Below are 444,313 nucleotides of genomic sequence, written 5' to 3'. Positions count from 1 at the left end.
AGGTGCGTGGGGGAGGGGGAGATATAATAAGCTGAGAGGTGAAACGTAGAAGAGGCTGAGGGCTGAAGAAGGAGGAATCCGGTAGGAGGGGGCAGTGGACCATGGAATAAAGGATGGGGGAGGGGAGGAGAGGAGATGGGCAGGTCATCAAGGTGGGGGAAGGGAGCCACAGGAATAGGGGAAGACAAAGGAGTGGGGGGGGGGCAGAAGAAAAAGAAGGGGAGGGGTTACCGGAAGTTATCGAAATCGATGTTGAGGCCATCAGGTTGGAGACTCCCAAGGCGGAATCTGAGGTGTTGTTCCTCCAACCTGCGCCTGGCCTCAACGTGGCAGTAGACGAGGCCTGCATTAATTCCATTTCCCTCTGTGCCTTGATCATTCAAGTACCTGTCCAGATGTTTCTTAAATGTTGTTACTGTTCCTGCCTCCACCGCCTCCTCTGGCAGCTCCTTCCAGTTACCAACCACTCTTTGTGTGAAAAATGTACCCCTCAGATCCCCTTTAAACCTCCTCCCTCCCACCTTAAACCTATGGCCTCTAGTTTTTGACAGCCTTACCATGGGAAACAGGCACTAGCTACCTGCCCTATCTATGTCTCTCATAATTTTATATTCCTCTATCACGTTACCTCTCAGCCTCCTTTGCTCTAGGGAAAACAGACCTAGACTTTCCAATCTCTCCTGATAACTCAAGTCCTCCAGTCCAGGTAACATCCTTATGAATCTTTTATGCACCCTCTCTGGTTTAATCATGTTCTTTCTATACTATGGCAATCAGAACTGCATACAATACTCCAAGTGCGGCCTAACCAGCACTTTGTACAATTGTAGTATGATGTCCCAACTCTCATATTCAATGCCTTGGCTGAAAAAGGCAAGCATGCAATATGCCAGGATGTCATCTGGATTGGAGGACTTTAGTGATGGGGGGAGATTGGATAGGCTGGGCTTGTTTTCCCTGAAGCAACGGAGCCTGGTAGAGGTGTAAAAATTATGACAGACATAGGCAGGGTTGATAGAATCTTTTCCCCATGGTAGGGGGTATCAAAAACAAGAGGGCATAGGTTTAAGGTGAGAGCAAGAGTTTTAAAGAGGATCTGAAGGGTAAGTTTTTTTTACACAGAGAGTGGATGATATCGGAACTCACAGCCAGAAGAGGTGGTGGCATTAGATACGTTTAAGAGACATTTAGACAGGCACTTGAACAGGCAAGGCATAGAAAGATCTGGACCTTATATGGGCAGATGGGATTAGTGTTAATGGGCAAAAAGGTCAACATGGAATTGATGGGCAGAAGGGTCCATTTCTATGCTGTACAATTCTATGAGTTTATGATTCTATTGTCAAAGTCAAAGTCGAGTTTATTGTCAGATGCACAAGTACATGTGTGCACAGGTGCAATGAAAAACTTACTTGCAGCAGCATCACAGGCACAGAGCATCAGATAAGCAGCATTCACAAGATAAACATAAATTAAATATAAATTATACACAATTTTTACAAGCGAGAACACAACTAGAACAAAAAAGAACAAAGTCCATTTAGTGCAAAGTGATCAGAGTGGTCATAGTTCTGCTAAACTGTAGTGATTAGGGTTGTGCCGGTTGGTTCAAGAACCGAATGGTTGAAGGGAAATAGCTGTTCCTGAACCTGGGGTGTGGGACTTCAGACTTCTGTTTCTCCTGCCCGATGGTAGCTGCAAGAAGATGGCATGGCCCAGATGGTGGGGATCCTTGATGATAGATATTGCCTTGTTGAGGCAGCACCTCCTGTAGATACTACTGATGGTGGGGAGGGATGTGCCCGTGATGTATTAGGCAGAGTCCACTACTCTCTGCAGCTTCTTACATTCCTGCATATTTGAATTGTTGTACCAGACCCTGATGCAACCTGTCATGACACTGGTATTGAAGTCATCCAGGAGAATTATTTGGTCTCCGTCTGGGATGTATGGACCAGGAGTTTTACAAGGGCAAAGATGAATTCCTCCTTGGCTTCATTTGTAGATACCAGGGTGTGTGTGTGCATTCACTGATATCTGTCACATGCTGATTACAGTGAGCCAGATATGATCATTACTTGTTCACTTACTTTATCATTTTTTCTATATTGCATAACATAGAAAGGCGCTATTTGGCTGATTGATACCAAACTGGTTCTCAAAGTAATCCTGTCAGTTCCATTCCCCTACTTGTAACATATGTTCCCTCACATGCCCATCAACTCCACTCTGGTTTACCCTTCAGCCACCTACCCTAGGGCATATTTAATTAACATACCAACCAGCACACCTTGGAGAATGTGGCAGGAAACTGGAGCATCTGGGATCACAGAGAAAATGTGCAAACCCCTCTCATACAGCACCAGAGGTCAGAATCTGGAGCTGTGAGGCAGCTTCACTACCTGCTACCCCATTATGCAGCCCTTATCCCACAGGGAAAATTGGTGACACACCAGTGTAGCTCATCCTTGATGCCAAAACTCATGGTGAAGAAAATTTGGTAAATTGGTTTATTATTGTCACATGTAACGAGGCACAGTGAAAATCTTTGATTTGCATGCCATCCATACAGATCATTTCATCACATCAGTGCATTGAGGTAGTACAAGGGAAAACAATAACAGAATGCAGAATAAAGTGTTACAGTTACAGAGAAAGTGCAGTGCAGGCAGACAATAAGGTGCAAGGCCATAACGAGGTAGATTTTAAGGTTAAGAGTCCATCTTATCATAGTAGGGAACCATTCAATCGTCTTATAACAGTGGGATAGAAGTTGTCCTTGAGCCTGGTGGTACATGCTTTCAGGCTTTTGAATCTTCTGCCCAATGGGAGGGGAGATAAGAGGGAATGTCCAGGGTGGGTGGCATGTTTGATAACATTGGCTGCTTTACCGAGGCAGCGAGAAGTGTAGACAGACTCTATGGAGAGAAATGTTGTTGTCATGACACCATGCCACGAGGCTCTCTATCTCCTTCCTATACTTTGACTCATCGTTGCTTGAGATTCGGCCCATTACGGTGATGTCATCTGCAAACTTGTAAATGGAGCTAGAGCAGAATCTGGCCACTTAGTCATAAGTGTATAAGGGTAAATTAGGGGGCTGAGGACGCAGCCTTGTGGGCACCAGTGTTGATAATAATTGTGGCAGAGGTGTTGCTGCCTATCTTTACAGATTGTGGTCTGTTGGTCAGGGAGTCAAGGATCCAGTTGCAGATGGAGGTGTTAAGTCCTAGGTCGAGGAGTTTGGTGATGAGTTTCCTTGGAATTATAGTGTTGAAGGCAGAGCTGTAGTCAATAAACAATAGTCTAACACAGGTGTCTTTATTGTCCAGGTGCTCCAGAGATGAGTGTAGGGCCAGGGAGATGGCATCCACCATGGAGCTGTTTTGGTGGTAGGTGAATTGCAGTGGGTCAAGGTTGTCTGGGAGGCTGCAGTTAATGCATGCCATGACCAGCCTCTCGAAGCACTTCAAAATGGTGGATGTCAGAGCCACTGGGCGGCAGTCATTAAGGCACGTTACCTTGTTTTTCTTAGGTACTGGGATGATAGTGGGCTTCTTAAAGTAGGTGGGAACCTCCGATTGAAATAGGGAGAGGTTAAAATTGTCTGCAAATACCCCCACCAGCTGATCTGCGCAGGATCTGAAGACATGGCCAGGGACACCATCCAGGCCAGATGCTTTCCACAAGTTCACTCTCCGGAAGACTGAATTTATGTCTCCAACGGTTCAGGTACATTGGAGGCTGTCGGGGTGGGTGGTGACTTTCCATTCCCCTTCTGTTCAAAACGTACATGGAATGCCTTAAGCTCATCAGGAAGGGATGCGCTGTTGTCAATGATGCTGCCTGACTTTGATTTGTAGCCCATTATGGTACGTAAGCCCTGCCACAGCTGAGAGCTGGTCTGGGAGTGAGCCTCTGGGAGTGAACCAGAAAGGTGTCCTCTTCTGGTTTGCCCTTCCAGAAGGTCTACCACTGTTTGTTCTTTGCACTAGTCATCCCTTGCCTGCCATCTCTCACCTTGGGTGGTGATGTCATTGTCAAGGCACCTGAGTTCCTGGGTTACAATAGTGGCGTGGTTCAGGTCTGTCGCTGTTGGGGATGTCTATAGGGGCCCTGTCATTCCAGGTTGGGGAGTGAAAGATGCCTGAGAGTGAATAACATGTGGCGGCACTGCACACACACCAGCTACCACAGGGACGTGGCAGAACAAGGCCTTGGTCCAGTGGCAAGGGATCCAAAATAACTGGAGATCAAGTTCTCTTTATAGAGTCAAGCAGCATGAAAACAGGCCCTTTGGCCCACTGTCCATGCTGACCCATTTACACTAATCCTACATTAATCCCATTTTTTATCCCCATATTCTCCTCAACTACCCCCAGATTCTATCGTTTACCTACACACAAGAGTCAAATATACAGCGGCCAATTAACCGACCAACCCGCACGACTTTGGGACATGGGAGGGAACTGGAGCTCCCGGAGGAAACCCACGTGTTCACAGGGAGAACATGCAAACTCTACACAGACAGTGCCCGAGGTCAGGATTGAACCTGGGTTTCTGACGCTGTGAGGCAGCAGCTTTACCTCCTGCACCACTGTGCCACCCAGTGCTGCGTGGACATGAATACACACATCGATGAAGTCAGACGTGAGCAGGTTCATCACATGTGGAGAACTCCCACATTCCCTCTTCAGTCTGGGAAAATTTGACATGTAATGCAGTTTCCAAAATACAACAAAATCCTGCTCAATGGAAGTCTTTTAATTACATAGATAACTAGATGGATATAATCAGTTGATAAGAACAATTGAACATCAGCCTCTCTCTTACATGGTAATTTGCTGTTTGAGCTGCCCAGTTATATGCTTGAAAAAATGTTGCAACTTTTCCATAACAATTTATGAGTCATTTGACCTTTACTAATGACTGTAATTTACGGCATAGTGCTGGTAATATGAAGAAAGAAATCCATTGCCCCAAGCTGTAGGGAAAGCATCCCATGTAACGCCCCGTCTTGAGAGACCACCTAAGAAAGGAAAGTGTGTACCAATTTAAGGGAATCACGGCCTAAAAATGTGTTTGTTCCAAAACTGGAACACTAAAGCCGTGTTTTGAGTTGTGCAAGCACTGGTTTTAAAAGGACTGAAGAGATGGTGTTCTTCAGCCTCAATCACAGCTTCCCCCCGAACACTGGTGCACACAAATGAAAACAGCCATGCAATTTTGAGCAACTGCACAGCAGTGGTCTCAGAGCTGCAATGTTTAAAGGGACCTGCGCACCACTGCTGCAACTGGGGGGGCGGGGGGGGTGGGGGGTGAAAAGCAGCAGAGGGGCAATCAGTGAGCTCCCAGGTTCACGGACAGAGACCTCGAGGTGACATGGAAGTAAACAACAGCGGGAGAAGGTGAATAAATCAGGAGGTGCCAGTGATAGGGTTCAGGATTAACCTGTGGAACTCAGTCACACTACACACCCACACTTACAATGACCCACTACAAACACACCCCTTGGACAAACAATAAAACTCATTCCTTCCCCCATACACTGACAACCAGCCAGTAAAACATCCACTGAGTGAGGGGAACACACCAAGAAAGGGGATTCGAGAAGGACATGGTCAGGGAATATAGGGAGAGGTGGTCAGGGGGAGGTAGGGAGAGGTGGTCAAGGGGATGTAGGGGAGGGTCAGGGGATGTAGGGGAGGGTCAGGGGGTGTAGGGGAGGGTCAGGGGATGTAGGGGGAGGTTGAGGGGGATGTAGGGGGAAGGACAGGGGGATGTACGGGCAGGGTCAAAGGATGCAGGGGGAGGTGGTCAAGGGGGTGTAGGGGAGGGTCAGGGGGTGTGGGGGAGGGTCAGGGGGATGTAGGGGAGGGTCAGGGGATGTAGGGGAGGGTCAAGGGAGGGTCGGGGAGGTAGGGGGAGGGTCAGGGGGATGTGGGGAGGGTCAGGGGATGTAGGGAAGGGTCAGGGGGTGTAGGGGGAGCATCGGGGGATGTAGGGGGAGGGTCAGGGGGATGTATTGGGGTCGGGGGATGTAGGGGAGGGTCAGTGGAGGGTCAGGGGGATGTAGGGGAGGATCAAGGGGAGGGTCATGTGGATGTTGGGGGACGGTCAGGGGTATGTAGGGGGAGGGTCAGGGGATATAGTGGGGGTCGGGGGATGTAGGGGAGGATCAGGGGATGTAGGGGAGGGTCAGAGGGGTGTAGGGGAGGGTCAGAGAGATGTAGGGGGATGTGGGGAGGGTCAGGGGATGTAGGGGGAGGGTCAGGGGATGTAGGGGAGGGTCAGGGAGATGTAGGGGGATGTGGGGAGGGTCAGGGGATGTAGGGGGAGGGTCAGGGGATGTAGGGGAGGGTCAGGGGAGGGTCAGGGGATGTAGGGAAGGGTCAGGGGGTGTAGGGGGAGCGTCAGGGGGATGTAGGGGAGGGTCAGGGGGATGTATTGGGGTCGGGGGATGTATGGGAGGGTCAGTGGAGGGTCAGGGGGATGTAGGGGAGGATCAGGGGGAGGGTCATGTGGATGTTGGGGACGGTCAGGAGTATGTAGGGGGAGGGCCAGGGGGAGTTGGGGGAGATGGTCAGTGGGGTCAGAAGGAGAAGTTCAGGAACTGGATGACAATGTGACCCTAAATGTCATTAGGGACTTCTCCCTTACATGGAAGTTTTTTGAATTCTCATTGCAGATATTTTCTCAGTCCAGGATCAATCCTAATTACTAAAACCATCAATGTAGTCTTCTATTCCTTTTAGATGTATCTCTTCCAATAAACCCCTGACTGCTCACCTATCTTCCACCTTTCTTTACTTCCCTAAACTCCCCCACCTCACACCATGCAGATCCCCCACCTCCATCACCCTCAGCGACCAACTCTAATGTTAGTCTGGATCCAAGAAAATGTTGTGATGATTGTCGGCTAACTATCGTACCGATTATTTAGTTTAAAGTAAATAGGTTCGGAGAGCATGATTGTAATACGATCAATACTTTCCTCCATCTGTTGCAAATGAAGGGAACTCATAATGTGTGTGCCGAATGAGACCCAATCCATTAGCCCCTGAATTACTTCTTTTGTCTTAAGAGGAATTTAGGATGATCATTTCCAATCATTACAAGTCAGATCCAGGCCTCTGTTTTAATCTCACGTTGTACTTGAGGCTGGAGAGAGAGGTGATAAAGTGGAAAGAAAAAGAGAACGAGAGGGGTGAGCAAAGGGTCAGAGAGAGAGAGGGAGGGAGGGGGAGAGAGGAGAGAGAAACTGAGCTGGAAACTTTCAACAAATACTTTGGAACATGAACATATGGCAGGAGGAGGTGGAGAGATTGGAATGAGAACGTTCACATGGAGATTGAGAATATAGGCGCAAGTTCTTGGGACGTTGGCAACACTGGCAAGCAGTTCATTGCTTGATGCACTACTTGCATAAAAACTGGACCATTTTGTACACAGAGAAGCCATTGGCTTCTACCTCTCTAGCAGCTTTGACACAGTCTCCTCTGATCTCGAATGGTCAGGAAGTGAGTGGGAGATAAGCAGGGAGTGTGAGAAACAACAATTGAAAGAAACATGAAAGCAAATAGGAGCAGCCCGCTGAAAGATTTGAGTGGGTGCAGCACTGTGATAGAAAGTGTTTCAGTTCTGGCTGGGAATAAAAATACTGGGAGATTATCTCCCTGTGGTGACCAGTCATCGTGTCATAACGTCCGCCCAAACTCCTCATCGGTGATGAAGCTCTAGATAATGTGATTCACATCTGCGGTCAGAGCTTCAAACTTGACACACAACTTGATGCTAAAAATGGCAAAGTGTCTGTCACCTTTGGTAACCAATCAGACATGTCTGGATTGACAAACTAACCTTCAACATCAGGTTTATGTGCTCAATAATCTCCAAACCGAATGCAGATCCTGGAGCAACACACACAAAATGCTGGAGATACTCAGCAGGTCAGACAGCATTATGGAGGGAAATGAACAGTTGATGTTGCGGGCTCAGACCCTTCATCAGCCAGTCCTGTCCTGATGAAGGGTCTCGGCCTGAATCGTTGACTGTTCGTTTCCCTCCACAGATGTTGCCTGACCTGTTGAGTTCCTCCAGCATTTTGTGTGTGTTGCTCCAGATTCCAGCATCTGTAGTCTCTTGTGTCTCCAGCTGCAGAAACTGAACAGCTTCCATCTTCGGTCTCTCAGAAAAACCCTTTGATTCACTTTGGACCAAGGAGTGACAAACAACAAGATCCTTGAGCACTGATCTGCAGCCCTCAGAGACCGTGCTGGACACTAACAGGCTTCACTGTCTGGGACATGTGTGCCAGATACCTCAAGAATGTCCACTGAAGCCTGTGCTCCATGACTAACTCAAACTCAGGCAGGGCCAGGGAAGGTCAAAGTTTGGCGGGCAGCCACAGGGTCAAGCAGGCTCTCAGGAATTTCAGCATCCCTTTTATATCGAGGAGAGCCCACAGTCACTCGGTGTGGGGAAGCCGGGTTAAAGCTGGTACAGTGACCACAAGGAGGCCAGACTGAGACCTGGGGGAGGGGCAGGAAGCAGACCAACAAGCTCTGTTGGGTGAAGGGGGCTAAGCAACTGTGGGGCGGTTTGGTGCTCGCCAATTGGGCTCTACTCCCACAGCACTGACAAACTCTGTTCCACCGGCCTTTTCACATGTCCTTTCACCTGCCCAAATGTTGGGCAGTCATCTCCACTGTGTCACAAATGCAAATGATTTCAGTAACTATTTACTCTTCTTCGCAATTCATCCTCCCACCCCCCCCCCCCCCCCCCCCCCCCCACCATTTAGAAGAATCAATGAATCTCGTATAGGAATTTGCAATCAATAAGCAATTACTGGTATTGGTATTGGTTTATTATTGTCGCCTATACCGAGGTTCAGTGAAAAACTTGTCTTGCAAACCGACCGTACAGATCAATTCATTACACAGTGCAGTTACATTGAGTTATTACAGAGTGCATCGAGATAGTACAGGTAAAAACAGTAACAGCACAGAGTAAAATGAATAAGCATTGACCATGCTTATGGGAGACTTTAGAATAGTGATTGGAGATAAGGATAAGATAAGATTTCTTTATTAGTCACATGTACATCAAAACACACAGCGAAATGCATCTTTGTGTAGAGTGTTCTGGGGGCAGCTTGCAAGTGTTGCCACACTTCCGGTGCCAACATACCATGCCCACAACTTCCTAACCTGTACGTCTTTGGAACGTGGGAAGAAACCGGAGCACCCGGAGGAAACCCACGCAGATACAGGGAGAACGTACAAACTCCTTACAGACAGTGTTAGGAATGGAACCCGGATCGCTGGCGCTGTAATAGCGTTGCGCTAACCGCTACACTACCATGCCACCACAAGGTAATGTTCATGGACCATTCAGAAATCTGATGGCGGAGGGGAAGAAGCTGTTCCTGAAATGCTGAGTGTGGGTCTTCAGGCTCCTGTACCTCCTCCCCAATCATAGTAACGTGAAGAGGGCATGTCCCAGGTGGTGAGGGTCCTTAATGATGGACGCCACCTTCTTGAGTGATTGCCTCTTGAAAGTGTCCTCAATGGCAGGGAGGGTTGTGCCCGTGATGGAGCTGGCTGAGTCCACAAACCTCTGCAGCCTCTTTCGATCCTGCACATTGGAGCCTCCATACCAGGTGGTGATGCAACCAGTCAGAATGCTCTCCACCGTACATCTGTAGAAACCTGCAAGAGTCTCTGGTGACAGACCAAATCTCCTCAAACTCCTTATAAAGCAGAGATGCTGATGTGCCTTCTTCGTGATTGCATCAACGATTTGGGCCCAGGATAGATCATCTGAGATGTTGACGTCCAGGAACTCGAAGCCGCTCACCCTTTCCACCGCTGACCCCTCAACGAGGACTGGTGTGTGTTCTCCCGACTTCCCCTTCCTGAAGTCCACAATCAGTTCCTTGATCTTGCTGATGTTGAGTGCGAGGCTGTTGTTATAGGTATAGGTATGTGTGCCATGCTGAGCATATTTAAATTTAATTTTTGTAACCTGGGATTACTGGCAAGGACAATCTTTATTGCTTTCCCTCAGTAGCCTTTGAATTAAGTGGTTTGCTAGAACATTGAAGAGTCAACCACATGGGTCTGGAGTCACATATACTACTTGTACCAAGGCACTGCACACAATTCTCCAACTTTTGCATCAGCCTGTTATACACCCTCTCCAGGTCCAGTCATGGCAAGGGATCATAAGATCATACAGCATACAAGGTCATTCAACCCCTTCCCCCTCTTTCCTCATACACTAATAAATTATTTTCCCTCAACCATTTACCCAATTCATTTTTCAACATCCTGACTGCTTCAGTTTCCATAAAAATTCTTCCTCACGTCCTCACTAGATCTTTTGTTCATCACCGAAGCTGACGAAGGGTCTTCGACCTGAAACATTGGCCCCGTTTCTCTCTCCACAGACGCTGCCTGGCCTGCTGAGTGTTTTGATCATTTATCTGTTTTCTTTATTTCAGATTTCCAGTGGCTTTTGATTCCCAATCATGTTTAGTCACCAGACCTTTAGTGTGCTGACTTGAAGTGACAGGATTCAAGTTTAGTCTCAAGCACAGGATGTATAAACATTGTGTCTGCAGATTGTCAGGTCTAAACCTTGTAACTGTTCAACTGGGAAGGGCAAAAAATAGCAGCTCAAATCCAGTCTGGCTGTGTCAGGGAGCCTTGGCGATTGTGAAAGAGTGCATGAGACCTTCAGTTAACGTGTAGAATGGACTGAGATAAGAAAGGACACAGGCGCAGGAATAAACCAATCGGCTCCTCAAGCCTGCTCTGTTATTCGGTGAGGTCATAATTGTTCCAAGCTTGACATCAGATTCCTTTTCCCATTCCCTCCCCATATCCCTTGCATCCCTTCTAGTTTAAATATCTAGCAATCTTGAATATATGGAATAACTCTGCGTCCACAGAAGAACCTCCTCCCCATCTCTATCTTAAACGAGTTGTCGTCCCGAAATCAATTTTCCCTATCCGTCCGCTGTAAATAACACAGTGCCACCAGGTCGATTCGAACAAATACCTTTATTAGCAGTGCACCGCTAGGAGAATTCTCTTCGGCACTCACTAAGAGTCGCTTCCCGAGTTCTCCCCGAACAAAGGGCAGACAGACATTTATACAGGAATTGTCAGGCACATCCCATGCAAATGGCGCCGCAAGTTTCGGTCAAGCTATAGAGATCCCGAGACAGCTATCACACCTTTTGTCTTAGTATAATTGAGTTATAATCAAGGCTTTCAAAGGCAGGTATCACCCTTCATTGTTCAGACCAAGTCTTCACGTCGATGTTAATTACACTCAGTATCGCCACCGTCTGACATATCGGAATGGTTCGTTACCCGAAACAACATTCCAACCTAACTAGTGGGTCAGCAGCTTGCTAGTCCTTGCTAAAGAAATATAAATGCACATATATATATTTTGTTTGCCAGTTATAGGTATGGTTGCAATTCTTAACCCTTCACTTCCTCAGAGTGACCCCTTATTCCAGCTGCCTCAGTCAGGGGAATCATTCTCTCAGCATTTAGCATGTCAGTCAACCTCAGGACCTCACTTGTACTACAGTTTAGGGTTCTTCTGCCACTGGAGGTGGGGGGGTGGGGGTCAGGCGAGGAAGCCCTTTAAATATTGTAAATATGGGATTGGGGTAGCACCCCAAGGAGCCACACGAGTGGCATCGGTGCGGTGGTTTTCTTTTATATAAACAGGTAACGCTAATGATTGATCCGTACACGAATGTGCACGACTGTTTTATTGTTGTATATAGTTTGTTTTTTATGATGAATAAAGTTTATTTTGGAATAATAAAAAAAAGCTTGTTTCAGTAAGATCACTTCTCACTCCTCAGTGAGCACAGACCCAACCTACTCGACCTACATTCATACATCACCCCTCCACCATCAGATTTCCGAATGGTCCATTTATTTATTTATTTATTTATTGGTGACTTATAGTAATTTTTACGTCTTGCACTGTCTGCTGCCACAAAATAACAAATTTCACGACATACGTCAGTGATAATAAACCTGATTCTGATTCTGACCCCCTTCATCCCAGTGAATCTTCCCTGCACTGCTTCCAATGCAGTTGTATCCTTCCTTAAATGTGGAGACCAAAACTGTATGTCGTACTGCAGTGGTGGTCTCACCACTGTAAAGTTGCATTAAAATTTCCCTACCTTTATTCTGGATACTCCCAACAAAAAAGGCCAATATTCCATTAGCCTTCCTAATTATTTGCTGTACCTGCACATTAACTTTCAGTGTTTAATGGACCCAGTGTTTCAGCGAGTAGTGCTGCTGCCTCACAGTGTCAGTGACCCGGTTCAATCCTGACCTCCGGTGCTGTCCATGTGGAGTTTGCAGACTTTCCCTGTGACTGTGTGGGTTTCTCTTGGATGCTCTGGTTTCGTCCCACATCCCAAAGACCTGTGGATTGGTAGGTTCATTGACCACTGTAAATTGCCCCTAGTGGGTAGGTGAGTTGTAGAATCTGGGGGGAGTTATAGAATTGTAGACTTATACAACACAGAAATAGGCCCTTTGGCCCAACTCATCCATGCTGACTAAGGTGCCTACCTGATCTGGTCTCATTCTCCTGCATTTGGCCCATATCTCTCTAAATCTTTCTTAAAACATACGTCAGGCTGCTGCTTACCAATTACAGCTCGGTATTCAACACCATCATCCCCTCAATACTAATCAACAAGCTTCAAAACCTGGGCCTCTGTACCTCCCTCTGCAACTGGATCTTCGACTTCCTTATTGGGAGACCACAGTCAGTGCAGATCAGTAGTAACATCTCCTTGCTGACAATTAACACAGGTGCACCTCAAGAATGTGTGCTTTAGTCCACTGCTCTACTCTCTCTACACTCATGACTATGTGGCTAGGCACAGCTGAAATGTCATCTATAAATTTGCTGATGTCACCACTGTTGTTAGCAGAATCTCAGATGACGATCTCATAGTCATTTTTATGTCTTGATGTCTCTGCACTGTACTGCTGCTGCAAAACAACAAATTTCATGACATATGTCAGTGATAGTAAACCTGATTCTCCTTCTGATGTCCATGTAGCTGTACAAATGTCTTTTAAACGTTGTAACTGTATCTACTGCAACCATGTCCTTTGGTAACTCATTCCAATATACCTACCTCTATCTGTGTGAAAAACTTGCCCCTCATATCCCCACGGCCAAGAAAGCTCACCAGCACCTCGACTTCCTCAAAAGGTTAAAGAAATTTAGTTTGTCCCCTTTGGCTCTCACCAACTTTTACCGATGCACCATAGAAAGCATCCTATCTGGATGCATCGTGGCTTGGTACGGCAGCTGCTCTGCCCAGGACAGCAAGAAACTGCAGAGAGTTGTGGACACAGCCCAGTGCATCACGGACACCAACCTCTCCTCCTTGGACTCTGTCTTTACCTCTTATTGCCTTGGTGAAGCAGCCAACATAATCAAAGACCCCACCCACCCAGGACATTCTCTCTTCTCTCCTCTTCCATCGGGTAGAAGATACAGGTGCCTGAGGGCACGTACCACCAGACTTAAGGACAGCTTCTACCCCACTGTAATAAGACTATTGAACGGTTCCCTTATACAATGAGATGGACTATGACTTCACAATCTACCTTGCTGTGACCTTGCACCTTATTGCACTGCACTTTCTCTGTAGCTGTGACACTTTATTCTGTACTGTTATTGTTTTTACCTGTACTACATCAATGCACTCTGTACTAACTTGATGTAACTGCACTGTGTAATGAATTGACCTGTACGATCGGTATGCAAGACTAGCTTTTCGCTGTACCTCGGTACAAGTGACAATAATAAACTGATACCAATACCCTTTAAATCTTTCCCTTCTCATCTTAATCCAGCAGCCTCTAGTTTTAGATTCCCCTACCCTGGGTAAAAAAAACTATGACCATCTGCCCTCTCTATGCCCCTCACGATTTTATAAACCTCTATAAGCTCACCTCTCTGCCACCTTCGTTCCAAGGAAAACAGTCCCAGCCTTGTCCAGTCTCTCCTTTTAACTGAAGTCCTCCAGTCCCAGCAACATCCTGTAAATTGTGCCTGCAATGTCTCTAGCTGAATCACATCCATCCTATACTGCGGTGACCCGAACTTCACACAATACTCCGAATGTGGTCTCACCAACATTTTGTACAGCTGTACCACGACATCCCAACTCCTGTACTCATTGCCTCAACCAGTGAAGGCAAGCATGCCAAATGCCTTCTTCACCACCTTGTGTATCCGTGTCACCACTTTCACACTCGGTGAGAATGAGGGCAGAATAAAAATTGCAATTAATGTAGGATTAGTCTAATTGGGTGGTTAGTGGTAAGTACCAAGTCTGTGGGCCGAAGGGCCTGTTTCCATGTTGTATGAGTCTATGATCCCTATGACTCATGGATTAGGAACCTAGCTCTTGTTGTACTGCAACATTTTGCAATCTTACTCCCATTTTTGCCTTTCTTTCTTCCAAAGTGGGATAACTTCACATTTTCCCACTTTATACTCCCACTGTCAACTGCTTGCCAACTCACGTAGTGTAGCGGTTAGCATGACGCTATTACAGCACCAGTGACCGGCTGCTGTCTGTTGTACGTTCTCCCTGTGACTGCGTGGGCTTCCTTTGGGTGCTCTGGTTTCCTCCCATATTCCAAAGATGTATGGGTTAGGAAGTTGTGGGCATGCTCTGTTGGCGCCGGAAGCGTGGCGACACTTGCAGGCTTCCCCCAGAACACTCCACAGAAAAGATGTATTTCACTGTGTGTTTCAATGTATATGTGACTAATAAAGAAATCTTAACTTATCTCATATCTTTTTGTGTCCTCACCCCACTGGTTACTGATTGCTAATCTGAAAATGACCCATTTATCCCAACTCTCTGATTTTTGTTCGTTTCCATTTCCCCTATCCATTCCAATCATGTGCCCCCAACTCCAGGGGCTCTTGTCTTCCTAAATAATCTCTTACATGACATCTTATCAAATGCTTTCTGGAAATCCTGATACACTATATCTACTAGTTCCCTTTATATATCCTGTTCGTAACACCCTCAAAGAATTTTGTCAAGTTTGTCAAACAACGTTTTCCTTTCATAGAAGTATATTAACTCTGCTTGATTGTCTGAGGATTAACTAGATGCCCAGCTATTACCTTCTAAATAATGGATTTCAATATTTTACCATTGACACTACCTATAATTTCTTGTCTCCTTCCTTTCTTGAACATTTGTGGTTTTCCAATGCAGGACCTCTCCAGAATCCAGAGGAATTTGGTAGATTACAGCCAACACATCCACTATCAGTCCTTGTAGACCCTAGGATGCAGGCCATCAGGTCCAGGGGACCTGTCAAACTTTCACTCCATTAGTTTGCCTTGTATTTCTTTTCTGGTGAAAGCAATTGTCTTAATTTCCTCCCATCCTGTAACACCTTGATTATCTATTATCATTGGGATATTTCCAGTGTCTTCCACCATGAGGATGAATCCAAAATAATTAATTAGATTCCTTGCCATTCGTCCGCTTCTTATTCTTAATTTCCCGGTCACATCTCTAAGGGACCAAATTCTCTTCCACTTTATATACCTGCAGAAGCTCTTAGTGTCTATGTAAACATGTCTGTTTGCTAGTTAAGTATTCCTTTCTCTCTCTCTTTATAACTCTTTTTGCTCATCCTTTGCTGGTTTCTAAATATTTCCCAATCCCTGTCCTATTGTTAGTTTTCACAGCACAGTATCCCTTTCCTTTCAATCTCATACCACCCTGGACTTTCTTAATTATGAATGGTGCATTCGTCTGGTAGAGCCTTCTTGCTCACTGGAACGTACCTTTTCTGAGAGGAAAGAATGCCATTGAAGTGAGAGCCTTCCCAAACCAAAGCTACATGAGAACATAAAACAGTACTCATTTGCTCACATACCTTTTTCTGTTCTGACACAATCATGAGTTGACAGAGTAATTAGAGAATCACCTTGATCCAGCACCCAAATTGTTAAAAATTACAAACTGGGGATCTGAAACCAAAAGTCAGACCAGACCAGAATTAGTCGTTAACTAGTTGTGCTGAAGAATCTGTAATTTCTGTTCCTTCCTGACTCAAGCGCTGCAGGACAGGTTTGTGGGTGGTTCAGTATAAGTTATTGAATGTGTGGGGTTTAATATTTGACATGCCTGTAAAATATTCACAGCAGCAGAGACAGTTTCTGAAAATGGTGAAGAATTTTGGCCAGGGCACAATGTCGGTGTTAATGCAGTGAGTGCCAATAGAGTCAGCAAGGACAGGGGCTCCCATATCCCAAAGGCATTCAGGTTGATAGGTTAATTGGCCACTGTTCATTTCCCCTTTAATGTAGAATCGTGGGGGACTTGATGAGAATGTGGGATTAGTGTAAATGGGTGCTTGATGGTTAGTACAGACTTGATGGTCTGAAGGGCCTGTTTCCCTGCTCTGTGACTCCATGAGTATTGCAGCAACACACACAAACTGCTGGAGGAACTCAGCAGGTCAGGCGGCATCTGTGGAGGGAAATGGACCGTCGACGTTTCCGGCCGAGACCCTTCATCAGGACCGGAAAGGAAGAGGGCAGAAGCCAGAATGAAAGGGTGGGGGGAAAGGGAGGAGCTGGTGGGTGATGTGAGTCCGGGTGCAAGGGGGAAGGTAGGCGGGTGGGGGAGGAGGGATGTGGCAATGATGTGAGAAGCTGGGAGGTGAGAAGTGGAAGACGCAGAGGGCTGAAGAAGATGGAATCTGATGGGAGAGGACAGTGGACCATGGAATAAAGGGAAGGAGGTGGGGAACCAGAGAAACGAAGGTGTGGGAGACGGGCGGGGAGGGGTAAGAGAAAACAGTAAAGGGGCCAGAGGGATAACGGAAAACAAATTTGGCGTGGGGGATGGGGGGACAGAAGGGAGTGATTACCAGAAGTTAGAGGAATCAATGTTGGAGACTACCAAGACAGAATATGAGGTGTTGTTCCTCTAATCTGTGTCTAGCTTCAATTTGAGAGATGAGATGTGATTTCTTTATTAGTCACATGTACATCGAAACACACAGTGAAATGCATCTTTTGTGTAGAGTGTTCTGAGGGCCGTGGACATACGTGCCAGTGTGGGAATGGGAAGTGGAATTAAAATGGCTGGTCATCGGGCTGTCACTGCGGACAGAGTGAAAGGTGCTTGCCGAGCATTGCGCTTGGTTTCTGCTGGGAGGTGTTAACACCATGTATCAACTGCTGAAGGAGACGGGAAAAGTGTTAGCAGAAGGTGCGTGACCTTTGCAAGGGAAGTCTTGGTAGAGAGTCCTTCTTTATTAGTCACATGTATATCAAAACAGACAGTGAAATGCATCTTTTACGTAGAGTGTTCTGCTGGCAGCCTGCAAGTGTCACCACACGTCCGGCGCCAACATAGCATGCCCACGACTTCCTAACCCGTACGTCTTTGGAATGAGGGAGGAAACCGGAGCATCCAGAGGAAACCCACACAGACACGGGGAGAATGTACAAACTCCTTACAGACAGCGTCAGGAATTGAACCCGGGTCGCTGGCGCTGTAATAGCGTTACGCTAACCACTACACCACCGTGTCAGCTTCTTATTGCATAATAAGAAAACTTGCAGACTAAATCCAGATTGTGAAGCTCCAGTTATGGAGGTGGGGCAGTTATAAACCAGATACTAGTCAGGAAAGGCCTTTTGCCTTTTTATCACACGCTCTAAGAGTGAGGGGAATTATGTCCAGATAGTAAGGGAGGTATTGCCACTCATATTTGGGATCACAATCTTCAGCAGACTATTCACGTTGCCCATTCCTGGACCCATGTTCACAGTTCCCACAAAGGCTGTCTCAAGAACACAACAGTGAGGCTTCCTTGTACCCCAGTGTTATGACATTGAATATCGAGCACTCAAATAGAAAGCTAGAGCAGATGCATTTTCAAGACCGCATTAAACACTGATTTGAACATAGAGAATGTAATATAGACCCTGCAAGCAGTAGAGGGTGTTTTCTTTTAACAGTGGATAGAGGTAGCAAAATTGATGCAAAAGGACCAAGTTTGTGAGCATATTTGGGTTGTTGGACTGTTTGGTCACAAGCTTAAATGAGAATGTGAAAACATTTCAATCACTGCCATTATGAACAGTCTGCAAACCAGGCCTGTGTCAAATGGGCCACAGAGTAGATATATCAAAAGAACTATGAAGCAGAATAATGGAAGAACTTCACTGAGAGCACTTGAGCACTGTTACCATGGAAGCAATAGCTTGTTGCTTTTGTCTATTGGCCTGGGATAGACAGTGACAAAATGTTAACTCTTTGACCTGAAATATTAGCTCTGTTCTTCTTCCCACAGATACTGCCTGACTTGCTGAGTGTTTCCAGCATTTTCTGTTTTTATTTCAGATTTCCAGCATCTGCAGGATGTGGAATTGCTGGTCAGTGAGTTCATAGTCTGCCAAGACAGCAGAATCACAGCTACAGAGACCACCAGTTCACGTGTGGAAGGCTGATCCATGGTGTTCAGATAGACCACTGTGAGAGAGGATGTGGATCATGCCCTGGTGTTTTGAGGACTGCCCTTTAAAACAGACCGGAGTTAAAACCTGCAGGGTCATGCTCCAACACTGGAATCAGAGTCATTTTCACAACATGGACCAGTTGGGCCAAAGGGCTTCCTTCTGTGCTGTATAACTCTATGACTCTATAACACATAGTCTTCCTGAGGAGATAGTCTTGGATGATGTTCACAGTTTTGGTCATTTCAGTTTGAAGAGTTTGCAAAACCAAATGGGATTAAATCATGGTTCACACCTCCCTTACCATCTGGCCTCCAACAGAGAAACTAAGAGATCAGTACAAGTACCAAAATCAAAGAGAATTTGAAACCTGGTGTATGAGTTACTTCTCGTCGGTACTATCAGGGAGGAGGTACAGGAGCCTGAAGACCCACACTCAACAGGAACAGCTTCTTCCCCTCCACCATCAGATTTCTGAACGGTCCACGAACCTTGTTACTCCTTTTTGTTTGCACTATTTATTTATTTTTGTAATTTATAGTAACTTTATATCCTTGCACTGTACTGCTGCCACAAAACAACAAATTTCACAGCACATTCGTCAGTGATAGTAAATCTGGTTCTGATTCAGTTAAGTTTGCACATCAGTTAAACTAGTTTCACTCTTTCTTTCCTGTTAAAGAGAGAAGCAGCGTAAATGTGGCATAAATCAGATATACCTTCTCTGTGTTTCCCACATATTATTCTGCATACATACAAGAGGTGTTAAAGAAACAAATCATACAAACAGATAAGGTCAAACCATAAAGCAGTGACTCTCAGATTTTGGTCTGACCCTGAGATTGATACCTGATTCCGTGATACGATATAGTTCTGTGGAAGTGCTGATGCACGGAAATCTCAGGGCGTGCATGGGACAGCTTCAGTTGCATCTGGAAGGGAAAGTGGAAGGAAGGCAGCTGAAACAAAACCATCATCACAAGACATGCTAGAAAAGGAAGAGGTTCAGATTACACGAGAAGGCTCACACAAGAGGCAGGTTGGAGATGAAAATATGGCATATTGGAGGGATCGTGGGGATAAGCGGTTCCAAGAATAACCTCATAAGAATAGGGGAGAGATTCAGAAAGGTTCACATTGACCACCAACTCTAGCGCAGGATACCAAAGAGAATATTGAGGGAGGTTGTGAGTTTGAACATATTCCTAAAGCGAGTCCTCTGATTGTTGAAGAAGGCTTGGCATAGAACATGATAGAAGAAAGTTAAGCAGTGACACCTTCAGAGAGTCCAGAAGTGGATTCTGCATTCACAACCTCTATAGCGCCTCCATGGTCAACACAAGCAACACCAATACAGGTACCAAGATCGAAGAGAATTTGAAACCTGGCGAAGCAGTTAAACTTGCACATTTCTTAAGCTAGTTTCAATCTTTCCTTCCTATTAAAGAGAGAACAGTGTAACTGTGGCGCAAATCAGTATTACCTTTCAGAGTTGTCTGTGTTTCCCACATGTTGTTCTGATGCTCTGCACATTACTCTTCCAGAGACTAGGAACCTACAGATGTATATATATTACACACTGTCTCCCCACTTCCAAATGAAAGGGGTGTAGGTGAGTGCTTTACCTCCGGCGTGTTCTCCACCGTCTCAGTGCCCTCCAGAATATTGAGGGAGGTTGTGAGTTTGAACGTATTCCTAAAGACTAAACAGATGTGAGAATGAGGGAAGGTTCAGATATCCCTGATTGGTACAGTATTCAAGGAGTAGACAGACACTTTGCATAAGGATTGACATGAGAGACAACAGTTCGTGGAGTGATGATGAAGAGATAGAAGACCAGGTGCATCTGGAAATTGCGTGAGTGTGGGGAAAGATGTGATTGAGAATTCTTAACAAGATGGATGAGGGCTTAAACCACAGTGTCTAGAGAAACATCCAGAGCACTCACTTTTCCCAATATCAGTATGCCTCTCCCTCCACTGCATCCAAGACCAGACTCAATGCTCTTCCTGCTCACCTCCTCAATCTCTCCAACCACATCGTTGTGGTTGCATATTCCACCTCTCAATGCTGTGGAAACGTATGTCCCTCCTGCTCCCCCTGTCCGCTCCCAGTGGTGATCCCATGACTGAAACTGGTGCTCTGAGGGAATCACTTCCTTGAACATCCCCGACTTAGGTTATCCCTTGAATGTGTTCGATGGGCAAACTGTCCAGCTTGGAGATGTGAAGCCAGATCTTAGTATGCCTGGTTTCAGTTCAGTGATGGTCACAAATTCCAGCACCTTTAGTTGGCGATCAAGTTTCACCAGCACTATCTTTCCTCCCTAGTTTAAAGGCGGCATCACATTAATATTGGGGGTGGTATGTGGACTATTCCGATTAAAACATAAAACTAACATTAACATTACAACTGCTATGACCGCAGAACATCCCAAATGGCATACAATGAAAACCTCTGAAGAATGACTGCTGTTGAACTGTGAGAAACAAAGTCCATAGAGATGTATAAGTCAAGGAGCCCTACAGACATGAAGTTGTACAGCAAAGAAGCAGGCCCTTCAGCCCACCACATACACCCCCAACCTTTTGGCTGATCTACACTGATCCCATTTGCCAGCATTAGGACCTTATGACCTTAAGATCCCGCATTAGGACCTTATCCTTCTATGCCTTGCCTATTTAAGTGTCAGTCTAAAAGCCTCTTAAGCATAGTAATTGTATCTGATTCCACCACTTCGACTGGCAGTGGGTTCCAGATATCAGCCACCTTCTGTGTTAAATACTTAGCCCTCAGATCCCCTATAAAACTCTATCCTCTCACCTTAAACCTGTGCCCTCTTGTTCTTGATACTATGAACTTGGCAGGCAGTTCACATGAATCAGAGATTCGTGAGTCGCTGGGGGAATGGGGAGGGGGCAGTGGGTATAGTGGTTATTGGGGCAACATCTGAGCCGCAGTCGGAGGGGGCTATTGGAATATTGGGATTAGTGTCAAGGCTATGAATGGGTCAGTTGGGTTTTCAATCAGCTGCTGAGGGGTTTCGGGTGTACAGTCACTTGAAGAACCAGTGTGAGGGGTAAGTTTTCTACTTGAAGACCACTCTCCTAAGGTCAGTTCCCAGCCTGGACATCACAGTGTGGAACCACAGGTCCCCTTTAAGTGACACTGAAGCAGACCAATGCATCACATGTGGAATGCAGCTTCAACAGGAGTGGTCCACATCATCCACCAGCCACTCACAAGCCAGGTGCATGCTGCTACACGTGCCCAGGCTCTGTGTTGGTGCATTGTAACAGAGGAAAATTGCAGCCCTCAAGGACAGCACTGTAAGCATCCAGTCACACTTCATGATCAGCTCTCCAAAGGAATTCGAGCAAATAGTGAAGATTGGTGTTGTGTTTTCTGAATAAACTTCCAGGGTACGTAGGGTGGTCTTTAAGTGCCACAGAAGAACATGGTCTTACAGAGGTTTCTGATTCAGGTATGGAGGTCATAGTGAGTGCAATTTAACAACATATTTTGAAGACCATATAGATTATTATAAGTATAACATCCAGAGGACGGTAAATGCAGGTACATGCTACTTTTGTCAGGGAGTGAATCCCCCTCCACCAGCCACTGCATGTGGAGAATTCTTCCCAGTTCCTCATTAATCCTTCTACCAATTGCTACAGCCCTCTGTTCAGGGAACCTTGTCCTTTCTGTTCCCATAGTTACACGCACCTCAATTAAGTGTCTTCCCAGCCTGCTCCATTGCAATGAAAATAACCCAACCCTGACCAATCCTGCCTCATGATTCCAATTCACCAGTCTTGGTAAAGCACAGATTAAGTGAGTAAAGGAACAAGGAATGCAGTGTGGAAGAACATCCTGGGAAAATAGCTACTTTGAGGACTGGAGCATGTATGTTATCAGTAGATCCCCTGAAAACTCTCCTAGGGAAGTTGATGTGAAAAGGAACCTTGATAATGGGAATAGCTGGTTCTCCAACATTATGTGCACTCGGTTCTGAGCAGTCGCTTAGTTTCAGCCATATATGTCAGAGATGGTGTGTTCCTTATGATGTGACTGAGTGAGAGCAGCTTCACTCAGCAGATACTTCGAAAGGAACTCGATAGTAATGAGTGACAGGGCAGAAAGTGGTCAACTCCCTAGCACCAACTTCTATGTGTACCACACTCATTCCCAACATGAAAAACATTGGTGAAGAAGCACAAAAAGTGCAAATGTTGTAAATCTATTATAAATACACTCTTGAACATATCTTGACTGGTTGCATCATGGTCTGGGGCGGCAATTCGAATGCACAGGAACATAAGAAGCTGCAGGGAGTAGTGGACTCAGCCTAATGCATGACGGCACATCCCTCCCCACCATCGGTAGTATCTACAGGAGGAGCTGCCTCAAGAAGGCAACATCCATCATCAAAGATCCCCACCATCTGGGCCATGCCATCTTCTTGCAGCTACCATCAGCAGGAGGTACAGAAGCCTGAAGTCCCACACCACCAGGTTCAGGAACAGCTACTTCCCTTCAACCATAGTTCTTGAACCAACCGGCACAACCCTAATCACTACAGTATAGCGACGCATTGACCACTTTGCACTAAAATTGAATTTTTTTTGTTTTAATTGTGTCCTTGTAAAAATTGTGTATAATTTATGTTTAGTTTATGTTTTTCTTGTGAATGCTGCTTATCTGATGCCATGTGCCTGTGATGCTGCTGCAAGTAAGTTTTTCATTGCACCTGTGCACACATGTACTTGTGCATGTGACAATAAACTCAACTTTGATTTTGAAATCTGAAATAAAAACAGAGGAATGGTTATTGACCTGAAGCACTGTTTCTCTCCCCACAGATGCTGCATGACCCACTGAATATTTCCTCCATTTTTGTCTTATTTTATATTTGAAATACATTTGTTACATTTTTCCTTTAAGGTCAAAAGTTCCCAGTAAAATCTGATCCCTCGACTGATGGACAAGGAGTTGGGTTCACAGATAAGTTTGATGTGGGGAAACTGGTAAGCTGCTGGATTAATTTGTCGAGTCAGACAAAAATCGTTTCTTTAAAAGAATCCACAGAAAATATGATCCAGGCTGCCAGTCACCTTGGAAAATCTACCAATTCTGTACTTTCATGATTTAATGCATGAGCTTTTATTCCTTGGAATGTTTATATTCTGGCTCAGAAAACTTGTCACCGCTGGCCATTTCTGTCACCATTATCACTTTGATTCAGTTTCTCTTTTTTTTCCCTGAAGTCTGACCCACTGGGCACATCTCACAGCCTTATCATTGACAACAGATTGCACAGACAGACAAGCTTAACCTGACCTTAGCTGCTCCTTAAACTGTCACATGAGGTTGTCCAGCCCCACCCACCCCATTCCACCTTCCATGCTATCTAAAACTAACCTGATTCTCTCTCTCCCAGTTCTGACGAAGGCTCCTGGATCTGAACTGTTCCCTTTTCCACAGGTGCTGTCTCATCTGCTGTCGGAGTGTTTCCAGCATTTTCTATCTTCTTTTCAGAAAATCATCTCATTGTCTCAGATTGATGGATTTTATGTTGAGACCTTGAAAGTCATATGTGCCCATATGATTGTTGGAAAAAGCAATAAAACAGCTACGCACTTGTTTTTGTTTTGTTTCTTCATGAGCAGTAACCACAGCAACACCATTTATTGCTTAATCTCACTGAAGTCGCCACCAGATGCACAGGAAAGTTGCACAACGTTAGGGAAAAATAGGATAGGATAGGACACCTTTATTAGTCACATGTACATCGAAATACACAGTGAAACGCATCTTTTCTGGGGGCAGCCCGCAAGTGTCGCCACGCTTCCAGCACCAACATAGCATGCCCACAACTTCCTAACCCGTACGTCTTTGGGATGTGGGAGGAAACCAGAGCACCCGGAGGAAACCCACGCAGACACGGGGAGAATGTACAAACTCCTTACAGACAGTGACCGGAATTGAACCCGGGTCACTGGCGCTATAAAAGCGTTACACTAACCGCTACACTACTGTCCAAAGCAACTCAAAGGCACGTTTTCCCTTTCTCATGTCGAAGAGCCTTCAGTACATACCCTCATGGAAGTAGCAATGCACTTCCCTTTCAGTCACGTTCTGTTTGAATCATCCGCTTCACTAACTAACTGATGTCAACAAACCAGAACCAGTGCTGACTGATTCAGAGCAGCGAGCAGTTACCTGCAGTCCTGGACTACAATCCACCTCACACCCAGCCATCTACAGATGAGGCTGCGGTTAACAGCACTGATAAGAGGTAAAGGAGAGAGCTGGGGAATTTTGTTTAATATTTTGTTTTAGGAGAAAGAAAATGTGCCCATAAAACAAAACTCAGGATGGAGATAACATAGCAACTGCCATCTTCAACATGTTAATGGATGGGAAAGGTTTAGAGAGTTCAGAGGGTCGCAGGCAAATGATTGGTCAGCATGGACAAGTTGGGCCGAAGGGCCTGTTTCCGTGCTGTGTTACTCTCTGACATTTATGTTTGAAGGAAGTCCCCCTGTCAAGATTTTAAGCCCTTTTGCTGATATTCCCATTCCCACTCACAATTTGGAATTAACCCTCCACACCCTGCTCACTGACTCCCGCCCACCTCACACTGACCGTCCCCCTTCACTCATTGGACTTCCTCTCACAGACCCCTTCCACCCCACCCCACCCCACTCCACTCACTGACACCTCCCCCCTACTCACTGCCTCCTGCTCACTGCCCCTCATCATCATCCTCACCCTGTAGCCATCCTTGCTCAAAGCCCCTCGCACTCATTCCCTCTCCTCACTGATCCCTCACTCCCCCAATACCATGATAGTCCCTCTGCTCACTTCCCCATGTCCCCAGCTCACTGTGCCTCTCACCCAACTCACTGCAACCCTCCCCTCTGCTCAATTCACTCTCTGCTCACTGCCCCCCAGTCGTTTCACTCACTACCCACTGCCCCCTCATGGCCCTTCCACCTCCCACCCCACAACATACCATCTCCTCACACACAACCTGTATATTTTCACCCACATTCCCTTCACCAGCTCTCCCTGCTCCTCAGCAAAGGACCACCCACCTTGTCCAAAACCATAGAACATGACGTCACTGGTTTTGTTTCAGATATCCAGCATTTGAAGTTTTTTTTCTTTTCAACCTTTGGCCATTTCTCTCACCACAGATGCTGCCTGACCTGCTGGTTATTTCCCAGTATTCTGCTTTACATCAGATTGCCAGCAATGGCTGTGTTCTGTATCTCCAGCACGGTTTGTGTTAGAGCCATGGAGCCTGGAATCTGGCCATTCGGCCTACCAGGTTAATGCTCACCTATCTACTTTGGGCACCTATCCACATTAGGGACCCATCCCACCTTCTGGCACCTGGCCCATAACCTTCTATACCTGGGCAATTCAAGTGCTTGTCTAGACACTTCTTAAATGCTGTCAGTGACTCTGTTTCCACCACTCTCTCAGGCAGTGTGTTTCTGGCACTCACCACTCTCTGGGTGAAAAAGGTCCCAGCCAGATTCCTTCTATATCTCTTCTCTGTACCCTAAGTCCATGTCTTCTAGTTTTGTTCATCTTTGATCAGGGGCAAAGTTTCTAGTAGTCTACCCTATCTATACTCTTACATACCTCAGTCATGTTCCCTCTAAACCAGAAAACAGTCCCAGCCTCTCCTATCTCTCCTCCTTGTTCTTCTTTCTTCTCCGTTCTCCTTCTATACACATAATCTCCAGACAGATTGGTTGCTGACAACAAGCCTGCTACATCCTCTCTCTGTCGACTTCATTTGGTGCCTTCATTTTTTTAAATCTCCACCTGATTGCAGACATTCCTTTTGTTCTCACCACCATGCCCCCTTCTTTCCAACTCAGACCATGCCAGATTTCTTAAATTTTCCCAATTCTGTTGAAATCCCAAAACCTTAACTCTGTTTCTCCCTCCACAGAAGCTGCCTGACCTGCTAAGGATTTCCAGCAGCTGTCCCCCCGACCCAAATCGTCGATTTACACATCTTGCCTCCACGGATGCTGCCTGACCCACTGAGTTCTTCCAGCTTTCTGTTTTTCATTCCAGAATCTGGCATCTGCAGCCTCTTGTGTCTACATTTCCAGCAATTTCTGCTTTTAATTTACGTTTACGGCATCCGAGTTCTTTTGCTTTTCAATCCCTGTTACACAGTATCACAAATCAAGCACCTATTTATATATTGTACTTTCAAACATTAAACTTAATAACATCCTTCCTGAGTATATGATAAGAATCACCAGAAAGGAGCTGCTGTTATGTTTCTATAGACTTCATTCAGAAATAATAATGGGAGTAATTGTGCTCTTGTGCTCCTTGTGCTGTGCTCTCTTGAGACCACAACACATTGAAAAATATTGTTTGATTTCTGCAAGAAGTTGCAGCATAACATTACATATTCATTTTACACAATGTACTTTCAGCACGAGCTTGCAAAAGCACGGCACTCAATGGTGATGAAATTTCAAGCCATCTAAATGTAGGCAGAGGGTAGCAACGGAATAAAAAAGTTGTATCAAAAAATTTCCTAGTGTCACTCCAGCTGTAAAGGTGCTTTTGGCATATGTTAGCTGTATAACAATCAGTTATGTGTGGAGAGGGGGGGGGTTGTAATTTTTTTTACTCATTTCCCAGGATATGGGCATCGCTGGTCAGGTCAACGTTCTTCTATTGCCCATCGCTAACTGCCCTCAAGAATGTGGTGGCGAATTGCTTTCTTGAACACTGCAGACCTTATAGGGAAGGCACTCATCCAGCCCCGTTGGAAAGGAGAACTAGAATTTAGACCCAGCCACAATAAAGGAGCAGTGATATATTTCCACCTCAAGAGGCCTTGTAACTTTCAGGAGAACCTCCAGGTTGTGGCGTTTCCTGGCACCTGCTGTTCTTGCCCCTCTTGGTGGAAGAAGTCATGGATTTCATAGTTACTTGGTAGGCAAGAAACTGCAGTGCACCTTGCAGATGGTACACACTGCAGGTGATGTTGGAGGCTGTGAATGTTTAGGATGCTCCTGACTTGTGCCTTGTAGCTGGTGGAAACGCTTTGGGGTTTCAGGAGATGTGTCACTCCTGTGTGATATCCGGCTTTTGACCCATGGTATTAATGTGGCTCAACCACTTCAGTTTCTAGTCAGTGTTGATTGTAGGAGGCTGTGATGTGACAAAGTTCTCCTTAAGACAGCAGATCTATCTCCATCCATCTTTCTGGCCACTCTCTGCTGTAGCTCAATATCCTTTATGTACACCATGACTAGATTGCACAGAGTATGCCAACTGTGGACGCATCAGTGTAACAGGATTACGCAACTACTGTGGCTCAATTTAACATAAATTGCCTTGCTTGTGTGCTTAAATCCTTGAATATGATCTGGGCATTCAACTTCCTGGCCACTTGATCTGCTACTCAGCCAAACTGGTATTTACTATTCATGAGAGGGAGAATGTACTATTTACACTCATTTCTTTGGCATGACTGAACCAAGTCCTTGTCAAGACAGGCCAGGACCAGTGAAGAGCACACAATGAGCAGAATTTGGATAAGTTAAGATAAGATTTCTTTATTAGTCACATGTACATTGAAACACACAGTGAAATCAGCCCGCAAGTGTCGCCACACTTCCGGCGCCAACATAACATGCCCACAACTTCCTAACCCATACGTCTTTGGAATGTGGGAGGAAATGGGAGCACCCAGAGGAAACCCACACAGACACGGGGAGAACATACAAAATCCTTACAGACAGCAGCTGGAATTGAACCCGGGTTGCTGGCACTGTAATAGTGTTACGTTAACCGCTACACTACCGTGCCATACCGTACCTATTTTGGTTAAGTTTGGTTAGAACTGCATTCTGAGTATCTCCTTCTGTAAATGTTCTGGGTCCATCCACCTTTTGAATAACCAGCTCTGTTTTGGGTAAGACAGTAAACATTAGCTGAACTCTGTAAGCTTGCAAATTCACCATCCAAACTCATCCTCCCGTGTGGGAATGCTGCACTGTTTGAGGTGTGGTCTTACGGAGAAGACAATGGGCTGACTCAGCTCGATCTGGCCTGCCTCCTACACTCATTACCCACCCTACCCTATACTGCACTCTCTGCTCTCATAGAAGCCTTGTTGATGCAGCTGCCCTTACCAGCACCAAGCAGGTCGCAGAAGGAAGATCCTAAAGCCCTGTCCCAGATGGCCCTGGTGGCTCTTTGACATTCTCTGATCGGAGACACTTAAAAACAGTTCAAAGAATTTAATAAAACTTAAAAATAAATTTACTTAAAATATCTTTAAGAGCTAGAAATTAAAAACAAGACAAAAAATAAAGTAAAAAAAAACACTTATGTGCGCTTATCCTTTCAATGTAGGACAGAGAACTCATCCCACCCCACTCTCTCACCATGCCAGCCTGGTGTGGGATATATCCAGACCCTTAACTCAGGATGTAACTCACATGGGAGGTAGAGATTCACCTGCAAAAACCAAGATGTCCAAGTTCTTTTCTAACCGGGGCTTCCCCCCCCCCACCCCCCCACACCCCTGGCTGTGGTCGAGAGAGCTTGCAGCCATATCTCTGCCATTTCCTGCACCTCCGCTCTCACCCTCACCCCTCCCAGACCCAACAGGAATGGGGTGCCCCTTCTTCCCACATTTCAACCCTCCAGCCTACGTATCCAACACATCATTCACCACCACTTCCGCCATCTCCAACGGGACCCCCCCACTAAGCATATCTTCCCCTCCCCACCCCTCACTGCCTTTCACAGGGACTACCCTCTCTGTGACTCCCCCCACCCATCCACCCATCCCCCCCACCCATCCCGCTCCCACCCTGGGAACTCTACAATGCCCCCACCATAGGTGCAACACCTGCCCCTACACCACCTCCATCACCTCCATCCAGGGACCCAAACACTCCTTTCAGGTGAGACCGAGATTCACCTGCACCTCCCTTAATATCATTTGGTGCATTCTGCATCACTGCATCATTACCAAATCATTACTGCATTCGGTGCTCCGAGTGTGGCCTCCTCTACATTGGTGAGACCAAACGCAGACTAGGTGACCGTTTCGCAGAACACCTGCGCTCCATCCGTAACCGAGATCTGCATCTCCCTGTTGCCGGTCACTTCAACTCCCCCTCCCACACTGTCACTGATATGTCAGTCCTCGGCCTCCTCCACTGCCAGGAGAATTCCAAGCGCAAACTGGAGGAACACCACCTCATTTTCCATCTTGGAACCTTGCAGCCTAACGGCATGAACATTGAATTCTCTCACTTTAAGTAACCCCACCCCCCTTCCCCGAACTCTACCACCACCCCCCCACCACCATGCCTCTTCTTTTCTTCCCTTTCTTAGCCTCTCTCTCTTTTTTCTACCTTTTTTTCTTCTTATCTTTGACCCCTCCCCTGGTGGATCTGCTCTCCCCTCCTCCCCCACACCTGCCTCTCACTATCTCTCACCTGCATCTACCTATCACCACCTTGTGCTCACCTCACCTCCCCTCTTTTGTCCACCTATCACTGCTCTGCTTTTCCCTCTTATATATTGGGCTCACCTTTTCCTATCTTCAGTCCTGAAGAAGGGTCCTGACCCGAAACGTTGACCGCCTGCTTTTCTCCACGGATGCTGCCTGGCCTGCTGAGTTCCTCCAGCATCGTCGTGTTTTTCATCTGGATGTTTGTTCTCTGCCCAGGACTCCAGTGGTAGACTGGGAAGTCAGGAATGAGTTGACTGCTGTGCTGCAGTCACATCTGTGGAGAATGGTAGCTCCGTCGAGAACTTTCAGCTGAAGATCAGCATGATCCAGTCCAGTAAATCTGCTTTAGACGGACAATAAGGTTTCCGTGCCAATGTTTTGAAGGAGAGTGAGGAAGTTCACTGACTATCTTGGCTAATATTTATCCCACAATCAACATCATTACACAAGATTATCTGCACTACCACTTTGCTGTTATGGGGATCTTGCTGTGCCCAAAGTTGAGACCTCGTTTTCTGCACTTCAGAGGTTGCTCACTGTCTGTAGTGTGCTTGGAGATAGTGATAGGCACAACGAAATACAGGCTTCTCTTGGTTCTTTCATGGGGACTGCTGCTGATATTTGAGCCTCTTTACTATCAATAACCAGTCTTCCTGTGGTTTGAGAAGGACTGATTTCAACAGATTGATAACAACTGATTTCAATCTAAACATTCCAAACTAAGCCGTTAAACCACCCGTGTTCCCTTGAAGATCTCCAAACTCTGCAGTTCCAAATCTCACTGAGAGTTGAATGATTTTAATTTGTTTTCACATTTAACAAAATGGAATCAGATCAATTATTAAGAATTACTCATATTGTATCACAGCTGCTATTTTGAATTTAAGGTTATGCTGTTTGCAGTTTTAATTTTAAGATCTAATCAACAATCAGGCAAATAACATTCCCTCTATACAAGGGGCAGACAATGGCCATCAATCTTCTTCACTGAACTGAATAGATCCACTGATCCTGGGACAGATCTAACCTGCTGTGGATTCAGCAGGCAGGCTGGAGGAGTGTAGTCAACAAATCCCCAGTGAACAACTGTTGGAATGTTTGGAACTTCATGACACTTACTGGTGGAAAAGCCAGCAGCTGCATGAGTATATCGACGGGCAACATAAGGTAACTCCTGCATGCTTGAGTGAACAAAGGTGACCTTGGACCTCTCATTCACAAAACTTTCCATAGTGGGTTTCCTCACCCATGTTAGGTCTGGCGTACATTGTTACAAATAGTCAACAGCTCTAGTTTCATTACACCAGCATGTTAGAATGAAAGTTAAAAAAGATCTTTGTCTTTTATTTCATCTATCAGATCCAATCTTCTCATAATACTTTACATGGAGCACACATCACAGCAACAAACAATTCATCCCATTAGTCCATGCAGACATCTATGCACCATTCACGCCTCTTCTCATCAACATAACTGCTTCTCCCTCCTCATAAATGGATCTATACCATTCATCTCAACCCTTCCTGTGACACTGAGCTCCATACTCTCCCCACTGTATGAGGACTATGTGGGAGGGAAGGGTTAGATAGATCTTAGAGCAGGATAAAATGTCGGCACAACTTTGTGGGCCGAAGGGCCTGTACTGTGCTGTAGCGTTCTATGTTCTATGTATCGGTAGGGAGGTTTCTTTAGATGTCCTATTTGTCTTCTTAGAGCTTGTTTAATATTGGTGGCCTTGAGTTTTATTCTACTTTACAAGAGGAAACATTCCCTGCTGCCACCTCCATCAAGCTTCTGAGAATTTCAAAGACAAATATTCGAACACTTTCTTTGTTCATCCTCTCCTGCTTGTTATAACCTTGCATTTCTTGTACAGTCCACTAAATCTTTTGTACATCCTCCCCAGTACCTCCATATCCTCTTTATGACATGGTGACCAGAAGTGCGAACACTGCTCCAAATGTGGCCTAACAAACTTGATGCACATTTAACGTAACTTTTCTACCTTTAAATTCTGTTCTTCTAGAAATAAGCCCAATGCTTGGTTTGCTTTTTTTCTGGCTACTTTTGGTGGTTTGCGCATTTGTATGTAGAGATTCCTTTGTTCCCTTTTATCTTCCAAATGAAATGTGGCTCAATAAAATGTGATAGCTCAGACTCACCCGTGCTAGGTCATTTGTAAGTTCTTTATCCACGCTGGGAGTTCATTAATGCCTTCTTGTAATTTGTTGCAGTCCTTCTCGGAGCTGGCTCTGTTCCTGATGCACACCCCAAGCAATTTGGTGTCATCGTAAATTAAAAATGTAAGTTTTGGTGTCCTAATTCACTAAAACAGATTGTGAATAATAGAAGTCCCAACTCTGATCCTCAAGGGCCACCACTATCCACCTCCTACCTCCGAACGGTTCGCCTATCCCCCTACCTTCTCTGTCTGGTCTTGAAGCCACTTGACCATCTACTCTGCTACTTTCCCCTTGATTCCTCACACTCTGATCTTAATGAAGTTCAGAGGAGCACCTTATCATGACCTTCAGGATGGCATGTGAACAATTCTTTTCGATTAATTTTTAGGATTTGGCCACTTTTTGCCCACCCCCAAGTGCCCTTGCGAAGGTGGTGGTGAACCTCACCTTGAACCTGGTGAAGGCACTCTCACAGTGCTGTTGAGGAGGGAGCTCCAGGATTCAGATCAGTGATGATGAAGGATCAATGATATATTTCCAAGTCAGGATCGTGTGTGACTTGGAGGGGAACCTGCAGGTGGTGGTGTTCTCTGTGCTGCTGCCTTCACTCTTCTTAGAGATAAAGGTCACGTTTTTTTTGAGGGGGGGAGGTGATCTTATTGAAGTAGCCTGGGCTAGTAATTGCTGGGCACACTGCAGTCAATATGTGCCTGTGGCAAAGGGAATGGACATTTAAGGTGTTAATCAAATAGGCTGTTTTGTCTCGGATGGTGTTGAGCATCTTGAGAATTGTTGGCGCTGCAGTCATCCAGGCGGGTACAAAGTGTTATATCACACTCCTGACATATACCTTGTAGATGTGGGGAAAGACCTTTTGTTGTCAGGAGATGAGACATCTAAAGAGGTTACTGAGTCTCTGTCCTCCTTTTGCAGCCACAGTATTTATGTGACTGGCCCACTTGAGAGGCCAGTCATTTGTGACCTCCACTATATTCACGGTGGGGACTCAGTGGTGTCACGGGTAGGGGGTGAGACCCTCTTTTGTTTCAGACGGTCAAGGCCACGCACCTTTGTGGTGTGGGTAAGGGCAGCTTCATTTGCTGAGGAGTTTTGCATTGAAGTGAACATCATATACTCATCAGCAAACATCCCCACTCCTGACCTGGTGATGGAAGGAAGGTCATTGATGAAACAGCCGAAGATGGTTGGGTCTAAGATATTGCTCTGAGGGAGCATGGCTGTGATGTCCTGAGGCTGGGGTGATTGACCTCCAACAACCACAATGATCTCCCTTTATGCGAGGTCTGACTCTGACCATTGGAGTGCTCTCCCTTTAGTGCCCATTGATTCTGTTTTACCAGTATTGTGAATGGGACCAGTGCCAGCCTATCTCAATGCCAATCTCACAAAACTTCTGCAGGCAAAGATTTAAATGCTTGTGACCAATACCAATAGTTATAATCCTATCCACATTAACCAATCACATGACTCCTCAGGAATAACTGGAAGTAACCCCATGCTAATTGACATGATCTCTGAACTTAATGTGGAGATGACCACAGACCCAACCAATGCTGGGACCTTTAATGAGGTGATTCCAAACTGATGTGGTTATTCTAAGTTAGGGGTGAACTGTTGTAAAGAGCATCAAAACAGACACAGGAAACTAGTCATGATAGCAGAGTTGAACACCAAGAGAGAGATCAGATCACTGGGGGTAACTCTCAAAAAATCAGAGAAGGCTTCAGTGAATTGTGATCATAATGTATCTGAGCTTATATTTTACAAAATAGTGATGTTTACATAATAATGATGTAGATGAGGGGCTTACACCACATTCTTTTAGGGTCTTCTTTCTTGCAATTGAATCATTATATTTCTTCATTGTATATCTGCAACAGCATTGGTGTCAAGCATGATGATTGGTAAATTGGTTTATTGCTGTCGCATGTACCGAGGCACAGTGAAAACCTTTGTTTTGCATGCCATCCATATGGATCATTTCATCACATCAGTGCATTGAGATAGAACAAGGGAAAACAATAACAGAATGCAGAATAAAGTGTTACAAAGAAAGTGCAGTGCAGGCAGACAATAAAGTGCAAGTTCATAACGAGGTAGATTGTGAGGTCAAGAGTCCATCATATTGTACTAGGGGACCATTCAATAGCTTATAACAGCAGGATAGAAGCTGTCCTTGAGCCTGGTGGTACGTGCTTTCGGGCTTTTGTATCTTTTCCATGATGGGAGAGGGGAGAAGAAAGAATGTCGGGGCTGGGTGGGTCTTTGATTATGCTGGCTGCTTTACCGAGTCAGTGGGAAGTGTAGACAGAGTCCATGGAGGAGATGCTGGTTTCCGTGATGTGCTGAGCTGTGTCCACAACTCTCTGCAATTTCTTGCGGTCCTGGGCAGAGCAGTTGCCGTACCAAGCTGTGATGCATCCGGATAGGATGCTTTCTATGGTGCATCTGTAAAAATTGGTGTGGGTCAAAATTCTTTAGCTTCCTGAGGAAGTAGAGGCACTGATGAGTTTTCTTGGCCATGGTATCTATGTGGTTGGACCAGGATAGGCTATTGGTGATGTTCAATCCAGTGACTGGCATCACTGCTGTGTCCCTGCCATAATTTAAAATGCCATCTCCATTAACATCAGTGGCACAGTCATGTAACACCCAGGGAAATACAAGATCTAAAGGGACTATGTGGTCTGTACACCATTAAATCTTAGTTACATCCTATCATTCATGTTGCATGTTAGTTCACATAGCAGGTACCATGCGATAGAATTTCTGGTCCCTGCTCTTTTCATCCAGCTACATCATTTCAGAGCTCATTTGATGCACCCAGCTGATCCAGCTCCCTGATCAGCAATGAAGCAGAAAGAATATTCAATGTTTTTTATACTATTTTACTCTCGCTGACTTTGAGTTGATCCAGTCCATCATTAAGGTGCCCAGTTCCTATCCCAATGTTTTATTTTTCTATTACGTGCCTGGAGAATATTTTATTATTTTGCTTTATGTTCCTTGATAACGTAAGTGTAAATTTAAGTGATATTTGTAGCAGAACAAGGAGCTCTCCCCATTTCCTGGCCCAATACCAGTCCCTCAACAAAAGTAAATGATCTACTTTGCCTTTCGAGGGCTCTTGCTTTGCGTAGATTGGCTCCCATGTTTGCCTGCACACCAAAACTGCTCTTCCGAAGTATTTTATTGAGTGGAAAAATCTACAAGACATCTTGAAGAGGTAAAGTGAACATGCAAGGGTGGCAAAGTGGTACTGCAAGTTGAGCTTCTGCCTCACAGCTCCAGTGACCTTGGTTCAATCCTATTCTCAGGTGCTGTCTGTGTGGAGTTTGCACGTTCTCCCTGTGACTGCGTTGGTTTCCCCCGGGTGCTCCAGTTTCCTCCCACATCCCAAAATCTTGCTGGTTGTTTGGCGAATTGGCCGTAGTAAATTGCCTCCAGTGTAGGTGGATGATAGGAGAATGAGGGGGAGTTGATGAGTTTCTGAGAGGGACTAGGTTACAGGCAAATGACCGGGGAAACAGGACCGATGTGATTGCTCTGGGAGTGGCACCAATTCAATGGACCAAATGGTCTCTGAGTCACAGAGCCATACAGCCTGGAAACAGGCCCTTCGGCCCACCAAATCCATGCTGACCATCAAGAACCCAATTACACATCCTATCACTCACCCACACAAGGTGGGGGAGTGGGGGGGGGGGGAGGTGGGTTTGGGGGAATTTATAGTGGCCAGTTAACCTACTAACCCATCTCCTTCTCTGTCCTAAGGAAAAATGGTTTCTGGAAGTTAAGATTCAGGTAAATGAAAATATATCGTAAATGTTACCACCGAATATCTTCATTCTGTATAATTCCCCATTGTCCCCGTATCCCAATTCCCCCAATGCCATGGCCCCTTCCCCCAAACAACAGCCAGCAGCCTCCAAGCAGAATTAAAAGTAGACAAATCTCTACTCAATTCAGAGCTTTAGAGTGTGTCAGATGCAAAAGTGAGGATTGAATTCCCTAAGCCTTTCTGTTAGACTCCTGCCTTAAAGTCAATGGGAATCCAGCGAGAGACCCCATTTGTCAGAGATATTTTTCTGTGATTACCATCACAAAATATGCTTGTTAGCCCAGTGATAATAACTCCCCTATGACTCATGCATGAGCGGTTTATATAATAACAAGCCCTATTACTTTGACTTCTAACAGTACTCCATTTATAATAAATGGCAAGATGACATCCAAATAATACATCCTGGTTCTCAGATTCTGCCTAAGCAGCCTGGACTTCAAGAGAAGTAGAAATATTTATATATAAGACCCAGCTCCACCTCCCAGTCTGCTGGGGCATGAGGGAAGTCCTCTTACACCCACTGCTTTCAGAAGACTGGCAGGTAGCAGCACTGTCCACATAGCTGTGGGAACCCGCCTCCCTCTCAACCTCACAATGTTGATCAGAGTCAGCATGAGCTGGCAACAGTAGGAGGGTGTGGGGTGGAGCTGTGATTCCAGCAGGACTGCAGGCAGCAGTTACTTTCATGGAAAATGGGAAAGCTTTCTGTCTAAGTCTTTGCATAATCCTGCTACCCCTAGGATTCGCGCCAGATCACAGAACTAAAGAAGGTAAACGTCGTGGAGAGAGAAGGTTGGACAATGAAATACATTCAGCCTGCTATGTTGACAAGTTTAAAACACTCTCTTTTCCATCATGCAGATTTGGACAAGGGTGACATTCCTTTAATTATCACCGTCTATAATCACAGACTAAGGGAATTCGGCATGTCTCTGTTGGGCTTCACCAATTTTAATAGGAAGTGTCCTATACTTGGTACGGCAACTGGTCTGCCCAAGACCACAAGAAATTGCAGCGAGTTGTGGACACAGCTCAGCATAACACGGAAACCAGCCTCCCCTCCGTGGACTCTTGCCTACGCTACTCGCTGCCTCGGGAAAGCAGCCAACAATTAAAGACCACTCCCACCTCCCCTCTCTCTTCTCCCCCCCCCCCCCCCCCCCCATTGGGCAGAAGATATAAAAGTTTGAAAATACATACCACCAGGCTCAAGGATAGCTTCTACCCCGCTGTTATAAGATTCTTGAACAGAACTCTTATACGATAAAGATGAACTCTTGTTGTGGCCCTTGCACCTTATCTGTCTGCCTGCACTGCTCTTTCTCTGTAACGGTAACACTATATTCTGTATTCTGTTATTGCTTTTCCCTTTGTGTTATCTCAATGTACTTATGCTTAGAATAATCTGTATGGATGGCACTCAAAACAAAGTTTCTCACTGTATCTTGGTACATGTGACAATAATAAACCAATTACCAATCTTGACCACTCCCATGCACCTTTGAGAGCTGCTGTTTAACTGATCATTATATAAGCTGATCCATTACCTTTACTGTGAATGAAGTGGTTTTTGCGTCGCTGCGGTAACTTTTATTTTCAAAGCCGACAGAAATAACTGTCACTGAAAATAGAAAAGACACAAAACATAAGTGAGGAAGTAGGTTGTGAAGAGGATGCAAAAACTGCACGTCGATAGGTGAGGAGAGTGGGGAAGGACATCAGATGGAGTGTAGTGGGGGAGGGTACCCTCCGTGGTCAGAAGAATAGAAAAGCAGAGTATTATTAATATGGTGTGAGGTTAATGGACACTGGTATTCAGAGAGAGATGGGTGGTATTGGCATTGGTTTATTATCGTCACTTGTACCAGGGCCAGCACATCCCTGCTTAGATATGGGGCCCAAAACCGCTCACAATACTCCAAATGTGGTCTGACCAACACCTCATAAAACCTCAGCATTACATCCTTGCTTTTATGTTCTAGTGTTCCCGAAATGAACGCTAACATTGCATCTGCCTTCCTTACTACCGACTCAACCTGCAAGGGAATCCTGAGCTAGGACTCCAAGTCCCTTTGCAGCACCAGGAGGTGTTAGAGAAACCCAAAATGAAGTGAAATCTGATCAGTGACATCGGCTGTTCCAGGCTCCAGGCAAACTCCAGGAGTGGTTTGAAGGGGATCAGGTGATGATATGAGGGTAGGAGTGTTGGAACCCCTTTGCAAGAGACTCTATTGTAAAGTGGGGAAGTCCAGCTCGATTGTGATGCAGAAGAGGATTGGTATTGGTATTGGTTTATTATTGTCACTGTACCAAGGTACAGTGAAAAACTTGTTTTGCATACCGTTCATACAGATCATTTCATTACACAGTGCAGATACATTGAATTAGTACAGAGTGCATTGAGGTAGTACAGGTAAAAACAACAACAGCACAGAGTAAAGTGTCACAGCCATAGGGAAGTGCATTGCAGGTAGACAATAAGGTGCAAGGTCAAACACGGTAGATTGTGAGGTCAAGAGTCCATCTCATCATATAAGGGAACCGTTCAATAGTCTTATCACTGTGGGGTAGAAGCTGTCGAGCCTGGTGGTACATGCCCTCAGAGTCCTGAGGGTGACCTCATTTAAGAAACCCAGAAAGTTAGCATGTAGGTACAGCAAGCAACCAGGTTGGCTTTTATTACAAAACTCACGGAGTACAAAATAGAGAAGTATTGCTATAACTCTGCAGATGTTGGAGAAACCACTGCTGATGTGCTATGTACAATTTTGATCTCCTTTTTTGAGGAAGAATATACAATGTCTTGGAGACAGTCAGAATCATGAGGAAGTTTCGATGAATGACGGGGTTCTCCTGTGAGGAAGGATTGAATACATTTGGCCTATGTTAGATCTGAGAAGAATGAGAGGTGTGCTTATCAAAACATGTGAGATTCTGGGAGGCCTGACAGGGCGGATGGTGAGAGGATGCTTCCCCTGTGGGGGATCCGAACTGGGGGCATTGTCTCAGGGTAAGGGGTCAATCACTTAAGACTGAGGCAGATTTTTTTTCTCCCCGAGGGTTGTACATTTTTTTGGAATGATCTAGTAATGGAAGACAATGGTATAGATAGGGTAGACAGTCAGAATCTTTTTTCCCTGTGTAGAAATGTCAAATACTAGAGGGCATAGCTTTAAGGTGACAGAGGGAAAGTTCAAAGGAGACGTGCAGGTCAAGTTTTTCACACAGAGAGCGGCGGGTGCCTGGAACGGGCTGCCAGGAGAGGTGGTGGAAGCAGATACGATAGTGACGGTTAAGAGGCTTTTAGACAGGTACATGAATATGCAGGGATGGAGGGAGATGGATCATGTGCAGGCAGAAGGGATTAGTTTAATTTGGCATCATGTTTGGCGCAGACATCGTGGGCTGAAGGGTCTGTTCCTGTGCTGTTCTATGTTCTATGTCAAATAAAACACGAGATGCTGGAATCTGAAACAAAAACAGAAAATACTGGAATATACAAGCCCCTTACATGAATGATATAGGGAAATGCAACAACCCATCTGCAATGCTATGTTACCACAGGACAGACTAACAAGGCATCGGTCAAAGCTCTCGCCCAAGACAAAGTACCTCCAACAATGCAGCATGCACTCATTACTGTACTAGAGTAATGGTCTAGATTTTGTGCTTAAGTCTCTGGATAAAAGAGACATATTCCTAAGTTGTCCAACCTCAACGTCAGGTGGTTTGTTGCGACAAATTTCTACGGTAGTTGCATCACAGTCTGGTATGGAGGCTCCAATGCACAGGATTGCATGAGGCTGCAGACGGTTGTAGACTCAGCCAGCTCCATCACGGGCACAGCCCTCCCTAGCATTGAGGACATCTTCAAGAGGCAGTGCCTCAAGAGGGCAGCATCCGACACTAAGGACCCTCACCATCTGGGGCATGCCCTCTCCTCATTACTACCATCGAGGAGAAGGTACAGGAGCCTGAAGACCCACACTCAACAATTTAGGAACAGCTTCTTCTTCTCCACCATCAGATTTCTGAAGGTCCATGATCCCATGAACACTACCTCATTACTCCTTTTTATTTGCACTATTTATTTATTTTGTAATTTATAATAATTTCATGTCTTTGCACTGTGCTGCTGCCGCAAAACAACAAGCTTCACGACAGACAAGTCAGTGATAATAAACCTGATTCTGATTCTGTCAAGAATTGAACAAGAGAGGAAACCATGACTGGTTCGCTCTGTGTGATATGATCACTTAAAGCCAACAACAGCAAGTCTCCCTCTGCCCTCCAGGTTGAAGCAAGCAGTAACACGATCACCACCAGCTGTGCAAAAGACCTGACTAGGGATACTTTTGTAAATGACGACAAACTCAAATTCCCTGCTCTGCGGCGAAATGTCTTTACATGAATTTGAGAGATCACAGCAATCTTAATGCAACAGCTGACACTGGGACACACCTTTCCCCCTACCCCTCCCTGCTCCCTGTGTGTGCTCATGGCCACCCCAGGGATTGGTCCACCAGTGACACACAACTCCCAGTGAAAGAGCAGTACACCTCCCTGACTGCGTTCCCTGTTGGTCGCCCAGCTGCTGACACATTCCTGGGAATGTCCTGTTCACCCTTCCTGACTGCAGGAACTCTCTGGCTGACTGTAGGAATTCCATCCTGGCTGTAATAACTCTATCTTGATCGTAGCCCCTGTGCTGACTGTAATCACTCTGTGCTGACTGCTGTGACTCTGTCTTGACTATAGCCGCCTTTCACATGTTGTCCCAGCTGACTGCCCCAAACGCAGGCAAATGGGACTAGCTCGGACAGACATTTTGGTCAGCATGCACAGGTTGGGCTGAAGGGCCAGTTCCTGTGCTGTATAACTCTGTCTGTGATGCTATGATTTTCTTTGCCTGCTTCTCAATTGAAATAGGAACCAGTAACTGAGTCGGAGCACACACGGGTCTCCCTGTTACCAGCTCATCTGGAGACTCTCTGACACCCTTTGGAATGTTATTCCTAATCCCCATTTGGATCAGTGGATGCACCTCATCCCAGTTAGTGAAGTGCTCCCCACCTCCTTATGGAGGACGAGCGTTGAATACTGACTCATTCTCTCCACGATCCCCAGTGACTGTGGGCTATGAGTCATGTGCCAATTCTCTTCAACACCTAGTAGCTTCAGGGCTGCCTGCATGACCTGGCCTATAAAATCCTGTGATGTCTGACTTCCTTGGTGAGGGTAAGTTATCCACCAGCACTAAAAAAAATATACACTACCCAGTAAAATCAATTTGGATACACTGCCAAAGTTGCTCTGACCTTCGAGTGTTTTCCTTCTGTGAGACTCTGGATTGTTATTACAAGAGGCTGCAGAGGGTTGTAGATTCAGCCAGCTCCATCACGGGCACAACCCTCCCTGCCATCGAGGACATCTTCCAGAGGCGGTGCCTCAAGAGGGCAGCATCCATCCCTAAGAACCCTCACCATCGGGGACATGCCCTCTTCTCATTACTACATTTGGGGAGGTTGTACAGGAGCCTGAAGACCCACATGCAACGATTTAGGAACAGCTTCTTCCCCTCCGCCATCAGATTTCTGAACAGTCCGTGAACCCATGAACACTACCTCATTATTCCTTTGTTTTTGCACTATTTATTTATTTTGTAATTTATCATAATTTCATGCCTTTGCACTGTTCTGCTGCCACAAAACAACAAATTTCATGACATATAGGTCAGTGATAATAAACCTGATTCCAAATCCACCACCTGGTCACCCTGGATTAAGAACATCAAAGTCGGAAACTGCCATCTCACTGACAACTGGCCACCCTCACCCCGGATTCAAAACCTGATTTCATTCTTCCTTAGTCAGCCAAATATGCCTTAAAGCTGTATTTAATTTAGAAATAAAGTTTGTAAAGCACCTCTAAGACTTCTGGCTTGCTGAATGGTGCAGGTGCATTTACAAAGATCTCTGATAAACATCATCCCTGCTTCTATTGTATATTGAATAGTCAGCCTTTCTGAGGCAATTAACAATTAAAATTCAGCTTGCACAATCAAAGCACCAAGAATAAAGCAAAGAATGCAGAAAGTATTGGGACCATTGACAGCTATGGATCCTCAGGATCTTGGCTCAGACTTAATTTAATTTAGAAGCTAACTCTTGGTCGGTTATGAGTTTTCATTTTCTTTGAACATTCTATCACTAACATTCCCCATTTCCCTTTGCACATCTACCCGAAAGGTGCTGATTTCACCCAGACCCCTTTGATACTCCCTATCTCCCTCCCTCCCATTCCCCACGTGCCAACCCAGAGAACAGTGCCTGAAATCTCCACAGATTCCATACCGAAAGTAGTTTAATGTAGGTGGGTTCAATACAATCAGAAAATCCAGACTTAAATGCTTGCCATTTTCCTTTAGGGAGCAGTTACACTGATGTTCAACTCCGTCCTCCACCTACCCTAGATTTTTTATTTTTATTTATTTTATTTTATTTATTTTATTTACAGCGTGGTAACAGTCTCTTCCAGCCCAACGAGTCCACGCGGGCCATTTTAAACCACCAAATTAACCTACCCGTACATCTTTAGAATGTGGGAGGAAACCCGAGCACCCGGAGGAAACCCACGCAGACACCGGGAGAACGCACAAACTCCTTACAGACAGCGATGGGAATCGAACCCCAATCGCTGGCGCTGTAATAACGTTGTGCTAACTGCTACGCTACCATGTCGCCCTTTTGTTATGGATGTTAAGGAGCATGGAACCAGGCCCTTTGGCCCATCAATTTTATACTAGCCATCAAGCACCCATCCACATTAATCTAACACTGATCTCGTTTTATGCCCCCACACTCCTATCAGCTGCCCCCAGATTCTACCCCTCACCTACACACCAGGGGCAATTTATAGCAGCCAATTAACTTCCAACCTGCACATCTTTGGGGTGTGGGAGGAAACTAGAGCAGCCGGGAGTGGTGGGGGGGTGGGTGGGATCCCATGCCGTCACAGGGAGAACACGCAAACTCCACACGGGCAGCGCTGGAAGCCGAGATCGAACCCGGGTCTCTGGAGCTGTGGGGCAGCAACCTCCATAAGCTGTGCCACTGTGCTGCCCATAAGCGTCTCCACTGAGACCAGTGACAGCATGGGTCGGGGGTGATAACTGGATGTTTGCCGACTCTTTGGAATTGCTGGTGTGCCACAGTGGACGGAAGGAGAACCAGGCAGGACATGTGATGTTGAACAACATCAGATATCGCCAGCCCACTCTGCAAGGTCCTGTCACTGGCCTCTCCCACACTCTCCACTCTTCAATCGTGCCCTTAACCTCTGCAGGCAGCTTGGAGTCTTGTTGACTGAAATCATTAAATATTGATGCTCGTGATTGCAGAAGCAGTTTCCAGGCAAATCTCTGACAGACGCATCCTGGCTCTGGCCAACTGATAAGGTCATCAGCATTTCTTCTCTCTTTTCTATTTCAGAATCAGAGTCACAGAAAGACACAGCACAGAAACAGGCCCTCTGCACATTGTGTCCACACCTACTGTCAACCACCATTTACACTAACGCTACACCGATCCCATTTTATTCTCCCCGCTTTTCTATCAACTCCCCCCAGATTCTACCCCTCACCTACACACTAGGGGCAGTTTACAGCGGCTGGTTGACCTTCCGATCTTTGGGATGTGGGAGGAATCCGGAGCATCCAGGGGAAACCCACGCAGTCACAGGGAGCAAACTCCACACAGATAGTGCCAGAGGTCAGGATTGAACCTGAATCTCTGGCGCTGTGTGACAGTGGCTCTACTACCTGCACCACTGTGTCACCCTGACTCCTTGCTGAAGGGATCCTACTCCCTCTATGTACCTGGGCCAGTGCGCACCATTGCAGTGAGGAAGGACGTCTATGCTGCCGACCTCTAGGGAGAAGTTTGCTCTGGATCTGGCCTACATTGTGCTGCCAGCAATTAAATCCGTACTCAGAGCTGTGTGGCAGGTTGCAGTGCCTGCCTGTGAGTGAAGGACTGAGTGAGGACATAGGGTAAAATACGAAAGGCCGAGGATAATACGGGTGTGAGCTTGGACAGAAGGTTGCTGGGCTGACTTTTCCACTGACGTACAGGAAGGTACAGGAAAACTCTGATAATCCGGCACCCCCAGGTCTTTGGTGTTGCTGGACTGGATTTCCAGAGTGTTCAATGTTATTCCCATTAATACCATACTACATTTAATTCACTCTTTTAGATTTTACAAGGTATTATAATAAATTTTCCAGTGTACTTTTAAAGGGAGTGTGAAAATGGGCCACGGTGAGTTTAAAAGGAGCGCAGGAAATGGGGTCATGGTGAGTTTAAATGGAGCATGGGAAACAGGGCCCTGGTTAGTTTATAGGGTGTGTGGGAATCGAAGCCCCAGTGAGTGTAAAGGGAGCAGGGGAAATGGGATATTGGTGAGTTTAAAGGGAGAAGGGGAAATGGGGTCTGGTGACCAAATGCTGAACCATTAGGATTTATGAACAATGGGGTAGTGGATTTTTATAGTTTTACTGAAGTAGGATCAAAGTTGGAGACAGGTGAGCAGATCAGTGTCGCCAGAACTGCTGTGGTGAATGTGGGACCAAAAGTCAGAGGGATGCCATTTCGAACATGCAGTTGCAGGTAAATTGGGAGAGAGTTTGTTCAGCTGTGGGTACAGGAGGAAGAGGCGGGAGGAGAATGTAGTTGGAAGGTGAGGTGATATTGACTTAAATGAAGTCAGTCTGAACATGTCCGGGAACTCTCCTGATTTGACCTGGAGCCTCAGGTAATCAATGAAGATTACTGGTGCTCCAGAAATTTCTTGTCCAAGTTCCTCTTGTGTTCTCACCACCTCCACCTGCAGCAGAAAACCCCACTGAAGGGACCAAAACTGACTCTGCAGAGAGGATAGGGGCTCTCTCCCAGGTATATGGTGCTGGCAATCTCCAATTCCTGCTCTAATTTCTAACACTGAGCAGGATTTATCAAGAAGGAGTGCAGAGACGAGCACCTTTCGTGGGGAGGGGTGAAATCACAAAATTATATTCCCAGCTTTTAACAATACACAGTTGAATCCTGAAAGGTACGTAACAATAGAATTGATATTGCAATTGGTGTTTGTACATCATGCTTGTTTTAGCAAATTCTGAGTTATTTTACGTCTCGCATTAACAAAGAGATACTATGTGAACTACCTGCAAATTATACCTTAAAATTCCAAGTGAAGCCCCAAATTTGAATAAACTGATCGACTCACTGGAAGCAGGACTAGAAATCTCAGGAATGTCTATATCCCAGCATATCAGCAGATTTGCCCCCGAGATCTTAGAGTGACTAATAAATAGAAGCTGGAACCTGTGGCTTGACGGGACTGAGGGTCAGCTAAATGTAACATTTCCAGGGTGGACTTAAACATTATTCGTAAATTCACACAGGTTTTAACATCTGCTGCCAAATGCATGTTTTCCCTTGCAAGGTTTCTTATTTAATCCTCTTTGGCTGGGCTGCCAGTTTGTCCGGAGATGCCTTCAGCGCTGTCCAGGGTTAAGCAGCAGAGCACAGGTCAGGCACTGGCTGGTTCTGCCAGCTTTGCCATGTCCTTGAAAGGCAGCATTGTGCCCTGTGCATGGAGCCCCACCTAGTGGCCTGGAGGAGGAGGAACAAAGTTAATGCCAGGTGCCTTTCTGTTGTGCCAGTCAATGTACCTGTCAAGTTGATTAATGCATGCTCCAAGCTGACTGCTATAGGTAAATTTGAAGGTCAGACTTGTCAGGAACTGGAATAAAATTGAAAATGTGCAGTTTGCCATGTGCTATTTTGTTGCTGGTGTCACTTCACCCTCTCCCCAGCGACATGGAACAAGCTACCTGGCAGGGTCACCTTCCTTACCACTGGGGGGGGGGGGGGGGGGGGGGGGGGTTTGTTTGCGTTTGGTGTGTCATTGTTTGCACCATCAGATGCCAAGACATGAGCTCATGCTGGCAATGTTCCACAGACTCTCAAAAGACAATTTAGGTTTATTGCAGGTTTTAATGGATGGCTTAATTTAAAATTAAACAGACCACTACCAGCAATTGTACTTAGAGGCACCTTTAAAGATTTAAAGGACGATCTTAAAGGGAGGGAGGGAGTTGGCGAGGAGGAGGAGGTAAGGGAGAGGATTTGAGAGCGAGATCACTGATCAGTGGTGGGATGGAGGCAGAAAGGAAGGCACAAGAGGTCAAAGTAAGTGGAATGCAGAGTTCTTTGTTGTAAGGGAGCTACAAGGACGAGCACTGCCACGTCAGATCTCCCCCATGACAATGACAAAAAGAAACCGTCACTGAGAGATTTTTCTTTTTAAATGATTGACAGATTGGTCTCGCGCTTGCAAGCGTCGGTAAGTGGTCATAGAAGCTGTAAATGAGCTGAATTCTTCCAGTGTCAACCAAATTAATTTCAATTTCCCAGTTCTATATCGGCAGGCATGACGCACACCCACAGAATGCAAACATTGTTCTACCTAAAGGGAAAATGCACAAATGTAAACTGGAAGTGCACGGAGGGAATGATTGCTGTATGGCGAGGACCTTGCTGGGGTTACTAGTCAGGAGAAACAGAAGGAACATATACTTCCATGGCATCGGAAGAAGAAAATGCAGCCCTCAACCAAGAAGAGGGAGCTGAGCATGATCACACTGAAAGGCAGCACAGACATGGAGACCTAACTAGCCACCACCTGTTACTAGGCAGCTCATTCTTATACTTGTTTCACAATGAATGCTGATACATCGAACCGCAGCCAATGAGTCATCCATTACACGTCTCCCCAATGGATAAAATGAATGGCTGTAGTTCTTTGCAGTGTAAAATGTGGGATTTGGTGCTGGGAGCAAACTCTGGGATTTCTCTGGTTATTTTCCAACCAGTTCTGTGACACCAGAGAATGACTTACAGCCATGTAAGTACTTGTTTGGTCCTGGATGCTATAACCTTCCCTCCAACCTCTTGCAAGTGCACCTCATTCAAAGGCCTAAAGGCTTTACCACCTGCAGCTCTCACTCCTCTTCACAGGCTGATTCCACTACGCTATGTCATGACTGTTCCTGAACATATCCACCACATCTCCCATTTTGCTCTGGTCAATGTGAAATTCTTCAAGGTTGAAGAAAAACTGCATTTACTCATCAGTCAGGGCATTGAACACAGAAGTTGGGAGGTTATGTTGCAGTTGTATTTTGATCCAAATTGAAAGAGACTTCATTAACATCTTTAGTCCCACTAATTAAACCCTCAAGTAGATTATGTCCAGACATTTAACCTTGCCTCCATTTAAGCCAAAAGCGATCATGTCAGAGTCATCTTACACTGCTAACCCACCTGTTCTTGGGGTTATAAATGCCCTTTTCCAATCAAAGTTGAACAAGGTGGAATAAAGCTGTTGCCATAAGAACAGCTAAGTTGTGTTCCTTGAGTGTTCAGTTCTTAGACCTGCTTTTTGCTCGTTGCACCAAACCTATTTAATGAATAATTGAATTGAACCTCCATTGCCTCTCTGAAAATTACAGTGACTGGGAGATTGAATGAGTCAGGTAAAGCTTTTCCTCAAATAACACAATAAGTGTGTTTGGTGGAAGTCTGAAGCCCCAATGAGACAAATTATCTGGCATTAATTATTCCAGTTTTATATCCTTTTCCCTCCCAAATGGGATAACTTTAAATCTGTTTGGGATGGTAGAGGGAAAATGTTAAAACCTGAAATCCACTCAACTTCAACCCCACCACTTCCCGGGAGTGAGATGGGTGGGTTGATGAAGTTTGCAGATGGTGCTTCCAACTTTTAGAGGATTTTGATTTTGAATCCATGTAGGCAGAATTTACACAGGCTCAAAAAGGCAAGACGGTTTAGATCCATTAGCCAAGCAGCTGCTTAGCTCCAGAGCAGGAGTGGCTACCCTCGCCACAAGCTCACCTGTGGTGGGGAAACCTCTGTAAACCCATTCCAAACAATGGGTTCTAATCAAAACTCCTGGTCTCTGCTGAAAGCACATTCCAGTATATATTGGCGATATTATCTCATAAGGTTTACTTTGAACCCAGCAGAACCTAATCAGAAGTATCACAAAATGGCTTTATATTTTCTGGACTGTAACATTATTCCAATTCCCATCTTAACTTCAATTAGATTTAAGATAGATTTCTTTATTAGTCACATGTACATTGAAACACACAGTGAAATGCATCTTTTGCGTAGAGTGTTCTGGGGGCAGCCCGCAAGTGTCGCCACGCTTCCGGCGCCAACATAGCATGCCGACAACTTCCTAACTCGTATGTCTTTGGAATGTGGGAGGAAACCGGAGCACCCGGAGGAAACCCACGCAGACACAGGGAGAGCGTACAAGCTCCTTACAGACAGTGGCCAGAATTGAACCCGGGTCTCTGGCGCTGTAATAGTGTTATGCTAACCGCTACACTACCATGCCTGCCATGATGGTTGTCCTTAGCTCAGACTTTCTTACAATGCGATGACACTAAATACTTTCTCATCTCAATAAGGCTCCTTGCACAGACATTTCTCCACCCCTGATGTTGCAACTTTTGTGCTGGGTGGAGTTGTTCACTCGGTTTCTTCTCCAGCTCTGGATCAAAGCACCTTATCGTCACTGCAAAGCTGTGTTGTGTTGACGAATAGTTGAATTGCTGTGACAGCACAAACTAACACCTGTCTTCTCCCTGAAAAAAATTCAAGAGGAAAAGGCTGAATTAAGGATTTTTTTACTTGTGTTCTTTCTTGTATAATTTATGTTTAATTTATGTCTTTCTTGTGAATGTCCTGTCTCTAATGCTATGTGCCTGTGATGCTGCTGCAAGTAAGTTTTTCATTGCACCTGTGCACACATGTACTTGTGCACAGGACAATAAACTCGACTTTAACTTTGAGATACTTTCTGTGCCCTTGCACTTATGATGCCTCTATTCACCACTGTTGAACATGGAAACAAATGTTGAACAATATTCGAAAAATGGCTTTTATATTTAAAGGGTCTGGATTAGCAACACTGCTTACTGTGACACTGGGCACAAACTCTGGAGTCCTTTTGAATATTTTATTGAAGAAAATCCCTACCTTGAGAAGCATTTTGTTCATTAAAAAGGATTGCTTATGATTAGACACCATCCTTGAAAAAGAGAAAGGTAATTAGGTGATAAAGTTAATGAGACTTCTCATGGTCTAAATAAGTGGGATCAAATAAATAAAAGTAAAGTTTCCATTAAAACAGTTCAGAACTTTTTCATACTTCTTTTATTTGGTGTAAGTTTGAAATATAATAAACAAAAGCACACAGCATACAACATACATAATCACACAGCAAGAGTTACTGCATCGTCAACATAAGTCAAGGTGATTTCTGGAATCAGCCACACTCTTCATTTTATGAAGCTCCCAGCTGCTACTATTCCCTATAATAGAAAGATTGAAGTAGCAGCTGGGATGGAAAATGCTCATGAAGAGAAATAAAAAAACAGCACTGTAGCAATAATGAAACCGCAGACTATTAACCATGGGGCAAAAACCCTTTATTGCAATGATTTATGAATTGTGTGTTTAATAAACTTGAAATCAAAGGAGGGCCTGTATTCGGAAAACCATGTTAAGCTGGAGTTCCAGTGTTCATTTGGCCCATTGACTGCACGGTAGCTGGAGCAGAGGGTCTGCCCGATTGTCCTTTTCTGTAACTGAGTTTGATTTTAACACCCCAAGACACTTCAGGCTGATCAGATACCTCAACTAAACTATCCTTTGAACCAACTCAATTCGTGATTTATAGATGAACCAAATCAAAGTTTGGTCCAATCACCGTGGAAGCCTAAGTTTACCACTTGGGTATAGGTACAATTGTTCACCTGTCACGGGACCTTTCAATGCACGATCCATTTACACCATGAGTGACTCATTCTAACTCCATTCTCCTCTTATTCAAAAATACTAACTTTCAAGCAACAATCTGATTCTGGTAACTGGGATTTGATCTGCCTTCCCAGTGGCAACTGTACCGTCAGCCAGGCATTACCAGCAATGTACTTCACACATAAGACCGGGATTGTGGGCAGGGCTTGCGGTCTTGTTTGGAAGGATTCTATCAATCCTTGGAAGCAAAGGCAAGTTTCAATTAATTCCCTAGATACCTTCTCATTAACTTCCACCAGCAAACAAGGAACATTTGTGCAATGGACAACAAACCATGTAAAGAAATAGATTTTAGATTGACTTTCTGATAGGAAGGGAGTGGTGGGAATATGAGGTTACTGCAGGAAAATGGAGAGTGGGTAGTAGATCAGCCATGATCTTATTGAATGGTGCAGAAGGCAGGAGGGGTCAAATGGCCTTCTCCTGCTTCTCTGTCTTAAGTTCTTCTGCTCTCTGCTCAACGAACTGATGGCAAACTAACTGAGCAAATCACAAAGTTCATCTTGAATCCACACCAGCATTCATTCCTCAGCCAACATTACCAAAAGTATTACCAAACATGAAGTTTATCTTTTCACTCATACATGAACATGGGCCGTTACCGTGGGCTGCACTTGTCTACATATTGCATTCGGAAAGTTATCATTGATTATAATGACATTAAAATCATAAGTTTTAAGACATTCTGAGGCTACGATAAGGTGTTAAAGAAGTGTGATTTATTTCTTATTCCATCCAGGGAGTAAGTGAAACATCCCAAGTTTCTATAACTCAAACAATCTGAAAAAAAATCGCAGTCCGCATACAGCAATCAAAAACACAAACTAAGCTCAGTAACTATCATTGGTAACTAGACTCACTGTTCATATCTACTAATTCTGTTAACTAACTACAGCCACTAGCATAATTACATTTGGAAAAACGTCTTATTAGTTTTCTTGTGCTGCCCACAATTAAGGCCTTATTTCCATTCTCCGCGCTATTTATCCACAATGCCGCTTGTGAGAGATAAAACCACACAAACTGTGCCTTGTGGGCACAGCCAATAATACAACTAGTCTCTCCCACTTCCCATTACAGAAAAGGGGCTTTACTGCTGCTACTCTACACATTCACAGACAGACTGCCTGCAGGCTGCTCCATTCGTGACTTAGTATCCAAGATGGCAGTTTATAGTTGTGTTCTTATAGCACGTTTCATTGAATATCTGGATAATCAGGAGCAAAGAAAGGGAGTGACAAGGTGCCTGAATTGTCAGTCTGCTCCACTGTATATTATTTTGCTTCCTTTCATAACTACGGTACATGTTGTTCATGGATATATAAATACTAATCAGCAGATGTCCCGGCAACTAACAATGAATCCACATCCACCAGAAAAGATCAATAACACATGCACAGAAGTAGTACTCTGGTCCATTCACCTTTCCCTTCATGTTTGTTGCAGAGTTTAATGGGAGCTGCAGAGTTTAATGTTCGTTGCGGAGTTTAATGGGAGCTGCAGTTTCCCAGCACTCGAGAAAATGGACACAAAAAGGAACAGACTGCTTCAGTTGTCAAGTGTTTTCTAGAGCACCCCTCCTGGAACAGACCAGAGCCACAGATGCCGACTCACTTTGGGGTGAGGATCTACAGGCACTAACTGATGCTGGGGAGTTTCATTCAATTGAGCTACTGTCTCCCTCTCTGTGAGCTGGGGCAGTGAGTATAGCAGGTGCACAGTCCGAGCCTCACTCCCACACATGCACACACTCTAATAGGACAATAGTGGTAATCCTTTTAAACTTCTACCTTAGTTAGTCACAGGTCATTAAAGTGTCCTTACCAGCTGAGATCAGGTTGGTGATTGAATTTTGCACTTACCTCCGTACACAGCCATAGGTGGAACTTTGAGAGGAATGAGCTAGAGGTAATATCAAACTGAGTAAAACGCTAGCCAATTTTAGCTGATGCACCCTCCCATGTTATTAGGTCTTCTAACTTTGTACTTTGGTATTTCTGTTTTTGGTTCTGTTAAGTTTCTTATCTCTTCTTGCTGTGACAGTTCACATGGTCTGCACGACTGGTTCATGAAGCAGCATCAGAGGTGAAGGCCTCAACCAATGGCAATGATCAAAGCAAAATACAGGAAACACTCATTGGGTCAGATAGCATCTTTGGAAAAAGTAGCAGAGTTAACATTTTAGGCTGAAGACTCTTCATCTGCTCTTCCACCTGAAATGTTAACTGTGCTTCTCTCCCCACAGATGCTGCCTGACCCACCGAGTGCTTCCTGAATTTTCTGTTTTTGGTTCAGGTTTCTGGAATTTGCAGTTTTTTTATGTTCGACAATGGCAGCAGACGGCAGACACTCGCTGCCACACAAGCTGCTCCTTAACTCAGGAATACAGCAGCAGGAGGTAATGGTTCACCCACTCAAGTCAGTCCTACCTTTCACTTTGGTCCTGGCTGATTTGTATCTTAAACCCCATTAACCTCCTAAACCCTCAATAACCCTGCCTTATAGAAACCAGTCTGTCTCAGTTCTGAAGTTTCAACTCAACCGAGCTTTATGTGGGAGAGTTCCAGATTTGTAGAATCACTCTACCAATGTTTCCTTCCAGAGTTAAGTAATTACAGCTAACTTTATTCAGACAGAAATGAAACAAGTGTGCCAAGGGCTTTGCCTTTTACCTATCCCCTTCTGAAACAGTATGGGCACTCCTCAATCGTTCTTTCCCCAATGGCACGTGGCTTGCTGGGGAGGCAAATGGTTACTTTTTCATAATTTGGGAAGTAAATCTGTGACAGGAGATAATAATTAAAATATATAAAGTGCACATTATATGGGACTTTTGGTTTGGTAGTTTTGAGCTATTTACACATTTATAGATTTACATATATTCAGTGTGCCCCCTTCCCAACAACAGGCAGGCACTTTTAGTGAGATTGTTCATAGGGTGCATATCACACTTGCATCTTCCCTGTGGTCACAGTTGTGGACATTCCAGCCAATGTGTGAGCACTGGATGAGCAAACTCTCGTCCCCGCTGCATTTGACATTGTCGAGGTGAATGATGCCAGTGCCCTGCCCGAAATACGCCTCCACTTTAGCGGCCAGAGCATTGCCACAGCCCAACTGTCTGCAGACCACTTTAGCAGCCCTTAAGTCCCAGGCATCGTCGCAAACTGTCCCCCACTGCGACGTCAGGAAGATCTCCACCCGGCCCTCACATCGGTGCCGTCCGTTCACAAGTCGGATTTGCGACTCTAAAGGACAAAGGAAAGAAAAATCAATCCAAACGATGCCAAGAGATAACCCTTAATCTTTACACAGAACCCAGGTTATGCTGGGAAATTAATAGCTGGTTAAATCTGCAGACCATTTGTGGAAAGGAAAGTATATACCTTTAATTGTAATTGTCACAAAATGCAGAACAATTTGCACTGGCCTTGCAGAACCCAGCTTATGCAATCAATAATCTCGATAAATTTTAAGAAATTGCTGCATTTGTAAAGTAAATATGAATTCAAATTTGAGATGAAGGGTCGGGAAAAAATGCAACTGCAGCAAATCCAGGGCCTTTGCACAAATCCTCCTCATGAATATATGCATATTTTGAAATGCTCTCATTGTCCTAATTTCACATTGAGATGCCACCTGGGAACAGATTGCTGTCCTTCAAGAACAAAGAGATGCTATACATCAGCACTTAGCTGTTTTCCAGGAAAGGACTGAAGATATATGTCAACAAATCACTCTCCTGTAGGAACAGAGGCATGACATCCATGAGCTGATTGCTCTCCCATGGAAGCAGAGACGCCTCTCAGGATCTTATCCTTCTTCCCCATGAACCCCTGAGATATGCCCTGGTGTTGGACACTGCTCAAACTGAGCTGACAGCTGACTCAGAGGAGAGTGAAGGAAGTGGGAGCCAGTCAGCCACCTCTCTCACTGGTCTGAAGGTTGATACACTTGCACTGTGGTCTGGGTCACAGTAGATCAGGGAACTGATAGGTGTATGGAGAGAAGGGATATCATTGTGTCTAGTGTCAGGCCATTGAAGCCCACCTACAAGGTGGTCACCAGGGCAATTAAAGAAGCAGATTCTGAGTTACGCTTCCATTAACCCTTTGTATTAATTATTTCCTACTTATATATTGTTTTAAACATGGAGATAATGAAATGTATATTTTACAGCCTCATTAGGTCTTCCAAGAGGTTGCACTAAATCACAGCTTCCTTGGAGCTTCAGCCACATAATGACAGGATGGGATCAAGCCAAGAACATATATATAATGCACAGAGTTAAGTACTTCAAAGTACTGACATGGAATGAATTCACCTCACTCCTCTGAATTGACATAAATCACTTACTAGCAGGACTTCATTCCTAAGTGAACCTCTGCTTCAACCTTAAGTATGAGAATTAATGGAGATCACTGCCTGCTGAGTCCACGCAGAGGCAGACGTCATCATTACGTGACTTGATGACTGTGGTCTACATTAACAAAAGTTGCATCACTTTCAGATGTCAATGAAGCCATTGATTTTTAAGACCAGCATTACAATCTAAAGTGGTGGCATTGTTTAACGCTTTCTCGTCTCTACCTGACAAAGGTGGCAATTGGAATGCATTTAACCCTTATGCATGTAAGTCGGAAAAAAAATTATGCTGCCCTCTCAGGGATGCTTTCAAAGATTAAGGAGTGTGCATCACTGCTCTACTATTCACTGATGTACCCCACTATTTCCATACCTTCTATGTAACTGCATTGAATGCATGAGTGGGACCTCTGGCATCCAGCTGATTTCTTCAAAAATATTCACCCCTGCAAATTGTACCCCTCAGAACCTTGACATTGCAATGTCCGCAAGGAGGACTCCAGTGGAAGGTTGAGGCCTGTAAACAAGGCTTCAGCAGCAGATGTTGTATTTCTTTACTATGTGGTCTTCAGAGTTTAATGTCCAATCAGCTTGGGTGAGCTAACAGTGAATTCCTGTCCGGCTGAGTGATAATAACATTTAGATGTTTATGGAGAGAGTGAAAATTGATCCTGGCCTGGAGGCTGGATGATTAGTTGACCATTGGGCTTCTTGGAGGGTTCAATTGCACTAATCTCAACTTAATGTTGTGACTCAGTGAGTTCAATAAGGGTTCCCTCCTTGGCGATTGAGCAGGGACTTTACTGGTCTGGAATGTTGATCTTTCATTCCCCAGCCCTATCCTTCACTTTGTATTCAGTTAAACGGCCTGAAACAGTCAGCTGCTGTGGCCCACCTCTAAAATTCTTCATTATGCAAGACTTTGTGAATTGAAAAGTTTTGGGCAAATGCATTTTGGTATTTGTGGTACAGTGCATGCCCATGGCACATTTTTGTTGTAGCAAAGATTCGCAAATCAAAGAATGTACCTCAAAATGTTTATGGGATTATAGAGTAAATTTGCAAATCAAATGTCTGTAAGTCGAGGAGTACCTGTGGTTGGCATGAGGAACCTGTAGTTGAGTTAATGGACCGGGGTGATTTCCATAGGGAGTACAGCTGCAGGTTCACAGCAGACTGAGAGAGATGCTCCTGCACTCAGCAACAGTCAGATAACCTGTTAAGTGCACATGGAGTGTAGAGAGTGTGGCGAGGATAAGATACTGTGAGGGACAGTCAGTGACTATACTGGAGCTTCCTGAGAACCTTCTGGCATTTAAGGAATTCTTCATGACAAACTTCCTTCCTGTAATGAGTTATCTGACCCCATTGAGTTACTTCATCCCATGGGTAACGCCTACCCGTTGGATAGGCTACTAAGCCCCTACGTTGTTGGGTGTATAGTACAGTGCATACTGCATTCTGATGTTTGATAAGGCTGACAGCATTCTGCGCTACTGTTTAGGTAGTGGTGTGGCACTACGACATCAGCATCAGCTCCAACTTTTGTGAAGACAGTCACAAAATATTCATTAAGAACCTCACTCCCATCCGCTGCCTCCAGTCACAGATTACCTGTTTGATTATTTAGAGGCTTTAATCTTTCCTCTGTTATCCTCAATCTCTTCTTGTACTTATAAAATATCTTTGAATTTACATTGAACTAACTTGCTAATACTATTTCATACCTTGTCTTTGTTTTCCTAATTTCCCTTTTTAATTTCTCTCCTATACTGTCAGACCTTCTGATGCATTAAAAGATCCCCCTTTGTTTTGCCTTATTCTACCATCTCTACACCTTGTCATCCAGGGGATCTACGTTTAACAGCCCCATTAGTTTTCTTCGTTGGAACATGTTAATCTTGCACTTCTTGAATCTCCTTCTTAAATGCCTCATGTTGCTCTGAAACTGACAAGTCATCTAACCTGCACAAGACCCACCTTCCCTAGAACTGGTCCCAGTGCCCAGGTATCTAAAGCCCTTCCTCCTGCATCATCCCTCCATCCGTGCACAACCCTTCCCACCATTGAGGACATCCTTAAGAGACGGTGCCTCAAGAAGGCGGCATCCATCATTAAGGACCCTCACCACCTGGGACATACCCGCTTCACGTTACTACCGTTGGGGAGGAGGTACAGGAGCCTGAAGACCCACACTCAATGTGTCAGGAATAGCTTCTTCCCCTCCACCATCAGATTTCTTAAACATGAACCTATGAACACTACCTCGTTATTCCTCTTTTGCACTATTTATTTCTGTAACTTATTGTAATTTTTATGTCTTGCACTGTACTGCTGCCGCAAGACAACATATTTCACAACACATGTCAGTGACAATAAACCTGATTCTGATTCTGATACTCATCAGCGTGGAACCAGTAATAACCTGGAGATTACTTTCTTTGAGGTCCTGACTCTTAATTTCTTTCCTGACTCCTTAAAATGTCTGCAGGACCATTTTTCTACTGGTTATTCATCCTTACCATCCAAAACTTCCTGTAGCCACTCAATGATACCCTTGTCCCAAGCCAACATCCTACCCTATCATGTTTGCAACTACAGAAATATCTGTCTTCCTCACTGCCAATTATAGGAACCTTTTGTTCCCTTGACATTTCTCCTCCCTCTTTGAACAGCTGTGGTGCTGTGGCCTTGGTTCACCTCGAGAGCGCAGCCGGAGACCCCTTCCCCAAAGGTATTCAGAACCAAAGGCTAGTAACAGAGCAAGATTCCCTAAGTAGTCTCCTGAACTACCTGCCTGCTCTCTATTTTTCTTTATTGTCACCCTTTCCCTCTCTGACTGCCAATCTTTTGAGCTGCCACATCCTGAAATGTGCTATCCATGAAATTCCATCTCATGGATGGACTGCACTGACATCAGCTGTTGTTCAAGCTCAAAAACCCAGGGCTCGAGCTTCCTCAGTTGACCACATTTCCTCCAATGGCCGTTTATTTACTCTGTAAAATTTCAAACAATGGACTAAAAATTCACAAAGGACATGTATTTCCACTAAGTCTCTGCATAAGCTTTACTTTCACAATTGCTTTAATGGCTTGTGAATGGAAGGCAGTGGCTTAAATCCCTATATGTTCAGTAAGCAGATCTGTAAAAATGTGTAGAAAAAGCTACATATGGTTTTCAAGTTATGATATGGATTCTCAGTAACTATGCAATGCGCACTGATTGAAGAGTAAAAGCACAATCAATAGAGACACACAGTTGAGGAATAATGGAGAAATATGATATCAATAATGCAGTGAAGATGAGCAGTTTGGCAGCAAAAGTTAAGCCAACGATGATATGTTCATCAGTCAATTCAAAACATGGCCAAGTTGCAACAACATCCCCGTGGTTTCAAAAGCTCATTGCACATTGCATATACTTCTGAATATTTGTTAAAGTCAGCAATAGAGCACTTACCTTCTGCAACCTTTAACACTTCCGTTGTTCTAGTAGTGGTAATTATTGGTGCTTGTTTACCAGAACCACTTGCCTCAGAAGCTTTATATTCTAAAATAAGAATGCGAGAACAGGCAACACATAATTTTGGCTATCTCAGTTGCTGTTAACGTAATTATGTTTATTCATCAGTGATATTGAAATGGAAATCAACCTTAGGGCTTTCAATGGGCTTTTTTAAAGGAAACCCTAGGACAACAGAAAAATAGAGCTGAACATTAAAATCTATTATTGATTGCTAACAGATTCACTTCAACAGTGCTATAATTTGTTGGGGTGGTGTGAAACCTAGAATGAAATAGCAAGTGGTTGCATTCCAATGTACTTGCTGCCAGCTTCCCTTGTCTTTCGCAGGGGTAGACCTCACAGGTTTGGAAGGTGCTGTCAGAGAACTCTAGGTGTATTACTGCATTGTCTTTTGTAGACAAAACAAGCTGTAGCCACAATGCAGTTAGGATGGAGGGAATAAATATTTAGCGTGGTGGATGGGTTGCCAATCAAGTGGACTTTTTTTGTTATGGATAGTGTCAAGCACCTTGCAGTCTGTTGGAGCTTCACTCATCTAAGAAAGTGGAGGGTATTCTATCACACTCTTAGCTTGTGGCTTTGTATATGGTGGAAAGGCTCTGTGGAGTTAGTAGGTGAGTGATTTCCAATCTCTAACTTGTCACAGTAGTTATTTGGCCGCATCAGCTGGATATCTGATTAGCAGTAACTCTTTGGATGTTGCCAACGAGGAATCTTCTTAGCTCCAAATTAGCATTGCATTTTCAAAGTAATTTTCTGCCTTGCCACAGATGTTTGCAAGTTACAGAGTTTCTATTTTAATCTCTCTATATTTCTGCCCTTTTATATAGCTGTGGCACAGCCTTGTTAACCTCCCTTACTGCTCTGTTCTTGACTGCATCAGTGCTGCTCTGGTGAGTCACTCACTTCCCAACTTTAAGAATCGTCACAGTCAAGTTGTCTGTTCTATTTCCTAATCTGTCTGTCGGGTTCAGATTTCATTCCCAAACATCATCTATGAAAGACATTTGGTACATTCTCCACTAGCAAGGTAGTGTTGTTTTGGCTCGATGATGCCAATCTCTTTCCTAAGCTGGAAAGTTTAGGTCCCACTTCAGACACTTGACTACATAACCTCATCACCAGCATTAATGGAATGCAGCACTGCAGCAGGAGATGTCACCTTTAAAGGTGAGGCTTATCCAAGCAACTGTATGTAAAAAAGTCCAAGGTACATTTTGTAAAATAGCAATGTATCCTGGTCAAACACATTCCTCAATCACTGCCATAGCAGATTATCTGTCTGCTCATTGTGCTGCCATTTGGTTGCCCAGTATACTGATATAACATGGCACTTGTGAAATTCATGGGTTGTAAAGCACCTTGACCCTAAGGCAGTGGAAAGTACTATATAACACGCAAGTATCTTCTTCTGCATAAAACCCAGTTGCTGTTGACGTTGATCTTACCTACACAAATAGCACCTGCATCCTCATGGTGTCTACAGTTGTGCTTTCCCCACCCAAGGTTAGAACATTCGGACAGGGAGGATTCTGTGCCTTTGCAGTTCACATTGTCCAGCAATATTGGCCCACTTCCGTATCCAAAGTAGCTTAGCTCTTTAGCAGTGATGGCACCACCACATCCCAGCTGCCTGCAAACTACTGCCACATTTTTAATATTCCAATCATCGTCACACACAGTTCCCCAATTATTGCCGTAAAATATTTCCACTCTGCCTTGGCAGCTGTTGTTACCGTTCACCAGACGAATGGATCTGGCTGGAAAAATAGTAACATGGTTATTACATTTTCAGCATTAGTTTATGTTACACACGCTGCTTTTAAATTGTTCAACAAATAACCTTATGCTGCTGTACTGCTAACTAGGAGAAGGAGAGACCCCCAGTGCCAATTCATATTGGCACACAATCGTAAAACAGGATAGAAACCGGTATGTGTTCAGTTCAACGTTGGCACAGGATATAACAATTTAGTAAGGGATCTGATTGTGTGTAGGCTTTAGTCCCACTCTTAGAATTGTTGAAACCACTCTTTAAGTGTTCCCAATAAGCACTGGGCTACTTATTATGCTTTTGAGGATCTTAAGTACATCTGAAGGATGCTTCAAGAGATCACTTTCACTCAGGTTCCTTTGGCAGTTTTTTTTAAAGAAAGCCTTTACACAGAGCTCAACGTACCTCCCTAACCAAATCTATGGCTAGTCCGCCATTGCTGTTGAGTGGTGAGCAGTCCCCTCAATCATACAGTCTTGGCAATCAGTCTGCTCACTGCTATCACATTGGCACTTGGTTCCCTCATTGCCACAGGCTTGATGATTGAGCATCTGGTTGCTTGTCCTGGTGTTCCTCGTTGCTGCGGTCCTGGTGATTGGCACCTTCATTGCTACAGCACCAACAACCGGCCTCCTCTTTGTTGCTGACCTGGAGATCATTGTCTGCTGATCTAGCCTCTCACTGGCCTGTGGTTAAGCCTGTGGTTTGCTTGGTGCTAGCCTGCCAATTGCCCCCCTTATTGCCAGACCTAATACCCCTCCTGGCATTTGCCCAAGGACCATTTGCAAGTGCCTAATACTAGGTTTTCTGGTTGGGTGAACCAACTGTGGTGTTACGTCAGACGGCAGTGATTCGCTCCACAAATGCAGATGAAGTTTGAGGTTCACATTTGGGACTCTGTGTAGAGAATGGACCTGCTCATCCAATGCCAAATCTGAGCCAAGAATTGAAGGATAGCTCTAGACTTGATCTCTTTTCTCTTGAGAGACTATGACATGGATGGAGGTAGCAGATCAGCCCAATGGTGATGACATTGAGAGTGATGGATATTCCTGAACATTGCTCAGTTTCTTTCTGGGTTCTGGAAACATTTATGTTCTGCTTTTCATAGAAAATGAAATAAGTGGGTCAGAGTTTATGGTAGGTTATACATGGCATTTTGAAAAAGCAGGATGTTTCCTTATATTCTTGTGTACCATAACATATTGGATTGAATTCACAATGTGGTTGATTACAAAACAACACTAAAGCTTACTTGAATGAAAAATGATTCACCTTACCCCTTTGAGGTGTTGTCAGCTTTGTGGTTGTAATCTGCTCAAAAGTTTGATCTGTGATATCTGTAACCAAATGTAAGGAGTGATTGTCAATCATGTACCTTGAAGTGACCTCTTGGGCCATTATTGTGTCCTTTTTAAATAAACTTCCAGATTTCCCTTCTGACACTTGGTATGAAATGTTTCATCGTGTACTGCTGGTCAATCTCCCAGGGTCTGTGATAACTGTGATCCACAAAGTGAAATTGGTTTACATTTGGTGGAAACTTAAATAGTTGGAAATATTCAAATTCAAACCCAAACTAACTAGAAATCATGTGCAGAGAAAGGATTGGATTATTTCGATCTTCACTTTTACTGGTTACATTTCTCAGGGAAAGATTGGTGAAGACAAAGGAAGGGCTGGATCTAAAGGGACTGTTTCTGGGTCAAGAGCAGAGTTTCCCATAGGCTGAAACATTATCTCTGTAACCTACTCCTTTCACAAACAACCCCACTTCTACAATCTCCCACAATCTCCTTCCCCATCATTACCACTAAACCTCCTGAATCCTGCTGCAAACTCCTCCTAGCAGCCCAGTCACACATCACAGATCTTCCCCCTGTGACGTGTCCACTCCCTACAAATGCAGAGCTCCCCGGTTTCCCTCAGCTCTGTAATGTTGCTGCCCTCCTTTTTGCTCAAGCCTTCCCTTGTCCACTGCTAAATGCACCATTGCCTTATTTGTCTCTCAGGCAGGATGCCCGCTGGGCAGGAAACCTGGCAAAATAAAATATTCAAAAATGCCTTCAGGTTAAAACCAGAGCATCCTTTTCAGTTGACACCTCATCCCCAGCTTCAAGAACACAACCCGATAAATATCAGTTGGAAGTTCAATCACAATTACTTCATTTCTTCTGAAAATTATTACTGAAAGTTCCTCCATCATCTTTCAGGGAGTGCATTTGAAAATGGTCCAGAATACAGGTCTTCTGACACATTCAGGCAGTGGGAGTGATTGTCCAGCTTCACTTTTCCAGTGGTAAAATGATGCCTGGATGTGACAGACCATTCTATTTTGTTCAATTTAAACTCAGTATCTACTTTGGGTAAGTTTATGTAAACTCTCCTTACTGTGATTGGTGGATGGAGTAGAATCTGTGCCCGTGTATGGTGTGGAAAATCCAGTGGTTGAAACATCTGGAGCTGCTGTGGGAGTCCTCGAATCTTGAAGAAAATGAAGACAAAAGATCACATAGTTAAAATGTTGAGCAGCGGAGTGCTTTGTTACATTATCTTAGATTTGATACTGGACAGCAGTATGCTGTTTAACTTGCACTGAAGGGTTTATTTAGTATGATAAGGCATGCCAAGACACTTTATAAATGGAAAAGATTAAGCAGATTCCAAGTTTTGGAATGAAGTAATTAACAGCCTAATTGAGAAGATGGTTTGAGGAGATAATGGTCAGGTCACCAAAACAATGCAATCCAATTTCTAGGGTTGGGAGCCTGGTGGTGGATAGTACTAGGGCACAAGGAGTCTGATAATAAATAGGGTTTGAGTCTGAGAAGTTTAGTAATGAGCAGTGTTCGGTGTGAGTGGGCTGGTAGTGAACAGGGTATGTGAGTTTAGAACGTCAAAAGTTCAGGGTTCAAAAAAAGTAGTTCTTGCAGATCAGATGAGAAGTCTTGTACTGAATGTTGCAGGGTTAGGAAGAGGCTGACCACTGGGCATGTTTGTACAGGATAACATATCGATTATAAACAGGATTGGATATGCAAGATTTGAATTAGGAAGAGCTGTAAATCATCGGATCTTATGACACTATGTATTTAGAACCTGACACTGAACTTAGTGCTTTTATGAAGCCTACACCTACTATAGTGTCAGAGAGACTGCACGGAAGTAGAAGGAGAAGAAACAAGTGAGAACTGTAGGTGAATTGACATTGGCTATATGAATTAGTAAGATTTGGATTATTTTGGTGAAAATGTTACCTGCACAGATGACCCCCGCATCTTCGTGATGCCCACAGTTGTGCACACCCCATCCCAGACTGTGACAGCTCAACAACGACGATTCACTCCCATCACAGTTGACATTGTCCATTAGAATCAGCCCTTTTCCATATCCGAAGTAGGAATTGGTGGTGGAGGAGATCGCCGTACCGCAGCCAATCTGCCGACACACAACTTTGGCATCATCTATGCCCCAGTCATCATCACAAATTGTTCCCCAGTGTCCCCTGTACTTAATCTCCACTCTGCCTTGACATGAGTTGTGGCCGTTGACTAATCGAATGTTGCCTTCCCCTGTAAGAAGAAGAAATGAGAAGACCAGAGGTATTTTTATTATTAAAGACTTCTTCAACTTCCTCATTAATCTTCAAATGATGAGTTTAATTGTTTCAGATGTGTTTTACAAGAGAATAAATGTAGTACACTGTAGATTGATAACATTATACTCAGGAAGAAACAGTTCTCTGATGTTACAAGGATATTCTCTAGCCCATCTTTTCCCATTCATTCTGTAGTTGTTGACTCTTGATGAGGGTTGTTGACTCGACTCTCGACAGCAGCAATGGAGAGAGCTTTTCATCAGCACTGACCCATTTCCCACCGGGCAGCGAGTGAATGAACACTTCGATCTGTCATTTTGTGAGTCACCTTCCATCACTTCTAAGCCGGAGAGATCTATGGTGGTAATTTCTTAAAGTGAGGCTGTCCAAATTTAGTGGGTTTTTTTTGCATAACACTAAATACTAAACCTGTTGTGTGAACAAATTCAAACAATGAAAAATAATAGGTCCCTACCACTATTGTGAGACATTGGAGCTACCTAAACTTAATACCCAACCATTGAAAACTATACAACATGTTTACCACGTCATTAACTAGAATGGGAATCCTGGATTTTGGCAACTTTAGTTCAGCAATGCTAAGGCTGATTAAGCCCCACGCAATACCTCAGCTGGTCCTGTACAGACCAGGTTCTGAAACTGGCTGTGCAGTTCACAAGTAAGACATTGTGGAATTGTTGCAGGGTTAACCTCCAGGCAGCAAAACCCAGGAATTTCTTCACTGGAACTGCTCTGTTACTGGAATTTTTACAGCCACTCAAAATGCAATAAGTCTTAATCCAGCAGGTTTAATAGCGGAGTGAGGAAAGAACAACTCTGAACACATTCTCAGCCCAGAGCTTCTAGTCCAGAGACTGACTCTTCAAAAGGTTGTGAGAATGAACCTTGCTCAGACCAGATAATTCAGAGAATATTAATACTGTATGACAAAATGACATTAGAGTCAAAATCTAAAAGGAAAACACCACTGTAACAGGAAAGTTTTGTTTATCCTCCATTTCTTAAGCAACCCTTTTCTCCCTTCTTCCCTCCAGTGTTAATTCCATTCTGTGCTATACTTCACAACAGTGTAGTCAGTTAGCTTTCAATGCTCAATGTTCAGTGGGAAATTACATTCATGAGGATTTTTATAATCTGCCTTTCCCCTTGGTGAAAATTTTCAACAACACACATTCCCATATAATATGAAAATATTTCTGGCTTCAGAAACTGCAATAATTCATGTCTCCTCTGGCAATTCTTTTGATGGTCAATAGTACCGATTAGTTAATTAATGATAAATATACAGACCCTGTTTTGATGCGGGAGTGACAATCATTTTGATTTGAATGCATTCTTTCCAAAGACCTGGATCACTGCGTTTGCTCATTAAGGCACCAAACCTCAATGGCACCTTGTCAGAAACTTGCCTCACTGCCATAGCCATTAATGTGCATGGTTAAAGTGAGGTCGAGGCAGCTGTTAAGATCATTATAGAGCAAATCACAGGTATCTTAATCGGCACTTGAGATGCTTGAATGGATTATACGTTCTGGACTGTAAGCCACAGATGTTTCAAGGAATATCACATTCTAAAGTTTCACAACACAAAGCAATCTAACCATAGAGGAAGAGGATGCAAGCACGTCTTAAATGCTAGTCAAATGTATCAGTGCAACTGGGGATGATATTTTGCTGTGGGTAGTCTTGGTTCCTAACCCCACTCTATGGCCCTGTGTGGCCATTCCGTTCTGTCACATGGATCACCTGGGCACTCTCTCTTCATAAGGGCGATGGGCTTCTGTCCACCTTCTCACCATAGAATCTACTTTACACCTGCATAATTACATATGGTATGAAACATAATGTTAACTTTGGAATCGTTACAGATTTTTAATAATTACCTTGATTGTATTCCCATACAGATAGTTTGGTTTCATTTATCTGATTTATAGGTGTAGAACTGAAATCTAAAAAGGAAAAAAGATAATTTAATACTACATTGTTGATTATTCATTGAAAAGAAGGTTTGACCCGGAGTTGTTTATATCTTTGTACATTTATCATGATGATCCTTGTATACATCATGGGAACCTGAAAATCTATTACCCAGCCTTCTGGCAGTGACTGTGATAAAGCAGGAATCACAATTCTCCCACAATTTGTATTCCTGATGGACTGGAAATAGAATGCTACTTAAGATAAGATCTTTATTAGTCACATGTACATCAAAACGCACAGTGAAATACATCTTTTGCGTAGTGATTTTGGGGGGGGGCAGCCCACAAGTGTCGCCACGCTTCCGGTGCCAACATAGCATGCCCATAACTTCCTAACCTGTACGTCTTTGGAATGTGGGAGGAAACCGGAGCACCTGGAGGAAACCCACGCAGACACAGGGAGAATGTACAAAGTACATAAGTAGTTATGGTGGGTCTTTGCATCCCAGATGCTTGCTGGGGTGGGCAGGGAATGTGGGATAGGGAGAAAGGAGGGAGGGAGGCACTTGGAGGTACATTGGGGAGTAATTCTGCCTTCAATGAGGACTTCTGTCAACCTGCTTAAAAGGCACATTTTAAATTATGCGTCCACAACACTTTGACACAGAGCCACAGAGAGTGACATCAGCACTGCTGACCAAAATCTTGGTTCAAAATTAACTTTTACAAAACTTCTCAATAGAAGAGAGAGAGGTGGTGGGGACTTTTAAAGAAAGGATTCCTGAGTGTAAGGAATTTAGTGGGCCACTTGGCTAATATATCGATGTTACATCTTTCAAATCAATTAGACACATCCCAGCCCTGTCCCCTTCGTGCGATTGCAAATCCCTTCTGAGAGTCACTTGTATTTCAGATCATAACAATTCACTGCAGAAACACAAAACCATTCTCGTACCCACTTTGGTTCTTTTGGCCATTATCTCAAATCTGCATTCTTTCCTACTCGCCTTCCCATCAATGCTTGTCCGATTTACTGTGCAATGGATTTAATGGAGTGGATCCTCCATGCCAGAAGCACACACCATGATGAAAGGTGTTAGGGATCTTGAGAATATGGCCCTCTATTCAACCATCCGTAATTTACCTTGCACCCTAGAACATGGTTCACATGGTGAGGTTGGGTTGGCTTGGGATGGGAGGGATTGATATTGGCAGGGCAATGCATACTAGTATAAATCTAGAATGATCTGTCAACAATGAAATTACAATCAAGTGTAGGATTTTCTCAACAGAAATACATTTATATTGTTCATTTTCTGTTCAAGGTCCCTCACATGAATGCTATCAAACATTCGACAGATACATATAGCAGAGAAGATAATAAAACCTTTGTTGATGTAATAGGGTTTAAGAAGCATCTTACATGTGGGAAGGCGGTACAGACGGTGACAGATGTTGAGGAGGGATTTCTAAAATCTGGAGTTTGGCAAACAGCAGGCCTCACGCCGAGAACGGAATGGTTAAAATTGGGGATAGGCAAGTGCTTGGATTTGGAGGAGGTTACAGAGGAGGAGAGTGAAGACTATGGATGGATGTGGAGTAAGAATTTGAAGAGATATTCCTAATTCAGGGGCCATTGTAGGTCAGTGTGTGCAGGGTTGATGGTTGAAGTGGGTTTAATGTGTGTTGGTACAAGAGGAGGAGGAGAATGATGGAAGATTATCCAGGACTTGTTTAACTCTGGATTAATTCAGATGGTGGGTTTTTTAAAACTACGTGCAGCTCTCGGGTCTAAGACAAAAATCAAATTTTGTACCATTGCATATGACGGCCACATCCTCGTAATGGTTGCAGTTGTGGATGGCCCAGCCCAAGCTTCCACACTCGATCAGTGACGACTCTGTCCCTTTGCAGTCCACGTTGTCCAGCAAAATTAACCCCGTGCCCTTGCCAAAGGGCAGGTTCCCTGCCACAGAGAGGGCACGGCCACATCCGAGCTGCTGGCACACCACGCTGGCATCCACAATGTCCCAGTCGTCATCACACACTGTGCCCCAGGTACCGTTGTAAAGGACTTCCAACAGCCCTTGGCATGGATTTCTCCCGTTCACCAAGCGGACTTCTGGAATTGAAATAAAGGCAAAAAAAGTGCGGAAACTGGTGATTTTCTTTTAAAACTGAAACATTTTTTCTTGGACTTTCTGGTTTTGCTTCTTTATCAGTGGACGGTTAAAAGAAATGCGCAAAAGAACATAGAAGAGTGCAGCACAGGAACAGGCCCTTCGGCCCACGATGTCTGTGCTGAGCATGATGCCAAAGATAAGAGAAGGAGCAAAGGAGAGGAAGGTAGGAGATAAAACAGAAGATGAATTAGAGTTTAGAACATACTTCACTCCCTTAGACTATCCCAAAGTTCTCTACAGCAAATGGAGCACACGTGGTTGCTGTTGTAATGTAGGAAACACAGTAGCCAATCTGCATATTGCAAACTCCACAAACTGGAAGGTAATACTGACCACATAATCTGATGGTTTGTAATGCTGATTGAGGGATGCATGTGGACCGTACCATCAGTAGTAAGCTTGGGATGACTGACGAATGACTGAAAAGTTGCATGTGGTACTTTGGCTATTCCATGCCGAGCACTGGCCATCTCCAATAAGACTGAGCTAACCACTGCCCACAGCAGCAGGTGACTCATCTCCTGATTCCCAACCCCTTTTCCAACACCTCAAAGGCTCAAGGGTTATGTAACATTCACCACACACTCCCACACTTGAAGCAACATCTAGAACAAAGAACGTTAAGCCTTCACTCCCTCCAATATTAGCACAAGGTGGCTGCAGTCTGCATCACCTATGAGATGCAAACCAGCAACTTCCCATGGGTTATCAAACAGCACCTCCCAAACCTGTAGCAAGTCAGGCGGAGCACGGGAGCTCCACCACAGCTCCAGGTCATTCAACAAACTGACTTAGAAACGTACTGCTGTCCCTTCTCCATCAGTGGGTCAACGTACTGGAATATTTCGTACTGAATGGTACTGTGGAAGATCTTAACCACCTACTCACTGCAGCAGTTTAAGGAGACGGCTCACCACCAGCTTCTCAGGGGCAATTGGCGATGGGCTGGCCTGGCCAATGACACCCACAACCTGTGAATGAAGCTTAAAAAATAAAGGAAGATGTTAATCCAATGTTTTTCTCTTACCTGTGGAAGATGGGGTTGGTGATGGATGATCTAAAGTAACAGTGGAAAAACACCATGTTAGTTCTGTGAGACATAACAAGATCTTAAGTCTCTGCAAATCACGAAGATGATTAAAACTACTAACATCATCGGTGCACAGTTTGCCTCTCAAAATGAAAACTACACATTTTCATGATCAGACAATCAATAACAAAAAAATCAAAATGCTTGTGGAAATACAAAAAGATTTGGCAAGAATCTCAGCTGCTATTTTGTTGTGATAGATTTACATGTGGGATGTGGAGTCAGGGAGTAAAAATAAGTGTTACAAGGGCTCTAGACCTGTGAAATTGTGTTCAGAAAACATGTCTTTTTAATGAATGAATTGTATTGAAATCATGGTTCTATCACTGGGCCGAGGCCACCCTGGTGCAAATGGCTGAGAATCGCAGATGCCTGAAATCTGAAATAAGATCTTAAGATGCTTGAACTGCTCCACAATCAGGTAGAATATGTTGAGAAAGAACCAGAGTTTGGTGTTGGTATTGGTTTATTATTGTCACTTGTACCAAGGTACAGTGAAAAACTTGTCTTGCATACCGATCGTACAGGCCAATTCATTGCACAGTGCAGTTACATTGAGTTAGTACAGAGTGCATTGAGGTAGTACAGGTAGAAACAATAACAGTACAGAGTAAAGTGTCACAGCTACAGAGGAAGTGCAGTGCAGGTGGACAATAAGGTGCAAGGTCACAACAAGGTAGATTGTGAGATCAAGAGTCCATCTCATCGTATAAGGGAACCATTCAATAGTCTTATAACAGTGGGATAGAAGCTGTCCTTGAGCCTGGTGGTATGTGCCCTCCGGCTCCTGTATCTCCTGCCCAATGGGAGAGGAGAGAAGAGAGAATTCAGGCAAAGGGTCTCCATCCTGAAATGTTAACTCTGATTCTCTTCCCACAGATGCTGCCTGACTTGCTGTGTGTTTCCCGTAATTTCTGTTTTTATTTCTGCTGCAAATGGCCGTTGGTTCATCAGAAAAAGAGAGATTTCTTTCCTTTAGTTCATGACAATGTTGAAGTACTTCACAGTGACGCGTCTGGTAGACCTGCTGCCTCACAGTGCCAGACCTCGGGTTCAAACCCAACCTCAGCTGCTGTCTGTGTGGAGTTTGCATGTTCTTCCTGTGACTGCGTGGGTTTCCCCCACGAAGTCCTGTTTCCTCCCACTGTCCTAAAGAAATGTGGGTTGGTAGGCTAATTGGCCACTCTCAATTGCTTCGAGTGCGTGTGTGTGAGTAGCAGAATCTGGAGGAAGTTGATGGGAAATGTGGGGAGAATAAAAAATGTGGTTGATGGTCAGCAGAGATTTGGTCAGCTGTTTCCATGTTGTATCTCTCTATGACTTTATGACCCTATGGTCTTGTTTGACCCCAGTCTGCTCTGGGATTAGGTCTGCAGTGGAGCCATTGGTGAGGATCAACAAGGCAAGACAAGACATCTTCATTTGTCAGATGTACATTGAAACACACAGTGAAATGCACTTTTTATGTAGAGTGTTCTGGGGGCAGCCCACAAGTGTCACCACGCTTCCAGCGCCAACATAGCATACCCACAACTTCCTAACCCATACGTCTTTGGAATGTGGGAGGAAACTGGAGCACCCGGAGGAAACCCACGCAGACACGGGGAGAACATACAAACTCCTTACAGACAGCAGCTGGAATTGAACCCGGGTCTCTGGAGCTGTAATAGCATTACACTAACCACTACACTACTGTGCCTGCCCTTAGCATCCCAATGACTCCTGCATCATGTCAGATGTGCATCTCCCCGTATAAGTTCTATATTCAAGCCCGATGACCGGGTTGAGGTTAAAAGGACACCTTCAAAGCCTCTCTGAAGAAATCTGGGATTCAAACTGGAAGTTGGGAAGCTTAGACAATGAAAAAACTATTTTGGCGGCAATGTCCTCCTGCTTGGAACAACTTTGCCTCTCTCATGTAGCTAAGAAAAAAAGAGAAAGAAAACAGAGAAGAAATGACACTGACCGTGGTCAGGTCTTCCCATGAACAACACATGCAACATCTGTCGATGGATTTACGCCATGATGACTGGGTTTGTAAACTGCTGTAGGGCCCATAAACTACCCTGATTCTGGTTATGGACACTATGGAAGAGAACATCCTCGTGTTCTGAGGATTTTGCCAAGTTATGCAGTGTTGGTGAGGGGAGGGGAGTCTCGTGGTAGGAAGAGGAACCTAGTCCATTGCCTGAATCTGCCTTTGCCCAACAAGCGAAAGATATGCAGAAGTCCTCTCAGCTTCCCGATCCTTGTAGTGCAGGGAACTGGCACTCAAGTTGAAATGAAAATCACTTCTGGGCCTTGATAATGCAAATAGATTCTCAGTAGAACCTCAACAGGTTAGTTGCCCGTTCACACGAGTCTGTTAAAGTCAGAAACAAAAGATGTGGAGGGGCTCACCAGGGGGATTTAACCCAGAGTATTGTAAATACCAAATTGGGTATACCTTCACAAAATTAGAGTTGTAGAAGGATTCGCAGGGAATGAGATCAATGCGTTGCCAATCCACTTGATGTATCCTTATCTGTCTATATATTGGATAATGTACTCAGCAGAATATCTTGCTAACTTACATTATTTCTAATCTCCTTGAATTTATGTCCTTCATACACGGGGTAATAATTACTTACGCCATGATGATCAGATTAACTAATTCATACTAGCAACTTATTGAAGACAGGATCAACAGGGTTCTATATTTGCATCTTGAATCGCAATTCTTTCCAGGGGTCTGAGGCTCCTCATTTTCTTCAGATCTGAGCATGAACGAGGTGGTTTGCATGCCAAATATTAAAAACTACTCACCCAGAGAAATGACAAACCATTCACTTCATTTATATCTTAAATTAACCCAATTCAGCACAATGTGTGTGTAAACATTGATCTTTAAACTTTGTTTTTGTGTCCATGTATATGTGGGTATACATGTTCATTGAGGAGATTTGTATGTGTGTAACTGTATGGGTGAATGCGTATGTGCGCTCCATCTGGGAATGTTTGTGCCACTATTTATAAAAATGGAATTAGTGTAAATGAGTGCTTGATAGTCCAGGTTCAGTGGGCCAGATGACCTGCTTCTGTGCTGTATGAGTCTATGACTGTAAAAATTATGCATTGATGCGCCTACCCCACTGTGATAAGACTATTGAATGGTTCCCTTATACAATGAGATGGACTATGACCTCACGATCTACCTTGTTGTGACCTTGTACCTTATTGCACTGCACTTTCTCTGTAGCTGTGACACTTTACTCTGTACTGTTATTGTTTTTACCTGTACTACATCAATGCACTCTGTACTAACTCAATGTAACTGTACTGTGTAATGAATTGACCTGTACGATCGGTACGCAAGACAAGTTTTTCACTGTACCTCAGTACAAGTGACAATAATAAACCAATACCAATATCTATAAAAGATTCAACACATAGTTTTAGACATCCTACTTACTTGTGACCTCGCGCTTTGAAACATGTTCAGTTTCTGAAAGAAAGGAAAATCAAATGTAAATCACTTAAGAGAACAATTTGACGATAGCATTCCACGTTGAATGTCGGTGGGTTCTTCTCAATCCAATTATTACAACAACTTTGTTATAGGATGCAGAACTCTCACATGTACACACAGCTGGACAACTTGGTGCTGCACTCACTAACTCTGGCTCACTGTTAATATGCTAACTCTGCCCCTCACGCCTGTTCAAGTTTGATCAGATGACTTGGAATGGCCACCAGAACATTCAGGAAAACAATAAAAATTTGCAACGCAGTGGGGCAGGAACAGGGGTATCGAACAGATTGTGTAGTTCTTCCACAGACACAACGGATTAAATGATGTCATAACAAGTTGTAAGATTCTAAAATCCTATACTGAGCAGCTATTTTTTTTCACACATTTCTTGAGAGTTGTGAGCTTTTCATCTTTCAAAGTCATCCTTTTGATATCTCAATCTGCTGGAGGAACTCAGTGGGTCGAGCAGCATCTGTGCGAGGAAAGGAATTGTCAACATTTCCGGTCGAGACCCTGCATCATACATCAGTCCTGATGCAGGGTTTTGACCCAAAATGTCGACATTTCCTTTCCCCCCACAGATGCTGCTCGACCCACTGAGTTCCTGCAGCAGATTGTTTGTTACTCCAGATTCCAGCAGCTGCAGTTTTTTGAGGAAATCTCAGGTAGAGTGGATAAGGCAGAGGTTGTGGATGTTGTTTATTTAGACTTTCAAAAGGCCTTCGACAAGGTACCGCACAAGAGGCTGATTAATAAGATGAGAGGTCATGGAATTACAGGTATGATATTAGAATGGGTGGAGCATTGGCTGGTAGGCAGAAAGCAAAGGGTGGGAATAAAAGGATCCTGTTCTGGTTGGCTACTGGTTACTAGTGGTGTTTCGCAGGGGTCGGTGTTGGGGCCACTTCTTTTTACTTTGTACATTAATGATTTGGATGATGGAGTAAATGGTTTTGTGGCTAAGTTTGCAGACGATACCAAGATAGGTGGAGGAGTAGAGAGTATTGAAGAAACGGGAAGGTTGCAGAAAGTCTTAGATAGTTTAGGAGAATGGGCAAAGAAATAGCAGATGCGATTCAATGTTGAGAAATGTGCCGTTGTACACTTTGGAAAAAGAAATAAACGGGCAGATTATTATCTAGATAGGGAGAAAATTCAAAGTACAGAAGTACAAAGGGATTTGGAGGTACTTGTGCAGGATACCCTAAAGGTTAACCACCAGGTCGGATCGGCAGTAAAGAAAGCGAATGCTATGTTGGCATTCATTTCGAGAGGTATAGTGTATAAAAGTAGGGGAGTGTTGATGAGGCTCTATGGAGCACTGGTGAGGCCTCATTTGGAATACTGTGTGCAGTTTTGGGCCCCATATCTTAGGAAGGATGTACTGATCTTGGAGAGGGTTCAGAGGAGACTTATGAGGATGATTCCCGGATTGAAAGGACTTACATACAATGAGCATTTGTTGGCTCTTGGACTGTACTCACTGGAGTACAGAAGAATGAGAGGAGATCTTATAGAAACATTTCGAATGTTGAAAGGACTGGACAGAGTAGATGTGGCTAAGCTGTTTCCCTTGGTAGGTGAGTCCAGGACTAGAGGGCACAACCTTAGAATTAGAGGGTACCAGTTTAAAACAGAAATGAGGAGAAATTTCTTTAGTCAGAGGGTAGTGAAATTGTGGAATTCTTTGTCGCATACAGCTGTGGAGGCCCAATCATTGGGGGCATTTAAGGAGGAGATAGAGAGGTATCTAATTAGTCAAGGTATCAAGGGATATGGGGACAAGGCCGGAAATTGGGGTTAGATAGGAATAGTTTTTAGTGTAGCTCATGGAGCAGACTCAATGGGACGAACGGCCTAAGAAGCTCCTTTGTCTTGTGATCGCTGTTGACATCTCACTTCCTCTATCACAGAGGGGCTGCTGTTTCTGTTAGAGACAGTGGAGGGCACTGTAGGCTTTAAAAATGCAGAGCTGGATCTGAAATCTGAATGGTTGGAAGTTAAATTTTACAGATGTTTACTTTCTCTGAAACAACTAGCCACTCAGTCTAATTACTTCATTCCTTCCCTTCACTTTAAGAAGACAGAATCAAAAAAAATGTATAAGGTGGAGACACAAGAGACTGCAGATGCTGGAACCTGGAGCAAAATACAAAATGCCGGAGGAACTCAGCGGGTCAGGCAGCATCTGTGGAGGCAGAGGGATGGCCGATGTGTTGGGATAACCCCCTTCATCTGATACTGGCCATCTCCCCTCTACACTTCCACCTGATGCAGGGTCCGGACCCGAAATGTTGTCTGTCCCTTTCCCGCCACAGATGCTGCCTGACCTGCTGAGTTCTTCCAGCTCTGAATGTCTAAGGCATTTGTTAGTGATACTGCCTGGGGCACAGACTGGTCTGGGGAGGTGGGGTGAAGGGGGGCTGGCATTTGTAAGCTTGAGTGGAACTGGTGCGAGGGCATGCAGGGTCTGGGGGGTGGTCCTGAACTGATGAGGGTCTGGGTTGGTGTAGGGGTGCAGTAATCTAGAACGATCCCATGCTAGAGACAAGGGGGAATGTGGGAGAGTCTGGACTGATTAGGCCCTGGGGTATGGGCAAAGGGTTGAGGAGGTGGGCAGGGGCGGGAGGATTGGAGCCAATGGACAGGAATTGGCCCTAGGTGAAGGCTTGAGGGTTTGGAGTATCCTTTGGAAGCCTTTGGGAATTGCAGGTGATGTGGGGAGTGGGGAGAAGGGTTAGGATTGGTCAGAGGCATGGTTGTAATGTGCTGGGCCTGCCAGAAGGGTAAAAGGTAAGTAAGTAACATGCCTTATGGGTTCCCAGTGCTTCACGTGGCTATTCAGATGCAGGAGCTGACACCACAGTGTGAAGATCTAGTTGTCCTGTGTTGGATTCGACTGTTTTAAGTAGGTTTTTAACATGTATAGTATTTAATACACCTCAAGTGGCTGTACAAGGAATGGCCGCTTCCTAGCTTATTGGTTCATCCATCGGATGAATACATGTTTTCTCATTGGTTGGTTTTGCCACAGATATCTAATAGGTTTTCTGACTGGACTATTGTCAGCTAAGGAGTACCTCTTATCTCAGGTATAAAAGGTGTCATTTTTTCTTAATCTCTCTCTTGCTCTCTTCCTCCCCTGGCCCTAGCTCATCTTTAGTTCCTTTGTCTCGGCTCATCTCCTAGCAGTAAAGCTAGTGCCATGTGCTCTGTGACTGTTTCTTTGTTTTAAACTTTTCTGATAAAACTTTGTGAAGCACCAAGTTGTTTTCAACTCATTCTTGGACTCCTGAAAGAACCTGCAGATTCGAAAATAACTGGATCCGACACCTGGGAGTGACAAGTGTTGGCTATTCTGGGAACAGGTTTGTACTTGATGTCATACCATGCTCCACCGAAGTGGAAATGTTCATAATTGTATGTCACTCTGGTAAAGAATCGATTTTCAATTGCATAATGCTATATAAAGTAGCTTCACGTGCTGGCATTTCAATGCTAGTGGATTCCAAAGGGGCGTCAGTCTGCAATGATGAGGTATTCCAACATACATTGCCATGGATGGGCAGGTATGGCTTCTTGCTCTGGATGAAGAACTAACAATCAGTCTTATGTACCACTGCCTCAGAGTGGGTCACAGTGTCCCCTATCACTAATTACCCAAATACATTAAAACATTGGAGACATGAGACACTGCAGCTGCTGGAATCTGGAGAAACAAACAATCTGCTGGAGGAGCTCAGCGGGTCGACCCGAGGTCTCGACCCAAGACGTCGACAATTCCTTTCCTCCCACAGATGCTCATTGACCCACTGATTTCTTCCTGCAGATTGTTTGTTACATTAAAACATTGCCCACAGGAACGGCATTGCCATCCTTCCAGAAACTCGAGATTAACTGAACACGGGGTAAAATAACAGCTGGGATAAAAAAGTACTTTTTGGGAAAAAAATGGTTATTTTCAGCTGGTGAATTAGACAGTGCGTTGGCAGATGGCATTTAATCCCAATAATTGCAAGATGATGTATTTTAGGAAGTCTACTATGGGTAGGACATACACTATGAATGGTAGGGCCAGAGGCAGTACAGAGGAATAGAGGGACCTTGATGCACAAGTCCATAGGTCGATAAGATGGAAGCACAGGAGATAGGTTGGTGAAGAAGGCATTCTGGATACTGGCCTTCATTAACTGGACTATAGAACATAAGAACTTGGGCATCAAGGTACAACTTTCTAAAACAATATACACAAAATGCTGGAGGAACTCAGCAGGTCAGGCAGCATCTATGGAGGGAAATAAACAGTTGACGTTTCGGGTCGAGACCCTTCATCAGGACTGGAAAGGAAGAGGGCAGAAGCCAGAATAAGAAGGTCGGGGGAGGGGGAGGAGCTCAGGTAAGCACATGGTTGGAGAGCAGCAGAGATCACCAGGGGGGTGGGGGGGTGGGAGTGAGGGAGGGCCTCACAGAACTCCCGTCAAAGAGAGGAGGAAAACTTCTTCAGGGTAGGCACACTTTGAAGAGACTTCGCAGTGGAGCAGAAAAATGGAGACGCAAGAGATTCTGCAGATGCTGGAATCTGGAGCAACACACACGAAATGCTGGAGGAACTTCTAAAACATTAGTCAGGAAACAGCAGGAGTACTGCACACATTTCTGGTCACCACACTCTGGGAGGGATGTGAATGCACTGGAGACGGTGCAGAGGAGATTCACCAGGATGTTGCCCGGAATGGAGTGTTTCAGTTATGAGGAGGGACGGGATAGGCCAGATTTGTTTTCCTTGCAGCAAAGGAGGTTGAGTGGTGATCCTGAATACAAAATTGAGAGGCATAGATAGGGTAGATAGTGAGAAACGTTTCCCCATTATGACCATTAAAAATAGAGGGAATAGGTTTAAGATAGGGAGTAAGATGAAAGAGGGGATCTGAGGAAAATTTTTTTCACCTGAGGGTAGTTGCAATCTGTAACACAGTGGTGGAGATAGGTACTCTCATAATCTTTAAAAAGGATCTGGATGATCAATTGAATGGCCAAGGCATAGAAGTTTACAGACCAAGTGCTGGTAAATGGGATCAATAGAGATGGATACTTGATGGTTGGCATGGACGTGATGGGCAGAAGGGCCTGGTTCTGTATTGCATGGCTCCAAAATGTTTTGCTTAGCACCTTGGTTTATTAGGAAAGCAGTGAGAATGGAAATAAAGCTGTCTGCAACTTATTCACCCTTACGCTGGGACCTGAAGCAGACATTCAGCTATGACCTGATTAACTGGGGGAAAGAGGTTCGAGGATCAAATGGTCCGTTGTAGTCTTTACTGATCATGTCTGCATCCACTCCCCTTTAACTGACTCACTAAACTTCCCATTCCTAAAGTTTTTCTAATAAAATAAACTGTTGAAAGTAAATATAAAGAAAATAGGAGTCTTTTTTTAAATACTCCTACTATTCTATCCAGAGTTGCATGTGTCAATGCCCTGTTGGCTAATCTTTAATGATTGGAAGGCAGGCAATGCCATTCCTACGCCAATACTTCAATTTAATTGAATAACAGTGATAAGGAACAATGCTCCTCCCAGTTCTAAATCTCCAGCCCAAGGAAAAGGTTTTCCACCATCCCTCCTCTCCAGCTACCAAGTTCTCTTAGTCTCGGTTTCCATCCCTCATTTTTCAAAAATCCAGATAATATTGGCACACTCCATTCAAGTTTTGTCAAGGCCTCCTTCTTATCCAGGGAATCCATCCAATGAACCCTCTTTTTGCACCTAGTGTACAGCAAGTATGTTAATTCCTGAAGTAAGGAATCTGAAACTATACACAGTGTTCCAGGTCTGGTTTCACCAAAGTGCAGTATCAGATCAATTCCCTGCAATAAAAGGGTAATGCATCCTTTGACAATTTCTTCATGTAATTGCATGTTAAACATGTACCAAGACACCCAAATCCTACCAAATCCAAACATTTATTAGCCACTCACCTCACTAAACATATACTATGTTCATATTCCCACTTCCCCATATTATACTCCATCTGTCATCCTCCTGCCTATTCACTCAAGTGAGCTTCAACACTTTGCAGCATTCTTATATCCTCCTCATAACTTACTTTGCTACCATGCTTTGTATCAACAGACCTAGATATAATAAATGCAATGCCCTCAGCTAAATTATTAATGTAGATTGAAAAAAGCCAAGATCCATGCACTAAATCTTCTGGCATTCGATGTGTTACAGCCTGCCATCCTGAAAATGATCCATTTATTTTTGGCTGTTAGCTAGTCTTCAACCTGTTATCCATTAAACCCGTTATACATTATCCATGGTTGCATGAGCTCTTATCTGGTGTAGCAACTTTTGTGGCACTTTACTGAATGCTCGCTTGAAATGAAAATATATCATATCCACCCTTATCTATCTTGCATGTTACAATATCAAAAAACATTAGATCTTTCAATCATAAAATACCTTACATTAAACGATATGGACCCTGCCCAACTGTATCATGGTTTTCCAAACGCCCTGGAGCTGTGTCCTCGATGTCAGCATCTTCCTGTCACTGCCATCAAGCTAATTGGTCTATGGTTCCCTCTTCTTCCTTTCCTGAACAAAGGGGTTACATTTGCTACCTTCTATAACAACAACTTGTTCCCTGTAATGGTGCTTTTAATCCAGGAAAATATCCCAGGAGAAATTTTCTTGTGGGAAATAATGAAACAAAATTTGGGCTGATATTATTAAAATCTTGGTCAAGAAGATGGACTTCAAGGAGAAACTTAAATGAGGAGAGATATACAGAGATACAGAGAGAGAGAGATACAGAGAGAGAGAGAGATACAGAGAGAGAGAGAGATACAGAGAGAGAGAGATACAGAGAGAGAGAGATACAGAGAGAGAGAGATACAGAGAGAGAGAGATACAGAGAGAGAGATACAGAGAGAGAGAGAGAGATACAGAGAGAGAGAGAGAGATACAGAGAGAGAGAGAGAGATACAGAGAGAGAGAGAGATACAGAGAGAGAGAGAGAGATACAGAGAGAGAGAGAGAGATACAGAGAGAGAGAGAGATACAGAGAGAGAGAGAGATACAGAGAGAGAGAGAGAGATACAGAGAGAGAGAGAGATACAGAGAGAGAGAGAGATACAGAGAGAGAGAGATACAGAGAGAGAGAGATACAGAGAGAGAGAGATACAGAGAGAGAGAGATACAGAGAGAGAGAGATACAGAGAGAGAGAGATACAGAGAGAGATACAGAGAGAGAGAGAGAGAGATATATATATATATATATATAGAGAGAGAGAGAGAGAGAGAGATACAGATATATATATATATATATATATATATAGAGAGAGAGAGAGAGAGAGAGAGAGAGAGAGAGAGAGAGAGAGAGAGAGAGATACAGAGAGAGATGAATTTTAACAGGAATTCCAGAGTTTGGTAGCAGAAAGTATGGCTGCTACATTGAAATGGTTAAATAATGATCAAGAGCATATAAACATCGGAGTGCTGAGATCTCTGATATTTGCAAAGCTGGAGGAGATTACAATGAAAGGGGTACAAAGCTATGGAGGGATGTTAACCCTGGAACTTGAATGTCATAAAATATATCCAGATTGAAGTCAAAAATAGGGCAAACTAGAAACAGCAGGGAGATACATGAAGGCAAAAAAATGTTTTTCTTAACTGTTTACAAAAAGGAAAAGACTTTAGCAAAGGGTGACCATTTACTCACCAGTCAAAAGTACACAAATCTCATAACTGGTAGTCAGTGTAGCCCAAGTATGGTCATGTAACCCAGGGTTAGGGCTAATAATCCAGGGGGTGAGAGTCCAAATCTGACATCATCAATTAGTGAATTTGAATTCAATATAAGTCTGGAATGTGCAAAAGTGACTATGCAGGTGCAACTTGTTGTAAATTCCCAACTGATTGATTAAGATTCTTTACCATCCTTGTCTGGACTAGCTTAGGTGTGATCTGAGCCCCCTATTAATGTCATTGACTCTTAATGTTCTTTTGAAATAGCATGGCAAACTTTACACTTGTTAGGGAGGGGCAATAAATGTTAGATCCCCTCACCCCGAGAGTGAAAAACCAACTGGTTCCCATTGGTGAGGTAGAATCATGGAATTATTATATCATAGAAGCACACCATTCAGTCCATCTATGCTAACTCCTTATAGAATAATCTATTCAGTCCCCGTTCTTTCCCCATGGCCAAATTATTTTTTTCTCAAGTTCCTGTTCAATTGCCTTTTGAAAGCCCTGATTGATTTTGTTTTCCCCACCCCTTCAACCAGTGTGTTTCTGGTCACAATGACCCCCTGAATATAAAAATACAATATTTCCTCATCTTGTATCTTTTGTCTAAAATACTACATCTGTGTCCCTTGCAGCTTGGGCCACCTGCTAATAGGAATAGTTTCTCACTGTTTACCTGATCTGGTGCACTTTTACCAAATCTTCTCAGAACCTTCTTGGCACCAAGTAGAAGAATCACATCTTCTCCAGTCTCATCCCTGAGCTGTAATCTCTCATCTCTCTAGTAAACTTTGTCTGCTTCCTGTCCAGCACCTCCAGGTCCTTTCTACAGTGTGGTGACCAGAACTGGATGTAATACCCAGTGATTTATATGGGTTTTATATAGACTTCCTGATTCTGTACTCTACACCTCTATTTATGAGGACTAAGCCCAAAATCCTGATTACCCCACTCATTGCTCCCTCAACATACGGCCATCCCCGGGTTACGAATGCCTGACTTATGGACACCCTTACACATGAATGAGCTCTCATAATATTATTAAATGCAGGTATATACGTTTATTCCTACGAACAACAGAACTAGTTTCCTCTCTCTCTCTCCACTTGTACTAATTGTTCTTTCTTATCAGATATGTGTTTTTGATGTCATTCATTACAATACTGTGGAGATGTGGTTGAAATATCAAGCGATTTTTGCGTATTTTCTGACTTATGGACAAAATCAACATAAAGGCCTGTAAGAACAGAACCTATCTATCCATTACCCACGGATGGTCTGTCCCATGGCACTTCTCAAAGATTTATGCATATGTACATCCAGACCTCACTGTTCCTGCATCCCCTGGGTTGCTTAGCTTGTGGTTGCTCAAAAAATCAATAGCAAAAGTCTGTTTCTTTTTACGGTCCTAGAGTGAAACACGACAATGGCCATCTCCAGGTCACCTCACACCACTCTAGAGCTTTGACCAGATGCTCCCTGCTACCTGTCATCTACGTGCCACAACACTCATGGAATGACATTACTTTATCTGAGGCATTGCTGAGGAACTTGGAACATGTTGTCCTGGGGACAATTATTGTTGGCCACTTCCAGGAGAACACTATCTTGCCAACACAGTGTTGGGCTAGGATACCATCCAGATTCGTTATCGCTTCATTTTTGGACCCTCTGTACTGGGTTGACCATCTCACACCCATGTTCTGCAACAACCCCCCCCATTAAAAATTATCAATTACCCCCAACTCTACCACCTACCTGTTGATCCCAGTCACCAATCCCTTCCCAACACAGTTGACTACATGCTGGTCCTGACCTCTGACTTCCCTCTCTTCTATCAATCTGGTGCCAAATCCCAACGCCCTCCCCCAATCTAACTGCCCATGCACTCATCCCCATCGTTGATTTAACCCCCCCTTCAGACAGACAATGCCAGTCCTGTCCCTCTCCCCATTCTCCCCCATCATCACCCAGAGAGTTCTGGCTTTAGTTCCCCACCCTTCTCTCTTTCCTGGCTGTACACAGCCCGTGCTTGAAACACCTTTAGTTACTTCAGTTCATCTACTGCTTTACCCGTCAATTGTTGTTTCCACTTTACCTCAGCCAGATCATCTCTCATCCTCCAATTAAGAAGTTTTATTTTAGATTGCCCTTTCCCCATTCATTAACAATCTAAACCTTCTGATGTAACGATCATTATCCCTCCTGACACTTGTCCATTTGACCCACCTCATTCCCCCAAACTAGATCCAACGATGCCTCTATTCCTCACAGGATCAAAAGCACACTGTGGAGTTCTTCTGAACACATCTCTGAAATATACCCTCTTTCTCCACCAGCCTTACCATTATTCCAATCAATATTGTGGCACTTGAAGTCCGTCAATTTCATCAAGCTGCAGTTCTTGTACATTCCTGCAATTTTCTTGCAGATTTTCTCTTCTGCATCCCTTTCACTATTGGTAGTGTACATAACATTCAGAGCAGCATAATAATCACCTGCTTGTTTCTCAACTCTAACCAAATGGATTCTGATCTTGTCCCTCAAGGAGATCCTCTATGATACTATGATATCTTCCCTGGCCACTGTCCACCCTCCCTGCTTTTTCTCAACACCTGCATCCAGCAATATTAAATTTCCAATCCTCCCCTTATGTTTGAAACATGTTTCACTAACAGTCACTTCATCATATTCCCACGCATCTATTTGTGTTTACGGCTCACCTCCCTCTTTCACCACACTTTATACATTCAGAGGTGACACTCTAAACCAGCCATTGTCCTTCAGGTAGTCTCACGATCTGCTCTCGCCCATTCCTGCGCTTCCTATTCTAATATTATCTGTAGCTCCCATTGCTCCATGCGCCTTATTCCTCTTTTCCGCTGCCTACCCCCCTTCCAATTTAGCTTAAACCCTTCGCAACCAAAGTAATGAACTCAGTTATGGTTCACTCACAGTTTGTTCTCAAGGCAAAAGAAAAATAGGATGCAATTGCTGACAAGATCCTGTTTCTATTTCAACCTTTTCCGTAAGCGTAGCTCCACATGAAGAAAGGCCCAGTTAACCCTTTGTAAGAGAAATACTAGGAAGGTAGCTGGAACAAACCATGAGAGTTTGATCTATTGCTGCCAAAAGCCACCCATTTCTGGTCTAGAAATTCAAATTTAAGGTTCAAAGTAAGTAGGTTCTTATCGTACACTAATACTGAAGAGTAAACTCACCGGGGACGTCAATAAGAATCCTCAGAAGAGTTAGGGAGCTGATTAGGGCGCACAGCAGCAAGAGAGAAAGTCTCCATCTTCTTTGCTGAACAGAGACACAGTGACTTGGAGCCATTTCCTTCAGTCGTGTTAGAAGTAGTTCTCCTCTCGACCATACACTGCACTCAACTTCTCACAACGCTACTTCGCCTGCACTGAAAACAAACACAAGCTGCTGATTTTTGAAGTGTGGTAGGGCAATACTCTTTGATGGCAATATTACTTGGCAATGTTGTAATATGGGCCTCCACTCTGGGGAAGTCTCTTAAGCTCTTTATTGGTGAAGAATCAACCTCATATTGGGTACCTGTCCTCCTAACAATGGATTTCAGTGTGGACGCTGTACTGCTGGTCTGCTGCCTCCATAAGGGAATATTTTGTGGCTCAGATGATTCATGGATGGGAGAAAAATGAATGAAAACTGCACGGGAGGGGGGCAGAGAGGATATTATCTTAAGTGATAAAACTTTCAGTGTCAATTTCAGCTCAATGACCTTCCATCGGAACTAAGAGACGTCAGAAATCAAACATGTTTTAATCTGGAGAAAAAGGAGAAGAATGGAGAGGAGAAAGCATTCACCAACCTCTCTCAGTCACCACCATCTCTCCGGGTCTCTATCCTGGCATAGACATTCCTTCTGTTCTACGCAACTTAAAATTTTGTTGATTTCTAGCTGTTCTCAGTTCTGATGAAAGGATACTGTCCAGAAGCCTTAACCGTATTTCTCTCACCACAGGTGCTGCCTGACCTGCTGAGTGTTTTTACTTCAGATTTCCAGCATATGTAGCTTTCTTTGCTTTGCATTGAAGCATTTAGCCTTGGTTCAGTCTTCTCTCTACACTATGTCTCCTAAAACTATCACATTTTAAGTGGCCTTCATCACTTCATCACTTAATCCTCAAAGGGCATTGGGATAATAAAAATTATATTGTTGGTTTCATACGTTATTCTTAATTTCTTAGATGTGTAACTGGAATTAATATTAATGTGACTGTTTATGATAGATATATGATTACTTCTGATTTTGTTTTGAGGCATTTAAAGAGCTTTTTCCTGACATTGTACACACAAAGGACAGGCGCTTGCAAGGGTCTCTGCACTATCTCCACAAATTTGCTTCTAAAGAGTTGCATAAATTTGTTATACATATTACAGAAATCCTATTTACAGCTGAAATTTGAGAAATGGAGTGGGAGCGAGTCTGAAGAAGCAGCGGTTAGCGCAACGTTATTACAGCGCCAGCAACCCGGGTTCGATTCCCGCCACTGTCTGTAAGGGGTTTGTGCGTTCTCCCCGTGACTGCGTGGGTTTCCTCTGGGTGCTCCGGTTTCGTCCCACATTCCAAAAGACATCCGGGTTAGGAAGCTGGCGCCAGAAGTGTGGCGACACTTGCAGGCTGCCCCCAGCACATCTTCAGACTGTGTTGGTTGTTAACGCAAAAAGACGCATTTCACTGTGTGTTTCAATGTACATGTGACTAATAAATAAATATTATCATTATATTATAATTATCATTAAGCTCTGGGCCACGGAGTCCTAGCTTGTCTGTCAGAGATTAGTATTATAATATGGAAGAAAGAGGCCATTCAATTCGAGCCCATAGGAGCAATCCAGCCAGTCCCATTCCTCTGTTTAATGAAATACACTGGCAGGTTTGTGAAACTTCTCAGAAAGTTGAGGGTTGGCTTGCCACCAAACACTCCAACAAACTTCTACAGATGTACTGTACATGTACTTGTGCATATGACAATAAACTTGACTGACTTTGACCATGACTGGCATCCATTTAGCCATTTTGGTTCCACCACCCTTAATTGGCTGAAACATCAAAGTATCGCCCACTTTTGAACTTCTCAACTGATCTCAAGCTCACTTTGCATTGTACAGTGTCAGACTGCTGGGTATTTCTGTTTGGCCCGTCCAAAGACAGTGATGTCCTCAGCGCAGCAATGAAAGGGGTTTAAATGAAATACACTGGCAGGTTTGTGAAGGAGTTTATTTTCTCAGAATTTGTTATTTTTTCTCAGAAGCTCCTGAGTTTGAGCACCTTCAGCTGTCAGGTATAAGGGAGGAGTGTTTCTGGTGCTCCCTGTGTGACTTGTTGCAGGAAACATTTAAGGAACTGGACACACAGTCTTTTATGACCAATAGGGACACTAATGTTAAGAAAGCCACTCACTTTCAGTCTGCTGAAACTGTGCTGTTACCATTCTTCCAATTAAATGCGCTTCATTGGTAATACATTCAAATAGCCCTTTAACTGAAGTCTCCAAACAAGGTGATTAAAAAGTGAGTGGAGTCTGAAGTGGAAACTGCTGCTTTCACTATGAATAAAACCTTCTAAATACCGATCGTCCCCGTCTTAGAAATGAGTAAAGAAATGAGTTTGTGATGCAAATGTCTGATTTGAAATGGAATCATGAAGTTTACGAGGACAGAAACATGACTGGAGTTTGGACCAAGACAACAAACAGGGTGCAAAGATTCATATTTATTTGACCCATTGTCACTTCAGATTCTGTGCAAGCTTATCTTCTGCACAATGACTTGCTTTATGCTGGGTTAGAGAGCTTTGTTTTAATTTGGAATGCAATGATAAAGTCTCACAACTTGTGATGGGGAGTATTTGGGCCTGAAGCCTGAGTAACCAGACTGATATCAGAACCTTTGTGTGTCTGTGTCCCTCTGAAGCCTCCCTGCATCCTCAGCACAGCTGACCCTGCCACTCAGCATTGTCTCATCAACAAACTTGGATATGTTACCCATGATTCCCTTATCCAAATCATTGATTAGGACTGTGAAAAGCTGGGGCTGTTGCGCTGGTCCCTTTGGCACCAGCCTCCCAACATGCGAAGGACCAAAGCATTCCTAATCCCAGCTTTCCGTCTGATAGCTAATTGCCAGTCTATTACTCCCAACATCCACTCCTCAAATTTCATTAACTAACTCCTCTTTGTGGCAACTTATCGACTTTCTGAAGGTCGAAATACATCACTTCAACTGCTTTGTCCCTATCTATTTTTTCTAAGGACAACCGCTGACATCTAACTAATATAAACTCTAACTAATATAACCTCTAACGCTAACAGATTTGACAGATGTGATTTCCTTCTCATTAAAGAAACAAAGGACTTCAGATGCTGGAATCTAGACGAAAAGCACGATGATGCTGGAGGAACTCAGCAGGCCAGGCAGCATCTGTGAAGAAAAGTAGTTGGTCAATGTTTTGGGTCATGACCCTTCTTCAAGACTGAAGACAGGAAAAGGGGAAGCCCTCCTGTTTTTCCCTCCTATATACTGGGCTTCCCTTTTTCCAATCTTCAGTCCTGAGGAAGAGTCCTGACCTGAAACGTTGCCCGCCTGCTTTTCTCCACGGATGCTGCCTGGGCTGCTGAGTTCCTCCAGCATCATTGTGTTTTTCATTCCTTCTCATTAAATCCATGCAGTCTCATGTCTTCCCCTCTGTGGATGCTTACATTAAAATATTATTTTCTAGATGCCCTATTACCACTTCCTGAATAGATTCCAGGGTATAGCAAATAATCAGGAAAGCTAATGGAAGGTTGACCTTTATTGCAAGGGATATGGAGTATAAAAGTCATGAGTTTTGATGCAGCTTTATAGGACATTAGTGAGACTATATCTGGAGTACTGCATACAGTTTTGGTCTCCATATTTAAGGACAGATGGGCTTGCATTCAAGGCAATGCTGAGAAGATTCAATGATATTGATATCTGGGATGAAGGGATTGATGTAGGGAAAAAAAGGTTAAGTGTGTTGGGAATGTATAATTGGAATTTAGAAGAATGAGAGGTGATGTTATTAAAACATGTAAGATTCTGAGGGGGATTGACAGGAGTGGATGCTTCCCCTAACAGCGGTAATGGGGACATCTAGTCAGAGCTTGAAAGATATTTAAACTCCAAGGGTGGAGATTGGGAAACGATATTGAAACAAGCTCAGATCAGCCACAATCGTATTGAATAGCAGAGCAGGCTCAAGTGGTCAACTGGCTTACTCCTGCTTCTGTTTCTTACGTTTTACTGTCAATTTTTCTTCATTTCTTTCTTACAATGCAGCACAGGAACAGGCCCTTCAGCCCACCATGTCTGTGCTGGCCATGATGCCAATTTAAATAATCCCATCTGCCTGCACATCGGTATCCCTCCATTCCCTGCCTGTTCACGTGTCTGTCTAAATGCCTCAAACATTGTTATCATATCTGCTTCTACCATCTCCCCAGCAGTGTGTTCCAGGCACCCACCACTCTCTCTGTAAATAACTAGCTTTGCACATCTCCTTTAAACTTTACCCCCTCTCACCTTAAAGCTAATCCCTCTACTATTTGACATTTCCACCCTGGGAAAAACACTCTGACTATCTTTCTTATCTGTGCCTCTCATAATTTTATAAACTTCTATCAGGTTGCCCTCAGCTTCTGATGCTCAAGTGAAAACAATCCAAGTTTGTCCAAACTCACATTATGGCTAATACTCTCTAATCCAGGCAACATCCTGGTGAACTTCTTCCGCACCCTCTCCAAGCTCTCCACGTCCTGATAGTGAGGTGACCAGAACTGTATACAATACTCCAAATGTAGTTAATTGAAGATGCATACAACTGCACTATGATTTTCTGACTTTTATACTCATGTTGTACTTTCATTTTCTTATCCATGCTTTGGCCCTCTTTTGCTGAATTCAGAAATCTTCCTCATCCTAAAGCTGACTGTTTCTTGGCAATATTATGCACCTTTTCCTTTGATCTAATATAACATTTAAAGAATTAATGTATAGTTTGCTTGTAATATTTATCCCTTCAAGTCAAAAAAGCCCAACAGGACAATTGGGCTTCTCCAGATTGCCACACCCGGACCAATTGTCCTGTTGGACTTTTTTGCCTTAAAGGGATAAATATTATTAGCAAACTATACATTAATTCTTTAGATGTTGGCCATCCCTGCTTATCATCAAGTCATTTAAGTTTCCCGGTCTACCAAAGACAACTGTCATGCCTGCCTACTTTGCATTATTCAGTTTTAAAACCCTGACTTCACATTGAACTAAATCAGTTCCAATCTTTATATAAAATTCTATCATATTATGATCACTGATCCCCAAAGTCCCCTTAACTATACTAGGTTCAAAATAGCTTTTTCTCTCATTGGTTCCTTAAAATACTGATTGAGGAAACCATCTCTTATACACTCTAAAAATTTGTCCTTGACACTGTTACTGATAATTTTTACCCTGTCTATATGCAGACTAAACTCTCGAATGATTATTATATTATCCCAAACCTGTTGGAATTCTTTGAGGAAGTAACAGGCAAGATAGACAAAGGAGAGTCAGTGGATGTTGTTTACTTGGATTTTCAGAAGGCCTTTGACAAGGTGCCACATATGAGGCTGCCAAACAAGATAGGAGCCTATGATATTGCAGGAAAGGTACTAGCATAGATAGAAGATTGGCTGACTGGCAGAAGGCAAAGAGTGGGAATAAAGGGGGCCTTTTCTGGTTGGCTGCCGGTGACTAGTGGTGTTCTGCAGGGGTCAGTGTTGGGTCTGCTACTTTTCACGTTATATGTTAATGATCTGGATGACAGAATTGATGGCTTTGTGGCCAAGTTTGCAGATGACACAAAGATAGGTAGAAGGGCAGGTAGTGTTGAGGAAGCAGGGAGTCTGCAAAAGGACTTGGACAGGTTGGGAGAATGGGCAAAGTAGTGGCGGATGGAATACAGTGCAGGGCAGTGTACAGTCATGCACTTTGGTAGAAGGAATAAAGGCATTGACTATTTTCTAAATGGGGAGAGAATTCAGAAATCGGAGGTGCAAAGGGACTTGGGAGTCCTAGTGCAGGATTTCCTAAAGGTTAACTTGCAGATTGAGTCAGTAGTAAGGAAGGCAAATACAATGTTAGCATTCATCTCAAAAGGACTAGAATATAAAAGCAGGGATGTAATGCTGAGGCTTTATAAGGTGTTGGTCAGACCACATTTGGAGTATTGTGAACAGTTTTGGGCCCCATATCTAAGGAAGGATGTGCTGGTGTTGGAGAGGGTTCAGAGGAGATTTACAAGAATGATCTCAGGAATTAAAAGGTTAACATATGACGAGCGGTTGATGGCTCTGGGCCTGTACTCGCTGGAGTTCAGAAGGATGAGGGGGGTTCTCATTGAAGCCTACTGAATATTGAAAGACCTGGAAGAATGGACGCGGAGAGGATGCTTCCATTAGTGGGAGAGTCTAGGACCAGAGGGGACAGCCTCAGAATAGAAGGACATCCCTTTAGAAGAGAGATGGGGAGGAATTTCTTTAGCCAGAGGGAGGTGAATCTGTGGAATTCATTGCCACAGACGGCTGTGGAGGCCAAGGCATTGGGTATATTTAAAGCGGAGGTTGATAGGTTGTTGATTAGTAAAGGCGTCAAAGGTTACAGGGAGAAGGCAGGAGAATGGGGTTGAGGGGGAAAAATAAATCAGCCATGATGGAATGGCGGAGCAGACTCAATGGGCCGAATGGCCTAATTCTGCTCCTGTGTCTTATGGCCTTTTTATATTTACATCTAAATTCCTGATTTAAATCACACCCCACATTACTGCTATTGTTTGGGGACCTACATACAATTCCCACCAATTATTTTAAATTTGTTTACAGGATCTGGGCAAGGCCAACATTTATGGCCCATCCCTAATTGCCCTCGAGATCCTGGTGACGAGCTGCCTTCTTGAACTGTTGCAGTCTTTCTGTTGAAGGTGCGCCCATAATGCTGCAGGGGTGGGAATTCCAGGATTAGACTCAGTGATGATGATTGGCTGGTGACATATTTCCAAGGTCAGCATGATGTGTGGTGTGGAGGGAAATCTGGAGGTGGTGGTGTTCCCATGCACTTGCTGCCCTTGTCCTGGTGGTAGAGCTCATGGGTATAGGAGGTGCTGTCAGAATAGCCTGAAGTGAGTGACTTCAGTGCATTTTGTAGACAGTACACACTGCATCCACTGTGCATCTCTGGTGGAGAGAATGAGTGTTTAGCCTCTTACTTAGCTTCACCCAAACTGATTCTGCATCTTGATTTTTCTGAGCCAAGATCCTTCTTTCCTTTCTTTATCTCATCCTTTATTAGCATGGCTATTTGTATTGTGAAGGGTCATGGCTGCCACGTGACACCATTGACCACCTGGTTGAAAGCCACATCACTGTCAATCAGGGTCTGGTTCCACCCACCCATTAGTGGGCACACTTAACCACTGGCCTTTGTAAACACCTTTGTACCTGGCCCTGAGCCATTGGCTTGTTTGAACTACCTGGGCTGACTCCACCCAGCCCTCCAGCACTATAAAGAGTGCCACATGTCCGTGGTTCTCTCTCTCTCCTGACTGCTCCAGGAATCGTGAAACAATGCTGAAGAGACCATTAGTAAGAGTGTGCACTTCCATAAGGGTTAGGAGCGTCCTAGGTAGATTCCCGGTAGCGTAAAAACGATGCTTGCACTGAGTCGAGGGGTGGCAGGCATCGTATTGGTTCTTCCTTCATCATTTGTACCCAGTTTGTTTTGTGTGTGTGTGTGTGTGTGTGTGTGTGTGTGTGTGTGTGCGCGCATCTCACCCTTGTTGCGATTTCCCCCACGTTCGCTATCACCTGTGTGCATGTGTGTATGTGTGCGTTCATTCCCATTTATTCTGTCCGCGTTTATCTTTTATAAATAAATCATTCTAACTCCAAAGGCTGTGTCCAGAGTCCTTGCCCTTCGAGACCTACTCCTTCTCTGTTTCCATTTTACCTATCCCTTCTGAAAGTTCAGTGTCCATTTCTCCCTGCTCTGACTAACTGGAGGTATCTTCTCTTCATCCTACTTCAGTAGTCCCTCAGGATGACCAGCTTACACCCCAGTTTAGTGGTTTCTGAGCTGGCTAATGAGGTCACTGTGGGAATCTCAGGCTCTTCCACAGATGGGGCAGGTGGTAGCTGATGTGGCGAGTGGACGGGTAGTTTGTGCGGTGGTGTGTCACTTCTGCAAGGCTTCTGCGTGCTCTCGATGCACAGCCTTGAGGCTCTCAGTTCCCAATGCTTCTTCTTCACTTTGAGTGGTCATGGCTCAAAGGTTCCAGGGAGTCATTGAGAATGTTGCGTTTCAGGGATTTCAGGGCAGTCTGTGGACACTTTGTGGTTCCTGTATGGAGCTGACAGGTTGTTTGTGGGGTGCTCTGAGAAGAGCTGCCTTTCTGGGGTTCCTGAGACTTTCAGCATTGATATTCTAGTGGCAACACTTCCAGTGAGGTTCATGCTTCAGGCCAGGTTGATGTAGATAACAGAGTGGATAAGGTGGTTGTCAGTCCAGCAGTCACCAGTGCCTGTCACGCCATGGCTGATGCAAACATCTTTGCCATCTCTAGCTCAGATAATGATATAATCTAACAGGTGCCAGTGCTTGGACCAGGGATGTTGCCATGATGTCTTGTGCTTGTCCCTCTGACAAAATAGGGTGGTCATTATGACAAGGCTGTGCTTCAAGAACTGAGGAGTATACTTTTCTGCTCATATGCTCTGTCTCTTTCTGACTAATTCTGGTTGTCATTACCCACTCTGCTACTTTGCAGTATTACTTTGACCTTCCTAAAATTCCTCCCACACGACATCCTCGACCTCCACCTGCACCACTATTTAGTTTAAAGCCCGTGTTATTCAATTGGCTGGGACACTGGCCCCAGCCTGGTTCAAGTAGAGCCTGTCCCAGCAAAACAGCTCCCTCTTTCCCCAGTAACCCATGAATTGAATCCCATTTCTCCCACACCATTGTTTGAGCCATGCCTTCTGTCCTTTGATCTTACCAACACTGTACCAATTTACACGTGTAATTAGTAATGGAGAGATTATTACCTTAGTCGTTCTGTTTTTTTTTAAAAAGAATTGGACCCCAGCTGCTCGTATTCCTTAAAGGAAAACTCTATTATCCTAGTATGTGGTTGGTTCCCATTAGGGTCATGACAGATGAATCTTTCCCCTTAGGTTATAAGTTCCCCTTTAGCTTCAAGATATCCTTAACCCCAGCTCTGGGCAGACAACACAGCCTTGGGAACACAAAGTGAAGAGAAGCAAATCCCTCAAGCTCTACTGTCCCCTAATATTACTTCATTTCCTTCCACTCGCTCAAATTGAATGTCCTCCGATAACACGTTGCTGTGGCCTGTTTGGTCATCCACCCTGCGCTCTCTGCTCTCATCAACATATGGCTGCAAGAACCTTGCAACTGTTGGACAATTGCAAGGGCTGAGACTCTTGCAGCTTGACCTTTTGGATCCCCATGACTGCCTCACTTGTAGCCGCGTATTTCTGCCGCTCTTGACTAATCAATTCTACAATGCATTTCACAGGACCATGCCTTGATCCTTTACACTTCTCCTCACTAATTTCTTCATCTACTGAAGTGAAAACTGTTTTTTTGGTGTACATCAGTTTATCCTTGAGGTATAGTGGAAGATTAAGCTGGAGCAAACACACATCCCCATGCTGTGGTTCTTCCATATACATTTCCAAAGTGGGACTCTGGTGAGGGTGTCTGTCTCCCTTATCCATTCAGCCGGTGAGTTCCAAACCACTGCCATCATCTGGTTGAAAATCTTTTTCCTCCTGTTCCCTTTAATCCTTCTATGAATTAATTTAAAATGTTCTCCCTGATATTTTGACTCCTCTGCTAAGGGAATAGGTCCTCCTTACGTACTCTATCTGGGCACCTTATAATTTTGTGTACTTCAGTCATATTCTTCCTTAACCTCCTCTGATCCAAAGGAAGTTCAAGGCTTTATGAACAAACTCAGAGGGAATAATGTTTTTAATAGCATATTATATAGTAATACAGCATGGAAACAGGCCCTTCAGCCCAACTCATCGATGCTGGCCAAGAATCCCACCCAAGCTAGTCCCATTTGCCTGCGCTTGGCCCATACCCCTCTAAACCTGTCCTATCCAGTCAAGGCTGGACGAGAGATGTCTTGCTCCAGTTGTGTAGATCCTGGTGAGACAGCATTTGGAATATTGTGTACATGTTTGATCTCCCTACCAAAGGAAGGATATACTTGCAATATAGGGAATGCATTGAAGGTTCACTAGATTGATTCTTGGTGTGGCAGGTTTGTGGTATGAGGAGAGATTAAACAGATGTTATAGAACCTTTATGGGTAGTTCGACTTCAGGTACAGATGAACCATGATATACTTGAAGGACATAATAGGACTGAAGGTTTGAAAATGACTAATGATAGCTCTACAACTCACTATGAAACCCCCTTCTAATGATAATGGTCTAATTAACCACAACCACCTTCTAATGTCAGCTCTAACTCCCTAGAATGCCCTTCTAATTGCTGTAAATTCTCTCCTAAAGGCAGTGGTTTAACTCATTACAAGCCATATCTAACGACTGTGCTTTAAATCACCGCAAACCCTTTTCCGACGACAATCCGTTAACTTATGACAAACATCTTCCAATAGCAGTGCTCTAACTTGCCAGAAACCCCCTCTAATGAAATCTCCTACATACCATTAATTCCCTTGTAATGACAATGTGTTAACTCCCCACAAACTTAAGATGAATGACCACAGAGCATTGTCATTAGGAAGGATCTAACGCACTGTAAATCCTGTCAATTTCAGTCCTAATTCATGACAAATTTCTAATGCCAGCTCGACCACACCAGAAATTCACTAACCCATCATAATCCTCCATAAAAAAAAGTCTTCTACCTCATCACAAACCAGTTCTTCAATATCAACAGAACTCCCATCTATCGGCATTGCTCTATTTCACCACATCTCCATCTACAAGCCAAAAATAAGAGATTTGTTCATAGATTTGTTCATGGGTTGTGGACATCACTGACAACGGCAACATTGATTGTCCATTCCTAATCGCTTTGCTCTGAGGAGGCAGTTAAGAGTTAACCACATTAGATCATGTACACGTCAGACTGGATAAGGATGACATTTTTCCTTCTCTGATGGATTTTATTGATCAGATAGCTTTATACAACAAAACTGTAATTGGCTCCTGTTACTGAAACATGTGTTTCTAGACAATGGTCCAGTTTTCTGACTTCAAGTCTAGTAACTTTCGCTCCTGTGCCCCTAGCTCCAACTCAATACAAACACACTCAATGTCATGGGTTCAACTCACCACAAACCTCATTAATGACATTGGTCTAACTCACCATTAATTCCCCCTGCTAATGTCAATTGACTAACTCACCAAGAACTGCATCTAATAATTGTGTTTCAACTCACCACAATACAGTCCTAATGACAGAGCTATACTTCACCAAAGATCCCTTATAACGGCAGTTGTCTACTCACCACAAACCCATCTAATGTCAGCTCACAAACTCATCAGAAAACCAAGCTGATGACGCCTCCCTCTTCTTCCCTTCCAATAACAATACGCTTAACTCATCAAATCATAAAGGTCTAACTTAACACAACTTTCTTCTGATGGTATGGTTCTAACTTACAAGAAAACCTTTGAAGTATTGTTCTCATCAACCTGTAAACTCCTTCCTAAAGACAGTGCATTTAATCACCAGTAACTTGTTCTGCGGAGAGAGCTGAATTTCAGCAAAAATTCCTTGCTAATGAGAGTGATCAAACTCACGACAACCCTCTTCTAATATCATTGTTCTAACTCAGCAGGAAGAACTTCTACTTTCTGTTCTTAGAATCATGACAACCTCCCTCTGGTGACGGTGTTCTATCTGATCAAACACCTTGTTTAAGGTCATTGCTCTCGCTCTCTCTCTTGCTCGCTCTCGCTCTCTCTCTTGCTCGCTCTCGCTCTCTCTCTTGCTCGCTCTCGCTCTCTCTCTTGCTCGCTCTCGCTCTCTCTCTTGCTCGCTCTCGCTCGCTCTCTCGCTCTTGCTCGCTCTCTCTCTCTCTCGCTCTCTCTCTCTCCCTCCCTCTCCCTTCTAATGATCGAGCTTGATCACACCACAGACCTCTAAAAACAAATCTTCAAAAGATCACTGTGTTTTCTCTTCCATTAACATTCTTCTATTTCATCACATACCAGGTCTAATCACAGTGATCTGAAGACAGTGCAACTGTCAGCTCTCCAACCTACCAGAAACCACTGGGAATGAATTCACTAAAATTCCCTGCAAGTTCCCTTCTAATGACAGTGTACCTCACCACAAACCCCTCCAAATAACAGTACTAACTCACCACTAACACTGTCTTACAAAGGGGTTAGAAATCCAGCCCTCTAACTAATGACAATCCACTTTTAATGATGGTGCTGCAATTCACATTCCTGCTCTAATGACAGAGCTCCATTTGACCAAAATGTCTTCTGATTTTAATAGTCTAATCTAACCCCAGTCTTCTAATGATTGTGCTCCAACTTGCTAAAATCCCTTTATCAATACACCAACATACCAGAATCCCCTTTAATGAATTTTCTCTAGCTTACTGTTAACTCCCTTCCAATGACCATCTAACTATTCATAACCTTTCTAACAGTAGTTTTCTAACTTATCCAAAACAGCTCTGAAATTGCTCTGAATTTCCTTCTAATGACAGCTGTCTTAACCACTGTAAACTTCACCACAAACCCTGGCTAAAGACTGTGCTCTTTCTCATTACAAACAGCTTCTAATTTCACCTCTCTAATTTACTGGGATCTCATTTTAATGACTGCTCCCTAGCTGACTGTAAATTTTCTTTGAATGACTGTGATCTAGCTCACTGCAGTGTCTAGTAACAGTGTTGTAACTCAACACAAACCTTTTCTAATGTCAGTATGCTAACTCTTCACAAACGTCTTCTCATATAACTGCTCTAACTCACTAAAAACGGCTCTGATTTCAGCTCTCGAAATTATGACAATTTCCTTCCAATAATAGTGCACTAAATCACCACAAACCCCTTTCAATGTCAGCTCACTGAAAGTCCTCTAGTAACAGCTCTCTAAGTTATTGTAAGCTCCCCCCTGATGAAGGGGTGCTATTTCTCAAAATATACCCTCACCGACAAGGGTCTAACTCGCCTCCAACCTAGTCTAATTGTGGTGCTCCAGTTCTACACGGAACACACCAATGGCATTCATTTAACTTACCATGAAATGGTGGTCTAACTCACTACAAATCCTGTCTAATGACTATTCCAATTCACACCAACCAACTTTTAATTTCAGCTCTCTTGCATCAGAATCTCCATCTAATGACAGTGTTCTAATTCACTACAAACCCCTTGCAATAACAGTACCCAAACCCACAACAGTACTCTTCTCTTGACTGTGATCAACTTCCCTTTTACTGATATTGCACTAATTCACTGCTCACCCTAATGAGCCCTGATTCATGACAAACGCTTTTTAATTTCAGCTCTCTAACTCATCAGAATCCCTTTCCAAAGACTTGTTCTAACTCTCCAAAGTCCAAATACCAATGCTCTAATTCAACTAGAATTTTAAACTATCAAAATCACCATAATTGTTTTCTGATGACAGTGTTCTAACTCATCAGAAACACTTCTAATGACAACTCCCTAACTTACTTTAAATTCCTTTCTCATGACCATGATTTACTGCACCACAAAGCTTGTCTAATGACAGTACTCTGACCAAACCATGTTTGTAATGTTCAAACTCATCACAAGGCTCAACAAGTGACAGCTCACTAACCCATCACAGTTTCCCTTCTAATGAGTGTTCAAATTCACCACTCCTTTTGATATCAGTGCCTGAATTCACCAGAAAACACTCTAATCTCACTTTTATTTCATACCACAACCCCAAGTTTTTCTTACTCTAGATTCTCTTCTAATGATTGCTTTAATTTAACACAAACCCTTCAAATGACAGTGTGCTAACTCCCCGCAAAACCTAATAGTTGTGCTCTAACTTATCAAAGACAGCTCTGAATTTGACCCTCATAATTACCCTCTAATGAAAGTATTTCAGTGACTTTAAATTAACTTCCAAATAACTCCCAAAAATCATAACAAATAAAGTCTAATTCACCACCCCCATCTTAAAAAGTTCTAATTACAGATCCCTAACTCATGACAATAGCCTGTTAATAACAGTGTTATAACTCTCCTGCTCAAGTATCAGATCCACATGCCACTTTTGATTGCCAGTACACCAGCTCCATAGAAACCCAAACCATGCAGTGCTCTAAGTAATCACACACCTCTCCTAATGGCAGTGCTCCACCCAACCACAAACCAGTTCCAATGAAGCAATCTATCTGACCACCATTATCATCTATGTAATGCTCTGTGTACATAATTCTCTCACCCTCCACAAGCCCTTTCTCATTATGGCATTCTAACTCCAAACAAAGCCACTTCTACTGATTTAACTCACATCAAATCAGTTTATAATCACGTTATGTATCTTGCCATATTCCCTGTTCAATGGCACCAGAAGTCCAATATAAAGACAATGCTCCATCTCACTGAAAGCCCTTTCAAATTATATTGCTTGGATCCACCAGAAAACCCTTTTACCACAAAACCGCTTCTTATCTCTAACTTGCTGTAAATGCTCTTTTAATGACAATGTTCTCACTCAGTACAAACCCCTTCTTCCTGCTCTACCTCTTCACAACCCTCTTCTAATGACAACTATAATTCATTACGATATCTGTCTAATGACAGTGCTCTAACTCATTAACCCCTTCTAATGACAGGGTTCTTTCTCAGCAAAACAATTTTGAATGGCAATATTATAATTCCTGTTAACTTCCCATTTTAATTATAGTAATTCACCAAAAATCTGCTCCACTTGTTCTTCTTGACTATAAACCCGCTCTAATAACTGTCGTCTAGTTCACCACAAACCATGCCTAATGAAAGAGCTTTCTTTCTCCAGAAGACCAGACTGACAGAACTGTAAATTCCTTCCCATAACAGTGCACTAATTCAAAACAAACCCATTCTAATCACAGAGCTCCAACTCCCCACTGACATCTTCGAATGACAGTGCTCCAACTCACTAATTACTTCCCCTTCTAATGACTGCCTCAATTCACCACAAACCTCTTCTATTGATAACTCTCTAAATTTCCTTCAAACGGTGATCTTCTAACTCACCTCAAATGACTTTGAATGAAACTCCTTTGGAAAATGGTGCCCTCACTCAGCACAAACTCCTGCTCATGACACAGAATCAACTCACCACAAAACTCTTCTGTTGACTGCCATCTTTCACCAGAGACCTCTATTCATGATTCCAATGAGAGTGCTTTAAGTCACTGCAAACCTTATCTAAATCCTTTAATTTGGTGTAAACCCCTTCTAATAACAAAGATCAAATTCATGACAAACTCCTTTAGTGACAGTGGTCAAACTTGCCTCACACTCTCCAACTCCCTTGTAACAATGGCACTCTAACATTCTACAAACCAGACGTATGACAGTGCTTAAATTCATGATAACCTGCTTCTAATGAGAGTGATCTAACTCAGCATAAACTCTCTCCTTATGACTGTTGACCAAATCACCATAAATTCTGTTCTAATGACAGTGCTTCAACTCACTATAAACCCTTCTGTACACCATCCTCTAACCCATCACAAATCATTCCTAATGAGAGTGCTTGAACTTGCCACAATTCCAAGCCTAATGTCACACAACACACTGCTCCTAATGCCAGTATTTAATCTGACTACAGTTCTCTTCTATGTACAGTGCCCTGACTTAGTACTTATCTCAGCTATTGACAGTGCTCTGACTCACATAACCACATCTGAGAACAGTGTTGTCTCATCACAACTACGCCCCGCCCCCCCCTCCCCAAATTGGACATTCTAATCAGCACATCCCTGTCCTGATGCCTGTGCTTTCCCTCACTACAGACTCGTCAAGAGACACTGCTGTAATATACAGTACCACACACGTAATGCAAAATCTATTACTAATGACAGTGCTTGATCTGAAATGCAGCGTTCTCATGATGTACCTTGGCTAATGACAGTGCTCTAACCCATCACACCCTTTCTGCTAATGACAGTGTTTTAATTCACCACAAAGGGCTCCTAATTTCAATCTCTAACTCAGGATAATTCCCTTTTAATGACAGTGCTGTGACTCACCACAAATCTCTTCCACTGTCTGTTCTCCTACTCACCAGGAACCTGCTCTCCAACTCACTGTAAATTTCCCTCCCATGACAGTGCTGCAATTCAACAGCAACCTTTTCTAAATGCCATGCTCTAGTTCACCACAAACTTGCTCCAATGACAGTATTCTACTTCTCATAACAACCCTAACAGTGTGTAAACTCATTACAAACCCTTTCAGTAATGCATCACAAACCACTTCTAATGACAGCATCTACTTCTTCTCTCTGAACTTCCTGTATTCAGCCTGATTCCTGTAATCAGCTTGTGTTAACAACCTGACATCAATCAAATATGTTTCTCTCTGCTCTCTATTTTACTCCCTATATTTTTGGTCATCTAGGAATTTCTACATCTTTCTCCCCTACAGGAATCTACAGGGCAATGGAAACATTTTTATTCTGAAGGTCTCCTAATGTTCAATTATAGTTTTGTCTGCCAAGATTTGATTCCAGTCGTCTAGGGCCAGATCCATTATCTTCTCATTGAGATTGGCCCATCTTCAATTGACTATTGACCTTGGAAGAGACGATATCCTTTCCATGGATATTCTAATACTGATGATATTATGATTGTTGTTGCCTGCATGTTCCCCCATTGGTACTCGGTCCACTGGCCTGGCTCATTTCCCAGTACATCCAACAATGTTGCCAGTCTTGGGCCAAAAGCATATTGATCGAGAAAGTTCTCCTGAACATCATGCACAAGCTTTTCTCCCTCTTTGCCCCTTGCATTGTGCTATACTCGGTCTATATGCAGACAGCTGCATTTCCCCATTATCTCTACACTATGACGTTTGCACATTTATGTAATCTTCTTAAAAATAAATTCCTTTCCCACCATTGGTGGCCCATGGAATAGTTCTCTGGTAGTGCAATACACATTGTTTAACTCTTAACTCTAAACAGATAGATCTGTTCTTTGTTCCAGGGCACAGTCTCTCTCTGGGGACAGCAATAGTCTCCTTAGTCAATACAGACACTCAGCCTCCTTCTTTCCCTGCCCACAGTTCCCTGAACTCCTTGCATCCAGGAATATTTAGAATCCATTCTGCCCTTTCTCTAACCAGGTCTCTTACTACTACAACATCATAATCCCATATGGTTAATGGCACCTAAAGCTCAGCAGTTTTTGTATAGCACACTTCTTGTGTTTACATACATGTTTTATAAACCTATCTTAGGCCTCCTTGTACTCCCTCTTAAATTGGTCCTCTCTAAAAACTTCCTCCTTCTCGTTGCCATATTGTTTATTTCTCCCAATCCTTTTTGAATCTTTTTATACTCGTTTCCTGTGCACATCCCTGTGGCAAATTAACTTAAAGACTCCCTCACAGCACCAATGAACTTCCCCATGAGGACATTGTTGAGGTGCAATTAGGTAAGCCCATACCGGTCCCTACCCCCTCCCCCACCCCAAAACTGGTCCCAATATCCCAGAAATCGAAAGCCCTCGTTTCCACACCATCTCTTCAACCATGTGTACATTTTATACTGGCTTGCTCCTAGTATACGAGATCACCACCTTTCTTCCTGCTTCTTAATCACATTTGTAACTCCTTGAAATCCGTTTTCAGCATTTTGTCCCTTTTTCTATGCCTACGGTACCATGCCTCTAGGTGTTCACCCTCCCAGTCTAGGACTTTCTGCAGCCACTCTGTAATCTCCTGAACCCTGCAAGAGGGACATAACATGAAATCTTGGAGTCATGCCTCCAATCACAGAAATGCCCACCTGCTACCCTAACTTTAGAATCTCCTGTAACTAATGCTACCTGAACCTTTTTCATCCCTTCATGTACAGCTGAGCCGCTCATGATAACTCATAAACTCAATGTAAATTCTGATTAATGGCAATGTTCTAACTCCCCACTAAACAAATCTAATAAAGCACTGCAACTCACCACAAACTCATTTGAATGACACTGCAATGACAATGACTCACCAAACAGCACTTGTCATTGAGCCACAGAGTGGTATCTCACAGAAACAGGCCCTTCAGCCCACTGCATCCATCCTGACCTTTCTGCCCATCTACACTTATCCTATTTGCCTGCTTTGCATCCTCGCCTATTTAGGTGTCTGTCTAAATGCATCTTAAACATAGTAATTGTATCTGATTTCACATCGCCTCTGGCAGCACGTTCCAGATACTAACTAGTCTCTGTATCAAAGACTTACCCCTCAGATCCCCTTTTAAACTTCAACTTCTCAACTTAAACCTATGCCCTCTTGTTTTTTATATCCCTGACCTGGGAAAAAGACCTTGACTGTCAACACTGCCTATGCCTCTCACAATTTTATACACCTCTATCAGGTCACCCCTTGGCTTCCTTCACTCCATGGAAAACAAGCCCAACCTATTCAATCTCTCCCCATAAATAAATCCCTCCAATACAAGCAACATCCTGGTGAATCTCCTCTGCACTTTCTCTAGTGCAAGCCTTGTAATGAAACCTCACTACATCACTGTAAATTCCTTTCTAATTACGGTGCTTTAATGCATTACAAACCCTGCCTAAACACAATGCTCTGATTCATCAGAAATCCCTTCATATGACAATCCTCCAACATACCACACCTTCAAATTACAGTGCTCTAACTTGTTACAAACCCCATTCTAATAAAAAACATTCTAATTCACCAAAAATCTACATCTGATGACAGTGCTCTGTCATTACAAATCCTTTCTAATAGCAGTGTGCTAACTTACCAGAGTGCACAAACTCATCTTAAATTCCATCTGATGACAGTGTGTCAATCACCATAAACACTGCCTAAACTCATCACGTTTAACATTAGAGATCTAACTCACCACAAGCACCGTTTTAATCACGGGATCCAGCTTCACATAAACCCCTTCCAATGACAGGGTGCTAACTCATCCTTCTAATCAGAGTGCTCAAACATATCATAAACCTCTTCTGTGCTGCAAGACCACGTCTCTTTAAGTGATAGAGATCTAACTCACAACAGACCTTGTTTTGATCACAGTGCTCCAACTCAACACAAACCCTGTTTAACATCACCAAACCCCTTCTTATCAGATCAATCTCAAACACCACAAGCCCCTTCTACTGACAGTGCTCTAACTTAGTGCAAACACCCTTCTGGGGACAGTGATCAAACTGAGCATGTATCATTTCCTATGACAGTGCTCTAACTCTTTGTAAATCTCTTTCTAATGGCAGTGCCCAAACTCACCATAAACTACTTCTTGTACCTGCTATAACTCTCCACAGAACCCTTATAACAACTGTGCCCTAACTCACGAACATTCTCATAACATTGCTCTAGTGCATAATGAAGTCATTCTAATGGCTTAAAAGCTGAAAATACTAGAGGCCAGGCAGAATCAGTGCAGAGAAAAACAAAGTTATCATTTCAGGTCGATGATCAGAATTGTGTTCAGAACTCACTGCAATCTCCATTCTAATGACAGCTTTAATTTCACTGTAAATCTCCTTCAAATGACAGGGCTCCAACTCAGCACTTACTTGCTATTATGGACACTGCTCCAGTTCACCATAGCCTCATGTAATGCCAGCTCTCATACTGTCTCAAACCTTTCCTAGTGACAGCTCTTTAACAGACTGTGAATTCCCTGCTAAGAATGGTGCTCAATTCACTAGTAACCCTGCTTCATGGCAGTGCTCTAACTCACCACAGTCTGCTACTGACAGCAAAGCTCAAACTCACAACAAAGTCCTTCTAATGACAGCTCACTAAATCCCATAAAATGACAATTCTCATCGCAAGCTCTTTCTTAACACAGTGCACAGACTCATCACGTCCTTTCCAAAGACAGTGTAAAGCCCCTTCTATTCTAAGTGCTCTAACTCACTAAAGTCAACTTCTGATGACCAACTTGCTAAATCACCATAAATCTCTTCCAATGACAGTATTCCAACTCACCACATACTGAAACCCCTTCTATAAACAGAGGACTAACTCACCAAATCAGCATCTACCTTCAGCACTCCAACTCACCAGAAACCCTTCTCATAACAGCTATCTAACTTAATGTGAAGTGCTTTCTAAAGATAGTGATCACCATAATCCTCTCCAGATAGTGCTCAAACTCAACATGAAAACCTTGCAATGATTCTATCACACTACAACCCTCATTCTAATTCTTAATTTCTTTTTAGGCACTCTTTCAGGATCAAGGATGACTTACTTCATTTTGTGGGTTCTCTGAGGTAGCCAATGAAACCAATGTGGGAACTGTAGACTTTTTCACAGGTAGGACAGGTGATGGCCAATAGGGTGAATGTGTAGTTTGTGAAGTAGTCCATTCTTCCTGTTCATGTGTGCTCACGACGCATGGACTCAAGGTTCTCGATATGTCCTGAGTGCTCCTTCCTTACTTTGAGTGGTATTGAACTGGAGATAATCAGGAATCAGTGGGGATGTGCATTTCTTCAAGATAGCTTTGAACACATCCTTGATTCTTTTCCTCTGTCTGCTGGTAATCTATTTCCACGAGAATAATGTGGTCTGAGTCCTCTAACTCCCCATAAGCTCAGGCCTAATAATTGTGTTCATAGTGTACTTAGCACAAACCCTTCTGATAACAATGTCTGCCTCACCACAAACTCCATTTAATGCTAGCACTCTAAGTCACCACAAACTCCCTTCTCATGACAACTAATGTTAGTCCTCTAACTCACCACCTTATAATGACACCTTACTCAATTTAACCTCAAGGCAACGTTGTAACTCAACAATAAATAGCCTTCTAAAGACAATGCTCTCACTGACCATACATCCCATTCTAATGGTGGTGCTGTATCATACTCTTCCATTGACACCGTTTTTGATCACCAAAGAGTTCTAAATTGACTCAAAACTAATCGGATGGCATGCTCTATTGAATCCATTCCAATCATACTCCTCAAAATCACATTATAGAATCCATTCCAGTCTCACAGAGCAAAAAACTCTCCACAACCCATTCCAATGGCACCATTCAATATCATTACCATTTTAAATCCATTCTGATGACACCACTCTCAACATTGCATTTTTGATTCCATTCTAACCACACTCTTCTGCCAAAAACAATGAAATCTTTTCTAATGACACCATTCTAATTCCATACACTGAAACCAATTCTAATGACAAATCATCCCTGTGTACAATCCATTCAAATAAAAGTACTCTAAGTAATGACATCATGGAATCTATGCTAATGAAAGTGCTTTAAAACACTGCCCTATTGTAATCATTCAAATGATTTTGCTCAATCTCACCACACTGTAGATTCCATTGTTTGACAAAATTCTGGAGCACATACCAATAGAATCTATTTTAACTGAAAACCTCTAAATCATCACATTCTGGAAAACATTCTAATCATATTCCCCAACCCATCAATCTGGTGAGTACAGTCAAATGATAATACTTCAAATCACCAAACAGTAGAATCTATTTTAAATACACTCTAATGCACCACATCACAGAATCCATTTTAATATCATTGCAAATAAAATGTAATCCACTCCAGTGAGTGTGCTCTCATTCACCACAGCAGGGAATCAACTGTAATGGCAGTTCACTAAGCCATTGTTTACACAATCCATTCTAATCACTCAGTGCAAAAATACTGCACCATGCAATCCATTCTAATGACAGTGCTCTACCTTACCGCATAACAGATATTCTTAAATGATACTTCTCTAACCCATACTATGGAATTTGAATGATGCAAACCTACATCACCACATTGTGGAAGCCATTCTGAAGACAATGATCAAACCTTTCACTATATTTAATACATTCTGACAACAATGCTCCAAATCACGATGGAGTCCATTCCAATCACGCTACTCTGACTTTTCCCTTTTTAGAATCCATTTTATTGACCATTTCTAAACACTCTATTTTAACTCCATCCCTTGCCATTCTGGTCCAAATCACTACATCATGGAATCAATTTCCAATATTATTAAAATTAAAGCACTAATTCACATAATATATTCCAATTACACTATTCTAAGTCACCAAAACTATGAAATCCATTCAAATTACATAGCCCAACACCAAGTGTGGCCTCCTTTACATTGGTGAGACCAAACGCAGATTAGGTGACTGTTTTGCAGAACACCTGCATTTTGTCCATAACCACGACCTGCATCTCCCCGTTGCCGGTCACCTCAACTCCCCCTCCCACACTATCACTGATATGTCAGTCCTCGGCCTCCTCCACTGCCAGGAGAATTCCAAGTGCAAACTGGAGAAACAGCACCTCATTTTCTGTCTTGGAACCTTGCAGCCTAATGGCATGAATATTGAATTCCCTCACTTTAGGCAATCCCCACCCCCCTTCCCCACAACACCCCACACCCTGCACCTTGCTTCTTCTCTTCTTCCCTTTCCTAGCATCTTTATCTTCTTCTTTCTTCTTTTTTTCCTCCCTCTCCTTACTTTTGACCCATCCCCCGGTGGATCTGCTCTCCCCTCCTCCCCTGCATCTACCTATCACCACCCTGTGCCCACCCTGCCTCCCCTCTTTTGTCAATCTATTCACTGCTCTGCTTTTCCCTCCCCTTTTCCTATCTTCAGTCCTGAAGAAGGGTCCTGACCCGAAACGTTGACCACCTGCTTTTCTCCACGGATGCTGCCTGGCCTGCTGAGTTCCTCCAGCATCATCGTGTTTTTCTTCTAGATCTCAGCATCTCAGTCCTTTGTTTCTCCACCACTCTATGGAAGCCATTCTAAAAACAACTCCTCAAACTGTTCCTAACACATAATACATTCAAATAGTAATGTTCCAAATCACCAGACTACTGACCCCTAGACTGATATCTGAAATGGGTGGGATGCTTTATGGGGACTTTGAACAGGCTAGGTTTTCATCTGTTGGAACTTAGAACAGTGAGGGGTGATTTGATGGAAATATTTAAGACCCTGAAGGGTCTTGAGAGATTGGATGTGAAGAGAATGTTTCCTCATGTAGGAGAATCAGAACTAGGGATCACAGTTTAAAAATCAGAGGTTACTCATTTAAAAGAGATAAAGCAAGTCTTTTTCTCTCAGAAGGTCATGGGTCTTTGGAATATTTTTAAGGCTGAAGTGGATGGTTTCTTGATAAGCAAAGCAGTGAAATGTTATCACGGATAAATGGAATGCAGAATTGCAATTGCAATCCGATCGGCCGTGGTCTTATTAAATGGCAGAACGGGCTTGAAGGCTACCTCCTTCTGCTTCTGATTCACATGTTTGTATACTCATATGTTCATTCTCAACACATTGCACAGAGATGCTTGGCTTTGGAATTCATGTTAATGACCGTCTCTGAATCACACCATGAACTTCATTCTTATACTGCTCCAAATCACTGGACTATAGGATCAATCTTCATATCATGGCTGCAAATCAATAAATTGTGAAGTACATACTAACCACATTGCTGTAGATCACCATACTGCGGAACACAGTAAAACTCTGATAATCCAAAACCTTCAAGAATTTGGTAGTGCTGGAATGGCATATTTTCAGACCGTTGGATGCTATTCCCTATAAGTACACTGATACTTCTTTATTTGCTTTTTTTTAAGATGTTACATGGTAGGACAGACAATTTTGCAATGAACAGGGTGAGTTTAAAGGGAGCATGGGAAACAAAACCCAATGTGTTTAAAGGGAGCCCACAAATAGGGCCAAGGTCAAAGTCGAGTTTATTGTCCTGTGCACAAGTACATGTATGCACAGGTGCAATGAAAATCTTACTTGCAGCAGCATCACAGGCACATAGCATCAGATATACAACATTCACAAGAAAAACATAAATTAACAACATAAATTATATAGCATTATATAAGAAAGAACACAATTAGAACAAAAAAATGTAATGTCCGTTGTAGTGCAAAGTGGTCAAAGAGGTCATAGTGTTGCTACACTGAGGTAGTCATTAGGGTTGTGCAGGTTAGTTCAAAAACTGAATGGTTGAAGGGAAGTAACTGTTCTTGAACCTGGTGGTGTGGGACTTCAGGCTTCTGTACCTCCTGCCTGATGGTAGCTGCAAGAAGATGGCATGGCCCAGATGGTGGGGATCTTTGATGATGGATGTTGCCTTCTTGAGGCAGTGCCTCATGTAGATCCTACTGATGGTGGGGAAGGATGTACCCGTGATGTATTGGGTTGAGTCTATTACTCTCTGCAGCTTCTTATGTTCTTGCGCATTTGAATTCCTGTACCAGATCATGATGCAACCAGTCAGAATACATTCAACAGTACATCTGTAGAAGTTGTTAGAGTGTTCTAACACGCCGAAGCTTCTAAGAAAGTAAAGAGGCTGATGCGTCTTCCTTGTGATTGCATCAATGTGATGGGCCCTGCACAGGTCATCCATTGCCCAGGAATTTAAAGCTGCTGACCCTCTCCACTACCGATCCACCAATGTAGACTGGTGCATGTTTGTCTTCCTTCTCCTTCCTGAGGGCAACAATCACTTCTCTTATAGTTCTTTAGCCCTGTTATGTTTGAAGTGAGCGTGGTAATGGGGCATCAGTGTGTTTATAAGAAGCATAGGAATGGGGCCCCCATTCTAAATGAACAACACCAAATCACCACACTATAAAGCCATACTAATGACTGTGCCAACTCTCCATGCCATGAAATCCATTCTGTTGCTAATGCTTTAAACCACATCACTCTGGAAACTATCAAATGGCACGGTTCTGAATCAGTCCTCTGTGGAATACATTCCAAAGAAGATGTTCCAGGTCGCCACAATATGGAATCATTTGAATGACAGTGCTCTCATGGACTACACAAAGGAATGCGTTCTAATAACTGTGCCTTGACACAAGTGAGAGTGCTCTAACACACTCGATGGAGAAAATGTGAATGATAGCTCTCTAAAACTCTGCACAATGGAATCGTCTAAAGACAATGGCTTAACTAATCATTCTATTCAACGTTCAATGTAGAATCGTTTGAATGATATGCCCTCACATGATAGAATGCATTCTTTTAAATGTGCTCTAACTCACCACACAAGTGAATAAATTCTACTCTGCTCTAATTTTAACTTTGAAAGCCGTTCTATTCAAACTGCTCCAAATCACAAACAGTGGAAATCATACTAATCACACCACTCTACATCATGAAGGAATCCATCCTAATTACAGTTCTCAATCTTGATGCACTATATAATCCATTCTATTGCTCCAGCTCTTTATAGAATCCATTCAAGCAAGAGAACACTGAATCACCAGCATTTGGACAGTGACATTTATGTAACTCTATGGAATTAGAGCATTGCCCTAAACTAACACACTTTAACAAACTTGGAATCCATTCCAAAAATATTGATTTAAATCAATATAATGCAAAGTGCGTTTTAACACATGGTTCTCACTTACCACACAAGAAGATGCATCCATTTGGGAACATTCCAAATAACAAGCAAACCAATTCAATGACACAGCTCTATATCAGCTGACGATAGAATCCATTCTAAGATCACGAAGTGAAAAGACCACATATTGGAATCAATTCACCACAGTACTGAAACCATTCTAATTACACTGCTCCAACTCATCATACTAATGAATGAATTTGAATGATGGTGCCCTAAATCATCACTCTATCATATCCATTCAAATGACATTGCTGAGTCTCACCACTCTGTAACATCTATTCTGTTGCCACAGATCTAAACCTTCACACTAAAGAATCCATTCTAATCTCAGAGAACAAAAAGAACACACATTACAATCCATTCTAATCACACTGCTTTAATTCAGCACAGTAAGGAATCCATTCTAATGTTACATCTATATTTCAGCACAGTATGGAATCTAAGATTGCAATGTGAAAGCACCACACAATGGAATCCATTCTAATGATTGTACTCTAAACCACTGCACAATGGAACCTATTCTAATGAAAATGCTGTTTATTGCCACACTATTTTGGCATGGACGTGGTGGGCTGAAGGGGTCATTTTTGTGCTGTATGACTTTACGGCTCTATGAAAGACAATTTAATCATACTGCTCTTGATTCACTACAGTACTGGTTCGAACCACTCTATATTATACCATGGAATTTATTTGACTCTGCTGTAACTCACCACACTATGGGATCCATTCTAATAACGCTGCCTTAAATTACCACATTTTAGTTAGTGCTGCCCTAGCTTTTCAAACTATGAAACCCATTGTAATTACAATGCTCCAAATGAGTGCACTCTGGATCTGTCACACTAATCTGATACACCATGCTGTGGAATCCATTTTCATGTAACAGCTCTAAATTAGTATACAATTAAATCCATTCTCAAAATCACTGCACTGCAGAATTCATTTGAATGTTGGTCCATTATTCAAAAAGGGCAGTAGGGATTAGCTAGGAAAGTACAGGCTGGTGAGCCTTACATCAATAGTAGGGAAATTATGAGAAAAACTTCTAAGGGACAACATTTACATTCATGTGGAAAGGCAGAGACTGGTTAGGAGGAGTCAGCATGCCTTTGTGCAGGGGAAATCCTGCTTCACAAATCTGAGTTTTTGTGGAGGTAGCTAAGAAAATTGATGAAAGCAGAACGGTGGATGTGGTTTACATGGACTTCAGCAAGGCTTTTGACAAAGTTCCACATGGTAGGCTGATCCAGTAGGTTAGGGCACATGGGATCCAGGGTGTGTTGGCAAACTGGATCCAAAATTGGCTTGGTGATAGGAGGCAGAGGGTAGTGGTCAAGGAGTGTTTTTCTAACTGTAAGTCTGTAATCAATAGTGTACCGCAGAGATTGGTGCTGGGGTCGTTGTTGATGGTCATATGTGTATATAAATGACTTTAATGAGAATGTAAATGGACTGATTAGTAAGTTTGCTGGTGACCCAAAAATTGATGGAGTAGTAGACAGCGAAGAAAGTTGTGCAAAGATACAGAGGGTCATGGATCAGTTGGAAAGTTGGGCAGAGTGGTGGCAGATGGAATTTAATCTGGACAAGTGTGAGGTAATGTATTCTGGGACATCAAATACCAACAGGATATTTGCAGTCAATGGCAGAGACCTCAGGAGTGTTGATGTTGAGGGACTTTGGGGTGCAAGTTCATAGCTCCCTGAAAATGGAGGCACAGGTAGCTAGGATAAAGAAGAAAGCATTCGACATGCTTGCCATTATAGGCCAAGGCATTGAGTATAAGAGTCGCGATGTAATGTTGCAGCTGTACAAAACCTTGGTCAGCCCGTGCACAGTTCTGGTCGTCACATTGTGGAAGGATGCGGGAACATTAGAAACAGTGCAGAAGAGATTCACCGGGATGCTGCCCGGAACAGAGGGCTTTACCTATAAGGAGAGATTGGAAAGGCTGGATCTTCTCTCACTGGCTGAGGTGTGATCTTATAGAGGGGCATTATGAGGGGCATAGAGAGGGTAGATAGAATCTTTTTCTCAGGGCGGGGGAGTCTAGAACTAGAGGGCACAGGTTTAGGTTGAGAGGGGTGAAACTTAAAGGAGATCTGAGGAGCAGGTTTTTCACATGGGGTGGTGGTTATATGGGAGAAGCTGTCAGAGGAGGTGGTGAAGGCAGATACAATTGTGATGTTTAAAAGGCATTTAGCTACTTGGATGGGAAAGGAGTGGAGGGGTACAGGTCTAATGCAGACAAATGGGATTAGTGAAGATAGGCATCATGGTCAGCATGGATGAGTTGGGCTGAAAGGCCGGTTTCTGTGCTGTACAACTTTATGACTCTATGATAGCAAGAACGTTGTACTAGGGGATCCATTTTATTGACTGTGCTCTAACTCACCACACAGTGGAATCTAATACCATTTTAATTGACATAATTACAATTGCAATTACTCTGCCACATCAGAGAATCCATTAGAATGTTAGTCTTTAATTTACCAGTGAGTCCATTCTATTGACATAACACTGAATAACCACAATGTGGAATCCATCCAGGTGTTCCAGTTCAATCACTCCACACTATGGAATCCACTCTGACACTGATCCAGCTCATCAAAATAAAGGAAACCGTTCTAATTGTAGTGCCCAAAGTCAACATGCTCTGGAAGTCATTGAAGTGATACTGCTCTTTATTTTATTTAATGTATTTTTTAATGATACTGCACTTTATTTAATAATGTTTAATTTATGTTTTTTTTGCAAATTCAGCTTATATAATGCTATGTGCCTGTGATGCTGCTGCAAGTAAGGCTGATCTTACCATCTTTGTGATGCTACTTGCCCCTGATAACCTTTCACCCCCTTGTTTATCTATCTCCGCCTTAAAAGTATTCAAAGACTTGGCTTCCACTGTCTTTTGGCGAAGAGGGTTCCAAAGACTCACAACTATTTGAGAGAATAAATTTCATCTTGTCTGTTTTAAATGGGCAAAGCCTTATTTTTAAACAATAAGCCCTAGTTCTGTCAAGACCACACAGGATCTTATATGATTCAATCACGTTCCTTTTATTGCTCCTAAACTCCAGCAGATACAAGCCTAGTCTGCCCAACCTTCCCATATGACACTCTACCCATTGCAGATAGTTTGAAAAACCCCCTTTTAGCTGTTTCCAATGAATTAACAGTCTTCCTTAAATATAGAGAACAATTTTGCACATAGAGTACTCCAGATATGGTGTCAACAACATCCTGTATAACTGAAGTATGCGTAGCTGAGAGCAGTGAACCATTCCTCCCAGATTCCAAAGACGTACAGGTTAGGAAGTTGTGGGCCTGCTATGTTGGCACTGGAAGCGTGGCGACACTTGCAGGCTGCCCCCAGAACACTCTACGCAAAAGATATATTTCACTGTGTGTTTTGATGTACATGTGACAAATAAAGATATCTTTTAAAAAAAAGAAATGACTTCTATTTGTCTACCTGCACTGCACTTTCTCTGAATCATAGAAAGTACAGCACAATACAGGCCCTTCAGCCCACAATGTTGTGCCAACCTTTAAACCTCGCCTAAAACTATCTAATCCCTTCCTCCCACATATCCCTCTATTTTAAATTCCTCCATATGCTTATCTAACAATCTCTTGAATTTGACCAATGTACCTGCCTCTACCACCACCCCAGGCAGCGCACTCCATGCCCCAACCACTCTCTGGGTAAAAAACCTCCCTCTGATATCTCCCTTGAACTTCCCACCCATTACTTTAAAGCCATGCCCTCTTGTATTGAGCATTGGTGCCCTGGGAAAGAGGTGCTGGCTGTCCACTCTATCTATTCCTCTTGATATCTTGTACACCTCTATCATGTTTCCCCTCATCCTCCTTCTCTCCAATGAGTAAAGCCCTAGCTCCCTTAGTCTGTCCTCATAATGCATACTCTCCAAACCAGGCAGCATCCTGGTAAATCTCCTCTGCACCCTTTCCAATGCTTCCACATCCTTCCTATAATGAGGCGACCAGAACTGGACACAGTACTCCAAGTGTGGTCTAACCAGAGTTTTGTAGAGCTGCATCATTACCTCACGGCTCTTAAACTCGATCCCACGACTTATGAAGGCTAACATCCCATAAGCTTTCTTAACTACCCTATCCACCTGTGAGGCAACTTTCAGGGATCTGTGGATATGAACCCCCAGATCCCTCTGCTCCTCCACACTGCCCAGAATCCTGCCATTAACTTAATGTGTATGCCTTATTAACTGCTTTCTCAATCAGCCTTGTCATGTTCCCAATCGTACTCCACACTGTTCCCCTGCCTCAGATCCCACCACACCCACCCTCCTTTAATCCCAATCCCACCCCAACATCACCTTCTACTCTCCTCTGACACCCCTTTCCCCACTATGTTACTCCCGCCGACCAAGCCCTCTCTCCCATTGCCCTCTTCTGACTCCATACCTCACCCTGCTCCAAACCCTGCTGTGTCTTCACCATATGCCCACCCCCTCTCTGATGCTAAGCAGCCTGTCCTTTTTTTTATTTATACAGCATGGTAACAGGCTCTTCCAGCCCAATAAGCCTGCGCCACCCAATTACACCCATGTTAACCTACTAACCCGTATGTCTTTGGAACGTGGGAGGAAACCAGAGCACCCAGAGGAAACCCACGCAGTCACAGGGAAAACGCACAAACTCCTTACAGACAACGGTGGGAATTGAACCTCGATTGCTGGCACTGTAATAGCGTTACGCTAACTGCTACGCTACCATGCCGCTCATCAGAGACCTCACCTTTGTACCCCCACACCCACACTCAACGAGTTCCAGTCCCAACACTATATCAAGTTCTTCTTCTATCACCTCTGCACCCATTTCTTTGGCAAGGAGTCTTCACCCCCCACTAGTATTGGTTTATTATTGTCACCTGTACTGAGGTCCAGTGAAAAACTTGTCCTGCACACCATCCACACAGATCAACTCATCATACAGTGCACCGAGGCAGTACAGGGCAAATACAAAGCAAAGTGTCACAGCCACAGGGAAGTGCAGCGCAGGCAGACAACAAGGTGCCAGGTCATAACGAGGCAGATTGTGAGGTCAAGAGTCCACTTATGACCCCTTCTCACATCTCTTGCACTCACCTTTTTCTTGGACACCCCCTTCTGGCCTTTTACCTTCTCTTGACCTTTTCATTTCCAACTGCCAATGCTACATCAATCACCTCAACTTCTCCACTTCCCTCACTCCCCCACACCAATCCTAACATCATCAAATCCACAGACAAAGGCGGTGCCATTGTGGTCTGGAGGACTGACCTCTACCTCGCAGAGGCCAAATGGCAGCTGTTGGATATCTCCTCATACCTACCCCCGGACCACGACCCCATACATGAACACCAGGCCACTGTTTCCCACATTAGGACATCTCCCCTCCTTAGCCCCCAACCCCACACTGCCTGTTTCTACCTCTAACCCAGGATTCACAAACAGGACATCCCTGGTAGACCCATCGTCTCATCTTGCTCTTGCCCCACCAAATTTATCTCTTCGTACCTCAACTCTACCCTGTCTCCCTTTATCCAGTCCCTTCCCAACTTTTTTCCACCTCTCATGCCTTCCACCGTTCAATTCCCTACTACCAACCACCTCACCTCACCTTCACCATGGAATTCCAGTCTTTATCTCTCATCAAGGAGATAATAAGGCTCTCCACTTCGTTCTGGGACAAAGACCCAACCAGTTCCCCTCTGTTAACACTCTCATCCTCCTGGCAGAACTTGTTCTTACCCTCAACAACTTCTCTTTCAATTCCTCCCACTTCCTACAAATCAAAGACGTAGCCATGGACACTAACATGTAACAAGGCTAACATGTAACAATCCTTGTTCCAAACCTACTCTGGCACCCCTCCCCAACTCTTTCTCCATTACATCGACGACTGCATTGGTGCTGCATCCTCCACTCACGCGAAACTTGTCAATTTTATCAAATTCCATTTTATCCATGCTCCCTTTCTTGAACACGGGCGTAACATCTGCTACCGTCCAGTCCTTTACCACCAATTCTGCATCCAAGGAGCATTGAAAGATTATGGTCGGAGACCCCACTATTTCCTCTTGCACCTCCCTCAAAATCTTAGAGTGCGTACCATGTGGTCCTAGTAACTTACCTATTTTAAGTACAGCCAACTTTTCTGATACCGCCATGCTGTGAATATTTAATATATTTACCATCTCTTCTTCACTATTCCTTTGGAAGCATCCTCCCCTGGTGAAGGTTGATGAAATGTACTCCTGATGCCGAGTCTCAGCCCGAAATGTTGACTGTTCCTTTTCCCCACACTTGCTGCTCAACCCTCCAAGTTCCTCCAGCAGGTCGTTTGTTGCTCCAGCTTCCAGCATCTGCGTCTTTTGTGTCTTATCCTCAGCCCTGTAACACTATATTCTGCATGCTGTTTTCTTTGTACTACCTTGATGTAATTATGTATGGCATGATCTGTCTGGATGACATGCAAAACAAAAGCTTTTCACTTGGTACATTTGACAATAATAATAGTCTTTCCAGCAACTCATGCATTTTCCTTTGGAGATGGGTACAGAGCTGGTCCCAAGTGGCAGACACTTCCTGCTCTACTTCCAAAAAAGTGTAAGCAAAGTAACTAAACATGATGACTGTTCACCTAAACCATTTTGAATGACAGGAATTGTACGAACTTTAGCACTGTGTAGGCGTGTAGTTGCATCTTCTATTGTTGACAGGGAATAATGTTCTCTTTTAATAGCTTTATTTGCAGTGATCCATCCTTCATAGATATTGCTACCCATTGAACTGATCCAACTAACTGACATCACCAGAACTAGAAGGTCTTGCTTGACCAAACCATCAGTTTTTCTTTTAAAATGAATAAAAACTGCAGATGCTGGAAATCTGAAATAAAAACTGAAAATGCTAGAAACTCTCAGTAGGTCAGGCAGCATCTGTGGAAAGAGAAAAAGAGTTAATGTATCAGGTCCAAAACCCTTTGTCAGAACCCTTTACCAGTTCTGACAGAAGGTTTCTCTTTCTACTGATGCTGCCTGATCTGCTGAATGTTTACGGTCTTTCTTTCAGCTTATCCCTTAAAGCCACAGACACCCTACATTTTGTATGGTTTCAGCAAGCTTGATTTGGTACTTTGCATTAATTTGTCCAATGAACATGTGAGGATATTCCTGTTTGAAACACCCTTTGTTACAGGATAATAGTCATTTAGCACAGATATCATAAGTCCAGGACATAATTCCCTCTTGGGGAACTCATCTTCTTTCCACAGATCCTTGGGTTTCCTCAGCCTTAGCACAACTTTCTCCAGTCACCTCTCGATATTTTCATGGGTTTACATACCGATTAAAATTCTGTCCTCTTGAATCACCGATCAGTTTAAATTGAGCCTTTATATTTGCATGACAATCTTATCTATTTTCTCTAAAGTCCAGTTAGCTTCTTAAAGCATTCTTTCTCACACCCTGGAGTCTGATATCTCAAGCACGAGTCTTTTTCTGAGTATTTCTTTCAGTATAATTAGACCAAACTCACAACCTTTAGTGAGCTTTCACAAAAGTGTTTTGTATTGATCATATGCTTTGCCAGTTTCTTGCTTTGTCCTGTTAAACTCATGTCACTTATAGATAATATTTTTTCACATTATGTCAATACTTAGAAATGTTGTCAATATAGTTACTATCCTTCTCTTTGACCTGGTATTTCCAAGTGGAATACATCACATGCTACTACTCTAGACCTGAATTTTCTCTTTTCTGTTGTAGCTCCATCCCCACAGCATAATTCTGCCGTTAACTCAAATATCTTCCATTTTTCTGCAACATTTCCATCATATATTGTAGAATCTATCCCTTTGTAAGGAGACTCCAAACAATGCAATTCATTCTGATGATTGTGTTCTAATTTACCACACTACAGAATTATTTTGAAAGAGTCAGCTTTTAAATACTTCCTTCCAGAATTCATACTAATCGCACTGCTTTCAACCATCACAAGATTGAATCCATTCAGACATTTCTGCCATAGTTTATCATGGGGTGTAATCCATTCTAATCCATAATGGAATCCACTCTAATTCACCATACTTCAGACTATATTCTAAATCACACATTAAGTATTCTATTTACATTAAAGAATCCATTCTTATATGGCTGTATTGTATTATATGGTAGGATCCATTAAAGTGCTCTAAAGCATTACATGATGAAATTCTTTCCAAATTCACACGTCTAATTAACACCTTTAGATGTGACAGCGCTAATTTGCCACAGAGTGCAACCCATTCTAATGACAGTTGCTCTAAATAAACCCATACTGGAATCTAATCAGGCAGTCCAAAGGGCCACACCTAAAAATGAGATGCTAACCTGATGAAGCACAATACATGCACACCACAGAGCAAAGACAGAGCTAGGAGATCCCACAACCAACGGTTTGGATCATAGCTCTGCAAGTCCTGCCTACATCCAGTCATGAATGGTGAAGGACAATTCATTAGCTGATGGGAAGTAGAAATTCCAAGAACATTCCCATGCTCACCAATGGCGGGGCCCAGCATCATGAGTGGGAAAGACAAGGCTGAGGCGTTCATAACCACTCACAGCCGGTGCCAACTGGATGATCTGTCTCGAACTTTCTCCTGATATCCCCACCAGTACAAAAGGCAGTCTCCAGCCAATTCAATTCACTCCATGTGAAATAAAGAAAGAACAGAAAAGCAGTGTGACCAGACAACATCTGGCTGTAAGATTCTGTAACTCAACTGAACTAAGTACATACATACTGTGGCTGCAAAACAGGTCAGAAAACAAAGCAACATAAGAAAACAGGAGGAGGGGTAGGCCACTCAGCCCCTCATCTACCCAGCCATTCAATATGACCAGGGCTGATGTCCCCCTCATTCACCCTCCTCTTGCCAGCTCCACATAGCCCTCAATTCCGTGATCTTCCAAAAATGGATCTATTTCCTCTTTAAACGCTCCCAATGATCAAGGCAGAGAATTCCAGAGATTCACCACCCTCTGTGAGAAGTTCTGAAGCACCTCGGTTTTAAGTGACCACCCTCCCGATCTTGTTACTACGTCCCTTCATTCGAGGTTCTCCCACTAGTGGAAACATCTTGACATCTACTCTGCCATGCCCCTCAGGATCACATATGTTTCATTAAAATCACTCCTCATTCTTCTGAACTCTACAGAACATAGATCTAATTTCGATAGTTGCTTGAGATAGGGGCTGGATGGATGTTGTGCAACCTGCAGCAAATGAAACATCTGATGTCCAAAGCCTTTCCACCATCTACAACGCACATCAGGAATGGGATGGAATACTTCCCACCTGGCTGGATAAGCACAGCTCCAAAAGCATTCAAAAAGTTTTATACCAGTCAGGACAAAGCAGCCTGCTTGACCCATCCATCATCACAGATATTCTTGTCTCCCACCAGCACTGTGGCTGACATCACCTCTCAATCTCGCAATCTCTTTGACCAAGAAGGATAAGAACAACAATTACGTAGGGGAGACCACCTCCCAAGAGGTTTCTCTCCAAGCCTGACCTGGAAGTATATCTTTGCCGAGCACCTGCCCTCCGTCTGCTGTGGGCCTTCTGGAGCTCCCAGTTGCCAGCTATTTTAATTCCCTCCCCATTCCCACACTGACATGTCTGTCCTTGGCCTCCTCTGCTGCCGTGATGACGCTACACATAAACTAGGGGAAAAGCACTTCATATTCCACCTGGGTAGTCTACAACCTGACACCATGAACAGTGAATTCTCCAATTTCAGGGAATCTGCTCCCCTTTTCTCTCTCCACCTGATCTCCCCCAACTCCTCCTACATGCCTCCCCCAGCTCCCCACCTGTTTCTTTCCCCCTCCACCATCCACTCTGCCCACACACTCCTCCCACTGGGTTCTTCCCCCCCACCACAGTTCCCATCTGCCCACCCCACCTGCCTTATTTAATTCCATGCTCCACCTTCCTTTCCTATCAGATTCCATCAGCTGTGACCCTTTGTTGCCTCCACCCATCACCCTCCCGGCCTCTGTCACTATTTCCACCCTCCCTCCTCCATCTGCCTGTCACACTCCTCACCTGGATCCACATATGGCTTGCCTGCTCTTGTCCACTCTTCCCCACACTGGCTACCTCCCCTCTATCTTTCAGTCCAGATGAAGGGTCTCGACCAAAAACGTCAACTGTCCATTTCCCTCCACAGAATCTGCCTGACCTGCTGAGGTCCTCCAGCACTTTGTTGGAAGTACATCATTGTTTCACTCATTGCTGCTGGTATAAATCTGAAACACTCTCCTCACCAGCATTGCAGGGGTATCTGCACCAGGGGTATCTGCACCAGAAGGACTGCACCAGTTGAATAAGGTGCTCACCACCTCCTGATCAGGACAATTACAGATGGGCAAAAAAATGGTTGGCTTTTCCAGCCACACCCATCTCCTAAATAATGGATAAACAAACACAAATAATCCAATGAGAATGCACCAAAGTGCACAAAATGCACTTTGTACACCATTCCAATGGCACAGACCAAACTCACCATCTAGAAATAACTTTCTAGTGATTGGTTCAAATCATTGTGGTATAGACACCACATGTCTAAACATGCCATGGGATCCTCCGAATCACACTATACTGAATGACCACACTTCAGAATCCATTCGAAAAGCAGTGTTCCAACTTATCACTTCATGAAGTATATTCTGTAATTCATCAAACTTTGAAATTTGGTCTAAAGACAATATTATCTATCATTACGCTATGGAAACTATTCCAGTCACACTACTCTGAAGAACTGCCCTATTGAATCAATTCCAATATTACAACTTCTAGATCACCACATGATAAAATCCACTGTAAAAAATGTTCTTAAATTTTTGGACAATGCTCTAAAGCTGTATATTGAACTCATTCTAATCACGTTGCTCTGAACCGATGGAATTCACTCCAATGACACAGCTCTAAATCACCACAATATTGAATCTTTTCAAGTAACAACACACTAAGTCACCACAACATGGAATCCATTGTATGACTGTGTTCTAAGTCGTTATACTATTAATCTATTCCAATTACACTTTGGTTTGACCTCTGTCCTGGTCCACCCACTACGGAATCTGTTTTGATGTTTTATCCACAAATCAGCACATGTAGAACATAGAACATAGAACAGTGCAGCACAGGAACAGGCCCTTCAGCCCACAATGTTGTGCTGAACTAATTAAGCTAATGACGCCTAATTAAACGAATCCATTCTGCCTGCACATGGTCCATATCCTCCATACTCTGCATATTCACGTGCCTATCAAAGAGCCTTCTTAAATGCCTCTTTTTGTACCTGCCTCCTCCACCACCCCTGGCAGCACATTCCAGGCACCCACCATTCCGTGTAAAAAAAACTTGCCCCTCACATCTCCTTTAAACTTCAACCATCCCCCTCCCAATCTTAAATGCATGCACTCTAGTATTAGACATTTCAATCCCGGGGAAAAAGATATCGGCTGTCTACTCTATTTATGTCTCTCATAACCTTATAAATTTCTATTAGGTCTCTACTCAATCTCTGGCACTCCAGAGAAAACAACCCAAGTTTTTCCAGCCCCTCCTTACAACACATGCCCTTTAATCCAGGCTGCTTCATGGTAAAACTCCTTGCACCGTCTCCAAAGCCTCCACATCCTTCCTATAATGGGGCGACCAGAATTGAATGCAATACTCCAGATGTGGCCTAACCAGAGTTTTATAAAGCTGCAACATAACTTCCTGACTCTTGAACACAATGCCTCAACTAATAAAGGCAAGCACGCCATATGCCTTCTTTACCACCCTTTCAACATGTGTGGCCACTTTCAGGGAGCTATGGACTTGGACCCCATGATCCATCAACACTGTTAGGGTTTCTGCCAATTAAACCTGTGTATTTTCCCTTTATATTTGATCTCCCAAAGTGCAACACCTCACACTTGGCTGAATTAAGCTCCATCTGCCATTTCTCCACCCATACCTACAACTGATCTATATCCCGTTGTATCCTTTGGCAACCTTCTACACAATCCATTACACCACCATCTTTGCGACATCTGCAAACTGACTACCCACTCATCCTATATAGCAGAGGTTTCAATACAGATCCCTACGAACACTGCTAGTCATGGTCCTCCAGCCAGAATAAAGACCCATCGACCACTACCTTCTGTCTTCTTTAGGCAGCCAATTCTGAATCCAAGGGCCAAATCACTGTGGATCCCATGCATCTTAATCTTCTGGATGAGCCTACCGGGGTCGAATGCCTCACTAAACATGTAGACAATATCTACTTCTCTATCTTCATCGATCATCTTCGTCATATCTTGAAAAATCTCAATCAAGTTAGTAAGACATGACCTGCACTGCGCAAAGCCATGCTGACTGTCCCTAATTAGGCCATGCTTATCCAAATCCTCATAAATCCTATCTCTAAGAATACTCTTAAATAACTTCCCTACCACTGATGTGAGACTCATCAGTCTATAATTTCCAGGATTATTTCCATTTCCCTTCTTGAATAAAGGAACAACATTAGCCACTCGCCAGTCCTCTGGGACCTCACCTGTGGCTAGGGAAGACACAAAGATCTTGGTCAAGGCCCCAGCAGTCTCATCTCTTGCCTCTCTCAATAACCTGGGGTATATCCCATCAGGCCCTGGGGACTTATCCACCTAACTGTTCTTCAAGAGACCCAACGCTATCTCTTTCTTTATCTCAAAATGCCCCAGAATATTTGTATGCTCTGCTATTCTCCATGTCCTTCTCCTTGGTGAATACCAACGCCCATATCCTCCGCCTCCAGCACATGTTCCCTCCTTTATCCTTGCGTGGTCCTACCCTCTCCCTAATTATCCTCTTACTCTTGATGCATGCATAGAATGCCTCGGGATTCCCTTTATTGCTACTTGCCAAGGAGTTTACATCGCACCTCCTGGCTCTCCGAATTCCTTTCTTTTTTTCTGACATCTGTATGGGCCCTGTTTGATTTTAGCTTTCTAAACCTTACATATGCTGCCTTTTCCTTCTTGACTAAATCACCACCTCCCTGGACATCCAAGGTTCCCTTACCTTGCCATCCTTATCCTTCCTTCTTACTGAAATGTACCAGTCCTAAACGTTGTGCAGTTGGTCTTTAAACAGCCTGCACCGCATCAGATATAGACTTGCCCAAAAACAGCTGTTCCCAATTAACTCTCCCTAGCTCCTGCTTGATAGTCATGTAATTTATCCTCCCCCAATTTAGTACTTTCCTGCAAGATCCATACATATCCTTATTCGACCTATCTTAAAACATGAGTTGTGATCACTGTTTCCTAAATGTTCTCCCACTGAAAGGTCAGTCACCTGACATTTCCCAATACAGGTCCAGTATGGCCCCTCCGCTCGTTGGACTATCCACATACTGTTTTAAGAAATGCTCTCGAATGCACCTAACAAATTCTGCCCCGTCTAACCATCTTGCACTAAGGAGGTCCCAGTCTATATTGGGGAAGTTGAAGTCACCCACTACAACAATCCTGCTGTTTTAGCATCTTTTTCCAATCTGCCTCTTGCATATCTGTTCTTCGGTGGCTATTGGGTGGTCTATAGTCAATTCCCATCAGTAGACTCAGTGGACGAGCCCTCCATTATGTCCCCTCTGAGATGAGCTGTGATATTGTCCCTGATTAACAGTGCAACTCCTCCCCCTCTTTTACCTCCCTCTCTATCTCTTCTAAAACATCAAGATCCTGGAACATTAAGCAGCCAGTCCTGTCCTTCTCTCAACCAAGTTTCTGTAATGGCCACAACATCATAGTCCCATGTACTGATCCATACTCTAAGTTCATCTCCTTTACCCTTAATGTTCCTTGCATTAAAATTAACACACTCCAACCTATCCGTCCCATCGTGTATATTACCTTGGTCCTGCCTGTACTTCCTTACAGACTTACTGGTCATGATATCTACCTTCCTCTCAACCCCTCCACTTTCTGACCCAGTGCTCTGGTTCCTATCCCCCTACCAAACTAGTTTAAACTCTCCCAAGTAGCACTGGCCAAACTCCCGGCCAAAATGTTGGTTCCCCTCCGGTTAGGTGTACCCGTCCCCCTTGTAAAGGTTGCTCCTGCCCCAGAAGAGGTTCCAGTGATCCAAGGACCTGACACCCTGCCCCTGCACCAGTTCCTCAGCCACACATAAGATAAGATTTCTTTATTAGTCACATGTACATCGAAACACATAGTGAAATGCATCTTTACATAGAGTGTTCTGGGGGCAGCCCACAAGTGTCTCTACACTTCCAGCGCCAACATGGCATGCCCACAACTTCCTAACCCGTACGTCTTTGGAATGTGAGTGGAAACTGAGCACCCGGAGGAACCCATGCAGTCACGGGGAGTATGGACAAACTCCTTACAGACAGCAGCCTGAAATTGAACCCAGGTCACTGGCGCTGTAATAGTGTTACACTAACCGCTACATTACCGTGCCTGCAAATTCATCTGTTCTGTCTTTCTTTTCCTGCCCTGACTAGCACATGGCACCGGGAGTAATCCAAAGACTACCACCCTCGAGATCCTGCTTTATAGCCTCTTTCCTAACTCCCTATACTCACTACACAGGACTTCATCCCTTTTCTACCTACGTCGTTGGTGCCAATGTGCACCATGACCTCTGGCTGCTCACCCTCCCCCTTGAGAATGTTCTGCATCCACTCCGAGACATCCTCGACCCTGGCACCCAGGAGGCACACACCATCCTGGCATCTCTGTGCCCACAGAATCTCCTGTCTGTCCCCCTAACTATCAAGTCTCCTATTACTATTGCTCTGCCTGATTCCTCCCTTCCCTGCTGAGCCTCAGAGCCACTGACCTGGCTGCTGCTGTTGTGCCCTGATAGGTTAATCCCCCCCAGCAGTATCCAAAGCGGTATACATTGGTGAGGGGAATGGTCACGGGGGGACCGTGCACTGTCTGCCTGTTCCTTTACCTCTCCTGGTGATCACCCAACTACCTGCTGCCATGCACCTAGGTGTGACCACCTCAGTAAAACTCTCAATCTATGATGCTCTCAGAATCCCCGACAAACCTACGTACATCCAATCCTAGCTCCAGTTCCTTAAAGTGGCTCATCAGGAGCTGAAGCTGGGCGCACTTTCCATGGTGAAGTCATCAGGGATCCCGGAAGTTTCCCTGATCTCCCACATCCTGCAGGGAGGAGCATACCACTGCCCGAACTGCCATCCCAACTATACTGATCTGAAGAGTAACTTTTAAGAAAAATCTTACCTGCTCCTCTGCTCAACCTCCTTGCTGAAGCCTCTTGGGCAAAAGCATCAACTCTTATAATCACCACTCTCAAAATGGCCACTCTACTACAGCCTGCCTTCCAATTATTGCTACTGTGCCTCACAATGAGCCAATCAGAAAGGCTGCAGCACTGCTCTGCTCCTGCTTGAAACCTACAGTGGGTTACAAAATGAAGTCAGGCTGCATAGTTAACAACAGCGTATCCCTTCCCGATGAGCTTAACACATTCTATGCCCCTTTTTGAACAGAAGGGAAGTGGATTGTCACCACCCAACCTGACAGTCTCCAATGCAACTGAACCCGTGGTCACGTCGAGGATGTAAGATCAGTCTTCCGGAGAGTGAACCCGAGGAAAGCATCTGGCCCAGGTGGTGTCCCTGGCCGTGTGCTCAGATCTTGTGCTGATCAGCTGGTGGGAGTATTTGCAGACATATTTAACCTCTCCCTGCTTAAATCTCAGGTTCCCACCTGTTTTAAGAAGATCACTATCATCCTGGTACCGAAGAAAAGCAAGGTAACGTGCTTTAATGACTACCGACCAATGGCTCCGACATCCACCATCATGAAGTGCTTTGAGATGCTGGTCATGGCACACATCAACTCCAGCCTCCCAGACAACCTTGACCCATGGCAATTCGCCTACCGCCGTAACAGGTCTACAGCAGAAACCATCTCCCTGGCCCTACACTCAGCTCTAGAGCATCTGGACAGTAAAGACACCTACGTTAGACTATTGTTTATTGACTACAGCTCTGCCTTCAATACTATAATTCCAAGCAAACTCATCACTAAACTCCGAGATCTGGGACTCAACACCTCTCTCTGCAACTGGATCCTTGACTTTCTGACCAACAGACCGCAATCAGTGAGGATAGGCAGCAATACCTCCAGCACGATTATTCTCAACATTGGTGCCCCACAAGGCTGCGTCCTCAGCCCTCTACTCTACTCCCTATATACTCATGACTGCATGTGCAGATTCTGCTCTAACTCCAACTACAAGTTTGAAGATGACACCACCATAGTGGGCCAGATCTCAAATAATGATGAGTCAGAGTACAGGAAGGAGATAGAGAGCTTAGTGACATGGTGTCATGACAACAACCTTTCCCTCAATGTCAGCAAAACAAAAGAGCTGGTCATTGACTTCAGGAAAGGGGTTGGTGTACATGCACCAGTCTACATCAATGGTGCTGAGGTCGAGAGGGTTGAGAGCTTCAAGTTCCTAGGAGTGAACGTCACCAATAGCCTGTCCTGGTCCAATCACATAGACGCCACAGCCAAGAAAGTTCACCAGTGCCTCTACTTCCTCAGGAGGCTAAAGAAATTTGGTATGTCCCCTTTGACACTCACCAACTTTTATCGATATACCATAGAAAGCATCATGGCTTGGTGTGGCAGCTGCTCTGCCCAGGACCACAAGGAACTGCAGAGAGTTGTGGACAAAGCCCAACACATCACGGACCAGCCTCCCCTCCATGGACTCTGTCTATACCTCTCGCTACCTTGGTGAAGCAGCCAGCATAATCAGAGACCCCACCCACCCAGGTCATTCTCTCTTCTCTCCTCTCCCGTTAAGCAGAAGATCCAGGAGCCTGAGGGCACATACCACCAGACTCAAGGACAGCTTCTATCCCACTGTGATAAGGCCTATTGAACGGTTCCCTTATATGATGAGATGGACTCTTGACCTCACAATCTACCTCGTTATGACCTTGCAACTTATTGTCTACCTGCAATGCACTTCCCTGTAGCTGTGACACTTTACTTTGTACTCCGTTATTGTTTTTTTACCTGTACTACCTCAATGCACTCTGTACTAACTCAATATATCTGCGCTGTGTAATGAATTGATCTGTACGAACAGTATGCAAGACAAGTTTTCTGTACCTCGGTACAAGTGACAAAAATAAACCAATATCAATACCAAAACCACACTTATCAGCTACTCAGCTATAGTCACAGCTGTATCCTGCAGCAAATGATTCATCTGATATTCCAAATTCTTTCTGCCATCCACAATGGCCGTCAGGAATGTGATGGAATACTTTCCACTTGGCTGGATAAATGCAGCTCCAAAAACATTGTATAACGGTGCTCTAATGTATTCCAATGACACTGCTGCATCTGATCACACTTTAGCTTGACCCTGTCTTGGTACCCTGCACTACAGAATCTGCTCTGAAGTTGCATCCCCAAATCAGCACACTTAGTTAATCATTCTAAAGACTGTACTCTTACTTACCACTTTACAGTCCAGTTTTGATTAAAACGTTTCTCTCTCCACAGATCCTGTCTGTGTATAGGATACTCTGTATTTTTTGCATTTTCTCGATTTTTAGCATGTTTTTGTATTTCCCACAACTGCAGTCTCTTGCTTTTGGATCACTATATGGAATTCATGCTAATGACATTGCTCTAACTCAATCCAGTGCAGAATCCATTTTAATAACTAAGCAATCTCAACATACAACTGAATCTATTCTAAAGTCACTGATCCAGACCGGAGCTACGTGGAATCGATTGTATGATCAAGTGAAGAAACATTCCAATGATATTGTTCCAACTCATCACACATTTAACCCTTCAGATATGTATTCGTTGACATACCACACTATCGCATCCACTCTAATAGCAATAGTCAAGCTCATCACAGTGTGGAATCCAAACTAATGGCACTGCTGGAACTCACTACAGTGTAGAATCAAATTTAATGGCACTATTCAAACTCACTGCAGTGTGGAATTATTCTAAATAAACTTTTCAGTTCAACATATTACAGAATCCATTGTAATGATCCTACTCTAAATAATCAGTTTATAGAATTCATGTTCAATATATTACTGGAAATCACCACACCATAGAATCTCTTCTAATGGCATTGCCCTCATTCATCAAATTATTGAATTCATTCTGATGACAATAATCACTACTACATAGAATTCATTCTAATGATACTGGGATTAGTGGGGTACATTAGAACATTCATATTTATTTTAAATCAAAGTATGAAATCATTTTGATTCCCACTTTACTGAATCACCATGCTGTGAATTCTAATCTAATAAGACTGCTCTGAACCAAACACTGTTTGGAATCCATTCAGTGACATTGCTGTACATCACCATACTACATTGTAAGCACACTGCTGTTAGTACAATGCACTTTGTAAACCATTTTAACCGCACAGTTCAAACACACATTCTAGTGATTTGTCTCTAATGTACATCACCATATGGTCCATTACAATAAAACTGCTTGAAATCACTACGCTATAGCCTCTATTCTAATAACACTATGCTAACTCATCACTTTAATCCAAACCAATGTCAGTGTTTTGACACACAATGCAATCTATTCCAGTGATACTGCTATAAATCACCATATAATGGTATCCATTCAAAAAGCTGTGCTAAATTACCTCTCTGTGGAATCTATTCTTATGTTACATCCCTAACTCTCAGAAGTCTGCCCTAATGACTCAAGAGACAGTAGAATCTGTTCTAATGTCACAGCTCTAAGTCAACAGGATCTATGCTCACAGTTTAAAATCACCACAAGATGAAAAACCACTCTAATGACACTGCTCTCTTCATTATCTGGTATCCCAACAAGTACGAATGTTCTCATCTGCCCCACTAACAGAATCCATCCCAATGAATCTGTTCCAGATCATCAGTCTATGGTGTTGCTGTAAATCTCCATACTGTTGAATTCTTACTAATAGTCGTCTTTTAACACCACAGTATTGAATCTATTCCAACCTAACAACTCTAAGTTACACTATGAAACTCTTTATAATCACAGTTATTAGTACAGTTTCCATATTGTGGTGATTTATGCCACAATATGGATTTAATTTAAACAAGTGATGTTAGAATGCATTCCAAAGACTGGTGCTTCAGTGGTGTAATTCCACAGTGTGGCAAATTCAAGCATTGGGTGACATATTTTCCAGCACTGTTCCAACTCCCCACACAGTAAAATCCTTTGAATGCTCTTGCGTACCACATGATGGTATCCACTCTTGTAGTAATACTCAAACTCAACACTGTGGAATCCATTTCATGTTATTGCTCTAAATCATCACTTGATGGAATCCATTCCAATGATATAGCTAGAAATCACAACACTACAGAATCACTCTAAAGACACAAAATGGTGTACTTTCTAATTGCGTGCCACTGAATCAGCACACCTTGGAATCCATTCTAATGTCACGTCTCTAAGTTAACACACATATTGAATCCATTCTAATGTCAACAATATACATGGAATCCAGTTTAATGTTATTGTTCTAAATTACCACACAGTGGAATATATTTTTTGTATTCTAATCTAAATCTGTACAATAACAAACCCATTCTAATCACATTGCTCTTTAGTGATAAAATATCATAGAATCATAGAACAGTACAGCACAATACAGGCCCTTCAGCCCACAATGTTGTGCGGACCTTTAAACCTCGCCTAAGACTATCTAACCTCTACCTCCCACATATCCCTCTATTTTAAATTCCTCCATATGCTTATCTAGCAATCTCTTGAATTTGACCAATGTACCTGCCTCCACCACCGCCCTAGGCAGCGCATTCCATGCCCCAACCACTCTCTGGGTAAAAAACCTGCCTCTGATATCTCCCTTGAACTTCCCACCCATTAATTTAAAGCCATGCCCTCTTGTATTGAGCATTGGTGCCCTGGGAAAGAAACACTGGCTGTCCACTCTATCTATTCCTCTTAATATTTTGTACACCTCTATCATGTCTCCTCTCATCCTCCTTCTCTCCAAAGAGTAGAGCCCTAGCTCCCTTAGTCTCTGCTCATTCTCATGATGTAGCCATCAATCACTGCCCTTTAAACCACAGCTCTATCACTGCCTTGTGGAATTCTTCCAAATAACATGACCATGAAACACCATACAATGGAATTCATTCTAACGACTGGTAAATTGGTTTATTGTAAATTGGTCACTGTCTCGGTAAAGCAGCCAGCATAATCAAAGACCCCACCCACCCCAGACATTCTCTCTTCTACCCCTCCCATCAGGCAGAAGATACAGAAACCTGAGAGCACAGGCTCAAGGACAGCTTCTGTCTCGCTGTTATAAGACTATTGAACAGTCTTCTAGTATGATAAAATGGACTCTTGACCTCACAATCTACCTCATTATGAACTTGCACCTTATTGTCTGACTGCACTGCATTTTCTCTGTAACTGTAACACTGTATTCTGCATTCTGTATTGTTTTACCTTGTACTACCTCAATGCGCTGTTGTAATGAATTGATCTGTATGAATGGTATGCAAGTCAAGTTTTTCACTGTACCTCGGTACATGTGGCAATAATAAACCAATTTACCAACTTACCATTTGAATGGCACTGCTCCAATGATGCTCCAGATGAAAGGGAAATTTGTTTGAGTTCTTTAAGGATGTAACAAACAGGTTGGATGAAGGGGAACCAGTACATGTAGTGCATTTGGATTTCCAGAAGGCATTCAGTAAGGTGCCACATAAAAGGTGCACAAAGTAAGAGCTCACATGTTTGGGAGTAATATATTGACATGGATAGAAGATTTGCCTACTTACAGAGAGGTGGAAAAAATATGTCATTTTGAATTGGCTATCAGTGACTAGTGGGAATGCATGGGGAGCAGTGCTGGAGCCTCAACTATTTATAATGTGTATTGCTGACTTGGAGGGACTGAGTGTACTGTAGCCACATTTGCTAATGATACATAAGTAGGTGGGTTACAAGTTGGGAGGAGAAGACAATGAGCCTGCAAAGGGTATAGCTAGGTTAAGTGAATGGGGAAAAGTTGGTAGACCAAGTAGAAGGTGGGAAAATGTGAGGTCACCCACCTTGGAAGTGAAACTAAAAAAGCAAATTATTATTTAAATAAAGTGAGATTACAAAATATTGCAGAACAAAGGGATCTGGGAGTCCTAGTACATAGAATACAAAACATGTTAGCATGCAAAACACACAAAATGCTGGAGGAACTCAGCAGGTCAGGCAGCATCTATGGAGGGAGATGAACAGTTGATGTTTCGGGCCGAGACCCTTCATCAGGACTGGAAAGGAAGAGGGCAGAAGCCAGAATAAAAAGGGTGGGGAGGGGGGAGGAACACAAGCTGGCGGGTGACAGGTGAATCCAGGTGAGGAAGGGATAGGTAAGGTGGGGGAGAGGGGTAAGTGGAAATGAAGTGAGAAGCTGGGAGGTGATCCACATTAGCATGCAAGTACAGCAAGAAATTAGGAAGGCAAATAGAATATTAGCCTTTATTGCAAGGGGTATGGAGTATAAGGTAAGGAAGTTCTCACGCAACCTTTGGTTTAATGCACCTAGAGTACAGGGAATGGCTTTGTTCTCCATATTTAAGGAAGTTTGTGCCTATATTGGAGGCAGAGCAGAGAAGGTTCACTCGATTGATTGCTGGGGTAAAGGCATTGATGCATGAAGAAAGGTTAAGCAGGTCGAACTTGGAGTATAAAGGAATGAAAGGTGATCTTATTGAAACACAAAAGATTCTGAGGGGAGACGGATGGGGTGGATACTGGGAGGGTGTTTCCCCTCAAGGGGGTATCTGGAAATAGGGGTGCATCACTCCAAAATAAGGGATTACCCATTTTGGATGGACGAGAGAAGGAATTTCTTCTGTCAGAGGGTTATGAATCGTTGGAATCCTCTACCCCAGAGAGCTGTGGAGGCATAGTCAAAGGGTATATTCCATTCAAATGTCACAGTTCTAAATCAATACTGTGTGAAATCCATTCTATGGTCACAGCCCAAGCTCACCACATAGTTTAATTTATTTTAATCAACTGCACTACATCACAATATTACGGAGTCTATTATCATGATCCTGCTGTGAATAACCACACAGTGTAATCCATTTTACTGACACTGAATGGTTTCACCATCTTATGGGATCAATTCTAATGTCACTGCTGTAACTTGCCACACTCTGAAATCTACCCTAATGATACTACTCAAACTTAGCAGATAACAGAAATATAATTAATGTAACAGCCCTAAAACAACACTGAATGGAATCCATTCTAGATGACCACACAATGGAATCTAAACTATTGACCATACTTCAACTCACCACACTATGGAATCCATTGCCAACACACAATGGAATAAATTCTAATTGCACGCTGGAATGAAAGTGATTCAAATTATATTGTTTTAATTCATCACTCGATGGTAACCAATTCTAACAATATTTTGTAAATTTCCACTTAATGGAATTGATTCCAGTGTTGAAGGTCTAGCTCACTATACTGTGGGATCCACTCTAATGTTCAAACTCATTTCACTAAAGACTCCAAACAAATGTCACAGCACTAAATAACACTCCACAGAAATTATACAAATAATATTGCAAAAACTCAACACTCTATGGAACCCATCCTATTCTACTCTTCTATCTCTCCACACACATCAGAATGACTATGACACTGATCGGAATCACCAATCACTGTGAAATCCAAAGTAACCACCTCTGATGCACCACAATATGGAATCCATTCTACTTTCATACCTCCAAATCAGCACACCTTCAGAATTCATTCTAATGTCAGTGCTATGCATCACTATACTATGGAATCACTTTCATGACATTACTTTATCTCATCAGTTTCTGAAATCCACACAATTTTAATCACACCACTCTGACTCATCAAGCTATCACTTTGGAATTGATTCAAATTACCTTGCTCTGATCTACCACATTATGCAACCCATTCTAATGATACTGCTATGAATTGCCATATGACAGAATCCATTCCAAAGAAACTACACAAAAATAATCAGTCCCGACACAGAGTCTTGACCTGAAGTGTCAACCATCCCTTTACCCCTACAGGTGCTTGACCCGCTGAGTCCTTCCAGCAGTTTATCTCTTGCTACATGAAATTACCTGTTTTTTGACTCCATCATGAGTTACGGTTCTACTTCACTGCACCACAGACTGCAATTTAATGTCAGAGCTGTAAATTACTATATAAATGAAACCATTCTCACGTCAAAGCACCGCACCAGAATCAGAATCAAAATCAGATTTATTATCATACGATGTGAAACTTGTTATTTTGCGGCAGCAGTACAGTGCAAAGACATAAAATCTATAAATTACAAGAATAAAATTTGTAAATACCATTGTAATAACAATGCTCCAAATCAGCACAATATGGAATCTACTGAAAAAATCCAATCTAAGGCACTTGTCTAAATCACTACATCATAAACCATATTTCAGAAACTACTCCATGAGACAGATCAAACTCACTGTCGAGGAACTCCACTCTATTTCCCCTTTCTTAATCCCTAATGATGTTGCCCATTCTAATTATATTATTCTGTAACAATGATCTTTTTTCTAATGTTGCAGCTCTAAATCAGCAAACATATTAAATCCATTCTACTGACTGTGCTCTGAAACAGCACATTATGGAATCTATTCAAATGATACTGCTCTAAATCAGCAATATATGGAATTCTATTTCTAAATTTCAATAAAGAATGAATTCCACTGAGATTGTTTTGAATCATCACAATATATATTTCATTCCAATGACAATGATCTCACTGTGTTATCTATTCACAGATTTGGCATCACACTCTGGAATCCAGTTTTACCACAATACGGAAATGATTCTTATCACAACCTAACAGAATCCATTCTAATAGCCCTACTCTAAATAAATATTGTATGGAATCCATTCTAGTGTCACAGTTATAATTCACCACACAATGGAATCCATTCTCATGACAGTTTTCCAAATCACCTTGCTATGGAAACCACTCTAATGACACCTCAAACTCACTCCCTATAGAAATCATTCTAAAGGCACCGTTCCATATCATCACGTTATGCAATCCATTCTAACTCCAGTGCTCTAAATCAATAATAACATCTTTATATCAAGCACTTAAAGTAGTAAACGCCCTCTGTGGATCTCACAATAGCAAAATCAAACCTTCATACTAGTCCTTCCTAACCATGCCTTTAGGTAAAGAAGATGGGAAAACAGAAGTCTGTGCTAGACTAGACAGAGGCTGTGCTATTACTTCCTTTGTTACTTTCAAAAGCTTGGGACATACTTCATTCAAGCATGGGATATACTTCAACCAGGTCTGGTGCTAAATGCTAGGCCCCATAATGTGTCTTCTCTCTCACATTTACGCTCCTTAACATCAACATCTGTACCATCTTCCTCTTTTGTAAAGACAGATGTTATTATTTCATTTAGAACTATAATCATGTCTTTGGGTTACCATTTTGGTCTACAATAGGACCCACTCTTTCCTTTTTTTTATTCTTCTTTCCCTTCAAGTATTTAAGATAAGATGAGATATATTTATTAGTCACATGTACATCAAAACACACAGTGAAATACATATTTTGCATAGTGTTCTGGGGGCAGCCCACAAGTGTCGCCACATTTCCAGCGCCAACATAGCATGCCCACAACTTCCTAACCAGTATGTCTTTGGAACGTGGGAGGAAACCGGAGCACCCAGAGGAAACCCATATAGACACAGGGAGAACATACAAGCTCCTTACAAACAGCAGCCGGAATTGAACCTGGGTTGCAGGTGCTGTAATAGCATTATGCTAACCGCTACACTACCGTGCATATTCAGATTTTTATTGATTTACTGTCAATAGTTTTCCATGCAATCTCTATTTTCTTTGCCTTGCTAATTTCCTTCATAATTTCACCTCTGCCACTCCAGGTAACCATAGCCAAGTAACCATAGCCCCACTCAGCCAAATACCGGTGGTGAAAAAATATTGGACATAAATTTTGAGGAACAACATTAATCAGCATTTAGAGAAGCACAGATTAATGAAGGACAGTCACATGGATTTGTGAAGGAAGTGTTGTGTCTGACTAATTTGATTGTTTTTTTTGATGGGGTAGCAAGGAGGTTTGATGAGTCATACATTTGATGTAGCAGATATAGATTTTAGCAAAGTAAAACTCATTGGGCCAAAGGGGTGACAAGCTGAATTTAAAAAATGGACACTGAATCTACTGAAAGAACTTAATGGAATGGTTATGTGGGCACAACAGTAACATTAGAATTCAAGCTAATGTAAAGTGATGCCTTTCAGGTATGCAAACAAGGCAGGGAAATACACGAGTAATGTTAGGATACCGTGAAATGCGGAGAAACTGAAGGATCATAGAATGCACATCCTTAAGTTCCTGAAGGCAGCAGGACAGAGATAGGGTGGTTAAGAAGGTATACAGTAAAACTGAGGCATGGAATGTAAGAATGTAGACCACAGAGTCAGTGCACTACAGGAAGAAGGTGATGCTGCTGAAGAGGATGCAGAAGAGATTCATGAGGATGAAAGACAGATTAGGCTGGGGGTGTTTTCTTTGGGACAAAGGTCATGCAGGGGAGATTTTGTCAGGGGTTCTAAACTTATGGGATGCCTAGAGACGGTTAATGGAAAGGATCTCTTTCCCTTGGCAGATGCTGATAACTTAGGGACATAAGTTAAAGGGAGCGGACATTATCTTTCACCCAATGTGTAGGGGGTGTTTGGATCTCACTGACTAACAAGGTGGTGGAGGCAAAAGCTGGCATCACATTTAAAGGCTACCTGGATGAGAAATTGAAGAGTCGTAACATACAAGTTTACAGAGCTGAGAAATAGGGTCAACCTAACTAGTTCCATTTTTGTCCGGCATGGACCTGATAGAACACATGTCCTCCTGTGCTATTTTTTTTTATACATCTTTTCTCTGATTCTATTGTCATTTTGTGCTGGTGGTGTATGTGTTGTTTATCAGTCTGTACCCGAATGTTGTCAAGGTCTAGCCAACTGCTTCATTTTCTGCAAAATTGCAAATGGAACTGAACAATGTGCAAACATCAGCAAATATTCCCATTTCTGAACTTAAGATGAAAATGAAAGGTAATTAATAGAACAGATGAGCATGTCTAAGCCTAGACAACTATCCTGAGCAGCAATATTGCGGAGCAATCAGTATAGACATCCAGCAGCGACAACTATTTTCCTTTGCACATGGTATGACTCCAGTCAAGGGAGAGCTTTGCTCTCAATTCCCTTAGGTTTCAGCTTCACCAGGTTCCTTCATACCACACTCAGTCAGAATGTTGTCTTGATGTCAAGGACAGTTACTCTCACACCACTCCTAGAAATTAGTTCTTTTGTACATTTTCTGTGATCCTATGACAACACAGAAGGAAGCCATTCTGCTCATTGTGTCTTTGTGGGTTTGAAAAGAGTAGCTCAGCCTAATCCCACCTTCCAGCATTAAGTCTGTGAACTGTAGGTCATGGCTCTTCAACTGCACTTTTGGGTTTTTTGTAAATATGATGAAGGTTTCTGTCTCTACCATTCTTTCAGGCAGAGAATCCCAGCCACCAATTATCCTCTGGGTGAAGCAACAAACAATCTGCTGGAGGAGCTCAGAGAGTCGAGCAGCATCTGTGAGGGGAAAGGAATTGTCAACGTTTCGGGTCAACACCCTGCATCAGAATCCAGCATCTCCAGATCCCAGCATCTGCAGCCTCTTGTGTCATCCTCTGGGTGATTTTTTCTTCTCATCTCCCCCTGCTTATGCTCCAGCTAATTACTCTGCCCTCTAATTTTTTACCCTACTATGAAGGGAAATAGTTCCTATTTACACTACTTTAGGACCCTTTTAATTTTAAACATCTCAGTTAAGTATTCCCTCAACCTCCAGTGTTCCAGAGAAAACAATTCAGCTTATCCTCTTTCCGCAAGCTACAGTTTTCCAGTCCAGCATCTTCTCCAGTGCACTCTATCATTCTTATAATGTTTTAATCAGAATGTGCACAGCACTTAAGCTATAGCCCAACCTAGCAATGTATATCCTTCTAACAAAACCTCCTTGCTCTTATATTCTATGTCATGGCTAAAGAAATGTTATTGACCTATCCTGATACATTTAAGGATCTGTGCACATACACTCCAAGGTCCCCCTGTTTGTCCACACCAATCATCTCCACTTCTTGCTTCTCTGGATTAAATTCCATTTGGCATTTTTTTCTGCAAGCTTTTCTTTTCTCTGTCTGGACCTTGCACCTTATTGCACTGCACTTTCTCTGTAGCTGTGACTCTTTACTCTGTACTGTTACTGTTTTTACCTGTACTACCTCAATGCTTTCTGTACTAACTCAAAGTGATTGCACTGTGTAACGAATTGACCTGTATAATCAAGACAAGTTTTTCACTGTACCTCAGTACAAGTGACAATAATAAACCAATACCAATGATTGAATTCTTTTGAGCTGTGGGGTATCTCCCTCTTGACATGTGCTGTCCACAAAATATGGTTTTACAGATGGACTGGAGTGACATCAGAAGTTACTCAAGCTCCAAAACCCAAAGCAGATAACACTTCCTATATATGTGATTGTCCAGGACATGGGACGTGTCCTGGAGTTCCCATATAGAGCCTGATGTACATTCCATGAGTCTGAGGTGCTCTGCCATACTTCTTTCTGCTTAATAAGTTCACTAAGCAGAAACAGAATGATTTACTTTCTTTAGTTCTTTACATATGAAGCTCACCATTGTTCTTGCCTTTCCAAAGTCCACACTCTGTAGACACTGTGATCAGTTCTGAGTCAGCAGACAGTAAGTTCAGTTAACCAGTTCTGGCTGTTTACCAAATTTAACTGAATGTCTGGCAGCCTACTTTTTTACTACTTTTTTATTGAGACAAATGAAAACTAAAAGGTTAAGAAAATTTAAAAATAAAACTAAACAAATGAATATTTAAAATGAAATCATCCCCTTCCTCACCAAATACCACACAGTGTAGATGCTGCATTCAGTGGATAATGCACGTCCTGCTAAAATATTTGTCTGGACAGATGCTGCAATAAAGTCTGCTGCTATGTAGTCCTGTTGAAATACAAAGTAACTATAGGTGACTAGGCTAATGGTGAGCAAGTGTTGCTTGAATACTCTGTCAGTGACACCTTCTAAAACTTGGCTGATAATTGAGAGCAGTAACAAGCCTTGTTGAATTTGTCCTGATGTAACTATTGGAATAGATTAGCTAGGGGCAAGGCTATATATATATATAGAGCATAATTATTTAGTACTCAATTCAGGATATTGTATGGTCTCTTAGCACTTGTGGCATCCAGTACTGAGCCATTTTTTCAGTACATGGAGTGAATTGGATTGGCTTTAGACTGGTAACTGTGATGGGAGCAATCTGGGGAGGAAGCTGGGATGGATCATCTAAATGGTACTTCATGCTTAAAGTTGTTCCAAATGGTTCAACTTTGTCTTTGACACTTACATGTTGGAGTAAGTTACTGTTGAGGACAGAGGTATCAGTGGAGGCTTTTCCTCCTGTTAGCTGTTTGTACCCATCATCATTCATGACTGGATATGGCAAGACTACAGAACTTTGATCAGTAGGTTGTGGGATTGGTTAGCTCCACCTTTTGCACGCTGATTTTTCTATTTAGTGTGCAGGTTAACCATGTTGGCACATCATTTATAGGTGATGGTGCTGTTGTTGGTCCAAGCATACCATTTAATACTCTTCACCCTGAACCACAATTGATCTCCTGGCAAGACAATATTGGTAGAACAAACCATGATGCAACAAATACAAACAGAAAATGTTAGAAACACACAGCAGGTCAGCCAGTACCTGTGGAAGAGAAACAGAGTTACCTGACCTGCTGAGTGTTTCCAGCCGATTTTATGTCTATTTATGTTTGGGATAGGGCGAAGCTAGCAAGGCCAACATCTGTTACCCACCCCTAATTGCCTATTGAGAAGGGGATAGTGAGCTGCTTTCTTGAACTGCTGTATTCCTTCTGCTGACGCCTACAATGCTGTTGGTCAGGGAGTTTGAGGAATTCGACTCAGCAACAAGGAAGAAGAATTGGCAATATATTTCCAAGTCGGGGGGTGAACAATTTGGAGGGGAATCTACACGTGCTATCCATAAAACATGGTTTGACAGATGGACCGGAGTGACATCAACAGTCACTCAAGCTCCAACACCCACAAGTGATGGAGTTCCCAAATATCTACTTTCCTTATTCTTCTTGGTCGTAGAAGTTGCAGATTTGGGAGGTACAGTCAGTGTAGCCTGTGTGAGTAAATGCAGTGTCTGGGGGTGACATTGTTATCGATGTCCAGTGGTACATCAGTTTTATTCCTTTTCTATATAAACACAGCAGTCATGGTACAACTGTGGGACTTACTCAGCCACTTCAGGTGGCATTTAATGGTCAACCACTTTGGGTGGGGCTACACTCACATGTAGGCCAGTCTGGTTAAGGATGACCCATTAAGGACACTAGTGAACCAGATGTGTTTTAACAAAAATTTGGTAGTTATCTAGTCATCATTGCTAAAGTTAGTTGGTGTTTCTTTTCCTGCCCAAATTCCAAATTATTAACTGAATTTAAACTCCACCTCTGCCCCGGTGTGATTTAAACTTGGGTTTCTGGATTGTTTTCGGGATTACTAACTGCTGCAGCACCACTATATCCTCAGCACCTCCTGCACCACACCTGGCCCCAAGATCCCTTACATTAGCCTTTGCTGCCAAGTTAATGACCAACCCATATGCCAACATTTACTAACAAAATAAGTGAAGCTAAGTGCAAAAAGCAAACTGCTGGAAGAATTCAGTGGGTCAACCAGCATCTGTGGAGGGAAAGGGATGGTCGACATTTCGGGTCAAGACCCTACATCAGGACACAAAGCAGGGTCTCAACCCAAAACATGGACCATCCCTTTGCCTCCACAGATGTTGCTTGACCTGCTGAGTTCCTCCAACAGTTTGCTCCAGATTCCAGCATCTCAAGTCTCTTGTGTCGCCAAGTCAAGCTTAGTGTTTTTACATGATATTTTATTTAATGCTTTTTTTCAAATAACTTACATAAGTTGAATGTGTTTTATTATTTTAAATGATATTTAAATGTAATTTAAACTGATCATCAGGGACACCTGGAAACAGTGGAAAGGTTATTTTGACAGCGCAGGGGTATTAGGTCATCAGGTGTTATATGGGTGCGACCTCAGTTTCCACAGCCTGAGGCCTACTAATCACTTGCAGACTGTTTGCTTCATGGAACAGCTGTATTAGTGAGACTGCAAGGGCATTGGAAAGCAAGAAGGAATAAAGGGTAAGTGCAATTCTTGAGATGCAAGGGAAGCGAACACGAAACACAGGCTAAGTTGAGAATGATCTGGCCTCAATGGTTTCCCCTCAACTATCATCACTTAAGCTGAATATTTGTCCCTTATTACATTGGCTGTCAATACTCAAACCTATCACACGGAGTTCCTCATTATGAGATTATGTAATTTGCCAGGCTACAGTCAATGCAAATGTTAGTAAAACTTCCCAAAGCACATCATATCTGTCTAATCAGATAACAACTGATATAAGCCGAAAAAGCAAACAGTAGGACAAACAACCTAAAATTTGGTCAAAGGATTAGGATGTATTGGTGGAGTGTAGAGGATGAATGAGGATGATAGAGGTTTGAAGGGAGAAAGGTGAAGAAGAGAAGGTGAAAAAGAAGAGAAAGGTGGCAAAATTTTTAAGGAAACAATTCCAGAACTTAGCGATGGGCAATTGAGAGCACAGCTATCAACAATGTGATAAAGTGGGAGATGGACTAAATAGAGTTGCATGATCACAGTGCTCTTGGAGGTTTGTAAAGCTGGAAGAACTTAAGGGATAAGGAAAGCAAGAACAGAGAGGGATCTGAATTTAAGGACTAGAAGTCACTGTAAATCAATAAGCATAGAAGTGGTGGCTGTAGAGGAGTTGTTTCATTTAGGATATGGGGACTGTAACTGTAGTGACTGAGAGCCAATCATTGTGGGGAGTTGGAGCACAGATTTTCAAAGTACTACATACTGAGCAAAACTTAAGTTTTAGAAGAATTAGTCACCTATAATCCCTATCTTGAGAGGGGTAGGAGAATTAATGGCCACTGATTCAGTTTTAGACAGTAATCAAGTCCTGACTAGTCTAATTAAGTCACACATAGCATGTAATTATCCTTGGTATGAATACATATTGAACATAATTTTACTGAATAATCTTAATGAATCATGTTATTTTTCTATCTCTCTATAATGATACAGATTGATTAATAGGTATGCAGTGCAAATAAATTATCCAATACTTAAGTGTGCCCATTTTTATATTTATCTACTGCCAAATTAATCTGTCAATTCTGGATCAATCTCTCTGTGTGCATCAGGCTACCTCATAAAAAAGATGTTCCATTCAATAACAGGGAAAGTCAGGTGGGTTATATGTAACAGATTATTGGATTATTATAACATCAATCATAATATTTAATCTGATGTAATCATTCCAAATCAGAGATAGGATTAGCACTGTACTCTGAGAAATTTGTTGCTTGATGGACAACTGAAGCCATGCAAACCCTTCATATTTGCAACTGATGTTAACAAACTCTGATACACAAATGGCTTAGTTATGAAGGATGAAAATTAATCTGGTCTCAATTGCTACACTTTTCAATACTCCATTCATATGTCTTGTAGCAGGACTCTTGGGGGGAATAATGTTCTCTTTTGTGTTTAGTAGCTTCCCCACCCTTTTCTTTCTGCCTCTACCAAAATCTTTAGCTAAGAATGTCTGAAAGGCTGAAGAAGATACCCTCAGGCTTCCAGACATCCAGAAGTAATACTTAAAATAGATAAATGAGTGAGTGAAAAAAAAATTTTCACAAAAAAAGAAACAATAATCAAAAGTTAACAATCCCCGATTTCCTCTTGAGATCCTGTTTAACATTATTGCTGACTTCTCACCACCTCTATGTAGACTGCACACCTAAATGATGACATCTTAAATCATTGTACCCAAAATATTACACTGTAAGAGTCCAATTTACACTTGAATGAAAACAACATCCACTGCTGAGTCATTTCTCATTTTGCTCACAAATGAACAGTCTCAAAACTGTGTTGCTCTTCATCGAATGCTTCCACGCCCATACCATACGAACACAAAATCAGCCTTTGCATCAGCTTTTGAAGGTTCTTTTACTTTTCACTCATCTTCATGTAAGCACAATTTGGTCTTGCTGAGGGGTATTGCTTAATATTTATTACAATTATGATTTGATGCTTCCGAACATGGAGCAGATATTATAGAATGCCAGTCAGGATGAGTAACTTCAAAAAATAACAAAATACAAGAATTTTAAAAAAAAATAACTTGGAGTTTATTAATCTTGATCCTTTGTGGTCTACTTTGGGGAAAATGGAAAAGGGGAGCAGAGACCTTTGCTGAACATCTTTGATGTTCAAAATCCAACAATATGAAATGTAGATTGCTTATTACTCCGTATAAAGCAGTATCTTAATACTTCAATTTTATTTTGATTATTAAAAACTTATTGCACGATATATAAAAACTTTCAATTTACCACATTTGTGTTAAATTCCGATTTCCGTCTATTATGAAGACATTAACGAATGAAGATACTCTTTAATTTCATGATTAAATTTTTATCCACTAAAAATACCGTCTTTTCTAATTGAATATTTACTCTCAAGCTTTCTCACAGCTACAGAAGAGATCCATTGTAGATCCACATACCTGAACTTGAAACTGATTTCAACCTCCACTGGACAATTTATAGTTGGTTCACCAAAATTTATCTTATAGACATTAAATGTTGCTGGTGGCTTTTCTTAAGAAGTCAAATGGTGGATTTACGCAGAGAAGCTGCTTGGTGATCCCGTTCCAGAGAAGCACTGACAGGTAACTTAATGCACTCTAAAGGAGAGTAACATCCGGCAACGTAAAGAGCCAAGACCTGATATCCTCATCCCCTCCTACAATATCAGTCTGAACTTAAAAAAAACCTGATTAAATTAACATAGGGAAAAAAGGTCAGTTTTGTCTTTCTGACACATGATATCAGGCCAACTAATAAAATCATTATTCTATACATTAGACAATCCTTTCATGGATAATCCTGGGTTTTGAAACAACTACGTGCAGCTGTTTTTGTAACAATTACTCATTTTTCCAGGGTGGAGCAGGCTTGGTAACAGAAAGAGAATAAAACAACTTCAAAGCAGGGCCGAACTATAGCAGCAGTGCAGAGCAGCTGGACTAGAGCAGTAAAGGAACAGAGAATACAATTGGTGGGGTGCTTTGTGTCAGTCAGAAGGACCACCGCTGACTGAGGTGACCATATCATGCCAAATAGGGTATTGGTATTGGTTTATTATTGTCACTTGTACCTCTCTCATGCCTCTGTAGTTACCTTTACTCAACTGCTACATCCAGTTTTAGCTTCTCCCTCTCAAACTACAGAGTGAATTCTATCACATTATGATCACTGCCTCCTAAGGGTTCCTTTACCTTTAGCTCCCTAATCAAATCTGGTTCATTGCACAACACCAAATCCAGAATTGTCTTTTCCTAGTGGGCTTGACCATAAGCTGCTCTAAAAAGTCATCTAGTAGGCATTCTACAAATTCCTTCTCTTGGGATCCAGGACCAACCTGATTTTCCCAGTCTACCTGTATATTGAAATCCCCCATGACCACCATAGCATTACCCTTTTTACATGCCTTTTCTATCTCCTGTTGTAATTTGTACCCCACATCCTGGCTACTTTTGGAGGCCTGTATATAACTCCCATCAGGGTCTTTTTACCCTTGCAGTTTCTTAACTCTACCCATGAGGATTCTACACCTTCTGATCCGACGTCACTTCTTGCTAAGGATTGACTTTTGCTAACATGAGATAAAGTCTAACCTGATCAAGTCTCCCACCCTCAGCAACCTGAAGGTCACAACTGACATGAAACATAACCGGACCAGCCACATTAATAGAGTGGTTACAAGAGCAGGTCAGAGGCTGGGAATTCTTTAGTGAATGACCCACCTACTGATGCCCCAAAGCCTTCACTGTAACTACACATTATACATGTGATGGAATACCCTGCATTTGCTGCAACACTTTAAAAGTTTAATGTTGTCTAGGACAAAGTAATCAGCTTGATTGGCACATAATTCCCCTCAATAACCCTTTACTCCTCCCACTGCCAATGGACTCTCTACTAGCCACAAAATCCATGGATCCGCGGAACTATACAAACCCGTGACCTATATATTTAAGCCAAGGGCCGGAGACGCAAAGGAACACCACAACCTGCCTGCTCCCTTCCCAACTCGCACACTGATTTGATTTGGAAACATATTGTCCTTTTATTGTCATTTGGTCCAAAGTATTGGAATTCCCAATCGGAGTAGCTTCATCACATAGACTGCACTGGTTTAAGGAGGCAGCTCACCACCACCTTCTCAACAACAACAAAGATGGCTTTACCAGAAGTGCCCATACCCCACTAATCAATTTTTAAAATTCCCTCACCTTACCCTCATGATCAAGCTGTGAACATCTTTAATTGCCCGTGAGAAGGTAGTGGTGAGCTGCCTTCTTGAACCACTGCAGTCCTTCTGGTGAAAGTACCCCCATGGTGCTGTTGGATAGGGAGTTCCAAGGTTTAGATCCAGCGACAATGAAGTACAGTTAAGTTGGTTTATTATTGTCACATGTACCGAGCTACAGTGAAAAACTTGTCTTGCACACCATCTATACAGATCAATTCATTGCAACAGAGCATTGAGGTGGTACAAAGTAAAAACAATAACAGAGTGCAGAATAAAGTGTCACAGCTGCAGAGAAAGTGCAGTGCAGGTAGACAGTAAGGTGCAAGGGCACAACAATATAAATTGTGAGGTCAAGAATCCATTTTATCGTACTAGGGAACTGTTCAATAGTCTTATAACAGCGGGATAGAAGCTGTCCTTGAGTCTGGTGGTTTCGTGCTTTTGGTCTTTTGTATCTTCTGCCCGATGGGGGAGGGGAGAAGAGAAAATGTCCAGGACAGGTGGGATCTTTGATTATGCAGGCTGCTTTACCGAGGCAGCGAGAAGTGTAGACAGAGTCCTTGGAGGGGAGGCTGGTTTCCGTGATGTGCTGAGCTGTGTCCACAACTCTACAGTTTCTTGCAGTCATAGGCAGAGCAGTTGCCATGTGGGCAACTTGGAGGAGAACGTGGTGGCAGAGGCCATGTGTCTGCGAGGTGCTGTCAGAGTAGGTAGGGAGAGATGCTGCAGTATATTTTGTAGATGGTGAGAACAATGGTTTAGCACAATAGTGACCAATGTTCTATCTTGCAGGTCAGAATAAAATGACGATTTTGCTATCCTTTCCAGGTAAATGATGCAGATCCCACAGCACCATTTAAAAGCAAAGCAGAAGCACTCTGAACATTGCCCTATCCAACATATATACCACAACCAATATCTTTAGATTAGCTATTCTTTCTCAGGTTGCTGTTTGTTAGGAGGGGAGCAAAGTCTCGTACGCGCGCATGTGTGTGTGTGTGTGTGTGTGTGTGTGCGCGTGCGCATGCGCGGTGAGGGGTTGGGGGGGAGACATTGGTTTAGCACCAAATAAACTGAAGCAAGAGCAGAGCTGTGTAATGAAGGTAAAAACAGATAGCATTTGTGGTCTGAAGCTCATCTCAGTCAAATATGATAACAAGGTTGCAATCAATCAGGTTCAGCCTCAGACAACTGCCAGGGAGAGTGACAGAGTCAAAGATTAGGAAAAGGAGTATGTGACAAGTTCAAAGAGAATAGTTCCAACTTTGCCAATATTTAATTGGAGGAAATTTCTGTGTACAAATTACTGGATGTTGCCAAGCAATCTGACAAAGTAGAGATGTAGAGGAGTTGAGGGAAGAGGTGGTGAAGGAGAGCTGGATGTCTTCACCACATGTGCTGTGTTTTGTCACCAAAGGGAAGCACTTACCAGATTTTTGGCATAAACCAGTTGCTTTAGGTGTCTGTTAAGTTTGACTGAATAGATTAGTATGGAACCAGGCGAGTGTGATCTCATCTACCTGGGCAACACTGGAGAAAGTTTGGAAGAGGATGGTTTGGTCAGAGACAATATAACTTGCTCGCCTTGGATCATTGATGTCAATTCCTTGCCATCAATGAATTGTTTACATGGCTGGGAATCACAGTAATTGCTTATCAGTATATCCTTACTATGATTTTAATTTTGTGATGTTAATTTCAGCAAGTGCTTCATTTGCCAGTCTTGTTCTTACAACCAACGCATCCCCTCACTCTTGAGGAAGTGTACATGATGTACATTATGGGGTCACAAATACCCATTCCCACGATCTTCACAATATTTCCTGTTTGTTCCATGGAAATGGCCCCAATAAGGAATGGAGGCAAGAAGAGGAGGCTTGCAACTGTGGAACTGGCTGCTGGTCCTGACCACGACTTTAGGAACCAAGTCATCTACAATAGAAATTAGAACGGCTGCTTCCATAAATAAATAATGCATTTCTTAATATATCCAGAAACCGTAATTGCTTTGGGTACTAGGAAATAGCTGAGAGATCACCGCAATGGTTCATTGGTAAAAACCAAAAGGTAACTTGAGTTAATAGACCATGAGGCCTCAAGCACAGTTCCTTATTTGTTCTGAGTTAGCTGATTGTAACTGTAATGGCAGTGGAGAGATATTATTCTTTGATAACCCAAGTAAGGGATAGGAAAATCAGACAGGTTTGCCAGTGCTGATTACTTGGCTGTTCCACCCGATGCTCACCTGGGAAAGAGAATTGGGCTCAACTGTAATGTGCTTATAAGGAAAGGACCAACTGTCACTCACAACTGGCCCAACCACGTAGCTTAAATACTTTGCTAGCTGCCATGGGATTCATTTTCACTGTGCAACTGAATGTTCGTGTTGGAAGGAAAAATGAAATAGAGATCACTTATAAATCAGCCAAAATAATTTTTAAAGGTGGTGTTTGAGATTAAGTCCAGAAAGATTTACTTTAAAGTCATGTTATGTGATAAACCTGTGACATATAATACTTATCCAATAAATAAGAACAGCGTTACCTAAAGGCTTGATGTCATTCAATAAAAGAGTTGAAAATTAGTCTTCTTGACCTACTTAGCAACAGTTCCCTTGATATTTGTGCAGTAGCTTTGAGTTAAAAACAAACCTCTTTCAAACAATTAACGTACAACATTGCAGTGTGTCAAGATTAGCATACAATCCTGGCTTTAGCATGCTGCCAACTTCCACAAGTATTATGACTGAATTGTAAGGACAAGATTTGTTGTTTTCATTTGTTATTTCTTCTATAAATAATTAATTTTAATGTTTGCATTTGGCAAATATTAAATCCCAATTCTCACACCTTCCTCACACTCACCAACCAGCAAGAGATTAGGTACTGTTCCACTTAACTACTTGTCTAAAGGTTATTTGTACATTTACTCTTTTTCAAGCATACATAGGTACAGAAAGGAAGGTTAGTCTAAACTTGCAAATCCTTTAGAACAGAAAAATTAAGTATATTAAACATATCAGAACACAAAACAAGTGAAATGTGCAATGTAACTGAAACCTGAATCTGAGTCAATGACTTGTGAAATGTTCTTGCTTTCCTTCCCAGGAGAGATTTACAGATGTCATCACACTTTGATATGGCATTCTATATATGTATTTGTTACCTTGCCCACAAGACTATCATCTTCACTTACTCAGATTCTTAATGACTTGTGGCAGAAAAGAATAGTCTGAGAAAATGCTCTGTATTACAATGGAAATACGATACCCCAGTTACTAGTGTACTGCACTGACATTACACATCACAAATTTTGTTTTCCTTTTGTACTACAAGCAATGGAAGGTTTCAAATGGAAAGTAGTTAATTATGATGGAATGAGGATTGGTAATAATTCCAAGTGTGCTGACGGTGCAAATGTGGGTGTCAATGTGGGTTGTGAGGAGGATGCAAAAAAGGCTTTGGAGGATTTGGACTGGGTGAATGTATGTGCAAGGACATGGCAGATAGAATATAATGCGGAAAACATGTGAGATCATCCACTTCGGTGGGAAGAATAGAAAAGTGGATCATTTTTCCCAATAGCAGGAGATTGAATGGTCCTGGTATTCAAAGGGACCTGAGTACCCTTGCATGGAAATCACTGAATATTAATATGCAGGCACAACAAGCCATTAGGAAGGTAAGTTACATGCTGGCCTTTATTATAAGAGGATTTGAATACAAGAGCAAAGGAGACCTGCTGAGAAACTACCTGGAACATTGTGTACACATCTGGTCTCCCTGTTTAACGAGAGATATGCTTGCAATAGAGGAAGTGCAACAAAAGTCAATAAGATTGATTTCTGGAGTGGGGAGGATTTATCCTATGAGGAGAGGTTTATCAGGCTAGAGTTGAAAAGAATGAGATGTGTCACTGAAACAGACAGAACTTACATACTGTAGATGAACAGGGTAGAGGCACTGGCAGTATTGTAAATGGGCAAGTACCCTTGTTATTTAAAGAGCAGCTTAGTAAGAGAGTATATGAATTACCTTGAATGTTCAGCATAGAAAAAGTCCATTTGGGCAGGTTTTTTATTCCCCAGTGGTCTCCTCCTGTCCACCACATCTAAACCTATCAGCGCAGAGAAGCTGGAGAGACTAAAAGCCGATGAATCTTGAGGAATTTTGAAGGGGACAGCTAAAGAGTTAGAAGACGTGCTGGTTCTTGCCTTTCAAAATTCTATAGATTCTGGAATTGTTTCTGTGGATGGGAGGGCAGCAAATATAATCTCACTGTTTAAGAAAGGACAGAAAGAAGAAACGGGAAACGATTGACATTTTAGCCTCTCAGTGGTAGGGGAAATGCTGGCATTTATATTATAAAGGGTGTAATAGCAGAACACCTTGAAAAGAATAACAGGATTAAGTAGAGTTAGTATGAATTTTTGAAAGGGAAGTCATGTTTGATTGGTCTACTTGAGTTCTTTGAGGATGTGACTAGTAAAATAGATACGGGGGCAACCAGTGGACTTGGTGTATTTGGATTTTCAGAAGGCGTTTGATAGGGTCTCACACAAGAGGTTGGTGAATAAGGCTAGAACAGATGGGAAATTTACTGGCATGGATTTAGAGCTGATTAATAGACAAAGGGCAAAGAGTGGGAATAAACTGATCTTTCTCAAGTTGGCAGGCAGTGACTTTTGAGGTCCAGCTTTCCAAAACTATGCTCATTATCCAATGATTTGCTATTCATAGATCTGTATACTCGCAAAATCAGCCTTAGGCTTAATCTTGAATATTTTTAGTGGCTTTGATCCTCACCATAAAGATTTGGAATCCCTCCAAAAAAGTGGGAACACATACAGATGTAAACCTTCCTCTTTTTTTGATGCTTAGCAATAAACTTGAAGCGTCGACTGTGAGTGCCATGGGTACATCGACTCTTGGGTGTACTAGGAGGGCTGCCTTTGCCAGCGCCTGCTTGGCCTGCTCAAACGCCTCTGTGGACTCTGTGTCCCATGCCACCTCTTTGGCCTTGCCGGCCATCAGGCTGAACAAGGGTCTCATGATGCATGCCACCCCCAGCACGAACCAATGATAAAAGTTGACCATCCCTACGGACCAAATATCATACTTCCATGTTTGCAGATGATACAAAACTAGCTGTGATAGTGATTAAGGAAAAGGATGTAAAGAGCTCTCAGGAGATATAGACACATTGAGTGTGTGGGGAAGAACATAGCAAGTGCAACATAGCAAGTGCATGCACCCCGGACATTTTCTCTTCTCCCCTCTCCCATTGGGTAGAGGATACAAAAGCCTGAAAGCATGTACCACCAGGCTCAAGGACAGCTTCTATCCTGCTTTTATAAGACTACTGAACAGTTCCCTAGTATGATAAGATGGACTCTTGACCTCACAATCTACCTTGTTATGACCATGCACCTTATTGTCTACCTGCACTGCACTTTCTCTATAGCTGTGACATTTTATTCTGTATTGTTTTTCCTTGTACTACCTCAATAAACTATGTAATGAAGTGATCTGTATGAACGGCATGCAAGACAAGTTTTTCACTGAACCTCAGTACAAGTGACAATAATAAACCAATTCCAATAGTATGGAAAAATGTGAAGTAATCTACTTTGCAGCATAACACAGAAAAAGTGTGTATTCTTAAATGTTGACAGATTGAGTAATGTTGATATTCAAAGGGAATTTAATGTCCTTGAACACAAATCATTGAAAGCCAACATGCAGGAGAAGCAAGTGTTTTGGATGACAAATAGTACGTTGGCCTTTATTACAAGAGGATTTGAGTGTAGGAGAAAAATATTCCCACCACAGTTATGTAAGGTCCTGTAAGGCATCTGGAGTATGGTGTACAGTTTTGGTCTTTTTATCTAAAAACTATATACCTGCCTGAAAGAAAGTGCCTGAAAGATTCACCAGATTAGTTTCATGGATGGTGGGTTTGCCATATGACAGATTGAGAAAACTAGGCCTGTATTCTATAGACTCATGGAGTCATAAGAGCTGTACAGAACAGAAACAAGCCCTTTGGCCCACCATATCCATACCGATCTTTTTGCCCATCTACATAAATTCCCTGGGGAATAAAAAGTTCTGGGTGTCTACCCCGGGAAAAACATTCCTGACTGTTTATCTTATCTATACACCTCATAATTTTATAAACTTCTATCGGGTCTCCCCTCAGTCTCTGATGCTCCAGGAATAACAATCCAAGTTTATGCAATCTCTCCTTATAGCTGATACCTTCCAATCCAGGCAGCATCCTGGTGAACCTCTTCTGCACCCTTTCCAAAGCCTCCTCATCCTTCCTGTAATGGGGTGAGCAGAACTGCACACAATACTCCAAGTGCAGCCTAACCAAAGTTTTATACAACTGCAATGTGACTTCCTGACAATTATACTCTATGCTCCGAGTGATGACGGCAAGCATGTCATACATCTTCGTTACCAACCTATCTGTTTATGTTGCCACTTTCAGTGAGGTATGGACTTGGATTCCAAGATATTTGGAGACATTTGCTCTATGTCAACTTTTAAGCAACATTGAAGTTCTCTATCAAGCTGTTGCTCACCATTACCTTTCTGAAGTGGCACAGTAGGTGGCAGTCTAGCAGATTGTGCGGCTGCCTCACAGCACCAGTGACCAATTCAATCCTGACCTAAAGTGCTGTTTTTGTGGAGTCTGCACATTCTCCCTGTTACTACATTGGTTTCCACTGGGAGCTCCAGTTTTCCCCTACATCCCAAATAGTGTCCACTTGGTAGGCTAAATGGTGACCTAAATTACCTCTAGAATTGATTGGAGGTATGAGAATCGGAGGACAGCATCTGAGAGAGAATAGGTTGGGGGGAAACTGAATTGATGAACTACACTGGGAGCTAGCATAGACTCAGTGGGTCAAATGGCCTCCTTCTCTGTCACAAGGAAATATGAGAAGAGTTTAATCTTTCCTGATATCAGATACGATTAATCAGCTCTGATAATGACCTTGCAAGTTCTTTCTGTGCTTTCTCCAGAACCTTTACATCCTTCACGTAATGCAGAGTTTAGAACTAGCATTTGTACACAACATGAGGTCCAACCAAGGCCCTATACATGTTTAAAATAATTGCCTTTTTTTCCATTCTATCACTTGAGAAATGTACCCCCTGGACTTCAATTGTCTTTTTTTTATTCCTTTGTCTTTTTGTTCCTTTATACTTCCTGAGTCTTTTTATTCTTCTAACTAAAATGCACAACTTTACACAAATTTATAATAAAACTCATCTGTCAATAACATGCCAATTTTGATCAAAATGAACATATTCATACAAAAAAATAGCTAGAATCCTTTCATTACTAGCTAATTAAAGATGGAAAATATGGAGATATAAAGGGAGAGAGCAGGAAATATCCCTTATGCATATAAATGCAAACAAGCTTGGTCTTACAGTTCTTTTTTTTAAATGAGAATAAGACCACCTCCAGGCTGCATGTACTAAACATTAGCTTGTTTCTATTTTTCATGATCCAGAAAAAGAATCTCCTTTCAGGAAATTCTTTTTCTGGATCATGAAAGAAACAAACAAGATAATATCTGAGCTAATACAGAAATGACTGTCCAACTTTTAGGTCTGGAATGGCATTTGAAAGAAGTTCCTCTGGTGTGGAATGTGGGATATCTTTATACTGATTCCAGTTTAAATGCTTTCTTTCTGAGCTCCCCAGTGGTGGTTGTAGCACCACCTGAGCATTGTTGAGGACAAGCACAGGCGATAAGAGTCAGTTCTTCTGAAGAAATTAAAGGATAGAGTTTTCAAGGTTGTATAATTATGTGCATTTTCTTCTGTTACTAAAATTTAATAGGACTATAATCTGTCTCTTGGGAAACCCAAGTGGCTGAAAACCACGGCAAAACAGTTGAAAATAGACATATATGTTGTTTCTCAGGGGGTTTCTGTCTATCCCTCACTGATGTGAGAGCTCTGGGTCAAGGACTTCCCTCAATCTTTCTTGATGCCTTGTGTATGCAAGTCAAATAGATGCTTCCTATCTGGGGTTTGAGGCATACATCTACATACGTGCCCCTTTTTCAAAGAAAAATTTTCTCTTGTCCATCATTATTGAGGGACATTTTGGCACCCAAATATCATTCCATCTAGCACAGCACACTCAACCCAGATTGGAAATCAAACCTGGCACTGTTATGCTTAAACTATGTGGTGTAATATTCAATTCAATATAATCCTCCTTTCAAGAGTAAATAATTGTGATGTGAAACCTAATAGTGGGGATGTTACACAATACTTCATTAAGTAATCCCTTATGCTGATAGTCACAGATTAAAAGTATCAATGAACTAGAACAAACAGTTAAAAACCAAACTTTCTCAGGTTTTGTTTTACCATTCTCAGGTAAAACAAAAATTTACCATGATTCTGCACCTGCTTCTTAATCTATCTCATCTTCTTTTAACCATACAGGCCCCTTGACCAACGTGCATTATGTTTGCTTGCAGCATCCCAAAGGATATTGTGTGAAGACCTGGTAGACCTTTAAGTATTGCGTGGCAGATCAGCACGCAAAGGGAGGGGGGAGGAAAAGCCACAGAAAGGCAAAAAGTCACCAGCAATGTTCTGCAAAGACAAATTGAGAATGAGTTTTGGTTAGAAGATTTCTTTGAGCCAAGAGACAAAGCAACAAGGATCTTGAAGTTGATATAGGTGGTGGGGACGGAAGAGGTGGGGAATGAAGAGGGAAATATGTGAAGATGAAGAAAGAATAGTGAAGAATGGGGAAAGGTCAACATAAGACCTCCGGGGGGCGGGTTACACTATTTCCTTTCTTCTTGATTGACTTAAATTATCTCAATTATTTCTTGAGCTATGTTTTTCTCCAGTGTGGACCATGGCCTTTCTCAGTAAAATAAAAAGGGAAGCAATTATTCACATGAGAGTACATGTGTAAGCATTCATCAGCATATATCCTTATTAATGCAAGGTAAAATAATTAATATGACCCCCCCCCCCACCTTGAAATGCGTTATTCGTGGCTTAACTCAATACAAGCCAATTGTATTGGCAGTTAATTGAAGCGCCGGACTTGGCAAGGGTATGGCAAACTGTGGTGTAAAAGGTATTTGTTCATAAAGGTATTCACTGTAGCATCGTTCATTTCTTTTCTGTGGGCGGAAAAGAAAGCAGAGACAATAGATCACAAGATATTGTTAGGAATGCAGTGCTGCAAGCAAGTGTTTGTGGAACAAGGTATCACTGTTTAAAAACATTTGAAGCTTGTTGGCAGAAGGTGCAGTTGCAGTATGGATAGAAAACTGGCTACGTGACAGGAATCAGAGACTAGCAATGAACAGTTGTTTTTCAGACTGGAGAGGTTGTACAGTGGTCGGTTCTAGGACCAACATTTATAGTTTCTATTAATAACTTGGACTTGGATGTACAGGGCACAATTTCCAAAATTTCCAGACGGTGGTAAACTTGGTAGGTAGTCAATTGTGAGGAGGATGCAGACAGGGTGGTAGAACATATGACGGATGAAATTTAACACCAAACTATTACATTTTGGTCAAAAGAACAAGGAGAGGCAACATAAACCAGAGGGAAAAATTCTAAAAGGAGTTCAGGAAAAGAGAAATCTGGGACATATGTGCATAAATCATTGAAAGTGGCAGAGTTTGTTGAGAAAATGGTTAAAATAGTAAAGGGAACCTGGGAGTTTATAAATAGAGGCACAGAGTACAAGAGCAAGGAAATTATGAAGAACCTTAACAAATCACTGGTTGAGCACAAATGGATTTAGGAAAGTGAGGTAGCGAATTCAAAAGAGATTTGTTAGAATGATTTCAAAGGCTTTAGTTATGTGATAAACTGGAGGAGCTGGCTCAGTGCTCCTTAGAACTGGGAAGGCTGAGAGGAGATCTGATAGACATATATAAAATCATTCAGAATCTACCCAGAACTGCTAGAGGGAGAAACTGTTCCCACTGGCAGAAGGGTCAAGAGCCAGAGGACATAGAAGGTGACCGGCAAAAGAACTAAATGTTACATGCAGCAAATGGCTGGAACCTAGAAGGCATTGTCAGGGAGAGCAGAGGCAGGTTCAGTATTGGCATTCAAAGGAAAATTGAATAAGTACTTGAAAGGAAAACATATGTGCACAATGCAGGGCAGTGGGAAGAGCTGAATTATTTTTGCATAGAGTCATCATGAACTTAATGGGTCAAATGGCCTCCTTCATATCGTAACCGTTCTATGATTCTGAAAACATAGATCCAGACAAAAAAAAGTGCTTAAAAAGGACGAGAAATGGAGTGAAACATCTTTGTGTGTTGCTTAAGGAACAACTTGCTTTGGGAAAACTAGCTTTTAATGCCAAACACTACCAAATAAGTGATTATAATGAAGCCACAGCAATCTTGTTTCTGTTTTACCCACACAACAACGAACTGGTAGAAAATGTGGCTATGGGTGACAAACATTGACAGGAATGAATAAATTACACATTCATCTTCTGCTGATCAATCTCTTGCCAGTCATGTACAGCATGAGTGTAGAGAGTGAATCTAGAATTGAAAGGTTCATTTGATTTTGGGAATCAAAAAGGACAATATATCACTTTCCAAAGTTCATGAGTCAGTAATGTCTTTAAACTTCTTAGAAACTTTTGAGAAGCTATTAACAACTCCTCCATTTCCAGAAATATTCACTTATCATTCTTAGTACATTAACTCCAAACCTTAGATAAGACAAGATAAGATTTCTTTTTAGTCACATGTACATCGAAACACAGTGAAATGCATCTTTTGCATAGAGCGTTCTGGGGGCAGCCCGCAAGTGTCACCACATTTCTGGTGCCAACATAGCATGCCCACAACTTCCTAACCCATATGTTTTTGAATGTGGGAGGAAACTGGAGCACCCGGAGGAAACCCACACAGACACGGGAAGAACGTACAACCTCCTTACAGACAGCGGCGGGCATTGAACCTGGGTCGCTGGCGCTGTAATAGCGTTACACCAACTGCTACACTACCGTGCTTGGCCTTCTTACCTGTTTGAATCGTTTAGTCATTTCCCCCTCCTCATTTCCAAATATTCAGACAGACAACATTTACTGAAGGAAACTTGCATCCGAGAAAAAAGTGGTATGTAAGCAGATTGCCCCAACTGATACTGATTTATACATTCAAAATCCTCAAAACAGAGCATGTCAGCAACAACAGCAGGATAATTTGATTCAGTGAAAAGGACAAAAAAATCAAGAACTCTTGTAGAAGTCTGGCTGCAGCTTACATCAGACAGGAATGACAACATGCTCAGGAAGAGAGTGGGACTTAGGGTCCAACCTTCAAAACCCATCCATAAATTTAGAAGAGTTACTGGAATGTTTAGAACAAATTATGGTAGTATTGTTTTTAAGTACCAATAATTTATCCATCATTAAACCAAGAAAGTTCGATGCAAGAAAGAATGAATTTCATTCATATGGTCTTTCATGATGTCAGTATGTCACCAAGAGTCCTACATGCAATAACATAATGAAGTGTCATCATGGCTGTACTATTGAATACATAGGATGTTACTGTGCCACAACATAGCTTCCATCAGCTATCAGATAATGACAAGATATTCTGTTCTTTTGTTGTTGGTTGAAGGATAAATATCATCCAGAACACCAAGAAGTGGTCCAATGCTTTTCTTTAAATAATGATATTAGATCTTTTATGTTCATCTCAACAGATGGGGCTTTGGGGTTCAGCCAAAAGACAACAACTCTGAAAAATGCTGCACTCCCTCAGTACTGCACTGAACCGTCAACGTAGATTGTCTGAAAGCATCAGAAGAATCATCAGTTTTTAAAAGACAAGGTATATGTGTCATCATATCCTTGAATTACCGTAAAATGATCATAACATTTACAATCACTAACAATACGAGAGATGACATCTATTTTCCTTAATATTATAGATGAGTGACCTGATTGGTAGAGATCAGTCATGTGAGCAGAGTAAAAAATGGCTTGCCCAGGTATGGTTAGGTTAACAACAACACAAAGCAGAAAATCATGTCACTGTTCAAACAAAAAGATAATGTACTTTCCATCTCTGTAAGCAATGATCACAAAGAATGGCCCAATTTTCATATTCAATATACCAAAGAAAGTAGGTTACACAAACAAGCACCCATTTCCATGAGGGACAAAGGCATCAGAAGTCTAGCAAATCAATGTGATCAGAAATTTGAGACAGTTTTAAAAAGTGAGGACTATGAAATCTCTTCTCATTTTCTAGATCTCTTGTGAGGGAACAAAATTTAACTGAAGCATTTAATTGAGATGCATAAAATGAAGGGCTAACTAATAACGTGAAATATTCACAAATTGTTTGTCACTATAGTAGTTCTCTTTAAAAGTTAGGAAAATTAAATTTAAAAGAAAACAGACTTGCAATTATAGAATGCTGTTCACACCTCATGATCTCCCGATGGGCACGAGAGTCCATGAAGTTCTTTTGAAGTTTAGCCATTGCAATAATTAGGAGCCATAATGCAGGAACAAACAATTTGCACATACCAAGTCTCAGAACAGCAATGAGATGAAACATACACGGGAGTTCTTAGGGATGTTGTTTGAGATAATATTGGGAAAGATAGCATGGTAAGCTCCCTTGTTCTCCTTCAACTAGTGCCATTCAATCTTTTATATCCATCTGGGAAGGTTGACAAAGCTTTGGCTTATCTCCTTGGAAAGAAGGAGACAGTGACAGTGCTGTAGTGTTCTGCTGGAGTGCCAACTCGACCATGCCCTCATATCTCTGGACAGAATACCAACCAGACCACACTGCCACTGCCACCATCACCCACCACCTCTCCCCCCAGCCCCTCACAGCCTCTCCATCTCCCATGTCCTCATGAGGGAATAGACATAAAGGGTCAGATTGAAAAATCTCATGGAATAAAATCCCCAGTGCCTGCTTCTTTATTGTCTAGATTTCAGAAGAAAGAGACATAAACTGGAAAAGGTAAAAAACGAACTAAATGAAAACAGAGAAAGCAAAAAATAAAATCGAATGACTAAAGTATATAGTATTAAAATTAATATTTAATAATAGAGAAGGCAGAATTAGTGATAAATATTTTAAAAATGCAATGGCTAAATAGAATTATCCACGCATCATGCATCTGGAATCCAGAGCAAGGATAGCAGGTGGGAATTTAGGAGTATCAGCCTTAGCAAAATGATAGTATCCCTCCTCTGTGTGCCAGGTTCAAACCCCATCCCAGAGATTTAGACACACAATCCAGGTTGGCATTTTAGTTCAGCACTGAGAAAAATATAAACTTAAATTTTATTCAGTCACAGCCTCAGCAGATTGTCATATCCTTGTCACACAACTCTGCACATTTCAGACATTAATCCAAATCCATTTTAAAAGTTGCTATGAATCTACTTAAAAAAGGATATCAGTGATCATAATAACTGAAAGGTACGAAAATCCTGTCAAATAATTTCTTTTGTAATTGTGTTGGATAATTAAGAACATAGAATAGTACAGCACAGGAACAGGACCATCAGCCCACCCCCCCCCCCCCAATCCAAACTGATCCCATCTGCATGCACATGGTCTATCTCGCTCCATTCCCTGCCCGCTCATGTGCCTTAAACACCACTATCGTTTCTGCTTCCATCACTTCCCTTCCCAGCCTCTTCCAGCCACCCACCACTCTCTGTGTAAAAAACACACCTTGTAAATCTCCTTTAAACTTTCTCCCTCACCTTAAAGCCTTGGCCTCTGGTATTTGACATTTCCAAGCTGGGAAAAAAAGAGTCTGACTATCTACCCTATTTATGCCTCTCATAATTTTATATACTTATCGCAGGTCGCCCCTCAGCCTCCGACACTCCAGAGCAAATAATCCAAGTTTGTCCAACCTCTCCTTAGAGCTAATACTCTCTAATCCAGACCACATCCTAGTGAACTCCTTCTGCACTCTCTCCAAAGCCTCCGTATCCTTTCTGTAATGTGATGACTAGAACTGCACACAGTACTCCATATGTGGTCTAACCAAAGTTTAATACAGCTGAAACATGACTTCCTGACTTTTATACTCAACCCCCTGGCCAATGAAGGCAAGTATGCCATACACCTTCTTTACTACCCTATCTACTTGTGTTGTCACTTTCAGGGAGCTATGGACTTGCACCCCAAGATCAATGCTTCTAGAGGTCCTGCCATTTATTGTATACTTTTATCTTACATTTGACCTCCCAAAATGCAACCCATCACACATGTCTGCATTAAACTCCATCTGCCACTTCTCTGCTCACATTTCCAACTGTTCTGTATCCTGCTGAATCCTTTGACAAACTTCCTCACTATCCATAACTCCACCAATTTTTGTGTCATCTGCAAACTTACTAATCATCTCACCTGCACTTTCATCCAAATCATGTATCACAAACAAAAGAAGTCCCAGCACTGATCATTATGGAACACCACTGGTCACGGACCTCCAGTCAGAATAACACCCCTCCACCACTACCTTCTGTCTTCTATGGCCAAGATAATTTTGGATGCATTCTACCAAGTCCCCATAGATCCCCTATGCCTTAACCTCTGGATCAGCCTACCATGAGGGACCTTGTCGAAAGCTTTACTACAGTCCATGTGTACAACATCCACTGCCCTACCCTTATCAATCATCTTCGTTACCTCCTCAAAAATCTCAATCGAGTTTGTAAGACATGACCTCCCAAGCAAAGCCATGTTGACTATCCCTAATAAGTCCATGCTTTTCCAGATGAAAGTAGATACTATCCCTAAGAAGCTTCTCCAATATTTTCCCTACCACTGATGTAAGATTCACCGGCCTATAATTTCCTGGATTGTCTCTATTGCCCTTCTTAAACAGAGGAACAACATTGGCTATTCTCTAGTCCTCTGGGACCTTGCCTGTGGCTAAAGAGGATACAAAGATCTCTGTCAAGGCTCCAGCAATCTCCTTTCTTGCCTCTCTCAATAACATGTGATAGATCCCATCCAGACCTGCAGACTTACCCACCTTAATGTTCTTCAAGAGCCACAACACCTCCTCCTTCTTGATACCAACATGCCCTAGAACATCAGCTTACCTCTCCCTGCTCTTATTGTCCTATATTTACTTCTCCTTGGTGAATACCAATGCAAAGTACTCTCTTAGTACCACACCCAATTCCCCTGGTTCCAGGCATAAATTCCCTCCTTGAGTGGCCCTTCCCTCTCCATAGTTACCCGCTTGTTTTTAATGCGTATATAAAATGCATTCAGATTCTCTTTAATCCCACTCACCAAAGACATGTCATGGCCCCTTTTAGCCTCCCAATTCCCTGTTTAAGTTCTCCCCTGCTTACTTTATATTCCTCAAAGACCCTGTCTGATTTCAGCTTCCCAAACTTCACATATGCTTCCTTTTCCTTTTTGACTATATATCTTGTCATCCAAGGTTCCCAAATTTTGCCATCCTTTGTCTTTCTTCCTCACAGGAACATGTTGGCCCTGAATTCTAACCAGCTGACCTTTAAATGATTCCCACATGTCAGATGTGGACTTGCCCAATAACATCCGCTCCCAATCTACTCTCCCCAGCTCTTGCCTAACACTGTTGAAATTAGCCTTCCCCAATGTAGCACTTTCCTACAAGGTTCAGTCTTATCCTTATCTGTAACTATCTGAAAACTTACATAGATATGATCACTGTTCCCAAAATGCTTTCTCATTGAAATTCTGATCACCTGGCCAGGCTCATTTCCCAATAAAAGGTCCAGTGTGGCCCATTCCCCAGTTTGATTATCTATGTACTTTCTCAAAATACCCTCCTGGATGCACTTAAGAAATTCTGCCCCATCTAAGCTTTTGGCACTAAAGTCTCAGTCAATATTGGGGAAATTAAAGTCATCTACTGCAACTTTTCATAATCTGCCTACATATCTGTTCATCTATCTCCCGCTGGCTATTGGGAGGCCTATAGCATTACCCCATCATAGTGATTGCACCTTTCTGGACGCTACCTATATTGCCTCACTGGATGAGCCCTCCAGGATGTCCTCTCTAAGCGCCACCATGATATTCTCCCTCATCAGTAGTGCAACTCCCTATCTGAATTCTGTAACGTTGAGCTGCCAGTCCTGCCCTTTTCTCAACCAACACTCCGTAATGGCTACAAGTCCTTAGTTCCATGTACTAATCCAGGCCCTAAATTCATCTGTTTTACCCATAATACTCGTAGCATTGAAATAAATACACTTCGGCCTGTCAGTCCTGAATACTAATACCATGAATTCCACCCCAGTTTAAATTATCAGTTTTAAGGAACGGAGGCAAAATGGTAAGAGGTGATTTGAAAAAAAAGCCACTCCAATGTTGCAATGAAACCAAAAATCTAATAAAATCAGGAAAAATATTTTCTCAAATCTGGAATTTTGGAACCCAGGCAGAGATTACAACATTAACCTGTAATGAAACTACTTTGACCTGCCTTAGTAAACAACAGCTTCCTGCCTAGTCTGTCCATATTTAGCCTGTGGGTTCTAGCTGTAACTGAGGAGGAAGGTTTCAGTGAAATTTTATGTCTGTGATTAGGCTTTTTTGTTGTCAGCAGTTAAGATCCTCAAATGGCACATGCTGAATCATGACATTGTCAAACTAATGGTACTTCCACTGAGATCTATCCTTTTGCTATTTTATGCAGGGCTCACATGCACATACAAGATAAAAATTTCATTACTATTTCATTGAATAGAAAGAAGCCTAACAACCTAGAGATAACATCATATGAATAATCTCTATGGAAACAGCAGAAAATTATGCAGTGGGCAAATCACGTGGAGGATGTAGCTAAATATGAAAGGGTTAAAAACTATTGGAGGTATTTCTATAAAACACCTTTGTCCAATATTGGTAATCCCTGCTCGACGCTTGTGGAAGAGAGACACAGCACTCGCTGTCTGATAAGAGCAGTGTGAGATATAAAGAGACAGAATTTCAGGAGCAGTCCAAGGACACCCTGTTGACAAATGTCTGCAGCAATGAGAGCTGAGGTTTATCTGCAACAGTTCCAGACATTCCAGTCTGACAACATAAGCTGTATTTTTCTGAAACTTACTGTCCTACATTAAGCTCACACTCACGCATTCAGCTGCTCCCTTTCTTACACTACACTGCTGACAGAAGTAGGTTTGAATGACAGGCATAAGAAATAACCTTTCCGACAAGATGCCAGCTCCATTGAGTTTGACCACTTATTCTGTGGCCCAGCTATGTAACTGTTGCAGCATCAGTGTGATTCAGGTTTTCCACTAACACAAAAGAAACAGTATAACTTGCAAATAATCTCATCTTTTGGCTAATGGTGCAAGACCATCTCATGTAGGCTGCCTCACCTTGCGTCAGCTCCTCAGCAGTTGGGTAGTGACTGAGAAAGTCTGAAAGATAAATGGGCAGGAAAACCCCTTTGTTCTGGTCAGGAGGAAGTGTTGCTGAAGAGTGCTTGGCAGGTCATAAGGTGCAAAAATTTCCAGTAACAACTCATTGTGAGAGATTGATATGAGCTTTAGGATGGTTCAAACATAAAAATAGGTCAATCTGCAATTCTTTGTGAGAGAGATGTTGAGCTGTTTTTTACAAATTGTTAAAAGTTGTTTCCATTAGGGTTGTAATTGTGTGATAATTAATGATTGAAATCAAGTCTCAGCAAATGAATGAACATTTTCCTCTTACAGCTATCTTGGACATTGGCAATGACATAGCAGGAAATTTGAGTAAAGGAAGGTCCTACTGACAGCAATGAGATAAATGATCAATCTCACTTAGCTTTCATTTTCTCAAAGAAAAAATGTCCAGATTTTCCAAGATCACCTTGCTGTTCAGCAAACAGTACCATAGTACATTTTGTAATCTTCTTAGGGAGCAGTCACAACCTCAGGCAGCTACCTTAACCTACAAATTGTATTTTCTGTGATTAAAACAAAATATTTTCATGCCCTAAATCTGAGGAGATGGCAGAAGTAGTAAATTTCTTCAAAACCAGATTTAATACAACAAAGGATCACAGGTTGCAAACTTGATGCAATTGCTCAAGAAAGGGATATACCAGGAAAGATTAGGGGTGTCAGTATTGTTGGCATTACAAGAACATGAACTGCTTTATCATAAGGGACGATGGAACTATAAACACTAAAGGGGAATTGGATAAGTTTTTGGGTGACTGCCTTGCAGAGCACCCACAGTGACTGTCCTGAACTTCCCAATGCCTGCATCCAGCCCACACACACTCTGACCTATGTGTATGTGGCTTCCTGCACTGTTCTAACGAGGCCCAACGTAAGCTAGCAGAACAGTACCTCATCTTCCATTGGGGCACAGTGCAGCCTTCTGGACTCAATATTGAATTCAACAACTTCCGGTAACTTGCTTCCTCTGCCTAGTTCTGCAGGAAGCAATCCATCTGCAATATTAACACAGTTTTTCTCTCTCCACTGGCACTGCGTGACCTACTGGGCATTTCCCACAGCTCTGCATTTCACAACTTTTATAAGTTCCTTTGTTTTCTTTCTCTCTAACCTTATTCATTAACCTATCAACCTGATGGCTTCATCTGCAGCTTATCACCTTGGCAGCCTTATCAGAGATGTTCCCTTTGTTTTATCTATCCCTCCTCCATCCTTTCTGAAAGTTAAAACTAACTTGTTTTTTCCTCTTTCTCAGTTCTGTAAAAGGGATCTTGACCTAAAACATTAACTCTGTTTCTCTTTCCACAGCACTGCCTGACCTACTTTGTGTTTCCAGCATTTTATTTTCAGATTTTGCATTTGCAATTTTTAAATTTTAATTTTGAGAGTATGTATTCTGTTGTATAAACTTGATACATACTTATTGCCCTTGAACTGAGGAGTCTGTTAGATATCAACCACATGGGTCTGGAGTTCTCTATAGACCAAACCAGGTAAGGATTTTCTTCCCTGAAAGACATACGTGAACTGGATACATTTTAATGACAATCGAGCAGCTTCGTGGTTGCCATTACTAGAACTGGCTTCTTATATAAATTGAATTTAAATTCTTCAGCTGCTCTGTTGGAATTCAAGCTCATGGCTATGGATCAACTGTCTAGGTCTCTGGATACTTGTCCAGTAACTTAACCAATATGCTATTCGGGTGATATGAAGGCAGTTTTTAAAATTATAGGATAAATATAGAGACCCCTTCACTTGGTTGGGGAATTAATCATTCAAAAGCAAAATGCAAATGCTTGAAATCTGACATAGTACAGAGAATTCTGGAAATACTCAACAGGTTAAGCAGCATCAGTGGAGAGAGAATTATTGATTTAAAGCAATGACCTTCCATCAGAACTTCCAAAAAGGAGCATTAACTTGAAATATTAGCTTTGCTTCTCTTGTCACCGATGCTTCCTGACCTACTAAGTATTTCCAGCAATCTCTGTTCATTGAGGAATCATTCTAGAATAAAGTCAGGAAGCACTTTTTCCACATAAAAGTGTAATAATAATCTAGAGCTCCTTACCAAAAGGATTGTGAAATATGGATCTATCAGAGCATTCAAGACAGACAAATCTTTGTTATGTATTCAGCAAAGAAAGAAATGGAATTGAAGTGGAATTGAGGAATCCAGTTACAATCTAATTCAACACCAGAGCAAACCTATGGGGTTGAATGGCCCACTCTGCTTCTATTGTTCCTGTTTAAAGAAATATATGAACAAATATGGGGGAAGAATGAGCAGGGTATAAAATGAAAATGAAAATGCTGGAAATAATCAGCAGATCAGGCAGCAGAAAGAGAGGGATGAGATGGGTCATAAGAGAGGGGAATGGACTTAAATGTTTTAGACCAAAACTACTTTGTCTTTGGATGATTGCATGTTTCGACCTTATGGAAGATCTAAATTTCCAGCAACTTCTGTATTCAGTTTTTGGATTATTGTCAAATGACTACATTTGTAATCCAGATGACAGGATCCATGATCTGAAGACGTTGAGTTCAAATCCCACCCTTAACAATTGTGGAATCCAAATTCAATTAGCTAAATAGTTTGGAATACCACAGAAAGCTAGTCTCCATAATGGAGACAATGAAACTGCCAGTCATAAAATCCAGCTGGTTCAACAATGTCCTTTGGGGAAGGAAATCTGCCACCTTTGCCCAGTCTGGCCCACATATGACTCAGAACAGTAATCCACCACAATCTGTAAACTCACAGCCCAGCATATCCCTCATTTCACTATTGCCATCAAACCAGATGTCAAAACCTGGATCCAAGAGGCTTGAAGCAGCAGCAACACTAGGCATACCTAACAACGACAAACTAATATTTCAGGACTGCATGCATGCTAAACAACCAAAGCAGCATGGAACAGATAGAGCTAGGTGGTCCCACAACCAACGGATCAAATCCAAGGTCTGTAATATGTACTGGTAGACAGTTAAACAGCTAAGTGAAGAAAGAGGGCCAGGCATATACCCAGTCATGAAGATGGGGTATATGCCTGGGGTATATACTCCATCTGGGGTATATACCCACCTCTTGAAGATGTCCCTGATAACAGGGAGGGTTGTGCCTGTGATGGAGCCGGCTGACTCTACAACCCTCTGCATTCTCTTTCGATCCTGTGCATTGGAGCCTCCATACCAGGCTTGGGTTCCAGCACTAGCTGAGCCTCTAATTAACTTATTCCAATATAGCTGCTACACAGTAGCTCTTATGGTGTAGAAAACTGCATAGGTAGCTGTTATCCACAAAAAAACAGAACAAATCCAATACAATTAATTATCACCCCTTCTGCCCACTGTCAATTATCAGCAAAGTAATGGAAGCTGTCACCGACTCTATATGTCAGTTACCTTTCATCAATGCTCAGCTTGGATTTTGCTTAGCTCTGGATCTCATTACATCCTTATCCCAAACACAAACACAAGAATTGAATTTCACAGCTAAGGTGAGAATGACTGCCATAGGTATCAAGGCTGTCCTGATTGGGTGTGGTATCAAGTAGCCCTGGTAAAATTGAAGTCATTGGGAATCAAGTGGAAACCTCTCCAGCCGCTGAAGTCAAAGCTTGTACAAAGGGAGATGGATATGGTTGCTGGTCATCAATCAACTGCAGCAGTGGCCTAGGCCCACCAGTTTTATCGTCTTTATCAATAACCTTCTGTCTAATATAATAAAATGTGCTGATTCCACACTGTTCAGTTCCATTTGCAGCTCCTCAGAAACTGAATTGGCCCAGGCCTACATGCAACAAGACCTAGACAACATTCAGACATTGACTAAAAGTGGCAAGTAACATCTACACTGCACAACTGACAGATAATGATCATCTCCAACAAGAGTGTGTTTGATCACCAGCCATCGAAATTCAATGGTATTACTATTGCTGAATTCCCCACCATCAACAACCTAGGGAGTCACTATTAATCAGACACTTTGCTGGACCAACCACCCACTATTGTGGTGACAAGACCAGATCTGAAGCTGGATATCAGGTGACAAATGACTCCACAAAATCCCTTCTACTATCTACAAGTCAGGTGCATGATGAAATATTCTCCACTTACGTGGATGAGTGAGGCTGCAACAACAATCAAGGAGCTTGATACTTTCCAGGATAAAGAAGTCCATGTGCTTGGCATTCATCCACCACCTTAAATATTTATTTGCTCCACCACTGGTGTACCTTATTGCAGTGTATACCATTAACAAAATGCACTGCAGTTACTCATTCAGACAACTTCAATAGCACCTCTAAAACCTGTGACTTCTCCAACCTAAATGCCCAACAGCAACAGAGGCAAGGTAAAGTCTACACTTGTAAGGGACTCTCCAAGTTATGCACCACCTGGGGTCTAAATCCTGATAAATCCCTATTCAACTATGGGTGCACCTTCACCAGAGTGATTCAAGAAGATGACTTTTTGCCAAGTTCCCAATGCCATATAAGGATGGACAATAAATACTGGCATTCCAGCAATGCCCACATCCCATAAGTGAATTAAAAAATATACAGAGCAAACACACCAGTGAAAGCACTCAGATAGTCATTGCCACAGTGGATTAAACAGTTTCCTTGTTTTGCAGTTCCTTCATTCTGAGCTGATTTGATCTAAGAAAAATCTTAAATAAGGCACAGCACAGACATACAAAAATGAAACCATGATTTTCATTGTATAAAAGATCTGAATTTGTTCACACCAAGAAGTGTGTGATTTGTCCACAAGGCAAATCTTACAGTAACTAATCTCTGATGATACAACAATGCCAAGAACAAGAAAATAAAAGGACAGGCTGTGGCGACTCACCGTCCAGTCGGGCGAACCGGCTCGGCAGTCGGGTCGCGCGGCGTCGGAGCGACGAGGCCCAAGATGGCGGCGGGCCTCGTCTTTCCGAGCGACGGGGAGAACCCGCGCGCGGGAAAGTCCTGATGACGTAGGACTTACGTCATTGCCGGTTTTTTTTGGGCGGGAGTTTTTCTCCCTTAAAGGGCCCGCGCAAGGCGGGAAAATAAACCAGTTCTGTTTGGCAACCCTCCGAGTAGAGTCTTGTTTTATTCCGCGGTAGCAACCGCTACAAGGCCTTAATTAGTGTAACCTGAGTATCTGGTATGGCTCATCAAAAAGCCTATTTACACAGCATCAATAAACATTGATTTAAGTGACCAGAAAAATACATGAAAATGCTTGTACCTGCTGCCGAAACATTAGCATAAGTGTGCTTGCATGAAGCGGCATGTATTCATGCATCATTATATGCAAATACTAGTGTTGATGCCCTAAAGTGTAAGGATTATGTTTCTTTGACTGTGAGATTGCTTTATTTGGAACTCACGTAAATGCAGATTTGGGCTCAGCTTCTCCTTTGCATCATTTCCAAATTTCAGTCTTCCACCTTCCAGTTAGGGACAGACTCCTTTCCGATTTGCCAGGAGAAGAAGGCTGGAAATGTGCAAGATGAGGAGGTGCACTGCAGATCAAGTTGACAAGCAGCCTTTGATGATGAAAACCAACAGTCGTTGAAAGCCATTCATTGAAACCATGAGTAACTGATGGTCCTACATCTGCATGTGCAGAGGCAGGGTATAAAAACGAAATGTATTTGGAGGTTATTCATATTTTCAGAAATTGCAAGCCACCATCGAAAAAGAAATCACAGTTCATCCTTAATTTAAATTATTGGCAGTCTTGGCAAATCCCTGTGGATAGAAAAGAAATAGCTCAAAAATGGAGTAACTGTGTTTATCCATCTCTGAGCAACAAAACATGGGATTCTGGAATGTGAAACAAAACATTCTGCAGGCCGGTCAGCATCTGTGCATGGAAAGAGGAAATTTTGGGTACAGGGGATCCATCATTTGAACTGTATGGTGATGCAGAGGAACAGTGTTGAGAAAGGAAAGCATACATGTGTATTTACACACACACAAACACACATATGTGTGCACAAACACCACACACACACCCATCATATTCACACATCAGTCACACACACACACACCAAACACAAACACACTCAAATCACATAGACATACCTCACATAGATGCACATGCTTGTGCACACACACTTCTTAGTCATTCTCTTGAGATTGGGGATGATTTGTTTCCACTCCAATTCAGTGGGTTCTGAACTGATCGAAGAGTCCTAGGGGGATCTGCAGATTGTACCACAGGATAGGCAGATAGTGCTTGACAGAGCAGGTAGTTGTGTGTTTGGGGACATTGTGTGCTCCTTCAGCTATCTGTGCATAATATCTGTGTCTTCCTGCTATAGAGACCCAAGGTGTTCAGTACCATCCAAGATGCTTTTTTACCACTTTAAGCAGTCATGGGCCAGGGAATTAGATAAATTGGCGAGGATGCTACACTTTTCAAGGATACTTTAATGAAGTTCTGAAAGCATTTTCTCTGCCCTGGATCTCTTGCCATGGTGGAGCTCAGGAGTCTGTGGTCAGGCAAGTAGATAATACACATTCATCCAACCGCAGGCTCATGGGCATATCCACACATACACACACAGATCTTGCACCCACACAAACAGAGCCAGACCATGACCTACTGTAGTGAAACAGATTCGAGGTCTCGAAGGACAAGGACTCTGAACACAGTCTTATCACAAAGGCCAATGGCCCGAAGCCAGGTAGAAAGGTGCTTAAAGGGGCCAACGGTCAGGTGTGAACTGATGGGTGGGGTGGAGCCAAACCTTGATTGACAGTGGAGTATCTTTCGACCAGATAATGGGCAGTGCTGTCACGTGACAGCCACGATCCTCCACAATGCACCTACTAAAAGTTATTGTGCAGGTGCACCAAACAATTGGGAAGGTGGAAATTAAAAACAAAATGTAGAGGTTGGAAACTTGAAATAAAAACAGGAATTGCCGGAAACAATTTAGGCAGCACCTGTGAAAAGTGAAACGGAGTTAATGTTTCAAGTCTGAGACCAGAACAGGGAAAGAGAGAAAACAAGTTAGCTTTCAGTGGCAAAGAAGGTGGGGAGAGATGGGCAGAACAAAGGGAATAACTTCGATAGGGCGAGACCAAATGAGAGAATGTAGCAGTCAGAAACACACAATGGTTATTTGTCTGTGCAATGTGTTGTTAATAGCAGGGCTGTGGTGCATGCCCAGCAGCCCGGGCTATACTAGGAGAAAAAGAAAAACTGAACCAAAATGATGACAGACTGATATGACCTGTTCTGAAACAAACAGAAAGAGCGAGTTACCTAAAGTTGGAGAATTTGATATTGAGCCCGGAAGGCTGCAATGTGCCCAGATGAAAGATGAAGTGTTGTTTCTCAAGTTTGCTCTGGACTTCATTGTAACAGTGCGGGGGGGCCACAGACAGAAAGATCAGGTGGGGAGTGGGAGAGAGAATTAAAGTGGCAACAAAATTAAAGATGTCATCTGCAATTATGTAGAGCTCTGGTGAGACCACACTTGGAATATTGTGTGCAAATCGTACCTAAGGAAGGACGCACTTGTGAGAGGGAGTGCAGTGAAGGTTCACCAGCTCGAATCCAGGAACAACACAGGAAGTAGTGGAGTGGGAGTGGGAGTGGGAGGGGGTAGGAATGGATTGTTCTGTGATTAAATTGACTAGGCCTATATACATTTTAGTTTAGAAGAATGAAAGCTGACCTCATTGAGCATAAATATTTTTACAGAGCTTGACAGGATGCATGGATAACACTTCTCTGTTTTCAACCATTCAGTAACGAGACGAAAAGAAACTTCTTCACCTAGAGGATGCTGGTCTTTGGAGTTTTCTATCCGGGAGGGCTATGGAGGTGCCGTCAGTGAGTGTATTCAAGGCAGAGATCGATAAATTCTTGGTTATTAAGGGAATCATGGGACATGTGCTTAGAACAGGAAAATGGTACTGAGGTAAAAGAACAGCCTTGAATGCTGAAGCAGCCACAAGGGGCTAGATGTCCTGCATCTACTTATTTTTCCTAAATTCTTATTGTGTTACATCTTACAACCATCAGAGGTCCCGTTGGTCCCATTTTGTTCTCCCAAGGATTCTGCCACCCGACTCCTATCATTGCAGTGTACATTAATCAAATAGCAATATTACCCAATAGCTGGAAGAGTGTGCGTGAACTGTGATGTGGCCTTTTAACAGCTGGCTGCACATCTCACCCCCGAGGCTATGTGTCACCAGCTGAGAGAACTTGTAATATAGCAACAGAGGAGACCAGACAGTGTGATATTACACAGGGAAACCTGATGATACTCTTCTGTGAACTCCACAATTGAAGATAATGTCTGTTTATGGGGATTTCACATGGTTTGGGTGACCTCTTTTAAAAGACAGTAAGATAACTTCTCAGTCCCTTTATTCCTCCAAAGAGATTGTTCCTTCAAGAATATACTCATTCATTGTCCTTCCTCCCCATCTTTCCCTTTCTATGCAAGAAAGCTGTTTAGAAATATTTCATCCCATACCAGTTGCCTTGCAAGAAACCATGGAGTTATCTCTATGTTGGGAAGACTAAACTGTTTGCAATTTCAATTGCAAACTCCCTGGCACGTTTAACATTAATTCTTCGTCCCACTATAAAGAGGGCACTAAGTGACTGTGAAGGGATGTAGACAGGTTAAGTGCATGGCAAAAAATGGCAAATCAATTATAATGAGTGGAAATGTGTGATTATCCGCTTTGGTACAAATAATAGTACAGCAGAATACTATTTAACTAGTAGGAGGTTATTAAATTTGGTGTTCAGGGACTTCCAGATAGAAGCCTTGCTGCAACTCTGTAGGGCTTTGGTGAGACTACACGTAGCCTAATTCTCTGGCCTTCAGAAGAATGAGAGGTGAGTCATTGAGACATAAGATTGTGACAGAGTTTAACAGGTTAAGTGCTGTGAGGATATTTTCATTGCTGGAGGTGTTTAGGACTGGAGACACAGATAAAGGACTGACAACTGGACTGAGAAGATGAAGAATTTCTTCTCTCTGAAGGCTGTGAATCTTTGGAAATTTCTACCCCAGAAAACAGTGGATGCTCAGTCACTCAGTATATTCAAGGATAAGGTAGATCGATTTTTGGACCACAGGGGAAATCAAGGTTTATGAGGATTGGTCAGAAAAAGTGAGCTGAGGGCAAAGATTAGGTCAGCTATGTTCTAACTGAATGGCAGTTAAGCTCAAAGGATCACATAGTTCATTCCTCTTCCCATCTCTTACATCCTCACCTTTGTGCTTCTTTAGACTGCTCCATTGAAGCTGGAGAAACAGAAAACAACTTTCCACTCGTCACTTCTGTTTTTATTATTGGTTTGTGGGCCTGTTTGTCAAAGTGGCACTTATGCCCAACCTAGGTTGTCTTAAAAAAGTGAGGGTGTGTTCATTTCAGATGTGACTGAATGGTTAATTCTCTACAAGGCAGCTAGGAATCAATCACACTGGCTTTGGAATGGAGTTAGAATTAATAAACTAATGTTGGTATACTTCAACAATTCCACAGCTTCAAAGCGACTTTCACTATAACTTTCCAAGTTTCTCTTAAATAAATTTTACTTCTTAAACTGCTATGATGGGATATAGATTTATGTTCCCTGGTTCGTTAACCCAGGAACATGACCACCATATCAAATGTTTTTGTCACTCTCTAAGCCTTGATATTGACTTTAATAACTACTGACATAACTGTAGCTTTTGACAAAATGGCAAAGGTGTTTCCAGGAGAAGCACAGGCAGTAGCCTTGAATCAATCTTCTTTTACCTTGTCCGAGACACTGGAGTTCCCTCTGTCAATTTCCTGAATTCTGTTTCTTACTGTCTTACCTCCCAACTTCCTGCTTTACCAACACATTCATGCTGTCTTAAATATGCTCAAATGGCTGATTTTTCTAACAACACCCAATACCAAAAGCTAACAACAACTCTATTTAACTAATTCCTATTTTCTATTCAAACTGTTTTCCATTCAAGATGCACTGTGTAATGAATTGACCTGTACGATCGGTATGCAAGACAAGTTTTTCACTGTACCTCAGTACAAGTGACAATAATAAACCAATACCAATACCAATACCAATACCAAATGGCTTGAAGGTTCCTGTATGTAACTATTATCTGTATTTACCCTCCTCCATCTTTTATTGTGTTCATTTTTAAATTATGTTTCTCCAGAAGACCCTCCAACTGTTGTGAAGGTTCCACATTTGAAATATTACAGATTTTTTCTGATCTAGTAGTTTATTTTTATTTTGTTTCGTATATTGTTTGCTTCGACAAATACCAGGAAACCAATCTTCAAGATGTTAACCTAAATCATCTGCGTGTGAAACAGATATAAGTGTGTGAAATACTGCCATCTGCTGCAAAATCTGAAATATGTTCTGAGCTATATTGAACAAAGATTCAGTTATTAATTCATCACGTGTTCCCTTCATGAAAGGGGGTAAAATTACAAGAACTTCAAATGGGAATCTTTGAAGAATGGAGCAAAGGGAAATGTTCATAAAAGTTGTGAGGAAGTAGGGAAAACCAGGATATGATTTAGAGATGAGGGCGATACCATCAACAGAAACTGAACAGGGCAAATGGTGTTGATTACAGTCAGCTGGGAAGCTTCGTTAAGGCGGAAGATGTCATCACCGCTCAGTCTTATTTCTGTCAAGGCTAGGAGATCAATACAGTACGACCAGAGTTTCTTTTGCCTCCTTCCCAGTTCTGATGAATGGTCTTTGGCCTGAAGTGTTAACTCTGTACCTCTTCCTACAGATGTGACCTGATCTGCTGAGGATTTCCAGCATTTTCTGGTTTTATTATACAATATGATTATAGATGAGCTCTGGGGAACTTTTCACACAAAAAAATATTCACTGCAGAATGAAATGCAGAGAAATACAATGATACCCAATCCACTGATAGAGTCCAAAGGGTCAGGACCAGGAACAACAGACAAGGCAAATTCAGCACCCGGCAGATGTGTGAGGTGAGAAAAGGAGGGAGAGAAGTTTTCCTTTAGATTTAACCAATCTCTCTGATGCAACACTTCTTTATGATAGTGAGTTCTGCATCCTCACCACATTGTATAGATAAATTCCTCCTAAATACCCCCAAAAGCAAAAGTATTTTCTCCACATCTCTACCTGGGATTGATCCAAGGGGAAATATTTAAACAGCTCAGAAACCTGTATATTTGAAGTGTTAACTTTTTCCTATTTTCAAATGGCTTTTAATTTGACTTATATTGTTGCTTTTTAAAATATTTTTTTCCTAATTTCTGGTATGTTTAAGCTGCTTTAAAATATTTGAATGGTTATCTTCACAGGTGGGATTCTTCTGATATCACTGAAAATATTCATTATCTTATCAAAATCTATTCCATATTCTGAAAATTTCCCTGAGATGAAGCATATTGATTTATAAATGTGTACAAACCGAGGCCATGATTGGTCAATGCCATAAATGACATCTATGAATGATATCATGGCTCTCAGTCTCTCCACATCTACAATACACTAGAAAATTCAATCTTCGTCCAATTCCATTTCTCTGATCTACTTCTGTTTATTTTCCTATCTAATTATAATTTCTACAACATTGTCTTAACTCTCTCTCCATCCCCCAGAACTCTAGTTCATCCCATAACACTACAGATGAGCAAGTACTCCAAAGGTCTGGTAACATTATGTGTCAATACCATATAAATCTCAATGCTCTCAAATAGCTACATTCCATGTTCTCACTCATGTTAGGCTCCAACAACAACCTTTCTGCCCTTTCCAATCTACACCTATTCTCTTCATTCTAGCGAGTTGACTTCAAGTTGACTTCATTATTACTTATAAATACACTGCCCATTCTATTGTCCTCTAGCCCATGGCCCGGTGTCAACCCTTCACCTGCCTTATAACAGGGCTCCTTCTCGATATTTACCGTCCCTACTCACCAATGAAATGATTCAACCACAATGCTCCCTTCATCTTACCACCACTCCCTTTCGATGAACAAATTTCTTATCCATGATCTTGAATTATATTTTGATTTCCAGTTTAACATTTTCTAATTTGTATTGTCTCCTCACTGTAAGTTAATTGAATCTTCTTTCTGTGTGCAAAAAGAAAGAGATCGAAATATGAGTTGGAGAAATGTTGATATACTTGCAAAAGCAGACTAATTCACTATTATTAGTGAATATTAAAAGCCAAGAATTTGGAAATAATTCTAAATCATAAAGTGTGCTCAAATCCAGCCCAGATTAATGGAATAGAAGTCTCCTCTTTATGCCAGCTCTAATGATCTTAATTCAACTTTGTTTGGACGTTCAATTCTAAATGGAAAATGCTGTGGAGCCCAATGTGTCTTTTATTTAGCCACAAATGACCAGCTCAGTGAAGGCAAGGAAGTGAAAATGGAAGAATACTAGCGCAGGACTTGTGAATTAAACTATCTTGAAGCCAAGTATAGAAAATCCATCTAACACATTTTATTTGATATGGGAATGGCTTATGTCGGAAGTAGATATGTTCCATTCCACATTATAAATGCAATTGGTCTAGTGGAGCACATAAAATGCAAATTAGAAAAGGACATCTGAATGTTTGTTTGAAAGCAAAGTGCACTCAGTTGACTCAAGTCCTATATTGGACTTTATTGGACTATATAACAAAATCTTCCATTTACTTTTTAACTTCTTGGGATCTCAGCATCCCAGTTATTGATCTCTCCTCACTTCCAATCATCCATGAGAAGATGGTATTGAGTCACCTTCTGATCCTGCTGAAACCCAAAGTGGGCATCAGTGAGATTATCAGGGAGCAAGTCCTGCATGATAGCACTGTCTATGATACCTTCCATTACTTTGCTGGTCATTGGGAGGAGACTAATTGGACAATAATTAGCCAGATTAGATTTGTCCCATCTTTTGTGAACATAAATACCTGGGCAATTTTCCACACTGTTGGGTTGCTACCAATGTTGTAACTGTACTGTGATAGCTGGGCTGTTGGTGCAACTAGTTTTGGAGCATAGATCTTCAGTCAGCTGGGATTTAGTCTGGCCCCACTGCCTTTGTTGTCTTCTGTGCTCTCAGCCATGTCTTGATATTGCATGGAGTGAATGTATTGGCTGAAGACAGGCTTATGTGATATGTTGGGGATTTCAAGATGATGTTGCAAAGGATCTGCACATAATTCTGAATACTTTGGCCTTATCTTTGACAATCATGCGGATAGTTATATTCTTGGAGGTTTCTTCTTTCATTAGTTGTTTAATTATCCACTGCCATCCTCCACTAGATGGACTGCAGAAGGTTGATCATGTCTGTTTCCTGCAATTTGCTCTATGGAGTGCATGCTGTTTTTGTTTAGCATGTGTGCAGTACTCTGTACTTTTAGCAGGTTGGCATTTGATTTTTAGGTCTGCCTGGCGCTACTCCAACCACACCTTTGTGTATTTGCCATTGAACCAATTTCATTGACTTGGTAGAGTGAGGAATGCATCTGCCCATGGTGGGATCCCACATTTGACCTGATGCTGTAAGATCTAATGGAGTAAGGAGTCAATGTTGAAGACTACCAGGGCCACTGTACCTCCAGTGGGTTCCTCCAGTCACTGAGGAAGGAGGTTACCAAATGACGACTGATCAGTTTTAGATTTCTAGAAACTTCTATTTCATTTTTGCAGTGTTCAGATTTCTTTATTCAATCCATGCTGGGTAGATTTTTTCTTGGCTCAGGTTCAAGGCTTCAATACTGCAAAGCCAGTTTACTGGTTTAGTTGTTTGTCCACAGTTTATTAAAATGTTCAATATTTTTAAGAATGCCCTCAAAATATTAATGAAAAAAATTCTCATCGTATTGTTAGTACCCAACTATATACCTAACCCTTTACAATATACCTTTCTAGAACTACAGTAATATTCTAAAGGCCCCTGTAATGAAAATAATCTTTATGACAAAATCATAAAGGCTTAATTTATACAGGACATTTTTCAGAATAGTTCATATCTTTGCCCTGAGGAGATATTGCAATGACAATGGCTTCAAAGCCAATGCATTGTTGAAGAACAACAACACTCAGAGAATTTCAACTCACAGTGCCTCACTACCTGCAGATGTTACATTCCTACAGCCAAACATGACTTCCTTCCTGCAGCTCATGGGAAAAGGTGTTACTGCCACTTTCATATTGTCAGGTGCACATTTAGCCACCTGGTGAAAGCTAAGGATGGGCAGCCAGAGTTGATCAAGGACTTCTGGAAGTCTTATGACATCATGAAGGCAGTCAACAATACGAGTGAGTCCTGGGAGAATGGCAGTCAGCAGCATGAATTATTTATTCAGTAGCTATGGCCATAAATATTAACAACTTTGTTAGTTTTGAGGAAGAGATGCCATCAATCATATTGCCCAGATGGCAATTTTGATATGCACAACGTGCAGGAGCTTCTTGCTTCTTACTACCAGGCACTTAACAACAAATAGTTTTGTGAGTTAGTTCAATGAGTTGCAGACGAAGCAGCAGACAGCAAGACTGCAGATACATCATTTGAAAGAACCATTATGACCAAGTTTCTGTCTGAGAACTTAACCAAAATCATGGATATAATGGACACTTTCTTAGAAAATGATCTGGACCAGCATCACTGCAGTACCATCAAAAGAACTGCTCTGCATAGCCTCTCCTGCTATCAACAGATGCTTCAGGAGGGGAAGATGATGGCAATACAAACAACCCATGACACTTTCTTCAAGAAATCATCAACTTCGCAAGACAAGCCACTGCCAGGTCCAACCAGCAATTCTGATGCTCCCGACATCTCGCTTTGCACCTTGCCAAATAGGAGAAAGAGTGCAACAGCAGAGGTGGTCAACATAGCACTTGCTCTGAGATCAGTCACGAGTAGTTTTATTTTATTTTCACATTACTGGTTTATTTATTAATCATATTTTTTCAGCTTATTTTATTAGAATTTTTAAAATCATATACAATTTTGCAAAATATTATTAAACATACCACTAGATTGCAAATATCCCAATATATTATTGTATAATTGTTCCCAAAATGAAATTTTTTATAACGAAGTGGTTTCTGGGAAGGCAATCCTCCAAAATGAGGTAGTACTGTGCTCATATTATGGAAGGTAACTAAAGCTTGGTTTAATCCAGGTGAAGCAAAATCTTACACTTTTAAAGAGCACTTTCTGCCATGTAAATTTTGAGCAGTATATACATATATAAACATTTGACTTTTTGGCCAACTGGTATGTTCCCTTATCCTCCTGATTAAATTTTAAATCATTCATTATAACATTCAGAGTGTTGTAGTATGCATATCAAGAACTGTGACAAATGTTTCTAATTTTCTCCTGTCATTGTGCTAAGTTTTATCCCTTTAAGTGGCCACAAGATGAAATTAATTACCCCATCTTCGACCAGCCCCCGCACCCCATCCCATCACCACTGCTCCTCTATGTTCTGCGTCTAGATCTGCTGCCAAACAGATCAGAGCTCAGGTCTGATACCTAGCCCCAGCTGCTTTAGCTAGTCTCAGCTAGGATGGTAAAGGGGCTTCTGCAACTGGTATCTGCAGCCAGGTCTAATGATCATGAGCTAGTAAAGCTGTGGCCTCACAGCTCCAGTGAGCCACTCTCTATAACCACATGGGCTTCCTCCTGGTGCTGTTTTCCTCCCACATTCCAAAGATGTGCGGGTTTTTTTTGTTAATTGGCCACTGTAAATAGTCCCGAATCTGCAAGGAGTTGATGGGAATGTGGGGGAAATAAAATGAGACTAGTGTAAAATGGGCAGCTATGGTTGGCACTGACTCAGTAGACTGAAGGACCTGTTTCCATGCTGTACAACTATAATCATCTGTAACTTGCTGAAAAACTTGCATATAGGTGGGGCATTAGTGCAATCGACACTGGGGATAAATATATTGTCCATGCTCATAAGTGAATGCTCACTTGGGCAAGAAATAACAAAAGCCAGCAACTTTAGGGAGAACAGAACAAGCTGGGAAAAGTAATTAACAATTAAAATGGCACAGTTGAAACTTGCCTCATGTACTTCAGCAGAAACTTGCATATTACACTGTCAAACAACAATTTACCCTGTCCTGATTCAGGGTTTCGATCTGCAACATTGACAATTCCTTCTCCCCCCCCCCCCCCAACAGATGCTGCTTGACCCGCTGAACTCCTCCAGCAGATTGTTTGTTGATAACAATTCACAGAGTCAAACAGCCACCAGGGTGCATTTAAAGAGTACATTTTCAGTGAGCCTCGGTTTGGTGGATGGATCTCTTGCCTTCATGCTTCTGGAGAGTACAGCTTAACAAGATGCTGCAGTTCAGAAGGGTAGCCTGTTACAGGACATCGCTGGTGGCGTTTTACATAGTTGTAAGCACATCGGTAACAGTAGACATACCCAGAGGTTGCCAAAGCCGTGTCATTAGTCCGGATCTTGTTGCATAAAGGACATACATTCTTCAGCTTAGGCAAAGCATCATTTGTCAACCTATCAAAGTGCACTGGTGGGGGAGGAGTTGGGAGGGAGGAGAGGGATTTAATTGTGTCCTGGTTTTCAGACGAGTACCACCATTCAAGAAACTGCAAGAAGAAGATGCCCACTGATACACCAGTTGAAAGGGAGACAGCTGCACCACTCAGTGCATTACCAAAGAAGGAGGTCAGCTTTCCAAGCACACTACAAGAGAAAGAGAGAGCAAAGGTGGTCAGAATACATGCACAAAATTTAGAAGTGTTGGTGTTCCAATCCACAATGCCAGGCAGTGACAGAACACATTATCTTCCCTGTAGTATAACACAAATACAATCTCATGTGTGGATTTCTTAATTGCATGTGTGGATCAAATGAGTGTTTCTAACTGGCATCAACCAGGACTAGGCTTTTCCTCTCAACCATTACATGTTCATTTTTAATCTTGTTCTATGACCCTTGAATCCATCGAAGTAAAAAATTCAGAGTGGTGTATCTGCTTTGTGAAGTCCTTTACTTTGTTGAAAATTTAAAAATCACCTCAAAGACATTTCCAAAAACAAAAAGCAACCTCCTTTATAACTTACATTGTTGATATAAAAGAGAAAATTCTAGAAGTATACATCAGATCAAGCAGCATTTGTGAAGCGAGAAAGTGTCAATGTTTCAGGTCAATGACCATTTGTCGGAACAGATACAAGGTCATCAATCCAAAACATCAATGGTTCTCTGTCCACAAATGCTGCTTGATCTGCTGAGTATTTCTAGCATTCTCTGTATTTATTTCAGATTTCCAGCATCTGCAGTTTTTTGCTTTTCAGTTACATTCCCTAAGACTTTACTTTAGTTCCTCAAAGCTCTTTCCTTACCTTGTACTGGCGGGAGATCTGCTCATGGAAGAGGACCTTTGTTCAAAACTCTGCAAATCTGCATGGGTCAGGTTTCCCAAGCGGACACCAGCCACTCGCAGAAGTGGTGAGTGAAACTGTGTTTTTCCAAAGATGTACAAGAGCCGATAGAGGAGGAACCACCCCTCCCAGCCCAAGTTCACAAAGGGATAGGCCGTAAGGAAAGCCTTGTACAAGCGCTTCCAAGAAGATTCTGGCAGGTGTATGGCATAGTCATCCTCCTCTCTTAGTCTGGCAAACAGTCTGTCTAGCTTGACTTTTATGTATGGAACAGCGATTATCATTAACAGAGACCTCCAATGCTTGGCCCATGGGAGCCCGTGGCTTGCCAGTCTGCACATTCCACGGCCCACTGGGATTCTTTTCATACCATAGAAGTTTTCAGAGAAGGAAGCACTAGTTCGAGACAAATAGTGACGCTGAAGCAAGAAGTCCAACAGAGTGTAGATTTCATCAAACCATCGCCATAGAAACCCATAACGAGCCGGGTTGGATTCCACAAGCACCTGAAAGAACATTACATTGCCATGAGATCAGCTGTATCAAACCTGAGGTAAAGTCAGAAATAGGTCTTTTCCTTTTCTGGATACTTACCTTCACATGGAATTGCTACAACACAGGAGGCCTTTCAGAAAGCAATTTAAAGCTCACGGAAGGGACAGTGCACTGGGAAAAGGATCAGCTGGAAAGGCAGAATAGTGCATGAATGGCCATCTTCTGTGCTTTAACATTTTATTAATGGAATATACCGATTGCAGTCTCTCTCTAGTATCTATCAGCCAACCCGAACATATCTCAATAATATAGTTCATAAAGCAATATTAGCTCCTGTTGACCTTCTATACAAGCCCAACATTCTAGTCCCCCCTAGGAAGATCTGTCCCTCCATGTCTGTGCTTATACAAAACTCTCAATCTCTCTCCTCCTGAAAATGTAGAGTTATCTACGAAATTCCTGTCAACAATTAACTTCAATGCCCTTCCACAATAAGATTAATATCTTAGGAGAAAATTCTCTGCCCTCTCACATTCGACTTTCTAAAGTAATAACATATGATCCTGCTTCACAGATATAAGACAGAAGTCAGTGTGATTCGCAAGGTTTCACCACCCCCTCCCAGGTGGCGGCACCATTACACATTCAGTCTCTCAGTTTCCACCCCTTCAGTCTTCTCTGCGTCTTGAAAAAAATTAAACATTTTCTGTTCTGATGACAGGTCAACAGCCTGAAACAGTGACCCTGCTTCCCTCTCCATAGATGCCACATGCCCTGCTAAAGATTTCCAGCATTTTTAATCCTGTCATATCTTTTACTCATTTACAATGTATATAATGCACTGGATGCCACATTGACTGAATGGTATATCCTGTCTCCCAACATCAACCACAAAATGTATTATCAGAAACAGATCAAAGCCAACAGAGGCATTTATCCCCATCTTCTGCTGATAGCAATTAGGCAACAACATCAAATTCTCTCTACCCAAAAACTAAGTTATTCCCTGTATCTCAGTACACGTTACAACAATAAACCAATTCCAATGCTGCTCTTGCCCTAGTACAAGAGTCCACCAACACTCCTTTTTGGCTCAAATGTTAATTTGAGTTTGACCATTTTAGTTTTTCCTTGTCCCACTTCCTCTGTTGTGGAGTGATTGATCAGTAGCCAAGAGCAATCCCTACCTCAAAAGTTAGCATCTTTAGATTTCTGTAATCCAAATCAAATCTTGTTTTTGAGTGCACCACAACCCATAAAACTGAAGAACAAAAAAAAGGATCACATAACCCCTCAAGCCTGGTCTTCTATTCAAAAGTTCACGTGTGATTCCTGAATTCAATGTGAGTTTTCCACCCAATCCCAATATCCTGCAATTGCTTTGGGGTTCAAGTTCACTGAAAGACTTTCATGCTCTGGGATAAAAAATTCCAGTCTACTATTATGAAACTTTTCACCTCAGTGCTAAATATCTGTTCTTTTTCGAAATGTAGAGAAAACAAAATAAATCAAATAATTAAAATGAATACAGGCAGGCTATGTCTCCCATTTATTTGAATAGGAACCTCTTGTGCTTGCATTACCCCTACTCCCAATATGCAGTTCTCAAAGCCTCCCCACCCCATAATCTTCTTCACCCAACCCTCTCTGCCTTCACACAGCCCTCCCCCACTCTCTGCCTCACACTCGCCTTCATGCAGCCCTCCCCCACTCTGCCTCACACTCTCCTTCACAAAGACATCCCCACTCTGCCTCACACTCGCCTTCACACAGCCCTCCCCCACTCTCTGCCTCACACTCGCCTTCACACAGACCTCCCCCACTCTCCTGCCCTCAACCACTCCGTGCACTCTCCTCCGTCTGCCCCCTACCTCCTCACGTTCCGCTCCGTCTGCCCCTCTCCTCCATCCACCACCCTTCCCCTCACAACCCCTGCACCTTTCCCCAGCCTCCATCTACTCTGCTTGCCCCTCCCTCTCTCCCCCTCCCTCCCCCCTCTCCCGCCCACCCTCTCTCCCACCCCCCTCCCTCTCCCCATTCCCCTCTCCCTGACCCCCTCCCTCCCCCTTCCCCCCTCTCCCCCTCCCCACTCCCCCCTCACTCCCTCCCTCTCCCTCTCCCCTCCCCCCTCACTCCCTCCCTCTCCCCTCCCCCTCACTCCCTCCCTCCCCCTTCCCTCCCACTCTCCCTCCCTCCCCCTTCCCTCCCACTCTCCCTCCCTCCCCCTTCCCTCCCACTCTCCCTCCCTCCCACTCTCCCTCCCTCCCACTCTCCCTCCCTCTCTCCCTCCCTCCCACACTCTCCCTCCCCCTTCCCTCCCACACTCTCCCTCCCCCTTCCCTCCCACACTCTCCCTCCCCCTCCCATCCCCCTCCCCCTCCCCTCCCCTTTCCACTCCCCCCTCACCCTCCCCACTCCCCCTCCCTCCTCCCCTTCCCACTCCCCCTCCCTCCCACCCCCCCACCCACTCCCTCCCCCTCCCTCCCTCCCACCCACTCCCTCCCCGTCCCCCACCCACTCCCTCACCCCTCCCACCCTCCCCTTCCCCATCCCCCCTCCCCACTCCCTCCCTCTCCCCATTCCTTCCCTCCCCCCGCCCCTCCCTTCCTCCCCCCCTTCCCACTGCCCCCCTCCCCACTCCCCCTCTCCACTCCCCCTCTCCCCACTCCCCCTCCCCCCTCTCCCCTTCCCACTCCCCCCTCACTCCCCTTCCCACTCCCCCCTCACTCCCTCTCCCCTCCCCCCTCCCTCTCCCCCTCCCCCTCCCTCTCCCCCTCCCCCTCTCTCCCCTCCCCCCTCTCTCCCCCTCTCCCTCCCCCTCTCTCCCTCCCCCTCCCCTCCCTCCCCCCCTCCCTCCCCCCTCTCTCCCTCCCCCTCCCTCTCCCCCCTCCCCCTCCCTCCCTCTCCCTCTCCCCCTCCCCCTCTCTCCCCCTCCCCCTCCCTCCCTCCCTCCCCCCTCCCTCCCCCTCCCTCCCTCTCTCCCTCCCCCCCCTCCCTCCCTCCCCCTCCCTCCCTCTCTCCCTCCCCCCTCCCTCCCTCTCTCCCTCCCCCCTCCCCCTCTCCCTCCCTCCCCCTCCCCCTCCCCCTCCCTCCCTCCCCCCTCCCCCTCCCCCCTCCCCCTCCCCCTCCCTCCCTCCCCCTCCCTCCCTCTCTCCCTCCCCCCCTCCCTCCCCCTCCCTCCCTCTCTCCCTCCTCCCCCTCCCTCCCTCCCCCTCCCTCCCTCTCTCCCTCCCCCTCCCTCCCCCTCCCCCTCCCTCCCTCCCCCCTCCCCCTCCCTCCCTCTCTCCCTCCCCCCTCCCCCTCCCTCCCTCTCTCCCCCCCTCCCCCTCCCTCCCTCTCTCCCTCCCCCTCCCCCTCTCTCCCTCTCTCCCCCCTCCCCTCCCTCCCTCTCTCCCCCCTCCCCTCCCTCCCTCTCATCCCTCCCCCCTCCCCTCCCTCCCTCTCTCCCCCCTCCCCCTCCCTCCTCTCTCCCCCCTCCCCCTCTCCCTCCCCCCCCTCCCCCCTCCCCCTCTCCCTCCCCCCTCCCCCTCCCTCCCTCCTCCCCCTCCCTCCCTCCCCCTCCCTCCCTCCCTCCCCCTCTCTCCCTCCCCCCTCCCCCTCCTCCCCCTCTCCCTCCTCCCCCTCCCTCCCTCTCCCTCCCTCTCTCTCTACTCCCCCTCCCTCCCTCTCTCCCTCCTCCCCCCCTCTCTCCCTCCTCCCCCTCCCTCCCCCCTCCCCCCCTCCCCCTCCCTCCTCCCCCTCCCTCCCTCTCTCCCTCCTCCCCCTCCCTCCCTCCTCCCCCTCCCTCCCTCTCTCCCTCCTCCCCCTCCCTCTCTCCTCCCCTCCGCCCCTCCCCTCCCTCTCTCCCTCCCCCTCCCTCCCTCTCTCCCTCCCCCTCCCTCCCTCTCTCCCTCCCTCTCTCTCTCCCTCCTCCCCCTCCCTCCCTCCTCCCCCTCCCTCCCTCTCTCCCTCCTCCCCCTCCCTCCCTCTCTCCCTCCTCCCCCTCCCTCCCTCTCTCCCTCCTCCCCTCCCTCCCTCTCTCCTCCTCTCCCTCCCTCCTCCCCCTCCCTCCCTCCCCCCTCCTCCCTCCTCCCTCCTCCCCCTCCTCTCTCCTCCTTCCTCCCCTCCCTCCCTCTCTCCCATCCTCCCCCTCCCTCCCTCTCTCCCTTCCTCCCCCCCTCCCTCTCTCCTCCTCCCCCCCTCTCTCCCTCCTCCCCCCTCTCTCCCTCCTCCCCCCCATCTCTCCCTCCTCCCCCTCTCTCTCCCTCCTCCCCCTCCCTCCCTCTCTCCCTCCCTCCCTCTCTCCCTCCTCCCCCTCCCTCCCTCTCTCCTCCCCCTCCCTCCTCCCTCCTCCCTCCCTCTCTCCTCCCCCTCCCTCCTCTCTCCCCCCCTCCTCCCTCTCTCCCTCCTCCCCCTCCCTCCCCCCCCCCCCACCCTCCCTCCTCCCCCTCCCTCCTCCCCCTCCCTCCCTCTCTCCCTCTCTCCCCCCCTCCCTCCCTCTCTCCCTCCTCCCCCCCTCTCTCCCTCCTCTCCCCCCCTCCCTCCCTCCTCTCCCCCTCCCTCCCTCCTCTCCCCCTCCCTCCCTCCTCCCCCTCCCTCCCCTCCTCCCCCTCCCTCTCTCCCTCCTCCTCCTCCCCCCCTCTCTCCCTCCTCCTCCTCCCCTCCCTCCCTCCCTCCTCCCCCTCCCCCTCCCATCCCCTCCCCCTCCCTCCCCCCTCCCCCTCCCTCCCTCCTCCCTCTCTCCCCCCCCTCCCTCCCTCTCTCCCCTCCCTCCCTCTCTCCCTCTCTCCCTCCTCCCCCCCTCTCTCCCTCCTCCCCCCCCTCTCTCCCTCCTCCCCCTCCCTCCCCTCCCTCCCCTCCCATCCCCTCCCTCCCCTCTCTTCCCTCCCTCCCCTCCCTCCCCTCTCTCCCTCCCCTCCCCTCCTCCCCCTCTCTCCCTCCCTCCCCTCCCCTCCCTCTCCTCCCCTCTCTCCCTCCCTCCCCTCCTCCCCTCCCTCTGTCTGCCGACAGCTCTGTCCAGGATCCGGGTTGTGTTCCCGCAGGGACTCTGTGGCCGGCCTGACGTCCTGAGTCCTCACCTTGCACAAGTGATGTACCGCCGGCCTAACGGCGGACATCAGCGTGTCCTGAGCCACCACCTCGAAGATGGAGGGCCGGCCGGAGCTCGCCGCCAGCCCAGCTGTCAGATGGGCTCCGAGCTCCGCCATGGCTGCCCGTCGTCTGCCAGAGCGCGCATGCGCACCAGTGCCGGCAGCTGGTAAATCCCGGCTCGGTGGATCGGTGCCTAATGGAAACCGAATACGGAATGGATTCTACTGGAACCGGATCGCCAACCGAAGGGTCTCGGCCCGAAACGTCGACTGTTTATTTCCCTCCATAGATGCTGCCTGACCTGCTGAGTTCCTCCAGCAATTTTTGTGTATTGCTCCAGATTCCAGCATCTGCAGAATTTCTGGTTGTCTTGGAGTCCAATGGAACTGGATCATGGACTGGATTTACTAGGAGGCACCTCCCATCCTCTCACTAGTTTCAATATTCCTTCTCCATTTGCCTATCACCCCTCCTCACCTGGATACACCAATCGTTTGCCAGCTCTTGCTCCATCCCGTACCCTCACTCCTCTATACTGGCTATCTCCCCTCTATCTTTCGGTCCAGATGAAGGGTCTCGACCCGAATTGTCGACTGTCCATTTCCCTCCACAGATGCTGCCTGTCCCGCTGAGTTCGTCCAGCTGTTTACTTTTTTGCCCCAGTTCCAGCATCTGCAGTCCCTTGTGTCTCCAACTTCACATGCAAGTTTGAATGTAAGGTTTTGCAATAATCATCAGCTTTGACAGTTTTTTTTCATCTACTAGTCCACACAAAAACGTGTCCTGTAAGGCACAATCCAAAAAAGATACCAAGATTGCAATGTAAGGTTTAGTTCTTTAAATGAACAATATACTGTACTTTCTAATTGTCTTACTCTGCTTCTGGTTCCTTGTCTGAAACTTGTAGCTTTGAGGTATTTCTAACAGGTTTGAATTACAATAACCTTCCTTGAACAAGACTTCTGACCTTGTGTGATATGAGAATATTTTTCAGTGTGCTATATGCCTCTGGCCCAATCTCCATCAAACATATTGCCTTCTTACACTTGCATACCATGACATCACCTTCTCTTTCAACATCCAGGATGTTGCTAGGTTTAAAGAATACATTTATTTGTTCAATATAACAGATGAATGGTTTTTGAGCTCAGCCACACATGCTGAGGCTCCCAATACAACCAGTCCCACTGCTGCTTAACAGTGATATGACTAAACTTGATAGTCCCGTGATAAATTCTCACAGCTGTGCACGTCATTGTGGCTTCGAGTTCTACACCCAGAGGACTTCAACAAATGAACTTCAAATTGAAAATAAATATTATGCCACAAATTCAATTAAAGTGTGTCAAGCTAGAATCATCGGTGTAATGATTTATTTGTGAGGCAGCACTCTTAAACAGGTAATGGTCAGGATTGGTAATCGCTTCTTCAGAAATGCTATCTGGGTGGACACCTTGGATGACTGCACCAGAGAGCTGTGCACCACCATCAGTGGCCTACCATTGGAATTTGGAGCCTATACCAGGGCAGTCCATGCACATGATTGAAACTCACCTTCAATGTCACAGTTTTCTTCCATGCTCAATATGTCAGTGCTCTTGGGTTTAGTGGCATTGCCTAAAAACATAAGAAACAGGAACAGTAGTAGATCAGATGGCTTCTTGAGCCTGTTCTGCTTGCCAATAAGACCATGTCTGATCTGAACCTAGTCTCAGCTCCACTCCCGTGGACTTAAATACATTCAGCTTCCACATCTCCCCGGAGCAGAGAATTCAGATTCATAAACTTTTGAGAAGAGATTCCTCCTCCTCAACAGAACACTTGATGGCCTTAGATGTATTCTTTAAGCAAATAAGATAATCCTTATTTAATTTTATGTTTTCCTTGTCTATTTTAATTTTTCAGCAGTTGAATCTTTTGCAAGGAGGGCACTTTTGTTGGATTTTTGTTTTGTCTGGGACAACCCACTGTCTACCCCAGGTGAGTTAAAAGAACTAAAAAGGAAGTGGTGCTGGCAAAGGAAAGACAGTAAAAGAACACAGAGATAGTGTGAATTCTGACACAGCCAATTGTTCAGGAGGGCTGCTGGATGTGCAGGAAGGCAACTGGTGTTGTAAGTATGCTGGTGGTGAAGGGCTGCTAGAGGTGCAAAGAAGCTGCTGGGAGATGGAGGCCTGCTGGAGGTGTAGGATTGCTGGAGCTGCAGGAAGACTACTGGAAGCAGTGGGGGGGGGGGAGGGGGAGGGCTACTGATGGTGCAAGAAAGCTTCTGGAGGTGTGATATATACAATATGCTGGAGGAATTCAGCAGGTCAAGCAACATCTATGGAAGAAATTATCAGGTCCTGTTTATTTCCCTCCATAGATGCTGCCTGATCTGCTGAGTTCCTCCAGAACTTTGTGCGTATTGCTCTAGTCTCCAGCATCTGCAGAACCTCTTGTGTCGTGGTTCTGGAGGTGTGAGGCGGGGTGGGCTGCTGGAGGTGCAGGGATGTTGCTGCAAGAAAAAGCTGGAAGCGGAGGGCTGTTGGAAGCCCAGGAGGCACAAGGAGACTGGCCAGAGGGACAAGGGAGTTACTGGAGGTTGCTGGAGGTGAGGAAGGTAGCTGGTGATGCAATGCAGGCTGGCTGGAGCTGCAGGAGGGCTTCTGGAGGTATAGTGGGGGTTGCTGGAGCTGCAAGGAGGTGAAGGATGGCTTCTGGTGATGGAGCTGGGTGGTGAAGAGAGGCTGATGATGGGAAGCTGGTGATGGGAGGCTGCTGGCAGTGGGAGGCTGCTGGCAGTGGAAGGCTGCTGGCGGAGCTGGGTGATGGTGGGAGGCTGCTGGTGATGGGAGTCTGGTGACGGGAGGCTGGTGGTGGGAGGCCGGTGGCGGAGCTGGGTGATGGTGGGAGGCTGCTGGTGATGGGAGTCTGGTGACGGGAGGCTGCTGGAGACGGGAGGCTGGTGGTGGGAGGCTGCTGGTGGAGCTGGGAGGCTGGTGGTGGGAGGCTGCTGGAGACGGGAGGCTGGTGGTGGGAGGCCGGCGGCGGAGCTGGGTGATGGTGGGAGGCTGTTGGTGATGGGAGTCTGGTGACAGGAGGCCGCTGGAGACGGGAGGCTGGTGACCGGAGGCTGCTGGAGATGGGAGGCTGGTGGTGGGAGGCTGGTGGCGGAGCTGGGAGGCTGGTGGTGGGAGGCCGGTGGCGGAGCTGGGTGATGGTGGGAGGCTGCTGGTGATGGGAGTCTGGTGACGGGAGGCTGGTGGAGATGGGAGGCTGGTGGAGACGGGAGGCTGGTGACCGGAGGCTGCTGGAGATGGGAGGCTGGTGGCGGAGCTGTGAGGCTGGTGGTGGAAGGCCGGTGGCGTAGCTGGGTGATGGTGGGAGGCTGCTGGTGATGGGAGTCTGGTGACGGGAGGCTGGTGACTGGAGGCTGCTGGAGCTGGGAAGCTGGTGGTGGGAGGCTGGTGGCGGAGCTGGGTGATGGTGGGAGGCTGCTGGTGATGGGAGTCTGGTGACGGGAGGCTGCTGGAGACGGGAGGCTGGTGACTGGAGGCTGCTGGAGCTGGGAAGCTGGTGGGAGGCTGGTGGTGGAGCTGGGTGATGGTGGGAGGCTGCTGGTGATGGGAGTCTGGTGACGGGAGGCTGCTGGAGACGGGAGGCTGGTGACTGGAGGCTGCTGGAGCTGGGAGGCTGGTGACTGGAGGCTGGTAGCGGAGCTGGGTGATGGTGCTGGGAGGCTGCTGGTGATGGGAGTCTGGTGACGGGAGGCTGCTGGCGGAGCTGGGAGGCTGGTGCTGGGAGGCTGCTGGAGACGGGAGGCTGGTGACTGGAGGCTGCTGGAGCTGGGAAGCTGCTGGTGGGAGGCTGGTGGCGGAGCTGGGTGATGGTGGGAGGCTGGTGATGGGAGTCTGGTGACGGGAGGCTGCTGGAGCTGGGAGGCTGGTGGTGGGAGGCTGGTAGCGGAGCTGGGTGATGGTGCTGGGAGGCTGCTGGTGATGGGAGTCTGGTGACGGGAGGCTGCTGGCGGAGCTGGGAGGCTGCTGGAGACGGGAGGCTGGTGACTGGAGGCTGCTGGAGCTGGGAAGCTGCTGGTGGGAGGCTGGTGGCGGAGCTGGGTGATGGTGGGAGGCTGGTGATGGGAGTCTGGTGACGGGAGGCTGCTGGAGCTGGGAGGCTGGTGGTGGGAGGCTGGTAGCGGAGCTGGGTGATGGTGCTGGGAGGCTGCTGGTGATGGGAGTCTGGTGACGGGAGGCTGCTGGCGGAGCTGGGAGGCTGCTGGAGACGGGAGGCTGGTGACTGGAGGCTGCTGGAGCTGGGAAGCTGCTGGTGGGAGGCTGGTGGCGGAGCTGGGTGATGGTGGGAGGCTGGTGATGGGAGTCTGGTGACGGGAGGCTGCTGGAGCTGGGAGGCTGGTGGTGGGAGGCTGGTAGCGGAGCTGGGTGATGGTGCTGGGAGGCTGCTGGTGATGGGAGTCTGGTGATGGGAGGCTGCTGGCGGAGCTGGGAGGCTGCTGGAGACGGGAGGCTGGTGACTGGAGGCTGCTGGAGCTGGGAAGCTGCTGGTGGGAGGCTGGTGGCGGAGATGGGTGATGGTGGGAGGCTGGTGATGGGAGGCTGCTGGAGACGGGAGGCTGGTGACTGGAGGCTGCTGGAGCTGGGAGGCTGGTGGTGGGAGGCTGGTAGCGGAGCTGGGTGATGGTGCTGGGAGGCTGCCGGAGACGGGAGGAGGCCGGTGACTGGGCTCCAGCGTCCCGGTCCCTCCCACTCGGCCGCCGCCCACCGCCCACTTCCGGCTCGGCCTCCGGGGGACCGCTTTGCCCGGTACACACGCACCTCCACCCCGGCTTCGGCGCCGTCCTTCGCCCTGCTCGGATCCGGCTCCTGCAGGTCGGTGTCGCGCTTCCCAGACCTCGCCCGCCTGCTCGGCCCGGGGTCGGGCCCGGACGCCGCGCTCTTTGCTGCCGGGCCCCGCCCCGCTCAGCCTCGGGCCGGTCGGGCCGGTCCCCGTTGTCTCCTGCCTCAGATCCTCCTCCTTGTCAGCGGTGTCGGTGCGGCCTGCACCCCGGGCCACGGTCACCCCCACCTCACGGTATCGGTGAGCAGCCGCCCATGGGTGGCCCTCAACAGCCAGTGTGGTCTCTGGATGTCTGAATGGTGCCGCTGCCACCATTTCTTGGCGGTGGGAGGACTCTCTGCCCCATCCCCGGCTGCAGCAAGGGGCTGTGACCAGAGCAGGGTGATGGGTGGGTTCGTGAATCGTCCAGCTCGCCCTCGGGCTTTAAATGCCCGGTGTCCTGGCGGGGGCATGTGTGGCACTGGTGCATTTCCTGGGTGGATTGCCTCTTGCAGCTGCTGCTGGGAGGTGTGGGTCTTGAATTGCTGTACCCCATGTGGAAGTGTGGTGAGTGAACAGGAAAATAGGGGGCACAAACTCTTACTCAACAAACGGAGTTGATGTGGATACTCTGAAGGTAAGAATTGATCTTTGCTTCCTGGCTGGGCGAGACTTGCAATTTTCAGTGGTGTTATCGCATTTGGTTGTGGTAGAGCACTTGCTGACTATTGCTATAAGATTATTTCATAGTTAAATAGATTCTAGAGGTATTAACTACTATTTCTGTGTGAAATAATCAGTGGGTGAAAAGCCCCGTACTGTACTCTACCAAAAAAAAGAAACCCTCATGGTTAAAAACACAGCCTTGTGCAGTAAGAACTGAAGAACACAATTTGAATTCCAAGCCTGTGATGTTAATTGATCTTGGAAGAGGCACGTATGGATTATTCACATTGTTCGGCCTTTGCGGGCAGGTAGGAAGAAAGAAATTAATAGATTAACAATCGAATTGACATTTGATCAGTTCAGGAAGTTGGAATGGTCACTTGGGCAGTGAGTTTGGAAAATGGTGTTCAGCAAGGGTTGTCATCTTCAGCAGCCTCGTCAATAGCACGAGGGTGTCCGTTAACAGCTGTGGGACGTCTAAAATGCACTGTGGTACAAGAGTGGCTTTGCCCTATTCCAGTTTAATCACAGTGGCATCAGTAAAGCTGAATGATGAGTGAATGCGATATTACAGTGGTATTCACGTGATCTATTCCGCTCATCCCTAGAGAGGTGATTTAAGCTGCAGAGCAAGTTGTTGGTCTTGGACCTGGTGCTGTTGGTGGGAACAGCTGAAAGTAAATTGAAATGAGCAGGATATTTTGTAATATTCTATTGTTACCAATATATTAAATAATGTTTACATTTATGTTGGCTTGTAGAACGATGAGAATGTCCCAAGGTACTTCTGTGCAAATGCAAAAAAGCATAGGAAATAAGAGTCTTGGAGAAATCCTGCGCTCATTATTTTTTATTTCCTTATTTTAATTCTTTCATTATTGTTTGATCCCTTGCTGTGATACACTTGCACTGGTAAGGGCTATCAAAGGATCAATGCATGTTTAAGTCTTGACAGTAAAGTTGTTAGCTCTAGTTATTGTATTGGCGTATGTCTGTTTTCAAAAAAAAGTGATCTTGCAGAAATTTTACTGTGTTCTTTGTGTAAGCAGTTCTAGTCTGGTTTTAATAGATTGTGAGTTATCTAGCATGTTTGGCCTATTGGGGTTATTGAGCAGTGTTTTTAAAATGAGTCTTTGTGTGCTATGGATGGAAATGTTAGTATTTGTTGTCCAATCCAAAAGTCTGAATTGTGGAGGCTGTTGAGATTGTCATGTTGGTGGGTCAGAAGCCATGTGTGGGCCAGGTGAAGTGAGGATGGCAACTCTCCTTCTCTGAAGTGCATTGGTGTAGTTACATGGTCACCATTACTGACCATAGATTTTAATGCCAGATCTGTTCAATTACTTGAATTTAAATTCCACAACCATCAGATGAGATTTGAACTCTTGTTTCTGGTTCAATGGTCCAGTGTTCTGGCTGCTGGTTCAGTAACTTGATCACTAGGCTACCGTATCTCAAAACATCTTTAACATAAGGCGCAAATGTTTCTTCCTCCTCTCTTTAGTAGCTGCTAAATGGAAATATTTCCAGTTTTCACCCCCTTGTTTTAAATTTTAATTCCTTTCTAAAGGTGTAGATCCTTCCTAGGCCAGGGCTAGAGTCGCTTAGTAGTTAGATTACCGGGCTAGCAATCAGAGTTCTGGACTACTGACCCAGAGGTGCGAGTTCAATTCCAGTGTGGCAGGTGGGGAATTAAGAATTCAAATTATTAAGTAAATCTGAATTAGGTAAAGTAGCTTGTCTCAAATATGATAATCAAGAATCAAATGACTTTGGTTAAGACCCCAATTGCTTCATTATGTCCTCTGTAGAAGGAAAACTGCAATCCTTACCTGAATCTGTCCAGTTTGTGAATCCAAAACCACCAATGTTCACTCTTAACTATCTCCTCAGTTCAGGGGCAATTGAAGGTGGACAATAGATCTGACATGGCTGGCAATGGCCATATCCTCTGGACAAATAAAGAGAAAAGCTGCTGATTGTATAACGACCTGTACTTCACTGATGAACTAGTACGTCACTGGGTGAAGTTGGCCTCTCTCTAGATGCAGTGGAGTGTGAACATGCTATAATGGATCCTAGGAGGTAGTATTTCCAGTACTGGAAGGTATTGCTCCTTAAAGAGGCTGCAGTCTGGATCATTTCAGTATTAGAACAGGGATGACTCATAAGAGAACAAATTTCCACTATGCTGAATTGTGCGTTGATCCAGAGGTGCCTGCAGAGGGTCTGATCTTCCTAATGCAACAGTAGTAAATGGTGAACTGGTAATAATAATAAAGGCTGCTGAGCTAAGGTCAGAGGTGGATGAGGAGGTCTACAGAACAAAATGTGGAGTATCATATCCATGCAGCATTCAGTTTTTTTTTCCATATCCTGAAAATCAGAAATCATAATAGTAAACCCAATACAATTTACATGTATTGTGACAATTGGGTAGGTGGGTTATACCATCTCCAACCAACTGAAGAATGAAAAATTCACTGTGTTCTCATTGGGGTTTATCTAATTTGAAGGGAGATTAATGTCATAGAGTAGTAGGTAGAGCAGATGCATTAGAGCAAGAACAAGGCAGGTTCAAAGAATAAGCATGAAGCAAGAGGTTTTGGAAGAGGTGGACCGGTACAGGATGATAATTTGATTACATAAGTGAATGCTTGCTTTTCCTTTCAGACCGTGCACAGTCTAACTTGAGCATGTGTGACAGTTAGAGCAAAACGCAAACTGCTGGAGGAACCCAGTGTGTCCCGATGCAGGGTCTCGACCCAAATCGCTTTATCTCCAAGAATGCTGCTTGACCTGCTGAGTTCCTCCAGCAGTTTGTTTTTTTTCCCCTCCATCTTCAGTCCCTCGTGTGTCCAGTGTGACATTTTGTTCTGATTCCCTGCATGGGCCCAGGAATAGCTTGAGGAGTTTTGAAAGGACTGAGCCCCTCTTTGCCATTACCTAGATCTGTTCAAGCCACCTGGATTTTATATCACAGATTACAGTCTGTCATCAGAGATGCAAGTTTATTCTGCACTTGGTTGCAGTTGAAATTCTGAAATTGAGATGGTTTCAGAATTTAGAAAACTTCACTTGAGTTGCTAGCATGTTGCATTTTACCCTGCTTAGTCCTTTCAGTGCAATTACTTCTCTCTGCCTTTGGAATGCAATTTGCCAACTACTTATTGAAAGGTATGATGAATTATAAGTGGCCCACATTCAGTTTATTGTCCACATAAGCAGTCATTCCAGTGCCACATGACTGCCCTGTTGCAAGATCCTTTCTAATATTTATGTCGATGTTGGCATGGCCTCTCTTTCAATCACCAACTCTAATGCATTTTGGAGCTTCAATCCTTTCTTCTTTTAAAAAAGGGTTTCAGCAATCCTTGCGTTAACACTGCTCCACTTTCTATTGTATTTCTGTCTTTGTCCTCCCCTCAATATAGAAAACAATATCTTCACTGCCCCTTATAACTTTAAACACCTATCTAGTTTGCCTTGATCTTCACTAATGTAGGAAAAAAAACTTTCCATTAAAGCTTTTGCTTTGTTAGAATCTAGTTGGTTTACCAATGTCCTTCATTCGTGGGATCTTTCACCCGTATCCATAGAGTCATGCAGCAAGGAACCAGACCCTTTGGCCCATGGAGTTCACGCCCATCATCAATCAACCACCCATTTACACTAATCCTATATTAACCCCATTTTTATTTTATTCTCCACCATGTTCTCCTCAACTTCCACCAGATTCCACCACTCACTTACACACTAAGGGCAATTTATAATGGCCAATTAACCTACCAACCTGTAAGCCTTTGGGATGTGGGAAGAAACCCACATGGTCACAGGGAGAATTTGTGCAGGGTTTGCACACAGGACCGGTCAGGTTGAACTGGGTCTCTGGTGCTGTAAGGCAGTGGCTCTGCTTGTTATGCCACTGTGTTGCCCAGGCTGACTGACTTGAATTTGCACAATCTGTGATTGACTCATGCTCTCAGACAAGGCTCAGCACGCCATTCCTGGTAATGATCATTGCTGCCTAAGAAGTTGGATCAGCATTCTCTTCTCTGGGGCAAGTCAGCACGGGCAAAAAAAGCATTCTTGGTTGAAATCAGCCTCATCCCAAAAACAAATACAAGAAGAAAATAAATGACATTGCAATGAGAATAAAGTGAACAAATTTAGCTTTCTTCTAACAAACAGTAGAATCTGCCAAGTGTACCTGAGACCCAGTTGAGGGATGGACATCTGCCTTGGTAAGGCAGTAAGGATCATAAGATTTTAGAAGATGTTTTGAGAATGAGTGGAAGAGTAGGAAATACCTCCAGAAGGTAGAGTGGGTGAAGAACAGTAAGCTGAAAGTTATTATAATTTTACAATATCTCTGAATGACTGACAAGAAGTTACCTAACACACAAACAGCAATACATTTGAAACCTTGCTCAGGGGAGTATTTTTAGGAATGAAACAGCGTGATCCTGGTTCCACGAGCGCCATCACGTGCATGCGATTGTTCTTTGTTCATTGGTTTCTCACAGCAAAAAATATCACAATTTCACAGTTCAGCTTGAAGAACTAACAGGAGCTGATGATTCATTGCAGTTATTTCAAAATAAGTTCTTAGAAGTTTTTCTTAGAATCTTAAGAAAATATCTTTGGGAACTTAAGCACGATGAAATTTCAGTGTGGATTGATGGAATGGTTATTTTTTCCAAACCTTGTGTCCTTTGTTTGGTGTCAAAATGCTCCCAGGCCAAGTCAAATATAGCATGAGCAGCAGATGAGTATGACTCCCTGTAGTACTGATGAATATTTGTCTCAACTCCAAAACAACTAAAGGTTTCCCCCATCTGCTTCCTTTACCAGCATGAAATGTAGAATGCCTCATTCCCACCAACTGCCTTTCTGTTATTTCCAAAGGATTTAGTTGTCTGCTGTTGGGCTGGGATAAATATTTTGGATTTGGGGTTGATTCTGCCATTGTTCATTTTGTATGGGATCCAGAGCACCAAGTGTAAGGGAGTTAGGTCTGGGTTTCATGCATTAAAAAGCAAAAGCCATTGTTGTAGGACTTTGTGCAACCACAGTCATTGTTCAGTCAGCTACAATCATTTGGAATTTACAAAATTCCAGCACTTTCTGATATTGTAGAAATGTTCCGTGGTATTAAAATGAGTTTGAACTGCCTGACTGATGCAGTTACCAATAGAGTAGATGACGCTCGTTTCAGAAAAATGTTGGGAAGGAAACATGTTCTAAAATGTATCTTTTGTTTTGTTTTGTTCCTTGCAGGAAGCTTAAAATATACCCACCATGACTGACTCCAAGTATTTCACGACAAATAAAAAAGGTGAGTTTTCCTATATGTCGCTCCCCCTTGGCTTATTAATGACACATGCAATATGGTGACATTTCAGAGCTCATTGGTAATGATGTTATTAAGCAGTAAAGTAGCCGTATGCACTATGTGATGCAGCACCATGGGGTTCTGAGGTGCAGGTTATAAGTGTGATTGTCAGGACAGTTCACTTCTATGTCAATCAGATAATTAGTGAGGTGTATGAGAATTGTAGAGTCGATAGAAATGGATTTTCAAACTATTCAGCAGTGAGTGTAGAGAAATGAGCACTGAAGAAGCATAACAGAAGGACTAGTTCATACCTTCAGTGTTATGATCGTGAATATTGAAAGACATGGAGTGGTGAGTTCCTTTTGGAAAAAGCCCCTTGAAGGTCCGTATCTCGTGCATGGGTTTAGACCATTAGTTCAATGGAATTTGCATCTAATGCATAGATATCACATCTGTTTTCCACAATCCCAGCTACAAAAATTCGAATGGCAACCAGAGATGTTCACTGCTAATGAAACTGTTTGCAGAGCCCCTGCGCTTTGCTGTGATTAAATATACCAGTAAATTTTATTCAAACAAGGTTGACTCAAAGCCATTTTCCCCACTTTATCCTAAGGGCTTTATGAAACAATTTTCTCAATGTCATTGTGCTCTGGCCTTGTTTTTAGTGATGATGATACTTCAGCGATACAGTAGTGCTTTTCTGGTGGAAAATGAAATGGTTCATGGTGTCAGGTACTGAGCTGTCATGTTTGACCTTTGAGGAAGTTGACAGTGCTCAATTACAAATCAATATTCTGCTTCACACAGTGCAGGTGTCAGGGAATGAATGTCCTCCAAAGGACATAACCTGTCAATGATTTTGAATGGCATTACCATTGCTGCGTTCCCCACCACCAAAATTCTGTGGGTTACCATTGAATGTAACTACTGCGGCTACAAGAACAGGCCAGACGCTGGGAATTCTGTGGCATATTTCATCACCTCACTTCCCAAAGGCTTTCCACTGTGTATGTGACATGGATCTGGAGCATGATGGACTTGCCTCTATAGTGCACTTGCCTGGTTAAGTGAAGCACCAACAGCTCTCAAGATGCCCAACACCATCACTGACAAAGCAGCCCACTTGATTGGTACCTGATCCATCATCCTAAAACATTCACTGTCTCCATCACAGATGCACTACAGATCTACGATATCTGCTGCAGTTACTTGTCCAGGGTATTTAGGCAGCACCTCCTAAATCGCTATCCTCTACCATCAAGAAAGATAAAGCAGCATAAGCATGGAAACACCAGCATCTGCAAGTCCCCCTTGCAAAATCATACAATGACTTGAAAACACCACTGTTCCTTCATCATAGCTGGGTAAACATGAACTCTCTACCTACGGCACAATGGGAGAACCTTTACTAGAAGACTTTAAACAATTCTAGAATGTAACACTCCTGTCACTTTTCGAGGGGAAATAAGAAGGGACATTAAATTCTGGCCCTGCTAGTGATGCCCTCATCCTGCAAGTTATGAAAAAAACACAATTGGCCTTTGGAGAGGAAAGACTGGCATTCAAGATCCCAGCTTCTGGTCAGTATCTAAAGTCTACTGCACTATAATACTGGGATTAGTTTGAGGATGGGACAGAGCTTGGCTGTGAAACCCTATAATTAGTCTGTCATCTCTTGTACATAAGTGATAGCTTTTTGGTACTGGTCAAGAGGCCAAGGAAGGAAAAGAAAACCTTTTCTTGCAGCTATGATGTAAGATGTTCTGATTAATTTCTTTCATCTTCAATGTTGCAGGAGAGATATTCGAGTTGAAGGCTGAGCTAAATAATGAGAAGAAGGAGAAAAGGAAGGAAGCAGTAAAGAAAGTTATTGCTGCAATGACTGTTGGCAAGGATGTGAGGTGAGAAGACAGAAAATTGAGGATTCCTTCCAAGAATTTTACTCAATATACAGATGTCTTTTATTTAAGTTCCCCTCGAAAGATTCATCCTGGCTAGGCTGAAGACCTGTTGGAGAAGTGATGCATTTCCTTATTTTTTTTTGTGCGAGTGGAAGTGGGGAGAGAGGAAGTGACGTTATTTGATTAGCTGATGATGTCGTTTCTGGTTCAACAATACAAGAACATAAGAAATAGGAGCAGGAGGAGGCCATCTGGCCCGTCGAGCCTGCTCCGCCATTCAATAAGATCATGGCTGATCTGGCTGTGGACTCAGATCCACCAACCTGCCTTTTCCCTGCAACCCTTAATTCCCCTATGATGAAAAAATTTATCTAACTGTGTCTTAAATATATTTAATGAGGCAGCCTCTACTGCTTCCCTGGGCAGAGAATTCCACGGATTCACTAATCTCTGGGAAAAGCAGTTTCTCCTCATCTCCATCTTAAATCTATTCCCCTGAATCTTGAGGCTGTGTCCCTTAGTTCTAATCTCACCTACCATGGAAACAACCTTCCTGTCTCTGTCTTATCTATCCCTTTCATAATTTTATGTTTCTGTAAGATCTCTTCCCATTCATCTGAATTCCAGTGAGTATAGTCCCAGACGACTCTATCTCTCCTCATAGGCTAACCCCCTCATCTCCGGAATCAACCTGTGAACCTCCTCTGTACCACCTCCAAAGCCAGTATTCCTTTCCTCAAGTAAGGAGACCAGAACTGCACGCAGTACTCCAGGTGCGGCCTCACTAGTACCATTGCAGCATAACCTCCCTGCTCTTAAGTTCAATCCCTCTAGCAATGAAGGCCAACATTCCATTTGCCTTCTTGATAACCTCTTGCATCTGCAAACCAACCTTTTGCGATTCATGCACAAGCACTCCCAAGTCCCTCTGCACAACAGCATCCTGCAATCTTTTACAATTTAAATAATAATCTGATCTTCTATTTTTCCTTCCAAAGTGGATAACCTCACATTTACCAACATTGTACTCCATCTGCCAGACCCTTACCCACTCACTTAGCCTATCTATATCCCTCTGCAGACTCTCCGCACCCTCTGCAGAATTTGTTTTTCCACTCAATTTAGTGTCATCAGCAAACTTAGATACGCTACACTCGGTCCCCGCTTCCAAATCGTTAATGTATATCGTGAACAGTTGCAGGCCCAGCACTGACTCTTGAGGCACCCCGCTCACCACTGATTGACAACTAGGGAAACAAGCATTTATCCTAACTCTCTGCCTTCTATTGGTTAACCAATCCTCTATCCATGCTAATATTACCCCCAACTCCATGCATCCTTATCTTATGAATAAGTCTTTTATGCGGCACCTTATTGAATGCCTTCTGGAAATCCAAGTATACAACATCCATCTGTTCCCCCCATCCACTGTGCTCATTATGTTCTCAAAGAACTCCAATAAGTTTGTCAAACAGGACCTGCTCTTCCTGAATCCATGCTGCATCTGCTTGATAGAACCACTTCTATCCGGATGTCTCACTATTTCTTCCTTAGTGATAGCTTCAAGCATTTTCCTGACTACAAACTTTAAGCTAACTGGCTTATAGTTACCTGCCTTTTGCCTACATCCTTTTCTAAACAGTGGTGTGACATTCGCTGTCTTCCAATCTGCCAGGACCTGCCCAGAGTCCAGAGAATTTTGGTAAATTATCATAAACGCCTCTACTATAACTTCCCCTATTTCTTTCAGTACCCTGGGGTGCATCCCATCAGGACCAGGGGACTTTTCTACCTTTAGGTCCACTAGTTTGCTCATCACTACCTCTTTAGTGACAGCGATTGTATCAAGGTCCTCACCTCCCATCGCATTCATAGCATCCCTTTGGCGTGTTAGACGTGTCCTCCATCATGAAGACTGACACAAAATAGCTGTTCAAGGCCTCGGCCATTTCCACATTACCCAATATTAATTCCCCCTTCTCATCTTCCAAGGGACCTATGTTCACTTTAGCCACCCTTTTGTGCTTTTTATAATTATAAAAACTTTTACTATCTGTTTTTATATTTTGTGCTGGTTTACTTTCATAATCTATCTTCCCTTTCCTTATTGTTTGCTTAGTGGTTCTTTGTGCTTTTTAAAGTTTTCCAAATCTTCCAGTTTCCCACCACTCTTGGTGACTTCATATGCATGAGCTTTTAGCCTGATGCCTTCTCTTATTTCCTTAGTTATCCAAGGCTGCCATAATTTCTGAAGAGTATCTGCACTGGTTATTCCATGCTAACTGTCTGAGTGTTGTTTCTGAATCTCAGTGTCGAGTGTGCTGTATTGTCATGGGTTCGTGCTGGTGAATTGCTTGACAAAGTTCTGAACTAAAACTCATTTTGCATAGAAGGCTTACTGCTCGCAGCTAGGGTCAGGTCATGCAGGACCTGGGCTAATGCCCAGGTACTTGCCTGCCCAGACATAGTCTTTCCAGAGGCAGAGGGCAGGATGAGCTGATCTTCTGCACCCATGAGGTGTCCTATGAGATTGAGTGAGCGCTAAGCTGTGAGTAGACCTTGAATGGTGTACTGCTGAGGTCCTCCCCTGGAATACTCTTGACACCTTTTGCCAATTTGCCAATCAAAAGCTTTTGAACTGTTTTTAAATGTTTTTGCTTGTCAGTGGCATTTAAAGATTATTCAATAGATTTAAATAATGAAAAAAAAATACAACTGAAAACACCTTGAAGTACTAAAGATTAATCGAAAACATAAATAAAAAATGTTAAAATAAAATAACACAGAACTTGGAGCAAACTTCAACACTTGGAGCAAAAAAAATTGCACATACTGGATATCCAAAACTCGCCTATGCTTGGCTGTTAGCACCAAAAAGTGAGTTTGCTGTTTCTACATCAGTCTTTCCTCAGGGAGCAGCCAAGGGACAGGTTTGAAGTGCGTCTGGTACCTCTCCTCTGAGGTCAGTGCTCTGGTGATGAGCTTGGTGAGTCCAGCAGTGGAGCCTGAGGTCAGGTGCATCAGCATCTGACTCAGAAGTAGAGTCATACAGCACAGAATCAGGCTGTTTGGCCCATCATGTCCATGCTCACCATTATGTATTAAACCCATTTTTCTGTCCTGTGCAATTCATGTCCTTCCTATAGTGCGGCAGTCAGAACTGCACACTATACTCCAGTCCATCTTGCTTCCATGTATGCTCAGCCAGTTGCAGAAGTCTGAGATGTGCTGAGATCTAATTTAAGGATGAATGTATCAAATTTCTCTATAAGGTGTTTGAATATGAATTGGATGTGGTGTATGGATAATGTGCACACAATGTTGATCATGATCATGCTTACAGAGGGGTAAGATTGCTGTCGTTTGCTTATAGTTTTGTTGTAAGGAATGGCAGAAATTCTCTCCATACCAGAAAAAATTGAGCTGCAGTATTCAAAATATGACAAGGTTTTGTTCTCTGGACCAAACCGTGAGATTCTGATGCAGTTTCTTTTATTGTACTTGTTTCACTAAGCTCTACTATTCGAGTTCATATTTGCTGGAAAACTGAGTTGCCCTTCTGCTTTGTCTTCCTTCTGATTGTAAAGAATCAATATGGGGTAGTATCACTGGTTATAATTCAATGGCTGCATCATTTCACCCTATTACAGACATTCCCTTCCACCTATTGCCCTCCCCATGACAATACAGCACACTCGACACTGAGATTCAGAAACAGCACTCAGACAGTTAGCATGGAATAGCCAGTGTAGATACTCTTCAGAAATTATGGCAGCCTTGGATAACTAAGGAAATAAAAGAAGGCATCAGGGCTAAATGCTCATGCATACGAAGTCGCCAAGAGTAGTGGGAAACTGGAAGATTGGGAAAACTTTAAAAAGTAATAAAGAATCACTAAGTTCTGCTACCTACATCAACTTGCTTTCTCAGTTCTGATGAAGGGACTTCGACCTGAAACATTAACTGGTTTCTTCGTCCAGAGCTCAGCCAGTCAATGTTGCTTGACTGGCTGAGTTCTTCCAGTATTTTAGTTTTTGTTAACAATTCCATGATGTTGCTAATAGCAATTCCTCAGCTGCACAAATAGTTGATGTGGTTGGTGAAAGTATGATCTGGTATCAGAGCTAAGCATCATTGTTCAGACGGTATAGAAGGGAGTGGGAATGTTGCTGGCTATGAATGTAATTAGTAGAAAAAAGTGTTTCTTACCTCAGCAATTTTTTTTGCAAGGTTATGGGCATATCAGGCAAGGTCAGTATTTATTTCCAATCTCAGTTGTCTCGAGATGTGGTGGTAGACTGCCCTTTTGAACTGATTCCAGTGATTTGACACAACTTAATGGATCGCTAGGTTAATTCATAGCACGTTTGAAGGTCAACTATGATTGTGTGGGACTGTAGGCAGTTAACGGTGAAAGGCTTCATTCCTTAAAGAATAATTGTGAACCTGTGGGGAATTTTATCAAAATCTGACAGCTTCATGGTCACTGACCGATGCTAGCTTCTTATTTACAGACTGTTTTTCAAACTGGATTTAAATTTGCCAGATTGATAATCAGTGGTTCACCAAACTATATATATTTAATAGAAAATAAAATCCATTTTCTTTTTCTGTGGAAGTAGGAGTTTGCTTTGTGGTTTTGCATCATGTGACAGGAAATTTTTTGGATGCTTGTGGCCCCACTCAATTTGTAATAACTGAGTCTGCCCAGGAGGGTCAGGGTGTGTGTTATAATATAGGATTGTATGCTGGAGAAATTAAATGCTTGCTTCCTGTTAGATTATGTGAAGGTATATAGCTGTTGCAGCATGCAGAAAATTTGCAGTTACATTTACAGTATGGATTGCCAAGTTATCGCTAAACCACCATGTCAACGCACTCATGGAGGTGAAAAGAAAGGGTCTCACAGTGGGAAAATTCTCTTGCTTGACCCCAGTTGCTGGTGAAGAGTTAATTGTAGATGTAATGTTTGGAATTGATTTACAAATTATGATGGAAGTTTACTTTGTATGTGCTAAGATAAGCAGTTAAGCAAGCAATTCACCTCTTCTGGAGTATTACAAAGCAAGAAGAATATAAGAAATAGGAGTAGTTTCTGACCCATCAAGCCTGCTGCACCATTCATCAAGATCATGGCTGATTTGCTGTATTATCTCTATATTCCTTGATTCCCTTAATAGCTAGACATCTTGGATTCCCTTAATATCCAAAAATCCAGATTATTTTGAATGAATTCAATGACTGAGCATTCAAAGTTCTGCAGGTTAGAGAATTCCAAAGATTCTCCACTGTCTGAGTGAAGACATCTCTCCTCATCTCAGTCCTGAATGGCGTGGCCCTTATTCTGAGAGTCTTGCCCCTGGTTCTGGATTCCTGAGCCTCCTCACGTCCAACCTGTCAAACCCTGTGAGGATTTTGTCATTTTCAGTGAGATCTCCCCTCTTTCTTCTCAAGTGTAGAGAATGCAGGCCTAATCAACTCATGAAGGGAGATGACAAACCAGCAATCTTGGAACTGGTCTGCAAATCTTTGCTGCACTCCCTCTGTGTTAAGTCTATCCTCTCTTTGGTAAGGAGATTGAAAGTATCAACACTTGAGAGTAACGATGGTCTCAGAAGGACAGCTGAGGGTTGGTAATAATGCTGAGCTGGCTAATAACAAATACAAAAATATTATTTTCCATTCTGGCTCTAAATATAAAATGATGTGCAATTAGACCTATATATAATCAGGGAAATGTGTAATTAATACGGACACCTAACCTTAAGGCACATACAGGCAGTGTATATGACATACTATCTTTATTAAGTATGGCATATATTGAATGCTAGTTGAAGACGCTTTTTCTTACAAGTCACCTTCAGTCAAACTCTTTAGAAATACTGTAAAATGTACGAAATAAATTCGGAGAGCCCAAGCTTGAATCTCGGAGGTGGTGTTCAGGCAGACATTGGGGTGTGAGGTACTGACTTATTGGCAATGATGATATGTGGGAGGGATCATATTCAGAAGTTACCTAATTGCAGCAAGATGGACCCCTCCAACTTAATGGTTGCACTCTTGAGTCAAGCCCTTTACTACATGCCAAATAAGGCTCTAGCCCTCTGATTAAGACTTGCTTTGGTTTTGTTTTCACAGCCCTTGTGCTAGAAACTTGCACAAGTACTATGTAACAGATTTGTAAGCTATTTAGTATCACTGCTTCTGCACAGCATCCTCCATGAGCTAGTGTACTACATTCGTAGATGTGCCGAGAACAGTTTTAGACTGAGGTCATAGAATCAATCAGCACAGAAAGGGGCCCTTCGGCCTACAAGGTCCATGCTGACCATCAAGCACCTATCTATACTAATCCCATTTACCAGCCCTTGGTCTGTCACCTTCTATGCCTAGGCAACTCAAGTGATCATCGAGATGCTACTTAATGTTGTGAGAATACCTGCCTCCACTACCTCCAGTTGTTAATTAGAAGATGGTTAAATACAGACTGAAGCTCTTTCTAATCTGTCCAATGAGGGCAGTGCCATGAAAATCCTTTTAATGCACAAATGAAGTGTTCAAACCTGAAAATGGGCCTAGTAGGTTCCCAGTAGGTTTGGTCCGGCACCCCTGTATAAATGTTAAGGAACCTTCAGTCATATTCCAGGTGTACAACGATACAGATGAACAGCAACTGATTTGAAACCAAAACAAAAATTGTTGTGGGTTTTAAGGCTATTTTCCCCTTGTTAAAGTATATGACTTATGCTTAGTATCAGCCAGCAGGCTTGGTTATATTGCTCATCAAAGCACCAATGTTTGATGATCCTAAACCATGATTTAAAGTGCAGCCTCATTAATAGTACTGGAGCATGTCCAATAACATAAATATCCACAAAAATAAACAGTAGCTGCTTTGACAAATTCATAATAGGGATTGCAGGTGAGTACTTAAACAGTTGCACACGTCTTGCATTGCCAAATAGCTTGGCCTTCCACAGATGCACATAGAAGTTTCATAAAGCCATTCTGGACAGACAAAATACCAGGTTCCTTTCTATTTTAAGCTGTTTTAAGCAGGTCAAAACCATTTGGTTTGTATCAGTAATTCATTTTTTGTTGTGTTTTGTGTAGTTCGCTCTTCCCAGATGTGGTGAACTGTATGCAGACGGACAACCTGGAGCTGAAGAAGCTTGTTTATCTCTACCTCATGAACTACGCTAAGAATCAGCCTGACATGGCCATCATGGCTGTGAATAGCTTTGTTAAGGTATAGCTATAAATCCTAAAAGATGTTATGAATAAAAATGTTTGCCCAGGTAGCACAAAGTGAGATTAAACCAAAAGCCGTATGCATTTTAGGACTAGTTTAAAGAGGCATTGCAGGTGATTTTAGTATTCCTGCTATAAGGACAGGGTGGATTAATCAGTGTTCCAGCACTAGATTGCTATCCATTGATGTCTTCTACTGGAAAATTGCACGGTCTGGATATTTGTTGAAACCTTGATTGGCCTTTATCACTATTTATGGCTTGAAATCACCATAATTTAAACTTATTCAGCCAGTGTGGTAATATGTTTTACGTTCCCAAGATTTCTTCTGTTAACTGATTAGAGCACTAGAAGAGCATTTTATTAGTGTATTTGCTGTTCTTTGCTTAACTTGTGTATCATGTCTTACCTCTCTCTTGTCCTGTTAGTAATTGTAACAAGGTACTGTATTCTGTGGTTTTTGACTGCAGTTGCATGATGTGAGACAAGGATCATTGCACGAGTAACTGCAGGACCTGGGCAGATTTGAGCCTGAAGTATGTTCATGGAAACAAAATCCAGCATGAAAGTTTCACATTTATCAGTGTAGGTGCTATTACTAGGCCAATTTTTGAGAACCACCAAAATGTTTCATAGATTGAAGAAAATACTTAAAGCAAAACAACGTATGAATGTAAAAAGGTGGAAGCAGGAATGGAGTAATCATGCCACCCTCTCAGATTAGCTGATGTCATAGCTGAAATTTTAAAAGTAATTCCACTTTCCTGCACTATCCCTATATTTACTTACCTTGGTGCCCAGAAATCTGTCACATTCAGCACTGGGATACACTCATCAACTGAATGTCCACAGTTTCTGTGCAGAAAATTCCAAAGATTCACACACTCTGTGTAAAGAACAATTTTTCTTATCCGAGTTCAAAATGTGACGGTGAGTTTTAGATCCCTACCACGCTCTCGCATTACCTCTGATCTTTCTCCATTAATTCTATACCTCCTGACTTTTGATTTTTCTGCTAAGGCTCCTCATTTCTACACTTCAATTAACCATCCCTCAGCCTCCTCTAATCCAGCCCCAGCCTATCCAATCTTTCCTCAAAGCTAGTATTTGCCAATCCTGACAACATTCTTGTAGATCTTTGCTCCTGATTTTGTGGGTTCTGAGGTGGCTGATGAGGCCAATGTGAAAGCTGCAAACCCTTCTACCCCTGAGCAGGAGATGTCTAATGGGCTGGGTGGGTAGTTTCCGAGGTGGTGTGCTCCTTCTACCACTTACACAGGGCTTCTATATGCAGCTGAATCATGACTTCTAGAAGGCTTTGAGCATATGCTTGATTATTTTCCTCTTTCGGCCTGGGTAATCACTGAGCTTGAATAGTGTCTGCCTTGGGAGTTCAGTGTCAGATGTGTGAACATTGTGTCCTGCCCATTGTAACCGATTGAGTATAACTCAAGCCTCAGTGCTGGGGATGTTGGCCTGCAAGATTTGCTTGTCCTTCCAATGAATTTCGAGCACTTTGTGGAGACAGCGTTGGTATCTTTCCAGGCCTTGAGATGTTTTCTGTAGGGTAGTCCAGGTCTCAGAAGTATCCTGGAGGACAGGGATCACTGCTGCACTGTAGGCCATTTATTTTGGGTCGCCCTTATCACTTTTCCCAGTTTACAGGTCAACTGACCAGACCACATCTATTTTCCTGCAGACTAAAGCTTTCCTCTTCAAAGTCAACCACATGGCCAATTTTTATATTATTGCAAATATGGTAACTAATTAAATCTAAGGACCAATATAGAGCCTTGTAGAACCACATTGAGAACAGCTTTTCAGTCAGAAAAAATCTCCTCAATCATAATGCTCTACTTCCTGCCATTGGTTCCAATTTTGCCATTCTTTCTTGACCCTATGGGCATTTACATTTTTTACCAGCTTGACATGTGGGACTTTGTCAAAAAGTCTTGCTGAAAGCTTTATTGACACTGCCGATATGAACCCTCCTTATTAACTTGTCAATGATCAAATTTAGTCAGCTTGACCTTAACAAATCCAAGCTGAATATCCCTGTGTCTTTCTAAGTGAAGATTGATACTGTCTCTCAGAATTCATTCCAGTAACTTTTCCATCACTGAGGTTAAACTCAGTGACTTGTAATTACCTGGTTTGTCTCTTGCTCCTTTTTAAACAACAGTACAACCTTGGCAGTTGTCCATGTTTCTGACACCATTACTATAGCAATGCAGGATTGAAAATTGGAGTTGGAGCCTCAGTAATTTCCTCCCTTACTACTTTTAGCTTCGTGGGATACATTCCATTTGAGTCAAGTGGTTTATCCATTTGCAAAGGTGCCAAACCTCTCAAAACTGTGCCCATTTCATTCAATATTTTGCACGTCCTCCTAAATGGCAGCTTTGGCCTTATTCCCTTCTGCAGGGCCTCTCTTGGTTACAACAGGGTTCTCTTCCTGAGAATTGTTCATAAGTTGGAAACGGGGCTGCCCGGCAATATATTTAAATAAAAACATCGGCCAACCAAGGGCAACCTGTAGTTAAACCAGGATGTTTAACTCAACCATTCTCATTTCTCTGCAAGATGTAAACTATATTGCCGCAAACAGAGTTCCCACATGGCAGAAGATGCCTGCAGCCACGCAGCAGTTGTCAAATCCATCCCATCGGTCTCCTAAATGCTTGTTCGTGTGTACGGGCTGTCCATAGTCAGGTGTTTGTAACCTGGGGAGGAACTGTATTTTAAAAGCAGTTGCAAAGTGTGAACCCTATCCACACCCCCTGCCTGCATATACACACACACCCTTGTAGGCAATACAGTTTTCTTAGTTACCTCTTGTACTTTATGTACTTGTAAAACATTTTTGGATTTTCTGAGTTTAAACTTGCCCTTTTTTATTTTGTCTTGTCCTCTGTGGACCTTGTCATTAGGGGGTTCCAGATATGGTAATCCTGCCCTTTCCTCTTAATGGGAAGTCACTTACCCTGAACTCCAATAGTTCTAACCTGTACAACATTCTTAGCAAATTAATATTGGGGATGAACATCTATCTCTAAATAAATTAACAAGTCTCCTATTTAAGCTGTTAATTTGTGAGTTTAGGAATTATGAATGACTCTAAATATAATTGAGGACTCAGGAACTTGATAGTGCATTACCAGTTGTCTGTGGGATATCTGGGAGCCATGCTCATAAAACCAGGAAATGCTGGAAACATACAGCAAGTTGGACAGCATCTGTGGAAATGTAAATAGACATTAAGATTGAAGACCTTTTATCTTTCCATAGATGTTACCTTTTTTCCTTTTTTTTAAGATTTCCAGTATCTGCATTTTTTTTAACTTTCACATTTGGCTTTGGTTGATGGAGATAAAATTGCCTCTGCCTCTTGACTAAGATTTGTGAAATATGTAGTCCTTGCGTAATCTTGCTGTTAATTTAATAATCAATTAGTAATAGGAGGGTGGGGGAGTCGCATTGGCATGTAGCTGCTGTTCTGAGATTGCTGCAGTTTCAGATCAGCAGCACTGCTATTAGTTGTATAATTGAGCTTATGGAACCTGTTCTTGGTGCTATCAAAATGAAATGAACAATTACTGAAACAGCTAGCAGATCAAGCATCAGTGAGAGAAAAAGACAAAGTTTAAGATCAGTGCATTTGATGAAAAGTGAGTTCTAATGAAAGGTCTTTGACCTGAAACATTTACTCTTTTTGTGGACCTGATGAATATATCCAGCATTTTCTATTTAATTCAGATTTCCATCATTTCAATATTTACATTTAAAAGCGAACATGTTCCATTCCTAATGTGCACATTACAACAAAAATATTCTATTTATAATGTCTGAAGTTCTTAAGTTGGCACAGTGTATTATTTTTGATATTGATCTTAATTGAAATGTCTAAAATGTCCTGCCCTTGTAGGATTGTGAAGATCCAAATCCTTTGATCAGGGCTCTGGCTGTCCGAACAATGGGCTGTATTCGTGTGGACAAAATAACAGAGTATCTGTGTGAGCCCCTTCGTAAGTGTCTGAAGGATGAAGACCCATATGTTCGTAAAACAGCAGCTGTCTGCGTGGCCAAACTGCATGACATCAATGCCCAAATGGTAGAGGATCAAGGTTTCCTGGATTCATTACGAGACCTGATTGCTGATTCAAACCCCATGGTATGAAACTTACTCCTATTGTTAATGAATGAGATTTGATTTATTACAATTATGCTCCTTTGTTCAGTAAATAGAAAATATTAACAAATTGCTTGGTTGTAATCCCGATCATTGTGTACTTAATCGATCTTTTCCAAAAAGCAAGAGCATGTTTTCTTCTTGGCGTGATGGATTGTAGGATTCATTGTAATGAGTTTGTTTGTTCCAAGTTCAATCATTACAGGCACATGGTTCAGATCAATAGATCTAGAATTCTGCAGCAGAAGTAGATTTGCTCCATTCGATGCCTGATCAGGCTACCACCTGACACAGCAACTTCTCTGCTCATTTAGAAGAGAAGTTTTTAACTTCTTGAGCCTTTGGCTGGTGCAGGTTCTGTGTAGTTATTGTCTGTCACTTGCTTGACATTTCTCAATGCTTAAATCATTCCTCTTAAATTACTATATGGTCTCTATTTGTGGTAAAGCACAGCATTCCAATATTACTCTTCAGCTTCCTCTTTCATCCTTTTACTGCCAACCTGCTTTAATTATTCACCAGTGTAGAAATAATGTTTCATTCATTATTTTACAAAACCTTTCTGAAATTGAAAAGTTATTGGTTGCTGCTTTAATATGACTAAGGCTGGGAACTGAATATGTTGGCAGTAGTTGACATTTGGAACAATAAGCAGAATGGAAGAGGAGATGAAGTAACTAATAACAAAGGATGACAACAGGGCAGCAGTAAGAAAAGACCTTGGATCAGGAAGTATAATCAACTTGGGTGGGGATGAAGAGGAAAGAAATGATTTATCAATGTAGTCTATATGTCCTCAAACAATAGCTGCACAGTTGGACAGAGTATTAATCAAGAATAAAGGGGGTTTGTAACCAAGGTATTGCCATGATTGTGGGTGACTTGAATCTTCATTTTGAGCAGGCTAATCAAATTGGCAAAGATAATCTTGAGGGCAAGTTCACGGAATGTATTTGAATATCTTGTGAACCCAACTAGGGCTCATTTTGTACAAGAACATGGGATTAATTAATCCCCAAAGAGGTATCCTCTGGGAAGACTGATCGTAACATGAGAAGATTTCACATTCTGGTTGAGAGTAACAAACCTGAAGGGAAAATAATTATAGACCAATGATGATTCAATGTGGATTGGGAAATAGCATTGAAGGGTGAGAAGGTGGATGAGCAATGGCAGACATTTACGGAAGTATTTCATACTTGCCAACAAAGACAGATACATGAAGAAAGGACTCTATGGGGAAAATATTCCATCCATGGCAATCTAAAGAGGTTAGAGATGGTATTGGTTTCAAGGGAAAGGCTTAGAGTGTTGCGCAACATAGCGGTATGGCTGATGATTGGGGGAGTTTTAGAAACTAGCAAAAGTTAACTAAAATGAGAGTGAGAAAAAAAATAAGGGTAAACTATGAAGAAGAATTAAATAAAATTGTAAGGGTTTTACAAATAAGAAGGTAGGAGAACAGAGGTATGCATTAGCCCCTGAAAGGCTGAGATGTAGATAAATAATGGGGAATAGGGAAATGTAGAGACATTAAATAAATATTTTGTATTAATCTTCACTGTTGGGCACACAAAAATCATAGCAGAATTAATAGGAAATCAAAGCAAAAGTTAGGTTGAAACGATCGCTATCACAAGAGGGAAAGGGTATTGGGCAAACTAATGGCACCAAGGGATGACAAGACCCTGGAATTGTTGATCTGCATCCTAAAGTTCTATATGAAGTGCCTGTAGAGATGATAGATACATTGGTTGTGATCTTCAAAAGCTTCCTGGATTCTGGAAAGATTTCAGCAGATTGGAAAACCAGAAACCTTACAGCATTATTCAAACAATGGATAGAAAAAAATCTGGGAACTGAAGACCAGTTAACCCAATGTGTTGCTGAGAAAGTGTTGGAATCCGTTATTGAGAAAATGGCACCAGGATACTTGGAAACCCATAATTGATTGGGCAGAATCAGAGAAGTTTTAATAAAGTGAAATGGTGCTTAACAAATTTTGTAGAGTTCTTTGAAGATGTGAAAACATGAGCATTGGGATTAGGGATAGGTATTAAATTGAAGGAGAAAGCACATTAGATTGTGAAGGATCGTGGATTGGGAGAATTTAGAAATTGTGAGGTTCAGTAAGGAAATTGCTAAAGAGGATGAAAATGTTCTTGGATTCTGAACCAATAATCAAACAGCCTGTCTATCTTATAACGTTCCTCCCAGTCTATGTGGTGTATTTGCAAAAAAAAGCATTTGATAAGGTAGTACATCGTAATGCACGATGGCTCATTATATGGGAATTGTTAAACAGACAAAGTGGAGGGTGGAGTTAAAAGGTGGTTTTTGGGTTGAAAACTGTATCAAGGTTCAGTGTTGGTGCCTCAGCTATTTACCATCTATATTGATGGTTTAGTTAAGAGGACTGGCTATATTGCATTGAAGTTTGCTGATGATACAAAGATAAGTAGGAATTAATTTGTGGGAACACAGAGTTGACAAAGGTTTATGGAGCAGAGAAAAATATTACAGGCAAAGTAAGATGTGTAGAAATGTGAGCTTATCCCCCTGGATAGGGAGAATTGGAAAATTGATATTCATTTAAGTAGTGTGAGAGGATGTTCAGAGAGATTTTGGTGTCCTTCTTCAAGAAAGACAAAATTAGTATGCAGGTATAGAATCACACAGCACAGAAATAGGCCCTTGGCCCATAGAATCCATGCCAACAATCAAGCACCCATTTATGCTATCCAGTTTTTTTTTATTCTCCCAATATTTTCATCTACTCCCTCCCCAATTCTACCATCCACTTCCAAACAAGGGGCAATTTACATTGGCCAATTAATCTACCAAACCTGCATGCATTTGGGATGTGGAAGGAAACGAGGGAAACCCGGAGGGTCATGGAGGATGTGCACCCTTACACTGACAGCATCAGATGTCAGGATCGAACCTGGGTTGCTAGAGCTGTAAGACAGCAGCTCTGCTAGCTGTGCCATGATGCTGCCAAAAAAGCAGGCAGTTAAGGAAGGCAAATGGACTCTTGGTCTTTAGTACATGGGCAACTGAGTACAAATGTCGGTAAGGACCCGGGGTACTGTTAATAATTTTGGTCCCTTTAATTAAGAAAAACTACTTGGCTTGGAGGTAGGGCAGGGAAAGTTCACTAAGTTGATTCCAAGTATGAAGATATTATTTTATGAGGAAAGATTAGGCTGTTGGGCCCATTATCTCTGTAGTTAAGAAAAATAAGAAGTGATCTGACTGAAACATAAGATTCTCAGGTGGTGTGACTGGGTAGATGCGGACGGGATATGCCAGAAGTAGGAGGTATTTCTTCAGCGTAATGCTTCACCCATTTAACACAGAAATGAGGAATTTTCTTTCAAATGGAGTCAGAAAGTAATACAGCATGGAAACAGGCCCTTCGGCCCAACTGGTCCATGCCGACCAAGATGCTCATTTAATCTAGTCCCACTCGCCTGCGTTTTGGCCCATATCCCTCTAAACCTCTCCCATCCATGTGGATGTCCAAATGTGTTTTAACTTTTGTTATTGTACCTGCCTCGGCCACTTTCTCTGGCAGTTTGTTCCATATACGTACCACCCTCTGGGTGAAGAAGTTACTACTCGGGTCCCTTTTAAGATATTTCCCCTCTCACCTTCAATCTGTGCCCTCTAGTTTTTGATTCCCTTTCCCTGGGAAAATGACTGTGCATTCACCTTATCCATGCCCTTTGATTTTGTACACCTCTAAGGTTAAAATAGATTTTTGGAACTCTGCCCCAGATCCTCTTGCGCTTTGTGAACGGTATTGACTCCCAATTAGCAACACCTTGATTTTAAAATTCACATCCTCATTTTCAGATTCCACCTACTCCTCTGTTTATTTTTCCAACCTTGCAACCCTCTGATATCTACAGTTACCATATTCTGGCATCCTGTTCATCCCCCATTTTAGTTGCTCCACTATCGCAGGTCGTGCTTTCAGCTAAAACTGCTCCAAGCACTGCAGTTTTCTCCCTAAACTTCCCCCTGCTTGGGCTACTCTTTAGCTTTTTGGCCAAGCTTACGAGCATCGTGTCCTGATATCTTCTTCTCTGGGTCAAATCTAGATTTAGTTTGATAACAGTCCTGTGAAGGTCCTTGGGATGCTTAGCTGTCATGGTGGCGCTGTTGATAACATTAACTGATCTGCAGTTTACCATCTTGTTCTTCAACAGGTTTTCATCACCACGTTTTTTCCTTGATGCAAATTTATGAATCTTGAGTCCTTTGTTCTCCCTTTGTTGTGCCCTACCCAACATGTACATTTCATGCATAGGTTCCATGGTCCCCTGATAGGCTTCCAGTTACTTTTCTTCATTGGCCTCATCAGTGAACATTGATTTGGCTGCTTGGGATCCTGACCTTGTGTATATGCATGTTGGCATACACAGCACTCACCACACATAGAACAAGCCCTTCGGCCCACGATGTGTGTGACGACCATGATGCCAAACTAAATGTAACATGTCTGCCTGCACATGATCCATATCCCTCCATTCCCTTCGTGTTCACCTGTTAGCCTAAATCCTTTTGATCATCACTTTCACATCTGCTTTGACCACCACCCCAGCAGCACATTCCAGGCACCCTATCTACCACTTTTTTTAAAAAGAGAAACTTGCCCTGCACGTCATCTTTAAACTTTCCCCTTCTCACCTTAAATGCATGTCCTCTTGTATTTGACATTTTGACCCCAGGAAAGAGATTCAGACTGTCTACCCTTTGAACTTTCCCCCTTTCACCTTAAATATAAGTCCTCTTATATTTGACCATTCTATCCTGAGAAAAAGACTCTGGCTATCTATGCCTCTCATAATTTTATAAACCTCTATCAGATCTCCCCTCAGCCTTGATGTCTGTGCCAAACATGATGCCAGATTAAGCCAAATCCCTTCTGCCTGCACATGATCAATATCCCTCCCTTCCCTGCATATTCATGTGTCTGTCTAAAAAGCCTCTTAACCTCCACTATTGTATTTGCTTTCATCACTACCTTTAGTAGCCTGTTCCAGGCACCTACCACTCTGTTTTTTTCAAAAAAAACTTGCCCCGCACGTCATCTTTAAACTTTCCCCTTCTCACCTTAAATGCATGTCCTCTTGTATTTGACATTTTGACCCCAGGAAAGAGATTCAGACTGTCTACCCTATCAATGTGTCTCATAATCTTTTAAACTCCTATCAGGTCTCCCCTCAGCCTCTGACGCTCCAGAGAAAACAACCCAAGTTTGTCCAACCTCTCATGATAGCTAATGCTCTCTAATCTGGGCAGCGTCCCAGTGAACCTCTTCTGCACCCTCTCCAAAACCTCCCCATCCTTCCTCTAACAGGGCGATTAGAACTGCACAAAGTACTTAAAATGTGGTCTAACCAAAGCCTTGTACGGCTGCAACAGGACTTCCTGACTCTTATACTCAATGACCCGACCGATGAAGGTAAGCATGCTGTACATCCTCTTTATGATCCTATCTACATAGGAGTTACCACTTTCAGTGAGCTATAGACTTGGACCCCAAGATCCCAAAGTACAACACCTCACGCTTGCGTGGATCAAACTCCATCTGCCATTTCTCCACCCATATCTACAACTGATCTATCTCCTGCTGTATCCTTTGCCATTCTTGGATTGCATTCCAGAGCAGGACATCTTGCTGCTAATTTTTTTTCCCTCCCTAGCTGAGGCCCCTTAGACGTTGATACAGTATGCTGCCTTGGCTCAAGCCAGCTAATTCGGGGATTGAGCCTGGATTTCCCTGAGCTGTGTGGGTTAGTCATACTAAATAATTTATCTACTCATAAGGACAGTAGAAGAATTCACTGGATCTCTGCTGATCAGCAAAAAAAAAATGCAAATTAACTAGAAATTGAAATTTAATTTAAACTCTTCTCTGTATTGATTACTGTAAGCATGGCAGTCCCTGGTTCTTAGTCTCACTTGATCTTCAGTGGCCATGTCAACAATAATGCCTTCCAGCTAGTTGCATTATCTGCTTGACTGTTCCCACGTACATTCTTGGAAGGTGAATAAAGGCTTGAAGCCAGGCGAGACCGGCGAGGACATTATGTGCTCTTACTGATCAAAGCCAATGTGGGTGTTTGTACAGCTTAGCTTAAAATAGTGACTGGCATTAAGATCAGTGTACTGCTACCTGTTTAAAAGTGAGTTTGCTTGTACGTTCAAGGATTTTAATCAAACAGCTTCCATATTGATTATAAAGTTAATTGTACTGCTGAACCAGTGGGTGCAGAGGCTGCATTTGGGGTCTTAGTGGCCATGTGGTTAGGAGGTTGCCATTGGTGAGTTCTTAATGGGTTCTTTTGAACCTCTTGTGGGTGGGTGTGCACCAGTGTTTCACATTAAGCGAGGAACTGTTCCGGCACCTGTTTATCTCAGTGTCCTGGTCAACTATAGGGCATTACCAGAAGATGTATATGGGGTTGGGGAGACGGTCAAACAAACACATCTCAGATCATTAGGATATGAGGCGGGGGGATTTGGGAATGAATGTTAATTTTCACTGTCTATCATTGATTCCAAGGATGGTGTTCAAGTCTTTTTTATGTGTGGTCTTTGCTTTGTCTACTTTTTATTGGTGCTGTGGGTGATATTTGAAGCTGACTTTATGGGGATTTTGGTAGTGAGTTTAATGTTATGTAGGTAAAGAAAATCTTGAACTGGAGTAATTTGTACTGACTTGTGGATAGTTTTACACGCTGTCCCTGGTTTACAAATGCCCAACTCATCTTGCATGCTATAACAGGCTACAAAACAAAGTCGGGCAGCATTGCCGACAATAGCGCATCCCTTCCCGATGAGCTTAACACAATCTATGCAGGTTTTGAACAGAAGGGGATTGGAATGTGACTGCCCACCCTAACAGCCTCCAATGTACCTGAACCCACAGTCACAGTTGCAGACATCAGATCAGTCTTCCGGAGAGTGAACTCGTGGAAAGCATCTGGTCGGATGGCGCCCCTGGCTGTGTCCTTAGATCCTGTGCAGAACCGCTGGTGTAATCAAAGACCCCACCCGCCCCAGACATTCTCTCTTCTCCCCCCTCCTATGAGGCAGATGATACAAAAGCCTAAAAGCGCACACCATCAGGCTGAAGGATGGCTTCTATCCCACTGTTATAAGACTATTGAATGGTTCTGTAGTATGATAAGATGGACTCCTGTCCTCACAATCTACCTCATTATGACCTTGCACCTTACTGTCTACCTGCACTGCACTTTCTTTGTAACTGTAACACTTCATTCTGCACCCTGTTATTGTTTTTACCTTGTACTACCTTAGTGCACTGTGTAATGAATTGATCTGTATGGAGGGTATGCAAGACAAGTTTTCACTGTATGTTGGTACGTGTGACAATAATAAACCAATTTGCCAATTTACCCGTACATGAGAACGAACTGATTTACGAATTGTGGACTTTATGAAAATTTTCCGATTAATATTTAATCAAGTTAAGCTTCCCTAACTTTATAGCAGAGCTTCACAGATGAGTGTGAGGCTAATCAAGTGATTTGGAGTTGGACAGTGTGGCTGGGGCATGACCATACAGTTTTATGTAGCTGAGGTTGAGGCGATATTTTCGGTGGGAATTAGTTGCACGAGCTGTGCCAAATGTTTGGATGTTAGTACGGGGATGGATTTGCCGCTGTTGTGGGGTTAAGGTGGTCTTTTTTGGGGTCAAGCATGGTATTTTCCTGGGCGTCTGGGAGACCAGCAGGATATATGGATGGGGATGGATTTGTTGGCTGCTGCGGGGCTGCAGGTGTCTTCTGGCAGGTGGAAACGGGGCACTTCCGCCTGCCTTCTGCCCTTGAGCCACAACATTTGGGCTGAGAGCGCTAAGCAGGCTCGCTCACTCTCTGAGACCTGCTCTTCCCGTGCCTGCTCGCTCTCCCGTCACAGCTGTTTCTCTGATCCTCTTCCACACGGTTTTTATTCATTTCCAACTTATGAAAAATTTGGGTCACAAGCAGTTCTCAGGAATGGAACCCTTTTGTAACCCAGGGACTACCTGTATTTGTCCATAGGCTACCACCAAAACAGGTCTAAGGAAGAATTTTTAAAAAAGCAGCGCATTACCTATATGGTGAGCTGCTGTAGAGTTCTGAGAAGCAGAGGGACCCGGGTATTCCAATGCATGATTCATTGAAGGCTGGTGTGCAGGTATAGCAAGTAATCAGGAAAGTTGACAGAATATTATCATTTATTGCTGGGACATTGAATACAAAGTTTTTACCTTTGTTGTATAGGGCATTGGTGAGACCACATCAGGAATACACTGTGCTCCTTATTAAATGAAGTAAAGCATGGTGATGACCATATGGGTTTGGTCTGTCTTGTCTTCATTTGCAATCTTTCTAAAGAAGCAATCCAGTTAAGTAGATTGGTGAAAGTGACTGGTAATATTTTTATATAAACGAAATTAACTCGTGTTCCTTATGTTTGCTGATATTGTAATGGCACATTCTACTGTGGTTTTATGATGCATAAAGAAAATATTTGACAACTATATAGAGATATGGAAAGAGAGTTCAGTGTCAAATTATTTATCCTTGAGGTGTAAGCATGTAGGTTCTTGTCATCTTACAGTTACTGGCTGAAATTTAACATTAAGCTGAGATTTAAGTTTCTTATAAAGGAAATACATAACAATGGCACTTGGTCATCAGCAAAGCTCCACGTTGGTATCTGCTCTGATCTCCTCTGGGGCAGCATTTCTGTCTGTTCGTGCTCTGGTCTGTTGATTGCAGATGTATCTGAAGATGTCCCAATTTCTAATGCTACATTCGCATTCAGTTCCATTTCATGCCTCCTGCAGACCTCAGATCTTGTGAACAATTGCTCATAACCCCTTATCTCTGCCAACTCGATGACCATGTGGTTTTGGTCTGGATTGTCTTTGTTTGCAGTATTTTAAATGAGAGGTGACTGATTTACAGCAACAATCACTGCATAGAAAGCCATTTCAGTGAAAAGCATTTTTATAGCTTGACTCATTTCTGCAACATCTCCTTGGGTAACTCCAAAACCAAAGATGAATATGACAGTTAACAGCAATACTAACATATGTATGGTTTACGCATTATTACACAGTTCTTTAAACATTTAGTTACGAGCTAAACTTCCTATTGTGTGTTATGATTGCACTGGTACCAGGCTAAGTGTCCATGATGTATTCCTAGCATGAGAGTGCTAGTGAAATCCACATTCAGTGGATCATTATAGCACCGTACATATAGAGATGTGTAACTCACAGTGCTATTCTACTGGGAACCTGGCATGAATCCAGGAATGAATTGCCCCCAGCTTGCTGTGGTGGGACTGCCTGTGATGGCTGGTGATGGGCAGGCTAGAGTAAGTGGAGGCAGAAGAGACCGCAGATGCTAAAATTTTGGAGCAACAAACAAATTGCTGGAGGGAATCAGCGGGTCAAGCAGCATCTGTGGAGGGAAATGGACAGTCGCTGATTCGGGTCGAGACCCTTCATCTGGACAGAAAGATATAGGGTATTGGTTTATTTATTGTCACTTTTACCAAGGTACAGTGAAAAACTTTTCTTGCGTACCATTCATACAGATCGATCCATTGCACAGTAGTAGTACAGGGTAAAAACAATAACAGAATACAGAGTAAAGTGTCACAGCTACAGGGAAGTGCATTGCAGGTAGACAATAAGGTGCAAGCTCATAACAGGGTAAATTGAGAGGTCAAGAGTCCATCTCATCGTACAAGGGAACCGTTCAATAGTCTTATCACGGTGGGATGGAAGCTTTCTTTGAGCCAAGTGGTATATGCCCTCAGGCTCCTGCCTGATGGGAGAGGAGAGAAGAGAGAATGACCTGGGTGGGTGGGGGCTTTGGTTATGCTGGCTGCTTCACCAAGGCAGCGAGAGGTAAAGACAGAGTCCATGGAGGGGAAGCTGGTTTCCGTGATGTGCTGGGCTGTGTCCACAACTCTCTCTGCAGTTTCTTGGCCGGTATAAAGAGGTGAGGGGAAAGGGTGGAGCAGGAGCTGGGAAGCAATAGCTGGATTCAGGTGAGGAGGGGTGATAGGCAGATGGAGGAGGAAAGTGAAGATAGCGACAGGCTGGGAGGTAAAGTGTGGAGGCAACAAAGGTTAGGTGATGGAATCTGATAGGAAAAGGAGCCTAGAACCAAGTAAGGGAGGTGGGGTGGGCAGATGGGAACAGTGGAGGGAGGGGGCCCAGTAGGAGGAGTGTGTGGATGTAAGCTCTCTGCACTGAGGTTTGAGGTTCAGGGCTGCATATTGGTCTTCCTCCTGGCTTCATTCCATCAATGGTAACTGTGCCATCAGCTACTGTAAACCCTGATGCCTCTCCCTTTAACATCCCCATTTTAAGCTAAATCCCTATGACTAAGCTGTTGGGAACCCCTCCCACCATCTCCAGATTTGGTTGGCATTGACTTTTGCCCTTTTATTTACAGAAAATACTTGACAGAACAGTTCTGGGGACTGACCTGCTGAATGTTTCGAGCATTTCCTGTTTTTATTTCAGTCTTCCAGTATCTGCAATTTTTTTTCAATTTTCAGTTTCTGCCCCGTTATTTCTCTGTGACATGCTGGGATGTGTTTTCACGGCAAATGTGTTACATAAACACAAGCTGTTGTTTCTTAGCAATATTGAGCTTGTTCTATACTTACATTGCTTATATAGATTACAGATATAATCCATGGTTTCATAGAATGATTACTAAATTGCAGTAACAGTTGTGTCACAGTACCAGATACTGTGTGCATCAGATCACACTTTAGTTGGCATGTTGTGAGATGTTGCCTTAAATAATGATATTTCATAGGTTGAGGGAAATATCTGGTACCGTTGGGAAATTGTAAGCTTACTGTGAGCTAGTTCAAGAAATAATTGCTCCCTCAACTGAGGTGTCAGCAGTTGTGGGTATATTACAAGTTTAAGTAAATTATTTTAAATATGTGAGAACATATTTAGACAAGCACTTGCTCTGATTTCTCTGTAACCATCAAGCTGATGGTTAGAAATCAGAAAAGTTCTGGGCGTGCTTTTTTATTTCTCACCTCCAGGTGGCACCATTTCCTCAGGTTATTCCTGCGTCTTGGCTTCATCCACAGTGGAATTCATTGACCTGCATTTTCTGATGAGCAGTGGGCCATCTGTGGCTGTTGTTCATTGGGAGTGGCCCCCTTCCAGCGTGCCCTCGGGCATTATCTTCTGAGGGGAGGCAGGCCCCCATCTGATTGACGCCCTGCATGCTGTACGGCCTTTCTGATCCTTGGCCTCCATGTCCACCCCTGAATGACCTTGATAGCTGAAAAGTCGCAGTCCCAGGCTCACCAGCTGTAGTGTCTGGCATTCATTGGTTCAATCCTGGATGTTGGCTGTCAGAGCCTCTTGCCACTGATCTACAGCAGCCAGTCTCGGGGAAGACCAGTGTCAAATAAGGTTGCATCATTGCCTTGGCACCTCTTTTATATTTTGGTATTGGTTTATTATTGTCATTTGTACCGAGGTACAGTGAAAAACAGGTCTTGCATACCATTCATACAGATCACTTCATTACACAGTGCAGTTACATTGGGTTAGTACAGAGTGCATTGAGGTAGTACAGGTTAAAAACAATAACAGTACAGAGTAAAGTGTCACAGCTACAGAGAAAGTGCAGTGCGATAAGGTGCAAGGTCACAACAAGGTAGATGGTGAGGTCAGAGTCCATCTCATCGTATAAGGGAACCGTTCAATAGTCTTATCACAGTGGAGTAGAAGCTGTCCTCAAATCTTCCGCTGCAGTGCAACGTCTTGCCTCCAACAAACTTTCCCATGGGAGTGGAGCTAATCTTGGGAACTAATGGGAAACTGCTCAGCCTATGGTGACTACATTTCCAGTTCTCGAACATTTAAGGCCCCTGGAGCCCCTGTTAAGCTGCAGTGTTCAGATGATTTGTGTGCACTTGAAGGCTCCAAGCCTTAGTTAATTTGTTCACTAAAGCACACGAGGATTGTTCCTACACTGACCATCCCCAAGACCAAGATCCTCGACCAACTTGCACCACTCTGCCCTCTGACAATAAAGGTTCATGATGAGACCCTTATTTTGGGAATCACCTCTTGATGAAGGCAGACATCAGTGAAAATCACCATCACCTTCAATGTGGCAGTACAGCCTTTGGTCAGTTAAAGAAAAGTGATTTGACGAGCAAGGTATCAGACCTGGCACAAAACTTGTAGTGCACTAGGCAGCAGTTATTCTTGCCCTCCCATATGTTTCTGGGACCTGGGCAACCTGCAGCAGGTATCTCAAAGCACTGGAAAAATACCAGTGTTGTCCCTGCAAAATTTCCAAGTTCACTGTAATAAGAGAACTAATGTAAGTGTCCTCTCCCAGACCACCAGCCTCAGTACTGAGGCCCTGATTAGGCTCAGCCAGCTTTGTTGGGAAGGCTGTGACATTTGCGTGCTTGATACCAGACTTCAGATACACTCTAATCTGAGTTCTGACGCACAGAGATTACCTGGTGGAGAGAGAGCAAGATTTAAGGATGTGCTCAAAGCCTTCTTCAAAAGATGCAATGTCTCCATTGACTTCTGGGAATCTCTGCCCCTTGGCTCCTGCGAATCTCTGCCCTCAAGTGGAGGTGGAGCTTTCAGGATGATATTGTAAACTTTGTGGCTGTGCATCAGCAGGGTACAGGAGCCCTGTATAATCAATGGAATGAGCTCACCACCTCTCAGTCTACGAACCCACCTTCCCCATCAGATAACACCTGGCCGTCTGTGGAGTCTGCGGTTCCCACATAGGCCTTGGATGTTGTCTTCGACCCCGCGGGCTGCCGAAGAAGATGGAGGAGCATCCTTTGGTGAGGTTTTCTCCATCCACATGAGGAATGTACAAAAGTCTGGGCATGCTTTTTAATTCTTGCCTCCAGGTGGCAGCATATCCTCTGGTTATTCCTGCTTCTCTGGTTCATCGGCTGAGGGCGATTCAGTGGCCTGGATCTTCTGACGAGCAGTGGGCCGTCGGTGACTGCTGATCGCACACCATTGGGAGCGGGGCTGCCTTTCTTCCCGTTCGTCCTCAGGCACATTCTTCTGAGAGGATCTGAGTGAGACCCTGCGGCACCCGCTGAGTATTCTCAGCACCTCCTGTTTTATTTGAGGCTTCGGTTTTCCAGCATCGGCCTTATTTTGGTACGACTTTTGTGAGCAGGGATCGGGTTTCCCAGCAGAAGATCAGTGAGGTTGTTCGTAGAGTCACGGAGAGATACAGCCCAGAAACAGGCCCTTCCGCTGACCATCAACCACCCACTTACACTAATCCTATACTAATCCCATCTCTTATTCTCCCCACATTCCCATCAATTCCCCCTTAGATTCTACCTCTCACCTACACAGTAAAGGCAATTTACAGTGGCCAGTTAACCCACCAACAGCAACGTCTTTGCGATGTGGGAGGAAACCGCAGCACCGAAGGGAAAAACCACGCAGTCACAGGGAGAACGTGCAAACTCCACACACACCCACACGTACCTGAGGTCAGGATCGAAGCTGGGTCTCTGGCGCTGTGAGGAAGCAGCTCTATTAGCTGTGCCACAGTGCTGGCCATCTGAATGGAAATTCGGTGACTGCTAGAAATAAAGTAAGAATAAAGGAAGTTGTATTTATCTTTAATTACATTTTCTATAATTTTTTTTAACCTTAAAAATTTTTTTAAATTATTTATTTTAATTTCATTATTTGGGTCCAGGAGGCTTGAATCCAGCAAATGTTTTCTTTGCAGTGAATGCACCACAGTTGGGTGTCCGCGTGGTGATTGTGGTGGTGGGCCTCGTTCAGTGAAGTCTGTGTCCTAACGGGCAAGTGAGGTCCATAAGTGAAAATGGTTAGCACACTATAGAAAAGAGGGACCTAGTGGTACAAGTACATAGTTCCCTGAAGGTTGTGACGCAGGTAGACAAGGTGGTGAAGAAGGCATATGGCACACTTGCCTTAATAGGCTGTGGCATTAAGTACAAGAGTTGGGACATCATGTTACAGCCGTACAAGATGTTGCTGAGACCGTGCCTGAATTACTAGTGACCTTTACAAAATCCTGAGGGGCATAGATAAGGTGGATAGAGACAGTCTTCTCCCCAGGGTAGGGGAGTCTAATACTAGAAGGCATAGGGTTAAGGTGAGAGGGCAAGGATCTATAGCGGTCTTTCACACAGAGGGTGGTGGGTAATGGATCGAGCTGCTACGGGTAGTGGTAGAGGGGAGTTCAATTACAACATTTAAAAGACATTTAGACACCATATAGGAAAGGACATGGGGCCAATGCAGGCAAATGAGACTAACTCAGGAAGGTACCTAGGTTGGCATGGACGAGTTGGGCTGAAGGGCCTGTTTCCGTGCTGTATAACTCTGTCTCTACGGACTATGTATGTTGTAGCCTGAAACTAACAAGCATCTTAGTATTTATATGGATCTCGGCTGAAGATTAGTTCGTGTGCCTCTGCATTTTGTTTGGAAAAATATTCTTATTGTTAACATTACAAAATCCCATGTCAGTGTTCAAATAGGAGTTGTCTTCATTACTTTGCAAGAAGTGGTGCTGCAGCATTGGTTCTGCTTCATCGTCAGGAGCTCCCCGATCTGCACTGCGGAAATTATCTGTGCTTCATCTTTACCCGTCTGCTTTCCAAATTACGATAAATGTCAGGGTTTATGTAAGTAGTAATTAACAAAGACCTAAAACGTATAATAGAAAATGTTTGACTTTGAATTGGGGACTGAATTTCTTCCAAATACCCTGATCTAAATCTCAGCGCTTTAACCTTTTAACATGTCGGTCTGGAAATTGCTTCACTACCTTTTAAGGCCATTGAAGCTACATTATGGTCACCCTAATTCCATTTGTGGAATTGCCATAAAGTTCAAGGTCTTCAATTACAAGGTTCACAGAACAGCATTGTTGGGTTTCCCTGTGTACCACTTGGCTGGCTTTGCCCTTTACTGTGGGTTGAAGGAAAAGTATGTGGTCGGCTCTCCTCAAGGAGTTGGGTGTTGGGAAGTACGACAGATAAAGCAGCAGCCTGGAGTGCTCCCATGGGTAACAACCTGAGAGTGACCATGTCTTTGATTCAGTCGGCACATGCAAGGCTGTACTTGAGATTGCAAGAGTTCAACTCAGTGGGGAAAAAAAAATGCATTAAGATTGTAGGCCATTTAGATATAAGATATTTATTAATCACATGTACAGTGAAATGCATCCTTTTCCGTTACTGAGAATGTGCTGGGGGCAGCCCGCAAGTGTCACCACTCTTCTGGCATCAAAATAGCATGCCCACAGCTACTAATCTGTACATCTTTGGAATGTGGGAGGAAACCGGAGCACCCGGAGGAAACCCACGCAGACACACGGGGAGAACATACAAACTCCTTACAGACAGCGGCTGGAATTGAACCCAGGTCGCCGGTGCTGTAATAGCGTTATGCTAACCGCTACACTACTGTGCTGCCCTATGCTACTGTGCCAGCACAGATTCAAGAAGAACTGGATTAGTAAAACCCGGTTGTTCAGTGACAACTGTTCTTAAGAAACAGGAGCAGGATTTGGCCATCGAGTCTTTATCTCTCAGTGAGATCATGGCTGAACTTACAAACTAGTGAGGTTGAAGATCACATCAAGTACAAATTTCGCACATTCCATGGTAGAAAACTGGTGCAAGAGCAAACAAAAAGTTGGGTTGAATTTCCAGTGGATGTTGTTTCTCAGAAATGGGTGCAGTATTTACCACTCCAGATTAAGCAAATTTTCAACTATACACCATCCTTGTTTGGTGTTGTGTGATTGAATTTCTGGGCCTTGATCTCAAAGCACTGTTGGCAACTCTATGGAAGATTGACAACTGTGTGGTATACTTATTTGCCTGCTTGTTTGATGCTTAGTTGTATATGCAATGATATATAAACTATAGGAACTGGCACGTTAGTTTTTCTCTTTCGCAGGGATTTATATTTTTCAAGCAGCCATTATTTTTGTTGGCAAGTAAATATTTCTGTGGAAAGGACAGCTTTAACTCGATGTTCATAGTGGCAAAGAAGCTTCTCTAATCCTGGGATGGAATTCATTCATTCCCAGCAATGTAGTGGCTTCTCTTCTACAATGGTGCTGGGTAAAGATTCTACAAAAGCTATGAGGAGAGACTGGATAGGTTGGATTTATTTTCATTAGAGTAGGGAAGGCTGAGGGGGGAACCTGAAAGAAGGTACAAAATTATGAGAGGTGTAGGCAGGGTGGATTGTGAGAAACTTTTCCCCATGGCAGAGGTGTGTAAGGCTAGAGGGCATCGGTTTAAGGTGAGGAAAAAGATGTTTAAGTGGGATTTGAAGAATTTTTTCACCAAGAGGGTGGTTGCAATCTGGAACGCACTGCCTGAGAAGCACGTTTAAGAAGCATCTTGAATCGCTAAAGCATAGGAGGCCACTGACTAAGTGCTGGTAAATGAGATTAGTATTGATGGGTACTTGGTATGAGTATGGGGGCCAAAGGGCCCTTTCTGTGCTCTTTGACTCAATGACACTATGACTCCAAAAGGTGTTTCTGTCACAAAACCCGCTGCTTTTCTATGAATGTCTGCCCCATGCTTTAAGCTGTAAAGGGACTTGCATCATTAAAGGCTGTCTACTGTCTGTGATTTGTGCATGTCTTGTGGTGTCGTGGTTCTTGTTTTATTTGCCATGCAACTTATCTAGGTCTCTCATTATCTGTTTATAGCAGCTGTCCATTTTTGGAAGGAACTGTTCATACAGGCTTCACAGGGTTTGTACAAATTGTGTTGAAAATTCCCCATCAGTGGGGAAGTGCTTAATGTGGTTAATAAAAATCTTCATCAAATCTGGGTAATTTAAGTGCACTTAGAGTGCAGAACTGCAGTTCAGATAATAATTAGAGTAGGACAGCAGAGGAAGGTAGTTGCAGAGAGAATGTGGGGAAAATTAAAGGAGAGATTTGTACTTGTTGACAATAGAAGCTAGAAGGGAACGTGCAGGAGCCAAGGCAGGCACTATGTAAGATCCAGGAGTCAGCTGGAGTTGCTGGATATCCATTAATTAAGTTGTGTACTGTAAACCTCCCCAAGGAATAGTCGGAGAATCACACAGTATTGAAACAGACAGGTTGGCCCAACTCATCTACATTGACCAGTGGACACCTTTCCGTATAAATCCCATCTCCCGGAATGTGGTCCATAACCTTCCGTACCTATGTGGTTCAAGTGCTCATCTATACACACCTTAAATGCTGTATATCTCTTCCCTCTTATCCCAACCCTGTGTCCTCCAGTTTTATCTACCTCTGATACGGAGAAAAGTTTCCTGCAGTCTATCCTATCTATAAACCTCAAGTCTATATACCTCAGTCATGTCCCCTCTTAACCTTCTCCACTCCTGGGAGAACAAGCCCAGCATCCACAGTCACTGAACTGCTCCATCCCAGTCAACACCCTGGTGAATCTCCTCTGCACCCTCTCCACCGCTATAACATCCTTCCTACAGCGTGGTGATCTGAACTGTATGCAGTACTCTACCAAGGTCTGACCAAGGTTTTATAATGTTGGAACATAATCTCCTTACTTCCATATTCAATGTCCTGACTAATGAAGGCTGGTATCCCATATGCCTTCTTAACCACATTATCTACTTATATTGCCATCTGTAAGGATCTATGGATTTGTACTCCAAGGTCCCTCTGTTCCTCAAAGTTCCCTGAGACCCTACCATTCACAGTACATGTCCTAGCCTCATTAGTGCTCCCAAAATAAATCACCTCGTGTATGTCTGGATTAACTCCCATGTGCCATTTTTCAGCCCATTTCACCAACAGATTAATATCTCCTGCAACCTAAGACTACTTTCTACTCTATATCGACAACTCCACCAATCTTTGTGTCATCTGCAAACCTACTGATCATGCCTCCAACTTCCAAGTCATTCACGTCTATCATATACAGCAAGGGTCACGGCATTGATTATTATGAGACACCACTAGTCACAGGTATCCAATCACAATAACAACCCTCTACCATCACCATCTTTCAAATTGCCAAGCCAATTTTGGATTAGTATGCCAACTTGCTCTGGACCCCCTGAGCCCTAACCTTTTGAACCAGTCTCCCATGTGGAACTGTGTCTATGGTCTTTTACTAAAGTCCATGCATATCACATCTACTGCCCTGCCCTGATTGATACACTTTGTTATCCCTTCAAAGAATTTGATCAAATTGGTCATAGGATCTGACCTTGACAAAGCCATGTTGGCTCTCCCTGATTAGTCCCTACCTTCCCAAGTGATCATTAATTCTACTCAGAATTTTTTTTCCAGTGTCTTTCTTGCCACTGATTTAGGCTCACAGGTCTATGGTTACCACGCTTTTCCCTGCTGCCTTTCTTGAAAAGGGGGGCCATGTTTACTGTCCTCCAGTCATCTGGTACATCACTTATCTCCAGCAAAGGTTTAAAAATCTCAGCCAGAGCCCCAGCAATCTCTTCCCTTTCCTCCCATAGCAGCCTGGGATAAAACCCATGTGGTCCTGGGGATTTATCCACATTTAAGCCCAGTAAGGCATTGAGTATCTCTTGTTTATTTATGGAGACCTGTACTAGATTTTCACCTACCCTTTCACTAAATTCTCCCTACAAAGTCTGTGAGTATCGATGAAAAGCATTCATTGAGGACCTTGCCATACCTTCTGGCTTCATGCACAGATTGCCCATGTCCCTGATGGGCCCCACTTTTTCCTTGATTATTCTTTTGCCTTTAATATAATTTTATATCTTCGGATTAACCTTAATCCTGTCTGCCAGTGATTTTTTTTTGTTTGGGCCCCTCTTAGTCTTCCTCATTTACTTTTTAAATGCCTCCCTACACCATTTTATTACCTTTGATGAGCCATCAGTTCCCTACACCTGTCAAATGTTTCCTTTTATTCTCTTTATACAATTCTCAATATCCCTCGATGTCCAAGGTTCCCTAAACCTGTTACCCATGCCTTTTACCCTGACAGGAGCGTGTAGGCTTTGAACTCTTGCTATTTCTCCTTGGAAAGTTTCCCACAGTGCAGATGTGGACTTGCATGTAGATGCTCCCAGTCTACCTTTATCAGGTTAATGAAATTGGCCTTCCCCCAATTTAAGACTTTATTCTTGGTCTATCTCTTTCCGTAACAATTTTAGAATATTGCTATCTCCAAAATGTTCCCCCACTGTCACTCCACCTACCAGTTACATTCCCTAAGTCCAGTAATGCTCCTTCCCTTGTTGGTCTATCTATATACTGCATCAAAAAGCTCTCCTAGACACCTCAAGTTTCATCCCCTCTGAACCTTCACCACTAAGGCAATCCCAGTTAATATTTCAGAAATGGAAATCCCCCAGTATGATAACTATTTTTCCTGCATCCCTCTGATATCTGCCTGCATACCTATTCCTCTGTATCATCTATACTTGATTGTTGGGAGCTTTGAGTTCATCTATTTTATGAATGATACTCTGTGTATTAAAATAGATGATGTGCACTTACTCATTTTGCCTACTGGACCTACTAACTATTTCTCCTCTAGTTGATTGTACCTCTCCACCTGAACAACTACTCTGAGCCCCCATCCCCTGCCAACTCAATTTAAACCTTCTCCAACAGCACTAGCAACCCTTGCAGCAAGGACGTTGGTCCCCCTCTGGTTGAGTTGCAACCTGTCCTGCTTGTATAGGTCCCATCTTCTCCAGAAAGGATCCCAATGATCCAGGAACCTAAAGCCCATCCTCCTTCACCATCCCTTCATCTGACCTATCCTTCTATTTCTTTACTATTAGTTCATGGCACAGGAAGAATTCGGAGATTACACCATTGAGGTCCTGCTCTTTAATCAGCTACCTAGCTCCCTAAGCTCATGTTGAAGGACTACATCTCTTCTACCTATGCCCTTGGTAGCCCCTTTGACTCTCACCAACTTTTACTGATGCACCATAGAAAGCATCCTATCTGGATGTATCAGGGTTTGGTACGGCAACTGCTCTGCCCAGGACCACAAGAAACTGCAGAGAGTTACGGACACCAGCCTCCCCTCCTTGGACTCTGCCTTTACCTCTCGTTGTCTTGGTGAAGCAGCCAGCATAATCAACGACCCCACCCACCCAGGACATTCTCTCTTCTCTCCTCTCCCATCGGGTAGAAGATACAGGAGCCTGAGGGCACGTACCACCAGGCTTAAGGACAGCTCCTATCCCACTGTGATAAGTCTATTAAACGGTTCCCTTATACAATGAGGTGGACTATGACTTCATGATTTACCTTGTTGTGACCTTGCACCTTATTGCACTGCACTTTCTTTGCAGCTGTGAGACCTTACTCTGTACTGTTACTGTTTTTACCTCTACTACATCAATGCACTCTGTACTAACCCAATGTAACTGCACTGTGTAATGAATTGACCTGTACCATTGGTATGCAAGACAAGTTTTTCACTGACCTCGGTACAAGTGACAATAATAAACCAATACCAATACATGTACCACAACCTCTGGCTGTTCACCCTCCCCTTTCAGAATGTCCTGCAGCTGCTCTGAGACATCCTTGTCCCAGCACAAGGGAGGCAACATACCAACTTGGAGTCTCTTTAGTGGCCACAGAAATGCCAACTGCCCCTACTTATGACAGAATCCCCTACCACTATTCCTAGTCCTGTTCCCCCCACCTCATCTACACAGCAATGCCTAATGTGCTACTGCGGATTGGACTGTTGCTGCTGTTCTCCCTTGGGAGGCCATCACCCCAATAGTATGTGTCGAGGTACGCTTGTTAAAGAGGGGAACGACCAAAAAGGACACCTGCATGACCTGACTGCCCTTCCGGGTGATCACTCATCTTCTCTCTTTCTGTAGCTACAGAGCTTTTGTTTTTAAGCAACCTTACAATAAGATTCTGGAAGCAATCATGATGAAGGTTTTGGTGCCAAAGTAGGGAGCCATGGCTGGCTTTAGCTCTGCTTATTAGGTGGAAGTGGTGCTTTCTACAGATCAGTTCTCAAAAGCTAGCCGGGCCTAAAAGGGAATACTGTGTTGGCAGGCAGACCCAAGCACCCTGGCACTGGAACTTTTTATCAATTATCAACCAAGTAAAGAAATATACATTAATTTCACAATAATCTGGAAGTAAAATGTGCTGCATCTTAACTCGGTGATCTGGTGTGCAGGAATGGTGGTTGTTACATCAATAAATTGCTTGAAATGAAGATGACTCCAGAGGGTGCATGATCTTTAGCTCAATATTAGCTGGGTTGGCTGGAATTCTGTTTCTTCAGGGTCTTTGGTTGGATATCCATGCGTGTGGTTCCACCAGTACTCACCTGCCTCATTCTTGCTTCTTGATGCAGTTTTCTCCCTCCCCTTTAAGACTGAGGACGTACTGCAATTGATCTTGAGTTTCTGTGCATAACCAGACACAAAATCCAGGGGATTTGAAAGAATATTCTATTTTCATGCATCTGACCATGCTTGATATTAATATTTGTGGATTTTATGACTTGAGGCTGAATTCTATAAATCTATATCCCAGTCTTAACAAAGGTGGGATGGGATTTGAATTAAAACATAAAGACCTCATTGCAACTAATATGTTTTGCAGTTAGTGTAAATACCTCTAGTCATAAGAGCTTTCTTTGCATTAGTGTTTGATCCAGGGCTCATCTCTGTGGCAGTGAAACCAGCTGTATGCTGCTTTCAGTATGCAGTACTTGGATTATGTGATGCATTGTTTAAAAAAAATCAGCAGAAGTTTTACATTCTGCTCTCTCGGACTTTGTGAGGCTGCTTGCAGTACAATTAAGATCTCTTTCTGAAGTTGCATTGAACAAGGAAAAAAATAAATATGTCATTTGTGGTGAAAACAATTTCCCCACAAATGTCCCCCACAAGCCAAGCCAGGATGTATATTATTTCCAATTTTCTGGAAAATTAAAATATGCTGTGATTTAATTCTTGTCTTGTGTCATTTAGTGTCTTGGAATGGTGGATGCTATATATGTAGACTGCTTGATATGAAAGTGTTTCCAGAGGTATGATCTTCCTGTATGAGCTTTGAGCAGGATTGGCAACAGTGGCTGCTCGAGATACAATCAGAGCTCCACCCCTGTAAGCAAATTGATCCAGTGTTTCACCTATTTATATTTCATCTGGTGTGTAATAGGTATTAAACTTGGAACTGTTTGCAACTATCTGGTAAATATACAGTGTCATCTGTCTGCTAAGCATCAGCCTAATACTAGAAAAGCGATAAAACTTGGAGGTGCCAGAAGTCTGAAATAAAAACAAAATGTTGGAAATCCTTAGGTCAGGCAGTGTCTGTGGAGAAACAGACAGTTAACATTTCAGGTTGATGACCTGCCATTGGAAATGGGCAGAGTTATTAATCAAGCCTAGTTGGTGCACATGTAGAGCCAGAGTGTGGAGAGAACAAAGGGATAGAGTGGAGATGAAGAGAAGACTGAATGATATAATTAGTGGTGTTGCCCACTGAGAGGCGGTGTTGAAGGTTTCTTAATCATGGCCGAGCTGTCTGAAGCAGATAAGATGAATGAGAACTGAGGAGAGAGAGAGAGAAACTGGAAACGGGGGGAAATATGCTACAGTTGCTGGGAGTCTAAGTGAGTGCTGGAAACACTCAACAGGCTGGGCAGCAGATGCAAAGAGAGAAAACTAAGTTAACATCAAGTCAATGACCTTGTGGTACAAACTGACAAGGCTGTTTATCTGAAATTAGTGAATATGGTGTTGATTCCCAAGGACTATGATGTTCCTTGAGCTTGCATTGGGCTTCACTAGAACAGTGCAAGGTCTTTGGGGGGGACATTTAGATTTTACTCAAAACACATTACCATTCTGACTGGCTAATAAAAAAGAGATTTTAGTTCCATATTTGGAGCAGCAGAGCAGAGTACTGAGTGGCTAAATTTAACAGTAATCTCCCTAAAAAATCAGTGCTGCCAGATCAGCATTCACTTCACTCCATAGGTAAAGGATTGCTAAACGTGGTTCATCTCTCCAAGAAAGTGATGCAGGTAGAATGCTGTACAATAATATAAGAAAGTGAATCCTATCTTGCGAGTTTTCAGAAAATGTGGATTATCACTTGGATTTTAATTAAAACTGAAACACATTTCAAATTGCATGCTGTAAGATTCAACAATGCACATTAGCTCTTTTTTTTAATATTCTTCAAGTTGACGAAATGCTTGCTTTGATGCAGAAGCTCATGGCTTTAATGTTCACCCGAGAGATAGGACCCTCTAGTACAGAGAGTTTGCCAGGTTGAACGGAGGCAAAATGTGTTTTTTTTCTGATCTCTGATTTAGATGTAAAATATCCACTAGTACAGTGAGACTCTCATAGTGTCCTGTTTATCTTCACCCACCATCACTAGAAAACAAATTATTGAGATGTTATCTCATTTGTGAACTTTAATTAGTCAGCTGCACCATATCTACACAGTGATGACTGGACTTCAAAATTACTTTCTTATCTGTGAAGGACATTTGCAAGTACTGAAGAGATTAAAGTTCTTCATTGATGTAAGTAATGCTTATAAAACGATTCGGCTCAAAGTCAAGGTCTGTTGGTATTACGTGTGTTTTGTGTATTAAAATTTGATGTTTCTTAAACAAGTATGGATATTTTCTGGTATAAATGAAGCCGAAAAGAAAATGGCTTTTGAATTAAGTGCAGATGATGTAAGCAGGATGTGACTTCTGTTGAGAGCACGTACCCTTGTTGCTCTGTGCCATGGAAGGCAACCAGTCCAGTGGAGATGGAATGCAATGGGATGGAAAATATCTGTGTGAATAATGTATTTCCTTATCAATGCCAAAGGAAACTGGGTTCAAATTCAAGTTTATTGTCATGGGCATACATACCTAGGGTAAATGCCATGAAAATTAGCTTTTTGCAGCAGCTGCACTGTACGTTATAAACATGACAGACATAAATTAACATTAACATAAATTATACAAAACGTGTATAACAAAATAAAAATAAACATAACAAGATTAGTGCAAGTTGAGGGAGAGAAAAAAGAAATATAGTCCGAGGTAGTGTTAAGGTTTTTCAGGTCGGCTCAAGAACCTTGATGGCAGTGGGGAAGAAGCTGTTGTTGAACCTCGAGCTGTGGGTCTTCAGGCTCCTGTACCTCCTGCCTGATGGCAGCAACAAGACGGCATGGCTCAGATGGTTGGAGTCCTTAATGATGGATGTTGACTTCCTGAGACATTGCCTCTTGCAGATGTCCTTGATGGTGGGGAGAGCTGTATTTGTGATGGAACTGGCTGAGTCCATCACACTCTGTAGCCTCTTGAGTTCCTGTGCATTGGAGTTTCCATACCAGACCACGATGCTTCCATCAGAGGCTGTGGAAGGTGGCTAAGAGAGCAATGTGCTTCTCGTGATGTGACTCCTTCCTTGTGTAGGCTGTAGAGAACAAACAGTTTTATTTTGTATTTGTGGGGACAAGAAGTCAGAAGGGGGAGGAAGGGCCAATCATGCAGCTTTGAGAAAAAATATTACCTAGAGAGATGGGAGAACAGCCTGTACCTCAAGAAATAGACACAAGTCCACGGCTGGTAGCCTGGACTTAGCCTGGAAATGGTATGGTGCTGGGTTTGAAATCAAAGGTAAATTTGCTTGGGTTGTGTAATATGTGTTTTTTTTTGCATTTGGAGTTTGAAGTATTTTAAAAGTTTGATTTATGTAGCAGCTTTTCTAACATTGTTGCCTTATAACCAGTTTAATATTTTTAAAGTTTAATTATTGTTGTAATGTAAGGAAATTTGACTTCCACACTCAACATCACGAGAAAAGTGACCACATAAATTGTTATCAATGTTGATTGAGGGATAAACATCATTGTGGATATTGGTAATGACTCCAGTGCACTTGCTTGAAATAATGCATAATAATTTTACATACAGTGAGGGGGTTGAGGGGGCTTGGTTTAAAGTCTCACTCAAAAGACTGCAAATCTGATGGTCTAGCACCTATTAGTACTTTGCTAGAACTCAGCTCAAGTCTTTGGCTTGCTGTGGAGGTGGGAATGCTACCACTGAGTTCAGCTGACATCTGTGCTTTGCATTGTTGTTTCCAAGAACTTTTCCTGCCTTCTCAAATCTTGGCCATTGTTTGTTTTTGAACACAGGACAGTAATATTTCGTACAATGGAGCCTGATTCTATGCTGCTAATGTGATTGTAGATATGGCTTCGTTACTGACAAAAGCATCAGTACAAAATGTAATTCAACAATAAGTTGCCATCTCACATTATCACTGATCTGAAATATTCGCTATTGTAAACCACACTATTGAATTTGAAGGGCTGTTTTGTAAAAAAAAAATTTAAAATTCTCTTCTTCCAATATCTTTTCACAGGTGGTTGCAAATGCCGTGGCTGCTCTATCTGAGATCAGTGAATCCCATCCAAACAGTAACCTGCTTGACCTCAATCCTCAGAACATTAATAAACTCATCACCGCTCTCAATGAGTGCACTGAGTGGGGTCAGATATTTATACTTGACTGCCTGTCAAACTACAATCCCAGGGATGAACGTGAGGCACAGAGGTGAGCTCGCACCTAATGCACTGGCTGATGTCTTAAGCTTTGTGACAAGGAGGTGGTCAAGAAATGACATGGTGGATGGCAAAAAGGGGTCCTACAGTTTGAACTTATATTTATTATAGTGTCTTTAACATAAAGAAGGTATCTCAAGACATTAGTGGGACCAATATCAAATATATTTGATGTTGGGCAGATAAAGGGGATATTGGGGGAAATGCCAGTGAACTTAGCCAGAGTGGTAGGATGCAAGGTGTGTCATAAAGGAGGTAAACAAGGCAGAATTAAGATAAGGTAAGAATTCAAGAACTAGAACATTGGCAGCTGAAACTGCAGTTGTCAAAGGGGAAAGAATTAAATTAGGGAATGATCAAGGGACCAGAATTAGAGGAGTGTGAATATTTTAGAGAGTTGTAGGATTAAGTTACACAGGGGAGGGTGAAGCCATGGAGGGACAGGTGTAAGTATAAGATTTGAGCTCTTCATCAAACAGAGGGGTAATAGGACAGCTGGCCTTGATGTCGTCACAGGAGCAGCAGAAATTTGCGTGATCCTGTGGTTATGAAATATAGAAAGGGAAGGGTTATGTGTTGGATAGTCAAATATAGAGGTAATGATGACATTGATTAGGGTTTCAGCAGTGGAGACATTGAAGCAGAGGAATGGGGGCAGTCTGCAGTGGTGTAGGCCAAAGGTGGAAATGAACAATTCTGGTTATGTGATCCAAAACTATTCCTGGTGTCAGATATTACATTGAGAATGCAAACAGTTGCTAGGGAGAGGAATAAACTCAGCAGCTAGTGAACAGTGTTTGTGATGGGGATCAAAGATGATAGATTCAGGCTTCGTGATGAATGTTTAGTTGGAAGAAAATTTTGCTCACTCAGAACAAGATGTCGAACAGTCTGACAATTTTGAAACAGTCTAGGGTTCAAGACAGGAGGTAATAAGGCTGAGCTGGGTGTTTTCTGTTGATATGTGGAAACTGACAGTTTTCAGCTGATATACTTGAGAAATGGAGGAGCAAATGGGGAGCTAGAGGTAACAGTGCAAGGGCTGGAACTGCAGCCATTGCAGGTGATTCTCTGGCAAGGAATCAATAGATTAAATGTGAAAATAAGCAACTGGCCTCACCTAGAGGAGAGGATTTCAGAGTATAATGGAGTGATTAACTGTGTCAAAGGTTGCAGAAAACTCAAGAAGGTTCAAGATGGGATGGTTAACCTTTTCGTACAGACTGTGTCGCTAGTGACTTGGATCAGAGCCATTTCAGCAATGTGGCAATGATGGATTCTGATTGGAGGTTCTAATTTTAAGACTGTTAATCAAAATTCTGAAAATAGTGACCTGAAATGTGCGTTGATTTCGTGCTGTACTTTCCAGTTCTTCCTTATCACAAAGCTACACATGCTTTAGTAATAAAAGACATTACTGGAATGGAAAAGGATTGACGTTGGAACACAGTCCCACACCACAATGTCACATCACTGAGATACGTTGCTGTAGGCCCCATTCCCGTATCGTTACATAGATTTGCTAAGCGTTCTCCATATAGTGGCACTGGCTTCTCCCTTATTGAGATTAGCATTGCTTAATTGAAAAATCAATTAATAATGACTTCTGGTCTGACAATTACAATATTGCTTTAGCTTTTCAAATCAGTTATTCATTTTGCTTATTAGTATGAGCTAGTTGTTTGTACAGAATTCTTCAGGTATTTGTTTCACAAGTAAAGTGCTGTTTAGGACATAGGTGCATTGGGGTAGGAATTCATCTTTCATTGTATGTGGCCAATGTAGTAGCATACACATGCAGTACTTGGTTTCTGAAATGTTTCCAGTCACTGAAATGTTCTTGGCAGGTAAGATTAAGGAGAATCCCAAGTCATTTTATAAGTATAATAGGAGCAAAGGCTATCTCGGGACAGAGTGGGTCTACTTGGGGACCAAAGGGGTAATCCACATGTGGAGCCAGGCAATGTGCACAAGTCCTAAATAAATACTTCTCATCTGTATTCACCAAGGAGAAGGACATGGAGGACAGTGAGTTCAGAGAAAGGATACATTGACCATCTAGATCATGCTATTAAAAAGGTGAAGGCATTAATGTCTTGGAATGCTAAGGGTTGATAAATCCTCAGGGCCAGATGAGATCTCTCCCAGGATGCTATGGGAAACTAGAGAGTAGATAGCTGGGGACCTAACGGAGATTTTTGCATCTTTGTTAGCCACAGGTGAGGTATCAGAAGACTGTTCCTTTATTTAAGAAGGGCAGCAGGATAAGCCAAGTAACAACAAGCCAGTGAGCCTTATGTCAGTGGTAGGAAAATTATTGGAGAGAATTCTCAGGGACAGGATTTACTTACATTTGGAAAGGTAGGGACTAACTAGTAATAGTCAACATGGCTTTGTGAGAGAACATTCTGTCTCACTAATTAGAGTATTTTGAGGAGGTAACAAAGGAGATTAATGAAGCCATAGCAATAGATGTCCTCCATGAGGACTTTAGTAAGGCATTTGACAAGGTCCTGCATGATAGGCTGATTCAGAAGGTTAAAGGTCCATGGACTCCAAGGCTGACTGGCTAATTAGATTTAAAATTGGCTTTATGATGGGAGGCAGAGGGTGGTGCTGGAAGGATGTTTCTCTGATTGGAAGTCTTTGACTAGCAGGGATCAGTGCTGAGATTTTTGCTGTTTGTGATATAGAATAATGACTTGAATGTGAATGTAAGAGGAATGATTAGTACATTTGCAGATGACATAAAAATTGGTGGTGTTATGGGTAGCAAGGAAGATTGCCTAAGGATTGGATATGATATGGATTAAGGATTTGATATGGATTAGATGGAAAATTGGGCAGGGCATTGGCAGATGGAATTTAATCTCAACAAGTGCAGGTGGAGCATTTTGGAAAGTCAAATAAGGGCAGGACGTACACAGTAAATGATAGGGCGTTAAGGAATGTTGATGAACATAGAGACCTAAGGACTGTAAGTCCATAGTTCCTTGAAAGTGGCCACACAGGTCGATAGTGGGGTGAAGAAGGCACGTGACGTGCTTGCCTTCACGGGTAAGGGCATCGAATATAAAAATTGGGACGTTATGTTGCAATTTCACAAAATGCTGGTTTGGCCTCACTTGGAGTATTATATGCTGTTCTGGTTGTTTACACTGTAGGAAGGTGTGATAGTGCTGGAGAGGGTGCAGAGGAGATTCACCAGGATGCTGACTGGATTGGAGGACTTCAGTATTGGGGAGAGATTGGACAGGCTGGGCTTGTTCTCCGTGGAGTGAAGAAGGCTGAATGGTGCCTAATAGAAGCTTACAAGATAATTGGAGGCATTGATATGGTAGATAGTCAAAATCTTTCTCCCGTGGTAAGTTATCAAAAACAAGAAGGCATAGGTTTCAAGGTGAAAGGAAGGAGTGAGACATGGGTCGCTTTACACAGAGCGCAGTTGATATCTGGCACAAGGTGATGGAATCAGATGCAGTTAATTCATTTAAGAGGCATTTAGATAAGCACTTAAACAGGCAAGGCACAGAAGGATGTGGTACTACTGTGGAAAATGGGCAAATAGGTTGGCATGGACCTGGTGGGCCAAAGGGCCAATTCTGTGTTGTGTAATCCTGTGACGCTGACTTTAGTGGAGCCAAATTTTAAAAGCAGAGTACAACATGAAATTCTATTGTCATCCCTGTAAAATACGTTTGCAAGGATAAGTTTCTGCCTCGTTGCGTTTTAAGTTAAACTTGAATTATGATCTGAACTGAATCTTTGGAAACCTACTTGGGCTCCAAACTGAGTGCTGCAGTGTATTCTGACCATAATGTGATGGACGTCCCACCCTGCTACAGTCTTGCTATCAATATCCTTTCTTACCACCTCATATAATTAGCGAGAGAGAATTTTCTCTCTCAAAGCCATGATGACTATTACTAATTAGTCCCTACCTTTCCAAATATAGGTATATCCTGTTGACTATACCATACTAAAAGGGAAGGAAATTCTATGACAAACAAATAACTTGTGCCACTGACAAGCATTTGCCGTAAATGTCCCTTCATTCCTAGTCCTATCTGTTGATATTATAAATTGAGGAGAGTTGTCTGCATGTGAGAGAAACTGTTCATTTTGGGGAAGAAGATGGAGTGGTGATTGGTATCAGATTCTGACCTAATTCGGAATGAACCAACCGTGCATGAATATGGTGCCAGTCAAGTTTAAACTGTACCATAGCCAAAATTGCATTTCTTCTAAACTCAGCTCTAAATTAGTGTTCTTGCCAGTCTGAATAGCACACTATGGATCAGATTTAATCTGTGAAATATATGGGGAAAGGCTCTCTTGAGGCTTAATGCTTTTCTATTTCCCTTGCTAGTATCTGTGAGCGGGTGACGCCACGACTCTCCCACGCTAACTCTGCAGTTGTCCTCTCAGCTGTGAAAGTGCTGATGAAGTTTATTGAGCTTCTTCCCAAGGATTCTGAATATTACAACACCATTCTGAAGAAGCTGGCTCCTCCCCTTGTCACCTTGTTGTCTGGGGAACCTGAAGTGCAGTATGTGGCTTTGAGAAATATTAACCTTATTGTGCAGAAGAGGTGAGTCTGGGTTGGTTGTGGGTGTATATGTGTTTTTGCTGTTTCCTGTAAGTTTGTGTTTGTAACACCTTGGTTCTTACCTGGCACCAGATTTTGGAGTTGATACTTCATGATCCCATTAGACACCACCTCCATCCCTACCCTTTCCTGGTGCTTTCAAACTAGGGAATATCTTCTTTCCAATGTATGTGGATTACCATATCTACTTCACACAGAAGGTCTCTGCTGGACATATAATTTCACCTCATCACCTCACCCTGAGTTCTGCAGGCTCCATCAACTTCTTTGCTCCTTAAAAGGTTGCTGAACTGTGACAGCCTGTGGTCATTGTGCTAACAGGAACTTGGGCTCTCCATCTCCTCACTGGCCCTGGCCACAGACTACCACTCTGTAGTGCTGCTTTACCCTGCAGGGCATCTCTGTATGTTATCGGAGATTAGAAGAAACCTCTCTTGTGTGTTGTTCAGCCATCTAAATATATTCTATTTTCCTCAAAAGTGTAATAAAAATTTAATTCATAGGTGAAGACAGTCACTGAATATTTTATGGAGGATGGACACAAACAATAAATTCCATCCAAAAGACCTTGGTTTACCAAGAATCCACTATTACAACATGATATGTTATCATCTTGGAGAACACAGCTTTCTGGAGTAGGGAATTAATACAATGAACTACAAAGATGTTGTGTTACAACTGTATTGCCTTGTTATAGCTGCAAACACTTCTGGAAATAAGTGGCAATTACTTGAGGCAGCTTGCTTCTGTCCTGGGGCAAAATGCATCTCCACGATTCCTGCTTTGATAAGAGTTAAATATTTAATTGAACATGCTCTGTATTCACTTTATTACCAAATGCATGTTGTTCTCTCAAAAGGAAACAACTCCCCTTTAATATAATTACACAGTACCTTTAATATGTTTTAAAATTCCAGCTGTTATAAAATGGTACATCGTTGTGAGAAAGTTCGGCGTCTGCGTGTACTGATGGACCTGAGCAGTGATTCACTAATGTAAAACAACTGTTAAATCAGTGTGACTCCGTTACAAGTTCATTTGGCAGCTTTATTGTTCAGAACATAGCCCGCGTGGTTAATAGTGGTGCTACCAGATCATTGTTGGTAAAGGATTCTGAAGCACCCGAAGAGTATAGTGTGAGTACCGTATGGGTTTTGTACATTTAAAACCCATCAGTGAATCATGGCAGATTCCACACTGCAACACCAGGGATGTTGTAACTTATTTCTTTCATTATTTTATCCTCCCCCAGTTTTGGTTGTAGCGTTGTTATCTACAGTGCTTCTTCCAAGTGGTGCTCAACAAGGAAGAGCATAAATCCATCAACTGAGGGAAGCCAATGGATGACAATCAGCAGATTTTCTTGCCTATGTTTAATCAACACCAAGAATATACCACAAGGGCAGCAGTTTTCTCTCCCTACACGGACACCAGTGAACTAGTTGTGCGTTTGACAATCTGATAACTTTCATGGTAACAATCAAAATTACGATCATTTTAATTTTATGTAATTAACTAAATTCATATATTGCCATGCTGACACTTGAACTCGTATTTTGGATTATTAATTTTGGCCAGCATAACCTCTTGAATGCAACTAAACTGCACTTTGTACATTTAAAACCTATCAGCAAATCACGACATGTGAACCTTGACAGCACATTCCACACTGCAACACCAGGGATGTTGAAACTTGTTTCTTGAATTATCTTCTCACCCTCCCAGCATCAGTAACACCTCCTTCACAGAGGGTAACTAAGTCAACAGTTTGGGAATAAAACTAGAGACCTTTGGTCAATGTATTCTGTTGCACACAGTGGAAATTCACTTTGAATTACTACCTAGGTTGTAGTTGCTGTTCCCATGTTGCTGTGTAGACTCGACACAGAATCACAGAGCTTCCGTCATAATTCTAAACTTCCAGCACACCACCTCTAGGGTAATAGAGCTTCACTCGACTGTTTTTAAAGAAATACGTCGTAAAGCATAGCTTTTAAAATGTTTTCTTTTAAAAGCACTGGTTCTATGCAGACCTTCTTAGGGACCAGATGACTTCTCTGATGAATATTTCAAATTAAAACATGGATGTTTTTCCCTTTATGCATTTTTACTTATTTGCCATTCATGCTCTGGGAATTGAGCTGAATATTCAGAGCACACATTTGACAGACCAGGTAACCTTTCTGATAGAAACATTATGGTATCTCAGTTGTTCTAATCAGCTCTTTGAGCCAGAATTTAGTTGCAGTATATTCTCCAACTAGCTTCTGCAAGTTTTCCTTAATCATTTACCGCAGTGATTTCCTGTGACTCTGTCTTGGGTTCGAAAAAGAAATGAATACGGAAAAGCTCCACTAATCTGCTATTCCATCGTTCAGAAGTCCCAATGGTTCGGCATCTAGCTCACAGGGTGATGTTTCCTGTGCTCCCTTTAAACTCACCTGTCCCCTATTTCCCACACTCCTCTTAAACTTTAAAGTTTATTATAAAATCTTTAAAAATAAATAAAAGTGTGTTGGTGTATTAAAGGAGTTACATCCAATAGTCCAGAAAGTCTGTTGGTCCAATAATAACTGATAATTGAGCACCTCCGAAGTACCAATGCTGCTGAATTATCAGAGCTCTATTGTAAATTATTTTCTTTATTAAGAATTTGAAGGATTGTAGTTGGAGCCTTTTTCATTCTGTTCTGTTTTGCACTTTTGTTTTTTGCACACTGGAGTATACTCTAGTATTATTTGAAAGAGCTACCCTAGGATCTTGTATATCTGGCTGAGAAGGCAGATGTGGCAAAGATTTAACATCTCATTTGAAGGCAGGTGCCTCCCTGTGTTTAGCAGTCCTCTGTACTGAAGAGTGAGCTGTGATTCTGCATTTGAATCCTGGATGGATCTTGACACTGCAACCTGAGGCAAGTGTATCACCAAATTAGGCATGGCTGATACTTAACACTTTATAACAATTCTGCCAGTTCCTTTCTGTAACAGGCATTTGGGAGGAACATGGAGAACCTTACTAATTTATCCCTTGTTTCCTTGAGGGAATACCTACGCACAAAGCAGCTGGAGTTGTAACCAGTCAGTTGCACTACTTTTGAACAGAATGGTAAGGTACAGAGGTATAATAATTAAGATAATTCATCATATCAGAGGCAATTCCTAGAAGTTTTTTTAATAGAGGTTAGTATGGATATAACTTGCAGATAAGTAAGGACATGGTGTTTGAACAAACATAGGATGTATGAGAATTTTTTTTCAACCATACAATAATCATGTATGTTCTCATTTTTCAGGCCTGAAATCCTGAAACAAGAGATCAAGGTGTTCTTTGTGAAATACAATGACCCAATATATGTAAAACTGGAGAAACTAGACATCATGATTCGCCTTGCTTCTCAGGCCAACATCGCTCAGGTCTGTACCTTACGATGCAACAAACAAGCATATTATTATTGTCTGTCTGATAATGAGGGAAAGGGTTTAGGTTTAAAATTGGAGCAGACTCGATGGGCCAAATGGCCTACTTCTGCTCCCTTGTCTTGTGATCTTGTGAACATTACAAGTAAAGGGAGATTTAATCTAAAATGTCTTGTTGAAAGAAAACATTATTGAATATTTTGTAACCACATATTTAGAATTTGAAATTCCAGCACAGTAAAATGTTATTCAGAGCTAATTTAGTATCAGAGATGATTCATGCATGTTGATCTTCCTTGACCTCTAGTATTCACTGTTGTTTTTTATGCAATCCTCTTCCACACAATATGGCTCATCTCCGTGGGGACAATCTTACAAAACCTCATACTTGCCTTAAGCCAGTCACTAAAATTCCAGCAAAGGATTCTCTTTAGTTTACCCGCAGTCCTTCTGGAATGCTTTAGGGAGGCATTCTACTTAACTCCAGGGCGCTCCTTGGTGATGTTATACAGGTATTCTCTGGGTTACACAAGGCTTCTGTTCCTGAGAGCTGTCTGTAAGCCGATTTCTCCGTAAGTCAGAAACGTACATTTTCCAGAGTAACCCATGCTGTATTGCTATACCTACACTTGCTATAATTCTTTCATTGAATAATCACCCTCACACCACCCATAATTGAACTAATGGAATATATATGGTATCCAGTCGTTAATGAATACATGAAACATTGTTATTATTACTGTCTTGAAAAATGCTTTAAAAATGTATGGGAGAATTTGCATGGTTAGGTCATTTGTGATCTGGGGAAGATGTGGGGTCTCCATCCACGTGTTTTCTGGTGTGTCCAAATCTACTTTTCCAACATTTTCTTCAATCTATCAATCACATATGCACGTCTTATACTAAAATAAGATGAGTCAAAATTTCATACAGTTGAATATTATAAAGGCATCTCTGTTTGGCCCCTGCCAAAGTATCTGTATGCTTGCATTGACTCCATTCCCTCACTATTTTGTCCCTTAGCTTGAACACAATACATATAACCTGTTTACATCAGCTGGACTACAAACTCCACGTTCTGTCCAGTGCCATAGCTGTTAACTGTACAGCATATTCCTACATCTACCTTGTACCTCATTCCTGCTGGAGCCGTTTTGACTCTTTCATTGTTCTTCTTGTCAGCCCCCCTTCATAAAGATCAAATTACAAAATCCTGCTGTCTGTATTTTGTCCTACACTGAGGTCTATAATGCTCATTTTCATAGCAGTCCCCCATTGGTATTGGCTTATTATTGTCACTTGTAGTGAGGTACAGTGAAAAACTTGTCTTGCATACCATTGGTACAGATCAATTCATTACACAGTGCATTGAGGTAGTACAAGGTAAAAACAATAACAGAATACAGAGTAAAGTGTCACAGCTACAGAGGAATTGCAGTGCAGGTAGACAATAAAGTGCAGGGTCATAACAAGGTAGATTGTGAGTTCGAGAGTCCATCTCATCATATGAGGGAACCGTTCAATAGTCTTATCACAGTGGGATAGAAGCTGTCCTTGAGCCTGGTGGTATGTGCCCTCAGGCTGCTGTATCTTCTGCCTGATGGGAGACGAGAGAAGAGAGAATGACCTGGGTGGGTGGGGTCTTTGATTATGTTGGCTGCTTCACCAAGGCAGCGAGAGGTATAGACAGAGTCCATGGAGGGGAGGGTGGTTTCCGTGATGTGCTGAGTTGTGTTCACAACTCTCTGCAGTTTCTTGCGGTCCCGGGCAGAGCAGTTGCCATACCAAGCCGTGATGCATCCAGATAGGATGCTTTCTGTGGTACATCAGTAAAAGTTGGTGAGTGTCAAAGAGGACATGCCAAAGTTCTTTAGCCTCCTGAGGAAGTAGAGGCGCTGCTGAGCTTTCTTGGTCGTGGCGTCTACGTGGTTGGACCAGGACAGGCTGTTGGTGATGTTCACTCCCAGAAACTTGAAGCTCTCAGCCCTCTTGACCTTAACACCATTGACGTAGACAGGTGCATGTACACCACCCCCTTTCCTGAAGTCAATGACCAGCTCTTTTGTTTTGCTGTCATCTCCCAACATCACATTTAAAATCATCATCTACAAATTCTTTTGTGGTCTTTCCCCACCCTTGCCCTGCAGTTTCCTTCAGCCTTTCTTGGTCCTTCTCACTGTCCTCCCATCCTAGACCCTGAAGCTCAGATTATCTCTTTGACTTCACAGATGCTGTTTGACCCACTGAGTTCCTCCAGCAGTTTATTTTTTGTTCCAGATTCCAGCATCTGCAGTTCCTTGTGTCTCTAGCTTTTCATATATCGCTCTTACAACCACACTTCAGTCTATCAGTGACAGAGCTTTCGATTATTTGCAGCTCTCTCGCCAGGTTCCTCCCCACCTTAAAATGCCTGGGAACTATGTGAGAAAATGTCATACTTGGCAAAGTTGTGACCATATGTCAATGTTCTGCCAAATGAGCTGAAATAATTTTAATGCAAGTTGTTTGGAAAGGTAGTGGTTCTAAATGTGCAGTGATTTATCTGATAATGGTCCAAGCAGAGGAGTAGGCAGAGCATTAATGCTGGCAGCAGCTAATAAAGTGGATCCCCTTTCAGCTTAAACCTCTTCAGTCTGCTGTTTTGGATTTTTCCTGTACTGTTGCCATACAGAAATTTGAAGAGTAAATAAACTTGATCTGGAATGTTCGATGTGCCTTGAATTATACAGAGATTCTACATGTCCAGGCTTGTAGAGTGTGCCAAATTACATTCCATACAGATACTGCATCCTTGTCGCTTTTTGCAGAGACTTGAGTCAGACAGAGAGACAAATTCAAGAAAGGATTACTCACATTACAAAAAGTTATCCATGCGCGGTAATCAATTTTATTGTAAAATTTATATTACTACATAAATATTAGCTTGTCAGTAACTGTTGTTTAATCTTTGAAGTGTACTGACAAGCTTTGCTGTCTGCAACAAAGCAATTAGATTTCTTTATTACTCATTTAAGGCTCAGAATTGAAGGTTAATGCACAGGGATAAAACATATTAAGGGTAGCATTTATTTGTAAAATTATCTCCTGAGTAATGGTATTTGCTGTTCATAGGTGATTTAAGAAAGCTTTATTTATGTGACATACAATGTAAGCTGACATTATCACAGCAGGCCAGCAAAGTTTGCGATTGGTAATTTCAATTCACAAACAGTAACAGATTTCCCAAGTTAAGCCTTTATAAAACTTGCATACCTTTTGGAACACCCTTTCTCACTGGTGAACACAGAGTTCTGTTGCTGCCAAACCCACAGAGGAGGAGGAGTGTACAATGACGAGGGTGTGGAAATCAGGGTTTCTGTTTTGTTGGGGATGATTGACCCAAAATGTTGACTGTTCCCTTCCCTCCACAGATGCTGCCTGACCCACTGACTTCCTCCAGCAGTTTGTTTTTTGCTTTCTCTTTGGTTTGTTGCTAAAAACATCATGAACACCTCAAACATTAACGAGCAAGATATGCTAAGCAGAATTATGGGTTCTAATTCCTCTGATTTCCTAGGTGGCTTGTTTACTCATTAAGGGTACCGTGGTGATGCAGTGGTTAAGTTAGTGCATTGACCCCAAGCTGAAGATCCAGATTCATGAGTTCAAATTGCAGCTAATGATCTGGAGTTTTAAAACAAAACGGCTAGCTTAATAAGGACGATCACAAAAGTTAACAGATTATCCTTAAAGATCCATCTGGTTTAGTTCAGGAGAGGAAATTCTTTTTCTGGTTAGCCTATTTATGACTCCAGACCAGCACAGCAATCCAGTGGCCTCTGAGGTGTTGACACAGGAGACTGTAGATGCTGGAATCTGGAGCAACAAACTGCTGGAGAAACTCAGCGGGTTGAGCAGCACGTAGTGTACCTTGTCTCCATTCGATTGTGAATTCTCTTCAAGGCATGCCCACTTTGAAGTTGTTCTCCTCCAGTCTTGATCCAGAGTCTTGATTCAAAATGTCAACCATACCTTTGCCTCCACAGATGCTGCTTGACCCCTGAGTTCTTTCAGTAGTTTGTTTTTAATCCCTTGAAATGGCCTATGAAGCCATCAAGTTGCGCCATAACTGTCACGTAAGCAGAAAAAGTATTGAATCAGACGGACTACACAGCATTCAACAAAGCACTGATTTGGGCTCAGCAAAGATGTGCCAGCCCATTCAAACCTACGAAGTCCCATGAACAAATATCTGGGGACTGGCCTCTAAGTTGGGAGACGTTTGACCAGTCTGACCTAATTGAACTCTCAAAATCATACCTGTCAGGCTCCTCCATCACAATCCCTGAGTGTATCCGGACCTACTGACGGCAGACCCACCAGAGGGAGTGGTACAGTGCTGTGTGGGTGAGAGGTAATAACCTTGGGAGTCTTCAAGATTGACTCCTGACTCCATGAAGTCTTGCTGCACTAATTCAAACATGGACAAGGAAACGGCCTCTTGATTAGCACCTACTAATCTCCCTTGCTGGTCAGTTGCTCAACACTGAGAACAAACACAAAATAAAAGGGGAGCGGAATTTACTCTGGTTGGGGAACTTCATTGTCCATCACCAGTGGTAGCATCACTGCTGGCCGAGTCCTGAAGAACCCAGCTGCCTGGCTGGATCTGTGACCTAACATGAAAGATAAACTTATTTGATCTACCTGTTGCAGATCCATCTGCCCACGACAGCATTGGTGGAATTGACTGCCATGTCCTTGAAGTGATGTTCCCGAGGATGCAATTTGTGCCATGTGACATTGCAATCACATGAAGTGGTGTAGACTCAGAGCAGATCTGGCAGCTGAAAACCGTTGTTAATCCATAGTGTCTCATGGGCACCATTAGCAGCAACAGAAATGTATACCACTGCATCTGTAACCTCATGGCCCAGCATATCCCACAGTCCGCCATTATAATTAAGCTATAGGATCAACCCTTGTTCAGTGGAGACTGCTTAGGGTTGCTGGGAGCAGTAGTAAGCATATCAAGAAATAAGGTGGCAACCTGGTGAAGGTACAACATGCATGTTAAACAGCATGCAGTAGATAGCGAAAAGTGTTCTCACAACTAATGAATGGTGGAGGACAATTAAACAACTAATGTGAAGAGGTGGCTCCAAGAACATCCTCAGCTTAATAGGGCTCACAGTGTGATTGCTAAAGATAAGGTTGAACCATTTGCAGCCTTGTTCAGCCAGAAGAACCAAACAGATGATCTATTTTGGCTTCACAGAGCCCAGCCTTCAGCTAATTTGGTTCATTCCATGAGATTTCAAGAAATGGCTGCGAGCATTGTCCAGTTCTGTAGCGCTTGCTGTATCCAGTGTCGAGCATTTGTTGTATCTGATCTCCAGGCTGAAGCTCTGAAGACATGTCCTCCAGGACCAGCTTGCAACATTTTCTGTTTCATTTAAGGTTTTCAGCACCTGCAATATTTTGCTCTTTGACTAAGTGGTCTCCTCCTTTGGCTCTGTATCGACTTCTATTTATTATGGCTTTCGTGAAGCTACTGGGGGGGAGGGGGTGGGGTGCACTTTACCGTATTAAAAATGCTGTGTGATGTATTATTGTAACTGAGTTAATCCAGTGCTTACATAGGTTAAATTCCTGATCCGAGAGGATTCAGTTGATGAAGGAAATTCCATGGCTGTAGTGAATATACCATGCTGATAGTCAGAGATCGCAGCTGGAGGTTTCTCTGTGTGGAGTGATGTTTGATGTGTAGAATACCTTGTTGTTACTCACTGTGAACTGCTGCACAATAATGGCAAACAGCTGAGTGATGTCCTGAAGGGTGATCGAAAACCTAATCCGTCAGGAATTACTGCCTTCGGGAGAGATGCATGATAAAGTGGAAAGGTGAACTTTAAAAAGACTTTTTAAGAAAGAGTGCCTTAAATTTTAGGTTGCATTCCATTATTTAATCATCTAGGACTGAGGAATGTACCAGGCAGCATAAAATTCCTGGGCTTATACTGGGGCTTAGAATGGATCCTAGAGAAATAAAGGATTGCAGATGCTAGAATCTAGATGGAAAAAAAACAAGATGCAGGAGTAACTCAGCAGGCCAGGCAGCATCCGTAGAGCAAAACAGATGGTCAATGTTTTGGGTCAGGACCCTATTTCAGGACTGAAAATAGGAAAAGGGGAAGCCCAATATATTGGGGGGAGAAACAGAGCAGTGATAGGTGGACAAAAGAAGGGAGGTGGGGTGGGCATAAGGTGATGATAGGTAGATGCAGGTAAGAAATAGTGATAGGCAGGTGCGGGGAGGAAGGGAGAGCAGATCCACCGGGGGATGGGTGAAAGAATGGACCCTACTGTGATCAAAAAAGAAACCGGTATCTGTTTGTTACAGAATTTTTTAAAGATCCATCTTTCATTTTGAATGATATGTTCAAATGTTGCATGTAATGGGAGAATAAGGCAGCATTCCGTCTTTTATGCTACCATGCACAGTCTTCACACTAAACATTAATGTTATGTCGGGATCTGGATTTCAATTTTGTTGCAAATCCTTTGTGACCCTGTTCACCCAGTCACCGATGAAAATGGCTTGCAACAAGTGGGAAGTGTGCACAAGGAGTTCAGGTGACAGAAGCTGCGTGTAGCATGTATGCAAGAAGCGAGCACTTAGACGGCTTTGGTTTCTCCCAGTTGTGTTAAATATTGGGAGCTCTGCAACTTGCCTTGTGTTGCCATGGTGCTGTGTGTTGACGGAGTGCTGCAGGTGGAGTAAGGGACTTAGTAGCTGTGAAATCTCATGCAGTGCTCACTGACTCTCAATGTTCTGTGTAAGTGATTCTCATTTCATTAGCACAGTTTAATCCTCTGGTTTCACTAACTCCTTGCCTGTTTCCCGACACTTCTTCCTATTCAAGCAGAAAAATATCAGAAATAGTGAGTATACAGAATCCCATGAACAAAAGGATATTTATTTTGATTAAGCTCCCCAGAGCTACATCAAAGAATTTATGATTACAAGAACAGCCACTTGACTGAAGTAATATACAGTATGCTCCTCACAAGCCTCTTTCCACTCAATTTCAAACAATCTTATCTTAGCCCATTTTTTTTCCACACAAACCAGCATCTGTGTAGATAGAAGCTGATATCTGAAGCAGTTCCAGGTTCTCCCTTTATCCCCCACCCCCAAACCCCTGCCTATTTGGACATTCTAGTGCCAATTTTAAAATAAACTATCTTATTTTACAAAAAATCGTACAGTTCTCTAGACATTTTATTTATTCCAAGATGTATACTTACGATGAGATGGCCTGTCTGCATAAAGCCCACAGTCGTTACCAAAAGTGAACCATACTTTTCTGTTTGCATTCAATTCAATGGTTGTTTTTTTTTTACCCCATTTTAATTTTGCTCAGATCATCCCTCTTTTACATAATTCCAATGACAGGAGAGCCATAAATGACAAGGAGACCATGGGTTTGGTCCCTGGTCTGTGGAGAGTTCAGTGATCGCAGTTATAGAGATGAGAGTAATGCTGCATTGAAAGCATGACAGGAACTGAGTATTGCATGTCAAAGCTGTGAGCTGTAAATGCCATAATTTTGTTAGTGGGTTGAATCTTGATTTAATTGTGCAAATATAAGTTTGGTCCTTGTGTATTTCCTTATACCGAAGTTCAGAACATGTTGGCAGATTCTTGAATTTGACAAATCTGAGTGTGCTGGGCTGATCCACTCCATTTCAAGTCCAGTAGTGGCGCTGAAACATACTGGAAGCTAATAGATCATGCAGCAGCAGGTTAGACCTGTCGCAGGGTTTGAAAGGCCATTGATTTCAATGGGAATTTGTGTGCTGCAAGGTAAAAAGGTGTGCTGCATTTCAATTATAATTGTAGCAGTCTTTCCAAAAAAAAATCTTGAAGCATTTCTGACTTTTTTTTAAGATATTTACTTTTTAAGCAGTTTATTCCAATTTTAGTAGCACTTTAGGTGAACAGGTAGGACATAGAAGCAGTATAAAAGGTTGACAACTATTCATTAAGATCTCGATGTCACACCCGGCCAAATGCTTCCTTGATTGCAGGAGTGCTTGTTTATAAAGCTTTTCTCCTGCACTTTAGTTAATTCTACACTTTTAACTCTTCACTGTTCATGACATAGAACTTCCATTGAAAGTTTAGTATTTACTGTTATCTTAAATCAGGTAAAATGTACTTTGGAAGGAAATGTATTGTGTTTATAAAATGAACTTCAGTAAGGGATGCCTCTGTTCACTTGCACTATTGAAATGTCAAAATGAACTGGACTTCAAATAATTATTTCAAGTTTAACTTAATGAACATTATTTGGTAGTGAGTTGCTTATGTTGGAATCAAAATTTATGGCTATGCTGTATGTAATTGCAGACTGCAAAATATTACATCCAAGAATTTCCTGTGCCTCATTGCATTTATGCTGATTTATGACATTTTTATGGTTGAATAAATTAACACAGAAAAAAAGCAGATGGTAGATGAGGCTTTTCTTTTAAATAGCAGGTTATGATCTAAAATACACTACATGAAGCAATATTGGAAGCAGAATCGGAATAGTGGAAGCAAAATTTGAATGCAAAAGATCTAGAGGGCTGCAGTGCCATCATGGGGAAGTTGGATTAATTGGGGACCTCTCTCCAGAGCTGGTTCAAGCATGAAAGTCTTTTCCTTTGCTACATGTTGTATTGTTGTAAATGTTATAGTGTAAACCACTTGAATTTTTTTTAAGTCGCAGATATTGGAAATCAGAACTAAAAACTAAGTGCTGGACGTACTGTGGGGTTTAGGCAGCAGTAGTGCGAGAGAAACGCTTTACTTTTCATGTTGATGATCCTTCATCAGAAATGTCTATTCATTGGGAGAAATTCATCTTTTGGTTGCTAGGGCTAAACACATACACAAGCATTGACCAGTGGTTGCACTCATTTATTGGCACATTTCTTTTCATTAACCTCATGCAGTGGATTGGAATCTGCAGAGCTGAGTACATCTGGCAGCCAATACACATGCACTTGTTTAACTTCATTAACCAAAGATCAATGCTATTCTGCCATTCGATTAGATCTTAATACCTTTCCCCAACAAACTAAATCAATCACATTTTTAAATTTTCACCTGATCTACAGATTTCTACTGTCATTTTGAAATAGTATTTCCACCCCGGCTCTAATTTTAATTACTCAGCTTTCTGGACTCTCCCATCAGAAGAAATGATTTCATTCTAACTATAAAATTCTCTATCTCAACAACAGAATTAGATTGCCTGTTAAGCTTATGTACTTGGCTGAAATGCAAGAGAGTATAATCCCTTTAGCCTGGAATCTTTTTGCTGAACCTTTGCTGGACCATTCCAAAACCAATATATTCTTAGTAAGCTGAAGTTGCTGAGAAATTAATATTATTTCAGTGTTATTCTATGTGTACTGTATATAAAGCTTTAAGTGCAATACAGATTGTACCTGTTCTGAACAATTATTTTGCAGCAGACAATTTTGATTTTCAACTGATAATTTGAATCTGTTGATAGGTTTAGAATTGCAGATTTGCAAATTTGTAATTTAATTGGATCAACTGCTGAGGATAATTTGCTGTGCTTTGAGCTGCAGTTAGAAACCTGCTTTTAGTCTGCATGGGATAGACGAGGTCAGGAATGTGTTTTGCTTACCAATGATATAGAAATAGGAAGAACAAGCACATTCCCATCACACTGGAAAAATCAATGTGAAATATGTGGAGTTTAATCTGAATCTGTTCATAGTGTGCTTTGTTTCTGGTTGTTTTACTCTAAGTTCACCTTTGAAAATTATGCTCTCCTACATCCAGAGCACGTGTGTATGTGTATAGATGTAAATTTTACTGTAACTGTGTTGATTTTTTTTATCCTCGGTTTCCCATTCTTGCCTAAGAAGGCCAGTACTTGTGGGTTTCTATTGATTTGATCTTCCGTCCCCAAAATCAAGGCTCTTTGTATTCCGTCCTTCCTAGTACAATGTGAGGGGATTCCTCTAATGATCCCTGGATGTTATGTAATTCAAATCCCTGTATATGGACAACCATGGGGCTTGCTTAGCATGGTGTAGTGCACTAAACAAGCTTAGCACCTTGCATAGGACTCCAAGATTTAAGTATAAGCTAGAACATACAAGTGTGGTTGGTTAGTTGAGCCAGTTATTTATATGACAAAATTAGATTTATAACTGTGATAACCTGCTACTGCACAAACTTAAATAGAAGCATGGAAGGTAGGAACAGGAGTAGGCCAAGGATAGGAAAGACTTTATAAATGCAAATTTGTCTTTTAACAAGAGAGGAGTGTTTGTGTAATGCTTGAGTTACTGGATGAGTAGTCTTGAAAATGAGAGTTCAAATCCCATCATGGCATCTGAAGAATTGAAATTCTGTTCATCTTATTTATTGAATCTAAATGTAAAAAGAATCTTTCTCAGTAATGGTGCTTATGAAATTACTAGGATATCCTAAAAACCTGTCCTGTTCATTAATGTTCTCCAGAAAAGGAAATCTGCTTTTACTTGATCTCACCTGTATGTGGCTCCACTCCCAAAGTAATGTGGTTGATTCTTGACTGCCCTCTGAAAAGCTCACCAAACCATTCAGTTGTGCTAAAAATACTACATGAAAATACAATAAAAATAAATCTGGGAAATTTGCATCTGAATAGTTGGCAATTAGTGACCAAGTTGGGAAAGTCATACCAAAGATTAGTCGAGAAATAGCCTGACATAATGATATTCATACAGTCACATCTTCCAGGCAATGTCCCAGGCACCTCTCATAATCCCTGGGATGATTTATCTCACTGGCAGGACAGACCCATTAGGGTGATGGCACAGTAGTATGTAATAAGGAGATTTCAGTATCCATGTGGCCTCATGGCATTAGTTGAAACATGGGCAAGGAAATCTGCTGCTGATTTATACCAGCTGTGTTCCCACAGCTGAGCAATGGTTCTCCTCCATTTTGAACAACACTTGGAAGAAGCGTCAAGAGTAGCAAGAGCATAGGATGTATTGTGGGTGGGGGACTTCACTATTGATCAGCAAGAGTCCTTGGTAGTATCACTACTAACCAATTTTGTCTGAGTCCTGAAGGGCATAGTTGCTGGAGTAGTTCTATATTGGGTGGAGTGGGAACCAGCATGAGGGGGATTAACTGATTTTGTTCTCACCAAACTACGTGCAACTGCATCTGTCTGTGAAGGAATTGGTAGTAATGACCACTGCACAGTTCTTGTAGAAATAAATGTTGCCTTCACCCTTGGGGTATCCTATGTCTCCACATGTGGCACTACTGTGGTGCTGAATGGGATGGTCTGAATGGATCTGGCAGCTCAACACTGGGCCTTGAAGTGCTTTGGCTCATTATGAACATCAGAATGTTGATGTTCAATGGCATTATTGTTAAAGTATCCAGGGTCACCATTAGATAGAACCTTGATGGATCCACTACACAAATATTGTGGCTGCACGAGTAGATCAGAGAGTGATGAATATCCTGCAGTGAGTGCTCATCTCCAGCGCTTTTCCATTATCTGCAGGGCAAAGGCAGAAAAGTGTGGAAAGCGCCTGGACGAATGAAGTTCCAACAACATTCAAGAAACCTGACTATGTCTAGGACAAAATGGTCCACTTGTTTATCATCTCATTGAGCACTCTAATCATTCATTTCCGCGATATTTGGTGTCCTGTGCTTGGAGAATGCAAATACTTGCCAAGCTCGTCTTACCAACTCTCAAACCTGCAGTAAGAAAAGAGCAGCAAGTACCTAAGAATACCACCACCTGCAGGTTCTCCTCCCTAGTCTTTCACCAATACCTCACTGTTCCTTGGGTGGGTTTAAATCCTGTAACTTGTGATCTAACATGGCCACTCTTCACCAGAAAGACTGCAGTCATTCATGGATGCAGCTCACTGCCAACTTGCTAGTTGGGGCAGTTAGGGATGGGCCTACATCTAGTAAATGATTGAAAAAAAATTGCTAACATGTTTAAGTTCTTTGGAACATTCAAAAGCGCTTCACTACCAAAATTGTCATGAAAATGCATTCTCTGGTTTGTTAGCTAACACATCAGGCAATCCATATGCAGCAGATAAAACCAGAAAATTATTTCTGATGAAAAATTATTGACCTGAAATATTAGCTCTTTTTCTCTTCATGGATGCAGCCTGACCCGTTCAGTATTTCCAGCATTTTCTACTATTATTTCAGATCTACAGCATACACAGTAAAGTTGACAAGCAGAAAATGAAATAAAATCCCTAGTTAAGCTCTTTAGTGGTGGTGTTTGTGGGTGAATATTGGTCTACAATTCACTGAATGAGTGATTTACTTTTATGGAGCCAAAGTACTTATAAAAGACAGTTTAAAACTCTGATGCTTTTGTACGATGGGTTAGAAAGTTGTTACATTGGTACTTCTGTCAAATAAGTCATTGACTGAACTTCTGTCCTGTCTCAACTGAAGCATTGTAGAATTATTGCTCCTCTATACCATGTTCTTTATATGCATTTGATTTGCAAGTATATGTGAAAATTTTTACCCATCTGGAGAATGAACTTTTCTTATTGGGAATTTCATGGCCCAAATGCAATGAACTGATCAGGAGTACAGTTGGTGTACCCTGAACCCTACTGCTATGAGTGTTGATAATGACTGACAAGGAAAGTTACCAGTGCAATTTTAATGTGAAAAGAGTGGAATCTAAGGCTGTACTTTATAAGGGTTCTGGAAGTAGAAAGGAAAACTTTCCTCAAATATCAAGTAGGGTAACACTTGGCAAATTCTCAGCAAAGGGAAAACTAGGAGAGGGCTCTTTGCTGTCCAGCTGAACACCATTCCCTGCAATTTAAAAATGCTTTCAAAGTTAAATAATGTCATTTTTCATACGTAATAAAAGACCAATAGCTGAACACCTAAGCAGGTAACCGGCTGATTCTTGTAATAAAGCCATGAACAGATAGCCGTTTGTAATGTGTTGCAGATTGTTGTAAAAGATCTTTACATCCAGGATGATTTTATCTAATACAAAGGCTGGATGGTGCTGATCCCAGTATTGTCACTGGTGTGAAATTGAAGGGTTTGGCAAGTACTTTCAGTGAAGTCGGTGGGAGTGAATGAAACTAGTTTGTTAAAGGCATAATAGAAATGGATATACTGACCATTTATTAGAGAATAATTTTGGCTTTCAGCTGCAATTTTGCTGCATTTCACTGTAAATGGGATGAAACCTGGAAATGCTCAGTAGGGTTTGCAGAGACATTGCACAGATGGCAATGTCAGGTTGGAGGAATTGTGTTTGAGAAAGTTGGACATAAATTTGAAGCTGTCAATGCTAAGAGTTGTGTTTTTCTCAGGTCCTAGCAGAGCTGAAGGAATACGCCACTGAAGTTGACGTTGATTTTGTCCGGAAAGCAGTCCGTGCCATTGGCCGCTGTGCCATCAAAGTGGAGGTATGTTCAATGTTTTGTTAAACTACTGCTTAAAGATTTTGTGACATTTTTAGTGATTGGGTGGGCAGTCAGCTTGATGATGTGACAGTGAGGCTCTAATGAGCCTTTAAATTGGCGCCTCACACCCACATACCTTGGAAAAGCTTGTTACAGAGAACCGTATCTCCTTCTGGACAACTTCTTGCAAGTTCGGCGAGAAGTTCCAAACTTCGCAGTTGATCACAAATTTCTAACCGATATATTTTGAGGCTGATCACAGGCAAGGTTGAGTGCCTGTGAATTTCCTTGCTGATGAATAATTGGTCACTTTTGACATGCTTGAAATTCAATGGCTTTCCCAGATTTAACAGTTAACTATTTATATTAAAAGACTGCAAAGTTTTGGTGGGAGAGAATGCTCAAACAATTCAGCTCTGGTCCTTTTGTAGCAGTGTCAAAAGGTATTCAATTAAATTTTGAGATCTAATGTGAGCAGCTCATTACTCATATAGCTTCATGTGGTTTGTGAAATCATGTCATTCAAATCTTAATTTTGCAGTGCTGAGCAGCCTTCAGAAGTTCAGCAATGGAAAACAAATAAAACAGCAGATGCTGAAATCCGAAACACAGACCGTTCAGATGAAAGTTCTTTGATCTGAAATGTGAACCGGCTTCTCTTTCCACAGATGCCGCTTGACTAGCTGAGTTCTTTCAGCATTTTTGTTTCTGCTTTATAAACTCAGATTTGTCTCTCTGATGTTTCTGCTCATCATAGGTTCAGCAGCGGTTCAGGTTTTCATTGACACAGCTGATAGATTTCTCTTTATGTTTAGCTTTTGTGAAATTTCTCTGTTGCCCACTCCTTTTCTGAGGGTGTTAACTAATGCCGGCAGCAGGTCCAGTGTGATTTCAAAGCTTCACCCAAGCGGCTGTTCCTGTGAGAATGCTGGCAGATGGTTGGACCACTGTGGCCAACGTAGACAATGCCTGTCCTGTCTTTGTGTGACATTTCTTGCATGAACATCAAGTACCACTGATTGCTTTAACATGCTTGCTAATAAGTTGGAGGGTAATCAAGAGAATACTGCTGAATATTCAAATATTTTCAATAGTTCTCCCTAAAATAAAGTGCACCTTTTATGATGCTTTTTGGCATCCAATTACATTCTAATGGGTGGTGTGATTTATAGAGCTGTTAGGTTCATTGTTTGAAATTCAGTTCTAATAAGCATTCTGCTCGTGTCCTTAGCAATCTGCCGAACGTTGTGTCAGCACACTGCTTGATCTCATCCAAACCAAAGTCAATTATGTCGTCCAGGAGGCTATCGTGGTCATAAGGGATATCTTTCGCAAATATCCCAACAAGTAAGTGGGGAGGATGGAAACTGGCAAGTGAATTGTAGGTAATATTTTGGATTTTTTTTACGACAATGTCCAAGAGCAATTTGGTGGCAGCTTGCCGGAGGTGCTCACAACCTTGCTATTAATGCTTATGTTTGGATTTCCCATGCTGCTATTGAATGTGCTCTTTTGATATTGTTAGCTTTGGATCAAGGACAAATAGAATCCCAATTGAAGAACTTGTATTTGAAATTGACAGGTGACTTATGGCATTTAAACTGACCACAAGCTTTGATATTTGTGTCAATTGTCTCGTCTACTTCGAAGTACCATCTCCTGTGATGAGGTTTTCGTGGTTGAAATGGCAGCAATACATGGAGCAGATGCCTCAGCACGTGCTCTATACATATATTGTATAAGCAAGCTTACTACTTTATATAATCTTTCATATTTCTTTATTTGAAATAGTTGCATGTACTTTTCTCACAGCTAATGTTTTGTGACATGTCTTAAGAATTATCACATACACAATTAGATAGAACTAGTCACACTCTAATGAATAAAGTAGCCAAGAATCTGGTGGAGTTTCAGAGGTCAAATTCTAATCCATAACAGAGAAAAACTCAATCCAAGAGTCAAAGACAGACGTCCATCAAGAATAAAGATATTCCTCCAAGTGAACCATAGAACCATACAGCACAAAACAGGCCCTTTGGCCCACCATGTTGTGCCGTCCATCAAACCACCCTCACACTATCTAACCCTTTTCTCCTGCATATCCCTCTATCTCACATTCCTCCATGTGCCTATCCAACAAACTCTTGAACTTGTCCAATGTATCTGCCTCCTCCACCACCCCAGGCAGTGCATTACATGCACCAACCACTCTCTGGGTGAAAAACCTCTGCCTGACATCTCCCCTGAACCTCCCACCCATAACCTTAAAGCCATGCCCTCTTGTCTTGAGCATTGGTGCCCTGGGAAGGAGGCGCTGACTATCTATCCCTCTCAATATTTTATATACCTCCATCATGTCTCCTCTCATCCTTCTCCTTTCCAGTGACTAAAGCCCTAGCACCTTAAGCCTCTCCTCATATTCCATACACTCTAATCCAGGCAGCATCCTGGTAAATCTCTTCTGCACCCTCTCCAATGCCTCCACATCCTTCCTATAGTGTGGCGACCAGAACTGAACACAGTACTCTAAGTGTGGTCTAACTAGAGTTTTGTAAAGCTGCATCATCACTTTGCGGCTCTTAAACTCAATCCCACGACTTATGAAAACTTGTCCTCCAGTATCAAAATGAGGCCAAAAGGGAATGGCAATGTAGGATTGAATACCAAACAGAGGAACACACTGAATTGAAATCACCAGTGTTTTTGCTTAAAATTGGTAAATAATTTCTATGTAACAATTGTATGACTTTGATTTGCCAGGTACGAGAGCATCATTGCAACCTTGTGTGAGAACCTGGATTCACTTGATGAGCCAGATGCACGGGCAGCTATGATCTGGATCGTGGGTGAATATGCAGAGAGAATTGACAATGCTGACGAACTGCTAGAAAGTTTTCTCGATGGCTTCCATGATGAGAGTACCCAGGTTAGTCACTCGACTCCCTTACTCAATGTTGCAGTATAGCTAGAGACCAATGCTTCATTGTAAGACTTTGTGTATGAGCTCATTGAAGGAAAGGGAATTCCAGGGGATGAATGTGATGAAGAAGTGTAATCAGTTACAAGACCATAAGATGCAGGAGCAGAATTAAGCCATTCGGCCCATTGAGTCTGCTCCGCCATTCAATCATGGCTTTTTTTTTAAACCCCATTCTCCTGCCTTCTCGCTATAACCCTTAACCCCTTTACCTTACCAATCAATTTTACATATCAATATCTGCCTTGCATAAACCCAAGGACTTGGCCTTCACCACCCTCTGTGACAACAAGTTTCACAGATTCACCACCTCTGGCTGAAGAAATTCCTCCTCATCTCGGTTTTAAAGGGCCGTCCCTTTATTCTGAGGCTGTGCCCTCAGATCCTAGCCTCTCCTACTAATGGAAACATCCTCTCCATGTCTGCTCTATCCAGGCCTTTCAGTATTCGGTAGGTTTCAGTGAGATTTCTACCCCCACCCCCCATTCCTTTTGAACTCCATTGAACACAGGCCCAGAGCCCTCAAACACTCTTCATATGTTCAACCTTTCATTCCTGGGATCATTCTTGTGAACCTCCTCTGGACCCTCTCCAGGGCCAACACATCTTTCCTTGGGTATGGGGCCCAAAATTGCTTAAAATATTCCAAATGCGATCTGACCAACGCATTATAAAGCCTCAGCAGTACATCCAATAATTTACATCTCATTTGATAGTTGAGTGCTTTGATCCTGCCTTAGATTGGCAGCTTTTGAAGAAAGAGGATAATAGCATTGACACAGAGATCTCATAGGGAATTAAAAATGAGTTGAAGTTTATATTAAAACTTTGATCAATTAATATCAAAGAATAAAGACTGGAGACTGTAACCAGTTGAAATTAAGAGAATGAATGCAAAGATTATCTAATGTAAATTTTCAAAGTTGGAGATAATTATCGCAATAAAGTTGAGGAATCTATGGCAACTTCTTTGGAATAATTTCTGCGCATCTACCTTTCGGCTGAGTCAATCAGAGTTGAAATACAAATGAAAAAGTTATAAGGAATAACTTGTGTTTTTTTTTCCCCACCCCCATCCCTGGGACAGGTACAACTGACCTTGCTTACAGCAATTGTGAAGTTGTTTCTCAAGAAGCCAACAGATACTCAGGAGTTGGTTCAGCAGGTCCTCAGTCTGGCTACACAGGTAGGGAATCCAGAACAAGGTTGAAGTTTGGTGAGAAAATGTACTAAAGGGAACTTTGTGCCTTATAGATTTATGCCAAATGCTGTCAGACTTTTAAAGATAACATGTCCAGGTGGTGTAGAGAAACCCCTTGATTCATGTCATCTTACCAAGTTTCAAGATGCTAAGTATCACTAACTTAATAATTTGTGCTGAAGGTGCTCCTGTTTAACTATATCTAGCTTTTAAAGGATTAAATTCACAGTCGTGAAATGATGAGTAGGATTAGACAAGACTCTGAACCAGAGTGTTTTTGATGATAAAAGTTGCTTTATAGATTCCCAGGATATTCATTCCTCCAGAGGTTGGGATCTTTCTATTCAGTATGAGGTTGCAGGTTTCGGAGAAGAGATGGGTTGCTTGACAGGACTTTCGGCAAGTCCATGAATGGAAAGGATTTGAAAGCCGAGCCCTTTCACTTTCTGTATTTACTCAGAAAATGAGGTAAAGAGACATGGGAAAGTTATAAATAAGAGGCTGCAAGGTTTGGGTGTGGTTTTGAGCCCCTGAGTTGGAAGCTGAAATGCAGAATGTTAGTCTTTTGGGGGCCAGAAAGAACAGCGATGTTGGAAACAAGTCAATTGGCTTTTGAAAAAGGCAATAGGCTTGTGTTGATTTTTATAATTTTGTGAGGTGAGCAGTGAGATTTAATGGATGACTGTCATTTTTTACTGTTACTGGACCTGGAGTCCTTACTGTGTGTTCACATCCTAACAGTAGTGTAGCAGAATGATTCTTATGAGCCTTGTCTCACCAATATACAAGAAAAGCTTCCTGCTCTTGTCCATCTCCTGAAACCATGCCTTCTAGATTCTCCCTAGGTGGAGAAATGACCTCTCAGCATCTACCTTGTCATTCACTCAGAATCCTTGTATATCTTAGCTACATCACCACTTTGCAAGTTCTTCATAAGTTTAAAAGAGCAGGAATAGAGACCCCCAGAATTTAAAATAGGCAGAGGCCCAGGGAATTTAAATGTTTCTTTGATTGTGTGGAGGAATATTGATAGTAAATTAGGCCCTGGTTTAATTTGTAGACTTTAATTAAACAATGTGTCATAGCAGGAGAGCTTGGACCCATGTCATGGTCCTCCTGTCCTATGTGAGAAATCGGGGATGCTTCCATTGTCCTTGGCGACCATGTGTACAAGAACTATATTTAGCTGTAACTACTGGTTAATTGTTTAATGGAGCTAGAGCTGTGGCTGTATTCATTGTGGAGTATTTACAGTGCTGAGATACATGTGGATAGCATGTGTAGGGACGTAGTCACACAGCAGTTGTAGAATGCAGAGGCAGGAAGGGAGTGGGTGACCACCAGGCACCGGAGTAGAAGGAGGAACCCCTGCAGCCATCCTGCTCTCCAACTGATGTACGGCTTTGGATAGTAGCAGAGATGGCCCATCAGGGGAAGGCAGCAGCAGCCAAGTTCATGGCATCAAGGGCGGCTTTGCTGTACAGGAGTGGAGGAAAAAGAGGGAATGATTTGAGTAATGGAGGAGGAGCAGACGGGCATTTCTGCAGCCAGAAATGAGACTCCAGGGTGGAAAGTTGCCTTTTTGGTGTTGGAGTCAAGTATGTCTTGGAGCAGCTACAGAGTATTCTGGAGGGAGAGGGTGAACAGCAAAAGATTACTATCAATATAGGTGTTTCTTTTAAAAAAAAATGGGATGAGGTCCGACAAGCTGACTATAGGGGGTTAGGAAGAAAATTAAAAGATAGGACCTGGAAGGTAGTATTCTGAGGATTACTACAGTGCCACATGCCACCCAATGTAGAAATAGAAGGATATTTCAGGATAAATATGCGGCTAAAAGAATGGTATAAAAGTCAGGGATTCAATCTCCTGGGATAATAGAACTGGTTCTGGGACTGGTGGGATCAGCACAAGCTATACAGGCTGCACCTGGGCAGGATTGTGATTAATGTCTCTGGGGGAATATTTGCTAAATGCTGTTGGGGAGGGTTTAAACTAAACTGATGGGGATAGAAACCTTTGCAAGGAGACACAGGAACAGGAACTAAGCATAGAAACAAAAGAGAGGAAGGAGAAAAATGGTCAGAGAAATCAAGGGCGAGAAGCAAACAAAGGTGGCAGTAGAAAATAATGCTAACATGACTAATAAAGTTAACAAGCCTAAAGGCTTTGTGTCTTAATGCATGAAGCATAGATTAATTAATTGCATGAATGGATGTACATGGGTCTAATATAATTGGGATTACAGAGATGTGACTACAGGAGAACTAAAGATGGGAACTGAAAATCCAGGATTATTGAATATTTAGGAAGGATAAGCAGAAAGAAAAAGGAGGTGGGGTAGTGTTACTAGTTAAAGAAGTTACTATGCTAGATAGGAATGAGTCCATGTGATTCTTAAAGTGCAGCATGGATTTAGAAGAGGGATATCATGCTTGACAAATTTATTGGAATTTTGTGATGATTTAACTAGTAGGGTGGATGGGGGAGAACCAGTAGATGTGGTATATTTGGACTTTCAGGAGGCTATCGACAAGAACTGATAAATGAGATTAGCGAGGAAAAATTAAATCAAATTAGGGATAATGTATTGTCATGGATAGAGCAGTCGCTGGCAAACCAGGAACAGGAAGAATAAATGGGTCCTTTTCCAAGGCAGGCAATGACCAGTGGAGTGGCACAAGATTCAGTGCTTGGACTACAGTTGTTCACAATGTGTATTAATGATTAAGCTGTGTGGAAATTTGAGGAGAATGTACAGCGGTTCAAGTATGATTTGGGCAAGTTGAGTAATCGGGCAAACGCATGGCAGATATGGTTATAATGTGGATAAAGGTCGTGTTATCCATTTGGTGTCAAAACCAGGAAGGCAGATTGTTACCTGAATGTTGATAGATTGGGAAAGGTACAACAAGTCCTGGGTGTCTTTGTACATCAGTTGCTGAAAGTAAGCATGCTGATTCAGCAGGCACTTAAGGTGGCAAATTGTATGTTAGCCTTTATTGCGAGAGGATTTGAGTACAGGAGCAGGGATGTCTTACTGCTTTGGTGAGACCATACCGTGAGTATTGTGTGCAGTTTTATTCTCCTTATCTGAGGAAGGGTGTTCTTACTATGGAGGGAGTGCACCAAACTGATTCCTGGAATGGCTGGACTACCATTTGAAGTGAGATTGGGAAGATTTGTTACAGTTTAGAAGGATGAGAAAGCACCTCACTGAAATTTATAAAATCCTGATGGAACAAGACATCCTAGATACAGGAAAGATACTCCAGTGGTGTGGAAGTCCAGAAATAAGGAAATGAGATAAACCATTTAAGACTGAGACGAAGAGAAATTTCTTCACCCAGAGAGTGGTGGACCTACAGAATTCTTCACCATAAATGCAGTTAAGGCCAAATCAATTAATATATATAGAACATAGAACAGTACAGCACAATACAGGCCCTTTGGCCCACAATGTTATGCCAACCTTTAAACCTCACTTAAGACTATCTAACCCCTTCCTCCCGCATATCCCTCTATTTTAAATTCCTCCATATGCTTATCTAGTAATCTCTTGAATTTGACCAATGTACCTGCCTCCACCACCGCCTCAGGCAACGCATCCCATGCCCCAACCACTCTCTGGGTAAAAAAACCTTCCTTTGATGTCTCCCTTGAACTTCCCACCCATTACTTTAAAGCCATGCCCTCTTGTATTGAGCATTGGTGCCCTGCAGTATGCTCAAGCAATTAGATAAAGTTCTAATGGCTAATGAGATCAAGGGATATGGGAAGAAAGCAGAAACAAAGCGCTGAGTTTGGATGATCAGCCTTGATCATATTGAATGACAGGGTAGGTTCAAAGAGCTGAATAGTCAACTACTAACTTCCATTTTTGTTCTGAGGCATCCTCTTCATCCTGGGAATCAACCTAGTGAACCTTCTCGGATAAATGTTCAATGCAAGTATATCCCTCACTAGAGAAGAATCTGAGGGCATATTAGCTAGTTTAGAAAGCAAAAATGTGGGTTTTATTATTGTATAGTTGGATATCGGCCATATGGATACTTTTGAACTCAAGCTATTCTTCTTATTACCAAAGGAAATGCTGAGATTATGGCACCATTTTAAAATGAGACTACAGCTTTTCCTTGAATGAGTTCAACTAGATTATTTACCAACCAATTTGAGCTCTTCTACAGACTAGAGTAATCCAGTTAGTTTCACACCTGTGCTCTTTTCCATATCTCTAAGTGTTTCATCTGATAGTATTTTTTTCCCAGCTTTTCTGATTCCATTGGCTTCAATTTTACGAATAAGCCATAATATATAGTCAGTCTTCAATATCTTTTGAACTTTCAAAGTCAACTCCATTTCTCTCATCTAATTCCTTAATTCATTTAAAAAAAACCCAATCAAGTTTGTTAAACACAATTTGCCATGTTTGCTTCCCTTTATTAGTCTTTCCTGTATCCATTTAAATGAAGGTTATTCAATTAGCCCAAGATTCTGAACTTTGTAATGCATAATTGTATACAGTAAATGATTAAATGTATTGTCATTTGCAGCATTAATCTAATTATAACAGTCGCTGTTATTTAATTCCAAATTCATTGTTCATCTAGTGTCTTTTCAAACATCCACACAAAATACACAACAGAACCTCTGTCTGACCGAGGCACCAATTTACTCTGATGCTACTTAAGTAAAGAGCTCTTATTTCATGGTGTTTAGACTCTGCATGATACAGCTAATTCCCTTTGGTCTGCACTGCATTTATGCAAGTTGTAGTTATTCTATATAACTCTCATTTTATGAAATAACATGCTTGAAGTGCTAAGTATGGAAATAACTAGCTGCCCTCTGAACATGTGAATGTTTGCCTTTTATTGCTTCAATTAATGATGAACCAAGTTTTTATAAAACAGTAACCTTGCAGGGGCTTTTTGTTTACAGTTACTGTGTCACTGTGCTAAAGAGATGATGATTCATTTGCAGAGTATGTAACCGTCACTATAATCTTATGTGACAAAGACTAGATTTATGAATGCTTTTTTTGTCTGTTTCTAGGATTCCGATAATCCTGATCTCCGTGACCGTGGCTACATTTATTGGCGTCTGCTGTCCACAGACCCCGTAGCGGCAAAAGAGGTGGTCCTGTCTGAAAAGCCGCTGATCTCAGAGGAGACTGACCTGATTGAACCAACATTGCTGGATGAGCTCATCTGTCATATTGGATCATTGGCATCTGTTTATCACAAGCCACCAAATGCATTTGTAGAGGGTAGTCATGGAATCCATCGCAAGCACTTGCCATTACAACTTGGAGGGTTAGTAACCATGAGAGAAATGCTATAGTAGACAGATTTCATCAGCTCACCATGTCCGAGTTGATTATCAAGTACCTTTCCCTAATAATCCCATTTACCAGCCTTCAATGCCTAGGTGATTCAAATGCTCATGTTGTGAGAGTACCTGCCTCCGTCACCCACTCAGACTGTGTGCTCCAGATTTTAACTACCCTCTGGATGGAAAAAAAATTCTGCCTCTAAACCTCTTGCTCTTCATTTTCAACCTCCACTAGTTTTATATACCTCTGCTCTTGGGAAGAGTTTACTACTATCTATCCTGTCTATGCCTCTCATAATTTTGTATATCCCCTTCAGTCTCCTTCGCTGCAAGGAAAACAAACTCAGTCTACCCAGTCTCTCCAAAACTGAAACACTCCATCCCAGGCAACATCCTGGTGAATCTCCTCTATACCCTCTCCAGGGCATTCATGCCTTCCTTTAGTTTGGTGACCAGAACTGTACACAGTATTCCAGCCATGGCCTAACCAAAGTTTTATAAAGTTGTACCACAACTTCCCTTCCTCCTTTCTCTTGTATTCTGTGCTCTGGATAATGAAGGCAAGTACTTCAAATACCCTTTGTCTATCTATGCTGTCACTTTCAGGGATCCTTGGACTTTTATAACAAGGTCAACCTCTTCCTTAATGCTCCTTAGAGCCTTACAATTCATTGTGTATGTCCTACCTTTATTACTCCTCCCAAAGCGAATCACCTTGCACTTATTAGCATTAATTGCCATCTCACCAACTGATCAGTGTCATCCTGTAACCTACAACTATCTTCCCGCCATCAGAAACAACACCAATTATCCTGTCATATAGAAACCACCTAATCATAACTTCTGCATTCACATCCAGGTTGTTAATGTACATAACAAGCAGCAAGGTCAATAATAAACAGCTCTGATTCCTATTGTACATTGCTGGTTATGGGCTTCCAATCAGAAAAGAAAATACTCTACCATCAACATCTGTTTCCCATTACCTAGCCAAATTTGGATCCACCTTGCCCTGCGTTCCAATGGTGGGCTCTAACTTTTTGGACCAGTCTCCTATGTGGAACCTTGTCAAAGGCCTTATTGAACTCCATTTAGGCTAAATCAACCACACTGCACTTACTAACATTGTGCTACTTCTTCAAAGTATTCAGTTATAATGGTGAGACAGGATCTCCTAAAAACCCACGCTAACTATCTTTGATTAATCCCTGCCTTCCAAATGTAGATTAATTCTGTCCCTCAGAATTTTTTCCAATATTTTTCCTATTACTAATGTTAGACTCACAGGCCCATAATTACTAGGCTTAACCCTGCTGCCCTTCTTGAATAAAGCTAGCACATTTGCTATCCTCTAGTTATCTGGCACCATTCCTTTGACCAGCAAAGATTTAAAAATCTCTGACGAGGTTGCAGCAATTTTCTCCGTTGTATCCCATGGCAGTCTGGGATGCATCTCATCAGGTCCTGGGTACTTATTCATCTTTAAGACCACTAATTCTTAAATCGTATCTCCTCATTTTCAATGATAACCTGTTCTAGAATTTCATCTCTCCCTCCCTGAATTCGCCAACTACAATTTCACGCTCAGTGAATTCAGATGAGGAATATTCATATAAGACCTCACCTATGTCCTCTAGATCCACACACAGATTGCCACTTTGTCCTTAATGGTTCTTACTCTATCCTTGTTTACTCTGTTGCCCTTAATGTACGTATAAAATGAGTTTCTGTTCATTGGAAGATCTTGGCCTTGAGCTGTTAGTACATTTATAGTATATGGTATCTGCAGCTTCATCTCTGCATGATGGGTATGGTCCCAGAATTTACCAGGAGTTTAAGCTCCCTGTGCTTCCTGTTCCCTTATACCCTTTCTGTCTGCACTTACCTAGAGCAGATATTGCAATGGGAGCTTCCTGAATAAAGATGGCTGCTACCTGAGCTCTGAGGGAGAGGACCTTCCAATTACAAATCTCACAAGTGCTTGAACACCCAGCCAATCTACTTTCATAACATCAAAATTATGCAAAAACTAATCTATTCTAAAAATAATTTAGAATAAATGGAATTATTAGAAAATATTCATGAACAATTAAGTAGTTTAAAGTTAACTTAATCAATGCAAACTACCTGAAATGTATCTCTCCCATTCAGCCTTCCCCCTCCATTGAGATGAATGTGGTCACTGGAACTGGCACTGGTTCAGCGGAAAGAATTCCCAGTGTAACCACTGAGGAACCTCTAGAAATTGGTGCTGCACCATTGGATTCCATAAACTGTTCAGAGTCAGACAGCAGTTGGAATGACAGCATTGAGGATTCCTCAGCAGGATTTGAAGTTGCAAACATAGCACGCACTTATCTGGGAGTCCCAAGCTTTTCCATCAGTTAGGTAGAGAAATGCCAGCAGATGCAGAATTGCTGGTGGTTCTCAAGGAAGTATATCTCAGGATTTCATAGTTGGTGACTCTAATTTGCCTTGGGCTTATATTAATATTTTGATATGTGATATTACATTGCTTCACATTCTTCACTGAAGTTCATCAAAAACTGTAACTAGTTCAGCAAATGACCTCTTGTTTTGGTAGTTATTAGAAATCTTCCTCTTACTATAGAGATAATTGTTGCTGTCCGTCCATTCTGTAGAGTTGCTTGCTTGAGTTTTGATAAGCAGCAACTCTGACATTGTCTGTTGCCCCAGTGATCCCTTTGGTATTAAATTTTGTTTGTGAAGTAACTTGAAACGTTTTTACTACACTAAAGGCACTAACTAGATGCAGATATTGTCACAGAAGTATTCTCTACCTTCATGGAGGCCACGTAATATCCAATAACTGCAAGTAACGGTCAGAGCTAAATATCAACAGTTGCCTGATCATTTAAATTTTGGTCGTTGATGTTTTCACAGTTAACGACAGGTGACTAGTTTGTGACCTTGTTATTGGCAGTCTCAGTCAACTATTGGGGTTGGCAGAGAGCAGAGTAACTATTTAACTATTGTCCAAAAGCTTAATTGCTCAGTGTTTGTGGAAATTTGGATTTTGAAACTATTCAAGGTTGATGCTGTGGCATCATAGCGCTGTGACATCGAATTGTGTTGCCTTGTAAAATGTGAGCAGAAAGCTGATGAGTGACCTTGCTGCCTTCATTTCTAACACTTGCCCATTCAATATAATTTGCATAAGTAATATTAAATTCCTCAAAGATTATACTGCCTTGTGATGCTTGTGTTGCACTGTTAACTCCTGTTCATTCTCACTAAAATCACCAAAGTTAAATGCACCACACGTAGATCTGTTGTATATTAGGCTATGACAAGCTGCAATTATGGAAGGATTATATTTCAAACAGCTGACTAAATGGTCTATGTCTTCTCTCTGAGCAGTATGTGCTCACAGTAGGATACAGCAGTCAGTAACAGACCTGGTATAATCTGTACTATCACTCATTTCCTCTGATACTTCACATGCTTCTCATCTGATATGGTATTTAATGTGAGAATGGTCATTATTTTAAAGCCACGTTGCTCTTTGTTTCCCCTCCAGAAGTGAGCCAGATAGTCCAGTTGGGCCAACAACTACAACAAACTTGACTTTGGAACAGCAGCCTCAAGTTATTCCATCCCAAGGTGACCTTCTGGGTGATCTCTTGAACCTTGACCTGGGTCCTCCTGTCAATGTACCACAGATGTCTTCAATGCAAATGGGAGCTGTGGATCTTTTGGGAGGTGGATTGGATAGTTTGGTAAGTTATTTTTAATTATTTTCTTCACCTTGTACCTTGCTGAAAACAAACATGATAAATATTTGATCTGAGATACTTACTTCAGAAAGGAGATATGAAAGGCTATTTCAAGTGTAGGCAGACATAAGTTTTTTGTTTTAGTTCAGTATTTTTAATAGTTGTTTAACATGTGTGGAAAAAGTGATAACAGGTTGAAACTCTTTAGTCTGGTACCCTTGGGACCTGACCAGTGCCAGACCACAGAAAATGCCCCCTGATCATCATCCTCTGAGCAGAACTGTTCTTTTAAATATAGAGCTCCCTGGGTCCCTTCTGAGAACTGTCTGTGACCAAAAGTTTCTGTAAGTCAGAAACATTGTCTCTGAGATCACAGAAGTTGCACTGGTAGGTGAAATGGCTACAGAATAGCATAGATTTTAGTTAATTTTAGATCTTCATTAGAATTAGTTAATTAGTACAGATCTATGCTGCAGGTTCAAAACATGTTAGACCACGGGAGTTGCCGAATCACTGAATACTGGACCAGAGAGTTTCAACTTGTAGTTGATATGTAAGGAATCCAGGTCAGAAGTATGTGGTTGCCTCTACTGTTATGTGATTAGAGATAAGCAAAATCGTATGTTTCTCCATTGGAAATTCTGTGTGCAGTTGTGCAGGAATCAGGCACCTTAACTCTGGCAGGAAAGTGGAATTTTCTTATTTAAATATCATTTAAAGAATTATCAGGATAGTTGATAATATTTATTAAACTGTATTGCTGCTATTTGAAGCATTACATCAGCTGTATAATGCCTTTTATAATGCCAAAAGGGTTATCTCTTTTATGAACTCTTCTCACCTGGCATGCCTTAAATTGAGAAGGAAATTTTTTTAATGTATTCATTCAAGGGGTGTGGGTCTTTGCAGGCTGAGCCAGCATTTAATTGCCAATCCCTAGTTGCCCTTTAGAAGATGGTGGTGACCTGCCTTCTTGAACTGCTGCAGTCCTTGAGGTGTGGGTATGCCCACAATGCTGTTAGGGAGAGAGTTCCAGGATTTTGAACCAGCAACAGTGAAGGAACAGTGATATATTTCCAAGTCGGGATGGTGTGTGGCTTGGAGGCAACTTCTGAGTGGTGGTGTTCCCCATGCTTCTGCCACCCTCCTCTTTCTAGCTAGTAGAGGTCATGGGTTTGGAAGGTGCTGTCCAACGAGTTGCTGCAGGAGTACTAAAGATGGTACAAACTGCTGCTACTGTGCACCAATGGTGGGATGAGTAATGGTTGTAGATGGGGTGCCTATCAAGTGGACTGCTCTGTCCTGTATGGTGTTGAACTTCTTTGTTGTTCTTGTTTTAAATAAGTGGACTACTGTGCCACCTCCAAAGTAAGAGAGAACAGAATTATTCAGTGAATTTGGGCTGTAGCACAGTTGTGACGTAATCAGAATAGTTACGGTATGGGGGGGAGGCCATTCAACTCCATTACCAGTTAGAGAAGTCCCGGTGATTCCCATCTCTTGCGCTTTCCCCGAAGCCCTGAAAATATCTTTGTTTCAGATCCTTGTCCAGTTCCCTTTTGAACTCTAGAATTGCATCTAGAATTCAGAAGGGTAGCATAGTGGCAGAGCTAGTAAAGCCCTAAACACTCACACCATAATGAAGAAAATTTTTTTTTATTATGTCACTTCTTGTTCTTTTGCCATTTCACTGTCATTCCATTTCCCCTGTTCTTGACCTTTTCACCAATGGAAGCAGCTCCTTTCTATCTGCTCTGTCTATACCTTTCATGACTTTAAATTCCTCCATCAGATCCCTTCACTGTTCCGAGGAAAACAACCCCAGCTTCACCAGTCTATCCATACAACTAAAGTCCCTCATCCCGGAATCATTTTAGTAAATCTCTTCTGAAGCCTCTTTAAAGCCTTTGTATATTTCCTAAAGTGTGGTGCACAGAAATGGACACAGTAATCCACAGGTTGCTGACTGTTCTTTTACTCTGATGCTCTTTTTCCACATATAAAGGCCACTGTCGCAGTCCTGTCACTTTCAGAGAACTGTGAACATACCCCTGGATCTCTGCTTTTGTTCCCTTTCAAAAAAAACTTGTGCCCTCTGGTTTGTTTGGCTCTTCTCATTCTTCATATCAAAATGTTACATTTCACATTTTACCAGCTTACCTCTATCTCCTTGAAGTCTATGGCTTTCATCCTCACAGTTCACAACTCCCAAGTTTTTGTGTTACATTCTAAATTTGGAAATTGTACGTCCAAGTCCAAGTCACTAATCTATATCAAGGAAAGCAAAGATCCAAGTACACTGAGGAACATTTTTCACTTCTATCCAGTCATATAGACAACCCTTAACTACTACTCTGTTTCTTAGCATGTAGCTACAGCCTCTTATTTTATGGCTTTTACGTTATTAACCTATTATGTGGCACTCTTATCAAACAAGTTTTGGAAATACATATAACATCAACAATGTTTCCCTCATTGACACTCTCTGTTACTCTTTCATTGGACTAGACATGATTTTCCATGCACAAATCCATGCTAACTTTCTCTAATCCTGTCTAAGTGACTGCTTATTATGTTCCTGATTTATTTCTAGAACTTGCTCTTCCATAGAAGATAAAATTCTGCTCTGTGGTTTCTAGTTTATCACTGCACCCTATTTTAAGCAAGTGTGTAATATTTGCAATGATGTAGTACTCAGGCAGCCCTGAATCTCGATAAGATTAAGGTCAGGGGTTCTGCAATAGCCAACTCAATAGTTTTAAAATTACAGATTAATATTCCAGGGCATTATTCACAGACAGTAAAAATTGTTTCCATTTCCATACTCCTCTGGTCCTTTCCTGATCTAATTCTTCTAGTCTTTTTCTAACTCGCTGCTTGCTGTTGTGTCTATCTCTCAAGTTCTAACAGACCCACTTTCATCTCTCTGCTATTTCATCTTCTGTTTCTTTTGCTTGCCTCCGGGCATTTCCATATCACTTTCATAAGTTTTGTGTACTAAGTGCCTCCATCTCATTAAGGTGAAAACCAAGCATGTGCCAAGCAATAAGTGGATGAGTTGCAGGAGGTGGAGGGGAAGCTGATTGTTAAAGGTTGTGCAGAATTAGATAGCAGTGAGAACTAGGGTGGGGAAGTATCAGACACTTGGAAGTAAGCAAGCAGAGAGTTGTAACCTAGGTCACTGTCCCACGGAGAGGTTGTCTGCATGGCCATCCTCTGCCATCCAAGCTCAGTGGGCTGGGATGTGGTCACTGGGAATTTGGAAAAGAGCATTTGTAGTCTTGGGTGCTCTGAGAGTTTGGTAGCATTTGGAAGGGATCTCATGGAGTGTTAAGAAGTAATCGTGCCTGAGATCACCTGAAAGAAAGTTGGATGTGGAATCACATAGTTTTGCAGTCCAAATCCCACACTCTGTCATACTGGTTAAAGTTGTTGATGGTCAAAGTTGTTGAGATTATAAAGTGAATAAATTTTGTTGTGGAGAGACTGCAAACATTTCCATCATAGGTAACTTTCTGTTCCTTAACAACTGTGACCAATTGGAAGACTTCTGCTAGCCCAAGGGTACAGAGTTTATTTTAATGTTAGCCTTTGTGTTCAAATTCAGATTAACCCATTTCTGACACACTCGTCCACTGTTCTGCAATGTTAGCTCTATTCTTGATAGGTGGAGCAAAAATACATCTTTGCAAGGTTTGACCTTTTGCCGTGAGGTGATTCAATTCAATCAAACCTTATTGAGCTGCGTTTCGATTGGTTGAGAAAAGAAATTTATATCATTTGAATAAGTCCGAGTACTGACTTTGAACAATTGTTCTGTTTCTCCCATATACACAATGGAGGTTGCAAAGGTGGAGCCTTGCTTTTGGTTATCCAGCTGCTTAAGAAAACCCATCTTTGGGAGATTTCAATTTTGCACCTTAGCTGCAACTCTTTCAAGTTTGGGTAGTACCTCGGCAGCTTCAGTTAATTGCCTGGTTAATAGGAAAATGACCGTGGTTTATATTTTCCATCTCTGTTCAGACATCCATACATGCATGAACAGATCCATACATGCATGAAGACATGCAAAGAGTTTTCTGCATCTGTAGATTGGCTGTGTATTGCCGATTTCAACTAAGTAAACTGTCAGACGATAGCAAGCTGATAACTGAGAAATGGGCACAATAACGTCTCTGGTTTGATCCTGACCTCCAGTACTGTCTGAGTAGAGTTTGCATGCTCTCCCTTTGACCACGTGGATATACTCCAAGTGCTCTGGTTTCCCCTCTCATCCCAAAGATGTAATCGATATTTTAATTGACCACTGTAAATTATCCCTAATGTTGGTGGATGGTTGGAGAATCGGGGAAGAGTTGACGGGCACTTGAGAGAGAAGTGTGGAAATTGGATTGTACTGAGAGCAGGCATGGATTTGATGGGCCTAATGGCCTCCTAAGTTGTAAGCAAATGTGAAACTATGAAGTAATATGAATATGAAGAAACTGCCATATCTGTAGCACAGACTTGGAGCATGAGAGAACTGGAAAATTTATAGAATAATGAAAGAAAGAATAAATACTTTGGCCCATAATATTATTGGAGTGTCTCTCCTTCTATAGTTGTAACTTCACAAGATGTGTCTCAGAAACAAACATTAGGAACAGGTCCATGATAGTACCATGTCTCTACTTAACTGACATAAACACATCTGTGTGATTCCATTTCCTCATTTTGATATCTGACAAAATTGCAAACTGATTGCAAAATCTTCCACTGATCACCCCCTTAATTATTTTTGCTTGCTGCTGGCTAATACCTGCTGTCACCCAGCAGCCATGTTAAATTCCATCTTGAATAGGTTTGCACTAGATTCATTGGGGGAAAATAGCTACAGATTTCATTAGGAAGGGAGTTTTGTGGCTGGGAACAGAATTGGTATACTAAAAGGAGAAATGCATGGTAAAAAAGAGTGAATTTAAGGTTTAGAAGAAGATGTAGATTAAATGGATTATTAATGAATAATTGCCTGAAAACTTGAGAAAGAAGTGGAGGAAAATAAAGAGGAAACAAGCAACATATAATTTGTGCGCAATAGTAGCAGCCCACATTCCTCCACAGAATTTAAGGAGATGTAGTTAGTTATTCATTCGGGAGGAAATAACATCACAAGATCTGGGCCAGAGTTGTCCACACTATGACCTTGACTATAGGGTCAGGGTCCTGACTCATCATGGGGGTGGGACTCATTGGTGGTGCAGATAAAGGGAAGATTTGTAGGTGGAACAAGAACATTTTAAGTGGCAAATTAAATGTCGCAATTAGCATTTAAGCAAATTGTAAATTCTCCTCGTATTTACGTATTTGTTCATAGTCCATTTAGCTCATTGAGTTCAATAGTTATGTAGAGATTATTATAGAGCATGGTTGAATGTTATTTTAGCAACATTGAATTATTAATTTAACCAATGCAAGCAGATCTAATACACAATACATTTAAATGTTTGTTTTAAAGCTTAACACTAATTAGGAGGAAGTTTAAAGGCGATGTGAGGGGGATGTATTTTACGCAGAGAATGATGGGTGTCTGGAATGGGTTATCAGGTTGTAGTGGAAGCAGGCAGTTTGGTGGAGTGTAAGAGGCTTTTAGGTAGACACATGAATGTGAAAGGAATGGAGGGATATGGATGATACGCAGGAAGAGGACATTTAGTATGAATAGGTATCAAGATCAGCACAACATTCTGGGCTGAATGGCCTGTCCAGTGCTGTACTGTTCTATGTTCGATGCAAAAATGCTTTCTGCAGCAGTTGCTTTAATGATGTTGGTCACCTGGAAGTCAGTCAGTCAGTCTGTCAGTCAAACTAACTTCACTCACAGAGGCTAAAATCAGTTCACTGCTAAGTTGTATGTAATTGACGCTGATGGTTGTTTTGTTATGCATCCCAAAGTCTATGAATGTCGCTTTTCACACCTTTACGTGCAGTTCACCACCAATCTCATTTGAAACTCAATAACGAGGGTTATATGCCTCTGATGGTAGATGTTCAATTGCATGAAAATGAGTGAAGAGACCTGATCAAGTAATTAAGTGTCAGACTCCCATGCCACTCAATTGCTATGAATTTGTTTGAAGAGACAAAGGCATTGACTGTAGGCAGTATCCTGGTTTTTTAGTTCAGTGCAGAAGAAATGACAACTGCTGCAAGAAGCTGTCTTTGATTTTTTTTCATTAATTACTTGCTGTGAGCCATTCCCAATATGATGAGAGGTGTACATTTGACATTTGTCAGATTGGTTTCTCTAGTCAGATTCTAGGCAAGTGGAAAAGAGACACAAAAATCAAAGTAAAAAAGGTGGGAGGAGAAAAAATTATCAAAAAGGGTTGAATAAATAATTTCAATACTGTCTTCCCCTTCTGTATAATATGCGGTGTGTATGGTTAAGAATAAGAATTGCGTTAAGAACAGTCAGTTTAACTAAGATTGAGCAGGGGGCTAAACAGGCTGCAGCTCTGGCATTCTCAGCTAATCGTATCAAAGTAAGACCTACGCCAAAGTTAAACCTATTCCTGATGAAAAACACGATGATGCTGGAGGAACTCAGCAGGCCAGGCAGCATCTGTGGAGAAAAGCAGGCGGTCAACGTTTCGGGTCAGGACCCTTCTTCAGGACTAAATCTACCCCTGCTTTTTGAGGGGTATCAGCTACAAATGCTTCATTTACACTGAGACATGTAAAATGGCACATCACCTTTCCTGTTAGTCATTGGTAGTATCTAATCTGAAACATGTCGAGTATTAACTGTTACCCTGATATAAGGGTTTTGGGATCTTGGGATAGTCAGGATAATTGTAGCCTGTTTGTTTATTACAAATGAGGAAGACCATAAGGATAAAGAATTCCTAAAATGTGAACAGGAAAACACTTTGAATCCATATTTTTCTCATCCACTTAGGAAGGAAGCAATGTTGGATCCAGTTTTAGGAAACTCAATTAGATCATATGGGATCCAGTGTGAGATAGATACTTGGGTACAAAATTGGCTTGGTGGAAGGAATCAGAGGGTGGTCATGGAGGGTTGTTTTTCAGATTGGAGGCCTGTGACCCGTGGTGTGCCACAGTGCTGGGTCCACTTTTGTTTGTCATCTGTATTAACAGTTTGGATGAGAATGTAGTTGGCATAGTTAGTAAGTTTTGTGGATGACACCAAAATTGGTGGTACAGTGAAAAGAGTTATCTAAGATTACAACAGGATCTCGATCAACTGGGGGAGTGGGCCAAAGAATAGTAGATGGAATTTAACTCTGAGAAGGGCGAGGGGTTGCATTTTGGTAAGTTAAACTAGGGCAGGACATGCACAGTAAGTGGTCAGGCCCTGGAGAATGTTGTAGAACAGAAAGGTTGAGGGGTACAGGTACATAGTTCCCTGAAAGTAGTGACACAGGTAGACAGTGTGATGAAGAAGGCATTTGGCACACTCGCCTTCGTCGGTCTGGGCACTGAGTACAGGAGTTGGGATGTCATGTTACGACTGTACAAGTCATTGGTGAGACCACTCTTGAAGTATTGTGTGCATTTCTGGTTGTCCAGCTATAGGAAGGATGTCATTAAACTGGAAAGGGTTCATAAAAGATTCATGAGGATGTTACTGGGACTGGAGGTCTTGACTTAGGAGGAGAGGCTGGATTGGCTGGGGCTACTTTCTCTGGAGCACAGGAGTTGGGGTGGGGGTGGAGGGAGATGGCCAAATAGAAGTATATAAAATCATGAGGGGCATCGATATGGTCACAATCTTTTCCCCAGGATAAGGGAGTCTAGAACTAGGACATAGATTTAAGATGAGAAGGGAAAGATTTAAAAGGGACTTGGGGGACAACTTTTTCCACACACAAAGTGGGCAGTATATGAAATACGCTGAAAGAAGAAGCTGTAGAGGCTGATACAATTACAGCATTTAAAAGACATTTAGATGGGTACATGGATAGGAAAAGTTTAGAGAGATGTGGGCCAAATGCAAACAAATGGGATTAGCTGAGGTAGACAATTTGGCTGGCATGTTAGGCTGAAGGGCCTGTTTCCATGCTGTATAAATCTGACTCTGTAAATTGTATTTTAGTTAAGAACATCTTGCTGAAAGTAAGTTTAATTAGTTTTATTATAGTCACAGAAAGGGAGGAATTAAAATTAGGAGTGAAAATAACCAAATACAACTCAAGTAAGTTAAGTGAAGTGAGCAGGGGACAAGAAAATGTGGACTGGCCAGTAACTGAGAATGGCAGGAAGATACAATGATCTTTGGCAAGTCATCAAGGTGGAGATAATTTGGAATGTATGCAACAATGCAGCATCCGCAGAATTCTAATTTTTTTGCAGCCTTCTACATCAAAGTATTTCTCCTCATTCCAGTACAAAACGATTGACCCATTTTACTGTACCTATACCCCAAACTTAAATGTGATGGAGTAACTGAGGTAGTCAATGAGTACATGGCAAAATAAGAGAAAAGTTAATATTGAAATTTGGGAGGTGAGACAAGAGATATTGGATAGGATCATAAAATAGTACTAAGTAGTTTGGATTACTCAAATTTAATAAGTCATCCATTCCAAAGGGTTTCGTCCTTGCTTTCTGTGGGAAGCAAGAGCGGATACAGCAGAAGGTTTAACCACAGTTCTTGGAAATGAGACTAACGGCAAGAGACTGGAAGAGTTTGTATCCCATTCAAAGTAAAGGAGACAATTATATCTGGGTCACATTACTTAAAGGCAGAATTTCTAGAAAATTCCAAAACTTATTGGGCCTATATTTGAAGAGGACCCTTTGTAGAGTTATTGGGAAAAGGCTGATGTGTTGTGCTAAATTGCAGAACCTGTTCAGAGTTGGGACAGATGTGGACAGTTCATTCTGTGCTATACTTCAGCTCACTTTAGCTCATACATTTAGAGTTGTTTTTACTACAGGATATGATTTCATCTTTAATAATTTTGGTGCTTTATATTAGTTATGCTCTGTTCAGAAGCCACTATATATTGATCAGTCTGTGTGAGGAAAACTTCCTAGAAGGTTTCAAGCTAACTTTTTCATTTCCTAAGATAAATCGAAAAATGCTGGAAATGCTCAACAGGTCGGCGAGCATCTGTGGAAAGAGAAACGGATGCTCAGGTTGAAGACCCTTTGTCGGAAGTGGGAAAAAGAGTAAACAAGTTTGTTTTAAATCACGTGGAGGATGGGGGAGGGATAAGTGGAAGGGGAAGATCTCTGATAGGGTGAGGGCAGATTTATGTAATAAGTTGTCAATGAAGCCATTTGGTTATAGAAGGAGGTTGGGTAGAGAGGGAAACAGATGGATTTAAAAGCTGTGAAATGCAGGTCAGAATTGTGGGAAATTCCCAGGAGATTGGGCAGTGTCAATGGCGAGAGAAAAACTGAGTTACTATCACAGATGAATAACTTGCAGCAGAAATGGCCAGTTCTGATACAGTGAAATGGAGTTACAGAAAATCATTGAATTTGTTATAGAGACCAGAAGACTACAATATGCCCAGATGGAAAATGAGGTGTTGTTCCTGAAGCTTACATAGACTCTTGTGGAACAATACAGGAGACCACAGACAGAAAGGTCAGAGTGGGAGTTGAATGGAGAATCCAACTGACAGGCAATTGGAAGCTCAGGACTGGATGAAGATGTTCTGTACAGTGGTCGGCCATACTGCTTTTGGTTTTTCCAATATAAAGAGATGACGTTATGAGCATCAAAAGCAGATTGGAAGAAATGGAATTGAATCCCTGCTTTACTTAAAAGGATTGTTTGGATCCTTGGATGGTGGGATGGGATGAGGTAAAGGAGCATATGTTATATCTCCTTAGGTCGCATTTGAAAGCGCAATGACAAGGGGTGTGGTTGGTGCAGGAAGAACTGTACGAGAAAGTTGCAAAAGGGACGGTCCTTTCAGAATGGTATAAAACTCTCACTTGATTTCTAACTTAAGTGTATGGAACAATTTATGTTAGATCTTCAAAGTCACTTGTGCACTCAACATATACTTGTCTAATGAACAGTATTCTTTGTTTTGTTACTTCCACTCAGAATTCAGTTAGATTGCAGTCCCTTGACAGCAATGGCAAGATCAATCTCCTCACATGGTTTCAGGACAAAAATTTAACACCTAGTTCACTTTTTGTTTTAAGTCTTGTTCAGGCTAGTGGAGTGAATAGTGTTTCATTTTGGAATCTGGCCTTGAGTAAGTTGGGCCTGTAGATTTAAATTATGAGGACAGATAACTTCCTTTGAATTGAAAAAATTCAAGAATATCTGTTAGTGTTTCTAAATGACACCAGGATTCAGTGGAGTAGACGAGATCTACTGAAACATTGTAATTGTATCTGCCTCTGTCACCTCCTCTGGAACGAGCTGCCAGAGGAGGTGGTGCAGGCAGATACAATTACAACATTTCAAAGGCATTTGGACAGGTACTTGGATAGGAGAGGCATAGAGAGATAATGGGCCTAAGACAAATGGGTTTAATCTAGATAAACATCACGGTCGGCATGGACAATGTGGGCAGAAAGAACTGTATGATTCTAAGATCAAGGAGGCATAGTTACAATTAGCATTAGTTACTTAGGAATTAAATTAGAAAACATGTTTTAACATAACAAGTAGAAATCTAGTAAACAATCTGGTAGACAGCATGGATGGTACAGTCATTGATATTTCAACCTAAAAGCAACAAGGTTTTTACTTTAGTAAAAATCAGATATTCTGTTCCCTTCTACACAACATGTATGTGAGTGGGTCCATGAGTTTATTTGTTGCTGTGGGAACTTGTAAAAACTACAATTAATGCTAATATTGTATTGTTCAAAGTAAATAAAAATGATCTTGGATGCATGGGTACATATTCAATCTGGACAGCACTGGTGGGCTAGAATTCGCTAACACAAAAAGTTGAAAGAGATCTTGATTTATCTAAGCGGCCTGTGGTGATGATAACGAGGAACTGTTGTTTTAGAAGTTTGATTGAGTTCAAGTCCCTTGAAATTGTTCTGAAACTGCAGTGTTCCCAGGTATCTGGCAGATGCAGGTCCACTGACTTGATACTAATTTCTGTTGTTCCATTGGATTCTAGAACGTTTACTTGTGATTTTGGAATTGCCATCTGCAACTCTCTTTGCTTGTCATTAGGCACATTAGAGGACAACATTCTACTTTTGTTGCATGAGTTCATGGTACTCAGTGATTGCACCTCGTGTTCCCACCCTTTCCTTGATAAGGCCAGACTTTTCTGCTGTGATCAGAGCTACTTCAGAGCAACTTTAAGCATAAATGGTGAGAGATAGAAAGAAACAGATTCTGGGTTGTGAAGGACAAATACAGAGCAAAAGTGTTTCTTGTGTGCAGGGTGGTTAGCAGCTAGAGGAAATGTGTCTGAGGCTCAGACACTGGAATAGTTTCACTGTAACAGGATGATGATGGGATTCTGGGAGGATGAGTTCAAACAGGTTTTCTTCATCCAAACCTGCCTGTGCCTTGTTAAGAGAAAAAAATTCAGAATGCTCCTGCAAGATGCGTCATGAAACAAAAGGTGGTAATATATCCGGAGTGTAGTTTAATAGTTCTTTGGATCAAGACAGTAGAGCTGCTACATTTAATGGATAAAAATAATGCACTTAAGTAGTATTTACTTAATTTAAGCCTTACAAACCTATTTCTCTGTTACCAATGATAGATGATTTATGTATAGTAGTTTTAATGTTTTGGTTCCTACTTTTACTGATTTGGTAAAACAATGCTATGTCTCCTTCTTTATCTGTGGCTCTAATATTGCTCTTTTTCTCCTTTCCTCTATTCCTTCCTTGCTCATAACTTACATACTCTATGACTTGAGATGGGAGACGCAGAACGGGTAATGCACTTCAGTCTGTTACATCTTTTCCACTTTGTTGCCATTTGTCACTTTAGAAAAGCTTTGAGTCGGTCTCTTCAGTCACATTGAGCCTTTCAGATTTTTCTTCTAATTTGCCTTTTTCCATTTTCACATTGACTCGTGCTACATGATTCTAATAGCCTCTCATCTGCGTGTGTGATCCTTGACTGTATTATCGGGGAGCTATTAGGCAGTCCAAGCCAGTCCTAAAGACTGGTGCCATTTAGCCCTTACAAACTATTTTGCCATTCAGTTAGATCTTGGTTGAGCTATCTTCAGTTAGCTGACTTGCTTCTGTCGCACTTGAGATTTAGTTGGACAAAACTATTATCAGCCTTGGGTGTTAAATTTTCAGTTGACCCCCTAAAAACAGCTGTTCTCAGAATTTTCTTCTTTGATTTTTCTTTTATTGGTCTCTCCGAACATTGCACTTTAATAGCTTTCCTTTTAAGAATATGTCCTATTAGAGTAAACAATTTCTTCCCAATCCTTAAATCATCTTGGATATCTCCATTATATCACTTTGTTCTTGCACACATGAGCCCCAAGAGTGGGAGTGTGTTGGGCAATTGATGGAGGGGTGGATTAATCATGGAGGTGATCACAGATGGGAAATATTGCTGAAGAAATTGAAGATCAGGACAAATGATAATAATGGAGATTAAAGAACACGTTCACTTGAAGGGAGATGGATGCTTCAGATACTGTCAGTGCCTCAGGTCGGTTTGCGCCCTCGACTGAAGCCGAAACAGGCCTCAACCCTCGGGTTAAGACCTGGTTTAATGTCGTCATGGGCCTCATGCATTGTAGAATTCTGTGCATGCCTGTTGATTGTCCAGCATTGATCTGCTAGTTTATTCAGAATCTCTCATTTAGCATGGGTGGAAGGTAAAACCACTTAGTGTGATAGAGCCTGTCCTCATGAAGATGGGACTTCATCTGTACAAGTAATCTGTATGCCCAGCAGTGTCCGTCTGCTAGGGCATGACATGATCTTCTGCTTGGATCTAAAAATGATCCTAAAAGTACACAGGTTTAACCTTTTGCTACTCTGTCATCCATATTTCTGTTCACAATCCATATCACTGATCTGGATGGGGATTAAGTGTAATACATTCAAGTTTGCTGCTGATACAGAACTGGCTGGCAGTATGGGCTGTGATTAGAATGAAGAGAGGCTACTGGTGCATATTGATAGAGTAAGTCAATGGGCAAGGACATGGCAGATTGAAAAATGCACTCTGGTAGAAAAGGCAGGTCGGCAGGGTATTCTTTAAATCGTGAGAGATTGAAAGATGTTGGTGTTCACAGGGACTTGGGTGTCCTTTACATGAATCACTTAACATGCAGTGTTTTCTGCATTTTCTGTTTACATATTCAAGTCAGAGATCAATGGATTTTTTAGGTATTAAGGGAATCATGGAATATGGGACTAGTGCAGGAGGCACTGAGGTAGAAGATCAACCAGGATCTTATTGAATGGCGGAGCAGAGATAAGGAACCAAAAATATACTGCACAGATAATAATAATGATAAAGGCTGACAATTCAGACTTAGATGTACTTTTCTCTCCCTGGTCTGAAGAACAATAAAACCAGTTTCAGCAGCATAGCTGTTATTGCCCTGACTCGTGTCACCACTTTGTTGTAGATTGCATTTTAAACCAAATGCATTGATTTTTTTATATATACAAGTTTTTCACCTTTATTCATAGACATTGATTATAAAAGATACTGTAAGGTCCCATTTGCTTTTAATTCAGCATTCACTTTTCTGTGCTGTGGTTATTTTGAGTGTTATCAGGGAAACTTGGTGCAATTCCCTGTAGCTATGGATTGGGTTTGGGGCATTAACTGTAGAGAAAATGGGAATGGGAAGTTAGTGCAAGAAGTCAGTTTTGGATTTTTGAGAGGTTCCTCATGTCCTTACGTTTAAATTTTGATGCAAACAATTAAGTAGTTCACAAGATCACAAGACAAGGGAGCAGACCAAGGAAAAGGGAAAAAAAAGAAAAAGAAATGAGAAATTGGGGGTGGGGGGAGGGCCCAAAAAAAACACACTATTCTAACCCCAATTTCCGGCCTTATCCCCATATCCCTTGATACCCCAACTATTTAGATATCTATCTATCTCTTCCTTAAACAACACCAATGATCTGACCTCCACTGCTGTACCTGGCAAGGAATTCCACAAATTCACCACCCTCTGGCTAAAGAAATTTCTCCTCATCTCTGTTTTAAACTTGTACCCTCTAATTATGAATGATGCAATAGATTACAGACACATTCTTTTTCTTTTGGCACCTGGCTTTTCATGTTGCTACAGCTGTTGAACCTGTGGCTGTATTACCTTCTTTATTCCCACTCAAGCATTTCTCCTTTCCTCTTCTGTCCTTTTCCCTCCTCACCTTTTCTGTTGTTTTACTTCTCACTAGCTGTCACTGAAGAGAGAGATTGGATAGGTGATTTTGTGGATCTATTATTGTTGTAAAAGAGAGGTTGTCCCACACATTCATGATAAGTTCAGTGCTGCTTTAGAGTCATAAAGCACAGTAGCAGTCCCCTTGGCCCACCATGTTCACGCTGACCACCGAACATCTATCCACATGAATCCCATTTTCCAGTGCTTGGTCCATAGTCGCCTTGCCGTAGTGATTCAAATGCTCATCTAGATACTTTAATGTTGTGAGGGTCTCTGCCTCCACCACTCTCCTAGGAAGTGTGTTCCATATTCCAACCACTCTCTGGGTGAAAAATTTCCTCCTCCAGATCACCTCTGAACCTCTTACCACTGACCCTAAATCCATGTCCTCTGCTTTTAGACATCTCTGTTGTGAAGAAAGGTTACTTACTATTTACCCTTTCTATGCCCCTCATAATTTTGTACATCTCAGTCATATCCCCCCCCCCCCCCTCAACCTTCAGTGCTCCAAGGGAAGCAAACCCAGCCTATCTAATCATTCCTCATAACTGAAGTGCTTTATCCCCAGTAGCACCCTGGTGCATCTCCTCTGCATCCTCTCCAGTGCAATCACATCCTTCCTATAGTGTGGAGACCAGAAATACACACAGTGCTCTATCTGTAGCCTAAATATTTTATATGCATGTAGCATAATCTCTGTGCCCTGGCTAACGAAGGCAAGTATCCCATCTACCTGTTTAACCTCTTACCTGTTCTGTCACCTGCAAAGGAGTCCTTTGATGCACATGTCAAGGTCCCTCTGTTCCTTAGAACTCCCTGGGGCCCTATTTTTCCTTGACCACGTCCCAGCCTATTGATCCTCCTAAAATGTTTCACCTTACACTCATCAAGATTAAATTCCATCTGTCATTGCTCTGCTGTCCATCTTACCAATTTATCGATATCATCCCATAGCCTGAGGATCCACCTTACTATCAATAATATTTTACAGAATTAACTTCGTGTTGTAGGTTGTGATGCAGCCTACAGTTTACTGTGTCAACGGGACAGAGAAATTAGAGGTGCACAACAATATCAGCACACTTTTTGTTCTCAGTGTAGAAAAGTAGTCGCAGAGAGGACAAGCATTAAAATCCTGTTTCCCACTGAAAGATAGTAATCAAATGGGCCTGACTGAATTCAGGAGGCAAGGTCATTGAAAATTATGGGAATAAGAATGGTCTGCCTCATATCCACTGAAAGCATGTCATGCAAGCTAATCAATTCATGAAAGAGTATTTTAACTTATGTGAACTAAATTTATGAACTATATTTTAATCTGTAGGTCATGTTTGATTGATTGAAATTTAAACTTGTGTAAGGTGGTATAAATGTAAGTGTGGGGTCTCTTTCATCAAGACATCAGTGAAAACATAGAGCTGATTTCTGCAGAGTTTTACTCCAATACTAGTTCCAGTTTGAACTCTTGACTTTACATGCCATATTAACATAAGAACATAAAGAAATAGTCAGCCATTTGGACCCTCAAGAATATTCACATTCGATGAGATCATGATCTCCGTTCTATTTTCTGCCTGTTCCATAACCCTTGGCTCTTCCATAGTCCAAAAATCTCTCTCAGTCATGAATATAGTCATGGTTCAGCCTCCACTGTTCTCCAGAATAAGGAATTCTAAAGATTCACAACCTTCTGAGAGAAGAAATTCTCCTCATCTCTGTGAGGACTATCACTCTTTGAGGCTTTTTGGGCTGTTTGTACACTACAGTAATTGGCATTTTAGTCTGTAAATACAATCAACCAGTGCAGAATGTACCAAAGCTAGTTACTGTGATTTTGGGAGGGCATCTGGTCTGTGTCCTTGTTTCTTGTATGCCATGGGAATTTATGACTTGTACTGTCCAGGGCACAAGTATCCTCGTTGTGTGGAAATGCCCATTGTATATCCTGTTTCTATAAAATATATGCAGCTGCAAGCACGTTGAACAACTACATCTCACAAGCAATTTGGGTTCGTTGCTGACCCTATATTCTGATGCACATTTGAAAAATAAAGCACAAGAGAAGGCCACTCAGTTCATTGTAATCCAAAAATATCATCGATCCTTCATTCTAATATCTAGTTCTATTCTGAATATTGAGATCACCACTCTGTTAGACTACAGTGTAAAACTCAGCTGATGTTTCTGTTGTTTGTCATAAGCAACAGAATAGTTGTTTACAGCAAAACTTAGAGCTTAGTACCCAGTCCCACCTCTTGTATTCATTGCAGAGCTTATACTAGTTCTCCTAGATTTTCAGTTTCTCTTGATTGTATACGTGCTGGCCAGAAGTTGATTTCCTTGGCCAAAATCCATCTTACTATCTGGATCATATGGTGGCGCCACTAAACCTTGTCACTTTACAATGGATCCTGCACACCTCCTGGCCATTATTGCTACAAAAATACCTTCAGACATCTCGATCTGGTTTGTTACCCTTTAAACAACCTTCAGAATTGCTTTCCTTCTACATTCTGTCTCTGAACCCTGAACATTAGTTTCTTGTTGCTCCAGGCTGACTCTGTTCTATCTGCATGAACATTATTTATTCAAGAACCTCTGGCTTTAGCTTTAAACTCCTTGGTGTCTCCTCATTATTCCTTGTTTATTACAAGGACAAAAATATCCTGATAATTTTAGGTTATGTAACGAGCTGCCATAAGTTCCTTCATGTGAAGATTTGGGTTGCTGCACCAGGCCATTTTGCTTCCTTTTCCCATATTTTTGCCCACTCATCACTTTTCCTTTCGCCTCTTTCGGGTATTCCTCGTTCTTCATTTATTGTCCATTTCATTTGCCTTTGAGAAGGTGGTGATGACTCATCATCTTGAACCATTGCAGTCAACTTACTGAAAGCACTCCCACTTTGCTGTTATGTGGGAAGTTCCAGCACTTTGATTCAATGATGATGAAGGGATAGTTATGCATGTTTGGAAGTCAAGCTGGCATGTGATTTGAAGGGGAAATTGAATGTATTTTCATGTCGTTGGCAGCCTTGTCCTTCTAAATGTTGGAGGTTGTAGCTTTGGGAGTTCCACTGAAGATGCATGAATTTGCTGCAAAGTGTTTTGTAGATGATACGCAAGGTAGCTGGTAGTGGAGGAAGTAAATGTTTTTGGTATGTTGCTACATCTCTGATGTTAAGTTTCTTGAGGGTTTTTGGAACTGTACTCATCCAGGCAAGACTCTTCATAATCTTGCCATTCTAGTTCCTTAATTACATTAGGGATTGAGTATGCTGCTGGTAAGACCACCAGTTACTACCCACCCTGAATTGCTTTTGAGAAGGTTGGGTTACATCATCACCTTGAACAACTGCAGTCCTCGGGTCCAGATATCTCTATGGTATTGTTGGGGAGGATTTGGACCAGCAACAATGAAATGCTAGTGGTATATTTTCAAGCCATTGATGGAAGTATGCCTACAGATGGGGGTGTTCCAATGCATCTGCTGCCTTTGTCCTATATGATAGAGATTGTGGGTTTAGATGGTGCTGTAGAAGAAATATAGGCAACGTTTCTGCAGTGCATCTTATAGATGCTGCACAGGTAATGGAGAAATTAAATACTCATGGGTGCATTGTGAATGCTAATCAAGTAGGCTGTTTTTTTTATTGGGTGTTGTTTGCGTCTTGAATATTTTTGCAGCTGTACGTTCAAACAAGTGGAAAGTATTTCATCACATTCTCGACTTGTGTAGATGATAGAAAAGCTTAAGGTGGTCAAGTATTGAGTCATTTGCTGCAGTATTCCCAGCCTCTGACCTATTCTTGTAGCCAAAATATTTATATGTCTGGTCAAGTTGCATCCTGTGATTTCCTCCAGAATAATGATGGGGGATTTGATGATGATAATGCCATTAAATATCAAGGATTAGGTGATAAGGCTCTCTTGTTTTGGAGATTTTCATTGACTGATGCTTTTGTGACACGAATGTTACTTGTCACTTATTAATCTATGCCTGAATGTTTAGATCTTGCTGTATCTAGGTATGCTTCATTTTTTGTTAAGTAGTTATGAATGGAAATGAATATTGTGCAATTATCTACAACATCCTCACTATAAAATAAAATGGGAGGTCATTGATGAAGCAGTTGAAGATGATTGGGACTAGGATAATATCCTGTAGAATTCCTGCTGTGACTTCATGGTGCTGAGGTGATTGGCCTCCAATAATGGCAATCATTTTATTTATGTGAGCATTGGTGAATAGGCAAGTGCTGCTTGAGAGCATGGCCCACAATATCTTTCATAGCTGATGACCAGGTTAGACTGATGGGGCGGTAATCAGCAAGTTTATATTTGCCCTGCTTTTTGTGAATGCGACATACTTGAGCAATGTTTTACTTTGTTTGATCGATGCCAGTGTTGTAACTGTACTGGAGTAGCTTGGCTATACTAGTAGCCAGTTCTGGAGCAAGTCTTCAGCACCAGAGCCAAAATATTATCTGGTCACAGAATCTTTGCTGCATCTATTATTCTCATCCATTTATTCATATCATTTGAATTGGCCAAAGACTGGTCTCTGTTATGGTGGGGACCTCAGGAGGAAGCCCAGCCTGGTCCGTTTGGTAGTTCTGGATGAGGATGGTTAGCCTTGAGCTCCACAATACAGCCCTCTTCGAACTGCTGCCTCCTGTTGGATCTTTGTTGTTAACCATCATCATTCACAACTAAATGTTACAGGACAACAGAGCTTTGAAATGACCCCTGGGTTTTGAGATAACTCAGCTTGGCCTATTGTGTGCTGTTTCTGGTACATAGCACCCATGTAGTTCTATGTTACCATTGACAAGGTGCACCTCAGTTTTAGATATACCTGTGTTGCCCTTCCTCGCCATGATCTTGTCCCCTGGTCCAGTAGAGTGAAATATGTGTTGGGGCCATGAAGTTACAGATTTTAGTAGAATACAATTCTGCTGCTGCTCAGTGCCCCAATGATGCTTAGTTTTGAGCTGCCAAATAAGTTTAGACTCTATCCATTTAGCATGATGGTGCCACGTAACACAATAAAGAATATACTTGGAATGAAGACTGGGCTTAGGGTTTACAAGGATTGTTGTTGTTGCTTGAGCCAATGAACAAATACATCTACGACCAGCAGATCAATGAGCAGGTGGTCAAGTGGGTCTGTGACTCCCATTGGTTCGCTCATCACATGCAGCAGATCCCTTCCGGCAGCTGTGTTCTTTTGGACATGGCCTTTTCAGTACTGCCAAGTTAGCACTTTATGTGGGCATTGCTCTCCCTGCCCAGAGTACACTTGATGCCCTTTCTATTCTGTGCATCTTCCAAGTTCCATTCAACATGGAGGAGACTGATTCATCATCAGGGAGAGGATAGAAGGTGATAATCAGCAGGAAGATTGCTAGGTGATATTTAACCTTGTACTATGAGATTGTGTGGGGTTCACAGTCAATGTTGATTGTATACCACAGTCCCACCACCTCTCATGGATCTCTTGTGCAGGTGAAACAGCACGTGCCCTGGGATTATGGTAGAGGAGTTTGGTATGTCAGCTACAGGTTATGATTCTAAGAGTAAGACTGTGTCAGGTGCTGCTTGACAAGTCTGTTTACACCTCTCCCAACTAGTTTCCAAATGTTCATGATTACGACTTTGCAAGGTCATCATTGAGCTGATCTTCTGCATGTCGTCTCTATGCTTGCCTACTTCCACCCCTGAAATATCACTTATCTCTGGCCCTGCAACAGCTTGTGTTACCGAGACCTTCACCCATGCAGTTGTTAACTATGGATTTGGGTTAAGTATTCAAATACTTGGTCAACATCACATACAATGTCTTCCTCCATACAATGGAATTCACCCAAAACTGTTAATTGTATCCTCTCACATCAAGTCCTGTTCATCCATAATCCTTATGCTTACTGACTGAAATTGGCACTCAGTCTTGCAATGCTGAGATTTAAAGATGTTGACCTTGTTTTCAAATCCCTCCATGGTCTCGCCCTTCCCAAACTCTGTACTTTTCTCCAACCCTAATACCCTCAGATCTCTGCACTATTCCAATTCTAGTCCCTTGGGCTGCATACTTTTCATTGCTTCACCAACTGTACTATCAGCTGCCTAGGTCCTTAATCCCCTCTCCTACACTCCCCTTAAAGTCCAGATCTTTGACCAGTTTTTTTTTGGTCACCTGTCATAATATCTCCATTCGTGGTTGTGTCTTATGTTCAATAATGCTTCTGCGTAGATCCAAGGATTGTTTTACTATAATTGTGATGAATAAATGTAAGTTGTTGTTTAATGTCTCTAATGTTTTTATAGAACTTCTCCAACCCATTAGATTCTGCCATTTTTTATTATTAAATTGATGATAGAGGTTAATGTGCATAAAATGCTATGTGCATGTAAGCCTAGTCTCTAAAGATCTTTGGTTTGATAGTGCCTGACTTCGGAGTAGAGGGAGAAGTCCACTTACACCTGAATTAAGCCCTGTAATGGCTCTTTACACAATTTACTTTGTATATCTGGTGTCACTAACAGAATGGTGCAAAATTGTGATGTAGTAGATGCTGCCTTTTTGGTCGCTTCTGATAGATGGCTTTGAAATGTTCATTCTGTGGAGCAATTGGGACCAAGTGATCCTATCCATTTATAAGCACCTTTGATCAATTGTGATCTCATGTCATTGATGTACATCACTGTTCTCTGCTAATAGCCTTCATCTCTTACCAGAGTTCCTGAACACACATCATGAGAAATGTATTTATCGACATCTGATCATCTGTAATGTAACATTGATTGGATGAGTCACATTGGGCCCAGGCTTCTTTAACATGGAATAATAAATATAATATTTGGGATTTCATTAAGCTGTTAGACATACAAAAGCAAGTCTTTTCCTATTTTCTTCTTCTCATTAAAAATAGAGCACTCATTGTGTTTCAGTAGCTGTAGGTATCTCTTTTGTGGAGGATTTGCTTTCACATCATAACCATTGTGATTTCAGTTTGCATCTGGTAAAATCACAGTCTTCATTCACACGAATTCAGTCTTATTCTGGAGTTTGTGTAGACCAGATATTAAAGCAAACTTAATTCATGCCCTATAGATTTATTTAAGGGAAGACTAGATAAACATGAAGGAGGAAGAAATAATACAAAAGCAAAATACAGTAAGATTCCTATTATTCACTATACGACTGTTTGGCAATCCCGATGGTTCAGCATCTGGTTTGCCATGCTCCCTCTCAACTAAGCTGGGCCCTTGTTTGCTGCGCTCCCCCTCAGTTCACTGGGTCCCCATTTACCGTGTTCTCTCTCACTGGTGGATTAAGTGTGTTGGGGGATTTACCAGAATAACATCCAATAGTTCAGAAAACCTGCCATTCCGGCACCACCGAGGTCCCAAGTGTGACATTATCAGAGTTTTACTGCACTATTTGTTGTTGAAATCTGCAAATATTCAGCAGGTCAAAGAGCATTGTGGAGAGAGAAAGATGGTGTTAACTTTTCAGTGAATGATCTTTCATCAAAATGGTGGTGGAAGGCATTGGCCTGCAGAGTTATCTCTGTTTCTTTCTGCACAGTTGCTGCCTGACATTCTGAGCGTTTTCTGTTTTCTTTCATTATGATTGTTCTGGATCTTCATGTATGTACTCAACAATGAACCACATCATAGCTAAGTGTGCACGTGCTGTCAACACACTGGACTGCCATAGGAGTCATTGGATTAAGCAATGAATTTAGAGAGAATCCTTGTTTAATTTTAACTTGTTATCACAGAATTGCAAAGATCAATTTTCATGCTATTTTCTCTTCCCTGGTCAAACTGACCTGGGAACTCTTCTCATTTGCTTGGGATACTTAATAGCATTAACAATAATATGTTGGCTTTAATATATCAAAATGTGGGAGCATTTTCAGAGATTGACCTACATAACAAGATATTAGGATTGATTTTTATAAGCCTGATTAAAGAGTGGGGTCTTAAGAAGTATGTCAAAGGAGGAGAGTGCAAGGTGACAAGCAGGAGAGGTTTAGTGAGAGAATTCCAGAACTTCGGAAGTTGAAGGAGTGATACTGAGGCACAGGGAATTGTAGAAGTGCAAGAAACCAGAATCAGAGGAATCCCATGCTTTCAGAGTTTTAAGGCTAGAGGAGGTTACAAAAATCAAATCATAAGATTGTTTTAAAAAAAAGATTGACCATTTTAAATGTAAGGATTTGCTGAACTGAAGATTATGCAGGTCAGTGGAGGACCAGGACTTGGTGCAAGAATTTTGGATGAACTGAAGTTTTCAAAGGGTGGAAGATGAAAAGTTGGCCAGGAAATCAGTAGAATGAAGTAATTAGGTCTGGTGATAACCATCAGAATGAGGAATCTCTTCTAAAATTGCTCAAAATGAATGACCATGGGCAGCATAAGAGTTGGATGCATTTGTATCTAACTAAATAATGTGGCCTGTTGCACTGAGTATCCTGGTGAATGTAAATATTTTGCAACCTTCACATGTACAAAGCAATATAAATATCCTACTTCAATCCTTGGAAATTAAATCAATGATTATCGTCATGTCAGAACTATCTCATGTTTTGGAATCTAGATGCAGGCTGGCTGCAGTATTCAATTGCTTTTTGTGAGGTTTGTTGAGGAATTGATTGCAGCAGAAGCTAATAATCCAATTGAATATGTGTGTCAACATTTAAGGAGTAAGTGCACACGAACGCTGCATTGATCACATTTCAATTCATTAAAAGTAAACCATCCTTGATATTGGTCTTTTTTTGAAATCCCATCTCTCTTATTCCCAAATGATTATAATCATCTTTGTGTCTGGTCAACTCTATTGACGAGCTTGCTAGAAGTGCTACCTGCTTCTTCTTATTTCCTCCTTGAATCTTACTGAAGGCTTAACTATGGAGACCCTATAACAAAATTGTAACTCCCCCTCTTAAAAGTAGATGAGTATAAACTCATTTCAAGCAGATTTTCCATTATCTCTTGATTTGAGGTAAAATTAAATTGATCAGGATATGAAAGTGCTCATTTTATTAATTTGCTCATGAATGGTTTCCTCCCTTCACCACTTGTTTTTTTCTTGATATATGTTCCTGCTTATTTAAAATCTTTGGTCCCATTGACCCTGGCTCTTTGTATTCTATATCTTTCAGCTTGGAGGAGATCTTGGTGGGCCCACTGGTGGGAGTCCAGCGGTGAGTTTTCTTCAAAGGCATGGATGGATTATATTTGAAATTTGTGCTGATTTCTTATTTTCAAGAAGTGAAATTTAAAAGAGGCTTTTGCTGCAGTGTGATTCCATGAGCATCTCCACCCTACTCCACTGGTAGTTTACCCAAGTGCCCAGTCTTCCAGTGTGAGCATCAGTTGACTGTGGACAGGTTCTGCATGCTCCAATCTTACAGGAGTAACCAGATAGTAATTAGGAAAGGGGATCTTGTCAGATGTTCTTTCTCTGCACTCATTCATCATAAAACAAGGGGAAAGCAATAAAATGCATCACATAGTTGTTTGTATTGTACAGACTGTATGGTAGAGAAACTGTTCACTGACTCAGATGCTTTTTGCCTGATATAAGCCTCCTCCCATCCCTCTTCATCTAGTCCTATCAGCATTACCTGGTGTTCTCTTCCATCTCTGACACTTATTTAACTTCACTATATATGGAACTGAAACTATATGGCAACAAGTAATTGCAGTTTGACTTACAGTAGAAATCATATCAAATCAAAAAACATTAGCAAACCCTTTCATGGGTACCGTCAGAAATGTCAATACTAAATTATAGCTGATACTTCTATATATTCTACAGTCCTTTTTAATTCTGCATAATATCATTTAAAAAAAACAATGTGACTGCAAGTGATTGCTGTCTTCCCAATTCAACAAAATGAATATTCATATTTATTAAAAATCTTCCTGTTGAGCTGTTTCATGTGAATTTGATTCAAATGCCATAGAGGCCAATAACAAGACATACTAATGTGCAAAGGTGTGCGTGTAAAATATCTATTTAAAAAGGTCAACCTATCTTTTCTCATTTTGTAATGGGAATAATTGGGTGTGCAGCTTTGCTTACAATGAAAGCACTCCCTTGTTGAATAATTTTCCTAATTTATTTTCATTGCAGGTTGGTCAAAGCTTTATACCCTCTTCAGTACCAGCTACTTTTGGCCCATCTCCAACTCCTGCTATGTCAAGCAGTGGTCTGAGCGATCTGTTCGAGCTGTCAACTGGAATGGGAATGGCAGCGGGAGGCTATGTTGCACCAAAAGCTGTAAGTGACTACCTAATCTTCATGGTACAGAACAAATGTGGAGCTGTCTTTGATTTTATCAGTTATATCAGATAAGGATAGAAGAAGATCCTCACATTTTAACAGGTGTTTACCTTACTAGCCTGTCTGAAACAACTACTCTGAGTGAAATATTTACTACGAAATAGAATTTAATCTCCATTTGTACAATAGCTCCTGAAGTTTGGAAAGTTTTATACAAGGTGCTTCAGAGCTTAATGCAAGTTTCCACCTTTTTGTATGTTTATGTTGAATTAGAAGTCCATGCCAGCGTATCAGTTCTCCGTAAAACCCCATTTTTGGTCATTGGAACCCTAATTTGTACAGTTGGCTCCAACAAGCAATTTATGTACCCTTGGAAGTATTGGAACTGGTGTACTTCTGTAACTAATTAACCTATTGTGACACAGAAAGAGGTCATTCAGTCCCCCCAGAAGAGCTATCCCATCATTCCATTCCCCCTCTCCTAATTTCCCTGTAGTCCTATAGCTTATTACCTGTTTCATGCCTATCAACTCTTTTGCCACGTACCTACACTAAGATTTACTTTAGAGTAGCCATTTAAGCTATTAGCACATCTTTGGGATGTGGGAGAAAAACCGGAACGCTGCTGGAAACTGATGCCATCACATGGATGCTACCTGAGGTCAGAATAGTGTCCAGGTTGTCAGAGCTGTGAAGCAGCAGCACTAACTGCTGCACCATTGTGCTCATGGTGCACTCTGTTTTGTTTTTGACCTTTTAATGATGTGGCTCCCAAAACCTATCTACCTTTAATTGACATGGGAAGGCTTCTAATTAATACCATTTGTAGTATTTTCTAAAATGAAAGTAGACAAGTCCAGCTACTAACTGGCCTGCTAAAATTAACAGGGCTCTTATCTCGCTTGAGTAAGATACAGTGATTTGACCTACAGTGAGCAGGGAAGCCCCCACTGTGGCACTCATTTGGCTTGGTGCCTTGAATGTTCAAGGATCGGATACTTTACTACAAACAAGATGGGGGAGTTTCCTCTGGCTGCTCCACCCTCAACAATGGAAGAGTTCAGGTGGAGGGCCAAAGCAAGAGGGGGTGAATCTGGGGAAGAGGGTTCAGAGAAGGATTGACACTTGGGAGAAATGGGTAAGGGAAAATAGTGACCTAGTGGTCGTGGACGGGATAAGAGCCATAGTCATACAGCACGACAACGGGCCCTTTGGCTCACAGAGTCCATGCTGACCGTCAAGTATCCATTTACACTAGTTCCATTTTTTAATCTTCCCATATTCCCATCAATTCCCCCACTCTCTGATCCTACCACTCAGTAGGAGCAATATTCAGTGGCAGTTAAAATATTAAGATGTGTGGGGAAACTGGAGCATGCAGAGGAAATCTGTGGGCCACAGGGAGAACGTGCAAACTCCACCCAGACAGCACCAGAGGTCAGGATTTAACCCTGGTCACTGGAGTTCTGAGGCAGCAGGGCTACTGTGCCGGAGGTCAGGGAGAGGGTAAAAGACCCAAAGAAAATGTTGGGACAGCTGGATGATAGACCTGGAGGTGAGGGATTAGGGGGATCAGAGAGAAGATTGAGATCTTAGAGGGGCTGGGTGTATAAGCATGTTGGTGTCAAAGAGAGGATGAAGACGTGGTGTGGTGGTGGGGGGAAGTTAGAGGGAAAATCAAGGGCAGGGGTTTTCAGACAAATGATTAGAAAATTGGTGAGGTATCTGCAGTAGACGTGGAAGATGAAGAGGTGGTTGAGAAGAAGAGAAAAGTTAAGAGACAAAACTTTCTGAAAAATGAACATCCAACCCTAACCCAATTAAGTCAGACCCTTTAACGTCAAAAGCAATCCTCAACCTTCACTGTTACGACTTGCTTGAGTGGGCCTTTTATGTGAGATGGAACATTTTTCACAACTGATGACAGATGCTACTTGTACACCATTTGAAGTCACTGCATAGCAGCAGTAGCCCTGATTTACCTGTTGACAGAAATATAATTTTGGCCCTTTTGGGCCCTGACCTAAAAATAGTTCTAAAAGCCTTACGTTTGTACTCTTCCATCTCAAAGAAATGTACAGAGTCTCTCAAACTACATTTTAATAACATAATGATGCCTTTAGACAATACCTGGTATAATGCTCCTGTCCTTATTAATATTTAATATTATTACCCACTGTGTTTTGAAAAATTTGCTAGCTTTACATTTAAAAATAAGCTTTGAGTTATTTGTTGCACTTTTCATATCTTTAATAGTGTGATGACTAGAATTAGGCATGGTACTCCAACAGTGGTCTAACTTGTGCTTTGTACAAGTTGTGCCATGACCACTTAAAAAGAGCAGATGCATTCTTTCCTGTGACCTGGTCAATATTTATCCCTCAATTAAAATCACATTGTTTACTTTTTGTCATGTTTCCTACTTTACATCAGTGACTACGCTTCAAAAGTACTCCATTAGATATAAACACTTGGGATGCCCCAAATCCACAAAAATAAATGCCAACTCTTCATTCTTATATGTAATTTATAAAAGTTGTCCTTGCCAAATAGTTTAAGTATTATAAGTTCAATTCATTCCCAGTTTATTGCCTATGGGCACAATCCATAATTCAGCACGATTTAGAAAGCTGACTTAACCATGCCTGAAAGATAGGTGCAGTGGGAACACCGGATTAAGTGTGAAGATGGAAAACGATTGACATATATCCTCACAGAGATCAAATAGTGTTTTCTAGCTGTACAGGAATGGTCACCTTGTCATCTGTTTGAGAGTCTGTTGAGACTGAGTTCTTCTAAAGTGGATAAAATGTAATCTAAAATTTAATATAGAAATGTAAAATGAGCAAATACAAAATTTATTTAAATTAAATGTTGTGGAGAGATGAGCAGACTAAAGCGATGTTTGGTACAGACAAATGAGCACATTAAAACCCTACTTCATGTCAGCAGCTTGATGAATCTAAAATAAAAACATAAAATTCTAGAAACATTCAACAGCTTAGGCTGCATCTATGGGAAGAGAAATAGTTAATGTTTTAGGTTGAAGACCCTTCGTCAGAATGCTCAAAGGTTTTCCTGCATATTTCCAGTATTTTCTGTTTTTATTTTAGATTTCCAGCATCTGCAGTTTTTTTTTTGATTTTTCACATGGTTGATGAATCAGTTGATTGTATCCTTATTGAAAAGACAAGATGATGCTGGAGGAACTCAGCAGGCAGGCAGCATCCGTGGAGAAAAACAGCCAGTCAATGTTTCGGGTCAGGACTCTTCTTCAGGTCCTGACCTGAAACATTGACTGTCTGTTTTTCTCCACGGATGCTGCCTGACCTGCTGAGTTCCTCCAGCATCACTTGTTTTTTCATCTAGATTCCAGTATCTACAGTCCTTTCGTTTCTCTGATTGTATCTTTGTTGTCCTATGTAGAGCTTAAATCTTAAATTTGTTTTTTTTTCCCCCTAGGTATGGTTACCTGCAGTGAAGGCCAAAGGTTTGGAAATTGCTGGCACCTTTTCTCGAAGGCAGGGTCACATCTACATGGAAATGAATTTCACAAATAAGGCCTTACAACACATGGCTGAATTTGCCATTCAGTTCAATAAAAATAGGTAAGAGTCAGCCAGCAAGCATTCTTGAACTGTAGATAAATAATAAGTGATGTTGAAAGAAAATCTTTCTTTATTTCATGTTTGCACCTTTATTATCTTTTCCTTAGTGTGGTATGGTTCTGCAGTTGTTGGCTATATTAAGTATATTGTTAATAGTGCCATCATTCATGTATTAGTTCAGAGAGTGAACCAGTATTAAATAATTTTCTATTGGATGTTGCCAATCTAGTCCTGGTCCACTGATCCTTCACATGCTTTCCAGTAGCTGGTACAATCAAGATTAGGAATTGTGGCACAGCACTCTGCCCACAACCTAATTTATTTAGTGGAGCTGAACCAAGATTGCTATTTCCCAGATGTAGCTTCGACTGAAATAAACCAACTTTCATCAAGTCGGAGATTAAACCTGGTGCTTTCTGGCTTGCAAGTGCATTTAATTTAGCTGTTGGTGACTAAATCATGTAATAGTAATAAATAAAATTAGGAATCTTCCAGTTTTCATTGGCAGAAGATACAAAAGCCTGAAAACACGGACCACTAGGCTCAAGGACAGCTTCTGTCCCCGTTATTAGACTATTGAACAGTTCCCTAGTACAATAAGGTGAACTCTTAACCTCACAATCTACCTTGTTATGACCTTGCACCTTATTGTCTGCCTGCAGTGCACTTTCTCTGCAACTGTAACACTCATTCTGCATTTTGTTATTATTTTCCCTTGTACTACCTCAATGCACTATTGTAATGAATTGATCTGCATGAATGGTATGCAAGCCAAGTTTTTCACTGCATCTCTGTACATGTGACAATAAAAAACTGAAGTGAAATGAAAATATTACTACATTAATTATCTGCTTTCTTCCTTGAAATATAACTTTCAGATTAATGTCTTCCTACTTAATAGTGTGATAATGTAACATTATCCTCTGTGCTTTTGCTCTGAGTTAGCTGATTTCAGAATAAGAGTTCTGCATTGGTTTCAGTTGATTTTAGTCTGGATCACTTTTCAGTAACTGTCTAGAGATCAAGTGTGTGAATGTTCCTTACAGATTTGGGCCTGGGAATGTTTTCTCCCACCCACCTACATTGTCAGCAATTAGTTTGTCTGAGTTCATTTTCTAAGCATAAAGAATGGCATCATCAGCGGGATATTGGAAGGTTGTTGGTACTTGTAGAATTCTGCAGTCTTTGAACCATTGCTTTCAGGATGAAAGAAGATTTGGCTCAGCTGCTGTTGGATTTTAAACATCTGGGTATCTGACTGAAACACCATGATATTCTTTCAGGGTAGAGAAAGAAGAGGCAGGTTGAATTTGGGGGGGAAAAAAATTGCTGGAAACATTCAACAGGTCAAGCAGCATTTGTGGAAAGAGAAACTGAGTTAATGTTTCAGGCTAAAGACCCAGCAAACGTCTCAATGTTAATTTTGTTTCTCTCCACAGATGCTGCCTGACCTGCTGAATGTTTCCAGTACTTTGTTTTTATTTCAGATTTCCAGAGCTTTTATTTTCATAAGTTTGAATTTGAACTCTAGTTTCACCTCTTTGATTCAAATCCATTATAGGTTGACAAGAAATGATGGACAGTTTCATTGGAAACTGTTAGTAAGAATGAATCCTGCACATGAAATGGCAAATTTACATTTCTGTGGCAAAAGACCCAAGGATGGCCGACTTGAAATGAAAACTGTTTCAAATTTGGGAACTCGGCCTTTTCTCCTTGGAGCGACGGAGGATGAGGGGGACCTGAGAGGTATATAAGATGATGAGAGGCATTGGTCGGGTAGATAGTCAGAGGGTTTTCCCCAGGGCTGAAATGATGGCCACAAGAGGACACAGGTCTAAGGTGCTGGGGAGTAGGTACAGAGGAAATGTCAGGGGTAAGTTTTTTTACTCAGAGTGGTGAGTGTGTGGAATGGGCTGCCGGCAACAATGGTGGAAGCGGATACGATAGAGTCTTTTAAGAGACTTTTGGATAGGTACGTGGAGCTGAGAAAAAGAGAGGGCTGTGAGTAAGCCTAGTAATCCCTAAGGTAGGGACATGTTCGGCACAGCTTTGTGGGCCGAAGGGCCTGAATTGTGCTGTAGGTTTTCTACGTTCTGTGTCCATCTCCAATACGGTTGAGGAGAGCAGGGGTTTTAGTTTGCATTTGATGTGCTCTACCTTCTCTGTTGGAAATTAGAAACAAAATGTTCTCATCTCCAGCAGCAATATTTCTTAACATTAAGAGGATGAATATAACTTGTATGCTTCCAATCAAAGTGACTTGGTGGTAAAGGTCAGAACTCCTTAAACGTGTACGATTGTGGGATGGTTGCCTCAGTGGATGAAGCAGGTCCACATAAAAGATGGTTCGATTCTGAGATCATCAGCCTCTCCAGTAACCCATTCTTTAAATAGCAAGTTCCTTCCTGCCATCACCTTGGGGTTGCTGGGTTTGTTTAGATAAGTATTTTATGATGAAGCTATCAGAGCTGAGCTTCAGGGAAAAGGTAAATTAAATGCCAAAGCTGCAGTTGCTGGCAATCTGAAATAAAAACAGGAAAAGCAAGAAATGCTCAGCAGGTCAGGCAGCCTCTGTGGAAGGAGAAACGGTTAATATTTCAGGTCCAGAATCCTTTATCAGAACTGGGAAAGGACGAAAACAGTTTAGTTTTAGGTGAAGACACAAAAGAGTACAGATGCTGGAATCTGGAACAAAAATCAAACTACTGAAGGAACTTAGCGGGTCAGGCAGCATATGTGAAGGCAAAGGGATGGTCAATGTTCTGGGTTGAGACCCTGCATCAGGACTGAGAGTGTAAAGGAAAGATAGCCAGTATAAAGAAGCGAGAGGTGAGAGACAGGCTGGTAGGTGAAAGGCGGAACCAGGTGAGGTGGGGTATGATGGACAGATGGAGCCAGGTGAGGGGAAGAGGATATGGGAAGGTAGAGACAGAGGCTGGAAGGTGATAAGTGGAACCAGATAAGGGAGGGATGAGAAGCAGGTGGAACCAGGTGGGTGAGGGTAATGAATCTAGGTAACGGTGGGGGAAGGGAGGGGTTGGGAATGGAAAAGGTGAACAAAGGGAGAGAGACTCTGTGTGGACCAGTAGGAGTGGGAAAGGAACACCAGGGCTATGGGTTACCTGAAACTGGAAAATTCAATATTCATGCCATTGGGTTGTAGACTAGCCAAATGAAAGCAAGGAAAAGATAGCCATAGTTGGGGCCCATGTGAGTTCCCATGGCTACAACTTTAATTTATAAAAAGTGGAAGGAATCAAAAGGAATGTAGTTGAGGGGGTTAGTTTTAGGTAGCAGAGGGGTGGGTAAAACAAAGGGAATATCTCTGACAGGGTGAAAGCAGATGACTTAATGTGGCAGTTAAGATCAAGTTAAGCAGCTTTGTCTGAGAACTAATACTACTCATAGGCTCTGGAGCTATGAGAAAGGTTGGAGCAAGCGCTCAGTTGCATGATTGCACCAAGTAATGTTGTGATGGAAAATTTATAGACCCGTTGTGTGTGTTATTCCCCAAGATGCAAAAAAGCATGAAGAAGTACCTGACAGTGTGTAGAGAAATACAAATCATTGAAACCTCAAATTCCAACAGAACACAATCTATCAAAATTGCATTTAAGATGCATACAAAAGCAGCAATCTGTGTTGAAGTTATAACATTCTGACAAATTCAATCACTATTGGACCCCTTTGTTTCACTGTTTGATTAACTATTATGGTTTCATGATTTGGCTCTGATGACTTATTTATCAATTTGCAATATCTGGGACGCCAGTTTAAACAAAATTTTTCAAATAAGATAATTTGACTGGCTAATATTTGACAGCGTATTGTCTATCCTGTGGCGTGATTTTATGGTCTCTAAACCTGCTAATACACTCTGGGCCTCTGCCGTCTGACTTTCTTGCGGCAGTTCATCTGTGGCTATGTCTTGTCACAGGCCTCCTAAAATAAAAATGTTATTTGATATGTCCATTAATTTTACACCAAGATGAAAGCTTTCCTTTGTACACCTGTGTTTTAATTTGATATTACATTTGCAAATGTAGAATATTTGTAGATTATAGTTAAGTAGACTGCATTTTGAAGAAATGCTGTTAAGCCCAAGCAAAAGTAGCCTTTATTTATTGAACTGAATTATTTGACCTCAATTCATGATGAAATGCTGCTTCCCAGCATCAACATTCGGAGTATATTTTTAGCAGCAAAAATATATTTTAATCCAATTATTTCCCAAATTGGATTATGATTTTTGTATCTTCACACTGATTCCTTGGAGAGCAGTGTGAGGCAGGCAGGAATTTGTAGCAACAAAACAGAAAATACAGGAAATACTCATCAGATTGGGGACAAAAAAAACCAGAACAGATGTCTTTCATTTAGATTGCTGACATGTTTCTGTCTGTAGATTCTGTCTGACCTGCTGAGTATTTCCAGTATTTCCTGTTCTATTTCTTATTACCAGGATCTGGATTATTTTGTTTCTAAGTGAGCATGGCATGGACTAATTAACAGTCTGACAGGTCACAACATACACCTTCCTTCCATGGCGACAACCATCTTCATGAAAAGTGTTTCATCTGTACAGAGTTAGTTTTACCAAGACTGGTAAAACACAAACAAAGAGGAGGCAGCAAGGAGCTTGGACTAGTCTCCACTGGTCATGAGTTCATTGCTGATTTCAAACCAGAATTCAGAAACACAGTTCTGGTTTCCTCTCACAGCCAACACATGGAGTGAAGGTTGAACCCTGTCCGTTTCTGACACAGAAGCATGGATCTAATGACCAAGGATTGTCGTGTTCTTTGATGTCACCCAAGTGCTTAATAGTAAGATGTGCTGATATCAAGTGGCACTTACTCAGTAATAAGTTGCTCACTCATGCCCAACTTGCATTTCACCAGGAGCACTCTACTCCTGACCTCATCACAGTCCTGGACTAGAGACCTGAATTCCAGAGGGAAGGTGGAAGTTATTACCCTTGGTATCAAGAAAGCATTTGACCAAGTGTGACGTCAAGGATCCGTGGTAAAACTGAAGTCAATGGGCATCAAGGGGGAAGTACTTCGGTGGTTGGCGTCATTACTTGCAGAAAGGAAGGTGTTTGTAGTTCTTGAAGGTCAATCATCCCAGCCCTAGGGCATCATTGCAGGAGTTCCTCAGGACAATTCCCTGGGCCCAACCATCTTCAGCTGTTTCATTAATAATGTTCCTTCCATCACAAGGTCAGAAATGGGATGTTCACTGTTGATTGGACAATGGTTCATTTCCAGTTGCCACTCGTTGACAAGTGAAGCAGCCTATGTCTGCGTGCAGCAAGGCCTCAGCAATATCCTGGTGTGGCTGAGAAATAACCTTTGAGTCACAAAAGTGCCCAGGCATTGATCATCTACCAGCAAAGAGAGTTTAACCATCGACCTCTGACATTCAATAGCACTATCTTTGCCAAATCACCCACCGTTAATATCCAGGGAGCACCACTGCCTAGAAATTCAACTGGAATGACCACATACTGTAAATGCTGTGGCTAAAGAGCAGATTGGAGGCTGAGAAATCCTCCTGATATCCCAAGGCTGTTCTATCATCTTCAAGAATCAAGTCAGGAATGTGATGGAATACTCTTCACTTGCCTGGATGACTAAAACAACAGTGCTCAAATAGCTCAATATCATTCACTTCAAAGCAGCCTGCTTAATTGCCACCCCATCAACCAGCCTAAACATTAATTCCCTCCACCACCAGTGAATTGTGGCTGCAGTGTGTGGCATCTACACAATGCACTGAAGATATTTGCCGAGTACTCTGACAGCATCTCCCAAACTCACGACCTCTACAACCTTAACAAAGAGCAGCAAGGCATGGCAACGCCACTACCAGCAGGATGTTCGTCCTTGGTATCAATGTGTATGCACTAGGGAAATGTGTCTAAGACTGATATAAAGATGGCCGTGCCTTGTGGCTTGTCAGAGCATTAATTAGACTACATGTCCTGATGCAAAATCTGGAAAATCTGAAATAAAAACAGAAAATGCCGGAGATATTCAGCAGCTCGAGCAGCATCTGTGGAGTCAGAAAAACAGAATCAGCTGAGCAATGTTAACTCTAGTTTTTCTGAAATCTTTGATGTTGGCTGGTTTAGAGTTGGTGCAAAACAGATTCCATGATTCACCACAGCCCAATTTGGTGCTAAATTTATTTCGAGTGCAAAAAAGTGGGAAGGTATTGGTCTCCTTTTATTTATGGGTTGTACATTTTTGTTTATGAGTCCAGAATGATGTGAAACGTGATTTCATTTCAGCCTCAGGGTCACTTGTTAAAACTTAGCTGACTTCTAAAGAAAAAGAAACACTTGGGTTTATCTTTTACCTTGAAAGACTCAAAAGTGCCCCAAACACCTTGATTACAGTTTAAAAAATAATACTTTACTGGTTATAAAGTTCTCATGTAGAAAATGGAGCATCCAGTTTGCACACTAGAAGCTTCCGTTATCAGCCATATATGATCAAGTAATCTGTTTTAGTGATATTGGTCAGGGGATGTAAACTGACCAGGATATCCAGGGAGAACTCCTGAGTCCATAATCTAAACCAAACATCAGTTAATCAGATGTTTCAATGCTGTCTAGGTACCGCACTGAGACATCAGCTTATATAATGTGCACAAGTCTCTGGAGTGCGACTAGAAACTACAGCCAGCTGTTTCACTGAGCCAAGGCTGACACTGTTTGGTGTGTGAACTTTTTCTTTGCTACTGTCTTAAAAATGATTTTTAGCTTTTTGATAGACATTTCTTTCCATACATGTATCCAGCCTGTCATAACAAAGGACAAAAACAGAGGTTGATCTTCTTGGTGTTGGATCTATGTTCTGTTCAAAGGTGCTTCTGTTTTATCTTTTTTAGTAATGGTTAGCATAATTGGATATTTCTAGTTAAATTGGTTTATTATTGTCACATGTACTGAAGTAGTGAAAAACTGTTTTGCATGCTATCCATTACAGATCATTACATTACAATAGTGCATTGAGTGCAAGGGAAAACAATAACAGAATGCAGAATAAAGTGTTACAGTTACAGAGAAAGTGTAGTAGACAGAGACAGTAAGGTGCAAAGCCATAATTAAGTAGATTGTGAGATCAAGAGTCCATCTTATCATACTAGGGGACTGTTTAATAGTCTTTATAACAGCAGCACAGAAGCTGTCCTTGAGCCTGGTACATGCTTTCAGGCTTTTGTATCTTCTGCCCAGTGGAGGGGAGGGGGCGAAGAGAGAACCTCCTGGATGGGTGGGGTCTTTGATTATGTTGGCTGCTTTACCGAGGCAGCGAAGTGCAGACAGACTCCATGGAGGGGAAGCCATGATGCATCCAGAAAGGGTGCTTTCTGTGGTGCATAAATAAAAATTGGTGAGGGTCAAAGGGGACATGCCAAATTTCTTTAGCCTCTTGGGGAAGTAGAAGTGCTGATGCACTTTCTTGGCTGTGGCATTTGTATGTGGTTGGACCTGCACAAGTCTGTTGGTGATGTTTACTCCTAGGAATTTGAAGCTTTCAAACCTCTCAAACTCAGCACCATTGATGTAAACAGGAGCATGTACACTGCTCCTCTTCCTGAACTCAATGACCAGCTCTTTTGTTTTGCTGACATTGAGGGAAATTTATTTAAAATTTGTTAAGAAAAAATTATACTTAAAAAAATGCATCAATATTTGGTCTCTTCGAAATTGGTAATCGTGGGCTGAATCATTCAATTTTCAGCCAATTACTATTTAACCAGCCAGAATTTAACATCGTTTAAGGTCATAAAATGGGCAGATGGTGAGACTCTGTTCCACTGTTGCTCAACTACCATTACCTTTTAAACAGTGTGCAGGTCCAGCCTAATAAATTCATCTTCTATCCCATCTTGGAAGACCGCTGCTTATTTTTCAATTGTGACCCCTGATTCTAAACATCCTAGAAAGAGGAAACACCATCCTGTGCCTTCCTTGTTAATCCCCACAAGAATTTGGTATGTTTCATGAGATCATCCTGAATCTTGCTTTCAGCCAGTTAATACTTCAAATAAATCTTGGGGATTCAGCCACTTGTTAGTAGGCAGGTACTGATAATACCACACAATCTAATGCCCCTGCTGATGTTTTGTGAATCTACTGATTCAGGGGTCATATTGAGGAAAATGAAAAGTTTCGCTGCGCACCATAACTTTGCAAGGGTAGAGTCATTGATAATAAACGCAAGTAGTTTGATGTGGCTCTCTTAATTCTTGAAGCATGCAATCAGTTCAGCCCAACTTGCCAATATCTGTGTAGTAGTAGTATTAGGAAAAAAAAATGTGTATTTGACTTGCCTTTCCAGTGGTAGTTACGCACTGAAGTAATTGACAATTTGGAAGTAGATGAATCTTTTGTGCACACTTACTAATTTGGTAGACTGTGGTATCCAGGGTAGTTCATTGTTGAATACAGTTAATTGGTAATTGGTTTATTATTGTCACATGTAGCAAGATACAATGAAAAGCTTTTGTTTGCATGCCATTCAGACAGATCATTCCATAAATAAATAGATTAAAATAGAAAATAGACAAAAGGGCAAAAAAAACAATGCAGAGTATAGTGTTACGTTTACAGATAAAGTGCAAGGGCCATGATGAGGTAGACTGAGAGATCAAGAGTTCAACTTTATCATGTAGGAGGTTCATTCAAGGCTCTTACAACAGCAGGATAGAAGCTGTTCTTGAGCCTGGTGGTACTTGTCCTCAGGTTTTTGTACCTTCTGCTCTATGGAAGGGGGGGATAGAAGAGAGAATGACTGCGGTGGGAGGGTTGGTTACTTTCCTGAGGCAGCGTGAAGTGTAGATAGTCAATGGAGGGGAGCTATTTTCATGATGTGCGTTGCGTTCACAACTCCCTTCAATTTCTTGCGGTCCTGGGCAGAGCAGTTGCCGTACCAAGCATCTGTATGTGATGCATCTGGATAGGATGCTTTCTCTGGTGCATCTGTAAAAATTCATGAGGGTCATAGGGTCATCGAGATTCCTTGATGGATATTTGAATCAAGGGCAACAATCCCCCTTTGTTCTGATTCCCACCCAAACAATACAACGCTGTTTGTGCCTTGTATAGTAATGTTATTTCAGCCAGGCACAGGCTGGTTTAGGAGAACACGAGGGAAAACCTACAAACCTGCCTAATGCGCTTTGTGTTTCTTTTCTAGCTTTGGTGTGATCCCCACAACTCCACTTCCAATTCACACTCCACTAATGCCAAATCAGAGCATTGACATTTCCTTACCACTGAATACCATTGGCCCAGTGATGAAAATGGACCCATTGAATAATCTTCAGGTGAGGCACTGCAATATGGATTAAAGACAATATAGTAATGGTGAACAATTTTGATAGGGCATAAGAGCAAGAAGGTTGTGGTATAGCCTTAAGTATTGTGAAGTATTGTGTGCAATTCTGATTGCAACACACTACACGAAGGACATGTTTGCACTGGAGAGGGTTCAGAGGAGAGCTATGGACAGTATGTTTCAGTTATGAAGAGGGATGGACAGGCTGAGTTTTCCTTGGATCAGAGATGACTAAGGAGGGATCTGATTGAGGTGTACGATATTTTAAGGGGCATTGATAGGGTAGATGGTAAAAAACTTTGACCTCAGCTGAGATGTATAAAACCAAGAGGAAATAGGGTTAATGTTAGCGGTAGGTGATTTAGAAGGGATTTGAGGAAGAAATTTTTCACCCAGAGAGTGGTTGGAATCTGGAACACAGGTGATGGGGAAGGCAAAGGTTCTCATAACATTTAGGAAGTATCTGGAGCAGCACTCGTCACAGTACAGAAGGCTGCAGCCCAAGTGCTGGAGAATGGGATTGGTATAGATGGGGATTTGATGGTTGGCATGGACATGGGGGGCCGAAGAGCCTGTTTCTGTGCTGTATGATTCTGTCATTTGTATTGTGCTTCAAGCACCACATAATGTAACTTTGTGCCTCCTGCTTGGTATTAAGCAAACATTAAGAGCACATTACCAGTAGCCAGACCAGGAATTTTTTTTTGCAAGTAAAAACACTGCTTCAGAGAGGAAACAATTCTGTGGGTTGCTGTCCTAACTAAGACCATGTTCAATGTGATCTTAATGAGGACCCCAGCAAATAGGAAAAGAGATCTGTATTGTCTTATTTATTATATTCAACACAGAGTTCAATGGGATACAGGAGCCAAAGAAGCTGTCAATGAAGAACATTCATGAATCAGTGTGCATGACATTGACAGTTGTTTTATTATTTTTTGCCACTTTCTTGAAACAATACTGTACGTGGTCTGAATTTCACATATGTCAGTACCTGAAAAGAGTATAGAGAATGGATGCCTTGCTGTCAGAATGAGGTGCCAAGGCATTGCCTAGTCCAGGATTTCCAAATCCGGTTCCTCATCGATTTCTACAATTTTTCTTGATTTTCTTGAAGTTGGGCTGTTAAATGTGTTTATTTGCAGGCAGGTGCAGCAAGTCATTTAGAATTGGCATATTGGCCTTTATTGCAAGGGGGTTGGAGTTTAGAAATAAGGAAGTGTTGTTACAATTGTACATGGTACTGGTGAGGGTATTGTGGAGTACAGTGTACAGTTTTGGTCTCCTTATTTAAGAAAGGATATAATGGTGTTAGAGATTCACTAGCCAATTTCTACAATAAGAGGGCTGTTCTATCATGAGTGGCTAAAGAAATTGGATCTGTATTCTTTGGAGTTTAGAAGAATAAAAGGTAGTCTTAAATGAAAACATATTAGGTCCTCAGGGGGCATCACAGAATTGATGTTGAGATGATCCCAGTAGTGGGAGAGCATCAAGCAAGGGGACATAGTAACAAGATTAGTGAGCAGTCATTTAAAACTAAGGTGCAGAGGAATTTCTTCTCGTAGAGCATGATGAATCTTTAAATTCTGTACCCTGGAGAATGTGAAAGCCAGAATTTTTGGAGGTATTTAAAGAGTATGTGGGTAAATCGTTGAAAGATGGGGAAATTCAGGGCTAAGGAGAACTGGCACGGACAAGAAGTTGACATCTGAGGCGGAATAGCCATGATCATAATAAATGGCATGGCAGACTTGAGAGGCCAGGTGGCCTACTCCGACTTCTATTTTCTTGTGTTTGTGTCTTCTGTTACAATTACAAATGCATTGCCTTCTTTCCTAACTTCAGTTTCCCTGAACATCACTGTTGTACTTTGTATGCTTTCTCTTGCAAGAGAGAAAAGCAAGCAGTGCTAAATCACAGCTCTGGTGACGTTTTAGTGAACAATGAATGAAGGTGCAGAGCCGTGTCAAAGGTGTGTCAGTCAGGGGTCATGTTGTTAATGCAAACCATGACAACTGGCTGAACTTATTCAAAACTTGTGAAAAGCAACTGGACTTGTCACAACATGTAAATGAAGATTCTGTCAGAGGAAAAGGCCTCCACTAGAAAAGTTACCATAGAACAATGCAGGCCCTTCGGCCCACCATGTCGTGCTGACCTTTAAACCATGCTTAAGACTATCTAACCCCTTCCTCCCACATATCCCCCTAGTTTAAATTCCTCCATATGCTTATCTAACAATCTCTTGAACTTGACCAAAGTACCTGCCTCCACCACTACCCCAGGCAGCGCATTGCATGCACCAACCACTCTGTGGGTGAAAAACCTCCCTCTGACATCTCCCTTGAACTTCCCACCCATTACTTTAAAGCCATGCCCTCTTGTATTGAGCGTTGGTGCCCTGGTAAAGAGGTGCTGGCTGTCTATCTATTCCTGTTAATATTTTGTATATCATGTCTCCCCTCATCCTCCTCCTCTCCAAAGAGTAAAGCCCTAGCTCCCTTAGTCTCTCCTCATAATCCATACCCTCCAATCCAGGCAGCATCCTGGTAAATCTCCTCTGCACCCTTTCCAACGCTTCCACATCCTTCCTATAATGAGGCGACCAGAACTGGACACAGTACTCCAAGTGTGGTCTAACCAGAGTTTTGTAGAGCTGCATCACTACCTCGCGGCTCTTAAACTCGATCCCCCGACTTATGAAAGCTAACATCCCATAAGCTTTCTTAACTACCCTATCCACCCGTGAGGCAACTTTCAGTGATCTGTGGATATGAACCTCCAGATCCCTCTGCTCCTCCACACTGCCCAGAATCCTGCCATTAACGTTGCACTCTGCCTTGGAGTTTGTCCTTCCAAAGTGTAAATTACAAGCAAATTAATCTGGTGAATTGCATCTTTAATCAATTCACCAGATTAATTTGCTTGTATTTAAGCCATCACTATCATTTTGTTTTATGGCATTTAAATTGGTAACAAGTAATCTATCTGGAAATTATGAGAATTGAATTGTGTGTTAAATAATTGTGAATGTGTCTTCTGGTGCATACTGTTTTTAGATGGTTAGTATTAGCACCACTGAACAAGCAAATGTTTTCTTCTCAACAGAAGCAATTTGTAATCTCCCATATTGGTGATGTGAAAGTCTGCATTAATAATAATGCATAAATGCAACTAAGTGGTAATTTCTACCATAAGAGATTTTCTTCCTTTGTTTGATATTCATTTGGGACAAGCTGTATTATTAGAGTTGGGCTTTAATTGTAATGAATTTGTGTAGTATGTAAATATGCTCTAGATCCAACCATCTTAAAAACAAACCTTGCTGCAGGTAGTCTGTATTATAATGAACAATTATTTGATAATTTCAGATGCCATTTGGGTGCAGAGAAGGTGATTGCCCATATCCCAGAGCAGCTGCAATTTTCTAACATTAATCTTGATTTTAATATTACACTATATTAATAAGCAGCAAGGATATTGAAATGTTTATGAATGGCATCCAACCGGCAATGTGCAGCTACTGATACAAATTGGTGCAAAAGACAATCCATGTGTTAGTGTTCTTGTGATTAGTTTTGTATGCTAGCAAACTGGTGATTGTACAATGTAATATGTTACAATGAAATATATTATCAGTGTGTTCCATCTAAACCAGTAAAGCAAATATATTTCTTTTGTTAAATGGATCGCAAGCAATCTAATGTTAGGTTAACTTATTTTGTATAGGATTTTTACTGGTAGGTTAACTTTATAACTAGGATGTGATAGCACAGTGATTAAATTAATAGATTAATATTCCAGCAACTCTGGCCTATTGATCTAGAGTTCAAATCCCATATTGACATCTGAAGGAATTGAGTTCAAACACAAATCCACAGTATTGTGAAAGCCCAATTGCTTTACTGTTATCCATCAGGGAAGGAGATCTGCTATTCTTGCCTGGTTTGGTCAGATCGTAACTCCAAAACCACTAAAGTGGTTACCTGTCCTTTGAAATTGCCTCAGCAAGGCGCTCAATTCAGAAGGTAATTAGGGATGGACACTAAATGCTCACCTTGTCTGTATCACCCACAGCATATAAACAAACAAATATATAATTAGCTTGCTTTTGAAAAGGATAGGGGGAGGTAAAGCAGTATGCCTACTACTGATTGCAGCGTGATGCATTTTATTAGAAGGTGGCCATATATGCCAAGTGTTGTCCAGTGTGGCCTCTATTGACTTCGTCAAATGTGCAATCAGTTTGACTGAAATGCAACATTTTTCTAATAACTATTATGAATAAAGCACATTTGTCATACTTATTTCTAACATATAATGCAGTGAATTTAGTAAGATGTTTTGATGACAGTAAGTTGTCAGTTATGAGCTTACAAATAAACAAATCCATTGAATCACATTATAATGCAATTCCACAGTAAGGTGTCACAATCCAACAACACAAATTTCAAAATTGTAGACAACATTTTAACTTGAAAGGAAAATACTGCATATGCTAGAAATATTTTAAAGGAGTATTTAAATTTCCTCTTGGATAAAGAGAGATCTAGGTTTTCTAATAATTTCAGATGATTTCAGCAGGCATATTTAGAAGGCATCTGGAAAAGGTCAGGCTTGTGTTCTTAGTGCTGTGATGGATGAACAATGGATCTGACAGTCATCATCGTATGATACCGTAACTATTCCTGTGAGATGTCTGTGTGGGAGTGAAAAACCCCCATAAAGTTAACTGTTCTGACTAATTGGCAACTGGGTGGGATGTTTTCCACTTTTAGAAATGGCACGTCTTGCTGCTTACCTTCATTTCTGATGGGTGAGTCGCACAGATTGGAATGTGCAGCATAGAAACAAGCTGCTTTATACAACTGGTCCATGTCAGTGCTCCACACAAGCCTCCTCTTAACCTCCTAGATGTAGTCCTGTAAGCACAAGCCTCCAAACCTTCCCCCTTTGTGTAGCTTTCTTGTGAATGGTTCACGTGGACTTGGTAGAGTTTGGTATAATTTTGTTTTCAGCCTTGCCAGCAAAAATTTGGTTACTCAGGACTTGCCTTCATTAGCACTTACTTTGCAATTCACAAGTTGTTGGTGACCGTTTAAATATTAAACAAGTGGTCAGAAATAATAATCCTGTTTTTAGTATGACAACTAGGACGATACATTTTGTTGAGACACGAAAATATTATACTCTCCCCACCCCTCCAGCCTCCTCTCTGTGCATTCTCCCAATCTCCTTGTGTTGTCACCATCAGGACAATGGTGTTGAGCAGAGGCATGGACCTCTCTGCTACCCCTCCTTCACACCATCACCGTACGTCTGTGAGCTTATTGATCAAAGTTCTCATTTGCTTCCTTTACGGAATTGAACTATTATGATACAAACTAAATTTAGTTTGGAAGCTTTTGGGCTCTTAAATACAGTGGTTGCTTTGCAACTAAAAACAGGCATGAATGAAATTACCTTCAGTTATTCTGCACGTGAATCCTTCAAGCATTAAGTGCTGTATGTACTTATAATGAATGAATACGGTACTCACTATCACAAAAGTGATGAGACTATTTATGGGGAGGGTAGATAAACACATAAGAGAGAAAATAATAGAATATAATTGTTGAATGAAGAGTTCTGGTTGATATGGAGGATTAAAGTCAGGATAGACCAGGGGTACCCAAAGTATGGCCCAAAGGTCACATTCACCCACTTGATGTTCTCCCTTCTCGCTGTTCCCCAGAAGCAGTAGAGAGTGTAAAGTATCCCTCTACGTTCCCCATACAGAGGCACTTTGCACTTCTACTTATCGATGCACTTCTAGTTATCATTATAATTGTAGAGGATTTTTTTTTAAGAAAGCCATCTGAACGGACAGTCTATGAAATGTAAGAACATTTTGAGGACAAGCCTTAATTCTTCAGTGCAGCCAGGGTTGTTGCCATACCGTTCTCCTGTACCTACCATATTCCCTGGTTTAAATGGGAAGAGATGAGTCAATCTTTAAACCGTGACAAACTCAGACCTTATTCCATTGGGCATTCTGTCATGTGCTTAGGTTAAATTCATATTTTTTTTAAATTTAACTTAGCAGTGAATATTTTAATATCAATGGTGAGATATTGTTTGGATCAAAAACCCGAGAGTATTATTGAGTTCCTGCAACTGATAAGGTCTGTAAAATGATTACCTACACATTGATATCAAAGCACCATTTACAATTTTCTAAATTTTAAATAAGAAAATGTTATTGGGTTATTATGGTTTGATAAAAATCTTAACAGAATCTATGTTGTTAGCAATGTGTTCATTAAGATGCCACTACCAGACAAGTCTTCCCTCTCTCCCCTCCCCACTTCTTAGCAATATGAAGGGAGCTTCCTTCTGCCACTTACTAAGTTATGCCTTCCATCTCCACCATCAACTACTCCCCTTCTCACAACACCTTGCTATGCAAGTGCAGGGGATACAACATGTGCCCTTTTACCTCTTCCTTTCCTAGTATCCAGGAAGCCAGGCACTCTTTCAAGTGAAGCAGCGATTCATCTTCACTTCCAATTTAGTGTACTACTTTTCGCTTTCATAACATGGTCTCCTCCAGGTTGGGCAAACCAAATGCAGATTGGGTTGCAGACTGCCTCAAGGGTGAACCTGAGCTTCCAGTTGCGTATAATTTTAAACTCTTTATCCCATTACCATGCTGAGCTCTGTCTTTGGCCTTTTAACTGTTACTATGAAACCCAACGTAAGCTTAAGGAAGAGCATCTGGGAAGGCTGTAATTTGGCACATTACAGCTCTCAGGACTTGATACTGAATTCAATAATTTCAGATGACCAGTCTTTCCAGTATATGTAGGACCTGGCCAATTCTAATGTTAGACAATCAAACATTAACTTTGTTTTCCTCTCTGTGCTGTTTCTTGATCTGCTGAGTGTTTCCAGCATTTTCTGTTTTTTTATTTCTAACATCTCCTCTGTTTTGTTTTTAGATTACTGTGCCTTTTAAGAAACTTTGATATTAATGACTGATAATGGCAGTATGTACAGTTTAATTCATGGCCCTTTGGATTACTAAATGACCTTACTTGTAAAGCAAAAGTAATGCACCACTAGTGTTAAACATTTAGACAAATTGTCTGTTTCACTGTGGGTTCTACGTGTAAACATGAGTGTGCAAACTTTAAAATTGCGGTATTGATAAAAATCCTGTGCTGACCTAATTTCTAGTCAGGGAGGCAAAGTGTGAATTTGAAGGTGGCAATGAGTGGATTTATTAGATGGTGTTCTTTGAGAGAGTGGAACTAGTAAGACACTATCGGAAGGTTCAGGTGTAATTAACACTGCTGTCATCCTGTTAGGAAGAAAGCTGGGAGCAGATTAAGGGCCATCCCATCTGTTCTATGATTCCCTCCTGGGCAATCCATCAAGTTCCATCTAATAGCATAAGCAAAGCTGCCTTATGAAGCATCCCATACAGTCTTAGTCAACTTCCCTGTTGGTATTAATTAGCAACAGATGATAGTGCCTTTGGCAAATCATTTCTGACAGCTGGTACAATGACTCCTACCCAAAACTTATACTACTTTATTACAGCCCAGAAGAATATTGATAGGTGTTCCATTTATATCCAACCACTTAGTAACCACTTGCCTTGGCATCTTGTGCCAATGAAAGCATATAGTTTTTACAACTTTGTGAATTGTTCTCTGGAATTATTCACCTTGAAATATTTTATCCCCATCTCTGGCACAGAGAGGATATCGTATTTGGGGCCAGGTTTTTGCGTTCAGTTTTAGTTTCAGTCCAAAATGAACTAGCTGGACGGTACAGATTCCTGGTCTTTGAATGACAGCATAGATGATACTGTTTGTTTGGGAACTGTGTTCTTACTCTCAAAGTCTACCATGACTGGCTGCATGGCTATATACCTGCAGTGTATATGGAATGCACAGCAATCATAAAGCAAAGCAGACTCTGCCAACTGCCAAGAATAAATATTTTTGTAAATGTTGCCTAGTGTTATCAATCAAGTTGTAAAAGCCACATAACACTTGCAAAATAACCTCTGTATTTTGTGCATGCGAATATGTTATGCTGTTACTCTGTGGGCAATTGGATGCAATATGAATAATTTAAAATTTTATTAAAATTTTAATCAGATTACATATCATACATCTCATCTCATTAGATGTGAGTTGGCAGATGTCCTTTGTGGCTATGTATGCCAACATTGTGGAGAGCGCAAGGGGAATGATTTTGGAGAGTACAGTTAAAGATGACGTGTCTGTTTACCTATAAACGCTCTAAACTGCGTACAACTACCAGTTTCCTGTATCTGCTGTGGCTCATTGATACCCCTCTGAGTCAGAAGTTTGTAGATTCAAGACCCATTTCAGAGTTGATCACAAAATCAAGGTCAACTCTGGTGCAGTCTCTCATTGTCAAGTGTATAAGAGGTCAAAGTGAGGTCTGTTTTCCCTGTCAGGTAGATTTAAGATCCCATGGCCTTATTTCTGGAAGATTTCTACGGTACCCTGGCCAACATTTCTCCTAAACATAATGGCACAGATGAAAATAAGAAAATGCAGCTGCTGGAACTGAAATAAAAACAGAAGATGGAAGCACTCAGCAATTCCAGCAGCATCTGTGGAAAAGAAACACAGTTAACATTCAGGTTCATCAGACTAAGTATTAACTTGGTGGAAAGGGTTGACCTGAAACATTAACTTGTTTCTCTTTCCACAGATGCTGCTTGACTGGGCGAGTTCTTCCAGCATTTGTCTTTTTGTTTCAGATTCCAGCATCTGCAGTTTTACTTGCTTCTCAAAGCATTAACTTTGTTTCCTTTTCCGCAGGTGCTGCCTGGCTTACTGAGTGTTTCTGGCATGTTCTGTTTTATATTACATGGTGGCACAAATTTTCCTGAGTAGAACCAATTATCTGAACTCCCTGCTTATATTTCCCACTGTTCCAAACACCTGTTCCAAATTGTTACTACTGCTCTTGCTTGCTGATCAGTGTTAGGGCCCTGAGTGACATTATTGGATGGCGTGGCTTACACATGAAACTCCTCTGGAAGTCTCTGACATGCAGCAAAGCCACACCCCAAGTTTGTCTGTCAAAGTTATGTAAAAAAAAAGTAAACAATTTAAAAAAAATTCTTTTTAAATCAATGCAAGTTAAAAGTAGAAAAAAAGCAAACACATTATTTAAAATATTAATGCCTAATGTAGCACAGGTTTCAAGAGCAGATACTCAGGCATTAACATGGGAGAAGTCCCAACTACCTTCTGCTCACTAGCAATGGAGCAGAGCCTGGCAGAGCTCGGCAAGCAAGAAATTGGTAAATTGGTTATTATTGTCACCTGTACTGAGGTACAGTGGGAAAAAAAAACTTTGTTTTGCGTACCATCCATATAGATCATTTCATTATAACAGTGCAACGAGGTAGTAGAAAAGAAAACAATAACAGAATGCAGAATAAAGTGTTACAGTTACAGAGAAAGTGCAGACAGGCAATCAGGTGCAAGCCCATAGTGAGGTAGATTGTGTGGTCAAGGGTCCATCATATCGTACTAGGGGACCATTCAATAGTCTTATAACAGTGGGATAGAAGCTGTTCTTGAGCCTGGTGGTACGTGCTTTCAGGCTTTTGTATCTTTTGCACGATGGGAGGGGGGAGAAGAGAGAATGTCCGGGGTGGGTGAGGTCTTTGATTTATGCTGGCTGCTTTACCGAGGCAGCAAGAAGTGTAGACAGCCTCTGTGGAGGGGAGGCTGGTTTCTGTGATGTGCTGAGCTGTGTCCACATCTCTCTGCGGTTTCTTGTGGTCTTGGGCAGAGCAGTTGCCATACCAAGCTGTGATATATCCAGATAGGATGCTTCCTGTGGTGCATCGGTAAAAATTGGTGAGTGTCAAAGGGGACATGTCAAATTTCTTTAGTCTCCTGAGGAAGTAGAGGCACTAGTGAGCTTTCTTGGCCGTGGCTTCTATATGGTTAGACCAGGACAGGCTATTGGTAATGTTCACTCCGAGGAACTTGAAGCTCTCAACCCTCTCGACTTCAGCACTGTTGATGTAAACAGGAGCATGTGCACCATCCCCCTTCCTGAAGTCAATGACCAGCTCTTTTGTTTTGCTGACATTGAGGGAAAGGTGGTTGTCATGACACCATGTCACTAAGCTCTCTATCTCCTTCCTGTACTTCAACTCATTGTTATTTGAGATCTGACCCACTACGGTGGTATCATCTGTAAATTTGTAGATGGGGTTAGAGCAGAATCTGGCCACGCAGTCGTGGATGTATAGGGAGTAGGGTAGGGGACTGAGGACGCAGCCTTGCGGGGCAACAGTGTTGAGGATAATCGTAGCAAAGGTGTTGCTGCCCATCTTTACTGATTGTGGTCTGTTGGTCAGGAAGTCAAGGATCTAGTTGCAGAGGGAGGTGTTGAGTTCCAGGTCTAGGAGTTTGGAGATGAGTTTGCTTGGAATTATGGTATTGAACGTGGAGCTGTAGTCAATAAACAATAGCCTAACGTCGGTGTCTTCATGTCTGGATGCGCCAGAGATGAGTGTAGGGCCAGGGAGATGGTGTCCAACAGGGATTCTGCATTTACGTGAGCCCAAAACCTGTTGATCCTTGGTTAAATTGTTTGTGGAATGGCTCACATTTTCCAGCAAAACTCAAGCCAGTAACTGATCGATTACTCTGTTGCATTGTTGCGTGTAAGTTGACCGCCTCATTCCCTTACATTACCAGGGTGACTAAATTTCAAAAGTGTTTCACTGGCTGTATGTGCTTTAGGATGTTGCAGTGAAAGCACCATGAAGATAACTTATCTTTTTTTACCCATCTGCCTTGTCTCTTCATATTTATTTGTTTTCGCCAAGTAATTATCCATGTTCTCTTTTTACTCTCATTGCTTAAAATTTAATCTTCTATTATTTACCACAAAAATGGTGAAATTTAGGCCTACAGACCTTCAAGGGATTTTAGTAATGGATGCGATTCTTATCATGTCAGAGATACAGATACCACTTAATATGCATTTATAAACTCTCATGAACGTCGTCATTGATTTGCGTTGGCTACAGATGGTTGCCTGTGGAAAGTGGCTTGCGAGGACCAGATAAACTATAAACTAATTTGGGTATGTGGAAATAAACTAGAGCTCAGGTTCCAACTGGGTGATACAGCTTCTGCCATAAAATTACTTGCATTCCAATTCCAGGAAAAGAGAAACAAATCAATTGCATTCACTTTAAATCAGATTATTTTTATGATGAGGCTTTATCTACAGGAAATTTTAGAACTTCTAGTGTGACGATTTTTCTTGCAATGTTCAACTTTGTACTGGTTCTAATATTCAGTATTTATCCCCCCCACCTACACAAAAATGATTATATGGTCTTTATCTTGTGACAGGTTGTGGGGGCTTTGCACCATTTGGCTGTTCCTGTTTCCTGCATTATCACAATGACTAAACTCCAAAAATTGTTCAGTTACCTGTAAGTGCTTTGGACATTCTGAGTTTATGAAAGGCACCATGTAAATGGGCTGTACTGTGAAACATCCTTAAGCCCTGTATGAATTTAATAAGAAAAACAGCAGCAAATCTTCGGTTTATATAACTGCCTTTATAACGGTAGTTTTTGTAACTCAGTTCTTGAATCATTTATGGACTTTGGGCATCATGGCAAAGCCAGTATTGATTGGTGGTTATAATTGCTTGATGTTGCTGCAACTTGCGTGCTTAAGTGATCCCACTCTACTATTGGATAAAACGTTCCAGGATTCTGACCCGGCTCTGTAGGAATGACAATACATTTTCAGCCACTATGGATTAGTACTCTGAGGTGGTGGTGTTTTCATGTGCTCGCTGCCCTGACCTGGTGATAGATGTCACTGATTTGAGCAATTTGGTCAAAGAAATGTTAGTGAGTTGCTATAGTGCATCCTGTAAATGTTAGTGTGGCCAGTGTATGCTGATAGTGGAGGGAGTGAATACTTTAGGTAAGATTGAGGTGGTCTTCTCTTAGGTGATCTCTCAGGATAAAGGACTACAATTCTGTGGGTGCTGAGATGACTGATGAGGCCAGTGTGGACATGTAGACTCGACCAAAGATTAATGGGATGGGCAAATAGGTGGCTTGTGAGGTAATGAGCTCCTTCCCCTTTACCCTGGACTTGTGATCTTGATGTATGAATTAAGGTTCTCTGTCATCCTGAATGCTGATGCTCCATTTTAAGCAGTCGTAGGCTAGGGATTCCCGGAGGTCGATGGGGAAGTCGCAGTTTTTCAGGAAGATTTCAAGAAGATCTTTGAATCTTTTCCTCTGTCCACTTGATGACCTCTTCTTATTAACAGAGCAGAGGTTTCAGGAATCTAGTGTTGGGCATGCACACTTCAGATTTACCCAACTGCGCTGGCTGATGGTCCTTAATACCAGGGCACCCAGAGTAACCCCATGTAGTCACAGGGAAAAGGTGCAAACTCCAAACAGACAGCACCAGAGGTCAGGTTTGTCCTTAATACTAGGGCTGTTTGTCTGGGAGAGGTTGCTATATACAGTCTTGGTCTCCTTGTTTCAGCAAGGTTATTAATGCATTGGAAGCAGTTCAGAGGTGGTTTACTAAGTTAATAACTGAAATGATTGGATTGTCTAATGAGGAAAGGTTAGACAGATTAGACTTGTATCTGCTGGAGTTTTGGGCAGCACATTCAGTGCAGCTAATAGAGCAGCTGCCTCAGGGTGCCAGAGGTCTGGGTTCAATCCCAACTCTGGTGTCTGTTCGGAGTTTGCACATTCACCCTGTGACTACATGGGTTTCCTCTGGGACTCCTCCCACATGCCAAAGGCATTTGGGTCAGTAGGTTAATTGTACTGTAAATTACCCCTAATGTGTAGCCAAGTAGCAGAATCTGGGGGGAGTAGGGGAAGGATCAGATAGGACAGGATAAGGATTCGGGTTCTTCAGTTAGGAACTTGCTAAGCAGCAAGTTGGTAAACTGTGTGGTTCCGTGGGTGGAGAGGGAGTATCAAACTAATGACAATAGTAGGATATGTGGTAGGGCTGAACAGCTTTTGCTTTTCCATTGTTTAATTTGGGGAAATAAGGATTCGTCCAAGACACTCGACGCAGATGGTGAAAATTGAGAGAAGTCAGGTGAGTTGCTGATGGAGATGTGGAGACTGATCCCTTTGTCTTTGGATGATGTTTTAATGAAACATGATGTGAGCAGAGCACTTACTGAAGATGGTTAACGTACTTTTGAACTATTGAACATCCAACCAAACAAAGGCACTCAACAGGACAACATAAGAGAGCCATTGGAGGAGCGTGGTATGATAGACCATCTGAAGATGTCTTCACAGAGAAAGAGGAGGGAAAATTCACCAGGGTCACAAGATATAAATTTTGACTTCAGTGTGGATTACTTCAGGGTGGAATCTATTCAAACGTGGTGCTGTAAGCATGATGGGCACACAATTATGAAGCAAAAATATGTTCAAAATCTTTGGTGAAAAATTGTTAAATTTTTGTGAGAGCAATTCCAGAAGCAAACGTACAGACTACCAGTGTTCATCCTTCGATTTTAGAATCCTCGGTGAGTTAAATCCATCTACCAAACTGCTTTGTGCATTTTCTCCTGCTAGTTGGGCATTATGTGAAGAGAAGTAGTGCAAGAGGAATAATTAATTCACATTTTAATTGGACCTTTCGTGAACATCAGAACGTACAAAGCAGTTTAAAGTCAGTTAGGTGGCATCTGTGGAGAGTGAAACATAGTTGCCCTTTTCGGGTTGATGGCCTTTCATCAGGACTGAGTATTCCTTACATTTTCGGTTTTCAGATTTCTAGCATCTCCAGTGTTTTACTTTTTAAGAAATAATTTTAAACTGTTTGTAATATAGAAAACAGAACAGCCAGTTGCACACAGTAAGCTCCCTAATCACCAGGGAGATAATTTTGTGGGGAAAAAAGTTTTCAAGTTGAATTACAAGTTTTTTTTCTGGCATGTGTGGTGTTAAGCAGACCAGTCTACAGAGACTGAGAAGCAAAGTCCCTTCACAGCAAGGTAGTGAAATTGTCGAAGGTGCACGCAGAGCAGAAAATGTATTCACAGGAGACTGATTTTCTCCTGTGCATATCATAATGCTACTTTTGGCAACAGAGCTTGCTGTCAAAATTGCAAGCAGTGAATTTTGATAGAAAATTATTAAGTCTTGGGGTAAATTAAGTCTCTGAGAACTGTTATTTACCATGCCTTTTGTTTGGTCTTTACAGGAAGAGTGATCTAGCTTCTTTGTTATTTCAGGTGGCTGTGAAAAACAACATTGATGTTTTCTACTTCAGCTGTCTGATTCCACTCAATGTGCTGTTTGTGGAGGAAGGGAAAATGGGTAAGTGCTGGCTGTAACCATGCAGCTGGAAAGACTATGCAGGCAGCTTTCTTTGTATTATTGATAGGGGCAAACATTTTAACATTGATGGTGTTTATTCAGTATCATTCAAATATCCATCTATTTGCAAATTATATATAACACAGAATCTACAGCAAAATAAAATGGGTCCATCCAGGAAGCACCTGGTGAACTCAGTGTTGTTTTTAATTTATATTTGCATATGCTGGAAGGTGCTATTATAATATTTCTTTAAACCAGAGAATGAGGAACTTATTCCTTCATTGGGTGGTTGAATAGAAAACACAGAAACAGACTGTTCAGTCCATCTGATCTGGGCTATTATTTATGCACACTTGCTACCTCATTTCAACCCTGTCAACATGTCTTTCCACTTAGCAACAACAACTGCTTGCATTTATATAGCACCTTAATGTGGAGTCATAGAGAGATACAGCATGGAAACGGGCCCTTCAGCTGATTGGGTCCATTGCCAACCATCTACCATCCACTTACATTAATCCTATTTTTTTTACTTTCCCCACATTCCCGTCAGTTCTTCCCAGATTCTTCCACTCCCTACACACTCGAGACAATTTACAGTGACCAATTAACTTACCAGCTCACACATCTTTGGGATGTGGGAGGAGACAGGAGCACCGGGAGGAAACCCATGCAGTCACAGGGAGAACTTTACACAGACAGCACCCGAGATCAGGATTGAACCTGGGTCTCTGACATGTGAGGCAGCCATGTGCCACCATACCAACCCAAAACGACTGTAGTGAAATATCCCAGGGTTTTCTTCTTGCTCCCTCATTCTTAAACAGCATCCCCTTAATCCATCAAAGCTTTCTATTCAACCACTCAATGAAGGAACAAGTTCCTCGTTCTCTGTTTAAAGAAATATTGTAATAGCACCTTCTAGCATATGCAAATATCAATTAAAAACAACACTCAGTTCACCATGTGCTTCCTGGATGGATCCATTTTATTTTGTGTTGTTATTGATCACGGGGGAGTTGATAACAATAGAATGATAACATCCCTTAATGGAACCTCTCCCAAGAAAGATTACCACATCATCCCCCAAGTGTGGACAAAAACCTGCCAATGCAAAATGCAATTAAAAAGGTACAATGCTTCTCTAAAATTATATCTAACATTTCCACATTTACAAATTCAATCTATCTGGTTGTTTCCTCATTTGATGCAAACAACATGGCTCAGTTTGCACTGCAGCACTATTAGTAGCTGCTAACATATTTTTTTCCCCCAAGGTGTGTATTTCTGAATTGGTTTCAATAGCTGGTGAGGAAACCTGGCTCTGGAAACCTCCACTAGTTCATTTGATCGTTGCAACATCAAAAATGTTTTGTAGTCTTGATGGCTCTTCATCACAAAACTATCATCCAGGCAAACCACATAAAACCTGTTCAGTGCAATCAGTGATAAATCCCGATAACAAGGGTCCTCTTGTGACGTCTCGCGCAATCACAGGATCATCATCTTCAGTGGTGATCATTAATTCTGGTGATTTGTTCTTGCTATTTGCAACACACAGTGGTGCTAAACTCTGACTTCAACGAAACTAAGTGCATTCTGACGTGTGGATATCAGCAACTCAAGATAGACTGCTGTGTTATTGAAAGGTGGCTCTGGTATCTATCTTTTAATTGAAAATAGGAGTTGGTGTGCGATAGGAGTGGATTAAGAAAAGTGCCTCCTCCTTTCATCTATCAGAACTGTCCTTTCTGCTAAACAGTTTGAGGCTGGATGTGACCATGCTTGATTCTATTCCTTCTGAGGAATTCGGCAGGTCAGCACCTGTGAGGTTATTTCTATTGGTCTGTCTCAAGTAACTCTTGAAGACAATGTGCAGTAAAAGTCATTCTTAGGGTCACATCCTGCACACAGGAATGGTGCCAGAAGATTGGAGGCCATCTAACATGGTATTGTTTTCTTAAAAAGGGAGTAAGAGCTGAGCCAAGTAATTACAGGCTGGGTCCTTTAACTTTGGTGGTCAAATTATTCGAATCAATCCTAAAGTGCAGCATAAACCTTCATTTATGAAGGCTCATTTAGATAGGGATAGGCCACGTGGATTTGTTAAGGTCATGTCTGACTAACTTGATTGAAATTATTGAGGAGGTATGATGAATGTAACGTGCTTGATATAGTCTCTGTGTATTTTCACAAGGCTTTTGATGGCTCCCACAGTGCAGGCTTGTCAAAAAAATAAACGTCCATTGGATCCAAGGGACAGTCGAAAGCTGAATCCCAAATTGGCTCAATTGCAGGGAGAGCTGGGTAATGGTTGACAACGGATTTGGAACTGGAAGGCTATTACCAGTGAGCTTCTGAAGGACTTGGCACTCTTAGACCCAAATGTAAGAGGCATGATAGAAAAGTTTGCAGATAATTCAAAACTTGGCAGTGAGGAGGAAAGTGTTAAACTGTAAGAAGGTATTATCTGGTCTGGTCAGCTGGGTTAAAAAATGGCAAATGAATTTCATTCAGAGACGTGTGGGGTAATGTATGTGGAGAGATGCAGCAAGGCAAGGGAACAGTACATTAATTGGAAGAATATTGAGGTATGGAGGAACAGAGAGAGCTTGGAGTGTATGTCTACAGATTTTTAAATCGCAGAACAGGTGAGTAAAAAGATGTCTGGGAAACATTCCTTTTTTAGGACAGGCATAGAACATGAAGCAGGGAAGTTATGCTGAAACTTCGTACAAAGTCAGTTATGATACAGCTTGAGTACTACGTTCAATCTTGGTCACTGTTATCGGAGAGGTGCAATTGAAATGGAAGAATGCAAGGAAGATTTATAAGGATGTTACTAGGACTGGAAAATTGTAGTTCTGAAGAGAAAGTGGATAAACGAAATCTGGAGCAGAGGAGGCTGAGGGGAGACTTGAGGAATATTAAGAGGGTCCTATTTCCCTTGGAACAGGGGTCAAAAAACCTGGAGCATAGAGTGAAGGTAATTGGTAGAAGGATCAGAGGATCTTCAAATGCCCTGGCCCCAGGTATCCTGAAGCCATCAGTATTAATCAACTTGTATGTTTTAGTGAGCAAAATGTATGTTAACTTTCCTTTCCCAGTGTCATTTGCAATAAAAGTTTTCCTCCTTTTTCACAAACTTAGTCCATGTTTGGTTTGAAAGAACAAAGTACCATTTGTGATCATCTTGGCTTGTACACTTTCCCAAGATACCTAATACATGTACAAAAGACAAAATCAGTAAAATCCAAATGAGCCTCAGACAATCATAAGCCTGAACTCCTGAGAAAGAAAACCAAATCTCATGAAAGGCTAGTATCACTTCTGTCACTATCCTGGTTAGTTTTCATTCATCCTCATTGCCAGTTATCATAGCAACACTGCTCAGTGTTTGCAAAGAGAGAGTAAAATCAGCAGTCACAGTTCAGCATGTACTTCTCAATGGATGAAGCCATTTTATTTTGTTAACATCTGACCACTCAATGGAGTTCATAACAATAGAATCACAACATCTCTTAAGGGACCTTACCTAACCAGGATTACCACATTGTCTAATTTAAATCAGTTTGCATTCTGAAAAAAAAACACGAAAATAATGCTTAGTACTGTTCTTGAATTTAATTTGAATTAACTGTGATAGATCTGCAAGGCATCATCAATAAGGATAGAATAGTTACTTGGCTGCCAATTAGTTTATCACGGCTGATTGGTTAACCTGATTGAGAAATTTAATTGACATAATTAATAGTGGTTTAGTGGCATTGGAAGTGGGTCTTTACCTTGCTGATGGTTGCCTGATGTGTTGTGTCAGCAATGGCTAGTTGATCATTTTCCACTCCACTCCAGAAGGTTGCAGTGCTGAAGTACACTCTAGGACTGGGTTGTCTAAGCTAATCCTCTGGCAGCATACTTAAGGTATGTGGCATTTTCAAAGGTGCCAACTTTAACATTAGCCTGAGACTCATCTTTCTGTTCTGATGGTTTGGGTAAAGGTTAATGATTCATGACATTATTCAAAGATAGATTGAAGAGTGTCCTATCCAAAATAACTTGCTCAATCAATATCATTAAGGCTTATTATCCGGTCATTCTGCTGTTATTTGTAGATTCATGTTGTGTTCGGTATGGTTACCATTTTTGCTTGAACTCCAGTGAACTCATTGTGTATAAAGCGCCTTCAGTTGTTTTGCTTGTGGTGGCATTATTGGTATTGGTTTATTATTGTCACTTGTACCGAGGTACAGTGAAAAGCTTGTCTTACAAACCAATCTTACAGGTCAATTCATTACACAGTGCAGTTGCATTGAGTTAGTACAAAGTGCATTGATGTAGTACAGGTAAAAACAGTAACAGTACAGAGTAAAGTGTCACAGCTAGAGAGAAAGTGCAGTGCAATAAGGTGCAAGGTCACAACAAGGTAGATCGTGAGGTCATAGTCCATCTCATTGTATAAGGGAACCGTTCAATAGTCTTATCACAGTGGGGTAGAAGCTGTCCTTAAGTCTGGTGGTACGTGCCCTCAGGCACCTGTATCCCCTACCCAATGGAAGGGGAGAGAAGAGAGAATGTCCCGGGTGGGTGGGGCCTTTGATTATGCTGGCTGCTTCACCAAGACAACGAGAGGTAAAGACAGAGTCCAAGGAGGGGAGGCTGGTGTCCGTGATGCGCTGGGCTGTGTCCACAACTCTCTGCAGCTTTCTCGCGGTCCTGGGCTACTTACCCATCGTGTTGTAATAGTTTGAGTATTATTATGTCTACATTAGTACAACTAAATAGCAGCTCATTCAAACTAATATCTGCAACCATTAGTGGAATTAAAAACGCATCAAGGATAAGGAAAAACCACTTAGTTTGTTAACCATCTAATACCCTAAGATTACTTTGCCCCTCGTGGCTTTCTTTCCATTGCCTACAACAGCAGAATCCATTGCTGTACTGGTGTGAAACTTTCTAATTTGATTAAGATTTTATCAAGGATTAATATGTTTAATTTAGCATACTTTTCAGAGAGCAGGCAGGTCATGCGGAACTATAAAATTCTGCTTGGCTCACTGTGTATAGTTCTGGTTAAAAGAAGGGTGTGCACAAGAGTTTAAATTTGACCACTTTTGGAGGGGCAAGCTAACATATATATTATGTACTTAAATCCAAAATGTACAGGGAAACAAATGATTAAACAGCATATCAGGACAAGTTTTAAGAGTTTGCACATTCAAGCATTATTTTAATGGATTCAACCTCGTCAGATCACAAATAAATTTAGCAAGATAAATAAGCAATTTTACAACATATTTGTAAAGTTCGCTTGGATTTACTCCTCAGTGAAAAGTATGCCATTAATTTCCAAGGGTGTTGTCCAGAGAAACGGCTCCTACAGCTGTCTCCCATAGGTTTACATGGATCCTCCAGTGTAATTATGGTAGGTGATTAATAGAACTGCAACAAAATTTCAATCCATGCAATATATTTGAATGATAGCGTCTGTTGATCTGAAATTTCTCTTACATAAGAAGAGTTATAGTGCAAGGCTTGGATTTCTGGGAATCCACAAGAGGGTTTCTATTAATTAATCATAAGCTTCACATTGAGGCTCTGAATGATGGCTTGCTTCTGCTGATGCTGTGTTTGAAGTGCTATTTCTTTCCTGAAATACATATCTAAAAATAAAATTCAAGCATTTTAATATCTTGGCAAGTATTTCACACAGTCCTTGTAGTTTAAGACCCAATAGAAGAGCTAAATTCCACTCACCAATACTCCCACCAGTACTAAACAAAACTGTTCATTCAACATGCCCGACCCATAGTTGAGGCATTTTCTGTTAAAGTGACCCTGATATAGGGGCAAAGTTTTTGTACATTTGGAGGTCATATGATTGAGCAATTAACTGAACCTACTTCATTGCATTTAGAACTTTTAACAGAAGGGAGAAAAGAGAGAGAAACTTTCTTTTGATGGTGTTTCTGCTTATTGTTGAAACCTAAACTGCAGATCGCTGCCAAAAGAGAGAGATATTCATTCCTTCATAGAAAAACTCTTATGATGCCATGTTGGACAGCAATTGCCTTAATTTTGAAATCCCATGGTTAAACCATAGGATTTACCTCAGTCATGATTAATACTATCTACTGTAAAGTGAATTTCGCTATATTGGATCCATATCACCATCAGACCTTCACCTTGGAAGGTTCGGGGTGATGTATTTCAACACATCATTAGATCAACTATGGACATAGCAACCGGAAAATTAATAGGGTGGGGAAATTTCTTTCATGCCTTGGGTTGCAAAATGCCAAATTATAACGACTTGAATTAGTAACTGTGAAATAAGTTGATTCAGTTTGCAAACACCAATGTTAAAAAGCAAAAAGATGTAAGAAATCGATTTGCAGAAATATAGATTTTTTAAATGTTATTGAGGGTGAGGTGGGATGGCCTTGTCCCTCTTCCCAACAACACCATTACCTTGCATGTAACGGCACAAGAAAGTTGCAGAAAAGATTTATAAGGATGCTGCCACAGCTGGGAAATATTAATCTTATTTTGCTCATGGGATACAGTTGTCATGATTAGGCTGGTATTTATTGTCAATCCCCAAATTGCTCCTGGGCCATTTAAGAGGATCACACCAGACAAAGGTAGCAGAGTTATTTCCCTATAGGATAGATTGAGAACATTTTGGCTAAGTTGGGGTTGTTTTCTTTGAAACAGAGGAGATTGAGAAGAAATTTAAATGGGTTTAAAATTGAAAAGTCTACATTAGATCAAAAGGAAAGACTTGCTCTCCTTTGAAGAGAGGTCAGTAATTAGGGGTCATAGATTTAAAGTGATTGCTCAGAGAGTTGAAGAAAACATTTTACCCAAGGGGTGATTAATGTCTGTTGCTGAATGCTTGAAAGAGTAGTGGAAGCAGAAACTCATAGTTATAAAGTTCTTGGATTAGCACCTGAAATGTTTTTTTTAGTTGTTTAAATAATGCTGTTCAACTATTTGTGACAAAGATGTTTGTGCTTTAATGTACCTAATCATCAGGTTGCACAAAGTGTTATCCATTGGGTTCACTGGATATCCAAAGTCACTGGAAGGCAACATATTTTGGGTTAGAATGCACAGTTTCAGATTAAGAGAGCTTTGTCCGACAATCCACCTTTGCACTGATTGCAAGTGGCATGAAGGAGCAAAAATAACTCTTAACAGCTTTTCAGCAATTAAATAATTTTAGATAAATTCCCCTGGTCAGGAAACAATACCAGATTTTTTTTTTAAACTAACAACTCTACAGAATTGAGTTAAATGAGGAATCTGTCATGTTGATCGATGTTTGTTCAATTTGGACATGACCAACAGCAAATAACATCAGAAAATGCTGGAAATACTCAGCAGGTCAGACCACATCCGTGACAAGAGAAACAGAGTTAATGTTTGCAACCTAGAATGTTAACTCTTTTTCTTCTTCACACAGATGCTGTCTGACCTGCTGAGTATTTCCAGCATTTTCTGTTTTTATTTTGGATGTACACCATTTGCACTTTTTTTTGATTTACAGCAAACAACATCAGTCTGCCAAACGCCCTCTGCAGACAGCCTCTTTACTGAGAATCTCGGACCTATCTTTGCAAATCTAAAGAACATTGTCTGATGTCTGCTAGTTATTTTTTCAGCACGTATTAGAGCATCATTTTAAGATATAGATCAAGCAGAAGGATATGACATCTCAAGATCCTCGCCCTCCAATCTTCCTTTGAAGTATTGAAATAAATTCTACAGATCCGCACATTAATTGGCATAATTTTATTTGTTAGTTATTTTTGATATAAAATAATTAAAGTTGATGACTTTGATATGCAAATCAGGCAAACTAGTAGCAACTGATGTTTCTATATTCATGCTGCCCCAAGGGGGCTGCTGCTTCCAACTGGGTGAGTTTATACAGATTGTTTTTATGTCACTTATTGGAATTTGTAATTTGGTCAGCTGCTTAAATAATTCAAAATGTATATTTTTTTCAACTCGCCAAGTTTCAACCCTCAGCTTTTTAAATGTTATTTTAGCTTTGAATGTTGCACTTCCTTTGACAGCAAAGTGCTCCACAGGCATCATGCAGCTCTGCCAATCTCTCAAGCTATCCTTGTACAGCAAGGTGAAACCAGCAACAGTTCAGATTTGCTCCTACAACCTATACCTGCGACTGCACGTGGTCAGTAAATTCTGTTATCGCCACAGGAAGAAATATTTGCTTTCAGCTGCTTGCGAATAGTTGGCCCCCTGTGTGAATCTAGGCATTCATCTTAGTCTGTCATCTCAACAACTTCAAAACACAAAAGCTTGTTTAGATGTGTATATGCTTAAATTGATCTTTAAAAAAGCATTGCTATGATCTTTAGAAACTTCAAACATCCTGTTTTCCTTTATGCTCTGCCTTTACCAATCTGAGCTTGTCTCTGTTACCATAAGTACAGGTCCTTCTGTTTATCTTCCCATTTTAATTTGTTTATGGGACTTGAATGTTGCTGGGAATACTGCCATTTATTGTCCATTACAAATCCTCCTTGAAAAGAGGAGGCAGTTAAAAGTCAACCACATTGGTGGGTCTGGAGTCAGGTGTAGGCCAGTCTGGGTTAGGATGGCAAATTTCCATCCCTGAGGGATATTTAGCGAAGCAGATGGGGTTTTGCCGCAATCAGGTAGTTTCATTACACAGACTAGCACTAATTCCAGAGTTATTTAAAAGTGCAACACAGTCACATAGCTGGTAAAACTGCTGCCTCACAACTCCAGTGACACTGGCTCAGTCTTCACCTCCGGTGCCGTCTGTGGAGTTTGCACATTCTCCCTTTGACCATATGGGTTTTCTCTGGGCGCTGTAGCTTTCTCCCACAACCCAAAGACGTGCAGGTTGGAGGTCTAATAGTCTGCTGTACCTTGCCACCGGTGTGTAGATGAGGGTGTAGAATCTGGAGGGAGTTAATGGAAAAGTGGGGAAGTATAAACTGGGATGATTGTAAATGGATGCTTGAAGGTTGGTGCAGACTCAGTGAGCCAAAGGGCCTGTTTCCATGCTAAATGACTCTGACTCTAAATACGACTTCCCCAGCTGCCTTCGTGGGTTTGGAGTCGTATCTCTGGATTAATGGAATGAGTTTTTGCCCAGTTGTTTTCAAAGAATGTCCTTTACCATTCCATACTGCTTAAACAAGCACATGTTGGAAGAAATTAAGGTTCCATGGAGTGTTTAAGCCACAGAATGATTTACATGTGTCTAAAAATTGTAATCTGGATGATGAGCACTGGGTTTTGATTTTAGTCCTGCTGCAGTTTTGGCTTGAGGCCTGCCATTCATGCTTCTCTTCCATTAGAGTGCTCCAGCAGCTTGCGTAATAGAGGCAAAAGTGCAGGAATTGTTTGGCTAGGAATCATTTGGATGTAATTCTGCTGACTTGGATGAAGCTGATAAGGTCGTGGACCTTAACTGTAGCACATTCCTGCACTTCTAAGGTTTGAAGTAGTATAGTGTTGCATACAAACCACAGTGAGAGCAGTCATTTTATGGTTCTGCTTCGTTGGTATTTTTTTTGAATAAATGAATGTTTAATCTTCTTAAAGATAAATGTTTAGTATTCGTAAATATTGTGTGATTTAAGGATGCTCATCAGACAGATGTTTACATCAGTAGGTGTTTGTGTAGGTCACATTGTAGGCGTATCCATGCAAAACAGGTTGTTATGAACCAGCAACAAAAGAAACACACAGTCATGTATCAGTGTTAAAAACTAGTTTATTAATAACTACTTATGATAATAAGAAAAATAAAAGTAAAAATGTTAGAATGTTAGAAGTAAAAATTTTAGATCTTAAACATTAACCCCAAAAACTAAACTCGAAGTACGTGTGTGGCAAATTCCCAAACTCCAAGTCAAGGAATGGTTCTTAAAGTTCAGTTCAGTAAGGCGTAATGTGAAACATGAGCAAAGGCTTCTTCAACAACCACTGTTGACTGAAGACAAAACGTAGAGAGAAAATAGAGAGTAATTATGAAATCCAAATGTTCCACTTTGGAACTCATACGACACCTCAGTGTCTACTCAGCAGTGACTACTCCACCACTTTGTTGTGAAGTATCTGCCACCCTGTAAGGCATCCGAGACGTGGCTGTCCACACAAATACCTGTTTCCTTCTACAGGTTAACGACAAAGTGGACTCCACCGGATTATTCCAAAAATCCATACGTGGATTGTAGTGACAGACAGAGTTACTGTTTCTCATCCATCAATAGAGCCTAGCAGGCTAGTCTCCCTCTCCCCCCCCCCTCCGTATCCTCTCTTCCCCCCCCCTCCGTATCCTCTCTTCCCCCCCCCTCCGTATCCTCTCTTCCCCCCCCCTCCGTATCCTCTCTTCCCCCCCTCCGTATCCTCTCTTCCCCCCCTCCGTATCCTCTCTTCCCCCCTCCGTATCCTCTCTTCCCCCCCTCCGTATCCTCTCTTCCCCCCCTCCGTATCCTCTCTTCCCCCCCTCCGTATCCTCTCTTCCCCCCCTCCGTATCCTCTCTTCCCCCCCTCCGTATCCTCTCTTCCCCCCCTCCGTATCCTCTCTTCCCCCCCTCCGTATCCTCTCTTCCCCCCCTCCGTATCCTCTCTTCCCCCCCTCCGTATCCTCTCTTCCCCCCCTCCGTATCCCCTCTTCCCCCCCCTCCGTATCCCCTCTTCCCCCCCTCCGTATCCCCTCTTCCCCCCCTCCGTATCCCCTCTTCCCCCCCTCCGTATCCCCTCTTCCCCCCCCCTCCGTATCCCCTCTTCCCCCCCCTCCGTATCCCCTCTTCCCCCCCCTCCGTATCCCCTCTTCCCCCCCCTCCGTATCCCCTCTTCCCCCCCCTCCGTATCCCCTCTTCCCCCCCCTCCGTATCCCCTCTTCCCCCCCCTCCGTATCCCCTCTTCCCCCCCCTCCGTATCCCCTCTTCCCCCCCCTCCGTATCCCCTCTTCCCCCCCCTCCGTATCCCCTCTTCCCCCCCCTCCGTATCCCCTCTTCCCCCCCCTCCGTATCCCCTCTTCCCCCCCCTCCGTATCCCCTCTTCCCCCCCTCCGTATCCCCTCTTCCCCCCCTCCGTATCCCCTCTTCCCCCCCCTCCGTATCCCCTCTTCCCCCCCCTCCGTATCCCCTCTTCCCCCCCCTCCGTATCCCCTCTTCCCCCCCCTCCGTATCCCCTCTTCCCCCCCCTCCGTATCCCCTCTTCCCCCCCCTCCGTATCCCCTCTTCCCCCCCCTCCGTATCCCCTCTTCCCCCCCCTCCGTATCCCCTCTTCCCCCCCCTCCGTATCCCCTCTTCCCCCCCCTCCGTATCCCCTCTTCCCCCCCCTCCGTATCCCCTCTTCCCCCCCCTCCGTATCCCCTCTTCCCCCCCCTCCGTATCCCCTCTTCCCCCCCCTCCGTATCCCCTCTTCCCCCCCCTCCGTATCCCCTCTTCCCCCCCCTCCGTATCCCCTCTTCCCCCCCCTCCGTATCCCCTCTTCCCCCCCCTCCGTATCCCCTCTTCCCCCCCCTCCGTATCCCCTCTTCCCCCCCCTCCGTATCCCCTCTTCCCCCCCCTCCGTATCCCCTCTTCCCCCCCCTCCGTATCCCCTCTTCCCCCCCCTCCGTATCCCCTCTTCCCCCCCTCCGTATCCCCTCTTCCCCCCCCTCCGTATCCCCTCTTCCCCCCCCTCCGTATCCCCTCTTCCCCCCCCTCCGTATCCCCTCTTCCCCCCCCTCCGTATCCCCTCTTCCCCCCCCTCCGTATCCCCTCTTCCCCCCCCTCCGTATCCCCTCTTCCCCCCCCTCCGTATCCCCTCTTCCCCCCCCTCCGTATCCCCTCTTCCCCCCCTCCGTATCCCCTCTTCCCCCCCCTCCGTATCCCCTCTTCCCCCCCCTCCGTATCCCCTCTTCCCCCCCCTCCGTATCCCCTCTTCCCCCCCCTCCGTATCCCCTCTTCCCCCCCCTCCGTATCCCCTCTTCCCCCCTCCGTATCCCTCTTCCCCCCCTCCGTATCCCCTCTTCCCCCCCCTCCGTATCCCCTCTTCCCCCCCCTCCGTATCCCCTCTTCCCCCCCCTCCGTATCCCCTCTTCCCCCCCCTCCGTATCCCCTCTTCCCCCCCTCCGTATCCCCTCTTCCCCCCCCCCTCCGTATCCCCTCTTCCCCCCCCTCCGTATCCCCTCTTCCCCCCCCTCCGTATCCCCTCTTCCCCCCCCCCCGTATCCCCTCTTCCCCCCCCTCCGTATCCCCTCTTCCCCCCCCTCCGTATCCCCTCTTCCCCCCCCCTCCGTATCCCCTCTTCCCCCCCCCTCCGTATCCCCTCTTCCCCCCCCCTCCGTATCCCCTCTTCCCCCCCCCCCCCCCCCCCCCCCCCGTATCCCCTCTTCCCCCCCCCCCATCCCCCCCCCCCCCCCCCCCCCCCCCCCCCCCCCCCCCCCCCCCCCCCCCCCCTCCTATCCCCCTCCGTATCCCCTCTTCCCAACTGACTCCAATTGTCTGCTTTAAAACGTCATCACGTTATTATCTTCTGTTGTCGTCATCACGTCACACACACACCACTATGCTCTATCTTAAAGGGACATTCACCAATAGTAACCTAGTCCGTAACAATGTTCATGGTTTTAACGTGTTCATTATTTGTATAATTCTGCAGGTTCCCTTTTAAAAGTATTCTAATGCAATCTGGGATATAAAGCAAAATAGTGAGTTCAGTTAATAACATAATTATTTCAAAAGAAGACGTGGCTATAAATGTAGCACTGTTAACTGCTCAAGGGAAACTAATTCTTGCCCAGCGCAATGGGGAAGCCAATCCATGCATAAGGATTCAGTGATAATTTGTCTGCAGGGCAAACAGACAACCTAATAAATTATATTTAACTTCAATATAGAAGCTTAATTGCAAAAGTTGTACACCACAGTATTGGTTCCCTCTTTTGATATTTAAATTCATCATTGCCAATCAGCTGAAAGGTATTCATTTCTGATTGCAGATTTCTAAGTGGAAAGATTTTCGAAATGCAAATCTACATCTGATTAAAATTAAATCATAGTGACATGAGCACAGTGATGAAATTGATGGGTCCAAAATGAAAATTACCTATTAGTTTTGTAATATCTGCATTGACAACAGATGTATGAAGAAACCATAACCTTTTAAATTCATAACTAAATGTAAAATGCTCTATATACATTTAATATTCTTGAATAATTTGAAAATTGTCAATTCACTTCCATACTTCACCTAGAAGCTCATTCTTGAATCCTGTTTTGTATCGTTAGGTGTCGTTTGGATTGATTAGTGAATATAAAAGTTCATTAAGGTGTAGCACAGCGGTTTAACCTACCCAACTGAAACTGTTGAAATAGTGTTCCAAGCTCATTCTAATTTAGGGGAAAACATTACCAAGCTAACAATTTTTTTGGGATTCAGTTGCAGTGAATTGACAATGCATGCCTTGTGTGTCGCTCAATTCCAAATTAAATGAAGATATTGAAATTGCAAACGTTCATGTTTAGTAAATTCCATCAGAGAGATAAGCAACTTTGATATAGAATCATACAGCATGGTATGGAATCAGCATGATACAAATAAAAAAATTAAACTGCATATAATGAGACTTGTACAAAATAATGAAGACTAAACTGAACTCATGATCCTTCATTTTGTGGTGGGAAGCATTATGCTCATATCACATTGCCAAAGTACTGTGGATATGAGAGAGAACTGGTTGGGTTTTGGGTCTTGTCTGCTGTTATTGATGGGTGTGTTGTTGTCATACTTGAGAGTCTTCAATGGTAGCATACCTCATTTTCCATTTCTTATGCTTAAAATATCTAAAGCATTCATGGGAGCATACTTTCCTATGCTTGCATGTATACTTCAGGTATTTTAAGCATGAGAAAATGCATTTGAAGTTACTTATTTTATGGGATGCGGACATTACTGGCATTGTTGCCGCCTTGTACGTACTAAGACCCAACAATGATCAAGGAATGGCAATGTATTTCTAATTAGGATAACGTGACTCACGGGGGAACCTGCAGACAGTGGTCCCATACATCTGTTGGCCTGGGTTTGGGTAGCAGAAGTCATGGGTTTGGGATGTGCTGCTGAAGTAGCCTCTTAAATGCCCGTGGTGCATTTTGTAAATGCAACCACGATGTGCCCGCAACGGAGTGGGAGAATGTTTAAGGTGGTGGGTAGGATCCAATGTTAAGGATAGTGGATAAGGTGATGGAAGGTGTGCAGGAATTCAAATTGACTGATATATTTTTAGGGCAGGTTAGGAAGTGGGAGAACAAATGCCCTGATGGTTGTGTGGCCAACGCACTTGCACACAAATCCACATGATTATTGGGGGGAAGCTGCACCTCTGCTTGCTTCACCTTGCCTATTCCCCTTATGGGGAACTAATTGCTTCTGCTTTGTCATAGATGTTGTGGAGTTTCTTGGAGCACACTGATTTGAATAAAACTATCCAAGAGTGAGTCAGCACTACAAAGTGTATTAAATTTCTCCTGCTCAACCAAAATGTTCTATCCTGTAGAGCAGTGGTTTGCAACGTTCCCTGGAGCTCAATAGAAGCAACATCTGACCTCATTTCCAGATCTGCAGAGTATTGCATGGTCCTTAGAGATGAGAAATAGGCCATTCAGCCCAGTTGGTCCATACTAGTGCTAATGCTTCATATAATCTGCTCCACCCTGCTTCACCTAACTCCATTAACAAATCCTTCCATTTCCTTTCTCCTTCATGTACTTATCTAGTTTAAATGCAAACACACTAGTCACCTAAAGTTTCCTTAGCATTGAGTTCCGTGTTGTAACCACTGTTGAGGAACTTGACTCTCTCCTGAATTTTCTTATGGATATATTAGTGTCTGTGAGTCCTTGTTTTGGTTTCCCCACAGGAGAAAATATCTGCTCTCAATTTGTTCACCCAACACTTCTCTTTTCTGTAGAAAGAACTCCAGTCTACTTGTCTTTCCTGATGGGTATAGTGAGAGAAATTGACAAGTACCTAAATTAGGTCAATTATAAGCAACTCTGCGCATTTGGTTCTATTGATTTTAGTTAAACCAGGCTGTGGATCTTGTGTTCAGGTCGTAGGTACAATAGGTGACTTGTACTCTTCCACATGTTTAACAGTGTGGCAAAATCAAAGTTCTTGCCCATAAGCTTTCAAATCTGAAGACATTCTACAACATCTGGATTTCCACCATCTTTAGCGCCTATGCATCTTTTTGTTTATAATAAAAGGTAAACAATACTCCAAGTGTGCTTAGTTGGTTTCATATGGATGAAGCAATCTAAAGTTTTTTGAGTACTCAAAGCCATTCCATTGATGACAGTGACATTTCTTGGACTCCTGAAGTATCTTTTTATTGGATTTACAGGCCCCATTGTGCTGGATTATCTGAATTTCTTCTCTGCAAACACACTTAGGGCTAATCCAACTTCAAGTTCAAGTTTATTGTTGTCATTGGCATACATGGACAGGGTATGAATGCCATGAAAATTAGCTTTTTGCAGCAGCACGGTACAGTACAAGATGAGGTTCCTCATTTCCACTGTGCATGAGATGTCCAGATTTACTTCGAATTATGCCGATGCAGTTGCTGACAACCCAGTACTTCTCCCAAGAGGGAAGGTTGGGACCTTAACTCTGTAATCAAATGTTTGCTTGAGGTGTAACTCTTTAACAATTGCCCTTTTTCTCCTGGGCTAAGGCTTTTGGTTAGCAGATTTTGGACATTTTCCCATGTAGGCTGGCAGGCACTGTGAGGATTGGGATGGCTTTAACAGGAATTTGTCATATTCACTAAGATTTCAGAATCTTGGTTTGTCATCATCTCTGTCAAGGTGATACATGTAAGCACTGATAGCCAAGTAAGAGATCATAATCACGACCTTGAGCTTCCAGGCAACTGTCACTTTCATTTTCCGTCCCACTCTCACCTCTCTGTCCTCAGTTACCTGCCCTTCCAGTGAAGCCCAACACACAGAGCTGGTCTTCATCTTTGATGAGGCCTTCCATATTCAGCAATTTCAGATTATCAAGTGTTAGTTTTTTAATTTCAGGTTTCCCACATCTACAGTATTTCTTAATAATCCGAGATATTTGTGCTTCTTCCATTTACATTTCATTCAGACCAGTATTTTGTTTCTGTCCTATAATCACCCTCTTTCACCTTGCATAGTTTTTTTTATCATTTACTCTCTTCTACTTTTCATCCTTTTCCTTTGTTCTCAACCTGAAACGTTACCTGTTCCTCTCCACAGATGCTGTTTACCTGCTGAGTAATTACAACATTTCCTGCTCTTATTTCACAATTAAAGTGTTTACAGTATTTTGTTTTAACATAGTTCTGAAAAGACTTTGCCTACAGGAAACACATCCTTGCAAAAGGATGTATATCCTTCATAGCATCACTTCTTAATAGCAAAGTCCAACACTGAGGAACTCGCTGTGTGGAGGTTGGTGAGACAAGCTGTAATAAGGCTAATTTCTTCAGTTACTCTATCCTGTTTTCTCTTCCCCAGTGATCTAGCTTATAGCCAATTGTCAGAAATTGACACTTTGGGGTTAATGGAAAGATCACTTTGATGTAAATTTGTGCTGCACTAAAGACTCAGTCCCCTACATGTGTATCTAAGACATGAAATTTTAAGAAGTATTTGTTGCCTTTTTAGTATCTAATATTAGAAAATAACCAACTGCGTTGCCAGCTCCATTCAGAAATAACAGACTTCTCTGGTTAATGCACTGTAATTACAGTTTATAATTTCTGGTTAGCCATTCTCCCTTATTTTAGTGTACTGTTATAGTCTTGTGAGCTGTCACGTTAGCCTTCAATTCCTTAGGCAGGCCAACAGCAAGCACCAACGCACAAATGTTCGGAATCCTTTGTAGCCCAGCATAACTGTTGTTTGTTCATCTACACTGGAATAGTACTTGTTCTGACAGGTCAGATTACAAGGTTGTTATGGTTATAATGTACTTGCCTCCCTGTTTCTTGCTGAGATAACTGGGTTCTTTTACTCAGCTCGATGGCTCCAATTGCACATGGTTGATTACTCATTAGAAATAAAGAAAATTTGCAACAATAATAATCATTCCTCTGGTTAATTCTAAAAGTGTGCAGAGGCAGAGGACTTGCCCAGTGTTAACAAATGCCCAGAAGAGGACCCATGGTTTCATTTCTCCTTCCTTAATGAAAATGAGGCCAGTTGCAGGGTCTTTCATGCATCTAGCTTCAAATTAATGTTTTTTAGACCTCCCGAGAAGAAGGATGGGGCCTCAGAACGTCTGATCTGAAAGTATAGCTAAACTCGTGTAGTTCTGTGCCAAGGCTATGAAGCCAGCCCAAAATACCTTGATGTTGCAGTGGACTGGGGCTTGTTCTTCATGTGATATTTTGAGAGCACCATTACAAAATCAGTTCTTAGGTTGAGTTTATTAGCAAACTGGCTTGGATATCATTACGCTCCTGTCCATGGGTCCTCTAAGCCACAGTATCTTTTGATATATTCTCAGAGTCGTGTGTATTAGTGTCATATCAGCAGTCACATGAAATGCCTTCACTCACATCATAATGCAATGTGCATTGTTTTGAGGACATTCAGTCTGTTGACCGGCTCCTGATCTTTTTGCACATCACTAGAAATATCACCGGACCCTTTCAGCCAACGTGTGGCCTCAGCCAGGTCAACGCCAGCATGAAAATTCCCTTGTACAAGCTGATGCCATTAAAATTCTGCAGCCTACGTCTGTCTTGAAGCTGACCACCATGGCCTTGGGGAACATTTCGACTACTAGCAAAGCAAATATCTTGTCTTTGAAGAGTCACTAGGTTTTGATCTATGATTGATGTGCAGACCAAAGCATATCAGGATATCCCTTGGCCAAATCTCCCGCCATAGAGAATGAAGCAAAACTGTGTGCAACAGTGGTCATCTGGCAAAAGTATTTTAGCTCATTACCTGCATGCTATTTTTCCATCAGAGATTGAAAGGATATCCATATTGTTGATCCACAGAGCTGGCTATCTAACCGTGATGTTAAGCAGTTTCAGGAGGAGGAGGAGGTAAAAAAAAAATCAAAACCACCCAACTTGGAGAGTAATATCTTTTTAAAATGTAGTGCATAATCTGGAGCAAACCACTTACCTATTCTATTTTTCCAGTGAGTATTCTCCCATTTAAAGGTCGATTACTCTGCTTCACTGAATAGAAGGAAGTGTTAGCCGGAGAGTCCCGTGTCTGTTCCACCACCAACAAGGTCATTGGCCATTCTGATCTTTGTCCTCAATGCCATTTTTCTGACCGATCTTCATAACCTTTCATATCCCCATAGACTCCAAAAATCAGTCTGGGCCTTGAATGTTCCTAACAGCTAAACGTCTGTAATTCTCTGGGATAGAGGATTCCGAAGATTCCCAAACTTCTGAGAGAAGGAATACCTCTGCATTTTAGATCACTTCTCATTCTTTCAAACTCCACAAAATATAGGCCCATTTTGCAGTTTTTTTTTCTCTTGAGACACTCCCTTCATCCCCAGGATTCAATTGTGAACGGCACCGATAGGGCAAATATCTCCTTCCTTAAATAAGGAGAGCAGAAGTGTACAGAATATTCTCGAGTGGTTTCACCAGAGCTCCGTAGAATAGTAGAAAGACTCTTGTACATTTGTGCTCCATACCCTGACATTCCATTTGTTTTTCTGATGAGTCAGTTCTGTTTCTCTTCCTGAAAATGTGGCCTGACCTTCTTAGTATTTCCATTATTTTCTGTTATTATTTAAGGTTCAGTGTTCTTGTACAAAAAGGTTGGGAATATATCAGATTATTCTCCACCTTGTTGTAGGAAGTGTTATATAAATGATGCAAGACCAATAAGTACTGGCATTCACAGAGGTCTGTGTGCCTTTGTATAAGAAATCTCAGAACTCTGGGAATGTCTATTCATTGGTCTTGCATCATTTAGATAATACTCCCTTACCCTAAAATAGGAGATAACCTGACATATCCCCATCCTTCAGCCATCTCTTTCACCCTACTCATTTAACGTGACCATATCTCACTTACCTTCTGTACTATCAGCAAATGTGAATACAATGCACTTGACCCTTCCATTCCAAGTCATTAATATAAAATCTAAATGGTTCATGTGTATCATTTTTTGATGTACAAGCAAACTTTAGAAACCTTGGAGCTTATTTTTAAAAAGTTATCAGTGCAATAAACATTTTTTTAAAGAAACTACCAGAATTTATTTAGTTCATGAAGTGCTGTGTAACACTGTCTCTGTGGATTAATCCCGTTTGCCTCATTAGGTGGCTAATTAATTATTTACTTCTGAGGCATCATAGAACTGCTGAATAACAGTAATTTTCACCAGAACTGTTATTTTCTGATATTCTAGAGATGTTTTTATGTTGATGGAGGCCTGGGATCTGCAGGAGCCTCATTGGCTTTAACTTTTCTACTGGTCCTTTCAATCCCACCTGCGGCCTGTACGTCTGACACCAAAATATTTTATTTCTTCTTGCTGCACATGCCTGAGGTTTACATTTTTTTTAAACAGTCAGTAAAGTTAGAGGACTGCAATCCAGCTATAAACCGTCAATGTAAGATGCCTTGAGCATTTAAGATCAATATTATTCCCATCACCTCTCAGTGCACTTCACCGGTCAAGCTGCATCTGTAGCATGAATTTCTCACTTTATTCTGATCACAGTGGAGTTTTCATTTAATGTCTTTGTTTGTCAGCAGGGTGTTACATAGCAATAGGCATGTGAAATGTCGTGAAGGTTTATTTCACTGTTCTTTGTATCAAATGGGTATCCATTATACATGAACGATGAAGTAAGTCTCTCTGCTTTCCTTGCTCCCTGACTTCCCTTATTTTTTGCTCTCTACCAACCACCCCTACACAAGCTTCCAACAAAAGTCTCACGGTTGTATGAAGTCCAGTTAGCAGCATCTTGGCAGCCATTTCCATAAACAAATGAAGCCATTACATCAAACTGTGTAAGGATTCTAACCATTTGTCAATTTTGGTGCCCTTGTTAGTTCATTTTTCTTGTTTTTGTTTAAATGGTGGGTTAATTACTGATATTGTAGGAACCATGGGCGGGTCCATAGGTATACCGTATTATCATTATTAAAAATGGCATTCAGAATATTTCAACAATTATCATTTTACTCATTGTTAGTTCATCCTGGGCATCCATCAGGGTTAGTGACTTTCCCAAGTCCAGTATGCAAAGGTAATGTTAGTCCATGCAGTCCAACAATAAACAAATTTCAAACTTGTTCAAATTATTTCCAGCTGCGTAATATTTAAAAGAAGAATGGCTGGGATAAAGATGTATTTAATTTGGAGATGGGGCAATTCAGTGATGTCACAAATTGGTGCATTGTCCTTCTCCTGAGTTTAACTTGTATCAGTTTGGTGTGACAAAAACAACCTTTCCGTGGGAGGAATAAGTTCATTAAATAATTTGTTAGGCATCTTGCCAAACTTCCTTGAAACATAAAAGCCCAAGCAAATTTCTCAGTCTCCGAAGTCATTCTAACACGTGTGCAAAATGGTTACTGGTTCATTACAGGTGCTCTTCTGAGACTGAGAATGGCCTCCTTCCTTCTTAATGTATATTGATCTGGACTTCTGGCAGATTGAATGAATGTTTCTTTTGCATCTCTACTTTGAAGCTCCTTGTTGCTGCCCCTGGGTGTTAAAAATGGAGGTCAGCCCAGTAACAACTTTAGAATAGATATCCTTCAACTTGAATGCAAAATGTGCCAAAGCTAAGCTTAAGTTTTAGCCTAATTTTAAGGTGGTACTGTCAGCATTTGTCACAAATATTTGTTCATTGTGATTTATTTTCTTTCTTATCTAGAGCGTCAGGTCTTCCTTGCTACATGGAAGGACATCCCCAATGAAAACGAACTTCAGTTTCAAGTTAAAGACTGCCACTTAAATGCAGGTAACTGTTTGACAACTTTGGCAACTTGTTCATGACTTGAAAAATGAAAGCTGTTTCTGGTATATCCAGAAACTTTTACTGTATCCTTTTTATGTTTAAAGTCCCAAACTATTAATGCAAATACTAACTGATTTCTCCATGCAGAATTATAATAAAAACTGACCTGTCAGTAGTATAGCATGCTTATAAATGCTTTATATTTATTACAAGCTATATTAGAATAAGATAGGAAAGCTTATCATGAGCACCAAGTTATTTGTCCAACATTATCTGTGGTACAAATTTCTCAAGACAGTTGAGATAAAGTTGTAGACTATCTGATTACAGAACTCTTCGTGTACTCCTTAATCGCAGCTGCAGTGAGATTTACATGAAAATTAAATTTGTCAGAGTCTATGAAGTGTAAATGTCAACTCTTGTGTTGGTCTTTTTTTCAGATTTTTGTTCAGGTGCACATCTTGCAGCAGATGTTTATGGATATAAAATTTCTGGTAGTGCCTTTTGAGAATTGCATTAATTCATTATCATTTCACAGATGCTGGTGCATAATTATATTTTTTTTGTTTCTGGTGCCTAGGGTACCAGCAATGAAACTTCTATCCATCAGTGCTGTCATTGGAAGTATTTAGTGTTTTCTTACAACACATAATAGGTGGGTGAACAAATAAGCCAGCCTTGTTTATTATGATGTAATTTTGTGGGATTTTCTGCAGTTTGCTTCCATGAGTGTGAGAGTTCTCCCATTGTTTTTAACTTTGACTCAGTGATAATTCTCACCCAAATCAAAGGGTCGTTTCAAATCCCATTGCAGAGACTTCAGAACATTATCTGTCTGACACCTCAGTGGAGTGCTGGGGGAGAAATAAACTGTCACAATTCCTAAGCTTCAGATGCAATGATGACATAAAAGATTCTTAAGAACCATTTGGAGAGGAGCAAGGGAGTTCACACAGTTTTGGCCAATTGTTATTTCAATTGATATAATAGTAATTCTCCCAGTGTCTTAGCGGCACAATGGCACAGCCAGCAGAACTTCCGCCTTGCATCTGCAGCAACCCAGGTTCAATTCTGACTTCGGGATTCCTCATTTTCCCTTCACTGCATGGGTTTCCTCTGGATGCTCTGGATTTCTGCCACATCCCAATGATGTTTCAGTTGGTAGGTTAATTGGTCGCGGTAAATTATTCCTGTAGGTGGATGGTAGAATTGATGTGAATGTGGAGGGAAGCATTTACGGGGAAAATTAGTAGGGAGATGAAATTGCTCTGCAAGTTGCCATAGACCTGATAGCCAAATGGCAACTTCCTAGCATTTATTTGTTATGTGATAGTGTTCTGTTACTGTTATTTGATACACTTTGAAGTAGTGTTGGATGTTCATCATATTGCACTACAAGTTCAAAAGCATCACCACAATCCAACTTAATTTATAAGTAGAATGTTATACCTAACCAACCAATTCCTTGGATTAAAGCACAAGAACTTTAATGTTCATTTCTATGATAGGAAGGAGCCTTTTCTCATCGCATCTGCAGTAGCAGTTCCACAAATTAGAATGGTTTGCTGTTTTGAGAGGAAATAGTTCCCTGTATATTACTATAACATTTTGAGACAAGATTGGGTATATTGAAAATTTGCTTACTCTGTGATGCTCTTTTCAAGAGGCTCAATTTTTTTCTCTGAAAGTGTGCCCCATGACCTATTATCAGACTCAACATCAGTTTAAGAATTTGTTTTTGTTTTTCTTCACTTGTATACAATTCCATGGTAATCTTCACAATATGGTCACCACATTGAAAATGAGTAATTAAATGAAGATGAAAAACATGATGCTGGAGGAACTCAGCAGGCCAGGCAGCATCTGTGGAGAAAAGCAGGCGGTCAACATTTCGGGTCAGGACCCTTCTTCAGGACTGAAGAAAGGCAAAGGGGAAACCCAATATATAGGAGGGAAAAGCAGAGCAGTGATAGGTGGACAAAAGAGGGGAGGTGGGGTGGGCACAAGGTGGTGATAGGTAGATGCAGGTAAGAGAGAGTGATAGGCAGGTGCAGGTGGGGGAGGGTCAAAGGTAAGGAGGGAAAAGGTATGTACCTTGGTTTAATGGAAAAAGAATATTGTCCAGCCTCTGACATTTCAAATGGAATACTGAAAAAGTTAGTAGGACTCCATCTGAAGAAGACTGAGACTTTTCTTCAGTCCTGTGCAGTTGATGCTATTTCTTGAATCAGGATCTACATAGGAAAAAATAGAAAACTACCTACTGCCTTAAGTACCTCACTATCTGAAAGAACCTAATGCTCGTGCCTTTGTGTGTGGATGTGAATGAAGTTGGATTACTTCTGTTTCAAAAAGTTCTCCAAAGCTTTTTCCAATAATAACTGCCTTAAGATTGAGGGGAAAAAGTGATGCTATATTTCTAGTAACATTGGTAAGATGTCTTCAAAAATCAGTTTCTTAGTGTTTGTCATAGGCTAGTATAGGTTATTAGATCTGCTGAAATCTTTATAGTCAGGTGAAGTACTTCATTAATTTCAGCTCCATAGACTGTTGTCATTTTCAATAATCATTAATGCTGTTTTACCTAACCCATGGTGCAGTGTAGCAGACTGACAAAAGATCAACATCTGTAAAGCTGTGCACAGGTGCATATGAATTAGATTGAACAAGAGAAGCCAAATAAGCTATTGGGCATACTTGCTGTTCTCTCTTTATTAAAATAGGTTTCAATAAGAAGCTGGGCATTCATATATTTCTATTACAGAGTGTAATATGAGCTGATAAATGCATGAAATCTCGTGGTTGATTGATTAATTGATTGGAATAATGCTGTCTGGAAACCTTTTAGATTTGCACAGTCTTTAAACTTAGCACATCATTTTCCCATGTCTTTTATGTGGATATACTTGACAGCAAGAGAGGCTTAAAATGTCACTTTCAATATTGCTTAGGTCAACAAAGATAGAAAGCAAAAGTGTAGAATAAACCTAATTTTTTGGGTGTTCTTTTCATAAACAATTGTTTTGGCAAATGTAATAAGATGGCGAGGAAATAAAGATTTTGCTGGAATATAAAGAATACTAATCCTTAGTGGAATGTTAGCGCTCGCACATGTGCAGAATGCAGGTGGAAGAAATAAACAGGAAAAAGGCTGGAGTGTGTAACCTGGCGACATGACGGTCATAAATGTGCAGAAACATACCTTGTGCACGTCTTAAACCTCACACTTACTGTGATGGCGCTAAACTTGCAAGGAGGCTAACAAAACTGTTCTCTGTGAGTAGTGTGGTTCGTAAGGTGGGAGCTGGATCTAATTGGAGCTTTAAAGCAAAATTTTGACTCATTGTTTTTAATTTAAATACTTAATGTTCTTGTCATAGGAGGTTGGTGTTCTTTAAATTGGAACCCCTGAAACATTAATGACTGGCACGATCTAAGTCAGTGTTCCATCTTACCTAGATCCCAAGTTTGTAAAACCATAGGTTATTTGAAGGATTTGATGGGTTTTTTCCATTATAATTGCACTGTGCTTTTCAAACTGTGGTGAGATATCAAAATATTGTGTGGCTGCTTAGAAACCACCTAAGCGGGTTTGCTTGTCTGTCTTCTGAGGAAAAGTTGTTTCCTTTCAGCAAAGACATTTTTTTTTAATCCAACGAGCTTCCACAAGCTCTTCAGTTGCTTAATTTACTTCATGCTGTCTTTCCCATAAGGATCTCCAATAGGAATTAACATCCCTTAGCTTCACTTACTGAAAACATTTGAAAATACATCAAATTTGTCTCTTTCTACAGGCAAGAGATATGTCACTGATTTGATTACTATACACCTCTTACTGCCTTGCTCTGTGTAGTAGAGGTAGAATTAAAAATAAATCTGTATTTGTTCTGGAATGCAATTAACACTGTGATTGTTGCAAAATCTCTAATTATAACCTTCAAACTATAATTATGGAGCTTACTAAATATGATGCTATCATGTTAGATCCTTCTATTACAATCATACTGTAATTAAAACTGCTAACAAGTATATTATGCACTTAAAGTACTGCATAGATCCATTTGAGGAATAATTGAGGCATAAACTTGTTGGTTTTTCTTCCCTTTCCCATCATTGGCCCTGTTAGTTCATATAATGCACCAGTTTGTTGTGCACCTTCAGATTTGAAGGTGACCGTGACTTCATTGGTTTGGGTGGCAACATGAATGATTGATCTGATCAACTGGTGCTTTGAGGTGTCAGTGGTGCATTAAGTAAGTGCTGTCATTTAGTATGATTAACAACAGATATAATGCAGTTTTGTGGTTTGCACTGCTTGCATTCTGCTCATCACCAGTTCTCCTCCACTCATCACCACTGGTTCTACCGTCTTTGCCGAGTGGAAGAATCACGAGAGGTTCTTTTGAAACTGGCTTAGTGTTTTTTTTTGGTGTGGATTTCGTTGGCGACATCAACTGTACGGGACTGTGGACTGCTTAGCTGGGTAAACATGCACTACCTGGAGAATTTGACCATTTACTGTGACTGTACTTTCTACCCAAGGGTTTCCTTGTGCAGACTGGTACACCATTTCTGTCTTTTTGATGTTGGTTGTGAGGCCAATGTTAGAATATGCAGAGAATTGATCCATAATCTGCTGCATTTCTGTTTGAGACTTAGCTTTCAGGGAACAGTCATCAGCAGATCAAAGGTTAAAAAAAAACGTTTCTTTTAACTTTGTTTTCGACTTTTGTGTCAGATTGAGGAGCTGCTTATGAGTCTGGTGTTTAATGCCATTCACAGTGCCACAGTCAAAAAGGGAGCATATATCATGACAAAGAAAGCTGGTACCAACATAGCAACACACAAACTGAATGGGTGACTAGGAATGAAATCCCTGTTCATTCACCTTTGTGCAAAATGCGAATGTAAATGTGGTCATGGAGCTGTTGGACCATTGCAATGAAATGCACCAGGGAACCAAACTTTGTCTTAATCTCCAAAGACCTTCCTATCTGACTGCATCAAATGCCTTTGTCAAGTCAGTGAAAGTCATGGAAAGTTTTCAATTTTGTTCCTGGCATTTCTCTAAGTTGACAAACTTGAAACATCAGAGACACAAGAAACTGCAGATGCTGGAATCTGAAGCAACAGACAATCTGCAGGAGGAACTCGGCAGCTAGGGCAGCATCAGGAGGGGGTGGAGGAATTGTTGACGTTTGAGGTCGAAGACCTGCATGTGGACTGAGCGTGGAGGGGGAAGATAGCCAGTTTTATTAAAGAGGAGAGGTGGAGTGGTGAGACGGGGATGAGTAGATGGAAGGAGGAAGGGTGAAGGATGATGGGCGGATGGAGCCAGAAGGGGAAGGGGTGAGATTAGGAAACACAGACAGGTGGATGATCAATGGAAGCAGCCAAAAAAAACTTGGAACATTATATCTGTGGTCCTTTCTTTCCCGAAGCCATAACAACCCTCAGGCAGACACACTTGTTCAATGTGCAACAAACATCTTCTGGAGGAATTCAGCGGGTCGAGCAGCATCTGTGGGACAAAAGGAATTGTTCGTGCTTCAGGTCGAAACCCTGCGTCAGCACTGAGAGGGGTGAGGCAAGATGGCCGGTATAAAGAGGAGAAGGGAGGTCTTGAGAAAGGAGTTCAGGGTGATTGGTGGACTGAGGCGGGGTGTAAGATGACAGGCAAGCAGGGGAGGGGAGCAAAGATGGAATTGGGAGACAGTGGCAGGTGGAATGATGGAGGCAGAAAAAGGAAAAAAAATTCCTTTCCTCCCACAGATGCTGCTCAAACTGCCGAGTTCCTCCGGCAGATTGTTTGTTGCTCTAGGTTCCAGCATCTGCAGTCTCTTGTGTCTCCACACTTGTTCAATGTGTTGCATTAGGAAACAGCAAAATTCTGGCAGTGATATTGTCAGCTATTGACACTAAGGAGATACTTCAGTGGATGTTCACAGGATGTTCCTTTACCCTCTCATTTATTTAATTGGGCTCTGGATGCATCATTATACTTCAATGGTATTGTTCCTTGGGTCCATGTTTACTGGAAGATTTCAACCAGTTTCAGAGTTACGAGCAAGCCTCTGGCAGTGTGCAAGCTGTCAACATTGTGCATGCCTGATGCAGCACCTACTGGAGCTGCTTAGCCATTTGACAGCAGATTAATTGCTTTCACAGTTTTAGTTTAAGTACGGAGGATCATTTTTTTAAAAAATCTGCTGACTAGCTGGGTGGTGATCAGTTTCCTCCTCACTAATAGGTTGGTGATAGTTTCTGCCCATTTCTGAACTACCTTTTCCAGCCAATGAGTATTGTCTGCCATTAGCACTCAGTGTTAGAGATAAAACATGGGCCATGGCCATGAAGTTTAACTCAAAAGTTATTCATGACATTCCTGAATTTGTAGGACTTTTTTGCTTAGCCATGAGTTTTGCGCTTCTGATTTAGCATTAACAATCCTCTTAATGTTGTTGTGAGGCTGCCTCCTCGGTTGTTGACTGGCATCTTCAAAATGGGTCTTATACAGCCAATGTTTTTCATTCATTTTTCTCCCTGTGTCAGTGTGACTTCATGCTACCACCTTACACAAGGTATAAAACCGTAGAACAATACAGGCCCTTCGGCCCACCATGTTGTGCCGACCTTTAAACCACGCCCAGGACTATCTAACCCCTTCCTCCCACATATCCCCCTATTTTAAATTCCTCCATATGCTTATCTAACGATCTCTTGAACTTGACCAACGTACCTGCCTCCACCACTACCCCAGGCAGCGCATTCCATGCACCTACCGCTCTCTGGGTAGAAAACCTCCCTCTGATATATCCCTTGAACTTCCCACCCATTACTTTAAAGCCATGCCCTCTTGTATTGAGCATTGGTGCCCTGGGAAAGAGGTGCTGGCTGCCTTCTTCCTCCTAGCTAGTTGTTCCACCTCTCTTGTCACCCATGGTTCCTTCACCCTGCCATTCTTTCTCTGCCTCACCGGGACAAATTTATCCCTAACGTCCTGCAAGAGATCTTTGAACAATGACCACATCCTCATAGTACATTTCCCTTCAAAAATGTCATCCCAATTTACTCTCGCAATTTCTAGCCTTATAGCTTCATAATTTGCCCTTCCCCAATTAAATATCTTCCTATCCTTTTCCATAACAATGCTAAAACGCCTACTTAAAAAGTGCCCAGATATTAGTGACGAAGAGAATCCTGCGGCAGTAGATGTTCCTTTACTATCATCTATCTCTGATCCAAGTCTCAATGAAAGGACCGATCTCACCAATTCCCTATCGCACTAACCAATCCCTCTGACAGATACTAATTTTTTTTTAATTGTGTACTATAGACGCTTATCAGTGAGTAGATGAAAGGACAGGAATGGCCCAACTGGTCAACTCCACCATTCTTTGAGATTGTGACTGACCTAACTGCATATACTTGTGTTCATCCCACATCTCTTATTAGCTTTTGTTTAAGAAATATATCTATCAGTCTCAGTTTAAAACTGATTATTAACCTAGCAGCATTTGCCATTTGTGGAAAAGAATTCTAGACTTATTAGCTCCCTTTGCCTCAAAAAAAATTTCACAACTTTGCTTCTCAAAGGCATGACTATTCCAAGGCTTCTCAATTGATAGAACGAGTTTCCCTCTCGCTAACCCATGATTTCCCCTTAATATCCTGAAATCTTGGAATTCAGCACCCCTGAACCTTCTAATCCCCAGAGAATACGATTCTGGTCTGCATAACCTTTCCTTATAATTTAACCCTTAGAATCCAATTATTGATCTAGTAAACATAATTTGCACTCCCACTGAAGCCAGTATGTCTTTACCCAAGTCTGTGCCCAGAACTGCTATCAATACTACACATATGATCTAACCAAGACCATTTTATAGCTGTAGCAGAACTTCTGTCTGTTGTATTCAGTAAAGACCTTCTTGATTGTTGTGGCATATTAATACGCTTTAAGTCTTGGGGGCCATGGATAAAATCCTAAAGCTGTTATGACATAGGAGGAGGCTATTCAGCCCATCAATCTGTTCTGACTCTAAGTGGAGCAATCTCTACTCCATTGCTCTTTTTTTTCCTATAGTCCTGCAGATAATTTTTCCATATGCCTATCTAACTCCCATTTCAAGGTACTAATTCTGTTTACAACATCCAGTGATTTTTAGAGAATAGCTATTCTCTGAGTAAATAAGTTTTTCCTCGTATCCCATTAGCATGAGCCACGTAATGCCAATTCAGTGAGCCCATCTATTACTTATTGCAACCTATTACTATCCTTCTCACTGTATGCTACACTTTCAAGCTTTGTATCATCTGCATCCATGACTGAGTATTAAAGAAATGCAGTGGTCCCAGCACTGACTCCTGGAGACACCACTGTTTGCCATTGTCTGATATGAAAATTTATCAGTTACCACTACTCCCTGCTTCTTTAAGAACTACTACTTTAAGAAAATTACCTATTCATGTTTTTTTTCCATTAATAATGCTTTAACTCCCTGGGCCTCAATCTTGCTAACCACACTTTTATTGTAGGCTTTAATAAACACCTTTTGAAAATCCATGTAGACAGCATCTGCATTCCCTTCAACAACTTCTCTACTACTTTATCAAAAGAATTCAATCCGCACTGGTTGTAATCTACTCTGGTTTCTCCAAATGTTTTCCTTGATCGTCATCTTTAAAAACTTCCCCACTATCAAAGTTAGGCTAAAAGTAGAAAATCCTGGAAACATTCCACAGGTCAGACAGCATCTGTGGATAAAAGAAAAACATTAGCTTTGAGATCAAAGGCCATCCCTCAGAACTGGGAAAGTGACAGAACAAGTTGGTTTTGAGTTGCAGAGAAAGGGGAGGAGGGACGGATAGGACAAAGGAAATATTTCCGCTATGGTGAGGCCAGGGTCGCCCAGGTGATCTTGATGATTATGGACTGTCTGGTTTCTAGATTAATAAGTGCAGTTGGAGAGGGGAAACAAACAAAGGGATATGTAAAAACAGAGCTGTGTCTAAAACCTGGAATCAAAAGGAGAAGGCTGAAAAATTCCCAGCAGATCCGGCAGTGGAGAGAGAAAAAAATGAGTTATTACAAATGGATAACCTTGTAGCAGATGCAGCCAGTTTGATGCTACAGAGAAAGTGAGTGATCATAAATTGTTGAATTCGAAATAGACTCCAAAAGGCTGGAACGTGCTCAGAAAGAAGATGAGATGCTGTTCTTCACTCCTACATTGGGCTTTATTGGAGCAGCCACACATAGATAACGTCAGGGTAGGAGTGAGATGGAGAATTAAAGTGACAGGCATCTGGAAGGTCAGGGTTGTCAAGGCAGTCACCCTTGCCCCTCTGGTCCGTGCAAGAGCCAAGGCTGTGAAGAGGTCTGGAGCAAAATATTCCTGGCAGAACCCAAAGTGAGCAAATTATGGGTGCGTGTCATTTCATAGCTCTGTCCATGGCATCTTTGATTGTTCTATTAATAGCATGACCAATGAGAAATCACTTGAACTACAGTAAAGCTCCAATAATCAGGCACACTCAGGGACTTTGGGGGAAAAAAAAATGAAATCTTGCATTTGTATAGGGTTTCTCACAATCACTGGATGTTCCAAAACACTTTACGGCGTTTTTTTTTAAAGGGTAGTCATCGTTGTAATGCAGAAGCATTTCTATTTCTTTGAATTGAACTGGCAGCAGGGTTAAAGTAGCATTGCCTCAGGTAAAATAGAGATAGCTATTTGATGCAGCCAGCAACCGGAAAATACCTGTCAGGAAATCATAAAGATAATGTGCTTCAAAATATTAAAGACAATTGTTTTCATTGCACTAATAAGGGATGGTTTGGACATTGTAGACATATTTCCTTGTTTAAAAGGCTTTTGAAAACCCACTTCCAAGGCCATGCGTGAAGTCTGTGATGTTATCACAGATGCTGCATGTTACCTTAGAGTTGAATACTGTACACCACACCAGATGTGTTCCATGTGGCAGTGGGTTCCACCCCCAATCAATGGAGAAAGACTTCTCCTGGTGTTTGATATCTGGTCTCCACAGTGGTAATAAAGACAATATTTTGATTTTCTACTCCTTGAGTGAGCTTCACCCACTGAGCATGCATTGGAAATTCAGAATGCAATTCATAGTTCTCCAGAAAGATAATTACCCCTATGATCTTGCATCTTGTCAGCAAGTTTAAATATAAATTTATAATTTAGGGATTATTTCACTACTTTTCGAATGGACTGGAAGGTTAACTACCAATAAATTCAATTTTAAAGCAAATGTTTGGATTATGGCGGTTAGCTTTTCGAGCAGCCTGTGCTGAGTTATGGATTATTAAGCACACAGATGGTAATTACAAGGCAAGGTGAGAAATTCTCTTTTGAGACCCAAATAATGTTGAAACCATTAGATGTGTCTTGTCATTCAGAAAGGCTCTCTTCATGTTGGCACTGGCAACCTGCTGAACAGCAAAGTCCGGAATGTTAATTGTCCAGACTTTGCTTCCCCTCATTGGGTTGTTCTGTGGAGAACTGCCAGCTAGCAGCATTGCTGTGCATAAGTACTGAACACTTTAAAGGTCAGATGCATAGACTCCAGGGACTGATCTCAGTCATGCTGCACTGATGAGCTGGATGCACCATATCTGGTTTTTTGGCTTTATTCCAACAATGCTGACGTTTAGTATGATCCCATTCATTGTAAATGTGTCACTGACCTGGATGTGAAAGTTTGTTTTTAATTGATATTGATCGGTTAGAAATATTTTAATTTTGTTAGTTTTATGCAACTATTAATTATTTACCAACTGTGGTTAAATGTCTGATTATCAGAAACATTTTGAGACAGTTAAAAATCTCTTTGCCAGGACAATCTGGGGTTGGGTCATTAGGATCTGCCACCGGAGGCTTGATCACCACTTGCAAACTGTCCACCTTGCAGGGCCATGAAAGGGATCATGTGTGGGGGAGGAGCTGAGGAAACACCTGAAGAAGACCATCACTTGTAAAGGAGGGCAATTAATAAAAAAAAATGTGGTCTGAGTTTATCTGTAGCAGTATTTTCAATAAAACAATTCTTGTGCAGCCAAAGAATTGAGCTTTGGAGATGTAACCTCAAAGAGAAACACATTAATTTGGTTTATTATCCAATTGTAAAGGTTGGAGGAATTCATAATTACACATTTACTGTTCCTCAAATTCCCTCTGTACCGATATTCTGTAAGCTCTATAGGCACACAAACCAGCTGCATAATATCTAATGTTATCATGAGTTGTTGCATTTTTATTTTGTTGAAGTGATCTTGTACAGTTTGGACTAAATCTATGCTGAAACAAATGCAGCTGTGAATTCATTAAGGTAGGAAATATATTTAACATGGAGTGGCATTCCAGTTAGAAGCTGCAGCAAACATATACCAATCATCTTGTTGTACATCAAAGGTCCATGTGATGAATGCTAATCCTGGTGACAAAGGACCAGAGCATTTGGACTTGAACTGAAAACCATGAACCACACAAAAAAAAACAACTATAATTGATAGAGAACTACATCAAATGGATATTTCAGTGTCAGCAAGACTTTCAGAAGCTGGATTATTAGGTCGAGTATACTGCAGTCTTGCTGGTCTGGGAAACTTAACAGTGAGCTAAAGGTACACCCTGTAGGATATGCTGGCATGTTTCCCTCCAGATTCTCTTAAATGAGAGGCTCACATGACTGGATGTGATCACAAATTAGGGAACCTTGTCTCTCCTGTATGTCCATGGACCAACAAGAAAATAGGAGCAGGAGTAGGCCACTAGCCCCTCAAGTCTGCCTGCCATTCAATATGATCATGGCTGATCCATGCTGGCTTTAACTCCACTTCTGTGCCCTCGATCTTTAAAAATAATTATTCACCACCCTCTGGCAGAGGATTCCAGAGATTTACTACCCTCTGAGAGAAGAAAATTCTATGCATCTCAGTTTTAAATGAGTAGCCTCTTGAAATTATGTCCCTCTGTTCGTGACTCTCCCACTATTAAATAAGAGGACCAAAGCTGTGTACAGTATTCCAGGTGTGGTCTCAACAACTCCCTGTACAACTATAACAAAACCTCCCTATTCATAAGCTCCACTCCTTCGCAATAAGGGCAGACATGCCATTTGCTGCCTTAACTACTTGTTGGACCTGCCTGCTAACTTCTTGTGATTCATGAACCAGAGTGTCTAGATCCCTCAGAACTTCAATCATTCACAGTCTCTCTCTGCATTTAGGTAATTTGATTCCTCTTTCTGAAGTACCTGACCTCACATTTCCCCACGTTGAGCTCAGTCTGCCACATTTTCATCCAGTCACACAATCAATTATATCCCATTGCAGAATCACAATGTCCTCATCACAACGTGCCTTTCCACCTATTTTTGTATCATCATCAAACTTGAAAACCATACATTTTATTCTCTCCTCCAGGCCATTCATCTAAATAATAAACAATTGAGGGCCAAGAACAGATCCCTGGGGTACTCCACCAGTTACATCCCTCCAGCCTGCAAATGACTGATTCACCAACAACAGTTGACTTTGCCAAAATATTTTCAACTGCTATTAAAAATTAAGAATGTTCCCATTAAAAACAGATCTTCTTGGTAATTTTGGTGTCTTGTGATTAGCAAAACACCATTGCACAACGAGGTGCTGGAGCTGCAACCAAAATGTGCCACTAAGTTTTGTTCCTCTTTTAAGCTGATATTCTTAAATATCTATTTCTCTGGTAGCAGCCACAACAAGGTCGCAAAGAAGTGCCCCATATAGGCATTTAACATCAGTTTGACCTAATTCTGAATATTGTAGCAACATTTATGACCCACTACATGTTGGGTATGGCACTGATTCCAGCATTGTCCATGCCCATATCAGGGCAGTTACATTCCAAGAGGTCCTTTACATAAAGCCAAAAGGCAGACTTCCCCCTGATGTGCCTTGTGTGACAGAGTCTGAAACCTGAGTAAGATATTAGTGTGTACTTGAACACGTTTCTGATAATCAACTCAATTTGCCTGATTCTGTCAGTTTTTGGAAAATTTTCAAGATCAAGGCACTAAGGACATCTTTGGAAGAACAAAGGGAAAACAACACGACTGGCTCTCAGTTTATGAACATCTGCTGCTTCCACTCATAGAATAGAAAAAGCAAGCTGGGTTAGCTCTACAACACCAACTCAATCCAGAATTCTGAAATTCAAAGAAGATGAAACTGCAATCTTAGAAACCCACCTGAGAATATGCTCAAACACATTGGTAGCATCTGTGCAAAACCATTCAGATGTGGTTTGAAAGAGAGAATGTTCATGGTCACAACGATGGAATCAATGCGGCACATAGTGCAAGTTGTAAAACCACTGCCAATCCTAAAGCAAAAGACAGTACTATCCTGACTGACATTCAAGAACGATTTTGCTTCATAGATTGACCAACTTTCCCTAAATTAAGCATTATGAAGAAATGCTTGGAGATGCCATAATCACATAGAAGACAAAGGGTTGGACTAAAAAGATCTTTTTCAGGCTGGAAGGATCTAACTAGTGGAGTAACCAAGTATCAGTTATTAGCCCTCAATTATTTATGATTAATATTAATGACCTGGACGAGCGGGCAGAATGTAAGATATCCAGGTTTGCTGATGACATGAGAATAGATGGGGAGGGCATGTTGCTATGGGCATCTTTGGATTGAGCAACAGGATATGGGTAGTTTGAGTGAGTGGGTGAAAATTTGGCAAATAGAGTTTAATGTGGGAAAGTGTGAGGTCATTTACTTCAGTAAGAGGAATCAAAATGTGGATTGTTATCTAAATGGAGAAAGATAAAGATGAGCAAAGTACAGAGGGATCTTCATGTTCTTGTGCATGAATTGCAAAAAGTTAGCAGGCACATGTAGCAAATGGTTAGGAAAAGAAATGGCAAGAGGGTTGGAGTTTAGGAATCTAGAGAAATATTGTTACAATTGTACAGTATTCTGGTGAGGCCACACCTGAAGTATTGTACACAGTTTTTGTCCCTTTAATTAAGAAAGGATATGCTGATATTAGAGGGCAGTCTCAAGGAAATTTCACTGCATTATTCCTGGGTTGAGAGGGTTGTCCTATCACCAGTGGCTAAAGAAATTAGATTTATATTCGTAGAGTTTAGAAAAATTAGTGAACTTATTGAAGTGTATAAGGTCCTGATGGGACATGACGGTGTTTGGATGAAACCCATGCAGTCACAGAGAGAGTGCAAACGTCACACAGACAGCACCCAAGGTCAGGATTGAACCCGGGTCTCTGGAACCATAAGGCAGCAGCTCTACTAGCTCCACCGCTGTGCCGCTGGTAGCCATAACTTCATTAAGTCAAATTAAAAGCTCTGCTTGTCATTCTCCTGGCAGCCAATTTCTCCCTTTTCATTTTAATGGAATAGTAGCACCTGCCATTTCTAACTTGCACAGGCTCAGGGGCAAGTTTTTCTAACCTGAGAGCTCGCAAATCTGCAGAAGTTGAGGCTCGGTGAGGAGCTGACTGGTGCGGTGCAAGTGTCCCAGAGTCAGTGCAGTGCATAGTGGAAGGCCTTTGCATTGGAACATCTAGCTATCCAGCTATGGGTTTATCTGTTGACAGATCTGGGGGATGTTGTCAGAAGCTCTACTCCTTTTGTATCGCTTGGGTCAAACACACCACCAGTGCTCACCATCTGCAGCTCTGGGTCTAAACCAGGAACTAGAGTTCATAAAACTTGTCTGATTTCAGAGTCTACTTTTCTTAGGCTTAACTGTCTTCTATTCTGAAAATAGCTATTTAATAGCTGGCTGGTAATTAGTTTAATTTCAGAATAAAATAATGCATGCTCATTGTTATTTCAATTACATCCAAAATCTACGTTTCCCTGAGAATCTACAAGGTAAAATTACAGGTACTTTCACTCAGATTTCCGTCACCGGGATTTCATATTTTTATACTGTTCCTTGAGAGTTGCATTAATATTTATCAAACATAGCACAGAGATGTTTGAAAAGCAAATGAAGTGCTGGAGCTGTCTTCTTTCATGACCTCCATGCATGAATACGTAAATAGAAAGAATGTCAAAGCCCTTACAAAAACCCCTTTTATACTGACGGTGAAAATCTCCTGGAGTAAATGGGGTGAGCTTACTAGCAGACACGCATACATCACTCACTGCATATTTGACAGGCGTATCATCTTGGGTTTAAGTCACTTGGTAATGTTTTCTATCCTCCTACGTTCATGAAAGAGAAATAATATTTGACTTAGCACCAGTGGCCCAGATTTTGCCAGCAGATCAACATGGCACTGCTCTCATTAACACCTGCAAATGCTGGCAAGTTCAGGACTCCTGTGGCATTGGAGAAGCCCTGATCTGAGCTCCATCAGCAGTTCCCTGGGTTACTCCACTGCTGGACACCTCATAGTCTTGGGCTACCCTAGACTACTGGAATGCTTTGGCATTTATAGTGAGGTATCTATTCTGATCTATCCATATAACATTGAAGAATCCTGACAGCTTTAACAGGGAGCAAGCTTTGTCATCTGTTGGGTTTGCTTAACGGTTCAGTGGCTTGTTTTGACCTTTCGAGATGATCTGTTTAAGTCATGCATGTCTTGGTGTTTTCCAAGGGTTTCCTTATCACGTCCAGAATGTTCTCGGCCATCAGGTTTTTCAAGGTTGTGCATTGGGTATGTTTGGGGAAATTGCATAATCCCCACAATGTGTGCAGGTGGCAACCATGTCTGCAAACTCCAGGTCAGTTCCTTTCCTTAAAGTTCACAATTCCAATCGTCTTCTCACCTGTAATGGTCCTGTTCACGTGAGTTGAGAGAATGAGATAGGTGAAAAGTATCATAGCGGCGTATGCATCACAAAAGATCATTTGGCCCATCTTGCCAATGCCAGCTCTGTGAAAGAGCTGTCCACACCCCGGTTCTTCCCTATAGTCCTGCAATTTTTCTGTTTCAGGCATTTCTCAGTCTTAGTCTAGGCCACTGAAGTTAACAATGGTGCCCTAATTTGTTTTCCTGGGTAGATCACCCAACCAGTTAAATAATGTAATGCAGAGTTCTATTAATTGTGTCTTTTAATTCTGTTTTCACAGGACCATATTGCCTCCTTCCTGAAGATAGCTAAATATATTCTCAGTGACTATCTCAAATGTTTTGTTTTGCATCTTTTCCTGACAAATTTCTGAAGCTCTGTAACAAGACCCACATATTTCAAAGTGTTATTCAGAATGTTAAGTGGTGCTATGAAGTATACTCCATCCACCCAACTTCATTATTTCACAGAATGGATGCAGGATATTTGACACTGGAAGGAGGACTTTTGACTTGAAAGTTGTTCCGGCTCTATGTAAGAGCAAGCTAGCTAGTCTCTTATGGATACTCATTCAGCTTCCTGTTGAATACCACAATTGAATCCTGCCTTTAGTACTACCCCTGGCAGTTCATGCTAGACCCTAACCACTCGTTGTGTAGAAAGATTTCTCCTCATGTCATTTCTGGTTCTTTTGCCATTCTGTGTCCCCCTCCCAAAGCCAATGCGAACAGTTTCTCTCTATCTAATCAGTTGTCTTTCATCACTGTAAACCTCTGTCAGAACCCCTCACAACCTTGTCTGTTCCAATAACAACCCCAGCTTCCTAGTCTATCCACATAACTAAATTCCTTCACCCCTGGAATAATAACACATCTCTTCTGCATTCTCTCTGAAGTCTTTGTTTTCCCCAATGTGTGGCACCCAAAAGTCAATGTAATACTCCAGTCATGGTTGAACCAGTGTTTTATGAAAAGTTTGTCACCATTTCCTTGCTCTTGTACTCTATGCCTGTTTATAAAGCCCAGGTTTCCATATATTTTTTAACCACTTCCTCAACCTGCCCTGTCACTTCAAACAAACTATGCATGTATGCCCCCAGATTTGTCTGTTCTGGTGTCCCTTTTATATTTGTACCCTCTCATTTATCTTGTCTTGTTTCATTCTTCATACCAGTTCAAATTTCTTAGCTTTAAGTTTCACCTGCCACCTATCTGCCCGTTACACCAGCCTATCTACCTCACCTTGAACTTAGTCACTACATCTCCAAATTTTGAGTCATCTACAAATTTGGAAGTTGCACTCTGTAAATCCAGGCTCATGTCATTAATACGTAGGACTGGTTTCTTCTCCTATCTATCTATATTTACAACAGCCAGCAGTGCAAAGGTCCTGATATAGGACTTGTACTAAATGACAAAAGAGTAGAATTCTTTATTCCATGCTGAAGTAGCTTTACCTGCAGTTGAGCATTACAGTAACCTTAATGTAACTTCCAGTGACGCAGATCACCCTTCCTGGGCACAGCATCCTCATGACTCAGAGATCTGAATTTTAACAAAGTGGCTGAAATTTCAGTGTCCGTTTTAATCACTTTTTACATTCCCTCCTCCCCTCATGGTCTGAAGAAACTCCCCAACTGTCTGATATCTATATCAGCTGGATGATACAACTTTTAACATTTAAAAATACTCAATGTCTGAATTTCATTCTAGGTGGTCAAACAATTTTAGTATTTACAATGTGGTTACTTGACTTCCATGAGAGTTAAATGGGAAGGCTGTTTCAATCCAATTGCATGTTCACAGTGGGGTTATATTTTTAGTGGGTAAATACAAACTAAAATTTTCTAGCATTTATTCCCTGTGCAAAGTAAGCTAATTATATATTGATGTGAAATGACATATTGAAGCAAACATGTCCTTCAGTTAACAACTTCAATATCACCGTTTTGTTTGTTTGCATAGCAGAAGTGGTCATTATTAGCATCTCTATAGATTCTAGGAAAGAACTCCAGAGATGGAGCCTCTATTTTGTCACAGTATTGTGAATACTTTGGCCAGTCAATACTACAAGGATCCATTACATGTTACTCTTTCTCTCCATTCTCACACTTCGCAGATTGACAGAGCCTTGGTTCTATCAGGGCATGCTGGGGAATGTTAAAGTTTTGGCCATTTTCTGGATATGTGGGCCACAAGCCATTCCTGATTGTACAGCTGCCCAGCTCTGTTAATGTAGGTAGAGTTTGCCATTCTCCCTACAGGTGTTATTACATAAGCAGTGTTCCTAATACTGACCCCTTGGGAAACAACAGTGTACATTTACCTCCATTCCAAAAAAAGCAGTCTTTCAATACTGTTCTTTGTTTCCTGCTACTTAGTGATTTTCCCATCCGTGTCCCTGCAGTTGCTTTTATTGCAATGGCTTCAGTGTGATGGCAAGCCCATTGTGTGGCAGTTTATCAAACAACATTTCTAGGTCTATATTGCCATATCAATCATATTTTACCTTTCAGCACACACAATTACTTCATCAGTACACTCTATCAAGTTAGTTGGGCATGATTTGCCTTTAACAAATTCATGCTAGCTTTCTCTAATCAATTGACTTTTTTTCCAAGCAGCTGCTTATTCTGCCCCTCACACCATTGAGGTTAAATTGATTGGTTTATCCCTACATCCTTTTCTTGAGCAAGGTTGTAACATTAGTATTTATCTAATCCATAGGCCCAATGGCACATCTAGTAGAGCTGCTGCCTCAGGGGTCCAGAGACCCAGATTCAGTCCTGACTTCTGGTGCTGTCTGTGTGGAGTTTGCATGTTCTTCCTGTGACGACTTGGGTTTCTCCTGGTTGCTCCGGTTTTCTCTCTCATTCCAAGTGCATGTGGGTTGGTGAGTTGATTAGTTGTGGTAAATTGCCCCTGACCTGGAGGTGAGTGGTAGAATCTGAGGACAATTGCTGGGAAAGTGGGGAGAATAAAATGAGATTAGTGCAGATGGCTGCTTGGTGGTGGCCAGCTCAGACGGTCAGCAGAATGGCCTAGTCCTGTGCTGTCTGACTTTAACTTTATGACTCCCTTGAATATTTAGATGATTGGAAGATTATGGCTGGGACCTCTGCAATTTCCTCTTTTACTTTGTCTCAGCAATCTGCATCCCACCTGGACCAGGACATTTATCCACTCTAAATGCAGCTGGCCTTCCCAGTAACTCTTTATCAATTTTCAAGACAAGCAAAAGGTATTCGATGTATAGTGTGAAGCACTAGCTGGGATTATTGTTTAACTTCTGCTCCTCTATTCTGAGTGAAAATCTGACTCCAAAACTGCTCCTGAAATTGTCAGTTGTGGGGGTCTCACTCAATTATATATGACCAGTAATTATTATCTCTCTTCCTTTCATGGAAAGGGCGCCAAGCAACCAGGAAAAGTGAGAAGGAAGATTCTCAAAATTGTAGCTACCTTTTCCTTTTTGGGCAATGATTAAAAAGCTGCATGCCAAAGGTCTTTGAGATGCTCGATGCGCAGTTAGCACAGATGAAACCAGAGAAAGCCTACACTGAGGGTCTGGAGGGTAGAGGTTGAAAACTAATGAGTCTCTGGTGAATAGCTGGAATGGAGCAAATGAGCAGTTAATGACGTGTTGCTCAAAAAAAGCCATGATAAGATTGAGTTGAATGTGTTTGAAAATTAAAGGGATAAACAAGATATGATCATCGTAATAGAAATTATTCCTTGCTGCTAGGACATAAAATGTGTCTTCCATGGAGTATTTGATTTTCAGAAGTTTAGCTGTAGATGAATATGGCAATTTGGGCCACTCTCAGCACTGGGGGAAAATATTTGCAGAATTTTCTTCCTGATTCAATCAGTGAAATGGGATTCACAAGAGGTACAGCTTCTGCAGTGTGTGTAGGAGGAGATGAATTCATTGGTTGTGGAAAAACTCAACTGGCTGGTTAGTTAGTGCCCCAGGCCAGGGAGTGTTGAACTTGAATCTGGAATGAATCGATACAAGTCAGGTCCCAGAATTGTTTAGAGTCTTGGCAACATGTGCCCAGTTTTTTTTATTGCTTTTGCAAATGGCACACTGTTTACCCAAACCGTTATCTCCTGAAGCACAATATCTATTGTACTTTTTAACATCAGACCAAATGAAGTTTGTACAGTGAGTCTTAATAAAAAATAAAATTGATGAAACATTCCTTACTGCAGTGTTAGGAGACTGCCAGAACTTGCTCTGCAGCAGACCATAGGCCAAAATACATGCAAAGGAAAAAGCTGTAAATGCAGTAAATCTGAATAAAAAGCAGAAAATGTTGGAAATACTCAAAGATCAGGCAGTATATTTGGAGGGCATAACAGTATTAATATTTCGGGTGAATGACATGGTGAAATGTTCTTTGGCACTTCCTTTTTCTTTTCATTTCTGTTATTTTTCATTTTAAAATCATAAATTTGTCATCCCAATGTCACTGAAAACTATTCCATCCCCTCAGCTTGTCCTTTTCCCTAGTGCAACTTTTAAGGGACTGGAACTAAATTCAAGGCACTTGAATGGATGTGACCAATAGCCACTGTGCCTGTTCACCAGCAGATCTGACCACCATCAAGCTCTGTTTTCACATGCCAAAGCTGCTTCAGGACAACCTTCGAATGCAAAGTCAAAGCCCGGCTGCTTTTATCACCAGGAAAAAAAACATTACTGGACTTGTTTTTGGAACTGAGAGTGGGAAAAAAAAATGTGCAAGCAGTCCATGGACTTGTTTATCAGTAACATTAAGACCATCTGCATCACTGCCTCTCTATAAACCAAGTTACAAAGCTCAGCTGCTATTATCTTGCCTCCTACCAAGTCCCATTTGCAGTTCACTCCTGTGCTTATTAACCTACACAGGTTGCCAGTTAACCAATGCTTCAGTTTTAAAATACTCATCCTTGTTTTTAAATATTTCACTGTGAAACACTGAATGTTTCACTGTGATAAGACTATTGAATGGTTCCCTTATACAATGAGATGGACTATGACTTCACGATCTACCTTGTTGTGACCTTGCACCTTATTGCACTGCACTTTCTCTGTAGCTGTGACACTTTACTCTGTACTGTTATTGTTTTTACCTGTACTACATCAATGCACTCTGTACTAACTCAATGTAACTGCACCGTGTAATGAATTGACCTGTACAATCGGTATGCAAGACAAGTTTTTCACTGTACCTCGGTACAAATGACAATGATAAACCAATACAAATACCAAATCCCTCCATGGATTAACCTCTTTTACCAAGAACTCCAGGAGCTGTATAACCCAGCAAGCTATGTGTACTGTTCTAATTCCAGCCTCGTGATCATATTTAATTATGCTACTGTTGGTTTTCCATTCAGCTGCCAAGCCCCTAAATTATGAAGTTCCTCCCATGTCCTTCTGATTCTTTCTTTCCACCTTTATTGTTCCTTAAAATCCATTTGATTGAGTTTCCTTAATCATTCTTAATGTAACTCAATCTTTTGTTTGGTAACACTCCTATGGAACAGTTAGGGATGCTTATGACATGTTGAAAGCCTTGAGTAAATGGAAGGTGGTGGTGTGAAAAGATTGGACCTGAACCTACTGCTCATTTGCAGCTCCTCCAAAGCAGAGGTGAAATGCAGGATTCATGGAACAGTGCAGACAGACACTACAATGCGCACACACACACACACAGGCAATTTACAATCTTGGCAATGATTGGAATTGAGAGCAACGTCATTTGTTATATTTCACCTGAACAAAACAAAGTCAGAAAGTGAAGCCACAATGGAAAAGAAATAGAAAAAGATGGAAGCTTACTGTTTTTGATAAATGTATTTTTATTTAATAACCTACCACACTTCCATGATTTCCATTTTTTTCATTACAACTTATACAAATTCCAAAACTACAATCTCTGCTCTGATTCAAAAAAAAGACCATAGAGTTTGTTCATGGTTTATAAAATCCAGGATTGTTGCCAGTGATCCAAGCACATTGTTCTTGGCAGATCCATTTCTCACTAAATTATTGTGAACATTCACAGTCGGGCCTGTTCATCTACTCGATGCCAGAGATGTGCAAAATTTGTGCATACCTCTTGGTGTTATCTTTGACTCTGAAGCTCAATTTTACCAGCACTTACACTGCTTTCTTGTTTTCAGTTATGAGAAGGAATTAATTGTATAATCTGACTTTTGATTTAGAGCATGTGAGGATTTTACTGAATTATTCAGCTTTTTTCTCCCAACTGGAACATCACTGGAATAAATAAGGTTAAAAGACGCTAAGCTCAGAGAGCAATTGAACCGTGTGCAGACTGCAGAATAATTATAGAATTAGACTGCTGGGAATTCCAGCAAGATTCAATAATAGCTTAGTTTTCATGGAATTTCACACTGTTCACATATAGAGGAGATTTTATTTTCATAGATCTACAGTCTCCTTTAGTGGGTTACAACATACATTAAACAAATGACTGGCACTTTTAAAGTTGATATTAAATCTAGTGGCTCACAAATGGTATAGTGTAGCACAACTTTTACATAGGCTGGGAAATTTGTTTGGAAAGCTGAACCAGAAGTATGGCAAGGAATGCAATTTCCTTCTGCATCTTTTCTTTATCTAGTATACTATGGCTTGGAAGTGCCCAGGCATGAGCAGTGCTACCCATTGGTGAGCAGCCCAAGTCTGGACATCACTCCCAGGAATACCACTAGTGCATATTAGAGGCACAGATGTCATGCATCACCCAGATAGAAGTAGGTATTCAAAAGCTGTACCCCAGACAACACTCTGTCCTTGCCACTCACCCACTTCTCCCCACCTCTCCTATTGTGACCTGCCTCTCACTCTCCTCTGGTCAGTGCCCCACCCTGATTTCGTCTCTCACTCAGCACACTTTGAACTTGCTCCCTTGCCTTCACCTCACTCTCACCCTCTCCTCCATTACCCGTCCCCCCCCCCCCCCCAGTGTTGGACAAGTTTAACAGCAGTTATATGGGTAATGTTCTCCCAGAATACAATTATTGTGGCTGCTGTTTTGCTTTAATATAGAATATGTTAAAAATGTTACTTCCACTTAGACATTAGATCTGTTCTGAAGCATGTTCCCAGTATTTTTTCTCTTTGCTAATTACAATAAGCTAACTGTAAGAAAGCAATAACTTGCACATTAATGTAACTTGGAGTCAATAGACAGGTTAGGATTCTCTTTTGCAGGTTTATATCAACCCAGGGAGTGGATGAAAAATTGTTTGTCTGATAGCTTATTTTGCAATGCTCAGGACACCAAATGTGGTTACTATTCAACAATTTACTGTTGCCACAGCAACATAGATGCAAGGAAAATTGAGCATCCAGCTAGTCTGGTTATGTCTGAGGGATCCAAGTAACCTCTGGGGGAAATCAATGATTTGCTGCAGATCTCAGTCCACAGCAGGGCTGTTGCCTCTCTCCTCTGCTACTGGTCAGTAGCGGCAGGAGTCTGGGGGGAGATCTGATGAAGATGCACGAGGCCATGATTGGTTTAGGAAGTGTAAACAGAGGGAAGCTGTTTCCAATACCTGATGGTTCAAGAAATAGGAGCCTCAAATTTATTTTGAGGGGAAACTTTCGGAACCTGCTTCAAGGATGTTTACCTGTGTGAAATTATCCATTTTACATCAACTCTTTCTGTGCCTTCTCTGAGCGAGGTTGCCAATTCATGTCATCCTTGGTCAGACTTGATTTGACGGTGTTCATGCTGTGGCACAAGGCTGTTAGAATTGAATAGAAATTACTAAAGCCTGTTTCAGATAGAGCCCTGAGGGCCAGCAGAAAGGGGTCATTGGTTCACTTGGCATTCAGTGTCTAAACAGTGGATGGCTTCAGTAAGAACAGACAGAATGCTAGTTTATTTTGCTCGTTCATTTGTATTCCAGATCCTCAAAAGCTGTCAAGTTACATCTACAGTATAGAGTTTTGGCCTGAGACAGCAAAGGGAACAGTAATATAGTTGCTGCTAACATTTTGACTTTTATTTGACAAGATAGGGTCCTTAACCTTAAAAACATCTCAGAAAATAACATTTAACAACAGAAACAACTTGTTATCATAAAATATCATTATTATCAAAAGTCCCAAGGTACTTGAAAGGAAAATAAACCAACAAACATTATCTTTCTTGAGACTACAGGATAATGTTTGATTAAAATGGTGAGGGAGTGGTTGATGGCTTTAAGGAAAGTTCCAAAGGATTAGGCGCAATCAATTACAGGTTCTTCTACCAGATGCAAGGGAGCAGACAGATAAGATCCAGGACAGGGACATTGAGTGTAGAAGGTTAGTAAGGACACCATTAAAGAAACAGTTCAGAGGCAATGAATGTGTGGAAGCGAGTTTTGGCAGTGATGAGCATGAGAGGGCATAGTCCATAGTGTACATAATGTACACTAATGTACATAAAATGTGACCTCTGTGACTACGATTAATGTAACTGGGAGGCATTCTGTATGTCAGAATCAGATTTATTATCGCTGACTTATGACATGAAAGTTGTTGCTTTTGCGGTTGCAGTGCAAAGACATAAATTTACTATAAATTACAAACATGAATAGTGCAAAACAAAGGAATAACAAGGTAGTGTTCATGGACTGTACAGAAATCAGATGGTGGAGGGGAAGAAGCTGTTTCTAAATCACTGAACGTGGGTCTTCAGGCTCCTGTAATGAGAAGAGGGCATGCCCCGGATGGTGAGGGTCCTTAGTGATGGATGCCGCCTTCTTGAGGTACCACCTTTTGAAGATGTCCTCGATGGTGAGGAGGCCAAGACCAGATCCTTGGGTGATTGCACGTTTTAACAGTGAAGGATGGAGTCAAATAATGACCCTCCTACAACAGTGCAGTGGTGGGGAAGGATGGTGTTATCAACTAGGTTCAAGATTGCAGATAGATTTGGGAGGACATGGAGATATACCAAGTTGAGATCACAGGATAAGTGCAGTTCAAGAACCCTGTTGCTAGTCAGGAAGAATGTCCTAACGTTGATGTTTTTAACCCTAATGAAATGCTTGCCATCTTTTTTTGTGCTTAATATAATTCTAAAGTTGCATGCCTTGTACAAGAGAAATACTACTTCCATCAAACTCTAGTCTGATAATATAACATTCCATATATAGATTTTACGCACAGGCTACTAATGAGTGAAGTGGCAGCAGAGCTGTTCAAATGCAGCTCATAGTGTGAATTAAAGTGCTTATAACTACATCAGGCCAGTCAAGCAGAAGTAGTTTGGGCCACAGCTGTGTAGGTTTGACATATCTGCAGCGGGCTGACAGTCAGCTGTAGGAAAGGTGGAGTGGTTAAGAATGAAGGAGCAAGCAAGAGAGGTTTTTGTTAATATTGAAGGTGTATTTAAACACACTTGGATTAACATAATATAGAAGCACTAACTTTCATAACGTGTAATATTACTATTAAATCTGGTCACAAAATGTATATCACAATTCCACGGTAGCGCAGTGGTTAGCGCGAAGCTATTACAGCGCCACTGATCGGGGTTCGATTCCCGTCGCTGTCTGTAAGGAGTTTGTACGTTCTCCTGTGTCTGCGTGGGTTTCCTCCGGGTGCTCCGGTTTCCTCCCACATTGCAAAGACGTATGGGTAGGTTAATTTGGGTTTAAAATGGGCGGCGCTGACTCGTTAAGCCGGAAGGGCCTGTTACCATGCTGTAAATAAAATTTAAAAATTTAAATTTAAATTCAAATAAAGAACTACTGCAGCCATTTGTCAATTAATTTTAACGATATGTGGGCATAATCACAGTGTACTTGAACCGCACTTCCAAAGTAAATGATGTAAATGTCAAGAATTTGAAATGAAATGAGAACTGAAATATTTGGTCTGTTGGCATTCTGCCTTGGTGCACTTAAACTCTTATGAGCTGTTAAGATAAAGTTTAATGGTAATACTTGTCTCAGACTGTCTTTATAATCTCCAATGTCAGAAATAAGAGAAGAGAGCTCAAGCATGTCATCCAGATAGGGGAAAGGAAAAGAATCATTTCAAGCTTCTGCTACATCTTGTACTGAAAGATGCAAAAGATTGTTGGGGGTCACCAATGAGCAGGCTACTTTTTCAATTAATACTATGTGCAGGCCATCATTGAAATTAGGAATTTCTTCTTTTGGGATTTACTTTTGGATGCTGGTTCAATTTTAAAAGTACTTTATTGTTATATGGACTCACTGATGTAACTCATTATCTCTCAAATTCTAAAGTAAGTTTCTGCTAGAAGTTGTAATCTATCAAAAATGCAAAAGATGATAATTGCCCTGAAGCTTAATATATAATCTTGTTACTTGCTTTCTATTGACATCAAGAACTTAAAATTCCTCTACATTATAGGCATAAATTCAATTGCCTGATAATATCATTGCTGTGTGCAGAACCAGGCTAATAATCAAGTTAAGAACTAAACAACAGTTACTGTTCCAGCTTTCAGACTATCCAAAAGCAATACAGTTGTATGCCAGTCAACATGATGGAAAATCCAGGATCTAATATGTCTGTCAGATGCAATTTAGATGTTGGAGCTACAAAAAAAAATCAGTGCACCTCACTGCTAACATGTCATACTGAACAGATAGAGAATATACCAATCAAACTCAGCCATGAAAAAATTCACCAGTGAAGAACTACAAAAATAACCAAAAAACAATCAAGGAATTCCCACCAGTTTAAGAAAACAGAAGTAACAGGTGAAATTATTTCTGTGCTCATATTTTCTGTTATTTTTCTTTTCAGACATGGTGTCCAATAAACTGCAGAATAGCAATGTGTTTACCATTGCTAAAAGGAATGTGGAGGGGCAGGATATGTTATATCAATCCTTGAAACTGACCAATGGGATTTGGATGCTGGCAGAGCTGCGCATTCAGCCTGGGAACCCCAACTATACGGTAAGTGTTCATCACAGTCCAGTGATTATTATTACATAAAAGTCTTTCTAAAGGATGCTTCTGCTCTTTGGGCATGCTTATAAAAACCCATAAAAATTAGGTGGCATTGGGAACTTCATATCTAGCTTGTCTGGGACAGAGGGAGGAAAATTCACTCCAATTTGGTATTGGTTTATTATTGTCACTTGTACCAAGGTACAGTGAAAAACTTGTCTTGCATACTGATTGTACAGATCAATTCATTACACAGTCCAGATACATTGAGTTAGTACAGAGTGCATTGAGGTAGTACAGGTAAAAACAATAACAGAGTAAAGTGTCACAGCTACAGGGAAGTGCATTACAGGTAGACAGTAAGGTGCAAGGTCATAACAAGGTAGATTGTGAGGTCAAGAGTCCATCTCATTGTATAAGGGAACGGTTCAATTGTCTTATCACAATGGGATAGAAGCTGTCCTTGAGCCTGGTCTTATGTGCCACTTAATCACTCCCCTGTAGCTTCTTGCTGACAGATATGTCTGCATGATGATGGGTGAAGCAGGAACTCAGCAAGATGGAAAAGCCGAATGAGATACTTTGGATCAGAGCACGACATATGGCTCCCTCTGCATGGTTTCAGAATGTGATGAGGGTGTCAGGGAATTGTACCCAAGTCCAGGGAGACAAATACAGTATATGTGCTCACATTGCCATTATGTCTGCCTTGATGGTGAAGGAAGTTGGCCCATAATTGATTTTCTTGTAAGTTGCCACTGGTTCTTCAATAGCAGATACCCTCTGCCCCCAGTAGCTTCATCAGAGTTAAGCACTCAAATTCCATACAAGTGCAGCCATTTATGTATGTACATTGCAAAATATCCATGTATGCACATCACAAAATACCCATGGAATGCTTTTATTTTTCTTCAAGTCTGAGCAGTTATGAACAAGTTCATTGTTTTCCAGTTCTAAAATATGATTAACGTTATTAATGCATTACACTGTGGAGATATATTTTCTGACAATTTTCATAAGAATACATTGAAAAGGGAAACACAATATAATTGTTTTCTGAATATTTATTGCTCCCATTTTTGGATTTGGGGTACAACTGCATGGCAGAGTGGAACTGATAGGAGTGATACCAGGTTCAGTGCTGAACCGTATCAGGTAGAGTATTGTACCACCACCTCTAAACTAGCATTGCCAAGGCTGATGACAGTGATCTTGATACTTGGAATCCTGTGAAACAGAGATTGCTAAAATTTGAAGACTAAGAAAATTCTGTGCAGTTATTGAAATAAATGTAATACAGAAGAACAGGATATTTTTTATTTCTATGTCAGGCTAAAAATAACACGGCTAGATAAAAGATAAGCCTCAGCCTACAAGTTTGTAACTGACAGTCAGCCATTCAGGTATTCAAGTCTATTCTACTTTTTTGTTCAATGATGAGTGATTGTAACCTTAACTCCATTTTCCTGTCTTTGTTGCATACCCCTTAATGCTCTCACCTAATAAAAATCTAAATTCCCTTGAAAGAGACAGTTTCAGATTTCCATTGCATTGCATGGCATCTCTGTCCAAATCATGGAAAGGCATCATTGTTGAATTACCTGTGGCTCAGTGGTAACATTCAAACAGTCAGATTTATGTAGACCCCTCCAATGATTAGGATACAAAATCTAGACTGAAACTTCAGCAACTGTTGTGGAGTTGCAGGTGCAGCCTTTTAGACACGATAATGAACTGTGTCTGCCCTCAGGCGGATGTTAAACAAAAAATCCAGTGATACAATTTTTTTTTTAATTTTATTTACAGCATGGTAACAGGCCCTTCCGACCCAGCGAGTCCGCGCCGCCCATTTTAAACCCAAATTAACCTACCCGTACATCTTTGCAATGTGGGAGGAAACCGGAGCACCCGGAGGAAACCCACGCAGACACAGGAGAACGTACAAACTCCTTACAGACAACGATGGGAATCAAACCCCGATCGCTGGTGCTGTAATAGCATCGCGCTACCATAGCGTACCGTAGCAGGGGAATTCTCCCCAGCCTCCATGCTAATTTCTCTCCATTGACCAGTATTACTAAAGCAAATTATCTAGGCATTGCTGCGCGTAGAATCTTGCTATGTGTGAATTACCTGCAACATTTCGTTGCTTTACAGTGGCAACTGTTCAAAAATACTTCAAGAAAGGTGCTGTATATGCACAGTTATGTTTTCTTTTCATCCACAGTACCAATTTGATACTTTTCTACTTCTTGCACAGTCTTTCCTGAGGTCTGTCTGAAATTAACAATTAGTGAGGAATTAAGAGCTGTTTGCCCTATAGCCCCAAAGTGTGATTCTTTCAACTTTATGAGCATGTGCTTAAAGATCTGTAGAGTGGTCTAAGGGGATTAATTATGGGGTTGATGGCGCAAAATTTAGCGATTAGTTGATTATTAACATCATCCATAATTGGGCCATTTCACCCTAACCAGAGGAGTGTTCCAGGTATTTCATAACCTACCTCGCATACTAAAGCCCAGGATTGTGTAGGAAACCTTTAGTATGGAGAACTCTGTGCCCAATTATGGAACAGTGTGTTTAAGGAATGTCATAGACCAAAGAATTCTGTTTCCATAACATTGCATTCAAAGCATCATCAGAATTTTCTGCTACATGAAGGAAGTTGTGCGTACAAAGTTTTGTAATTTGCCTTCTCAATTCTCGAGGACATTACAGGTTGGTTATCTTGTAGTTGTAGTCATCTTGAGATGCAGTGTATTCACATTTATTAGGACCTGCATTATTGACTCATCTGAGTCCCCTGTTTGCACAGCAGGACCTGAAGTAATCTTGAGAACTCTGGGCCACAGCTTGCAAAATTTAATATTCCAAACTAATTGGCTGAAAGTCTTTCTGCCTCTGGACTGGTTCCCAGTATGGACAAATATAACATGGATCTTGCTCAACAGAGATTACGTCATATCTGACCCTGCCACCTTAATATCCACCCTCACTTCTAAAAGAACTATCTGTGAGCTTGTTTACATTCAAACTTGGACATCAGATTTATGGAAGGAATTAGTATAAAAGATAATTTGCAGGTTCATGAGAATTAAACCAAGCCTTAAATTGAAAGAACAGATTGCAAAACCTGACTGATGTTCCCTGGAACTGCAGAGATTGAGATATGATCTAATAAAGGTGTGTAAAATGATAATAAGGAATGAATGTAGAAGATTCAGAGAAATTCTTCTAGTGGCAGAATGAAGTATGCAGAACACAAGAGCGAGTGCAATCTGAAAATTATGAGAAGGATCAGGACATTTTCAAAGTAGAAGATAGATGACGTCTGGAATTTGCTCCAGTAAAAGGCTATGAATGGTAGTGAATTGAAATTCTCAAGACTTCATACTGATTGGTGAGGGTATCAAGGGCTATGGAACAAATTAAACTATGCTTCTTGATGACCTTGTTAGAGTTGGAAATTTCACAAATGGTGAATAGAGACATTTATATTGAAAGGAAATAACAATGCACATGGGTTTTCCCAACTCTGGACACATTGATCAGTTGCTAATGCATAAATTCTGTATGCACAACACTGGAGATTAGAAAAGTACTTGTTCTATGACGTTTCCTAAGGTGTTAGTTCTTATGTATTTGTAAAGATTTTTTATATATAAAATTGCTCATATAGCAACCTATCTATATTTGGATTATTAGCAAATAACTTGGGTGTCTGATTTTATGCACTCTACCTCAGTTAAAACAGAATTGTTTTCCAGTTGGGACCTTAACAAACACTTTACTATTCAATGTACCAATTGTTCAATCCCCTTAGATTATGTAGAGTCACATTATTTGCCATGTGAGCTTTTGTTTTAATTCTTGAGTTAAACACAAGACATCGTTGAAGATTAATCATACCTAATTTAGTTGAAACTGTATGATAATCGACATTAATCTTTGTTTTATCTATTACTTCATATCCATTATTTAGGTGGTTAAAATGCTACAAATTACTTTGTCTCTTTTAAAGTAACTTGGTAGGTCTTGATTTCTCGGTAACTGATGGACACCAAACTGCTGCTTTGTTACGAGGAGGAGGCCCTGTAAAAGTCATACTACCAGGTCATGGTTTCACCTGACACGCTTAAATCGTCTTTCAATGATAATATTTGCAAAGCTGTCAAATGAAGTATTCGTCACGTTTGGTCAGTCTTGACAGCTGGTGCTCCAGCTTCTCCACAGCTGCCGACAAACACCTTAAAACTCTACATTGCACAACCGTTACATGCATGCTCCTATTGTGTACGTCAGTGTTTAAGTGAAGGGGGAATGTCTAGTTGGTAAGGTTGGCTTCATTGTTCAAGTTGTCTGCATGATCCAAACATCACAATCATATGCATATGTTTGAAGATGAGAAAATATCTTCAGTTTTAACTTCAGATCAAAATGAACTGGAGAATGGTACAAGCATGGGAAATTTATATCATGTGGAATAAGGAAGCAATATGTAACAATGGTTATTATGATGCCATAACAGTTTTTACATAGTTCTCATTCGAGCCAGGTTTTCATCTTAATTTTATAAACTGTAGAGTTTTTTATATATAATTAATATATATATGCAGTTTACAATTAATAGCAAGATTCTAAATCAGGTCAAGTGCAAAAATCAATGATACCTATACCATTGAATGAGGTTGCCAAATTAATGACAGTGGTGTAGTATTGGAAAGCTGCTTTGATAGAAGCTTATTTATTTAACTTGGTGATTAACTTGGTGAATCACTTGCTAATTCCTGTTAATTAACCAAATGATAATTCTCCATTAAAAAATGATCCCAACAAAGAGCAAAATGTATCCTATTGTTGTTGTAGTTTCACTGGCTAATGTGAGTATAGGATTCGAATTAATTATCAGCTCAGTAAAGGGTGTACATAGCATCAGTTGGTGTTCAAATCATCAGTGTTCCATATCATCAAATGTCTTTGCATCAGGAAGCAACGGTTGAAAAGATCAGATTTAAAATTAGGCTTCACAGTTGGTTGAAGAGAGCACGCTTCTCGTAGCAGCCACATTTTTTTTCTGTAAGAGACAATGAAAGCTCAGTTGAAGAGAAATTCTCATGTTAATACTTTGTGCTGTAGCCTGTCTGAACTATTGGGAAAAGTGAATGCTGACCTCCACTTAAAATTCAGTGCACTCTGCAGCAGTCATTTTGAGTTTATTTCCAAAGTCTCAAGTGTGATGTTTGAAAACTTGGAAACTAGACCCTTAGAAACAGATATATGGAACTGCTCAAGAGGTATCCATTTTCTCTCCCAGTAATTATTTTCTGCAATTCATGACCTGCTAAAGAATTCAGTTCATGACAGTTTATTTGCTGGGATATAATTAAAAAATAGGGTAGAACTGGATAGTACAAAATGTCTTTAACTTCGGTTCAATTTAATTAGACTACTGAGAAGAAATTGTTGACCAATGCTTGACTGGCAGGGTCTAGTTGCTAGTGGACTTCAGCCTCCAATACTAATCTAAACCTAATTAAATATTATTTACCAAGGGGAACAGAGTTGAAAAATAATAAATTAATGTCTGACTTGCTGGAGGGACTACTCTTCTGAAAGGTGTTGTTAGATAATGAGAAGTTTGCAATGCAACAGGTCATTTTGTATTTGGCCCAGGAGTTTTGGTATTCTGACAATGGTGATTGAACTGGGAAGAATTTCATACCCTTGCATTAATATCCTTCATCCGCTTGAAAGTGTCTGTCTATTTTTGAGGTTGTTAATGGTTTCCCTTGACAAAGATTAAACAAATAAGTCCTTGAGGCCCCAGATCCAATGCCTAACTACCTCTGAGTTAAATGACAAACACATATCATGGTTGGGTTCCTCTGTATGGTGACATTTTGTGGGGGAAAAAAATGCCCAGTTCTAATTTCAATTCCCACTGGTGCAGTGGACTCCTTATTTTATGAACCTTTCATCTGGATTCGCCACCAGAGAGCAGTTTCTCTCTGCCTATCCTTTTGAACCTTTTTGAAATATCTCAAGCTCTCCAATTCTTCATTGAATGACAGTTTCCTTGCCCCTATGAGATTTGGTGCCATGAAACTTGCAGGGAATTAGTGTCAATATTGAGAATCCCAGGCTCACTCCCTCCCAGTTGTTGATTTACAGTAATGGTTTAAACAATTTTAACTTGATTGTGGTTAATGCAACAAAACTGCTCATCTGATATCCTGTATTAGATGTGCAGAATTTTTTGTCGATCAGGTATTGATCCCCACAGCTGATTCAGTAGCCATTAGCCATAGTGACATTGCATTTCCCTGGCACTGGTTCCGTTCTATCCTGGTAACTCTGAGATTAAACCAGACTGTTCTCACTTTTGCTATCATATTTGACTCAAGGAGTGCTTCAGATCACACACTTTCTCCTGTTCATTGTCTGCCTATTTCTATCTTTGTAACATTTCCCAATTCACTCCATGCTAAAACACTGATCCACAGCTTTGTTACCCCAAGGCTTAATTATTTCAACATGCTGCTTCATTCCTCTCTCTGAAACTCCTGACTCGCATCCAGTTCACCTGTTTGCTGACCCACATTTGCTGCCAGTTAAACAATCTTAGAGTTCTCATCCTTTGCTTTCAGGTGCATGGATGTCTTTTGCTATCTTTATATTCTTCATTAGCCCTACAACCTAGAGAGATATCTATACACCTTCTGTTCCGGCCTCTTGAATACCCTTGCCTTTCATCAGTTCATCAGCCTACCTCATCTGTTCTAGTACCTTCCTATGTGGACTCGTTTCAAATTTAGTTTGATAATTCTCCTGTGAATCATCTTTTAATGCTTTAGCATGTTTAAAGTGTTCATATATATAATATAGAAACATAGAAAGCCTACAGCACAATTCAGGCCCTTCGGCCTACAAAGCTGTGCTGAACATGTCCCTACCTTAGACATTACTAGGCTTACCCATAGCCCTCTATTTTTCTCAGCTCCATGTACCTATCCAAAAGTTTCTTAAAAGACCCTATCGTATCCGCCTCCACCACCGTTGCCGGCAGCCCATTCCACGCACTCACCACTCTCTGAGTAAAAAACTTACCCCAACATCTCCTCTGTACCTACTCCCCAGCACCTTAAACCTATGTCCTCTTGTGGCCACCATTTCAGCCCTGGGAAAAAGCCTCTATCTAGCCGATCAATGCCTCTCTTCATCTTATACACCTCTATCAGGTCCCCCCTCATCCTCCGTCGTTCCAAGGAGAAAACCTGCTTTCATGTGGCATGCTCCCCAATCCAGGCAGCATCCTTGTAAATCTCCTCTGCACCCTTTCTATGGCTTCCACATCCTTCCTGTAGTGAGGCGACCAGAACTGAGCACTGTGTGTGTGTGTGTAAATATATATACACACATACATATATATATATACACACTGTTTAGTTGATTTTTGGGAGTATATTTTGTACAGTAAACCCTCAGTGTTGTAAACCCATATCAGAGAATGACAGCATGATTAGAACTTGCACTGAACCCAGCTGCATTGGAGCACATCCACAAAGGATCCTAGTGAGCCATTAAACTCTCCCTGCTTCCAGTTTAACAACTTGCATTGTACATGCTGCACAGAAATAAACTGATTGCCCCCAACTTGACTGAACAAGAATTATGCTGAACGTAAGCCTCTTCTCATCTGATCCTGTCAACGTATTCCGTTTTGCCCCATGGACGTCAATGCATCCACACTGTTGCCTTAATTACTCTGTGTGGTAACAAATTTCATGTCATAAGTACTTCATCTTTCTCTTGAATTCCTTATTGGATTTATTAAAGACCATTGTGTAATTATAGACCCCAGTTCTGGATTCATTCACACTTTTACACAATTATCTACCTGACAAGCATATAGTAGTACTAAGTTAATTATGAAGAAAATTGTATGAATACCCGTTCCTGCTGCAGTCATAAATAGATCAAATTGTGAACTTTATTGTGTAGCAAGAGCAGCTTGTCACCCAGATGAATGCATTTTAAGTCCTCCTGTATTGTCAATCATTTCAGCATTCCAATTACTGAAAGTTTGTATCACTAATTTTATTCACATTCAAGTCAACATCTCTACCATATTTGCAGTAATCACAAAGTTTCTCTCTGTTTTTGAATTATATATTCACTTTGAAACTGGCAATATTTTCCTTATTCTCCTGCTGATCTACATTATATCTGGAGAGTAATGGTTCATCAACCCACTATTTGGCAAAGCTGGCCATATCCCATGTGTCAGACTAGAGAGCGACTATCAGCTAGTCATCCTACCATGAGAGGCACTAGGCTCAAACACAACCCTGCTCTTTCTAAACAGATACATTAGGAATGTAACCCCATCCTGTTTACAAACCTGGGGACACTGAGCCCTCCTTTAGCACATCTGCTTCTGCACTCAGTTGAATTGGACCAGAGTAGCTCTTCAACGTGGAACCTATCAATTCATTCCAGCAGGTGGTACCTTGGGTTATTCAGTCATAGGCTGAGCTGATGCTAAATTGGTTAAATTACTTGTGTGAGTTTCTGATTAAAGTGTTAGTTTATCAGCCATACTGTAAACGAGTATAATCTTACACACTGTTTCAGTTGTGATCAGGTCAAACTGAGTTTTCCTTTAAAAAGCAAAAAATCCTTCCCTGATGCTGGGTTTTGACCGAAACGTTGATTCCTTCCCCCCCAACCCACGGATGCTGTTCGACCCGCTGAGTTCCTTTAGCAGTGTTTGAATCCTTCTAATGCATTTCATAACTTTGTTTCGGCAGTTTATAAATCATTACATCAATCATCAAAACGTTTGTGCCTGATTGTTCTGCCATTTTCAAATCAGAGTAAAATGTGCCACAGATGTATACATTCAAACACAAATCGCTACGTACCATAGCAAGTATGACTTTAAAAAATGCAGTACTGCATTTACACTAATTTAAAAATCAGGTTCTAAAGTTGTCAAGGAGGGACTGCAGAAAAACATGGTTCATAATAAAAAGGTACCTTGGGCCAATTTACAATGGTAAAATTGCCAGTGTTTGTATAAAAAGGAGTTTCTTCGAACTCCTTGCTATCAGCAAGAATTAATCCATTAAAACCTCACTGTTCCAGAGTGTGAGGTAAACAGTTTTGTCTACTTAGTCTGAGAGTGTCTTAGAAGGCTCTTCGAATCAAACCAAATGGGTAGAGCTTAGAAATAAAAAAGACAGTGATCACTTTGCTGGGATTATACTACAGGCCTCCCAACAGTCGGCGGGAGATGGAGGAGCAGTCTGTAGGCAAACTACACAGAGGGGCAAGGGGAATAAGGTTTTAGTAGTAGGGGATTTCACCTTCCCCAGTATTAACTGGGATTGCCTTAGAGTGAAAGGATTAGATGGGATGGAATTTTTAAAAGTGATTTAAGTGCCAGTATGTTGAGAGTCCTACTCGGGATGAGGCATTGCCAGAACTAATCCTAGGGATGAAGCTGGGCAAGAGGGTGAAGCGTCAGTGGGTGAGCACTTTGGGGATAGTGACCAGAACTCAGTAATTATGAGAAGGGAGAAGGATAATCTAGAAATTAAGTATCTGAATTGGGGGAAGGCCTGGCAAACCCAGACTGGGAGCATCTACTTGCAGGTAGATCTACATTCAGAAACTGGAAGTCTTTCAAAAGTGAAATAATGAGAGTTCGGGGCCAGCACGTTCCTATGAGGATAAAGGGTGAACACAGCGAGTCCAGGGAACCCTGGTTGTCAAGGGATGTTGCAGGTTTGATTTTAAAACAAAAAGCAGCACAGGGTAGGCATATAGCACTAAAAAGCAGGGGAGGCCCTTCAAGAGCACAGGGAGAGTAGGGAGGTACATAAAAAAAGAAATTAGGAAGGCAAAGAGAGGCCACAAAATATCAGATCAGATTAAGGAAGATCCCAAGACATTTTGTGTATATTAGGAGCAAGAGGATAACCAGGGAAAGAGTCGGGCCCATTAGGGACCAAAGGGGCAATCTATGTGTGGAGCTCGAGAATGTGGGCAAGGTCTTAAATGAATACTTTTCATCTGTATTCACTAAGCTGAAAGACATTGTAGTTGGAAATGTCATTTGGGATAGTAAAATTCTAGAGCATGTTCAGGTTAAAAAGGAGATGTTAGACGTCTTAACAGGCTTAAAGTTGGATAAATCCCCAGGGCCTAATGAGATGCATCTCAAGCTGCTGTGGGAGGCAACAGAGGAGATTGCTGGGGCCCTGACATAAATCTTTATTGGCCACAGGTGAGGTGCCAGATGACTGGAAGAGAGCAAATTTGACACCTTCATTCAAGGGCAGCGTGGATAAGCCAGTTATTTTCAGGCTAGTTAGTCTAATGTTAGCGAGAGGGAAATTATTCAAAAAAAATTCTGAGAGACGGGATTATCTGACTTGGAATGACAACTATTGATCAGAGTTGTTGGTGGGAGATCCTGTCTGACTAATTAAGATTTTTGAAGAATATATTGAAGATCAGTGCAGTTAATGTTGTTTACATGGATCATTAAGGTCTTTGACAAGGTCCCAAATGGAAGGCCAGACCAAAAGGTCAGAGCCCATGAAATCCAAGACAAGCTGGCAAATTGGATCAAAAATTGGAGACAGGGTGATGGTGGAAGGTTCCTTTTGTGATCAGAAAATTGTGACCAGGGGGCTACCACAGAGATTGGTCCTGGGACCCTTGCCATTTGTTACATACATTAACAACTTAGATGTGAATGGAGGAGGTGTAATGAGTAAGGTTGTAAATAGCACAAAAATCAGGAGTGTTGTTGATGGTGAGGAGACCAGTCTTAACCAACAGAGTGGTATTGATCAGCTGGTAAGTTGTCCAGGACAATGGAAAATGGAATTTCTTTCTGAGGAGTGTGAGGTGGTGCATTTTGAGGTGTCTGATAGGGACATTGAATGGCAGGGGCCCAGGGAGTATTGAGGAACAAAGGAACCTTGGTGTACAGTCCAAAGATCTCTGAACGTGGCAGCACGTGGTGAAGAAGCCATGCGGGAAGATTTCCTTCATCACCTGGGGTACAGAGTGCAAGAGAAGGGAAGTTTATGGTACAGCTTTGTACAGCGTTGGTTAGGCCACAGCTGGGGAACTATGTGCAGTTCTGGTCACCACACTAAAAGGATGTGATTGCACTGGAGCAGGTGCAGAGGACATTTACCAGGACATTGCCTGGGATGGAACAGTTCAGTTATGAGGAGACACTGGGTAGGCTGGGTTTGTTTTTCTTGGGGAAATTATTCAACGGCAGAGGCAGGTACTCTCACAACATTTATAAAGCATCGGAAGCAATTGAATTGCCAAAACATAGTAGGGTACAACCCAAGTGTTAGTAAATAGAATTAGTATAGATTGGCACTTGATGGTCAGCACAGGCATGCTGGGCAGTATGACTCTCAGATGATGCCTTATGAAGAAAGGTCAGACAGGCTCTGCTTGTGTCGCTGAAGTGACTTGATTGAAACGCATAAGAATCTGAGGGGCTTTGACAGAATGGATGTGGAGCAAATGTTTCCTCCTGTGGGAGAATCTAAAACTAAGGGTCACTGTTTCAAATAAAGAATCGTCCATTTAAGGCAGAGAGGAGACTTTTTTTCCTGTGACTTTTTTGGATCTCTCTTCAAAGAATGGTGGAAGCCAGCTTTTGAATGTTTTGAAGACAGGTTGTCAGATTCGTGATAAGCAAGAGGATAAAAGATTATTGTGGATAGATGTGGATACAGTATTGAGTTTACAGTCAGATTAGTTGCGATCCTATTAAATGGTGGAGCAGCATCTAGTAGCATAGTCCTGCTCCTAATTCATTTGTTTAGGCCAAGTTCAACTGTGAGCAACACTTGAACATGCCCATAATTTCTGTGCTTTTCAATGGCAAGTTGCTATCGATATCAAAAAATCACAGTCCCTTCTCTGAACAATTGGAGCTTGAGTGAAAGGCAACTGGATGAGGATTTCCTTAACTAATCAGTTTGAAAGTTTGTGATGTGCATTACAGTTTATGAACTATTAAGTATGATTTTAGATAATTCCTTAACCGTCATGTTTCCCAGGGTATATAACTTGATGTTCTCTAATCTCCTGCTTGCATGCTGCAGTTCTGCAGTCAGGGTGCATTACTTTGTATTCCCTGCTGTTAAATCTCACTTTCCATTTGCCTGATGAATAACTGTAAATCTCTCTGTAACTCTTCAATTGTTTCTATTTTCTGTACCCCTTGACTTAATTTAATTTTGACAAAGTTTTTGAAGTTTACATTATGCTAGGCAAGTAATTTATGCATGTGCAAAATAGTTTTCTGATGCTTTATTAAATAACTTATTACATCTCACAAATACAACCTTAAATCCATATTTATGAATTTTAGTAACACTTAGCAGAATTATTAGTTTTGATGTAGAAAACAGCTAAAACATCCAAACCAGTTGTACAGGAAGTTCCACCTCCCACAATATTGTCTTACTCTCAAGGTGTTCGGGAACCTTTTGGCAGGTGAGGTCTTACCCTGCTGTCTACTTTGACTGTTTCTTATTTAAGTAATTGACATTTGATACCTGCTCCAGCCTACCATTGGGATAGTTTCCATTAGTTTCACCTGATATATAAGGCTGATCTGTCAGTATTTGCCAGAAACAGACATGTTACTCCTTTTTAAATACAAGCGCACAAATGTACATTTTCAGGTGTCCAGAATGTCTTCAGTACTCAGTAATTACTTCCTGGTGGATGCCAATGTCCACTGACTTTTCCCCTCTGGTCTCTGTTAACATCCAATAAACTGTGCTGTCTGTTCAGGAGAATTACTTTATCGCAGATCCCTTTAATTTACTGCTCATTTCTTCTGTATTGTATTATAAATACTAAAAGGAAGACAGACTTGTATTTTTTTTTAAGGCATAATTCACATTGTCAGGACACAAAGTATTTTATATTTGAAAGGTACATCACTGGTGATAGTCAGTTGTATAATGTAGGCAAATGTGGGAGACAATTTGAGCATAGCAAACTTCCACTAACAGCAATGTGCTAATCTGTTTTTTGTGATGATTGAGGGATCAAGGAGCCAGATCTTTATGGAAAGAAACTAGCAGTTATGCCCATAACTGCCTGAATTTTTGAAAGGTCAGCATCCAGTTTGGGTATGCAATTGAGAGCTCAATGTGCAAGTGCCAACTTACAAGCTTTACACTCTCCCTCTTCCTGCCCCCTAACTCTCCACAGCCTGAGAGAACCAACCTGGAGAGTAGGGTATCTGGGAAAGTGCATTGTCCACACAGCACATATTAAATTTACACATGTGCTTTTGATACGAAGCAGGCCAGAGAGGAAGTACTTTTTGCTGCCTGTTTCTGACCACTTTTCATTACTGACATCATCAAACCTAGTCTTGACCTAACCTGTCCAACAAATGAACAGAAAATGCTGGCGATATGCAGTAGGTCAGTCAACATCCATGGAGCGAGAAGCAGAGTGAGTGATTCAGGTCAATGAGCTTTTACCAGGAAGAAGCTAAAAGGTCGTTGACCCTTTCCGTCACTCAGCCACCATGACAAGAGCGGCCTCCATCGGAAAACCACACCTGGGTCCACGCAGGAAGTAGACCCCAAGTATATGTGAAAATTGTCAGTGAGGTGATACAATACATTCAGTCCACAATTTTTCAGTCCTCTTTAAATTTTCAAATTGAGCTATAGGACTAACAAATGGACAACGTAGAACCCCCTGTTGGAGAAAAGAGGCAGGATCTGGATAAGTATAGGTTGGCCAGTCGAAAGGGCATCCTCCTATATGAAGAAGTTAAGCAGACTTTGCTGATACTCTCTGTAGAGTTTAGAAAATGAGAAGTGATTGGAATGAACAAAACTCTTCCAAGGTTTGAGAGGCTCCATGTAGAGATGATGGATGAGTTGTCAGGAACCAGGGTTCACAGTTTCAAAGTAAGGGATCAGCCATTCAGGACAAAGATGAGAAGAAAAACTTCTTTATCCAGAGTGCAGTGAACCTTTAGACGGCTCTATCCAAGAGACCTGTGTGAGCTCAATTGTTCAGAATATTCAAGATAGACTGTTAGACATTCAATATCAAGGGAATCAAGAGATGGGGGATTAGTGCAGGAAAATGGTGCTGATATAAAAGATCAGTCATGATTTTCTTACATGGTAGAGCAGATACGAGAGCCTGAATGGCCAACTTCTCCGATTCCTTATAATCATTGGAAAGATGTTAAGGGATATAGATGAATAAGGAGACCGGGAGGTTGATATGCATTTTCCTATAAGTATATGTATTTAAAACCTTAGAAAAATGGCCAAATTTTAGTTTTATAGATTGCATAGACTAAAACATTGAAGTGAAACTATGGTCATTCTGTAATTTGTGCCCCATATCAAAGAAAACCTTGACTACAGTCTTATTCAGCCTGGTGCTGGGGGTGATTAAAACTATACTTTTAAGAAGTAAACTGAGACACTTGAGAGTATTTCAGTTGGAACAGTAAAAGCTGAGGTAAATAGATGTACAATGATGAAATGATTTGATGAAGTGATTTTAAAATGTGACAGGAAAAATTACTTCAGCTATTTGAGTAGTCAGTGACAAGGGACCATCGATTTGGAATTATCACATAGTGAACAGAAAGATTAGGAGAAATTTCACAGGGTTGATTTTGAAGAGCTTTGCTGCAGGAAGTGGCTGAGACTGGCATTTGTGGCTTTGTAGGGAAATAAACATTTGATGCAGAAGAAAATACAGAACAGTGAAGCAGTGGTTTTACTTGCATTTCTTCTGACAGAGAACTGTCAGATATTGGACAGATTTCTAAAATATTATAAATTTCTACAGCTCTCCAAATAGGTTAATGCAAAAGTATGAGAATCGGGCAGGGTCAGTGGCTTAGAGGTAGAATTGTCTTTTTGTTATTCCAGCAAACGTTTCCAGTTTTCACGAAGGATGAATAACAAACTATACATAGAACACTTTCGACATAAGGTTAGGATCAGAGGCATGTTAATGCAAATAACAGTCACAGAGTAATACAGCGCAGAAACAGGCCCTTCAGCCCACCATGTCCCTGCTAACCATTGTACTTGTGATACTGCTCAACTCGGAGTTCCTACAGCAAATTGTGTGTTGCTCCAGATTCCAGCATCTGCACTCTCTTGTGTCTCCATCGTACTTATCTTTACCAGTTCCATTTACCCACATTTGGTCTGTAGCCTTCTGTGCCTTCTAAACAGAATCAACATTAAACAGTTACCAATGAAAGAAATATGGAATCAGATTTTCATACCTTAAACTTTATGTAGCACAGTAACAGGCCCTTCCGGCCCAATGAGCCTGTGCCACCCAATTATATCCAAGTTAATCTACTAACCCATGCGTCTTTGGAAGTGTGAGAGGAAACTGGAGCACCCAGAGGAAACCCACGCAGTCACGGGGAGCTGTATCAGTATTATAGTGTGTATTTGCACACAGCCATACTCGGTCTTAAAAAGGGAGAATTCACAATCTATTGAGCAATTATGTTACTGGATTAGCAGCTAGAGTTCTGGACCACTGATCCAGATACACAGGTTTGAATCCCAAAATGACAGCAGGGAAATTTAAATTCAAGTAACTGGAATAAATCTGAAATTTAAGAAAGGCTGTTGCAAAATCGCCTGGTTTGCTGATGTCCTTCAAGAGAGGAAATCTGCCATCCTTGCCCTGACTGGGCTTTATTTAACACCAGAACCACCAATGTCATTGACTTTTAACTACCTCCCCTGTGGAGGAGCAACTGGGGATGGACAAAAATATCAGTGGTGCTCACAACTTTTAAAAGCAAGAGGTTCCACTTTATAACTGTTCACTTTTTGAACTTGTTGATTGCTGCTAGTTTGATTAGGAGAGAATTCATGATGGGATATGTAAGAAATACTATAGACAGACATCTGTCAAGCATAACATAACAACTACTGTTTATCAGTGCTGGGTGTCTCTGTATTTGATCCTGGCTTTCACCCCTCAAACTAATGGCCATGTACACGCAGCACAAAATTGCTGCTAATTATCAGAGGAAACAATTATCAGAGAAGTGGAGAAATGCCACTCATGCAGCGCACTGTTCTACTCACGGTGTCAAAGTATCGGAGCTATCCATCCATGATCTGCAGTTAACCATGAAGTACCTTCCTCAATGATCCTTCATACTGCTGCTGCTGGGAATGGAGAGTGCTTTTTCAAATTCCTTCACTTTTTGGTATATAGGCACTGATGGCAAGGACAACATTTATTGCCCATTCCAATGATGGTGAGCTGCCACCTTTGACTACTCCAGTCCTTCTGGTGAAGGTACTCCCACAAAGAGATTTCAGGGATTTGGACCTGACGATGATGAAGGATCAATGATATCATTGACGTGGAAGGGAATATGCAGGTGGTGGTGTTCCTGTGTGACTGCTGCCCTTGTTCTCCTTAGTGATAGAGGTCACAGGCTTGGGAGGTGCTGTTGGAGTAGCCTAGGTGAGTAACTGCAGTGCATTTTGTAGTTAGTACATACTGTAGCCATTGTGTGTTGGAGGGACTAAATATTTAGGGTAATGGGATCTCAGTCAAGCAGGCCACTTTGGAGAAAGTGACATTAAGGTGAAAGATCAGCCATCATGTCGTTGAGTGGCAAAGCAGGCATGAGGACAAATGGCCAGCTCCTGCTTGTTTTTCTTATGTCCTGGATGACGTCAAACTTCAGGAATGCCGCTGGAGTAGGGCTCATCCGAGCAAATAGCAAATATACTATCATACTCCTGCCACCTGTCAAAGTTTTGATGTTAGGAGGTGAGTCAGTCACCCCAGGGTAACTCTGGGAGTGAATCTGCTTCTGTAGCCAGAGTGTTTGTGCAGCTGGGCCAGTGGAGCTTCTGGTAAGAGGTGACCTCCAGGATGTTGATGAATCTGTTTCTGAAGATGGTCGATGGCTGGAATCCTTGTGGCAAGAATTGCTACCAAACGGCCAGTGTCTAAATGTCATCTCGGTCTTGTTGCATGTGGGTATAAACAGCTTCAAATGGAATTGAATGTTTTGCAGTAATCAGCAAACATCCCCACATCTGACCTTATGATGTTAGAAAGGTCATTGATGAAGCTGCTGAATGCGATTGGGCCTAGGACACTGGTATTGGTTTATTATTGTCACTTGTACCGAGGAACAGTGAAAAACTTGTCCTGCATACCAATCGTACAGGTCAATGCATTACACAGTGCATTTATGCCCTGAGCAATCCTGATTCATCCCCAGTAACCTCTGTGAGATGTAACTCCAACCATTGGAATGTTTTCTCCTGGATACCCATTGACTGCAGTCTTATTGATTACCACAGATGGGCAATCACTCTCACCTCCTCTCTGGAATTCATCTCTTTGGTCCATGTCTGAACACACTATCAGCATCACCTTCCATCACTTTGATGATTGGGTAGTGATTACCAGGATTAGAATTGTCTTGCTTTTTTGTGAACAGGAAAAACTGGGCAATTTTTTACATTGTCAGGTGGATGTCATCATTGCAATTGTACTGGATCAGCTTGGGTGGTTTAGGAGATCTTTAGGCCTGTAGCGGGGATATTGCCTGGTGCCATAGCCTTCGCCGTATCCAGTGCTCTCAACTGTTTTTTGACGTCGCTGCAGTGAAGTGAATTGGCCGAAAACTGGGTTCTGTGATGCTGAACTCAGGAAGAATCTGAGATGGGCCTGATGTGGTTGGACGTCATCTCACCAATAGATTATCTGGTAACTCACCTTAAGCTTGCTGTATTTGACTTCATAGTATTTGGTCGTTAAAAAACTAATTGTAAATCACTTTGGTGAATCCCAAAGTTGGGGTAAAATGCTACATTAAATGCAAGTGTTTCCCTGGATCATCTGGCTGGACATGGTTTCATCCTCTTCAATAGCACTCACTTGTTGGATGGGATATTCTTGTATCTTCATTCTGTGGTATCTTCGGTCAGTCCTGTTCCTCATTCAGCCAGAACTATTTATGATTAGGGTGGCAGAACTGGAGAGCTTTAATCTGATCCATTGGTCAAGGGATCACTTAGCTCTACCTCTTGCATGCTGTTTTGCATTGCGTATAATTATGTGCAGCTTCACCAGGTTAGCATCTGATTTTTAGGTGGCCCAAGTGCTGTTTGTGGCATGCCCTTCAGCACTTCTCATTGATCCTCTGGCTTGATTGTAAGTGAAGAATGAGCGATGTGCTGGGCCATGTCGTTGCATGTTGTGCTGAATGTGTTGCTGCTACTGGTCCACAACACCACTGGGATCCCCAGTTTAGAGCTGCCAGATTTGCTTTGAATCTGTCCAATTTAGCAAGACTAGGGCTACCCAATATGATGGAAAGTGGTCTCAATGGTGAGGGCTTTGATTCCATGAGGACGATGCAATGGTCACTTCCACCAAGGTTGTCATGGATAGATGCATCTGCCACAAGTAGGCTGGTGAAGAAAAGGTTTATCACCCATGTTGCTTCACTCGTACTGTCACAGACCCAGTCTGGCAACCATGCCTCCCAGGACCCAGGGAGCCTGGTCTGTGGTGATGCTACCAAGCCTTTCATGTTGACAGATATTGGTTCCCACCCAGACTACATTATGTTCTCCAGAGGACATGGGTTTCTGTGACTTCGCTACTTTCAGTGCTTCTTAGAAGTGCTGTTCATCATGGAGGGTCAGTGTTTCATTAGTTGAAGGAGTAGGTTCCTTTGCCTGTGTTTGACCTGATGCCGTGAGGCTTCATGGGGTCAGAAATCAATATTTAGGACTTGGCAATTCAGGATCCCCAGAAGTATCATTGGATGTCTGGATAACCAGAGGAAACACTTGCATTTAATATAGCATTTTACCCCAACTTTGGGATTCACCAAAGTGATTTACAATTAGTTTTTTAACGACCAAATACTATGAAGTCAAATGCAGCATAGTTTGAGCAGATCAGGGTCCAACAAGCTTAAGGTGAGTTACCAGATAATCTATTGGTGAGAGAACTCTTTGTTAACATGTCATAGTGTTAAACCAGGCCAGAACTTGCACAGTGAATGGCAGGGCTCTAGGGAGTGGTGCTGAACAGAGAGACCCAAGGGTACAAGTACATAGTTCCCTGAAAGTGGCAACAGAGGTAGACAAAGTGTTGAAGGCATATGGCACACTTGCCTTCAGCTGAGACACTGAGCATAAGAGTTGGGACAACATGTTACTGTTGTACGAATTAGGTCACACTTGGAGTATTGCGTGCAGTTCTGATCACCACAGTATAGGAAGGATGTGATTAAGCTGGAGAGGGTGCAGAAAAGATTCACAGTGATATTGCTTGGTTTGGAGAGCTTGAGTTATCAGGAGAGATTGGATAGGCTGGGTCTGTTTTCCCTGGAGTGAAGGAGGCTGAGAGGTGACATGGTAGAGGTATATAAAATTATGAGAGGCAGAGATAGAGTAGCTAGCCAGTGTGTGTTTCCCATGGGTAGGGGAGTCTAAAACCAGAGGGCATAGGTTTAAGGTGAGGGGGAAGATATTTAAAAGGGATCTGAGAGGTAAATTTCCACACAGTGTTTGGTGTCTGGAATGAGCTGTCAGAGGAGGTGGTGGAGGCAGGAACAGTAACAACTTTTAAGAGACATCTAAACGGGTACTTGAATGAGCAGGGCATAGAGGAATACAGAATTAATGCAGGCAAGTGGGATTATATAGATAGGCATAATGGCCAACATTGATGTGGTGGGCCGAAGGACCTGTTCCTATGCTGGACAACTCTATGACTCTAATAGTGCTGTGGGACCTTTTATATTGCTCTGCAGAGATGGACAGATCATTGATATAACATTTTGTCTTGAAACTAAAGCTGGATTCACATCATTAATTCAGTGAGGTAATATGCCTTCAGGAGTTCTTAGTTAGATCTAGGTCAATGTTGCACAATATTTGTGAATCATTTCTGAAGGCAACTCACATGAATTCTGTTTTATTTTAGCCTTATTTTAGCAGATATTGATATTTTAGTCACGTTTGTCAAGACACAAATGCTAGTGTTTATTAATGACCTAGTTTCAGTTTAGGATACTATCACATGGTAACAATGATTCCTTCCTTTAAAATGCTGAGAAGTATGATACGATTTTGAATTTGACATCATAATTTGCTGAGAATCATTTTTAGCCTTTGTTACCTCTGGAGACTCAGTAACAGAAGAATATATCCAAACATCATCTCATCATTGCTTCATCATTTTATACATTTATTCATGCTCTAAAACAATGCAAATGGATCCCTGTCTTCCCCACCCCATCCAGCCAAATCCTGTACTTGACATCAGTTTGTTTTGGTTTCTCAACACTTGTTAACCACAAAGCAATCACCATTGTCTGTAACAGTTTCAAACTAAATTACCCCTTCTCTTAAGCCTGGGTCCTGTCAGTTTACAGGATCTGCCACCAAGAGTTAACGTCCACCTAATATGCACACTGCTGCTATTGGCATTTAACTAAAATCGAACGTCTTGACCCAGAAAAGCCCCAGTAAACTTCAACGTCCAAAGGGCAGGATAAGGGCTTACTTTCAAACATGGAGCTGCTTCAACAGACCAAGCATTTCCCTTTTCCGGGATTTTGTGTAAATGGTGCTGCTTTAGGTACTGCAGCACCTGCTTGTCACATCTCTCCTACCAATCCTGTGGAAATTCCCAACAACAGCACCAATACCATTCCACAGAATAGCATAATATTAAGAAGCCCTTCAGCTATCCTGCAACATAATAAAATTGTTCAATTTTGGGAATAAGAGGAGATAGAGGGAATATTTTATGAATCTTAATTTGTCATCACCTCTCCCCATGCTTGCCATTTTCCACAACCTTTCAGCCTGCTGAGGCTCCAACAAGTGCCACTGCCCCATGAACAACCCCCATCTATCTTCCTAACCCTATTCTCCACCATGTGCTGCTTTAGGGAAGGCTGTGACAAGGTGGGTGCTGAAAAGCCCCACAATGTTTTATTCTTTGCTGGGACAACGCGTTAGAACTCTGCTTGACAGCAAATGAAGTCTTTGTTATTTATCCATTGCTGTTGATTTCAGATGATAACTTGGAGAGCGGGAGCAAGTTGCAGGCATCAGGTGGTTATTGAATCACTGAAGATACAAATCTGAATGATCGGGAATGTTCTCATAGCTGCCAAAGTGTGCTGGCAATGTATCCATTGCAAGATGGTGGCTGATGTTTAGTTAAATACAAGGTTTGCTCTGTGTTTATTTTGTAGTGGGTTGTCAAATTAAAAGCAAGTTGTTGCATTTTGGGTTGCTAGCTTGGAATGTTAAAAGTTTGACGTAGGAGGAAGTTCAGCTGGCCAGTGGAATCTCAGAACTACCGGGTTCTTGATATTGCACAGGTGTAGGTGTGTGAGAACCCAGCAAGAAAGATCCCATGGACCAGATGTTGCGTCATGTGGTATAGATAAAAGGACACGTTCTCCTGAGTAGGTGCTCACCAAGGTTGAAGACTGCAGATAAATAAAGAACTGGTGATATGGTACCATGTCTGGGTTTTAAAGAACAAATGGTTTGTGTGGGGCTTTCTCCTGGTTTCCTCCATATCCCCAAAGATGTGCTGGATGTTAAGCTAATGTTATCACATAGCGTAGGTGGATGGTGGTGGAGAGAATGGATTGTGGAGGAATGGGATTGCTCTGAGAGCTAGCATCGGCCTTGTGGAACGAATGGCAGCCTATGTCATGACGGAATATGAAAATGTTGCACTATCCTGCTGGTTAGAAGCACCCATACTAGGCAAACTGAATTCTTCAATGGTTTGGTCTGCACCCTGGTATGTAAAAACCATTTCTTTCTAAAAGTGTCGGACATCTGATCTGCCTGACGAAAAAGTAGAAGTGACAGCGTCAGGAATCTGTGGAATGGTTCTTAAAACAAATCTTACTGTGCTTGCTGAGTCTGCCTTCTGTTGCATGTACTTAAAATTATTCAGTTGGTAGTATCAGCAGCCCATCTATAACCTTTCTGCCTCTACAGGCCAGAAAACCCATCAGCAGAGCTGATTTATGTAAAGGGAGTTTGGGAGCAGGAGTAGGAGAGCAGTTGAAAACTGGTCAGGGAAGCTCAGCTGGGGTTTCAGAAGAAAAAATCACTGATGGGTAAATTTCATCACTTTGCACAGTAAGAGCTGGTTTTTAACATGGTGTATTTGCCTTATTTCATTTTATGCTGGAGGATGAATCATACTTTCCTATTTCAGACAGAGACTACAGTATTTCTGAATTGTTCACACAAGCTGAGTTCAGAGTCCATATTTCCTTTCAAAACTACTGATCTCCACCTCTGTCCCAACCTCAGCTCATCTGCTGCTGACATCTTCAGACTTTGTTATCGCCCCCCCCCCCCAGACTTGATTATTCCACTGCTCTCTTGGCCAGCCTCCTGCGATATAACTTCTGTAAATCTTAGCAGCGTAAAACTCTCTGCTGTACTCTTAGCTCACAACAACTCTCATTTGCCCGTCACTTCTGCGCTTGCTAATCCATGCTGACTCCTGGTCCAGCAACACTTCAATTTAATGCATGCGTAATTCTCAACCTGGCTTTCTAACCTACCCTGTCTCAGTGTTAGGCAACTTTCTCTGACTCCAATTCTGATCTCCATTTCACTGCTGTGCATTGCTCCACCATCTGTGATCATGATTTTAACTGCCTGAGCCCTGATATCTCTAATCCTCTGTTTCCCCTTTTAAGTTGGTCTTTTAAATCTCATCCTTCAACTAAGCTTTTGATTATGAGTCCTAATATTTCCTGGTTCAATATTATTGTTTTGACTTTGAATATATTAAATTCAGTTCTTGTTGTATGCTGATTTGCGATCCTCACGGCAAAAGGTCAGTTCCAGCTCCTATCTGAAACTATTTTGAACAAATATGTACATGTGCACATTGATTAATGAATCCCTGTCTGCATAAGTATGCTAATCAGTTTCCAAACCACTTGTGTCAAGTGGCTCCCTGCTGTGCACTGTTCTACTAGAGAGTGGCCTTTGTTTACACAGCCTGCACCTTGTAATTTCAAAAACCCTGCACTGCTCATCAGTTTCAGTGGAAGTAGTTTGTTAGCTAATATCATTTCCCCTTAGGCTGTTAAATGTTCTAATGTGTATATTTTAATGTATGTTAATGCTATTAGAGTGCTGTACAGCATATTTATGTTTTTCTGGTGGATGCACAGTGTTTTGGCATTTAGAGACCTTTCTTTGCCTTGTTTACCTTGAGCCTGAAAATTCGGGAAGTAATGAATATTCAAAACAAAAAGGAGGGTTAAATCCCACATTTCAATCTTCATCAGTCTTGCACCAAGAGAACAATAGTAACAAGGTAAATTGAAATTATTATGCTCAATATATTAACAAAAAAGTAGCAATGATTATACCCAATACTTTAACAAGGAAGGTAGTAGGTATGCCCGGTGTGGGGTTTATATATAGCAGTAATTATTCCCAAAACATCAATAATTATATCCAAAATAAATGGCAGCCTATGGTCCAATGCATTCAACCTCCTTTGGCTTTGGGTCCAAGTGCAGTGACGAGCAAGCCCAGAGTTAGTGATCCTGCATCAAATTGTCCTTACAACTGTCTGCAGTAATATCCACCTGTATTCCACTTGATACAACTCCAGAACCTGACTACTGTATCAGACCTCGCCACAGTACTCTCTCGCTCTGGGATACCATGTTTAGACCCTTCAGTTTTTGAACCAATCCCAGGCTTGTACAATAAGTGTTTGAGCAGCAATCTAATTACAGACAAAGCCATGCAACTGCCACATCGGCAACCAACAGGGTTGTCTTTCCTGATCCTGTTAACTTCAACTCCAGGAATCTTTAAGCAGCCCATTGATAGCTCAAGAGCAATTAAATAGCTTAGTGCAGTTGCATGTCACATAAAAGATGAGTCGATGCACCTGATTCCTATAGTTTGGGACTTTCAGACATTCTAATTATTTGCTGGATTGTTGAACTATATTACCACCTCAGGTATTGGTTTACTATTGTTACTTGTACCGAGGTACAGTGAACAATTTGTCTTGCATACCATTCATACAGATCAATTCATTACACGGTGCATTGAGGCAGTACAGGGTAAAAGCAACAACAGAATACAGAGTAAAGTGTCACAACTACAGGGAAGTGCATTGCAGGTAGACATTAAGGTGCAAGGTCATAACAAGGTAGATTGTGAGGTCAAGAGTTCATCTCATCGTATAAGGGAACCATTCAATAGTCTTGTCACTGTGGGATAGAAGCTGTCATTAAGCCTGATGGTACGTGCCCTCAGGCTCCTGTATCTTCTACCTGATGGGAGAGGAGAGAAGAGAGAATGACCTGGGTGGATGGGGTCTTTGATTATGCTGGCTGCTTCACCAAGGCAGCGAGAGGTATAAACAGAGTCCATGGAGGGGAGGTTGGTTTCTGTAATGCGCTGGGCTGTGTCCACAACTCTCTGCAGTTTCTTGCGGTCCCGGGCAGAGCAGTTGCCATACCAAGCCATGATGCATCCAGATATGGTGCATCAATAAAAATTGGTGAGTGTCAAAAGAAGCTGATATACTTAATTGAGGGTAATGCTGCTACTTCTCTCAGCTGGTGGAAATCCTACTATTAACTTGGTTGTAGGGGTCCAACCAAGAAACTGTGAAACTGTATCTGATCTCTTTTTATCTTGGAGAGACTGAATTTTGATGTTTGAAAATATAATCTCACAGAATAGATCCAAGATCAATGTTACACTGTTGTGGCTCAAGCAAACATATTCAACTGGTTGCAGGAGATTTCATTTCAAAAGTTGCAACATCTTTGAAAGAAAAATAGAAATTCAGATACAAAAAGAAAGTTTAACAAATAATCCCAATTTGTAGACATAACTTCCTTGAGTGCTCCTTTTTAGTTGTTTCCATCCTGTGGATGATTGTTCCTTTAGCCCTGTAAATCTTAACCCTGTGTCCTTCCATTTCAATGTTCCCTGAATCTCTCCAATTGGTGCAGTCACAGAAACAATCAGATTAGTTTCTCTGAAGGGTATGTCAATGCCTTGATAATTTAAAGCACTCTCTCATTCTCCCAGGTCACATTCACTCTTGTTCTGCTGTTTTCAAGTAACTTTGTTGTTTCCAAGATCCACCGATCAGTGCAAATTCACCCTGGATTTCCACATGCTGGTTACCTTGCACGTAACCAATCATATTTGTGTAACATTGGCACCCCGTTGTCGGGGTCACACGTCACCCTACACAAGCCACTCATTTCTGGGTGATCTTCCCAACGGGTCGAGTGAATTTGGAGACCTCAGTTTATCTTGTTGTCTTGATCCTAGCGTATCAGCACAGGTTATCATATGTGGTATTCTCAAAAAAAAAGTTCAAAGGCAAGGACACAGCATTCCTGCGAAAGTTGCCAATTACCCACCCTTAATTATGTTTTCCTGACATATTTCAGAATGTGTTTATGTATGCACCCACACATCTTCCAAGCTGCCAGAAAATAATCCTGGAACCCCTTTTGATAGTGTGATTTTCCAGTCTTTATTTTAAAATGTCCTCAACCATACTGTAAATACTTTTTTAGGAGCCCTTGGAGAACCTTGCTCTCTCCTGAAATGTTTTTAGGGCCCATCTATTAAACAATGAACAGACCTTTCCCCAAACAGCTTTGTATCACGGTAGTCAACATATGAATAATGCTGAAAACTCTGCCGGTTGTTTACTTTGAGCATTTTAATTCACCTGAAGCCTGCTGGTACACCAAATTTTGGTTGAGTCTTTGCACCCACCTACATTGCCAGGCATTACAGATTTCATGCTTTCTCCTATTGCAATGTCTGCATGAACAAAATGTGCCAGTCAGGTTGTACTAGAGCCTAAAGACTACACTGAATGGTGCTCACGGTGTGTATTTTACTACCTATTAATTTGTGTTTCCTTCTTCCCTCCCAGCTGTCATTAAAGTGCAGAGCGCCAGAGGTATCACAGTACGTCTACCAAGTCTATGACACCCTTCTGAAGAACTGAAGATCGGAACTAGCTCCCCAACCGTACTGGAAGTACCCATCTTAATGCACTCCTCTCAACAAATATCACTAGCAGTGCGTACTAGAAATGGATCATAAACAAAATCTACATTTGGTGTTTTTTTTTAATGGAAATGCACTGATGAAATGGTGAAACTTATAATTATATACATTCAATAGAAGGTGTCAACTATAGTCACTTTCAGTGCCGGCAGTTTGTGTTCTTTTGTTTGCTTTCTAAAAACAAAACCACTGTTCAGACCACTATCTCAAAGTGATATTATTCCTACAGATATGTTTGTTCTGTGCCAAGTTTGTTGTGTTTTATTAACTAATTTAGACCTGATGTATAATTGGACTAGGTGATTTAGCATCTGTGCTAATCTTCATGGGATGTGTCAAATATGGAGGATGGCCAAAATGTTGGGTGTGTCTTTGAAGCATTGGGCATGTCAAGGGAAAAGTACTGCAACTCGAAATAGTTAAACCCCTGCAGATACATTCCCCACAAGAGAATTTGTTTATTTAACCATGTTGTACTTAATCAAACCTGTACAAAATTTCCTTTCAAAGATGCTTACTTTTCTGATGCAAAAATCCTGCAGTTTCTTGAAGGATTTTGTACATGTGTACCACTTTTCGGTGCGAGTCACTCACATTAATCTGAGATGGATGGAGTCTTTTATTTTCGTCTGAACCTCACGTTTATCACTGAAACCAACTAATGTCTGACTTCTCCTGAAACTTGCCCAGCAGTAATGTTGTATAATGCTGAAACTTAAGGACCTTCCCACTTGGGAGGGAGGCCTACATCTCAAATGTCTCCCATTTTAAGTGTTTTCTTTACAGTAACATTTATTGTAAGCAGCATCCTAGATGGTGTCTGCATGGTCCTCTTATAAAACGCTCAACTTTGTAGATGTGTTTGTTGCAATTTTCCTGAAGCGCTTTTTTTTAATTCATCCCCATTTTCAATAAACTGTTTGACAAAATAATATCAGTGGTGTGGCTAATCAGATGCAAGGTGTCACTACACTGTATTTTGGTGGTGATGCATTGACTGATTGATTCTTGCTGTCCCTAAGCTTTTTTTTATAATAATAACTATCCATTACGCTATAACTCATTTTATGTTCATACTTGAACGTGAATAAAGTGGACTGAACTGTGCAAAGTGTCTTTGCTGACAATCCAAGAAGAATGGTAGTTCAGTGTTGTATTGGTGTGACTGAATGTTGTATCAGTATCAATTGGATTTTTACTTTGCTTTCATCAGTACGTTAGATGGATTGACATGTCTCTCTCTTCAGTGGTTAACTGGACAGCATGTCAAAAGTGAGGACCAGATTTAGCTTCAATGAATGTATTCCTTTTCAAGGTAATCTTCTATAGCACCGTTAGTCCTAAAAATCAGGGAGTTGTCTTTACGTGTCCATAATGTTGGTAATTTCAGAGGTTTTTTGTATTATGACGATTGTGCACAATGTGGTTTGAAGCAACTGTGATGGTTGTAATCTCTATCAATCACCAGTAGTGCATGTTTATTGCAATCTCAGCAGTGCAAGCATTTACCAAGCAATTAATTCAATAACGGGGAAACCACGTAAGGGAGAAGAACACAGATTCCTGTCCTAGAGCATTTTACCTTTTTCTGTGTATAAATATTTCACAAGGCTTTTGAACCATTCTTTTGTTTTATTTTTGGTGTGTCCTTGTAACCTGATTGATTCAGTTCTCCAGTGTATCAGATGGAACACTGACATGAATTCGGGGCTGAGAGTTATCACTTCATTCTCAGATGCTCAGCATTTTCTGTTTTTGTTTTATATTTCCAGCATCTGCAGTTTTTTTTTCATTTTCTCAGAGATGCTTGCTAATTTCTGGTGGTACATTGGAACACTTAACTTCAATGTGTAGAGGGCCTCTGATCTCCAGTGCAGTAATCTCCTGTTGTAGGAAGAGAGGGAAAGATACTGTCAGAGCAAATGTGGATTCTCAATGTGCTGGGTTAGCTGATCTCATCCAGGTATCAGTAGGTCATCAACTCCGCTGGGCTAGAGGAGTGAGCTGATGTACCAGGACTGCCACTGTAAATCACAGCTAGAAGGCTTGTGCCAGAAGAATGCATACAATGCTGTCAGTTGTGATGATGGTCAATTGTGTGTCTTCTAGCCTGCCAACACTCAGTCATCTAGAGAATAGGAACTGTGCCTTGCCAAGGAACCATACTCAGCTTAACTCTGTATATTCAGGAAAGAGGTGAATTGGATTGGTGCGTTTATGTGGTGGAAAAAAATTTTAGTATGTTGAGGTTTCTACATCACAGCCTTGAACAAATCCTTTGGTGTAGATACCTAGACTTGTTTTGATAGAACTAATAGGACTTTCAATAACGAACTACATATTTCACAATAAAGATTGTATCCAGTGGTTATAATTCAGTAATTTTGTATCTAGTAATCAAAGCATGGGAGCTCAAACCTCATCATGATACTTTTGAGATTGTGAATTTAACTTAGTAAAAAAAATCCCAGAAGCTAAAAGCTGGCATGTTTTAAGAAGGCATTAGGCCATTGGAATATTCTAAGAACTTCACAGGTTCACTAATATATCGTCTGGAAGGAAACCTGGCTCCTTAACAACTCTGACCTTTACATGACTAAAACATAGCAAGCAGTAAACCACTTCAAAAAGAATATTCTTATCTAATAGTGGGAATTCCAATGAAAGCAATTTTTTCTTGCATGATCAGACAGTTGCAGCTGACTCTATGCTGACCCTTTATTGCCAATGTGCTGCTGCTCTATGTATGCAAATACATAAGCTGCAGTCTAAAACAGTTGATGTGGACCCTGTATTAAAAGTGGTTTCCTCAATATTTTATTTTGTGTATAGCAGTTGTCAGTGTTTCCTGGGGTGGGGGGTGGGGGGGGGGGGTGGAATATTGAGTTGATTAGAAATTCACAGTTCCACATTATGATAAAAAGGGATTGCAACAAGGTTCTCTCAGACTCAGGTCAATTAGGCCATGTTGGTACACATCTTAAGGATAATTGTGGAACCACTATCCCCCAAGGTTCAGGGAAGGTTTCCTGCAGGATTCCTAACGGGAATGATGAGCAGCTCAAGATTAACACATTTTAGACTTGTTAACAGCTACAGGATTGGAATTCAGATGAAAGGTGGTTGTGTACAAATTTACTTTTGAACAATGGTGGTTGTTCTGATAGAATAAAAATCATTGCTAGATTAGTTGGGTTGCTACACTTAGGGAACTGAAGGATACTCTGACCCCGTCACTTCCATCCCTGAGAAGCTGGTATACTTAAGATACTTCATTCCATTCTCAATGCATTCCAAGTATTGTATTACTTGTCTACTGTACTGATGTGTGAAATTTCATTTTCCAAATTTAATATTCCACTGTTAACATGCTCTTGTGGCTCATTATTCTGATTTCTGATAAATTGATAAATAAAATGCTTCTTTGAATGTTACCAGATTTAGTAAAAGTTGGTACATGCATATGTGTCCATTAAAATCTGGCTTCCCTTGAAGTGTTTTTGCTCTCTTTGTCAGCTATTAAGAGTCTTATGTTCATACACAATATGCAGTTAGGTCATTGAAATTATTCCGAAGAGCATAAAGTGTGAGTCCGGGGATTTGTTTAACATTTTATTGTGCATGGAATTTTTTTTTCAGCTTTCGGCACCTTAGTGACAGAACCATGGATTAAACTGCATGCGAAGAAATTGTCATTTATACGGTGCTGGATCATGTCTCTTGATTAATCCAAAGAGCGCCACATATAACAATTTATTTTGCGGGGAGGTGTGGCATATATTTTGCATGTAATAAGATTCCCAACAAAGATGGTGTACCAGAGGGAATGGAGCAACAGGGATAAGTAGTACGTTGATGGGCAAAAAAACATGCACTCATCTGCCACATAGCCAGTTCCTTAAGCAGGGTAATAATTTGTTTTCAATTCAATGAGCTTCAACTTTAGCTAATGTTCCCTTATGAATCAAACTTATTGTCATTTGCACAAGTACGGTGGGCTACAGGTACAGTGAAAAACTTGCAGCAGCATCACAGGTGCGTAGATACAGACAACACACAGAATATAAATTGTACAAGACAGGAAGAAAAAAAGACAGACATTAGTGCAAAAGAGAGAGAGACAATCAGAGAAGGCGTCCATGGTGGTGTAAGAGGTGGTCCATAGTGTTTCATTGCTGAGGTAGGATTAAACTTGTGCAAGTCGGTTCAAGAACCTGACGGCTGAAGGGAAGGAGCTGTTCTTGAACCTGATGGTATGGGACTTGAGGATTCTGTACCTCTTGCCTGACGGTAGCAGCAAGAAGAGGCATGACCTGGATGGTGAGGATCATTGATGATAGATGTTGCCTTCTCGAGGCAGTGCTTCCTGTCCATGTTGTCAAGAATGGGGAGGCCTGTGCCCATTATGGGCCGGGCTGTGTTCCCTACCCTCTGCAGCCTCCTGCATTCCTTTGCATTGGAATTGCTGTACCAGGCCAAGGTGCAACTAGTCAGGATATTTTCAATGGGGCACCTGTAGAAGTTGACATGCCAAATCTCCATAAACTTCTAAGAAAATCGAGATGCTGGTGCACCTTCATCATGATTGCGTCTATGTGCTGCGCCCACACAGGTCATCCGAGATGTCGACGCCCAGGAATTTGATGCCCTTTGAATGCCATGAGAATAACCCTCCTCAATCTACTGTCTAATATTCTTTAAATATTTAATCAATGTATTTATCAGCCAGAGCATAGAATATAAGAGCAGGGAAGTTATAGGAGAACTGAACACAACACTAGCCAGACCACAGTTTGAGTACTGAATGCAGTTCTGGTCACCAGATTATTAGATAGAACAGAACTGGACAGGGTGCAGAAGAAATTCACAAGGATATAGCTAAAATTTTCCAGTCTTGGCAATGAAAAAGATTAGATAGACTGGAATTGCTTTCCTTGGAACAGAGGATGCTGGAGGCTTAACTGAGGTGTATAAAATTATTGCAAGAAATAGAGAAAAAGGGTAGTGTGTTTCCTCTTGGCAGAGGAATCAAAAGATTTAAAGTAATGGACAAAAGGATTAGAGGGGAGATGGGGGAAAAAACTTTTCACCTGGAGGGTGGTGAGGCCTGGGACTCACTGCTTGAAAGAGTGGTGGTGACAGAAGCCTTCATCACAGTTGGATTTGCACTTGAGGAGCTGTGACCTGTGGACCTGGTGCTATAGAGTAGGAATGTTATGCTTAGATCTTTCTTGACCAGTGCAGACCTAATGGCCTCCTGTGTCTTAAATTTCATATGATTTCTATTCCAAGGAAATAAGTTATTGAAATGCAAAAGTAGTGTACCTGGAAACCACATTTGAACTCATTATTGTAGCAGTACAGATGGATTCCTGATTCTGGCCAGTGGCCAGGGAAAGTCACAACTACGTTATTTAATCAAAATCACCTTCAACATTGCACTTGGTATTAACAGAAATGAGAAGGCAGAGGGGTTTTCGGTCCTTGAGCATGCCATTGAATGAGCATACAGTTGAGGTCCTCCAGCATACAGTCGGGTCTCTGACACAGCTCACTATACCTACCTACCTCTTCCTCAAATTCCTTAATGCACAGTGGTATTGAAAATATACTAATCTCAGATTTAAAATGAACAATGGTCAGAGCATCAATTGCCTTTCTTGGAAGAGAATTACAAATTTCCACCACCTCTTGTGTTTGCTAACTTCAGGTCCATCCACACTGGGGTCCAGCGAGTGCTTTTCTCCGCTGCTTTTGTTAACACCAATCACCGAGTAAGCCAACTCAATGTGACTGAAGACTGGTATGGGTCAGGGTTCGTGTCTATAGATAAAAGCAATAAATTACATGCAACAATCAATCTGCTGGAGGAACTCGGCGGGTCGAGTAGCATCTATGGGAGGAAAGGAACTGACAACATTTGTGTCGAAACCCTGCATCGGGACTTTATTGCTCCATATTCCAGCATCTGCAGTCTCTTGTGTCTCCATAAAATAACATGTTTTCCATTGCCAGCTTATATATGCATCAGCAAACTTGGAAAGGTCCTTCAACCAAGTCATTTATAAATAGTGAATAGACAGAGCCCCACACAGATCCCTGTGGGCCATCATTGATCATGTCTTGATGATTTGAGTATCTTTGCTCTGTCATTTTCTGTGTAGCCAATTTACTAATCAAGTCAATAGTTAGACTTAAGCTCCATGAACTTTAATTTTAGCTGACTGGCAGTTATGAGGGAATTCACCATATGTGCTCTTGCAGTCCATAACAATAACATCCGTTGACATTAGAGCTGCCGCCTCACAGCACCAGAGACCCAGGTTCAATCCTAACTTCAGGTGTTGTCTGTCTGGAGTTTGCATGTTCTCTCTGTGGCCACGTGCTTTGGTTTCCTCCAGGTGCTACAGTTACCTCCCACATCCCAAACACATGGGTTGGTAGGTTAATTGGCCTCTGTAAATTGCCCCTATTGTGTAGGTGGTGGGTGGAATTTAGGGGGAGTTGATGAGAATGTACGGAGAATTTTTTTTAAATGGGATTAATCAGAATCAGGTTTATTATCACTGACATATGTTGTGAAATTTGTTGTTTTGTGCCAGCAGTACAGTGCAAAGACATAAAAATTACTATAAGTTACAAAAAAGTAAATAAATAAATAGTGCTAAAGAGGAATAACGAGGTACAGTTCATGCATTTATGGAACGTTCAGAAATTTGATGGCAGAGGGGAAGAAATCTCCTCAAACTCCTAATGAAGTAGAGCCGCTAGAATGCCTTCTTCGTGATTGCATCAATGTGTTGGGCCCAGGATAGATGCTCCGAGATATTGACGCCCAGGAACTTGAAGCTGCTCACCCTTTCCACCGCTGACCCCTCAATGAGGACCGGTGTGTGTTCTCCCGACTTCCCCTTCCTGAAGTCCACAATCAATTCCTTGGTCTTGCTGACGTTGAGTGCGAGGTTGTTGTTGTGACACCACTCAACCAGCCGATCTATCTCACTCCTGTACGCCTCCTCGTCTCCAGCTGAGATTCTGTAAACAACAGCGGTGTCATTGGTGAACTTATAGATGATGTTTGAGCTGTGCCTAGCCACACAGTCATGAGTGTAGAGAAGGCAGAGCAGTGGGCTAAGCAGGCATCCTTGAGGTGCCCCTGTGTTGATTGCCAATGAGGAGGAGATGTTATTACTGATCCACATTGACTGTCGTCTCCTGATAAGGAAGTCAAGGATCCAGTTGTAGAGGGAGGTGCAGAGGCCCAGGTTTTGAAGCTTGTTGATTAGTACTGTGGGGATGATGGTGTTGAACGCTGAGCTTTACTTGATAAACAGCAGCCTGACATATGTATTGCTGTTGTCTAGGTACTCCAAAGTAATGTAATATAATGTAGAATTAGTGTAAATGAGTGTTTGATGGTTGGTACAGACTCGATGGGCTGAAGGGCCTGTATATGTGCTGTATCTGGCTATGACTTTCTAATACTTTAGTAATGAAAAAAGCTTAAGGTTCTTCAGGTATACGTTACTCTTTACAAATTAATGCTGGCTGTTTCTGACCTGTCACCTTATCCTTAAGAGTACTGTCTACCAATTGACAGACAATAGGTGTTCAGCTAGCTGGCCTATAATTCCTTGCATTCCTGCCCCCATCCGTCTTAGATAACAGAGCTGTGCAATTTTCCAATTAAATGGAAAGGTTCCTGAATGGGGAGAACTTAGGTTAAAATTCATACAATAGCAAAATACTCCAGACACTGTAAATCTGAAATAAAAACAGAAAACGCTGGAAATGCGCAATAGGTTTGGAAACATCTGTGGAAAGAGAAATAGTTAATAGTTCAGGTAAAGAACCCACAGAAAGGGGTCCTCTGGGCTCAGCATAGAGCTCAACAATTTCAGATAATGAGTGGTTCCAGTATTTTGTGTTGTTTCAGACTTCTAGCATCCGTGGCATTTGTAACCTCAGATAATGATTCTGCTGATTTCATTTTTACCTCCATACTGACCTTTGTTTGCTCATCTCCTTACCTCCGTCTATGCCTTCCCACCATCGCCCTTTTCGTTGTTTATTACAGATCTCCCTCTTTGTTCTCTCCTCCTCTTCCCCCCTTTTACTGCATCTTAAAACCCAGTTCTACTGTAAGGTTGTTGACCTCAACAATTGGATTGACCAAACCGTCAATTGGTAGTTATTACTTTTACTGCTGGTATTTACCCGTCCTTCCGATCAGAAGATACCCAGCATAGCAGTCGCTCGGCAATCCCCACGGCCATCAGCTGCCCATGTGTCAATCAATTACACTGTGTTCCCAATGGAGCTCAGTGTAAGACCACCATTTTCCAATGCTCCTGCCATTGGAATAGGTTCCCTTCTACCAGACCATCACGATTAATTGGAGCACTAGATAGTGAAAAGGCTTGACGTTTCTTCTCAATATACTGTAGCTCATCCCTTGCTTACGTATCACTTTTTTGAGCTCCAAAATATTCTACATGATATCACTGAAGTTGTTTAATGGGGCAGCAACTTAATGGTGGCAAAATCGGGCTAACCATGGCAATTGAAAATGGACGTACTGAATCCTATTTCCAACCGTGGGTATCCCTAAAAAATAAATCAGCTGGTTTGCTGTCCCATTGCCCAGCCTTTGCAGGTAAACCTGTTTAAATCTGAGCAATTTTCCAACTATGAACATACTATTATTTGTGTAGCCTCTAACATTCAGTGGCTCGCTGTCCACAACTAATCTGGTAATCTCAAGGGGTGTTTTCCATACTTGTTGAAGTTCCATAGTGCAGGTAAGTGTCCGCACTGTTCCACAGGGGCTTTTACTAGATCTGTATCATCTTAATTAGACTTGGGTGGATGAGGCACGATTTCCACAGCCGAAGATGTCACAGCTATGAGGAGGAGAGTGATAGCCTTCGAGGGATGGAGGCAGACTGGTGAGCTGAGTGAAAGGTAATGCAAAAAAAATGCAGGTGTGATAAATTTAAATTTTATTTACAGCGTGGTAACAGGCCCTTCTGGCCCAACAAGTCCGCACCGCCCATTTTAAACCCAAATTAACCTACCCGTACGTCTTTGCAATGTGGGAGGAAACCGGAGCACCCGGAGGAAACCCACGCAGACACGGGGAGGACGTACAAACTCCTTACAGACAGCGACGGGAATCGAACGCCCGATCACTGGTGCTCTAATAGCATCGCGCTAACCGCTACGCTACGCTACCGTGCCGCCCTTTTATACACTTTAGGTAAGAAGAATGAGATGAAACCTCTGCTAGACCACACAATTTGAAGAGGTGTACAGGGACAGTGAAATCCAGGCATACATCATAGAAAAATTGCAAGTGGATTGGTAGAACGGATTGAGAGTGTAGTAGAGAAAGCACACAACATCCTGGGATTTATAAATAGGGGTATATTACTGTACACCTGTCAGCTCACTGCCAAGTACACAGAGAGACTGGAGACACAAGGGTTGTTCTTCCTGGAACAGAGGAGGTTCACAGACTTAGGTACCTGAAGCCAGGGAGAGTCAAGGAGGGGTAGAGGACACAGAAGCCTGTTAATTGGGAAGTGGGGAAACACTTGTTTTAAACAGTGTGTATTTAAGATCTGAAATACAGTGTCAGGAGAAAGGGAAAGTTTTGGAGACAGTAAACAAAAGTCTTACTTTTTTTTAATCAATTTTTAACAACGCTGCCTATAACATAACCCACGGGTGCACACAGTGTACGAGTAAAGTGCAATGGAATCCGATGCCACTGCCGTACTAGCAGGCTCCCCTACAACTCCTGAGTGCTCCTTATACATTTCCCACTGAAACTTTATTTGAAAATATAAAAGCTTGCAAGTACAGCACTGCGAAAAGGAAAATCAATACATTTTATCACTTATCAGGATGCAGCTAGCGCAACATGGAGTCAAATTGCCATGAACTTGAAAGACGAGTTTTTGGCTGATACCCCTTTGTAATGGTGATGGTAGTAGTGCATACAAAAGCCAGCCCTGTTACAACACAGACCAATGAAACAAGCACAGTGGGGCCTTTGCTAATAATGCAATCTGCCAAACTCCATTGGGAGGTCACTGAGGCTTTGGCAAATGCCATGCATAAAATCATACAGCACGGAAACAGGCCATTCGGCCCAACTGGTCCATGCCGACCAAAATGCCCATCCAAGCTAGTCCCATTTGCCAGCGTCTAAACCTTTCCTATGCATGTTCCTAAGCATGTTCCTGTCCAACTGTCTTTTTAAAGTTATTATTGTACCTGCCTTAACCACTTCCTTTGACAGCTCATTCCACATCCAGACCACCCTCTGTGTAAAAAAAATTGCCCCTCAAGTTCCTATTAAATCTTTCTCCCCTCTCCTTTCACCTAAGCCCTAAGTTCATGATTCCCCAACCCTGGGAAAAAGACTGAATGCGTTCACACTATTTTTAAAAACTTTAAATGTTATTTATACAGCACGGTAACAGACCCTTCCGGCCCAACAAGCCTACACCACCCAATTACACCCATGTTAACCCACTAACCCGTATGTCTTTGGAATGTGGGAGGAAACCGGATCACCCGGAGGAAACCCACGCACACACGGGAGAACGTACAAACTCCTTACAGACAGCGGCGGGAATTGAACCCCGATCACTGGCTCTGTAATAGTGTCACACTAACCACTACACTACCACGCTGCCCTGTGGTGGCCCTCATGGTTTTATACACCTCTGTAAGATCTGTCTCCTACACTCCAAGGAAAACATGTCATAGCCTGTCCAACCTCTCCCTATAACTCAGGCCCTCAAGTCGTGGCAGCATTCTTGTAAATCTTTTCTGCTCTCTTTCCAGTTTAATAACATCTCTCCTATAGCAGGGCGACCAAACTATATCATGTTTAAACTTGGAAAAAATTAGGAGTGGTACTGTTGATCCTTCGCTTAAATTTGAAGATATTTGGAGTCCATTTATTCAATATTTTCACATGATGTAGATCCCCTTTCGATAACTTTCCAACTTGGAAGAACGGAGTTGACGACATAATATTGCTCTGTTTCTACTGAGAAATTTTAGCCCAGTTTTTTTTTTCTTTTTTTTTTTGTTGTTTGTTTTTCTTTTAAAAAGTTTTTTTTGTTTAGTTTATATTGTTTATATTTTTTTTATTGATTTGGGTTTTTTTAAAAATTTATGTAATAAATCTTTTTCTTTCTTTTATATTATACTCATTTACTAAGAGATCGTTGGATCTACAGATTTTTAAAAATATTTTATTGTTCTTTATGATTATATATGCTATGATTGTTATCCTGATCTCTTTGTATTACATGTATAAATATTGATGCTATATATCAATCTGTATTAATTTGAAAATTAATAGAAAAATTGAAAAAGAAAAGAAAGCAGGGAGACCAAAGCTGAACACAATACTCCAAGTGCAGCCTCACCAGCACCTTGCACAGCAGTATAACTGCAAGGAAAAAAAGTCAGAGGACAGCAGGTTGGGAGATTTGACCAAGAACCTAAAGATGCTGACTGGAGACATGAGTCTTTCCAGCATTTTCTGTTTTTATTGGGAAATTTAGAGTTAGGGCATTGCAACGTTCACAGCAATTTCTCATAAACCTCTGGGGGAGAAATATCGTCTGCTCTTTGAGATCCTGTCTCTCTCTGTTGCCATTGTTTTTCTTTGCTTAGATTTAGTCAGATCCTGTTCCTCCTCTGTAGAGGCAGTCCCCGGGTTATGAAAGGATTCCGTTCCTGAGGACTGTTCGTGACCCGAGTTTTTCTTAAGTCAGAAGTGAACAACAACAGTGTGAGGGAGAGGATAAGGTGAACACCTGTGAGGGGAGACCGAGCAGGCGCGGGACGAGTGGCCACCAGCCGGCCTCACTGACCCAGTGAGTGAGGGAGCGGCTCTGCTCGACTCCACCCAGCCCACGATTATTGCAGCCCATTCATCGTACGGGTGTCCGTAAGTCAGGCACGCCTGTAATAGATCTTTCGAGAATGTCTGTGATATTTGGCCTTCATCTAAATACCAATGCAAAGACATCAATGTGTCTAACTCTCATGTATAATTTCACCATTCCCTGTTTTTGGCAAGTCTCTGTTTCCATTCTCCATGTTTGAGTCTCTCACTATCTGTTCAGATATATTACTGCCGTGTGTACCTCTCCCAGCTACCGGTACTTATCTTAGTTTTTCCACTTTTCTATTTTGTGTTATGTTGCCCAAAACTCTTTAGTCACACTTATCTTTTGGCAAGTAGGAGTTCCTGCCTCTTGGGAGTATGAACTGGTTCTGTGTCACATTAAATACTTTAATGTACACCTCCCACTATTCTGCTGTGCCTTGAGCAGCTTTTCCCAGTTTACCTTGAATAGTCCCTGCCTCATTGTGTGGAAGTCAGCCTGACCCAAGTACCAACATGTGATTCAGGAGCTGACCCTCAAGCCTACTCTACCGTTTGGACAGATCATGGCTGATTTGACTGTAGGCTCGACCCTATCATCCCCTTGCTTATTAGGAATATATCTTCCTCTGTCTTAAGACTGTTCAAAGATTCTACTCCCACTGCCCTTTGAAGGAGTGTTCCAAAGACTCACAACCCTGAGAGAAAAAAAGATGCCTCATTTTACCTCATAGTCTAGTCAACTTTGTCTGAACTGCTTCCAATGCATATACGTCCTTACATTAGGGATCTGTACTGTCCACAGTACTCCAGATTTGGTCTCACCATTGCCGGAGAAAAACTCAAGCATATTCTTTAATTAATATTTTAATTTTATTTTATTTGCAGTGTGGTAACAGGCCCTTCCGGCCCAACGAGTCCACACCGCCCGTTTTAAACCCAAATTAACCTACCCATACGTCTTTGGAATGTGGGAGGAAACCGGAGCACCCGGAGGAAACCCATGCAGACACGGGAGAACGTACAAACTCCTTACAGACAGTGACGGGAATCGAACCCCGATCACTGGCACTGTAATAGCGTCGCGCTAACCTCTGCGCTAACGTGCCGCCCATATTCTCTTTGCACTTGTATTCAAATCCCCTAATTACTTGCTATACCTGCACACTAGCACCTTGTGAAGTATGCATTGGAACACCCAAATCCCTCCGCATCTCAAGAGCTCTACAATCTCTTACAATTTGGGTAACATTGTTCCTTTTTCATCTTGTCTGCCAAAATGGAGCATTTCATGCATTCCCACATTATATTCCATTTGCCAGTTCTTTACCATTCACTTCACTTTTCTGTATCCCCATGTAACCAATTGATGTCCTCTCTACAACTTACTTTCTCACCTAGCTTTCAGTCATCTGCACATTCAGCTGCCGTATCCCCAGTCCCTTCATCCAAAACAACAATTCCTGCCCACCACTTCTCACGTCTTGCCAACCAGAAGAAGACCCATTTATGCCTACTCTCGGTTTTCTGCAAGTCAGATAACCTTCTATCCACACCAACATGTTACTTCCTACATAAAAGATTTTATTTTCTCAATAATGTTTGAAGCAGCACCTGATCCAAGTATAGAACAGCGAATCTAGAATTTCTACATTAAAAACAGAAAGTGTTGGAAACATTCAGCAGGTCGGGCAGCATCTGTGGAGAGAGAAACAGAGTTAATCATTCAGGTCAATTTTTTTTGTTTAATTTAGTAAAATGTTAACAGCTGTTTTGATTTCTCCCTTTCAAACATTCAATTGAACCAGATATTATGTCACTGTTAGACATACATTCATACACATGCCATTAATCTGTTAATTAAATCTGGTTTATTACTCATTTCTGAATCTAATATGGTTTTCTCCCTTTTTGGTTCTACAACATATTGTTGCAGAAAACTATTCTATACACACTTTTAAAAATCTGTGTGAAAGTTAAATCTCCATTGAAATGACCCCTTCCAGTGAATCCCAACGAATTCCAAGCTGTGAGAGGTTGACTTTTTTGCTAGCTCTGTGTCCTTAACTTCATTAACAAAGGAAACTTCCTTCACACCTGGGACTGTATCCCCTGCTCCCAGCTATCTTGATTTCCCAGGACTTTTGTTGGTTTTGTGCCTTGACTTTTCTGAGAGCTCCTGGTTAATCCACACCTTCAATCTCCTATTCAATCTCCTCTGGACTTGTGGTGCTCAGTTCAAATTCTTACATCATCAAACCAGGTGATGAAGGCAGTGTTGTGCGCAGAATCTCTTCCACAGTTCCCACCAACCCTCGACCGGGAGAAAAGCAGAACAATTCCGACAAGAGCCTCATTACGTCAATCCTCCTATCAACTCATTCCCCTCCCCTTCTCTCCCAAACCTTAACTCATCAGTTACCAATGAAGGTGCCGTGTTTGTTATCTGTCAAACAGAGGAGTGGCAGCCATACCATGAAATAGAAGATTAGTCTCCACCTCTGCTTAATGTTTTGCAGACCGCTAGGCAGCAGCTGAATGTGGCACTAGACATGAAATAGTAAATATATTCAAGCTTATATTGTTAAGACGATATAGAAAAATAATTTCAGGCAATTGTCTCAGGACCTGAGTGACTTCAAAATTGTTTGGGCTTCTTTCTTGTTGTCAGCTGAGCTCCTTGATTAGATTACAATCCAATATCCAAAGATAGTTTGACACTTAAGAATGAAATTGTGTTCTGAAACTGGACCATGTAAATTCATGGGGCTTGTAAGAAAGATGAGCTAAAATTCAATTCAAAAGTTGTTAAAATTTACATTTTCTATTTTCCAGCTTTAACAATTAACTCATTCCTTGTTGCACAGAAGACTGAGCATCTCACTAATAACAATGTTGGACGAACATTTGCTGTTGCTAGGTTACAAATCACTTTCACAGGTCCCTTCTAAGTCTCAGTAGTAAACATTAGCTGAAGTAGTCAGGAATGAAATGGACTGTCAACTAATCCGTTCTGCAAGATGTTTCTCAATGTCTACTTCGTACCAAACTATGAGAGGCTGACTCAAGGCATTTCACAGGAACGTTTCCAAAACCAAAATGTGATGACAAGTCATCTTTGCATTTTCTCCGGTGCTTCAAAAAGGGGCTCAAAATGCAGTCAGCTTGCATTCAAGGTACTTCCCTACTTTTGTGCGTTTTTTTTCTAAAGAAATGATACCCAAGTTATTTCCTTTCTCTTTGAGCTTATCACCTTGCATGCTGGGTTTTCAGACCAATTCATTTCTCCAACCTCCTTTTTGTTCCAATGAACAGGCAGCCTCCTTACTTCTCCTACCAAAATGATGTTCACGTTACTGAACTTCATTTGCTAACTTTACCACATGCTATAAACCCGTTTATGCCTTCTACTGCATTGATACAACCTTCCACATGATTAGCTGTACACCCACCCCAAATTGGTATTATCAACAAACTTCAGCACCACACCAACACTCTTTGAGCCCAAGCCACTTTTTTCCATCTTATGAACAACGTATTCCCACGGAGAAGCGCTCGCACTTTATGCCCGTGGTGGAAATTTTGCTTCACCCTTTCAATCCATTCTGGTGCCAGACTCCCTAACCTCAGACATGAGTCTTTGATGAAGCATTTTATCAAAGGCCTCATGAAACTCTGCTTTTGCTGTGTCCGATCGATTTGTTCACTCTTCTAAGGAATTCATTGTTTGGTTAAACATGACCTCCCTTGAAGAAATCCACACTGACCTTTCTTTAAAATATCTTGTATCTCCAGATGTTAAGAGAAACGTTAACAGTGGTTTTGCTATTCTCCCTACCACTAATGTAAGCTATTAGTTGGGGGGGCACTAATTTACTTGATTTCCATTCCGTCAGTAATCATCAAAACATGAAATGATTAAAGAGGTTCCAAAACTGCCTCTTAAACTCATTCCAAACAAATAACACGCACTGGAGACAGAACTGCTTTACAAATAACAGATGTGCCGTTTATGATTGCATTTGTTCAATATCCATATCCATGGTAATTATGGTGATATCGGGCAGTAATTATAATAAGTCAAAGGTTATGAAAACGCGTGATACCAGGTTTAGAAAAGGGCAGGAATTAACTAACACCTGATTAATCTGTGACCTCCATTTAGCAACTGCCAAGTTTCTCTGTGATAATAAGCAGCATCGTCGGTTTTCACCTGAAATCCCAAGTGAACTTTCACAACGACTTGTTCCTTCTATTATTTTGTTCAGCAGTAATGCACAGCACAATAAATAGGTTCTAGATGTTCATTATCAAACACAGAAATGCTTCTCCTAACTGAGAAATGGCTCAGTGAGAAGCAGTTCCAAATAGTGGATAACAGTAACTGGAGAATGAGTAGTCTCTCATGATTATAATGGAAATGAGATGGGGTTTTCGAGCAGGGCCCAGGGAATTCTTTGGCAATAACAATATGTTGCAGGGTTAGCTAGAAACAAGCAGGAAAGAGAGAGGTAACGAGATCAGGAATCCGGCAACGCAGGTTGATCAGCTAAAAAGAATGGAGTGATTTGGAATTTTAATGAGTCATTTCTGGTGCTGTCACCTGTTGAAGTGACAGCATCACTCACACATAATGTCACATATCACTGACTCAAGGCAGGCATTCTCACAGATATTACTCGGTCTCAAGATGCAAACCGCAACTACTGTAATCAGGAAGTGCATTAATATTGTACAATTACCTGGTACCTAACCTAGACGTAGACTTGGTCCATCACTGGATAGTATGCCCTAGAACGAGGGAAACACATTCCTTGGCCTTTAGTTGGGCCGATATATTATCAGAAAATAAGTGTGTGCACACACGTACACGTTTGGGTGTCACTGTGGCGCAGTAGGAGGGCGGCACAGATAAACAAGGATACCTAGGATCCAACTCCAATCCCAACATTTAGAATATATTTATCTTGCTGTGCATTACAGCTCAACAAAATAACAGAAGGAAAGTTCACTTGGGATTTCAGGTGAAAACCAGGGATGCTACTTATTGTTGCAGTCAAGGTAGATGTATCTGTTCAAGAAAGGATTAATGCAGAAAAATATTGTCCAACACAAAAAACACTCTTTGACATGTCTACCTCTCCTCCCCAACTCTCCTCTGCCTCTTGGATCCTATCTTGCTCCATTCATAAATATATTTTTTAGGCAGTTGAGCTCTGTGTGAGCTTTACTTGGTAATTTCCAGTTTACTAATAGTCCCTGGGTGTAATGTGAGGGGACATTGCATGGGGAGCTTTCTTCTGTATCCAACAAGTTTTGTGTTATTCCCTGGCAGTGTGTGACGGGACAGTGTACAGGCCACAACTTTTATTTTGGCCTGTATCCCCTGGGCCCCTTGTAGTAACTATTTTTGATTTGTTTCCTTTGTTTATTTCAGAATAACTTCATTTGGTTGAAACACTAACAAAAATTCTCAGTCACAATTGGTCTCAGATTGAAAGAAAGGGCATTGGTGATCCCAGCTTCAGGGCAGGGGCACCAACAGACCTCTGGTGATCCCGGATACACAGGTTAAAGGTAGAGGCATTAGTGGTCTCACATTCATGCCACTGGCACCACTGGTTCCAGGCTCAACAATGGTGTTCATAGGTGTAAGGAATGGGCACAAGTCACCCCAGCCCCAATGCATGGGCACTCGATGTTCCAAGGTTCCAGACACAGGCACCATCCACTGTCCTCTTATTTTCTCCAGATATATTTAGTACAAATTGCCGGCATGATTTGCCATTTCAGTTTCAACACTTAACTCATTCCCCCTTAACCTACCTCCCTCTGTATGTGGCCCAGACTGTTTTCTAATTCACTATAACCTACCTCCCTCTGAATGTGCTGTGATTCATGTCCTCATGACTGCTTGCAGCATTAGCCTTAAACTTACTGACATGGATGGTAAACCTATGTTTAACTGGAGTAGGGTTTATGGCAATTCTCGGACTGCCTGACTCACCTTGCATCATCAGCCTTTTCCCCAAGTTCTGAGCCATCATTTGCTGTCTGTTTCACACCTCAAACCTCCTCTGGAGACATCCCCTCCATATCTTTCAACCTCAGAATAGCCCAGCTTCACAAAGCCTGTGAATATTTCCTCTCAAAGATTCACAAAATAATTCTGCCCTGATAGACTCATTGTTTCAGCCTGGTTTTGCCCCAAAGAGCTATCTTTTCTTTTCTCATCCAGCTGATACCCTGCTTCAGTCCAGCTGAAACTGTATTTCATTTCAACAAAAAGTGTAATAGAAATGCAAGTCCTATCATGTCCTCACAATGTTCCAAAACATTAATATTCAAAGATTATTCTTAAAGTACAGTCCCCATTATAATGTAGAGAGAGACTTAATTCCATTTAAAGTAGGGACTTGGGCCTCCAGATATGATTCAGTCAATAGGAACAGATATACTTGGAAAACTGAAATATCTTGGTACATTTCCTAAAGAGGAAAAAAAGAAATAGCCAATCAGCTCTTGGTCTTCTTGTATACCTCATGTGCAATCTACTTGGTCATGGATTCCAAGGAAGTTTTTAACAATTCTCTCCCTCCAGGAAGTAAATAAAGCAAAACTTCTGAATGCCAGTCTCCAACCCACATCATATATTGAAAGCCATTTACTTTTGATATGATAGTTTCCTCTTATGACTTGGTTTAACCAACATTTTTTTTCCTTGTGTGAAGGCCTTGACATTACAGATCTTGTCTCTTCCATTATGAAATATTTATGATTTCATCCACTGGATTAACACAGCCCAGGTGTCAGTGTAAATTGCTTACTTATTATTTACAAATAATAAAAATAGAACTTCCTTTTATATACTCAGCCTCACAACCTCAACATTCCAAACATTTTATATCCAATTAAATGCATTTGCTTGAAATATAATTAATGTTTTAATAGGAAGGACACTTGTATGATTTGGACACAGCAATGTTGGACAAACAATAGTGAAATAGGTAATCAGTTAATGTACCTCAGTGATGTTGGTTTGAAGGAAGATATTGGGTAGATTAATGGGGATAACTCTTCCATTTTAGATGGTGTCGTGGGATGTTTTATATCCTTCTGGGGATGCAGATGGGGTTCTGATCTAATATCTCATTCAAAAGATCACAGCTCTGATAGTGTAATGAATGGATTAAGGAGAAGAAATCAGAAAATTAATTTATGTAGAACTGTTCAATTATTCAATTGTCTTAATTTTTAATGAGCCACTTGTTCTCTCAATAAGTTCCCTTAACGATCTGTCCCCATGTGTAAAACCTAATGAACCTGAACTGAACAACACCGGGGAATTCTTGTTACAAGGATACTTCAACCTCTTGAAGTTCAAATAATTTATTTTAAGTCACTTCATCAAAATGTCACACATTTACCAAAATTGATGTGGTGACCCCTAACAGTTACCTTCTCACCCAACAATCTGCTTCATCCAGCTGACAATATTGGAATCCCCTTTCGTTCATCAGCCTAAAGAAATGCAAATAACAGACGCATCAGATCAAAAGTATCTCCAAAGAGATTTTTAACTTCCAAGAAAATGCTTAGAATCAATGTTAAACCTGTGTTACCTTCACTACAAGAGGATTCATATGATATACATATCTAAAGGATAACAATTCCATTTTACTTACACTTCCAACTCAAGAACTACCTATCAAGAACTTGATGTAATCGTTTTAAATTCCAACCTAGTAACTCTAATATCTGCTTGACATGATTTAACCTTTGCCATACACTCCCTGGAGTGATGATCTGCAGAAAGTTACAACCCCAGTGGTAAATATTCTGTGAAATCACTGTGGTTTTCGTAAATTCTTTACTTCACAGTTTGGAAGGGGGTGGTCATGTTTGAAAGGAGATATTCTGCTAATTCTCTCTCTTACTTCATCGACACCTCATTACAGAGAGAATAATGACATGATATTAATATTTGAGAGCCTGTGCAAGTTCTGCCAGTTTTATAATCAGTGCTAATACTGGATGTAAAAATTAAATTTAATGCATTTAAGGGATCACAGTTATCTTAGTCCAACACATTGCTACTTAAACAAACCACATCTGCATTTCAAAAGGAACTCATTACTTCCGTAAAGGTGCTTTGACATAACACAGCAAAATGTGTCTGCCAACTTTCACTGATGGAGACTCATCAGTGATATAAGACAATTGCTTCCTCTGATAGGAAAAACATCTTCAGAGTGATTAGGTACTTAGCTACTCCTCGATTTACAAACTTTTGCGATAATGTAATTAACTCTTCGGAGTGCATGGTTTCGATTTACAAAAGTATTCTTTGCTATTACGAATATCTTGCCATCCTCCATCCACTGGAATACACTGTAACCAAAATGCCCACGATGTAATTCATCCAGGCTTTTCAATCTACAAGACTCTGGCATTGGGTGACAGTGTACGTTATGCAATTTATGTCTGTCCATCTGTTAAATATTCCTCCCAATATTAGCAAACAACCCTGGCAGTCTATGCAGCCAGGAGAGGTTTTTAACTAGAGTTAGAGCTGATATTTAAAGATATATACTAATATACAAAGATTGAGCAGGTCTGAAATTGACTTACACATATTGTGGTGGAGATGAATCACTGGAAGCAGAGTCATAGACTCATACAGCACAGAAGCAAGCTCCCTGGCTCACCATGTTAACCTCATTTACCAGCACTTGATCCATAGCCTCCTATGTCTTGTTGATTCACATATTCATCCAAATATTTTTTAAATATTGTGTTTAATTGTTTCAGAGGCTTTTGGGAAGCATAAAAGAGGGAACCTCGGATTGAACTGGGTCAAGTGCTTATCTTACGATCATCCAAACACTTCCTACAATAGCTTCTTGTCTTCCTACAATAGATCCCGCAAAAGTGGTGGAGTTTCTGTTCTTTCCCTCTTCTAAATCGTGGAGGATCTGCAGCGCAAACTCCTGGCTCTGGATTTGTTCCCCCTTTCACTTTACTTAACAATTGGTAACATTCTGCAGGATGGGCTTTCATTTTATTTTACTGAGATTCTGCAAGTAAAATGTATTGACGTGAGTTTAATTAATTGCTGCTACACATATACTATTTCTGTCTTTGCTGTCAATCATTTTGTTTTGATATCATTTAGTTCAGTATTAATAAGGTTTAAATTTATCCTTTCAAAATGACATTAATTTCACATATAAAATATTCAGGACCTCAGGGCCTCTGATCGCTTTTTTAATCAGCTAAAGTGTCAGAACTCATTTGTAAATTGAGGTGCTGGAGACTGAGTCCCTCAATTAACTTTTCAGGATTCTGTAGTGAAATCAAAAGCACCAAATGCCTCTTTGACCTGTGGATAATGCTGACAGTTTCAATACGAAATGATTTGGGGATGGAGCTTCAACCTAACGGGAACAGGAAAGGAATTTTAACACTACGAAGATCATGTACTGATCTGATGCTCCAGAGAGGAATCTGTTGCAGATTTAGTGCAGACTCCCTCCCTGACTTTCCTGTATTCCCTATGTGGAAAATTATCTTCTCACTATTTAAATTTTAAAAAGAGAGTTTGGTATTGACTTGATATTGGTTTACTATTGTCACATGTACCGAGATACAGTGAAAAGTTTTAGTTTCGCGCGCCATTCAGACAAATCATGCCATATATAATTACATTGAGGTAATAAAAAGATAACAGAATGCAGAATATACTGTTGCAATTACAGAAAAAGTGCAGTGCAGGTAGACAAATAAAGTGTAAGAGCCACAACAAAATAGATTGGAAGATCAAGAGTTCACCTTTCAGCACTTGAGAGGTCTGTCCAAGAGTCTGATAACAGAAGCTGTCCTTGAGTCTGCTGATGCCATTGAGGGTGTACATACTTCATCCCGAACCCCTGAGACATGTTTTAAATCAAAGTTCACATCAATTCAGGTGATGGGAAAAACATAATTTCTCTCCTGACTTTGAGAGACCAATATGAAATGAGTTTGCCAGTCATAATCTGCCCCCTCGCTTATAGCATCTATTGGTCATGAATTAAGTACAATTAGAATTTCAATAGTTGGTGTGGGATTTGAAACCATTCCTGCTCCTAAGGATTGGAGCTATGTTAAATCTTTTGATCTGATGCGTCTGTTACTTGCATTTCTTTAGGCTGATGAACAAAAGGGGATTCCAATATTGTCAGCTGGATGAAGCAGATTGTTGGGAGAGAAGGTAACTGTCACCACATCAATTTTGGCAAATGTGTGACATTTTGATGAAATGACTTAAAATAAATTATTTGAACTTCAAAAGGCCGAAGTATCCTTTTAACAAGAATTCCCCGGTGTTGTTCAGTTCAGATTCATTAGGTTGTAGACATGGGGACAGATCTTTAAGGGAACTTATTGAGAGAACAACTGACTCATTAATAAAGACAATTGCACAGTTCTACGTAAACTAACTCTCCGATTCTGCTATGTATAATCTTCTTTTCCTTAATCCATTCATTACACTATCAGAGTTGCTCTTTTGAACATAAGGAACTGCTCTTCATCAGTTGTGGTACATGTACCCAACTGGGTATAACGGTGATGTTGATAGGTTTACAAATTAAGCAAGGTATAATTAAAGGATCATGTGTAGACTCAGACAGCAGTTGAACAGAATAAACCCTGGGGGTAATTTGGACTAAAGGGGTAATATCAGGTTAGCTGGTCATTATATGTCTGACTCATTGCTTTAATGAAAATCAGAACAAGTATAATGTCTGACTGACTTGTTTTATCCAAAGTCAATGCGGTTTGCTTATTTTCAACAGTTGTTGGGGCTGCTTCATTCAGGCTGAGAAAGATGCAATTAGAATTCTTGACTTGCACTACCAACGGCAGAGAACAGACATTTTATTCCCAGAATGTGATCAATAGAAATTAGCTTCCATAGAAGCTGAATATATTAACCATGCAATCAACCATCCCTCCTGTGCGCCTATGAGACAGAATGTGAAGAATTAATTTTCTCTGACATTTTGAATGTAGGCCATAAACTAGAGAGAAATGGCTCTATCCCAGCTGGATGTCAGGACCTGCTCAGACTCCACAGCAACTGACCTTCCTTCAAGACAGTGAACTTGAATTACCACAGCTATCATATCATTTCTCCATTCACCATCAGTCTGATGTTAAGTATTTTGATGAACTCTTGTTGGACCTAATACTTGCCGTGTACAACAGCCTTTCAGGGGCAGTAACACTGCCCTCAGTCCCACTTAGATTGCTTTATCATCTGACTCTTATGACAGTTGTACCTCGTTTCCTGATCCCCGACTCCTGATGCTCCTCTGTAGGTTAGGAATTGATCCAATTTGCTTTTGACTGCAGAGAATATTCCCTCCCTCCCCTCCCCTCCCTCCCCCACCCACTGCTCCCCTCCCCTCCCTCCCCTCCTCACCGCCCCCTACCTCCCGTCCCCACCCCTCTCCTCCCTCCCCTCTCCTCTCTGCTCTCCCCTCCCCTCCCCTCCTCATCACCCCCTCCATCCTGTCCCCCTCACTCCACTCCCCTCCCCCACCCCTCCCCCCTCCCTCCCCTTCCCCCCCTCCATCACCTCCCCTCCACTCTGCCTCCCCTCCCCTCCTTCCCCTTTCCTCCCTCCCACCCCTCTCTCCCTCCCCTCCCCTGCTCTCCTCTCCCCTCAGCAGTCTGTTCAGTAAACTGATAGTTGTAAGATTCAGCATGAACAAACTGACAGGGCAGCACAGTCTGCCCCTGGTGAGCTCTGTTGCAAAATCACAGATGAATGAATGAGCTAGTTTTGCTCTACACTCTACACTCATCATTGGTGATGAGTGTAGAGGCAGATTTGGCTAGGGGTACATTCGAATTCCACTGGTTGTAAAATTAAAAGCTGTGGGGATGACTCATTCATTTCTTACACATGTAGAGGTGGATTGAGTTCTTTAAAAAAACATAGAAAGCATAGAAAATAAAAGCAGGAAGAGGCCATTTTGCCCTTCAATCCTGATCTATCATTCAATAAGACCATGGCTGATTCTCCATCTCAATACCATATCCCAGTGCTCTCCCTATACCCCTTAACATCTTTACAGCATTTTAGACGTTTTCCCCATTGGTTTTGCATGTCAAATAAAACAAAGGTATTTTCCCTCTATTTATAGCAACTGCAGAGACACTTCCTTCAGAAGGGGTGGCACGGTAGCATAGCGGTTAGTGCAACGCTATTACAGCACCAGCGATCGGGGTTCGATTCCCGTCGCTGTCTGTAAGGAGTTTGTGCGTTCTCCTGTGTCTGCGTGGGTTTCCTCCAGGTGCTCCGGTTTCCTCCCACATTCTAAAGACGTACGGGTAGGTTAATTTGGGGTTTAAAATGGGCGGTGCAGACTCATTGGGCCGGAAGGGCCTGTTACCACACTGTAAATAAAATTTTAAAAATTTAATTTAAAGTGATAAACCGGATAAAGCTGAACATGTTGGGATTCATTTCTAGGCACCCCACCACCACTCCTCTTTGCCTCTTTTTCTACAAATTAAATTTTTGGCAATTTTTCTTTAATGAAAATACGTTGTTAAAAATACTTAATGGAAAGATGTCACCGTTTTCTGCCGTGAGAATTTAAAACAACCTCAAAAGAATTAACTCACGCACCAAAGTGGAGTTAAGCAATCGAGAGCAAATTTCTTAGGCAGAGGGTCTGTTGAGCAAGGATTTTACTGCAGTTGTTAGAACTAACTGTAGGGCAATAATTGACTGTAAAATAATCAAGATGTTGGAAAGAAAACAGATTCACCAAACATGAAACAGTGACTCTTCCAACCAGCACTGGGCTCTGCAACATTTAATTGGTGTGCAGCCAGTGGGACACTATCAGAGAGCGTTGGAAGCACACAGCAGGTCAAAAACATCAGTCAGCAGAGCTGAAGCTTCAGATCAAGGACCCTTCATCAGAACTGGGACAGTGAGAAGACAAGCATGTTTTAAGATGTGGGCTGGGGAGAACAGAGGGAATGTCCTTGATGGGGGGGGGGGGGGTAGCAGGAGACAGAAAAGGGAGAAAAGGAAACAAAGTGAAATAAAGTACAGCCATATCTGTGAAGTGGGAGGTAAAATGGAATAGTTGCTAAATACAAAGGTCTTCAACATGCACAGACAATGGTTGAGGTGCGCTTATGTTAGGAGAAGACAGAGGTCAAAGTGGGACTGGGATGGGGAATTAAAGAGACATCTTGAAGCTCAGGGTTACCACTGTGGTTTAAACAGCGGTGTTCTGCAAAGTGGTCACCCAACGTTTCTCCAGTGTAGGGGAGACCGCACTGTGAACACTGAATACAATGCACTGGATTGGAAGATGTGCAAGACAATCGCTGGTTCACCTGGAGGGCTGCTTGGGCCCCTGGATGGTGGGAATGGAAGAGAAGCTAAGACGAAGCTGGGGTTGTAGTCCCCGAGGTTACATGGGAAGATGCCATGGGCAGGGCAGTGGTCAGTGGAGATGGAGGAGTGGACCAGGGAGCTGTGATAGAGACAGTCCCTGCAGAATGCTGAGACAGGGAGGAAGATATGTCTGGATGTCTGGTATTAGTTAAACCTTATTGGGTTTGTGACCATTTTGAATAGATAAGCGGCTAATTACTAACAAGCCTAGTGTTATATTCAGCTGCGTATTTCATTCATTATGTGTATTCAAAAACCTTAGTGTTGTTGAGGTAAATCACTGGAAGTGAAAGAATACTGAAAGTTTCATAGAACATAGAACACTCCAGCACAGTACAGGCCCTTCAGCCCACAACGTTGTGCCGACATTGTATCCTGCTCTAAGATCTATCTAGCCCTTCCCTCCCACATAGGCCCCCATTTTTCTATCATTCATGTGTCTATCTAAGAGTCTCTTAAATGTCCCTAATGTATCTGACCCCACAACCTCTGCAGGCAGTGCGTTCCACGCACCCACTACTCTCTGTGTAAAAAAACTTACCCCTGACATCCCTCCCATACCTTCCTCCAATCACCTTAAAATTATGCCCCCTCGCATTAGCCATTGTCCCCCTGGGAAAAAGTCTCTGACTGTCCACTCGATCTATGCCTCTTATCATCTTGTACAACTTATCAAGGAATTAATTTCAATTTAGTTTTGAAATAACTACATGGCCAAAAAATAAAAACAAATGCTTAAAAGTTCTGAAGTTAAATAATTTCAGACCCAAATCTGCAAATTGTAGGAAGACTTGTTTGGTAGCTTGTTTAGTAAGAAGACTTGTTACAGTAAAGGTATCATGGAGATGTAATTCAAACAGTGAAGAGCCAATAGGAATAGGTTATCTCCCAGAACAGCTAAGCTATGCTACCACTCCAATGTAGTACTGAGAAAATGTTGTTGTGTTTCAAGGAAACATGAAACAAACGTCCCACCTCCCTGTTCATGGGAGATACCTGGAGAAAGCTGAAGGTTGATTAGCTTGCTTGACTAAGCAAAGCCACAAAAAACAAACTTACTGGGCATATTCTGTTTGTTGCTGTTTACAATAGAAAACTTTGAACTCAAAGCTTCTGGAATATTCCAAGCAAGTGATAGGATGCTAAATAAATTACCTCTTTCCTACTCAACCTTCCTTTTGCTGGCCTTTAAAAAATCTTGGAAGAACAAGACATGAGCCGCAAATCAGAACTCGGCAGGTCCCCAATGACACTCAACAATTTTTATAGATGCACCATAGAAGGCATCCTATCTGGGTGCATCCCAGCTTGGTATGACAACTGGTCTGCCCAAGTCTGCAAAAAATTGGAGAGAGTTGTGGACACAGCACAGTCCATCACAAAAACCAGCCTCCCCTCCATAGACTCTGTCTATACCTCTCGCTGGCTTGGTGAAGCAGCCAGCTTAATCAAAGACCCCACCCACCAGGTCATTCCCTCTCCTCTCCTCTCCCATCAGGCAGAAGATACAGGAGCCTGAGGGCACGTACCACCAGACTTAAGGGCAGCTTCTATCCCACAGTTATAAGACTCTAGAATGAACCTCTTGTACGATAAAGATGAACTCCTGAGCTCTCAGTCTACCTTGTCGTGGCCCTTGCACCTTATTGCCTACCTGCACTGCACCTTCTCTGTAACTGTAACACTTTACTCTGCATTCTGTTTTGATCTTCCCTTGTACTACTTCAATGTCCTTGTTTATTGGAACAATCTGAATGGATGGCATGCAAAGCAAAATTTTTCTCTGTACCTTGGTACATGTAACATAATAAACCAATGACCAATTGCCCGGGAAAAGGAGCTGGCTTAAGGATGCTAAAATTGTTCACGACACTGCTGGGCTGGAACGGGGAGGAATTCCAATGAGACTCTGCCTGTATTGGCTGCTGCTGCAAAGTAATATGTTTGAGGAGATGAAGTCAGTGAAGAATGGATACTTCCCCTGGTGAAATAGCCTGCTGGGTCTCACACACAGAGAATGGTCTCTTTGGCATCAATAGAACCATCTATCTGTATCCTCTGTGGAGAGCTTTACGGATGGAAATATTAAATGATTTAATTCTAATACTAAATTATTTCATTCCTGAATTCCCAATCATACTGAGCAGGGAAAAGACCTGTTCTGTGGAAATGCAATCATTTCATCTCTCCTGACAGGTCAGCTGAGATGGTTCTCATGCCAAGGAGCGATCTTGGTCTTGCAATTCCTCATTTGGTCAGAGCTACCTCGAGACTGTGAGGAACATCCATCTCAAAACCGAAAGAAAACATTGTTTAGTAATTATTATAAATGATACTCAATAAAAAGAGAGCTAAAGATGTGTAATTAGCAGCTGTGAGTTAATTGACTCCATTCTTATCCAGACATCAAGACTAATTAGGCAACAGATTGGGTGGAAGTCTCCTTACTTTCCTCCATACACCACAGAACCCGAAGCTGTACCATGTTGGCTCAGTTTTAAGTCTTTCTTCTCCTAACAGGAGATATTTAGTTGCCGGAAGGGATATGTAGCCACATCAGATTGTATTATAGGGCTAGAGCAAGCAGAGGATCCTCCCTATGTCTTGGTCTCACTCTGCCTGACAGAATAAGTTTCTAAACTCCTATCAGCCCCTCAACTTATGAGGATATTGTTTAACGTACAGCCCGTTTCTCCGTAGTGTGGTCTGCTAAAGTCCACAAGGTGCCAACATCACTCAGAAGTGGGAGACCAAACACTCTGGTACAGCAGAGAGCAAACACACACTGGGGCACAGTTCAGGCAGACTGACTTAAAACTGCCTGTTCTACCTGGTCCAAATGTACGTGAAGGCCAAGAGGTTTTCTGTAGCTTGGAACTAATTTCCCACCTTAGTGATAGTAGTGCTCAGTTTGATCAGAGATTTGCCTGTCTTCCTGGTGAAAGCCAACAATGTACTGCTTAATCTCAACATAAGGTAGTCTGGGCAAGTAAATGACCAGTGAAACATACTGATAGATGATTATTTCCATTGATCTATTCCAAACTATTTTTCTCTTCCGCATGTATAAAGAGAAATTATTTCAGAGGAATTATTCCTGAGCAAAGCTTCACCTCACTATTTATGTGAGGTTGGAATGGTTGTTAAATTTATTTTGGCAAATAGCCACTACCATTTTGGATTAATTCCCCACACCGTTCTTGCTTTTGAGCTAAAGCTTATGGGTTGAAGTCACACCTTTGCGATATGAACTGACACACCAGTACAATACTGAGAGAATACAACACTTCTTGACATGCTCTCGTTTGGATGAAGTATTAAACAAAACCTCCTTTTATCCTCTCAAGTGGTTGTAAAGGATACCATGGCTCTAATTTGCCAAAGAGCAGGGAGTTCTCCCTGGTGACATGGCCAACATGCACCCCTAAATCAGACCCTCTGTTCACCATCAAATCCCTGTTTGTGTGATCTTGCTGTGCACAAGCTGACTGCCTCAACAACACCACACAACTTCTTCAATGTCTGTAGAATGTTTTTAGTTGCTCCAAAGTCTCGAAAGGCACCACGTGACTGTAAGTTGATTTTTCACAGGTCTTTCAGGGACAACAGTGAAGAGAGAGCCACTGCCTGCTCTCCAGCACAGTTTTATCTCCACCTTGCCATGGGTACCCAGCCTTGACAGAGCTCTATCAGCCACGAACGGCAGTGTGGTTTCTATACCAGGATCTTTGAAAGAAACTGGACCATTCCTCTGTGACCAACAGAGTATGAAGCTATGCAGTGCATTGAATTGGAAAGGAAATCAGTAGGGAAAAATGTACAGTTAAAATCATCATTTCCCTTTCTGACCCAGAGAAGGAATGATCCCAAATTCACATCAGGCCACGAGGGTTGCAAAAAAATATTCTGTAAACAACCTTCCTCTAATTTCATCAATGAGAATTTATTATAAACACTTGGTTGCTATGTAACCCATTAGCAAGAAGATAGGTTGCTATGTTACAAGAACAAGGAGAAGAACTGACATGAATGAAAGATCAGACCCCCAGCCAGTTTCCCTTGATTTTCTGTGTGAGTGTAATAGTCTGGGAGATCTGAGTTAGTTGGCATCACCAGGATGCAGGCTGATAAGACATCTGTGTGTGCACAATTTCAAAGGTCATTGTCTATGTATATTAATATAATAAAAGTAGTTTTATTTAAGGGCAGAGGTGAAAATACACATCAATTTTAGTTTCCAACTTTTAGTTGAAGACCCATAATCTCAAACAACAATTTGATCAGGACAATTACACCAGCTGGACTAATTAGATAGATAGCCAGATATTCTCTTTTGTTTGGGGGATAGTTGAAAAATGTTTGACAATCAGGTGAACAGACTGTTCTTTAATCATTAGCCTTCTTCTTCAATAGTTCCTTGGAATGGAGGATGACTTGCTCCCACTCAATTTCTGTGAGTTCTGTAGTGGCTGAAGAGGACCTCAGGTTCAGGGGCAGGGAGGTGCTTGATGGTGTGAGTAAGTGGGTAGTTTGGAAGGTGGTACACTCTTTTTGTTTACAGTGGGCTTCTGCGTGCCTCTGATGCAGGGGCTCGCTGTTCTCAGTAACCCCCCCCCCCCCCCATGCTCCTTCTCCACTTGAGCAGTCACTGGACAAAGACTCCCAGGCGCAGGTGGGAACGTTATGCTGAGACTTTGAGAGCATCCTTGAATTGGTTTCTCTGTCCACCTGATAATTCCTTGCAGTGATGGAAGTCGGAATGGAATGTCCTGTCAGGAGTCTGGTGCTGGGCATTCAAATGACATGGTCTGTGCGATGGAGCTGACTGAGTATAATTAGGCCCTCAATGCGGGGGATGTTGGTTTGAGAAAGGATGCTGACAAAGGTTTACCTTTCTCCTGAAAGACGTTGCCAAGTCTTGGAGACACTCAGTGCTCTGGCATCTCTGACACTTGCCTGAACTGAAAGATGGTTCTTGGGTGTAAAGATTCACCTGAAGATTAGGGCAACTGTTGATGCAGCATTCCACTAGCACCAGTATTAAAATAGCTTCTCTGTTCAACACCTTGGCTGCCAATTGTGCAAGGTTGTTGCTTGCAGCAGTAGAAACTACATATTAAAATACTTCCTTGGCTGTGGAGTGTGTTAGGACACCTTGAGAGGTAAGATAATAAATGCAGGTTCTTTTGTAATCCCTCTCACTTTATTGACAAATCACTGAAGTCGCAGGGTTACTGCTGGGGTGAGGAGAGGAGGGGCCTAGTGGAACTGGGTCTCCAACTGAATTCCAACTCTTTGGTCAAGTGTGCCGACATTTTCCCCTTAGAAATAATCCCTGCTGTAAGAGAATAACAACATGATGGGAAACATCTTAAAAACAACATTACAACATCTGGGAAAAAAGGCAGAAAGTTACTGGAAACAGTCAGAAGCTCAGCCAGCATTTGTGAAGAGAGAAACAGAGTTAACATTCTAGCTCTGTAACCCATCAACCTGACTCTGTTTCTCTCTCCACAGCTGCTGCCTGACCGAAACATTTTCTCTTTTTATTTCAGATTTCCAGCATCTGTGGGTTTTTTTAATTTTCAATCTCAATTACAAGTATTTGTGTAATCAACTGTACAGAAATATTCAAAGAAAATCACCAAAACCTTATTTTTTAAATGCTGGTAAACCTTCTCATCAGATGTATTGACAATGGAGTGTGGGAAATTCATCTTAAATACTTGGAAAGTCCAGGAAGAACTGGGAGTGTTGGCATTCAGTGGCTAAACACATTATGAGGAGAGACTAAGGGAGCTGGGGCTTTTCTCTTTGGAGAGAGGAGGATGAGAGGAGAGATGATAGAGGTATACAAAATATTAAGAGGAATAGATAGAGTGGACAGCCAGTGCCTCTTTCCCAGGGCACCAATGCTCAATACAAGAGGGCATGGCTTTAAAGTAATGGGTGGGAAGTTCAAGGGAGATATCAGAGGAAGGTTTTTTACCCAGGGAGTGGTTGGGGAATGGAATGCACTGCGTGGGCCAGTGGTGGAGGCAGGTACATTGGTCAAATTCAAGAGATTACTAGATAGGCATATGGAGGAATTTAAAAAAGAGGGATATGTGGGAGGAAAGGGTTAGATAGTCTTAGGTGAGGTTTAAAGGTTGGCACAACATTGTGGGCCGTAGGGCCTGTATTGTGCTGTACTGTTCCATGTTCTATATTCTAACACTGCAGATGGGGAAGATATGAATTCTAAACAAGAACATTTAACTTGTGTCGCAGGCCAGATGTATTTGTGGGGACAGATTTAGAGTAATTTCAATGGGGTCTTGTGCCGGGGTCCAATGATCCAATGACATTTTTCTTTTAAATCTCAAAATCTGCCTTCAAATTTCAGTTTTCCATATTTCACATTTCCCTATTCCCTTCCAACATTGAAGGAGGCCACTCAGCCCATCAGGTCTATGCTGGCTCACAGAGCGATCTCATCCCACACTAATTTACTCTGAAATATATTCTCCTCCACTCCCAGCAACTCCACCCAGATTCTACCCCCCCCCCCCCACTCACCCACACACTAGGAGTAATTTACAGCAGCCAATTAACCGACCGACCCGCATGCCTTTGGGACGTGGGATGAGAACAGAGCACCCTGTGGAAACCCACCCGGTCACAGGGTGAATGTGCAGAGTCTGTGGGCTGAAGGTCAGTATTGAACCCGGGTCACTGGAGCTGTGAGGCAGCTGCTGTAACTAGTGTACCACTGTGTCACACTGTGGTAGTCGTGAGGCAGATAACTGTCCTATTCACAGGAGGCACTGTGGCCATTAAGGCTGCATAATTCATATTTGAGCTTTGTTGCAAGTTTAACCCTGATTGGCAATGTTCTCTGGGCCATGGGAAACCCAGGAGCTGAAGAAAGCCGAGGACCAGTGTGTGGACCAGTCAGTCCTTTTGCAGTAAATGAAAATAAAAAAAGCCACAGATGCTGGAAGTCCAAGATAAAAGCAGAAAGTGCTGGGAACACTCAGCGAGCCAGGCAGCATCTGTGGAAAGAGAAACAAGAGTTCTCACTTCCGGTCATAGAGCCTTTGTCCGAACTGCACTGCTTGCAGGCCAAGAGTAGCAGGTCTGCGGCCTTACTGGCCATACTGCCCAACATTATAACCCTGCTATCATCAGGCAACATCTTCCATTGAAAGGCTGCTCACAATTAGAGCCCAGATGATCTCAGTGTCAACGCTCCGTCCTTGAGGGATCTACAAGCACCCCTTCACCAAGATTGGTGTTTTCTCCTTCCTCACAGACCCACCAACACAGTTACAGTCTCACCCCCAGGTCCAGGGAGTGCGGCTTCCTGCAGAATGTTCCCTGTCTAACAGGAAGCCAGGTCTGTGTTCTGGCCTTTTGTGCTGTGGAGCCAAGCTCCACATGACAGCAGTTGGTCTGCCCACATGTTTCTGCTCAGTGACCTGAACTATTCAACCCATTTGTCTTTCCACACATGTTCACAATCTGCTGAACTCTCTCTCTCTCTCTCTCTCTCTCTCTCTCTGTTCCTGCAGTGTTACGTCAGTGGCTGCAGTTCAGAGATGCATGTTTCAGTGGTTAGGGGTAGTGATCATGTTTCATTCTGCTTCTCAGCCACAATCAGGCTGTCTCCTGAGTTTTTCTCGGACTTGTTCCTGGAAATCTCGTCAATTTACTTCCAGTCTCCAACTCAATCAATCATTCTTCCCCCATCTTTAATCCTTAAAATACAAATACAATCAATACTTCATAATAAAATGGTCACAGAACAAATTGTTTTTCATCTCGCTGTGATTCCAGACAGTGTTGTGTAGATTAATTGATGGAAGTTCTGGGGAATACCAGGGAGCTGGCAACCCCAGGCCAAACATAACGAGGACAGCTGGTAAGCTATTATTGCCGTCGATGAGTTCACACAGATCAGTGCCGACTGGGCTTTGATTATGGAGTCTGTAAGGAGAAGTGGGGATTTCTGTTCCCTCGGGGATTCCACGATCTCCTGACAGCGAATTTCTAACTACAGCCGGAGAAATAATCGACAGCTTGAGCAAACAGGGTGGCTGGAGGATTATCTATCACCTTATCACCCTCATGTGGAACATACAGCAGAGGAGGCCATTCAGTCCATTGTTTCTCACCCAGCTCTTTGGAAAAAGCTATCCCATTGTATCCAATACTCTGCACCATCCCTCACGCCATTTCAGGTGCTTCCCTTTCATCCAACGCCCCCATGGAGGTCACAATGGAATCGGCTTCCTTGAAGTGCAGAGCTAAGTTTGGCCGGGTTGGTATCGCTCTTGCCCCTGAGTCTGTTGGTTGCTGTTTAAGATCCGCCACCCGGACCTGTGTTGGAAGAGGGGCCGCTTCTCGGGCGCAATACTACAGCGGTGCCTTGCTTTCCTGACTCAGGCGGTGATGGTGACTCTCGTGGCCTTTTTGAACGAACGGGGGTGGTAAAGGAGTGGGGTTCTCCTGACAACCTTCCTCTCCCAACATCGCCATTGAAACAATCTCTTGGCCATATGCCAAACTGGTGGCAGTTTGAAGACGTGACAAGTCAAAGCTAACCGCAGGAATTGACAAATATCAGGGTTCTGCTTCTGTTGGGTTCGGATCGCGAGGATTCATTGGGAGGGGGGGGTTGAATTTGATGGGCTTTAGGACCATGGAGAAGCTTAAATCCTCGTACGTTGGAGAACAGGAGACAGGGAACGCACCAATAAGGCGTTAGAGCGCTATTCTCTCTTAAGGCAGAACAGCAAAGAGAAAATTACACTATTGCTCCTCTCAAACAGTTTAGGGGAAGGATTCGTGTATAGCGCTCACTGGGGCTTTATCCCACAAACATCTGATTTCCAAGTGTCTGGGATTTATCGCCCTATGGAAAGGATCCTTACTCTGGGAAAAATTGTTTTACCTACTAAGTGCCCCTCGCCTCCTGATCTCAAACTCCGGCAATAACTGAGTGCAGAAGGTAAGAACTTTAGCAGATTCCAGAGGATGTCTCTAATCCAAGCAGAAAGCTGGGTGCAGACTTAGTGCCTTTTCGGTAAGTGGGCTGCAGATCCCATTCCCATATCACCTGACTCAGAATATTGGAAGGCGCTGGAAGTTTCCCGGTTACACTGCATAATGCTAAAAAAAATCGTTCTACTATCAGCAGAGAACTATCAAATCATCAGAGTGGAATGATAGTATTACAAGTAAACTGTGTGTGTGTGTGTGTGCGTGTGTGTGTGTGTGGGATTGAGTGTGTGTTCATGTCTGTGAGTCTATTGTAGGGCCATGAGTAGATTGCGTTCTTCTGTATGTGTGTATCGTTACTCATAAACAATCGTCTCAATTTCATCTGGCATTTTTTAATTGCAGCATCCAAAGTATTGTTGCTCTGTACCTACGTTCCCTGTGTGTTGGTACCTCAGTGTATATGCATCCCTGTATACGTGTGTTTGTTACGGCATACCTTTGCATGTGTTGTGTGACTGCATGTATTTATGTGGGTTTTTGTCATATTGGTCTGCATGCTTCCGAGCATTTCTGAATACGTCTGGGATGGATATTTTGATCATAGCTTCAGTGAACTAACTGGGAGAGCGGAGTGTGTCCCGTGTGGCATTCAATCTAAAAGCCAGAAGGCCGCTGCGGTTTTAAATCCCAGATGTCTGCCGCTCTGTAGAAACTGAGATTGGTGCTGACTAGCCACTAACCGCGAGGTTAACCATGGAGCTATCCACGGTGCTATTAACACTAACTGTGGTGCTGTCCCTGGTGCTGATTTTACAACCTTCATCTTAAAAACCATTGACCAGCTTTTCGCTGCTCAATCTGTTGCCTTGCCGTGACACAAACAGAAATAGCTAAGTAAACACATTATTCATAACAATTATTCAGCATGTAAATGGATTATAAATTCATTACTGATTAGATCTGAAGCAGGGAGAAGGCTCGAGTCCATAAAGTTCGGGAATATTACACAAATTATGTTAGTCAAATTGACCAGAATCCCTCTAGGAAACCAGACCAGATGCAGTTGCAGGTCATTTGATACTGGAAAATGGAAGAGGGTGCAGCGGCTACCTTATTGTATTTATTGGAACAGGTCGTGATTTTATTTTCTTGAACATTTTCTCTGGTAATGAGTTTGGGTTTCGAAAAGCCAAACACTGCAGATACCAGAAACCTGAAATACGATGCTAGAAATACTCAATAGGTCATTTCTGTTGAAAGGTCATTGACCTGAAACGTTAACTGTGATTTTTCTCTCCACAGGTGCTGCCTAACCCGCTGAGTATTTCCAGCATTCTGTTTTTATTTATGGGTTTGAGTTCCCTATATAGAATAGTTGTGTTCCGCATAATTTTACACGTTGTTATAATTAGCACAGTGATATAAAAATATTCTCGTTGCTGTCAGTTGAAGGCAACCGCCAGAACATAATCCAGCACTTCACGTGATCCCATAGTGTCACGCTATTTATAGTTCCCGGGGCTCTTTAAAGTTGTATTAGCGTTGTTGTCATCGTTGTTAACACAGATTAAGATTTATGTAGGTATATGAGCGTGTGTGTGTGTGTGTGTGTGTGTGTGTGTGTGTTTCTGTGTACGTGAGTATGTATTTGTGTGAACGCACTCGTCGATATACGCGCCTCTGTATTGTTCTTAACGACAGTCTTCAGCTCCAAGTATTCTCACATAGGTAAATGCAGGCGAATAAAGCGATTATGGGCAGGGAGCAGAGGGTTAATCTACAAGACTAAGTCAAACGTTTCCCCTTTTACATCCATCACATGGCTATTTTCGGGCATGTTCTAATAATAGACTCATTGCTTAACCTTTTGTAAGCAAGAAGCGCATATGAATAAAAACTGAAGCCCCTACGAGAGGATGTTTTAGAGAATAGCAAAGGACATATTTTTAGGATCTGTTCACTGTTATAACATTGTGAATAAAAACAGTCCGCGCGTTTAAACAGCGAAATCTACATGGGCATAGGAAAATATGACTGAAAGGTAAATTGAACTAAATTATGCTGTTTCAGCTCTGTGGATTTTTTTCCCTTCTATTGGGAGTGGGGGTTAAGTCGGATGGAGGAGAAAATAGCAAGAACAGCATACATAGGATTTTGTAAAGTGCTGTCAATATTGACCTCATTAACACTAACAACCTGCTGCTAGTTAATTGCCAACTGTTAATAAATGCTGATTAGGGGTTTGTTCAGGGATGTTAATGATAATTTGGTTTAAATAAATTCTTCAATATTAGCCCTTGTTCTTTGGCTATCTAATAACATCAGTAAAGATGTTTCTGTTGTGGTTGAACTGTTGTGATTACTGATGCCCAAAGTCATAGAAAATGATTACAGATGAGCCTGATCTTAAAGTGCAAGTCTAGACAGTGTAGTATTTAGTGATGGAATTTATTTAGAAGCAGTCTGACTCTTGCCATGTGAAATCCTGGTATGTTATACTTCCAGAGTGCCTATGTTGATGTTAAAAGCTATATTTTATGATCTATTTCACAGCAAATAATCAAACTACTCATCCAAAGAGGTATATGCTGTACACAGTCCACTCCCTTTTATTTCAATCATCCAACAGTATGCTCTCCTCATTGTTTCTCCCTCAAATACGTAAATGTATCCAATCTATTCATTACAACTAATTCATGTGGTGGCAAGGGTCATATTCTCAACACTCTGGAAAATTGGTTTCCTCTGAATTATCCAATGGATTTATTGCAAACCCTCTCATGAACCCATCTATAGGAAGGACCTGGCTGAGCTGGAGAGGGTGCAGAACAGATTCACAAGGATGTTGCCTGGATTGGAGGGCTTGAGTCACCAGGGGGGATTGGATAGGTTGGGTCTGTTTTCCCTGCAGTGGAGGCAGCTGAGAAGTAACACAATAGAGGCATATAAAATTATAGGAGGCGTAGAAAGGGTAGAGAGCTGGTGTCTGTTTCCCCGTGATAAGGGTGTCTATAAGTAGAGGGCATAGGTTTAAGGTGAGAGATGGGAGGCTTAAAGGGGTCTGAGGGGTAAAATTTTCACACAAAGTAGTTAGTATCTGGAATGAGCTGCCAGAGGAGGTGGTGGAGGCAGGGATGGTAACAACATTTAAGAGCTACTTGAATGAGCAGGACATAGAGGGGTATGGAATTAATGCAGGCAAGTGGGATTAGTATAAATAGGCACAATGGTTGGCATAGACCCAATGGGCTGAAGGTCCTATACATCTGTGGCTCTACATTAAATATAACCAACCTCTCTCTCCTACCTTCCTTTTATCTACCATCTCCTTTTTTTCCCTTTTTTCTTGGTCTTTGGCAAAAACAGATACAGAGTACTCATTAAATATTTCAGCCACTCCCTCTGCCTCCAAGCGTTGAACTATTTTGGGTTCCTAATCACCCCCCACCCATCCTCACAAGTATATGGAAGATTTGGGGGCTGTTATGTTAGCTGTCAGTCTATTCTCATATTCTGTGTTCACTCATTATCTCGTTTTTCACTTCTCTTCAGAGCCTTTATATTCAATCAGGTTCTCTCTTGTAACAATAAACTGATTTACATTAGCCGCCTGCTTTTTATGCTTCATTTTACTCGTTTGCCTGGGAGCTCTGGTTTTGCTTGCCCTGCCCTGTGGAGATGTACTAGACCATACCTAAACCATCACCTCTTTAAACCCAGCCCTGGCTAAATCCTCTACCCACTCCCCACCATCTCATTCCACACACATTGGCCTCCTGCATTTACCCTTCAGCATCAGTAACCTAAATATGGTGATACAATGCTCACTGTTCCCCAGGTGTTCTGCTACTGAGACCTTGACACCTTCCTCACTTGGGGCAAGAGTAAACTGATCTAGAGTGGTCAGTCTAGGCTTCGGTGGCCCGCTATAATGAGATGCTAAATATAAAAACAGAAAATAGGAACAGGTGTAGGCTGGTCCACCCTCCGAGCCTGCTCTGCCATTCAGTACAACTGTGGCTGATCATTTATCTCAATACCACATTCCACTCTCTCGCCAGACCCCTCAACGCATTATGTGCCTGCAGATTTTTTTATTTCCTTGAAAGTTTACAGCCATTTGGCTTCTGCACTGCTCTGCGGTCATGAGTGCCGCAGATTCAACACCCTCTACGTGAAGAAATTTCTCCTCATCTCAGCCCTAACTCTCTTGCTCTGTAACTTGAGACTGTGACCCCCTCAGTCTGGACCCCCCCCCCCCCCCGCCACAGAGAGTTTGCCATAATCTTCCAGTCTGCCAAGATAAAGGGGTGGTGACAGAGGACCAGGGAAAGACAATAGCACCCTTATGTTCAGAAGGGGTGTTCATGGCATGTCCAGGAACTGTAGACTGGTCAGTTTAACCTGGGTGGTGAATACCTAAATGATCAGTGAAAAAATATTGGATTTGGGTCTGTCAGCCTTCCTCCCAAGGCCTTCTCACTCTTCCAGTCGGGAGAGTGCAGTGGACTTTCCTGATGACTCCCCATGGACGATGTTCTACACCTGACACAGGGGTGCGATCCTGTGCAACAGGACTGGCCCATCCATTTCACCTCGTCATACAAGGCTTACAAACAACTTCAAGACAACCACATTACACAAGAGGGGTACAGCTTGCCAAAGAGTTGACAAATGCCAACAATAAACAAGTTTCACGAAGGTGGAATTAGGCTTTTATTTTAAATATTATGACTGGAAGCAGTGCAGCAAAAACTGCTAATTCTCCTGTTTCTAGTCAGCATAGCCTGAAAACCAATAAAAACTATATTACAAAGATAAAAGCATGCTCCAAACAGTGACCCCAACGCTGTTCTTTCAACAGTTTGGGTTAACAGATTCCCAGTGCATGTTACAAACTTACCTATAAGTTGTGAAATTCTGCTTCATCACAGTGGTTCAGAAGTATACAGAATGCAAGGTCTCTGTGGTCAGAGGGTGACTGGCGATTTGTAGAGAAGTAATCCAATCAAGAAGTCAAATGATATCATAAACCACAAGTGGTTTGTGTTCATCAAATTATCTCCTTGACTAAATTATTGGCTTTAAACCTGCTGGCAACTGTCCAGCTTGTATCTGTAATCAGTTTAAGGATACTGAATCTGATTTTAATAAATGTCCTCTTCTGCTACCTGCCAAGGTGTTTTTTAATAAAACTGGGGATGGGGTGGGGGGGAGGGGGGGGTGAGTGATGAGAGAAGAGGTTTCAGCAAGGAGGTTTGCAAAGTAAAATGGGTCAGTGAACTCAGTGGGCAGGAAGATGGCAGATGGAGTATAACAGAGGGAAATGCAAAACATTCCACTTTGATAAGAAGAATGAAAAATAGAACAATTTATTAAAGATGAATAAATGTTGGGATTTTAGAGATTTGGGATTCTTGCATATGAAATACAGCAAGTTAATGTACAAGTTCATCAAGAAACTTTGAACATTGTTAGTTTTTATTACAAATGGGTGGGTGAATTGAGACAAATGAAGCCTTGTACTGTATATTATATGGTGATACCGCACATCGGTACACTATACAGTTCTGGTCCCTGAGTCCAAGGCAAAATATATTATCCTTACAGAGAGTGCACTGAAGGTTCACTGCCTTTTTTCCAGGAATCCAGAGGGTGCCACAGTGGTGCAGCTGCAACCTCACAGCTCCAATGACCTGGGTTCAATCTTCCATGAGAATTGCACATTCTCCCTGTGACCACATGGGTTTCCTTCAGGTGCTCCGGCTTCCTCCCACATCCCAAAGACATGTGGGTGGGTAGCTTAAATGGCTGCTGTAATTCGCTCCTTGTGTGTAGGTAAGTGGTAGAATCTGGAGAGAGTTGATGGGACCGTGGGGAGAATAAAACTGGGATCAGTGTAGAATTAGTGATCAGCGTGGACTTGGTGGACTGAAGGACCTGCTTGTGTGCTGTCTCACTCTACAACACTACAAAATTATCCTATGAGAAGAGATTGATTCAATAGTTCCATAATCTTTGAAGATATGAATGAGGGGTGAACTCATTAAAATCATGCTCCAAATAGTGGCCCAAACACCAGTCTTTCCACATAGTGTAGGTTACAGATCACCTTCATCTGTCAGTGCATGTTGCAGGCTCACAAAAAGCTGTGAAGTTCAGTGTTAACACACAGCATTCTAACAGTATACAGAATACAATGTCCATATCTGGTCAGAAGGTGCAGGGTTGGACAGTAGATGCTGAGATGTTCCCTTGGATGTAGAGTCTAAACCCAAGGATTATAATCTAAATCAGGAAAAACTTGCTCACTCCAAGGATGTGAACCTTCAGAGGGATGTAGAGGCTGCTTTTGAATTTACTCAAGCCTGAGATAAAGAGATGTCCAGCCTGTAATGAAATGAGGATTATGGGGATAGGGCAAGAAGATGGAATTGATGCAAATGTTGGGTGTGAAGCTACTGAATAGTGGTGAAGTCTCCAGGGGCAGCTTGTGTTCTCTCATGATCTCACCGCCTGCCAATCGTTGTTTCTGTTGTTAAGTAGCATCAGCTTCACCTTCCAGGCAGGCATCCTGACAGAACTCCCCCGGACTTTTAAATGGTGTAGCGTTCATGAGAGGGGAGAAAAGTGTTTGCTGCTGGACCTTGGATGGTTATTTACAGTGAATGAAATTGGTGAGTTAACTGACATTAGTCAGTAGTAGCAGGATGAGAGGAAGGGGAGGCCATCTAACCCACCGAGTTCCTATCAGCTTTATTTAAGAGCAATACAACTAATCCCACTCTCCCACCCAGTCCCCATAACCCCGCAAATTCTATCCTTCCAGACACACATCCATCTCCTTTGAACACAGCCCTTAAGTCTGCCTCCACTACTGCCCCTGCAGTGCATTCTAGATCTAACCACTCAGTGTAAAAGTGTTTTTCCTCATGTTATCTCTGGTTGCTTCACTTTTATTCTCTCCTCATTCTTAACCCTTCATGATATTAAATACCCCAACCAGATCTCCTCACAGCTTCCTCTGTCCCAAGGAGAACAGCCCAAGTTTCTCTAGTTCATCGGCATAACTAAAGTCCCTCACCCCAGATGTATTTTAGTAAATATCTCCTGCATCCCTTCCAAGGTCTTCACATGTTTCTTAACGTGTGGTGCCTGGAACTGGACACAATACTCCAGTTGTGGTCAAACCAGTGTTTTGGAAAGATTCATCACGAATAGCATTCTATCCCTCACATCTCCAGTGACCTTGGTTCAATTGCAACCTTCAGTGCACTCCGTCTAGACTTTGCACGTTTTCCCCCAAGTGCTCCAGTTTCCTCCCACATCCTAAAGACATGCTGGTAGGTTAACTGGTGACTATAAATTACCATTAGTGTAGGTGGGCAGGAGGAGAATGAAGGAGAAAGTCGATAGGCTTGGAGGGAATAGGTTACAAGGACATGGGATTGATAGGATTGCAATAAGAGCCTCGTAATTCAATGGGCCAAATGGTCTCCTATATTGTAAAGAATTAGGAAAACATTAACATGCCTCCATTTATAAAGCCTAGCATCCCATAAGCCTTATTTAAAACCACTTACCGTCCCACTTGCTATGAATTATGTCCATGCACCCACAATGTCCATTCTTGTATTCCTTCTAGCACAGTGCCCTCTGGTTTACATCACCTCCTCCCATTCTTTCTACCAAAATATAGCACTTCACATTTCTAAGCATTCAATTCCATTTGTCAACTGTTGCGAAAAGCTGGCTTATTACACTATGATTCTGATCAATCAGTATCCACTTTAGCCACAGGCAAGGTCCCAGAAGACCAGAGAATAGCCAAAGTTTTTCCTTTGTTTAAGAGGGACAATCAGTATAATCCAGGAAATTATAGGCCAGTGAGCCTTGCATCAGTGGTAGGGAAATTATTGAAGATTCTTAAGGACAGTACTTACTCATGTGTGGAAAATTATGGACATTCGGGATAGTCACCATGGCTTTGTGCAGGGGAGGTCGTGTCTCAAACTTGATTAAGTTTTTTTGAGGCGGTAGTAAAGGTGGTTGATGAGGGTGGGGCAGTGGATGTTGTGTACATGGATTTCAGTAAAGCAGTTGACAAGGCCCCTCATGGTAGGCTGATCCAGAGGATGAACTCACATGCGATCCATAGCGAGTTGGTAGGTTGGATTCAAAATGAGAGGTTAGTCACAGGATCAGAGGGCAGTGGTGGAGGGGTGTTATTATGACTGGAGGTCAGCGATCAGTGGTGTTCCGCAAGGACCAGTGCTGCTACCCTGTATGATTTGGACAAAATTGTAGTTGGTCTGATTAGCAAGTTTGCAGACAACACAAAAAATTGGTGGACTGCAGATAGTGAGGAAGGTTGTCAAAAAATACAACAGGATATAAACCAGCTGGAAATTTGAAAACTAGCAAATGGAGTTTAATTTGGACAAGTGAGAATTGTTGCATTTTGGGAGGTCAATTGCAAGAGGAAAGTACACTGTAAATGGCAGGACCCTTTGGAGCACTGAGGTACAGAGGGATCTTGGGGTGCAAGACCACAGCTTACTGAAAGGGGCAGCACAAGTAGACAGTGTGGTAAAGAAGGCTTTCATCAGTCAGAGTATTGAGTATAAAAGTCAGGAAGTCATACTGCAGCTGTATAAAATGTTGATTTGGCTACATTTGGGATACTGTGTGCCATTCTGGTCATCACATTACAGGAAGGATGTAGAAGCTTTGGAGATGGTGCTGAGGAGGTTCACCAGGATATTGCCAGGATTTGAGAGTGTTACCCATAATGAGAGGTTGGACAAACTTGGACTGCTTTTTTTCTGGAGTGCAAGAAAGGTGCAAATAAGGTGCAAGGGCCATGACGAGGTAGATTGAGGGATTAAGTGTTGACCTTTATCATACAAGAGTCCATTTGAGAGTCTTACAACAGCGGGAAAGAAGCTGCCCTTGAGCATGGTTGTATGTGTTCTCAAGCTTTTGTATCTTCTGCCCAATGGGAGGGGGCAGAAGTGAGAATAACCGGGCTGGGGGGGATGGTTTTGATTATGTTCACTGCTTTCCTGAGACACTGGAAAATGCAGAGACAGTCGATGGAGGGGAGGATAGACTGGGCTGTGTTCACAACTCTGTGGAGTTTCTTGCTGTCTTGGGCAGAGCAGTTGCCATCCCAAGCCGTGACACATCCTTCCTGTCATGTGACAAATCACTATAGCAAACAAGCTTTCATGAAACTGTTTAACACATTAAGCATTACCGCACCAGTGGTTTTCAACAATATTAGTTGGACATATCATAAAGTGCTAATAAACTAAGTAGAATGTATAATATAACAATTCTAAACCAATTACAAAGTTCCTGCCATCTCCTGAATTACACTACAGCTACCTAGTTGCCCACTCCACCAGCTTGACTTTGTCTCCTTGAAGTCTATTACTCTCCTCCTCACAGTTCAATGAACCTCCAAACTTTGTGTCATCTGTAAGTTTGGAAATTTTGCCCTGTACACTTAAGTCCACATCATTAATATATGTCAAGTAAAGTAATAGTCCCAGTGCAGTAAAATTCCAATAATCCGGCAATCTGTTGTTCAGAAATCCTGACGATTTGCTCACTTATTATTCCAGAAGGTGAGCCAGGAGTCCAGAGTGTGAAGGGAGTTGTGTGGCCAGAGCCAGGGGTCCAGAGTGTGAAGGGAGTTGTGTGGCCAGAGCCAGGGGTCCAGAGTGTGAAGGGAGTTGTGTGGCCAGAGCCAGGAGTCCAGAGTGTGAAGGGTGGTGTCCAGTCTGTGGATTGGGTGTGGGACCAGGGTCAGGATTGTGGGTAGGTTTACAACGGGAGTCTGGAGTACTTGCACATTTCCCACTTCCTTTAAGCTCACTGGATTCACTGGCAAAATTATTAGACCACTGTGTAGCACATATAAAAGTGAAATAAGATGTGTTTGGAAGCATCCAATATTCCTGGAAAACCTACTCATCGGGCGCCACTTAAGGTCCCAAGCGCACCAAGTTTTCAAGTTTTACTTACCAGCTTCTAGGGAATGCCACTGTACACTTCCCTTCTATCCAAAAAGCTGCCTTCCACTTCAAATCTGTTTCCTTTTCTTATCCAATTTCCCACCCCTGCTGCTACAACCTCTTTTATTCGATAGTCTTCAATCTGGAAGACAAGTCTATTCTGTGACATTTCATCAAACACCTTTTGAAAGTACATGTATACCATGACAACTACATTGTTATTTAATCCAAAACTCTACCACAATCAGTTCTTATATGGGTTTAGCAAGAAATTCTGAAACTAACAGTATGTTAGCTTTAACTGGAAATGGGTTGGATCATAAAAGAATAATAGTCTTAGAATACACAAAAGAAGAAAACACTGCAAATATCTAGAGCTTTATTGTCTGTACCTAAGGAATGATGGTGTTGCCTTAGACATGGTAAGGCATAAAGGGAAGAGGGGATAAACCAAGTAATTCCAAGTTAGTTAGTCTAACTTGGAGACTATAAGCTTTCATTCAGAAAGGCACAGATAAATCAGGTACAGTCAGCATGGATCTGTTAGGGGAAGGTCATATTTGACTAACATGTCTGAAATTTGTTGAGGAGGTAATATGAAGGTCAAAGAGGCTGGTGTATTTGATGTTGACAACATGAAATATACAAAGGTCCTACATGACAGGCTGGATGAAAAAGGGATCTAAGGGAGAGGGGCAAATAGAATCCAAAATTATCTCAGAGGCAGGAAGTAAAGTGCAATGATTGATGGGCGTTTCTGTGACAGGAAGGCTGTACCAATGGGGTTTCACTGGGCTCAATACTTGGTCCCTTGCTGTTGTAACATATATCAATGATCTAGACCTCAGTTTATGGGTCAGGATAAAGACATTTGCTAATGGTATTGGTATTTATTTATTATTGTCACTTGTACCGAGGTACAGTGAAAAGCTTTTCTTACAAACTGATCGTACAGGTCAATTCATTACACAGTGCTGTTACATTGAGTTAGTACAGAGTGCATTGATGTAGTACAGGTAAAAACAATAACAGTACAGAGTAAAGTGTCACAGCTACAGAGAAAGTGCAGTGCAATAAGGTGCATGGTCGCAACAAGTAGATCGTGAGGTTGTAGTCCATCTCATTGTATAAGGGAACCGTTCAATAGTCTTATCACAGTGGGGTAGAAGCTTTCCTTAAGTCTGGTGGTACGTGCCTTCAGGCTCCTGTGTCTTCTACCCGATGGGAGAGGAGAGAAGAGAGAATGTCCCGGGTGGGTGGGGTCTTTGATTATGCTGGCTGCTACACCAAGACAACAAGAGGTAAAGACAGAGTCCAAGGAGGGGAGGCTGGTGTCGGTGATGCGCTGGGCTGTGTCCACAACTCTCTGCAGCTTCTTGCGGTCTTGGGCAGAGCAGTTGCCATACCAAGCCATGATACATCCAGATAGGATGCTTTCTATGGTGCAGCAGTAAAAATTGATGAGAGTCAAAGGGGACAAACCAAATTTCTTTAGTGTCCTGAGGAAGTAGAGGTGCTGGTGAGCTTTCTTGGCCGTGGCATCTATATGATTTGACCAGGATGGGTTGTTGGTGATGTTCACTCCCAGGAACTTGAAGCTGTCAACCCTCTCGACCTCAGCACCATTGATGTAGACAAGTGCATGTACACCACCACCTTTCCTGAAGTCAATGACCAGCTCTTTAGTTTTGTTGACATTGGGGGAAAGGTTGTTGTCATGGCACCATTCCACTAAGCTCTCTATCTCCTTCCTGTACTTCGACTCATCGTTGTTTGAGATACGGCCTACAACGGTGGTATCATCTGCAAACTTGTAGATGGAGTTAGAGCAGAATCTGGCCACACAGTCGTGAGTGTATAGGGAGTAGAGTAGAGGGCTGAGGACGTAGCCTTGTGGGGCACCAGTGTTGAGAGTAATCGTGCCGGAATTGGTCATGTGCTTGACAGTGAGGAGGAACATTTCAGACTGCAGGAAGATATAGGTGGTCTGGTCACTGAGCAGATAAGTACCAAGTGGAATTTAATCCAGAGGTAATCATTTGAGGAAGTACAACAAGGCAAAGATGGGAGGATATTGAGTGATCTGGAGGAACAAAGGGACCTTGGAGAGCACACCTTTGTAAGAAGCGGACAGATCAACATGGTATTTAAAAATCTACATGTTTGCTCTTCTTTTGTTAGCCGAGGCATAGAATGTAAGAGCAGAGGTATTTTGCTGGAACTGTGTGCAACATTAACTGGACCACAGTCTGTATACTGTGGACAGTTCTGGTCACCACATTACAGGATTGCAGAAGAGATTTACCAGGATTTTGCCAGGAGTGGAAGATTGTAGCTGTGAGGAAAGATTGGATAATCGAGGGTTGTTTTCTTTTGGAACAGAGGAGGTTGAAGGGAGAGGTAGTCAAACTGAATAAAATTACGAGGGATCCAGATAGAATTAACAGGAAGGATCTATTCTCCTTAGCAGAGGAGTTAAAAACCAGGGGCATAGATTTAAAGTGGAAAGATTGGAGGCAAGATGATAAAAGGATTTTACACCCAGAAGGACCTGGAGCTAAACTCTACCTGGATGTGTCCGTGAAGACCGATGAGCTACACGACTATGGACCTGGTGGGAGTAGATTGGGTAGCACTTTCCTGACCAGCACAACATGATGGACCGAATGACCTCCTTCTGGGTCATACATTTTCCATGAATTTATGACTGCCTTTCATAAATCCACGTTGGCGTTCTCTAATCAATCCGCACTATTCTGTGACTGCTATTTCTGTCCCTGGTTATTCTTTCCAGAATTTTTCTCTATCACTGAGTAGTCTGTAGTCACTGGGTTTATCCCAACAACATAAGTAATGGAAGCCCCCCGTGACTGCTCCACCAGTCCATTACATCATGACTGATTTTTCCCTCAGGGCCTTCCCTGCCCCAACCCTCTATTTCCTTAATGTCCAATCGTCTATTAATCTGTCTTGAATATTGTCAGTGACTCAGCCTCCACAGCTCCATTGGGTGGAGAATTCCAAGGACTTACCCCACTCCGGGTGAAGAAAGTTTTTCTCATCTTAATCTTCAATCTTATTTTGATACTGTGGCCCCTGGTTCTAGATACCCCAACCTGGGGAATCATCATAGCTGCACCGATCCTGTCAGCCCCAGGAACTGTGTTTTTAAATGAGATCATCTCTCATTATTCTAAACTCAGGAGAGAACAGGCCCAGTCTCAAGTCAAGTGGAGTTTATTGTCATGTGCACAAGTACAGTGAGGTACAGGTACAATGAAAAACTTGCTTACAGCAGCATCACAGGCACTTAAATTCAGACAACACACAGAACATAAATTAGGCATAAAAGGCATAAATAGGCATAAAAGGGCAGGCATGGTAGTGTAGCGGTTAGCATAATGCTTTACAGCGCCAAAGACCCGGGTTCAATTCCGGCTGCTGTCTGTAAGGAGTTTGTACGTTCTCCCCGTGTGTCTGCGTGGGTTTCCTCCAGGTGCTCTGGTTTCCTCCCACATTCCAAAGATGTACGGGTTAGGAAGTTATGGGTATGCTATGTTGGTGCCGGAAGCGTGGCGACACTTGCGGGCTGCCCCCAGAATACTCTACGCAAAAGATGCATTTCACTGTGTGTTTCAATGTACATGTGACTAATAAAGATCTGATCTGATCTGATTATACATCATGGTGAAGAGTAAAAAATGATTCTGCAATACAAGACGTCAGTGCAAAACAACACAATCAGAGTAAGTCCATGGTAGTGCAAGAGGTGGTCTGTAGTGTTCGTTGCTGAGGTAGTGATTAGGGTTGTGCAGGTCAGTTCAGGAACTGATGGTTGAAGGGAAGTAGCTGTTCCTGAACCTGGTGGTGTGGGACTTCAGGCTTCTGTTCCTCCTGCTGATGGTAGTTGCATTGATTCCCTCCACGTAGGAGAAATCGGCTGTCCCAAGAACTAACAAAAGTATAACATTTGCAGTTTTCCACTCTTCAGACATCCCTCAAATCCACAGATGTCTGGGGCCTCTGCAGTTACGGTACCTCCTTTATATTCCAACTTTAACCCAGGATGTATCTGATCTGAGCCAGGTGATTTATCCCTATTTGGCACACCTAGTTTTTCTAGTACCCCCTCCTTAATAACTTTTAGCTTTTCCAGAATCTAGGCATCATCTGCCTTCTGATAATTCTCCAGCAGCATCTTCTTCCTGGGTAACAACTGATTCTGGAGTTCCTCGCACACCCTCGGAAGTAAAGCTCTGTTAGAAGTGCAGTCATTCAGGGAGGATACGAAATCCAGTCACCAGAGACTGAGAGCAAATGCCCCCTACTGTTTCTCTCCTCCACTCCCCTCCCCACCCAGGGGCACCTCTAATCACCCAGGGCTGCCTTCAATGACACAGGTCACCAATACCCACCCTGCCTCAATTAGCTCAGGTTCCTGTGCCACTCTCCAACTGAGATTGCTGTAGTATCGTTATAATGTCATATTACATGTGGCTTTAGCCTCCAGTGGAGTTAAACAGCTTACTGCTGCCACTTAGGATCTTGGCTGGCAATATCTAAAGGAGATGACATCTGCCCTGAGCATCGCTCCTTCAATATCCCGGGGGTCACCATTGCCCAGAAAGTCAGCTAGTCGAACTGCATAAATACTGTGGTGACACGAGCAGGTCAGAGGCTGGGCTTCCTGCAATAAGTGACTCACCTCCAGGCACCCAAAGTCCTTGCCACTGTCTGCAAGGCACAAGTTAGGAGTTTGAAGGAATACTCTCCACTTGCCTGGATGAGTGAAGTTCCAACAATTCTCAAGAAGCTTAATTCCATCCAGGACAAAGCAACCTGCTTGATTGGCACCCTAAATATTCATCCCCTTCACCAGTAGTGCACAGCAGCTTCAGTGTGTTCCATCTGCAAAATACACAGCAGTGATTCACTCACTCTACTCCAATGGCACTCTGAAGCCCATGACTTCCAATATCAAGAGCAGTGGCAGCAGATGTATGGGAGCACCCCCTCCTGCATGTTCCCCTCCAAGTGACGAGCCATCCTAACATGGAAGGATATCGCTGGTCCTTCATTATCATTGGATCTAACCCCTGGAACTCCCTCCCCACAGCACCGAGGGAGCACCGTCACCAGTAGGACCACAGCAGCTTCGCCAGTAGGACCACAGCACCTTCACCAATAGCACCACAGCACCATCACCAGTAGAACCACGGCACTTTCACCAGTAGGACCACAGCAGCTTCACCAGTAGGACCACAGCACTTTCACCAGTAGAACCACAGCACCTTCACCAGCGGGACCACAGCACCTTCACCAGCGGGACCACAGCACCTTCACCAGCAGAACCACAGCACCTTCACCAGCAGGACAACAGCACC

The 444,313-nt window shown here is 42.2% G+C and overlaps 4 protein-coding genes across 9 annotated transcripts; 1 reads left to right on the top strand and 3 right to left on the bottom strand.

The window, feature by feature from the left end:
* Window positions 1–49,443: 49,443 nt before the first annotated feature.
* LOC127581330 (scavenger receptor cysteine-rich domain-containing group B protein) lies at window positions 49,444–165,866 on the bottom strand. Of its 3 annotated transcripts, none has more exons than XM_052035642.1 (12): window positions 165,802–165,866; window positions 83,095–83,288; window positions 72,056–72,088; window positions 68,542–68,571; window positions 67,148–67,453; window positions 65,296–65,361; window positions 63,051–63,365; window positions 62,185–62,277; window positions 61,074–61,133; window positions 59,468–59,779; window positions 57,954–58,043; window positions 49,444–53,376 (listed from the first exon to the last, which is right to left on the bottom strand). In XM_052035642.1, the coding sequence occupies exons 2-12, from the start codon at window positions 83,207–83,209 to the stop codon at window positions 53,060–53,062; spliced, it is 1,737 nt and encodes a 578-aa protein (XP_051891602.1). In that variant the 5' UTR covers window positions 83,210–83,288; window positions 165,802–165,866; the 3' UTR covers window positions 49,444–53,059. The 3 variants fall into 3 exon arrangements, with proteins under 3 accessions (XP_051891602.1, XP_051891599.1, XP_051891600.1); XM_052035639.1 differs by having other exon boundaries at window positions 49,469–53,376; window positions 83,095–83,283; window positions 165,802–165,864; XM_052035640.1 differs by lacking the exon at window positions 165,802–165,866 and adding an exon at window positions 123,956–124,109 and having other exon boundaries at window positions 52,414–53,376.
* Window positions 165,867–175,850: 9,984 nt separating this feature from the next.
* pex12 (peroxisomal biogenesis factor 12) lies at window positions 175,851–185,514 on the bottom strand. 2 transcript variants are annotated; one of them, XM_052035527.1, is made up of 4 exons: window positions 185,484–185,500; window positions 183,917–184,122; window positions 178,326–178,870; window positions 175,851–177,663 (listed from the first exon to the last, which is right to left on the bottom strand). In XM_052035527.1, the coding sequence occupies exons 2-4, from the start codon at window positions 184,043–184,045 to the stop codon at window positions 177,267–177,269; spliced, it is 1,071 nt and encodes a 356-aa protein (XP_051891487.1). In that variant the 5' UTR covers window positions 184,046–184,122; window positions 185,484–185,500; the 3' UTR covers window positions 175,851–177,266. The 2 variants fall into 2 exon arrangements, with proteins under 2 accessions (XP_051891487.1, XP_051891489.1); XM_052035529.1 differs by having other exon boundaries at window positions 175,894–177,663; window positions 178,659–178,870; window positions 185,484–185,514.
* Window positions 185,515–186,503: 989 nt separating this feature from the next.
* On the bottom strand, window positions 186,504–189,083 carry LOC127581509 (uncharacterized). Its single transcript, XM_052035968.1, has one exon. The coding sequence runs from the start codon at window positions 189,081–189,083 to the stop codon at window positions 186,504–186,506; it is 2,580 nt and encodes an 859-aa protein (XP_051891928.1).
* ap2b1 (adaptor related protein complex 2 subunit beta 1) lies at window positions 188,572–398,031 on the top strand. 3 transcript variants are annotated; one of them, XM_052035359.1, is made up of 23 exons: window positions 188,572–188,800; window positions 194,694–194,751; window positions 196,550–196,655; window positions 203,769–203,904; window positions 207,832–208,077; window positions 233,588–233,778; window positions 238,156–238,377; window positions 241,688–241,808; window positions 255,207–255,302; window positions 256,531–256,646; window positions 258,060–258,225; window positions 259,364–259,462; window positions 264,533–264,792; window positions 268,353–268,551; window positions 280,419–280,436; window positions 292,054–292,095; window positions 293,031–293,177; window positions 296,643–296,788; window positions 306,001–306,130; window positions 320,458–320,542; window positions 341,462–341,548; window positions 368,191–368,345; window positions 394,401–398,031. In XM_052035359.1, exons 2-23 carry the CDS (start codon window positions 194,715–194,717, stop codon window positions 394,473–394,475), a joined length of 2,880 nt encoding a protein of 959 aa, XP_051891319.1. In that variant the 5' UTR covers window positions 188,572–188,800; window positions 194,694–194,714; the 3' UTR covers window positions 394,476–398,031. The 3 variants fall into 3 exon arrangements, with proteins under 3 accessions (XP_051891319.1, XP_051891321.1, XP_051891320.1); XM_052035360.1 differs by lacking the exon at window positions 188,572–188,800 and adding an exon at window positions 188,936–189,384; XM_052035361.1 differs by lacking the exon at window positions 280,419–280,436 and having other exon boundaries at window positions 188,574–188,800.
* The last annotated feature ends 46,282 nt before the right edge of the window (window positions 398,032–444,313 follow it).

This window comes from Pristis pectinata, chromosome 21 (genome assembly GCF_009764475.1).
Source record: "Pristis pectinata isolate sPriPec2 chromosome 21, sPriPec2.1.pri, whole genome shotgun sequence".
In the NCBI taxonomy this organism is placed as follows: Eukaryota; Metazoa; Chordata; class Chondrichthyes; order Rhinopristiformes; family Pristidae; genus Pristis; species Pristis pectinata.
The sequence above is the reverse complement of the archived record's forward strand: the minus strand, read 5'-3'. Positions and strand labels throughout refer to the sequence as shown.

Bases quoted from the DNA above. Each gene is read 5' to 3' on its own strand.
- ap2b1 (XM_052035359.1), top strand. From the start codon at position 194,715: ATGACTGACTCCAAGTATTTCACGACAAATAAAAAAG. The intron at 259,463-264,532 runs GTAGGGAATCCA...GTCTGTTTCTAG, and splicing joins TCCTCAGTCTGGCTACACAG to GATTCCGATAATCCTGATCT. The intron at 320,543-341,461 runs GTAAGTGCTGGC...TTTCTTATCTAG, and splicing joins TGTGGAGGAAGGGAAAATGG to AGCGTCAGGTCTTCCTTGCT.
- pex12 (XM_052035527.1), bottom strand. From the start codon at position 184,045: ATGGCGGAGCTCGGAGCCCATCTGACAGCTGGGCTGGCGGCGAGCTCC. The intron at 178,871-183,916 runs GTGAGGACTCAG...ATGTTCTTTCAG, and splicing joins CGGTACATCACTTGTGCAAG to GTGCTTGTGGAATCCAACCC. The intron at 177,664-178,325 runs GTAAGGAAAGAG...TTTCTCTTGTAG, and splicing joins AGATCTCCCGCCAGTACAAG to TGTGCTTGGAAAGCTGACCT.
- LOC127581330 (XM_052035642.1), bottom strand. From the start codon at position 83,209: ATGGCTCCAAGTCACTGTGTCTCTGTTCAGCAAAGAAGATGGAGACTT. The intron at 62,278-63,050 runs GTAACATTTTCA...ATTTTCTTCAAG, and splicing joins TGCGGGGGTCATCTGTGCAG to ATTCGAGGACTCCCACAGCA. The intron at 53,377-57,953 runs GTAAGTGCTCTA...TTTGTCCTTTAG, and splicing joins AGTGTTAAAGGTTGCAGAAG to AGTCGCAAATCCGACTTGTG.
- LOC127581509 (XM_052035968.1), bottom strand. From the start codon at position 189,083: ATGGTGGCAGCGGCACCATTCAGACATCCAGAGACCACACTGGCTGTT.